The sequence below is a fragment of the Melospiza melodia genome, chromosome 2 (assembly GCF_035770615.1).
Source record: "Melospiza melodia melodia isolate bMelMel2 chromosome 2, bMelMel2.pri, whole genome shotgun sequence".
NCBI lineage: Eukaryota > Metazoa > Chordata > Aves > Passeriformes > Passerellidae > Melospiza > Melospiza melodia.
Window position 1 is genome coordinate 79,885,607 of NC_086195.1, and position 507,701 is coordinate 80,393,307.

The window sequence follows — 507,701 nt, forward strand, 5'->3', positions numbered from 1 at the left end:
GAGCCCGCGCCCCACGGTCGGAGCGGTGGCGCCCGCAGAGACCGAGCGCACGGCCGGGACGGCCAGCGCACCCTGCCCGCGGCCGGCGGGGCGCAGCCGGCTCGGCGGCACCGAGAACTTCTGCAAGTTGCCGCTGTCAAAGAGCGGCGCGGGGAGCGACAACGCAACCCTGGGGCACGGGTAACGAGCCGGTCGGTGGGCAACGATCCGGGTTCCTCAAACCTGATGGATCAAAGTGGGAAGAACCCCAAGCATGGCCAGGAGGAAGATTGGCAGTTTATAGGGTCAACCGGCTGCGGGCGGCTCTGATGGATGGGCGGCGCACCCACTCGGCTAGCCCAGCACCAGAGCCCGCCCTCTGGGAAAGCCAATGCCGGGGCAGGGAGGCGGATCTCCCCGAGCTCCCTTGGCCCGGTTCCTCCTCCCCTTCGCCAGCAGCTGCGCTTCGCCCGGGACTGGACCGAGTTAGAGTTGAGGCGCCGGAGGAGTAGCGCAGAGTGCGTGCGTCCCCCGCGGGGGGGTTCGTGCCCGCAGGCGGTGGGGAGCCGGGTAAGGCGGGGGCGCGGGGCGCTGCGCCTCACTGGGGCGGGCTGGCGGGGGGCTGGCGGCGCTCAGCGGCCCCCAGGGCGGGGATGGGAGAGCAGCCGCCGTGCCTCCCAGCTACCCGGCCGAAGTACCCCGCGGTGTCGCTGCCGCGCCGCCACCTCTGGCGGCAGGGGCGCGGGCGGCACCGGGGGCAGTCCCGCGCTTAACCATCGCGCCACGGAGGGGGGCGGTGGGGAAAAATGGGGGGCGCCCGGGGGCAGCCCTGAAGGGGGGGGCAGGGGTATTTGGGGAAAGGGCCGGGTCTGCTCTAGCGCCTCCTATTTTAACTCCCTCCCTTCCCCGCCAGGCCCTCGGCTGTTGTTCTGCCCCGGTGCCTCCCCCACCCACCACCCTCACAGCCCCCCCCCGCGGGTACCTCCCTCCCCTCCTCTCCCCTCCCCTGCCCGGCGCTCCGCGGCTCCCCTCCCGTATTGTTCGGCTGGGTCCCTCTAATGGCGGACAGGAGGCGGTAGTGCTGCTGGCCGACTGCAGGGGGGCAAACCCGAGACCAGGGGCAACTGCCGCGCCAGCGGGCAGGGAGCGCGGGCGCTCGCCCGGCGCCGGGGCCGTGCCGCTGAGGGCCCCGCGGCCCCTCCGGGCGCCGGTTCAGGGCTGATAGGGCAAGTTCGCAGGTAATACTCGCTGTTTCCCGCCGTGGGTGCCACCGCTGCCCTGTCCCCCACACTCGCGGTAAAAGCCCCCAGTGTGGCGGCGCCCTGGAAGGGCTCCTTGTCCCTCCTTCTTTCAGCGGGGACAAGCTGCGTGGGTGTGCCGTGAGGTGTACCCCACCGCCCTCGGCGAGGGCAGTGGATTTATTTGTTTGTTTATTTATTTATTTATTTGAAAGATTGCGATTAAAGGGAAGTGGTGAGTGATGCAGGCAGTACCTGCCCTGGCCAGGCGATGGAAACGCTCCTTGGGGGCGCTGCCTGATCCTCGCTGCCCCGTGTTAACCCCGTGTCTTTCCCTTAGGCTCCAGCCCAGTTTGGTGCAGCCTTGGCAGCGACCAACAAGGCGAGGGAGCTCCATTGTGAGTGCTATTTGTGTATCTGTTTCTGCCTTGGCTAGACCTGCTTCCAGCGGGCTTCAACCATTGCCCCCGCCCCGTATTCTCCGGGGGCAGGGGTGAAATGAGGTCCCTCCAGGGCTGGGTGGGGAAATTCCTGGGATCAGTAGCTGCTGCCCTGGGGCGAAGCCCCAGTAATGGCTGTGAGGCGGCTCCTCCTCGCGGAGTGGGCGCTGCTGCTGCAGACACCGCTCCTGCAATACCAACTCCGGCAGGCAGAGACGGGCTGCTGCCGCTGCTCACGTTACCCGGCTCGGGAGGGAGGAGGAGGAGGAGGGCATATTTCGGGTGCCCTCTAGAGTTCTGGAGCGTGTATGAAAATCCGTGACAAGACACCTTCAGCCATCTTGAATTTTCTCCCCCCCCATTGCTCGAATCACGTGTCCCCCGTATCATCTCGAAGCTAAGAAGAGGCATGGGAGTTTTAATATCACCCAGCAGTTTGCGATGGAGAAGCGCGCTCCATCGTCTCTTTGTGCATTCACATGGTTCTCTACACCCGTAGATTTGTTCGGGTGGTTTTGTTGGGTTCCTTGGCTGGACTTCTGAGCAATCCGCTTTGTCCCTTCCCCAGGAAGCTAGAGGACACTGGGGAAACCCACAGGTTCCCAATAGCGAGCATTTTTTGTGTTTCGTTTGTGTGGGATTTTCAGAGCAGATTTTGATCTCTGTTGGGTGCTAGGTTGGCTTAAGGAGAGGCTTGTTGCCAATCCCTATGGGTACGGCTGGGACGTAACTTGACTCTATTTTCTGCCCTTGTCAATACTGGGGCTGTTTTGAGCTGCGTGGGGGATTCCGGGATCGCCAGGTAGCGCCGGGAAGGAGCGGGCGAGGCTGCGGGCGCCCGGGAGAGGCTCGGAGCTGCCGCGGCGGGCCCGGGCGCGGTGCGCGGCCTGCGCCGCCAGAGGCGCCGGCGGGCGGCGCGGCCGCTCCGCTGGGAACGTGCAGCCCGAGAACAAAACAAAAAGGCAGCGCCTCTCTCGCCTCCTGGGTCTCTCGCTTGGGTGCAGCGCGGATTCAGGTGCTGCGGTCTTCCCCACCACTCGTATCTTGAATTTTTTTTCCCACTCTCTGTTTCTGTCCCTTGCTGCTTTACGTGGTAGATTTTCCAGATTTGCAGAGCTTGCAACTTTCTTTGTCACTTTTTTGGTGGCTATACAAAGAATGAGTGGTTCGCTGCAAACCTCACTGCTTAGGATGAGGCCATCGGATCTGTATTTATTCTGGGCATCTAAAATTACGGACCACATCAAAGACTTGTAAGAGTTTACATGGCATGTTATCTTTAATAAAGTCGTCTGTTCCAACCCTTGACTTGCTACAGCAGTTAAACATTTTTAATTGTAATTTTTTAACTCTTACCATATCTTGAATGCAAGACTACCATCTAACTTTACTTCTGATTCATTAATTATGCATTCCAGTCTAACAGCTGTTCTGTTTATTTCTGATGATCCTTCATGTCAAAAAAAGTTACTTCTAGGAGCAATCAAGGCAAATGATGCTTTGGAAGGAGGGAGACTGTTCTGTACTGGTGCTAGTTTGACAAAAATTATTGCAGCTTTGTGTGGCTGCTTATGAGAAGATGAGAGTACTGCCAAGAACGGCCATATAGCTAAGATTCAGTAGGTCTTTGTAAGACTTAGTAAATGTCTTGCACAAAAGCATCCTGGTAGGTGGCACATTGTCCTCCTCCAGCTGTGAGGATGGTGGTACAGCCTTCTTATGGCATGTGATAGTACCATGCTGTTCTGGGAGGGAATGTATGTGGTGCTTACTGCTGCAAGGTCATCTCTAGCAACCAAACTCATCAGCCATGTTATTTGGTGGTTAAACTAAGTAACTTGTTTTAATAGAAGTCTCCTAATTAGAGCAATAAATTCACTTTATTATCTACTAAATTGGCTTTACATTGTTGTTATTAATCCTCTTTGACTTCAAATATATGATTGCATTCTACTGTTGCTTACCCTGTAATAACATGCTAAGAGGGATTTGCATCAGCAAGAATGTCAAAGTGGCAGTGGAAAAATGAAAGTAAGTTTCTCTGTCTTTTGTAGAGCTTGTTCAAGTATGTACAGAGGGATGTGGTACAAAGCTGGTACAATGTCTTCCAGATTTTTGCTGGGGTTGTTTGGTTTGGGTTTTGGTTTTTTTGGTCCTGCAGAAGCATGAATCGCCTTGTGGTGTTTGAGTAGTTTTCATTTTGGTTTTGACGACTAAGTACAGAATTATTGAAATTCTGTCACATTGTTTGAGTTTGCACTCAATTGATGTACTCTGCAACAAAAGCAGTAAGGGGGGTTCTGTTAAGAACTTGTATCAAGAATTGTTGCTAATGGAAAATTCACTGTTCACGGAGAACTGTTTATTTTTCCATCACAATTAACAATGAACTCAACCAATTTGTGGAAATGGATTGTAATTTGAAGTTCACAAGAGTTCAAAAGACTGCTCAGGTGTCCAGTGTGAGAAGTTTGAGGTAATACTTGCCTCATGAGGGCCTTAAAAGCCCCCTGTGTTGCAGTGGAGTTCTGTGTCCGCTGAAATTGTGTTCAACTCTAGAGCTGGAAGTGTTTTCAACTTCTTAACTTGGTTTCAGTGGTTTAATCTTAGTAGTTGAATGCTCTTGTGGCTAAGTGCATTGCTTGCTTACACATTAAAGTTCAGATGAAGCTTTGCTTGTATTCCATATTTATACCTTGCCCTATGTGCTGCTGGCTTTTATGGCTGGCAGTACATGCCAACTTGATGTATGAATAATTTACTCAATTTAGATGCTACTATTTACCTTCTTCATTTTGTACCAAGATTTGCAAGTTTGTCAGATAGTGTTTTGTACTTCTAAGAGAAATTTTTGATAGAGGGAAGAAGTTGAGACTTCTGGAATGCAGTTGCATGTAATGACCTCTTCAGCTGGGACTTTCACTATATTGATTTTATATCATAGTTTTTCAGCTGCTCAGTGCATTATCCCAGCTCTCCTGTGTTGCCCATGTTGTGTGTATTGGTGTAAATGCACTTTATCGGGACTATTCATCCTGCCACCTATTTTGGGAGAGAAGTGCTGATTCATGTGTGACTGTTCCCAGGTGTTTTTGTGGTTTCTAATGCACAGTCAAGCTTTGCATCTTTGCTGTCATGTGAATCTGCATCCCTTACCCCCAGCTCAGATGGTTAAGCAGCATTCATTGCTGCTGTGGTTGGCTCCATTGAATACAATCCAGAGTGTGCCCAGGTGGCCCAGAAGGCCGATGGCATCCTGGCCTGGCTCAGCCAGGTGTGGCCAGCAGGAGCAGGGCAGGGACCGTCCCCCTGTACCCAGCACTGCTGAGGCCACAGCTCCAATCCTGTGCTCAGTTCTGGGCCCCTCAGTGCCAGAGAGACATTGAGGGGCTGGAGCGTGTCCAGGGAAGGGCAGCGGAGCTGGGGAAGGGTCTGGAGCACAAGTGCTGTGAGGGGCAGCTGAGGGAGCTGGGGGTGTTCAGCCTGGAGAAAAGGAGGCTCAGGGGGCCCTCAGCACTCTCTGCAGCTGCCTGACAGGAGCGTGCAGCCAGGTGGGGTCAGCCTGTTCTTCCTGGTTACAAGTGACAGGATAAGGTGGCCTCAAGTTGCACCAGGGGAGGTTTAGATTAGATGTTGGGGAATTTTTTTTTCATTGGAAGGATTGTCAGGCATAGAAGCGTGCTGCCCAAGAAAGTGATGGATGGAGTTGCCATCCCTGAAAGAAATTAGAAAATGTGTAAGTGTGAAACGTAGGGACATCGTTTAGTGGTGAACATGGTGATGCCAGTTTAATGGTTGGACTTGATCTTAAGTGTGTCTTCCAGCCTAAATTATTCTATGATTTCAATGCCACTTATTTATACTTAAATGATTTTGACAGTTGAAAACTTTTCTTTTCCATGAACTTCCAGAAGTTATGAATTTTATATGCATTCTGTGGAACTCAGTGGCACCAGAGTTCAATAAGACACACATATACACAGAATTTGGTTATATGTGTGTGTGTAAGAGAACATCAGTAGTTGTAGTAGATGAGATCAGTGACTGTCCTTTATGGACAGGGTCCACTGAGGGTTTCTTATCCCTTTACCTGCACTATCTCTTGGACTAGACATGTCAATGATGAAAGTTATTTTCTTGCTCTGGTTTGCTATCAGAAGAAAGTGATTTCAGTCAATGGTTATAATACAGATTTTATTAGTCCACACAAGTAAAATCTACGGAGATTGGTAATTTTGTGTTCTAGTGACAAGATTGCCACCAACATATTTTTTCAAATTGCTCTTGATTCAGAGGGCATTTGTACTTCATAAGTTTGTTGTCAAGCTTAAATGCTTAATTTTTGTCCATGTTTCCTAAATTTTTTGGGATTAGCTTTACCATAACTTCTTTCTCTGCCCCTTTCTCACCATCAGCTATTGAGAGAATGATCTTGTAGGGATAGCAGGGACTCATCACAGAGGTGGGGTGCAGAAGCAAGTGTTCAGTGATCTTAGCAGAGTAGCTGCAATACTGGTTTGAAACACTCAGGTGTTGTCAGTGCTCTAGCCAGCCATACTGAGTGTCAGTAGCACAAGAGGATTTTTTTAAGTTTGTCTGAGATGAGACTACTTAATGGTGTTTGCTGTCGTGCAAAACTATGTGTTTGGGTCTCTAAAAAATGTAAGGTGTAATATGTTACTTCTTTGTTTAAAAGGTTTATGAACTTTATTGTACAGCTTTTTTAACCCTTACAAGATTATCAGAATCCTTCAGTTAGCATCACTGTAGATTCCAAAGGCTGTAATAGCAACATTTGTGTCCCTAGTGCTGCACAGAAGTCTGTTCAGGCATAGTCCCTGCTCATCAGCTTTACCCCCAACACATGCTAAGCAGGATGTCATCTCAGTTCCACCTTTCCCCCATGGGAATAGCCATGTATTCTTGGGCACATGCTTCCACATGGGCACTGATGGGGACAGAAGCTGCTTAGATATTTGAACCAGAGCTACTGATGTAACTTCTGCTGGCCAGATCATTAGGAGAGACGAGTGGCATTATGGAAGTTTGTGTTGTGTTGGTTTCTACATTTAGTTTCCTCTAATCAGTGTTGAAGAAGATAGAAAATCATGCACATAGAATTGTATGGGTTATGACAAATTTTACTTATTGAGGGCTGCTTACCACCCACAGTCAGTCCAAGGAACTTTTGGACTGACTGTGAGCTGCAAGCATGGACATCTTTGTTTTCCTCCTGCAGGCTTTTGTTGGAAGTGTACTGGCATCTTACCTTTCTTTAGGCTCTTCTGTGCAATGCAGCCATACTGAACGTTTAAAAAGTTAATTCATTTGAGTTAACTCATAATGTAATTGTGCTTTTTTTTTCTTTTGCTTTTTGTTTTCCTCTCTCCTTGAAAGTAGCCTTGGTGTAAACCTTACTTCTTTTTGCAGTTCCTTTTCCTTAGATCTGTGTAAGATCATTCCAGCTTGGTATTTACTCCTAGTACTACATCAGATTTCTCTAAAAGACATTTTGTTCATCTCATTCATAAACTCAGCTGTCATGCCTTTATGGATGACCTTCAAGTCGCTCTCTCTTCCAGACTTGCTGCCCTCTAAACTAGCTAAATCTCTGCGTGTGCTTTTGACTTCTCTTTGTGGATGTCTGACCTTTAGCTGGGGCTGCTATTGCAAAGGAAACCTCTCTGTGCTGTTGCTTGTAGACAGCAGTGTCATGAGATCTTTGGGTCTAGCCCTGGTTTTAGACATAGCACACACTCTTCTAACAGAGACTGTAGATTTCTCCCACGTATTAAGTGGTGTCTTAGCAGTTCATCAGCAATTAGGTGTTTGTTATTTAGTTGTGTTAAAAAATCACATGAGTACAAGATCATGCCTTTGACCTCTGTATCGTGTGGTAACAATTTTTCTTAACAGATGTGATAAAAATGATCCTGCTCTGTTGATAGGGACTCAGAATCCTGTACCAGAGTGCTTTCCTGGACTTCTCTTTTGACTATCCAGTCTTTTTGCCTTTTGCATTTTATGGTGGTAAAACCAAGGGGTTTTACAAAATTACTTTTAATCTAATGTTGGGATTTGACTGTGAAGGGTACTATCTGTTTTTTGTTGTTAATGAGGTTGTAAGAGCTGTTTAGGAAATGACATCATGGGCAGTTAAACAATTTCATTCATTCTCCTGAGATGCTCCTCATGCTTGGAGAAGTTCTGCATGTGCACCCTTACAAGCAAGCCAGTTGCAACCTGTTAATGCAAAAGAACCTGACTTTAGGAAATAAAGCCTACTGAAAACAAACCCCAACCACCACCTTTCCTGTCACCCTGGGACTCAAACACACCATCCTTAGAACAAGAACTAATCATAACCATTGTTTATGGTGGTGCTGTTTCCTTGTATTCTCATTTTTGTCTCTCTCCATCTGTTGCCCCTTATGTTTAGATTGTTTGCTCTTTGAACAGTTTTACTCTGTGTTTGCACAGTGGCTAGCATGATGTGGCCTACAGCTTTGGCTCCTGGGAGTCTGTGATAACAGTTGTGATCTATGGGTGTGGTATTGGTGTCTTTTTTTTCTTTTTGTGTGTGTGTATGGAGAAGGGAAGAAGACCTAGTGTTCTCTTTTACCTGAGATAATGCCATCGTTTTGTTTGAGCAACAATTAATTGCTAATATACCAATCTATAAATGCTTAAGGATTCTTATTAAGCTGGCAGAATTTACCAGACATCTTTTGAGTTTATAAATAGTGCTTGCACACTTGCGTATTTGGGATTTTGTTTATTATAATAATTATTAGTAGTAGCAGTAGTTTTTCTTGTAAGGGTGGTTATGTTTTTTGGAAAAAAAAAAAAAAGTAAATTCAGGAAATGTTTTGTTCTCATAGGTGATGCCTCATTAAGGAAGCCAAATTGTATCTAGAGGGGCCAAGCAAGAAGTCCTTTGTAATCCATGTAATAAAAAAAAAAAATCACAATTTGGAAAAGAAGGAAAATGGAGAGCACAACAAAGGTGATTTGTTTTTTGCCAGAAGCAAAAGTTGAAAGTTGGATATTTGCCATTGTCACTCTGTTTGACCATTGTTATGTATACTTCTATCCAAAGAATTGGCAAATAGAAATACTGAGGTGGTCTGACTAATACTGTGTACAGTACTGATCTGAACTAAATTCAACTAAATTTAAATTACTAAAAAATACTTTTTTTAGTAGTTTAAAAGAACCATAACACAAGAAGATACACAAGAAATGTTTGGAGAACATACTCAAGAATTACTTAAGAAGGTCTGTTCCTCAATAAAAGAGAATAGATTACAGTGTGACTTAATCCTGCTCTAGCAAAGATGGTGCACCCAGTAACATGGTAGATAATTGGGTGTGCTTCCTTCATCTCCCTTTCCATCTCCAGTGTTAAAGGCTGAATTTCTGAGTGTCAGTTATTGCCTAAGCAGTACAAAATCCAACAGGGAACAGTGTGTAGCCTTTCAGCAGGTACAAGAACTAGAAGGTGGTATAGCTCATTGAGGCATCACTTTCTTTTTCTTAGGCAAAAGTTCATACAGGATTTGAAAAGCTCCCTGCCAGGAAAGTTAATAGTTTTTGGTTTTTTTTTAAGGCTCAGATTATACTTCCTGTTGCATATGTGGACTCAAAAGATGAAATACTCGCTTAAGACAAATACTATTTTGTATATTTTTCATGGGTTTAAATTGAATGTAAATATCCTTGGTTGTATGACCATTTAAACCAAATTAACTTAGGTTTGTCATTGTTCTTTCCTGTTTGTACCAACATCAGCCTTTTCTGGCTTTTTTGATTGTTTTATGTTTTTAATTTTGGGAGTCATTTTAGGTCCATGAATCATCACAATGAGATTTTGGGGGTGAGCAGCTGTGTAGGTGTAGAGTATTTGCTCTGATTTTTTTTGTGTTTCCACTTTCTACCATCTTAGCTCCCATGATGGACTGGCTGTTAGAATCCTTAAACAGCTAGGGAGAAAGGGGAAAGGAACAGGAATTCAAAACCACAGTAGTCCCGTCCAGGACTGGATGTGGTTTGTAGTTGTGGAACCGTGGCCTTAACAAATACTGTGTGCATCTTACTTAAAAATAAGACTACCTTTTACACTTTAGAACAGTTGGAAAACCTGGAGTCTTGATTGCATAATGTAACTTGCAGCCAGCCAGCCAGTGCAGCTGTGAAAACCTATCATACCTGCCTTGCTGACCAGATCTATTCTTGCCTTGGTATCTCTTTCCCGTCAACCTCACCTCATATGGAGCTTGAGCTGTTTTGTGGCTGGTTTTTTAGTTTGGTTTTCTCCCACTTCTTTTGCTATCTCATTTTGTTTGTGGTGATAAGTTTTCTTTCCTTTGTTACACTGTAGCTTCATTGTCTGTTTACTTGGTCTTAGTCTGCTTGGGTTTCCCTCCTACATATAGCATATTAACTTACTCTTTTAAATTCAGTTTTCTTTGTTCTGAATTACTTGATGCATTGAATACTAATCACTGCAGGTAAATTGTGTTGAAGAAGCTTGTCCATACCAGGCCCAAAATACTAGGTTGTTAGCCAATACTTGATTATTTCTCAGGGATGAAAAATCTGTTTGAGGCTATTAGCTGATGTTATTTATGCTAAAGGCAAAGAAAATGGTCTGTTTGCAAATTTGTTCATTTGCAGACTTTGGCATGACAGTTGTTCCTCTTTCTAAGCATATGCAAAAATAAAGTATTTTAGAAGCATTAACCAAAAAGATTTGTGCAGTAAGGCATTGAGAAGTGGTGTGCCATTAGGCATGGTGGATACTAGTTACCTATACAGAGCTACTTGTTCATGGATTATACATGATATGAGTGTAGACTGAATGCTAGTTTAAAATAAAAATTAAAAAATCCTAACCAATTTAGAAGAAGCACTAATGAAGAACAATGTTAAAAGTTCGTATTGTTAGTTAAAATTGTCTGCATTTCCAGAATGTTTGGGAATACTACAATCTGGGCACTAATAGGATAGAAGACAGCTTTGGCTAGTCCTGGTGAACAGCAAATTAAACATGAATAGTGCACCCTAGCAGGATGAATGTAAACAGCATACTGGACTGAAATCAGCAAGGTGGTAGCCAGCAGTTTAAAGAAAGTGATTGTTCTGCAGTGTGTTATACTGGGAGAACCCATCTACAGTGTTTAGTCTGGTTTTGGTTAGACTCTGTCCTAATGAAGATAGGGATGTTCTGGAATAAGCCCGGTGTAAGATCAGGGTGATAGAACACATAACAAAGGAAAAGCTGAGAAAGAGAGGTGTGTTCAGTCCAAAGAGAAGGCTGAAGGGACAGGTTACTGCTGTTTTCAACTAATTAGTGGGAAAATAGAAGACAAAGCCGAGCTCTTCTCTGAGAAGAGCTTTTGATAGAATGGCAGGTATTAGGCATGAGTAACGACAGGGGTAACAGTTGTGCATAGCTAAGATAATCAAACATTGGGAAATTCTTGCACTTGAGATTTCTGTTTTTTGTCTCTAGTTACTTGTTCACATTTGGTTGGTTTATATATGATTGGCTGTACGTCCAATTTTTTGTGACTTGACAAATTTGAAAGATTGTGTGCTATTTGTGCATACCAGGCTTTTTTTAAAAAATGCTAGCAAAAGCTAGGGACTTCATAGATTTGAATTCTCAGTTACTCTTGGCTGCACATGGAGCAATGAAAATTAAGGCATGTTTTTGCAATGTGTGCTGTGAGCCACTGACACCAGTGGCCTGTGTTCTATTGCTCAGACCTGACATCTAATTAAATTTACTGTTCCTGGGTCTGTTTCTGATCTAGTCATTCAGTATTTGTTTTTCCTATTAAGTGTTGCATTTTTTTAAAGTTAAGATCCATCAAATGACAAGTTGACTCTTTTCATGCTGTATTAATGCCACTTTATTTTTCAGGATTTTACATGTCCTTTTCCTGTGTTCCTATCTCTGGCATAGTGTTTCTCTATTGTTTCTGTATTCCCTTTCCACTTAGCCATCTTTCAAGTCTGTTGCTGTGGTCTAGTGTTGCTTATTTTCTGGAAATAGACACACATTTGGATAGAAGTAATAGATAAGCATTTTATTGCAGGTCCTTTGTTTTTCTGTCTTGTTTTACCTTTCTGTTCTATTTATAATAAAGGACATCCTTAAGCAGCATCTTGCTGCATGAGTAGTAGATAAAATTTGCTGTCTACCACATTGCACGTAATGGCTTTTAAGGGTAGAAATGGTGCTGTGCTCTTGCTCATCAGTGTGTTTCCAAGATTAAACAGCCATGAAATACATAGAAAGTGTGCAGATGAGGAGACCCATGTCAGTGTGGCTGCCCTAAAACACTGTTGGTCAACTGTCTGATTTTGATTTGCCATGCATACTTATGCCAAGTGCTGCTCATTCTCTGAGTAGCCTTGAGAATTAGTGGTGCTTGTTTTGGATACCCCTTCATAGAATTAAGTTTGAGATTGACTCTGTATTTTTATTCTGTTTGTGCATGCAAGGAAGCATTTCTTAGCATTCATTGAGTAGGAAGACTCAAGGAAGAAGCTGTGTTAAGCAAAATTATTCAAATATTCCTGGAAGCATCAGTTGGAAAACAGATGTCAGGATTCACATTGAAACTTGGTGGCTGCAGTTCAGTTAAGATGCTCAGAAGATATCACAGTTTGCATGCTTTTGGTAAGCTTTAGCTGTGTGTAAATAGTTAGTCTTGTGAATAAAACTAAAATTTACTGACTTGCTTCAAAATATTTCACTAAGTGGATCTTGCCCTTTTACTGTTCTTAGTTACTGTCTGTAATGGATTACAGGTCTTTTAGGTCTTGCTTTTTTGTTGAATTCTCTGAAATCTCCGTGACAAACACATTTTGAATCTTACATCATGACTTTTAGTAAGCTAATTTCTTCAATTCATACAAAAAATCTGAGAAAATAATTAAATTTGAAGCAGCTGCAAACCTACTGGAAAATAAATTCTGAAGTAGTGTCTCAAAACTGAAGTAATGAGATATACCAGGCTTTTGTAATGATGGTACTCAGATGAACAGGTAAATTAGATTTGTGAACCTAAACTTAGTATCCTGTTCTGAAAGCTTTTACCCACGTTCTGTAACACCAGCAATATAAATGGGCTTGTGTTAAATGTTATTCAGACACTTTCATGAGCTTGTATAGTAATTTAAGACCCTTATTTTACTTTGGTATTGTGAATATTTGCACTTGAGGTTAGCCCGAAATATGCAAGTATTCCTGTTGAACTCATTACCATGATTTATGTGTGAAACTGGCAGATGAAATAGTTGAGTCATTGTGGCATTAATGTAATGTCTGAGGCTTGCTGAAAGCCTTGCTTGCTTCAGATACACAAGTCAGTGTGGCCAGTGGATATACATGTTGTAAAATTCAGCCTGACCTGTTGTAATATTCAGCCTGTCACTGCTTGCTGTGTTGTCAGTGGGCACATGCATGTTGGATTGCTTTATGTAGTTGCTGTCAGGGTAGAGCATTTCTGTCTGTGGCCATCAGCTTGTCGTGACTGTCCTGTCTGCTGAAATGATCTCTCTGCTGAAGTTCAGAGCTGTGGCACCAACCTTGATATGTTCAGGCACAGCTGTAGTGTTCTTGCTCAGAAATTTTTCATTTGGGGAACTGATCTGGCTGGAAAGGATTCCAGCAGGAAAGTCTCTTTTGTCTGGTAATGTGTGTGGTTGCAGAAACAGCTGTGCCACATGATAGCATAGCAGTGAGGCTGAGGCTGTGGACCTGGCAACTAGGCAGACCTTCAGAAGTGTTAAAACTTTTGTTAGAGGTGTAAAAGTTAACAGTAAATCAGAGCTACCATGTATCCAAGGCATATCTGAACATAAAAAGCTGATGGCTGAATACCCCTGAGGAAGGATATAAGGAGGAAAAAACCCACAAACCAAAACAGCCTATGTGGTTGCCTGTGGTAAGAGTTTTATATCTGCTGGCTCAGAAGGACCCTGCAACTGCTTTATATCTACCTTGTAGTTGTATTCACACAGGTAGGAGTCTCTCCATACACACTATACATCATTTACTATGCCCAAATTGAGACTGCAGTAGTAGCATGCAGATTTAGCTTAAAGCTGGCTTAAATTACAACCCTTTAAAAGTTTTTGGCTACTTGGGTTTTTCTAGCACTTTTCACTTCTTATATGTGGATATAGTTGGGTTACTAGTTTGCTTCAATTGCAGTGAAAAAGTGCTACTTTTAGGTGATTTTAATTAGTTTACTTTGTTTTTGGGGTGAACTGTGGCATACATTCAGCCAGCCACTGGGTTGATGGTTCATACCCTAAGAAAGCTGTGGTACATGGGTTGCATCTGGCTGTGTAGGGAGTGAGTGTTCCTGAGCTGTAGCAAAAGATTAAGCTGGAGAGCTTCTTGATAGCTGCTTTGTAGATAGTCTGTACTGAGCTTGTGATCATCAGACAAAAGGAAGGTCAAGTGATAAGTGATTTTCTGTAATAAGGAGAGGGACTTCAGAAGCTAGCAGAATTAAGGAATTAATTGATATTATGATCAAATGAATGTCAGGGTCAGGAAGTGACCATTAGAACTGGATAGCCTCACAGAACATCAGGACATGTTCAGTAAGGCTCAAACATTATAGCAAGATGTTGAAACCCATCCCTCTGAAGTCAGCTTCAGAGCCACGAGCTGAAATTTAGGTTTTTTGGGTAAATGGATAGAGTTTCTGTGAGGCTAGTGATATTTCTTTTGTATGTAAGAAGATTATTGTTACTCTCCTATGTTAGGGTAATTGCTGTACTAGGCAAATAGACAGTTGGGTAACTTGTTTGCAACAGGGATGTATAGGACTAGAAGCTTTTCAGTTAAAGGCTGATTTTTCTGCAGGTGTATTCTGGTTTTCAGCTGGCTGGCCAAAAGTTTTGTAGTTTCCTTTGAACCACTGTGTTTTAAGTCATCAGTGCGTTTATTTCATGTTTGCCCAATCCCTGTTTGAATCTGTTTGCATTTTCTGACCTCTGTAACCTTCTACAGTATTGACTCTCCCAATTGGCAAAATGTGTTCATGCACAATAGATTATTAAAGCTTCTTAATGATTTATTTGGCACCTTTTTGTTCTTTCAAAACACTGGGCAGCTCTTATCATCTGTATATTTTTCTTATTCTTTCAGATTTAGGATCTTCCTTGAGTTTTTGTTTCAAAGAGAAGTATTTTCCATGAGTATAAATTGTTCATGTAACTCATCTGTTTCTTCCTTTCTCTGAAAAGTGAGTGATCTGAACATCTCATGATAAGCAAGATGCTGGTGAAGTATGTTTGTTCTGTAGTAACAAATGTGCTCTTTGTTTTATTTGATTCTTTTTTTCCCCTCTTTGGTTGTTGATGATTGAGTAGCTTTGATTTGAAAGAGTGAGAAGGTTGCAACTGGGATCTCAAATTATGTGTATTCTTTCCCCCTGTTCATTACCTTGCATTTATCACTGCTGATTTTTCCTGCCACAGTGCTTTACAATCAGTTTGTGTTTTCAGCTGCTCTGAATAAGTTTGTATGATTAGGAAGCACTCATTTTGGGAGTCACTATCTCTTGGCTGACTTATATAGGTTGATCTGTGTCATTTTATTTTGGAACCCCTGTGGTAACTTGGGGTTGTCTTTATTGTGGTAACAATGAACAACGCGTGATATTTTTCTCTTTAAATAATCGCAAATCCCCCAGAGAATATCTTCTCAAAATCTTTATTGTAGATAATTTCCGCAGCAGTCTTCACTAAGTACAGTGTTTGGGTGCCTTTTGGAAGACTTCAGTGGGATATCCCTGTTTAATCAGGGTTGGTCAAAAGGTATGTGAAGCCTTCAATAGATTTTGGCAGTAGTCCTGTGAGACATTACCTTTTCATTTCAAAATTTGTATTACTCTCCTCCCCTATGTTTGTTTTTTTTTTTTTTTTGGTGTATTTATTCAGTTGTAGTTTCTATCATGATAGAGATAGGACTGTAGTCTGAGTAATTGTTCTGCCTTCTGCTTAAGTAATTGGTTGCAGATACTGAAATAAAAAATTGCTGACTGCCTTTAGAAATCTTAAGTGACTTCCACATGGCCCTGGTGAGTTGTTCTAAAATCCTCCTCTGTTAGCACTTTGATGCAACATTTTTCCTCTGACCTGACCCGTAGAAAGAGAGCTTAGATATGATCTTCCCTGATCTTTTCCTTACTGAACATCAGTGCAAAGAATTTATTCTGTGTTTTCTGGATCAGGCTTCATGGATACTCTTTTACTTCAGGAAAATTTTACGGATGGTAAAATTGACAAGAATTGGGATTTTAGACAAACTGTTGCTCTGACATAAATCTGTAGCCTGTTTCTAACCAAAAGGTGTATGAAATTTATATAAAACATCCCCCCAGTACAATTGCAGCACTTTTTTAGGTCAGAGTCTTCCTGATAGTAGTCTCTATTGGGTTTTTGGAGTCTTTTTGGGCTGGTTGTATGCATAATACAGTGAGTTTTTTGAATGACCTTTGTGCTTGCAAGCTTTTTGTTCTAGCTGCTCTATTTCTTCTCCTCCCACCGAGGTTGTTCTTTCTGAAGCCAGATGTTGAAGTAATGAGGTTTTTTGTATTTGTTTTTATTCCCCTGGGAATTGAAATATGCTCTTCTGGAGTGCTGTCTGGATAATCACACCTTGAACGATGTTGCGTGGCCCAGAGTTAAACTAAGATTTGCTTTTTCTTCAGAGAGGTCTCTAGGTGGTTGAAGTTGACTGAGTTGTAAAAATTTTTCCCATCATTCGGTGGTGGGCTGACTTTACTTCCCCCCTGCCCTAGTTTGCACAGCAGTAGTTAAAAGTAGCTAAAACAGTAGTTAAGTAGTTAGGGTGAGTAATTATCTCACCGTAGTGAGATAATGGGAATGAGAGTACTTTGCAGTCTCATGCTCATTATCTCACCTATGGTGTCACTGTTGAGTGGAAGCGATTGGTAGCATACCATTAATGGGCTGTTTCTTCTGCTTGGGGTGTGGAATTTAAAAGTAGCCCAGTACCTCTTGAGGTAAATAATTTAATTATGATACTGTGCTTTCCCAGCAGAAAGTAGTAATCTTTTGCTGAGGCAGATAATTCCCTTTCTTTTTGTTTCAGTATTTGTTTCTTAGGATACTGTCTCCTAAATTTTGTTTATCTGTTCATATCTGAAGATGTCTCAGTTATGCATTATTTCCAAAGTAGTCTTTCAAGTTTTTTTTTTTTTTAGGCTTATAGCATTGATAGGGAAACGTGTACATGGTGCTCCTAGTTTGGATGTCTGTTTTGGTGGAACTGCAGTTTTAGCCAGATTTTCAGTGACTCCTCTTGTGTTTTTGCGTTGAGGGTGCATAACTGTGACTTTGATCTTCTGTCAACTTCATTCCATGTGTTATTAATGGCACTTGGTAAAGGCATTTAAATTCCAGTTTCTGCTTTTGCTAAAGCAGAGTTGATGGGTTTTTTTGAGGTACTGGTACACCTCACCTGGGTTTCTGCAATTCGTGATAACTTTAACTCTCTTATCATTCATCAGTGGAGTTGACCCTACAAGTATTACTTAAGTGTTTTAAGAGCTGTTGTAGTTGTCATCATTCTGAAGAAGTGCCTACATTTTGTCTCTTCTTTCTTCCAGAAATTAAGCCTCGAACAAAGCAATGGGATCATAATTGATTTCAGTGTGAAGACTTTTAATAGGTGAGTGATGTAGCTTAAATTAAGAGGGACACACAAGGCCTGGTTCAAGACTGTTGAATATTGGTAGTGCTTCTGTTTCTGTCCAGATGTGATTTTGGTGTCTGTGTACCACCACAAAGCCTTGAGCTTGTTCTTCAGCAGTATTGAACATGTATTTTCTGCAAACTAAGTTTCGCTGTTTTGTGGGTTGTTTTCTTGTTGGTTGGTTGGGATTTTTTGTTTGAGGCATTTGTTCATTGGGTTTTTTATGAATTATTTGGTTTTGTTGTTGTTGAGTTGGGGTCTTATTTTGTTAGTTGGTTGGGGTTTTTTCTGTTTCAGTTTAGTTTTTTCCCCCTAAATCTCAACAATTTGTCCGGTGATCAGTCTAACAAATCTCATGGGTTTCTAGTAATTGTATTTCTATTGTAAAGCATCTTTTGCTGTTGCCTGTTTTGAGGTATGAGTTTTTTCCTGGTTTTCCATTCTAAACATTTTTTTTTTAAGTCACTTTTTTTTGGGGTAGTTTTTCATTTAGAAGTACTGATTGTGACATTGCCTACATGGTTTTTATGTTTCTCCTTGTTGTTTCTACTTCGAGAAAACAAGCTATGTCATTTTGCACATTTTATGGGTAATTTTGTTGTTGGGAGGTGGGAGTTATTTGCAGGGAAATATATGCAGATTTTGCTTATGACTTTGCACTAGTAGTTAAACACAAATTTTTATTTTTTTAATACTTAGCAGTACAACTCATTAAAACCTAGGAGCTTTGTGGAGAAAGTAAATACATTTAGGCAAAAAGATATGTGTTTTGAGTCTTAACTTTGCATGTACTGTAATACAGCCCAAGTCTGTCTTTCTGCTAAGGATTTGTGAAAATAGGAATCACAAAGGTTTTGAGTCAGGCCTAGGGTGTAGTCTTGGCATAGTCTCATTTTTTCCCTGCTCACATCTGTTCGAGTATGTTTGAAACTTTATTAGAAGCTTTATGTGCTTGTGGTGCTTTTGTCCTTGTAGAAAAAGAAAATATATAGAATAAACCTGTGAAAGTTTAAAAATTAAATTAATTCTTTTCAGCAAAATCTGAGATGCAAAAAAAGCTAACTTTGAGTTATTCAGCTCTAGAGGAAAAAGTAAAAGTGAAAGAGAATATTGGATTAAATTAATTTTCAGTGTAACTGACTGATTTCCAGGGATGCACATGCCAACTACATTGATAATAATACAATTTTCTTGGTAAGAAACCTTCTTTCATTCCAATTCAGTGTTCCCTTTATTGTGGTTCAAATGCTGTTACATAATGGCATTTGTCTGTGAGGCTGACATAGGAAGGAATTTAAAGGTGGTCGCCTGCCTCTCCTCTAGGATTAATCTGGTTCACAGCTTTACTGCCTGGCCCTGGTCCTGCCCTCCCTGCTCCTGCTCAGTTGATGGTCAGCAGGGCTTGAGTAGTGCAAATGTGTAGAAGAATATTTGAGCCTTATTCCTCTGGGCATTTTTACTGTTGGGGTTTTTAAGAGCTGTCCTCAGCAGTAGATAACTAATAACAAGTTGATGGTCTCTAATTTAAAAATGCTGCCAAGTCTGGAAAACCTAATGACTATTACAAAACCTGAAGAATAAATAGATGCTTGAACTTTGAACATTTTCAGTCTCTTGTGAGTGATCACATGTGTTAATACAGGCGATGGATGCCTGAATCTGTGCTAAGTATCACTGCAGTGCATATATACAAGTTGAAAAATATTAGCAGTGTAAGGTTTATATTGCGTTGTAGGCCTGATTTTTATGTCCTGTAGTTTTCCTTTTATATTTTCCTTTTAGCTTAGTGTATTCTGCTACAGGCAGCAAGGAGGTTGACGCAATAAAAATGAAGGAAGTGTAACTGCCAAGACGTTTTTTCTCAGTTGCTTAGTTTACTTGAATAATTTATTTCCTTAGTATTCTGTTACAGATATACTTCTTAATTCTAATGTTTGATTACTCAGTTGCAGTTATGTATGTCTGTCTCTTACCAAACATTGCATATTTTTCCCCTCTATAAAGCCTTCTGGATGTGTAATGTGACAGAGTAGAAGATCTCAGAGTACTGTTGCTGCTTTATTCACAGCAGGGATTGAATAGACTCACGTTCTCTCTTAGTGGAGGACCATGGTGCTAAAGTCAGGTTTGAACTTAAACTGTAAATTTAGAAGAAAGTTGGTGTAAGGAACATAGCTGGCAGATGATGCTTGAGATGAGGAAATAGTTTTGGGTAGCTAATGTTTGTTTTAACCCTGTTTCAGACCACAGTACTTTTGTGAAAGGCACCAAGTTGGTACAAGAGCAGTTTCTCCACAGGAAAGAAAATAAAAGTGCTTGGAGCAACTTATTAAGGTAAACAGATTGCAGTGGATTTCTGGATGGGTAAGTATAGATGAGCAGGATATTTCTACTTCTTGTATTTACCTTCCTGTAATAAAGGTTTTATAAAAAAGCACAGGTAGCTGCTTCTGACCTTCCACACAAACGCAGTGATGTCACAGATCAGTCTTTACTCCAAGACATACCCAAATTATAATTATGTCTGTATTTTTCTTGTAGTATTGTATCAAGATCAGTTTAAGTTACTGATCTGTAGTGCAGATGTGTTTCAGAGCCATCTTAGGTCTTTTAGCTTTGATTATATCCAGGTTGACTTTTATATTTTTTTAATTCATGGTTGAATTGACATTTATGCAGAACAGATTCCCCAAACTGAACAATTACTAAAAGCAAAGAGAGCTCCCCAGGCAAAGTAGCTGTTGGGAAGTAGCCTGAATAAACACTGCTTGCTCTTAAAAAGAAATAAGACGAAGTCACTGAAAGTTGCAGGAGCATGAGGTAATAAGTCAGGACTTCAAATGAGCTGCCAGTCTGTAGTGGCTACAAATGAGAGGTTGCTGTCCACTTTCTGCTGCTCAATAATGTATCTATTTTTGTCACATGCAAGGGTTTCCTATATATCTCTTCCTTACTTCTTTGTTCCAGTCATCTTGTGGCTACCTAAGAAGCTTTGGCAGTGTGGGGTTGGGGGAAAATCAGTTGAATGTCAAAGTTGTTAATGTTCCTAATAGGGCCAAAATTTAATAGGAATTCACTTTTTCTTTCTGTGTGCCTAAATCTTGACCTTGCTTTGCCATCTAGCAAATGCAGTGCTAGAGTATAATTGCTTGCATACATGGGGTGGGAAAGGGACTGAGAGATTGGGATCATTTAATAAATAGCACTGAAAATTTTGTTTCCTGTGTGTAAAAGTATTGATAAAACATTTTGATGTGTAGCAATTGCATATTTTTTGCTAGTATAGTATTAGAAAGTAATTGGATGTTAAGACATTCAAAAAGGAGCATAGAAAAACTAAATTTTCCTTCATATTATCTCAGGAAGAAAATAAAATCTGGAACTATTGATTCAGTAGTTATTTTTAAGAATTGTTACTGGAAAGTAGTATCTTACTCTGAAGTTGGATGTGTTCTTTTCTTGCTTTGTTTTTCTTCAAACAGCAGATCTGGAATGGACACGAGTCCTCTGGGAGGATTAGACTTGTCTGAAAACACTCCTAGTCTGCTAGGGAATACCACCATGGCAGCAGGTCTTGCAAATGTAGGAAATACATTTGGAGGGCCACCAAGTTCTTTAGTTTCTAGACCTAATAAATTCCAAAACTCACCTATAGAAGATGATGATGATGTAGTTTTTATCGAGCCTATACAACCTCCACAAAATTCTACGTCACTGGTAGCAGACCAAAGGAACGCTGCATTTACATCATCTAAAAATGAAGAACTTAAAGGAAATGATTGCAAAATGCTTCCTTCTCCAAAAGACTTAAATTCTCGAAAGGGGAGTATAAGTGAGACTATTATTATTGATGATGAAGAAGATATTGAAACAAATCAAGGACAAGAGAAGAATGCTTCCAATTTTAATGAACGAAGACTTCCAGAGTGTAAAAATAGAACCAACGAAATGGAATTCTCACCTTCCAGTTTTTCAAGAAGTAAGGTAAATTCAGGGATAGGTAATAGTGGTATAACCACAGAACCAGACTCAGAAATTCAGATTGCTAATGTTACTACATTAGAAACAGGTGCTATGAGATCTGTCAGTGTCGGTCATTTAGAAAATGATGGTGACGGGTGTGACATGAACCTAATGATTACACATGTAACGTCACTGCACAATGCCAGCTTGGGAGATGTATCTAACGGACTGCAGTCAGATAATTTTGGTGTTAATTTGCAAACATACACCCCATCTTTGACTTCACAGACCAAGACTGGTGTAGGACCTTTCAATCCTGGTAGAATGAACGTGGCTGGAGATGTATTTCAAAATGGAGAATCTGTGACTCATCATAATCCTGGTAAGTTGCAATTTTGAATTTTTCCTTGAAGGCTGAAGATAAGTTGTGAAGTAAATTGATTATAGAAGTTTTGATTTAAGTAATTTTGGCAGTGGCACTGCTTAGTCTTTTAGCTTAATATGTATGAAAGATCTTGATTCCCTTCATGCCCATCACTACCTTATCTGTGACTAGAATAAAATATGCTCAGTGGCATAATACATTAGGAAACATGCCTTCACCAAAAGGATTAAGTAGTGGAACAGGCTGCCCAAGAAAGTGATCTCAAACCCTGGAGATACTTAAAAGGGTTGTAGATGTGGCACTCAGGGACACAGTTTAGTGGGAGTGCTGGGTTAATGGTTGGATTTGATGATCTTGGGCATCTTCTCCAACCTAAATGAATCTGTGATTATATATGTGGTTTGGAAGATTTCTTCTGGATCAGTGTTAGTCTATTTTCCTTGAGTAGGTACCTCTTCTGTATATGAAGCAGTAGGTGTATAACAGAGACACTTGGGTCCTACACATTAATTTAGAGTCTGCTGTCCCCAGTAGGCATTGGCGTGGCTATGATAGAATGGTTTGGATTGGAATGGACATTTAAAGATCAGCTCATCCAACCACCCTGCCGTGGCAGGGACATCTTTCCTTGCTCAAAGGAAAGGTTGCTCAAAGCCCCATCCAACCTGACCTGGAACACTCACAGATGGGGCATCCATAGCTTCTCTGGATAACCTGTTCCTGTGTCTTGCCACCTTTATTGTAAAAGAATTGTCAGTTCTGTCTCATGACCAATATAAACGTATCCTCTTTCAATTTAAAGGTACTGCCTCTTGTCCTGTTACTCCAGTTCTTGTTAACAAATCTCAGTGCATCTTTTTCTGTAACCCTGCTTTATATGTTGAAAGACTGCAATATGGTCTCCCCAGCCTTCTCTTCAGACAGAGCAACTCCCAACTCTTTGCTTTTCTTCACAGGAGAGGTGTTCAAGCCTTCTGTCACTTCTTGTAACCCTCTTCTGTGCTTGCTTTAACAGGCCCATTTCTGTCTTGTACAGGGGACCTCACAGCTAGATGCAGTATTTTGCAGGTGGGCTCTCAGCAGAGCAGAGGGACAGAATCACCACAGACCAGGATATGAGTGACTTTTTGGTCTGTAAGCGCAGGTTGCTGGCTTATGTCTAGTTTTATGTCTACTGGTCCCCCACAGTCCTCCTCCACAGGGCTGCCGTCAATCCATTCAGCCCCCAGTTTGTATTGGCATTGAAGATTGCCCTGGCTGACCTTGCACTTGGCCTTGTTGGGCTTGGAGTTTTCCATGGGCTCATTCATCCAGGCTGTCCAGATCCCTCTGGATGGCATACTGTCCCCTCTGGCTTATCAATTGCACCACCCAGCTTGGTGTTCACAGCAAACCTGCCGAGAGTCTGCTTAATCTCACTCTCTGTGTTGTTGAAAAAAAAAACCTAAATAACATCAGTCCCAGTACAGACCCTTGGAGGACACCACTTGTTACTGGTTCCCACTTGGACATTGAGCCATGAACTGTAATTCTTGGGGTGCAGCCATCCAGCTAATTCTTTATCCATGAGATATATATGTCTCCAATTCAGCAGCAAGAACCTTGTGGGGGGACTATATCAAAGGTCTTGGGAGAGGTCCAGGTAGATGAAGTCCATGTAGATGTGCTTTGGAGTGGAGCTTTTGTTTCTCTCAATGGAATCTAGTTTTTGTGCTTCAGAAAGGCTCCAGAGAAAGAGCCAACACCTTAACAAATTGAGGATGCAGTTTACAATTGCCCTGATGTGAACCAGGTGTTAACCCAACTGTGTGTAGCTCAGTGTGTTTCAAAAGCTGTATACCTGTGTAAAACTTCAGTACTGTCTTCTTTCCCACCTCTGCCCCAAGATGTGGGAAAGAATTCTTTTCAGCTTTAAAAAAAATAATAATTTTTGCCAGATGACTCTGTAATAAAATGGTACAAATGACAGGAAAGGATAATTTTATAGCACTTTAGAGCAGGAATGAGTAAGAAGGAAGGAGACCAACCTGAAAAGCCATAGCAGTAACATGTGGTTGAACATGGCACTGTATAGTGACATAAACTTGGCCATTACAGAATTGCAGGTAGGTGCTTGAAGGATGAAGACATAAGGCAGTGAGGTATGAAAACTCACCTCGAATTAACTAAGGAAGTGTGATACACCTCAGTTCAAGGACATGAAAATTGGATTTTTCAGATCCTTTATAGAGAACTTTAAACAAAGGAGGTAGAATGGCTGAGAAGTGAGATGTGAAGAAAAGGCATAATATAAAATGGGTATCTATGAAGCTGGAATATGGAAAAAGTAAAAGAAAAAAAAAGTCAAGGTCTTCTGATGCTTTTCTTGTATGTTTATGGAAGGAAAAATGCAACAAAATATCAAGGGAGGCTATCTGAGGCCGTAAGAAAATAAGGAATAATTGAAATAACCTTAAAGAGATATTATTACCTACTTTAGTTAGGTATTAGTCGTGCTGAATGTTTCAAACTGGAATGAGTGGCAAACTCAAGTTTTCATGACTGGCAGTTGAGCACTACTGTAGCTCTATTGCACATGCTGTGTATTCCTGATAAGAGAGGCAATGTGCTTTCACTTGAAATCTAAAAGAAAAGAATGTTTTGAGGTATTAAGGTGCTGCCAGGATAATAGTATATTTGAAGTAGTAGAAGTACAGAAAAGTTTAAAGAGGGCAGTTAATTTTAATTCTAAGCGCTCTGGTAGCTTGTCTTGGTTTGTCAGTAAGGATATTCATGCCTTCAAAGGTAAACACCTTTAACACTTTTAAGACAAATGTGTTTTGTTTTGTGTCCTTTTCCCTTCACCTTTTCCTTCCAGCTCTTCTGTTTACTCTCAAGCACTACAACAGGTAAATTTCTAGATTGTCTTAAATGGCTGAGTAGTAGGACATTCTTGACAGCTAAAAAAAGTCACACCTGAAGATGCTCTTTTACCTTCTAAGGAATGTATGTTGTTTCTTGTCCTAACAAGTGTTCTTGGAACTTTGTCCCTAAATGGATTTTAAAGCTATGCATCAGAATATGTTGTTAATAGAATCCTTTGGGGAAAGAAAGAAATGCAGAGAACAGGAGGAAAGGCTTCCTTTTATTTAATAAACAGTTATGGACCAAAATAATGTCTCTTAAGGTGTGGGCAGTTGCTCTAGTCTGTAGGTTAATGTTTACATTATTTGAAGTCATAGAATTTAAAATGATCTGTCTTACGTTTGGGTATTAGTTGTATTAACACTCCAGAAATACTCTCAATCACTCCAGTAAAACATTCAAGGCTAGGTAAGTCCCAAGGGCTGTCACAGTGTTTGGTATAACTGGCACACTATTGAAAATTTGTGCAAATGGTTTTTATCATCCAAAATTGTTTTTTTCAGTTTTAATTCAGTCTTTAGAAGGTAAACATTTCTAAATTCTGATGATAATCACTTTAAATGAAAGCTCAAATTCCAGAGAAAAGCCTAGGAATGGCATTTTGTTGGGGGATTTCTTTTCCCCCCCAGAGCTGTATCTTCTGCTGCAGCCCAAGATATGGAGCATGTAATTTAACATATGATCTTCATAGATGTATTTCTTTCAGAAAAATGTCTTGCTTACATTCTTGTTATAGGAGTTACTTATGCTACAAAAGATTGGGCAAAGATAACTTTGTTCCATGGTAGTTTATTTTCAAAAAAATACTGAGTAGAAACTAGTGGAGTCTGAAACATGGGGGCATGGATCTGTGTACTGCCAGAACATAAAATACTATTTTCTAGGTTCACTGATTTCTGCTGAGGAAGTTGTTTCTCTCATGACTTTGGATGTTCACTGCTATACAGTATAGTTCTCTGGCTGCAGGCTGGACTAGGAGCCAGTTCTAGGGTGTATCATGGAGGCTGGATACATTATGCTTGTTAAAGCTTTAGAACAAAATAACTAATGAAAATTTTGGATCTAAATTTGCAGAGTTTGTCTCAAACATCGGTTTAGAAATTCTGTGTTGTCTGTGGGTCTCTTTTTTTTAATTGCAGTTTTTTTTGTGTGAAGATAAGATTGCCAGCTTGCAGACTCAGTGCAAGTGAATTGAAATGTGCAAAACCTGTCACTAGATGTAGGATGGGAGCATCCTGAAATCTGTTCATGTTCTGAAGCTTTGTAGAAATGGAGAGGAGTGGTATCATCAAACAGGATTTTTTACATTAAACCTGAAATTAAAATGTCTTCTGTGGTCATTCCCACAGAAAAATGATTTTATGATGATACGTCTGTGAATACTATTCTGTACATGCATGTGTGTCTCTTGATTTACTTTTATGTTTGGGTTTTTTGTCTTGAAGATTCTTGGATATCCCAGTCAGCTTCCTTTCCTAGGAATCAGAAGCAACCAGGTGTGGATTCCTTGTCACCTGTAGCATCCCTTCCTAAGCAAATTTTCCAGCCTTCTCCCCAGCAACAGCCTTCTAAGCAGGTTAAAGTCACGTGTGCGAACTGCAAAAAGCCTTTACAGAAGGGACAGACTGCCTATCAGCGGAAAGGATCAGCTCACCTTTTCTGCTCCACTACCTGCCTCTCTTCATTTTCACACAAACCCACTCCAAAGAAACTTTGTGTCATGTGCAGAAAGTGAGTTTTTTATTTTGTTTCACTCTAGCACCTACATTCAGTACTTTTAAGATACTTACATGCGCATGAGAATTTCTCCATTAATGATATAAAATCTGATTATGTAAATGCTTTATATGGTGTTGCTTTAGTGTCTGGAAATGTTGAATTCTCTGTGTCTAACAAAATAATACAAGCTTTTGAATTCAGAGTATGGGACATTATTTTATTGAAAGCCAAGACACTAAAAATAAATGAATTTTTTTTTTAAAGGTAAGGTGTCCAAGTTGTGCCATACTTTGTGATAAGATATACCTCATATATGAAGTCCTTTCTGAAAAAAGTGGACCATATGTTGTGTAGAATGCACTCATTTTGATAGATGAAGATGTAAAATGAAGAGACTTTAAAAGGATGACAAAGTCATACTTGCAAGAAGCTGGAAGCAACTTGGGAGTTCTTCCACTCTTGGTCATAGGGAGACAGTGAAAGCCTTAGGTGTTCCCCGTAAGTGGGGCATCTGGCAATTTTGTAGCTGAAGATACCTTAAGTGGGTGGTATAGAGGGAGTAAAAAGCATAGCTAGAAGTGTCTTATTTTAAATTACTGGGTAGTTTTGACTTGCAGTTTTTCCTAATTTGCCAGACTTGAAACTGCCAAAGAGAAGCCTTCTGTAATTGTGTTGTTGTAGTGTTAAGTGTATAGACTGGCTGTACTCTTACTTTCAGTGTACTGTTTAATGAGCTTTTTGCACTTTTTCATATTCTCAGTCTGGTACATGCTGCAGTGACACTGGTTAAAGGATGAATTTTTGCTGAACTAAAGAAGGCTTGCAATAAAGATTGCCTTTGCTAGTGTGTGCTCCTGAGAGCTCAATCACAGATTTAAACTAGTAAAAAAATCTTTTACATTACTGTCCAGTGTGCTGGATTAATGGCTACTATTGGGATGCAAGCTATTGGTCTTTTTTCTCCTTGGCACTCAGTAAAAATAAGCTACAGAAAACATTGATATCCTGCATACCCATACTGTGGTACCCTGAAAGCCTAGAAAATGTAAGATATTCTAGGTTTTTAAAAAAAATCTGTGTTAAAAGCTCAAATTCTCTGAACCCTTCCCTCTACAGGGCTAGTTAAAAATAATGCTTCTTTCTATTGGCTTGTTATGTGTTTATACACTAATATTTTTTTTCAGACATAATCTAGTGACTAGATATTTTTTTTCAGACATAATCTAGCATTCTGCTAGTTGCATGATCTGTAAAGATGAAGATTAGACAAATCTTCTCTGTCTGAAATCATAGCTAAACTCATGCTCCTTTGCCACTTTGGAGATAATTAAGCTGTGTATTGCAAGAGGCTGTGTACAAAACTGCCCTAATGGAAAGGGCTTTATTATTGAATGATGCAGGAAAATGCCTTATTTCTAGCTTTTGAGATTAAAGAAAATCTTTCTGAAGTCACCTTTGACAGTTTTTGAAGTGATGTTAGTCTTAGTATGTGCACTAAATTGTTCCTCTGTGGCACTGTTCCTCTGTATAACCCAATAGGAAAAGTCAAAATTCTTAGGTATTTTATTATAAATCCCTTTTCTTTTTATTATAAGTCCCTTTTCATACATAAATAGCAAGCTCCACAGGGCAGAAGCTCTGCCTTTATTTTGCAGAACAGGAATGAGGGCACTCCCTGACACAAATCTTGATTCTCCAAAGGGTAAGCCAAACTCTGCTGACTTCCCCTTGATGGAAGAAGGCAAGCTTGCAAGTGTTGGTATCAGGGCTGTATAAGTGAATTTTCAAGGAAGTATGTAGGGAAACATACCTTTTCCCTGTTTTCCCAGTGGTTTTTACTCATCTTGGTTTTAAAACTTATAGGTGTGAGTGTGTGGGGCATGTGTTTTCCAACTGGTGATCCAGATGTGCACAATAATTGTTCTTATATTTCTACCCAGTAGCATTTCCTATATGTCAATAATAGATTTTAGATTTTTGTGTGTTTTTTACTTAGAAGGCAAAGGAGGAGGCTTTTATATCCTCTCCTTACTTCTTGTAATATATGGTGTGTATTAGCTTGGGACAGTGAAAGTTTGTCTGGTTAGAACAAGGTTTGTTCAATTTCAAATTACTTTTATTGGTGGTTGGTTTTCTGGTTTAAGGTGTTAAATTGGCACAATTCCATGGACAGCTGCAGGAACTGCTCAGATGCTTTGGAACTTTTTAAAGGAATGATGGAATTAACTTTTGTAAATTTTGAATGATAGAACTTCTAGGCACATTTGTGGTAGAATTCTAAGCTTTTTGGTTGTTTATAAGTTTAAAAATATGAAAAAACAACTTTCTTCCTCTCATCCTGTCCTGAGATTAATACTGAAAATACCTACAAACAAAATTTCCTGCTTTTTATTATAAATCTGAATTTTTTGTATTAAACTTGCATACAGTTTTTTTGTAAAAGGAAAAGCCATTGTAAAATGGCTAGCTCAAATTTGCTGTGTTAGTTTTTTGGAAAACACTGAGTTTGCCATAACTACATCTAATGGTGCATTGATGCTACTTAGTTCTGGAATAATTTAATGGGATAAAATAACTCAAAGCTAAAGAAAAAAGAGGTTTACACAGTATAGACTTAGTTACAATAGTTGTAAAAATATCATCAAACTTGGTATTCATTTTGTGGCTAGCAACTGTACACTAAAGAAACTGTTTTGAAATGTAAACCTAAAAAGAAGAATGACTCTTACAACATGTGAAGTGTTCCTGTTTATAGAAGTAAAAACATAAGCACATTTATTTATTTATTTATTTATTTATTTATTTATTTATTTATTTCAGAGATATAACAACAATGAAAGGTACCATTGTTGCTCAAGTAGATTCAAGTGAGTCTTTCCAGGAGTTTTGCAGTACATCATGTTTGTCCTTCTATGAAGATAAGCAGAATCCCTCAAAAGGAGCCTTGAATAAATCAAGATGCACAATCTGTGGTAAACTAACTGAGGTCTGGTTGACTGTTTTTTGTCTTTCTCAATAATGACATATTAATACCTTATATTCTGAAATATGAATACTGAAATTAAGAAACTGTAAAATCTTGAGGATTTTGAGATACTAAAATATGCAGGTTTAATATTCACAAAGAGCAGCTGAAGGAAGAAAGTATTCCAAGAGCTTGATATTTGAGAAACTTGAACTGCCTTTTGCTGATAATGTGTTCTGTTAGGCATAGAATCTTGTAATTATAACCCAGATCTCTAACATAAAATAATTGCTGATGGGAAAAGGTCATGATCCACTGTATTACCTATTTTTTTTTCTGTATGTTTTGAAAGGTAATGCAGATGGTCTTAGACATCTGTAGAATATGTGTAATTTTAAATTCTCATGAATATATGTATTTATTCTTGATGCCTTCTTGATTAGTGAGCTCAGCATAGTTCAGGCTACTGCTTTACACAGCATAATGTCTGGCCAATCCTCATATGCCAGGTTTTTCCATTTTATAAAACTTGCATTAATTGGCCTGCTCTCATGCAATTTCCACACCCATCCCTCTGGTCTTTCCTTCTAGGATAAAGTGTAGATGAGTCTAAGAGTGTTTTCCTAGTATGTTGGAGACAACAGAAACATCTCTTTCTGTTTGTGTATTTCATGGTCATTTCAAGGTTTTAAGTAGTGAGATGGTTATTTAAATGTAAGACTTCTAGCCAGTCTCTTAGTTTCAGGCAACTTTGTGCTTGTCGAGTGATAGAAAACTTATTTGTTTTTATTTTTTAGATTCGTCACGAAGTTAGCTTTAAAAATATGACTCATAAGCTGTGCAGTGACCATTGCTTCAATAGATACAGGATGGCAAATGGTTTGATAATGAATTGCTGTGAGCATTGTGGGGAGTACTTGCCCAGTAAAGGAGCTGGAAACAATGTCCTTACTATTGATGGTCAGCAGAAAAGATTCTGCTGTCAGAACTGCGTTGGTGAATACAAGCAGGTAATGACTTCTTTACCTATAAATTAAAGTTAAATAAGCATTAATTGTTCTTAAGTTTATCCTGGTACTAATAGCATGGGTTTACTTCTCCTAAGAAGACATAAATAACAAAGACTTATGGAAATGAAATTGATGCCAGCGAGAAGAAACTATCTGCAGTGGACCTTTTACTACTATATCTTTTTGATGGTGCTGTAATAGTGATACATATTTGTTCTTAATGAAAGTACAATTGAAATTAAATTTTGTTAATAATTTCAGGTTTCTTCTGTTGATGGTATGTGAAGTATATTAATAGCAAGCACACTGCACAGGCTTTACTGGTCCTTAAGTTATGGGGTTTTTTATATAAAAGCTCACTTGGATGCAGTTTTGAAACATGAAAAAATATTCAGAGCATAACAGATTGGTCATTGCTCTGAGAAGACTCTAACTGGTTACAGTTAGACTGTGTACTTGCAGTATGTCTCATCTCCGTTGTACAGCACAGGATTCAGAAAATTATTGTCGTCCTTCCATGTGTCAAATTTTATGCTTTCATTTTATTTATTTGGTTTGTTTTTCATTTATTTTTAAGACTGTTAAGATAGCAGTAATTGTGTTTAAATATAATGCCAAATCAAGAAGTCTGATGCTGATGTCTTATATTTTGCAGAGCCAGCTTAGCTCTGAGCTGCTGCTAATGCTGGCTAGAAGGTTTAAATGTTAATCACAGTATTTATAGTATAATAGGATAGCTCTGAAATATTAAATATTTCAGTGGAGGAAATAGAATATGGGGATTTTGGGGATGTTATTTTTTGGGTTCTTCTGATTGATATGTTCTGCTTTGGGGTTACAGGGGAAGTGTTCTGACAGGGCTCTTTTGCTAGAAAATTTGTTTCTGATTTTGAAATGCACACTTGAATATGTAAGTGGCCACTGTGCTGCACATTGCTCAGGGCTCATTCTTCATCTCTTCCCCTTTTTAAGAAACCAGTGGTCCAAGAGAAGAGGCATTGCAGTGCTGTGTTGTAAAGTTCATTAATGTTGCATCACGTGTGCTTGTATTTTCTCACTGGACACTGAGCTCTGGTGCTTTTGGGGATGGCTTTTGCTATGTATGTGCTGTATTGAGAAGAGCAAAGCTGGAAATGTGTAAACAGCCTCATTGGAAACATAACATAAGCATTATTTTTTTGCCACAGCTGTACCAAAAGGGACAGGATAGGTTTGCAAGCTACTAAAAACATAGGCATGCCCAGGAGCCATGGAAAGACTTGAAGAAACGTTGAATACTGTCTCTTGAAGAAGCAAAAATGCAGGAGATTAACTTTGAACGTGAAACATTCCCCCACAACCAGTGTAACTTACACTGCACATGGAATTATGCAATGACCATGGAATTTTGAGGTTAAATGATAAGTTTGTATTTTAATGACAGAATATACTGTATTTGTTCACAAATCCTTGTATTGTGTGTTTAGATATGTATTTGAGAATGAGAAGAATATGGGTAGCAGGTTGTATGTTCTAGTTTAATTTGGGGAGGAGGAGTAGTTTTGAGTACCAAGGATCTTCACAAGTAGTGTCAAGTTGGTGCATTATTGTGAGAACCTTTAAAGTTGAGACACGTTGTTTTGGTTCGTTCACTTCTGACAGCGGATTTTATGCAAGCAAGTTCTTAATTCCTTTATCAAAAGAAGTGGTACTGTACAACTATAATAGACTGTGAGAACGTTAATTTGAGTGCTCGTGTGCGTCTTTTTTGGAATGATGATTAAGTGTAATTCTTAACCGGTAGATTTCAAATATTCATGGAGTGTGAGGAGTTTGGAGTATTATTAAGAGAAGCTCTTATGGGAAAATCCCGTATGACCAGCCAGGTGCCTCTCTGTTATGAAGTAAGTACACCAGTGGATAAGGGAAGGACTACAGATATTGTTTATCTGGACTTTTGTAAAGCCTTTGACATGGTTCCCCACAATATTCTTCTCTCCAGCTTCGAGAGTGATGGATTCAACAGGTGGACTGTTAGGTGGACTAGGAATTGGTTGGATGGTTGCATCCAGAGGGTAGTGGTCAATGATTCAGAGTCCTGCTAAATGCTGGTGACAAGTGGTGTCCCTCAGAGGTCCATATTTGGACAGGTGTTATTTCATTAAGGAGTGGACACAGGCACCAAGCGCATCTACAGCAAGTTTGCAAATGACACTGAGCTGAGGGTGCAGTGAGACACCTGAATGACAGGATGCCATCCAGAGGGACTGGACAAGCTTGAAGTGAGTCCGTGGGAATCTCAGCCAAAGGCTTCACAGAAGTCCAGATAAAGCACAAAGACCAAGTACAAGGTGCTGCACCTGGGTTGGGCATCCCCCCATGTTAACACAGGCTGGGGGTGAACAGAGGGAGAGCAGCCCTGCTGAGAAGGACCTGGGGGTGCTGGAGGATGAGAGGCTGGCCGTGAGCTGTCAGTGTGCTCCCACAGCCCAGAGAGCCAAACGTGTCCTGGGCTGCATCCAGTGGTGGGCAGCAGGGCCAGGGAGGGGATTCTGCCCCTCTGCTCTGCTCAGAGCCCACTGCAGGGCTGCATCAGCTCTGGGGCACCAGCACAGGGAGGACAGGGACCTCTTGGAGTTGGTACAGAGAAGGGACACTGGCATGATCAGTGGGAGGGAGAGCCTCTCCTGTGAGGAAGAACTGAGGGAGTTGGAGTTGTTCAGTCTGGAAAAGAGAAGGCTTCAGGGTGACCTAATGGTGAGCTTCCAGTAACTGAAGGGAACTTAGAGGAATGATGGAACAAGACTATTACAAGAGCACATAGTGATGGCATAAGGGGAAATGGGTTTAGATTTAAAGAGAGGAGGTTTAGATTAGATATTAGGGAAAAAATTTTTTACTGTAAATGTAGTGAGGCCCTGGAACAGGTTGCCCAGGGAAACTGGATGTTCTATCCTTGGGAGTATCCAAGGCCAGGTGGAATGGGGCCCTGAGCAGCCTTGTCCACTGGAAGGTGTCCCTGACTGTGGCAGAGGGGATTGGAACTGGATGATCTTCCAACCCCCCCTAGACCATTCTGTTGTTATACGAGTATATGAAAGTCAAACTATACAAGTGGAAGTTCCAGTATTTGCCGTAGGTGCCTGAAGTTGCTCAGGACACAAATACTTGAGAATATTTAGTTGATATAATATTTAGGTTTGAAGTTTGTTTGGGTTTTTTTTTTGCTAAGTATGTTTAAGTAGTTCTCTTTTTTTAGAAAAGTTTGAAAAAGACTGGAAAATGTCACTGACAACCCACTGGGCTGCAATTAGTAAATTATGGGTTGTTTCATTCAGTTATAACAGTGTTTCCTTAGAAATTAAGTAGACCTTGCTTTAAAGGAGAACTGCTGGAGGACAGATTTTGGGAGAGTCATTATTACACACTGAAATAAACTTCATGAAAGAAATAATACAGAATAAGTTAATGTCATTTGATTTCAGCATTGTGTTGTATTATTGTGTGTCACATAAAAGTTCTAGCAAATGTTTTCTTACAAACAGCTGTACAATAAATAGGTCTTACTGGTATGAGCTTTGTATTAAGCAGTTTATATTGTAAATGTCATACACCGATCAATATTGCTATATATTTGTAATAGTAATAAATGAAAACTTATTACTTGTACCTATCTATATACTTAATCACAATTTAAAAAAATAAATATTACACTGATTTGAACACATAATTTTTCAATAACTCATCATGGACTTCTTTTTCTTCTTTTCTTGGAATGAAAAAATTAAACTTGTGGGCAGTAAAAATTATAATGGCTTTCAGAATGACAAGTAATTGGATTACTGCAGGTAATCCATCTGCTGCAAAGTGTGTCTTTCCTCTGCTTTAGGCTGTTCCTGGCAGTAAGAAAAAATGTTATTCCTGGGATGGAGTAGGATTTTTCTCAAATGTCCTAAGTCACCTTCCAAGGTGATGGATGCACTTATCTTCCTATGTACCAGTTTCAGAACCTGGTTTAAAAATGATACATACATAATCTTTAATATTGCATTATGAGTCTTGATTTTCTGAGAGGTCATTGTTGTTTTTTCTTTCCTAAAATTTAAAGTAATTGCAGATCTTGGGTGTCTTTTAAAAAGTTATGAAATGCAAATAATAATTTCTAAAATTATTTTAAAATAATAAATTGGCATTACTAATGCTCACTGTAGTTTCATGCAAGAGCAAGTTAATTTCTCTGTGTTGCAAAAGCCATGTGTGAAGGCAGCTAAGTGCAAGTCAAAAAAAATAAAACAATGATAAAATAATTTCTTAAAAAAAAGGTGTGACAGTCTAGATAAATTTGAAAACAAAGCTCTCATTGGAAGTATTTAAATTTTTTAAAACCTGAAGATGACAATTACTGCTAGATTGTACACTCTGACTGTTGCATTGAGGTTCAGACTCTTCACATGTAGAGGGTCAAGAGGAACTTTAATAATGACCCTAAACAAAATGGAAAAAAACCCAAACAAAACACACTAGAAGAGAATGAAATTATATCTGTGAACAGGAACTCACTAAAATGGTCTATTATTGTGCAGATACTGAAGTACCTTATTTCTTTGAGCAGATACTTTCTATAGTTAAAATGAAAGTATAGGCATTTATAAAATTACTGTAATGATTTATTTGAAAATGATGTGTGTGGTAAATTGGAAGTGACCTCAAGTACAGCTGTCATAAAGGTGTTAACCTCAGGCAGCACATACCCAGGTTGCTTCAGTATTTTTGTTTCTGCTCCTATTGTGTGTTTTCTGTCTCCACAAAATGAGTTAACCTCTTTTCCAAAGTAATTCCCATGTTTGTGTCCTGGTTTGCTGGATTTTGGTACAGGCTTGACAGCCTTGTTTTAAGAAACAAGTGGACTGTTTCTGTAAATTTATAATTTAGCTTGTGCAGCCAACCATGCCTTTTAATCTTGAGCTTTCCAACTAAGCTAGAGCAATGTCTGTGTTTGCTTTTAAAAATATTTTGCGTCCTTGCCTGATCAGTCCACGGTGCTCTTGCTTCTACCAAGAAAGTATTTAATGCCTTCCTAGTTAAAAATGTTCATTTACCTTGTCTACTTTGCTTCTGTAACTAAAATTCTTCTTAGAATGTGACCTGGGATTTGCTTGCTTTGGGGGCTTCTTAAAGTGATGGTCTTTATCCATTGCCAAAAAGGAGCGGGAGGAGGGTAAGGTGGGTGGGAAAGCAGCTTTGCTATTTCTTCATAGGCTTTTTGATAGCTCTGGACTGAAGTGAGGCTTAATGAATGTTAGCCAAATGAGAGTTTTTCTAGTTGGAGAGGATGCTTGCAGTGCCTTTTCATTTAGCGAAAAAAATCTTTCATTACTGCATAAAAGTGCATTTGGTTACCTCTTGATTAGATGAAGACATGCTACTGAACATGCTTCAGGAATAACAAGGCTATGCTGTGCCCCTAAGCTATTCACTTACAAGCAATAGAAAAAAACACCCTAGGCAGTTATGCTTCCTTGTTCAGTTTCTGCTCCTTGCCAAGGAACTGCTTCTGTGAAACTCTTTGAACTCATTTGTCTATTTTATCTCTTTGCAGGATTTTAAGAGCCTTCACTGTATACAATAATATGCATGTCAGTTCTGCAGCTAACAATTAATTGCTTGCATAGAGTTTCTACTTAGCCTCATAAAGTGTCTTGTTATCTACTGGTATAAATGCTGTGATAGAATGTCCTGCCACTTAGCACTTCAGTGAAGCATCTAGGGTTTTCAACTTTGTCCTGTCCTGTGCAGTGTCGAGGTTTTTTTTCTGTGCTTCTTTGCTGTTAAGACAGTGTCCTTCCTGTCTTCCTTTTTATCTTGATAGTACAATGAACTACAAAATTTACCACTTCCTGTTGTTTTTACTGTTTTATAAACTCTCATTTCCAAGTGTCTGTTTCAAGAGTAAGTACTCTTGACAGAGTCAGTAATTGTTAGAGTTGAACAGCCCACTTACCTTGAAATGTTAGAAATACTGACTTTTTTTTTTAAATTTTGGTCACTCTTAGAGAAGTTCTGTGGTTTCAGCCAAATCAAACTAGTGTAATAGTGGAGTTTCTTCATCATATAGTAAACCACTTTTGTTAGGTTCAGGTAATACTCAGTTTGGTATTAAGTAATCTCTGATCATACTGTTGTCTCATACTGTGCACACTTCTACAAATGGAGATAGCTAGATGCTGTTTATCCCATCTAACATGGTTAAAAGACCAAAATCTTTATCAACCAAGGAATAATCATTTCTTCTTTCTTCCTGCTTAGTGATATGGGGAGCTTTTTTGAGTCCTCTTGGTATTTATGACCCCAAGTGTCTTGCATCTCTAATGCAAACTGACTCTTAGAAACTATCCTGTTCTGCCTTTTCTTTTACTGTTTATTCACTCCTGCTTTCTGGGACCATTTATTTTGCCATTTTTTCTTTAAAAGTCTTGTCTTCCAACTGTAGAATTTGCTGCTGTTCAGTAAAAATTGTGGTACCAGATTCCTTAGACATTTGAATATAGTTCATCATAACTGTTAAGAATACTATTATGTAGCTATTTTAGAGGATAAAAATAGATGGGTCCATCAGAAATGTTAAAATGATTTTGTAGTTCTGAAGAAGGCTACATAGGCTGTCAAATGTGAGCTGTGATTTGAGTGGCAGCACAGGAGCTTCCTGGAAAGAGGAAGCAAGGAAGTTGCATGACTAGGTATCATAGTTATGGTGGATATAACCACATCCATGCACTGGTGTACCTGGGGTAATTACCTGGGTGGGGTTGGGGGAAAGAGAGAAAAGGCAGGACAGAAGCAGCTGAAACATTCAGTTAATGTAGAAGTAACTTGCTTTTGAGGCAGGTGTTTTCAGCTCTGCCTTTCTCAGAGACAGGAAGACAAGTGTCTTGAGTGTGGGAACAAAACCTGCAAAAAGAGCACTGGCAGTTGGGGATGCCAGGGAAAAATACTGGACAAGTTATCGATGTAACTATTTGCAGAGTTCAGCTGATGGAATGTAAACATAATTCACTTGGTGTTCAAGGCCCACAAAAGCAATTGCTTCATCTTTTCCTCAGAGGACTTGGGCACATGCTTTTGAGGAAGAGTTTACACTTGTTACTCTTGGGGGAGGGATAATTTGGATGCAATATTTTAAGAGAAAATAAGTTATACAATGTCTTCTTTCTTTGCTGGTACAGATACTACTGATATCTGGTTCTTTTCTTGGACATGCATGTTGCCTCAGGTTCCATCAGGCATACTAAGTTTCTGTCCTGGAATTTCTTGGTGTTTTTCTTCATTCTAATCCAAACCTCTTATTCTGCTACCAGGGAGGTTTGCCTGGATTGAGAAGTATTTAACAATGTGTTTTTCCATGGAGTTTTGACTACAAAGAATTTTCTTTAACTGGAAGCAAATCTTAGGGCTGCTACATAGCATTGTGGCAATCAGCTGCTGTTCTGTTATTTTCTGGCCCTTGCATGGGAGAAGCTGTAGCAAGAACGCTCTCTTACACCTTGGCATATCCTTCATCATGCTCTCTTAGCCTTGTCAAGGCAGACAAAGCAGATGATACTGCTTTTTTTTCAGTCAAGAATAAAAGTGTCTAGCACAGATGCCTAGATTCAAGGCAGCAGTAGCTTTATTGGAGTACTGTTGCAGAAGGTTGAAGAACAGAGACTCTCATTAGTCCCAGTTGCAAGCAGAAATGAGGCTTCTAATATGCTGTGAACTTACGGTATTGGTCTGATGTTTATTTTGGAGCTTGATCTTTATTCTTTGTATGGTACATGCAGCATGAGCTCTAGACTTCAGCTTACATGATCCTTTTCAGTAAGATGTAAAGGAAGGTCAAGATTCCTTCTAAAATCATAGTTGCTGATAGTAGCAAGAAAAAAAATTCCTCAGAAACCTTTTAAGTGATTTTTTTTCCCAGGAATCAGTTTTTTTGTTGAAACAATTCTTTCTGTTCTGGAATATGCCACATTCATCTGCTTTGTCTTGCATTTGGATAGCTGCTTCTGTAGCTGCCCATTTGAGTTGAACACTGTCCTAGTGAATGGAAAAATATATCTACAACTCATGACTTGCAAGAGTTTTCATATCACATTGTTTAATGTCTGGTATCTCTCATGAGATACCTATAATGAAATAGACCTTCTGGAGTTAAGTCTCTAAGGATATATGAACAAGTCATGAAAGAATGAGTGAGTTTAGAATCAAATACAATGAGAAGAATTTTCAGACTTCTTCATCAGCCATAGACTTTATGCTTTGGAAGAGGTCAAACATGCAATAGGATCTAGCAAAATTTAGGTCATCTCAATGCAGAAACTAGGTGTAGTAGTGAAGGAGAGATGTAGTCAGACTACTGTGCATCAGGCTTTCCCTCAGAGGGCACTGGGCCTTTATTAGCTTGAAATTTTGCTTCTGGATTGGCTTTGTTTATTTATACTTAGTAGCTTAGATACAGTTTTCCTTACTAATTTGATTGTGTTTTAACTTCAGTTTTTCTTGAAATCACAGTCCTCAAATATGCATGTTTTCATAGGATGCTGTAGATAGATGTGAATTTGCAATGCTTGATACTTTCTCTTGCAGATTGGTTTTGTGTTAATTTCACCGTTGCAGGAAACTTGAAACTGAAGCTAGTTTGAATTTGCAGGTTTTGTCAAGAGGCAGGAGCACAAAATGAAGCTAATACTTGATCTGAAATGAAAGCTAATTGCCCAGAAAGCAGCCTTGGAGAAAAAGACTTGGGCATCCCAGTGGAGAAGCTGAACTGGGGTTAGGAGTGTGCCCTTGCAGGAAAGATGGCCAGCTGGGTCCTGGGTTGTCTCATAAAATGCCTGACCTCTGGAGGTCATCTTGTCCACCCCCAGGGTGGACAAACAAACAGGTTCACCTGGAGCAGGTCCTCGAGGAACACATCCATTTAGGTTTTTTAGTGTCTCCAAGGATATTTGCAAGAGTACAGCCAGCAGGACAGGGGAGGTGATCTTTGTGGGCCCCCCCTCTATCCTTCTGCTCTTGAGACTTCATCTAGAGTACAGTGGGCAGTTTTGGGTTTGACAGAATGAAAGGCATTGTCATGCTGGTGGGAGTTCAGTGGAGGGCTACCAAGATGCTTGGATGGCTGGAGAACCTGACTTAGTAGGACAGGCTCAGGAGAGGTTGCTTTGTTCAAGCCTGAGAAGCATAAAGGGGGATGAGTTATCTGATGGGAGGAGACAGAGGAAGACAAAGTTGAACTCTTAACAAGAGACACAACTTGAAAACAAGGGGAAACTTACTTAGATAAAGAAAAAGGAAGTTTGTTTTTGTTTTTTGTTGTGGGTTTTTTTTCAGTTGGTTGGTTTTTGGCAGTGGGTTTTTTGGTTTGGGAATTTTTTTTTTTTTGGTGTGTGTTTTGTTTTGTCTTTTCCTCTCCTATAAGGATGGTGAAATCCTCCTGAGGGGTTTTGGGAGTGTTTGTCCTTGCAGATGCTCAGATTTGACTGGATAAGATCCTGAGCAAACACCTCTGGACCTGCTTTGAGCACGAGGCTGCATTTCACCTCAGGAGGTCTCCTCCAGTCTGTATGACTGTGATTTTCTTCTTCTGAAACAAAGAAGGAAGCAGTGATTTTTAAAACAAAGCCTCAGGAGTTTTGCATTATTTGTTCCCTCTTTGCTTAGTTACCAGTGAAGATTTTGGTATTTTGTTCTGGTTTTCCTCTGCCGGTGAAGATCTTTTTGCATCCTGCTGTGAAGTATCAACAACATTGATACAATTATAAGTTTTCCTTCATTTCTTTTCTAAACACCCACTTTTCCTTGAGGATAATTAAAATATTAGGTATGCACTGTAGTAAGAACCTGAGAAAGCTGTAATGGTTCTGATTAGGGATTGAAACTCCTGCAGTGATGTAAGTGGGCATAAATGGAAGAGTAAGACCAGAGCAGGAACTTAGAATATTTTCCTCTGAGCATTCTCTTGGCTTCTGACTCTCTAAGGTCAGGGCATCCCTTGAACTTCATGTGATGTTCCTGTATGCTATTTTTGGCAAATCTCTTTAGTTAGTGCTTGTCCAGTCTCCTTGTGAACGGATACAAACAATTCTTGCATCCATGACACTCTTTGGAAAGAGGTTCTGCTGATCTGCTATTTGTCACATGAAGAAATGTCTCCTGTTTATTTTCAAATTTTTGTTGATATTCATGTGATTTTTTTTGGTAGTTTTTAATATTGGAAAATACACTGAGCAGTTGATCCATTGTGCCCCACATAATACCATTTTTGGTTCTGTCATTATTCTCCTGAGCTGTCTTGTTTCCAGGCCAAAAATCCTTACCTCATAAGAATGCTCTTTGACCCTCTGTATTTCCTCTCCTTAATTTTAGTGTATCTTCTCTTTGGTTATGGCAGCTAGAATGATGCTTTGAGAGAAAGGATTCGCAAATGTTAGTTTTTCTGCAGAATGAAAATACTGCAGATTCTTAGAGATGAAAGAGATTATGTTGGGAAGAATTTGAGAGCAGAAATGTAAGTTAGCTGAGAAATTTGATAGTCTCATCTGGAAATTTCACGCTTATGAACAGAATAAAAATTCTTTGTTTGCATTATGGGTTTTCAAAAACATTAGAGATACAGTGAGGCTCTCTGTTGATGTTGTCAGTGGAGGAAGTTGTTGGGTTAGACTCTTAAAAAAATAATGTTTGAGACACATGTATAGCACTGATTGAATACTTTCATTCAATTATGCATTAATCTTTCTTTAATAATAGTGTGGTATTCCCTGGGTTTTTTAAAATTATTTTAATGTTTGAACTTGGAAGTTTAGGGAGTGCTGGAAAGATAATAAAAATGCAAGAAAAATGTTTTGCTTGAGGGAGATGATGATTACAACGTTTTGGGAGCAATACATTTAAAGAAGGGTCGGACTTTCTAGTTTTCTTTTTTTCCACCATGCCCTGTCTTCTTCACGTGTGTAACAATATGTTTAAATTTCTAATAATGTAGAAATGCCCAAATATTCTTTTTAGTTGTTACTACAAGAATAAAATGAGAGCTTTGTTATTACAGTTTTGCTCTTACCCACAGAATCTTCTGCATAGTTGGCATGTTTTTTGGGAATTCTTAGTCTTTGTAGTCTTGATAAACTAGATCTAGGTTTTCTAGGTTATTACTAGATAGAAATGCATTTTTTTCTTGCTTTTAAATCTAAAGAGATGGGGTGAAGTCAGTAAACAACTCCTGTATTTAGAAGATGTATGAAATTTGGAAGTGATTGACCTGCTGTTGCACTGTTTTTCTATGCATGATCCTTTTTTGATATCACATAAATGAGGAGGTATTTGAGATGATAGTTAGCAAAAGCTATTTCTGCTTTCCAGGAATTTTTGTTGAAACGCGTAGTTTACTGACACAATGAATTTTTTTCTGATTATGCTCTGATCAGTTTACTATAAATTCATTTATTAAAACTTACACTTTTGTCTTGCTGTCTCTTGAAATCACTGTAGCCTCTGTTGGATTTCTCTTTTGAATATAGGACTTGTGAAAGCTTCATTTGCCTGTGTGTTGTTTTCTGATCATGTTGCTGAATGCTCTTAGTTATTTGCCAGCATATTTGCATCAATGCTTCTAGATTTACATTTGGGGTTAATCTGTGGCTCTTAAGGATATTTGTGCAAGCACATTTTTTTGTGGTGGTTGTTCACTAAGCATGTTCCAAGGAATCCTTTGTAAGTTGTAGCCTCCTCCTGTATTACTAGCAATATAACTCTGCGGTTTCTGGATGCCCTGCTTTTGTTTATTAGCCTGCCAGAGGAGCTGAATGTATAGCAGCAGAAGAGTTCCAGCTCACAGAACAATATAACTGCTACATTTTGGTCTTGCTACTAAGTGTGGATTTTGCCAATTTTAGGAAGATAATGATGTCCTGAGTAACTTGTTTAAAGGCAAATGGAAAAAAATTAAAATAGGAAGGAAGTATCCTAGAGTTGTATTTTATGCCTTCTTCTAGGTAGGAGTTTGGTATCTTGACAGGTACTCCTTTCTGGAGGAAACCCCCAGCAAAGGTTTCATCAAAACAGCATGTGGAAATTGTGAAGTTGTGTGGAAATTTTACTGGACTCTGCAAGGTGCTACATCTGATTTTGTGTCACAGGCACATGTGGATTTGCATGTTTTTGTATGGATGCTCTTAGAATAGGAAAGAGACATTATAAACCCAAAAATTTCATCTCTAGTTTTCTGTAAGATTGGATTTAACTGGTTTACTGGTTTTCAAATTTAACTACTGAAAAATAGGAAGAGCAAAGATATCTTCTGAAGCTTCTCTCACCTGAACAAAGGGGAGCACCTATGAAACATGCTTTGTCTTTCCTTCTCCTTTCCATCCTTGAGAATAGGGAAAGAGGGAGAGAGAGTGCTAAAATAATTTCTTTGAAAGGGAAGAGATCTTAAGTGCTTAAGTGACAATTTTCTAATACTTAATAAGGTGAGAGTCTGTCTAGTAGGCGGCCCATCATGTTTGGTGAGGAATTTACTCCATCACTGTCAAAACCATGATACTATTTCTATGGGCAGAGAAGCAGTCTAGATATTTTTCCTGAAACCCGCTTTATCATGCTTGAGATATTTGCCTAACACTGGCATATGTAATACATGTAGCACATCAGAATTATTGATTTTGTATGTTGACTGTGTCATTGGTATTCCTGCTTTGTGGAGCTTTTTCTGTGCTTTTTATAGAACGTTTGTTCTGTTTGTGGAAAACTGCTGATGAACTGACTACTGTGTTGAGAGATGTCAAAATCGAGTCTGTTACCAGGTTAATGGAGTCACACTTGAGCAGTGTGTTCCTCCTGCTTGGAGGATTGTGGATAGAATTTTTTCCTCCCCCGAGTTTGTTTATTCTTCATATTCATAACTTTGCTGTGCAGGTGACTGCACAATGGAGCAGTTTGCCCAGGGAAGTTATGGAGTCTCCCTCACTGGAGGTATTCATGAACCATCTGGGATGCAATCCTGTGCCATGTGCTCTGGGAAGACCCTGCTTGAATAGGGAGGTTGGACCAAAAGGAGTCTTTTCTAAGCTTACCCATTCCATGAATCACATTAGCCATGCCAGATTCCTGTTACTTTCCTTACAACCACTGTCCCATCAACAAGGAGAGAGGAATAGAGTTCTTTGAAACTCTTCAATTCAGCATGACTTGTTGCATACTCTTTCCACAGTTCAGTTTGCAGATGGTGAGATTTGGGATGGAATTGGGATGTTTTGGTTGGTTTGAGTTTTTTGAAGGGTGTGTGTGTATGTGTGTGTCTTTACACAGAAGGTTATTTTTAGCTAGCTTTTGCCCAGGAGTAAAAGACACAACGTGAGTGCTGAATGCTCTTGAGGGGATGATCAGGAGAGTTAATATAGGAGGGATCTGATGAGAGAGCAGATGACAGAAATAAAACTTATCATTTGTTTTGATTTTTGGTTTTAGACTAAAATTTAAGTTAAAAGCCAGCATAGTTTTAACTAATGCATTGTTTTGCTTTGTTTTATGTTTTAGAAATGTGGCCAATTAACATCTTGTACTGGCTGCAGAGCTCAGTGCAGGTTTTTTGACATGACTCAGTGCATAGGACCTAATGGATATATGGAGCCATACTGCTCAACTGTATGCATGAACACACACAAATCAAAATATGCAAAATCACAAAGTAAGTGAAAAGGATGATGGGTTTTCATCACTGCTAAGAGTAGACTTTTTTAAAATTTGAACACTGGGGGTGGGTGCATTTGTTTTACAGTTATAGTCTCTGCAGATGTGACTTTATAGTTTTTAACTTCATTTAAAAAAACCCAAAACATCTTCTGTTGAACACCAGTAAATGAACCCATGAGGATTTATTTTCCTCATTGGGCTTTTTTTTTGTGATGTTGGAAAGAATTTTCAACTGTCTTAAGGCTTCCTGTGAAAAAAATGCTGAAGCATAATGTGCTCTGCTGTGTCACAGGATGGTAGTGCAGGTTTTTGGCATGTGAATTCATATTCTCTGAATTCTCATATTAATCCCACCCTGGATTTTTTTTCAGTCAAGCAGGAGATGGATAAGAAGGGAGATAGTTATAATGCATATGGATATTCTCTAGGTAAAGTTTTTGATCCAGTAAATAATTCAAAACATGTTTTCTTCAGTATGCAAAGGAGATCTCAACTTGAAGTTGAAAATGCTCCAGTGAATTTTACGGAGGAAGGTGTTTTCATATTTAGTACTGATCTTTAGTGAAAGAATTTATCCAAACTGCTGTAATTTTTTTTTGCTTTGTGTGACTTGTAGAAACTGACTGGAAAACAGACTTTAATCTTAGTTTTCTGCATTGAAAAGCCAAAAAGGGCTCACCTGTAATACCTTTTTTTTTCCTTTTATTTTGTGTTTATTTTGTTTGTAAACTGCGTTTTTCTTTTAGGTATGGAAATTATTTGCCACTTTTGTAAGCGAAACTCATTACCTCAATATCAAGCCACAATGCCTGATGGAAAACTGTACAACTTTTGCAGTTCCAGTTGTGTAGCTAAATTTCAGGTTAGCTGTTGTGTTAAATCTTTTCCTCCCTAAATATTTGTGTGCCTGTGTTGGTGTTAAGTATTTGAATATTAAGCTAACTTGCTTGTGTATACATGCTTGAGATTTACAATTAACATTGCAGGTGCTCCTGGCTCATAACATTTTCTTTGATCAGAAGGCTGTTTCATAATAACACTAGCTGCTGTCTTAAGCTTATAAAAACTTACCAATTTCTGCTTTATATTGTTAGAAAGCACAAAGCTGTATCACTGCTCATCTTCCTTTTTCCACCTTAGCACCTAAGCCTCTTCATAGACGTGAGCCTTGCTGTTTTACGTTGAAGGTCAACAAATTTAGCTTCTTTTGTACTAAACCAAATAACAAAATTCTCATATTGCATGTAGAACTAACAAAGGTTTGCCATGGAGAAAAGTGATTCCTTCTGAAATGGAAGATTAGAGCCTCAACCATTTTATTTATGGACAATACCAGCTGTTTAAATTGTGACCCAAAACTTGGGGGGGGTCGTTGCTAGGCTAATGACATGCACTCTGGGTGATGCTGCTCTGCTTGTTGAAAGTGTCATATTTTCAGCATGAATCAAGGTTAAAGCATAAGTGAAATGTTTCATAGCCATTAATCTCTTGGTGATCAAAGGATATTTCAAAAGAATATGTTTCAATTTTTGTATGTAAAAGCATTTTTCCCAGGTTTACGCAGGATAATTGATAATTGCTTCCTCGTGTGTTGTTGAAGAATTACACCCACACAGGGTTTTCCCATTTGTCATTGAACTTTGCTGTTTTGTGTCAACTGGACAGCAAATTGGTCTTTCAATTGCTTCTTTAATATACCCTGGGTAGGACCTTTGTCATGTAGCCATGTTCTGTTTCCATCATAACCAGTTTGGTAGGTGTCTGTCAATAGAACTGATTAACAGAATCCCTGAGTATTGTTAGTATGTGATGACAGACTGTAATACTCAGTGCAAACTCATCTAACATCTATTTTATTGTACGTGATTTTACAATCAGTTGCATCCCCAAGAACTCTCAGAACAAATCCAGCCAGGGAATGACAAATTCAACCTGGCCCTTCTTGGATTTGCACATAAGTCAGCATTAAGCAACATTATTGAATAGAACTGCCAGATCATGTATTGCTGGCTGTGGGTTCGTGGTCTTACTGAGTCCTTGTGCTCATGCTTCTGCTGCAGTCTCAGTGCTGCACGTAGATCTCCTGTCAGGGTTGTAGTGAAATTTAACTGAAGCAGCCTTGCAGTCTGTGAGTTCTCAGTAAGGACCAAGAATGAGTAGGTTGTTATTTGCTCACAGTTACCACCATTGTTGGATTTTAACTTCTCATAGCTTTTATATAGTCACTGTGTAAAAAAATAAAATATATTCACAGGAGGCTAGAGTTGAATGTATGAGAACAACTTCTTTGTTCTGTTCATTTAGTATTTAGGTGGAAAAGATGGTATACCACAATGTGAGCACTGTTAGTGTTCCCTTGAGGCTTCTCTTGTACCTAAGTGACACGTATGGTATTGAACCTATTGAGAACAAAAAAATGAAATTGAAAAAATGGTCAATTTACTACGGTAAAAATACTCCATATTTTTAGTGTTAATGGAGATAACTCTTATTTTAGTTTTCTGCCTTCATATTCATCCCCTTTTCCTGCTTTGCCTGCTCTTCCTAGACTTTTTTCTTTAAGGGTTATCCTTCACAAAACGGAATAATTGCTATCTCAGGCCTGTGTTTCTTCCCTTCTGCAGAGGTTTTAGTCCTTTTGGTTTACAAATGGGTATGTTTGTTTTACAGAACTTACGGATTGATTACAATTGTGTCTTACAAATAACCTTTTGTTTCTAGCTAGTTGTTCTTTTAATGGATTGAAATATTGGAAAGATTCAGCTGAGCTGCATGTTGTACAGTGTATGTCCATATCTGTATTCTCCTTTGAGCAGCCTGTAAGATCATTTAATCTTGTAAGAAAGAGTAAAAGAGAGATAACAGCCTGCTATATGTGTTTTTGTTTGGTAGTTGGTGGTAGAGCAGTGGGACTGAATCTTGTCTTCCACACTCTGTCTTGGAGGTTGTTAATGCAGAGTTAAAGATGGAACTGTTCCAAGGTGTATTGTTTTAAACCAGTATTGATACTGGTACCTTTACTGGGTCAGTTGAAGATCTTGCTATTAAGGGAAAAATAAACTATTGATTATTTATTGTGAACATGGAGGCGGAGTTAGCAGCTGTGTAAATGTCTGACAGTACAAGCTGTCTGGCAAAACACAAGTCTGTACAAAATTTGTGCTCAGGCTTTAGTTGGTTTGGGCTTTGCTTCCAATTTGTGGATGTATTTGGAGAATTGTAGGACCAGTATGGGTAAGAATTACAAGTACAATAGTTTTTATCAGGTTACTCTCCCTGGTTATTCACTAATGCTGTTCTCTTTCACCATTGTGATGGTGCCTGGAAGTGTTCTTGGCTATATATGTTGCATGTCTCTTATACATGTGTGTGCACACAGACAGATATTCTTCTAAGTTTGTTAATAATAAAAATTTGCCTTTTATGCCTAAGGTGGAAAGTCTGTGTGTGCATGAGTGCAGGGGAAAAGTTTATTTCCTTCCCTATTTAATTTAGTTCCATTGATTTTGCTTGTGGAACAGTCCTAATGAAAGACAGCATGTAGAAGATTTCTCATAAGTGCTTCTCTCATGTGCATTAAGAAAAACTTGATTCATTCAAAGCTTTGAGGTTTTTTTTCTCAGCTGGAAGAAACACCTAACCTCAGTTTGGCTGCCTACTAGCTGTTCTACATGTACACTTGTGTACAGAAATGTTTCCACAATTTGATTTCATGTTGCTGTGAGCAAGGATAACCTTCTGTCACATAAGCTGCAGGGGCAGGGCAGAAGCTGTGCAGCTGTGGTGGCCTTCTCAGAAGGTCCTGGGCTGTGCCTGCCCAGTGTTCATCATTAAACTGGCAGCTTAGAGCAGTTTGAGCTGGTTGCATTGAAGGCTGAAGAGGGCTTGATAATGGTTTTTTTGCTTTGCTTGCACTTCTCATGCTTTTGTTATTCAGGGCAGGCTCTCAAAAGAACAAACATAGGTACATAACTTCAAAGATGTCTTTGATACAACGCAGCATAGATAAAGCTTTGTGTTCAGGGTGACTGGTGAAAGATTTTAAGGAATTTATAATCTTTTTTTCTTTTATTATTCCTTATGTGTAATTATGCCCCCAAATAATTTCTGAGGGTACTTTAAGTACCTTGTAAGTTAGAAGTAAAGCAAGATGGTGAAAATATTACATGCATGTCATCTTGGCTGAAAATATAATGCAGAAGCAGTCTTTAATTGTAAGCAGAATAACTGAAACTTTAAAGAGGCATACAAAACAATGTTTTCATTAACTTGATTTAAAAACCATCTTCTGCTTGGTTTAGAACTTTCAGCAATATAAATTCAGTTCTTTACAGATTTTTCCAGAAAAATATTTAGTTAACCAGAGGACCTAATGATAAAAAGAATTGATTTGGGGGTTTTTTTAGATGTAATAATGTTATTACTTCTAAATATAACTACTTATAAGTTATTAAACTTATAGTTATGCATGTTTCCTTTAAAACAAATACTAATTTGAAATAGTCTCAGTCTTTGTTGTTCTCACTTCTCTAGCTTTTTGTTATTTTTCAATTATCAGCTCCCAAACTTTGTGAGTCTGAGTTTCTACCCCAGTAAACAGTAATGGAAAGAAATAAAAGAAGGTAACTGTGGCATACCTCAGAAAACAACTGAAAACTATGTTTTACTTTTAACTTATAGCCCTCACAATAGGATGTTTGGGTCCCGTATTTAAAAATAACTACGAATGTGAAAGATAAGGATTGCTTTTCATTTGATGATCATTTAGTATATTTCATCTTCATTCCTCCGTCTGTCTTCAGTGTTTCTGTACAAGTTGTCACATCTGCTAGTTCTTTGCATCTCCTTCATTCCTGAGCTGGAGATGCTGGGTATTCCTGAGTTCTTTTCATTTTCAATGAGAGTTTCTAGGGCTTCCATGAAGCACAGAGCAGCATGTGTCAAGCATGGTGTTTGCTCTGTGAGGACACCTGCAGAAGCAGAAGTGCACAGATTGGACCTTGCAGTAAACATGCCTTTGTGGCTCTCATGTGTGCAAGTCTTCAGTTATTTACAGCAGCCAAAGTGAAGCAAACCTTGCTGAGCCACAGGGACATTTGCTGGGTATAATGGGAGAAATGTGATAATATTGTGTGTAGGCATCAGAAAAAAGTTGTTGTAGACGTTATATATATAAAAAGTTGTTACAGGCTGATGGGCCATTGAGTAAAGGTGTCATCTTTCTGCTGCCTGGTAGTTGGGTCTCAGGTCCTGCCTGTGATTGTGGAATATCCATGACTACTTAATGTCTGCAGACTCTTGACACAGAGTTAATGCATCTGCATAAAATGATACAGTTTGCACTGCCAGCTAGCACTCAGCAGTAGCAGCCCACATAGATCAGGGTTTAGATCAGCAATAAGTCTCAACCTAGTTTTAAATTGTTTTTTAGTGTAGGTGAACCCTTACTAACATAAGAGTCTGAAGAAAAGTGTCCTGTAACAGAAATGTTTTGAATTTTCACTGTTACACAGTGGAGAGGTAGTAACAAATCTATCTGAAGAGAATTTGTCTTTAAATATAGTTGTTCTGTTGCAAATAGTGTGGGAAAGTTTGTTGAGAAGACAGAAGTTGTCCTGGATTCAAGTGTCTGTGATTCCTGCTGATTCAGATCTTTGTCTTGAACATCACATCTATAATACTCCAATAGTTCTTGCCTATTTAGGGAATTTGCAAAAACACTCTATTCTGTTGGCGCATATAAGACATACTGAAAGGTACAGGTACTGTATAATTGAGTTCTTTTATTTACTGATTGCTGCAGAAGTGCACTAAAGAAATTTCTCAGTTACAGAATTAAATTCTCATACTTACACATGCATTCTTTAGTATTTTTAAGCCAGTGGATTGTTTTGGGGCTGGTTGTGTGAATAATTGCATCTTCCTGCCATGGGATTGAGGCTACTTAGGACTGTTAGCTAGTTTATTAATAAACTGAGTTGATGTGATGTTTCTCACTGAATGCCTTTTACTTTAGTAGTTGTATTTTCAAGTGGTATGCTTACATAAGATGTTGATAATCTGCCTTGGTGAGGTTTGGCTTTGAAAACATTTGTTTGTTGGTCTTTGTCTGTCACCAAAACACAAAACAATACCAGCTGTGAAATGTTTTTATATGAAAGTATGTTTTGTGATTAACAAAAGCATTCAGTTTGGGGATATTTTTTTGTTTATTTTTACAAAAAACATGTTAACCCTTAAATAAAAGGCATAAGAAAGGTAAGGTAAAAAAATATGACTTAAAGTAATTATGGTGGAAGTAAGGGTAATGATTCAAAGTTGAGAAATCTGAGATGACATGGGAAAAGGAATTAAGGTAAAGAACCAACTTGCTGTGCTTTTGCCAGAAATGATCTTGAGCTTATAAATAAACTCCTGAATTCTCAAAACACTGTAAGCTTAATTGAAAAAAACCCACATTTTAAAAGTAACTTGTTTTTCTTAGTGATGTATGTATATATATTTATGTTTTTCAGACGCTCAGTGTTCAGTCTTCAACAAATGGCCAGTTCGTCTCTCCCAGTGATATTCAGTTGAAATGTAATTATTGCAAAAGTTCTTTCTGTTCAAAACCAGAAGTACTGGAATGGGAGGTAAGGGGGATGTTGATATTATTCTTAGATTGATGATGTGTTTTAAAAGTTTAAACTTAGAACTTTAATACAGCTTTTCTAGCTATTTTATAAAGTATTGAAGTTTCTTTTAAAAAGCTTAGATAAAATCTACCTGTAGAATATAATTTAATTTCAGTATGGATAAAAGCAGAAGTCTTTGTTCATAAATAGTATCTGTGTAATTTTAAAAAATGTATTTTCTCAGATGAGCTGTAAGTCTGGAATCTGCTTTCATTGTAGATATGAAAAACCATTATTGCACTTCTTTATGAACTGAGAGAAGTATCTAAAGAGGATATGCTGTGATTGAGTGGCATATTTTCTCTTCAGTGTTTTCATGTAAAATTATGAGTATTTGTAGCACTGTCAGCTTAATTGGGATTTCTGAATTTTTAGCATTAGAAGTCACACTCTAATTATGTGTTCGCAATTCAGTTTACTTTGTAAATTGTCTTAATGGCAACTATTATTTCAAGTTGTACTAGTTAGACCTTAAGATTTTATCCATTAACCTTATTCATGATGCTTTGCAACTTTGCATTTAGAACAAAGTGTATCAGTTCTGCAGCAGAGCATGTTCTGATGATTATAAGAAACTGCACTGCATAGTTACATACTGTGAATACTGTCAGGAAGAGAAAACGCTCCATGAAACAGTGAATTTCTCTGGTATCAAAAGACCCTTTTGCAGTGAAGGTATGTATGTGTTTGGTTTTTTCCTGAGGTATTGGTTATTCTACTGCAGTTTACTTATTTTGTTTATATGTTAAGATTCAAGGTTACAACTCATTCTGTTGTACTTGAGGGTAAACTAGAAGTCTCCTCATTACTGTTATTGAAGTCATTGTAGCTGGTATTATTAATGCAGGTACTTTTTAATTTGTCTGAGCTGCCTTTAGAGCTTTTCACCACTTAGTCTAGGTTAAGGGTAGCACTTTTCTGTGTGTGTGTGTAACTACATACACCTTTATGCACATTGCATACATACATATGCACAAAAAATTGCACATTCTTTTTTTAAAAATGTATGCAGTAGTGCATACACAACATTACCTGCGCTGATGAACACCAAGCTTTCTCTTTGATTAGCAGTTTCTAAATTAAGTATAATAGTAGGAGTTCTATGTTGGCTTAGAATGGATACTTAAGCAATAACTTGAATGATGCCTATTGCTGTGTGTTGATTACTGTCACTACAATTTGCCAGACTAATTACTTGGATTTTCAAAAAGAAAACAAAGTAAAAGGGAACTCCATGAGCCTAGGTTTCTTCTAAGTTGCATTAAAGCATGGTTTCAATAGAAAGCAGAAAAACAGATTTTTAACAAGGACCTATCCTTTCCACTTCTGGTGAGCTCTCTTTGATACTGGTATTTAATCATGATCTTAGAGGTTTAACTACAAGTTTGGATGACCTATTATTCACAAATACGGTGAATATGTTTTTCTTTAGTTACAACAACAACACTTCCAATGTCATTTGATAAGACCTCTGTGGAAGATTTCTACTTGCAGGCAGATTAAATAGTAGATATGAGAGTTTACTTGTAGGAGGATCCTGTTAAGCTGGAAAGGGTTGGAATGCAGGGCTGAAGGCAATCTTCCCTCCATGCCATTCCCTTACAGCTCAGTACTTTGCAGTCTTTTGTTTCTGAACAATGGAGTGTTTTGTTCTGGACTGGAAAGTGATAGCTGGAGAGTAAAAAACAGACACATGAAGGCCCAGCCTTACAGTGTATCAGTGCATTGCTCAGCAACCTCTAGCTAGGTTTGAAACAATTCCACAGAATACATTCAAACAAGAGCAAGATACTTTTCTGGAGATTAAAATATATGTTTCTATTACTGTCAATATTTATGACTCCTTCAGTTTAAAGCCCGGTGGCTGTCACAATGAAATGAGTAGGATTCATAATGCCACCTATGCCATTACTACTTCTGTATGAGGATGCTTGAAGTAAGTGAGGACTTGTGTTTCCTTTGGGAAAATTTGAGGAAGAAAAGATATAAAAACTGTCTCCTGTTTAAATAGAGATACTGAGTGGGAGGAATATGTTGCCAGGTGTATCAGTGCAGGTCTTGAGTTTGCAGGTGCTGGACTTCCAGCTCAAGGGTAAATACCACATTTGTGATGGTGAATGTGCAAAATGTTCCCATAAAGACAAAGTTTATCAGCTTGCTGCTGAACCACGGAGTAATAGAGAGAAGATAGTCAAAAGCACCATTAAGTAGATCATAACTTGAATAAATACAGTGTATAACTGCCAGCTGTAGCTGAGGTCTACTTTGTGATGCATATGACAAGGAGCTGTATGTGTTCCTCTTGCAAATAAACCAATGACCTGGACAGAAATTCTGAAGGAACCATTGACAATTTATTTTGAAGGAAAACCATCAGTTGTCATCAATGGCTGCAGAAACAGTACAATCCAAGAATGAATCATGCTTAGATCTGATGTGGGAGGGACAGGGCCAGGATTTCTGGTGGACTTTTGGAGGTCAACAAATAGAAGTTCCATCATCAGATGTGACAGATTTTTTTCCCCCTTTTCCAGGCACCTAAATATCACTGGTTTATCTTTAATTTCAAAGTCTTTTTCCAGATAGAGATGTCCAACTGCTTGTAAGGTAACAAAACCAGTACAAGTACCAAATGTTTTTTGGATGTGGAGGCCATTCCAGTTTTGATATTGCACATTGTTCAAGGAGCCTCACCAACACAGATTATTTTTTGAGCATGCAATTATTCTTCATCAGAAGACAATGTATCTCAGTTTGAGAAGGAATAGCCGGAGGTACTCAGTCACAAAAGTTGCTGGTGTTTTTGGAAGAAATTGAACCCTCAAGGGAAAATGTGGAGAATTTTCAGGGGAGTGTTTATAAAAGGCTCCTAGATAAATTCAGAAATTAAACACGTGTTGAAATTTCTGCAAGTGTACTTACTTGTTCACCTTTGTGCAGACTGATGGCAAAGCATATATAAGATCAACCACAAATATCCCTTGACTGCTTACAGCTGCCCAGCTGGAGCACTGAAGATGTCATTGCTCCCATTCTTCATACCTGAAGGGTTTTTTCACACATGCTTATCCATATATATTTACACACAAACCCTGGCACCCACATTAAAATCTCTTGGATCAGTATTTCTGTGTGGTTTTATTCCAGCTCTGTTTCTTTATATGTTTCTCTTGAGACACTTCAAAACCTGTGCAGGAGGTAGCTGAAACCTCCATTATAATAAGGTGTGATTAGAACTGACCTAGGTTTTGTGCTGGAGATGGTTTCCTTCATGCAGTATAGGATGGTTTTTCTGTTTTTGTCCAAAAATTGGATGCTATGTGGAGAATGAACAACCCTAACAGAGTAGATGAAAGAGTTTAATCTGTTCCACTGGTGCTGAGGCTGTCCTGGTGTTTTGCCACTAGAATGCTGCATTCCAAAATATCTATGTCTAAATTGAATATGTATTATGTATGCTAAAGAAAGAAGTAGCTTGTGGATTTTTATGTATGTGTAGTTGCAGGAGTGACAATTGAGGATAGGCTGTACAAGTTTTTAATCCTGAGGAAATCTTCAAATTACTGTGTTCGGGATATTTTGGGAGGGTTGGTTTTTTTTTGGGTTTTTTTTGTTTTTTTTGTAATACATAATTCTTCTGAGAGTCTGGGAGAGCAAGTCAGTCTTTGGCAGTCCAGCAATGAAACTATTTTATGATGAGTATCACCATAATTTTATTTTATTTGTAGACTTATTTAATTCATCTTTCCATTAGAACTAAGTGCTATGACTTAACACAGGCATAATAATTTTATAATGCAAATTTTAATAACACTGATTCATATGTGGTTGTCTTCTTCTAGGAGGGAAAAGGTCATTAAGCTGTTGGAGTAGCTCAGTTATCTCATGCTTGGGAATTCCTTTCAGATGGATAATACAGATAAAAGACAGCAGTTAGCAACTGTACTATCACCCTGATAGCCTGCTAGTAAATATCTGGGAATTATGGTTTCTACAAATGAAACTCAATGCAGACATTGAGTTTTCTCTGAAAACATCTCTGATGTTTCATTTTAAGAGATTATCTCTAAGTAGAGATAACCTTTTAAAATACTGTAGAGTCAACAAGTGGAAAAATAAATTTAGGAAACGAAGTAATTTTACCTTCTTCTAGGAAAGGTTCCAGTAAAGCACTGTCAATTTTAGAGTGGGATTTTCCCAAGCAGTACTGCACAGTGGACTGTTTGTGAAAGTATACTATTAAATGATAAACTGATTAAGTTTTAGATTTATATGAAAATACTACAGATACTGAGATAGCCTAAACACACAGGTGTGTTAAGTTTTGTAGAGGTTCTTACATTCCAGTATTTCACAATCAGTTAGGATACTACCTGATATTTATAGCAATTCCTGTTGTTACTAGAAACAGGAAAAAATTATGTAAAAACTGATGTGTGATATGAAGTGCTGCTGAGACTTAGTTAGAGTTGCTGGGCTTCTGTGGTGGATGGGCTGAGGAAGAGTTGGTGCAGTGTCCCTGCCGTGCTGAGCTGCTGTGTCCCCCTAGACAAAGGGAGTTGCCATCAACCCTGTATGAATCTCTTCGTTCCTGATGTTTGGTCTCATTATTTTTAAAGTGAGAGCTACAGAAGCTGTTCATACACAGCTTTTTAAATAGTTTACATTAGCAAGTGTCTTTTTTAGAGGCACCAATACTGCTTTTGAAAATAAAATATACAGAATTCGGGCTTGCATACAGAAGTTCTGAAGACAGTGTGAAATCACCCTTTTACGCACTTTAGGATTTGTGCTTCACAGAGCTCTTATGTCCCTTTCAACAGCTCTTGATGGAGGCCTGCCATGTTGAAATAATTTGATCTTGCTACAGTGCCTAGTTTGGTTTTGCTCATGACCACTTCTGGCAGTGTCCCTCCTGAGATAAATTCTAACCTGAAATGTCATTTTCCTTGTGGCTTTCATTTAAAGCTTTATTTCATGCTGAGTTGGGATATCCTGGCAAAAAGGGGCAAGTAAAAAGCAGAACACATCTTAAATACTGCAAAATGCGTGATCCGTAAAAATACTCGTTCACAACTGCAGGAGTCATGTTGTTACTGCAGGAGGATATTCCTTTCCTGCAAACTGGGTTAGTGGAAAAGTAGAAGTGAATGTTGGAGGTATTCAGAGATTCCTGGGCCTGAGACACTCTGACATCCTTAGTCTGCTGTGGACAGAAGTTCGAATGGGACATTCCTGGCATCTCGTTGAGCCATGGTAGTTGTCTTTAGGGAACTCTGGTGGCACAGAGGCCATGGTTGTGGCCATGACTGTTCAGGCCGTGTCATCTGATTAAGTAGTCTGGTTTGAAATCTTTGAGCCACAGATGAGTGTCCCAAACAAATTTTGTTACTGTAAAAGCTAAAATAATATTTTTTGCTTATAGAAATGAATTAAGGTAAAAGGGACAGCATATTCAATTCTAACAAGTCCCTTAGGAGATATTTAACCGGCTCCTTTGCTACAGAAGCACCAAGTGAAGGCTTTTAGCTATGCTGAAAGAAAGCAAAGTTCTGCACCTATAAACACATGGAAGAGTTGGACAATTGGTTCTTGTGGTATTCCACTTGTGGAAGAGTCTCAGTGTAGTTGTAGTTTCCAGTTAGTGCTTTTTGGATGTGTCTCTTCTGAAACTATTGGACAGTTTTAACTTGTTAACCTGGATTTTGATATTTCTTACAGTATTCTTGTAGCTGAGAAATGGAAAGGGATATAACTGTGCTTTGGAAGAGATTGTTTATCTTCCATTCTCTTTGTGGAGGGAGAACATTGATAGTGTTAAAGTAATATAATTTAAAATTTCTGTACACATACTGAGTCTTGAAATTTTTGTTTTTCTTTGTGGAGAGATAATTGGTAACATGGTATAGAATATCAAGTGAAATCCTGTGCATTGTTCGACACCAGCAGTCCTTGTTAGATTTTCATTTTTCAGTGTTAATTCCACTGTTGTGTCTTTTTTTAAAGAGGTTTGATATAGTTCTTGGAGCAAGGACAGCATTGAGTGGTGCAGATAAGGGGTGATGCAATTTAATGTGCTGAGATTATGAGCACGGGAAGAAGAAAGATGTTTCTTATTAACATGAAAGAATTATCAATCTGAAAAGATTTAAGAATAAGCAAAACATGAGTAACTGGAGTGGAAGTAGGAGGGAGGAGAATGGAAGGAGATAGTACCTAATATCAGGAAATAGTAGGATAAACTGAAGTTGTATAAAGTTGGATTGAATAATAATAAAAGGTTCCTGAGGTGAAGACAAGGAAGGAAGGGGTATACACAACTTCTCTCCTCACAGAAGAGGATAGGGTCTACTTTAACAGTAATCCAAGCAGGACCCAGAATCTGGACACATTGCATCTGTTTTCCTAAAAATAATAATGTTTGTTATGAATCCAGAGACAGCAGGTGATAGCAGTGTGGGTATGGAAAAGGTTTTGCACTCAAATCAGTACAGAGGGAGATGGAGCAGAAAAATTTGGAAGGAATATAGCTCCAGAAAGCTTCCAAGATGTAGCTTGTGATGCTGAAGGCCTGTTGTTATTCTTCTCTAGAACAGGTAACAATTGGAGTTACTACAAGATGAGAGAAAAACAAGTTTTGAGTGTTACTTGAAGGACAAATGTAGTTTAGTAAGGGCAGGATTTCAGAGGTAAAAAGAGAATTCTTTTAGGGTGGAACAATTACTTTTTATAAAATATATTAGTCCCTGTGGTAGAAAGGGATTGGTGTTGAGAACTCAGGATTATTTGTAGTTCAGCATTTCTTTTTACACAGCTACTTGATGTAGAAATGTACTGAACTTCCTGTAATTCAGGTAGGTGCTGCTGGTAGAGTTAAAACCATGTTCTTAGTAGCTTACTTGCACTGAGTCTGCAGTCAGTCACATGAAGCAGGGTTTTCTGCTGTGGGCAGCAGTGCTGGGCTGAACCTGGCAGAGATCTTGGATCTGCCAAGAGAAAGGAGGTTCACTTAACCTGGAACTTCCCTGTAGTAAAGGTTTTGAGGAACTGCCTGGATGCTTTCTTGTCAGCAGTCTTCTCTTGTATGTGTTCAGATCATTTCTTTCTCTACCATTTATGTGGGGGACCAAAATTCAGGGCTCCTAAGATATAGCTTTTGTGTTGGGTTTTACTTGGAAGCCAGAATTCTAATAGTGTAATTAAGGATATGTTAAGTTAGCAGATTCTCACCTACTTGGTTTTTGTTTGCTTCAGATTTTGAGTTGGAGATACTTCTGAAAATGGTCCTTAGTGGTCTTTCTGAGACAGCCAGCTTGTGAGATGGTGTTAGAATTTTAATAAAGACCATAGTTAATGGCTGATGTAGCTTGAGCCAGATAACCTGTGCTTACAATTTCTTTCAGAGTAAGAGCTGTTTTCTCTCCAAGGCACTTTAAAACAGTAGAGGTTTTTATCTGATCACACTGTAACTTGTGGGTCTGGTGTTGTAGCAGAAATCTTGAGGAACTTACCTGAGTAAAGTCAGATCTCTTTGTTCAAAATGTTGGGACTGTCAGCTGTCTGTTTTAGGCAGGCTTATACTCATGAACCCCGAGTCCCCAGGGGAGTTAGGCTGAACAACCTCTTAGGATTTTAGTGTTTATATTAGAAAGGTCAGACATTCAGTGCTTTTTGTATTGCTCATTCACAGTGTGCTGTAAATCAAAGCCATCTTCATGGTCACATCTACAAGGCCAGCATGGGTATTACTGTTATGTTGATTCAGAATTTCTCTTGTGCAAGAGAAGACCAAATTGTTGGATCTTAGAATCTGTTTTGCCAAAGTCAAATACTTTTATTCATACAGTCTTACTCTTTCAGTCAAAACCGTAGCATTGTAATAAAAACATATATGCTGGACTGCAGACTACCGAGGACCTAAGAAAGGCATTTCGGCTTCTCTTTCTTTGAAGTCACAAGATCTTGAAGCTGAGCCAGTATTTCCCTGGCCCCATAGATGAAGTTACCTATTATAAATACATAAAAGAGTTTCAGACAAATCTGTAGAATTTTGCTCATGATGTTGCAAAAGAAAGACTTTGTAAAGATTCTACTTTAGCAAGTTTCAGTGTTCTAAGAATCTACCGTCAACATCCAAAACCAGGATTTTTATCTTCTGTAGAGGCCTTCTTCAGCAAGAAGACCTGCAGTCAGTGATCTATAAAAAAACCCCATGTTTTCCAGGCATTTAGGTCTTAAGGGCTGGAATTTTTTACTTTTGTTTCCCCTTATTTAATGTTTACTGGTAATTTTCCATGAATCTCAGAGATGTGGGAGATGTTTGACTGTAGAGTGGAAAATTTCTTACCTGATAACTTTTAAGAATAAAACAGCTGTATCATCTTCAACTTTACTTCCTGTAGTTCAGCAACCAAGAAGAATGTTTATTTTTTCCATTCCTTTTTGAAAACTATTTAGCCAGATGGACATAGGTTGCCTGATTGGTAGTAGAAGAGTGTTTCTAAGTCTGTAGTTTTGAAAGTGTGATGCAGCATTGGGTGGCTCTTCTAAGAGACCACTGAAGAGTAGGATACATTGTGGTGCTAAGATATCTCTGGAATTTTAAAGAAGTGGAAAGAATACGATGCTCCATGCAATAATGAGAGATACAGCCCGCAGGAGAAAATACTGGCAAGAAATTTTGCTTTTAATTGGTACTTTTAACTAATAGCTTGCACACACTGTTATCTTTAAGATTGTCATTTCCTTCAAAGCAATGTATTTAAAAGTCCAAATTGTTTGCACTCTAAGGATGGTTTCTGGATATGGCACTTTCCATCTGTGCTAGTAATTTTTTTATTCTGTTGTTAAAGAACTTAAAAGAAAAAACCCAAAGAACAAACAAAAAAACAACCCCAACAAAAACACTTTAAACCAAATTACCTACAGTGCCTCATTTGTACAATATTCTATAAATGTCTTGTTTTGACATTACTAGCAAATTTAATTTGTTAGAAAGCTTGTTGCATTACAAGTTTAAGTTCCTCAATAACCTTTTGTTTTTGGAAGATTCAGTCTGCTGCATCTTCCATTTGCATTCTTGTGCTTTCAGTGATTTAAAAATAGTATCTCAGTTTCACACATATTAATTCTGCCCTAATAGACAATAGCAGAAGTCACAAAATTGAAATTACTGAATACATTATAGTATTTTTATATTCTGTATGGCAGAGGAAGTACAGCATGTATCTTACATACTGAGTTTCATAACTTACCACAAGTACAGAAGTCTGCATCTGTTAGATTATATACACACATCCTAGCAGAGTGGACACTTGGAAGACTTGAGTTCTCACCTTTGATTGTGCTGTGATATTTGGTAGAACATAAAAACAGGTGCAGTTTCTTAGTTAAAGGTCTGTGTAAATGTTATCTTGTCCCTCCAGTGTTCAATATAGGGAGTTACTTCATCATCTGAGTCTGTTCTCTCCTGTAAAATTGGGACAATTACAGAGGTATGCAGTATATGATTTAGGCATCAGCTGGAATAGGCACTGGATTTGAGGTGATTTAAATACAATATATTCTTAAAATAGCCTATATAATAGCTACAATATTCATCTTTTAATGCATTTAATATGGTAGAATGTCTTTCTAAGTTGCTTGAGGGAGGATCAGATTATGCAAGAATATAGCTGTCATTATTGCAACCTTGAAAGTATGACTGCTTAGTAAATGAAAAAAACGAAAACAAAATAAACACCAAAAAAAACCCACCAAAAATCAAACCAACACAAAACAACCAACCAAAACCAAAATAACCAGCATCTCCACCCCACCCCAATGTGGAAAAAAAATTTTAAATATTAATTGCATATAAACTCTTCTCAAATTTCATGTGTAATTTCCTGTCATTGCATAACTCTCACTACTGACCATTTCTTGCTTTATTGTTACATTTTTAAAGAAATCCCTTAGTTCTGAGGTCATCTTTTACATATTAGTGTTCTTAAATATTAATGAGTTATTTTAAGTGGTTTGTTGCATTAATATAAATAAAGGTAGTAATAAAATTTAAGTTGATCCATGAAGATAGGTATTTCTTTCATAGATAGCATTGTCTGGATCTCTAGTATTTTGAGGATGTGTAACTGAGCAATGTAACTCCAAGTCAATATTTTCGCATGGGTCTATATTAAAAGAAAATTATGTATTTTTTTTCCTGACTGTTTATTCAGGGATTTGATAGAAAAAAAATCAGCATAGGGTTTTGAAAAAGGCGAAGGCGTCACAGGAAACCATAGAGTTGTGTAGGAAAGGTATTTGGGTAAAAATGTCTTGAAATGTAGTCTTACTGTGCAACCTGAATTTGTCTGAAGCCCCAGTTGTTAGCTGCTGTTGTATTGATTTAATTTTCAATATTTAGCTCTTAACTGTGATATCTCTCTGTAAAAGTTACTTTGTTCCTAATGTTTAAAATCTGTTTCCAGGCTGCAAGCTGCTATATAAACAAGACTTTGCAAGACGGTTAGGACTGAGATGTGTTACTTGTAATTACTGCTCACAGCTGTGCAAAAAGGGAGCAACTAAGGAACTTGATGGTGTAGTGAGAGATTTCTGCAGTGAAGAGTGCTGTAAAAAATTTCAGGACTGGTACTACAAGGCAAGTAACTCAGAATTTTTGACGAGAGCTCCACAATTAAAAAAACCAAAAATGCACATGTGAGGATATCTCAAGGACTGTGCAGCAAATATGGCTTACTTCAGCAAAGCATTTGCTATAGAATAAGCAAATGTATTAATCTCAGAATTTCATTTTTTGTAGATCTTAGAGCAGCATTTCTATCATCTGATTTTATTAATTCGTTTGGCAAGGAAGTCTTGAGTTACAGAAAATAAAAAAATTAGTATGTATATTGTTACTTTACAATTCCAATTTTTTCTCAGTTAATGCCACATTTTTCTTGTCAAAACTTCTTTAATGTGTATTCAGAATGTTGAAAACACTGTTAGTAGCAGCTGGATACCTTGAGTTCACTGACATTAGCAGAGTTTTTCTTGTTCCTGTTTTTGCCTCCTTTTTTGCCTTTTCCCTTCTCCCACAGTTTGAACTGCAGAGGCTTTGATTGTTCAGTATTTCCCAGTGGAAAAGATGCCAAAGGAAAAAGCAAGACCAAATGGATTTCTAATAACAGTTTAAATCAAACAGATAGCATCTATTTCTAAGTCTCTGGAAGCTTAACTGCCTTGTGAAGCATCAACAAAGACTTCACAATAAGAGGTTTTTTGTTTACATTTTTTGAAAGGAAAAGATGAAATTGGACTGGGTTTAACCTGCGATTAGTGCCATGGATAAAATATTTGATGTCTGGTGTGAACGTCCTGGAAAGCTACACTGATAATTTCAAAACAAGAACTACACTGTGGATGCAATTGCAAAAAAGACAGTACAAAATTCATCACCGTACCAAAACTCTGCACACAGCCTGGAAGGCAGTAAAAACCTTGAAGTGTTAGAGGGCTAGATACAAGTCCTGTAATTCAAGATGATCTACCTACCATAAAAGAACTGAATATGAAGAAATATCTGATATTTTGGAATGTCTGGTTCCAGAAATGTTACAGCCACACACTGTAAATTCTTTATTTTGAGTAATGTATGTAGGGTCTTATTTGACATTCCTAAAAGAAAACTTCTGAAGACAACAATGTGTTTCTTTTGTCTCACATGTAAATAGGGTGACAGAGCTTGGCTGCAAAGTTCTTAACTGGAATACTAACTTCATACAGTCATATTTAATCTATCTAGATGCCTTAAAACATGGGGTGTGAGATTTAATTTTTCCCCTGTGAAAAAAGTGCCTTCCGGTAGAGAACTTAAATCTTTGGTGTGCTTTAGAAATCTTTTGATGATTCAGCAAAGAATATAGTCTGGACGTGTGCATACCAAACTACTTTAATGTACCTAAGCTTCTGTGGAAGCTTGTGCTGTGATTCAGCTTTGAGAACCACTTGAAAACTTGGGCTTCACATTATCCTGATTCATGGAATAAGGTAATAACTGGCCCATGAAGTCTGCATAAATGCTATTGGTACTGTGTCACAGCAAAGTTAGATCTGATGTCATAAAAAGGCAATTTAAACAGATTTGCTGGTAACTTTTGATATTTGATAATGTTGATAATGTTAGATACTTCTACTTTTTGAATGTTACACTTGCTAGTGTAACTGGGGTTCCAATTAAGAATTGTTAATTGTAATTTTTTTCAAGTGCTTCTTAAAGCCTTAATGCAATTGAGTTTTGGTTAAAAAAGCTTGAGATTTATTACATGGGAAAGACATATAATAGGTTTTGGGAAATTGTGTCTTTTGCTAAAATTCTCTTTTTTATTTCTTTACATCCTTGCTGATAACTTCTCCCACTTTATGGAAGTTGCTCCAGATACCTTAGATCTGGTAGTGCATTGTTAGCTCAATATTCTTATGTAGCCAAAATAGACAATGATCAAAACATGGGAAGACAGAACAGATAAGGACCATTCTTTGAATTTGTACTTCATTAGCTGTTTTGTCTGTTAGCTTCTTAAAAGAATAGTTACATATGTATGAGCTTTGTCTCATTTTTGCAATGTCCAGTGTTATTTTGGAGTTTCAATGAATGTATACATGAAGAGAATAAGTAGCAATAACTCAGTAATGTTTTAACACCATCATTGTGTTCATTAAACAAGTGTTTGTCTCCATCTTCTTTGTCTACTTTTTTTTATGGACACATCTTTCTCATGTAGTATTATCTGGAAAACATTGTAACCTTTTAAAATAATCAAGTATTGTGGGAGCACTTCCCTGAATGCCAAAATTCTCTTCTCAGAAAGCCCAAAGAAGTTAGCAATAGTAGAAACACAACAACTTATGTAGAAGTATTAAAAGTTCATTAGACTTACCTAGGTAAGAGTCATTTAAACCTAATATGAAGCAGTGAAATGTAAAAGAATAGTTTTAGTCCTGATCATTTGTTGGACAACAGCTGCAGTTGGTGCCAAGTTCTGAGGAAATTTCTACTCTTTGGGTTCCATGCACCTCTGAGCCAAGAGGCAAAGTTGTAGGTGTCTTGAGGTTAGGTCCCTAAGTTTTTAGAGCTCCTTCTGTAAAATTACATGCAATGGTTTGGATGTTAATCCAGAAAATGCCTGGGAAACGTCAGTATAATGTTTGATGTTTGATCAAACTGATGTTTGATGACAGTTTCAATCATTTAATTAATTAAAGCATTGAAATTACCTTTAAAAAGAGTATACAGTTCTGAGAACAGCACAGAAATCTGTTTCTTTAAATACACACTGAGAAACATTGGTGACAGGACTGCTGCTGAAGTACTGTCTCTGGTTCTCCACTGTAGCCTCACAGGTCACGCGAGGCCACAGTGGAGAATTGATCGACTCAGCGTGTGCAGTGATGGCTCTGTGTTCAGTGGGGGTCAGGTGTCTGCAGCAAAGAGGAAGGAGGAGGTGGGAATTACAGTCTGAGGCAAGGAAAAGTCACTGTGGCTGGTAAGCTCAGCAAAGATTGTCAGCAGTGGTAAAATTTGAAAGTGGAGCTAGCATTAATCGAAATGGTAAAGACAGCAAGACAGCCTTGTGGAATTTCTGTTGTTGGAATTCAGCCGTTCTCTAGTTAGACATCTCAGCCTCCAGTAAGTACTCTTTCAGAACAGCTGATCTTCTTTTATACTCACTCTCAGGGAACAGCTTTGGCTTCCTATTTACTGCAGTTGAAGCTAGAATAGACAGCTAAGACTAGGTGAAGTTAATAGCAGTCCACACCATTGGAGAACATTAGGAACAGGTGATGGAGGAATTAAAAATGTAAGTAAAAGCCCCATATATGTAAATTTTATTCTTTAACTCAAATTTGGGGCAAGCATTAATGATTTGTACTAATCACCATGCCCATTTGAACAAGTTGAAGTAATGGGAAAAGAAATGTACCAAAAAGCAGTTAGGAGTGGCAAAGGACTTGTGCCATGCAAACACAGCAAGCAGAGAGGGGCTTTTTGGAACACAGAGATAAGCAGACTTGAGGCAGGTATTTTGGAGATTCACTTAACATTTAGTGCTACTATCCCAGGTGAAAACAAATGAAAAGGGGAAGGAAGAAAAAATCATGAAATATCCCGAAAATCTTTAATTTATTTTCGCTTTCAATAAATTTGATGGTCAGGGAAGTGGGTGAGCAAACAGTAGGAAACTTCAGTGCATGGAATGGTGTATAAAATTGACTATAAACAGAATTATGGAAACAGTAGAATTCAAGTGTAGTAAATATAGAGATGAGAAGTGAAGCGTCACTATGAAAGAATCCCAGGTTTCCTGAGGAATAGTAATTTCCATGCAGAAGCAAACCGATTTTTTTTTTTTACCTAAATAATTTAGTAGAAGCCTAGGAGAGACAATAATACACTTTTTCAAAATGAAAAAGGAGACCAGGGGAGGGGGAGAACAGTTGCAGGAATGAGGCAATCACAGAATAGTTGGGTTGGAAGGGACCTTTATGAGGCTGAGTTGTCCCAACACATCTGCAGTGAGCAGGGACTTCTTCAATGAGATCAGATTGCGTGGAGTCCCATCCCACCTGACTTTAAAAGTTTACCTATCTATAACCTCTCTGGGCAATGTGTTCCAGTGTTTCACTCTCATTCTGAAAAACTTCTTTCTTCTATCTAGTCTAAGTTGACCTTTTTTATATCTAATCTTAAGCTTACCCTCCAATTTTAAACCATTTCTCCCTATCCTATCTCAACACACCCTGCTGTAGGAAGGCTGTAGTTGCTGGATTTGACAAGATTTGACCCCTTTTTCTTTCTTTGAAGGAGAGAAAAGTGAGCAGAAAGTGGTGCTTTGATAGTCAAGCAGCGTGCAGCAGGTCAGAATAGATGGGCTTTTCTGTATGTGAGTCAGCTGTTATTCTTAATCAGTGTTAGGTGGGTTTGAGATTTAAATTTAGAGTGAGTTGTACCTTTTTTTTCCTACTGGTATTTCAGTCTTTTGGTGGCTTTGGAAGTTGCATCTGCATTAAAGGTGTGAATTCACAGCTTTCTTGAGCTGATTAAATCTACAGTGTTTTGGCAACATTCTATCTACTTCTACATTTTATCTTCTTCCCCACTGCCTTGTAAGAATAAACATAACTTGCTCTTTTGTCCCACTGAGGTGATCTGCAAAAGGAACTGTGGATCAGCATCAGTGGAAAGTCCAAGTGACAAATTTAATAAAAATTGAGAGAGAATGGGGATATGCAGTGCTGTAAGGCCTCTGACGTTGTGTGCCCTACAGGTGCATACCTGCACAGAGAAGAGAAATACCTGCTCTTCCAGGGCCACCTAATGCTTAGTGTGAGGTGATCTTGAAGCTGCAGCTTCAATTGCTCCCAATTTAAGCTGTTTATACTGTTAGAAAAGAGCCTCTCTATGTATCATCTTTAAATACTTGAAAATTACAACTGAGAGCTTAATTTCTTACACTGCTAGGGTATGGTATTACACTGTTCAAATACAGAGAAGAAATGAAACATTTAATTATTTTTAAAATTGGAACTAATTGGCCTGTTCATACTTTTTTGGAGCCACAAAAACTACAGTTGAATTTTGTTTTGTTTTGTTTTGTTTTGTTTTTTTGAGCCATCAGAGCCTCGTGCATAACTGCAATGTTGTGTATGGTTTTATGTATTAATGTTTTATGTTGCATATATTATAACGTCCCTCTTCCTCTCCTGGCTATTTTATTAGGTTGGCTTACTTTGGATTCCTGAGCATCTTTAAAGTTTTTAATTTTTTAAGATCTGCTTTAGGATAGAGGTTGCAGACAATACCAAGGCAAGCTGTAGTGCTTACTGGAAGATGTGAAATTGAGGCTGCCGCTGTTCAGATAGTAATTTATAGCATGGCAGGTGAAATGCAGTAGAATCTATTCTGGAGAAGAACATTGCCTTAGTGATGCCTCATTAAATTAACATGCAAGTTCATGAAGGATATATTATTTAAATGTTTGAGTTTCCAAGTTACATGCTAACTAAATTTTGGGGGAGTCCTCTTTTTTTTTTGAGAGAAAATGTTTATAAATCATAGAGAAACTTGGATGAACTAAAGAATTGCAATTTAAAATTGTTGCCAAACTACTAAAGTAATGGAAATATAAAAAATCATTTATGCTAATTTGATACCTGGAGAAGTGATTCTTTTGGTGACTTTTAAAAACTTTTGATTCTTCTTTAAAACGAACAAAAAAAGCCTGCCAGATCTTGAAAGTAGAAAAAACAGCTTGTGTTTGTCCTCAGTTCAATAGAGTCATTACGGAGCCTAACACTTTCTGCTTTTGTTTTGCAGAATGCTTCAATGAAATTAATTAAAATTGATGCACACAATTTTTTTTTGATGACTCTTTAAAAGTGAGCTTTTTTTTTTTTTTTACGTAGTGACAAATGACTGAAGCAAAGCAGGTTTATTCTGGGTGCTAACCCCAGTAAACAGTTGAAAAGGAAGGGAGCTCAACTGTTGTTCATGAGCAAGACTTAACTGTATGGTGGTACTGAATCCTCAGTACTCTTAAAATGCAGCCTTTCAAAATGTAGCAATAACTTTTTCCCAAGGCCTGTTTAAAAATGTGCAATCTCCTTTGCCTTAAGGCTGTTCGGTGTGACTGTTGTAAGTCGCAAGGAGCCCTGAAGGAGAAGGTGCAGTGGCGCGGCGAGATGAAGCATTTCTGCGATCAGCACTGCCTGCTCCGCTTCTACTGCCAGCAGAACGAGCCCAACCTGGCCACCCAGAAAGGGCCTGAGAACCTGCACTATGGTAGGTGCTGCTTCAGGGCTACACAGGTGCCAAGCCAGAAGCTTCCTTTCAATGAAAAATTGAAAGCTGCATGAGTTATTTATTTGTTGTAATAAATTGCGTTAGGTGTTATCTTTTTCTGTGTTATCATCAGAGCTGTTGTCAGCTGTTATCATGGAGCTGTTCTGGGTTAAGTGTAATTTTAGTGCTGTATTATCATGGGAAGAGAAAATGTTTTCCTCTTTTGTTGTGCTCCAGTTTATCATTATTTGCTCTGTGGAAACATTTCTCAAAATGCCTTTTGGTCACAGAGAACAGATGCACTAGGAATGAAAAAAAAGAAATTAATTAAATGGAATGAAAGGAAAATAAGCAAAATGGAAGTGAAAATACAATGAAAGTATCTAGTTAGGAGGAATACATTGCTTTTTTCCCCTTTCTGTTGGCAGTAGGTACTGTGTAAATTTGCTCATGGGCATGGAATACATGTTTGTGTGGTTTAAATGGGAAGTCAGGCAAAGTTCAAATAAACCAGCTTTTAAATTAATGCAGTTATACCAGCTCAGCTACTTTGTATAGCCATTTTCATACTTGAATGTTTTGGTGTTTACTTTTCTGAAAGAGGCTGTATTCACATCTGACTAGAGCATTGATTTATCATTTGCCTTTGTGTGAGGCTCAATACTGGAGTGTTGAGGGAGTTCAGTAGGGAGATGTCCATGAAGGAAAAGTCTTGTGTGCAGTTCTCACCTGCAATACAGTTCTAATGAATTCTCCTGATTTAATGTTATATTGGTGCCAGGTGTTATCTTGAGCTGCTTACTGAAATTTCCTTTGATTTTGAAAAAGGGAAAAAAATTTCTAAAAATGTTTCCTTGTACTTTTAGATCAAGGCTGTCAAACTCCCCGGACAAAAATGACAGTAAGTACATAACACACTCTTATATCTAACTCTGTCTCTCTGACACACACTCTCTCTCTCTCTCTTTATATGTATATATATATATATATATATATATATATATACACACACAAAACATAATTTGGTGTACTTAAAATGTGAGATCCCAGTGAATTAGAGGGATGCTATTAAAAACCAAAAATCAGTGTCTTTGAATGATCCTAAGCTAAATTTATAAAGCTTTTTAGTCTTTTTCACATCTGTAGGTGAAATAAAAATTTCAAATATTCATACTTCCTTTTCAATGTCTTCTGGGAAACTAAGTCAACAACCATGTGTTTTACATCTATAGTGCATATAAATGTTGCTTAAAAGTTGATCAACACACTGTGTGTCTTATTCATGTGTTTAGAATAACTAGTGTCTTTATTGAGTATAGAAAAGGAAGAGAATTTCACTGTCCAGTTGGAATATTAAGGTGTAGCTCAGCTTCAAAAAGCTGAAAATAAATCTTCAGTTCTTAAATTTTATCCTTCCCAAGAGAAGAATTCTCCAGTGCTCAAGATCTGATTGACTCTGTTACAGAGTAGGGATGCAGAGCCTTTTGCAGAATCACTGTTTGGAAGTGTGGGGATCATCAGTGGAGCAGTAGCCTTGATCATTCTGAGTTTCAGTTTTTCTCAGCTTGTCAAAAATACTACTATTAATATTATTTTCTGTTAGTTTAGTGTATTTTGTTTGAAACCTAGTTTTGTTTTGATTTGTTTGTTGCATGGAAGGTCTGAGAGAATTGCCTTTTAAATGCAAATAGGCATCAAAGGTAAATCTTAGATTTAAGTGAAAAAGTGAAAGTTTTTGATGACAATATAAATACATTTATGAGAAACACAGAAAATTGCTTAGGTAACTAGAGACATCAGACAAGCTAAGCTGTCATGTTAAAAACTTTCAGTATTTTATGGTTAATGATGTTAATTCAGTGATGTAAAGATCATGTCAAAGCTATGTGTGATACAGTATTTTTTAAATACATTTTAGGGAGTGTACCCCTGGTAGAGCATATTGCTTTTCTTGGGACTGGGCTTTCTTTCCCTATCTAAATGGACATATGGGGGTAGTCTTCCTATATATAACCAAATAAAACTGAAAGTTTGTTTCTCAAATCAGGTTCTAAAAGAGGTACAAAACCCATGTCTGGAACAAGAGAGTTTTTTACCTCTTGACCATAAGATGCAATTTGAACCTTCTGGGATGTTCCCAGGTTATTTATTGTCACTGTTGCAGAGCCAGCAGGGGGAGCTCGAAGCTCATGCTTTAGGTAATAAAAAAGTGTTCAGAGAATTTCATTCAGAAAATAGTCATCTTTGGACTGTGGCATAATTCAAGAAGATCTAAAAGTTTGTGCATGCTGCTCATAATGAACTTTTTTTACAGCTAAAATTATTTTTTATGTTATAAAATTGCTTAAATGGCACTTTCACTTAAAGAAGCACGTTAAAAAAAGTGTTTACAGTACCTTCAATTAGAAAAAAAAAGGAAAATGAGCCAGAATTCCTAGCCCTCCTCTCATGATCCTGGGGCAGTGGTAGCTCAGTACCAGGAATGTAGAATAGCGTGCAATTTTAGAATAATAGTTGGTGCTGCTTTGTTATGTTTCTGTGAGCTTCCTCTTCAGTATCTCGTTTATGAAAAGTATCAGCTGATACATTAACACAAGAACTTTGTGTTGGAATCAGTGTGGTCCAACAGCACCTTCTCTTATTTGCTTGTCTGCAGGGCTCAGCTCCACCACCTTCTCCAACACCTAACAGAGAAATGAAGAACAAGGCAGTTCTTTGCAAGCCTTTGACAATGACAAAAGCCACGTACTGTAAACCTCATATGCAGGCAAAATCTTGTCAGACAGGTAACTCCTGAACTGTGCCAGAACTAATTTCCTCATTGCAGCTTTTTCTTAACTATTACTGTCTTTTAACATATTGCAAATATTCTGATTTTTTTTCTCACTAAAATGGCTGGTGTAAAATATATTTAAATACCTGGCAGTATTTGCCTTTTTCCTTTTTCTCTTAATAGAAGATGAGTGGAAGAAAGAGTATGTCCCAGTGCCTATTCCTGTACCAGTCTATGTTCCGGTGCCTATGAACATGTACAGTCAAAATGTTCCTATTCCTACCACGGTTCCTGTTCCTGTAAGTGAGACTTCAGCTTCATTTTTAAATTGGCATCCCTTCACATGCTTGTGTGGGACCACCTTGTGCTGCTGGTTGTTCTCCTCCTGGTCCATCTAAAGGATTGCAGGGTGCTTCAGGGCTATTTATTGAAAAATAAATATCCTACAGCAGCACTTGAGTCCTGATTGTTCTTTAGGACCTGTCTGCCTGCTTCCAGTGTGAACATCTTGTGCCACTGGGATTTTTAGGAACAGTTCTGAGTGATACTGCTGAATATGCTGAATAAGCCTTTAACAGCAAGGTTTGTTCTTGTAATAAGGAAACTGAAAAGGTTGTGTTGGGAATGGATGGCAGAGTGGGATAAACAGCAGGAAAAAACAAGCCACTAAAACAAGATGCTGATTTGTCCAAACTGGTGGTCTGAGATTACAATCAGATAAGTTTGAAGTTCCAAAGACCCTTCTTTCTTTGACCAGCTTTTTGTCTTTTTTTTTTTTTTTTTCCTGTGTCCTTTCCTGCTGTCCCTTCTGTTCCTAGCTCCTTCATGTTGGGTTTTTAACCTGTCAGCATTTTTTGTTAACTCACACTAGAGTGACTTGTTTCTAATCTGTATCAACTCTGTCTTTCAGAAGAAGAGTATAGATTTTTTTTGGTTGTTGGTTGCTTTGTTGTGGCATTTTTTCTTTTCTAATTATCTCTGCCTCCCTGTCTGCACAGGTGCCAGTTCCAGTTTTTTTGCCCACTACTCTGGATAGCACTGAGAAAATCCTTGCAGCAATAGAAGAGCTGAGGGGAAAAGTGCCTGGAGATCCTCTGGAAGCTGAGCTACTGAACTTGTCTGGGGTGGTACCTGAACATGTTGGAAAAGCTGAAGCTTCTGATGTGGCCAGTGAGTTTCCTGATGAGTTTTTGACTGTTTGGAATGCTGGGGGATGTGTGTGACTAGAAGGATTTGGTTTGGTTTTTTATTTTAGGGAAAGTTTGAGTATAACAGTGCTGTCATTGAAGTCTAATATGAAGTTGTATTGTACTTTAATGTCAGATGGCAGCTAAGTACCACACAGCCACTCACTCAGTTCCCTCATGCCTGGTGGGAAAGAGACTTGGGAAAAAAAGTAAACCTTGTGAGTCAAGAACAGTTTAATAATTGAAACAAAATATATACTTATACTCGTAAATATACAACTAAAAGAGGGGAGAGGGAGGGATAAAACACAAGATGGCTAAGTGATGCATCATACAGATGCTGTCCACCCACTGACCCAGCCTGTTCTTGAGCAGCAATTGGTGGTTCCCAGCCAACTTCCCCAGTTACATACTGAGCACTGTGTGTCCAACACCCCTTTGGACACTTCAGCTCAGCTGTTCTGGACATGCTTCCTTTCAGCTTCTTGTGCATTCTGGCAAAACCTGGGAAACTGAAAAGCCCATGATTTAGAGTAAGCACTACTGGGCAACAACCAACACATTATTCTCATAATAAAAATTTATATCTGAAGATCAAAAAGTCCCACATACTTTATACTTTGTAGTTTTAGTTTCTCAGTGCCCATGTCTGTTTGCTCTTCTTTTCTGGCTCTGCTTGCCCAAATCTTCAAGTCTTTCCTGTGTCTTTCCAGGAAAATTTGCCTTCACTCAGATGAAATTTTGAAGGTTTTTTCCAAGCTCTTTCAACAGATTTCTGAAAGGTTGTTGACAAATTACATATACTTACACTTTGTGCCTCGTTATGTAGGAGGCCGGTGGAGCTGCAGTCCTGGGAGGCTTACTGTATTCTGATCTATTGCCATTCTTCTACTAAAACTGCACATTTCTGGTAGCACTGCAAGGTTGTCATTTTCAGTTTCTTGCTGTCTTATATAAAGTACAGCTAGCTAAATGAGCAGATGTATGGGATCAGAGCTTGCTCACTTACAGAGGACTGAATTTGGAGCAATCAGTGTTTGCCAGAAGCTGGAGAGAGTTCCAGCTTTGTTTCTCCCTGCCTGCATGCCTTATTTGAGCAACAGATCCTACAGAAGCAGAATTGAAAGTCTGTTCTGTTGGACAGGATCAGGTAGGAAAATAGACAGTTAGTTTTGGCAAGATTGTTTGAGTTGTGGGATTGGTTGATATGATCTTGGTTCACTTGATTTCCTATATATGTGCTTTGCTGACTCACCTTCATGGAGAAGAACAATGGGCTAGTAAGTATGTTTTATGTTTGAAGGAAATCAGCTTGGAAAAGTAAATATGAGATCCCAAGAACAAGAAAATGTAGGATGGTAATGAGCAGAACAATCAGTTTTAGAACAACTCAGCTTCTAAAGTTGTAGATCTGCTCCATTTGGCTAATCCATGTGTTGGTTAAAATAATGATTTTTTTTTTCCTTTTGTTTTAAACAGGTGTGATAGTTGACTCCAATGTCCTAAACTCAGAGTCACGGACAAGTTTGCCTGATGTTCCATATGAGCCAGACCTTGATATTGAAATAGACTTTCCAAGAGGTAATTCTTCTGTTATTTTAATAAATACTGTGACACTCTGGGCAGCCCTTGTACCTTGTTTAATCATCCTTTCAGAGGAGCTTTATTTGATTGCAGGATCCACTTAACTGACTGACTACTGTTAGGTAAAACTTTGCCATGCCTTTGGGGGCATGGATGGGGGACTTCTGAATTAGTTCTTCCATCTTTCTAAATACAGTATTTGAAATAATGCAAAGAAAAGGGGAAGTTAACCATTCACAAAGAACTTGGGTGCATTACTTGTTTTGAAGGCTCAAGGACTCAGATGGCATGTGTCATGGAAAACATAATGAATGCATTCTTCAATTTCCAGGTATTTTCATGGTTTAGAGAAATTACTAAGGAGTCAATTTCCCACTCAAGTTTGTTAGAAAATTGGCAGGCAAGTTGGCATGCTACACACCACTTGTGTTACCTTTTAATATCTTGGTAATATCCATATCAACATTTGAAGCAGTAGCATTATTTGAATTAACAGGAAAAAATCACTGCTTTGGGACCTTTCTTGAAAGAAACTCTTGATGCTATCTAGTACAATTTCTGCCACTCTACAGAATGCAGGGAGCAGTGTCTGTTTCCTTACACCATACCCCAGTCAATCCAAGATCCAAGAAAGCTTCTGGCTGTAGTTACTATCCCTCTTTCAGAGCTTCTGTTGGACACAAGACACTCATACCTCAGCTGGGCAGTTTTCTAGGAGTTGACAGGCTCCTTTTGTGCTGAAGACTACTTCTCTCTGCAGTAGATGTCCATTTTTCTCTATGCCTAATTTAAAGACAAAGCCTGGGGGTTGGGCTGACCTTAATCTTGGGAAGTTTAGTCAGATGCATACTGGGTTTCTAACCCTCTTTTTAAGTGAGGCTGGGAACATGAGAAAGAAAAACTATAGAAGAAAAGAAATAAGCAAGTTGGAGTAGTAAGTAGCAGCAGTCTGTAAGAGCCATTGATTACACTGAAGTGCTTCTGAGATAAGATTCTTGGTGGTATCAGGAGCAGGACTGCTTTTGAGTCTGGGGCAGAGTTCTGAAATCTCTGCATGTAAGTGCTATTTCATCTGCTCCAGTTGGAAAGCTGTCTTGAGAAATAAGGTGGTGAAATCAGATTATCAGAAGAGTGTTCAATTTTGAGTGAAAACATTCTTTGATGGCTAAATGAGGGATGAACCATCTTCAATAAAGTAAATGAAGGTGGGACTTGGAACACTACATCCATTCATACCTTGTCTCATTCCTCCCTGAAATAGAGTCCTCAGTCCTACCCCTGAAATGTTAAATAAACAGTATTTTGAGGTATTGCCATACATCTGCTTGCCAAACTTAACTGTAATATCCATCATGAGCTAGACCTCTACCACTTGTATAAATCTAGACTAAACCAGTTTCACTGAAGGAGTTTGCCTTCTGATTCTTAGTGTTTTAAACCAAGTGGGATGTGCTACAAGAAATAACAAAACATGTATAGAAATCATCTAAATTCATGAAGAAAACTACACGTACTAAGTAAAACATTATTTAAGAGTCTACAGTAAGAAATTCCACCTTTGCATCTTCAGATAATACTTGAAATGTTGAGCATTGCATACTCTGAAACCTACTTAGAAATAAACTATTTGACAGCTTTGTCTTACAATATGACAGCTTTGTCTTAGTTTGAATATAAAAATAGGTTTGTTTTGTCTTACCAAAATCCAGTGTTTGGTTGTGTTTATTTGTGTGCCTTTGTGACATGCATAAAAATAAACTCCTTATGTTAAGGCACACCAATATAGGTAATTGGTTTTTCTCAAAGCAATGTTATTTAAAAGACACTTAGAAATAAGTTTCTGTTAATGTATTTTCAGCAACTGAGGAGCTGGATACAGAAAATGAGTTTTTGTTACCTCCTGTTTTTGGTGAAGAATATGAGGAACAGCCAAGGCCTCGGTCCAAAAAGAAGGTAATTTTTTCATGCTATTAAAAATATCAAGAAAAGCACAAAAAATTATGTATGAAAAAATATTAGTTCTGATAATGATTTACAGCGTGTTACTATCTACTCATAGCTAATATCCTATCTTTATGACATACATTGATACATTTAAAATAATAAAATTATTTCAGTGGTATGTCTGTTGCAGATAACTGTTGGATTTGATAGGAGTGTGATTTGTAAATTCTGATCCTGTTTTTGCTTCACAGTGGCAGAACTGTTGATAGAATGTGCCACTGTGTATACACCTACTGTATTCTTAGCAATCCTGTTTTACCTTCTACTTTGAACAAAGGGGTCTTGGTTTAGTTTGGTGGTAAGATGGGAAAAAATTGGCATTATCATGGTTTATAATGGAAACCATACCATATAAAAGAGTTTTAAATTATTTTTATTTGCTTGTAATTTTCCCAGATTTTATTTTTAGCCAATCTTAGTTCAGCCATTGGATACAAATTAGCCATAGTCTTATATTTAGAAGGACACTACCAAGAAATAGTTTCCTATGCCTGGCACAAAGCTGAAATGGTTTTGTTCCAATAATTGCAGTAGATATTGCAGCTTTAAAAAAAACAGCCAACATCTACTGAAGCTTTCTGATAATAAATGGGTCTTTCTAATATCAAATCTGGAGTAAAAAAATATTTAAAAAATAATAGTAAAAAAAATTTAAAAAATAGCTTTTGCTATTATGCACTGGATATTATCACATATGCACTGCTAGGCGTGCTTTAATCTGGATCCAGTGCTGCCTTTTCCATTGGCAAAGGGTTCATTTGAGGAGTGGAGCCTTGTGACGCAGATTTGTCACATCTTCAGTTCCCTGTTCATGGACACTCTGGAGTTGTGTGAGTGCCCTGGGGTGCATTGTGCCCTTTGGCCCGCGGCTGGCCGTGCCAGGTGCTGTGTCCCTGCTGTGTCCCTGCTGTGTCCCTGCTGGTGCCTTAGCCTGTGTTGCCGTGGCAGGGAGTGAAGAGGAAAGCCGTGTCGGAGTACCAGGCGCACGATGACAGCTCCGAGAACTCCGAGTGCAGCTTTCCCTTCAAATACGCCTACGGGGTGAACGCCTGGAAGCACTGGGTGAAGTCCCGCCACACAGACCAACAGCTTCCAGAGCTAGAGGAGCTGAAATCAAGTAAGTATTGCCAAAAATCTGCCATCCACTTGTGACCTGCTAGGGATTCTGACCTGCTTTTTGTGTGATTCTCAGCTGGAATTTTTGATCGAATTTTTCTCATGTCCCTCATGTTTCCAGCATGACTGAGATTATTTTACCACAGAGTTGCCAAACTCTTTTTCTTCTAGTTTTTTCTGTTTGGTTCAAAATGCTGTGTCTCACACTTCTCGTGAAAGCTAGGACAGCACCTTCTTGGCTATTCTGATTTTCTGTGACCATTTTAATTTTTTGTTTGCATCCTATTTTTCCTCATATTCTAACTCACTTTAGGGCTCACACTGTTTCTGGGCTTCTAAATGGCAAAGGAGGGACATCCTCCTACTCTTTGTCCTTAAGGAGATCTTCCTCTGAGGCTGGATTACCTGGCTGTGGAGCTCTGGCACAAGGTGGCCTTTGATCCCCTGGAGCCATGCTGCTCTTTCTGCAGCTCTCCTCTCTGTACACATTTGTACTGTGGGGGAAAAGGGGAATTGCTGCTACTCCTGCTGTTCTTTAGCTCCCACATGCATCTCAGCACCCTTGTGTTGTGCTCTTGGGTCTTTGGAAACTGCTGTTTCCCCTGAAGGTGCCCTTCTACACCACTGGCTTCACTTCAGCATCTTGGGCTGCCTCTGTGACATCCTGAGCTGTGCATGACAGTACATTTGTTAGCAGGTGTTACTGCATTTTAGTTCTACTGTAACTGGACATTACTGTGGGAGCCTTGATTGTTTTACTACAGACCTAACATTTTAACTGCTTAGTACATTTTAGTCTCATTCATTGGTTAATGGAGAGGACATCAAGCCAGATTCCCAGTTTCCAGTCAAAAAGCACCCCATCCCACCTTCACTGTGTGACAATTCTGTTGTATAATGTAGCATTTCTTCTCTATTTTACAGTAAAGTCTGTGAAATTAAAGGAAGATCTATTATCACATACTTCAGCTGAGTTAAACTATGGGTTGACACATTTTGTCAATGAAATTCGAAGGCCTAATGGAGAGAACTATGCACCTGACAGCATCTATTATCTGTGTCTTGGAATTCAGGAGGTTAGTAGAGGCTGTAGAGATGGGAAATGGAGCTGCTGATTTGACTGTAACCCATTTCAGTAGAAGAGTGGAGATAACATGGATTTACTGGCTAGGAGCTCCCCTTTATACATGGCTGTGATCAGGCTGCTGTGTAATCATGTTGTAGAGAGCTGTCTATGTAAGACATGAGTTTGCAGACCCATCCTGAAAGCTCAAACACACATGGGTATATTGTAATAATTTTAAGCTTCTTGCTGGGTTAAAGCAAGTAATTAGCCCAGTCAAACACTACATAGTCTTCTCAAATGCTGTGCTTCATTTTGTTTGCTAAAGATGTCCAGTGTAAAACCAGAATGAAACAAGGCATGATCTCTAAGCCTTTGCTAATTCAGTTCCTTAGCATATAGAGGAAACAACCTAAATTAAGTGTCTTTTGGGGAGGTTCTGATTTACTGGGTATTGCAGACTGTGGCCAGGCAGGATAGAGTGCAGGAAACTCTGCTGTGTTGGCTGTCCTACACTCAGCAAGATGGGAAGGGGTCAGGTTGGATGTAGTGGATGTGAAGGCAGTAACCTTTTGCTAGGTAAGAGAAGCTGTTCCACAGCTGATCTTTTAAGCAGGGAGGGCTGTCTTAATTTTTGCTACATAAGGCAAAACATAGGCAAAATAAGCAGTGTTCAGAGCTGAGAGCACAGAAAATTTCATTCAAGTTAAAAGGCAATAGAAGGTGTGTATGATGTGGAAAGCAAGCTGCTCACAGGGTTTGCAGTTCTACTTAAACTCTTCCATACTTGAGGCAGAGGACTTGAATCAAGTAACAATTTTTAAAATTGAAATATTTTAAAAATAAGTCATAAAGTAGTAATTTTCCTGTGTTGCAAGTATGCAAAAATCAAGAGTTAGTTGCTACCTTTGCCTCATTGTTGAAACTTGAGAAGCAAACATTGATTTTAGTCAGTGGCTTTTTAGTCAATATTGCTATAAGGTGTGTTTCAAATTCAGCTAGCTTTCTGCTTCTGCACTTGCATGATACACTGTCTCTCTGTACCTTTCTGTTGAATTGAAAATACTCATGTTAAGCAGATAAACAGTACACAAAGGGAAGTATGTGTTTAATAATGGAACTCAAACAGTATTTTTTAATCTTTCTCTTTGTACCTATGACATTGTCTATTTTGTCAGTCATGAAAGCTAGTTGTGTATAAAATATGTTCTTTTCAGCTCTTCAGAACCATAGTTTGTGTGGCAGCCACAATTATCATGAGGCCTAATACACATACACAGTGCTGGAACATTAGTGAACTAACATGTGGTCATTTTACTGCCTATATTTCGTGTCCAGGATTTCATTCAGGCAGTGTGAACAGCCCTGATTTTTTGGCCAGACTGGTAGGAAGATGTGCTGTGTTCTGATGAGTTTGCATTTCACAAAGGCAGACAGCAAGTGAGGAACAGAAACATGTGCTGTGAAGGGCTGCAGCCATCATCTGTGTGCAAATGGCAAATATTTGGGGGCAACTATTACCACCCTTCTGAAGAAACATGTTTAAGCAAGCTAGTGGCACACTAAATACAATGCAGTTGTAACAATGCACAATAGAACTCCATTGCCTTCTAGAATTTGCTTGGTCCTTTCCATCAGACAACCCCAACCCTGAAAGAGAATAAATTGTCTGCTACTGCATCAAAGGTATTGGCTTTGTTGAACCTGGAAGGGGCTCAGAGCAATGAAATTATGCCATTTAAGTATACAGTTGGGCCAAATATCATTAATATTTTGCTATCTTAGAGTAAATATTCTCTTCAAAGGAAGAGGATGTAGGAACCATAGGCTAGTAAAAAAGTGCATTCCCCTTCCACCAGCATTACTGCACTCATTTTGGCTAAATACTCAGTTTGGAGCTTTTCCTCATGGATAGAATGTGGTTTGAGTCCAGGAGTCTTCAAGTCCTAAGTTGATTGTTTTCTTTCTTGAGTTTGTAAACCAGCTTTTTCATAAAGGAAGCACTGTAAAATCTGTTCCAGGAAACCAGTCCCTGAGTCAGATGGTGCAGTTTCTCAGTTCAGGTTAATTTACAGCTGAAATTGTTCTGCTTTCAGACAGAAGTAGTTCAGTAATGGTTTTGATAGCTCTAAAGTAGTGATCCTGAAGGATAACACACTTAGAATTAAAGGCTGCTGCATGGTCAAGCAGGCATCTAGTGGAGATGGTTCATCTAGAGGAAGGTGTTAGCCTGCAGAGCTCCTTTGTTGCATCATGGCCTTCATTCTTGGTCCCTAACTGGGATTTGGTTTGGGATTTTTTTCTTGTTTTTTCTATGTCTGGTAATGGGGTTGTCTGGGCAGGCTGCCAGAGTTTGGCAGATTTTTGTCTGAAGGTCAGACAAACAAAATCGCTGTGCACGGTGATTCAGCCTGTTGTCCTCCACTGTGGGATCCAGAGGCACATCCAGTTCCTTGCCATGCACTGCAGTCACAGCAGAGCTCATCTCAGCTGGGAATGGCTTGTGCTCATGCTGCCCCTGTACGGTTTGTAGAGCAGCAGGGCACAGTGGTTTGGGAATGAAGGTTTGCAGGTTTGGCTGGTAGGTTGGAGTCTGTCCTGCTGCACAGCATCCTTCTGCAGACCCTCTGGTGCTCAGGGGAGCTTCAGGCTTCAGCTGGGGATGCCAGGGTTTAGTCAACACTTTGAACCAGGAAGAACTATTTTTAGTTGAGTTCTCACAGGCTTATGTGTGGATTGGTTTTGAACCAGTTTTCAGTCTTCATTTTCACTGCCAGCATTCAGTGTCAGTGTTAAATGCAAACCAGAGAGAAATATGTGGTGGAAAAATGTGCCAGAGAATGGAAAGGAGAAGCCATGAAGCTTACAGTGAGCTGTATTATCTGGCTTAGGATTGCTTTATGAAATCAAAACTGGTGTACATAGAAACAAGCACATGTGAGGGCATATTGTGCTTTGAGGAGTTAGTTAAACTTACCATATAAAATAGTTACCTAAATGAAAATGTTGAAAACCTGTAGGAAGTGTATTCATTCATTTGCCCCTATTATAAAATTAAGTGCAAAGATAAGGAGGCTAGGATGTACTGAACCATAATCACCTATCAGTGTTGTGGTTAATTTCAAGCATGGTGTTTCAAGAAATAGATATAATTTCCAGAAGCAAATGCGTTTTTTGTCTGTCACTTTTATTGTATTCACTAACAGGCACGTTCTTGCAAAGATAACACTGAAGTGGGAAATTTAAGAAGGCAATCCTCCTTTTCTTAGAAATGTCTCAGAGATGATAATGTCAAACAGTAGTCCTCAGCCATTAATTCTTGGTAAAGATTCAAAAGAATTTTTGTCTGTAAGGTCAAGAGGGTAAGATAATTAGATTGCAGAATAGGCCAGTGCCTTGCACCATCCTGTGATCTTTCTTGTATTGCTGTATATTATTATCACAAATATATGGATGGGTATTTTTCTCCCACTTTTGGATTGAAGATAGCTTTGTTACTGTCTGGAGTTCATATTTAAAAGGGCAGATTCTTCCTAAATGTGGGTTGGTTTTGGGTATTTTTGAAGTCCTAGGTGTAGGAAAAGGTGGTTTGGGGTTTTTTTAATGACTCCCCCATTCACTGATACAATGTTGCACACAGGAAATCTTGGGGAAAAATATTAGTTGTAATTAAACTATTTCATTTCTAACTGGATTCATATCCAGTTAGAAATTTACAACATACAATTATATTGGAACTGTTACCTGATAGATATTGGAAAAGCGGCATAGCTTTATTTTTAGATACTGCTTTTCAGTACAACACTTGCCCAGTTATGAAAAAAAGAAAACCCTGTAGCACAGGAGTTGTTCTAATCTGGAATTGTAAATACTCTGTCTCTCTCTTTTCTATAGTATTTATATAGGAGTAATCGGAAAGACAACATATTTATTGATCCCATCTACCAGACCTTTGAACAGGAACTAAATAAAATCCTTCGAAGCTGGCAGCCAAGCATACTTCCAGATGGTAATTTTCTTTTTGGTCATGTATGTTTTTCATCTCTTAAAAGTTATGTATTCTTAAGCATGCATATATATATATGTTTATATATGTTATGCATTGCAATAGCAGGTGATGAAGAATTACAGATGTGTCTTCTAAGATTTAATTTAAAACTCTACCTGTTTTTATTTGTCTTGTTTCTGGGTAATCCATGCTACAAGAGTTGTTTTTGCTGCTCACTTAAAAATAACTACCCATCTTTAGGAGAGAAAGTTAAAAAAAAGCTCTTTGACCTGTAGTTTTTACCAGAGCTGAACTTATTTTTTTGCCCATTTTTTCCCCCAGATGGAAGCAGGCAGGCAGGTGCTGCGCTATGTGTAGGTAGGGCTAACAATTGATGTATTTTAGAATTTCTCACCTGGATTAGGAGGCTCTTTGCTGGGAGTCTTCTGCTCAGAAGGATCATTTTTGTTCATGGAGAAAGCAGATTTTTCCCAGCAGACCAATATTCGTGCTGAACTACAGAATCAGCTGTTCTTCCATCTTTTTCACAATCCTCACTTGAGTGAAGGCTTGTCCTTGCCAGACCCTTTCCTTTCCTTTCTTTTCTCAATATTGACTTCTCTCAGTGCTGCCCAGAGAGCCTCTGTGTTGGGCCCTTCCTGCATCCTGTTATGGTCCAGGAATGCTTTCCAAGTGAGAGATCCATTAGTAATAAGAAGGAAGAAGGTACAGTGTTTGGAGGCCTTAACATGAGCAGAATAAAATGAACTCAAAAATATGCCTTTTATGATGGAATTAAGGTTACTCCATTGAACATTAATTTCTGTGAAAAGCATGAGAGAGCTGCATGTCAGAAATGCTGTTGTAACTAAACAGAAATGTGCTCTCTCTGAAATTGCCTGTACTGAGATTTCCCATTGACTGTCTCAGTGAGTGTCTTTAATAGGTGGGTTTGGGGAGTGTGGACATGAAAATAAATAAAAATAAATAAGTTTATCAGCAGCTTCTGTCATGATAATTTTGTTGCATTTCATAGTAAAAAACTTGATTTTTTTTTTTACCTTGACAGTTCATGGGCTGATCCATTGTATTTTCTCTACTATTCTTTCTTTTCAAGGATCAATATTCTCTCGAGTTGAAGAAGATTACCTTTGGAGGATTAAACAGCTAGGATCACATTCACCTGTTGCTCTTTTGAATACTCTGTTCTACTTTAACACTAAATATTTTGGCCTGAAAACAGTGGAACAGCATTTAAGACTTTCTTTTGGCACTGTTTTCAGACAGTGGAAGAAAAATCCTCTAACAATGGAAAGCAAAGCTTGTCTTCGATATCAAGTGTCTTCCCTGTGCAGAGCTGACAATGAAGGTACTAAGGCATTTCAAAATTGGTATTGCAGGAGCATCCACGTGGCTCTGAGGAGGGATATCTGGGCACCTGGCCAGGAGCCAGAGCTCTGCCTTTGCATACCAAGTCTAGCAGCTCTCAGCTCCCAGAACTCTGATTGGAGTGTGTGGTCCATGGGGACTCAGGGTCTCTGAGTTGATTTGAGCCCACTGGTCTCCATGTGAAATGCTGTGACTTTGCTGTGGTTGTGGGTGGTGTTTCCAGTGTGCACATTTGCACAGTTGTGGTAACCACCTTGTGGTACTTGGTGGGTTGCTTATGGGGAATTTTACTGAAAAATGCAAAATAAATCCAAGTTATAGCTTAGATGTTGTTCATTTTCTTCCTAAAGATAAAATTGCTACTGGAAAAAGGAAACATGAAGATGATGTGCCAGTATTTGAACAAATTGAAAACACATCTGATCCAGCTAGATGCCCTGTGAAAATGTTTGAGTGCTATCTGTCTAAAAGGTAAGTGTGATACAGGGTAATACAGACAGGTCTGGAGTACACCAGGTTCAGAAAGGAACTGTTTTGATGCAACATGAAATGTGCTCAAGCAAAGGGAATGGATTGAAATCTTCTGAAAAATATCTAAATGAAATCTCCACTTCTGTACCTGGACATTAAGTGTGGGAGCAGGGGAGTACTTCAGTGTTAATTGTCAAGGGCTCCATCTGGGAATAACAATACAATTCAATTTTCTTACCTGGGAATACCAACCATCTCTGTAGAGAATTGCCAGCAAGGGTTCTGGTGGGTTTTGCTACTGAGAGCTTTGTTTGTTAGGTCCCCATCTCTTCACTAAGAACTGGGTTAAGACAATGGATTTGCTTCATTATGAGCTACCAGGCATCTGGAATGTAGATGATTTTGAGGTACCCAGTGTGGAAGCATGTTTGAAATACTTTGTAGGAAAATGACTACTGGCAGTAATCCAGTATGTAGAACTAGCTTGTTTCCATCCAATCCCTACAATTAATTGTGCAGGAAGGAAGGAAGCAGAATTTATTACATGAAAAAAAAAGCTTAGGCAACTCTTAAAAAAGTTAATTTACTAGCTAAGTGTTTTGGAAGTTTGAAAACAAGATTTCTTGGAAAGTACTTTTCCTTAACTGTAACAGCCAAGTGACTGATTTTAATGTTTTGTTTAGTTATAAGGGAAATGAGGGCAAATGATACCAAAGAAAGAAAATCACCTGGTGTATACAAGACAGTAAATTAAATATGAGACCCAATGTGTGTTAGGAAACAGCATTATGGTCTGAAAGGCGAAGAAGGAGCTCACACAGCATCAGCAAAGTACAAGCATGTGATGCTATAGAGAGAAACAAGTGAAAAAGAGGTTGTGGTCTGTTAATGCAACCACCTGTCTTTCAAAAACTCAGTTGATCCTGGTTGTTGCAGAGGGATTTGGCCTTCACTTTCTCTGCTTTCATGATTTGGGGAGGATTTCTCATTAAAAAGTCAAAGTTGGATTTTTGAACTGAGTTACACAATTACTGGGGCTGAGACCACATAATTTTTTTTCTTTAGGAGGAACATCTCAACTTTGTGAGAAAAGAATGCTCTTAAACCCATTTAGGGCATCAGTTATGATGTGGTTTCAAGCCATACTGTCCTGCAGATGTTGGTCACCATTGTTAACTAAAACAGCAGACTGTTTCTCCTGGTTCTGCTACTTAATTTTGTTGAAATATTTTAAATGGAATATTTAACACTGTAAAAACTATTGTAAAATTTTAGGTAATGCCAGCTGTTTGAAATATACTTGGCAACCAGTGGACAGCTGTATAGTTGAAATTTCAGGATGTTTTCATTCACAGCTATGAAGGACTGTATTATTGTCTCATTATAGTCTCAAACTGCACTTGGGGGGGGTTTAGGTTGGACATTAGAGAGGAATTTCTCCACAGAAAGGGTAAGTAGACATGGGAATGGGCTGCCCAGGAAGGTGCTGGAGGTGCTTAAGGAAAGACTGGATGTGGCACTCAGTGCCATGGTCTGGTTGACATGGAGATGTTGGACCACAGATTGGACTCGATGATCCCAGAAGTCTTTTCCAACCTGATTGATTCTGTGATTCTGTGGTTGCTTGTTCCTATAAAAATACTGTTGTTTCAAGAAAGTAGGAAGGAGGTTAAAATATTTCAATTAGTAGACTATTTTAAACAACCATATTTTACTTCTTAATCTGATTTACATGAGAACAAAACAATCTGATAATCACACCAGCAGGTGAAGAGCAACACCTGAAATCTTACCAAGCAATTTGGGAAGGTGAGGTGGTGAAAATCCTTATTTTTACTGAAGAAACATGAAATATAGTTGACTCCTGAAGTCTGCAGTATTTGTGAAGGAGGGAGCTTGAGTCATCACTTGCTCATCCAGAACTGAAAATTCTTTTCTGAGACTTGCCTAAATAGATGAACTGCTAGGATTTCCTGAAAGGAGTCTTCTCTAGTGTCTTAGAGGATGTCTCTGAGCTGCATGTAATTCTATAATATAGCAGCTAAGGAATTAAGGGATTAAGATTTCTAACAACCAATCTTTTAAATAAAACAGGAGGAGGAGAGACTTTAGCTGCTTACACTTCTCTGCATCTCAGAACTACCATCCTTGGCTTTTCAAGGGAACCCCAGGCTTTACATTAAGAGGTAGTAGCCACATCAGCCAACAATTGTGTGAGCAATTATTGATGTAATTGGTGTAATTAGTGTTGGGTCTCTTTGCAAATCATGGAGAGTACTTTCTCTTTAGCAAGACCGGGATGTGCAGGTTTCTGAAGAGTCTGTGATCTCTTGCATGCTTGCTGAGTCCCAGGCATCTGGGACTGGCTGGGTTGGGCCAGACCAGGCAAGGTGTGGCCCAAACTCCTTCTATCAACAAGACCACATTTCTCATTATTCTTTTTGTTTTGGTTGGTTTGGGGTTTTTTTTGGTAACTTGCCTAGGTGCAGTTAGAATTGTGTTTGTGCAAGATTTTGGAGCTGCCAACCTCCTGTTTTGTCCTGTGAGGCTGTTTCTAACCCGCTGTGTTTTCCTCCTGGTAGCCCACAGAATCTGAACCAGAGGACAGACATGTTCTATCTGCAGCCAGAGTGCTCGGTGTCGGCAGAGAGCCCCATCTGGTACACTGCCACCTCGCTGGACCGCAACACTTTGGAAAACATGCTCGTACGGGTTCTTTTAGTAAAAGATATTTATGATAAAGACAATTATGAACTGGACGAAGACATAGATTAAAACAAACTTCCAAAAACTGTCAAAGACAACAAACAGCATTAGATATAGTCATGCTGCTAGACCTTTACTATGGAAAACATTTCAAGTTTACCCTTTGTTTTATGAGTTTTGTAGCAGTGTGTACCCTCACCTGGGTATTACCATGTAAATAGTTTGTGAGTGAAAGTCTCCATTATTCTGCGTAGTGGTTTTAGGAAACATAACAAACACATTTCAGATTCTTTTTTTATTATTTATTTGATTAGGTATGTTTGTAACTTTTTACATTGCAAAATATGAATGAGAATGTGCCATGTGTAATTTTTTTTCCCCTCGTAGTAAGATACATCCATGTTGCACAACTCTGCTGTTGGAAGCTCCCTTGGAGGAGGCTCTTTTAATGGCTTCTGAAACCAGATGGTTGTGTATGGGTAGCACTACTAAAGTTTAGAACTTGCTGTGTCTTTCAGAATTTTTAAATGAATTGTAAACTAATAGGTTTTTTACTTTTTAGTTACTGAAGCCTTATAAGGTTATGTAGAGAGATTCCATCTTATGTACCAAAAATAGACAAAAGAGAATGCTGTCAATATTGGTGTACTGTAATGTGAATCTATTCTGGTGAAAACACTTTTTTGTTGCCCTTATTAAAACCTTAGTGTCCTTTCGTTATTTGTGACTCTCTCTCAATTGCCCCTACAAATAAAATATATATGTAAAAGTAAGTGAATATAAGCTTAGAGCATGTGGTCATCAAGACACATTATTTTGTAAAAAGGAAAACTAAAACCAAAAGCCCCTCAAAAAAAAAAAAAAAAGGAAAAAAAAGAGATGTCTGATGACAATGCTGTATAATCCTTTTTTCATCTTTACTTTTCCAATCATAAATGCCAGTACCTCATATTAATGAAAATATGTCCTTTGTAGCCTTATAGAAAGGGGTTCTGTGCCATATTACATGAAGTAATATGGTATGCTAAATTTTTAACTTGTTTGTCCTTGCATTGCTGTATTTAAATACAGTCAATACTTGACTATGGGTGGAAAGATTCTTTTAACTAATGCCTCCATTCAAAAGCCATATGAGATGTGAAGTTGCAACAAGTCGAAAGATGATTTTTCTTGAAGAAAAATCCTTTCATTTGCTCTATATCCTTTCCTTGTGCTTACTTTACTTAAGTAGTCTGATTTCCAGATACATGTTTAACTGCTTAAGTTCTGTTACTTGCTCTTATTTAACTAATACAAACAATATGGTGGTTCAAGCAATGGTTTGCTGTTGTACTGAAAAAAATGTAGAGTATTCTACTATAAAGTACTCATAAGCTTAAGTCTCTCCTAAATGGCATTAATTATCTGTTGAGAGGAATCATCTACTAAAGGAGAAACTTTCTATGTATATATATATTACCACCTGAGGATTTATTTCTTGCAAGGGCTGCATGGCTTTTTCATTTTCCTTAGCTTAAAAGAATGCACATAAGGATGCATCTTTCTATATAGATAAATAAAGCTTCAGTTGCTTTGTTTTGTTAAACAAGTTCATTTAAATTTCTGCTATTCTGGTGTGTCTGTGAGTATGTATTAATTTTAGATATACCACTATTTCGAAAGGAGATGGAAATGTACATGTTTAATTTTTCATTTCTTTCTGGTGGCATTACCCTTCCTGTGAAATCAAGAAACACAACACAGCACCAGTGAGTAGATCACCAACCGCTTCAATGCACCTTTCCCTTTGTGAGTGGATACTTGAGAACTTTGTTCATTAACACCTGTTTTTTTCAAACAGCAGCCATAGAATATGCCCATGATACATAAAAGGGATGAAATCAGGAACTGGAGTCATTGTTTTGTTCTGGTCTCTCCTGCTTTTTTAACACCTGACTTGACCACAAGTTAAATTTACATATGGGGATCGTTACTAATGATCTGTGTTAAATGAAATTTGAAATATTGCATTTAAACATAACTTTTAAGTGTTTTGATAAATAGCAGTAAGGATCACTTGCAGCCCCTTCTCTATAGCTCAGACTTCAGGGACTTCAGCAGAGGTTTCAATTGCTCCCTGATTGTAACTGTGTTTAATGACAAACACACTTTTGTAAAACTGCAAACCTTTAATGTGAAACTGAAAGTTAAGTATATATGTTGAGTGTTTTGTCTTCAGCAAGAGTTTTAAATTCTTGTTCTCAAAATCAGATTACAGCTATTTCTTAAATAGTAAGGTCAGTCTTTAGTATGGCGTGTTGAACAATCTGTAGGCATTTTCAGCACCAGGAGGAAATAATTAATACTTCCTAAATTTTATCAGAAACCACATTATTGTTGTAGAATTCCTTCCATTTTCTACCCAAGATTGATCTGCCGTCACTAAAAATAACCAAGTTGGGTTTTGAAATAAACATTTTTACACGTAGATCCATGTTGGAAATGTAAAGATGGTTGTTAAGAAAATAACTTTTATTCCAGAAGATGGAGCTATTCCATCATCAGCAATAATGTTTTTTGAGTGGTTCATGTGTTCAGATTGAACGTTGTAAACTGCAGAGATATTGCAGTCAAGTCTGCATCATGCTTCGATGTATGCATTTTATTCCTCAATTTGAATGGTGATGCAAAATGCAATAAAATACCTTAGTCCTGGAAAAATAAAGATATGCAATTTTATAGTAATTAGGAGTTCAGGGCAAATCCTTTTTTTTTTCCCTTTGGCAGAACTGTCAGCAGCTGGAGTAGAATAAGGTTGATGTCAAGGAATTTTATGCTGCGCAGGACAAAATACGATGCTCTGTTCTACACAGGCTTTCAGGTGGGGATGTGTCTAAGAAACCTCACTTTCCTCCTTAAGAGGAGTTGGAGTGGCACCCTGGCTGTTGAGGGCATCCCTGTGAGCTCTGGCAGAGATCATCTGAGAAATGCAGTGTGGGGGCTGCACCCCTCTGTCCACACTCAGCCCTGCACCCCACTCCTGGCAGGGTTTTCTTAACTTCTCCAGTTGTGCCAACATCTGCTCTGCATCTCCTTGCTGTCAGATCAAATTTGGAACAATTCCCAGGTGTAGTTGTGGCCTTAAGACACTAAGAAAGTTAGATAGCAGCAGTAAGAAAATCACATAGAAAATATAGTTCAGTGTGAGAAACAGTGAAAAATTGATGCAATTTTCAGAAAATAAATTCACTTTGATAGTCATCTTTTTTATCTGTGACTGTGTTCAGTCAATGAGAATCATGCAGCTTTTTGTGATTAGGGAACTAAGCATCAATTACAGCAGTTGATTTTTATTGAACAAAAGGTTGTGGTTGTGAAATAATTTCAGTGTTTGCAATATTAATTACCTTTAAAGTACTCACAGTGGGACTCTGCAGTGCAGCAAAATTTATTTTCTTAGTACCTGTGACTCTGTCCTATGAGAGGCTGTGTAAATAGGTGGGGAACACAGGAGAGGTGGTCCATAAACCTTGCAGTCCCACAGGGAAGGTGGTGTGTGAGATGGAAGAGAAAAAGACATGAGTAGTGGTAGGAAAATCTGTCCCATACCCATTTTTGCTGACCTTTTTTATTATATAGGAGAGAGTTTTTCTGTTCCAGTTTCCCATTTTGTCTGTTATGGTTAGGAGCAGCAGTTAAATATTTTAATTTCCATTTTTTTAAAACATCCATTCTTCAATTCATTGCACTCATGTTGTGCATTATATAATACACATGATGTGCAGGACTGAGTATGTGGCAGAGTAAGTGGAGTGGGAGTTTAAATTACTGAGATGTAAGAGGGTGTTTTGCCATCACAGGTGAAATGTCTCTGGATTATAATACCAAAGGTCAGTTATGATTTGGAAGCGCTGAATTTGAAGTGTTGAAACCCAAAACCTCAGCACACGAGCCACAGGACTTGGGACCAGCATGTGATGGGGCTTGGGCTTTGAAACCCAGGCTGGTGTTTGTGAATGTGACACAGGGAAACAGGGCACAAATGGTGACTGTGTCCACTTTGAACAACTACCAGAGTTTAAAAGTTGCAGGTTTAAGATGTACTTTCTGATGAGGCCTTCTGAGCTTCTGTCACCTGGTACAACTTCCTACATAGCCTGGCTCAAAGCTTTTCAGCCATTCCTGCATGCATGGTGGATGTAGAAAAGAGGTAAGTATGTAAAAGGGTTTAGTCTGGTGAGTTTTATTTTTGGGAAATTGGTGTGTTGGTGTTTCCAAATACATATATCTGGAAAATTGTTTCCTCACCCAAGAAGTGGTTATCTTCATGGAATAAAGCTACTGATACAGCAGTCATGCATGACACATTTGCAATTGCAGAATATGAGTAGGGAAGAATGCAGTTAGCTCTGTATTGTGTCCCAGGTACTGGTGAGGTATTCCAGCACTTCTGCTGATTGTTTCATAACATGTTTTTCTATCTCCAGTGTGCTTCCCCCCCACCCCCCCCTCTTTTATTTGTGTTTGGTTTGGTTTGGTTTTGCTTGATGTGTAAAATGAAAGAAGAAAATCTCTGAAGATAACAGAGTTCTTGGAAAAATCCTTCAAGGACTCCCATCAGCCATTTCCTCTGTTGCTGGCAGGAGGATGTGAGAGGTGGCTGCTGGCAAGGAGCCACAGAGTAGCCCTCTTGTTTGTCACAGCTATGACGAGTGCCCAGACTCTGCTAATCCCCTCATGAAGCATAGTTTTACCTGGGCAAACCAGTGTCAGTGCCAGTCCTGGAAACCCTTCTGAGCAGAGCAATTTCTGCAGATGTTCGCAAAAACCAAATAGAGAAAGAAAATGAGGAGATCCAACTCAACTTTGATTTCGTACTCAACTACGTTTTCAAATCCCAGCGATGTGAGTATGAATGAGGAGTGAACATGATCTGAGTTCTGCTTTCTCTGAGATGTGGCATTTCCTGGAGAGGTGGCCTGTGGCACTTGCTGAGGGCCATTCCTGGCTGCCACCCTGCCTTGGGGCAGGGGACAATGGCAAGCCAGCAGCAAAGCTGCTGTTCACCTTCCTGACGTGAGAGCTGAAAGCTTCCTAGAATTGTTCCCCAAGTTTAAATCTTTACTTGGCCCAAATTACTGAGAGTTTGACAGAAGTACAGATACTGAAAATGTGTGCCCCTCTGTCACTGGGTGCCTACAGCTGTGCAGGAGGTGAAAGTTTTGGAAGACAAAGCCCATGGATGCCAAGCTGAAGAGGCAGTAGGTTGGACTTGAAAGGTCTGGAAAGAGCAAAACCTAATATTAAACCAGCTCCTTCTTTGAGTTATGCCTTATGAGTTATCCTGGTTTCAGTTTGTATATTAAAAAAAAAAATTAAAATTTTGTTTTGGTGGCTAGGTCTTTCCCCAAGCCAGGAGCAGGCTGCTTTGGTTTCTCTCAGAAGAACTCCTCAAGGATGGGTCTTCTGCCCACTACAAGGAGAGTTGGGGTTATTAGCATCTTCTTCCTTTCTTTATGTATTTGTTGATTTATTTATTGAAATAATTGTTCCTGGTTCACAGTCACAGAAGAGGGAGGTGTTCAAAGCATTGGTGGGTTGTGTCCTCTATGATGGATACATAGCTTAGATACTTGTATGTACCTACTCTATTTTGTTTTTATACTAAAATTCTGGTTCATAAAACATGAAACCTCTGTGTCCTTTTAGGCACAGGAATAGAAACATCTTTGTCATCTGTGTAATTTAAACTGTTGACATTTCATTTGTGCCAAAACACTGGAAATGCTTTACCAGTTTAAAAAACGAACAGTTATTTTATTTCTTAGTATGTTAGCTGAATAAGTCATGAAGATTGCTTCCAGGCATGAAGGTTATTTCTACTTTCAGCATGCATTATACAATATGTGTATTGTATAATGTACAAGGCAATATGTCTAGTATTTGCATTTCTAGTCTTTAATTACCATTTTTTAAAATGCCCTACTTGGAAGTGAAGAGAGAGCTTTTCAGCTCAGGATAAATCTGTGTCACTAAGACAAAGGAAGGGGCTCACCATCATTGCAAAATCATCAGCTGCGGTACCTCTGGAAAAAAACTAATTCCAAAAATCTTCCCTCCCATTATATCTTAAAATATCTTCTGTTTGTCTTTTCTCCAGCCCCATATGTGACATCCACATTAGTATGCAATAACTCTATTGTGGTAATAAAAGAAAACCTACAGGAAGATTTATAATCTGATTTCTGTTAACTTAAGAAATAAAGCTTTTTTTGTTCCTTTTTTCCCCTCTGATGAATTCTGGCTGTGTATCAGTGACCAACAGGAATTAAAGGTGAAAGTTGTAAAACAAATTAAATAAAAAAAAGACAGATTTGAAAGAGGACAGAAGGAAGAGCAGTCTTTGTCCCTAATGTCAGCTGACAGAGCTGAAAAGGCCTTTGAATTCCCTAGCAGTGTCCATTCAGTTGAGGTTGGTTGCAGGATAGGAGCCCTTTAGCAGTGGACAGACTTGTTCATGTACATGTTCCTGTATCTTGGGCAGCTCCTGCTGAAGCAGACATATCTGAGGACCTTCAGGCAGAAAGTATTTCTTACAGTAAAATTCCACCTCATCCCCAGGGGTGTTGTCCAACATGTATTTTGGAGTATTTTGAGAAACTGTCCTCACCCTCAAGGGAGAACATTCTTATCTTTATCCTTGGTGTCTTGTCAAGATACAATGTGGTTTTTCTCCAGCTTCAAGTGGAGAATCCCCCAAAGTAAGGGAGGAGGAGGCTCAAAGTAACTTCTGACATAACTGAATCTCTGGAGCCACAGGCCAGTGGTGAGTTAAGTCTCAGTTTGCTGCCAGAACAAGAGAGAATGGTGTGCAATAGCAGGGATGGTGCTAATGATGCTGAGGTCATTCGTTTGATCTTTGTACGGGCCAGTCACTTAGGAGCTGGACTCCATGATCCTTGTGGGTCCCTTCCAACTCAGAATGTTCTGTGATTCCGAAATTCCTTGGTGGCTCTGCAGTCAGTTTAACAACCAGCCAGAATTAGTGCTGCAGTTATTGAGCTTACTAAGGACCTGGGCACAGCAAAGGTGTGAAAAGGATTTTCTGGAGCAAGGCTGAACAATTTGGACTGCTTGAACTCAGTAGGGAGGAAGTGAATAGCAAGAGATGTTAGAACAAACTGTTGAGCAAAAGAAATAAAAATCAACAAGAAGAGCAATGCCTCCTTCAGAGTATTTTGTTACTGTGCAGAAATCCTTTGGGATGGGATCTCAGAGAGAAGGAACACAAGTAAGTCTCCTATGTACAGGGGGGATGTATTTTTGCATCAGAATTTGCACCATCACAGAAATTTTGTATAGTTTCTTTTTTAAATGCAAGTGACAGTTAGTTAGTTAGTTAGTTAGTTAGTTAGTTAGTTAGTTAGTTAGTTTGTTTGTTTGTTTGTTTGTTTGTTTGAAGCAAGTATTCTGCCTCCTTCTACTCCTTCAGCAGCATCCTGGGACAGATTTCTGCAGAGCAGGGAGAAGTAGGTGAGCAAAAAGAGCCTCAGGGAAACAAGATTGTCTATGAGTTGTTATGTGCTCTGCCTTCCCAAAGGCACAATTGTTACCAGCATAGGGAAGGAGGTTCCTGAGTTAAGGGGGAGTTGAGTCTTGCTGCTGTCATCTTCTGAGATGAAAATTACCAGGAGGAAGAAGATTTCTTAGTGCTGTTGCCATCCTCCACGAACTGGAGATGCATCAATGGGGGCTGCATTTGGTCTGGTGGAGGAGGCTGGGGGCTGAGGTGCTGATGCCAGATGTGCCTGTCCTGGGAAACACCAGCCCAGTTTAGTGTTTGCTCTGGTGTTTGGCTGCTCCTTTTCCTTCTCACAAACAGAGTCATTCCCGTGTCCTGCTGGAAATGTCCTCGTCCCAAGGGCTGAAGCAGTGGCAGCTGCACCAGCCATGCCTGAGAACTCCTGATCTCCGTGCCTCTGGCAGAACCCTGCCAGCTCCCCTAGCTGTGGGGTTCCTGGCACATCCCAGGAGTGCATGGGAGGGACAGGGAATTTGGCATAAGCTGGCTCATTTGAATGCAGCTCTACAAACTCTGCTGGAACCTGGTTTTGTCTGATTCGCAACTTCCCAGGGGGAATCAGCATTCAGCTTCCCAAATTGTATCTGTTAGAAAATGCAGGTACCAGGGAGAGTCCTAGCAAACCTTAATCCTCGGGGTTCTTTTCCTTTGAAAAGGTTTTGAAGATGACCATTTATAGCCCATAGTTTCTGGTTCATGACAGTTTTTGCTAGAGGAATCCATAGATCCAAACTTCCTGTTTCGGGAAGGTAACCAACACAGGAGTGAAGGTCTTTGAAACTGGCTCTGGAAGTCTGGTCTGGTTTGAGACCATGACTGTAGCAAGTCATGGTTTGGACTCTGTAAAAGGTCCTGTTGTTTCTCTGTCTGGGGTTAAGAAAGGTGAACAATTGCCAGGGTCAAAGGGAGGACTTAACCCAGGATGCCCAGCAAGGTCCCTGGTAATTGGGTCCCGTTCAAGAAAACCCACAGTTTTCATCAGGACAATATTTCAGCTTCTGAGAAAAACCTTATTTAGGTCCATCAGGGAGATCAGGCACAGAAAACCAATCTTTTCATGCATCATTTTCAGCTCATGAGCAACTGGGTTTGTATCCATCTCTGGGGTCCTCAGCACAGGAAAGGCATGGACCTGTTGAAGCAAATCCAGAGGAGAACTACAGAGATGCTCAGGGCTGGACCACTTCTCCTTTGAGGAAAGACTGAGAGAGCTGAGGTTGCTCAGCCTAGAGAAGAGAAGGCTTTTAAGGAGGGTGTAAAGAAGCTTATTAGAAAGCTGCAAACAATTTTTTTTTTAGCAGGGCCTGCAGTGATAGGACAAGGAGAATGTTTTTATTTTAAGGGAGAGTAGATTCAGACTAGATGTAAGGAAGACATTTTATTATTATGAGGGTGGTGAAACACTGGGACAGGTTACCCCAGAGAATGGTTGGTAGCTCATTACTGAAAAGATTCACACTCAGGTTAGGTGGGGCTCTGAGAAACAAAACCATTCCATGGTTCTATGATTCTAAGCAGTTTCTCCCACTGGGATCACAATTGTCAGTGAATTCTGAGCATGTATAACACACCTGAGACAAATCAGCTTTTTTCTTTTAACCAAAAATAGTATTTTCAAACAAAGCATTTTGTGTAAAAATTACATTTTTCCCCAATGCCAAACAGTATTTCTCAAATACAGAAATGCTGATGTCTTCTAGCCTTTCCAAGCTGTATCACCTGCTGCTGAGAGGTCCTGACCCAGTGGTGGCTGCAGGAAAGGAGAGCAGTGACAATGGCTTCCATGAGCTTTGTACATAGATCTGCAGGCACAGTACAGTGATTCTGTTTCTCAGTTACAGTAAGAATTAAATCAGCTTTTTCCCCTGTAATAGGGAACATTAACACTGTTTGACTGCTGTAGTCACTGCCAGGTTTGACTTCCATATGTCTTGAGTTAGAAGTTTGTCTGTCATCTTCACAGAACAAACAATATATGTCAGCAGGCAGATAGCTGATAGAATGCTACCCCATAATTTGTAGTAATTTTCATCATAATTTTCAGCTGTTCAGAGTTCCAAGTGCTGTAAAAGGATCTCACTGGCAGTGCCAGCCGAGTTAGCTGGTGGTGCATGAGGCAAGGCAGAGCACGGTGCAGCCATTGCTGTTTCTCACTGAGGCAAAAAAGCATTAAAAGACAAATGATATATCAGAGCTCTTAGTAAAACATATGCTCTTCCAACAGAAGACAATTGTGTGAAGTTTTTTTGACAGAGCTGGTGTTGCTGACAAGACCAGAGCCTTTTTATGCCATTGTGTGAGGTGTCTGGGCCGGTCACGTGGGGCCAGCGCCCAACAAAGCCCACAGCACATCCCTGACACCCCTCACAATGAAAGCTTGGTGTAACCACATTTTTGTTAACTCTCTGCAAACTCAGGAACATGGACAATACAGCTCCCAGAGAGATTCATATTAAAGGGAAATGAGAGGTAATAATTATGTAGTGCTGTTAACAAGCAAAAGATTTGAAGAAAAAAAATCAATTTCATTTAAGAATGATGAGGACAATGATGATCTAATTCAACCCTGTTGCTTTCCTGACCTTTACTTTCAGTGGTGCTGCTTTCCAGGCACATCGATGTGCTATGATAAAGCAGGGCAAGGCAAAGCCTTGTAACCAGATAAATTCAAACAAAAATATATGATTAAAAAGCAGTGGGAGGGTGGTGGGAATTTTACACTGCACGTTTTTCTTTCTAATTTGACAGACAAGAGAGAGATGAAGTGAGGCAGCAGAGCGCTGCAGCAGGCCTGCAGCCACCACAGCCACAGGTGTGGAGGAGGGCTGACCCAGCAGCAGTGATTCCATCACTGAGTCCCTCAGCATGGAAGGAGAGGTGCTGGGAGCCCAAGTCCACTTGGAGACCATTGGGTGCATGGGGATCGCTCCACCTAACGTGCACACCCAGCAGCCTCATGGACCAGGTTATAGTCATGAAACCAACGCATATTCTCTAAATTTCTATTGCATATTCATTACATTTCCTGAATACATCCATATATGCTAATTATAGCTGTGTAGCTATGTGGATATGAGGACGGGTCTCTTGAGGGTCTTTGGTGGTTGTTTGGGAACATCCCCTTCCCTAAATTTCCTTTTCATGGTTCCAGATCTTCTAATGAATCTTTTCTCCTTAAGAGTATCTCAAATATGTGGTCAGGTCATGATGTACTTTTCTTATCATTTTTTGCTTTGGCACACTATCTTTGTTTTCCAAACTAAGTCATCTGGCAGTGCATATTAATCACTGATATAGGTAAATAAGGAAGCTGTAACTGGCACAGGACTTATTAGTCACAGATGTAGGGAGTTAATACAAAGCCACATTAATCTCTGGCATTTGTACTAAGCACTATATGGTACAAAAATAAGCATTAACCACGGATATAGGGATCAAACACTATTGTGCTAAAGTTAAAAGAGTTTTCCAACATTTTCCCCCACTGCTGCAGAGACTTCTTTTTAGAGAAATATAACTTGTTTGGTAACACTGTCATGGAGGGTTGTTGGAGGATTATTCCTGTGTAGATGCCCAAATCTCATCTGGTTCTTGTCACAGCCCAAATGAGCTTGAGTTTCCTGAGCTGGCTGCACTGTGGCTTTCCTTCATGGCTGTGAGCAAACAAAATCAAAACCAGAAAACCAAAGTAACAAAATTCCCCTTGGTCACCCGGCTGCTACAGAGGATGAGGAGGTGGGACAGGACAGTAAGTACTCCCTGTAAGTGCTGGAAATGATAATTTACCTATTTAACGATTTAACTATTGCTTCTGCTGAATAAATTCTGGTTCTGTAGTAACATTGCACCAGTGGAGGATGGATTCTGGAAGCAACGGCAGATCTCTGTGGTGGCCAGCAAAAGGATCTGGGTTTGGTGGGCAGGTTCCTTTCCCATGGGAAGAGAACCTCTGATAGTGGCAGGAATGGTCTCACTGATTCCTACACCAGACCCTGTTCACCTGTTACCCTAAGTGTGCTCCAGGGCTCAGGTGGGAGCAAAATGGGACAGCAGCTGACTGCCCAAAGGGACTGGATCCAGGCAGGAGGAGAGCTGAGCTGAAAGAGAACTGTGGAAACTATGCAAAGGCAGCATAACATCAGCCACGCTGGAAGATTAAAAGAGATCCACCATAAGGCAGTCCTGAAAAATGAACTTTAGAAGATATAATGAAAAATATGTTAAACAATGGGGAAAAAAGTCTCTGGCAGGATAACCAGTGTCTGCAAAAATGAGCAGAGAAGACTTTGTTTAAATTTGAAAACCTGAGCAATGTCCCCCATGGGAGATGTAAAATACTTTGGACTGTGGGATGTCTCATGTGGTTTTTCTGTGTACAAAGGGAATTTGTACACAACATTTTTGAGGGCTATGAGAGATTCAGGGAAAGCCTGAGCCTACCTTGCTTTTGCCAAGTGAAAAAGAGGCCACTAGGACAGACTGTCTCTTTATCACAGAACAAAACATGAGCAATTGAGAGAGCAGCAGTAGGCTGTGGAGTGGGGTTTTAAAATGAAGAAACTGAGGTGCTGTGATTCAGATTGATTGGGATTTTTTCCCTCAGGAAGGGGAACTGCCATTTGGTGGACACTGGCCATCACTGAGCCCCTGAATTTCAGCAAAGCTGGAGAAGATTTGGTTCAGAAGATGAGTTAAACTGGCTGAGCCAGATGTGTGGCTCAGAAAGGTGCAGATGGATGCCCAGAAGCCGGGTACAAGGGCAAGGGGATGTTTGCTGCCTCACCACTGTGCCACACCATGTACTCAGCCTACAGCTTTCATTCAGACCTGCTGCTGTAAGGCTATTCTAAAGATGCTAAATAAAAAAATCAAGCCCCAAGCCAGCCCCATCTCAAGCAGGTTTGCCATGGAGAGGTGTGTGGCAGAGCCCATAGCAAAGCAGTGTGGACATGACAAATAATAACTAAGTGAAAGTAGCAGAGAAGCAGAAATGTCCAAGCTAAACCCCAGGCTGGGATTTCTTTTGGGCTTGGGCTTCCTCACCATATTTCCATCTGGAAGTTCCTGGAGCAACACAAGGCAAACAGGCTGTGGCACCAATCCTGTGGGCTGGAGGTGAACCCTCCTTCCCTGTGCCACAGCAGGGAGAGCTGCCTGCCCTCCTGCAGCAGCAGCAGCCTCCCTGCCCCTGTGCCCTGCCCAGGAGCCCTCAGCACACACCTGCCCATGGCTCGCATCTAAACTGTTTTCTCAGCCTCAGACAGCACCTTGCTGCCTTTTATTTTCCTGTTGGTTTGATATGCAGATCTCTTGAAAGACAGCAAAAAGAAAGAGCAAGACCAAGAAAGGTCTGGTTTGGTTGTTCATATCACTCAATAAAGACATGACAACTATTTTCATGTTGTTATCAGCATACCATCTGTAGCAGAATTGATCCATGAAGGTGCATTTTTGCTTTATGATATCTTGATTTGTTTCCTAAGCAGTACATCAATGCTGCATTACCTATTACAAACCTAGACAGAAAGATCTAATGAATAACCTTCAACCTTTTGATATTTATCCTCATCATACTTTACCGGTGTGCCAAGAAAAAAAATAAACACCACTAAACAGTGATAGTGCATAAAGCATGAAGCTGATACTGTATTAAATCAGGTTGTCTTCAGTGGTGTACTGTAGTTCTGTGAAAGAAAGTTCTTGCTCACTGGTTTAGCTGGTCACTTTATTTTAAACACATCAGGGCTTTTTTTGGGAAGATGGAGATTTCTATCAAGCGGCGTTGGCCAGACTCCAGATTTCTTCTATTCACTGAGAGCTATAACAGCACTGAACACATAGCTGGGAGTGTGAAAGCAATGTTCACCCCTGCATTTTTGCTTCTGTTCAGTCCTCTCGTCCTTTTAGACAGCACAATAGAAGTGCTGCAGTAAGCAGGGTCAAGTAGGATATGCCAGTGAGAAATGTTAAAATGAGACTATAGGCTGCGATTATGGGCTCTAATGTGCAATGAATCCTCTTTAATCACATGATATGAACTAATGTCACCACTTATTATAAAACAACAAAGTGTTCAGCTACAGGAGGAATAGAATGGATGACAACTGCATTTTTCAGTGTTTTGTTTAAGCAAGTACAGTGTGATCTTTTTAGATAACCAGGAAAAACTGAAGTTAAAATAAGTGCAAGTATTTCCAGATGGTTTTGGTTAAAACAAATGTCTTTTCGGGACATGAAGATTTACCCCCTGGAAAGGGGATATGCACTCAGTATCCACCTGCATCTCTGAGCTCAAGCGAAAACTAAACTTGATTAGTTAATTTTTTTTTTTTTTTAAGTTTTTATGCTAAAAAAAATTTAAAGTTTATTCAAGATGGGTTTTTAAAAATGTAAATATAAAAGTTAACTGCAGTTCTGTTCTAAAATAATTTCTAATGATTTTTTAAAATACAGTATTTTTAAGCTATAGACTTTGTTTCATGGCAAAATGAAGAAAAGTCAGAGGAAAAGTCTGAAAATACTGACAATTTTGACACATCTTCAATTAACCATTCTGTATTCTAGGTACATATATTACAAAATATTTCTGATGTTCAAGACAGCCAAAAATAATTGTACCTGAAGAGAACACAGTGAGGCATTCCAGGGCCTCATCACCACTCAGAAATCATGGTTACATGGTTACCAAAGTGGAGGCCAGTTTGCTCAGCCACCTCCGATCTTTTGCTCCAGATCGCAGAGCTGATTTGCTGACCGTATCCTGCTTTGCATGATTAATTTCATTTTCAGTTCATTTCTTCCTCGGTTTAATTCATAGGACTAGGAAAAGTCAGTAGCTCCTGGCAGAGGGTAGTGGGAGTGTCAGTGGGAAGCACTCATTTAACTCAAATGCCCAGCAGCCAGGTAAATTTCTTTGGTAATAAAGGTGGGGCCAGAATCTCTCTGGATGGCCTTTTGAACTGTTTGGAAGTCCTGACAGGAAGCACAGAAGCATTGCTGATTTCCTATGCCTTCTGCCACCCTAAACCAGGCTGTCATGCCTCTGCTCTGCACTGCACAGCCCTGATTCCTCAGCTTCCTGGAGCAGCAATCTGCACTGCTCACCTCCTCACCCTGCTCCCTAATAATCAGAATTTAACTGAATGTCCCTATAAAGGTACTGATTGTCCCCAAGACTGCCCTCCTATGACCCTGTGTATCACTGGAACCTCAGCACCACAACATTATTGGTTTCACAGGCTTAAAGTGCATTGATTAAGACAAAAAAAATGGCAAAAAAAAATCTTTGTGACTTGTATTGTAAAATAGTTTTGTAAGAAATGGTTTAGAAATTGTAAGAAATATGAACCAGGAGATTTAAATTTGGAAGAGATGTATCATGGTGAAGTGCTTCATGGGGAACAACACTGCAATGACAAAGTGCAAGGGTTTCTTCCATTCCAGAGCTTCAGGTTCACAAATAAGAACATGTCACCATTCCTGCACTAACCTTTCTTGCATGTGACTGCATTTTTGGTTTTTGAGAGAAAGCTCTGCCTACTATTGTCTGGCTTTGCTGTTACGGGATCTTTGCTGATAGATGACAAAAGCATGGTCAGAGATTGTCCTGTTACACAGCCTTTCACAGAGTCACAGAAAGGTTTGAAGTGACCTCCAGAGACCACCTGGTTCAACCCCCTCCTCCAGCCCAGCCACCTAGAGCTGTTTGCCCAAAACCATGCCCAGATGACTCTTGAGAAACTCCACATGATGGAAACCTCATAACCCCTCTCAGCAGCCTGTGTCAGTGCTCCATCACCCTTACAGTAAAAAAAAAAAATTTCCCAATGTTCAGAGAAAACTTCCTGTGTTTCAATTTGTGCCTGTTGCCTCTTTTGTCCCTGGGAAGACTCTGGCTCCATCTGTTTTGTACTGTCTCTTTTGGTATTCATATATATTGATTAAATACCTTAGAGCCTTCTCCAGGCAGAGCAGCAGAGCAGTCCCAGCTCTCTCAGCCTTCCCTCCCAGAAGAGATGTTTCCATCCATCCATGACCTTTGTGGCCCTTGTTGGACTCTCTCCAGTACTTCCACATCTCTCTTGTGCTGGGCTGCCCAGCACTGGACTCAGCACTGCAGGTGTGGCCTCACCAGCACTGGGTGGAGGGAAAGGATCCCCTCCTGTGACCTGCTGGCAGTGCAGCCCAGGATTACATCAGAGTTCCTTGCTGCTCCACTGCTGGCTCCTGTTCCACCTGCTGTCTACCGGCATCCCCAGGTCTGTTACTCCCAAACTGCTTTCCAGCTCTCTGGTCCCCAGTGTATGCTGGTACCTGGGCTTGTCCTTCCCCAGGTGCAGTACTCAGAAATTCTTCTTGTTGAACTTCATAAGGTTCTTGCTGGCCTGTTTCTCCAGCCTGTCAAGGTTCCTCTGGATGGCAGAAAGACCAGAGGTTTATCAGCCACATCTCCCACTTTGGTGTGATCTGCAAACCTGAGAGTACACTCTGCTCCACCACCCAGATCACTAATGGAAGTGTTAGAAAGGTACACCCTGCTCTTGTTCTCTGCTCACACCACTCGTTATTTGCCTCCAGCTAGATGTTCTCCTACTGGTCACCACCCTCTGGGTCCAGCCAGAGCAGTTCAGGCAATTTTCAATCCACCTCACTGTCTGCAGATCCAGACAGTGTTGGAAACCCTACTGGAGTCTAGGTAGGCAGCATCCACTGCTCTGTGTCCCTCCCAACAAGCCACTCATCATAAAGTTTGTCAAGTGGTCAAACACGACTTCCCCGTGAAGCTGTTGATCTTTTGGTTGCAGCAGACAAGGTGGACAGACACCCTCAGAAAGTTTTCTTTTTTCTTTCTTACATGCTTCTGCTGACTCTTGCTATTCCAAACCTGTTGAAGAGCTATAAATAAACCAAATCATGCCAGAGTATAACTGGGTGTTATGCAGCACTGCCTTTCTTGTCAAGTGAAGCGTAAGACTGACAAAGTCAGTCTTAATTATGAGTAACACAGCTGCACCTCAGCATCCTCTCACATTCAAGACTTACAAATGCACATTAAGAGAATTATAAAGTCAGGGCTTTTCTAACATGAGAAAAAACAAAACATGAGAGTGAAAAGGATGGAAAAAAGCAGGAATTCTGCATCTAAAGACACCAAATTGCTCAAATTATGTTGGACAGGGAGCCAGCAGCAAAGCTAGAGCCTAAGCCTGTGTCTCAGCCTTTCTCTAGTTCCACAATCATAAAATCATTCTTTTGTTGATTAAACATGGAAAAATCCCTCTAAGTTCTTGATGCCTTTTATGCTGACTACAATCAAATACCTTTAAGAGTATATTTACAAAGTTTGCAACTAATTAACATTCATGTGTGCCAGAATTCACAGAGGAAATAATTGCAACAAGTTAGCATGGGAAATCTCTGAAATCCAAGAGAACTACCACCCTCCCTGGAGACAGGAAAGTGCAGGCAGGATGTCTATGGTGAAATAGGAGTTACAGAGAAGATGGACACAGATCTGGCTGCACATCAGAAAATCTGTAGCTCTGCAGCCAGGAAATAGGATTCATATGTCAGCTGTGTATCATTTGCCTTTTTCATTCAGGCTTTTTCTGGATGGAGACCCCTTTCTGCCTTTATTTCATGAATACCTGGCAAGAGCATGGTGCAACACTCTGTGTTTGAGGGACAAGCCTGCAGAAAGCATGGAAGGAATGAAGAATGTGGCTGCTGGTTGCTGTGCCCACAGCAGTTTCTCTGCTTCATTGATTTCTGCCTCCTTTACAGTGATGACAGCAATAGGAGTTCAAAAGGTGCCTTCAGATCAGAAACATTTACACACAACCCTGCTAGAAGGAAAGGGAAATTAAGGTCAACACGAAAGGAATACTACTCTGTGTTCCCAGAAATCACGTCCACAGTTTCCCATATCCTGGAGTTAGGTGATTTACTGCTGAACTAAAGACAATACTGCTAGAACATTGCAATACAGTGCCCCATCTAAATGGTCAACATGGACATTTTTTTGTGTTTGAAAATGCAGAATTGGGAAGGCCTAAAGAAGCTAAAGGGAAGATCAGTCAGGGACAAAAAAATTCCCTGAACAACTCAAAGTTAGAGCAGAACCACAGTTTGTTCTTCATTGGGTAATCAGCATGCAACATTTTATTTCTGCAAAGTTCCCCGGTGAATTAACGTCCAAGGCAAGGTGTTGCCCTCTGAAGCTGAAGGATGGGAAATGTCAGAGGACATCTGGGTGATTTACCCTCTTTACCTCCTCAAGAGTAAGAATTTTGTTTTACACATGAGTAGAAGTTTACAAACCCAGATACTCCATGGGGAACCAAAAAGGGCTGTCTTGATCATTCAGCAGCTGGCACCTTTCTGCCTCAGCACAGGCTCCTCAGAGAAAAGCACTTACTGCCCTAGGTAGCTTCACATGGTGTCCTTACAGTGACCATCACATCCAGCTGGCTTGCTCTTGGCAGCTCTGTTCTGCTGATGTTGGGTGGGGACATTGTGTGATATCAGTGTCTTTTAAACCTCTGACCTTTGCAAAGCAGGGATTAACAAAAGCAGTGTGAACAGTTTAAATGGCAGGAATGATGCCTGCAGAGCCTCATAACTAAGGCAAAGCACTAAAACTGCAATCACTCCATAACAAGCAAACAAACAAGCCAGAAAAGTGAATTATTTATTCAATAAAATGGCCTTAGAAAAGGATTGCTCCTATTTCTCTTAAAGGATACCTTATATGGGAGCTAGGTGGGTTGGATACCCTTCAAGAGAGCATGGTGCCCATGGCTCACCAACCCTGGGAAACACCTGATACCTCTGTCCTAGGTTAGGAAAGCACTTGCCAGAGGAAAAGACAGGAGAAATGAAGAGTTTGTCATGCCCTGGGGAACCAGAGGACTGAGGAGTAAATCACTGTCTGGAAATACACTGTCTGCCATTGGCTGTTGGATGAGCCTGCTTGAATGGGATGGACCAGCTGAGTGGCACTCGGGCAACCAGCACTGGATGGGATGTGTTCCACCCTGCACACAGGAATTTGGGCTGTGGGAGTCAGACAGGTCACCTGAGGACTAGACTTTCGTATGTTTGTGCCCTGAAACAGGTTTGTCTGCTGTAGCTGGGCCTTTAGAAAGCTGCTTGCCATCCCCCAGTCCAGTCATCCTCTGCATTTGATGAACCGCTCTGGGCTTTGCTGTCAAATATTCCTGGAGTTCTGAGTGAGCCCTTTGGGAGCCAGAGCAGATGGGATCAGCTCTCTGGGGAGGCAGGAGTAAAGCACACGAAATTTCCAGGAAAGGGGCTATTGTTGTTCCTTGCCATTTTCTGAGAAAAGCAGCAGCCCAGCAGCCCATATGGGACCATAGACACACAAAACCTTAAATATCAGATAGATATGATGGTATTTCTGAGGTGTGAAAAGAAGAACAACACAGACTTATGCTTTGTGTACATGGAAAAGCCAGGTGGGACCAGAACTAGAGAGAATAATTACTTTTCCCAGCAGAGGAAAGTTAGTTCAGGCCTCCAGCAGGAAGGTTCTTCTGAAATTCAGAATAATTCTTTATTTTCTTGGCAATGCGAATTAATATAAAGCAGAGAAACAACAGGAGAAATCCAGTGTGTGGAAACATATCTTTTGGCTGTATTTTAAAAGCAGTTTTACTCCTTTGGCATACAGCTTTTCAGTTTGATCCCAGTAGAAATGTGAGAAAGCCTTTAAGACTTCTGGATCAAACTGAAAAGCTATTTTCCACCTTAAGGATAATTCACCAATGTCTGCTAACCCTGTTCAACACGTGTTACTGAGACAGTGCTCACCATATATGGTTATATCCCTTTTTAAAACTTCCTATAAGGGAGCATCTGCAGGGGAGGAGGTGTTATAATTTTAGAAAAACCTTGCAGATACCTGGATTTTTAAACACACTGGACATGCAGACAACTTGCGAAAAAAGCAGGGACTTTACATCTCACACATTTTTGCCATGTTGAGTCATTTCACACTAAATTAATTCTTCCTGAAATTATCTGGCTTTGTGGGACTTATACAAATAAAAATTATTGAAAATTTAATTGAAGTTCAAATACTACTAGCAAATGAAGTTTTTCTCTTGTTTTTTATCTTCTTGGCAAAGCAAACCCAGTGGTATCAATAATAAAATCTCTGACAGGATGGATCCCCCACAAAAGCTTAATAGATTATTAAATTTAAAAATATGTTGATCATGGCAGGGCTGGAGGCTCAGTTGCCTGCTTGCAATATTCTGACTCTTTTCTGACCACAGGGTCATATTTTTCTGAGTGGGGGTTGTTGAAGTGACTCTGACATGCCTCCACTTAGGCTGGGGCAGGATGTAGGCACAGAAATCTTACAACAGCTCTGTGAGGCTTGTGTGCTCTGTTAAGCAAAAATTAGCTTAGGGACTTGTTTGGGGATTGTCATAGAGTGTATTAAAAAAAAAAAAAAAAAAGAAAAACAGAAAGAAAGCCAGCTGAGAAGCTGAAATATACCAACAGTTTAGAAAAAGGAGACCAAATTTATTTTCACAGAAAACACCTGTGGATTGCAGTTTTCTTTTGTTTGTCACCTATTTTGTCTAAGACAAAAATAACTTGTTCCATCTTAAAGTATCTTCCTGGCAGCAGATATCCTGTGTACAGACCATGACAAAAAAGACTGTGGTATTGATGTTTAAGTAAATTAGTCCAAATGTTCAAATGCCAGGACAGCCAGTGCAAATTGCCCTAATGATGTTTGCTTTGTCTCTAGCAGTTTTAGACATTTATTTTGCAACCTGCCTGAACCAAATGTAGTAAACACAACAGTGTTAAATGAGATCTAGGTATGATAAAATGGTACAACATCCTCCATTTTATCTCATTTGAATAATTTTTTATTTCTCCAAAATAAAGCTGAAAGAAACAGCTCCTTTTCTGGGCAGTAGCCATAATCTAACTTCCAAACCTCATGTGCAGGCATCCAATTTGTTCTGATGAACTTGTCTTTATATCTGTCATCATCGCATTTTTTAGGTGTCTTTGCACCTCTTGGTCTTTGCATTATTCATCCTTGCATCCCTCAGCCTCTCTTGGTGCTCTGGTTTAACATCAGCCTGTAGCTGCAGCACACCAGTCAGATCTGTGCAGGACCTACTGCTGGTTTGTTCTGGGACAAATCATCTCAAATCCCCTCTATGCGGCACAGCATCAAAGGAAACATATTTTACCATCTGAATCCAGTGCCAAAATAACTTCCCAACAAGATACTAAAACATTTCAGCTCTCTTTCTGTTAACCATTTTCCCTCTAGTGTTCTGTCAAAGCTGAAAGTTGCTGTCTACTGGGAACAGCAATTTGATGATGCTTAAGCCTTCTTCAGCAGACCAGAAGCCTCCTCTTCCACCCACACCAGTTCAGAGTACTTCCTCTCAAGTGCCAGCATAAAGAGGAGAGTGAGTGAAGGACTGAGTGTTGCTGCACTTTCAGTGCTTGACCTCATTGCCAGCGCTGTCAACAAGCTGTCAACATCTGCTCAGGATGGGGGAGACGAACAGCTGGGCACCAATTCTGCTGCTGCAGCCTAGACAGAGTCACCTCCACAGCCCAGAGGTGCCAGTCCCCCAGTGCCACCCTGTCCAAGGTCTAGTTCTTGTCCAAGACTACTCCAAAGCACTTGTTCTCTGCTTTCTGAGATCCTCCAAAACCAGATGACCATCTGCAATTGCTCTCTGAAACTAACTGTAGGAAGATATTTCCCACCGAAAGATTCTGGGGCAGCGTTAATAGGATCTAAAAGAAAGGTTAAGAATGCAGAATCAATTAAACATTATAAAAATAGTTGTCTTGATCTTAAAATACGTTTCCAGCAGTAACCCCCTCAGACATGACCATCAGCTCCTTCTGCCTGTGTTAGTTGTCGCCATTTCATGAAGCCATTGTGCTTGAACTTTGTGTCAGACATAGCGATTCCTCCAAAATAAGGCCTTCCTTCTTGACAGATCCCACAAAATGCAGTCTTTCAAAATGTGGGAAGTTTCTTGCTGCTGTCTGGTGCATGAAACAACAGTTAGGACAGATAACCAGTAACACTGAGTTTCCTTCTCAGGACGGACAAAAAGAGCCTGGAAAAGCACAACTTTGCCTCTCAGCTCCTTTTGCCATGTGGTACCATCCCCCTCAGCCACATTTTGGTGCTTTCTTTGTTATGGTGAACATCTATTGCTCATGGCAGGTCTTCAAATTGTTCCTCAGTTTGGCTCTTCTCTCTAAAATTACCCTGGCTTGTTTCTTAGGGACTTGTTGATATAAAATTCATATGAAAGATGACTCTGTTAATTGTCATGGAATGATATGGCACACTTCAAGATGCCTTTAGCTATTTATTGAAGCTATAGACACATGGCAGACATTTCTAGAGCTGTAGTGAGGGATGAAGTGATATACAGAACCAGCAGTGTCATGATTAGAAATAATTTTTTCATAGGCTATCTTCTGCAAGACTTGTATTTTGCCCATCACATTCAATTTGCTAAATCACATTTGCTTATTTGAAAGATTGTACATTTGCATATAAAAGCAAGCTTATACTAATTACCACGGTCCATTCTTAAATGTTTAGTGTCCTTTCCCAGGACTGAAAGTATCTCTGTACAACATAAAGCTTCTCATCTACAGATGTGAAAGCATTTCTTAAAGCAGATGAATGCCATGGGTTCCTTTTGCAGATGGGGTAAGGGAGGTGCTGGGCAGTGACAGGATTCCCTCAAGGTTAACACGAAGGCCTTGCTAAGGGAAGCCAGGCTTCATAGCTGCTGGATTAACACTGAGTGCAAAGCATTAAAATACTGGGGAAACATTTTGGAGGAAAGTCAGTATAAAGGTAAGGAACTGCACTTACTTCATAAGAAGGGCAGAGAGCACCAAAGCTTGCCTGCAGTGTGAACCTAGTCTTGGCAGGAGGTCATTTTTAGAAAAGGGTAATCCAGCCAGAGCAGTAACCTTCGGAAAGCTTGGGCTGACATATGCCAACAGTTTGTCATTCCTCGCCATAGGATGTGAACCCAAACATACAGAAATATGTTCAGTCAAGTCAACAATCAGTTGGATTTTTGATACTCAGAATGTGCTTTTCTGGCTTGTTGTTCTGTACTTTGCAGTCTTTCTTTAAAGAGAGCAGCTGAGCTTGCAGGAGAAAGGGCCATGAAGCTGATTACGCTTCCACTTCAGTGTGTCACTCACGCCTGCCTCTGAGCAGCACAGTGATAACACAGTGCTCCACACAGAAGGGAAAGTAGCTGCTCCATGACCACTCCACATTTTATATTTAACCCTTTAGCTCTCCTCTTTGGGGTTATCCATGTTTGATGCATACATAAGGACAGCTGGTAAATTGCACTTTGACACTAATAGACAGAATTTCATTTCTTACATGTAAAAATTAGATATTTTAGTCTGGAAAGCAGAGCTTGAAAAATTCAATTGGCCACTAGAGGCCAAAAGACCATCCCACCAGGTAAATCCTGAATAGGGGGCTCTCTCTTCATCATCAAAGAAGAATAAAATCCTGGTGAGGAGAGCAGCTGGAACTCCCTGTAGGAAAAAGTTTTCATTCTTTGCCAGTAGCTGAAAACCATTAAATATAAGCAAGTTCCCTGTGCATATCACAGGCAGTAATTCATTATTTTTTCTACTACAAAATGTCTGCAAGCCAAGCATGGATGTATTCTCTAAGTCTGCCCCTTTTGGTCCACAGAGGCAGTAAGATACTGTTCCATGATCAGTGAGAGGGAAAATGCAGAAAGAGCTACAGCTAGAAGAAAATCTGTCCAGAGACACTGTGGAACAGGGGCTCAGGGCAATGGGGCTCCTAGTGCAGGCAGATAAGCATCCTGAAGTGAGCAGACTCCAGTATATGGAGATGTGTCAACACTGTTGGCTGCAGCAGAATGCAGGGATGGCTCAGAGAATTAAATAAAATAACCTAAAGACCAGAAGCAGAACAACAGTCAATTCAAGGACTCAGTGTTTAATGAAAGTTTTCATTCAGAGAAAAAAAACTATTTCTGAGCCACGAAGAAGGCAAAATATGCTTTCAGTCTGCCATGTCTAGGTGATACTAGCCAATCTATCAGGAGAAAATATTTATTTGTACAGGCAAAGTGCTCTGTTTGTCCTTGGAATCTGTCCCAGAACCCAACAGCTTTCTATGTCTGGATCTCCTCATCACGTGTGTTTATCTGTGAGCTACTTAATATGCATGGCCCTGCTTCATTTTCATGACTGGCCTTACAGAGTGCAACCCTGTACCTTTTAAGCACCTTTCAAGTTTACACCTTGTAAGACAATTATCTTTCAAACTATATTTTAATTGTATCTCAAGAAAATGCCCATGAAATTCTTCTTAGAATTATGCTAAGGGAAGGTTGACAGTAGCATTAAACTAAATCATATTTACATGAGGGCTAGTTCTAGAAAAAGGCTGAGTAGCACCTGCTTCTACATGAAACTAATCTCTCAGTTTTCTAAATAACTCATACTTTCAAGCTGATGAGCAGATTTAAAGCGGGGATTTCAAGAAGCTGGAGATAGAGCTGGAGATACAATGGAGATCAACATTGACTTTTACCAGAAATGTGGAAGACTTACTAGCAATGTAAGCAGAGGTTAAGGGAAAGCAAAAGAACTTCAGAAAGAAAGATGACACAACATTCCAAAACCAGAATGGCTCCTGAGGGGCTGAAGAGTGTAAGCAGGAAGGAACAATTTCAGACTTTGGCCAGGAAGAGGGCATTAAAGGCAGCTTGATGTGTGTGGTGAGTTAGCAGTAGGGAAAGAAGACAGAGGAGAGAAAGGCAAGACTGGGACAAAAACAACCCCAAAAACAACAATTACAGGATCAAATTCTGAACTGCAGTGATTGAACTTCAACGTATAGGAAGGTGGGTGGCAGACATCAAAGCAGAGACCCAAAGGTTTTCTTTTTTTTAGAGGCTGGAATACGCTAAAGCTTGTTGTGCATGGGGAAAGAGCTGGAGGATAGGCAAACAGCACAAGGAATGGGTTGAGATGGAGCAAGGAATAATAAGAAATTGGGCAGGAGAGGGCAGGACATGACAGGAGACCATATGTGCAAATGGAGTTACTAGAAGGAGAGAGCAGAATACAAACTACATTTTTGCTGGCTGTTCAGCAGAGAAAGAAGAAATATAAGCTTGATAATGGGGGAAGTTGTGGAGGTGTAGATTGGGGGAATAATTCTGCAGGGACTGGTTAGATCCTTCATGAGGAAAAGTATCTGATGGAAGGATAGTTAGAGAAGTGAGCCAAAAGACTCATGGAAAGGGGAGATGTTTATCTGGAAGAATGAGGAGTTACAAAGGGCAGCACAGGGGAGTGTTGCAGCTGACAGTGACATTTTTAGGGATGAACTGAGTGCTGCATATACAGCAGGAGAAGGTGGGGAAGAGATGGACACATCACAAAATAGTGAGGATCAGTGTCAGGCAGAAAGGACAGAAATAGGATGGCTATGGTGCTTACCAGCATAAATAGAGAAAGATGTGAAGGTGAAGGTAGAAGAGCAGCAGGCAAGGGAAGAATTGTAAAGGGATGAGACTGCAGAGTATGTGCGGACAGGAAAGGGAGGAGAAAGAGGCACAGAGTTACAGCAAGAGGCAAAAAGAATAGCCTAGATAAGGTTTCTAAAGAAGTCTGTCAGTGTGACATTTTCAGCTGCTCTTGTGAAGCCAGGAGCAGTGACCTCTGCCTCTGGAGGGACTGAGCAGTCTGGGAACATCCTTGGATGTGATGACGTGATCCTCCAAGGGCTCCTCAGCAGCCTCACCAAGAATCTCAGTCCAGCCCCAGTACTGGTTGCTTCTCTTAAATGAGCCCTTCTTTATTCTCTTAACACATGACACAATATCAAATTTTGGGAAAACCAAACCTGTAAAAGCCCTTCTGCACTGCATAAAGCAATCTTAAAATTAAAATGTTCCTTTGCAAATATAAAAATGGGGGTCAATTTTACAACATGTGGTTTGGTTAAATTTTAAATTGATTAATTAAGGGCCAAGACTGAGAAATAAGTTCCCTTTGTCTGAACATTAGATTTAATAATGAATTCTTCAGCAATTATGTAGATCCCTTCAGCAATTATGTAGATCCCATCTCATTCCAGGATGCCAAGGAGTAAAGGCACCAAGGAAAAAAGGTTTAGCAGTGCAATGGCCACAGTGTTTCTCACCCTGGCATCTTTCGTCCTCTTTCCAGACCGAGGACACTGCGTTTGCCCAATGGCCTCAGTGCCACTGCCAGCACCCAGAACCAGCACCAAAGGCTAAAGAATCCACAAATTCAATCTTCAGAAGGCTCTGACATTCCATTAGGTGAACAATAAACTAACTCTGACCCCACAGCCAGGGGCACCAGAACTTCCCAGGATCTCTGGACAGCAAGAGATCTCCTGGTTTTAATGGATTTTTCCCCCTTAATGGATTTCTGCATAACTAGCAACTGCAGTAACAAAAAGCAGGCCCCCAAGCTTTATGGCATGTTGTCTCTGTTCTTGACAGACAGGCCTTTTCCACTGAAGAGAATATTCCCAAAGTATGTACCCTCTTCAGCAGACCCTGGTCATTGCCCAGCCAAGCCCTAAATATGTGGGACAGTATTGTTGAGAATTCCCAAGAATCATCAGTACTTTAATTCCTGCCTAAACTCCAGGCAGTCACAGCAGCCATGCAAGAGAAAATCTGCCAAGCTGCTGTTGTGGCAGAGGCTGGAATGCAGCTCAGTCCAAACGTGTCAGTGCAGTGTAACCTGACTGCGAGCAGGGTTGCAAATTGCAAGAAAATATTGTCTGGCACTGCAAAGATGAGACTAACCCTTGAGCAAGATTGTCTCAGGGTGCTGAAAGGTTAGTGGTATTAAAAAAAAAAAAAGAGGGTGAGCAAGTTGCTTGGACAGATCTGCTGGACCACAGACACTATGGCTGCACAGCTCTAATCATACAAAAATCATCATAAACTGCAACTTTTTTAACTCTGAGAAAGGGTAACTTCCTTTCCCTCTGCCATTAACAGTTGCCCTGAGATCCCTAGTTATTTATAAACCATGCTGCTGTAGGAAACCCTATAAATATCCAGAGCGATAAGCATGCCCTTATTATTCTTAGAGTGGACAACTAAGTAAAAATGGAAATCACCCTTGGCCTACTGGAACTTCTGCAGCCACATCCTCTGTCCCCACCCCACCAAGCTAAAAGCAGCACTGCCAGCTCAGGACTTGACCTCACCGTCACAGTCTACACCTCAGTCTTTGTATCTGATGGGGTGACAGCTGGGTATCTGACCACCACACACAGTCAGTGAGCCCAAGAGGAAATGCAGGACCTTTGACAGTCAATGCAGGAAAATGGACAATGCACAGCATAGAAGATTATATTCTTCAAAGTGCAAAGATTATTGCTAGGAACAGCACAAATAGGTCCAAATCTGGCCCTAGCCATGACACAAAACATCTATAAAAACTCAGTTTTCCACAGGAGTATTTGTTGTGTACTTCTTCTAGTGTACATTTGCAATGCTTTCACATCACAAAAAAAAAAAAAAAAAAAAAAAAAAAAAAAAAAGTTTTCTGGGCTCACTTGGTTTTGACCTCTTCTTGCTGCTGAAGTTCTTTTAAAGGTCTATTTCAAATCTACCTGTGAATGAATGAGAAATCTAACCCTGTTCCAGTAGAGAGCTCACAGCACATCTCTCTGAGTGCTCACTGCCAGGCTGCAGATGACCTGGGGAATACCATCTAAACGAGGAAAATGAGGGCAAATTGCTTGATTTTATGTGAGCACCAGCAGGGCCACACCCGGAGTGCTGTGTTCAGTTTCACCGCCCTCAGCTCAAGGGGAATGTGGAGAAACTGAGAAGGCACAGCAAGGGTCAGTAAAGACAATCAGGGGCCTGAAGTCCCAAAGAGAGGCTGTAGGAGATGAGTTTGGTGAAGGGAAGGCTGAAGGAGGATGTAAAGGGAATGTAAAACTGGTTTTAAGGGGGTTACAAACACAATAAAGCCAAACTCTTCTTGGTCAGGGCAGATGATGGCATAAAAAGTAGCAAAAACATGAAGAAGCAAAAGGCATTCATGCAACTGTGACACATAGTGACTGCCTAAAACATTCAGCCCAAGTGTTCCTCTAGTAGAGTGTGAACAGACAACTCCACAAACACCGTGTGCACTGTTGGCTGAGGGACTTAGCAGCTGTAGCAATGTCTGGTATCATAACACTTGTAACTGAAAACTATACAAAATTCAAGCCTGAAACCAGAGAAAAAATAATGTTACATTAACTTATTGAAAGCTGAATTAATACTTTCTGGATCTGATTTGGTTTACTCTTCACACTCCTTGTCTACTTCTATTATTTATGAGTTTTCTTCCATAAAAGCATTTCAACCCCTTTTGAATTAAAGGAACAACTCAAAGAATTAAACTGAAACATTTCAGAACTGGTGAAACTATTTTTTTCTCTCTATTTTGTTATAAGACTATTTCTAAGTGAACAAAAGAGTTAAGGCATAAAAATCGTGTCTGACAGCCATAATGTCACTTTGTAGCTAGAGGGAACATTCCTGCTGTCACTAAAATACCGCCGATGTAGCCAATTGAACAAAAATGGTACTGTCTAAACAAACTCAGCACACAATGGTTAGCTCCTAACTTCAGAGGTTCAGCAGACCAACTGTGCTCCAGACAATGCTGAGTTTGTTTAAAGTGTAATACATTTAGTTGTGCATGCTTATATATGAGTTATTGTAAAGTTGCTTCGGGCTAAATTCATTTCTGCTGCAACACCACTGAAATGAATGTACTTACAACAGAGATTAATTTGGCCCATTATGTACTAAACTTGCAGATCTTTCTTTCTTTAAAAAAAAAAGAACTATTCTTTTTGCAATTGATCTTATTCACTCAGTCATTCAAACACACACAAAGTCTTATCTGTGTTACCCCGGTGTGGTGGAGTTATACTGGATTTACGTTGTTGCAACTGAGAGAATTCTTTCAACTGAAAATAAAGACAGCTGCCCAAATTATATGCAGATCACTGCACTTCTCCTATACACCTAAAAACTTGTAATGCACATTTCAGTGTTATGCATGACTTGCTACAGCAGCTGTAGGGAAAAGGAATTCCTGATACACAAAACTTTGTTAGAAAGCTAAGTCATGGCTTTAGCTGTAAGAGATTTCAACATCTAAGCAAATACATTTAAGCTTTTCCATTATGCATGGACAGAAGCAGTCCATGCTCTCTCCAACTTATGGGGTAGCAATAGAATTATTTTGCCACCAGGATCATCTACAGAGATGGCACTTCAGCATTCTGAGTATGAAAACTGGGTTTGAACTCAAGGGTGGAGGAATAAGGTTCAAAATAACTGGGAGTCTAAAACAAAACAATAAATGAAATTACTGAGGCATTTTATATGGTGTCATCTTACACAGGAAGACAAGAATTTTTTCCTAGTCTTAAGGAAGTTCTGAAACTGAATTTAGCCCCACAGCTTGAATAAGTCAGGAGCAACCTGGGCTGGCAGAAGGACTGATGCTGCCTGCTGCAAGGAGAATGGCAAGGAAGCAGCCCAAAGGCAGGCTCTTGCAGCTCCACCTACAGCCACAGATATGCTGAAAAGAGGCTCCACTCCAGTAAACAATAAAGAGCAGAGATTTTAAAAATACATCCTGAAAGTCAGACAGAATTCTCATGTAGGCCACAGCAAGAGGCTGGTGCAGACTGCATCCTTCTCCGTGCTACAAAATCCCAAAACACTGCAGTCACTAGTACAGCCCCATTCACAGACAAATGTAAATGTAGGCATTATTTTGTAGACTCCTGGTCAAGAATTTTGCTCTCAAAGCATTGGGCTGCACAACTTTAATTGAATACAGAGTTTAAAAGACTACAGGATGTAGAAATTCCAGAGAATCAGCCATGTGCGTTTCTGGCATCCCAGCCAGGCTGGCTTTACTGCAGGTTTTTCTCCCATAATGAAACTGATTCTTTCCCTTAGAATATCCATAATCCAAACACAGTGAGTTTGCTTAGGCAAAACCTCCTTAGCTGCTTACTTCTGCATTTTGTGCAGAATTTATATAGCAAACCCCACTACATAAGACATGCAAAGCAAACGGTAGGTTCCTCTGTGGGGCAGGATAGTTCAACCATAATTATCCCTTAGTCTCTGCTCAAAAGACCACAACATGCCTTAAAGCCAAAATCTTTAGAAAGATTAATCTTCTCAGACAGGAGAATGAGATATATGATAGCTGCTAATTGTTTGCTCTTCCTTTTTAGTTTTCATTAAATTGAGTATAGACATAGAATCTATATTTTCACATGAAAAGTAAAGGTTTTATTTCACTGTATTCCATCAATTCACTGACTTTGGTGGATCCTGTGCAAACACAAGAAGAATGGATTCCAAGGAAAAATGTATTGTCTTTCTGAGAGTCTGAACTCGTGAAGCCCTTTCTATTTAAAAAAAACCCCTAGAAACCATAGGAACTCTTTAAAAAGCCATGTCCCATGCTACTTAGAAATGCAAAGGTCTGGACATTTTAATATATTTTATCATACTTTCATGGGACAAATAAATGGTGAAGAACTTCAAGTATTTGATTTTTTTTTTCCCTCAGGAGGCAACATCTAAGATTACAGAGATCTGTCTAAAAAAAGGTTAGAGATGGCTACATTAGTGATGCAAACACAGTGAGCCTGGGCACTTCTTTGTGACCTGGGTGTCAGTCTGCTCATTGCCACTGTCCATGGCACCAGGAACCTCAACTACATCTGTAGCCACTGTCATAAACACTCCCTTAAAAACAAGGTGTGGCAAAAGCCCACCCATTGAATACTGTTCTCCATGGACTAAACAAAGTTCTGACAGGCACTGTACAACTGCTAGTGACTCAAAGATACATGGACCACATACTGCAAAAAAGAAAACAAAAAAAAAAGGAGGTGACTACCACATAGGACAGTGCTTTGTTGCTATGTACCACTAATCTCTCTTTAAAAATGAAAACAAACCTTGCTCAATGAAGAACAGCTGGTGCAATCCAACTGTCCTACTAATGCATCATCAGTAATTAATGATACCTGTAATTCTGGCATAACATCACACACCTGCACCTGCTAAGATGTGTACTTCCTCAAACACCCTGTCTTCCTGGTCTACGACATTCTGAGTAAAACAGTCTTTCCTAGATCATCTTTTTGAGAAAGCTCTCTTCAGTTTGTGGGTTTGGATAAGCATCTGCTTACTCTATTTTCTGCTGAAGATAGACACAAAGACAATTAGACTTGATGCACATCCAGTTGCCAACAGTGATCAAAATGTCAGAGCTATTAAGATCTCACTATCTGATATCTGTTTCCTTGAGAGGCAACATGTATTGCCTTCATTCCCATTCCAGCTACAGTGTGGGGAAACACTGATGGTGTTAGTTAAAGCCCATTCTTAGTGGAGCCACAGTGAAAATATTTGCTAAAGCCTAGTTGATTGTTCCTGTGCCAAATCCCTGGCAACAGCAGCAGCAGTACAGGGGTGTGTGGAATGCTGCTCATTTGGCTTTCAGCACAACTGTTCAGACACTTACTGGAGCAGGTTGGAGAGTTCCCCCCAGCACACCTCTTTTCATTGCTATCAGAATCTTCAGGGTGCCCTGACACAGCCGTGGATGAGGAGGGCACACTTCTCAGGCTTTCTCTAGAAGCTCACATGAAGCTACCTTGCTCAGTGTGGCAGCAAGAGGTACCCACACCATCACAAAGGCCTTCAGAGACCAAGAGTGGCAACACTTGTATCTCCTACTCCAGCCAGAAATTCTTTAGAAACAGTGGATGGAAGGTGACAGCAGGGTGACTTTGTCCCAAGGGAGGGAGAGTCCATGAGCAAGCAGTGTCTGCACTGCTGATGCTCTCAGCTCCCTTGGGAGTATCTGTCTGTTCCTCAAGTGACAAAATGGTGAATATGCATCTAAGTAGAAAGCTTGCCAGATATATTTGCAGCAAAAGGTGCTCTTGATCAGAGGCAAGTGAGTTATCAGCAAGTATTACCACACAACTTTATGCAATTCCTCAGTTTACTACTGCTAAGCACAATCTTTAGTACTACTCATACTGCCAGTCATCAGAGATAGTGAACAGTCTGGTTTACCATATGGATACATCAGGTAAAGCAGAGACAGTACTGCCTGAGCACAAGGAGGCACCAAAAAAATATCCTTCACTGTACTTCCATGAGAGAGAAGCACTCAGTACTGCAGGGCAGAAACTATCTTAACCTGCCAGGTCCATGTAAGTGCTGCAGATAAAACGTTTTACAAAGCCTTCATACTTAACAGTTCTGGAAGACACACTTAGTCTTGCCTACATTGCTGCTCTCTACAAGTAAAACTTCTCAGAAATCTGGCCCTGGCCTCTTCATGGGCCTAGACAATGTTCAGACTGACTTGCCTTTAGCATATTGTACATTCTCAGTGCAGAATTGAGTTACACTTCTGTGTGCTGAACTGTGAACATTCCTAGAAAGGGGCAAATCAGCAAATTTCAAATGCAGTGGACAGCCCACATTATCCCCAGTAAGGACACACCTTCCCTGCACTAAAACCCTTCAGGCATTTATAGGTAATAGTCTCATGGCACAGAAGCTAGATGGTTAAATCATTATTAGTGAGTCAGCACTGGGGGGAAGGTGGGAGTCACTGCCAATGCCACACTGCATGAGATGAACAGTAACTCCTGTGTCAAGGCAGGAGCCAGGAGTGAAGCCTGGATTTGGTGTAAGGCAGAAGCAGACCTCCCACTGATGTCAAGGCAGTCAGCATTTCACCCTCGCACATGCTCAAGTGGGTCTTGCTCCCACGTGTCTTCTGGACTGTGAACTTCCTTTGAAGCCACTGGGAGTTCTGCAGGGAGACAGGTTTCAGCATCCAGTTTTCCAAGAGATGCAGTTCAGTGAGCACTTCACACGATGAAGGAAAGCAGCAGTGTAAATGATAAAGGGAGGGAGCTTACTCTTCTGTCTTACTCTTAGTATTTTAAAAGACCATCTACACAATCATGAAAATTTAATCTAGAAGAGACAATGCTGTGGTACAAAAAGTTTATTTAGTCACAATTTTGTAAACATATGAGGTAAATTAACATTTACATCAACCTTCTTCTTACAGAATTTAATATACAAGGCACTTCTCAGAAGACAGTACTGTTTGCTGGTTTTATTGTTACTACAAGTTCCTGACTGCCCAGAAAACTTGCTATGTTTATTGTCAGATTCCGTCATGTAAAAGACAAACATGTGGAAAGCAACAAGAAAGTTCTGAGTAAGTTTTCTTATGCATTAGAACCCTTTAACTATGAGAAACAGTGGCAATGCAAATAGCAATGTACTCTCCACCTTAAAATATGCTCACACATCTTGCATAACTCTTCAAGAACTGAAAGCTCTAGAATTAGATTGGCATCTTACAGCAAACTTAAAATGCAAATCTACAATTTCTTTAATACACCAGTGTTTTTAGTTTATGCAAAGAGTCCCATTGCCTTTAATGGTCTTATTTGCAAAAGTTAAAATAACTTGCATGAAATTGTATTTGCAGGCTCAGAACCATATTTTTGCCTAGAAAGCAAAACATTTAATTTATTTTTTGTAAAATCTTATACAGTGTAAGAGTGCAGTGTTTATTCACAAGTACTTTGTTTGGAATTTTAAACCAGGCTGTAAATTTAGCTCGTAAAGGACATATGTCACAGCAAATTTTTGTCATTGAAGCTCTAAACACACAGGAAGGCATATGAACAAGAGTGAGCCTTAGTTTATTTGGCAATAATTGAATTCATGATGAAATTTTTTTCCCCCTTGGTGTGCTCCCTATATATCCAATGCCCATATTTTAATTGCACAGAGAAAGCTGATATTATGCATCAGTGATCAGGTTAAATTTAATGGTACTGCCTTATGTCTGAAGAGTTCCTGTGTTATAGTAAGACATTTCTCTCATGTTTAACACATTGGCAGAGTCATTCTTTTACTTCTTATACAAATGTAAACTTAGAAAGCAGTTTATTTCATCCAAATGTGCAATCTGAAATCAAAAACTGAATGTAAACTTCAGAAAATCAAAATTGCAAGAGCACACTTTTCAGAAGAATCAAAGTAAAACATTTGGAATTTTAAAAAAACCCAGCCTGTTCAAATCCATGGTGTTAGTATCTGTACAAAACAAAAAGACCTGGGGGCTCAACACTCTGCTCCTGCAGACTGCTGTCATCCACATGAACGCAGGGGAATACAACAGTTTGGAGCAGCTGAGGAGGTGGTCCCATGACTAACCAAAGAAGGACCTAAATAGTGATCTGATTTTTAAACCTTGCTTTTATTATTTTACTGATCCTACACTTATGTATTCATACCATAAAATAATCTTAAGAGCTGCAAATGTCAGACATTTAATTAGCTCTAAGTGCCTTGTTGAACAACAAATATACTGCAAAAGGAGTAGTACATCATACACCTGGTAACTTGTTCAAAGAGTATCTTTTTTCAGTTTTCTTTTCCATAGCTTACCTCAGCACACTTTTTAACTTCAAGTAAGAGAGAGAACAAGTCTTCCCACAATTATTCTACTCAAAGAGCAAAAATTAGTAGTTTGTTTTTTTTTTTTCAGTCTGCTTAATATCGGGCATGATTCTGTTCTACTTCTGCTTTTGTGATAACTTACCTACTGGTTTTGTATCTTAGCTGTGCACTTGAGGTCTTTCAGAATTGTGTTTGAACAGCCATATGACTGGGCTAAATCAGGGTATCGCCTGCTTCCAGTTCCCATGAAACTTTCTAATTAATTGACATGAAAGAGTCAACAACTTAGAAATTAGCAGATAATTTTTGCCAATAGACTCTATTCTGCAAGTCAATGGATGTTTGTACATATTTTCTAGAACTGTGCAATTCTGCACAGAATTCAGCACTTGACTCACAGGACGTTGAATTCAGTGATCGTTCATGAGTAAAGACTGAAGTCCTCAAAATTGGCCACACCAGTAAGATTTTTCTTTCAACAAATCTGAATCCAGGTGTGATGCAGCAACTACAAGCAGTTGTAAGCACTAAGGAGGAGTTCTGCCAAAACAGTTACCTGGGCTTAAATGAAGAAACAGTTACTGGACTCCAAATGAAACTGCAGGCAATGAAGAGGCGCGACGCTGCATAGTTACGTGATGGAACTTAAGCTGATCTTAAAAGCGCAACCTGTGAGTTGTAGCTTTGCTTTCTCAGACCAGGACTGCCTGGATGCAGAGGCTGCTCTCTCAGACTTCTCTTAGGGGTTGCAATAGAGTTACATTTCTCCCCCCGAGCTTCACCTAACAGGAAAAACCATCTTTTAGAGCTTTCCAGTAGTTACTCTGGCTGAAAATACCATATATTCCACAAAAGCAGCTGAACTTTCTGCAGGTCTAACCACACACATTAACTTGAAAAGGTCAGCCTAGGTCTCAGTTGACCCTAAGTTAAATCCATCTCTCTTACTATTTTTTATATACAATATGGATGCAATCCTGCAGGACACACTCTGTGAGGGTAGAACTAAAGTAAGGGCTGCAAGATGCAGAGCCCCATCAAACATCATCAGTTTTGCTCTCAGGAAGTGATATTTAAAAGCACACATTCCAGGTGGTCGGGTTTATATAAATACACTCCAGAAAGATTTGGACTTCATTCTTCAGAAACACAGAACAAAGGAAAATGTAGCCCATAAACTCCAATGTACTAAAACACAGAGATGCATATATTGCATTATTTCAGCAATGTAGTTAACTGGCATTTATCAAAACTTACAAAACTGCTACTATAGATGCTAGTAAATCTTAAAATTTTGAATCATAATCTCTGTTTGCATCTAGGCAACTTCATCGACTTTAGTCTATGTTTAGCATAGTTGCATGGATACAATAGAAAGCAGAACTTGGCTTTTAGTTTTCTTGCAGAAAATGTTTTTATGGCTTGTAACACAGAAAATCCACGAGAGAATGCCTGAAGCTGAATACTGAATAATAAATATCTTTACTGTACTACTACACATCGACTTTTAATGCAGTGGCTGCCCTAAAGATCCATGGAAGCAGAAAGACTTCTCCTCACCTGGTTCAACACAAGCAGGACAAGGAAGTCATGAGACAACATGCCCAAAGCTTGCAGAACTGTGCTTCTGATCATAAGAAGCTCATTGTGACTACTCAGAAAGCAGTAAAAATGTTTAATCTTGTGTGGTGGGAATATATTTTGACTGTTGAATAAAATAAGCATGCTCAGGAAAACATTTAACACCAGAAATAACTGGTAATGTGAACTACTTGCTACAGGTTGACCCTGCTTTGCCTGAGAAAGGACTGCACTGCCAGGCCAAACACTTGGAAGATGCAAAGGGTTATCCCAGTGTGTTTGATTGCTCTTTTCCAGTTACAGTACGCTGGATTTATAGCAGCAACAGGACTGACTCCAAGCTTTAGTTCTTTTGGATTTTGCTTAGAACAGAAGCTGGGCTTAATTCTGTATTCCTTTTGTACAGAAACTCTTCTGAGCCTATTCAGGCATGCAGAATTCTAACATCTTGTTTAGGAGGGAATAAAGGACAAAGCCTGTTGAAAGGGAAGATGCACCTTAGAAAAAAAACCCTAGTACTTTCCTTCACCCATTTTTAAGGGACATGCACATTTTTCAAAAGCAGGATTTCAATGTCTTTTCTAAGGCCCAAAATCTAAATTTCTTCTGGCTCCCAAAACTTCATGGGAATGTTAGTCTTGTTTGAATAAGGCCTGCAAGATCCACTCCCAAATCTTGCTCTTTGTTAAACTGAACGGAAATTCTGAAAGTGACTTCAGTTGGATTCAGACCCTTCAGCCACCACATTGCCCAGATATTTTAGCCACTTTATCTGCAATACAATCTTATCTAAGTCTGTTTTCACTGACCTAAAGACACTACAGATTGATGTTAAAGGGTACACAACAGGGAATAATGTTGATTTGGGAATTTCACCATTAGTAAGTTTTTTTCCTCTTACATTTTCTTGTAAGATCAAAGATCAAACTAAAATTATTAAGTACACAGTCAAGTAACTTTAAGCCTACAGATTATTCTCAAAATGTTCAAATACTCAAAAATAAGCACTCAAGTTCACTTCTAAAAAGCATTTTTCCAACAAACTTATGCTGATATCTAACAGTCTAAAATGCAGAGCTGTACTTTATCCTAATTGTCTGTCCATGGGCAATGTATGGAGCCACATGTGTATTGAAATCATAATCCTCGCTTTCTGAAGAGAAATTGTTCTGTGTAATAATTTCCAAGGTGTGGTTTGAATTCCTGTCCTCCTGTAAGCAATTTTAGAAGTCAGCTAAAATTATAGTCAAACATGCTCAAACATATTCGCAGGCTTATAAACATGGTGTGATCATGGTTGGCAAACACTGGATAGAAGGTCAAACTGAACACTTCCTAAGAGGTCAAGAGTGAAAAAAAAAATTATGGAAAAAAGAACTTCAAAAACCCTATTCCAGGGGTTCCCTAAACTTTGCCTGGCCGAGGACTGCATCGGTGACTTGCCACGAACACAAAGGCTCATAAGGCACGTTATGTGGAAGAAACTGAGTTACCTTTGGCAAGCTGGTCCGTACACACTACAGGTGCCAAGAGGCAATATACCACCCTGATGTTTGCCATAGGGTTAAGTAAGATTTAAGAGGAAGAAAGTAAGTCATTGCATCTGCTCATGTAGAGCTTCTGGGAAAGAGCTGAAGTGAAGGCAAGGGCAGGAGGGAGAGGACAGCCAGGTGCACGGGCACCAGGGATATTAACATTTTTCTCACATGGAAGTCAGCCTCAGGGCACACGACCAGCTACCATCACCACCTGTAATCTGTGCAGGCCTCCCCTACAGCTGCCCTTGAGGGATCTGCTGTGAACATGAAGGAAAGCGGGACTGGTCCCCTGGCCCACGGGCTGCGCTTCGGTCACCCCTGACCTATTAGAAGATGTTGATAATTTTCCCCACTACAACTCACAGAGTGCAAAAACAGCAAGCGTCTAAGTTTGAAGCCCAGGCCTCCTCACCCACGCCAGGCCTGGCCTCCCCAGGCAGCTCCCCTGCCCACTCCGCCTTCCAGCACCCGCTCCCCGAGCAGGGCGACCGCCTCACACGGCCAGGTCGTCTGACCGGGCTCTGCAGCTGCTCGACTTACTGGCCCTGCTCAGGCGCCGCGTGTCTACGAGCAGCGGCGGCTCGTGCATCTCCACCGTGGTGCAGGCGGCCGACACGGGCCGTGCTCCCGACAGCTCCACCTCGCCCTCCACATCCCACTTGCTGCCGCTCGCCCCGCTCAGGCTGGTGCTGCTGCCGCTGTTGGCTGCGGCGATGGGCAGCACGGCCGGGGGTGGGAGTAGCTGCTCCAGTGGCTCTTCCTGCTCAGGAAGGGGATGCCGGACGCTGCTGGGGGTAGAGGAACCTGCCGAGCTGGAGGAAACCTTCCCCTGCTGCTCAGCTGCCATGTTGACCCAGTTCTGCTCAGATGTCAGGGCACGGCTGCCGCTGTTGAAGTAGTTGATGACGGCTGGCGTGGGCGTGGGTATGGGGGTCGGGATGGTGACGGGAGTGGAGATGGGTGTGGGAGTGACAGCGCGGTGCCTCTCCTCAGGAACTTGTGGAGCAGCGGGGTAGCTTGCCATGGACGTCGCGTTGGAGGGGGGCCGCGGCCTTGGAGCAGCTGTAGCGTAGTACGATGCCATGGTCACTGGGGCCAGCAGCGGTGTGACAGCACGGGTGTCAGGCAGAACAGGGGCCGGCGTGGCAGTCGTGACCACCACAGGTGGTGCTGGCGGTGGCAGGGAAACAGGTTTGGACTCCCCTGTTACCATAACTGGCGTCATTGTTGCGACAGGCATCTCTAGGATGTACTGACTCGTCATGCCCTGCTTAAGCTTCTTCCACCCCAGGTGATATATCTCAAGCATGTTCAGCAGCAGGGAGACTGAGGCCACCACCAACATGAAGATGATGAAGATTGTCTTCTCAGTGGGCCTCGAGATGAAGCAGTCCACAGTGTGCGGACAAGGTGAGCGGCTGCACTGGTAAACCGGCTTTAGCTCGAAGCCATATAGGAAGTACTGGCCCACAATGAAGCCCACCTCAAACAGTGTCTTGAATATGATATTGAAGACATAAGTACGGAGCAAGGCACCTCCCATACGGATTCTACCACGTTCATCACGGATTGGGAGCTTCTCCTTCCCCCTTTTGACAATAGGTTGATCTTTGACGTTATTGCTGCCTCCTCCACCACCGCTGCCAGATGCTGCTGCTGCTACTGGGTAGTTGCCATCTTTGCTGCTCCCCTTCTTTTTCAGCTCCTCCTTCTCTTTCCTCTTCTCCTCCATGCGTACAATGTGCAGGACATGGCCCAGGTAGATGAGGGTTGGAGTGGAGACAAAAATGATCTGCAGCACCCAGAAGCGGATGTGAGAAATGGGGAAGGCTTTGTCATAGCAAACATTTTCGCAACCAGGTTGCTGAGTGTTGCATGTAAAGTCCGACTGCTCGTCTCCCCAGACCTCCTCAGCAGCAGCCCCCAGCACCAGGATCCTGAAGATAAACAGTACCGTCAGCCAAACCTTGCCAATAACCGTGGAGTGCTCCTGCGCATTCTCTAACAGTCTCCCCAGAAAGCTCCAGTCACCCATTGCTTCAGATTTCTAACCTACAACAAGAACATCAGAGCAATTAGAGCAATGTTAAAACATCTTGGAATTGCACAGCACGGGGGGAGAACAGATTGATCCCAGACAAATGATATTTCTTATCTTGCTTTTGCAGAATATTGCACACATACATTAAGAACTAGATAACCCTGAGACCTCACAAGCACAGGCTTTGGTAAGCACAGAAGGGAGATGTTTAAAATGATCTCACAGAGCCCATACAGGCCTATACACAACTGGTAAGAGGATTTGTAAGTTAGAATTTCTACCAGATTTAAATATTTAAAATAACATTATTTCTGTTTCCTCTGTCTGAGATGGCTCTATCTGCTCCTGCTTTTATTTAGAAAAGAACAGGTAGAAACCAGATCAATTAAACAGAATAAGGCTGCTATTAATGCAACTGCACTGGTATCCTGAGTGTGATGCTAAGTTTGCCCAACTGTAATAATTTTATTGTTATCAGAACTTATTTATTCCAGCAATCAGGAAGTTAGTAATGGGTCTCTGCTATTTTCAAACTGTACAAACACAGAAAAACGATTACTCAAAACCAATGGAATTTACAGTTGGATTTTGGAATTTGTACAACTCAACAAGCATGTTCTCAAAGCCTAATCATATTTGAATTTATTTTTAAAAAACCCCAGACATTTTAATAACTTCAAATATTGGGAAGAATGACAAATTCTGCACAAGGAATGGTGAAAAGGTTTCTGTGCTATTTCCCCTACTGTCCTGGCAGTTTGTGTTACTGAACCATAACTACTGCAACATCATTAAAACCAAACAAAACAAAACAAAAAACCAAAACAACAAACTCAAGGTCACTTCAGCAACTATAATACAGATATTTTCTTGGAAAAAAACAGAATTACATCCTATGACCTTATTTCTGCGACAAACAACTGGCATATATTCTCAGCAGTTTCCACCAATTCATGCATGATGGGCCTCCCAAGTCCAATTCTAGGCAGAGACACAATTGCTGATTTGGAAAGGCTTAAAGTGTGAGATTTTTTTTTAATATCAGATTCCTCACAAGCTTCCTCCAATTGAGAAACAAGAGAAAACTCCTGGTATCACTTCTCTTATCCTTGGCCTGTTCCTAACGGGATTATATGTAAGAATACTGGAATATATATAGGTGCAATTCATTCCCCAAATAAACTCACTTCTATATTTTATATATCAACCTTCAACTAAAAACAAAATTAAAAAATTTCCTTTCAGCTAACTTCAATACCTTCAGAAATACTTGTATCATAATTGTAATTCAGATTTAACAATTTGCATAGAGTAAAAACCACTATCAGAAAAGTAAATATCTTCTTGTTTAAAAATCTTAGAATATTTTTATATAACTTAATTACATCTTACTATGCTTATACTTCTTATCCAAACACCTGGGTGTCTTACAATTCCTGAGGAAAAAAAGTTGTTCATGGCTACAGCTAGGAATTTACCACAGAAGAAGTGTACTATCCTCATCATTATACAAATGTAATTTCCAGCAATTATGTCACTGGTTTTCCAAAATAAGTACTTCCAAAGTCTGTCCTGAACTTCTTTCAGGCTTTTAGTTAGGCAATGAAAGAAATAAAATTTATTTAAGGTACTTTTTTATAACTTGATTTTACTGTGAGGCAATGAAATACCTGTAACTGTAGAGCAGTATGCTTTCATACAAAAAGCAACAACACACCCATTAGTATTTTGCAGTTCTATAAATCCTGGAATACCAACTCATTTTTCATCACACTAAGTTAATTTAATAAAAACTCCCCCTAAAAATACATCTTTGATATTCTTCAAAAATGCATTCCCTTTAATACAAGTGAATTCTTTTTCCAATATAAAATGATAAACCAGAAACTGTACTAACAACAAAATACTGATTTTGTGTATGTTCCCTGTCCTGAAATATTTTTTTTTAATTCAGATTATTTTTGAAAAGTGTATTTTTTCTCCTCTTAAAAGAGTAGCCCAAAGCTGAAAAAATTTTGTTATAGTATTTTCATAGTCTTAATTAAGTATGTTTATATTACTTTAAAATTTAACCATCCATCTTAATGTTGTAAGGTTTAAAATATTTTGGATGGTTAAGTAATTTTAATCTTGACAAATAATAATTTTTACAGCAGTAATGAATTAATTTTATATTTTTTTTTACTCAAAATCACTTGAAGATATACCCAGTTTAATTCCAGCTTTGAAGAGAACTAAACTGTTGTTCAGGTATGTTCTCATTATGAGTGGGAAAATGTAGGAAAAGCAAAATAAATAATGTGATATTTAATGGATTAAAGAAGCTTAGCATAAACCCAAGTTTATTATTTCCTTTCTCTGCTATACTTTGCATTATTCTGTGCCTCTCAGTTCAATACTCTCTGCCTCACTCTTTATTTTCCATCCAGATAAAACAAAATAGGCAGCTCAGGTACTGAGCAGGCAATGATGTCTACAATGAAAACAGGATGTTTTGTGCTTTTCTGAGAATTTATCTAGTGATTACCAGAAGAACATTAACAATTTTTAGAAGTTAAAATGACAAATAATAAATCCATCTAACTTAATCATTCTCCAATCACTAACACTATTCAAGAGTTTTTTTCTTTTTACTACAGGTCAGCAATGCCCAGGCTGAGTTAATTCAGGACACCACACACATGACACAATGCACTTCTCAGAGGATACACGTAAAAAAAGCTATTTTAGTGCTTACATTAGCTATAATATTTATTTCTGTGTATTAGAGTGCAAATTCATCCTGCACACCAAGACAAAGTGTTTAAACCATGAGCAGACACTTCACAGCATCTCAGCTGCACAGAGGTGAAAAGTCTCAGTGTACATCCAAGTATGAATTGCAGCAACTGCTGCCATCACCACAAATGTGTCTTGTCCATAGTACATAAATACTGGAAGGATATTTTTTTCCAAGGGCAATGCAAAGTTACATATCTCCACAGGCTGGAGAGTTCCCAGAAATCCAAGTCCTGTGTCTTTCTTCACTGCCAATATATTCTTCAGTAAGCAATTCTTAAGGCCAATGTAACTCATCCTAAAATCACACCAACAACTGCAAAGGGGTGGCTTGATACAAATCATTATTAAATCACATTAAATGAAAACAGAAAGTTCACAATGCTCAGAGAATGTTTGATTTTTCCCTAGTGAGTTCAAGAATACCTATGTCTAAATTTAAACAGCCACAACTCAATATTTTAGCTGAGAATATCCCAAGCTTGCTTTTGTAGTATTACATAAAATTCAACTGTATAGAATTACTTTCAGTGCTACAAAGACAGGCAACTCTTAAGACCTAATCTTCAAAAAGGATTGTGAAAGGAGACATTTTTTCTTTTTGTGCTTGGAAAAAAATGCAGATTACGAAATGAAACATCTTTATCTGCATTTCATTATGTCCATGAATACCCACAAGGGAATGACAGAGAATCTGTCTCAGGAAACAATCTAATCCAACAGTATGAAAAGCAAGGACTTCATGAACCTTCATATCAGTTAATAAGAACTGGGAGTCTTGTATTATTTGGCGTATTCTGCTGTATTGTATTTCTTGTATTAGAAAATAATTCCTTTGAGACCACACTGAAAAATGGACACTCATAAAAATTGGCATGGCATTTAAGAATCAATGTTGTGTTATTAATTACTAGTTTAGTACATGCACAAACACACTTTGCACATAACAAAGAGAACAAGAAAGCAAGAATAAATTTTAGAAGCTGCAATGTCATATCTGTCCCTCTGCAGGAGAAGAATAATTATAATGTGACATTGACAAACTTTCCAGTTATTTTTATTTCTGATTATGTCACTGAAGAGGCTCATCACTATGTGTACTAGGTGTGCAAAATTCTGTTATTTATAAATTTACTCAACATGCACATATTTATGTATTTGTATACCCATATGAACACAAATAAGTACACAGCTGTACTACATATATTACCAGATTATGACACTTGATGTATTTATGATTTCGTTATACTGGTATATCCAAAAGACGTCCCATAACAAATATTTAGAAACTTAACAGATATCCTTGTCAGAATACAATTTCTTAAATTGGCCCACATTTCCATTAATTTCTTGTGACAGTCTAAACACTCGGAATTTCGATTTTTTCTTCAAAATTATATCTGCTTTATAAAGCAGTATGACAAAAAAAAAAAAGCTGTGAAAACAACTTGCAATATTTACTTTGTTTTTACACCAAACAATCAGCAATCTCCACCACTACCAGGTTCTTAACTTTGCTAACTTAAATGAGACAAAAGCAGTCATCCTGCAGAAAGTCTGCAGCGTGACCACGTACTTCCAGACAAACTGGCATATGTGCGGGCACGGAATGAGCTACTATTATTTCCAGTGAAACTTCATGGCTTTTGGCCATGTACATGTATATGAAGCACAATGGTGAGTGTTGCATAAATCACTATAGAAGTTTCACAGTTCATTTTGTAAACTTCTTTCAACAAGGATTTGAAAAATACCTTTCTTCATGCTCCCAGTGTCATACTTTCAGACACATCTATCACCACTCTCATTGTATTTTAAACACCTGTTAAAAATTAATTCCTTAACTGATCTTGTTATTACCTTGAACTTACTTTACTGCTATGGAGCCTCCTCCTTACATCCGAAGCAAAACTTCTTTAGACTTCTTCTTGACTCCACTTGACCTCTGAGTGAAAGTTTGGCCTGAGTAAAGGAAAAGCGGGAGGAGTGCAGGGCTGAGCCCAGAGGAGAGCTACACCCCACCTGTTAAACTCCCCTCTACCCTGCTGGAGCCCCTGCCCTGGTTCATTAGCTACAGGAGAAAAACAGGAACAAAAAGCAACCCCTTTTCTCCCCCAGGATACTCAAATGCCATCTTAGAGCTCTAGGTGGGAAGGAAAAGACAGCGACTTACCAGTAAAGCTGAAAGGTGTGAAGGGTGTGGAGCTACCGGGGGACTGCGGAACAGCCGTGGAGCATGAGGGCAGCAGTCCTACATCCCGAGCGAGTGAAGCATGAATGAGACAGAGCTGTCAGGTGCCCACACGCCATCAGCCACACAGATGTAAAAACTGCGCCGTGAGGAGTGTCCCGCCCCCCGCCCCAGACACACAAAGGAAAGATGAGCCTTTCTGGCGTCCAAAGACTCAAGACCCTTTTTTACTGCAGAAAAGCAGAGACTCCAACATTTGAGTACCTGTCTGAGAGGACTTCAGGTAAGTTAAAGTAACTGCAAGGGAGACCCTGTTCAAACTCCTCAAAGTACACTTTTATACTATAGAAACAATTTAAATTTTTTTCCAGTTTCATTCTAAAATGTTCCAGCAGGATTCTCTCATTTACCTTTAAATAATAAATACCTCTAGTATCTCTGACTACTCAGTTCAATTCATTTTTCATACCTATGTCAGTATTTTAAAGACCTAACACAGTAAGGATTTCTAGTAACATGCCAGGCTTATATGTTTTCTTCAGTGAGTCAGCAACGAACCCAAAAATTTTTTGCATACAGGAAAAAAAAGGACACAAATGAAAAAACTTTTTTTGCTTATAACACTGGCAAATTTTTACTTCATCAAGCTTCATACCTTCCTAAGAATATTTATTCACCTCTATACTTTGCATCACTTGTGAGTCCTACGTGAACAAGTGAGTAACTGGCACGTTTTGGTAACTCTTGGACCAAAGATGTGAACAGAGTGAGGTAAATGCAGGGAGGCCACCTGGCCGTTTTCCCCACTATCAGTAGAAATTGTTCTTTCTACTGAAAGTAGATCAGTGTCAGTGGAACCCCAGAACCATCTCGGGTTATGCTTGTGAACTCCATCATTCTGCGCAGTACCGCTTACAACGCTGGAAGAAATTCTGGCTCTGCTTTATATATTCAAGTCTTAACTTTACTCCAAGTGCAAAACTGGCTGGAAATGCATATCAGTGTTCACAGGCTAGTGACAACTTTTAAGGAAGACATTACACGTGCCTACACAACCATCCTGGATATTAATACTTGTTACTTTGTCCTCCACTGCATCTTCTGAGGTACTTGGCGAGGTTTGGACACTTCTCCCTGCCACACCAGGCTCAGTTACCGTCCCGTCTGTGAACGCCGCTGCCTGCACACGGTTCCTGGGAGCGGCAGGGACAGCGGGACACTCGCGCCAGGGTCCCTCAGGAAGGCACTCAGAGCCGCAGGGGCCGCGACTGGCCCCTGCCACGACTCCTCCTCAGTAGGACGAGCAGGCTGGGCCCCGCCCTGCCCTTCCCTGGCGCCCATCCCACGGCCGGGGGACACGGCGAGCGGGCAGAGGCCCGGGCAGGCTCCCGCCGCCGGCGTGCCCGCGTCCCCTGTGCCGGCCCTGCCCGGCGGCGAGCGGCGCAGCCCAGGCCCGCTCTACTTACGCTTGGCGGGAGGAAGGCTTTGTAAAGCAGCAAGGGCGCGACTCCTTCCGAAGAGTCCGGGCGGAGACGGCGCATAGGTCGCTTAAGCGGGGGGAAGAGGCGCCCCCAAACTCGGCTGGGCTGTGGCAGAAGCGGCGGGGCGGGGCGGGCGGCGCCGGCAGCCCCTGCCCAGCGCCGTGCCCTGCGCCCTGCCTTCTGCACGGCCTGGTGCCCTGCCTGCTGCTGCCCGCCCAGCGCCGTGCCCTGCGCTTTGCCTTGTGCCCTGCGCTTTGCCTTGTGCCCTGCCTGCTGCTGCCCGCGCTCCCTGCCCGGCGCCGGCACCTCTGGCGGCCGCCCCGCAGCAGCCCCCGGGCACCCGGCCCTCCCTCTGCCCTCCCCTCCCCGCCTCCCGCCGCGGCTCCACACGGGACGGGCCGGGCCGGCAGCCCCTCTCCTCACCCGCGAGGCTCCAAGCGGATTGTCTCCCTGAATTTTAAAATGTTTGTCACTGTGCAGATGGCCCATCCCACCTCCGCGGGATTTCCTGGGGGATAAAAGAGTTTATTTCCCGCTGAGGACAGAAGCGCGAGAAAGCCCTCCCAGCACCGCCGGAGCCGCTGCCCGCTCGGAGGGCGCCGAGCCCCGGCCGCCGAATGCGCCGCCCTCCGTCAGGTGTCAGAGATACCTGAGCAAAAGGGGGGGAAAAAAGCCCAAAAGAACCGAACGGCTTCTTCACCAAAACCTGGGTTTTCTCTCTGAGAGCGGATAAACCTTGCAGGTGGTGCCTGTGTGTCCTGCATGGAAAGCCCCCCAAAGGGCTGCCAACCCCTTTTTTCTTTCCCTCAGACCCTTCCTCAGTCAGGATCAGCTATCAAGCTGTTGTTTGCAGAACTTTTGGAAAAAGAAAGAACAAAAAGCCCCCAAAACAGAGATCAGTTGTCACTGTTCTAAAAGTTATTATTTAAAAGTAGCTCTTGACATTTTCAGCGTAAGTACTCAAAAATCTTACTATCACCTATATTTTGGTTAGGCTTTCATGTGTTCTGTGGTGTTGCCCCAGGGGAAGGAAAACAGCCGCACAGCCTGGGCAGCATCTAAAGCAGAGTGGGAGGTGGTTCTGCTCAGAGCCGGTCCAGGGAGGTGACATCTCCCTTGCTGTTCTGCTCTCATCAGACCCCACCTGGAGTGCCTCGCCCAACCCAAGGGGCCCACACCATAAGGAGGATGTGGATCTGTTGGAGTGAGTCCAGAGGAGGGCCATGAAGATGATCGGGTGGCTGGAGCACTTATGAAAACAGGCTGAGAGAGTTAGGGCTATTCAGCCTGAAGAAAAGGGTGTAAGGAGACCATACAGGAGCCTTCCAGTTCCTAAACAAGCCTACAAGAAAGCCAAAGAGGAACTTGATACAAGGCCGTGTAGTGACTGGACAAGGGGGAAACTGAAAAGGAGTAGATTTTGATTAGATTTTAGGAAGAAAGCCTTTCGTGTGAGAGTGGTGAGTCAATGGGAACAGGTTGCCCAGATAAGTTGCAGATGCCCCATCCCCAGAAGTGTTCAAGGCCCAGTTGGATGGGGCCATGAGCAACATGGTCTAGTAGGTGTCCCTGCCCTTGGCCAGAGGGGTTGCAATTAGATGATCTTTAAGTTTCCTTCCAACCCAAACCATCCTATGCTTCTATGAAAGAATGACTTAAAGTGATAGGATGGCTCAACAGCTCTTCAGCAGTAACATATGAGTTTCTCTTGATTCTCTACAAAAACAGAACCTCACCAGTCATTCCCAAGGTTTTACTTAGTTAAAAAAAATCAAATAAAAATTTTGAGACACTCTGAGAAGCTGTGTGCAGCAGAGAACTGTTGAGAATCTGAATCTGACCATGCCCATGTTCTTGTATTCTTGCACTGCTTGATTGATCCCTATAAATATTTCAGCTGAAAGCACTAGAGAGGAAGATCTCTGTGGACCCTAAGCACTAGAGGTGGCACAAGGACAAATGACTGTTCAGAGATGGGTGATATATCTGAAACACAGTGCTGCCATGATTGTAAGTGTATCACAGGGCTGATCCTGAATCGCTGGCGCATGAGAGGCTGTGTTAGGGTACAGGATGGAATCCCAGCAGCTGCAGTAACTCCTAACATTAAAACTTTCCCCACACAGTGAAGTGTATCAGCTCATAAGTTTTAAGAGCATGAAGCACAGTGTTTCTCTGATGGCTTTCTCGCTCTCTGGAAGTTTCTAGTGGTATTTCCCACTCTCTGTACAATCTGGCCTTGACACTTGTTTTTTTAAGATATTCTTACTCAGGAGGGCAGTGAGATTCTAGAGTATCCTTTTAGTAGTGACACAGAAGGTTTTTATGATATAATCCTTCACATTTCAAACTAGGAGAAGCTGATGCAGTGCCTGCCTGCCATAAGAGCTAACAATTTCCTTTCCAAAAATTCCCTTCCAGGTTCATACAATAAGATATTTGGTCTGTCAGCAAAACCGTCTGGATCATTTGTAGAAAATGGGACAGGCAAGGATGCAAAATCCATGAGGAAAACTTGAAGGAAGCAGTTTGAAAAATGAAGAACCAATTAAGTACTGGTGAAAACCCAAGCCTGTGTCCTCAACATGAAAGCATATTGAGGACGTACGACTTGTTAGTCATATAGTAGATACACAGGAGTATCTGTAGTCGAACAAGGGGGTAAATAGAAAAAAAGTAGGAAAGAAAAATATGAGCCTATTCATTTTCTTTCAGAAAGAAAATAGGCTCATATTTAGTTAATGATGTTCAAAAATGTCTCTTCATGTGGAGTTTCTGACAGAAGGATTTCCTTGGAAGAGCCAACCTGCTGGTTTCCTCATTTATCTTTAAAGAAGCGCAGCATTGCTAGTTCTCATTATGTTTAAAGGGTTCCCTCCATTGACATTAACACTAGACAGCAACATACAAGGTGACATTTAAATTTTTGCATTAAAATGCACACTTACAAAATTTTCAGCCTTCCTTTAATTAACACGGAATCACAGAATGGTTACGGTTGGAAGGGACCTCTGGAGGTCATCCAGTCCAACATCCTTGTCAAGGCAGAGTCACCTGCAGCAGGTTACACAGGAACATGTCCAGCTGGGTTTTGAATCCCTCCAGAGAGGAATTAATTATCTTCTTTAGTACCATCTTTTGTCTTCCATCCAAGCCTCCACACAGGTGACAACCCTGTTCCACATGTAGGCAGACATTTAGCAGTACATGATGTGGCTGGCACAAAAACAATGTGAATTCAGGAAGTGGAGAAACAGTGCAGTCAAGCAGGTATTTTTAAGATTAGATGAGTCGGGTTTTCATTACAAGGTACACGGAAAGAAAATTAAAAATAGACACCAAGCTTTATGAAATGATAAAAAGATCTTGTAAGTTAAGGAGGTATTTCTTGATTGGTCTTAGTCTGAACCTGAGCTGCTGCTCAACAAGACAAATAGACATTTTGAGATCAGTACTGATCTATAACAATATTTCACCCCTTGCTATTTCTAATGTAAACATCTATTTTGAAGTACAGAAGAGGATCACTCTTATGTAAGTGTGCATCCAAGCACGGTCTGGTGGAAAGACCCCTGAACTGTGTGTGGTACATGTCTTCAGTCATAAGCCATGCCAAAGTGACACGTGGCTCAGCAGTGCTGACAACAGTTTTATCCACACAGTCAGCCGAAAAAAAGAGCTACAAATGCCTTCAGTTCAGCTCATTGTGTTAGTAAAGAGAACTGCACTTGACATGCCACTGCCCTACAGAAGATGGCACTAAAGATATTTAAATTATGGGAAAGGGTAATGCTACCTCCGGGAACACAGCTTGAAGCAAAGAAGATTAAAATCTCTAATTGTTTTCTACAAAGATGAATCGAAGGACTTAAGAATTAATTAAATGAAATGGCAATAAAAAGAAGGAAATGGCAATAAAAGGAAGTTGTAGTTTGATCTCATATTATAAACTAATTTTTATTATTGTACCAGTTAGTGATTAGTGTTCTGTTCTGTTCAACACTACTGCTAAGCACATCAGAGAAGGCAGTGCAAGAACTGGCGTCAGGAAGAATTAGAATGTCTACTTTTGTAGGATGCACTGTGAGTTCTAATGGGTAGGAATGGAGGCACAGGAAGACTAAATATCTTGTCCCAGCTTATATGGTTCTGAGAGTAGCAGAGAGACTCTGGGCTGGTGTTTCACCTACCAGAACCAGCTTCCTCTGGTCCTTTCTGGTTCTTTCCTTTGGAACCGTGGGAAGTCTCCTAATACTGCAATAAGAACAGCAACAACATAAACCTGAATGTTCTGGGATATGGAACAACAAGATGCTTTCCATTCATCTTCATGGAGTCTAAAGTTCCATGTAAGATGTAGCAGAGGAAGAACTAGAACTGTACAAGCCAGGTGACTGTTAGGAGGAAGAATCAAAAAGAGAGACACAGGACATGCAGACTCCTAAGAGGAATTAGGCCTGCTATCATTCTGTCATGGCGTGATGGTATTTTTTTTTTCTGACATTACAGTCAGAAATAGGAAATAAAAATATTGATGTTTGAAACACATCAATTCCTGCCACAACAGGAAATCTGGCAGGAATCTGAGCTGAAGAAAACAAATTTAGAATGCAGAGTTCAAATAGTTCACTGCTGAGTTAGTGAGTTAAATCAAGTCATACAGAAGTTGAGGAAACATTGTGTTGGAGCAAGGAAGACGGCCAGTAGGTGAGAAGCAGGGCCAGCAGAGACGAATAGGGAGCACGGAAGGGTACAGCAGCAAAGGGAGAATAGGCAGTTAAGGTTTTTGCCTTTCTAGTAGCAGTCACTCAGGAAAACACAGCCAGAGGCTGTGGTTTGAAATTGCAGCATGTGTAGCAGCAAATAACCTTCATGTTGCCAATCCCTCCACCCCTTCCAATCACTCCCTGAAGCTCCTCTTGCCCAACACCGTGGCCTACTGCCCCACAGTCCTGTCAGTGTGGAAGTTCATATGGCCTCCTTGTAATGAAGCTCAAGGAATTAATCCATCTGAAAAACAATCCAGCAAAGCAAATCATTTGTTTCTTCATCAGCTAAAAGAGTGAGCCAGGCCAGTGCTCAGCACAGCTGTGCAAACAACTGTGCTGGCTCAATGCAGGTCCTGGAGTTGGAGGCACCGTGTTGAATGGGGTGGGACAGACAGACGGGATAAGAATGAGCAGAAAGGAATGACATCAGTATGAGTGCCCTAAACTAGTATTGCCAGTGGGCAGTCATTGTGCCAAACCACAACCAAGGCTTCTAAACAAGGATGTTCTTTCTCATTGTGTTCAGGGTAAGAGCAAATACGGTGTGTTTTACCGGGCATATACCTGAATGTCATGCATTATGAACTTGCAAAGCCTCAAATAATTACTACCTTCCACGGCAAGAAACAGCAGTAGGCATCTTGCTTTAAAATAGAAAGAACAGTAAAATGTAAGGGAAAATTCCTCTACAAAATTCAAACTGCTGCATGATGTGCAGGTCTGCCTTTGGAATTAAAGAAATCAGTAGCACAAAATGGCATGCCACTGGTGGGAAATAATCTAGATGCTGATCAGGCTTCAGTGAACTCCACCAATGTTTGCACATATAGTAAAATGGGCAGCAAAACAGAACAGTGATCTGGGTTTCTGTCTTTCTCCTGTTGGGACAAATGCCTGTTTTGTGAGATACACACCCAAGGCATAAGGAGCTTTTTACTAACGGTGCTGAGAAGAAAAAAAAATCCATCACCAATTTCGCTTATATTAATTGGAGTTTTATTTACTCACAATACCACCTCATATACCTAGTTAAGTGGAACATACTATAGCACACCAATATCTTATTACAGTTGCTAAAAGCACAAAGGAACCGGGTTGACAGAGATGGTCTGGACAAACGCTGATCCTGCAAACAGACTTTTGGGTGCTTACAAGACTGAAAACCTAATTTCAAACATCCTGGTTTTTACAAATCTTGAATGCATACCAGTATGATGTTTTTTTTTCAAGGTCAATCACGTTATTGGGTAATGTTCCACGGATGATCTTCCACAAACTCCAGCTCTTTACAAAACTGTTTTTTGCTTCAGAACAGGTCTCCCATCCGAAAGTTTTGCAAGTGCTTCATGTTTCACAATAGAAGCGCTTACACCTTCCTACCTTCTAAAACTGCTATTGTTAAACCATTTCTCCCGGTGATAAAGATCTTACTGAATCCTAAGTATGTTCCCTTGTACCTGCAGCTCCTCCCAGCTGCATGCAGTTTATCCCATTTGGTGGATCCTGATGCTCTGACAATGAGTCATTATTAACTATTTTACTGCAATACACAAAAGCTTCTATCGTGGCATAGACAGAAATTATGCCTGACAAATCCGTGTTGCGATGTCTCATTCAGTCTTCTATCAGATAACAGTGAGGGAATGATGTAGTCAGTTTGCTGCTCTGAGTCTTTGTGCACGTGTGTGTAGAGGAATAACTGGGTTTTTTATCTGTGCTGGACAGGTTGTGGAAGCTGTTTAAACTGTATATTGAATACTCAGTCCTTGGAAAGGATGCAATACCTAGGGCACGGACATGACAAACTGTAAGCAGACATTACGCTAACGATGCAACATAATAGGTTTGAAATCTTTACCACACAATAATTATATTTTTTCTGGCACCTGTTGCAATGATCTTAACAAACAGTGTTTGATTAAACTGTTCTGATCCCTGCGAACATGACGCAGTTGTCCTTTATCTTTCAATTGGGAAAACTCAGGAACAATGAGAGTCAGGGTTGACTCTGTATACCAGGACGGCCATTACACTTTCAAATCAAGTGAAAGAAGTCTTGTGATGAAGAAAATGTTGATAGTTGGATGCTAAACAGATAGCAAGTTTTCCAATCATCACAACAGAAGTGCAGCATTCCTCCTGCTAATGTGTGGATTGCTGAGAGGTGTGGGAGGAGTTTTTATATGTTGTCATAAAGATTGAACCTCCACAGCAAAGTATCTGCAGAACACTTTTAAACCCTATTTCATTATCTTGATTTACACAGTTTTAAGCCTGCTACTGTCTTTCCCAGATGATGTGTCTAAATTACCACAATTGCCAAGACAACAGAAAATATACATCTTGCATAAGCAAGTAGACCTGCCCAGCACAGCTTGTCCATTGAAAAATGCCTTGTGCTTCAGACCAGTGTGTCTGCACCATACACTACAGTATTCCTTTTCCTGGGGACTGTTCCAGGCTGTGACTGGAATGCTGGCTCTTAGCACCACGCAGAATATATGCTGATGTTCAAAACATCCATCTACAACCTGCAGTCATTCATGGCTCAACTCTACAAGTTCTGAGTTCGCTGAAAACATACTTCCCTAAACTGTACATCATTCTGATACTGTATCACTCCTTTGCCACAGAGACTTATGCAAGCATCTGTCAACCTGGTGGTATTCTTGGAGACGATGTTTTTAATAGATAGCTAATTCAAATACGGTGGATTTGGCTATTCAAATACATTGATGTGAAATAATCTCTGAGTTAGTGGCAATGATTAAACTCTCAGAAAAGAGAGAAGGTAAATGCAATGATGTGACCAATTCTGGTATTTAAATCTACAGTAGGAGATGGGAGACCAACCATAGCAGGAGCAAGGAATGTTCTCAGAGATGGAGAGTCTGAGATGTGACTTGTTTCCTCATCTGGGCCTTCCAAATTAAAGGTAAGTGCATTTCCAAGCCTAGGTTATAAAGACTTTCATTTGGTGTCTAGGAAACTTTGTGTAGAAAATAGCCAAGTCAAAGCTGAGCCAGATTTATAGAAGAGAAACATAATCCATAAGAGAAAATGACAGTGACAAGCTAGGTTGGTCAGATGGGGACAAAAGTGTAGGTACCTTCTGAACTATCTTCAAAGTCATTACCATTAGTCTTAGCTCATTAAGCTTCAAATAGTTACCATTGCCCTTGCCACTGTCTGCAAACAAGTTCAAATGACCGTGTAGATAATAAGATGGTGAAAAATCAAATGACCCTGTAATACTCTGGGTAGTGGCTGTCCTGGACATCAGAACTGGTGAACAAAAATACAGTGCAATCCTTTAAGTGTGATTTTCAGGGTAAACCTCATTAGTCTAATTTTGAGGTGAGGAAATTATAATTAGAAGAAAAAAAAACCCAACAGATTAATTTTCATCATGTTTACTTTCTAGCAAAGTGCTTTTAGCTGTTCCTTACTGCTACAGTACACTTTTTACAAAATAAAGCAGCTTGTTAATAGAGGTGCTATTTTGAATTGAACCTCCATAGTACAGGATTGCATTTCTCTGTATGGACCATATAATTTGTCTTTTGTGTTTGTCCTATCAGATATAAAATAACTTAGCACACTGGCTTACAATATCTGTAAACAACCATAGGATATTTTTATATTTGTCTATGAAAACCTTTAATAAAGGTACTTCTATATCCAGAAGTCATAAATACAGAAGATCTATATTCTGGTTTTCTTTAAAGTCACTCCTTCTCCCAAGGTAGTTAGGATTTCTTTTCTGTCTGGGTCCATGAGTAACCAAGGAAGTTTGCTTCCCCTCATCTCCTCACTCTTCTGACAAACATGTTGCTAATTTTGGTTTCAAGGTTTTGGATCAAAGTTTAACCTGATTGAGTCAATGGTAATTTTTCCTGGCAATTTCAGTCAAAGAATAATTTCAGCCAGTCCCGTTCCTACACTCCCGAGTTCTAATATCACATTATTAGACACTTCATGGCCTGGCTGTGCTGGACACTGAACAATGAGGAATCAACTGCTTCTACAGTCATGACCTCAGATTTGTTGCTTAAGTTTTCAACATGCTTTGCGATCTCTACTCTGAGGAAAGCCTAGAAACTAAGTACCAAATGCAGACACTACTAGTGCATTTCAGGAAAGAACACACAATTTCAACACAGCAATGTATTTTAATCTGTGTGAAATCCATTTGGAGGTCAGCTATGCAGTGTAGCACATGTAGAAATAGGTGCAATTCCCATGTTCCTATAAAGTATCTGATGTTTTTCACAAAGAAGCTTTTCAGTCAAATTAAATGTACACAGATCTCAGAGCTATCATGGCCTGATGCTGCAGTTCTGGATCAAAGCCCTCTCTTGGCTACATCCACTTTCCCCAGCACTATCTTTTTTTGCTGTCTGATAATCTTGTTGCCAGACTGCCAGCTGAAGATAACTTCATAGTGTTAGTGGTAACAGTTTTGGTGTGTCTCATTCCAAGTTCCAGCTAAATTCAAAGGCAGGTGGTGAAAACAAACTCTTTCCCTATGGAGCTGGTTAAGTTTATCATTGGCCTTTTCCAGCTGCAAGGCCGTCTTAAGCAGCAGATTTGATTTCAAGTGGAGATTTCAGGGTAACAGGCAGTGTAACCAGTGGAAACACCAACCTGCAGCAGAAAGCTAAAATCCTTACACCAGCCCTTGGTTATTGAGTATAGTATTGGTGCACATCCACTATGGTAAACAGATTTTTATTAGACACATTAGGTAGCACACAGCATGTATAAGTAATACAGAAAACAGACACCACAAAAGTGCTTTAATTGTAATTTCAGGAAAAAAAATCTTGTTACAAAAGAAATGTAATACTAGAGCACTGGGACTAGTTTGCTCTTTTTGTACATGTAAATGGAATAATGCAGGAACTCTATCAAGCACAAACCTGGTATGTACCAAAGTGTGTTCTTTGGAGTTGAATTAAGGATATTTTCACAGTCCAGGTTTCCAGTCCAGCTCATTATGAATGACCTTCTAACGTTTTCATGGTTCTGAGGATGGTGTTTTTATGGTTTTCTTGCTTTCCTCTTAGATGACAGATTGCCATCTGCAGTCAAGTTGTAACAGTGGATGTATCTCACAAGCAAGGTAAGCCTATTTATGCTCCACTTTCAGGGCACAGTGAATTCATACAGTTTTGTTTACTCCAACAGTGACAAATTTAAATGTACTGTAAAAGATTAATGCAAATAGAGAAGCTGAGCTAGTGCTCATTCCTTTGAGAAAAGCCAGTCATTATAGCTAAGGAGGAGAAACAGCTTTCTATAAGTGGGTTCAATGGGCACTTGGGAGATCAACTGCGTTGCCCTATGTTCCATATGCTGCCCATTACAGACATAAAACACCTTTTGAGACAAGACCAGACTGACTCATATAGTAGTTCAAATTACTAATATACAATTTACAGCACAGCAGTGTGAACTTTAAGGAAAATACCAAGTTCCCTCTCATTTGTGATTGGGTCCCTTTGTTATTTTAGCTCTCCAAACTGTCTGTAATTCCTGCTAGGCCAACTTTAAGAAAAGGAATGGTGATTTAATCTCACTATGTGGAATGTCAGAGAGACTGGGAGTGGTTTGCTCAACTCATTTGAAGGGCACCTCAGATAGGGAGAAGGCTTTATGAAGAAGAGCTAGATAGAAAAAAAAGGAACAATTGAATGAGCACTGGATATCATGTTGTAATTTGAAGCACTTCTTTTGGATAACCAGCAGAACAAAAAAAAAAAAAAAAGGCTTTTTTTTCTTGGTTTTTATTAGAAAAAAAAGTTTTAAGAGTATATAGCTGAGTGAGGCACAGTCAGATGGTAAAACATCTCTTTATCAGATGAAGTCTACTGTACTAAGATTCTTCACACCATATTGTGAGAGAACAAGAGAAGTTATTGCACTGCCTCCTTCCTCCCAGAGGTGACAACCCCTTTTTTCATCTGATCAAGAGAATGAAAAATTAACTTCATTCCTCCCAACTGCTGTAGTCTTTGTGATTATGGGGAGGCAGCATTGACCTAATGGCATTCACAGGCAGCTGACACTGGCCACCCCCAACCCTTAAGGAAATGCTTCTCAGTGCAGGCAAGAAGATGAGAAGAAAAAAACATGCTGGTGCCCAGCAAAGCTGACAGCATGCACTGCCAGAGTATCTTTGTTCCTACACCATTTTCTTGCCCTCCAGATTACTTAGAGAGGACACCTAGTATAAACACAATCACCTCCCTGTCTTTTTCCTTCTCAAAATCTGTGATGTGCACCAAGAAAATCCTTTACCGCACTTTTCACCAAAAGTCTTTGATACTCTGTTGCCTCTGAGCCAACACAGTGTGTTTGTGATTCCTGCATGTCCTCTGGGCACTAGAGCCTTCTCTGGTCCTTTCCACTCCCAGTGTTTGAAGAGCTAGCTGTCCCAACAATAGGATCCCAGCAGTAGGCATACTTGGAGAAGCTGGTGCCAGAAGGCCACTCTCTCTAATTGTGGATGCAGGAATACTGATCTTTAAAACCTGCCTTAGCACCAGCTTCCCGGGGAGGCTATCAGTTTTAAAACACAACAGAACATTCATTTTTTATCCTTTCCTTGAGTATGAAAATATTGTTTATTGTTTTCTTACACCTAAGAAAGCTGAAGGGAAATGGGGAGCCAGTAAATCCTGAACCCGGGGACTTATTTCAAAACTGTTGCTTTCCCAGATTCTTTTGTGCAAACTTTTATCACTAGGTAGCACAACTCAGCCAGATTCAACATCATGCAGATCCCAGATACAGCAAGCATGAAAATAGTAAATGTGGTTTTCTCAGTGGGCCGAGACACGAAACAATCCACAGTGTTGGGGCAGGGCCAAGCGTCGCACTTCACCAGGCGGGGCATCTGGAACCCATCGTACATGTAATAGAACACGTACATGAAGACAGCCTCAAAGATGATCCTGAAGAAGATGCTGCTGGTGTATGTCCACCACAAGGGGCCCCGAATGTGAAGCCTTTGATTTTTTAGCTCTTCAATATCAATTTTCTCACCGTTTCTGAACCGCCTTTTCTTCTCATGCCTGGTGTAAGCCACGTGCATGGCCACCAGCAGCGCAGGTGTGGAGACAAAGATCAGCTGCAGGGCCCAGAGTCTGATGTGAGAGATGGGGAAAAAGTGATCATAGCAAACATTTTTGCAGCCAGGCTGAAGCGTGTTGCAGACAAAATCTTGTTGTTCATCTCCCCAGACTCTCTCTGCAGCCACAACCAGGATCATGATACGGAAGATGAAGAGGACTGTGAGCCAGATCTTCCCGATACTGGTGGAGTGCTTATTTACACCTCCCAAAACACCCTGCAGAGTTCCCCAGTCCATCTTCTCTTCTGTGTCCTTTTACCTGCAGGATGACACAATACACAGAATGGTCACTTTTCAAACTGTGAAAAATCAACTCTAAACCCGTGAAAAAGAGAACTTACTAACAGTCTCTCCAGAGCCATAGGCAAGTGTAAGTCACTTTCATTTATGTCACCCATATGTTTATGGATTCAAACAACTTATTAAACTCTCTTTTCAGAAGTTTATGATGGGACAAGCATACCTCAGTGTATTCCTCAACAAGGCTTTGGGCAGGAAATTAGTTCATCTTAATACAGTTCCTCTGTACATCCTCCATGTTCTCCTGCCCTTTCTGTGGTGGACTCTGGTTAGTATTTTGCCTTTCTGTGTACTTCCCAAAGCAAGAGAAATTACTATCACTGCACGAGTTAAGCCACATCTAAACAAACTAGAGTCTTCTCTAGCATTTTTTACAGGATTTCTTTACCAACACCATAGCCCTAGAAGGCTGAGGTGCTTTCTTTGTACCAGAGGCAAGCACTATTTGGCCTTTTTCAGCAGTAGTCCTTGCTCCACACAGACACCTGCAGCAGGCCTCCAAGGCTTTCTGTTGCAGCTCAGACAAGGCCCTTAATCTCAAAAGGGTAATGTTTGAATTTGCCAACACTGGTGAAAAGCCTCAAGCCAGCTCTGTCAGGGCTGCATGCTTATATAGCACAAACCAGCAGGCAAAGGCAGATAGAGCAGAGCCTGCCCTTCCACATTCATTGCTATGTCATCCAAAAAAGGAGGCAGGCAGAGTCACAGAGTTGAGAAGAAAAAGCCCTCGTCTGAAGAGTTTATGTTGATTTTCTAGATGCTATCACACTCCAGCAGAATACAGAAAGTCAAACATCAGAGAAGTTCCATTTCAGCTTTCCTAATTCTCTCAAAAAACTAAAATCCACTCTTTGCCATTTTTGAAAGTAAGTTTTGCTGAAGTTCAGACCTCAGTCTCAGGGCTCAGCTTTCACTGATTGCAGTCATTTGGAAGCTATCACTGAAGTGGACAAAAACACTTTGAAACCCGACCTGGGAACCTGCATAGCTGGTCCATCATGTCTCAAGGCTAGACTGGGAGAGCCACAGGGGCCATGGATAAGAGCTCCATCTCCTCTTGGTGCTGGCTGTGTGCTGTGGGGAGAGCATGGTACCTTGCAACACAACACAGGCCAAAGTCTACAAAAATCTCTCATTCTCACACAGCAGAGAGGGGGGCAAAAAAAAAACTTTTTACCCTGGTGCAGTTACATCCCAACCAAAGGACAAAACGTGCCCCAACACATACCCTTGGTACGAGGGCCTAGCTTGTACGGACAAGCCTGGAGGCAAGAGGGAGAGGTCAGATTTACTGTGATGCGGAAAGGTAAAACTGGGTAAGGCAAAAAAGAAAACAACTTTGAGAAGATGACTGGAATTCCTGAGACTTCTCATGCTTTGTCTCTGCTGAAACTGGCACCATTTTATACTGAGCTAACCTACAGGCTAAGATGAGATAGCTGCATAATTCTGTTAAGAATTCCCTCATATCTGTTGCACAGTCAACAAAATGAAGTCAATTAAACCTTCACAAGAAGCTAATCAGAACTGAAAGAAAGTCTAGAAGTGCATATCGCTGAGCTGAACAGCCTGGGTTCCAAGTGCCATCTCACACTGCAGTTCCGAACCAAGGCTGCAACTTTTGGGGTAGCAACAAACTCTTCCCCCTCTTATCTGCCACTACCGAAACACTGCAGTAGGTTGGTAGGGAGCCAATCTATCCGGACCCCCAACTTGCCAACCAAGACACCGTTATTGAAAACCACTCCAAGCCCCCACTCTGGGTTAGTAGCTGGATGCCAGCCCCTCCCTCCCACCAGCCGACCTTTATCCCGCCGAGTTCCCGCGCGGCTGCGAGCCCTCAGCGGCGGGAAGCGGCAGGATTGCCGTCCGCTCCTGTCAGCGGGCACCCGGGGCAAGCACCGGCTTCGGCTCGGAGCTCCGACGGCTCCTCCCGGGACGGGCCGCGCGGTCCGAGCTCCGGCCGGCCGCAGTCACCGCCCCGGCCCCTGCCCCGCCGCTCCCGGGGCTCACAGCCCCCGCCCCAGCGCGGCTCGCCCAGGGCCGGGGCTGCGGCGTGGCTGCCCCAGAGCCGCCGGGACGGCCCCGACCCGAGCCCCACTCCAGCACACGGGTCGCCACCCGCTCGGAGGGGCGCACAGCCTAATCCCACCTCGGTCCCGATCCCACCGCTGCGGCACGCGGGAGCCGCTCCGCACCTCACCTGGCACGGCTGGGCAGGACACAAGGAAACCGCTGCGGACCTCACCTGGCACGGCTGGGCAGGACACAAGGAAACCGCTGCGGACCTCACCTACACGGCTGGGCAGGACACGCGGGACGCGACAGGCGCGCCGTGCTGCCCCAAGGTCCGCCGGTGGCTGCGGAGCGGGCGGCCCCAGCCTCTCTGACCCCGAGCTGTAAGGTCCCGCCCCGTTCACCTGCAGCCGCTTTTAACCCGCCCCCGCCCGCCCCCGCCCGCGCCCCGCTCCTCCGGCCGCCCGCGGGGGCGGCGGTGGGAACCCGGGGCGGGGCCGGGCCGAGCCGAGCCGGGCCGGGGGGCTGAGACGCGGGCGGCGGCGCTGGGCTCTGCCGTGCCGGGCTCTGCCGTGCCCGGGGGCGGGAGCTGCTGCGGGCGGAGCGGGACTGGGGCCGGTGCCCCCCGCGGGAGCGCCCTCGGGTTCGCCCGGCGCGTCCGTGAGCACAGGGCGCGCATCGGGCGGAGCGCGCTCGGTACCCTGCAAATGCGGCCCGGCGCCCCGATTGATTCCCAAGTGTTGGCAGAAAACACGTCCCGCAGGGAAATCAGTCCCGCGGGACGCTCCGAAACTGCCCCTGGACCGTGGCAGCTGGAGGAAATCGTCACCTTGAGAAAGTTGGTACAATGTTCAGGTAAAACGCAGCTCCCATAGATTTTCTCCGGGGTAAGGCAGGGCTACGGAGAGAAACCTCAGAGACCTTCTTAGAAGGCCTGAGTTTGGAAGACAAGGAGTAGGTAAACTAGCTAATGAATTGATAATTAAAAATTCTCGGTGGCCAGATGTAGGGATAACAAGGGCACCAGACAGCTAAAGGCAGGATAGAAGTAAGATCTTGGTTTTTCTTTGAGAAAGAATTCCTCACTAGGGTGCACAGCCCTGATTTTACTGCTACTGCGCAGAGGGAGTGAGGATTAAAGTTGGTTTTGTGAAAGTAATCTAGCAGGAAGTATAAAGGGTGACTCAAATCAGAGTTGCCATGTGAAGATCTGTCACTAGGTGTTATTTGTCTGGTGATTGACCTCTGTTGTTCACAATAAAAAAATAAAAAAAATTTCTTCTTATTATGGTACTCTTTAAGCCTCATCTTTAAGGAAGGGTTTTGTGGACAAAGTCCAAGCCATCCAGGTATGAATTACTTGTATCAGCACTAGAAGCCCTTACCTTGGGCTTTGCTTGTACATGTAAAGTATACCCAGTGTTGCTGTCAGGCTCAGGTGAGCCTCACACAGTCGGCACTTCACCCAAAGCATCCAACCAAGCATGACTTCTATTAAATGATGCTTCATTACAACTTAGTAAAGAGTTTTGGCTTTTCAAAACACTGACAAAAATTCCTACCAGAAATGAATGCTGTGTTAAAAAGGATGTGTAGGAAAAATAATAAAAATTTGTCTGAGTATAAAAAGTGTTGCTGAAAATGCTGTGTTTGTTACTGCATATTGAAGTAAATATCAATATATTACATCTAGTACCGAGTCTGGTTTTGTGACATGTGTCTGGGAGTAGAAATGCTTTCATCAGTAGGGACTTAATTAATATTTAATTTGATCTAGTAATTTGTATAGAATTACTAGAAACTTGAATTTGTGTGTGTATCTGCAAAATTACAAATTAATTTGTCTTTGCTGTCAGAGGTATAAAAAGTTAAGTTGGACTTCATAGGATATTCTGAGTTGGAAGGGACACACAATGATCATTGAGTCCAACTCCTGGCCCTACACAGGACACCCCAAGAGTCACACCATGTGCTGGAGAGCATTGTCCAAACACTTCTTGAACTGTGTCAGGCTCGATGCTGTAACCACTTCTCTGGGGAACCTCTTCCAGTATTCAACCACCCTCTGGGTGAAAAACCTTTTACTAATATCCAGCCTAAACCTCCCCTGATACAACTTGAGGCCATTCCCTTGGGTCCTGTCACTGATCATCAAAGGGGAGAGGTCAATGTCTGTCCCTCCTTCTCCCCTCACAAGGAAGCTGCAGACTGCAATGACGTCTCCCCTCAGTCTCCTCCAAGCTGAACACATCCAGTGACCTCAGCCACTCCTCACATGGGTTCCCCTCAAGGCCTTTCTCCACCTTGTTGCCCTCCTTTGGACACTCTCCCATAGTTTAATGTCTTTTTTGTGTTGTGGCACCCAGAACTGCCCCCAGCACTGGAGGTGAGGCTGCCCCAGCCCAGAGCAGAGCAGGACAATCCCCTCCCTTGCCCAGCTGGCCGTGCTGTGCCCGATGCCCCCAGGACAGGGTTGGCCCTCCTGGCTGCCAGGGCACTGCTGGCTCATGTCCAGCTTGGCACAGACCAGGACCCCCAGGTCCCTTTGTGTGGCACTGCTCTGCAGCATCGCATTCCCCAGTCTGCCCGTACACCCAGGGCTGCCCCATCCCAGGTGCAGAATCCAGAACTTTCCCTTCCTGATCTTCATCTCTTTGGTGACTGCCCAGCCCCCTCATTTGGCCAGGTCTCTCTGCACAGCCTTTCTGCCCTCAGGCAAGTCGACAGCTCCTCCCAATTTAGTGTCATTGGTGAACTTAGCATATCTTTGAGTCCTGCGTCCAAGTCATTTATGAAGATGTTGAAGAGCACAGGGCCTGAGAGGGAGCCCTGTGGAACCCCAGTAGTGACAGGTCACCAGTCTGATGTCACCCCATTCACTGGAACCCTTTGTGCCCAACCCATGAGCCACTTGCTCACCAGTTTGCATGACATGTTTATCCCGCTGTGTGCTGGACGTTTTTTTCAGAAAGGCACTGTGAGAGTATTGAAAGTTTCACTGAAATCTGAGACCCTTAAATAATCTAAACAGAAAGATCTCAAATAGTTAACTATTTTTTAATGAAATGACACTCAGGTTTGATAGATGGTAATTGTAAATGCTTGGAAGAAATTCACAGCTTGTGTTGCTCAGTACTGCCACAGTGTTTTTCATTTACAATCAAACTAATTCTGTGTTAAAGCTGAGTGCTCCTTTTAGTTTCCCTGATTTTTGTTTGCTTGTTCATGTATGCAATGTTTTATTTGGGAAGGAGAGGGAAATGATAGCAAGGAATTCTGACAGAGTATAGATCCCGGGTTACAGGCTTGTTGTATACACTTTTCTTAACACCTGTCTCATTGGCAGGAGGTGCAAGAGACAAGTTTTAACAACTCTGGAATTTTCAAAGGTCCATCTGTAGGCAAGGGGTAGCATTGAAGCTGGTGAATGCTATGAAGTGTTCATTTACATAAAAAACGTTGTTTCTTGTGGCTCATAAAGTAATGCGGAAATAAAAGCTTCATAAAAATAGGAAAATAAATACTGTTGTCACTTCCTCAACTCAGAAACAGGTTTTAGCTTATCTCAGGATGGCAGAAATCTTGGCATCATCTCCCCGTAATGCCCTATGGCTTTCTAAAGACTGTGTCTTCATCTCTGCTTTCAACAGCCCCCAGGCACGTCCAGAGGCTCCGTCTGGATCTATAATTTTAATATTCTTGATAGCATTTGTTTCACTTTCTGCTTTGCCTAACTATGTTTTGATGTGACCTCTATATGGCTTATATAAATATTTAATATTTATACCATATATGTATAAAAATCCACATGATCCTGAAGTAATTAACTCAGTAGCTTAATTAAGTGTGGTGAAAGTGAAAAAACTTTCATTTCCTATTAACTTGCTCTTATATAATTACACGGGACATTCCTGAGTCCTCATCATTGGGAGTAATAGCTAATTATCTTTTCCTGATCATCTCCTTTAAGAGTATAAACTTCTGAGAGCCTAAACTTCTGTCATATCCTCTCTCCATCCTTTTTATTCTGTGCTGAAAGGCCTCATTTGTTGAAGCTCCATGCAGGAGCTGTTATATAACTTTATGATTCTTATCACAACTTGTGATGTGTGTCATTTTTACAAGAGCAGTCCAAGTACCTGCACAGTTTATAAATTCACAGAGCAATGCTTCCTATGGCATTTGCCATCATTTTCTGGTAATCCCTGTTTACTTGTTTTCATTTTTCAGGCACGTTATAGCAATAAGTTGATTTTTTCATAGATTCTTTCCCAAGCATTGTTAGAAATTAGAACGGTACCTCCTGGAGTACACATACACCCATACACTTAAATAGGTGTATTTTGAACTAATTTGCACACTGTGTATTAGTTTGCATCAGCAGATGCCCGGGTTCACTTGCAATTTTATTATCCTGTTACACTGGAAAAGATCTGCTGCTCCTCATGGTCAGGTTTAGTTTTGACTACCACAAAGCACTGCTTTTACAGTTCACAAAGATTTTGATTTTTGCTGATTCATAAGTGCAGCAACCTCCTTATTCACCTCTTTTGCTTCAAATGGGGCTCTTTCAACACTTAGCAGCTTACTCACTACTTGTCATGCACAACTGTCATTTTATCAATTGGAAATGCAGCTACAGACTCAGACCACACTTTGGAAATAGTTTTCCTTTCTTTGAGGCTGGATTAAACATGTCAAACCTGGCATTTTTGCACTATCATCAGCAATAAAAGCACCTTCCCAGTTCAACTCAGCATGTGTAACCAGTTTGCTCTGCTGTTCAAACACTCATTTTAGTCATTATATGACCAAAAATACTGTACTTGCTTAGCCCTTGAGCAAATAATTTTGTCTCCTTCAGTATCTTTCAAGTATATTAGTGTCTGAAATACATACCCAGTAATTTTTATTACATGCACTTTAATTGCCCTCCCAGCCTTTTAAAAAATAAGCCTTTTATTTTATAGAAAAGTGCCTGAAGTGCTGTTGGCAAGGTCTGCCTAATACAACTATTATTAGTTGTAGGAGCTCAAATCCATAAAGCCATAACTCCCATGTCTATTACACAACATTAATTTCTTACAGCTTACAGAGCCACCATGTTGGGTATAACTGCCTCCTCTCTCCCCACACAGAAGTAATGGGCTCATGTGTCATTTTCAGGGAACATTTTATTTACAAAGAACACATGTTCATTGTTTGACGTAAATACTTCGTCACTTTATCATCTTCCAGCTTTTTTAACAGTAAAATGTGATAAAAATACTTCTGTGGTTTATGGTGTAGGAGGAGGATCAGGGACTGAGAGGCTGCTCTGTGAGTGAAAACAGCGCTCAGCATGCTTTGAGAACTCAGCTCGATGTAAGGGCTGCACAGATGCTGGCTTGTGCCAGTGTTGCCGCAGGTGACTCTCAGTTCTCTGGCCATGGCATCAACCCCTCGATCATCACAGTCTCCCAAGGCTTCTCCTCCTCACAAAGCTTGAGACCCCTGACAAAAGAAGGCAGCACAGAAGACATCATCCTTCTTTTATGAATTATTTGAACTATGCCTAGTTCAAATAATTGAGGAGACTTCTGGAGAGGGACGCAGCGTCTGGTTTGCTTCTCCGAGTAAGAGTTGTCTTCCAGAAGTTCCTCAAAATCATCTTCCAAATTTATTTCATAAAGCAGCATGGGTTCTGCCTTTTCTCTTGGCTGGGCAGGTCAACAAGGAAGTTAAACAGTTTTCATCATTTAGTCCAGCTGAGAAAAAGACACTTTAACACAACACTTAGTGACACAATTTAAAGTGTCAATAGCTGCCCGATCCTTTGTTTCAACCCCCTGTGGCAACCAGAATTTTCTTTGTAGTAGCTCTTTGCCTTTCCTCCCTAATTAGAATAGATAAGGAAGCTTCCCTCAGCTTCTCAGGTCGTTTGTCCAAGCCCTGCAGCTCCAGAGACACCTTCACAGTGCCACCGCCTGTCCCCTCAGGAGGCACCTGGCTGCCCAGCTCACCTTGCAGCGCTCAGGGTCTCCAGCGCCCTCAGCATCACATGGACACCGCTAGCTGCTTGTGCACAAAGGCTCAGACCCCCTCACGGGTGGGACAGAGTCGGTGGGTAGGACCCCTATTTCCTACCTGTTGCAAAAAAAAAAAAAAAAAAAAAAAAAAAAAAAGTTAGTGATAGGGTGGGGAGTTTCATGTGAGTGATACCTTTTCACAGAGAGGGTCACAGAGATGCACTGTAAGGCCAGGAACGGGCAGAGCAGGGTCTATAAAGGAGCTTTGTGATTTTCTTTGCATCTGGGGAGGTGCTTTCCTCAGTCTCTCCAAATTAATCTTCCCCCAAAGAAGAGGGTGTAGGGCACAGCCAGAGCTAGGGGCAGGCCTTATGTTTGACCAATTCTCACCCTTTGCCATGCTTATTCCATGTCTGTAAATGCACTATTAGAGTTCAGGCAAACTTCTCAGGCTTGTCGGGAACACTTTTAATCTTTGATGTTTATCTGACTAGGTTCTGTCCTTCTCTATCTCTTGGAGAACATAGAGAATTGAAGAAACCCCGATTCATTTACTTATTCACTGATAAGGGTGAGAAGAAGACAGTGAGCAAATAGTCGAGGATGGGGAGAGAAATTGCTAAAAGCTGGGATGATGGAGCTTCTATGGACAGCCATAAAAGCTGCTAAATACAAAGGGTAGTGCCAGTGAAGACTGAGGAGAGGCTGGATGCCAACAACAGGGAAAGATCTGATTCTGCATACCGCACAAAGAGAAAGGCAAGATGTGGGTGGGAAGTGTGATGGTTAAAATTTCTGGTGTGAATCGTTGGACTCAGTGACAGGAACTCAAAGGGGATGGTGGGGAAGCAGGCAGTATGTGAGAACGATTCCTCCATGGAAATTGGGCTGGATTCACATCTTTAGCATTGCTTTAATTTAATCAGAATAAAGTACATTCTCATTGGTTTTTTGTCGTTATTCAAATTGTTGACTACGTGACTGATCCAGCAGTTTGCCAAGGTCTGAAATTCGTGTCCTGAATCAGATGAAAAATGAGGATAGGATGATTCAGTGATTGCACCTATGTATGCATCATATTAATCAAGTCATCTCTTGCATGCAAATACATAATGGGAAACATTTCCTCTTGCTAAACTATTTGGAGATAAAGGAGTTGCACTGGGAGCTGAAAGGAGCTGGGAAGGAAGAGTCATGAGGAACTAAAGGGATACACTTGAAATCTCATGCTGTTAACAAAATTAAGAAAAGCAGTGACTATTAAATGAGCTTTCCAGGCAGAAGCTGTGTCAAGCCTACACCAACATGTTCCTCCAACAGATCCATGCTGGATTATAGCTGTGCCCTGTGCCCATGTGTCTGTGTGGCGCTCTCAGTCAGTGACAATCCCAGGGCCCTTTGGGTGCTATCCCCATGCCCAGTGCTATTCCCTGGAGATGAGAACATGCTTGTGAAGCTGTCTGGGATGTACCCAGGCTGTGTCCTAGGACATATGGACAAGACAAAATCTCAAATGCCCACTCTCCATTTTTTCATTCCCTGGGTTTTCTTCATTCCCCACTCTAAAACTTCTTTCCTGGCTGTTCAGCTTGTGAAACACCTGCCACACATCCCATAGATGGCTCCTTCAGTGGCATAGCCAAGTGGCTCTCTTCTCCTTTGTGGGTATCCAAGAGTGAGGGCTCCACTGTGGGCTGAAAAACGTTTAGCATGTGGCAAGGGGGTTATGCACATAATTGGGAGAAGGCTCAAAATCTGCTGACTTTCAGCAGCCATCTGTAGTCAGTGCAGGAGATTACAAAGAACACAGGGTGACAGGGTAAGATTGTTATGCTGATGGGGCAAAATCTGCAGCACCTGAAGAGCTCTTGGGCACTGAAGCACACAAAGCTGTGAGCAAAGCTGGCACTGGTGCCCCTGGGCAGAGACAACATTAGGAGAGCTCCTGTCCTGACAGGAACCAAGCAGGCAGCTGCATGCTCAAGCTTGACTGCTGTTCTGTTGGTCAATGGGCAACAATTTGGAGCTGTAAAGTTAACAGAAATTATGCCAGACTGTGAGGCTTTGTTTTGTGCAGGAAATAATAAAGGAAGCTGAAGTAGGCTTCAGGAAGACTTGTTCGGCCAAGGGCCAGCAAGTGTGTAATAAAAAAGGATATACATCCAGGTTATCCACCACCTTGTACCTAAGAGGGAAATGTTGCCAACAGAGTGGGGAGAGGTCAGCTTGCTGGAATGATTCTGCTGACCTGAAACAACCAGACACAAAACCAAAGAGCAAAGTACACAGAAATGCTGTTGAGCTGAGGGCAGTTCCCTTTTTCAGAGGAAGGCAGAACATGCTTCTCTGGGGTTTGGGGGACGTGGGGCTGGAGTACAGCATAGCACTGATGCTTAGAAGGACTCTTCTAGACAAACTCCAGACTAGCTCCACAAGTCTCAGATACTGTATGTGGTATGTAAAACCTCAAAAATAAACGCATGAGTTAAGCCAGGGAAAATGTTAGATACCTTGCTAACATTAAAAAAACAAACAAACAACCACAAAAAAAAAATCTCAACAACATTTTTACTAAAATAATTATTCTGCAGCTGAATAAAATGTTCATGGGCCAGTGTGACCCTTTTCTTGCCCAAGTGTTTCTGGTTTGCTATGTTTGTTTCCTGCATTTTCTAGCAGTGATAAACAAATTTTAGGTATAAATAGAAGAAATTTTGATTTTTAAGGGCTTAATAATGGTCAATGCTTGTAATTTAGGACCCTTACTGATAAATTGGGATGACAGTTGAAGACAACAACTAGAGATTGAACCAGTATTTCATTAAATGAGTCAATAATTGATGACAACATTAATTATTATGAATAGTTATGAGAAGGGTGAAGTGATGGTTTTGTATTCATCCATTTCATAACTCTTGTCTGTAACAGGTTGGAAAGGAGTAAGGCTGTTGGCTCTTCCCCTGCTTTGTTCAATAAGAGGTGGAGAACACTTTGAACAAGGCAGTGTCCTTGGGGTACAAAGGCTGCTGGTGAAGAAATCCCTGGAACTCTTGCCCCAGTAGCCTGAATAATCTGTCTGCTATTTTAGGCTCTCCCTGACATCCTTCCAAACTTTACATGAGTTCTTCCCAGTTCTGACTTTTCTAATACCCCCTTTTGTTGCCCTTTTCAGTCCTGTCACTCTCCCCAGTCTTTTTGCCAGCAGCTGCCACAGGCTGGAAAAAACTGAGAACTTGTCTCACTTCTGTGTTTTTGTTGGGTACCAAGAAATCTCTGGTGTGCAGAATGGTCCCAGAGAGAAGAAAGGCTTTTCCCTGGGTCTGACTAGGTGGTGGAAGGTGGCTTTGAAGCTCTTTGAGGAGACTTGTACTGGCAGATCTGAAAAGAAGGTAAGCTGCAAAGTGCCAGGATGTTCCCTGAAATATCTCAAGGACTTCTTGGCAGCTACATTTTAACTACACAGAACCAGGGAAAGGAGCTCAGGTGGTCATTAAGTCTACACATAGACTGAATCAGCTGGACTTGGAACAAACCAAAGGGATCAGATCGTCTAGGACTGGATCAGCAATTATTGCTAAATGAATATGAGGAAGGAGTCCTTGATTTCTGTCTCCAAAGGGTGGTGGAGCCTCAGGGAAGATAATGTTCCAGGTACCAGTGTCTCTTCTCCTTGCTTGTCATCATGCTGCTTACCACAGGATTCCCAGCAGAGCCCACTGAAGGGATTTGTGGGAAGGGACCTTGTAGACATGGAAGAAACAGAGATATTATGCCAAGAAATTGCAAAGAGCCACGCAGCATTTCCTCAGAAAGGCCACTGAGCTTATTCCTAAGAAATGTAGGCATTCAGGACCACAAAACCTCCAAATAAATACATGAAATATCCCTTTCAACCAGTATCCTAAAAGAAGGAAAATCAAATCCCTTTGGGTCAGGAATGTTTCTACCTCTGCTCTTCATTTTATTCAAGTACACCTTAAAGGGATTTGCTTCAGGCAGGGAAAGGTGGACATCCAATAAAACCACTGTCTTTTGCAATGCTTTTATTATCCAGATACTCTCAGTACTTAAAATCTGGCACAAAGTCAAGGGCTCCAGCTGAACAGGTGCTTGGTGACTTGCTGGCATAATTTAATGAGTCAGTAGATAATTTATTTTGCTAATAAATAATTTTTTTTTTCAGGTTGCTGCTACTTATTTGAGATTCTTTCTCAGCACCATCACATGCCTGCTGCTGGGTGGCTCCTGTTTGAGCTGACATTTTTATGAGTAAATGGTGGGGGGGGAAAAATCTGTTTCTTTTTTATTTGACTACATGAAAGGATAGCATTTTGCAAAAGAGGTTGGAATTGTTTGAGGCGTGCTCAAGGGGAAGTGCCCAAACCCGACACGTGAAGGGCATGCTGAGTTGTGTTAGCTGGGGATTCCTTGCTCTTGGGGCTTTAGCTGCTCAGAGTGACCCCGAGATATGTCAGAAAGTCTCTTTTCCCAGTCCGGTGGTCGAAGAAGGACACAGAGCTCTTCATTTCTCGGTCTCAAGGTTGTTTATTGTTTCTTATCTATAAAATTCTTTCTCCTGTCCTGCTGAGGACCGCTCTGCAGGTCAGACAGAGGCACACTGCCTCCCCCCGGGGCAGTGTTATCTTTTTATACTAAAAACTACATATACATTATTTACCATAACTTCCCAATACCTATCACCTATGTTAGACAGTGAGCTTCTACTCTAAACCAATTCAAAAGTGCCAACATCACAGCAGAAGATGGAGGCCAGGAAGAAGAAGAAGAAGAAAGGCTGGACATGCTCAGATTCTTCCATCTTGCCCCCTGAACCCCCATTCTAATACCCCCAAAAATCTATTTTTCACCCTGTGATAAATTCACTACCATTCTACTTAAATTCTCTTGACTTATAAGTCTTCATATAAAGGTTGGTAATTTTTTCCGTGGGTCAAGATCAAAGGCACAGGGGTCTTGGGCTCTGTGCCAAGGTCTCTGAGGCCCCTGGGCAGGGGCTCGAATCCTCCAGGGCAGCCAGAGCAATTTCCTGGGTTCCCACACCTTACCAGAGCCCCTTATCTATGCTAGGATAGCCCTCCAGGAGACCCCCAGTTATAACTCTCTCCTGTCCAACCTGTGTGTGCAGTCCCTTCTCAGTCTGGCCAGTGAAGAAGGGCTGGGATGTCTTTCCTGGTTGAGGCAGTGCAGAGGAATTGGGTGTTGGGCTGACTTGGCACATAGCTACGAGTACAATTGCAAAAATAGCAGGAAAAAATTGCTCCCCAAATATGTTGGGGTTTCAGAGAAAATGGAGAAGATGGGAAGAGAGGCAAATTTCAGGTCTTGCTGACCCACAGGCTGTGAGATTCCAGACCAAAATGAGACCAGGAGGCATTCACAGTGGGAGCAGTTGTGGGAAGAAACAGGGTGCTCCTGTGCATTTGCCTGATATGGGCTGGCTGCTGCCCTGAGTTATGCAGGGGATGTTGTCTGGACACCAGAGAAATAGAATTTAAACAATCTTATAGCAACTCTGTACATGTCTAGTTTGTGCAAAAAGTGTAAAATAAATAAGGTCTAAACCACACCAGGTGTTTTACTGCTAGATACTTTATCATTATGGGTAGAGCATCAGGCAAGGGTGCTCATAAATCACTTGCAGTAATTTCTATTATTTCAAAATAGATGGAATCTACTGGAATTTATTTGGATTGACAGCATTTATGTGAAGCCACAAGGAAATTCCATTCAAGATCAGAACATGCAGAGCTTTCAGTTCCTGCCAGGGATTGCAACTGCTGTTGAAACACTTTATTTCCAAACTGCAGCCCGCAGCCCCAGGTGAGGTCATTCTTCCCTGTGTCAAGACATGTTGCATTGTTGTACAGCCCATTGTATGTCCCAGGAACAGGTATTTTGCCTGTAAGTCAGCAAAATTCCATGCATGTCTGTAACTTGAGAGACATGAAATAAAAAACATAAGGGCATAAAAAACAAGATTGTTCATGCCCTTTTAGCTACGCATAGCTCCAGCTGGCCTGGTTAATTGTATTTGCATCTCTTTTTCCTTTTCTGTGGTACTCAGTACATTTTCAGCACTACCCAGTAATGTAATAGCACTGCCTGCTGATGTGAAAGTCACAGCATGATATCTGAAAATAACTAAATTAATTATTATTTTTGGTTTTGCTTATTTGACACGTGCTATGACAGACTGGCCACAGTACAGCTCCAGGAATAAAACAGCTTGTGCTCCCTTTGAAATTCCAGAGAGCAAAGGAAGAGATGCAGAAAGTTGTCTAAATACTCCCCAATTAGACCCAGAAGTTACTGGCCAGATTTCTGAAATCCACCACATTCTGGAAAGGCTTACATTTCTATACCACAGCCCAGGACAGCTTGTGAGCTGTGTCTGTAGGGGAGGTACTGTCACTTCTTTCTCCTGAGGTTAGATGGACGTGTGGGTTTGAACCTTGCAGTCTAAAGGAATCACTTCAGCAACATGTTTCAGTCCTCAGTGGTCTCTTTCACCCTCTGAAAATGATAGTTAAATTATAGCCCAAAATAAGAAATATTTGGGCTTTTGCTGTCAGTATTGCTGGGCTTGGTAGTGCTGAGAATTTACCCAACATTCAAATTGGTTTCACAGCACTGACAGCTTACCAAACTAAGCTAAAATTATGTAACCAAGGTTAATTGAAATATATGTACCACAGGAATTTTACAGGATTTTATCAAGATAAATATAAAATTAATTTAGTTAATCAAAACAGCCTTTCTGATACAGGAGGTGCTCAAGCAAGATCAGGTAGCGCTTATTCTTCAAGCATTCTTCAAGTCAAATACAACTGAAGTATGATCCAGGTGAATTTGATGCTGCTTCAGATTTGCAGATTGTGACATCCTATTTCTAATAGTCACTTTTTTTCATTGGTTAGTAAGTATGTAAAAAAGTAACATTTCTTCCTGTCTTTCTAACAGATCCATCAAGAAACAATTCCTTTTCTGCTGGCTTTTACTCATATTTAATAGCTGGCTATTCTTCAGTGGTCGATTCGATAATACCTCCCAGCTCTTTGGTGAATGACACTGCAATATACCAGAACTGTTTAAAAAAAAAAAAAAAAAAAAAAAGTGAGAGTTAGCTTGCTGAGGAGTAAATTAAGCTGGTGAATTGTGTGTGAACCAGGTGATGTCACAAGACCATTCGGGCGTACAGCCGCACAGGTTGGTCCTCCAGAGGCTGTGAAGTGTTCCCTTTGGTTGGTGATTGGCTGGTAGGATGTCTTTGACTGCCAAAACCTTTGACTGCTAATCAGGGTTTCCTACACAGTGATAAAGGGGTTAGATAGGTTTTGGGATGAGATCCAAGAGACTATTTAGGTACTTATAGGATTTAAACAGATGTCAGACACCTACTCAGTTCAGAGCTGTAATAAAGGAAACCCCCATCCAGCTGCCACCCAGCCCTCCAGGCACTTGAATTCACTGGATGGCTTCCACTATCCCCTGTGGACGTTGTTCATCCACATCTCCTCTCTCTGCTGTCGCTTGAGGGACCAGAGGGATGGACAAGGGGTTTCCCCATGTAACCCCATATAACTTCCATATTAACCCCACCTCGGTGCTGGGAAGAACAGAAGAAATGCCAGAGGGACAAAGCGTGGGTGGCAGTTTGGCAAGTCAGGCTCTCCCTGCAGAGGAAGCTCCAGCACGACTTTAATCTTTACAATAAGCAGTGGATAAACACAAAAATAAGCTTGGAATCAATGTTATCCCTCTTGGCTGTGAGGAGGTAAAACTGAGTTATGCAGCATTCCCCTTTCAGCTCTAATTCCTGTGAAATAATGCCCAGTAAATGCAGTTCCAGGTTATCAGTTTCATGTGTCTGTGAACAAGTGAAGAAATTACTTCATTGCTGCTGCTCTTTTTCCTTACAGTGACCAAGAAAAAGGAAGGTGTTTCTGGTCATCACTTCTCACCTCTGCTGGGTGTGGACACACTTTCCAGCTCTGTGCCAGAAATCACGTGTGTCTTAGAGAGCCCCCTTTGGGTCTCTGACTCCCCAAGGACAGCTGAACCTGCCTCCCACCCACCAGCACAACTGGGTGATATAGTTATCTATTTCATTAGCAATATTTTTCTTTACACATCTAAATATTTTGCTTCTTGTTGTTGTTTGTTTTGTTTTGTTTTTTCTCTCTTTCATATCAGAGCACGGAGCAGAGCAGACTGAAGTGCCTGCCTAGACAGTTCTTGTTCCTGAAGGTGTTCAAGCCACTGGAAACCAGGGACTGGGATGAGCAGTTAAAATCTTTCCTTGAAATTAATTTTTTTTTCACCTGTCATACTGTAAAAGGATCTTTCCTCAATGTGCCTTAGTTCCTTTCTGATCCAAACTTCTCTTTCATAATCTAATGATTTTATCTTCTATCAGACTCTTTTGCTGAAAATATCCCTTTAAACATAAATAATTATAAGGGATGCCAAAACAAAACTTGAGGTTTTAAAACATTTGCTGGGAATCCTACTTTTTGCTACACTTATTCAGTGTCAATACAAACTATTATTTTCATTATTCCTCCCTTTGGAACTGTGGGATCAGAGCTGGGTTCAGCCCCATTTGGACAGCTGTGGTGTGAGAGACACGAGTGTTCTTGCTCTCTGAACAAGCCTTATCTGCTCTGGGAAACTTTGCAGGGACTGGTGAACTAGTTAAATTTTTACCAGATAAGAAACCAAAAACTGAGTAAATAGCTGAGTGTGGCAATATTTTTCTGACAGCCTCTCTTGGGTGCTTTCAAACGCTTTTTTATTACCCTCAATTGAACACACACTCTGTGCCTACCTGGGCAATATTTTAATTAAAGCCAAGCCATTTAATTAAAGCCAATCCTAGTAACAGGATTAAATTCTCCCTCCTGTGTCACCCACATCTGGCTAAAAGCTGCAAGAGCCATTCCAGGTTCACTGTTGTGAACTTTAGCCCCAGGAACATACTGGGAATTTTACCTGGGTCACAGGCTTCACCAGTTGCTTTTCTTTCCAGGCTTTTCACATCTCCTAGGTGGCATCAAAGGTCTCTTTCTCAGGGCCATTGTCATGTTTTGTATCGTGTCATCGTTTAATATCTGCCAGATGTTGTTTAATAAATTTCCCAGATGTCCCAAAGGCATAACTGAGACGGGTCACTGGCCTGAGAGGTCCATCATGTAAATTATAACAAGGAGATGATGGCGTAAAATACTGGGAGAATTTAGATTAGCCAGGACTGCACTGTGGTTTTGCTAATACAAAAAGGCTGCAGCATGCTGCTCTGGATTGTTAGGAGCAGAACCAGCTCTGCCTCTGGGTCTGAAGGAAGTCAAATAGCCTGAGTGCCATGGACTAAGGGTTCTGTTGGGTTGGGAGCCAGCAGGGTGTAAAACCTTCCTGCTTTACTGATCCTGCTGTCCCAAACTTCTCTGATTCATGGGCTCGTACACAAATAAATGGCTAGCCAACATCCAACACAGCAGGAGAAAAAAAGGCTCTTGGATTTGTTAAGCCAGAACATTCTAGGGAGCTCTTCCCCTCCAACTCTAAGTAATGAAGTCCTTTCTGCAACCACCAGCAGAAACTGGAAGTGGCTGAAGTGGCTGTGGGAGCATGACCACACAGCAGTGTAGGCTCTGCAGCCTGCCCAGCACCGGGGCACCATCACGGCCGGCAGGAATTTCAAATCCAACATGGAGATCTGCTGCCAGCAGGTAATAGCTGCTCTGTGAAATGGGACTGGTGTTGCAAAAGGGGAGTGCAGAAAGCGTCTGGGTGGTATTGCAGTGTTTGAAAGGAGGTACGCCCTTCCTAAGGGCCCGGCCCAAGCCTGCTTGGAATCAACAGGGATTTGCTGAGTGACAGTGAGGAGCTTTGGATCTGAAATATCTGCAAGCTTGCAGAAAGGGCCAACCTGATGTTCAGAGCATTGGCGGGGTGGGGAGGCTGAAGTGCAAATTCTAGCATTGATGGGTGTCCCAGCAGCTCAGGCAGGAGGTGGCCATGGTGACAAGGTGCAGGGAGTGGCACTCCTGTCCATACGCCTCTTGCCAGGGATGAGACAGGGTGCTGACTGGGGCCCTTGCTGGAACTTGATGGCTGAGTCAGGGCTCTGCAAGAACCTCTCCCTGCCTTTTCCACCCACGGACCCACCTGTCCATTGCTTTGTGTGTCAATCACAGCCTTGAGTGCTGCTTTCTGGAAAAGTCCACCTGAGCCGCCTGGCTCTGCGTGCGTGCTGGAGAAGCTGTTGTATTCCAGAACAGTGTCAGGGGTGCGGGAATGAGCAGGTGGGAACCTGCAGAAATTTTTTTTGCACCCCACCCCCATCTTTTTTTGTGAGGCTGATTTTCAGCTTCTGTGGAAGTTGAAGAGAGGCCATTCACCTTTACGTGCCAAAGCTGAGAAGTACAAGCCTGACAATGCAGGGCTCTTCAGGGAAAGGGGCGTAGACAAGGCCTCTGGCAGGGGAAAGGCTGCCACACCAGTCACGCTCTCAGTCTGCAGCCCATGCAATGGCCCTACAAAGAAGTTTGCTGTGGTGGAGATGTCTCTGCCCATGGGCCCACCTGAGGGGACAGCAGTGGCCAGTGTGGGGTAGGATCTCATCCTGACAGTCCCTCTGGCTTCAGAGGCCATGCTCTCTGAGAGCACAGCTGTGCTAAGGCACATGGAGGACAGGGAGGTGATTTGAAACAGCCAGCATAGCTTCACCAAGGGCAAGTCCTGCATGACAGACCCAGAGGCCTTCTGTGATGGGGTGACTACAGAAGGGCTACAGGTGTCATTTACCTGCATTTCTGTAGGGCCTTTGACACAGTCCACTCACAACATCCTTCTTTCTGAAATGAAGAGGTGGATTTAATGGGTATCCTGTTCAGTAGATGAGGAATAGGTTGGGATGGTCATATCAAAAAAGGAGCGGTCAATGGTTGAATGTCCCAATTGAGATTGGTAAAAAGTGGTGTCCCTCAGGGACTACCTCCATATTAGGACCAGACTGTTTAATATCCCCTTTCCTCTGCCATGGCAGGTGGTTTGAAAGCATATGACCTTTAATTTGAGCCACTGAGATTATCTCAGTTGGTTAGAGCATAGTGCTAATAACACCAAGGTAGTCTGTTTGAATATGGGCCATTCACTTAAGAGTTGAATTTCATGGTCCTTGTAGGTCTCTTCCAACTCAGAATATTCTGTAATTTCTCTATCAGTGATATCAGAAATACACAGTGGGATGAAGTGCACCTTCAAGTTTTCAAATGACACACCTGGACAAGTTCAAGAAGTGGGCCCATGGGAACCTCACAAGGTTTCAACAAAGCCAGCCTGGGTCAGGGCAACCCTAAGTATCCATAGGATGAAGGGATTGAGAGCAGCCTTGCAGAGAACTTGGTGGTGCTGCTGGGTGAGAGACTGGACTGTGCTCTCACAGCCCAGAGAGCCAAACGTGTCCTGGGCTGCATCCAAAGCAGAGTGGGCAGCCGGGCCAGGGAGGGGATTCTGCCCCTCTGCTCTGCTCAGAGCCCACCAGCAGGGCTGCATCAGCTCTGAAGTCTTCGGAGCAGCAAAGGTGTGGACCTGTTGGAGTGGGTCTAGGAGAGAGCCACAAAAATGATCAGAGGAATGGAAGGTCTTTCCTGTGAAGACAGGCTGAGAGAATTAAGTTGTTCATCCTGGAGAAGGAAGGCTCCAAGGTGACCTTTTTGCAGCCTTTTAGTACTTAAAAGCAGCTTATAAGAAAGATGATGATGAACTTTTTAGCAGGGCCTGTTACAATAGGACAAGGGTAATGGTTTTAAACTAAAGGAGGGCAGATTCAGACTAGATAGATATAAGGATGACTTTTTTTCACAGTGAAGGTGGTGAAACACTGAAACAGGTTGCTCAGAGAGATGGTAGATGTCCCATCACTAGAAAGATTCAGGGTCATGTTGGATGGGACTCTGAGCAACTTGATCTAGATGAAGATTCCCAGCTCATTGCAATGGCATTGTACTAGGTGACTTCTCAAGGTTTCTTCCAATCCAAACTATTCTATAATTCTATGAAAGATTTATTTCAGCAGGATTGTCATACAGCTTTGGCTTGGTAAGGGGAATACAGATAACAGTGGCAAAAGAAAAACATAGCAGGCAGTTAGGAGCAGGGTTCTGCCTCATGTTGGCTGTGGCAGTGCTTCCCAGCATGTCCTTGCAGGGCAAGGGTGGCTGAGGCACTGGGCTGCCACAACACACACCACAAAAAGGCCTGAGGAGCCAAAGTGACTCTAACCTGGCAGCAAAGAGCTCATGGCTGCAGCACCTGGCATAGGGGAGGCAGCCTGAGTGTGCAAAAGGAGGAGAGTGAGTTCAGACCATCCCACAGCTGGTCTCATTTGCTTTTAGATCTTTGGCATGCAGGGTTGCTGGGATGGGCCTAGGTCAATGGAGAACAGAGTCAAAGTTGTAATGGGGCTGGGCTGAGAGGGAAGGATGGAGCAGGGTGCTGGAGTCAAGGGCCATGGTGTGCAACAGGAATAGAGTCCAGCAGCCAGTGCTGCTGCACTTGTAGGCAGTCAGAGCTCCTGCCTATTGAAAGGACAGCAAGACAAGAAGGTAGGAGGGGATGCAGGGAATTTGCAAGAGAGCTTTTCCAGAGGCTCTGATTAATTGTTTGGCATCAAAACCAATTTAAGCAATCTCTGCCCCAGGCATAACAAAGGAGAAATCACTGGGTGGGGAACAGCAGCAGGGATGGGCAGAGACAGTTGAGCCAGCTGCCATCAGAGAAAACTGGCTGAACTACCATGGGAGGATGGTGGTGCCCGTAGAGTATAACCCAGTCATCAGTAGGTGAGAGAGTCAGAGGGTTGGGGAGACCCTTTCCCAGAGGGATGGCTGCAGGGCAGGAGCAAGGGCAAGCACAGAGGATGTCTAGGGGCAGGCGTGCTTTGCAGTTCGGAGCAGCCCCAGCCAGCCTCAGGCAGTAGGGAAAGGCACAGGAAGTGGAAACCAAGAAAAGCACCTAAGCTTTTCCCAGGAGACAGGGTTAACTGTGACCCTATTAAACACAGCTGCCTCCTCTACTGAGGCCACAAAATACAGCAGGCAGGGGGAAGGTGACTTGGAGAAACAAGTCACTAAAGCTGTCATTTCATCATGGTGCCATCTACTAGGAATAATTTAAAGAGAGCACTGAAACTGTCAGGGACTTTACCTTGGCAGTAAGAGAAATTAGGGATGTTTCAGAGGAGAGTGTTCATAATGAAGACTGTACATAGAATGAGAAGAAATATTTCACCCAAACACATCGGTCACAACTGGTCTTGCCTGCTGAGATGATCAATAGCTTTAGTGCTAGTGAAGCCTTGGATCAGCTCTGGCTCTTTGATTTACAGCTGCCCTTGGTGCAGATTCGACAGGGACCGGCACATTTGTTCCCAACCCATCTGGCTGCCAGGACACCACAGCAACAGGGCAGTGTTGCCAGACTGCACCTTACAAGGTCCTGCTACCACACAGGAAATGTCCAGCCAACCCAAATCCATTTACAGCATGGCCACACACAGACTTGTGCTGGCCTACAAAGGACTGCAGACAACCAATTTCTTCATTGAAACTTTGCCCACTTACCCAGGATGAAAAGAATGAACAGGAATGGAACTGACATTTTAGAAAAACTAACTGCTGGAACATAACTCATTGTCTGAAAACTTGTGAGCAGGAAAAGAAAAACCACAGAGAGAGCTATCATCGTATCCCCATTTGGGGTTTTGTAGGCCTGCATTTTATCACAGACCAAGAAAAGCTACCTCTCCTCCATTTGAGGAAAACATATCTACCTCAAGGTGCTTCACAAGTTTATTGGCATGCAGCATAGGGCTATTTCAAATAAGACACAGTCAAGCATAATTATTAACTGATCTCCATTCATATTGACAATATGGTATGTGATCCACAGATGTCCCAGATGAAAGTCAAGTCTCAAGTTGTTCCATGAAACACAGTCCTGGAAGAGAAGTAGCTTTATCTTCACACCCTGGAACCACCACTCTGTTTGTGCACCTGGGCAGCCTGGGGAGTGATCCAGCAGGGTACAGCCTGAGCACCCACCTTCCTGACCCTAAGGGATCAGCTTCCCTAAATCTGCAGAGAGAATAATATACACTAGTATACTATAGTTGTGTATACCTTTTCCTCAAGCTTGCTGGTAAAGACATTCAGAAGGCTAGCAGCAATTTCTTTTCACAACAGTGATTAAAAAAGAAAATGTGCTGTGAAGGCAGGAAAGATCAGGAGTTTGCCAGTGGAAGAGAACAGATAAATGGCAGGGCTCAGCTCAGGCCCTCATGCAGGGAACAGAGCTGACTCTAGGTATTTTCTCTCTCTTGTTGCTTGTGCCTGCTCCCTGTTAGTGTTTTACTAGTCATAAATAAAACAACCAACCCACTGAAGCCCTCTTACAGCATGGATACCTGGGCCCTCCTTCAGGATGCACACAGGAGCTGTGTTAGCACTGTAAGAAGTGTGATACAACAACATGAGGAAAAGGGGACACTGCAATATCTGCTCCTAAGGACACCTGCTCTTGGTTCTCCACCTTGGAAGAGTAGTTCCATTATAGAAAAATAGTGAGGCCAATCCATTTGTAAAATGACAACAAACATACCAACCCCAAAACTTAGTTCTACCAAGGTCAGTGTATCCATGGTGGTAAGTGGCCCAAAACAGGAAGCACACAAGACAATACAGCTGTTTTGCATTGCACCCACCTCTGACTTTCAGGTTCCCCTGCTTTCACAAGCACACCTCTCCCACAGCCACATACTGCCATGCACTCAGAGTTTCCTGTGTATCTCCATTAGAGTATGGACAACAGAATTAGGGCATCAGTGCCCTGGATGAGAACGAGAGGTGCCTAGGGGTTATGTGCACTTTGGATGTAGAGTCTCTACTTGAAAAAGTTTTTTTTGAATTCCTACTTAAAATATTGCCTAGCATTCACACATAGACTCTCACTTCACTAAGAAAGGTTAAAGTGTTTGCCTTTTATTCAGAAGACTCGCTTCATTTCCAGGAATACTTTTCCATGTCCTTGAAACCAGACAGACTCTAGTCTCATAACAGCACCATCAGTCTACTACAAAAAAGCAAACAAATCAAAACCAAAAAAGTTCCATGATGTGATACAGTATAAAGAAACAGCTAATACATTAGAGAAAAAACCATCTACATAAACTTATGTAAGTTGCTATAAAACTGACAGTATGCAATTAAGAGATTGGTACAATTACCAGGTCTGCTAGCTGTTTAAACAAGTCTACATAGGCTGTAACTATATTCTTGTGCTGTTTTCAGGCAGGAGTTTGCACTGAGAATCTAGGTACCTCAATTGTACACACTGGTGGGCTTTCATACAATTCCCCTACAGCCAGCAGTGTGTATGCAAGCATCTCAAGCTACCTGCCCAGACTCAAGCAGCACTGGCAAAGTTGTGAAAGTGCATATAGCCTATTGCTGTCTCCTCCCTATGAATATGGTATTACAAGGTTCATCTGCATATGCCTGGTTAAGAAATAAAACACAGTCAGTTGTGTACTATAACACCTTAAGTAACATGGAATCTTAGATTTTAGAAAAATATTTTAATCATCAGTTCACAAGTAAAAACTACCCCTATTACAAAACATCTTGTAATACTAGAATACCTAGCTTGGAAAGAGTTTTGTTCTTATTGCTGTTGCATTGAGCTTTCAGGAGCTGTGTCAGCATGAAGGTAGCAGTGGGCTTCCCACTTGTCATAGTCAGCTTGTAAGGGTACTCACAGGAAAGTGTATCTTCCTATTTAGCCCTCACGCAATTTTCACATGTTTAGGCTGCCCTGACTTTTCCCAGACGTGTACCTACTCGACATCTGACACTACGCATCAAAGCCTCAACCAACCTTGTTTCATACAACAAATTTCATTTGCAGCCTTTAAATAAAACATTCACTCCAAAAAGAGTGAACCTCAGCACTGGCATCACCTTAGCTACTTGTAAACCCTATAACTGTGTTCTGGCAGCTATCAGATATTAACTCGTTCATTTCATTTTGTTTGGTTTCTTCCTTATTCTCATTGTTGGGCTGCTGTTTTGAATTTCCAGCGTTTTTAGACCTTCTGAGGAAAAACTTTGCCAGTAAGTAACATAATTCAGCCACATTTAAAAGAATGCAAATGCTGGACACAGCAATCATGAAAATAGTGAACACGGTCTTTTCAGTAGGTCGGGAAACAAAGCAGTCTACAGTGTTGGGGCAGGGCCAGGCATTACACTTCATTAAGCGGGGCATTCGGAACCCATCGTACATGAAATAAAACGCGTACATGAAGACGGCTTCAAAGACCAGTCTGAAAAAGATGCTGCCGGTGTACGTCCACCACAAGGAGCCCTCAATACGAAACCTCTGTTTCCTAATTTCTTCAATGTCCTTGAATTCACATTTCTGGTCTCCTTTTCTGAACTGCCTTTTCTTCTCATGCCTCCTGTAAGCCACGTGCATGGCCACCAGCAGCGCAGGTGTGGAGACAAAGATCAGCTGCAGGGCCCAGAGTCTGATGTGAGAGATGGGGAAAAAGTGATCATAGCAAACATTTCTGCAGCCAGGCTGAAGCGTGTTGCAGACAAAGTCATCTTGTTCATCTCCCCAGACTCTCTCTGCAGCCACAACCAGGATCATGATACGGAAGATGAAGAGGACTGTGAGCCAGATCTTCCCGATACTGGTGGAGTGCTTATTTACACCTCCCAAAATGGTATGCAGAGCTCCCCAATCCATTGTCTTGTTTCAATCCTCTGACCTAAGACAAGACAAATAAATAAAACTAAGATTAATCAAGACAGGAAACGAATACCAGCAAGCATGTGGTTTAAAATAAAGGCAATATCATAATTGCAGCACATTCACCGGCTGTGGTAACGCTTTGTTGACGCAGTGGGCTTACCTACAACTAGTCACACATGATAACCTAATCACATATCAGCAGGTAGTATTTCATACTGGATTACACACATGGCACCACATTCATTTGACTCCTAGGTGTATTTGCCAATGCCACGTTAAGTAAGAAAGACAGATGGGAAAATGATGAACACAGCCTTCAATGAAAATATACAACTTCTAATAGCTTGAAAACAGTAACAAAATGATAGAAGATATCAGCCAAAAGTAAGGTAGATGTTATGTTAAAAAAAGTAACATGTTAGACAGACAGAATTCCAATACAAATCAAAGCCAATTAGTTTATCCTTATCTTTAGAGTGTAAATAATGATTTAAGTATATGCCTGCAATAAAGACAGGCCTTGAGCAACTACTGTGGATGCTCTGCACCTTCCATGAGAAGGTCTAGATAACCTGCATTCACCAGTTTAAAGAGTGTGACAGCATTCTTAGTCAAAGCAAACCCCACACCAGCTTGAAGCAATGAAGGTAAATCCTGGTCATTACCCATCTCAAGCTGGACTTTTAAAAATCAATGCTAAAAATTCATACCAAAATCACTTTTCTTTGCACTAACTACAAAAAGGGCCTAGGGTAAGTGGATAAGGACTCCTCCCTTGTGAATGCATGTCAGGTTGGAGTTTTCTTCCTCTCATAACACAGACTTCATTAGTCCTAAATTAGGGGAGATATTTCAGAGGCTGGGAGTGTGCTATAGTCAACATTTGAGGAGTTCAGACAGGCCAGCAGTAGCTCAGTTTTTTTTCAACTTTTTCAATAGTTTCCAGTAGGTGAGTTTCAAAGTACTATGACTGTAATGAATTAAGGATTTCATCTTTTGGTCTCCTCAGGAACACCACAATTATCTGAGTTTTTGCAGCTTCCACAAACAGCTTTTCACAGAGAGCATTCAGAGGCATTCCAGCCCATCTCCCCACACTCCTCCACTTCAGATGGATTTACAGAAAATTAGTTTGCAAACTACTGTGTATTCAAGAAACTGGCACTTTTGACTATCAGCCAGGACCCTGTAAGAGCGCTTACAGATCTCCCGATTCTGAAATTGCTCATGAAGGTTTTTGTTTCACAACTTCGTTAACTTGTTTCTATCTCAGAGCACATATTTCCTTGGCATTTACAGCACAAGGCACCAATAAGCAAAATCATCTTTTCAAAGTTACTTTAAAGAGCAGCTACTGGCAAAAAGGTCATCATATCAATCACAGGATTTTCCTGACTCTGAGCTGGATCACACCACATGAGGAAGAACATGATGACACTATTTTGTAGTTGTCTTCCACGTCAGACTCCCATTCTGAGTAATGTCAAAAACCTTCCTGGTTTACAGCGACATACATATAATCAGTAGGCCACATGCATTGACTCTCAATCAAAGTACACAACAGCTCAGAGAAAATGAGGACACTTAATTGTTACGCAACACAACGGTATCTTTTCCTTGAGTTACTGGGATTTAAATGTAATCTCCCTTCACTAGTTCCATAAACCAGATCCTGCTGGTTGACTGTGTGGGGCTATACTCCAGGAGGTGAAAACCAAGGGGGAGATCCAAGATCTCCAGATTGGAGAGAACTTTTCCTGAGCCTCCTTCAGGATGCACAATCTATATGGGCTATTTCCTCTTTATGTGACTGAAACCACACAGAAACAGATTTACCTTGCTATGCTACTAGGTTATTTTTTCCAAGAAGAAAGATTATTTTTTAATTAGCAAACAGTTACAGACAGTCTCTAGGGTTAGCCCTATGAAGACACAGGAAAGACCCTTAATACTAGAGATCCTTACTAAGCATATCAGCTAGATTTTTAACTGTTCCACCCCTTTTCTGTCATCTGATTGATGAAAATTCTTTCAGAATTTTCCTTTGTAATTAATGCATTGTTAAACAGAGGGACAGTTACAATTTTTAGTGTTCTTTGCTACTATTACACACATATGGCAATTACAGTACTTATAAAATGACACCACAACTAAGTACTATGATTAGAAATACTTATGAACATTTGAAAATAAATCCTGTAGAAGACTGGCACCAGGCAAACAGTGTTATTACACACATTATCCACCTATCCTGTAACGCCATCACAGTCCTTACTTTCTTCTCAGTCATTCCATCTTCTTCTCCTTGACTGTCAACCATCTTTAGAGTGAAAAGGCTGTGAAGTGAAACCTATGTTCTGCTCCTCATAAGCCCTGTTTCTTAGCTTCACATCTCGCTGCACACCAGCAGTGCTGCCATTTTGTTATAACTTAACAGGGATTTGTTTCCTCCTCCTGTGCAGAAGGAGATTCAAAGTATAAGTTCCCCAGTGTGTAGTTAGCTCAAGAAACTCCCCTAGTTCTGTTTTCTGCTAAGGTCACACTACAGCTCATCTCCGGTGACTTTGTGGAGGTGCATTATAAAGCAGGCAACTTGTCCATAAGTTCTTCCCAGGACTAGTATGTTTTGGTTGGTTTGGTTTTTTTAAACCTAATCCATTTCATCAATCTGCTTAACAGTACAGACCCACAGATCATCTGAAAAGGACAGCTACATTAAAAAAAACACCCAACCAAAACAAACAAAAAAAAACCTCAAAACCAAAAAAAAAACCCCCAAAAAACCAACAACAACAAAAACCCCAGGCTGCAAATTGCAAAGCATGGGTAAGAATGAGCAGTTAGTGGGAAAGAGGCATTGGCAGCACTCCTCTTCATCTGACTTGCTCCATATTCTCTGAGAGTACATTGTGCTTGTTAAGCCAAAAATCTGTGCTTCAATTCTAGCAAAGACATGTCTGTATCTGGATCAAGAAAGAAGAAAAAGAGCCATCACACTTTGAAGAGGCAGTCTTTTGTCCAGAGTCTCCTGGTTACATCTCCTCTTCTTTCCAAAAAAGCCTCTGTCTTTCCTATCTGCCCAAACACTCCTCCCTTCACCCTTCCCACACACCTTACCAAATCTTCCAGCTGTCTCTCCAGCTCCTCCTGCCACCATCCACTGGTTCTTCCCACTGCTTGCTGAGCAAGTGACCAACCTTTGCCCCTTCTTGCTCACAGCCTCTCAGGCTTGTTTTGACATTGGTGGACAGTCATATGACTGGTGGACTACTACAGAGTGCTACAGGCACTGACCAGATACCAGTGAAGTCTCACTATCTTCTCCCTGAAAGATTGTAGTGCCATATCCAGGCAGCCTGAATGACATCCAAATACTTTGGCCACAGTGTTTCCTGCTAGCTGGCTTTAAGCAGTTCCCCTCAATGCAACTTAAGAGGATCCAGTAAAGGCAATTCAGACACTGCCAAAGTGCTCTCCCCTCTCCAACAAACAGACACAGTGATCCAAGCAGAATTTAAGTTAGCCAAGTATGGCCCTTCACACTACTGAAGCCACTAGTGCAGATCATGCCAGCTAAACATCTCATCAGGGCTACCTGTACTGATGTGATGGCTCATTTACTTTTTACTCACTCAAAAGCTAGAACCTTGATCATAGGCTTGATTATCTTTCAAATACTTGCTTTCTTTTTCACCAGCAAGTAAAATATTAACTGTCTTGCAGACCAAAGGAGAAAAAAAACAGGAAAATGACATCCCTTTAATGGGTTGGTAAGTCCTATTTTAATAGGGCCAGTCCAGATACTATTCTATTTATATATGAGCAAATCCTGCCAAATACTTACAGAAAGAATAGTATGTAGACAGCCAAGGACTTACCTAGTTTGCTGGTACATTAAAGACAAGAAAGCTTAGGTGAACTTTGGGGAAAAAACAGAAAGTAGGAATGAGGATAGGGATTGGTTATAAAGGAAGAAACTGGGAAGAACAGAAGACAGCTGAAATTAGCAAGGTTGAGTAATGAAGCACTTAGAATAATTCCTAACAGGGGAGTCCATTAAATGTTAAATTCTCCTTCACAAAAATTGCACCTGGGCATGAAAATAAACTTTTCCAAGTCTCCACATAGATATCTGTTCTACCACCAGCAGCACCTTCTGTTTCATTCAACAATTAGAGGACCACAGTGGGATATGGTTGTTACAGTTAACAGTTTAAAACAATCATAAAAGATCACCATGCTTGACTGAAAAGTTAAGTTACAAAGGAACCAGTTCTGTATGATCACACAACATAGCCACATAAGCAGGTGTTTCATTTGGGGTTTGGTTTTTTTGGTTTTGATTTGTGGGTTTTTTCCCCCCACCCCAGTAAGCTAAACAGCAGAAAGAGAAGAACTACAGCTTAATGCCTTCTGTAGTTCTACAGCTCATGGGCAGTATTTGGAGCTCTGTGCTGCCATGGCTATACTGCCTTCTACTTTAAAGCCAGCTCCTGTAAGCCTCCATTAAACTGCAATCACAGCACGGTGCACACACCCAGTGAAAATCCCTGCAATTCACAACACCGAGGACAGTCATCACCGAGCTCCCCTGTTTACGAGTACAGCTGGCTTGTTAACAGGCACCATTTTTCTTTGTTAAAGACTGTTATACTGGAAATTCATTACTCAGTGGCTAAATCCACAGCTGGACTACAGTGAAGGTGTAAAAGCAACAGAAGATGTTTCTCTATCACATGCATATATGGTGCTTGTGCTATAGAATATTATCGAGCAAGAAAAAAAAGTAGTCACAAGCACATATTACAGTATCTGCTTATGCTACAGGAACTTCTAGGAGTCCTATTCAAGAAGAGGTCCACAGACCCCTAATTTATGCACAAATTCAGACTATGATTATACCCTTCTCATCTTCAGTTTGGATATCAATTTATTTACTGTACTGGAATTACACAGAAATGTAGAGGGTATTCACAATGACTCCACTTCCATCAAAATTTTAGTGTACAGTGTACCAGAAGTTACCAGTTTGGGGTGACTTTCCACCACTTTCAGCACGGCCTCCAGACACTGATAAAAGATCAGCAGACTGCCAAGAAAAGTTACTTTATCCCAGGTAGGAATGTGTTAACCAAGATAATCTTTAAGCCAAAAAGAACTGGTCTCAAGTATCCCTGCTTACCCCCCAGCTGGGGACAAAGGCGAACTCACATTCCCAAGAGAAGCAGTTTAATGCAGAACTGTTGCCACAGAAAAACTTCAGAACATCTAAACTAACAGATGTAAAATCATTACAAAAATTATTTTATGACCCAACTTTGCACAAGAAGTACTGCTGCATGTTGAGGTCCAACATGCATTCAAACGTGCTGCTGAGACAACCTTCCCTTCAGGTGTTGATCTCAACAGCCGCACTGGAGCAGGGGCTCACAGGGGGAGGTGATAACCAGCACCAAGGTGTCCTAGAGCTGCATAATGCTGTGTCATTACTCAGGTTTGAAGCACACACTAGTCTGGGTTTCAGCAGTTTTGCACCAGCATGCCTCCACCCTGCCAACCTGGCATCTAGTTTACAGCAAGCACTTAATTGCCAGTGTGTAGATTTTGTTATTCCTATTGCTGAGCTAGTTTTGGTGCTGTACTACCAGAACAGCAGCACTGTCAAGGCTGAAGCAAGAAAGCTTCTAATAAATACAGATTAACATCTTCCAAAAGACAGCATCCTTTCATTTCACCAAGAAAGGTGGGTACACAGGCTACAGCAATCACTTGCTAACTTGCTCAGACTTCCTACCTAATTTCAGTCTGCCCCACGCCTCAGTTTCCCAGACATTAAACTAGAGATAACAAAAATCTCACCATCTCACAAGGGCTGTCCTCCTGAAATGCTCCACTGCAATTACAAGCTTCACAGGCTCAAAGGACCAAGACAGATAAGTAACAGTTCAAAGCTGGAAGCACCAAGCTTGAATTCAATCATCCAGGATATTTCTGACATCTGAAAAAGAATGGAGCTCCCTACATTGTTATAGCTTTAATACAGAGTTCAAAATGCAAGAAGACAAAGCTTTGAATTTAGATCTTGGAAACTAAAATCCTTTAATAGGTAGCCTTCCAGCTATTTTAATTTTACAGCAGTATATTAAAAACTTCAAGGAGTATGCAGCTGGAAGACTAGAATATCAACAACGCTTTCCTAAAAAGCTGAAAGGGATCAAAGGAGCAGCCTAACAATCACAAAAGCCTGTGCAATTCTCTCTAGTAGCTCTTAAACTTTGTTCTGAACACCTATCTCCAGATCAGAGTGGAAACTGGAGAGGAGAAGAGCCACAATAGAGGGATTACAGTATATCTGATTTGACACAAGAACAGGCAAAGACTAACCAGGAACAGGAAACCTCTGACAGTTGCAGGTCTGAACACTGCAAGCATTGTTCTTTCCTTCTACTCAAGTTTAGGAAAACAGGAGGCATTCTTTGCTCTAATTAAACCCAGCAAGAAATCCAGAGAAACCCAACAGATTAGGACCCAATTTGTATGCAGTTAAATGTTATTAAAAAATTATGCTACTTAAATATCAAGAGCATTTAAGGGTTCAGTTTCTGCCCACAATGTCACCCTTATGACTGTCCCATATTCATGTCCTCACATAAGTTTTAAGTCATTTTTCAAGGATACTTGGAAACTCATACCTATTTCACCAGCCTGCAAGTGGAACTGGAGATTGCAATCCTCCAGAACATCTCTGCAAAAAATTCATTCCACTCGTGCAAACCAGAAAATCAGAGGTCACACTTGAAGGCATAACAAGACAGCACAAGTCCTACTGGAGTTTAGCCTGTCTCAGCCATTTTCCCCTGTAAACCTTTCCTTCAAAGTGTGCTTAAAGCTTCTTACTTTGGAAGAAAGCTGAATTCCCGAGGACTAGGTCTCCACTGATACAAGTGTCCTATTTCCTATATATCTTAAAGAAAGCTTTAGAGATACCGCACCCCACTTCTGGTCATCAAAATAACTTTTCAATGTTACTTTTTCTTTTCAGCCTGTTACCTAATTCCTATTTCCATCCCCCTACACCTAGCCAGATGTCTACATTCCCTCTACAAGTCTCTCCTTTCCTCTAAAATTAACAAGCCTCTGTCTTCTTTCACACACAACTTAAACTTATAAACACTAACATTTTACAGTGCACTGCAGCTTTCCTTGAGCATGTATTTTGTTATTTCATTCATCAAGAGTAAAGTACAAAGTAACTCTTTCTTTTTTAAAACTCTATCACAGGAAGAAATGCAGGTGTATGATAAGGAATAGAATTAGTTTCAACATTCTTTTATCAACTAACAGAGGATGTGTTATCTCACCCCATATATCATCACTTCAAGCTTTTCCTTACACAAACTGGTATTTAGCCAGGTAAGAGTCACAGTTTTCCTTCCAGATACTTCATCAGTCATCATTAAGTGACAATTAAAATCAGCAAGGAAGAGAACAAGGGAAAACATCAAAAGAAAAAAACAGCTTAAACCCATGTTCCTATTTCACAAAGTGTGTGGGACCACTGATTTACCTGGAAGCGTTCACAATAATCAACTTGTAAGAGCATCTTCTTTGCTCCCAAGTACCCATGGAGGTTATGCAGTGATTGTGACAAACTTGCACATATAACTCAAAGTGCTGTTATTTTTCCAGCTACTAAGACAGCCTGCTAGACATTTTTCAATGTACAATTACTTTTTTTGCACAAAATAAACGAGGCTGCCCAAATAATCTACCTGGATTGCACACCAAGAGATGCAAAACAGCAACACTCTCAGAGGCCTAGCTTCAGCACATTGAGAGAACTGGTCCTGTCAGGACAGAATCAATTTCTCCAGAGAAGTATGCTAATTCGTGGGGTTTCACAGTCCCATTTTTAAGTTCCGAGATATGTAATCCTACATATACATACATAATCCTACAATTATGAGACTGACAGTTCTGGGAATTGTCTGAAGTCTCCTACAAACACCAACACATGCAGTACGGATGTAACCTCATAGCTCTGGAAATGAGCTGAAAAGCCTGCCTGGTAAACTTACATTACAATGCCTAGATGACACGGAGATACCACCTTCTTCCAGGCTGAGGCTTGTCTCACCATTGCCTTGCTCTTTAAGGCAGGTCAAGCCCAATCACACACACACATCCTCCTGCCTACTGTCTTTTCTCTGGGGCTCCTCAAAGGATGCATCTGGCAAGCAGGGTTTCCAGGCTAAGCAGTGGCGGCCAAGAAACGTTAAGAATTACATAACTCCTTTAAAAAACATTAAGGATGAAAATATATTTAATTCTGCTTTTGACTCAGTGTACACACATACATTGGTGGTGATCCCAAACCAAATCTGGACCCAAACCCTCAGTATTTCATACAGGATGCAGCCATTGATCATGAAAGCTATAAAACCTGGATTTAAAAGAGCATTCTTAAAACAAAAGGCCACTTCCTTCCTGCAACCCTCTGTCGTCTTCAGAATATTTTCAGGCTACATGGTGAGAACTAATGGGATACAAGACAAGGAAATAATTTCCTCTGTTGAGAACAGGGGAGAGATTCTTCAACGTGAGAGACTGTGAAAGTAACACCCAATCTAGGAAAGCCCGATGACGGAAAAGCCGGTCATGCCCAAAACATGCCCAGCTCCCAGCTAGTGCCAGGCACTAAGCAAGCACTCCTGCCCTTACTCCAGCCCGTCCTTCGGGTTTTATTTAAAGCTGTAAGTACTCATTCTTTGTGCGATCTTATCCAGCCCCGATACTCAGAAATACATTTATTTCTGACTCACACCTCATTTCCTACTCCCCCTGTAATTCTAAGGAATGTTTCCAGGGTGCGATCAGACACTCACAGGACCTGTCAGTTTTACTGATGCAAGCTGTTTACCTTCCCGCAGCTCTCTTAACATCTGTAGGCGTGTCGCAAATTACCTGTAATTGCAGGAACCTTGATTTTGCTTGGTGTCGCAGCTGGTCGGACGCACTTCACATAACGCGCTCACACAGAGCTGCTGGGAGGTGAATAAAGATTTCGCCCTAAGTTAAACGCGTAACCATCAGAGACAGGAGCACGCCCCGCCAAAACTGCTCGCGGGCTTCGAGCACTCCCCGTCACGCTCAGGCTGGGGACGGGAAGCGGAGAGCGCCCATGCCGAGCAGGGGAAATCCTGCCGGGGCAGGGTGAATCCTGCCGGGGCAGGGTGGGCAGCGCACACGGCGGCTCCGCGCCCGGCCCCGCTCCCTCCCCGGCGGGCAGCGCCACCGGAGCTCCCAGCGGCGCCGCCGCGGCCCCGGCCCCGCAACAAGTGCGGCCTCAGCTGCCCGCTGGAGCTGCCCCGCCGCGCCCCTTCCGTCCTTCCCCTCACCTGCCTCAGCGGCCCCGCTGCTGAGGGGCGCTCACCCCGCCGGGAGCTCCCGGCGCCGCGGCCGAGCTGCGCCGATCAACGTGGCTCCGCCGGTGGCTGTGGAGCGGGCGGCCCCGGCCTTGCCGCCCCGGAGCTTTAAGGTCCCTCCCCGCTCACCTGCCGCCGCTGTTAGCCCGCCCCTCGCCCGCCCCGCCCGCGTCCCGCTCCTCCGGCCGACCGGCCGCGGAGGCGGCAGCGGGGGGAAGCCGGGGCGGGGCCCGGGGCCCATCCCCGCCGCTGTGCCCCGCTGAGGGGGCTGCGCCCAGCGGCGCTTCCAAGGTGAGGAGCTAAGAGCCAAAATAAGGGGTGGGAAGGGCTTGTGTCCGCCCCAGGGCCGCTTCCTGCTGCGGAAGGGCTGGTCTGGGGTGGCAGGGGGAGACCCCGAGGGGAAGGGAGATCAAGGTAACAGCAGATACTTGGGAGGTTTTCAGGGGAAACGCGTATCTGTTTAAGATAACAGGGTCGTGTTTCCATCCTGAGGAGTCCAGGTAGTCAGAAGGGCCTTGGGACACAAAAAAGCTGGGTCTTTTCTCCTGGAAATCATTAAAAGAGCTACTGGCCCAACACAGAGGGAAGAGCCAGTCGTTTCTGGCGTTTTGAGGTTTGTTTTCCGAGTGCGATTGAAATGCTAGAGCAGTGCCCTGCAGACTCGCAGGCTTTCACGGAGATGTGCGTGTTTGCCAGTGCAAAGACCTATTTTGGAGAGTTTTCTGTTTCCAAGGAATACAGTTGCTGAGGAAACAACTCACTTCAGGTTCAAAAATCCCTGCCCAAAACTGTGTACCCTGTCTTGCAGACAGGCACATCAAATTAAGTAAATAGTTTGTAAACCTCTTAAATAAATTTCCAAAGAAAATGTACACCACAACTGGACAAACAGGACATTTGCTCAGACTTCAGGTGAAAAACTCTTGTTTTTGTGCATGTTTGGAGTATAAGGACCCTATGATAAATTATTTCCAACAAAGTTCTACTGCCTTGTCTTTCCACCTTCTAGAATACAAGTAATCCCTGGGGAAATCTTTAGCAAAAATCAGTTACTTACTTTTTATTTCACATTCAGGAAGAAGAGGTAGGAATTTCTCTCACAAACAATCTAATGCTTGAAAGATAAGAAATCATCATCAGCTGTGCTTTAAACATTACCCCGTGTCTTTGTCCTGCTCATCTTTCCTCCCACCTTTTCTTACTGTTGCAGTTAGATCCATAGAACCTGTACATTAGGACCATAGGAAAATTCGGGTTGGAAGAGATCTGAGGAGGCTTGTAATCCAACCTACTGGGCAAAGCTGGATCAGCTCTGGGACCATTCATTAGTCATACCCCATCCAGGGGGAACCCAGGGAAACTGGGTCACTGCAGCAGCTGTAGGACCAGGCCCAAGGTGTATGATGTGATGCTGAGCTAGACATGCAATAAATATCTGAGGGCTGAATTTACCTGTGCTCGCTGACTTCTGTGGGAGTTCATCATGTTCAGATGACGTTCAAGGTCCATGAGTATGGCGTGTGTGAGGAAGGGAGGTGCCTCTGGGCCCAGTCATGCATCTGCACTTTGCAAAAGGGAAAGCTCATCTCCTAATAGAAGAAAAGCTTTAGGAGAGACATCTGGAACTCATGTGTTGTTCTCTCTCCAGTCACCTTCCAGCTTGATTCAGTGACCTTGAAAAAGTGAAATGTGTCCTTTTAAGGTGTGAAATACTTTAAACATTGGTTATGTCTGCTGGAGCAGAGGATTTTAAGTTTTGTGCTGTCCTTGCTAGGCTATGTTTGCCACCAAAAAGAGGTTTGGTGATTTTTTTTTCCCCCAGTAAGAGAAATATTGTGAAAATAGAAATCAGAAATATAAGTCTTATGAGGAGTAGCTTGAGGGAGATGGGGGTGTTTAGCCTGGAGAACAGGAGGCTCCCAGGAGAGCGTTTTGCTCTGTACAACTGCCTGAAGGGAGGTTGTTGTGACGCGGGGTGTCTTCTCCCAGACACCAATGACAGGAGAAGAGGACACAGCCTCAAGCTGCACCAGGAGATAGTGAGGTTGGGCATCAGGAAGAATTTATTCACTGCAAAGGTGGCCAGACATTGGAAGAGGCTGCCCAGGGTGGTGGTGTGGTCACCACCCCTGGAAGTGTTCAAGAAGTGGCTGGACATGGCACTTAGTTCAGTTGACACGGTGTTGATCAAAGGTTGAACTCGATAATCTTGAAGGTCTTTTCCATGAAAAGCTAGTGGAAACAAGGCCCCATGGGTCTCACAGTAGCCTAAAGGCAGGTAAGTCATGGGCAGTGTGGAGCTCTCGGAGCTGCCTCATCTCAGCTCTTCACTGCACTGCCTCCAGGAGTGTCACAGTTGGAGGCCAACACCCGGTGTTGCTCCCAAGGCAGAAACACCCAGTTTGACAGCAAAGAAAAGTCTTAAATGATATTCTGCGTTTCCAAAATTAGATAGTATCAAACTGTCTATTCCCTAGACAGTGGGGAGCACCAGGTGAATGAGTGACAGGCAGAAATAGACCAGGTTCTCCTCTACTGGGTAATTCTTTCATCTCTCATTTGTTGAATGATATTTCTGTTACCCAGTAGCACCAGCACTCTCTTTGATTATGAATGATGACTCAAGGGACACTAGAAAAAAAAAGGAATGGGACATGTGTAAGTGCTGGAAATTTAAGGACTGGAAGTCCTAGTCTGAATCACAGTGTTTCATCTTTATTTATAAGGGTAAAAGGGCATATATTTAGTAATATATGCCACTTAGTAAACAGAGTTAAATTGTACTTATTCCTTTACATATGAGGAATCTTTTATTTAGCTAACATATAAAAATATAATGAATTATTTAGCTAGCATATAAAAATTCCTGTTTGATAAAACTGTGAAATAAATACATCTGAATTGATTACTTTGAATTATGACAGCCCCTTCTCCTGCAGTGCACTATAATACAGATTTTCTTTATTGACATGATTTTAAGATAAAAAGTGATAAGAAGGGAATGGATAAACATAAACCCCACCCATTACTGACAAATAAAGAGGAAAATGAAGTTCAGAAATTTTGTGTCACCAGATGTCTCACAAGATAATGCAGTTTGAAAATAATTTTTTTTGAAAATAGATTTGTCACAACATCCTATTGACCAAAAGTAGCTTTAGATATAAAGCCCAAATTTAGGATAAGATCAGCCTCTTTAATAGTGCATGTTATTGTCTAGAAAGTCATCATCACAGTCAAGGTCATAATCACAATCGCTGACTGTCCTGTAGAGCATTTAAATTTTGCTTTATGAAATATTGACATCAGTCAAGTTTTTCTTCTGAGCACTAATAAACTAGATTCTGAAACTACTAGAACTGTTGGCTGAAATTTCAACCTGATTTTTATGTATTTCATTAGACTGAAGATTTGTATAAGAACAAGTCCAACTGCTCAGTCTTAATATTATTCAGAAAGGATAAAAGAGGAGGAAAAAACCAAAACCCCCAGGAAGTTTCTTTCCCATTTTTCCATGGCAGACGGCTGCTCAAACACTGTGGTGCAGACTGGAAGCAGGAGGTTTTTCTTCTTGAAAATTTCTGTTTCCTTTCCAAACCTTCACATCTCTAATTAGACTCTTTTTGCCTTCTGACTATTTAGCAGTTCAGAGCAGGGAAAAGAAGATTATGTCCAGTCCTTCAGTGTGAAACTATTGTTCCACTGTGTTTCAAAGTTCATGCTGTCCTGTGGCACATTTATTTATTAGGAGACAACAGGGATGCATATAATGATAAAATATACTAAGTCTTGGACCAAGCCCATCTTTGTTGTATGCTGCTCAGAAAGCTGTTCTTCTTCAGCTTTTGTTTTCAGTTTAATTTGCTGGTCAGCATTCTACACGACAAATCCTGGGCAAATCCCAGGACCTCATTTAGCCAGGAAAAACACCTGAAGAGTCATTTCCTTTTCAATATAATTACTTTAATGACAATGTGTGATATGATAAAGGCTGCCCATGCAATATCCCTGTTCATTAACTATCGCAGCACGTCAAGCGTTTGTGCTGCCTGGAAAAGTAGTAGGTTTTTTTCTACCTGCAAAGGCCTTAGAGGTACCTGAGAGAATTATTATGATTGCACTTCTCTTAAATAATGGGCAGATGGCTGTCTCCCTCATCTTTTTGACCTCAGATTGTCCTTATCAATGAGACCTCCCCTTTTTTATTTTCAGTTTGCTGATATGCATGAAAAGTCCCAAAAGAAACACACCAGCTACTTTCCTGCTAAGGCAACTTGGCTGTCTTAGTGATGTCCCCTACTTGTGGAGATAGAAGAAAGAACAGGAGAGAACAAAAAAAACCAAGCCCCCAAAACCCCTTTATCCCAAATTATATAGGGAACCAAAAAAAGGGGATGAAAATGGTTCTTAACATTGCCAGTACATGACCAGCCCGACTCACACCAATCCATATAATTTACACTTTTTAATGTCAAAATGGGCATGGGCAGCTGTTCTAGTACATAGCCATGTTCTTCCAGGATGCCCTTGGAAAATGTACCTCTCCTGTGTGCCAGTTAGGATAGACTAACCCATTGTCAGGCACCCATCAAAGCCTCTCCATTTCTTAAGCTGACAGCTCCGGATATCCAGCATCAGCCTGATTTGAAAGGCAGAGCTTTCTTCATCCTGAGGCAGCCCAGTAATTTCTGCAACACTATTGCTAATTTGGAAGCTGACAGTTTTCATCTCCCCACCCCTTTGGTTTATTGCAAGCATTTCATCAGACCGGCTGTAGACTGCCGTGTCCTTCTGCGCTCTGGGCAGAGGGGGACAAGCAAGGCTGTCAGCAGCAATGCTCAGTTGCTGTGGTGATGTTCCTCCTGGAGCAGGCAGCTGCAGCAAGTCCCCCACCCCGGTGGCACCTAGCCCAGGCTCTGGATGGACCTGTGGAGGCTTCCAGCTGATTTAATTGGTTCATTGTTCCCTGGTTTGATGTAATAAATTCATTGTTCCTCGGTTCAACTTAATTGAGTCATTGTTACCCGATTTAACTGACTGATTGCTGCCTGACTTGATTTAATTAATTGCCGCCTGACTTGCTGAATAAGCAAGCTCCTGCTGCCAGCTGCCAGAACGGCTCATGGCTCCTAATCCGTGCTGTCTACCTCAGCCCCTTGTCCTATACCAACCTGCACTTTTCCTGGGACCTGCTCTCTGTTCTACTCTAGCCACATCCTCTGTTACCTTCCCTTTTCTGTCCCCTACCCAAGGAGCTTCTGTAACTCACCCTCTAATTCCCCTTTCCATTCTCCTTTGCTTTTTCCTGTCTTTAGCCCTGGGACAACCTCCACTTTTCTTCCTGGAGTTCTCACCACTGTGTCTCACAGCAGTCGTCCCTGCTTTGATTCCTCTGAAGCTGCTCTTGAGTTCCCCTGAAGACTTTGCATTTCACTTGTTTCATGCATAACAGATTGCCCTTCCTATAGCAGGATTTTTTTGTGTCCTCTTCTGCCCAGGAATGCTAGACAGGCATTAGCACTTGTCCGGTGCTCTCTTTCTTTCCTTCATTTCCACTGCTTGCCTGTACCCATTTTTTTCTCCCTTTAAGGTACCACCCAGAAGCCCCTCCCTCCCCCCCCTTGCATGTTATCTGGCATCCTTTAGGCTCTTGGCTCTTTTTAATCCATTCCCTGCCCCAGATCTGTTCACTTGCTTTGAGATTTCTGTGTTCACTGTAAGGGTATCTTCCCTGATTGCTCCTTCTCTTTAGCCTGTTGTTTTCACTTAAGATGTTCTGATGGTGGTTCAGGTTTCTTGCTGACTCTCCTCTTTCTGGCCCTTACTTCATTCCCCAATCTCCCCAGATCTCTTTCATTTATCTTTCTGTGTTTCACTGTCTCCATTCAGCAGAAACATGAGATACAGCTAAATCTTGTCCTCTTTTCTCTGCTGTTCTGCTCCACATTCTATCTGATGTCAGTCTGGGAGCAGGCACGCACTTGTTCAAGCAGAGAATTACTGTTCTCCAAAGTAATTGTGTCAAGGTGTAAGTCTGAATTTATATTAATGATCAGCATGAGTCCAGACTTCTCTGTGACCACTTCAGTTCAGAGCATAGAGGTGAGGTCAGCTTTGCCCGTGCTGTCAGTCCAGTATGCACAACATCTTGTGTGAGCAGATATCCCTCCTGGCTTTGCATTCTCCAGGCCTTGTTGGCCATGGCATACTTCCTGTTCATCTGCACTGTCTTTATTTACCCATTTTTCACTCTCATGTTTTGGAAGAAGGTCCAGGAAGGAGTGCTTGTCTCTCCAGTGTAAGCACCATCATTCAGTTGCCTGCTGACATCTGGCTTCTGTATTCTGGGAACAGATACAGAGTGTTTCCCCTCTTTCCTCTGGCTCTCTGTTTTTCACTCGTTTGTCAATGTTTTCTTGAAAAGAGAGTCTCATTGTCTACAATGACATCTCTTTCCCCCTCAAGTCTTTAAGGAACCTTCACTCAACGAATCACAGAATCATTCCAAGGTCATCAGTCCAACCTTTGACTGAGCACCACTTTGTCAGCTAAACCATAGCACTATGTGCCATGTCTGGTTGTTTCTTGAGTGCTTCCAGGGATGGTGACTCCACCACCTCCTTGGGCAGCCTGTTCCAGGGCCTGACCACTCTTTCAGTGCAGAAACCTGCACTGCATGGCTGAGGGTCTTCCATGTCACTTGCAGTGAGTTAATCTCTCCCTGCTTTTTTTCATGCATGTAAAAGTCACTGTATTCCTAGGGCATTTTTTTCAAACCCTTTGAGGTTTCATATGGCAGATTACATTGATTTCAAATACCTAAAAACCTTGGAAGATGTTTTAGGGAAGCTCAGTATTTGGGTTTTGGGGCTTGTTTTTTTGTTGGTGTGTTATGGAATCTTTGGTGGGATTTTTTTAAATTCAGTGACATTTCAGTTTATTTCTTTTTCTTAGAGTCTCCTAAAACTGAATGCAGTTCTCTTAGGTTTCTCCCAGTATGTTAGGCAGAATAATCAGCTTTTTTGCACCCTAGTTAATTCAACTCAACCATATTTCTGCTGCTCTATAGATAATTCCCTTTGAATTAATCTTTGCAGATCCTTTCCTGCTGTTAGCTTCTGCACATTTGTTAATTTACAGTGGCCATCAGACTGCAGATGATACAGATACTGGCAATACATCTCGCATTACTGGGATATGAAGGCATGACACCCAGTCCTGTTCCCATGAAAGCTGGTGCCAAACCTCCCATAAAATGTGATGAGAACAGGACTGGGCCTCAGAATCTTCATTCCATTCTCCATGATGGCAATTAAAATAACATTAAAATTAGAAACAGAATTAGCTAGGTGCCAGACTCTTCTTGTTATCTTCCATCTTCTGTGTTTGGTAAGACGTTTTTCTGATAGTGGTTGCATTCACTGAGTTCATATATACAAAATATGAATGCTTCAGGCTTTCCATAGTGTGGAGCACATGTTAAGAAAAATTGAGGACTCTCTCATGTACAGTCTGCCTTTCCATTTGTAATTGCAAAGCACTCCCATGGCAAAACCAGTGCTGCATAGATGGCTAAACACTATTTGTGTCCTTTTACCTTTATTTGGTGTGAAGCATATAATCTTTTTCTGAAATGTTAACGACTGACAAGTTATTCCCTTTTTCAGCCCCACCCTGCACTTCAGATAATTCTGCCCTTTGGGAAAACACTGATATCAAGCACACTTCCTTCAGAAATGAAGTTGGATCTGTGTAAGTAATTTAATCAGAATTTTCAATTGGTATCATTACAGTGATTAGCACATACTGACACATGATAATTATCATGTGTCAGTATGTGCTAATAAATACAAGAAATAAAACCCCAAAAGTTTTGCAAGATTATTTATGCAAGCAGTTTTATCTCAAACTGAGAAACAAACACAAAATCAGATGTGGAGCCATTTTGATGTGTTTGCATGCAGGGCAGAATTGTGTGCATTGTGAGATGCTCATCATGATGCAGTCATGAAAGGCAGAACTGTTTATGCACTGGGAGGTAGCTGAGATCTCTTTTCCACATTTGGAAATCTGAAGAATTTTTTGTCTTCCTCTGTCTTAATCTGCATTTCAAGTTACAGAGCTGTGCTGAAGGACACGGGACAACTTCTAACATGCCAACACATAGTTAACATTAGTACAGGGAGCTGAAAAGTCAGTATCCTATGCACATAACCTTAGAGATACATGTTAACAAAAAGCCCTGTCCCTCCCATGCATGCTAAGAATACCATCAGCAAATGTCACTACAGTATGTTCAGGAGTTGAAAATTGTCCAGATAAATCATGTTGGTAATTATGTTCTGTGTCTCTGGGCAGGAGTGGTTGAATAGCCCTAATTTGGAAAGTATTTGTTAGTGTCTTCTGATAGAAGGTCATCTTCCAAGAAGCAAGAGGGGCCTCATGAGGGGCATCTTGTGGAGGCCACATTTCAAAGGCTAGGTCAGGGTATTGTTGGTGTGTTATGGGTTCTATGTTATGGGTTCTGCATAGGTCATAGAAAATTAATGAATATAGATAACAGCAGAATTTGGACAAAGGAGTTTAACCATTTGTATCTACATCTACTTTTTTTTACAGCCAGTAAGAGACATGAATTTGGGAAAGAATATATAAATACAAAGCTATATAAACACACAAGTTGTCCATTTGCCTTACTGGCTCAGTCAGGCAGAGTAAATATATATAACCCTCTACTTCAGCTACTTCACTGTCGCAGGATCCAGACTCACTGCTAAAAAAATGGTCTTCCTCCAAGATTTGCCTTTTATTTTCTACTCCAACCTTTTTTTTCTGAAAAGCATTTACAATGTTTTTTGCAGTTGTGCAAAGATCAGTGAACCATGGTCTGCTGGACAGAGGGTCTGTAAATTAACCCTTAAATGTGAACTGATAAAGGCCTACAGGATTTAGCCTTAGAAACACAGTGAGTGTGGGAACTTAAGAAATGCAGCGCAGGAGTCAAAATTAATTAGCTGCTAAGTTCTCAAATGACTTGGCTCCTTCAAATGTTTTGCTCTCTATGATTGTTTAGAACCTCCATAATTCCATAGTGTCACTGCTTTCATATATTCTTTATGCTTTTTTATACACTTCAGCTGTGGAAGGCCATGGTTTCTATTGGCAAAAAGGATGATTGTGCTTGAAGTGTTTTTATGGGCCTTTGACTTCCCCATCACTTGGTAACTGCAGCTGCATATTCACTTTCAGAGGTATAATTAGTCATGAGAAAATAGCTTCAAGTATTATTCGTTACATTGACATTTTCACTTTGTAAATGATCATGTCTGAGAAATGCTGTCATTTACCTTCCTATTGGAAGTGTCACAACTAATGTCAATCTTCAGAGCTCCAGGTGTACATTTTCCTTGATGCTTCTGGGGTGCTGAGGGTCTGACATCGATGTTTCCATATATCCACAAGATCATTCACAAGGACCATTGAATAAGTGGGTTACCTACCTACATGTTTGCAGAAACAAGCCTTAATGAGTAAATGGCATCAATCTCAAGCCCATGTGGTAGAAATGCACAGTATCAATGCTGTCCTCATGTGCCAAATATTCCTTAATATCTTTAGCCAGAGTGGAAAAATGGCTTCCTGCTGGTACAGAATGGAAACCTCAGCAGTAATTCACATTTTTCCTCATGAAATAAAGGAAATATTCTCCATTAATTTGCTGCCCACTCCCAGACTTCCAACTTGAAAAAGGAGCAGGCTCTCCCAAACTTCTAATGTCTCCCCAGACAACTGGGCCAAGGATCCTATATTGTCTTTATCTTAAGGGATGTTGGCCTTCCAAAACATGGCAAGGGCTTTTCATTTACTGGCTATTTAAAAGAACTAATTCACATTACATTCTTCCTTACCTCCCTTGCACCGTAGCAATGAAATGAGAGAGCATGTAAAAGCTTGCCTTGAAAACATTATGTTTAACTGTGATGAGGTCCATGGAACTCCAGGGGGTCTCATGGCTCATATCCTCCCAAGTTCTCTTTCTCTGCTCCCACACGTCCTGCTGCTTCTCACTTGGGGTGTGTCACTGCTCTTTGCACCTTCTAGGCCAAGAGCGGGATTTTTTTCCTTGTTCTCACAAGCATTTTGATTATCTAAGCAATTCAGCAAGCAGTGGCAAACTAATAATGAAATTCCATGAGTTACTCCAAATGGATTGTGACTTTGATTTAATGATTTGCAACAATGGAGTGCAAGATTTTGCTATGTCAGCTACTGGATTAGAGCAGGAGTCATTCCCAGCACATGCCCACAGGAGCATCTCCAATGCAAAAAATGCTTTAATCACTCCTCACGCAAGCTGAGTAAACGTGACTCTGCAACATGAGCAGAAAGCCAGCAGCATTTTCCTGCTCAAGCACCATTGTCCCCAGCCCCAGCACTTGCCTGACTTTTGAAAGAATTAAGTTATGGAGAGGGAGTGACTAAAGAAGCTCTTGACAAACCTCCCCTCTTCCTTTCAGGAGAGAATCACTAAGTTAGTGATTTCTGGCAGTCACTGCAGAAAGAGAAAGGAGGAAAGGATTTTTCCAGCTTTCATGCCTTCTGTGTTAACTCTTAGTTCCCATCAATTGAAGCCACTGAGATAATCTTTCCTCTAGTGCCAGAATCCCCAGATGGGTAGGTCAAGTTAGTTCAGCCAGTTTTGTCAGAATAGTCCCAGTTCAAATCACAGCCTTTCTTTAATTTGGTCAGGTACAACTCATACCTCATGGCCTGTATGAGATCCTACCTGAAGAAGTAAGAAATATATCCTTTGCCCCACAGGACATAATTACAGTAATCCCATGGGGTGTCCCTCTATCCCCTGAAGCGTATGGGCTACTGTGAGAGACATGGTGCTGAGATCAGCCAGCTACTCTTAGCACCCTGCTGAGCCCATTGCCCTAGGAGTTTTCATTCAGCCAACACTGTTGCCTTTCAGTGGCCAGTGAGTGCCTCTCATCTAATTCCTGCTCAGCGGAATGGGATGGTCTCTGCTTAGCCAGCATCTCCCATCAGAGCTCCAGTTGGGATTACACCTAGGGACAGCCTATCCCATCAGAAACCACTCCAGGCCACAGCTGCCCCTGGGTAACCATGGGCTAACATGCCAACCTGCTCCCCCTGCCCAAATGCCCATCCAGCCCTCTCCCCTCTTCTTCACCAGTGTGGCCAGAGAGACATCAGCTGAGTGGGCAGAGGTTGGGCAATGCAGGACACTCATACCCTCTGCTTTGCCTGGTTTGGCATGATGACATTATTTTCTGGGGCAGCAGGAAGATCCAGGGAGCACCTGTGGTTCGTGAGGGATGCAATCTCCAATTTTTTCTGCTGCTTTGGGTGCATGTCTGTGTGGTAATCTGCAGTGTGGGGATTACCAAACTGACTCAGGTCATGGGGAGCCTTGTCCCATGACGCTTAAAGGCCCCCACTGAGTCTGTGCTAGACACGTTTATGTTACAGGAGAACCTCTTTCTTCACCATCCAGCAAACCAGTTTTTCTCCTAAGGAAGGACTCTTCCCATTTATCCCAACCTACTGCCAAGCAATGAATGGACTCCTGCTTACCTTGTCCTGACAGTCATCCCCTTTGTCATCATCCCCTTTGTGCGCTGGCTAACATCTCAGAAATTCTGGCACTCAGCAGTTTGGATATTTTGGATTGGTTTTAGTGGATGAGATAACACAACCTGACTATGATCTCCTATGGCTGCAAACCTCCAGCCTCATGGGTCTCCTCCCACTGTGGGATCTTTCTGCCTTGCTGTGTAGAGCGAAGAAGGGAGGTCACCCTTTGGAAACTGCCTTCTGTTCTTCCTTCCCTCACTGCATGCAGCAAAATTGTTGTCCTTCCACCATGGTCAAGATGTGCTGTGGCTGCAGGGGAGGAAAGATTTGCCTCTTAGCCACGAAACCAGATTTGCTTTGGTTGTAGATTATTCTCCACCTAGTGAAAACAGTGAGGAATTTTGTTTTGGACTATGGAGTTCAGCTTCTCTGTACAAGATTTTCAGCCACTCATCTTGGCTGGGATTGGAGAGATAGGAGAGACCATCAACTGAATAGAATCACCAAAGTGCTCCTGACATAAAACATGGGACAAAATCCATGTGAAAGCCAAGTGAAAGGCAGACACAAAGAAATGTTATGCCGTGCTTTGGTTATCTATGTGGTCTTCTGCCACAGGATAGGAAGACTAGAAAGAAGGGATAGGCAAGTATGAAATTGGATTGACAACCATGAACTGTGTAACCAAAATGGACACTTAATAATGTGTGGAAGAGTTGACTCAGATTTTGATGCTGTCTTTTAATTTAGGATCAATGCCTGTGTAGATTACATGGCACATTTTGCCAGACAAGTTCTCACAGAATATAGATGTTAATAGAGCAAATAATTATTTTTATTTTGTGCCAAGCCAAAAGCCACTTTATGGAAAGGTTTTAAATGCAAGCTTTACAAAATTATTCAAATGCAGAAATGAAAACAAGAAGGTTGATCACTGTGTAAAGGATGAGTCACATCTAACTCAGACTGCTTCCTTTTTTATGTGAGTCGCTTTAAATTTAACAAAGAAAATCTTTTAACAGTAGTTTTCAACCTGGGCAGGCAAAGGCTTCACCTATTGAAAAAAACAGTGGTCTCCTGCACAGAAAGAATATGCAAATAGTCCCCAGTGGGAATTTTGGAGGGCAAGATCTGCTGACGCTTAGCCCCATCCCTTTTCTGGTGTTTCCTCCTTCTGTCTCCCTGCAGAAGATGGGGCTGCTGAAAGCAAGCTCTTTTCTGGGCTGGTTCCCTGTGCCCCAGGGCTGATGCATTGCTCTGAGGTGCTCAGGATATGTGGGGGAAGCAGAGTGCCTATGAAGTCTTTTAGCTCTTCATAGCATAAACATTTCTGTTTAACTTCCAGAATCCCTCTTCCCTCAGGGGAAACTGCTGCTTGTTTCTCTTTTTCCAGTGGATGTGAGAGCAGGCCTGTTATTACTGGCACTCCCTTCCCACGGATGCATTTTTCTTGGTTTAAGAGATTCTGAATTTTTAAAAGGGAAACATGAGGCTTTTTTGTTAAGCCTTCTGTATTTTATGTGAACAGAGGAGTTTTCTGTGTACATTTTATATCATCAGGGCCTTGGACATGAGTGACTTCTTCTTTCCCCAGTACTTCATATGCAACTCTATTCTTTCTTCAGTCATGAAATAACCACACCAATGAGAAAACAAAAGTCATTGCCTACCTATAAAACAAATAGTAAATCTGCAAAACCAGAGTACAAAGCGGAACTAAATAGCTGCTCTTTCCCTCTTTTTATGAGAGATGAGTCTTGCACATAAAATCCACATCCCAACTGTAAGCAGGAAGGAGAGCTGTAATGCACAAACATCCAGAGGATTTGGGGTTGTCAGGTGCTTCTGTGATGTTTCCCAGCATGGATCATGCCCTACCAGGACAATCCTTATCCAGCAGCCCAAGACCTGGCTGCTGCAAGCGCTTGAGAGTCCCGCCTTCAGGAGAGGCTCTGCCTTCTTCTGGGGTGCAGAGCCATGGCTGACACAGGCAGCTGCTGGGTCAGCAAAAGGACTGAAATTTGTGCCTCCAAAACCTGTGCCATGGACCATGCCACAAGCTACACAGGAGTAGAAAATATTTTCTCATCTTGATGGTTTGCCACTTAGAGTCACACTCTGTCAAACAGTGCCAAGACCTACCTTTCCACTTCTGCTATTCCCTCAAGGAGCCTATTTTATTTTCCCTTTCTTCCATTAAAAAAAAAAATTGTCCTGAAACAGCCTTACTGAAGTGGCTACAATCCAACTAAAGCCCAAGCTCTGAAACAGATTTTCCCCCCATCTTTGAGGGCATTTGGGTCCTCCCTATGCTAAGCACTGGGGCTCTGAGTCCATCTCATCAGCATGTAGTGGGGCTCAGAGAGGGAATTGGACCAGCCTTTTTTTCACGTGCCTCTGTGCCTTTGTGGTGACACAGATCATCTCCCATGTATTGACCCCACTGGCAATAGAGGGGTCTTCCAAACCCTTTTGGGAAATCATACATCCACTTGAGCTTCCCTGCTCAGTTTCCCAGCCTAACCCCAGACAACAGGTGTTCCCTGGGACTTCTCCTTGGGGGACCCTGTGGCATGAGGCATGAAGGAGTTCTGAGAAAGAAAACTTCACATGAGCTACTTGTGTGTGACCTTGTTCTGTCCTCTTTCCCCTTTCCAAAGTCAGGGTGGTACTTTAACCTTGGCATTGGCTGGCTGGGGCTGGTGGTGTCGCTCAGCTTGTACCTACAGGCTTCCAGACTGCTCTGGAGCACTCCAAGCTCTCACTCACAGCTCTTGTCCTGCTGGTCATAATCTCCCAAGGTAAAACCTTGGCACAGAGCGCCCTGATCCCTGTGGGCCTGGTGGAAAGTTTGCACTAATTGAAGGAATAATGGCACACATCAGACATACACATAGCGAGGAGGGAGCAAAGGAACTTACTGCAGAAAACAAATCCTAACAAGTATGGGATACTAGTTTTAAGGAGTATTTCATACATTACTTAGTGCTTAAGGGCAAAATTCATGCCTCTCAAGATACTTTCCTAAGCTTGCAATGCATGGCATTTGCAACAGAGTAAATAGGTACATGTTAACACTTTTCATGTCCACAAAGACGTCTCTGTAACCCATACCACATCAGACATTCACAAGGCAACAGCATGATATGGGAATACATTTTAGTGTTGTAAAGATTCCAGAGGAGACCCATTTCTGCTCTCCCTCCCAGAGGGGTCCAGGCTGCCATTACAATCACATTGAGCAAGAAACAGGTGGAGATGTGCATTAACCCCTTAATTAAGTACTGAGATGGCAGTCACAAGTCAGAGTGTGTCCAGAACAGCCAGATGAACAACTGCAAAGAGCAGGAATCCCATTTGAACCCACAGGGCTGTGGACAGTACCTGTGGTAACAGCACTGAGTTTAGATGCAGCTTTCCATTTCTGGAACTTAAAGAAGCTGATGGTGATTAACCAGCTAAATCTGCCATCAGGAGGCAAAAATTTCTGTTTTGGAGCATGGATGAGTCAACCTGAGTACCCTAACATCAAGCAGCTGTCAGCGCAGGACAAGGAGACAGACTTAAGGGCACCTTTGCCAGAAGACTGCTCTGGTTTTATCACAATTCCTTCTCTTTGTTTCCCAGTTACAAGAAAAATGTAACTATAAATTCTGCTGCTGTCTGTCCTGGAGGTGTGAGCACAGGAAATCAGGTGGGGTTTATCCCACCTGCCAATGCTCACACACAGAGATGGCAGTAGATGGTGATGGTCGACGAAGCTGTTGTTTTTAGCATCTTCTCCATGGCCTCCCACCAGGACACCAGGGGGACAAATGACATTGCCAGCCATCCCCAAAGAGTTTGGTAGAAGAACACAAGGTCACTGAGCTGCTCTGCCCAGTCATGGCCACAGGAGTAGTCAAGGTTGTTCTCTCATACAAGGAATGAAGGGTCCCAAGGCAGAAGTGTTCCTTGGCCCAATGGGTTGCTTTGGCAGGTGAATGGTACGTGGGTTGCAGGTGCTGCAACACCTCAGCTCAGCAATCTCAGCCATCCCCTGTTGATCATAGCCAAGACAGCATCCCATAAGAAGAAACTCTGTGAAAAAGTTAATGGATGTACAGAAGAACAGTAGAAATGTAGAAACATTATCTAGAACTGGACTTTCAACATTTGTGGCTCATCACAACCCAAATTTTCTTGGGATCCTCACCACCAACCTCTCTCAGCATTAGCAGGAGCTAAATGTATGGGAAAGAAAAAAGCAAAGTATCTCAAGAATCAAATTGCCGTGCCAACTAGAAGGCAAATATATGTCACGAGATAAATCTCCTTGTATAGAGCAACGTGCAAAAGTGAAACCAATTCATTTTCTAACAAACATCAGTGCAAATTTCAAACAACACTGAGTTTTCATCTTTAGTTCTTTTCTCCTCCTTTTATTCTTTCTTCCCCGTTTTCCCATCTTAATTTCATTTTGGTAAATATTTCTCCCTGTTGCTCAGATAACCGTATCTGATTGCAGAGACTTGAAGCGTAACCGATGATGAAAGACAACCTGAGGGATATCGGAGTGCACACACCACAGGGGTGTGGACATAAATCCCTGAAATATGCTGGCAGTATGACCAGAGTCGTTCTACCTGTAGGTTAAGTCAAGATAAGAACTTGTCTGATGGTTGCACACATAGGATTCGACAAAACCAATCCTTTATGCTTGTTAAAAATCCACCAGGACTGCGGGCTTGGGATGGAGCTGAGCCTACAGGCTGAGGGGGTGAAGGGGAGCCGCTTCATGTGTCTTTTGACACAAAATTTGATGGTGACCCTCTATCCCAATGGTGCATTCCCAGCTGGGAGAGTGGGAACAGAGGGTTAACCCTACCAGCCAGGACCAGGGGTTTTGCCCCAGGTGGGCTTTTCAGCTCACTGTTGCAGCAGGTCCTCCTGCACCAGGCTCACGGGCACCTCTGCCTCTTCGTGGCAGGCTTCAGTGTCACTTGTAGCTCAAGGTCACTGCTGGGCGCTGGTGGCAGTGGGGGAGGTGGCTGCCCCTGGCAGCAGCCAGCCCTCCAGGGGGTTACATAAAGGCAGTGGAACACGTCTGCTCCGGGCACAGGCAGTGAGGCATGCGGTGAGTGGATGACTAATACCCCCACACTGGCCTACTTAGAGCCGGGGCGGCTTCGCTACCTGCTGCTCTGGTGGGTCCCCACAGCACCAATGGGCAGGGGAGAAGGATGACCTCTTCCTGGAGTGGAGGGCAGGTGGAAAAGCCTCCCCTCACTCAAAGATGCTGAGCAGGGTTCACCCGTTCATACGTGAGGAGAGCTTAAATTTCACAAGAAAGAGATAATCAGAAAATACTGCTGCAGCACACAATCCCGCACTTCTTGCACTTCTTCCTCAACACCTTCATACAGAATCTTCTTAGAAATTATTTACAAATACCAAGCAAAGTTGAAGGCACAGCCATGCAATGCTGGTCATTGGTTTGCAGGATTTTATGAGTGCTGACTGATGATAGATACCCTCTTTGAAAAGTCAGGGCTGCTTGTGTCACCTGGTGAGTGCAAAGATCTCTACAAACAGCACAGGCAAGCAGAAGAGGTCAAATCAAAACCAGCTTCCACAGTGCATTATTAATCCTGCAGATTGTGCATAGTGGAAATAAAGAGTCATCTTAAAGTAGCCAAATGCTCTAATATAAAGAACTAATTAAAAAAGCCTCCCAAACTATTAACAACAAATAGAAAGTGTTCTTGACAATGAAAGCTTGCATGGTTTTACCCCAGACCTCTGACTCTCAGGCGCTGGCAGTACTGGAGCAGTTCCAGGTGTGTGTATCTGCTTTCCCATTGCATGGCTTCTCAAGCCTAGCCCAGGCAGGGTATGTTCTGCCCCACCACAGCTGGGTGTGGACAGGCCCTGATGGAGAGCAACTCTGCCTAGGTATCTTCTGAGTTTGAGAGGCTCAGGTGTCAAAGGAAACTCTCAGTGGAAAACTATGGTCATAGACATGCTATTTTTAGCAGTTGAAAACTATTTAATGTTTAACCCCTCAGTTCACCTTTCCCTTCAGGTCTGTAACCTCTAGCATTAATGCAGCTATTATTCAAGTGTTTAAACTTTCCTTGTTATCAATCAGCTCAGGAACTGAAAACACTCACATTGTGGATCCATAATGTCTTGTTCTCCATCAAGTGTTAAGATGTCATGGGACAGCTGCTGGGTTTTTGCAGACTTTTGGACACATTTTTATGCTGAAATTCTTTATGCTGAGGCCACTGATTGGGCTGTGCAGCAGGACAGCAGCAGGTATCTGCTGCCAGCAGTGACACAGAGGAGTGCAGGGCTCATCCATCAGAGCCAAGGGAAGGAAGCACTACTCTAAACGAGGATCTTTGTGCCACAGCAGTGGATATGCACAGAGAGGGAAGATTTTTTTCCTTACAAGCACGGGGCCACGGCCTTGGCCATGGCTTGCAGCTGGCAGGGAACAAGCAGCTCCTGGCTTAGGAGGAGAGCAGGGAATGGAGGATGACTCACAGCCCTGCCCAGTCCTCCCTTCCTGCCAGCCACAAGTGCTGGGCAGCAGATTTCAGAGAGGAAGAAAAGGACAAAGGCACTCATCATCCACTCCTGTTTCTCCACTGATTCACTCTTTGCTCATCTAGACAGGGCTGAAAATAACAGCATGCAAAAGGAAGGGCAAGAGGTGCGGGCAGCCCAGGTGGGAGGTCTGAGTGTGCCAGAGTTTGGCTGGGATCACCACTGAGCATGGTGTGGGCTGCTCTGGCATGGCAGCAAATTAGTCTGAGGACTGGGAAAGGACACACATTATCTTTACTCCTCTTCAAACTGAAGTGAGCATTGATATGATGTGATTTAATAGAGGCTAAAGATGTTTGCCTTAATTAACTGCAGTGTGAGGTCCTGGTCTGGACATGGTACTTGCAGACCTGGACAAAGTGAGAAGCATTCAAGGAGCACAAGAATCAAGAGAATTATACACCAAGGGATTCAAAGTGAATAACATGGCTCATTTAGTCCAAGGAAAGAATATTTTCAGAAAAGAGATGGAAACAATCCTCTAACATATACGGCCTTCTTGGGAAAATGATTGTTTTATATTATCTGTAGACAAAGACATGAAGAAATCAATTTTTCTTCTGCAACAAAGAGTCCTTTGACAACCCACTAGGGAACATTTCCAAGAGGTACAAGGCGTGGAGTGTGGGGAGAGGCTGGAGGATCCCTTTCCAGAGAGATTTTTCAGGAGCCCTAGGACAAACCTGGGTGTGATGTTTTGCTGCACTGAGTGCCTGTGGTGGGGGTCCAGTAGGGCTCCCTGGCCTTGGGATGTCTCAGTGCAGAGAGGGAATCCAGCAATCCTGTGAGGTCTCCTCCTGGCTTACATTTTGTCGCCTCAATGTGGCATTAAGTATTCTTGGCAAGAGTTGTGACTTGGCTTGAACAAGCCTTTGATAAGATCCATAAAGCTAAACACATATTACTGTGTTCAGCTTACTCTATAAGAAAGTGTTGAACAGCAAATATGCGCCACTTTCTATGATCTAAACCATGTTAATTCTCTAAGCACAATTCATAACACATCGGGAGCCAACTATTTCCATCTACTTATAGACAGTGTTAAGTGAGCTACTGTTTTAATTTTGCTGAGCCAGCAAGAGATAATACCCCCAGGAAACAATTCAAGTCTGTAAAAAGTAAAATTGACAGTGTAGGTTGCTAAGTGATAATGATTTGCAAAACATAAATACTTACACAAAGGAAGTGATTAATTCAGGACATTCTTTATATATCACTACTATAATCTTATTAGCTGCAGCCCATTATGTACCCTTATCTCACAACATATTCACTTTGTTTTACAACTAATCCTTTTAATCTGCCCAGTTTTTTCAAATTCACATCTTTTATTTACCCAGCCTTTTGCCTGCTGTAGCCATCCTTACTCCATGGAATAACACCCATTGACCCATCACACACAGGATCAGAGACATTTACACTTGGACACCAAAGAAAGGTACAAACAATGGTTCCAGTACCAGTGTACTGTCCAACATAGATGGCTGAGCAAATCTCCATTTGTCATCATCCATGGAGGAGTCGGTGGTGCAGAGTCCATCTGCAAACATAGCACCTATCTGTTATTTATTAATTCCTGCACAACAACATTCTGCCCTTTGCCTTAGATGAACACACTGGAGATGAGAAGCTGTAAATCTAAGGTGAAAGGACTGATGCTTGCAGGAAATGGAGAGTGTTGTCACTAATTTAAATATGTCTGATATTTATACTGTCTTACGTGCAGTGACCAAGGAACAGCATTCAGATCTTCCATGGGAATATCGCTCCCAGCCCCTAAATGCCAAATTGCTGCTCATGGAAATGACAAGTACAGGAGCTCCATAACTCCTTAGCCCCATTAGTACTTACCTCGACAATGGCCCGAAGGTTTGCTAATTCTTAAAAAATTGCAATCTTGTTGAAACCTTCATTTTGGTTTATGACGGTTTTGTCATTTTAGTGTCTGCATGACATTGTTTACCCTGTAAAATGCTGCCTCCTGAAGCAGATGCCTCCTGCAAGGAATGTGCATGACCAGCCCATGGCATCCCCAGCTCCCTGCCCGATTGTTGGGGTTGATTGGCTTCTCCTTGCTCACTACTGCCTTTAAAGTGATGTGAATCCACTGACAGCAACTTTACCAAGGCTGCTTCCAATACTGTCTCCCATCATATCTGTAAGGAAGCATTGAGGTGATCTTCCATAAAATCAGGGAAGGGCAGTAAAACCTGCTGGTTAGTATTTATTTACACTCTCCTGGTTTTGCAGATTTTTTCTGATGTTCTATCAGCCTTTCCCCACTAGTTTCACATCCATGTCCTGTTTCCCTCTTCAGTTCTTTCATCTGTCATAGCCTCAGTGTTGACAGTGATTTGGCCTTCCCTGGTTATTTCAACATGCCTCTGTCTTGACTTTATTTCCTATTTCCTTCACATCTTCCTCTTTGTAAAAGTTATGAGTATCTGCTCTTGTGATTTCTTCATTGGTTTGTGCAATGGGGATGTCCCAGCAGCCCTGGCTTGCTCATACCCTTCTGGAAATTATTGTATTATGTATTGTTTGCATAGCTTTACCATGTTTCAAAAATGCCTACCACCACTCTATCTTGGATTGCTTCCTTGAATATTTGTCTTGTTTACAGTAAGTTTGGATTTGGATTTTTTTGTGGTTTCAGTTTGGGTTTTTTTTTGCTTTGTACAATGACCTAAAATGCTCCCAAAATGCTCCCTTTGGAAACCACCTACTCAGAGCTAGACTTTACTTACTGTGATCAAGTGTCATCCCACCTTTTTCTTCATCTTCCTCTTGGTCTCTTTAGATAAACTAATTTGTGGCTGCATGAACATGGGGTACATGCTTATATTAAGCATTAGGCCATGTTGTATATTTTAATTGTTTCTAATTTGCATGTTTATAGGGATCAAGGATCTCTGATTTGTACTAACGATATCTGCATAATCTCCAAGAGGCGTGTATCAATCCTTTCCTAAAAGAACTCAAAGACCTCTGCAACTGCTCTAAATAACTTGTTCAGTTGCTCAACTTACACTTAGGAAGACTTTTTAAAAAAATCTCAGCTGTGGATCAGACTTGTATTTGCAGCTTGATACTTGTATTTGCAGCTATGGCAAGCTTCATATGACCTTGAAAAAGCTTGAAAAATATTATTTAATCTATTTCATAAGCTCATAAGTGAGCCCAAGAGTATAGATAAGTATGTGAAGATGGTCTCCATGCCCACAAAAAGGAACAAAGGTCAAGACCAAGCAAACAGTTAAAATAACTGTCAGCCAAAATCATGGGCATCAGAAGGAGGAGATGTGGGAGGCTGAACAGCAGGTGATAAATCTGCTGGTCTTGGGTTGACAGGGGATCAATCCCAGTCAAGATTTTTTAACTTGCCATGCACAGGGCTGAGACCATGGCTTGAGTAAGTGACCTCTGCTAAGGTGCCACCCTCAGATCAGGCTCCTGTGTAGGTCTTGCAGCCATTCCCTCTGCCATCTCCAATCCTCTTCCCCTGGAAGAGTGTGTGACCCAGAGCACTGCTAGCCTCCACCAAGGGAAAAATGGGAATGCAAAGGTGCAGTTGAGCATTAAGTAGGCAACTGGAAAATGAGGGAGACTGTAAGGGACAAACAAGCATGGATTAACAAATTTAGAAATATTGGGTAGTAATGCAGGAACTGTATAAAGGTACAAATGCAAGCTAGGAGAAGGCACAAAGCAAAAAGAAACTGAGTGGGTCAGGACCATTGCCTGTCCTCCTGGGCAGTGAAGGGAGATGCTGACACAGATCTAAGGATCCCCCAGTGCAGCCTCCCTCAGTCTGGGCTGTGCTCAGGGTGTTGTTCAGCCCTGTGCTATTGTGATGTATATGAGATTATTGCTGGAGGTGAAAATATACTGTCATAAAATTCTCCCCTAATAAATTTCCCTTCATTAAGTCAGCTTGCATTTTAATTGTGGAGACTATACGTTCTCCACCCAGTTACTATGGTTTTCCCAGGTATGTAAACTGGGGATTTTAGCCAGGGTGGAATTGTGTGAACCGTAGCTGGTTCCATTCCAAACCTTCACAAAAGTAGAAGCGTGTACTAGGCATTTCAGAATTTCCTCACAAAAGGAATAAAAAAAGAGAAAGAGCCGTCGCAGATTTGCCATAAGAGCTTTGTCCCGGTAAAATTGTTGGAAATACCACTAAAAAACATGTGAAAATAATGGTTCAAGTTACAGAAATAGAAAGGTCTCCTTGAGAAAACTATGACTAGAAGGACAGTATCTGCCAAACAGGCCTGGAAACAAGCAATAATGAATCCCATTTCTGGGCGATAGAAAGAAAGAATATGAAGTGAGAGCTGGAAGGAATGAGAGCTCAGAAAAGCTACATCAGTGAGCACCGTTGGTACATCCAACACACATTGCCTCTGTGGGGTCTCTACCTCTCAGGGAGGATGCAAGGAGTTGAAAAGGCAACAGGCAGGAGCCAGGGACTGGGAGAGCTTCCCCCTGTGAGGCTAAAAAATAAATATAATGTCCCACATTGCAGGGACTGTGCTGACCACAGAAGTCCTGCTTCTACTGCCCTGTGCCTTCCAGATACAAACATTAATCCTGTGGGCTAAAAATTCTGCCAATAACTTTGTTTTAAGGCTCTCAGAGTAGTTGATCACCAATAATCTCAGCAAGCACCAAGTTGACAGATAAATACTGAGTCAGACGTAAAATAGGGAGCAGCTTCATCTTGAAACCTACCATGAGATTAAATTGGAGAAGTCAAATATTGCTGTCAACAGGGAGGATTAGGAAAAGGCTGTGTTTGCACTCCTGCACCTGCAGCACACAGCACTGTCCTGGGAGGAATGTGAGTCAGAGGAGTTTCTGCCAATGAGCTGCTGGGCTGTGCCTGGGGAACTGTAATGGGAATGACCAAAACACACCCTTGAGACACCAGCCATGATGAAACAGGGTCCAGATGGCCAGATTCAGAGTTTAGATCCAATCTACTGAGTGGAAATAATCACTATTCATCACAAAGAGTTTGCTTGTAGAGGCTGGAGTGGGAGGTTGGTACAACATCTGGGTAGCAGTTAATCCCCATGTGTAGCTTTGAAATTAAAGATGATCCTCTCAACAGCTGAGAAACATCAGTAGTGAAGGGTCACCACAAGCAACTAATGTGGAAAGAGAGGTGGATGGTGAATGGACAATTCAAAGGAAAGCTTACAAAAGGAAAAAGAAGAAATACAACAAAGTATAGAATATACTCATATGGCTACAAGAGCTTGGAAATCATGCAAAGGCTCATAATTTTTTTAAAAAATGGCTGCTAAATACAAGGTTTTGCTTCCCTCAGAGAAACTTCTTGAGGAAATGCACACTAAAAGGATGAGAAGCAACCAGAATAACACTGTTTCAGTGCCACTGTTGAAAACAAGCTCACTGAGTGTTGCCAAAAGTAAGGGACAGCTGTGGTGTTAATGCTAAACAAACCAGTCTTCCCATGGTGACTGGGTTTTATTCAGTTCTGGTCTTTGTGCATTCCTGCTATAAACAAGGTGATTGTGTCTTGTTCTAGAAGTGTCTCAATATTGCTTTAATTAGCCAGCTTACAAGTTATCTGGCTTTTAAATTACTCATAAATCATGAGCATGGTCATGTTAAAGCCCTCCTTGTAGGCTCTAACAGCCAGTGGTGATCACCTCTACCTTTTAACAAAAATTTCAGAACCTTTGACACAACCACCAGAGGAAGGTCCTGCAACCACACACATCCTGGCAAAAGAGCCCCCATGCTGCTGAGAGATGAATATTTATGTCATGGAAAGATCTCCAGCTTTCCTCAGGCTGAAGTCACACCATCAGGTAGAGATGGCAGCTGGCAGTAACCCACATCAGCAAAAATCAGAAAAGCTGCAGCAGGATCACAGAAAAGAGCTTGGACCAGCACAGCACGAGGGCAGATGGATATCAGCTATCACAGGTAAACTGTCTTGGAAGGAAAAAAATTATTTTATATGTGAATAGTCCAAGTTTGTTAGCCTGGAAAATGGGTAAATGAGGATGAGCTGTTAACATCCATTGCCAGCTCTGCAACAGCCTGTGGCTGGCTTCCCAGGAGCTGGGCAGACTGGCCTAAACAGGCAGTACAGCCAAAAGCCCTTTGCTACAGAAACAGGGCAGCAAGCCATGCTGGAGGCCAGCACAGACTGACCTGGCCTAAGAAACAGAACAAAGCCCAGGGCTGTGGGCAGAGCTGCCCACATCGCCTGTTTACTGACCTGCAGCAGTGCGGCCAGCAGCAGCGTGCCAGAGCAAAGTCCTTCTGGCAACAGACAAGAAATCACCTGCAGCTCACAGCAGAGGTGGCAGCTGGAAGTTACACTTTGTTCTGCTCTTCACAGGCATAGGGACAGGACTGCCAACAGGGTGGACAAGGCAGTAACTACCTGAGGCTGGTCAGTGGCCACTGTCTGGCCAGTTGTTACAGCACATTTTATGGCAGCACACTCCAGAGCAGTCTGGACTGTAGATTTTTAAGAAGAGACTTGAAACCAAAACCTATATTCAGATGCAGGAAGCACTGTATATGTCGGTTTCTCGGCTGTTTTAATGACCTGGAAAGGCCCGGGGTGGCCTTGGGCAGCCCGCGCTCCAAAGGACGAAAAGAGGCTTCAGGTTTTTCCTCGGTCTTCAGTGTTTATTAGTTATTTATCTAAAAGATTTTCTCTCGGGCCGACAGAGGTCTGCACAGCAAGCCAGCCATGAGCACACTGAGAGCCCCCGGGGCGGTCACTTATCTTTATACTCAAAACTACGTATAAGATATTTACCTATTTCCTCCAATACCTTTTACCCTTATTGACCAGTACACCTTTAGTAATAACCAATCCCAAAGTGCCAACATCACCACAGAAGATGGAGGCCAAGAAGAAAAAGAAGGACAGGACACGCCCCAATTCCTCCATCTTACTTCTTTAGACCCCCCTGTACAGAAATCCTAAACCCTGTGTTCTACACTCTAATTAACTTATCCCTTCACCATTCACCCCAGTGAAATCCCCCCATCCTCATACAGGTGTCGTCTCCTGTGTAGGATCAAAGTCCAGCCACCACTTCTGGCAACATTCCAGGACCTCCGAGCCCCCCAAGGGTGGTCTCGGTCACTCTGCACATAATTCCTGAGGTGCTGAGATCCCACATGTATACATAGTGCAACATGGACCTACCTCCCTTTTACTGATGATTAAATATGTTTGCATTAGTCTCTGCCTACTGGTTTTCCCTTATAATAAACTATCAGGACACTAAGATCAGATTAAATCTGATTTTATTTGTCATAATGTAAATAATACCTGCATCTGCCTAAGAGAAATTGTATTCTCTATTTTTCTCTGCAGTCACATCCTCATTTTTAATGGCTTTTGTTTTATAAACAACACACTGGAGTAGTATGAGATGTCTCAGCAACTGAAGCTATATTCAGACTTTTGTAATCACCCTTTACTGTGCACTGATACAGATACTGATAGAGGGGAGATGATGTTTGTAGTTAACTTTTCTTTCTAAAGAAGGAAAATCAAAAGCAAATGGAAACATTTCTAGTTTGTAGAAGTACAAAATGTGACTTCATGCTATTCCTATTCCATAAAATTCAGTACCACATGGACAACAGGCATGCTCATTTAATGAAATCACCTGGCTATGCAATGTGCTGTCTGCAGTAGCCTGTGTGTTTGAAATGGCACAATTATATCTTTCCATTACTGCATGGCTTTGAGTAATATCAGAAAATCTGGTTTTGTGGTTGCAAGATGTTCTGGAATGTGGAAAACTACACACTTTGGTGACTGCTGCCTTTGTGCCTGGCAATTCCAGAAATATATTTTTAACTGCACAGAAATAATTTCTATATTACTACTAAGGATTTAATATGCAGATTTCACCCCATTAAGTAGGGTTTATTAAAAAAACCAAACAACAAGCTCCACATCAACCATAGCTTGCAGTAAAGCTGACTCATAAACAATAACCTAATTTTTTCAGTAATATCAGAGTCACAGTGAGGATTTTCCAGCCTCATCACTTTCTGCTTGAGCTGCCAAAAAATGCCTCCGTTGTATTCCTTGGGAGCATTACCTGTTTAAGCAGACCAAGAACAAGTAACCATGGCTTGATGTAGAAAGTAGGTACTGTTTTGGTACTGGAAAAATTAGTGCAAGACCTGATGTTAAAGTTTAAACACATCATGAATGGAAAGAAGGGTTTTCTTAGTGCTTTAAATTATAGAGCCTTTTTAATGTTTTCTATTGGAAAACTTTTCCATTGGGATGACACAGAGGTGTTGGACCCTTGTGGAGGCCTTGAGCAGTCTGTTAAAACTACAACAGTGTCATCATCTAGGCTTAAGCTAAACAGATCAAACATTCAGTTTAGGGCAAATTTACAGCTCTTATTGTATAGAATCTTCTAAAAAAAGTAAGTTCAGCATAAAGCTTTCCTGTATCCACATGAAACTATGGACTCTTAATTAACTTTTCCATGTTAGACTATATTCTACCCATAGATAAAAGGAAACAAGTTTCTGAATGATTCTGCATCTTACACATCTCTGCTTCTTGTGAAAACAGGTGTGAAATGCAAGTAGCTGGAAAGAGTGCACCAAGACGCATGTTAAAATCTCCATTTCACACCCACATTCAAGAAGAAATCTCATACACACTGAGTGCTCTTTTATTCCAAGCATCTCTCCATTTAAATATCTAGTGAAGAGCAATCCATCCTTGCAAGCCCATGGAGCATTTCTTTGAATATGTTAAGAAAATACGTTGTACTGCTCCATAGAAAACTAGAACACTGCCAGTATCTTATGATCTCCCATTGATAACAGAACCAAGAGGTTTGTTTAACCTTTCTAGAGAAGGAGGTTCTACCCAAAAAGTTAACTATAACAGATACCAGTCCATAGGTAACTTCCTCTAAGTGATGTGCTCTAAGCTGCACCCCTGCAGCTCTGAATAACATGCTGAAGGAAGGAACACCTTTCTCTTTTTGAAATCACAGAAAAGTACAGAAATAAATCCTTGGCTGTTGGCTTGGTACATACAAATCCTTACCAAATTGAGTGTGAATTTCCCCCTGGGGTCAGTTTTTGTCTTTCCACTCTGCAATAGCACCCATATGTGCATGCACACACATACTCTCACTGGAGCTTGAGGGAACAGAGCAGATGAGCAGGCACATAGAGCAAACATATTCATTTACACTTGTTTGCTCTAAGTAGATCCAAATTAATTTGTGGAAGACTCCCTTGGGGCCTAGTAGGCTGCTGAAAGCAGAAGACCATTTGGTTTTCCTCCTGATATTTCAAGTAATTGTAAGGTTCACATCTTCTGGGCTCTTCTTCTCAGGGAGAGCTCCTGTCCTCCGTATCTCCATCCCTGCAACAGCACCACAGTTACAGATTCTCAAACCCCCTGTTGTAACTCCATGCTATGGCAATGCAATCCTGACATGGAACTATACAGACACTGGCAGCAGATCTCATCTTTCAAGAAATTGAGACTGACAATGACATCACTTTGTCTCAAAATGATTTTTTTTCTGTTTTTATACAAGCACCACAAGCACTTCTCCTGCTTCCCTAATAAAGTACAGTTCACTCTGCCTAAAAGATGTTATAGATAGGATAATACAGTTTAATACCATTCCAATTAGATAATAGTGCAATCAGAAAAATGCTCCCATTTTAACTTTCAACTTATCATGACTTAACAGAAGAATAGGGAAACTACTTCAGAATAGGGAAAGTAAATTAATATAGCTGCTTTGCAAGCTGCAAGCTACTCCACTACACTTAGAGATTTAGGAAACAGAGATATTGGAGATTTCTCTTAGAGAAGCAATTATTTCTGTGCATCTGTCCTTTCTTCCTATCTCACACATCATAGATGGTTTCTTTTTAATTAAATCAAAGGCTTTGGTATAATATATTGGACACTGCTTCCAATATGCAGCAGTAACTTACAGTAAAATACATGCAATATGGAAAACAATAAATATCAAATTGGTGAAATGGAGAAAAACACAGTGTAACAAAGACTGCCTTCGAAAATTCTATAGGTGCAACCTGAATAAAAAAATAGAGGAATTTAAAATACGTAATCGTGTAAAAAAGAAACCACAAGGTAAATTATTCCAAAATATCTCATAGTTTACCATAAAATAGTTACTTGGTCATTTAAGTACTGCTCATTCTGTCGACAATCAAACAAAATAAATATTTGACTGGAGCAACATTTCTGATGCAAAATTATCCAGAATCAAATAAAACTTGAAATAGGAAATGCAATCCAGGAGGAAGCTTAGGAGGTCTCTACTGTAACCTCCTGCTCACAGCAAGTCAGCTTTGAGGTCAGACCAGGCTGTTCAGGGCTTCATCCAGTCAGGACTTGAAAACCTCCAGGCTGGAGGACTGTACCACCTCTGTGGACACCCTGTGCCTCTACCTGACTAATATCTCCTGGAGGCTGGAACTCCTATGCAAATAGCAGTTAAAATACACTTTTTGTCAAGCACCTTCCCCTTCCCCAACTTACAGCTGTAAGCCTGTGTGGGAGCTGATGCTCCGAGGCGAGATCTGCTGTAACCCTGTGGAGCAGCTGCTCACTCTACAGAACTGCTCTGTCTCTCAAGCATCAATCACACTGGAGCACACAATTTAATACCTTCCTAATTAAAATATTTTATTAATAAGCAAATAATAAAGGCAGCAGCAAATATTTCATGGCATGATCAAGTTTTAAAAAAATCTCAGAGTAAACAGAAGCACTGCAAGCTAATTAGTTATGATAATGTCATATGCCCACAACAAAAACAGGTCGAATCTTGAAAGTAATCAGAACCTTCTTCAGCCTTGTCTGAAATGCAAAACCATACACAAAATGAGGAAATCAACCTCATAATTAATTTACTATTGCCTAGTAAGGCCTCAGGAGTGAGGACTGACTTCTCAGATATCTAAATGCAAGTTGAGCCAGTCACTGTGGCAATAAAAAACAAGAGAAGAAACATGAACATTTTAAGTCTCTATTGGGATAAAGTAATAATTTGAGCTTACAAATTTTCTGTTCACTCCACTGATTATAAAGAAGCACAAGACAACCTCTGCACTATGCCTCCCATCCTGTGTTTTACATCCAGAGATGTGTTCTTGACCCACTTCTTGTGTCAAGCAATACAAATTATCTTATGTCTTTTACTGTGTCATAAACAAAAATAAGTGGGTTTAGTATGCTCATGCAGATATTTCTGCTAAGCTCAAAACAATAACTAGTAAAGTTATAGCTTTAATAAAAACAGCTTGTTTGTGTACTGCATCCTCTATAAAACGCACATGAGAATTAGCAGAATGACAGATTAAAACTTCTGCATCTGTACTGTGAAGTTACATGACAAACTAGCACAAATTCAGAACTGCACAACTCAAGCAGGGTGGGTGCAATGCAACGTTTCAAGTTATTCCTACTATCTGCATTAACAGTAATGCCCCAAGGTTCCAGCTAAGATCAAAGTCCAACTATATTATAGAGTACAGATGTTCATAATGACACTTTGCAGTGGACCAAAACATGCCACGGCAGAACCTCAGGTTGATCCTACTTCTGGGTGTATCCTATGTTTTTCTGTGTGGAGATATTTTATCTCCTGAGGGAAGGGCAGCAGTAAAGCATAAATGCTACATCTATGCCACTGGATCTTTCCCTCTGTAGGGGACCAAAAGAGCAGATCATAGAATCATCAGATGTCTTGGGTTGGAAGGGACCTTAAAGATCATCTAGTTCCAACTCAGATATCTGGGTTCCTTCAGCTACAGCTGAATCTTAAAGAAGCAGATCTTGCTTCGACCAGTGTATAAAACAGATGTGGCAGCAGAGAGGTAAACTGCTTTCTGATCATTTAGAAGGTCATGGAGAAAGCCCAGACAGGTGCACTACACCACACTGTCTCCCAAACCAGCTACTAAATCCAGATCTCTTCTTTCTCACAGACAAATCATAAAATCGGGCACGTACTTATGCAGCAGTGCCAACAGCCAGCATCCAACATCAGTGAGCAAAGCCATGGGCTCTCAAGTGCGTGGTCTTGAAGACCAAGTAGGTCTCTGGTAAGTCTTACAGAAGCAGGGGGAGGGGATGAAGGGGGAATTCTGCTGTATTTACTCACATTTAGATCACCATACAGGTACAGAAGTGCCAAGGGGAGGGACAGGAGGAGCAGTTCTTTCCCCTACATTGTGAAACAGAACAGACATGAACTGAAGTGACCCTCAATTGCTGCTGAGGTCTCAGCTCATCATCCAGTGAATCCACTTTGTCAATACAACCTTCTTCTATCTGCAGTCACTGCTTTACAAATTAACCTCACTGTCACAGGGACTGGTGGGGGAGGGCTTATTTTCTCCAGTGACGAACAGCTGATGTTTGCCTGTTTCAGATCCCCGCGCTAGCAAACATTGCTCAAGTGCTGAATTCCTAAGCAAGGTGAAAAATGCGTTATTTAAAATGTGATTGTGTTCCTGCATTGCACAATATTAACGTTGCTAAAGCTACTTAATGCTTACACATCTAATGCATTTATACAGCAATTTGACACATTTTAACTGAACTTTTTAATAATTGTTTCTAGTAATTAATGAATTTGGCAAATTTGGACCAAACATTTCATTGGTTTCCATGTGCATATATCATTGGTTGCCCATTCAGCCTCCTCTTCTGCATGACTAAAAATTTCAGCTTTTTATGAAGATCTGCTCTTCATTTGGTCTCTCCTGTTAAACAAGGTGCATCTCAGTCAGATTTCATTTGTGTTTTCAGTTTGGCAAGACCAGTGAGACATTCATCTCTCCATTTTCTCCTGGCATCCAGGGCTTTTGGAACAACTGGAATTTTTTCAGACAGTGCCTGGAAGAGAAAATTTAAGATAACTAAATTTCACATTCTGAGTGAAAAGTTTTTCACCAGCAATTTTTCCTGCTTTCCCAAGTCACCATCCACAGAAATTATCATTTAGGCTATCACAAGAAATAGGTCACTCTTTCCATGAGTGACTGGAAAGGAACCAACCTCTATGGGAATAAAAAATGCTCTCACCTGGATAAGGTCATCCTGAATGTGGCAATGTACAGGACTACAGAAACAAGAAAGCATCAGCCTCTTCCCTCATTTTGCTCCACACAGTCACTGTCTTGTCTTTTTGATAACAATCTTTTATTCAGTAGAAAGGAGACAACCTGCCCATTTATGTTGCTGAAAATGTGTTCTGAACCAGATTCCTGTGTGTGGTTCCCCATAAATGCAGTGAGGGATATCATATTTATAAAAACATTTTGTCTTAAGAATACCAGTTATTATAAAAATGACAGGGGAAGACAGGGGAAAAAAGCATTTCTGAGTGCACAGTCAAAGTTGTCTTAGAAGTGACAAGGAAAAAAAAGTTGTTTTGAGAGTGCAGATAGAGACCACAAGGTCATCTTTGCCAAAACAGGACCTGAGGTCTTAGGCTTAAAAGGCAAGTGTTGAGAAACTGGGTAAAACATGGAACTGCTACCAGTGACTGGCAAGCTGCAGTCACTCCACAAAAAAATCAGGCAGGGACAGAGGAGTAAGGTAAGAAATGCTTAATGATTTACTCTAACAGAGGATCCCCTGCAAGCTCATCTTTGGCACTGAAGATTTAAGATAATAAAGATACAGAAACAGATTTTGAAGTGGAATTCAGCCTTCTATAAAGAAAGCCAAACTGTTTCACACCAATTATAAGCTTCTGATTGTGAATGATGCCAAAATTATTATTGATTGTTATTATAAGCAGTCTATATTTTTAAGCATAAAACAATGTTTTTCCTCAAAATGCATTAACATAAATAGGAACACAACATGCTATCTTCCAGGCTGCCTCCATATTTGGAATTAGTCTCTGACAGCTGATCAGAAATTATTCAACCCCTACACATATTTTTTAGTGAATCATTTAAAAAGGCATCTTTTGAAAAGGCAGAGTTAGGAAATTACAATACTTCAGTTGATTCCTATGGTCATTCAAAATGACTATGTAGTGACTATAAACAAATTGTGGGCTTAGAAATGTTAATACATAAACTAGATCCCAATCCAAAATAGCACTTAAACACATTTTATCTTTAAACATGCAAGTAACCTTACCACACTGCTCACATGCTTCCCTTAAACATGTATTTGCACATATGACAAACTGGAACTCTGGTTTGTGAAGTATAAAAAGAACACCCAGAAGAGAAAAAGCTATAGGTTTATGCAGGAAGATGGAGTAGGAGGAAGACACAGGATGAATATCCATGTAGGAAAGGAGGCTAAGAATAATACGATAAGAGGAAAGAAGTGATAAGGAATAGTGTGGAGGATTTATTTACCTGATTGACTTTCTGCACAGTTTCACCTGAAAATTCTGGAACTGGCCCAAAGGTGTTCAGAACAAGTTTCATTCCTTCAGCATATCTTTCACAATAACTTGATACACCTGAAAATAAGAGTGAAAAGTTACATTTCAACAGAAATTCCCAGTTAAAGTCAGTAAGACTGCCTGTGCTTAAGCAGGCAGAGACCCAAAAATCAGAGATCCAAAAAATGGTCTGTTCTTATGATTAAGATACCTAATTGTCATGAAGGAAAAATAGATTCTATCCAACCCATTTCCATTAAGGTTCACGGAAAAGTTATTTAGGACACTGCTGCATTGCAAAACCAATGAATGTCACACACCAGCAGAAAATGCTGTGTGAGGGTGTGGTGCACGACCATGAATACATCTGTGCTTTGTTACTTGTGACCAGAAAGCTTCCCTGACCAGGGAGCACGAGAAGAGTGCTATCACCTCTCTTCCTGGTCAGTGTATGTCATATCTTGAAGCATCCTGTCATTACTTCCATTTATTAACCTGGAGTGTATCAAGGACAACATGGCTCAGGGGGAAAGCATCAAAGGCATGGAGACACAGGTAGGCTCCAGTGAAGGAAACAGGCTAAAGGAGGAACAGATGGATCTTGCAGATCTGTATCTTTCAACCTCTAACTGGGGTTAGAGACAGGGATTTGGTTTTTTTACCCCTCTCTGATGGTTGAGGACTTCTAGGGGAAGACAGGGTTCACCTGACAAAGTGGAGAAAAGGCATCTTTGCCAAATCCCTGGCCCATCTAGTGAGAAAAACCTTATATCAGGGGCCACTGAGGTGTGTGGGGATGGCTCACATAACTGGAGAGATACACACTGCAGGAAAGATAAGGAGGGGATGTGTTATGTCTGTAATGGGGCAGCTCAGATCTGTGGAGCTACTCCATGGGAAGGGCAGCTGGCTGAGTGAGAGCCTGTGGACAGGCCAGTAAAGCACAGCATCCTCCAAGAGCAGGAACAGTCCATCCTGATATTCAGGAAGACAAGTACATGTATCAAGAGATTTGCTTGGACGAGCTCCTGTGCAAAAAGGTGTCATACAGCAGGTGGAAGCAGGGACAGGCTGTAAAGAAGAAGATGAAAAATACCCCCTAGGCATCTAGGAATAGTGTCAGGAACGCCAAAGATCAGCTCCAGCTGAACTTGCAAGGATGTCAGGGGCAACAAGGTGGACTTCTACTGTTAGTAATAAGTAATAGCCCTTATTGTTACTAGCATGCCCTTGCAAGTCTGCTTTCTACCGTACTTTAAACATGTCAGTCAATGCGCCAATGTCATCACGAGATCTTCATATGACTGAAGGCAAATATTGCACCCATCTTCAACAAAGGTAGAAAAAAAAATCACAGGCCAATCAATCTCTCTTCTGTCCCTAAGAAAATCAAGGAGCAAGTCCTCTTGAAAGAAATTCCTGGACACAAGAATGAGAGTGTGATTGTGACAATCAGCACGTAGTCTCCAATGGTGTAAATTATGTCTGACCTCGTTGCTTTCTGTGGTTAAATAACTGTGAAAAATAGGAAAGTAGTGGATATCATTTACCTCAACTTTAGAAAGGCATTTGAACTGGTCTTTTATGATATTCTTGTATCAAAGTTAGGACATTAGGGTCTGTCTGTCTGGACAACTAGATGGACAAAAAATAGGTTGGCCATGTAGGCTCAGAGGTAGTGGTTAATGGATTGCACTCCACCTGCAGGCCAGCAAAAATGGAATATTGAAAGAAATGGGTCCTGACACCCATACTGCTTAAAAAAACATGCTCATAAGGTGTGAATAACATCAAATTGGGTAGGAGTGGGAGCTAGAGTGGTATAGACCAGCTGATACATTGAAGGGAAAGACTGCCCTTAGAAAGGTTGGAGGAATGAGCCAATATAAAACTTTAACAAGGACATATGCAAGATCCTGCATCTCAGAAGGAAGGGCTCCTTGCAACAACACAGGCTTGTGAACTCCAAGAACTCCTGGTAGTGGCAGGCAGCAAGCTGCACAGGAACCAACAGTGTGCCCGGCAGCAAAGAGGGCCAGCAGCCTAGGTTGTGTTAACAGATTGAAGTTAATTAACAGCAGACTGAAGGAAGCAATTAACACCCTTTACTCAGCACTCATTAGACTGCATCCAGAATACTGCATTCAGTTTGGGACTCCCCAGTACAAAAAAACACTGACAAAACAGAGCAACTTCAGCAGAAGCCACCAAAATGGTGGGGGCTGGAGCACTTGTCTTGTGAGGAGAGGCTGGGGGATCTGTGTTTTTTCAGCCTGCATGAGAGATGGCTGTGGGGGAGCCTACCAGCAGCTTGCAGTGCTGCAGCAGAGCCTGTAGGGAGGTCAGTGAGCATACAGAGCCAGGCTCTTTCCGTTTGTGGGACAGCAGAAAGACAAGGGGCAACAGGGACAATTTGATATGAGGGGTTCACACTGGACACAAGCACTGACACAGGTTGCCCACAGAGGTTGTGCAGTCTCCACCTCTGGGGTTTTTCGAGCCTGTATGAAACCCTGAGAGCTTGGTCTGACCTCAGGACCTTCACACAGGATCTGTGAAGCTCTTAAAACACATGGTCAGAGAACCTGGGAACCAGCTAACTGGTAATGATGGGTAAAATGGCAGCCAAGTAGACCTTGGCTGAATTACAGAAAGACCCAGGTTCCATCAGCTCCAGTAGGAATCTCTAAACAATTACTGTTGAGGCACTAGAGAGTATGAAATCATACATGCACCAAAAAGAGAAATCAGTCACTTAGCCAGACATACATATCTAGTAGACTTTTAGTGCTATTAACTACCACATAATCAGGAAAGGATAAGGATAAGCCTTTCCCAATCAGGACGTCAGGAACTGCATCACAACACTAAATGAGCACTGCTTGTCTGGCAGTAAACAAGCTGACACTGATAAAAACACAGAATCAATTAGCTTGAAAGAGACTTTGAGATCACTGAGTCCAACATATCACACCTATGTGGATTATCCTGATGATCACCCCAGATCTGAGAAGTTCTGGACATCCACTAAAGGCTTCTGAGAACCACAGAGACTGAAGAATTTTCACACTTAATTCTATTTTTATTAACTAATTATCAAAGCAAAGAGAAGAAACATGCAAAAGACAGAGGCAAGCAGTTACAGTTACCAACTCTTCCATGAAGATTCAGGACATCATACAGATTGAGAAGCATGAACAAAAACTGCTCATGGTCTTATTAAACTGCAAAATGCAGGAAATGTAAGTGAGTACACCTGACTGTCACACAAAAGAATGCAAATCAGGTCTAGAGTCATTAAGTGATCTCTTTCCTCAACAGTTCCCTGGAATGCACTACTGTATGATATCAATACCTTGCAAGTCACACCTGTCTAACCCTAAAATGGCTGAGGTTGGAATGAATGAATGGAAACGTCTGCCTACTGCCAACTGTGTACCATAAACTACACTACAGACTGCTCAACACGCCTGAAATCGCTGAGGTACAGGGTTTCTGAAAGGCCTCTGAGGTCAGTGGGAGGATGGAGAACACTCTTGGTTCTGGGCCAAAGAAGAACTTTCAAAGGACAAAGCCTCAAGGAAGTACTAAATTTCCTTCAGCACTCTGAAGTCATGATGACCATCAGCTAAACAACTGAAAGGACAGAACAGCAGAATATGTCCATTGCATAAGGGCAACATAGAGAGATTTGTATCCCACTGCTTTAAAAATGGACTACAAAACATTCTCCAGTATCTGAAGGAAGGAGGAGGCTCTGAGAAAAACTGCAGCCTTGTTAAATAGCTTGAACCTGTATTTGGTGGCAAGAATGTGACAATCAGCATTCGGTTAGTCTGTTTCCTTGTGTTATCTACCCATGGAGCCAAGAGTGTGACAATCAGCATTCAGTTAGTCTGTTTCCTTGTGTTATCTAGCCATGGAGCATATGCATTCCTAGAATACAATCTGGCACATTCCAGCTTTCCCCAACACAACAAGGAATGCCAGCTAGTCATACAGACATATTGGTTTTCTAATTATAGAGAAAATTTGTATTTTGATCAATTTTCTTGATTGACACACAGCCAGAAACCTCCAGATTGCCTTGTGGGATTCAAAACATCCCTGGCAGGAAGTGAGGTTCAGGAAGCACTACTGTGGGATGTGGAACAGGCTGTGACATCATCCTATCTCTTAATTGGGGGAAGAAGCAGAGACCACCATCCACTTCCATAAGCACTCTGGAAAGGACCACTGGTTATCAGGGTTTTCTGACCATACCCTGCCATTAGCATAAGTGTTTGCCTATTACATTTTAACAGCTGGGTTCATAGACTTCAGCACCTGAAGCCAACCCAGACTGACCTACTGGGGGTATGCTAACCACATGAGCAATCCTGGGAACCAAAGACAATGCTCATGCACCAGCCACAAGACAAAGATAGTTACATGCAACTTACTCATGTGAGCTTTGTCTTCTAACAGTGAGGAGTCTGAGCAAAAATGTTCCCACATGCAGAAGTAGAAATGACTGAGGCAGAAGAGTGCAGGTTTATTCTGCCAGCAGCTGTTGCCAGCTGGACAATGACAAAATAAACAAAGGCTACCCAGTCAAATATAGCAATCCAAGCAAATCCCCATGAGCAACTGGCAACAGAAGGAATGGTAAACTGAGCAGTGTCAGTTACCAGTTATTCTGGTGTTTACCCAGCTCACAAAGGTCTATGACACTTAGACCTAATAGTTCAGATTTGGTACTTTTCCAAAAGTCAGTGGGAACCTTTCAAACATCTGGTAAGCTTGTGCAATAATACCACAGATCTGAGTAGTTTTGACTGTGGTAGTAATGAGAAGGTAGCCTAGAAGAGTGTGCACCACAAATCTTTTTCACAAGCCTCAAGTGCATTGTTATCTTGGGAAAGCTGAATGCTTGGATGTGGCTGAGCCATTTATCTGCTGAGTATGAACTCCTGAGCTGGACATGGCCTTTAAAGCTCACTCAGCCAGCTAGACCTGGAAATCAAGCTCCTACTGGCAGTTCACCTACTGCTTGAATGAATCAGAACAATTTCTGGGTGGGTGTAGCTCATCAATGCAGCAGAGACGTGCCAAATGCAGGCTGGATAGCACAATTCATCCACTGCATGTAATGTAAGAATGAAAAGAAGCCTTATGCAATGTCAGCAAAAGAGGAAAAAGTGAGAAAAAACTTAGAGGTCTAGAGAAGAGCAGTAACATTAGCACAGCTGATATCAACATTGTGGCTGACATGGTAACGTGCAGGCACATATGCTGAATGCCAAGCAGGGTGTGGGCACTGCAAAATCTTTCAAGTCTCAAGTGAAGTCAGTAGACCAAAAGTTCGAACACACACACAATCTCACTCAAGGATTAAAAAAAATGAGTAGTTCAAATTAATAACGCAAGACAGTTCTTCCAGTGTGAAATGCAATTTTGATTCCAGAAATCAGTATCAACTGATTGAATGCCTTCTTGAAGCTGGCACTTGAGCAATGGGGAATATTGCTGAAAAAAATCACTTTGCTTTTCAACTGCAAACTCATAGCAAATATTTGACTCCAGGCCTTTAGACTTAAAAGTCCTTTGGTTCAAGGGCCAGGGCTATTGCAAAGGTGGATAAGAGCCCTTGGCTGGATCATAGGGACAAGAAGGCAAACAAATATGGTAGAATCTCTTTAATACTTGTTGATACTACCCAGGGAGCAGCTTAAGCTGGAAGAATCAGCATTGGCAAACAGTGTGAAACGGGAGCACCTGGGAGGTGGAAAAATAGCAAGATGGTAAATGGGGTTGATGAAAACAACCACCTCTCTGTGTGGTCCACTGCTGTGCCGCGCTATCTCCAACTGGAGAACAAGAATGACACAAGATGGGACAGAGGAAAAGCATGATAGCTTCCTCTTGTCTGTGCAGTTTGCTGGCTCCCTGTCTAAACCTTCCCCTGTCTTGCACACGCTCACCTAGCCAATGTTGGAGGAAAGAAGCCATGGGAGGAGGCACATGTTGCAGCAGGCAACTGAGAACTATGAATACAAAACAGAAACACTTCCAGGAAAGGTAGGAGTTTCCTGAATCTTCCTTCCACCACTTAGTCACAGCTATGGCAGGGTGAAAGAAGAAGAATGAGTTACAAAAAGTTCTAGGGGGCAGTACATGCAAGATTATAGAGATGAAAAGGGGAATACTCTATCTTCCTTGAAAGTCCCAAACTTCTCTCAGCACTTCTGACTTCTACAGTCTAGTTACAAGAACGTGTAGACAATGGCATTGATTCAAGCTCTTCAACTGCCCATATGTATCTAGGACACACAAGGCTCCAATAATGGAATAAGCAGCTGCTTATGCAGTTTCGGTGAGACTTCAGGCAGTTTCCAAAACGGCTAATGAACTGTCCCACAAGAATTTGTTCTAGTAACCACACTTAAAGTTTGCAGCTCCTTACCTGAGAACTTGCACTGGTGTGGTGCAAACATGGTTACTGCTGCAATGCCTCTAGTTGCATCACCAAGATGAACACAGTATTGATGAAGGAAAAGGAACTCAGGACAGATATTTAGCTTAGAAACATGCATTAAGTGCTTCACTGCCCTGAGAGAAACCACAAGTGAAGTTCACAAGGAGGATAATGACTGTAGCAGTAGGAAAAGAGAAGTGAAAACACAACAGTATAAAATGTAGTATATTCATGCATTATAGTTTGTAAGCACTTTAAAGTATCAGCTTCTCATATGCTGTCTCAAGAAAGGCAACAGGCATGAGAGCTGAAGGACAAGCAAGCAAACTCGGTAAACCGGCCTAGCAAGCACTGAGACACTTGTGACATGGAATGAGAGTCAGGAGCAAGTGTCACTGGCATGGACAGGGAACATGCCAAAGAGAGGGTGCTCCACCATACTTGATGACTTTCAACCTGATGAGCAGCGTATTAAGATACTGTAATGACTCAAAGAGAGGAGGCAGGATGGTCAAGCCACTGATGCAATAGCATCAACAATTTGAAAAGACTGGGGTGGGGTTGACTTTAGCACATAAAATCTAAGAAGAGCCTGTAGTGAAAGATGGATAATAACAGAAAAAAAGGCCTGTTTTAACAGAAAAAAGGGAACATCGTGAAGGAATCTGACATGGTTATATTATGTTCAGAGAAACAAAAGTTCCAAACTTTTTTAATGATAGAGGGATTGCATTTCTAGACATTACACCTCCAAGGGCAACTTTTTAAATGTAATCCTATCTTCATCAAGGGTGTGTCTGAACACAGGTGCATGCTCTGAGCTAGGGTGTGAATTCACAGGACGTTTTGTACACTACATTAATTGCCATATGAGTTCACTTATGGCTCTAATCACACAAATACTTGGAACTACACTGAAAAACTGGTAGCACCAAAAAAGGTTTTATTCTTGTTGTGCCAGTGTTACCATCTCAACAGCAATACACAAGTATTTCTGCATGCCTGTTACAGGGCTTGCAAGGGTCTTTCAGGGTGAAGAGAGAGGCGAGAATCTTGACCTCATGTTCAGAAGGCTTGATTTATTATTTTATGGTATATATACATCATTACTATACTAAAAGAAATAGAAGGAAAGATCTCAGAATGCTAGCAAGCTAAGAATAGAAAAAGAATGAATAAACAAAGGAGCTCTCTCTGATTCTGTCCCAGAGAGAGCGTGGCCTTTGATTGGCCCTTAATTGTACACATCCAACATGGGCCAATCACAGGTGCACCTGTTGCATTCCACAGCAGCAGATAACCAGTGTTTACATTCTTTTTCTGGGGCCTCAGCTTCCCAGAAGGAAAAATCCTAAAGAAAGGATTTTTCACAAAAGATGTCCGTGACACAGGCCTGCTGGATCAAGGAATAAAACTGAGTCATTATGAACTGCTTATTTTCTTAGATCAGTTTCAAACTTGGGATGAATTCCTCAGTCTGAACCACTTGGTGATCATTTCACACTCTCATTAATGCATCAAGACACTTTCTTTGGGAACCATCTATAAGGACTTGAGGAATAAAGCTCCAAGAATTCCTGTGCAAAGTCATGTGTTCCTTTCAGAAAGCAGAGGGAACTACTTTACACCTATGAGCCCATAGAAGGAAACTGGTGCACAGCAGCCAGTATTCTGAAAAATTCACACCTTGACTTACTGCATATAAACTCTTTCATACAAAAAAGCCCTGCAGCTCCACAAAGGCAAACAGCAGTTCTAGAAGGGCTATAAACTGCTTTTTTCAGCCTATTGGGAAGGGAACTGAATGCATGTAAACACATATGAAATATATGGTGGGTTTATGAACATTAAAAGGGTTTGTATGATTATACACCACTGTGATACTCCATCTCAGTAGCATCCTTTTACAAGTATCCTGAATTGGGTTGAGATATTTAACTATCCTAAAACATAACACATAGACTGGACAGAAAAGAAGGCAGTCTTCCTTTTCTTAGATGTTACTACCTTAGACATTCTCACACCTGCTGACCAGCTTGCAGTACAAAAGCTCCTGAACTGGGTTAAAACTTGGTTTGCTCCCTGTGCAGCAGTACTGAAGTAGTGGCCGTAGCAATGGAAATAATCTCTGCTCTTGAACCAGCCAGCATATCTGTTTAGAATAATTCTTAGAAACTACACTTGGCTATGTCTTGCCCAACAAAAAAAAGTAAAATTTCCTCCCTTTCAACTATGACTTAATGATTCTCCACTCTTTCCTTTTCATATTTTGTGCTTTTCACATAGCACAATCATTCTGCTCCTATCATCCAAAACCAATTCACCTGGCAGGTGCTTCTAAAATGAGCAAATATTCCCATTTTCTGTAAGAGAAATATAATATTGATCATGAAGACTCATTTCTAGCTTACTGGATAGTTGCACTTTCTTTAGAGGGACCATACATCAGTCCCAATTTCCACATAACTCCTATAGACACCTCTATGAATACCTCAGTGAGTGACAGGTAGAATATAATCCTGGAATGGTGTTGATATAAGATAAAGATCCTTCAACCTCCCACCATCCAACTCTTCTGCTGATATTGGGAGTTTAGATCAAGTTCCAATTATAGCTCACTAAATAACCTACTAACAAAATATCTGATCTAAGCCAATTATGAAATACATATTAAGAACACTTGCTGCAAACCTGTAAAACACAGGATGTTATAGTCTAGCCTCTGCTTCTACAGATGATTGCTTGCAAGGGCTTGAAAAAACAAAGAAGAAGAAACCAGATTTTTCAAGAAACAAGCGATTAGGAGATACAATCTCACTGAGGCTGGACCATCTTCACTATATTCACAGATTGCCCAGTACATGTACAGGTGGGATGTAGTGTCTGCTAACATAATCCTACAACACTGAACATGCAAACTGACTGTAGTGAAGTCTACTGATCTTCCTTGTAAAAGACTTAACAGCATTTGTTGTGATGCTGCCATGTGAAATCATGAGAGGAGAAACTCAAAATCTGAAACAGATATCAACATTAATTTTATTTGATGAAATCAACAATCAAATTCAAATTATTATGCAGTTTGGGTAGGCTTTTTTCCTCCCCAAAGCAGTTTCTTTCCTGTCTGTTGCAATTCAGTCCTCAAACTGTTGTTGCTGTCTCTGCTCCTTTTAATGACTTGACGCTGTCATTTTATTCCATGTTCAAGGCAGTTGGCTCACAGCCATATAGTCAGCATTCCTAATATTCATGCATTGATTAAATGGTAACCTGAAGTGGCCTAGATAATAGGTTTGATAGGATCCTTTATTAATAGGGAGGAAAGGATGTAAGAACTAACAGAGGCAAAAAGTGACAGTAGCCCATAGGAAGTTCAGGGGAGGATCTTGATGTATGCATCCCACAGGGAAAGAAGAAACACTGACCTCAGAAAAAATAATTGGAATAAATTTATTCAAATCCAAACAACAATGTCACATCACCATAACAAAACAAAACACAAAAACAGGGACTCTCCCTCTACAAATAACACTATTTTCTCTCACATGCTTCCTTCATCCTTCCTCACTGATTAACAAATAGTTTAAGACTGTGGGCAACTAATATCTTATACTGTAACAAATGGGAGCTGCTGTGAAGCTGACAGGCTAATGAAAAGGACAGAGGCACTTTCTTGTATCTACCTCCAATTCCTTCCCCAAATAAAAAAAAAGACAGTACAGAGCATCGGAGAAGGCTTTCATAGAATCATAAAGTCTTTAGGTTGGAAAAGACTTCTAAGATCAAGTCCAGCTGTTAACCCAGCATTGCCAAGTTCACCAGCAAACCACGTCCCTGACTGCCACATCTACATGTCTCTTCAATACCTCCAGGGATGGTGACACAACCACTTCCCTGGGCAGCTTGCTCCAATGCTTAACAACCCCCACCATGAAGAATTTTTCCCTAATATCCAATCTAAACCTTCCCTGCTGCAACTTTAAGCCATTTCCTCTTGTCCTATCACTTGTTGCCTGGGAGAACAGACTGATCTCCACCTGGCTGCACCCTCCTGTCAGGCAGCTGCAGAGAGTGCTGAGGGCCCCCTGAGCCTCCTTTTCTCCAGGCTGAACACCCCCAGCTCCCTCAGCTGCCCCTCACAGCACTTGTGCTCCAGACCCTTCCCCAGCTCCGCTGCCCTTCCCTGGACACGCTCCAGCCCCTCAATGTCTCTCTGGCACTGAGGGGCCCAGAACTGAGCACAGGATTGGAGCTGTGGCCTCAGTAGTGCTGGGGACAGGGGGACGGTCCCTGCCCTGCTCCTGCTGGCCACACCTGGCTGAGCCAGGCCAGGATGCCATCGGCCTTCTGGGCCACCTGGGCACACTCTGGATCATGTTCAGCTGCTGTTTGCCAGCACCCCCAGGTCCTTTTCCACCAGGCAGCTTCCCAGGCACTGCCCCCAGCCTGCAGCGCTACCTGGGGCTGTTGTGACCCCAGTGCAGGACCTGGCACTTGGCCTTGTTGAATATCATGCAATTGGTCTTGACATCCAGTATGACCAGATCACTCTGCAGGGCCTTCCTGCCCTCCAGCAAATCAACACTCCCACCCAACTTGGTGTCATCCGCAAATTTACTAGGGGCATACTAAGGGCACACTTGATCTCTTCATCCAGATCATCAATGAAGATATTAAACAGGACTGGGCTCAGCACTGAACCCTAGGAACATCACTTTGTGACCAGCCCCCAGCTGAATGTAATTCCATTCCTCACCACTCTCTAGGCCCAGCCATCCAGACAGTCCTTTAAGCAGTGAGCAGCCAGTTTCTCCAGGAGGATGCTTTGGAAAATGGTGTCAAAAGCTTTACTAAAATCCAGATAGACAACATCTTTTTCCTCATTCACTAAGCAGATCATCTTGCTTTAGAAGGAGATCAGGTTAGTCAAGCAAATCCTTGGCAATGAAGAGGAGGTCCATATTTTTCCACATTATGTGATGCAATACTGGGCAACCAAAGAGAAGTTGGCACTGGCACAGAACTATGAACATATGCCATCACATGTCCTGACATCAGCAATTTTGATTTAAACAGACTGATGAGAGCAAGAGCCTGAGTCACTCTGTGAGCACATAAACAGGAGCAGCCCTAGACTCAGAGACAATGTATCTGCAAGTGCAGGAGTGAAGCAATCCTTCTCACAACCCAAGTTACTGAGCCAGCCAACAAGGTGCTGTTGTGGAAATGGTTCAGTGCACAAGTGTACTGCAGCATTGCCTAGAAGATCCAGCAGCAGAGCAGAGCCTATCATGTCAAGGACCATACAATAGCAAAATAAAGACACAGCCCATAATATAAAGAGCTAGTATTTAGGTGATCTTAGCTTTTTCGAGTTTTTGTGTTTTGTTGAAGTCTTTGCTCAAACCTTTGTGACGCTGATCCATAATTTTTATTTCATTTTACGCAATTCACTTTTTTGAATAGTATATGTGAATCCCAGGTAAATAAAAACATCTAAACGTATTAATTATGCAAGACAGATGTCAAACTGTTACTTGACTGTTTTGTCAAGTCAGCTTTGTATGCACAGGATTTTGCTGACAAAAGTACTTTTATTTCATTCAGGATATAAGCTTAAAACATAGTAGCTCCAGGGATATTTACAAATTCAGCTTTGCTACAAATTCAGCAGCAGGGGGGTATTCATCTATGGAAAGTGATTTTCTGCTGACACTGGATTATCAGCTAAACTTTTTCAATAGTTTTTTTTACCTGACACTCAGATGGTTCAGAACCATGACTACAGCAATGTTATCAAAGTATGATGTATCAGAAAGTATCAGAAAAAATTTGTTACACAGCTAGTGTTTTAATAGGTTGTTATCTTTCATCTGATAATTTGAAACAAGATAATCAATATCCATTTCCTTACACTGACCTCACACTTTAAGTAAGTTTTCCTTACCATTACATTTAAAAAAGAGACAAGCCTAGTTGCAGCAATCCTAACCTGGTTTGTTACATAACATTTCCAGTGTCTTGTGCAAAGCAAGGCCTCCCTTCATATTCATAACATTTACACTACCTACCTTCTGCATTAAGATGCATGGTTTCCAGAGGTCCAATAAATGCGTATCGCATTCCCAATCCATCAGACATCACAAGGTCTAGATCAGTAGGAGATATTACTCCTTCCTAAGCAGCAAAAGTACAACAGGAAAGAAGACTGGTGAATGTTTGCTTTTAACACAAAATTTCCCATTTTTTTTGTATATAATTAAAAATTAGGGAAGTAATAAAAACTAAGTCTAGAAATAGCAGTTAGGATTTCAAAGAGAAAAACACAACTGCTTGTCAGAAATGTCCATCTATTATGCAAGCCTTCATACAGTTTAGCATAAGCATTCATTCATATCTCTAGGACTGTACTTCCTAGTGCCAGAAACTGAGAATTGGAGAAGAAAGCAAGCATGACACTCTTAATAGCACATGGCCTAACGAGTTTATATCAAATCCAAGTGTTATATCACCCCTTTTAAATTCAGGAATTTTGGCTAAATGTTACACCTCCCTTAGTTCTGGATTTTTGGGCAGAGTCCCAATAGTAGAATGGTGGTGCACAAGAGGGTACTGCTCCTGAGGCCACCTGCAAAAAAGGCTGGGTCCAAGCACGCAGGCAATGCAGTTGCCACTCCCTTCCACAAAACTCACCCAGCATTCAACCTACTCAGCCTCAACCTGCCCAGGGTTCTCGAGTTCACGGACAGCCTCACATCTCAAGAGCTGGCAGCATACAGAGCAAGCAAAATGAAGCACTTCTCGTGTTAGAAGTTGAGCATTGCTATTCCACCCACATGCAGCACTTACAAAACAGCCAGTGCCTCCATCAGGTTGGGGCAAGCACAGAAAGGCTTGTAAAAAGTGATTTACAGTTCTTTACCTGAACAGATTTACTTGAGAAGAATACTTTTTATTACATGAGGTTGTTTTCCACCTCTTAGAAAGATATGACTTAATGAAGACTTGTTCTAACCACTTTGATCAGGTTTTGAGAACTTGTCCTCTTTATTCCCAGAGACATGAAAACATTTCCTTCTGGGTTGGAAGGTGGAAGAGATGCTGAACTGCTTGTAATTTATCTTTTTACCCTACTCTGAGGTGCTCAGCCTACTCAGTGCCTCTTCCTTAACAAGTCCCTTTAAGCTTCAGAATACTCATACTCATTTACTCATCTGCTTGGATAAAACCACATCATTTTCTGTTAAGTTTCTCTCTTGCAATGCCCTGTCTGAATGCCCCTTTGTATCATGCAGTCATGGGCTAGAGTTACGGGCACACAGGACAGTTCTTCTGATCTGTAGTAGACATTGACATCTAAGCTAGACATCTAGACTCTCTTCATAATCACCAGGGGAAAAAGGAAATCAGCATCCTAAAGCAGGCATCTAGAGTAGGTAAGATGAGTTGTGTCCTAAAAGGGCCTAATTCTCCTCACCAACTGAAAGATGAGTAAGAAGCTTAGATATCACAGTCTACATTTTCAAGATCCCATCTTAAATGAGCTGAATCTCACCCACAGTGTCTTCCTGTGTCCATAATTTACATAATCTACTGCTACTTTAAAAGCCACAAATGAACATAACTTCTACAGCTGGCCACAGACATCAAGTTTCATCATCTCAGGCTTATACTGAGACTTCTGTAAGACAACCTCAAGACTCAACCTGTTAGTAGCCCTTGTTCCTATCAACCAAGCCAGTCTGAATCCCTGTTGCAGAACTCTACTTTGAAAAGGAAACACTGACATAATTATTAAGATCTATGTACCATATATGGAACACACAGTTCTCCTAACAATTAGCCATAAAATGGCAGGGATAAGAAAGCATTATTTTCTTCAAATTAAAGGTAAAGCATAGACATGGTAAGGAAACTCATCTAGAGGCAGACAGAAAGGTCTGCATAAAGACAGGACTAAACAAAAACCTCAGAGAGAATTCAGATTACAGACCAGCATCAGGATAACTAACACAGGCACCATACATTCTGTGAAAGCTTTTTCCCCTGACATGGCAACGCAACTTCTCTGAACAACATCAGCAAAGTCAACAAAAGTGTTCTTCTGTAGGCAGTGCTTCATCCAAACAAAGAGTTGTGCTGCTAAAGCTGTGCTTGATGAGTAGTTCCCCCCTGCCCCCACTGACTGACATGGATTTGTGGACAAAAGACTAACCACAAATTCCAGACAAGCATTTGAACCACAGCAGCAGTTAAAAACTGTAAACATAATGTTAAAAGAGTTAACAGGCTGTTGAAGCACTTCAGAATCATTGGAAAATAATTTCCAAATTAATAACTTACTTTCTTTGGATACCATAGTCCATAGTCCTCATATATTTGAAGACCAGGTGCCCTCAGAATCACGAGTGCTTTGCTCTTGGCCTTTTGACTATAGCTGCAATTTGATGTTTGCAGCTGCAAAAAGGCAAAAATTGTTGCTACCAGAAGGAAACCATGACAGGTCCCTTCAGTTGAGGGATACAGTGTTCTATACAAATGAGCTCAGCTTCTTCTTGTCAAAAAGACCCTTCTAAAGAAAAACTTTTACTTCTCTTCGTAAATTAGAACACATAAATGATAAACGAGTTAGACCTTCCTACCCTAGGCAATAACCCTACTCCCATTTATGGTAAGGAGATGATCAGTTGGTGGAATGATTCACCTGGCTGCAAGGTCAGCAAGGTGTCTTCCACAAAGATTGATGTTTGTGCTAGGAACTAAACAAGAAAGAGTTCCTATCCGGTTTCACTAAGCGTAGGTGTGAATTAAACTTCCCAAGGGGATTTTTCATCCTGGATTACCCTTCTGGTAAGCCTCTGCCTCCAGCACTTGTCAGTGGGAAGAAGTATGGTAGGAGTTCACTAGAAGCTCTTACAGCTACACAATTAAGATTTAAAATCAATTCCACCACAATCCTCAGTGATCCCATTGGCCAGTCAAATTTCAAAAGCTAGACTATCTCAGAATCCTTCACACTTCTTATGACAACATTTATATACCATAATCTCATTTTCCTAGAGATTCTAATCTCCAGTGATACCACAGGATTATCCTAATGAACCTTTAGTATTTTATTAGTGCTTCTCCCTATGCAGGGATCCTTTTCACCTTTCCAAAAACCTGTGGTGGTTCTGCAGTCTCCAGCATTAGGCTCTGACCCAACCTGCCTGGTTTTAATGAGCAGTCTTTCTTTTTCATCTCTGAGTCACACCTACATCACAACTTCTGTCGTGGACTTGGTTTGCAATCATACCAAATGCAATGGCCAAAAGACATCACAATCTTACTTTTTTTCTGATTCTACCAATTCATCATGTTCTCCTATTCACTCCAGTCTGTTGAAGAGTTAGTTCGGACTTCACTGCCTCCTGGACCACATACTTTCTGCTTCCAAATTTGCCACTTCATCCTCTCTCTTTCCCAAATTCAGTATTCTTTCTTTTTTCTTCCTCTGATTGCCACTAATAAATGCATTCTGTCTTAGCAGTACTTGTTACACCCTCCTCTTCACTATCACTTCAATCAAGTCCCTTCCATCCACACCCTGATGAAATCTTTTTCCAGTCCTGTCATTTTGAGCAGATAACTTTTCTCCTATATCCCTCTACATCTTTCCATTTCATAATGTTTAAGAAACTTGTTGTTCTCCACACTTTACACCTCCTTGCTTTACTGGCCTTTATCTTCCTTCTTCCATGGCACCCTCACTCACTCACCCTGTAAGAAACGCTTAGTATCAAAACTATTTCTCTTCCTGTCCCTTTGAATTTCCTTTTTATGATATTTCCCATTTTATGAGGCACTGTAACTAAATGTTTAATCCTATATCTTCAATCTTTTGGGAGAAGTGTCTGAATAACACTGTAGTATGATTAATAGTAAGGAATTTGGGCTTTAAAAGTCTTGTCAGCATTTAAAGTCTGCTAAGCTAGTCACTTGAGAAAAGAGAGGTACATAAATTAATGATTGAAGCCAATGCACCTGCCACAAAAACAAACTAAAATGGACACAAAGCCAAACCATGACTTTATTTTCCAAAATACTAACAAAAATTTAATAGCTGTCTGTTCTTTCATGTTTTACAATGACTATAACATAAAAGAAGATCCACTTTAAGAGAAAAAAACCACATTAAGACAGTATTAAAATCTTATGCAGAGATAAGTAGAGTATGTACACAATCCATCCTGTAACAGTTTTAACATGTTCCTAAAACTGAAACAGTTGAAACTCCTAAATTATATCAAGGTTAAAAACTGTCATGCTTCACCTGCTATCTCTGCTGCTGTGTTTTATGATCTCCTTGCAAATTCCAGGTGATGCTTAAGGAAATATTTCAAAAAGGTAAGATTTCACTCAGTGATCCACAGTTAAATGACAATCATAGCTACTCAGAGTAAGGCTTGAGACTCCTGAAGTGTTTGGTTGTTATTTTCTGGATTATGTTTAACCAAAATTTTACCTTCACAACAAGATAAAGTCAAGCTATTTAATTAATACCCCTTGCAACATAATCCTAAACTACTCTAAAATGTACTGGTAAAAGTACAAAAGTAATGATGTCTACAGTGCACAGTGTGCTTCCCAGGCAAATATAGGCAGTAAGCTTCTGCTCCAAGAGTTATGAAAAAATCAGACACACCAGTGACCACTGTCAATGGAGATGTGAGAAAGCAAATAAATGGTAACAGAGAATAACAGAGAAAGCAGTTGAGGTATTTTTCCTGTTACTGGCTGAAGGTTATTCTAATATTCCAAATTGGTAATATAAAAATTTAGGGTTGATAAGAGAGGAATAAGGATCTTCAACCTCAACATCTCACAGAACTTCTTTTACTCTCATCTTTTATCAGCTTTGCAACATTTCTACCAGAGCCCTAGCAATTGAATACATAAATAAGAAACCTACATGAATGCCAGTCTCAGATAAGCAGTGAGGTCCTACAAAAAGTTCTCAGACACATGACCTTAAAGAGACGGAAGGGAGTGCTCTCACTATCTGCTTTAGCATGGAATAAATGTGGAGCATGAGGAGACACAGATAAGTGATACAAAAATTTCCTGCCACAAACACCTGCACTGCCCAAATACTTGTGACTTGCAAGTCAAAGCAATCTTTGAAAAGACATCTGGTCACTAAAAGGCTAACTCAGACCCAAAATGAAATATATTTTGTAGCACTCTTGCTTCGAAGAGAAGCACTTGCTTGAAGTACACCTTTTAGACCCATAAAAGAATCCATGGTCTTTGCTTCTAAGTTGTTGTAAAGTCAAACTTCTGCATTCTGTAATCTACATTCCTAATTATCCACATAAACAAAGTCCTCAGCATTCAGCAGTACATCTCCAAATAAGTTTTCTTTCTCCTACTTTCCAACAAATTGGCTCTCAACTTTCAAGCCTATTATTTTTTACCACTTTACCACTACACTTCCCACTCCCACTTTCAGACCAGTCCTGCATTCAAAGCACTCATTTTGTGCCCAGCTGTAAAATCCCAGCCTCCCTGTGTGTGCAGCTGGGAATCCCTGCACCTTCAGCAAAGACAAACTGCATCCCAACACTCAGGTTTCTCATTGCTGCTTTAATCTCTTTGCCTTGAGTTATGCTCCTCTCTGTGCTCCAGCATCCACCCCACATGCAACTTGAGCACCATGTTGAGTCTTGAGCCTGCACCCAGATTTCTGTGCTGGCAGAGCCTTACCTCAGATTTCTGGCTGTGTTAAAAGTGTGTCCTACTCTTGGACCCACAGGGCAGAAGTCAGTGGGCCCCACATAACATTCAGCAAGCAGATATCTTTACCACATTTCCTTCTAAACAGCTGCATCTTTACTGTCATGCTCTGTATCAGAGCCTTTCTCCCATAACATGACTCCTCACCCATGTCTCATCCATCCCAATACAGCACTGCTAAAGAAAAAGAAAGACTGACAGGTTGTCAGTTTCCCATACCAATTTGGGAACTAAAACATATTCTGCAAGCTAATCAGCCTACTTATTACAACGTTTTCAAGATAAATGTTGTAAATACAGCTGTACTGCATGTCTGTCCTGCCACCAATGACTTTAACAGGACATTAGTAGTTCTACTGGAGAAACTTCCACTAGTTTCTTTAATGAAATAAGCTCAACTGACTGAAAAAACCCAAAACATACCCCAACCAATCAACCAACCAATAAAAAACCCCAACAAAACAACACAACAATCCCCCAGTGCTTCTCAGAGTAATGAAAACATTTGTTTTGAGATGTAACCAACATGAGTAAAATCTGATTTTTAGGAGTCTCTCAAAGATAGAGTTGGGGAAACTGATGTTTTCAACAGTAAGAACAGGAAAGTGACTTCACAATCAGAAGCAAGAATTATGTTTCCCTATTTGGAAAGTGGAATACACTAAAAGAACATGACTTGCAATAAAAATTACTGAGTTGGCAGCAGAACAGTAGAAGTACACAAACTGGCCCAGGCCTGCAGCTCTCACCTATCTGCAGGGATCCTCCTCCCATCAAAGGCACTGTACAGCCTGAAGTCACACAGCTGAAACTATACACCTTTGACAGCTGCTATTGTTCAGGCTTCTGGAATGGAAATACAGCCACCAAAGTTGTTATGTTAAAATGTGTGTTTGGCTGAAATGCTGTAAAATTATACAAGAACAGAACAACTTGGAAACTTTGATTTACAACAAAAGCAACTTTCTATATCTGTCAGCCCTTCAAGCACTATTTTATTACTATTCAAATCACCACCACTGCCACAAAGCCATCCATATAACAGGTTTATACTAAAGGTTTGCTTCAACTCAGTTCTTCCTTTCCAACAGCAGCCCAAGAAGTGTTCTCAAATGCCTTCCACAGCAAGACCAAACAGAGAATGATACTTTCAGGGATATGTACTGTACTGCCTCAGCTCCCAGCAGCCCAGTCTTTGAGACTTTGAAGTTGGAGGTTGCTTCTGCACAGTCCAACATTAATGTATCTAAATGATCCCTGGATCCATTCAAATTTTTAGCATCCTAGGTTACTATGGCAGTGGCTTCCACCATTGAATTTATGCTCTCAGAGATGGGAAAGAATCCTGTTAGATTTTTGAGACATTACCTGAATGTCTGTGCTGACCATGGGTGACTGGTCCACAAGGGACAACAGGCACAAACTAAAAACTCAGAAAGTTACATCTGAATAGGAAGAAAAAAAAAAATCTTTACTTTGAGAGTGACAGAGCACTGGAGCAGGCTGCCCAATGAGAATGAATGTTTTCCTCTGAATTTATTCAAAACCCACTTAGACGTGATCCTGTGCACCCTGCTGTAGTAGGAGGGTGGGATTAGATCTCCAGAGGTCCCTTCCAACCCAAACTATTCTGTAATTTTACGTTCCTGTCTTTTCTATTCTATGTTTTCCAACATGACTACAGCTTTCTGAAGGTGGTTTTCTTATCATAAACTTGAGACTTTGTATTAAAAGTTTAACAACAGAAGCCATTTTTAAAGTTCAAATAAACATCTTCAGTAGTAGATCAGTTCCTTCCTCACAACACTGTTTCACTTGTTATTATTCACCACCTCCTTTATATTGTTGTATTAGGTTGCTAGTGAAAGCCAGCTACAGGTAAGCAAAATCAGTTCAGCAACTATGTTTAAACACTTCTTTGGAAAAAGAATTGCTTTGTTTACAGAAATATTACCTTAGTTTTAAGATCTTTACCTGCATTTGTGCACATGGTTGTTTTAAACAGCCTGAAAAATAAAAACACTCCACAACAAGAAAGTAAGTCCCATTAAAGCTCAGTTGAAACTCTTCTCAAGAGAATAGCAACAGACTCATAACCTAGCTCCTGCTGAAAGATGAGACTTCAGCACAGAGCACGTAACTGTGGGAAAAGCTGAAGGCACACAAACAAATGATTCTCAGCTAGAAGCCTGAATGGACAGGAGGAGGAGAAATCTGTCTTTACCTACAAGTATCAAGTAACAGTTAAACCTATGAGTGCAGTTCCTGAAAGGCCAAAGAGAAACCATTTAAAATATTTTCATGACCACTGTACAGTAAGCCAACAACACTAGAAAAAACCAAACAAAATTATGAGAAGCCTACAAAAATAAAAATTGGTATTTTGCTTCCTGTGCTTTTAAAATAATTCTTTTGATTGCCCTAAAAATAACAGTATTCTGAAAAAAGAAAGCAGGATAAAGAATAATTTTTACCATTGCATATCACCTCATTTTTGTCAGTCTTTGCTTTTTGTAACTGACTGGGCTTCTTACTGGGCTTACTTTACATTTAAATATACATTTTATCTTCATAAGGGACAGCTGAACAAAGATGACACAAATTTAAAGGGTGTTTAAATATAAAATCTCACTTATCACATCTACTGAACAAGTACTGAAAAAGAAGATATACATACACCCACAAGTCTCCAAGCTTCACTTATCACTGCATACTGTAGTCGATTCAGAACAAACCCCTCAATTTCTCTGTTTAGTTTGACAGGAGACTGACCAATCTTCTTCATCAGGGCATATGTTCTCTCTGTCGTAGAAGGATCGGTTTCTGGATGAGGAACAATTTCAACCAACGGCACAAAGTAAGGTGGATTTACCTCAAGAAGAAAAACAAAAGAAGAACATCAGCCACCAACAGAACAAGTTAATATAAAGCATCTTCATAGAAGGCACTAGCTTGGATAATTTCCAGGGAACACAGCAAGCCTGATATTCAGACCTTGAAAGACTTCACTAATCCAATAAAAGCTGGTGCATTAACTCAAATTAAAAGAAATTAAACTTGCAGTAAATCAAACTCTGTTTAACCCCAGCAAAATTCATGGAGCTACACCAGAGATGACAGCACTCAAACAGTACTGCAAGACTTTATTCTGACTTGAGGAACTGTTTGCTCAATATTCAGGCTAGTTGTTGTTCTAAGACATATGGTCACCACCTGTCTTTCCAAATAAAGCAAGGCATTTCCTTTTAGACAGTCAGGAACTTTATAGCGAAAGTATTGCAAAACACCACCTGTAAAATGCAACACTTAACAGATAAGCAGCTACTGGCCCCAAGCCTGTAAATATATGCTAAATACAGTAACAGATATCACATAAAACATACTTTGAAAATGTTGCAGAACAGGTTACCTTCAAACACTGTACTTAGAAAAAAATAAATTACCTCTCCCTGACTCTTCCCAAGTGTAATTTCTCATCAAGTCAAGACCTTTGTGTTATGTATTTTTGCAGTAAAAACCAAAAAATGCTAAAGAACATCGTGGAAAGAGCTAAAAGTTCTTCAGGTCATAGTGTTACAGACAGTTAAACTGCATGCATTCTCTTTCCAAAGCAGCAGTCCTTCAGCTGTACTCGTAAAGGTGCTAAATTCAGCTCTCCATCTAGCTCCAAGCAATAAAACGGGCTGACATATAATAAAGTTACTACCAGGAACAACACTGACATTTGAAGGATGGCAATTAACTACTGATTCTTTCTTCGTGCTCCCTTATAGTCAACTACTCTTGACCATGCTCCTGTAAATGCAAGGACAGGATTTAGTCACAGGAATGTGCAAGTAGCCTTTCCTCCCTGCATGTTCTTTCTTTTCAGTATTTACATGGTTCCCTTTCCTGCAGGGTCTGACATGTGCTCTAACTACTGATGTAACACACTTCATTCCTTTTAGAGGGCCTTGTGTCCCAATACAGCCTCTCTCACATCGATATTTTTGGCACTGCCATCAGAAATGCTGAGAACGGTGTGGTGGATGGACACCATCCAGTGGTGCCAGGCAATTGAGCAAGACCCAAAGCACTGCAAGCATCAAGACATTCTCTAAGGCTTAAGTATATCACAGGTTCCAGTCAGAAAGAGGACAGGTAAATAGTTGAGAGAGACTAAGGCTATTAAAAATTTCTTGGAAGATTACTGTTGACAGTGATCTTATTGAAGTATTCCATTTCATGAACTTGGCACAGGGAGCATATGGGTGTGCTCATGAGCACACTGAGGAGACACAGGAAGGCAATTTTTCAGGAGTGAGATAATAGATATTGGTAAAAACTGAAAGTAGTAGAACATAGATGAAGTAGGGAATGGGGGAAAGTTTCTGAAAATGAGAAATATTTCAGGGAACAGAAGGTCACCTTAGCGTAACAAAGACACAGCTAAGAAAGGAGATAATAAAGAAAATGCTGAAAATAATTAAGTTACAGAAAAGCTGTCAACAAACATAAATATTAATTTTAATGGACTAGTAATAAGATTGGAACAAAAATTAGAAGACACAAACAATTTCTAACAGCAGTAGTGGAGTTTAAAAAAATAATTGGAGAGAGTTTAATCATCTTTTAAGGTTATTTGACTGCAGGGTTTCCTGTGCAACAGGGGACTTCACTCAGTGGCACAGTCTCCTCTAGCCCCATATTTCTAGTTGTGTGGTCTAGCAGGCCTATACAGTACATGAGAAGAGAACCACCCTGCAGCAGACCCCTATTGATCCATTGCCTGAAACTGCTTTCAGAGAACAGCTGTATCTGTTTTGTATGTAACATAAGGATTGTGTGCTTTTCTATCATACAGCTGTGCTGAGAGATTCTTTTTTTCTAATTACTGAACCATGTTAAGCAAAGGGATGAACTGCTTCTGCCCTTTGGGCACTTCATTTCATTTTACCTCAAAACCCTCACTCATGCCAGAGGCTCTACAACTTTAGCTTTTAATTCTTCTGGTATATCAAATTCCACACTTGTTTTCAGTGTCTTGCAGAGCTGCTTGCTTCCTGCAGCCATCAAATCCTACTACTGTGTTCAAGATCTTAGTAAAAAATAAAACAAAACAAAAAAACCCACCCAAAGCCAACAACTTCTACAAAGCAAGCATGTTTCCTGATGCAGATGTAGAAAGGCCCCTGGAAGAGTACAGTGCTTTACAGCTTCTTTGGTACACTCAGTACAGCTGAGTGAAGCTGAGATTACTACAAAAACAGTCTCATTTGGACTGCAAAGCCATTTGGGAACAATTAGACATTTTAAGGTACTCCAGAGCGTTCATTTTGACAAAACACACATCCTTACAACAGAAATGCAGAAAATGTTTATGCAGAGACCACCTTCCCAGATCGGATAAAACCTGGTTTCAGGAGTCACTTCTACAAAGACTGCAGTTCAGACTAAACAAAGTCAACTGGTACAGACCAGCTTGGGAAAACAGTAAGAAAGAGTACAGTAAAATCAAAGACTGACAATCATGAAGCCAGGAACCAGTTAAAAAAAAAAAATTGTATAGTTACTTAATATAGAAATGTTACAGAGACATTATCTCTTCTGTTGCACTAGAGAAGACTACAACCCTGGAAGTAAGAGATAAGAAACTATTGAACTTTAGACTGGAGAAAGGCTAGATCTAGGCACAGATACATATTTTGAAATTTGACCTTTTTTATAATTAAAAGGGATTGAAAACTTGTTATACAGAAGAAAAACAAACCAAGCCTTTTGTTCCCCTTGCCACACAGGCACCCCAAGGCACAGTGGTGGTGGAGGTGTATCAGAAAGGCACTGACCAAATGCTTTGACACTACAGCAGGAGGCTACAGGTAGCTGTAGAGACACTACAGTGAAGCAGCGCTGTATTTTTGTGCTCTTGTGCATGCCCAAGGAATTTACTTTACTTTACATTTACTTTACACTCTGAGGGATGCCCTGGAGAGATATCATGTAGTTACCAAACTGCAGAGACCACAGCAGCACCTCTCTTCATGACAACAGTCCTCTTTAACTGATCAGCTGACCACCCAACTAACACTGGGTTAGCAAATTCATTACCTTCTTGAATAGTGGAAAAAAGAATCCCAGTGACGACCAAGATAAAGTGCTCTTCCATGTGGAGGAGAGATGCTGCCTGGCAGTTCCAAACAGACCTCTACAGAAGCCCACAAATGTCTTTGACCATTTTGAGGTTCTGCTGCAACCTCCAGTCATTCCATTTTTGCATCACTGCCCTGTCCAGATTGGTCATGAAGCATGCAAATTCAGCTCCAAGTCCAATTTGTTCCCTTTCATCATTCCTGAATTCCTCTTTCAGAAATTAAGGAACATTGCTTCTGCATCACAAGTCTGAAGAAACTGGAGGCTAGATTTCCCATCTTTTATCAATATAGCCTGACAAGCACATGAAGCTCAGTGTTTGGATTCTTACTGTTACCCAACAGAAGCTAAGAAAGGATACTAGAAAAGACTAACAATGACACAATAATAAAGTAGCAATGTTATGAGCTTGTACACAAAACATAGAATTCCTACATTTTGAAAGCCACTAATTTGAGAAACACACAACAATATGAGCACAACAACTCACACAGAACATATCTTGATCCAACAGCATGCAACATGCTACATCCTCTCAATTTTGTAGATTAGTGCTGCTGCTCGCAGAATAACCAAACTACAGCTTTTTTGAAAAATTGACCCTGCACACTAACAATTGCACACAAGAGCCCCAAACACCCTTCTGAGTCTTTCAGACTGCAGGAAGGAGTTCGGGCTGCAGTTAACACAAAAAGGAAACATGCCATCTTACTTACAGGATGTGACACGATGCACTGCTTAACGTGTTTAAGGCCAGTGAACAATTTGCTGGGTAAGAGACAAGAGGTCGAGCTGCTCAAGATAACACTGTCACCCACAATAAGATCCAACTGACCAAAAATCTTCTTTTTCAGTTCCAGATTTTCTGGAGTGCATTCCTGGAATAAAACCAAAAAACAGTTTTAGAAGTTATATAGTTCAATAGTATCTATCTATACACATCAGACTTCACTGATCCCATCCTGGACTGACACTTAGGAATTCAGCACAAACCATCTGTTTTAATCAGCCTAGATAAAACAGTTAGCCACTAAAAATATCAAAAATATCTTCCCACAGTTGAAGAAATGGAAAGCCCAAGAGTTTATGTACAGCACAAGATGGACCACCACACCCTACAGGAGATTTAATGCAAAAGAAAATATTCTGTGTTGTCTAAAATACAGACTTTAACTCACACAGGGAGATAACACAATACAGAGGAATAAGACCTGGTCTCCACTTTTTTTTTAAGAGTATCTCACATGATAGAAGTCAGTATTCTCTCTAAGACTAGATGGAAATGAACAGGTGTATTTCAAAGGAAGAAAAACTTACGAACTCCAGAACTATGGCAGGAGATTGCAAGGTACATCTCTGCAACCTTTGCTTAAACAACTCCTAGAGTTGAAATTAAAGAAGATACTTATGCATTTTAAGTATGAGGGTCACTGAGAAAGACTTCTGAAGACCATCTGAAGTAGAATGAATGCTATCAAAACCCCTACCAAAGCCACTGAGCACATTCAGATCTACATCACTGTGTGAAATTTTACATGTGAGCCAAGAGCCACAACCTACAATCACAGGATTCCCAAAGTTATCTCCAGGAGATGCCTGAGGGACAGCATGCAAAGATCCACTAGTCTGGGAGGAGAAGGACATGGGATAATAACTACAGTGGATCCCACAAGCAACAGAGAAGTCTTCACCCTATGAGAAGAAAATGGAGGAAGAAGGCCAGCCTGTTTCCAAGGGGTTTTGGAAGAGCTTAAAAAATCCAAACAGGTTCCCAAAGTTGCAAAACATCAGCCTTCCCTTTAAAACACAAAGAAAATACCTGCTCTTTTCCAACTCTAACCTTCTCCTACCTGCCAGTACTTCATTCTGTCCTTTCTGTTATGTTGAACTACACACAGCAAGGTTAGAGGGAAAGGCTACACATTTGATGTAATCCAAAATTTACATTTAACATCTGCTGCTTCAGACAGACTCTGTGGCAAGAATGCCCAGGGCCAGAGGTTTTAAACCAAAAAATGGGTTAAAAGTAATTTGAAGTCTTAAAAAATAAGTTGCATGGAACAGTACTAAAGGTTCTATGATGCAAAAGCGATAAACAGGGTCATTTAAGAACTTCAGATAGAGCCCAAAGTATTAGACAGCCTTATCAAAACAAAATGATACTCTGCTCATAGTTCCAGAATCCCTGCTTGTTGGTTAAGTTTAAATAGTTTCTTTTAGTGAAGCCAAAGATGATGAGAACTCTGCAGATACTGTTCAAGCTAATAAAAGAGGTGCTTTGAATAGGTTTGTGAACTTGAAACTCTAAGCCTGCTCTCACATCAGATGATAATCAAAAAGGCAAACTCAAATCTGCTGGAAACTCAAACCTGCCATGGTTACGTAAGGTTTCTGAATGGGCCATTTGCTTGGAGTATTTTGTATAGTGTCACAATTGTATTCAGGTTGTTGGACCACTGCAATAAAGCTTCTGTTCTCAAGCATGCAATTATTTTCTAAGAGACATCAATTCCCTGAAGAATAGGGGGAAAATTAAGCTCTAAACAATCCATTAAACAGGAACCTCACTAGCAGTCAGTTTTGAAGCCTGGAGAGGTCTGAAGCTATTCTGTTTACCATGAGAAAGGGAATATCAGAAAGAGAGCAGGTAAGATATGGGTTTAAAGCTACCACAGTTTCTCTCAAAGAATCAGTGCAAAGAGGTCAGCATGCACCACTATGCATTTTAAGTGACACTGTATATTTCTGTGCCCGTTTCTTAGGGAAGATCATACTTCTCACTTGCAGAGAACAGTAAAGCTTTATTCCAAGGCCTGGTCACCTAAGGTTGCTACAAATCTGGCTTCCAATTTAAACTTTATTAAACATCTCTTAAGAGCCTGATCAAAACATGACAGCTGTTAATTTTTAAAACCCATCTCCTGGAAGTGTTGTATTGAATTAAAGGCTTAGATGTAATAGGAATTTCACTATTCAAATACATGTTCAGAGAACACACCACAGCTGCTTGAACCAGTAAAGAACTACATAAACGCACGCTAGACTTCCTCCCTCGCTAACTGATACACCACATGGTGATTGAGGTCTAGTCATCCCTAAATAAGAAACTGCACTCACATGACACAACCCCTGTACATGGAGTGTACAGCCAGTGAGTTTCATCTGTTTAAATCCAGTGTCTCTGTGTTTTTGTATAGGCCTTTCTCACCATGCCACCCACCATCTGTGCTCCCACATTCATCCACGCTCATCTAAATGCACAACTTCATTTTCCTATATTTAAGTGCTGGCATCTCCCCAGGTTCTTCCCAGCCATTCTCAAATAAGCCAAGATAGCAACTCCTCTGTAACTTCTAGGAAAACACTCCCCAAAACACTATCTTGCAAAATAACTTTTCCTTATACTATCAATGAGAATTACTGCTGTAAATTGAGCATTTATTACTACTGGGAGGCAAAAGAAAGAAAATATGGCCTGAAGCAAAGCCCTGCAACCCAGTGGTATGGTCTAAAATAAGTAGACATCCTACACAAGCAGTATAAGAGGAAAGCCAGATATTTAAACTATGCAGAAGGTCAGAGATTAGCAGCCACTCAGCAACAAGCAAGGCACTTTCTGTAAAATCATCTGGAGCTGCTGTCACAGGGAGCAGCATCAAGCCTTCCCAATAACAAGTATGGAGTTTGATGGTAGTCATCAGCATTAGGAATCACTGAATAAAGAAGTCTGAAAGCTACAACTGCACAACAGTGAATTCCTACCTCCTGACTAGAGGCTGTCTGGTGCAAATTCAAAACATAAACAAGAAAGTCTTTCTTCCCTGGCAATCTTAATATGAAGGTTTATGGTAATATATACATTCCTGCAAGTGAGGACAGATCTGCCTTGAGCTCTCCTAGACCCACCTTCATTGCAGGAGTCTATCCCATACCACGGGACTCTTCCAAGTAGATTTTGGCCCAACCAGCCAAAGTTGTCCCTCTTGAAGTCTAGGGCTGTAATCCCAGTTTTTGTCTTGCTTCTCCTCTCAAGGATCCCCAACTTCACCATCTCATGGTCACTATAATCAAGACTTCCCCATGACCTTCAGATCTCCGACCAGTTCTTCATTGTTTGTGAGGTCCACCACAACATGTCGTCTCTTCAAATCCTCAACCACCTGTGTTAAAGTTACCATGAACGTATTCCACAATCCTTCTGAATTCTTTGTGCTCTCCTGTGCTGTCCCTCCAGCAGACATTGATGTGGTTGAAGCCCCATCATGAAGACAGAGGCCTGTGAATGTGAGGTTTCTGAAGAAGGCCTTTTCTTCCCAATCAAGTGGTCCATAGCAGACATCTACCACAAAGTCTCCCATATTGATGGTCCTTCTAATATTGACCCAAAAGTTCTCAACTGGATCCTCAATCAACCCAAGAGAGAGCAAGAAACACCCTATTCCCCTCCCACAGCTATTCACCTTTGTCTTGTACCACCTAACCCCCAAGAGCTGCATTTCACTGCCATGCTACAGCTGCTATAGCAAGAGCACCCTGTGCCAACTGAGGTAGAAAATTCTTTTCTAGAGTTCTGCAACTTCCCCTTTCCCAGTAAATTTAGTAAGGTTTTAAGTAGCAGGTAAGTTGTTTAGGAGCTATGACTACTTTGACTGCAACAAGAATCCTCCTCATCTTCTGCTGTTTAGTGAGGATCTCCAAACGTGCCACAAGCCCCTGCTCTGTTTACACACACATAAAACTTACAGCATTTTAAGAAGCCTCAGCTTGTCAGTGCTGTGATTTAGCTGATATTTTTAAGGCATTCCTGTAGAACAGTTCCCAGAGTCAAGTGACAGCAATCCTCTCCTCTTACAGAATGAGACCATAGCAGCAGCTTTCAAAGCACCAAACTATCCCGCAAGCTGGACCCAGACTGTCAGCACTCCTGCAACAGGAACCACATTATATCCAGCTTTTTGTGGGAATATAAAGAACTTCACAGGATTAGGAGACAAAGAGTCCTGCATGTTAGAAAAGGAGCTTTTCTGAAAGCTTGGTGCCTAATACATTTCTACAAATACTTCCATTATCTTCTATAGTTATAATTCACTAGAAAAAACTTCACAGAAAAGACAGGCAAAAGACAGGCATAATTGTTTTACTTTCAATCTAACAAGTCACTTGAGAATGTTTTATTTCTAAAACAAAGCCTGATTAATATAAACCTACAAAAAGTTTAGGCCTGTGGTTTTTTAAACACATAAGCTGAATGATGTTTAAGACAGACATTAAAAACACCTGAAAAGGAGATCTGCAAATTTAATGAAATTAAATAGAGATTTCAAATTGCTATCTATAGCAACTGTACAGTCAAATACAATTATTCCCTATAATTTTACCATACCTAATTAATATAATAAAGGATTCTTGTAAAAGCCTCTTTGAAAAAAGTACATATGCTAAAATAAGCCCTCTGCAAATTAAGCCCTGCCATTTGACAACCAGTTCTCTTTCCTCCAATATCACTGGCAAAGCTGAGGTTACTGAAGTTACCAAAGCAAAATTCCATCCATTTGTTCCATCTTGCGTATAGACTGCTGTGTTTTAGTCACCTTTTTATTGAATCTACATCAAATTATATTTTAAGCAAAAGAATGTTTAAAACGTTCACTAATATCATTAGTATTTCAGTCCTAATTATTATATTTCTGTTTAGGCTTTTGTGTTGATATGCTGGTTTGTTCTGTTCCTGCAGGGTTCAGGTGTGTATCTCCATTCTGGAAAAGTGAAGATGCATCTTCTATTAAGGAAACTTGAGTGCTTTTTTTATTGTATTCCATGTCAGACACTAAAATGCACTCCAGTCAATAAACAAGAGTCACACACATGAACCTGGGGAACTACACCACCTGCAATTAAAAAACATCACATCTTGACTGCAGAGGCTGGGAGTTCAGCTAGTGAAACAAGCAGAGACATAAAACTGTATTTTTAATATCAGAACAAATTATTAAATAGAAGTATCAATTTAGCTTCTGATATTACTGTTAGCCAATAGAACTTAGCTCAAATATATATGTATTTAATACATTTAATAGATTTGGTGATTTCACAAAATTCAAAATCATTACATATTTCAAATGCAAATACTTGACTTGACTCTCCTCAAAAATAGTTTTAGATGCACATTTTGAGGTACTTTATAGATACTATGTGCATCTAACAGTATACCAAGACATTATTAAGACAAGGTGACTAACAAAAATTAGTTATTTCAAAGATGGTAATGGGAAAACATATTTACTTCAGTCTCCTTTTGTAAAGTGTTGCTACCCTCCTTGAGGATAAAGGCAGGGCCAGCAGCTGGGTAGGAGGCACACACACTTTTGCATGGCTTTGAGATTAGACACACACAGAGCTGTTGTCAAAGGAGGCCCCAGGCTGTTGCACACCTTTCAGCGCGGTGTTAAGATTTTGATCAGTGAAAATTAGGTAGAAGGAGGGAAGAAAACCCAAAAAACAAACCACCACAAAAACCCCTGAAACACTTGGGTGTGAGGCAGAAACCCAATCCAGTGGGATACACACAGGGGAGCAGGAGCTCATCAGCCTGTCTGTCCTCTTCCCACAGCAGACACTCATTCCACCAAGTGGGTACACAACTTCCTCCAAGATGGTCTCAAGCTCATGAACAAAACCCAAACCATTAACAAAAGTATCATTTGCAACAAAAGCCTCCTTAGGTGTAATCCAACTCTAGTTAGTCCAAACCAAGCCATACAACCTTGACAACCAAGACTTTTATTTTGAACCTGAACTATCTTACTAACTACTGCTATCCTGTAAACCAAGGGTACAAAGGCATCGTAAGGGCAGAAGCTCCTTTAACTGAAAAGCAGACTAGCTGTTTTTTAGGCATGGGAATGCCGTATTATCACCATGTGACACAATTATAAAAAATATGAATAAAGTACAGGCATGTGAATTTCCCATCCCAGACCTTCAGTCATAGACTTTTGATGAGTTATGTATGCACTGGAGCAAAATGCTGAACATGGGAGGAGAAGGAATCACACCACAAGAGAATTTTAAGAACAGCTTAACACATTTTTGACAGACAGTTGTCTAGGTATGACTGATCCTGCCTGCCTTTGGTCTCATCACTAGATAAAGAAACTTCTTGTAAAAGCAGTCATAAAAGATCAGGTAAAGGCACCAGCACTTTCAGGCTAACCTAATTTAAAAAAATAAGTTAGGGCTATAAATCACTTTTGATCTAGAGTGATAACTTCTTATTTGTCTTGAACATATGAGCTCATATGAGTGTGAAATCTGATGCTTCATGAATCACTACCTCTTGAGTGACATGAAAGACTGTTGACTGCAAGATACTGTGCAAGTAAACATGGAGGTGAAATCCAGCACTTTGTACTTTCCTACATTTCATAAACATACTCTCTAAAGAATCTGACCAATAAAAATATCAAGTTACTGCCATTTTATACTGTTCAGAATAAATGACCGAATTACAAGTGTCCTTTCAACCTTCAGCAGAAAAAAACAGGATTTGTGGAGGTACTAGTTTTGAGAACTACATTTTCCAAAATCACACAAATTTGGGAGGGTTTGAGGGGTTTCTGTGAGAGGCTTTTTGGCTGTTTTTTTTTTGTTTAAAGCAAATACAGCAAATGAAGACAAGTTTGCTTCTTCTCCTGTTAGTATCATGGCATGAAATGATCCATCATTTTCCATGACGTTCACATGTCCAACAAAACTTTCAAAAGGCAGACAAGTCGATCAGGCTGCGACAGTTGAAGATCCTTTTTGTTCCCTCAGGAAAGGGCAATAAGATCTCAAAGTAGTTGACTGACCTCCACCTCCCTACATCTTCTCTCAAAGTACTAGATTTTCTGTTTTTCTCTACCCTGATCTCATCCACCCTGAAAAACAGGGAAAGTGATCTAGGAAAGGCAATGGAAACACAACACCACCCCAGAAAAGGGACTAGGGAGCAATGGAAGAGAATAGTTGTCAGGCAGGATGACAGTTTTGGCAATGACAGCTTCCTGAAACAAGGACCAAAACCATATTCAAGACTGTAATGGTAGGTGACATCAGCTGCTATATGCACAGAATAGATGGGAAATAAATGTTAAAAAACTTGGAAGGACGTAAGTCCATTCAGCAGCAGCACTACTACAGTGACACTGGCAAGCTGTTTACCTAAACATCATCTTTCAGTTCAACTCAGACACTGACTTCATAAAATGTTTTACAGCAAGTCTTTAAGGTCTGATCATTTAAACCTTTAAAATTAGAAAGAATTTTCTCAAAACTTCTACAAAGACAGCAAGTCAAGTTCCGTGCCTAAAACCTGTTCTTAAAAGCCAAAACAGAACTTCTGGTGCCTCAGGCCAATGTATAAGCTCTGTAGGGTAAAGCCAGGCCTAAGGTTACATTTGCCCAGCTGAGAGCAAACAGACCCATGTTTGTCTGTCCAGGGCTCAGTTCAGAAGAAGCCATGTTACTGCAATGCTTGCACACTCTGCCTGCCAGCAGTTTTGTTTTCACAGAGATCTGTGACTAACAGAGCCTCCAAAACAGTACGGTCTTCCAGCCTATGAGCTCAGGGCAGCTGAAGATATCTTCACCCACTGTCTGCAGACATTCCCTCATCCCCAGAAGTAAAAGGGTTCTTGAAAGACATCAGGAAAGCCAAACAAAAGTTACAAGCAGAAACTGGCAAGAGACAGTCAAAAACTAACTTCTATGACCAGAGACACAAGATACCTGTTGACAAAGCTCCAAAGTCAATGCTGATTTTGCACCCTGAAGGCACCACCAGACTTTCTGAAAGCTGTTAACACTGTTTTTAAAAATATGTCTAACTGGAAAAGATGAAAGAGCAAGCAACATCTGAAAGATACCAGGCTGAAAATCTATTAGTGTCATTATCACCAGCTCAACAGCCTGCGCAGGTGTAATGGGGGAAAGAAGAGAGGGGGCAGAACACCCTCTCCTTTTAAAGGGGTGGGCAGGAAATGAAGATACTGTTCTAAGGCTTTTAGGCAGAGTTCTTTCAAAAGTAAAAAGGATAAATACTTCAAGAACAAAAGCTGTAAGTTAAAAGCTTCACCAGTCTGTTCTTGCCCAGTCTGTTCTGTTCAATGCCACAGCACAACAGACAGGTTCAGAGATCACCTCTCAGTGACCTTTTGTGTCCATCTTCAACCAGCCCAGCCAGCCCTCACAAGTCACCAAAATACACAGCAGCTCGGGCATCAAGAGTAACATCTTAGCAATGGTTAGCTATCTAATCTTCCTCTGACAGCTAGCAAACTTTATTGTTCTGTTAGTAAATTGTTCAATTTAAAACCTTTGGTTTTGTCTTACTAGTGTTGTGGTAAAAGATCATACAAGTGGTGCACTTCTTTCAATTTATCTTATTTATGAACTAGACACATGTCCACTAAAATCTGGTTTTAATACTCAAAGGAGAACTAAGATGTTCAGTTCAATAGTCACATAAAGACAGAAAACAAATGTAATCATGTATTTATGCAGGAAAGCTAAGAGCACAAAAATAATAAACATTTAAGTCACCCATGATAGTCCCACACCAGGAACATTCTAGTACAAACGTATCCATTAATTTATCTCCATGGAGATTTCAGCTAATGGAAAAGTTATTTCAGAATTAAAGCTTTTAAGTGATATAAAAACTTGCAGCATACATTAACCTACATGCTATAGGCTATGCACTTATTGCAAGTTGCACAGGAAAGTTCTGAGAAGTGAACTCACGTGAATACTTAGGTTGAGAGCAAAACACAGACTAATTTCCTTCTGAAGTTGATGTAAAGCATGCTAAGCAAGGCAAATTACTTCATGAAAATGCTCTGGAGAGAGAATATATAACCTTTTAAAATGTTCAAGACATCACTGTTATAAATTTTCTTCTCAGTTCTTCTAATTATCTCTTGCATCTTTTTCCCATTTGTATCTTCACTGATTTAACTTGGGAAGTTTCATTTTTTTATTTTTTTATCCCTTGTGTTTGAAGTTATGTCCTATAACTACTTGGAAGGCAACTGTCTGAAGAATTTACTCATGGAAGGCAAACATCAAGAAGTTTTTTAAAGCTTTTAGTGGACTTAATCTACAAAGACCAGATTTAAAAAGAAGTTAAGATTTAACCAACTGATATCCAGGGTAAAGAAATGGAGTTCTCATAAAAATTCTGAAGTAAGCTAAGCAGTAGGTTATATCATTAAGCATGAAAATTGAGTTCTCTATATTTGACTAAGATTAATGCAACCAATATTTTATTTTTAAAGTAATTAAAAGTCAGAACACTTGCACTCAGAAGTTACAATTAGTACATTTTGTCCTTCCACATTCAAAGCTGCACTAAGCAGCATTTCTTAAATGTAACATGGTTCAGTCATAAAGTAGTCTACTCACTGCTGAAATAAGGCTGTGAGCCTAGATTGTTTCATTCTATTCCACCACCCTCCTTTAAGAGAAAATTAAAGTCTATTTCAAATAAGTTGCCTGCCCACTTCCATTGTGCATTTGTTAAGACTTTGAATAAAGCTAAACTTTAATGCTATAGTTTGGAGACCTGATACAAATAGTGCCAACCATGTTTCACATGTTATCCATGGGCATATTGCAGCTATTTTGTTTCTTTTTATTGATATACTAAATACTACGTGTTTAGAGACATCAAGAAGACTAAGGGAACATAAAATAGTGCCAGAAAGCTGCAGTTACCCCAGGTACACTGTTGTTGTTTGGAGACTACCAACACAACACCACTGAATTCAGCTACCTGAAAGGAACACCCAGGTTCTCTGAGGTGCAGGCTGGTAGGACAGCAGGCAACAGACTGAAGTTGCAACAGGAGACTTCTAATTAGATATTAGGGAAAAGTTGCAATGACAGTAATCAAACATTGTAACACGTTACCCAGAGAGACCAGAAGTGCTTACCCAAAACTCAACTGCACAAATTCTATGCAAGCTGATGCAAGTTGGTCCTGCAATGGGTTGGGCCAAATGAGTTCCACAGGCTCCTTCTAACAGAAAATTACTTTGATTTTGCAACATTTGCCCAACGCCCATTTTGTAAATGAACTGATAGTGGCGGGACCTTGATTTAATCTGATGTTGCATGCAAGACTTTGTTCAAAAATCTTAAGATTTTGTCAAAGACCCTCTCTCATGGGACCAATAACATACCAGAACTCAACATCCCTGCCAGAGCAACAAGACTCAAGAACTTCATCACAGCTAGCTTCAGTTCAAAATAAGATGATAAAACAGAAGTCAGAATGTTAAAGAGATACAAAGTTGACACTAAGAAGGATCAGATCCTTACAGGTAGCATACAGGAGAAAGTAAGGACACTATATGGCTATACCAGGTAGTAAGAAATGCTTGAAACAGCAAAAGAAAACAAGAAGAACTATGAGATACTGGAAACAAGAAGACAGCCTTCACAAGCAAAAGGTAGGAAGAACAGTCAGTTCTTACTCACTGGAATAGGCTGGCCAGTGCTGTTTCACAGACAGCTGTGCCCTTTGTTACATCCATTCATAAATGACCTGTAAGTTAGCTCATGAAATTTAAGTTGGCCATCATTATTACAAGCACAAGCATTTGCAGAAGTTGTTTACAAGACTGAGTGATTGGACTATAAATTTGCAAATTAAATTCAGTACAAATAGGCAATACATGCATGAACACAATACTGCAAACTAACAAGTTTCGAGCTCGCTAGTGACGAAAGAGCAAGATACTCTTAAGAGTAAGGGGTGAATATATAGTTTCATGCTATGAAGAAAAGGAGTGAACACAAAGCAGTGTACCACTGTAAAAAGCTAGAGTACATTCACAGCTTGACTTCTGCATGAGGCTTTGCCATGCCTCCCATTCTCTCCTCCTCACTTCATCAAATTGGGAGGAATAAAGGTCTGGAAGTCTTTGCTCTTTTCAGTTCAGTTTGTTATTAGGGTTATGTTGCAGCTGATCAGACTGGGAATTTACAGCCTGAAACAGTGTAAGCTGTAAACGAGAGTGCAGCACAAATCCATGTAGAGACAGCTAAGGGTCCAACACTGGAATAATACTGGGAAGCCATTTAGGGTAGAAGATGCCGATCCTAATGAAAACACATTCATACTTTATCCCAGAAATGATCCCAGATTAGCCTATTCTCTGCACTATGTCCAATCCAGTGAGCATATTAACAATTAAGCAGCCATAAACTGGCTGTCCTAGCAGCTCAGCTTGTTCTCCATTCCACTTTTACTAAGCAGGACAGATTTCAAACCTATGTATCAACCCTGGTTTTAATACTCTAGCATTCTGGGATAGCTGTGTTTGGTTACAGCACTCTCTCACAGTCAGAAGAGTCATCCCATATGTCATACTCCCTGCCTTCACTAGGTACATGGAGAGGAAAATTACATTCCAGACCCAGCTCTAGAATGTGTGGCATTCCCTAAATGACAATCTGTCCCCCAAATATGTCCTGCCAACCTTCACCTTACATTCATGTTTTTAACAGGTACAGTCATTATTATACATGGAGGTCACCGATTCCCTCCCAGCTTAGCTGCCAGCCTCTCCCCCCATAACTCAGAATAAACTTGCAAAGACTCTAGTGCTAGAAATTCTGCAAAGAGGCATGATCTCCCACACCAGAATACCATCAGGCTAGAAAGAACTTTAACAAGCATGATTATATTCTTATGGGGTCATGCTGTTGAACTCTCCAGTGCCCACCTACTGTGTAGCACAGCTTTTAATCACCTTTCTGAACCATTTGCCATGAGCTAGCAAATCTTTGCTTACCTGAATGAAAGTAGCACCCTCTACTGCTGCCTTCAGGTCTGTACAAACACTAATGAGAGCCAACTGCTGCTCCGCACTCAAAGCTCCTTTCAGGACTCCCGACTTCTCCATCTCTTTCATTTGTTTGCTGACAGAAACAACACAGACACATTTAAACACGTTATCATTGTTCAGCCACCATCAATTTTTTAAAAAACCTTCTTAACAAACCATGTTCTACACTATTTGTTATGCCACTGCTCACATCTCTATTCAAAAATATAAAGGTTCATTGCAATAATTTCTCCTTCCTCCCCCATCTTATCAAAGGTTTTTCTTCTCTTCAAGCACAGACAGCTCCAAGATCTACACCTAGATGTCAGATGGTCACCACTTCAAATTTGTTTTAACTGGTGCACAATCAGCAAGAGGTTTTTTTGGCTCATGTTTAATGGCAAGCAAGGTCCCTTTTATAAACTTCATCTCGTTTTACAAACAGCTCTTTTGCTACAAAGCCTCACTGTAGGAAAATCTCTTTACTAGTATAGAAATAAATAAATATATTCAATACAGGCAAGAGTCCTTCATAAAAACCACACCTACATTTTGATGTTTTTTTAATGACTACAGAACAAGTGTTGAAAATTTTAAATAGTTACTAAACTTGAAATGAATGCTCAAGTACACACCCTGGCTGGGACTGGACATGCCACTTCTTCAGAAAAGGTCTCTATAGTTTGAAGCCCTCAAACATCCAGAACAAGTAAGCCATTTTTCAAAACCATTATAAACTGCTTAGAGGAACAATGGCCACAGAAATTAGGTGGTAATAATCTGTCTGATCACAATCAACCTAAAGCTCCTTGATGTAGTCTTTATCATGGTTAAATCGGTTCAGTTTTCATCAGTTTCAAGACAGAACTCCTCTAAGCTGTTGGTTATTATTCAGCAAAAACTGCTCATCCTCATGAATACGTGAGGAAATTGACCTAATGAATAGCAGCAGGAAAAAGAAAAAATCCTTTATTCTTCCTACCAACTTAATTAAGGACATGGCAAATAGATGGCTGAAAAGCACAGACTTCTACTTCTTAAGCAATTTATGGCAAAGAATAGGAAACAGGGATCTTCAGCTCCCTTTCCCTAGGTCACAGGGAATGTACAGCATGCTGGACAGAAACTTCATCCAATACTTAAGGCTTCTAGCACTAAAGGTGCCAGTGCTTCATCTGAAAAGAAACAGGTGCCCTAAGCTACAGAATCCAAACTTCTGGCTCCCTCACACCTTGTGAGGCAAGATGAATAATTCAAAAGGTCTTTACTATCCATTCATTAGAACTTCGTTTCCCAGGTGCTTTTGCCCAGTAAAACACATACAAAACAAAAGTTACATTTTAGGAGATCCTACTAGAATTACTTCCTTCTTTGAAGAAGAGGGTGAAGTTCTTGTTCACTTTCATTGCAATACTACATTTGTCTTATTCTCCTAGGTTCTCAAAAATTACAGTACATGACTGGTGACTAAGGGATTCAAAAAAGCTGGAGTCATAGACTAAGTGATCCAGCTTCTATTTTTCTTCCCCTTGCAGCACCCATCTCCTCTTTCATATCTTCCCTTCTGTGCCAGTGATAACCATTCTGCATTTCTGCTTTTCTGTCACAAATCACTAACAATACACTGTGCACTCAGAATATAATTTCTAAGTTAACCTTCAAAACTACCACCTTCATCTTTGGAATTTGAGGCTGGACTGATTTTTTTAATTCCTAAACAAAGAGCATTCCTATTAACATAACCAATCTTCATGTTAGCCATGCATTTAAGTCAGTTAAAACATGGAGTAGGAAATATATGCATTACTTCAGTTTTGGCCTTCCCTCCTGGGAAATTTTTTGCACCCTTTGTCAATCTACTTGTAGCCATTCTGGTTGCTTTGTTCCACAAACAAATTTTAGTCTTTCAAGCATTAAACCACCATTATATTCCCATGTGGTATTAGATTGCTGCAGAACTGTGGGAAACCAGTGTTCCCTGATACTTACCATTCATAAGACACAAAGGTTTGTACATAGAGCAGTGCACCACTGACCTCTACTGGATGACTTTGTAATGAAGACAGCCTAAAATTTTTGGGGGTAAAATTTTGGTCCCTAGGATGACCTTAGACTGCGATCACTGCAGCCATATCCACAGCTTCACTCTGCAGCTGGATTGTATGTGCAGCGCAGAGTTTCACCTGTAAGGTCTTTGAAGAATGAAGAATTCACATCAATAAGAAAATACTATTTCCTTTCTGAGCTTATGCTTCATCTACCTCCAGAGTTTTACTGTTGTACCTGTCTGCCCATGTCAGCACTATTCTGGGAACTGGGCTAATATTTGCTTCAGGATAAGGCATCCAATCTACAGGAACACTCCCAATCACATAAAATGCTTCTGCTTACAAACCCTACTCTAAAAGTCTTTACAGAAGGACCCTGAAAGCAATGCTAACACTTAACTCATCTTGTTCACATCCCACTTGCTTCACCTTTATCCACAGCCACTACTGGGCACTTGTATTCAGCACACATGGTTGCAACCAGCAAATACTTACTAGAAATAAGGCTGCTTAATCACAACCACACTGCTCACACTAACAAGTAGGGAAGGAAGAGAAGAAAACACCAGCCCTGTTCTTCACAAGTTCAGCCAGCTGCTGTTGTCCAGAGACTAGAACTATTCAGCAGTCAGTGGTGTCTGATAAATGAGAGGGTAGTTGGCATGGTGAGAACAAACCAAAACATCACTCATCTTTAGCCCGAAACAGAACACACCAAGTAGGTTTTGCGTAGCCAAGCTTGAAAGCTTTCAGGAAAGGAGATTTTACTGACTCCTTGGACAACCTGTTACTCTGCATACCAGGCAAATGTGAGCACCGTAACTGTTCTCAAAACACAACTTTAGTCATTACACAAATCACCCTTACTGAAATAATTTGTTCCAGTTGCCATGGGCACTGGCTACCACACAGGAATGAGGTGAAAAAACAACATGTCCTTTTGGAGGTATTTCATCTCAGTCAGACAGAACAGTCAGACAGAACCTTTTTAAGAAGGACTCTATCCCCTTCCAAAGCCTATCAATATGTTCTCTAGTTAGTTCTGCAAGTGAAGCAGTTTTGCCTAGCTAGTTAATTGCACTTTTGCCAATGGTGAGTGGGCAGAGATAAAATCAGAAGGTAGAATCAAGCTTACAATTTAGCACAAGCTCGATGCGCCAGCATCAGGCACTCAATATCAAACTGTGTTCTGAAAAGAATCATCTATTTAGAAGATGATTCTCTCCTTAAAGGAGATAGATAAAACTATCAAAGAAGACCTAAGCCAAGCTGCATTTTGCCCTTGATATATATACAGTACCAATACAACAAAGCAGTCCATAAGACAGACTGGAAGACTAAGCCAGCAAGCCTGGTAATTAATCAGTCTTTATCAGCAGAATAATTATGTTTAAAACAATAGCACAGTAACTACTTAGAAAAGTTTATGTATTTCAAGAACCATAAATTTATTTTTTGCAGAGGGGCATGCACTAAAGCATTTCTGCATCCTATCTTTTAGGACTACTTTCAGGAATAGCACACTTGTTTTTCTAATTCTGATTATTTCAAAATTTAGCAACCTTACATTCAAACCAGAATCACACCGATGCAGAAAAAAAGCACGCTGGATATGAAAAATTACATTTCCCAAGGCAGGCTACTAGAGCATGCATTCAGTAGGTCCTGTGTGGTATAAGGGTGTTCATTAGTTTGTTTCTTCATCAGAACAAAAGGTTGTTCCATTAGAGCAGACACTGAGATGTTCTGAATTTATATAAAAGGCAATGACTTCTGGGTTAATGGACTAAAAGGCAACAACATAAAATAATTAAGTACCACTTCTGCCCTCACAGAAGTAACATCTCCTTTTAGAAGTAAAGTGAGTGTTGCTTACTACTCAAACCCCATTTTATTTGGAAAAGGGAAACTACAAATAGTCATCTGCACACTTTAGTTTCTCCCCAGTAAGTCATACCTCCATACTCTAAAAGTTTGTGGACTGCAGACCAGAGTGGAATAAATATGTTCCAATACTAAAACAAAATAAACCACAAAACCCCTAAGCCTAAAAACTTCCCTAAAGCTATTTGCTACTTGGAGGGAAAAAGGAAAGCAAATTACATCAGTTTCAGAGAACCAGTCACCAGCTGGCTCTATCAGACAGACATCCCCTTGCTGCTCTCCTGTTAGCATGCATGACCTGCTCAAGCTCCAGCTCTTACAGAAGTACCACATCAGTAAATCACTGTGATTTACTGCAGGTTGTGTGCTATGAAATGAGTGCAAAGAAGTTTGTATCTATCAAGATATGATCAATCATTAAAGCAGTGGTTGAAGAAACTGTGTAGCTTTGTATTCTTGTCACGAAAACTGTTTTCCTGAAACTAGGCTTTTTAACTGGTGTTACAGTAGCCAAAATACACAAGTTAATTATAAGTTAAGATCATCTTATGTAAGAGGCAAAACCTGCCTTGAACTCAACTGAACTTGCCTTGAACCTATCAATGACTTGGATGAAGGGGCAGGTGCCTCCTCAGCAAGTTCACCAATGACACTGAACTGGGAGGAGTGGCCCCAAATGTCTGTGCAGTCCTTCAGAAGGACTTTGACAGGTTGGAGAGAAGGGCAGAGAGGAACCGTCTGGAATTCAACAAAGGCAAATGCAGAGTTCTACACCTGGGGAGGAATAACCCCAGGCACCAGCACAGGCTGGGGGTGACCTGCTGGAAAGCAGCTCTGTGGAGAAGGACCTGGGGGTCCTGGTGGACACCAAGCTGTCCATGAGCCAGCAGTGTCCTCGTGGCAAAGAGAGCCAGTGGGATCCTGGGATGCATTAGGAAGAGGAGTGCTAGCAGGTCAATGGAGGACATCCTGCTCTGGATGTCTCCTCTGCCCTGATGAGGCACATCTGGAGTGCTGCATCCAGTTCTGGGCTCCCCAGTACAAGAAAGACACAGAGCTCCAGGAGGGGGTCCAGCAGAGGGTTATGAGGATGATTATGGTGCCAGAGCATCTCTCCCACAAGGAAAGGCTGATGGAGTTGGGCCTGTTCAACCTTGAGAAGAGACAACACAGGGAACCCCAACAATGTCTATAAGCATCTTAAAGGAGGATGTCAAGAAATGGATTCAGGCTCTTCTCAGTGGTGCCAAGCAATAGGACAAGAGACAACAGGCAGAAATTGGAATACAGCAAGTTACACCTGAACGAGAGGAAGAGCTTCTTTACTGTTAGGTTAACTAAACACTGGAACAGCTTGCTCTGAAAGATCGTAGGGTCTCTTTCCAGGAGCCATTCAAAAGCTGTCTGGATACAAGGAGCTTTAGAAAACCCTGCTTGAGCAGGGAGGTAGGACTAGATGACCTTCAGTACTCCCTTCCAACACTATCCATTTTGTGATTCTGTGAACTCCTGCAGGAGAACACACACAGGCACACAACAGTACAGACCCACTTAAACAGCACTATATCCTATTACACATGACACTCTATGCCTCATGTTTCCAAGCTGAAAACCTTGGAAGGCTAACATCCTCATGCTGCTATAAGAAAAAATATGGGGCTTTAGTAATGAACACCACAAAGCTGCCACCTAATAATCCAGTCTCATTGTGGCTACAACTATGACAGCAACTCTGAAAAAACCCAAAAGTTTGTGTCATCTATGTGATGCAACAGAGATGCTTGGTCTAACATCTACCTGGAAAGAAAAAAAAAAGGGGGATAGATTTTCCCACTCTTCTGTTATCAAGCCTTTTTTAGCAGATCTCAATAGACATCACATACAGTTTAACTTCTGAACTCTAACAACTGAACTGATCTACAAGTTCCTGAAGTCACTCCTGTTTGCTTTAAGGCTTGTTACAGAAAGCAATTAGGATGCAGCACACCACAATTTTTTTTCAGGTGCACCTTACACCCCATAGAGCCGACACACAAGCTGACATCATGCAGTCCAAGGCATCATGAAGGGAGAGCTGATGCATTTAGGTCGGTGCTAATTGTGAAGTCATCTGAAGTCCAGCATTAAATGCCAATACAGCAACATAAGGTTGTGCACAGAACCACTTTATAAATGTACTTTCACCCTCACTCACAGGCAGATAAAAGCTGTATTTTCAGGCCCAGCAAGAAGAGGGTGCATAGGACCAAGCAGACATGTTCCTTCTAACACAAGAACTAGGGGTCAATTAGAGTAATTTAGGAGCCAGGTTCAAAACAAACACAAGGGAACAGCTCTTCACACAATGAGCAGTAAATCTGCAGAACACAAAGTCCTTTGGTAAGGAGGCCACAGAAGGATTTATATCAGTTCAAGGGAAGGTTAGAGAAATACTTGGAAGAAATCCAGTTAAGAGTGACTGAATAGATAATTAACTTGTTGGCATTGAAGGTTGGGGGAGGAGCCAGACAGGCAAGACTTGAACTTGTAGCTCTAGCAGTACCAAAAGCACAAGGCTTTAGCCACAGTGCCATGGGCAACAGAAGAGGGCTGGAGGTCCCCTGGACTCAACAGGTGGGAGTGACATCAGGTTCACACCCTCACACTGGCACTCCTCCTAAAGATGCTTCCTGCTTCAACTATATCTGACCAATGACACTAGCAACCTATTCTTCTAGGACTCAAAAACACCAGTTTAAGAGTTTAAAAACTAGGTATAAAATGCTAATAATTGTAGCAGGGCTTCTCAACAGTCCAATTTAACCTACTCCACTTTGAAAAGTGTTGCTTTTCTGTGAAAAAACTTTGTTGCCTTTCTGTGGAAAAACTCTTACATTCATATATTTTAAACCTAGTCTATAAATAACCTAATGGTGGTAAGCATTATTTTAAAAAATTGAATTTAAATGTAAGATCTTGAATAACTTAAAAATTAAATTTCTCTTCAGAAATGTCAGTTACACTTGGAAGTACAGATCTTCTGATCTTAACCTGTGCTTCTAAGTTAAAGCTTTCTTCAAAGCCTAAAATCGATGCTCCCTGAAATAATAAGATATGGCTTTTCACTCATAATTACAAAAATCCCACAGTTTTATTCCAACTCCAGTTATTTCAAGTCAGGTTACCCACCGAATATTTTCCAGTGCAGTTGTTAGCTGCTCTTGTGCAATATCATAAAGTTTCACTCTGAGGCCTCCAGCAGCAAACACCATGGCCCAGCTGCGACCAATGAGTCCACTGAAAAAAAAATATATCAGCCAATTAATAAACCAGCATTTAATAGGGGGAAAGAGATCTTGAAAGCATTGCAAAAACCAAACCAGAGCTTGGACTCTCTGATATTTGATAAAAAGATCAGTTACATACTGATGAGAAATAATCCCTCTAACACAGAAATACTCTTTGCTGGCTGTGTATAACAGGTTCTCTGAAAGCTGGAATGAAAATAACAGGGAAGAAAAAACCCAAAACAGAACAGAAAAAGGAGAGCAGAATTCAAATAGGAGGAAGCACTACTTTGGGATAGTGGACTCAATCACCAACAGTTTTGTCAGCCACAATCTCAATCTGGACTTGGTTAATGCATTTATTTTTAAGAGATTTTAAATAAATAAATTAATTAAAAGATCTGTTTGGCTCCTAGACTGAAGACAGGCAGCAGTCCACTGATCCCAGAGTGCAAGACCCTGCTTCAGAGGTGATCAGAAAACCCAAGGCCCAGCTACTGAAGTCACAGGTCCTCAGCAATTCAGAAAGTAGCCCAAGCACATGAAAAGGGAAAACAAAAGAAATCTTAACTGAGCATACTTTTGATACCATTTTTCCACCTAGCCACTTCTAGAAATACCTTTATTTTTAGATTAAGCACTTTATCACGTTGGATACATATAGGAACAGTCTGCCTACATCTTTTGGTGAATCATATTACTGAGCAACACATGGAGGAAATCTGTAGTAACTGACAATTTTATTGTCTCTCTTAAAGAGATGCAGGTTCTAACTTCATTAGATGTGTAGCAGGCAGTCTTTTCAAATGGAAGCACCAAGGCACAGTGTCACAAGCTTAAGTAACCTGAAATCACAAAAACTTCGGAAAAAAAATCCATAACAGAGACAAGATCAGAACTCAAGATCCATGATTTTTACTGTGGGGGTTTTGATAATTACATGCATTTCCTCTCACTTCCAAGATCACTGTATTTGCAGCATTAAACTTTAGTGATGTCTGGCAACTGAAAAATTCAAGGCCATTAGGGCATCAATAAAACATTAAAAGGGGAGCAAAAGTCAGAAGTAAAGTAATAGGGCAGATGAAAAAACAAGGAAGAAAAAACAGGAAACATGCTCAGCCTTTCGTTTAACTAGATCTTTTTAAAAAGGATTAAAACGGGAAGTTTCAAAAAATAGCAGGAATCAGTGGAAATAACTTGGACAAAAAAAGTGAAGTTTTGCATTTACTGCTGTTAAGCAGACAGTGAGGTCTCTCTCAAAACCTACCATTTAAAGGTAAAAATAAACAACTTCTTTGCAGTAAGCCCAGAGTTCATCAATTCTGAGGCAAGCAACAGAACAAACTTACAGAATAGGCATGGTCAAGGTTTGTGAGCTACTGCAGCCTCCTGGCTAATGAGTATTTATAAAATAAAAGCATGTGAATCACTTCAACTTGACATAAGCATATCTGAGCTACCAGTATCTTTACAAAGTAGCAGAACCTTTCTAAATTGCACTTTTAAATTAAATTTCCTTAAAATACAAAAAAAATTCCTTAATACAGGTTTCTAAGATTGTGGGTTTTTTGTTTTGAACCGCAGAGCACACAAAGTAAGTCAATGGTAGGTATCAGGCCTGCACCGTTACTGCATTGTGCATGACAGCATCATCACAACCTGATGCTGGCATATTTCACCCCAAGACAGTGCTTTCTGACACTTTAGGCGCTGTCATTTTGGGCTCAGTGATAGGTAAAGTATTAATAACCAAATCTGCTCACACAACTTCCACAGGTGCTACCAAAACCTGCAGTAGTGCCACAGGAGCCACAGCAGGCAAGAGCCCAATTCTCCTGACCCTTCAGGTACACCTACAGTGAACAAAATTTCCCTGAGTACCAGCAGCAGGAGCCAGTTTGGTCAGTGTCACACAGCAGCACCCAAACTCCCATCCTGAGGCTTCGAGTGGTCTTGCTGATAAAGCTGGCTCCAGCCCACACTTGTAGCACCAAGGTACAGTGGTGCACAGGGCATTGTTACTATCCCGCACCTATTCTCTCTCCCCTCCTGACTCTTGTTCAAGTAAAGAACTTTAGGTTCAGCTCAATGAGAGGATGAAACAATGCCTTCCCATACAAGCCAGAAATACTGCTGACTTTTGTGGCAAGTCAATATTGATTCAGGAGTGTTTAAGACCAACTTAGGAGTTTCCTGACATAGCTGACTAACAGGACGTTAAGCTGTGCTTGGATTTCTCCGCTCCTCTTGCACTTAGACACACAAAAGGCATTGCAATGAAAAGGGACAGCAGTCCTTCAGACGTAAAGGGCGACTTCGGTAAAGATGTTTGTTTGTTGTTTTTTTACAGTAGCACAGAGCTGTCAGGGGCTTAAACAAAGGCACTCTAAGTAGAGGCAAGCAGGTGCATCCCACCACGTCCCGAGATCCAGCAGCAGCTCGCCCCCGCGGCTGGGGAGAACCCACCGCCTGCCCTGCTGTCACATCCGGCAGCCGCAGCACTGGGGGCAGCTGCGGCAGGGCCGTACCCAGCACTGAGTCCCCGAACCCCCTGCCCGCAGGCCGGACCGAGCCGGGAGAGGCGCCCGAGCCCCTTCGCACGCCGCGGGCATCCGTCCTACAGGCGCCGCGCCGGAACCTCCTCCCGGCGGCGCTGTCCCCGCCTGCGGGGGACGAGAGCTTTACCTGCCGATAATGGTAACCTGCGAGGGCTCCATGCCTGCGACCGCCGCCACCGGGAGGGAGAAGCGGGATGGGCAGCGGGATGAGACACCTCTGCCCCGAGCGGGCCCGCCCCGCCCGCGGCTCCCGCCATGTCACGGCCGCCCATTGGCTCCGCGGCCGCCCCCGCCCCGGGGCCGAGCCTGACCGGGGCCGGGGCGGGAACGGGGCGGGGACCGGGACAGGGCCGAGCCTGCCCTGGGCCGGGGCCGGGGCCGGGGCCGGGGCCGAGCCTGACCGTGGCCGCGGCGGGAACGGGGCGGGGACCGGGACAGGGCCGAGCCTGCCCTGGGCCGGGGCCGGGGCCGGGGCCGGGGCCGAGCCTGACCGGGGCCGGGGCCGGGGCCGAGGCTGGGGGCGGGTCGGGGGCGTCTCCCCCGGCCGCAGCCCCCCAGGTCCCGCCCCGCCGCTCCCCGGGCACGAAGAGAAAACGTGACATTTTAAATGTTTGATTAATATAAAATATTATATTAAAATATAATACATCCAGGAAATACTTTTAAGTTTTTTTGTCTTTCTCAAAAAACTTAACAGTGGAAAAACAATACATTCGAACCCAGAATAAAGGTTTGATAGTTACTGATGAAGTTCAGTGAACCTTTGGCTATTTGAAAGTTTGTTCAGCTTCTTCTGAACAAACTTCTACTTTCCAAGAAAAATAAATAAGGCTAACATAATAATTTGGTACATCTGCCCGCTCACTGGCACTTTGCTAATTCCAATCACATCCAACAATGAGATGGAGAAGTCAAAACGATATATTCCTAAAGGCTTCATGAAGACTGCTCAACGGGTAGCAGGTGGAAAACCAAACTATTTATCTCCTTGGCTTCCTGACCTTAACACCATCCATGTAACCTGAGATATGCCAGTAGCTGGGAAGTGTTAGTGAAACCAACTGACAGTAAATTGGGCCATGGGAAGATTTAAGACAGTGGGACAGAAGAGTGTAGCTTGCTGTGCCAGTTCTGCTGCTCAGGGCTTGTGTAGGCTGCCGTAGAAAAGCATTTTAAGGTTTTAGCATGTACCAATTTTGTTCCTTTGAAGACTCATTCAAAATGGTCTGACTTGGCACATGTTCTAAACACAAAGACCTTTCTGTAGACAGAGCATAACTGAAGCAAACAATGCATACTTTCTTTGTGAACTCAGGTTTTTACCTCAAAGAAAAAATGGTAGTTCCTAGAACATAAAAGTAATGTCACCTGGGCTTGAGAAAAAATGGTCTTCAGAACAACTTTACCATCACTTCCATTTAGAAGTACTTATCAGTTATTTTAATACTCTTTGACCTCCTGAGACGTGTATTTATTTGATCTCCTGAGACTTGTCATCAGCAATAGACTAAGAGACAAAAGCCATTACAGATCTACAAGTGGATTTCGAGAATTAAAAGTTCTGAGTGTTACTGCAAGGGTTTTAGAGCTAATCACAGCTGTGATAAAAATGATTCCAGGGCCTTTTAGTTCTGGGGGTGAACAAAACAAGTCTGTGGCAATGAAATGCGAACTATATTATTGTTATTGTTGTTATTATTGTTATTATTATTATGATCCATATATTAATGACAAAGCCCCATAGCTCTGCATTACTTAATCAAAACTAGGGTATGACCACAGTACAAGTTTAATTTTTGTGTAATAGCAGAAGAGTTTTAGGCCCAGTTCTTGCAGCCACCACAAGTTAGGGACCGTGATTCTCCTCCCTCTTCTGCAATTCACATGGAAAGGACAGAAGGTGCTGTAAGCCCAGAAACATCAAAGACCATAACCAACCAATATTATGGTGAAAGGACTTGGGCTCCATTAGGAATGAAACGCAGGGCTTGTACTGGCACCAGGCATGCACTCACCAGCGTATGTATTCTTTCTTCAAAGCCAAATAGGTGTAGAGGCAGATTTTACTTGTGCTGGGAGCTGCACAGTTGATCCCTCTATGGTTTTAGTCTTTTCCTATGGAGTATGCTCCTCTGCTGCCCCACGGGCAGAGCTGAAATCTGCTACTGGCCACAGAGGGGTGGATTTACCGCAGGGGAGAAGCAGGATGGTATAAAAGGGTCGTGTAATAAGCAAGGGGAAATAACTCTCACTAACTCTGAGCCTTGGCGACGTGTGATATGAAGGAGATGTGAATTCCCTTTGGAGAAAAGAAAGGAATGGTATGCTTTTAAAATACAGAGAGTGCTAGCCTAAGCTTTTAGTGTGGAATAATAACAGAGGCATAGTTCACATTTGTTAAGTATTAGATCTGTTTAATATATCACTTGTTCACTAGAGCAACCAGCAAGTACATTTATTTGGTAATGGACTATGATCTGTTGCTACTACTTTCCTAATGGTTCGTGAAGTATAATGCCTTAAAAAGATAGCTTTAATTTGTCACTTTATTGCTCTTCTGTAGAGTTCTAACTAATGGTTTGCATACTGTGTTATAACTAATGGTTGTATTGAAATTATGTTACAATTAAAACTATAATTTTAATTATTGTTAGCAGTTCGTGCTGTTAATTTGAGTGGTCTTTCAAAGTGCAGATGGTCTGATGCAAAGACTATCAATATTGTAAAAATTCTGATTCCTAAAGAAGCAATCTGAAGGAATAAGAAAGTAAACAGTAGTAAAGTAGATACTACTAAAGCACAATTCAGCAAAACTATATAGAATTATATGGTTCAGTAGTAAAAATACCTGTTAAGAAAATGATTTTCCTGTTGCAAATGCATTTCAAACCCAAACTACAACATGTGGTACAACAAAGAAGGGCACATGGTATGATCCTTGGGGTGTCCTGTGTAGGGCCAGGAGCTGCACTTTGATGATTATTGTGGATTCCTTCCAATTCACACATTCTACAGTTTCATATACATTTCTTTTAACATATGTATCATTCATAATGAGGTTCTTCCATTCCCTTTGTTTTCAAACTGTATGCTGACCAGATGCTTTAGTTCCGTGAGGAGCAGTTAAATGCAGCTTCACTGTTTCTGACAGTCCAGCTGGTTGAATGGTTTCTGCATGACAGCAGGTAATCCCAAAACCTGGTCAGTCCAGAATTCAGTACTAGAAAATTACTTTTTTAAAGATTACAGTGGGAGAATTACATTTTCAAATCAGAAAAACAGCAATCAGTGTGTGATCAGATGAACAGCTCAACTGGCAGAGCAAGGGTAAGGTACACACTAACAGCGATTACAAAAGGTACATACCAACAGCAATTATAACAGGCAGACTGTGGCCAGTAACCCCTGAACCCAAATTAGTAGGTCCTGGAATAGTTTGTCTGAGTCCTTATTTGCAAAGTTACTACTGAAAAAAGACAGATTCACCATGTAGTGAAAGGCAAAGAAATTCCTGTTTCAGAATATAGCTTCATGGTTTCTTTAATCTGTACTAAATTTTCACTGAATTTTTTGGATCGGGTACTTGAAGTCTTGAATAGTGGCTGAAGGAAAACCTCATCAGATCAGCAGTTTGCTTCAGCTGCACAAGTGTGTAATTTGATGCAGTCAGAGGAGTGATCAGAGGAATTTAGTGATAGTCGTGGTTTAATCGACCTTAAAATTATCAGGAATTCAAAGCATACAATGCTATTTGGACTAGAGTAGTTACTAAATTTACTCTTTTAGGTTTGTCCTTTTTTTTTTTTCACTTTCTAGGTTGCCCTCTGGATTTAGCCAATAAAGACAATTACATCATCTTACACCATTTACAGGCTTTCTTACTGTAGATGAATTGTTAGATGAAGTCTTGTTAGATGAAGTCTTATGATCACAACCCATGAGTAAGGCCCTGTGTTGCCACAAAGGCTCCTGAGATTTTGGGGGTTTGTGTGAAATCTTCATGTATTAAGATGTATTTATACTTCATAGCACCAGAAAAAAAAAGAAAACAAAAAACAAAAAACAAACAAACAAACAAAAAAAAACAACAAAAAAAACCCCCAAAACTAAACCCTGTCGATTGACACAGCTTTTCAAAACATGAACAAAGTCATTGAGACTCTCATAATCTTGTGAGTATGTCAAAAGTAGCAGCTGGAATGCAAGGTCTCAGGACCTGGGCCAGGGCATGTTCCCAGTATGGTCAGAGTCCATCCAGGACAGGGGCCCCTTAAGTCTGAATGTATACACCCAATTTTGGAGGGTAAGGAAGTCTGACAGTAGGAAAATGGTCAGATTCCAGGGCTGCCTTGGCACCACCTCATTTACAAATCAGATGCACTGCCTCCTTGACACAGTGCCTTCTTTTCACTGCCCTAGAAATTTGGGTTGAGAACAGTGCTGGGCACCAGTATGCCCAGGTCCCCAACATGGACAAGCTGGATAGCAGAGCTAGGTCTATTACTACCCAATCTACCTATTGCTCAGGTACATATTAATGCAGTTGGGAACAATGAGAAAAAATCTAAAAATCACAGGTTCAATGTATATGAGGTGTCCCAAGCTGAAAAAGAGGGGCTATAAATGTACATATTTTTCTTATGCTTAAGTTTATGATTTTTGGGAAGTAATGCAGCTGAAAACTTTTCCCACCCTAAGTCTGTCATTCTGCAAACTACTTGTACTCCAGAAAATTCAGGTATAAAGACTCTCATGTCCAAAGGTCGCAAGTCTCAAGTTTCTGTGTGAAAGTGGTTCATGCATGGAATGTGAACAGGTTAATGCAGGAAGTGATAATGTCTTAATAATTCTTTATGTTATCTTTATTTCTCTGGTTGGAAGCCAGAGCAGAAAGACCTTTCACTTGTCCTCTGTACTTATCTCTTCAGAAAGGACTTTGAGGCTGTAAGGTGAGCAGCAGAAGACTCTGACATTGCATAATGTGCACAATCCCTGACCATAAAAAGGGTGTTCTGACTGTATTGCATATTGTCTTTTGAGCTTTCTTATGCTATTGGCATAAGGCAGTAGGGGTTACAATTGGTTTCATAAAATGTTTTCTCTCTCAAAAATACTGTAGGCATGTTCAGAGATCCCTTCTCTATTCTGTTTTCCACTTAAGCATAGGACACTTTCTCCAGAGTATAATGATTTGCCGTGGGCAAATCAACTGACACTTATCAGGGTTTCAAAATACCAAGAGAAAGTAGTAAAGGTGGCAGGGAGAATCATCTTTTTATAAGACAATTATTTTTTCAAATTTAGTTTCAGAGGCTATGGCATACAGGAAGCTTTAACAACTTCCTTTTTTATTTTTTTTTAATTGAGCCTTTTAGTTTTAAGAACACATTTCTCAGCTCATCGGAAGAAAATGTGACGTTTACTCGGCAGGAGGGGCCGCTCTCCGTTTCCCCGAGCGCCGAGGCCGAGCCCCCAGCCCGCCCCTCACGGCGGCAGCGCCCGCCCCTCACGGCGGCACCTCCCGCCCGGGCCCCCGGCTCCAGCAGCGCCCGGCCCCGCCCGCGGCTCGCCCCGCCCGGCCGCGGTGCATGCGGGGAGCGCCGCCGTGTCCCGGGCAACGCCGCCCGGCCCTGAGCGCCGAGCGGGCCGCGGGTGAGCCGAGGGCGGGTCCCGCCCGTGCCCTGAGCCGCCCCCGCTCCGGGGCTCATTGCCGGGCCCCCGCTGGAGGAACCCGCGCCGGGAGCGGCTCGGCCGCGGGACACCGCGCACGGCGGGGAACATCCTCTTCATCCTCCCGCTGCCGAGGAACCGTGCGCTGCGACCTGGCTGAGGCTTGCTTGCTGAAGGGCACGTACTTCATGTTATCGATGAAAGCAAACGTTGCCTTCTTCAGGTTTTTGTGAGAACAGGTAGCCAGGCAGAGTGAGACGCCTCAGTGTGTGCCCTCCGTGAGTGAAAAGCCACCAGGTGAAGGCACCGTGTTAGACAGGGAAATATTGGTGGAGAAAGACTTTGGAACCCGGGCTTCCTTAATGCTAGCTTTTAAAACCCGTTTTAATTGAAATGGCTTCATAACTGTAGCTATGTTGATACTAGAATGCGGAAGGGAAGCTTCAAAGCAAGATTAAATACCTTTCATTAGAATAACTACTATTATTTGGCCTATAAAGACAAACTTTATGAGTTGTCTCAAACGTGAGTTAGCTGCCAGTGCAAAGATACTATTCTAGAAGTAGTAATTCAATTAGTTATTATTATAATTTGGTTTTAATGATAAATACCTTTAAAACAATTTTCATAACTGATGTAAGTATAAACAAAAATATAAATCCATGAAAGGGTGCCATTTCATATTGTTTATAGGTGAGTCCTAGTTTTTATGACTAATGAAACTACTGCTGTTTATATTTTGCATTTTAAAATATTTATATAAAACCACCAAGATAACATTTGGCATGTTACATGTTTCACAGAAAAATGATGCAAAATGTGCATCCAGCTCCTGAGAATAATGAAGATGATCTCTATTCTGGCTACAATGATTATAACCCCATGTTTGACACAGAGGTAAAATATTTGCTGTTTCCCATCTTTCCCATACATAGGATTTTAACTTAGAATTTTAAGATAAGTATTTATGGGTACAATAATATACAAGTTTACAACTTCTTTGAAGTGAAATTTACTTTATTTAGCAAGAAACGTCTGAAGGTTTCAGGATCTTCTTGAATAGTTAATTCTTTGGTAGCTTTCTATTCCAAATAAGCACTTGTGCAGATCTCAACAGATCTAAGATGCTGTAATGTAAATGTAAAGCATTTTTGATGTATAAAATCATAATTATTTGTAGGCACATTCAGCCTGGTGTTTCCCAGGCTGTGTGCAGCAGCAGGTTTTCTGACCAAAGAGGCTCCTGAGTGGTCAGTAAGTCATTGGTTTCCTGATGTTCTGCTGCTGGAGGGGCTTGCAGTAAAAACTGGAATCCTGCAGGTCTCTGTGCAACTGGGTAGAGCATCTGGGATGTCTTAAATAGCCCTGCAGAGCACTTTTGGGTAACTGCTGGTTTGATGCAGTTGGGACACTCCAGTGATGTCATTTGGTCCAAACCCACTAGCAAGACTTGGCATCTTGTGTGAAATCCCAGTTCCCAGTTAATGGGAGTTGCTGCAGGACCTGAGGGACACGAGATGTTTTAATGTCTTGCATTGCAGTTGTTAATGTCAAAATTCAGAGAGAGTGTAAGTATTTGATAAGAACATTTGGATGGGAAAAGAAATTCATGTTATATTTTATGGCTTTAGCTCTCTTTCCTCTGTGTTTTTAGAAAATAATGAGTTTTTACACTTCTTAATCTAAATAACAAATAAGATCAACAAATAACTGTAATTTATTGTTAGTAAACCCTGTTGTTCAGTTATCTTCAAGTATTTTGTGAAGAATTTTTGATTTTTTACCAATCTGCTTTCAGTAGTCTGAAGGTTGTGGAATTATGAGCTGGGTGATGTCGTTTTAAAAGGGGTTAATGTTTTTATCTTTTCTAGGATTTAGAAAATGATGTAGCTCTTCAACAGACAGCAAGAACAAGTCATGGAAGAAGACCCCCTGTAAGTACCTTTTAAAACACTGAGCATTAATGTAGATCTTACTATGTAGAAACACTAGTAATTGACACATACAGGTTTTAATTGGTGGGGTTTTTTCGTTTGGTTCTTTTTTTTTCCCACCCAGGTGACAGCCAAAATTCCTGCTACATCAAGTCCAAGACCTCTAGCTACTGGATTTGGGGCAGGTTTTTGTTCTGTTGTATCCTTAATGAAAATGTCATTTACAAAATATAAATGTACCATTTAATTTCATGCACGAAATGAGCCCTTCTAAATTAAGAATTTCATTCCAATGAACTGCATCTGTTCATTGGTTTTAATTTACAATTTTGCACTTGGTCAAGGCATGGTTACTGGTTGTTTTTGTTTTCTCCTGAACCTGCAAATCTTCTGTGCTGCATAAGTCCAGAGTATTAATTGGGTTCACTTGCAGGGGGAACTGAATAGGTTGTTATTTGGGCTTGGGAAAGATTTTTGGAAGTTAAGGTGAAATCAAGTCTTGAAGAATATGGGCTCTGAAACATCTCTAGTTGCATCAGAAAAAATTGGTTGTGTTCTTAGATGTATTGATAAAATAAATCTGCATGAAAGTGTAACTTAAGAGATTAATACAGTGACAGATTATATCAGCTCTACATAGAACTTTACTGAAGTATTTTGTCTAAATTACTTGTTCAATTTCAAGGCAGCAATTTCAATCATTTAATAATGGAAAGTACGCTGCCTCAGATAATTTTCTACGTACTTCTTTTTAAAAGAGCTGATGGAAGTATCCAAATACATAAAAAACCTTTGTTGTGAATTTGTGCTAACTGAAGCATTCAACATATTTGTCTGGCAGGAACTGGCAGTATATTGTATATGAGTAACATAAATGGGAACTTTGCTATAAACTTATGTGAGAGTTAGCTCAATTTTAAAATTTAGTGTTGAGAAGACAATATGTAGGCCTCTTATGCTTTGTGAATGACAATTTCAAACCACTTACTTATTTTTGCAGTCAAAGGCAACTTTAACTTCATCTATGGGAAGACCCATGACAGGAACTATACAGGTAAAGCTTCCAATATTTACATTTTCTATTAATTTGGAACAATGAATTTTTCTGGTAAGTGTTAGATACTGGTATTTAGAAGTTCATTGAATTAATACATATTACTACACTTCTAATTTGTTCTTTTTTGAACATAGTACTGTCAGAAAGCATGAGGGTAGTGATGTGTGTTTTATTGAGCACAGATTTGGGAGCAATAATAGTGTAGTAGTTTCTAACACATACTGACATGCAACGAACAATTTGTCATTAAAGTAATATATATGGAATATATTAAAATTATGTATAAAATATGCAATTATGTCTGTATTGTCTACAACATAATTTTTACTCAGTTTAATATATCTTCTTTATTTGAGGATGGGATTTCTCGACCAATGACAGCAGTGCAAGCTGCAGGTTACACTAAAGCAGCTGTGAGAGGTATGGTTTGTAGAGATCACCAGCTGCCACCGGGAGATGTTACTTTACAGTTTTCAGTACTCTGTCAATTTTTCAGGTTCTTCATTTGATCCTCTTGGCCAAGCAAGAGGTCCTGCTTCACCTTTGGAAAAGAAAACTTCAGACAGGTTTGTTTGGTTCTGCATTACATTCTTTCAAAGCATTAACAGCAACAAAAAAACAGCCATGCATAGAGTTTAAAAACATCCAGGCAGTTACAAAAGCCTTGAGGGGCCAAACTCTGAACTTGGTGGAATAATGCCACAAACATTTGTGCATGTGATTGGCTGCCTTTCAGGAGCATCTGATTTCAGTGATCTCTGGTTCTGACTCGCTCAGAAGTTTGGGTGTAGCTGTTGCCACACAAATGAGCTGAAACTTGCAGGCTGGTGCCAATGTTGGGGACTTCACTCAGAAAATCCTTGAGTTTTCCAATACCAAAGTTCTGTTCCCCAAACAGCTATACAGGAATAGGGAATCCTATTGAAAATTTTGGGTATTTAGCAGTGGAAAAAGTCTAGAAGAGCCACAACTTTTTGTTATAATCTGCATTTGCAGATAACAAGCAGTGCTTTAAAATTATGTATGCAAATAAAGGTTCAGTTAATTGCTTTTAATGTGATATTTCATTTCATTAGTGTATGATATAAAAGCTCATCTGTTGTTTTCTAGTTACTTCTCCTGAACAAATTTGATTTTGAAATTTGCCTGTCTGTACTGTTCTTGTAAGTGGATTTATGTTTTCTTAGGTCTCTGTTCTCAAATTAAGGTATGAATGTGATACCTTTGGATATCTTCTCTAGGCATAGTTTCACACAATACTTTCTTTGATGAGAAAACCAGTTAGTTGTGAGAAATCATATGTCATTGTGTTGTTTTATTGAGAATATAATGTGTAAAAGCTTAATGTTTGCAGTTGCATTACTTTAATGTTAATCCTTTTATTGTTATTTTTATTTTAGTTTGGAGGAGAAGATGAGGCAGTTGGAAAAAAAAGTTAATGAACTGGTTGAAGAAAGCTGTGTTGCCAATAGCTGTGGAGACTTGAAATTGGTAGTTTTTCTGACTTTCACTTAATTTCTGCTGTAATTTGTATAGATAAATGTTTCAAAATTACTTGTGGTCAAATGTTTAAAATTATTAAAATTATTTTAGTTCTAAATTTATTATACTCTTCTAGTCTAGTGATACTTTGTGGGAAAAAAAGGTAGGAGCTCTATTTCTGGCATATATATTTGTTAAGATTTCAGTGTTGCAAAAATTCCCTTCTGCCTGTGTCCATTGACCTATTCAGATGGGTCTGATGGATTAGTTGTACTGGCACAGTTCTGGCCCAGGTTATCTAGCATTTGATGGTTCCTTTGAATGATCAAAGTTTGGCATGGATAAGGAACATTTCCAATGGACAGTTTGAATGTATTTGTTCTTTTATAGGGGATACTAGAGCATTGTTGTGCCGCTGAGTAGTGGCTAATTAACCAATCTATTTTGTTAGTTTTTCCTGAGCCTCTTGCATGTAGGCTCAAGAATGTATGCTCTTGATGTCAACATCATATGTTTCTTATGTAAATTGTTTCAGATGGCTCCAAGGGTCCCATAGGATGTTTGTTTCTGACAAGTCCAGCAGAATATCCATTTTCCTGCAAAAGTCATCAAAGTTGTGAACTATCTGTAAAATAGCCAAGTTTGATTTTCCTCCTATCATAAGGACTAGGAATCAAACTTGAAGTACTTCTTCCACCACTGGCTTCCAGATAGCCACCTTGAGTAGTAGCCATTATTTTCTTAATCATTGTACCCTTGTGGAGGCACACAGGACTGCTAATGGCACTTGCTACACCCAAAGTGTTCCTTGTACAAAGGATATTGACACCAATCTGCAGAGAATTATAATTGGGTCCATAATTACACAGCTAAGCAGAGTTAGATAACTGTATGTCTGCTTAGTGCTAATTAAAGCTTTTCAGTGAGTTATAGTGCTTTCTTCAGGCATTTGGTGCAGTCTGTAAGCCAAAGAAAATAGACATGAGTGTATTCTCTTCACACTTGTTTTGAATGTATTTTCATCACCCTGAGCCTGTAAGATTCAAGGCACAGTTAAATTCTAGTATGTTGTCTAAGGCTCTGGAGAAAGCAAAAGAAGCTGGAAGACAGGAAAGGGAATTGTTGAGACAACGTGAACAAATCGCTCCTCCAGAAAGTATCAACTTAGACCTCACTTACACAGTAAGTGGTTAGAAACCTTCAGTGGCTGAAATGTTGCTAAAAAAAGCCACCTGAAGGTAAATGTCAGTGTTTCTTGAAGTGTATGTGTGTCTGTGTTGTAATGCTCCTGGCAGTGTACAGAGGGGATCCATTCATGTCATCGAGCCCATTCCCATGCAATCTCAAATGTCAGAGAAACCATGGAGTCTACGTTAAATAGAGAAGAATTTCCATGAATATGTATTTCATTTATTTAGTCACGTGTAAAACCTGCATATCAAAATACAGCAGATGCAGACCCTGTATTTCAGGAATAAATAGCCTAGAGAGTCTAATATGCCAAGAGGAGAAAACAAAACAGGAGAGATAAGATGCTGCCTTTAAATTGAACCGGAAAGTGACCGAGGATATGTTACATTAAATAGAATGTGTTTCATTTCTGAATCTTAGGGCAGGTATCTAGATTTACACTCTGGTGTTCAAATAATAAACTCTTTTTTCTAAAAAAATAAAACATGCAACATTCATAAAAATGCTTGGAAGATATTTAAATTCATGCTCCAAGTAATGCTGTAGAGACAATTATTAACAATTAATATATTGAATTAGGCAGACCTGGTAATTTATTTTACAATGAAGGTCAGAGTAAAGCTGTGGAAAAAATGCAGAGCTATTTTACCTGACACCAACAGAACTTCTGTTGTGAAACAGCTGTTTGGAAAAATTCTCCCCTTCTAAACTGAGTGACCACGGGCATTAGGACCATTTTCCAGATGTTGGGAGTCATAAATTACACACAGCTTCTGAGAATTATCTTGTGTGAATTTTTATTAATAGCCTTGCATTATAATACTGTGTTTACTTAGGTCTAAGGCCCATGTGGCATAACTTTGAATGCTAGTAATTTATGTACAAAAATAAAAGAATTCTCTGTAATAAGTAGCTTTTAAATTTGTTTCCTTTGTTCTTGCAAATTGATATAGAGGAACATATTAAACTTCCCATATTAAAGATGGGAAGTTTACAAGTGGTAAAGACAGTAGTTGCAAGGTAAAATTAACTTGAAATCTGTAAATCCAATTTTTTATAGGTTCTCCTCAATCTGGCCAGTCAGTATGTGGCTAATGAAATGTATGCTGAAGCTCTGACTACTTACCAAGTTATAGTGAAGAATAAGATGTTCAGCAATGGAGGTAGGTTGTATCCCAAAGTGAATTAAAACTGGCAGTCAGGAATTCAGAGTGAGGACTGCATCTGCATGGTGCTGATACTCAGAGAGCTCAGTCCTCATGTCTGCCACTCAGAGTGGATGACAGATATTCATAATCTCTGACTTGGAGAGCAAAACCACATTACATTATACTGGTTCAGGAAGTCTTTTCTTTCAACAGACTAAGCTAAACATAAAGATAAATACATCATTTTCTCATGTCACACATGCTATATGGCCTTCTCTATTACTGTTTTTTTCTCTTTTGACTTGGCCTTTCCCTTCTGAAAGCTTCTTTTAGTATTTTGCATATCTCTGAGACTCCTACAGTCGTTTTTTCAGAGATGCTTATTTGCAGTTTCTTCCTGGAGTGCACTATTAAATAATCTCCACTTCATCCCTCAATTCAAAACCAGAATATACCTTACATAGTTCTATTCTAGGTTTCATCACTACTTCATCTTCTCTCTCATTTTCTCTTGAGTTAAACTCAAAGAAGGCAGTTCTGTGCAGTGCAGCTTTAAAGGGACATTGCTATCCTATAATGAAGACAGATTTATTAAGGTGGTGTTCTACTCTGTCACTTTGAAACGCTTTTAAAATGTTGTAACTCATTGACTCCTTTTGATAGGTATACTGAAGGTAAATATGGGAAATATTTACTTGAAACAACGGAACTATTCCAAAGCTATCAAATTCTACCGTATGGCTCTAGACCAGATTACTAGTTCCCACAAACAGATGAGGTGAGTTTCTTCTAGGAGGCATGCTTATGAAGTACAAGTTTTGAATACAGTATGATTTAGTAGTTAAACATATAACCTAAACCTGATTTCTTACTTAGGATAAAAATAATGGAAAATATTGGAGTTGCATTTATTAAAACTGGCCAATACGTTGATGCCATTTCTTCATTTGAAGAAATAATGAACATATCCCCAAATCTGAAGGCAGGCTTCAACCTGATCCTATGTTACTTTGCTATTGGAAATGGTGAGCAAATGAAGAAAGCCTTCAAAAACCTCATCGAAGTTCCCTTGGAAGTAGATTATGAAGACAAATACATTTCTTTAAATGTAAGTTTGAAAAAATTATACTGTGTCTTTCTATAGTAAATTAGGAGAAAGAAGGAGACATACAGAATGCTTGGACTGTACTGAATATGGAAATTGATGTGTATTTAAGTATTTGAAATAACTTTTTTACCACCATGATTTAGTGTGGCAGTAGTGCTCACATGTGTAAAATGATGAGAGAATATTTTAATCTATATTTCCTCAAAAGAGATGATGTACATAAAACCCAAACCACAAGATTGTCTTCGTAATGAATTTGTTGAAATTCATTTGGGCTTACATAGCTCACTAACTGCTTTACCATCTTCATTTATATAAAATTTTAATAAAATATTTATAAGGTAAAATAAAGGAGCTAAATAATAAGTGGGTTAATGCAAGTTTTCCTCAAGTGAGTGTTAATAAAACTTGTAATATTGTAGTGTTATTTTACAGAAGAAAACTATAGTGACATTTACAGATGTTTATTTTAGTTTATTAGACTTTGCTGGAAACTGGACTTCCTTTGACTTTCCATGATGCTGAAGAGAGGAAAAAATAGATTAATAGTTAATAGGTTTTGGGTCACTCTTAGAAAAATTCCTCTATTGAAATGTCAAAGCTTTTATCTTCTAGCAGTCTTTTCTTCAGTGTTGCAAATCTTTCAGTCCTAAATATCAAATAAATAACTAATCTTCAAACTGTCTGCAGCTTAAGAGTAGCTGTTGTTTCCTATTGTCATAGCATAAGGAAATAAGATTTAACATACAAAGCATACAGATGTATTTATTGATATATATGTATATATTTTAATACATTTTATATAATTTCTTATATTAGAAATTATATAAGAGTAAGGATCATTTAGCCTTTGAATTAATTTAGGACAATGTAAGATCATTCATTGAAAGAAAGCCTTGAGACTGCAGAATTTATTTCTAAGGGTAGGCAAGCTATGGTTTTAACAGACATTACACATTCTCTATTTTTTAAATAAAGAGGTCAGAGAAAAGATCACAGTTTCCTTCTGGTCTTTATTTTGCATATATCTATTATCTGTCCCAAATAAACAAGGAAGGGGTGGATACCTAACATACATAATTTCTTAACATACATATTTCTTAACATAACATGCATAATTTCTTTTAGAGCTAACAGATGTGTGATAGAAACCATAAGATGATCTTACAAGTTATTGTAACAAGGAGGTAGCACAAGTCCTCATCTGCTGAATACCACAGCAGTTCAGCAAATGCTTATTTTTAAGTGTGAGAATATTGTCAGTGTGATCTGCAGCCTTTCTGGTCTCATACACATGACATGAACTACATCTGTTAACAGCCTTAATGTGAGCTGTGACAACACACATAAGCAGAACAACAGTATTGAAGTAGTTGTAATGCCAAATTTCAGAGTATACAGTTAGAAAACTACTTTGAACTGAAGCTAGCTTTTGCAAATGTAGAAAGTAAGTGACATTATATACTATTTATTTTACATCAATTTGTGTTTGCAGTCATATTGTCTATAAAATAAGTAAAATGTTTGTATGCTGGTATAATTTGCATTTGTTTTGTCCCCTTCCAGGATGATCTACATACAAATCTACTGATTGAAGCCATTAAAAATGACAGTTTAAGTCAAATAGAACGTGAGAGGTAATGGTGGACTCTGTTCTTTCTTGACTTTGGTGCCATGAATTTTAGCTCCAAGGAGGATTATCTGTCTTGTCACCTGTCCACAGCTCTTGTTACAAAAGTGTTCTCCCAGTTCTTAGGAAAGAACATGCTCAGAAAAAACAGTTGGATCACTCAGTTCAGTCTACTGCCCTAAAGCAGAGTATCTACCCCAAATGTTACAGGGTGTGGGATCTCAGCACCTCAGGATGAGGGTGCAGAGCGACCAAGACCACCCTTGGGGGGCTCGGGAGTCCTGGAATGTTGCCAGAAGTGTCTGGTGACAGGACTTTGATCCTACACAGGAGATGACACCTGTATGAGGACTGGGAGGATTTCACTGGGGTGAATGGTGAAGGGATAAGTTAGTTAGAGTATAATACACAGGGTTTAGGATTTCTGTACAGGGGGGTCTAGAGAAGTAAGATGGAGGAATTGGGGCGTGTCCTGTCCTTCTTCTTCTTCTTCTTGGCCTCCATCTTCTGTGGTGATGGTGGCACTTTGGGATTGGTCTTTACTAGAAGTGCACCGGTTAATAAGAGTAGAAAGTATTGGAGAAAAATCATAAATATTGTACACGTAACTTCGAGTATAAAGATAGGTGACCGCCCAGGAGGCTGGGGAGTGTGCCCATGGCTGACTGCTGTGCAGACCTCTGTCGGGCTGAAAGAAAATCTTTTAGATAAACAATTAATAAACACTGAGACCGAAACAAGATCAGAAGTCTCTCCTCGTCCTTTGAAGCGCCGGGCTGTCCAAGGCCACCCTGGGCCTTTCCAAGTCTTTGAAACAGCCGAGAAACCGAGCAAGTGGCATCCCTGAGCTATCTCCGGACATAAATCAGCCGGGAAGAGAAACCGACAACCAGCAAACATAAATCAACCATAAAACAGAAGAGAAAAAGAGAAAAATGAAACTCCGACAACAGGGTACACTGCTTAAAACTTGCAGTGTTTGAGATTTTTAAAAAATACAACTAGTGTGCAGTGAAAGGAAAACAGAAAAAACTAAGAGCTTAATCACAATGCAAGGGAATAGTGGTAACAGGGAACTGGTTACATTGAGATTTGTACTGAGTGCAGGAGAAAGCCAGAACACATTGTGATTCGGGTTTTTTTATATACTTGTTTTTGAAATGGTGACAGAATTGTATGCAGATATAGAATGGTTTGGGTTGGGAGGGGCTTTAGAGATGATCTGGTTCCAGCCCCCTGCCATGGGCAGGGACACTTTCCACAAGATGAAGTTGCTCAGAGCCCCATCCAACCTGACCTTGAACACTTCCAGGAATGGGACATCCACAGCTTCTCTGGGCAGCCTGTTCCAGTGTGTCACCACCCTGACAGTGAAGAATTTATTTCATATTTTGTGTTGTGTTTTTGTGTTTTTTTTTCCTTTAGGAAATCCTTGGCAGAGGAATACATCATGACAGCTGCTAAACTCATTGCACCGGCAATCGAGACATCTTTTGCAGTAGGCTATGACTGGTAAGAGTCAAGTGGGGCTTCTGTTTGTCTAAGCTGTGTTAACTCTTGTACTGGTTATGAAACCAGTTCAGAGGTGGAAGCAGCCTGGGAAACACAGTTCTCTGTGCATCTCAAACAGCAACCAGGCTATTTTCAGTTTGCCTCCTAACACAACAAAGCATTAGAGTGTGTTCTGTCTTAAAAAGTAATTTATCATCAAATGTCATCTCTTAATTACACATTTTGTGGTGTTCTGAAGTCACACAAAAAGTTCCAATTCAAAATTGAAAAGCTTTTAAAAGTCTCAGCAGACAAATGGTATAAGGAAGGCAGTGATTGCTAGCCTTTAAGGTTGGGGATGGCATAATGAAGACTTGGAGTGCTTAAGAATTTTGATTGCTTCATGGAGTTGTTATATAAAATACTGGAATCTAAATTTTAAGAAAGATTTGTTTGAATTTCATTTATGAACTTAATGTTTATGAATATAAACTTAATCTACCATTTCTTAAAACACTTACGAAAGTGTACACAGTGATAGGCTCCTGACACAGTTCATCATTTGGACTTTATTTTTCAATGTACAGCTTAGCTTTTGCTTTCTGTGATATTTTCTACAGCAGAATACTCTTTTCTTTAAAACAAATTCAATTAGACACACTTCCTATGACAGTATAAAAATTAATAGCGTAAGTTTTCCAAAATTTATTTTTAGTTTTGTATTATAAGGGCTTACTTTGATATTTTTTTAATAGCATTGGAAAAGAATATGTATGCAAATGAATGTTTTGTATTGCAGGCACAATATTATAAACATATATTATTAGTATATGGGTAATGAATAATGTTTGATGGCAAAAGAAGACTGTCCTTTACCTGGGGATTATGGCCCGTTAGAATTATTCTCAAATTTTGCAGGTCCTATAATTATAATTCACTAGGAAAGCTATTTATACTAACAGGAAACAATCTCTCACACAGACATGTATTGTCTACTTGAGTCCACAAGGTGGTGTTTGATGGTTTAATAATAATTATAATCTTATAATTTCCTACTTCTGCCATCTGAATTATCAGGATTCAAATAATACGCCTTGTGAAAAAATAGGTTATTGCTTTCTAATTTGTTAGCATTAGCAAGTCAGATTTGTTTGCTCTGTGTCTTGTATTTTCTTCAGAAAAACCAGAAAAGGTTGTCAGATACTCAGTTTTCTTAGTGCTATCCACAGAATACTTGTCATGGAGTAACACATTCTCAGATGTGTTCTGGCTAATTGAACAGCTTTTGCTGAGATTTGTGGGATATTTTTTTGTGTATCAGGACAGATTTACTCTTTGTTGTTTTAAACTGAGGTATTCAAGCCCAAAGAAGAAGTTTAACTGGCAGCTTGAGCTTAGTTTTTCTGATTATAAATTTTATTATGGGTCTTCTGGGTATTAAGTGTACTTTCAATCAAATTAATTTTATTTAGAGAAATAAAGTGGGGACAAATACTCTTCGGAGTTCATAACTTCTTACTTAAAATGTGACATATTATTGGGACTATTCTGTCATATTTCATAAAGAACAGTTGGATGGTTAGATCACATTGCATTTTATGGTTAAAAGATGTTACAACTGACAGGTGAAAATGCTTTTTTGATGTTGCAAAGACATCTGTAATAAAAGAAGAAATTACCAATTTTTATTACAGCTTTTTCTCTAACTTAAAAGGCTTTTGTCTAAAGACTGTCCATGTGCCAAACCAATTAAAACAGCAGGCAGTTTGTTGAATTAAACTTCTGTTGGCAAAATAGCCAGTTATTAAAAGGAAAGAGGTGGCTTTCCACCAGTTAAAAATATAGTGGAAGCTGTTAAGGAAGCATCCCACAAGTTGTTCATTTATTGTGCCTATTTTCCAAATGTTTGAGAGAACAGGATATGCATACAATAAATAAAGGTCTTACTTAAATGATCAGGCAGCTGAAAGCAGATCACACCAAACCATGGAAGGTGGTGGCTGTGAGTGAACATCCAAACTGTCTGCTGCCTTCTGCTCTGCACTCTTTTTGCAGAAAACCCTAAGCCACAACTTACTGGGGAATGGCCAGAAAGAGACTTATTATTATGACTTGATTAGTGTTATGATGTAGCTCAGGGACACAGTCTGCAGTCTCTGGCTTTGTTCACTAGTATTTTTATAGGTTAGGTAATATATGCATCAGGAGATGAAATTTGAAAAACCACCTTATAGAATGTAGCCAAAGAAAATGGTTTGAAAAATAATTTTTTGTCAGGTTTTGACATCAAATATTGCTCAGTGATAGAAAATAAAGTGATATTTAGACAGCTGACTCAAAAGAGACAAGAGTTAGCAGAGATACTGTAATTAGGGTAGGTTATAGGACTGGAATATTCTTACAGGTATTTTTAATCAGAGTGCTCTTTGCCACTGTGAAGAAAGATTACCTAAGAAAACTCACTTTGGAAAGCAAATTATCTGAAAAAAAATGTAACTTGGAGGCATTTGCATAGATGCATTTTGTTTATCTTCATGGCTTGCTTTCTGTTGCAGGTGTGTTGATGCAGTGAAAGCTTCCCACTATGTGGAATTGGCCAATGATTTGGAAATAAATAAAGCCACTACTTACTTGAGGCAACAGAATTTTAACCAGGTATAGTAACTTCTCACATTAGTACTTTTCAATACTGTATTTGCCCTTTAGTACTTTTCAATACTGTATGTACCTTTGTTAGCCACAGGGGTTTTTTTGGCAAGAGAAAGTGTGATTTATGCAAATAATAATTATTTTGATGCTGATCAGTAAAATAACTTTATAAAAACACTGGCAAGAGACAAATTTCATCTAAATGAAATTTCTGCTATGGAAGTTAGAGTGGATAAAGTGCATTTCAAAATCAAAACACCCAAGTGTAGTTTTCTTCACTGGGTGTCCCAGCTGTCGTTGCAGTTAATGGAACTCAGGTCAGTACAGTCAACAGAGCCTAGAAAGCCTTTGCTAATCAGCCTGGGGGTATTTTCATTAATATGGGCTGAATCTTTCTCTCAATTAGGTTGGCTATAGTACCAGAATACATGCAGCTGCACCTGCTTTGTATAGTTACTGTTTATGCTCTGGTATTCTTGCAGCTCCCCACGTACTACAGCATTCTCTAAAATACTATAAATTGTCCTTATACTTTAGTTGGCTCTTCTGTCATTCCATTACATACAAGGCTTGGTTTGGAATAGGAGTAGTTAGAAAAAACTTCATCTGAACAAAAACAAACTCAAATATCTGAAAGGATTTGACAGGTTTTCTTTTAAAATGCACTGGCTGGTACATTTAGTGATAGGAATGCTTCATAAATAAGAAGGAATAGAGCAATCCCCAGCTGTGCATGAGTGGCAAGAATTACAGTAGACCATACACAGCAAAATTAGAACTGAAGCTGTGGATACCTGTTATCCCCTAAGGTCATTCATATTCCCACATCTTGGAGGGATGCACACAGGGTCACATGCTTAACTTCAGCCTGCTTTTACTTCTCATATTTAAGCTTTTCTGGTTTCCTGAGCAGCTCTTGCTCTCCCTGTCTGCCTTGTCCTCTTCTCCTTCCCTGCATATAAGCAAGAGAGTTATCCTGTGTTATCCTGCATGTCTGACTATTGTGGTTTAACCCCAGCTGACAACTAAGCCCCACACAGTCACTCACTCACTCCCTGCCCTGCTGGAATGGGGAATAGAATCAGAAGAGTAAAGGGGAGAAAACTCATGGGCTAAGATAAAGACAGTGTGATAGGTAAAGCAAAAGCTGTGCACACAAGCAGAACCAAGGAATTCATTCAGCATGGGCAGGCAGGCGTGTGCAGCCATCCCCAGGAGAGCAGCGCTCCACCATGCATAATGGTGACCTGGGGAGACAAGCAGCATTGCTTAAATATCCCCTCTTCCTCCTTCTTCTCCCACCTTTATATGACACCTCCACTCAGCTGGGGCCAACTGTTGTGGCTGTGTTCTGTCCCAATTCCTTGTGCACCCCCAGTCCACTCACTGGTGGAGTGGGGTGAGGGGCAGAAAAGGCCTTGGCTTCGTGTGAGCCCTGCTTAGTTAAACCTGTGTTATCAACAGTTTCCAGCATAAACCCAAAACAGAGTCCCATACAAGTTTTTATTGAAAGAATTAACTATACCAGCCAAAACCAGCACATTTGAAACCTTTTCTGAGATCAGGAAGCAGTTTGAGATTTTGCAAAGATTTGGGAAAATCTGGTAGCTTTACTGATGATACCTTTTGAAAGGTGAGAATGTTACAGATAGGTAAAAACTCTTATGATCTCAAGAATCTATTGTTTCAATGGTAATTTTTTGTGATTTCCAGTTAGTGTTCAGTATAGGTTCAAAAAACTAAAATCAGTTCTCAGAGATAAAATGAGGTACAGAGATTGTTGGTGTTTTGTGGAGTACTTCAGTGGAGGGAGAGGGAAGTCTGTTGGAAGTTAGGAGTAAGGGGAGAAGAACCTTTTTACTTGGGTTATGTGACAGAAGACCTTTAACCTGCACTGGAACCACTGAACAGTAGAGTGGGGCTGCAAAATGGTGATGGCAGAGCATCTTTATATTTGTTTTGTTCTAATAAAACTGCAGCTGACATTTACATTCATCCTGCCTGTCTGTTGTTCATATACTTCCTAACTCACCAACTGCTCAACACACATTTGGCTGAATAACAAGAATGGAAACTTTTTGAAATACTCAGTTCCAAGGCTGAAATTTTATTGCATCTTTTTTTTTAAACAAACAAAACTGAAATAGATTTCTCCTGTTACAACAATGGGCTGTATGGGTTCATCATAATGATTATATTATTTTAAAACAGTCCTTGCAATTAAAATATAAAATAAAATTCAAAGTCATATTACCACATTATGTTTAGTTGTGTGTATAAAATACTTTGATTTTTTTAATATCAAAGAAAAACTTTGAAAATTAAATAAAAAATAAAATTCTGCATGTTAACGATGCATCTTCATACCATCTCTGGCATAACATCTCTGCTGGAGTCAGACAAACTGCTTTGAAGTTTAACTTCTATAACCAAATAATTTAGATACACTGGAAGCAACTCACAAAGAATGGTTTGGATAGTCTGTGTTTTGACTGTTGAACCTAAGTAATTGTTATTGTTGGGATTTAAAAGTTAGAATTTCTTTAGAAATCTTTAAATGTAACTGATGATGCAGTGCTACCTTACAAGGACATAAGGAATATTGCCTATGGATTTTCATCCTCATAATTGGGGGCTCATCCTAGGACTCATAATTGCTGAAACGGTTCAAGAGACCCACAACATAATTTACCAGTAAATAAATTGAGTTCAGAATTGTGTCAACTTTTTGTTATACATGAGAAAGGCATTTCTGTCAGATCTTTATCATCCAAGGTGCCATTTAGCAGTACAAGCAAAGGTAAATAAATGAGATACAATGAGAAATGGATTTTCAGAAAGTAACTTTGAACTGTAAAGCTCTAAATGATCCAAAAGTTAATTCCATGAAGAAGCAAATTTTTGCTTAAGAGTACCTCAGATATAGTAGTGTTACATCTGGAAATATTTGGGATTATTCCCTTCTTAGAGAAAATCATAAATATATATATAAAAAGTTTAAAAGTATAGTTACAAGTCTTACATTTCTGAGACCACAAAATCTAGAGCCTAACTTTTGTAATGCTCTTCTTGATTGAAATTGGTGTTTTTTAAAAGAATTTTCTATTAGAAGAATATCAAGATCATTAATAGTTCATAGTTCTTGGGTAAGATGTACTTGACTGAATGTATGAACTACATTTAGCTGTATATATTTTGTCATTTTGCACATCATTAATACAGTTACAGTTTTTGTGTAGAGTAACTGTGAAAACTGTGTATGACAGACAATTAAAACTTCTCTTTATATTTGTTTTGGCATTTGACATACAGTATCATGCCTTTGCTTTGATATGTAAACAGCAGCTTAAAGATTTCAGGCAAAGGAGGAAGGAAACTTTTGACTTGCTAATGTTGGTGGTTAAATTGTGGTTGCCACATCTGTGTTGTAATAGATGATGGAACTGGGCTCACTGTGATATTCTAACAGCTTATGTTGTTAATATAAATATTTAGCATAAGGGAGATAGGTTTATTTAGTAATTTAGTCTGCAGTTACAAATGTATTCCATAGTCAGTGAAAAGGAAAAGCTGCCTTTTATATCAGAGGGATTTTTGTAGTTTATTTGCTATAAATATGCTCCTTTTTTGTCTATAAACATGTTTATTTTGAAGTTTATGAAATTTAGTTTTCATGTTCAAGTTAAAAAAAATCTTCTAGCCTCAAGTTTCACATTTGAGTACTTCCTAAATTTAGACAGTTGTCATCTTCTTATTACACAAAACAAAGGCACATTGAAATCCAGTCCTACCCTATGGTGTGTATTTTTTTATATAGTGTGTTCTTTTTTGGATTTTTGATAAAGGTTTTATGTCAATTCTTTGGTTTTCACTTAAAGAACTAGAAAAATAGGCATGAGAATTTTCATTAGATGACTAGATTAAAAGCAAATCATCTAACACTGCATTTTGTACATACAGAATTGTCAGATATCTGTAGTTCACAGTAGCCTTATCTAATCTAAATTTTGGATAGGTAATAAATAGCCAATATTATTGAAATATTGTGATGAAAATTAATATTGTGTAAATATAGATACAATTTTGTGTGTACATGCTCAGAAGTGTGTGTTACAAACTCTAGTAATTATCATGTATGTGAGCATATGAGTTGATAATTTCAGCTGTTTGTTACTGTGAAGTTTGTCAATGCTTTCTGAAAGGATTTTGGAATAAGTTCACTTCAGTGTGAAATAAGTTGTTTCCAAATTATTTCTAGGCACTGGAGACTTTGAAAATGTTTGAAAAAAAGGATAGCAGAGTAAAGAGTGCAGCTGCAACAAACCTTTCATTCCTTTATTATTTGGTAAGTGTTTGCTTCAACAAAACCAGTTAAGAACTGTGGTTTATGTAGCAGGCTCTGTATTTTTGTAGCAATTTCTGTGTCTGCCTAAATAATCTCTGCAAACAAGAAGAAACTGCACCTTAGAGTAGTTATTCTGGAACACCATTGGGAATTTGGATCAGATCCCTTTGGATACTGTTGATGGGAAGCAGAGTGAGATTGAGCCCCAGGCCACAGGAACATGCTTGCAGTTGGATTTGTGCAGAAGCTCGGTGGCTGGATTTAAAACATTGGCCCTGGGAACCCCAGCTGAACTTCAGAAACATGTAAAATAGGTAGCTTAGGCAGGTCTGTTTGTGTATGAAGTTTGTAGGGCATGGATGTTTTAAATTTATTTTTTAGTAAATGCTACGTTATTGCAACAGGGAAAGGTTGCTGACTGAATGGGACAGAGTGGCAACTTGAAAAAGATGATCTACCTTATGCAAATAAATAAGAACTATTTTAGGATGGAGTAATGGGGTTGTTTTCCATCCTCAATCCCCTGAAATTCCTGGAAGAAGCCACAGCTGTAAGAAAGTTACTTGACAAGTGACTAATACAATGTTTGTTTTGTTCATGTAGGGGAATGAATTGGAACAAGCAACTAACTATGCAGATTTAGCAGTAAATTCTGATAGGTACAATCCATCAGCTCTAACTAACAAAGGAAATACTGTTTTTGCAAATGGAGACTGTGAAAAAGCAGCTGAATTTTATAAGGAAGCTCTCAGGAATGATTCCTTATGCACTGAAGCACTTTACAATCTTGGTAAGTCACAGGTGCTATTGTGATTTAGCTTTTGACTGAAGGTAACACTAGTGTTTCTGAGAATCTGTCTTTGAAAGTTTTCTTGTAGAAATATGTGTGAATTATTATTATTTTATCAAGTTATTTATGTTATGGCAAGGTATTAAATTTTACTACCTGTCTGTTCTGCAAAAAAAAAAATCCCAGTGTTAACAACATAATTAGTAATTGCAGATGAATAAGTTACTTTGAAGATTAAGAAATTCATACTACCCACTAAAGGGATACCAGTTTCAGCATTATCAAGCCATCAGTCACTCTCCTCTAAAAGCCTTGCGTTTTCCTCATTCATCTTGCTCAAAAAATGAGATTATATAAGTTCTTGGTCTTTGATTGGGTTCATGTTCCTTGTGTTTATCAGTTTGGTAGGTCATGCTGGCTGATAACAGTTCTGTGCATGGCTCTCACAAATAGAGAGTCCTTTAAAGTCAAGGCAGGTACACTGCCTCCAAGTACTGAGTTCCTCTTTTGCTTTTCTTGGTTTTCCTTTCAGTTAATATATTGATGTAATCTGTTTCTCATTATATTAATACTGTAACCTTTATTTTTTAGGTTTAGCTTACAAGAAGTTAAACAGGATAGATGAAGCTTTGGATTGTTTTCTGAAACTCCATGCAATCCTTCCAAATAGTGCCCAAGTCCTTTACCAGCTAGCAAACATGTATCTTTTTCTGAGTTATTATAAGGAATAGTGGTTTTGGTAAACTCATTTAATCTGAAATACGTGTTTCAGTCATGTCAAGGCAATTTAGAAATTTACTATGGTGTCCATTATAGTAAGAATGATTTATTATCTGATGTTTGTGAGAAAAATGTGACCAGAACTTAATCCTTATTGAATATTTCCAGTGAAGCAAGTGAAGAACATTAAGACTGCTCACATTGTAGGGATTAGATTTACACTCAGTATTAAATTGTGTCATGGAATATTTAAACTGCTGCTGGCTTTGCTATGAAAATATATGGCAGATGTAAGCACAATTAAGTAAAATATTTAAGAAAAAATCATACAGCTAATAAATGTGAAGTTCTGCTCTGAAAGCTGTTTTCAGATTAGTTAGTGTATGTGTAAGAAAATAATTGTCTCCCAGCACTGCAGAAGCTCAACAGATTGAAAAGCTGAGAGAAGAGATTGGCTTTGCACATCACCTGTGATACCCTAAACTATGAGCTTTAACAGCGCTTCTGAGGGTGTCCAAACTGTAAAAACATCCTCCCCAAGGCAGAACAGATTCCAGCTGATGTACTACACTTTTAAGAATAGTGTGAGTAATAAAAATATATTTTAGTCAGTAAAATTAAAAACCTCCAAACATACGAAAGGGCTCTGATCTCTATTCCATGTAAAGCCCCTTTATAGCAGCACAAATGGCCCAACAGGTCTGTGTCCATCTGGGGAAGAGCTTCTCTGCTCCACTGCTATGTAAAACTGCTTTCCACCAATTCTCAGAAGCTTCTTCAGTGTCAGGTAGGATGGAGTAGAAACTGAAAAAACAGGTTGGGCAGTAACTCCAGCTGACACTGCCAGAGCTCTGAGCCATTGTGCCATTCAGGAGGGAAGAGCACACTGCAGGCTCAGTTACAGCTAAAATTGCTGTTCTCTGGACCAGAATAGTCTGGACTGTGCTCCTTTGACATACAGCAGAAAAACCTCCTGCTGGCAAAAGGCTGTTTTTGGAATAGCAGTTTTACCTAATCACTTTAGAACAAAATGCTGTTAGTACAGAAACTAGCCAGGTTGTAAAGGCTGCAAATAAATGGCCTGGCTCTCACACTTTGTTCATATAAATGAGGAAGTCCAAGTCAGATTAGTGTCAGAGAGAGAGAGAGGACAAGTGAGCCCGAGTTCTGTTAAGTCCAACATGGTTCTCAGGTGAAAGAGCAGACAAAGTCTCTAAATACTTTTCTTCTTCTAGCATAACAAAATTATTTCTGATACAAATGAAATTATGAAAACAGTGTGGAAAAAAAGAGTCATTGTATCTCCTCACTACAGTGACTGGTGTAGTGTTCAGCATATGGATTGCATTAGTTAAAGTGTTAGGGATTTCTAAATCAAACTACCATTGGCATCAGTCCTTGACTAAGGAAAACTCAGATACCAGGTCATGGAAGATCCCAATCAAGCCATAGAGTGGCTGCTGCAGTTGATCAGTGTAGTACCAACCGATCCACATGTACTTTCAAAGCTAGGGAATTTATATGATACTGAAGGTGATAAATCCCAGGCTTTTCATTATTACTGTGAGGTAATTTTGCTTTTTCGATGCACTTTGTCCTAAGTAAAGAAAATTTTGCAATAGGTTCCTATATCAAATTAATAATTGATTAATTTAAACCTTATAAAATATCATCCAAAAAGAGGACAAAAAAGAGATACCGAGGGAGAGTTAACAAAATCTGATTTTTGTAGTCAGATTCCAAGGAAATACATAGGGTATGTTTCCATGTGGATATTGGGCTCAGACTTTCAATTTTTTTTTATGTAATCATTGTTTACACTGACCTGCAATAATGTTAAATTAAAATATAGCCTGGGACAAAATAAAATCGGGATATAATAGAAGTCATTTTAGAGGTGTGTAATGTGACTGAGTTGATTGGAAGCTGTGTCTGTATAATATGGAGATACATATAGATTGTGTTTTGTTTATGCTTGGAAGTTTTTATATATATTTTAACAGTATAGCTATACATTATGTATACACAGTTGCCTAAAGATAGGCAGCTTCTTTCATTTCAAACCAGCTCTACTACTGTCCACAGTTTGTAGAGATTCTTCTGTGTTAGAAATGAGAATAAGACAGAAGTGTCTGGTGCAATCCAAGAGTTCTCTTTCTTTATCTGTGCAAAGTGAGGATGACCAAGTCTGTGTTGCAATCTGAATTACCAGTTGACTTGTTCTTGATGATAATTTTGTTGCCTATTTCAAAGGGAATTTCTAAAAAGCTGAAAATGCTATTCATGTAGTTATGTACAGAAAGGAATGCTTTGGGGTGAGTTTTCCAGCAGACTGATGTGAATGAGGAATTGTACACTTATTAGTTAGCATTGTTTAATGTTTTAGATAAGTTATTCATGCATAGATGTGATTTCAGTAAATGTTTTTGCTGTTACAAGCTATTTAAAATAGTACTTCAAATAAGGCTAGATGGAAAATGTGACTGGCTCATCTTGGATAACTTCTAAAAAGCATTCTGCAATTAGGAAACTTAGCATGCCTTTTTTTTCCTCCCCACCAGGATCACTTAGTGTAGCACACTACTTCCATTCATTTATATTACATGTTTTGGGCATCTGGAGAATTAAATACTTGAGTAAGATATTCCAGAAGCAGCATAAAGATGTTGTTTATCACTAAAGTTGTGTGGTTTTTCACCTTTCCTATTTTGTCAGTCGTACCGGTATTTCCCTTCCAACATTGAGGTCATTGAGTGGCTTGGAGCCTATTACATTGACACCCAGTTCTGTGAAAAAGCCATTGAGTACTTTGAAAGGGCAGCACTTATCCTGTAAGTAGTTATTACTTTATGCCTGCTCAGATTTCTGATCAGATATCCATCAGAATACCTAGAGATAAACCAGCTGGATAACTTTAATACTATAACAAACAGGAGGGTTCAGAATATTTGTGATATTTTTTAATTTTCTCAACTCTCTGCTCATTTACAGCGTGTTTTTGCTCTTACTGTGCATTTTCAGTGTTAAATAAAATCCTCCATTGGGCCCAAGAGAGGGTTAGCTATTAAAACCTATTTTTCTCTAGTATCTGCAATTATACACAACTATGAAGTGGAGAACAGTTCTCCAAAGCCACCAAGACCTCTTTCTCTGTCTTCATGTGAAATATTTCCTCTCTATTGTTTTATTATGCAGTGAGGATTTGGTGGTTCAGATAAGTGCATGTTTTGGCTGATCTTACTGCATTTCCTCTTTTCACATGACTTCTACTTCCATCAAATAAGGCATATAAGTAAGCAAAAATGTGCAGTGCTGTACTACCAATAATCAGTGAAAATAAATTGACAATCAGTGAAAATAAATTAAGCTAAACTGATCCTGATAAAGATATTTGAATTATGCTGAGTTTAGTTCAACAACTTAATTGCTGAAATTGTTCTTTAGCAGAATATGATGCACTTGAGTAAGTATATAGGTCATATACTTTAGTTCAGAAAGGGACCTCACTAGAGAATGGTTTATAAATAAAATTTGATCAAATTTAAATTTGTAATCCAGAGTTCAAAGAGAATTCTAAGAACATACACAGTGTTTTTATCTGGAAACAAATATATGTGTATAGGTTCATGAAGAATTTTGTGTTAATAGATGAACTAAAATTCACTCCCAGTAAGTGTGAATTTCTTTATTTTGTGTTTTAGGAAAACTATGGAAAATTATGCAAAATTCTGTTATTGCTTCTCTTGAGATGATCTAGCATTAGACATTCTTTTTGTTCTTGAATCTGAATGACATGTATGTACAAAACACCATATGAACAAAAAATTCATTCAGTGTAATTCAAGGAGAAATGATTCTGCATATAGGTTGTAAGAAGTTCAGTAAAAAATCCTAACTCTGGCTTTGAGATGCTTGGGTGAGAGTAGACCTTAATTACAGATGAGAAAATCTAAGGTTTAATTAAGGATTAAAAAATGGAAAAAAATAGAGAAAAATAGACTTCAGTGAAATGGTAATTTATTTATAAAGAAATAGAGAAGTACTTTAGACAAAAATGCACAGGAGAGCTGACAGAAATCACAGTTCACACGTTTGCCAGCATTCTTTTCCCTGCAAATACCAGCCACCTTAAAAAATCATTTTAGTCAAGCTATGAGATTTCATATGCTGGCATTCACGGCCTTCTTAGAAAATTTGGAAAGAAACAGCTGAGAATAAGAGGAATTATTTCACAATCTTGTTTTGGCAAAGATTTAAATATTTTGTGCTTCATGTCGCGGTCGCTCCATGCATTAAGTATGTGGATTGTAAAGTACTTATGAAGAATTGGCATATTAAATTCTTCAGTATTACTTGTAATTTATCTGTAATACAGAAAAATGTTTTCTTTATGGGAGGAGATTTTTAATTGTAGATAAGACAGCATAAATATTTTGCTCTTTATTTGGTATTAAAAATAGAGACTAGATATGCTAATTGGTAAATATGAATGTAAATATAAATTGCTACTAACTTTAAATAAAGTTGCATTTTGAAATTATATCCTTATTTTAGCTGTCAACAGCATTTTAAAATTTTATTGTTTAATGCATTCAGTATTTTAATCGCAATAACTACTTTTTAAATTGCATTCTAAGATAACTTGTTAGACAATGAATTGGGAAACAGTTTTTCACTATTTTATTTTTCCTATCACACTGAAGTCTATCCTTAATAAAAGGACTTAGTGTAGTTAGTACTTGATCCTGACAATTTATTCTCTCTAGAGTTTTCATACTGAACTGAGTAATAAATTCTGTTACGGTGTGTGTTTGGCTGCCTTTGTTTGCAGGAGACACGTTCAGCTGAAGGTAAAAAGGTGCAACATTTGTATTTCATGAACTTGCTTGGCAGCTACCAGGCAAACAGATTGCTTAGAGTTAAAAATGGCCTGTGCTATGATTAGAGAGGAAAACTGAAGAGGATAAGTACAAAACTATTCTGAAAATATTAACTGACTGTCCCTTTTGGATATGCTACTATTCAATTGTAAGCCACTTGTGCAACATTCTTTGGCTTATAGAGGATGCTTGCACTGTTAACATGAAAATTTCCTAATTTTCACATTGTCTGGGTAAAAATGATGGAAGAGTCCAACAGTTTTATTGCACATGCTCAAGCATCTCAAATATTTTCTCTGACCATACTGTCACCATTATGTGCTAAAAAGGGAAGGACAGGCAGCAGCTAGGACATCAAGGTGATAGCACAGAGGAAGAGCCAGAGTTCAAAGCTGTGAGTAGGGACTGTGTTTCCTGGCAGGAATCCGTGGCCAATGCGGGATCCTAGTGCTGGAACCTTCTCAGAGTACAATTTAGCATTGTGTTCCTCCCCCACTGCATGGTTCTGTATCTCTGACAAAGATTAGTGGTTCGCATGTCAGGTCTGCTAATTGTGTCTGGGCACAGAATCATGAACCTGAGGAAAAACTCTAACATGGGAGTGAAAATGAGTGACGTGGAGTCTTGGAGACAGGTGTGTGATGCAGCAGTGTGTGAGCTGAGCACGATACATTCTTTCTAGGAAGGCAACATGCTAGGTGAAACATTGATTAGGTAAATAGTAGGTCTTTACCAGTGCTATGCAGATTATTTTGCTCATTCATTGTTTGGCAGTGTATGTGATTTTGTTTTGTTTATATGCAGGCCAACACAAGTGAAATGGCAGCTGATGGTTGCCAGTTGCTACAGAAGAAGTGGTAAGTTCTGTAACTTTTTTGTTATTGCTTTCAGATTTGTAACATTTTTTTGTAATTCATTGGGGTTGTTCAGCTGGGAGAATAATGAGAAGGTTTCGTGGGAAGGATGGAGACAGACTGGGGTCTGCAGTTCCAGGTCATGGAGCAGCAGTTTTAAACTGAATAAGAGTAGATTTACACTGGGCATAAGGGAGGAATTTTTCATTGTGAGCATGGTGAGACACTGCAACAATGGTGTCATAGAGGAAGGTCAAAAAAAAAACCCCAAAAATCAGTAACCTCCTCCTCATTAACTCTGTTATTTACAGAGTAATTTGGACTGTTTTCAGATGCTTTTAATTTTTACTATCCATTAATAAAGAATGTTAAGTTTGTTCTTACAAATTTAGTCCTACAATATTAAATCATTAATTATAAAGATGAATTGATGTTAAGGTGTTCCAGTTTCTCATCAAATATTCTTTTTTATATTTGAATGTGTGGATAGGAGATGTTTGTTTTGTTTGCAGGCAACTACCAGAAAGCTTTGGAGAAATACAAAGTCATTCACAGAAAATTCCCAGAGAATGTTGAATGTAAGTTGTCTCATTCTGTGGTGCAACTATCAAAGGAAACTTTGTTACATTGAATAGGTGTGTTAGTAATCATATGATGTATTTTTCATACAAAAATACTTCCATTAACTAATATTTTTATTCGTGCTAATGCTGCATGGTTTTTGTGACAACACTGACGCGTGATTTAAGAAATATGAGGGTAATGCTGAAGAAGAGCAATGGAAAGAAACTTTAACTGAGTTGCATTGGATGAGTTCTTTCTCATACATATGGCCTAGATTTTATAACTATGTTACTCATTTAATCTTTCTTCTGAAAAATGTATGTATTTGTACTTCTGTTTCCTGTGAGTTGAAACTCCTGCTGTAAATTTCTACATATGAGAAAATGTTATTGCTAAGTTTTATCAAAGTCAGGGTTTCCAGAAAAAACATTGAGAATGAGATTTTGTTGCTGGGTTTTTAACTATAGCTTGTCACCCAGTCTCTGGAAAATCCATAGAGGATTTCAAACTAAACTGCAGGAAAGACAACTTTGAAGAGTAAGACATTTTATAAAATCAGTCACACCTGTACTGTAAATAAAAAAGCCCTGTAGAAAATAAGGGTTGCCAGTGGTTGTGTAAACATTCTCTTCCATCCCACACCGTGCCTCACAAATTCCAAAATACAAGGTTGTTGCCAACGAGTCTGTGCTTTCAGATGCAATGTGGGAAGAACAGTCATTGTATTTTATTTTAAAATTGTATCATTCTGCTTTAACAAACGTATTGCTTTTTTAAAGAGGAATCACAGCTCTCTTGTACAAGTGAAATTCAGTGCTGTAATTCCTTAAAGTTATATGCAAAATGTCATGTTCCTGTTGCTCACACATATTTCAGAGGAGCATCTAGTAAACCTTTTAGAATGCAAATATGTTTCTGAACATAGTTTCTACAAATTTCACAAATGGAGACAGGAGTTAGGCAAGACAATTTAACTGATCTAAGTTTTCTACTGCTGAAACAATGGTTCTTCCCTCATCCGTCCCTGAGCATGGGCTTCCTAAACCAGCAGAAAACTAACTTAGCACAAAATGAAATAACATGTTTGTGAAAGCAGTCTGGAGAGAATGGATCATGTCCTGCTTGTTTCTGCTTCAAATCTTTGAAAGGAATGTTAACAAGCACATAGGAATACCAACAGTGTTTTCAGAGTTTGGTAGAGTGTCTCAGGAGAATGTTTTTCAGGGATTCTTTTAGTTCAATCATACGGTTACATTTGATTTTTATGTCAGCTTTGTTGGGGTTTCTTAATTCTATAAATATTACTCTTTAAAAATCAACCACAGACAGAGGAAAAAATATTTTTATTCACTTGGCATTTGCAAAATTGTTTTCAACAAAATTCTCTTGATAGCAGCTCCTTAGTAATATTGTAGTATCATTTCTCTGCTTTCCAGCTTCCAAAATATTTTGCAAATGTCAAGAGTTCTGAGCCAAAATAGTTAGTCTGCCTTTTGCCTGCTACTTATACTGATGGTATCTGTACTGTTCATGGATTAGGACACAGAGACAATATTGAATTACTTGCAAAATATCACAACTTGTGTAGTGATATGGACTGGAGTCGCCTTGTTTGCTGTTACCTGCACTGTTTGCCATTCTGCATGTCCAGTTCTGTCATGGTGCACTTGTAGTTTGAGCTGCTTGTAAATCCTTTTCTAACAATGCTTTACTTTCCAATTAGGCCTCAGATTTTTAGTTCGCCTCTGCACAGACATGGGGCTGAAAGAAGTCCAGGAATACATAACAAAGCTCAAGAAAGCAGAAAAATTAAAAGAAATCAGAGAGCAGGTAAGTTTGTTTCTGTGTGTATTACACAGTATTGCTGCAAAGGTAGGTGAAGCTAAAGTAATGTTTATGATGCTTCAAGACAAAATGTGTTGTTAACTTCCTGGTTTACAGAAGCTTATATTTTGGGGTTTGGGAGACTTAGTTTTAAATTACTGATCTGTCTGAATAGTTTCTGAGCACCAGATTTTCTGTGATTTTTAAATACTAGTGAAAGATGGACTATGTGGACAGGAGGGAATGCCAGAGCCACTCGCATAATTCAATGTCTGTGGAATGTCGTCTTTCCTACTCACTTGCCAGATTTTATTTAATACTTCAGTGGATTTATGAGCCAAGTAGTAATGCAACTATAGGGAGAGATGGGAAGCCTAAGAATTTGTCCATGTAAAAGAACTCCTTTTTCATTATATACAAAACTGCAGCACTGACATATTATATAGGTAGAAGTAAACTATTCATGTGAGTGCCAATTTAAAAAAAAGAAAAGAAAAGAATTCCATGGAAAAGTAACAGGCTGTGAAAGGTATGAGATCATAACTTGTGTTCTGTTCAGAGGAGTGAGCTCATGTTTGTGTGTGTGTGCACTCGTGCATTGTTTTCTTGCTATTCTGGTGATAAAATAAGATTTTAAAATTAAAAACAGCTGCTTGTTTGAAAAGCATTATCCATGCAAAATATTCAAGCTTGGTTTGCCTATCCAGAGAATTGCCTCAGAGCTACATAGTCACATTAGGATACTTTAAGTATTAACTAATTTACTCTGCTCTACTAACACTTATTGATCCCTTTTGATGACAGATCATGTGCACATGCATTCTTGGCTGCTTCTGTTTAAGTTCCAGCGAGCCTGAGTATGCCTGTGAGCACGGGGACACTTTAAAAATGAAACTCACAAGGGGAAACACTGACTGAAGGATTGCAGCTTTATGCTACAACCACACTTTGAGGGGCTAGCTGAAGTGTACTGACTGGGCTTTTCAGTAACTGTAAAATTCAAAGCACTTGGGAAAATGGACCAAAGAAAACAGTTAACAGCTGTATGGGATTGATATTCCTTTATGTCTCCCCATAATTGTATCAGTAAGCAAAACAGATGACCAGGTATAAAGTACCTATTCTGCAGAACTCCCAATAAAGAGATTCACTGAAGTGTGCTAAATGGCCTTTGCTTGGTTTCTGATCACTTCAGTGTCAGTGATACACATACTTTGTTGCAGTAACTTTAAATACCTCAGTGCTTTACTTGAGAAAGCTCACCAACAAAACCAGTTGGAACTGGTTTATTTTATAGTTGACTAGAGAGAGAGAGGTCCCTGGAGAAGAAAGGCCATTTCTTTGAATGTAATTCTGGGCTTTTTTCTACACTGAAGGCGTTAATTGTAGATGGGCAATGTCAAGGACTTTAAAGAAAACACCTTTTTTTCTTTACAAAAGTTAATATTTGAATACAATTTAAAAAAAAGCTAAAAATTGTCATGTCTCTTTCTGTTATTTTCATATGGGAAGCAAGAGCTTTCCCAAACTCATTACTTTCTGGTGAGGAAAAAGCTACTGATTGACTATTTAAAAGTTTAAATCCTCGAAGTAAATTAAGATTTTAGTAACATAAAAATTATGTTTAAATTATGGGGGTTTTTCATTCTGACTTCTTTGTGTTAAGCAAATTCATCAAGTCATACCTGAATGACAGAAGTGTCAGTGGGCTCCAACACAGACTTGTGGTTGCACAAGTTATTGCACACTTGGTTTAGACTGTTCAGGCTTTAACAGTGACCATAACTCAGCCATGATGTGGGAAGCTCCCTCTGTGTCTTGAATTGCAGTATTCCTGTTTAAGAGTGTGTTGACTCTATCCTGTCACAACACTAACCTTGCAAAGCAGGATCACAGAATGGTTTAGGTTGAAAGGAGCATTTAAAGATTATCTAGTTTCAAGCCCCTGCTGTGGGCAGGGACACCTTCCATTATCAGGTTGCTCAGAGCCCCATCAAATCTGACTTTGAACATTTCCAGGGATGGTCATTCACAGCTTCTCTGGGCAATCTGTTCCAGTGTCCCAACATCCTCAACATATTTTTTTCTCCTTCTCTACCTTTTCTCAGTTTAAAGCCATTATTCCTTGTCCTGCCACCACAGGGCTTAGTAAAAAGTCTGTCCCCATATTTCTTTTAAGACCCCTTTAAGTATTGAAAGGCTACAACATTTCCCCAGAGTCTTCTCTTCTCCAGGCTGAACAACTTCAACCCTCTCAGCCTGTCTTCACTGGAGAAGTGCTTTAGCTCTCTTTTCATCTTCATGGTCCTCCTCTGGGCCCTCTCCAACAGGGCCAAGTCCTTACACTGGATGCTCCAGAACTGGACACACAACTCTGGAGTATCAGAAGGGCAGAGTAGAGCAGATCAGATAGGGTTTCTATGATGGCGCTTTTAATTAGTCAAAGCTTTAAGATAGATCTGCTTAAATATTCCCTCTAGTGTGTTACCCAGAAAAAAAAATTAATTAAGCCTTTTGAATAAGCCTGATAGTACTGTAATTTAAACTAAACTGATTTTCATTTAAGCAGATAAAATGAAATGCAGTATGTTTAAAAACCCCAAACAAACCCCAGACAAACACACCTCTTTCCTTTGTGCCCCCTAAAAACCACAGTCAATAATAAAAATACAACAGGTTTCTTGTCAGTTCTGTCAACTTCATTCCTGCAGACAGGCCAGTGTTTCCAGCCTAAGCTCTGAATGGGAGCAAAATTCTGCCCCTGTGGTTCCAAGTACACTCTCTTCAGCACCTCTGAAGTCTGATCAGTTGCTTTCTGCTCCTTCTTGCTGCTCCTTGTCTTGGTGGGACATGCTCCCATCTCCTCCTTCTGCCTTTCTCCTCTGCCCCGCTCTCAAAACTTTTCAAGTTCCTCCCAAAGGAAAGGAACAACTTCTTCTGCTCCCAAGGAACCCACTGACACAGTTTTCTTAATAATGAACACTGTTGTAGTTGGTAAAAGAGCAAAGACTCTAAGGAAAGATGTTTCAGGGCACACTGTGATTCAGTATGCAGCTGTCCTGCATTAGTACTGGAATATCTTTCTGTGACAATCTCTACATCAGTGCTGTCTTGCAAACAATAGCCCTGCAGTTCCTTCTTTTGCTATTGATGTTACATCTGGGTTCCCATCCTCTGATTTTGGGTTTGGGAAGGTTTTTTTGTTTATTTCTTGGTTGGGGGTGGGTGTGTGATTTTTAGTCTTCTCTGTGCTAGAGTTTTTTTTTTTTTACTAAGTTCCTTCTGTCATCCATGACCATACAGTAATAAACTATACTTTCTAGTTCTAAAATCACCAAATTTTAATATTTCACCACTGAAGTTTCCAATAGGAATACTGGTTTCAGTTAGCAGTACCAGATACAGTTCAATTCTTGCTCCCAATTTTAGACTAACCCTTGGTTTCTCAATTGCACCCAGTAAAGACAAAATAGGTAAAATGCTAGGATAGTATACCTGCATTTCACAGTGTGCACATAGACTTTGTCTTCCTATAGAAATTTATCAAAATTTTCTATTTTGGCATTGTTTTTCCAGAATAAGTATATCCACATGGAGTTTATACCAAAATAAATATTCTGGAGTACTTATTTCCCTCAGTTCTCAAATATGGACAAGTTGTTAAATACTTCCAGCCAAGAATCTGGGAACATCTGTGGAGTTCATTCCCTGTAGAAATTTTTCTCCCTGCTTCTCACAGCATTTAGTTTTTACTGCAACCTTCATATGTTGGAATGTTGGAGGGATGGTGGGGGTGGGAGCTGGCATCTTTTGTTTTTGTTTGTTTGATTGGGGCTTTTTACTGCATTAGTCTTCCTTTTTCATGTTTCACTCTAAAAAAGACAGGTAATAGTGTCAAAGTTCACAGAGCCTCCTTGGCACTGCTGTGCACACACATTACTGTTCATTTCCCTTCAGTGAGCTTAATGGCTGAGAGGGGGCTGATGGGCTGTGCTGAGGAGCAGTGATGAGAGGTGCAAATCATGCAGGGGCCTTACTGCCTTTGCCTTCAGGCATCCACATCTGGGCTAACCATCCCAAATGTCTTTTGCAGTCATGGGAGAAATAGGCATTTTTAGGGTGGAAACCTATTTTTAATGTCTGCTTCTAGTGTGGGATTACTTACAAACTACTCACTTGGAATTTTACAGGAGTTAATAATATGTTTAAATTGTAGTTGTTATGTTATATTTTGGGAGGAAGGTCCTAGGGTGTAAATGCCAAGAGGGCACCATCACATAGGAACTGCTTCCCTTGGGTGGACAGAAGCTGAGCTGCTGTCAGACTTGCTGTCAGTCATTCAACAGTTGGGAGAGTCTGGACAGGCTTCCTGAAGGATTGGTATATGCTGCTTCACTGGGCTGTGAAAAGGATATTTAATCCAAAATTCAGAGAACATATTTTAGGCTTGAGGATTTCCCAAAGCAAATAAAAAAGTGTGAGAAATTCTGGTCCCAGACTGAATTGCTCCAAGAGCAGTCCTGGTTTCACACTAGGCTCAATGCTTTCCTGTCTGACTCCTGTGGGTTTTGATTTAAGAGTTCTTCCTTTTTCTGTTGGCATGAATCTTGGAAGTTCTTTCACTACTTTGGTATCATTCCAACTTTGCCAGACTTCATGATATTTTTCTGGTGAAAAATGAGTGAAGAATTTATAGTAATTCACCTGGAGACATGATGTGTCTTTTAATCAGATCCTGAATTCCTATTTTGAAGTAAGATGCAGAGATACTTTCTTAATAGCTGAGTGCTTTAAACATCAGGTTCTTATACCTACCTATCAAAAAGTCCCTCACTGAGGTGTCCTGTCTGATAATTGACAAGATGTATGCATAAGAAATCTGGTGTTTTGCAGAAGATCTAAGTCTGCCATGTCATACAAAGGTATTGCTTTGATAAACTGTTAAAATTTTCAAATAACACTCAAAAAAACACAGCTGGGAGATGTTTATGGTATCTTCCCCTATGCAAGAGAGCTGACTTTTTAAACACAGCTTTTAAAGTATTTACCTTCACCTTTATCTTGCATTTAACACTCAACAGCAAATTAAATTTTGCTGTGAAATACAGTTCTGTGCCAAAAATTCAAAATCCAAGATCCATAGGGTGAACAGTTCTTTTTATAGATTCCCCCACTTCTCCCTTTTGAGTCTTTACAATAATAAAATGCTTGTGGGATTTACAAGATGTTAATGGACAGAGGCTACTTTGAACTCATGCAAGGAGGGCTGTGTTGCCTGTTTTTTCAGCTGTACTTTACAAAGGAACATCTGAACTATTTTTAGGCACATTCCTTGTATAAATTTTATCTGAAGAAAAATAATTTACTGAGATATTCTATTTGAATTTCAGAGAACTCTTGTTTTATATAAACATTGGATTTAACCCTGATTTTAAGGACAATTTTATGTGTTGAAAAGCAACCTTTAGTAGTTACAGTGTAGTAAGTCTAGTTTAACATTCTTCTACTGCTTTATTAACAAGCTGAGTTTAATTTTCAATCATTTTCTCTAATATATATTGGTAAATGAGTTTTTTTGTTCTGTTCTTTTCAAACCTTTTCCACTGTCGTGCAGCGCGTCAAATCTGGCAGAGAGGGCAAAGAGGGAGCCGCGCGGAGCCGCAAAGAGGGAAGTGGTGGTAAGTAGTCAAGGCCTCTGCTTAAATATCAGTTTTGACAGGACCCTGAAGGAAACAGATTTTCTGAAAGTGTTTCTAAAGCCTCCTTTCATCCTGAAACACACACAAATATGCACTGAGTAATATGTGAGGGCTTCAGAAACTTTGTTTCATACTTTTTGATTTTCTCATTGCACCTGGTACGGTAGCGTGGATGTGGTCCCACATTTATGTTTTATATACAGACCTTATTGTATGCCTAAAGCTAAATTTCTGCTTGTTTTCAGTACTGTGGACATGAGTGTTTTTATCGCATTAACTTGGTATTTGAACATTTTTAACTCTGGAATATTTACTAAAAGGAATCATGTGTTACAACAAAACAGAACACATAAGTCATGGAAATTAGGAATTCATTGTTTCTTTATTTAACATGAAGGAAAAGGAATTTTGTGGCCACTGTGTAATCTGCTATGATAGGTGTTTGTTACAAGTTCAGCAGATTGTTCTGTGCAGCCAGCTCTGTATTAAGGATAACATACCCTTTACTACCTTTGAGCTCATCCTTCCCCTTATCTCTGGGTAGCAGAACTGAAGTTCTGGAGTCTTCCCTAGAAGAAATCTTCCTCTCTGGACACTCAGTTTCCCTGCTTCTATAAATTTGCAGTCCTGATTTCCATAAATGTAAAACTCCTGCAATGTCAGTCAGGAAACTACCCTGTATTGTCTTTTCTGCACTAGGTAGCCTGCATATTGCAGGGCAAATGATTTTTCCCTCCCATTATTAAATCCATGAAATTAGTAATGTAAACCTAACAGTCCCCCACTGCTGCTCTAAGGAAACTAGAAGACTTCAGGCTACCTCAACCACCTGCAAAAAAAAAAAAAAAACCAACAAACCAAACCTGAAAAAAACCCAACCAACCAAAACTCCATATTTTAACCCAAAAAGGAAATGGTTTATTTGTATCCTGCTTTTGGTTTATCTTGATATCAGTGGATTTCATTAGAAGATATGCCCAGTAAATTCTTGCCTCTCTTCCCTTCCTTTTACAGAGAAATATTTTATGATGTTTTTTTTTCTTATTTGGTGATTTTACTTCTCCACCTACATAGCAGATATTTTACTACACTTATCAAATTCTATAGGGTCAGGAAAAGTCATGGCCATTACTAATGTAATCTGAAGATGACCTTAGAATGCTGTTACATTTATGAAGACTGCTTCCCTGGATTTTCTGAGTGAGAAACCTAAGAGTGAGTGTTAGGTGCTTGAGAGAGATCTCATTCCTTTTCCAGTTCAGTAGTTTCACTAGAGAAGCTTTTAAATAATTTCTTGATGTATGGAAGAAACAACCATTCACCTAGGATTGAATTTTACCTGTTCTGGGCCTCAGGCCAAAGTAATTCTTTATTTAAGCAGCAGAGCAGGGTGGAAGAGGATGGAGAGTTTCTGGGCCCTGCTTTGTTACATAAACCCTGTGATCAGGCAGCCAGCTGGAGGTGCCAACAAAGCAGCACTGTGAGGCAGGATTGGTCCCTGTTCTCGGTCATTAAGAGGAATCCACTTCAGCATCCAGCAAGTAGAAATGAAGAGCAGCATTGGTAACAGGCAAGGGTATTTGCAGCTGTGCAAAACTTTGCATCAGGTGTGTAGGGAAATGACACAAAGGGTCTCTTCCAGCTCTATTTTGTAATTATCCCCCCCCTCATTCATGAAAAAGGGGCATGTTTCAGGAGGGAGAGAGTAATTCAGCAAAAGAAGGTGTACCTAATGCTTGTGCTGAAAGGATGCTAAGACAACATAAATCCCACAAACTACCAGTTTGTCAGTATTTCTTTTAAAGACACAAGTATCTATGGAAAGTTGTCTTTCTTTTTTAATTTTTTCTTCTTTTTTTAATTTTAAAACAATAAGAAAGGGGATGAGAGGTTAAGAAGGATAAGTGTTGACCTAGAATTTGCCCTATCAGTAATTTTTAGATTGTTGAGTTTAAGATATTATGTCAAATACATGAAAGAGTTGAAAAAACCAGTTTGGGAACAAGTCTGTGTAAGAGCATGTTTGAGAAGTCTTCATTATACAAATTCAGTGCCAGAGATCCAGCCTTTCTGGAAATGACTTGGCAAACAAGCAAAGGTACAAAGAAGGTCCTGTACTGAGCCTAGAGTTAACTTCCTGCTGGGATTCTTAATTAAAGTTGTGGTGAGCTGCACTACTTATATGTATTTTTAGAATGAGTCAAAGGCACTGGGCACATTTTAACTGTAATGTTGGCTCTAGGGAGCCTTATCAGTGAAGAACCTGGACACTCACAGCATCAGATGTTAAGGACTGGGCTGTATTTTGTCCACATTGTACTAAGGGTGACTAATAGACACCTGAACACCCAAACATTTTATTTTGTCCAAAGCTTGGCTTTGTTCACCTGGGTTATGAGCTGTAATTTGCAGTTTTATAAATTCCTGTGCATGGCCTGTGTGAAGATACGTATGAAATATAAACATGAGTTATTTTATTTCATAATATTAGTATGCTTTTAGTAAATTATTGACTTCAAAAGGAGAGGAAAAAAAATAAATGTATACATTTTAAGGTTAGTGTTTTCCAGTGGTGTTGCCAAGACCAAAAGGGTTCATTTTCCTATACTGTATGAGGGATTTGCCATCATTACTGAACCCAGTGAAGCATGGAATCCTCCTTAGTTTAGTACTTACTAGCTAAATCAAAGTACTTACTAGCTAACTGAAGTCTTATGCATTCCAAATATTTTAAGTATGATGCCTGTTTTTTTTTCTTTCCTCTTAGCAGCTCACTGTCCTCATACTTGTCAGCATTCCTATGAGATTTTTCCCCCACAAATATTTTGTCCCCATACAATTATTTATATTAAGAGTATTAATAATTCAGGTTTCCTTGTTTTAGGAAATATGATCTAAAATTGCTTTTAAAGAGGAGGCTAAGAAGAAAGCGAACTAAGCCAGCAAGGTTTGTACTTCACAGGGCATACTTTACAGGCACAGTACTTTGCCAGTATAAATTAAAACAGAAAGGTGTGTGAGATGCACCACAGCACAATTTCAGCAATATAATCGGTGTGTGCATGAATGGTAGACAGAATGAACAGAGAGATCAAGAAAACTGACGTCTATATATCAATGTCAGTTAAAGTCTGCTCTTGTCCTGAGAGAGAGATAAGCATTAAATCTAAAATCCCTACCCAAAATTGAACACATTTGTCACTCACTATAAAAATTTTCTTCTCCCCACAATTATCAGATTTATGATTTTCAATCTTACTTAGGTCATGTTGGAAGCAAATGACATTGATACAGTCCTGTTAATCTTTTTTTTTGTTTTTTATTTTAAAAAGGAGAAAAAAACCCAAAACCACAATACCATGAAACCTTGAAGGAAGCTAACAGTAACATCTGAGTTTAGGCAGTTCTCAAAGATTTTCTTTCCATTAATTTTTTCTTGTTTTCATACCCACTTTTTTGTGTTTTGCAGATACATGATTGTAATATCCAGAAGTTAGCAGTTGGTGCACTGTGGTTTTTACCAGCATAAGGAATTTTTCCTGATTGATAGCATAATGCCTTTATAAGTGTAGATAGTGCAAAGTATGACATTAAGGAATCCATTCCCATGGCAGTGTTTACTTGGTCTCTGCATTTGCCCAGCTCACTGAATGGGGAGTTCTGTGCTGGATGAGAGGAGCCGTGCAGTCTCGGACAGGAGCCCACAGAAGCAGTGTTTGAATTCAGAAGAGGAAAGGCTGAGTACTTTGCATTCTCCTTGTTACCTAGGCCTGTCAGGATGGATTTGGAAAATAAACCACATGGGAATAATTTAGGTGTCTTTTCCCTTTTTCATTTCACTGGTGGCTGTGTCAGTTTGTCCATCCCCAAAGATTTCCCATATTCAAACACGCTTTACCATCCCAGAGGGATCTCCTTATATATTATGGAAGTATGTTTTAGATGTTTGAGCTGTAGGCATCCCAGATAATCCTGACTGTGATAAAGATGAGATTTTCTTGTTACTCTGCAGCCAGGACATGGCAATCATTTATATTTGCTAGGCTTTGTGTGCCTGTTGATGCCTCATTAATTACAAGTCGTTTTGGGAGGGTTCCATTGGCTGTGTGTGAAGAATAGAAAAAAGTTTTCTTAATTAATGGAGAAGGGAAAATCTGTTGAAATGAAGAGAACATCTTAGTCTGTTTTCTGCTCTGAGCTCACCTAAGGAGTGAGCTGAACTAACACACCACAAACAACTGTCATTCAACAGAATTTCAAATCAAAATGAACAGCAGTGAAGTTATAAATTGCATCTACTTCCCATGCTGTTTCACAATTTTCATATATTATTCTGCCTTCTGCACTGAACTTACTCTTCTCTTTGGTCAAACCAATGCCAATTCTTCTCCAAAGATGGTGTCTTCATCCTAAGTATGAAAGATACACCGAGCTGCACTTAAAACACATTCTGGAGTTATTGGAGAGTTAGCCCACTGTGCTCTTTGTTTCATAAAGATTTTACAGAGGAGGTAGATTACCAAACAATCTTACCCTTTGATATCTTTTCTTGATGAGTAAAATAGTACTAAAAGTTCTGATTTACGTCCTTTGTGGTACTGGAGGAATTTCCAATGCGATATTGTCATCACTCTAATTGCAACTAGTTAGATTCCTCTAAAAAAATAAATACAAATACAATGGATTTTTTGGTTTGAAGTATACACAGGTATCATGTGACACAGGAAGTACAGAAACATAAAAAGATGGAGAATCTTTTTTGCTAGGTATCACTACTTAAATTACAAAATAGGATTATTTTTGCAGTATGTTGCATTATTCATTGTTCTGCCATATAAAATTGGTCATTTTTTAAATTAGGTTTTATATTTTTATTCTTTTTAATTCCCATCCAAATTCTATGTGAAGGAATTAGTTCAAATCAGTTTTTGTAAAACATTGAACAACTCCAAATGAATGAAACAATTCTAATAGAATAATTTAAACATCCTATATATAGTAATATGGCCATGACTTTTGAACAGATGAGAGGAAGGAATGCACTGTAAAAGATATCAGCATGCAGAGTGTATTATTTATGTCTTTGTATGCATAGTCCTCAGTTAAGGCTATTTAACAGAGACTGTGAGGGAAAGGTAATGTCAGCATGGTAATCCAAATCTCAAGTATTATGATTTTACAGAGTAAATATATTTGTAAATCAGATTTTATATTGACCAGCTCTGCTTAATCGGTTCCTGTTGCTTTTTCAACTGAAATCTGGAGCTGTGTTCCTGTGGTCACTTCATGTGTAGGTGTCCACATTGTCACCCCAAAATGAGTACAGTGGGGATGGCCTCTGCATGAGCTACAGTAATAAATTACTTAATAAAAGCCCAATAAGTTAATAAATAAGAACTGGGTATTAATCACAGGTTTCCTTAGATACAGAGAGCGATTTAGTTCAGCAGTGGTCTTCCATTATTCAAAAGCTACTTTGAATTAGGTGCTGGTGTTTGTACAGATAATACAGTAATAGAAAATTAATTTGCAGTTTCAGAAATATCTACCTGTAGTCCTCTGATTGTAGGTACAATCAGAGAGATGTTAACACTGAAAGCTGTGCTCTTAGTAGATGAAGACTACAAATAAAGCTTTTCATCCTCACTGATATCTTTGTTTTCTTCTGTGTATTACTTTAGTAAAAGTTAATTTCATTCCCATAATTCAAAATGTATATAAAATCTTTTTCCTAGATGGGGTGAGAGCAGCAGGGAATGATGAGTAGAAATTGTAAAACTTGCCTCCAAAAATATGTGTGTTTGTGGAAAAAATGCTTTAAAAACAACTCCTTCTCTGAAGTTTTCTTTACTGTAGGATACCAAAATCCTGAAGTCTATATTGCAAGCTTATATTCCTTAATATTGCCAAATTATGTGTGAATGTATGCTAAATAAAAACATGTAGATGATTCTCCAAACAGAACTACAAAAAGTAATTTCAAGATGATATTTAGACTTCTGGCAGATCATGTTATATGGTCAACAGAATTTTTAATAGCTGCCATATTGGCAGCCAAATCCTGTATCCCATGGTAAGAGTGTCAAGAAAAGCTTACCCCAAATGGCTTAACAGCTAGGGCATTCCTTGTGAAAGCTGGAGCTGTGGGTTTGAACTGCCTCAGGTGAAAGCAAGCATTGAGCCAGACATCTCACTTCCTGAGCTGCTGTCTGACATCTCCATATAATGCAGATGGTGTCAAGCACTTCTTATTTCTTCTGGGTGCACTTTAAAATGAAAGGTGCTCCTCTTTCTCATCTTCAGGTATGCTCAGAGCATACTGCAGGCCTCAGAGACTTGATGTGGTTTTGCATATTAGTCTAATCTAAACTAAGTGTGAAGAACTAACCAGAAGGGTTGTTTCCCTTCACTCTAATGCTGGATATAATGCTCATACAGAAGTAAGGTGAGCGGTGTTACTTTGTTGATCCACCTGAGAAAAGATTTTCGCTAGGTTACTTTTAAATGTACCTAGTAAAACTTGAATATCCTAGAACATCTAAAGAAGCCTCTGTTTTCAATTGTATTTTTTTAAGGCAGTAAGATGTGCAGGTAACTAGTGGGTATTCTGTTAATCCCACTCAGTTTGGTTTGTCTACCATCCTTTTCTTCCTTCTTTCACTTAGTATAAAGTCTTTCACCTTCCTCTGGTAGCATTGCTAGCATCCACGTGTTTTCCTCCATCACAGCTGAAAACGTTTGGTATGCCATTTTCCTCCTCTTTTCTTTTCATTACATGCAGTTCTTCCTTTCTGGGACCAACCAACTAAACCTATGGAGTTTCTTCAACCAGCTCAGTCTTTCCCTATTGTAGTCTGCTGTATTGTTCCTGTCTTTGCATCTCTTTACTGCTCCTTACAACTTTATTTATCATGTTAAAAATTGTTTTCCATTATGCAAGACTGTGCCTATTTCTATCCTACTCTTTTTCTCATTGATTATTTGTATTTTCCTCAAAACATTTTCCTCCACGGCATCTCTGAAGTCCAGCTCTCACCTCCTTGCTGCACAGGCCTCTCCAGAGCCCAGTCAAATCAAGGGGATGCCCTTTTGTAATTTCACGGCCCTTTAGTTGAGTTTCTCTCCAGGAAAACTCATTGTTTTCTCCCTGTTCCTTCAAATTCTTCAAATATTACTTCTTTCATGAAACCTGTCAGTGAGAATTGGTCCAAGGGAAGTGGATGTACATTAAGATATGTGTTCCTTGCTTTGAAATTTCAACTGCAGTATGTGTCTTGTGAACTTATTAACTGTTTGACATGGCTGTATGTGTTTCTTGGAGCAGAGATGTCTTCCAGTTTAGGGTTGAGCAAACAGAAGTCTGTGGTAGTATTTATAGAAAGATAAATGTTTGTCATCTTTGTAGACCTTTGGGGGGGAGTTTTTTTTCCTTTTAATTATAACAATATCTATTAAAATAACATTTGTAGTAACTAAGACAATGGGAATATGTTGCCAAGTCCAGACTTTGTAATTAATGTTTGCTGAATGAAAGCCATTTTTCCTCCTTACGATGGAAGACTTTTAATACCCACGTTGTTTGGTGTTGTAAATGAACATGTCTCTATTTGGCTGCACATCCTGCCTTGTAAATATACCAAGTCAAACTCAAAATGTTTTCTCCCAGGTGAAAAAATATTGCATAAAAATTTGTTGTAGCAGATGAGATAGAGAGCTTGCCATGAATGTGAAAAAGAGAATCAGAGGTGAAGAGAATATTTCAAGTGTCTGGAATACTGCTGTGGCAGGAGAATGTTAATCTGCTGTTGTCCGGGCAGGAGGCAGCCCTTGGAGCCGACACATTCCTTGGGGCCCTGCTGCAAAGGGAGCTGCCAGCAGAGTGTTTACAGCGAGCTGCAGGGCCAGCATGGTCTGTACACATGGGCTGAGCCTGCTGCCACGCACACAGCACATGGCAAATATGCTCTTCTAATTAAAAGCTAACTTAAGTGTTGCATTTAACCTTGACAGTACTGAGCAGGTGGCTCACACTGGTGTGTAAGTAAGCACACAAACATAGGAAATGTCCAGTGTACATTGTGACAGTGTTTATATATTTATCATGCTTATTTTAACTCCAAAATGTGCGGGCAATTTATAAGCAACTGAAATGTCAGCATTCGAAGCAGAAATATTTTAATGTGTTTACTCCAAATTCATAAGGCTGTATATATTTTTTAAAAAACGTTAACACACGTGTGTGGACACAGTGTCCACTGTGTCTTAAACACCACTACTACAAAAATGAGTACTGTGTCTGTCATGAAAAGATGGTTTCATCCAAGTCCAGTTTGACAGATAGTAGTAGCTGATTTGGTGTTATTCTTGTATCGTGGTTTCACAGAACATAACAGCATGTTGTCTTTTTTTTTTTTCCTGTTTCCCAGATAGTGGTGGTACCAAAGGGGAAAGACTGAGTGCCAAACTGAAAGTTCTGCCTGGAACAAATGAACCCTATGAAGGTAGCAGCAATAAAGAAATAGGCAAGTGGACATCTTATACCTTTTCTAATTTCATGGTCCTCAGGGAGAGGAGAAATAAGGAGAGAGGAAAAAATTTAAGTTGTTGGAAGAGTATGTAAAATTAGATAATTGGAGAAACATTTGCCCATGAAAATGAGGCTTTCGCTTCATGGTTCAGAGCTCACTATAAAGTAATTGTAAATATTAAGAAATGTGGCCCTTGTTAATATTACTTTCAATATCTGTCTGCTGTGCCCTTTAAGTGAGTTCTTGCCATTCTGCAGTCATAGGTTCTTCAATAAGAATGGATTTTCAAAGGGGTTTAAAAACTCAAATTCATGTGGAATGTGGTACTTCCTAAAAAGCCATTCCTCAAACAAGTCATCAGTCTTGCTGTTCCTTGCACATTTCCAAAGTCTTTTTCTCACTGTAGTATAATAAGAGAAATTTATTAGAAAAAACAGCAAGAGGCTTTCATCAGTAGAACTCTGGAACTTTGCTCTTGTGCCCTGCCTCAGTTCCTGAATGCAGTGTTTTGTCCTCCTTCAGCATTCACATGCTCATTCTGTCTGCATTTCAAAGGCACAGATGTGTAGTGCTAAATCCTAATCTTGTATTTGATTTTGTATGTTTAAAACCAGCTAAAGTTAAAGCTAAAATACTTTGTAACTGTTTCACATGTATTTATTTAAACCCTAGATGCCTCCTACGCAGATCCACTTGGCCCACAACCAGAAAGACCAAAAACAGCAGCAAGAAAAAGAACGGAGGAAGATGATTTTGCTGATGAAGAACTAGGAGAGGATCTGCTTCCAGAATAGCATATGGGCCACTCATCTTTTTTTAATCCTTGTCAAAGTTTTAGCTGAAACACTTTTCATTCATAATGATTTTTTAGTGTATTTTTATAAACTATTCATTAAATACTTTGAACATGTGGTACTTTATGTTAAAAACTTGGATTTGCATTTGCAATGTCTTCTGTGATTGATTAAAAAAATAATGGTGAGGTTATTTTACTCATGCATAGGATCTACACAAGTACTCAAACACATTGCAAGCTGTATCAAATGTGTAAAGCTTTTGCTTTCAGAAATACATACAATGATAATATTAGAGAGAAAAGCCTCTAAAATTTCATCTTTCAATGCAGAATACCTCGAAGCAATGCTTGTAAGGTTGAAAATCCTGTATCCTTCATCCAAAGCCAGAATTTTTTAAGTCCTGTGAACTGACCTGAAAATGCTGGGTATGACCTTGGTCTTCCTTAAAGTCCCAGTTCATTGAATCACTTTGCACTGATACCAAAGAAAGCATCTTAATTTTAGCCTACTCTTAGATGAACTAGGACCATTTTTGCAGTCTCTCAGCAAAATGTCCTTATTTTTATTGTTGGTTTGGGGTTTTTTGGTTTGTTTTTTTTTTTTTTGAGTGATCAGAGTTCTCAGGATTTCAGCCTAGTTTGTTCAGAATTGCTAATTAGACTGCAGCTTTTGTCTTATGTTGGGGACTGTGGCACTGACCACACAGGAGTAGTTTTCTATAGCCTAACCTGATTATGGGCAAAGTTAGTTACAGAAATCACCATTTTGCTTATGAACTGAACAAGTTTGATCTGAAGTTACTGAGACCTGTTAAATTCCTGTAGTAGGGATCACTTTGGGGAGATAAAAATATTAGTGAAGTGTTCATACTTTCCTAATAAATACTTGCAAAACTAGTCCACTGAAATGGCTTGTTTTTGGAACCCTGGCATGAGTTTGGTTTAATAGTTAGACTTTGGTCATTGCACTTTGAATTGCAAGAATTCAATCTTCTGGAATTTTCAGTGTTCCCTCTCAGTGTTGCTCAGTGCTGCTCAGACTGTTTGTCAGTGACAGTGGAGAAGTCTCTTTGTATCTTCATGAAATGTTTTTTCAGGTTTTAGAAATGCTGCCCAGTTTCATAGGATGCCTGCAGTGGTCAGAAGTGTCCTGGGGGGTGTATGAGCTGCTTTGTGTGTAGCATGCTTCCCATGGGACCAGAGAAGAGTTTCATCTGGGATTGCACCACTTCCACCTGATGGTCCAAGCAGAGCGTGTTCAGTGCTGTTTGTGGAACACCCCAAGGGGCTCACCAAAGAAGAAAGACAAGATAAGCTCTGGGGCCTGATCCTTCTGAAGGGTGGAAAAGAGCATGAGAAGGAAGTGGATGGCAGCTGCCTTATTTCTGCAAGTCTCTCTTGCCTGTTCCTCAGTCCTGCTGTATCTGCTGCTCTGGTTGTAGAATGACAGATTCCTGGATGTCATGGTAGTTCTCTCTGTCAGGCTTAGTCTTGGAAGACACCAGGATGCAATGTGCCATGCAGGAGGGAGTATTTTCAGCTCCAGACTGCAGTGGCATGAGGTATCAGTTAATCACAGTAAGAGACAATAAATGGGACTCTGGCAGGGAGCGTAGACAAACCTGTGAAACAGTGCAGAAGGAAGGCAGGAGAGATACTGCCATGGTCTTCTAGCACACAGACATTTGAGTAGACTGCAGTGGGTTGACCTTGACTGGATGCCTGGCACCCACTGAAGCCTCTCACTCCCCTCTGCAGCTGAGCAGGGGAGAGGAAATACAACAGAGGGTTCATGGGTTGAGATAAGGACCGAGAAAGATCACTCACCAAATACCATCACAGGCAAAATAGATTTAAATTAGAGATACTAATTGAATTTATTCTTCAGAAATCAGAGCAGGATAATGAGTAATAAAGTAAACCTTCAAAACCCCTTCCCCCCACCCCTCCCTTCTTCCCAGCTCTACTTCCTCCCACAGTGAGGCTCAGGGAGACAGGGAATGGGGGTCATGACCTGTTCCATGGCCTCTCCCGCTACTCAGGGAGAGTTGTTGTTCCCCTGCTGCACTGTGGGGTCCCTCCCATGGGAGACAGTTCTCCATGAACTTGTCCAATGTGAGTCCATCTCACAAGCAACAGTTCCCCTCAAACTGCTGCAGGGTGGGTCATTTCCCCAGGGTGCAGCCCTTTCCAGGCCAGGCTGCTCCAGCATGGGCTCCTCTCCCCAGGGGCCTCCCACGGGGCCACAGCCTCCTCTCAGGCATCACCTGCTCCAGCATGGGCTCCTCCAGGGGCTCCAGGTGGATCTCTGCATCCCTGGGGATCTCCATGGGCTTCGGGCAGCTGCCTTACCACACTCTGCACCAAGGGCTGCAGGGGAATCTCAGCTCCAGTGCCTGGAGCCCCTCCTGCCCCTCCTTCTGCCCTGGTGTCTGCAGGGCTGCTGCTCTCACGTGTTCTCACCCTGCTCTTCTCTGGCTGCAAGTACATCTGCGCAGTAAATTTTTACAGAATTCTTCTTAAATACGTTATCTGAGAGGCATTACCACCATTTCTAATAGGTCCAGCCTTAATCAGCAGCACATCTATTTTGGAGCCAGCTGGCATTGGTCCCACTGGACATTGGGGAAACTTCTGGCAGCTTCTCACAAAAGCCACCCCTGTAGCTCCCTACTAGCAAAGTTTGGCCATGCAAACCCAATACAGCATCTAATAAAAAATTGCAATCACATAGGCATGTCCAAGATAAAGTGGCATGAAGTACCAATACCTTGGCATACAGTTCACAGCTTAAGTCTGTCGAAACACTCCTGCCAATATCAGAGAGATTTTGATCAGCAGCAGTTTCTTGATTCAGTTTTCCCAGACGCGTAACTATACATTGGGTAAAATTCTGTGGATAACAAACAATTGCACTTTTGTTCCAGCCCTGCACAAACTCACAGGCAGTTCTGGAACATGTTGTTTCCTATGTACAGACTCCAAGGGACTTCTGGAACATGCTGTTTCCTATAGCATGAGGATCTGATTATATAATGCTTTGGGTTATGATGAATTTGCATGTTATTTTGCAAGCACAGTTGAGCTTGTTCTGAACTGACAGAAAGCCATGTGATCCAGCTCCAACACTGGGATAATGAGTCCTGCTGACAGTCAAAATGATGTAGCCCAGGTTCATCCACTTCAAAGCTGTGTTCACTGTGGCTGCATCTCTACTAGACCATTGCCAGGGCAAGCCCAGAGCAGAGGAGAGGATGTGTACCCAGCTGTTCTGCAAGACCAGTAGCACAGCAGTGCACAGTAGCACAGTTTTGGACCATGACAATTCATCTCCCAGACAATTGCCTTGCATGATCCAAAGGTAAGCCTGGGCCAGGAGCCATTCTTTGGAAGCAGTCTCAGTGCATCATCCTTCTTCTTTGGTGTAAGATGTTCTGTATGGGGGAACACAAGACTCAAGGACTGGACTCAAGGCCAAAGGGTGATCCCTGATGGAGATGAATACGACTGGGAGCTGCTGAGAAAGAAGCTGCATGCACATCTCCAAAGTGCTGGGTCACCATGTTGGAACACCTCAGGCTGTCCCACAGGTGAGCACACCTGCGTGATTCAGGCAGCTCAGCTCTCTGAGGAAATGTGGAGTGCTCTTTTCAAATAGTACCTGGGTTATATGGGATTATGTGCTGTGTTGATGTGATGTCCCTGACCCTGTCCTTGGCTGGCATTTAGCTCAGATGCAGTGAGTTGTGTCCCCTGCTGCCGTGTAGGATGCCTTTGGTCCTGAGATAGGTCTTGGAAACCACAGGAGTTGAAACCTGAATGAGCTAAATAGTTGTATTTTCATCCATGAAACTCAAGCAGAAACTTTTCTTCAGGCTTGGTTGCACAAAACAGACCACATCTCCAGAAGCCACACACTGCAGGTACGTGCTTCCAGCAGCATTTAAACCCCATTTTGTGTTTATCTTTGTGGAATTAGTCAATTAATAATTTAAGATTTCCTGCCATTATATTAATTTATTATTTGTTGTTAGAAGAACAGCAACATTAAACCTAGGAAAATGCTGAGCCCCTTGAGAAACTGACTCATGAAGTATTTTAGCTTCTATTGTCATAAAAAGATCTATTATACAATATTAAACAATCCTCAGTTGACCTCTTAGACTTGAGGTCTTCCTCAGGGTAGGAACTTTACATACCAAGTTACCTTTCTCTTTACATGTATGAAAAACATCTCTTTGTGCAGTAGCCAAATAGAAATAGCTACTTGAGTACTATTTTATTTATTTCTGAACAAGCCTAGCTCTACAGCATCAAAAGATTCTTAATCACATATTTTATGCTTTTCTCCAAACATCCTTTGTCAGATTACATGACTTATTACTTCTAAACCAAAACTACTCCAGAGTAAAATAGGAATTGAAATGTGTACAAAGGTACAGTTCATAGAATCATAGAATGGCTTGGGTTGGAAGAGACCCTAAAGATCAAACAGTTCCACCTCCCCTGCTGTGGGCAGGGACACCTTCCACTAGACCAGGTTGCTTCAAGCCCCATCCAAACTGGCCTTGAACACTTCTAGGGATGGAGCATCCAAAATTGCCAAGAAATAGTTTTATGATAAAATTTCACGATAAAGGGCTGTTTCTCTTGGTTCCTTTGCAAGAGCAGTATGAGATTGTAAGAAATTACTCTCATTTGCTAAGTTTTGATTATTCTTGATGTCAAGGACACAGATGACCAACTTTATGGTAAAAAGGCTTTTTTAAACCTGTTTGCTCCTCGGTTTCCCCCTTGGCAAAATGAAGACTTTGGAAGATTCTGCACATCTCAAGAATTCACTTTTGCAAAGTTAAATTGCCTAACAACTGTAAAATGTGCTGAGATGCTGCTGCAGAAGATGCCATGCCAAGGACACTGCAAAGTGGTATTACAGCTGTGAGGAAGATGAATGGGACCAGAAGAGTTTGGGTGGCAGGTTCTCTGCAAACAGAATGTGAGGCAGAAGGACGTCTTCAGGGAGTAATTAAATTCTCTCTCTGCAAATTTTTATCTGCTGGGATGTCAGCTGAATGCTTGTTCCACCCAACAACTTGAGTTGTTCAACTTGAAGGTCTGTGTGATGATTTTTTTAAACCTTTTTCACATCATTATTTCAGATTGAGATAGGATCTCATTAATGCTGTAGCAGGATGGGAATGAGCAGTTGGAATATGCCAGTGTTGGGCAATTCTGCCATTTTTGTGGCAAGCATATTACTGTGGTATCATTGATAATGTTTGTCACAATAGTGTGATTTATTTATGTGTGAACCATAGTATCTGAAACTGGCTGTTGTGTGCCAGAGCAGCCATGGAAGACAACAACCCCAACCACAAAATGTCCTGACAACACTGCTCCTTGGGGATTAATGTGTCTGGGGACAGCTACATTCTGACATTTACTGTCAGGTTTTCCCCATCATTCCAATGGTTCTGAAACAATTTTCCAAATTATCATAATGGTCTGGTGATAACACATTAGAGAAGGATTTTTTTCTCCTGCTATGACACATTTTTCTCCAGCTGTTGGTAACAATGTAAGGTTGAAGACAACCTGGTGTGTCCTTCATTAAACACGTTTCAGCATTTAACATGGCATGAAATGCTCTCTGGTGGAATCAGGTGCAGAAAATGTTTCTTCTTATTTATATGAACTCACTAAAAATGTCTGTCTTATTCTTGCTGAGCTTAGTTTTCTTTGGAACATCCTGGCTTTCTCATAGCAGGAATTCGTGGAACTGAACTTATTATCTGACACTGATCACTGTGGTGATAAACTCAGGAGAGAGGTAGATACCAGTCCCAAATATAAATATTGAATGACAGTCTCCAGAAAAAACATTTAGAATATTATGTAAAAGTGAAAGACATAGTTTTGAATCCATTGATTGAAATAACCTGTATTATATCAAATTCGGGATGGATTTCATATTACTAAATATTTTTTCAATATTTCATTTGTATAGATATTTTAATTCCCCCTCAAATTATAAGAAAATTGTAAATTAATACCAATGACAAAGATACTGGTTAGTAATTTCTTAAAGTCGTGGAAGAACCTAAGTTGCCAAAGTGTATCAGGGAATATTTTTTGACTGAAATGTCTCTAGGGTAGACCACGCTACAAGAACTGGCATAGCATTCTGAGTTCCTCTGTAATGGAATATCATTTACTGACATACTGTGGTTCTTATTATTTGAATCAATGTGATTTTTCAAAAGATACAATGCAACTATCATACAGAATTAGGATATTGCCTAGATAAGACACATAGCCTTAAATTCAATGGCAATTAAATGCCTGTGCCATTGTTTTGTTTTCATCTGCTCAGATTTTTTGAGGCAGGTCTCTCCCAGAAATGTTGATGCATATAAAGGAAGTAAATAAAACCCACATTTTGCAAAGCCAAGTGTGACATCCTCATGCTACTCAGAAATCTGAAATTTCTGAAGATGCTGATTGATCTCAGGAAGAGTAATATAAAAAGACCTGTGATGATAAATATTTGCCATGTTGCCACACACACCACTCAAAAGTGGTGAAGTGACAAAAGGCCAGGTGCATTGTCAGGGGTTAGACTGGACTGGGCTAAATCGACACACACCTTGCCCCAGTCTTTCACCTCAGGATATGACTGCAAGGGAGAGTTTGGAATTCAGTTTAAAACTGTCCTTCCTCAGAGCTGAAAGAGCTGAAATCTGATTCAAATCCCACACTGTTAAAGGTCAAGATACTGCTAATAAGTGATACTGATCTGTGATTCATATGGCACCAAAATCACTAAAAATCATAGTTAGATTTAACTGTATGACTTTTCAGAAACCACAAAATCAAGTCACTTCATTACATTTATGAATGCCAGACCATTTTGTTTCAAATCCAGCCTGTTTGGTGAAGTTGATGTCTTGTATTTTTGTGGTACCAAGTTGGGGTTTCTCAGTCTTTGTATGATTTATGATCCCATTTTCCCTTATTCCTAACCAGTATTTTCATATTTAACTGTCCTTATCCTAATGCCTCAATAGATGTGCAGGGCTTAATCAGAGGACACAAAATATTTGATTCAAGTGATGAATTCTGTTTCTGAAAGTCTGTTTTTAATGCACACCACTTCAGTGGACCACATCTTTTATGAACCAGAATACTATTTATATCCTTATTTTTGTGTGCTGTGAGACCCACAGAGACCATGATTATATTGCAACGTGTTTTTAAAAGTACAGAATAGGTGGAGAGTCCATTGGAGGTGAGACTCACCTCAACCTCCTTTAGGTAGGTACGATGCAAATTTCTCTTCTTCTGAAGGGGCTTCTCTTGCAGCCAGCAGAGTGCCCCTGCCCTGGGTGTCTGCCCCAGGCCACCTCGGCAGGAGGAACGGGAGGATCAGCCCCAGCCTTCATGCTGGACATCAACACCTCTGTGTCTGCTGGAGAAACGCCACAGCTGGGATGGAGAAAGGTGCCGAAGGCGCTACCTGGAATTGGGCAAGTCAGAAATCCCATACACTACGAGGGACAGTGCCAACTGCCCTAAAGTGACTGGGAGAGTCCGGGCTAGAGCAGTCCCTTCCCCGGCTGTAAATCCCCGCATTTTTTCACATCAACCTTGATACTTTGGCTCCGACTGGGCTAAATCCCCCTGGCTCTGCCTCAGTCTCGAGCCCTGGCCCAGAGAGTGCCACCGGCACTGGGGACATCGCGGCTCCTGCCCGGTGCGGTGGGAGGGAGAGCGGGGCTCCCGGCGGCAGCTTCGGTGGCTCGGCGGGGTGGCGGCGGCGGGGCCGGGGCCCGAATCCGTCCGTGCCCGCCCGTGCCCGCGGGGTGTCCCCGGGGCCGCGCTGGGATGCGGGACGGGCCCGCGCCCGGCGCCGAGCGCTCGCCGCCGCCGTGAGCGCCGCGGAACATGTTCCTGGCAGGCGAGGCCAGGGGAGATGCAGTGAGGCGCGGGGCACTTTTCCAACAGCTCCTCCGCCGGGAGAGCCAGTGGCACGGCGCGGCGCCGCAGCCCGCCGCTCTCCCCGGCTCCCTGGAGGAGAGGCAGCCCGGGCGCTATGCAGCGAGGCAGGGTAAGGGGCTGCGGGCCGGGGGCTGCGGGCGGTGGCGGGCGGGCGCGGTGTCCCCGCTGTCCCCATCCCCGCTGACGGCGGCGTCCTTGCAGGTGCGGGCGCCGGCGGCGCTGCTGGCGCTGCTCTGCGCGGCGCTGCTCCCGCTCCGCCCGGAGGCCGCCAGGGCGCCCAAGCAGCGGCCGGCGCGGACGCGGAGCTGCGGCGAGCGGCCCGAGGAGCTGCTGGAGCAGCTGTACGGGCGGCTGGCGGCGGGCATGCTCAGCGCCTTCCACCACACCCTGCAGCCCGAGCCGCCCGGCCGCCAGCACAACGCCAGCTGCCCCGCCGGGGCACGGCCGCCCGCCGACAAGAGAGTCCGGCTCCCCGTGAACCTGCGCAGCGCATCGCCCTGGGCATACAGGTGACTCCGGGGGAAGGCAGGGGCGGCCGCCTGGGGGCCCGGGGGCTGAAGGGAGCCGGGGCGGGGTCCCCGTGCGGCACCGGGAGCTCCGGGCTCCGCCGGCTTTGCCGGGGCGGCTCGGGAGGAGAGGGGCGGCCGCGGCACCGGGCAGCAGCCGGGAAAGGCGCTGAAACACACGTCGAAGTAGGCGATAGAAGGTAATTATGTAAAAACAGCTTGTGTGAGGGCACAAGCTATGTCTAATGGGCAAAAAAAAAAAAAAAAAATTAATGAGGTGGAGCAAGCCGTGAGATGGAAATCACACTCACATCCACACCCACCCGGGAGCAATGACCACCCTCAAAAAGTCACTTGGGCAAATTGTCACATGTGACAATCAATCAGTGGACCCTCAGCAAAGGACCACCACCACCAAAGAAACACCTCTTGACTATGCAGCAACCACAAAGGGGCTCAAATGCTTGCCCAAAAATGTGACTCCAGACACTCAGCTGTTTCTAAAATACTTCAAGATACAGTCTGTGTTCCAGTCACCCACCAACAGAGCCATATCCTCACCTACCAAACAGTCCCAAGGGCTCCATGTCCCCTTTGCTGTAGGACCATAGGCAAGGTTTGAGTACAGCAGTATTCTGCACCTGTGTTTTCAACCGGTGCTTTGCAAACCTGCTTCCTCTGAGGTGGAAACAGGGACTGGCAGACTATTTTTAGGGGGCATAAAAACAACTAAGTAAAGTTAATTTGTTGTGAGGCTGGTTAATACACAAAACAAGGGCCTGCACTTCTATTGGAAGCTCTGGAAAAGCTTGGAAACCACTGATCTAGTACACTAAACCCAGTGTGTGATCACATTCTCATAAGACTATGAAGTCTTCTGGTGGTTTGAATAAGACTGAGTTCTGTTTACAGCTTTCTGTAAAGGACTGCAGACAACAGGAAGCTAAAACGTGCAAATTTAAAAGGAACTGACTTTCTTACTACTTTTTATACATTATCCCTGGTATACACTTGGATGCAGTTCCTGTGTATTCAGCAAACAGTTATCTCCTTGTTGGGCTCTCCAATAAATATTTATTTTATGGCATGGGTTTTGCTCGCTTTTAGTGTAAGAAGTAATCCTACTGAGAGAAAGATGGTTTATTTGCTCAGTAAGCCTTTCATAAGCAAAGTATTTTTAGCAATACATTTTCTCTAAGAAAACTGAGGATTTTTAAGCTACCTAAGAGTGCACAAAGTGAGCAAAACACCTATCATTGGGCTCAGGTATTTTTTACAGTGGTTTTGCAAAATACTAGTGCTATCAGAAAAATCTTCCTCTGGTTTGAAAACAGTGCCTTTGTCCTTATGTCTCGTTGGGCAGGTATTTATTTTCAGTTGGAGCTCTGTATAGGCTTACTTTTTAACAGAGAAGCAGCTGCTTTTTGGGGCTTGGCTTACAAAAGTAAATCCACTGTACTTTTCATCCAAGCGTTTTCAGACAGACCACTAACCATTCACATACAAGTAACTTGATGACATCTCCAAGCTAGGAATTTTAAAAGATAGCGGGGAAGAAGTATTACACCATTAAAAGCAAAATCTAAAATCCTATTCAGAGGGAAAAATGTTTTCTCTAGGGTAAAGAAGCTGAGCACTCTGTCTAGTTAACAGATCTCATTTACAGCTTTATTTTTGTGACTGCATTTTTACTGTATCATTGGCATGCAATGAGACAGCAACAGATACCTCAGGATGTTAATTAAAGTGTAATATATAAGACTGCTAAAGTGCATTAGCTATTGCCACCTGCTATCTCATAGATTTTGAAGCTAGATATGAATATTTGTTTTGTTTTGTGGTCTTCAGCTGGATACCCTGTAAGCTCCTTAATCCTATTAGAGTTACTCCATATATTTGAGAGGGACACACAGCTCTCCATTAAAGACTGCAAGTAATGTCCCATTTGGCTTTGTCAATGGTTAACCAATTTCATTTATACAATCCCATCAATTTCTTCTCCATGGCTGGAGTGTTAATCTGAAGAGCTGCACACAGCTCTCTTCCTTACAGCACTTTCTCGACAAGCTTACTTGCATTTAATTCTTTTCCCTCATAAATTGCTCCCCTTCACAGATTCATTGCTGTCTCCCGAACTGCCTTCTGAATCACCAAAGTTGTTCTAGTGGTGAATGCTCATAAATAAATCCACTGTAGGCAGACCCCTCTTGTATGCCCTGATGGGAAACTGCTCAAAGGCTGAATTTGACTACTTGAAATTTGCATCAAGGTGCCTGTCCCATTCCAGTGTCTCACACACATCCTGCTCTTTTCTGCACCTAAAGACTTACAGTGCAGTTCATTCCTGCTCTGTGCATAAAGGCTTTTTTTTCTTTTTGACATGCATTTTAATGCCTGAGATACCTCATGCTGTTTCTCTGTCTTCACTGGCGTTGCAGCATTTTCCATTGTTACCATCTGCAGATTTCATTAACATACTGTTTATACTGCCTATTCCAGGTCATTAATAATAAAGATATTAAGTCTGGCTCTACTTACCTTCCCCTGAATATCTCCCCAGGCACCTGCTCCCAGCTGTTTAACGCTGCTGCTTGTAATTCTTCTGTTCACATGACTGTTCAGTCCAAGTCAACTGGAATTTTTTCATATCAGCATTTATGAGAAAGAATCAAATATATTACTTAGAGAACTGTGTATAATGTTGACTCTACTGCATCATCTGTATCCCAAGCCTGTCATTCTGTTTAAGTGTGGAAGAATTAGCTTTGACTGGGTCAAAGCTCAGATAATCCTTGTGTGGCTTCTTTGCTTATCTTTGCTCTGTGCTTACTGTTTATTTTCCATTACTTGGTCTTTTAATTTGGTTACACAAAAATCAACACTTACATCACTTTTGGCTTGCTGCAAACCGGAGATGCAGGAGTTGTGCATGGATTGCACCTCAGATCCATCTGGTCCTGGCCCTGATGCTAGCAGGGTATAACAACAGATAGTATTTAAGGCAAAAGTTATGGAGAAAATACTTGTTCAAGTGTCTGATACTGAAATTCCATCCTGGTGGCCACAGGAGATCAGTATATAACTCAGGCACAGAGTTGAATCACGTGAATCACTCTTTGCTCTGCAGAGCCATAAAGAGACAGCAGAGTTCCCTGAAGTCAGTTGAGCACGCTGGATTTGCTCAGCAGTTCAGGAAGCTGGGCTACAAATTACCCAGCTTTTTTAAAAAACAGAGCTACAGCAGGAGTTCTGCCCTGAAATCATCCTTCCATGAAATCATCTGGCTGACTGTGTGCCAGCTTGTGACATCTATCCAGGGGTTGCTTGTCCATTTAGCAGTATTACATGGACAGTCAATGAAATCCAGGGAGCCTGCTTGTACAAGGAGGTCCTGGCATGGGCCACTTGGCTACTGCTATGGGTCAGAGCTGCTTGACAACAATTAATGGAATGGGTGGGCCTGCAGACCCTGCTGACAGCACGGGATGCTGCCCTTGTTCACATTTACAGAAGCCACAATCATGGTGAATCATTAGCAGGACAAGCACAGCTCCACAAATGCACAGAAAAGTTGTTCATGGACAAGAGCCATTACAAAAAGGATTAATTTTAAATGTCTGCCAAAACTTTTGTGGGGGTCTGATCATAAAGCTCAGAGCAAACCTTGAAAAATCTGATCCTGCTGAAGTCAGCAGCACTTTTACAGGTAGTGCTAATTTGTGATTCCATTCATGGTGCTGCAGAGCACAGATGATATTCATTAACCAGCTGTATATATAAGCTCTATTTTTATTTTCTGATGTCTTAAGGCTACAATAACAATCATAACTAATTTGCAAACACACTTCTATGTGAGTTTAGCAAAATTTCTTTATGTGTATTCAAGAAGTCATCCATGTTTCTGAATTTCCAAATTCTGTGGCTTTTGTTTCTGCCTTTGGGGCCTATTCCTGCATCTACTAATGGTTAATTTACAAAGATTTAACTTTTATTGTCAGTGTTGCTCTGATGATGTTAGCCAAGTTAGCCAGTCCCTCTCCAAAACATTACCCAGCTTGTTTTTTTCTGTTTTGCAAAAATCAGTTTCAGTTTATAAGCGTCCTTGGTTTAGTGCTCATTTACATAAATTCTTAATACAAGTAATACAGGCAAGTCATTTTTCACTGGTAAAAGCCAAGCTTGTCTGCAGTGTGTTTGAACAAAGTCATACAGGAGGGCTTCCCTTCAAATAATACTCTAGTCATTTTCTAGAAGCTTACCCAAGGCATTTTCCAGGATTTAACATTACCATGTGGCACGGTGTGCCTGTCCCAAAGATGCAGCCAAGGGAAAGAATACAAGGGGATGCAGAGCTGCCATTCTTTTTGAGTTGAGCACATTTGTACAACTCTTCAGAAAATCAGTTAGCATTGGGCTATTTCTACAGTAGTAATACATATGTTGCTTCCTGTATATAAAATAAAGCATTACATGAACAAAAGAACACCTGCTATAGGGAAATAAATGTCTTGGCAAGGGGGGAAAAAAGCTGTTAGCTCTTAATCCTCTAAGTATTTCAGAGTGTGAAGGAAGGGGATGATGATCTGCTTATTGGACTTTTGATAACATCCAGCTGTTAGCCCAGTGCTAGCAGTGATTTTCTGAAGAGTCGGCTCCTTGCCCCAGCACAGCATCTCACCCTGTGGAATCAGAAGCTTGGAAATGACGAAGTGACAATATTATTAAAAATACTACATATAAAAGTAGCAGTACAGGAGAAGGCAGATTAAGTCTCTGCAAGAGTTTTACTTCTGACAGCAAGTTTTCTCTTGAGTTTCCAGGCTTAGTACATAAATGGCAGGAAGTTTGTTTTTCACTGGGAGCTCTCAAAGCGCTCGTAGGGTCAGAAGGAAAAGCAGCCGAGTCACACTTCATTAGCAGCTCCAGCTCAGCACAAACCTGCTGCTTGTTCCAGCAGATGGAACAGAGCAGCCCAGCACAGCTCACTGCTCCTGTCACTTGGGAGCCAGCAATGCTGGCGGGGCAGACTCAGCCTTTCAGTGGTGACCTGAGTTCACAGGACACGGGCAATCCTCATCAAAGTGTCTGGGCTGGCTGGTTTGCAGCAGTGCCACAGCAAGTGACACAAGGCTGCAGGGGACTCTTCAGTACCAGGGGAAAGCTGCACTTCTCTGGTTCCCCACCACTCTTCCCAGCTCCATTCATCTCTTGGATGTAAAGAAAGACATAGCAGGAATTTGGAGCATGCATTTTTACCTGGTTAATTAATCCAATAGAAAATGTTTACCCTCTTCCAGGAGATGTTAAAACATGATTTGAGGTGGTTGGTGTTTCTTTGTGGCTCTGACCCAAGCAGGTCTGGGTTGCCTGGAAAGACAGAAATGAGGTTTTATTTATACGGCTTTTCTGAACAGGTTTGAGCTGAAGATGCAGAACCTTGTACATGGCTCCAAATTTTAGTGACATTTGAGTTCAGGTATTAATTTCAGGAGGCATTACTTACAGGCTTCAGCCTTGAAGTTCTGGTCTGGATGCAAAACCACATCTATATTTTGAATTCATCACTAAGTTTGGATTTTCTCTGATTTGTTCCAGTCCTCACATGATGTATTAACATTGAGCTTAGTAATGTAAGAGATTTTTTCCCTTGGAAAGTAGAAAACCATGCCACAGCCACACCATCTTTCAAAAAACCCACCCCATTAATACGTGATTTTTTCCACGTGGGAATCTGGAGGAGAAAGGTGGTTGTAGGCCATGATTCCAGTGACAGTGTTCTCCTGCTGTCAGTGAAACCTCTTGTGTTTGCATGCAGAAGCATGGTCATGCTTTCAGAAACATCATAAACCAGGTGCTAGAGATAATACAGTAGAGGAAATACCAATAACTTGACACATGGTGTGTTTAACAATCCACCACTGAAATACTCACACTTGAGTTTGAAATGGGAATGTATCACAGTAGAAATGCCTGTGTTCCCCTGCTCCCCTTCTTCCCTTCTGCTGGCTACCAGACGTTTTATTTCACACTGGTGTGAGATCCTGTAACATGAAGGTATTTCCTGGGGAAAATAAGCAAGTATAAATGGGAAAGAGAAGCACTGCAAAAAATATCTGCAACATCATAAATGTCATAGGTGTCTGGCTATTAGGGAACTGGTCAGATTTTTTTTTTTTTTTTTTTGGTGACAAAAACAAATTCTTAAAATTGTGTGTGTATGTATATAAATTTAAAAAATCTATTTTCCTTGATGACAGGATAGTCAAGTTTGTGTCTGGCAAAAGCTGTGATTCCAGATTTCCTTTAACAGATAAACTGGCAATACTCCTGAAAAGGGCAGCTCCCTCTGTCCCTGCCTAAGCTGCCTGATCACTCTGGCTTGTTGGTGAGAGCTCTGTGTACATTTGTGGCAAGACAGCTGACAGACCAAACCCCAGGTTCTGATGGAGTTACTCCTCAGCTGAATGAGTTCCTTGATCAATCCTGTGACCAGAAAAACACCAGTGTGAACCCAGGGGTGGGTGTGAGAGGGAGAGCCAGGCTGCCTGTTCTCACCAGGACAGATTTTGTTGGCTAGCAATGACTGCTGTCACAGCCTGAGGCAGACCTAGGGTTCTGCCTCTTCCAAACCTGAAACCTCTTCTCATCTCAGAGACAGCCTGAAGAGATAAAAGGTGAACACTTTGATACCTGAGGAAGTGCTGCCAACCCTGGGAAACACAATTTAGAAATTGCTTTAAATCTATTAAGATTTAAGATCACTTTAAGATCCATTAAGAGATACCAGCTGGAGGACTGCAGCTCTGGGATCACACACAAGAAGGACGTGGACCTGTTAGAATGAGTCCAGAGAAGGCCATGAAAACACTCCAAGAGATGGAGAACCTCTCCTATAAAGACAGGCTGAATCTTCCAGTATCTAAAAGAGCCCTACAAGAGAGCTGGAGAAGGACTCTTCACAAGGGCATGGAGTGACAGGACAAGGAATAATGGCGTTAAATTGGAAGACAGCAGGTTTAGATCAGATACTGGGAAGAATTAAGAAGTGAGGGTGGTGAGACACTGCCCAGAGAAACTGTGGGTGCCTCATCCCAGGAAGTTGCAGTTTATCTCAGTGTGGGCATGAAAATGTTGCTCTTCTGTGGTTAGAGGAAGATACAGTAGGCATGAACTAGAAAAGCAATACAGACTTCTGCTTTCAAGGGGAATGCACATTTATGACCCCAAATATACTAGGGAGAAAAATCTATTGCAGAAATAATAGTACAATTCAATTTTATTTAAATTACTAAATTTTAAAACATCATGTCATGGCTTTAACAATAATAATGTTAACAAGGATTTGTACCAGTTTTTGAAGAACTCAAGGCAGATAAAAAGTTTAGAAATGCCCAAGTGTCCTTTTTAATGCTCTGTTTACCCATTTGGTCCAAAATGCAAAACTCATTCTGTTTAAACCCTTGAATCTCACAATTCAGAAAGCCAGACACTTCCATGTGCACCGTAGGACCTAATCAGTTCTGTAACCTGTTCATGATTTTTTCTTTACATACACCTTACAAATTAGAAGCCAGACAGCAATAGCTACAGCTATTTTTCCGGGCGAAGACAAAAACCCCATGATATAATCATTATAATGCTATAATAATTATAATAATATGTAAGACGATATAATTCCAGATGAATATATATGTTGTAGAGGCACTAATGAATCTTTACTTGCCTCCCCCTAGGATCTCCTATGACCCCACGAGATACCCCAAGTACATTCCCGAAGCCTACTGCCTGTGCAAAGGCTGCCTGATGGGGCTCTTTGGCGAGGAGAGCCTGCAGTTCCGCAGCACGCCCGTGTTCATGCCCACCGTCATCCTGCGCCGCACGCCCGCCTGCGCCGGCGGCCGCTACGTCTACACCGAGGATTACATCACCATCCCCGTGGGCTGCACCTGCGTCCCCGAGCAGGAAAAGGAGGCAGAGAGCCTCAATTCCAGCATCGATAAGCAAGCAGTGAAGTTGCTGGTGGGCCAGAACAAGCCCTCATCGGAATGAAGAATGGATTAAAAGTCATGTTTCAGTACTGGCCTCACATCATCACCTCATCACCTCAGGAAACTGCACCGCAGCAGCAAACACACTCACTCACCCTCTTTTCTGCTTAGTTATTTCAGATATAGGATGGAAAGTCCAGTCACTCCGATCATTAGAGATGGCAATTAATTCTATTTCTTTAGCTCATGTAATCTTGTTTAGTTCATTATTTCAAACTCCAAAGTAGCTTTTCTTTTCCCTTAGAGAAGAACAGAATTTTATCTTTGCTTATTCACAGCAAATGTTAGAAGATGATGTAACTGTAAGACATGGTGGCTATTACTATAGCAGGCTACTGGTTGTAGATATTTTTGAGGAATCCCTTATATTCTTTTAAGTACACTTGTATAAAAATCACACAGCTGCCCTACATGTGACAAATCAGCAGTTAAAAGGATAATTTCTCCAGCTGGGAGAGCCTCCCTTTATACTGCATAAGCTCCAAGCTTTGCCTCTGAGCTGTTACCTCTTTGGCTAATTTATACACTACAGCAAGGAAACCTTTGCTGAGTTGGAGTCATTCATGAAGCAATATTCTATGTGCTTGCTATTTTTAAACTTGCCAAATTGCTAAGGGTACAAAGGTGTTGAGAAAAAACATGCTAGAATATTGTAAAAATGCAGCAGACTTTTTTTATGTGGACTATGTCTAATTACAAAGAAAATATCAATTAGGAAAAACACAGTTTGTGTCCCAAGGATCCATCACTGACTGCTTAACTTCCTTGTGATAAAACTGTGTTCCATGCAGCTGAAAGGCCAAAACCTTTCTCATTTTAGGAGAGGAGATTCCCCATTAAAAAGTAAGTACCAAGGATCAGCTTCGCCTCAGGTGTGCTGCAGGTGAGTAAGCAGGCTAGGTCCTAACTTCCAGATCCTACAAGAGGTCATTGAGTCCCAGCCAACCCAAAGTTGTTAAATCCAACTGATTTTTACAATTACTGTTACTCATGTCTCCTTATGCTACATGTAACAGATGATCACCACCTGCAAAAGCTGACCAGGCAGCCTTCCATCTGTGCAGCCTACTGCTGATGGAACTTGGTGGCAGGCTCTCACCAGAAACCCTGCATACACAAAAACTTGCATTTCCAGAACAAGAGACTGAAGTTGACTCAGCCTAATGAATGAGAATCGGGAATGACCAGGCATGCCTTGCACAAATGTAATTCCTCAGAGGGCCACACTCACCAAAACAGATAAACCTCTGAATGCACAGCAGAGAATCTCTTTTACAGATGATCATGACTGCAATGTCTTTACAGAATGAACATCATATGCAGCAATGTGTCTGCTACATCATGAATCTTGAAATTTGCCTTAATTCATAGCAGAAAAAGCCCCTACACTACATAAACACACTCTTCTTTGGAGTGGATGAAGAATGGAAAGACTATGAGCTAATCACAACCAACAAGTTGAAGACAGAATGAAAGTCATAGGATAACTCCATCATTATTGATTATGCTCTCTCTGACTCAGTCTAGAGATATAACAATATTTTTATAGCGCAACCGGTGAAACCTCTTACAAAGCCTAAAATAACTTTAAGAACTCCAGAAACAAATAAAGATTCCCATCACAATGCCAGATTGAAGGTTGTAGCTGTGTTTTTTGTGCAGATGCTTTTCCTCAATTTTCCTCGTCTTTAGATCTGTGTTTCCTCCAATTGTGATGCTTCTATCTCAAGGGGATTCTCAAAGGGATTCTGAGTTCAGAGATGCTCATAAAATGTTTATACTACTCAGAGAACAGCTAATTGCCTGGCTGCTGCCAGTAATTATAGGTAGCTAGTTACCTTTTCCCCAGAGAATGAAAATACTTGCAGCAGTTACAACCTCTTTTTCTTCCTTCTAATGTGGAGGAACTTCTCACCCTCTGAGCAGAGGGAAATGGTAATCAGAGGGGCTCAAAAGGGAGGCTGACCCACAAAACTGTAGAAACACTACTCTAGGTGATGTCTCAGTAGCCTGAACCCTTCCAGCTTCACCATTAGATTGTGAGGTTTTCTCCATATGTACACTTAAGGCAGCGTGAAGTTGAACCTTCAGACTCTACAGCATAAAAGCAAAGACTTCACCCTAAGAGACAATAAAATGACCCCAAACAACAGCAAAATGTCCAACCATGCAGCACTTAATATTTAGTAGATACCCAGAGGGGCTACCCGCTAAGTCTGGCCAAACACTGCCTTCCAGCAGAACTCATTGTCTGCACTTTTGTTATACAAATTTGTCTGCAACAAATTAGTTATTAGAGAACATGAAAAACCTCCATGGATCAATGGAGGGCTTGTGGTGGTGACCTCCTTCTCATCACACTGCAGCAAGAGCAGCAAGCTTCCATGGTTCAGGCATCTTTATGCTATTCTGTTCAGAAGCACATTTTCCCTTCTTAATCCTCCTTTTCCTCTGTGACAGACTTTTTAGCTGAGCCAATTTGCTTCCTGATTCAGCTTTCCAGTTAGGTGTTTCTTAAAAGCTGTTTATGTTTCAGCACGAGCAACTGTTTGATATTTTGTTAGTGAGCAACTGTTTGTTAATACTTAACATCAAGAGCTATTAGCTACACAAACACTTACTGGCCTTCAAAATATCCTTCCACATATCCTTTCTCTCCACATTACTCATGTGGGAAAGGTTGAGTGTTAAATGTAGTTTGCATTTGTTTGGAATTGGTTTTTTTTTACAAGGTAATCACATCATGGATTTATATCAGTTTCATTTCAAATGTGGTGTGACATTTTCCAGCTTCCAGCCCTCTGGTTACAGCTGCCACAGCCTTGCCTTTAATTTGCGTGGGGGAGGGAATGTTCATTGGAGTTGCTTCAAGGCTTCACAAACTGTTGACAGAAGGAAGACATGAAATGCCTCACTGAACCAACTCCAGGCCCAATAAATGCAAACAATTCAAAGCTAGAACTATCTGGCAGCTGCAGCTGATTTGAGAAATTTTTTTGTTGTGCCAGGAAAATCTCTTCCTTCAACAAGGTTGTCCCTGGAATACATTAGGAGCCACAAAACACAGAACAATATCCTTGGTAATGAGATTATTTTCTTGTCTGTAGTATCGCTTAAGGTAGTTTGGAAAATTCCTATCATTCAGGAAGGCTGAGGAAAGCCTGAGATGCTAGTTTGGGTTTACTTGCCAGTCATCACCTGAAGGTGTCTGTCTGAATGGGTGAAGATCTACAGCTACACATAAACATGGAATTGCGTGGGGGAACATGAACATGAAAGCAGCAGGAGGAAAAGGGAAAAAGGCTGTGATGTGCTCAGAAAGTATAAACACCCATTAATCCAGCTGGCATGAGGGAACAGCCATAACTGCCTGGGCTAGGGTAGTTAAAGAGGCTGTAGCACATAAGGCTGTAGCACAGTCATAAATGCCACTGGAAAAGCAGCACGGTGCTGACACTTCACCACAGTCTGTTCCAACAGGAAATCCATCCATGAGACACCCCCAGTAGTCAGTCACTACTTGACACTGACATTTTTAATCACAATCCTGTTACAGAAGAAAAGAGGGTTTTGCTGTCATGTACTATTTTTAAAAGTTACCATACTGGCACAAAACACAAATTCACTATGGATTTTTGTGGCTTGTACCCTTCTCAGAAACAGCTACTTCCTTGGAATCAGGTAAGACAAAAATAGTTTACCTCCCATCACTGATGAAGGCTGTACATGCCACTAGTCAAGCTCTGCCTGGGCAGCTGCCTGCAGTCCCCAGGCTTTTAAGAGGGAGGCTGGTGGACAACGGGCTGCTCTGTTGAGTGCATCTGCACAGATTTCCACGCACCCTCAGTTCCGTAACTGTGCATCTTCACAGTGCCCCTTTTCAAGCAGTCTGACCTACATGTGAGAAGCAGCAGTGATTTTCTTGGAAGTGAACTTCTTGGTACAACTGAGCGGTGCACTTTTATCTTTTTAAGAAATATCTCTGATGAAGTTAGTGAAGCTGACTTTTAACTCTGCTACGGAGAGCCCAATAATACACATTTACCAAAAAGAAGCAAATAAAACAGCAAAATAGGTGAGGCTTCGATTTGAACAGCACATTCTAATTTAGGGTAACAGCAGGGGAACAATATCATTCCTTCTGGAAATCATACCTGTCCCACTTGAAGCCTCTGTGCAGTTAAAAACAAAGTTTCATGAGTTACTTCATTATCTCCACCTGCTGGGTGTGCAAGACACTGAGGTAATGAACCAGTTTAAAGTACAGGTTAGTGCCAAGAGCTACGCAGTTACCATTCTGGTTTGCTTTATTTTCAAACTGGCCACATGAAAGTGATGATGTAGCCTTCCAGAAAACAACTAAACCCAGGTGTATTTCACCTGTGGACAGTCATTTTCAGGGGAATTCTGGCTCAGCAGCAAGGATGGCATCTGCTTTGAAAGGCAAGCCTGTATGGGCCCTGGCTCACACAGCAGAAAGGAGAGGCCGGTGCCTGTTCTCCCTGCGAGCATTTCCCTCCTGCACTTCCCCTGTTTTAACAACACCTGTGACCAGCCTGACAGAATCCAAGGTGTGTCCAAGAGGGAGAAAAATGTTACCATGGAGCCCAGGAACACTGCATGCAGGGAACAAGCAGCAGGTATAAAATGTGAGGAGGGAAAAGCCTTAGGAAGCAAACAGATCTCTTGGAAAATGGGGAGGAGAGCTAGAGTGGATTGGGTGGGTGTTTATGAACCACTTTTGTGTTCAGCTCAGACAACACCATTCTCTGAACACTGAGAGAGGATTAGAATCCATCTACATTATTCTTGCTCAGCTGTTTACTCCACCAGATGGGAAATTCTGCATCCAAACAGCAGAAACATGGGTATTATCACTGCCTTATAAAAAGTCTCATCTCACAAGCTTAATTAGGCTTATTCCCACCTTATTCTGTTAACTTTTATATGGTATGACATACAAAGACAAGTGCTTGTGTTTGGTAGAGTGTTTTTAGAGATTATAAAAGTGTTGAGTGCTTTGAAATTTATGAACTAATCTCCACCCAAAAATACTTCAGTACTGTAGTCAAAAGGCTAGTCAAAAGTGGCTTCAAAATTCCCAGTTATCAAAAATCTCTACTTATGCAAAGCAAAGCCTTTCCAATGTATTACCTATTTTGACTGAAATATAGACCAAACCTTGAATATAAAATCTAACATTTTTCCATTTGAAACAGTGGGAGCTTATCAATATATTATTCCACAGTGGCCTTGTAAGATTCAATGATTTTTAGGATGCTTCTATTCTACTGCTCTGCTGCTGTCTGTGGAACAGGAGAAAAAGATAAAATCAGGCAACTGGGAAAAAAAATTGTGCCCATTCTTGTAACTTGACATACCTGTAGATCCTCTTTAGTTTGATACTGAAATTATTAAAAAGCAGGCATTATATTTAATCAGAGCCATTGTGATTCAAGATTTAAGGGACATGTGTGGGTCACATTACTACAGAAGTATCACACTCTTTGGCAATGACAATTCTGATGCCTGCAAGGCAAACACCTATGTGTTGTTATAAGCTAAATTCACTTCAAAGAGGTCACTGACGTGTCCTCATATAGTAAAAGCTACCAGTTAGAATTAAAGTCTAACAAAGAAGCTCCCATTATCCAGCACCTGCATTTACCTAATACAAAACACAGTAACTGCAAATGCTTACTCATTTAAAAGAGAGAGGCTATCATACTGTGTTGATTCCAGCTGTGCCAGAGAACAGTACTCAGAGCTGACTATGTCAGCCCTCAGAAATGTGGCATAACTGACAGCAAACAGAAAGAAGCTTGACTGAAAAAGCTGTAGATTTGTAGATGATCTTAGGAGAATTAGTCCAGTCCAGAAGCATAGTTCACATAGCATCGAAATTCATTGGCTAAATTTCGCGAGTGTTTTGGAATAAACTTGCACATCTTCACACCCAGATGCTTTGCTGCCTGTTCCTCCATGACTGCACCTGCAGCAAAAATAAAGAAAAAACAGTAACAGAATGTTTGAACTTTTTTAATAGCTCCTCCCAAATGCATACTTAGAGAGCCTGGTGTATTTTAAGGAAGGCAGGCTTAAAGCAACTACACTCTCATCCTTCCTTAACAACAGAATCTGTTGGGAAACTTAAAGTAAATCTAGAAGAATGGAAGACATCCCAAAGAAATGAATGTCCAAGAAATTTAACAAAAATAAGTAGAAGGTATCAGTGCCATTTTTACAGAAACCAAACTTGAACTCAGTCTTCTTGCTACATTCCAAGGAAGTTAAATGGTAGGGAGCCGTGGGAAATGCAAACAGATTACATCTACTCTTTCACTTATATAAACCATGAAGTGATATTTGCAGCTACACACTGAGAAATCACTGCTTTGAGCAGTAAACTGAAGGACCACCTATCCATTCTCGGGAAAAACGTCAAGGAGCAGGCTTTCCATGGCCACATTATTTTAATTTCCTTTATTTTGCCTGCTTGGTTGCCTTCCCTCAAATTGTACATACAGAGGAGTTTTGACCTTTGCTTTTTGGAAAGGTTTCCTGGATGTCTACAGATAACAATACAGTAATAACAAAACAGTTTAAGAAAAGCCATGACTTGGGCAGACACAGATCACTTCTCAAACAGCAAGTGCACCTTCCTAAAGGAGGACCCACAAGTACAGATATCTAGCTATCTGGTCTCTGCCTTTATCACTGCTTTTTAATTCCTCCTGCTGCATTTCAGTGCCTAAGACATAAACAGTAAGTTGCACCTATGTTTGCCATTCCCACACTTCAATCACTGCAACTATAGAGAGTGGCCCTTCTACAAGAAAAATTATATTTCTGGAATTTTCCTGGATGATCTTATAATTCTTCAAAAATTTAGTAAAATTCATAATGCCACAGGAAAAAAGTACTGACTTGAACTATTGAAACCCACTTCTGTTTAAAATAAAGGTTGAACTCAAGTACTCAAATAAAAGGCTTAGGACACATATTCCTCCTTAAATTGATGATAATTCAGCATTATTGAGTTACATTTGTCTGATGTAAGTTTGTGATTAGAAAGATAGAAAAAAGCTACTTAAAGGGACCTAATATTTTTTAGTTATACCTGTGCAAAGCAGAATCTTTCCTTTTGTCAGGTATTTGATGGTCTCTGTAGTCTTTTGAAGACATTCCTCAGACAGATAGGGTGGATCTGCTATTACGATGTCAAAACTGTGTGGCAGGAGATTTTCAGGTAAGTCCAAAGGGTGGTTGTAATCATAGAAGATAAACTCTTCTCCATACACAGAAAACCTTCTGTCATACTCCAGTATACACACAGAAAAATCCTCACCATCCTGTTCTTTCAGTTTCTGGTACACACTCGGTGCACTAACACATGCTATCCTGAAAAAACACACAATAACTTAAAATTGAAATTTTAAAAGGCAAACAACAGCAACAAAACTCTACAGTCTTCTCAGCAGTCTTCAGAGAGGCTTTGGGAAAACATTTTAAATATTAGTCCCTAAAATATAAAGTATTGTTCCTCCATTCTAACAATTAATTATCATAGTAACAAAGTTCTAAGTATGAAAGTCATTACCTGTTCAACCCCATGCTACACAAAGATCTTAAGCTAAACTACAGAGAAAGTCTTGTTTCAAAAAAGCAAGGAAGTACACTCAAAAATGAAAAATTACTGTTTATAGAAGTAGGAAGAAAACCAAGTTTTTTCCATCTGTTCTACAGAAACATAATATAAAAACTAATTATAAGTCAACAGTGTGCTCTGAAGCACTTTGTATTTCTCAAAAAATTCCAAAGATTCATAGTAAACTTTCACAAGGCACAGCCTACAACATTCAATAAAATGACAAAGAGGAAGATCAGTATAAACTATTAACTAAGTAACATCAAAGCAGTTCTGCAGTATCTCAGTTGTACAAAACTGAAGTACAATGAGTAATGAATTAAACTGCATGCTCTTGTCAACATAGCAGAGACAAAATATTTGCAGAGAAGACATGTTAAATCTACAACACAATTATTAAACCTACCTGCCACCTTTTCCAGCTGCCAGAACTGCTTCCTTAGCCAGGCATGATGCAGTTTCATCACTGTACCAAAACTGGCTCAGTTGCTGAGAAAGATAATGCACAGTTACAAACAACATCAAATCTTCTGGCTGTGCTATGCAGAGTTATGTGTGGTGAGTCATAACTCAAGAAAACCACAATCCACAGCAACTTCTCAGTTCACAACCTGTAAAGCTGGAAAGGTGGCTGTTTTCCTGACAGCCTTCCTACTTCTGCAATCTAGTGATATGCAGCAGGTACCTTACACTCTCTGTTTCCAAAACATGAACTGCAGTATCAGGAAAACCAAGAAATCCAAACCACTGACTGGGTATTTCAAAGCCAATGTGCAGATGCACATTATTCATGTGCTCTGAAATTGAGTTCCTTCAGCAGACGAGGAAAAAGGCCCTTGAAAAGTGACAGTATGGGAAGAAAGAAAAGGATAAGAAAACTAAATCAGAACGATCAGAAAAAGGAAGACCAAAAAAGCCCAACCCAGAGACAGATCAGAAATCAGTCTGTCACAAATAAAAAGAAGTAACAAAACAGCCATCCATAAAAATAAAGAAATAAAACACACACACAAAAAAAAAAGTGAAAGAAAAGATCACTTGGTCTTGTTACACTACGTTTGTCTCAGACTCAGGGAAGAGTCTTTACTACTATCACATGCCAGGTTGGAGTTAAAATTTCCAGAAGGGACAGATGTTTCTGTTAGCAGCTTTATTCCCTCTCCATGTATTTTCAGTTTGTACCCCCAAAGCACATGTGGAGCAAACAACTACATCCAGATTTAATATTAAGCAAATCTCCCCACAGTGTTGCCATCCATGAATAGCAACATCTTGAGTGTTCCCCTCTTTAATTTCATTTCATTATCCAGCCACAAAAGAAACTCGGTCAGGGCTACTCCTCTCTCTGTGCTTCGCTCACTGAAATTTATAGTTTCTTACCCAGTCTTCTTCTATTGAGCCAATGGAATATTGATTAAACCCTTGGGAGGTCTTCATGCCCTCTCTCTGCTGCTGCTCCAAATAGAACTCCTGGAGGGCAGCCAATGTATGGGATGAAAGCTGGGGAATGTCATCATCATCGTCCATTTTCTTAGATGTCAACAAGAAAAAAGAAATTAATTGAATTAACCCATTTCAATTGTGAATGTTTTTACAAACAGCACAATCTTGTGAGGTTAAACAACTTCCAACAAGAATGCAGCTAACTAGGAAAACCTCCTAACAAAAGAAAACTTATTCCTTCTACTTAAGCGGTCTTAAATCAGTGAGAGGCCAATTGGAAATAACAAGTCTCCACAGAGAATTCAGGAAGAGCAGCAACACTGTTCCCTTTCTATACAACATGGATTTGGCTTATGTTCTTACAGGGAAGTTGACATTAGAGCTTTTGGTTTCCTGTGGATCTGGAAAATCCTATAGAAATTATTCCCTTCCTTCCTAGAAATAATGATAGCTATTGGTCATTCCTTCCCATGTTCAAAAGCCACATCATTTTTACTCCAAATGAAGTAAACTAGCATTCTAGCTCAGCATCACCTGGTTTTAACCTCCATGCCATAAAAAGATTCCTCTAAATGGAAAAAAAAAAAAAACCTACAAAGGGGAAAAAAAAAAAAAAAGGCAGCCAAGAAGCGCCAAGAAGACACACAAGGTATGTACCAATGGACAGGTACAGCCATTTCAGAAAGCTCCCGGAGCGGGTTCTGCCCGGCAGCATCCCCGAGCCCTCTGCCCCAGGCAGCACAGCCGCCTCTCCCCGGGAACGGCGCCACCGCGTGGAACGAACTGGGGAAAACGGAGAAAGACCTTATCTCAATAAACCACTTTCCCTGCATCCAGCCTAAGGATCGGCACGCGAGCCACGCCTTTAACAGAGCCCGGACACGCAGACAGGGATACGCCTGCATTATGCAGAAGTCACCGAGAACTCACCTGAACACTGAGTGAACATTTTGAGTCATTTCAAGGGGAGCTGCTCGCGGCTCTTCTCCTCATTCCCTGAATGACAAGCAGAGCTCCAGAACTGGCAGTCTCCTCCCCTTCCACCCTTCCTTCTGCTCTAACAGAGCTTTCAAGATGAAGTTTCCTCAAAACAGCTTCCTCCTGCTTGCTGGAAAAATGGTACCTTACCCTGGCACTGGGAGATAACTCTGCCATTCCTCTGACATAGTACCCACCTAAGGAAAGCCCTTATCTGCAAAACCTGCCTTTTCCAGAGAATCATTTATTGGCTTGCTGGATTCTCGGGCCAGGCTGGCCAAACGGGGAATTGCTCACAGCCCAAAGATCCACCTATGGCATCAGCCTAATGCAAGACAATTCCAGAGTCAAGCTACTTAGTAAAACCAATTTTTTTCCCCTAGTTCTTCATTGAACAAAACAGACTTAAGACTTTTAGACTGTAAGACTTAACAGGCTTTAAGACTATTTACATTATTAAATTGTGTATTATTTAAAGTATTTATTACAGAAATGACTGTATGTATGTCCAGACAGATAACACAGTTTCTGGCCACAATGCTCCAAAAATACACAACACTATGACCCATTTTAGGTCCTATACCACAATTTATTTTTGTTAGGACATCATAGAAATTTATAATCACTCCTTAACTCACAACAGTTTTTTAATTAACTGAATGATACATACAGTAATCTGGTCTGCTATTACCCCCTAAGCAAGAATACAACCATACTTTTACTCTAAGAAACTGAAACAGGTGGAAAGCTTCATTTTTTAAATCAAAAGTTGAAATTTTTTGATTTTCTGTTCAGTGAGCCCATACTGGCATTTGCAAAGCCTAAATTGATGCCCATGAAACCCTCACAGATGAAGTTACTGCTGAAGAATTTGCCATTGTTTCAGAACATAAAAAGGCATACTGCCATAGACATCTTTTATCTATTAATAATTTTAAGTTGATTTTTTTAAACTCCTCCTTTTGGTTTGTAAATTAAAAGCCTTAGGAACCAAGAAGTAATTAACCGTGAGGTGTTGCAAGGAGAGGTAACTCAGAACATATGGTAGAAATATTACATACAGCTATTATAAATGCCTCCAAAATTCAATATATTTTTCTGAATGTATATACTGACTCAAGTTATTAGCATGAAGACATTCTCATGCTTAAGAACTACATCAGAAAACCCTTAAAGTGAGTTTATGAGTACAAGACTTGGAAATTCCTTCAAGGGAGACAGTTCTACTGTTTGACATCCCTTCATTATCTCTTCCAATAAGTTCACTGCTCTCAAGTCCAGAAGCAACCCTGAAAGTCCCACGGGAGGATGGGAAGAAGCCCACAGTGCCTCTGGCACTTCGGGAATCTTTACACTCTTAATTCCCAAGGCCCCTGAGGCTCCAGCTGAGCAACCCCAGCTTGCCCCAGGCCCTGGCTCCCTCCACACGCAGACCACGCTCTGTCCTCACAGAGATGCTCTCTGGAAGCCACGCAGGGGGAAATTAGATATCCAACAACAGCTCAAGAACACTGCATAAGGTTTGGAAAATAAGACTCATGGTGAAGTTAAAGGTCACCTGAAGGAAAACACCAGAAAAGGAGGTAAGCTCCCTCAGATAGAGTGGAACAGGAACAGGCAGGGTAAAATGGGAAATTTGTGTTCATAGGGTAAAATGGCAAATGTGAATGCTACTGGTCCCTAAAGGGCCAGATCTACCCACAAAACAGGAAAAATGAGAGATGAATTACAGCCTGTGGCCTGCAGTGCAGCAGGTGGGATGAAGGGGGTGGAGGTCCCTGCAGCCTCCTTGGTCCCTTCCCCTGTGCACAGCTCAACCTCTCTCTTACCAGCTGATGCACTGTTCAGGCAAATGTCATCACTACAGAGTGAAAGCTCTCCAAAGAAAACAAAAATTAAATTAAGAGAGATAAGAGCAGCACAGGAGACTTCAAGGCCTTTTCCACACAAAAATGTTGTATGTATTTAACAATAATTTCTGGTGGTCATGTATGAAAGTCTATTTTTATACAGCCAAATTCTGAAACAGAGAAGAAAAATACTCAAAAGAAACAGTATGGAAAAATTATCAGTCTTTGGTCCTCAGTACATTAATTTTACCTGCAGTTATGACCACATGGAGAACAGGTGATAAGAAAACATTAGGAAAGACTGCTAAAAAGCTATGGAATAGAAATACATCTGGAAAGCCATGCTGTTCATCGCTGGGAAGGAGGAAGAAGAGGACAGTGTTAGTCCTTTAGATCTTTTACCAAGAATATAAAAAGCACATGTGCAACTTCAGAAAATATCTTATTCTAAGAGTAACCTTGATCAAAAGACAGAGAGCATGAAATGGAGTTAAATCTAGTTGTCTGTGTTTTTTCCAAGCTGCCCAAGTCAGTCTTTGAGACAAGCAGTTCATCATGCACGGTGTTTGCAGCACACACCGAGAAATGCTGGCCAGTGGTGTGCAACCCTAATGAAAATCACCTGGCAGGGGCTGCAACCACCTGCCTGGAGGTAGAGAAGTCCTTATCTGATAGACTGGAAAGCTACTAAATGTCTGGACGTGTGCCCTGACACCTCAAAAGCCGGGATTTCACAATGTGTCACTCACACAGAAACTTCATAGAAGAGAAGCTCTCAGAGGATTACTAAATACGCAGAAACTTCAACGGATTAACAAAGTCAGGAGGCCTGCTGGCTACTTCAAGGAAAAGGAAATTACGAGGTGTCCTACGGAGGACAGGCTCGGGATCACCGGTCTCTCCTACACGTGGCTGAGGGGACACGGACCGTTCCCGGAGAAGGCCCTTTCCTGCTGTCCCCTCCCCCGTGGATCGCTTCGAGGCCACTCTGCGGCCACACGGAATGCCCGTGGGAGGCAGGGGGTGACCCCAGCCATTCCCTGCGCGCCCCGGCCCCACCGCCCGCAGGGCGCAGCGGGGTCACGCGGTGACGCTGGGGCGGTGCCGCCCTCACGGCCGTCCCGGGCGGGCACGCGCGGGGACCCCGGGCAGCGCTCCCGCCCCGCGCGCGGCCCTCGCGCCACTCACCGCCCGCCGGCTCCCTCCGCGCGCGCGCAGCTCGCCCCAGGCCCCGCCCCCCGCGCCGCGCGCGTGCCTCTCCGGCCTGGGAGCGCGCGCCCCCTGCTGGCCGCGGAGGGCCTGGCGGAGCTCCCGGGCCCGCCCCCTCCGGCCCGGCCCCGAGCGCGCCGGGGAATGGCGGCTGTGCCGGGATAGGGGACGGGAGAGGCGCGGGAGAGAGCTGGGGGCCCGGACAGCCTCCGGCACCCGGCCTGGCAGACCCGGGGAGCACAGGCATCCCTCGAGTCAGACGGAAAGTGTTCAGGAGCCGCCAGTTCTGCCCTGCACCGCAGCCCAGCGCCCCCAGACTGGTTTTGTACAGCTGAGTCTCCTGTCCAGGCTTTCCATTTCTATTCAGCATTAGCAGGCTGGAACGAGCTCCCTTTCTTGCACACAAACGGAAGTCGGGCCGATTCATAGATGCTTTCAAAACATACTGAGCTTTAAAATACCTTCCTTGTTTAACTTCATAAAATTATAGAATGGTTTGCGTTGCAAGGGACTGTAAAGTCCATCTAGTTTCAACCCCACTGCCATGGGCAGGAACACCTTCCACTGTCCCAGGTTGCTTCAAGCCCCATCCAGCCTAGCTTTGAACTCTTCCAGGGATGATCCACAGCTTCTCTGGGCAACCTGTTCCAGTGCCTCAGCACTGTCACAGTAAAGAATTTCTTTCTAATATCTCATCTAAACATACTTGCTATCAGTTTGAGGTCAGTCCCCCTTGTCCTGTCACTACATACCCACGTAAAAAGTTTCTCTCAATCGTTTTTTGTAGGCTCCCTAGAGGTACTGAAAGACCACAGTTAGGTCACTCCAAATCCTTCTCTTTTCCAGGTTGAACAATCCCAATTCTTTTAACCTTCCCTCATGCGAGAGGTAGTCCCTGCCTCTAATCCCTGGTGTCCCTCCCTGGGACTTGCTCCGATGGGGTCCTTGTGCTGGGGACCCCAGAGCTGGAAGCAGTATTCCAGGTGGGGTCTCACTAAAGCAGAGGGGGAAAATTTAATCCACTATATCTTTCCCTTTGGTCATAAAAACTTCCCATTTTCCTGTTTCTCATGTGTAGGCACAACATGCTTATCTGGCACGTCTCACGATCTCACTGCCCCAAGACAAAAAGCTCACCCATTTTTCTCATTATTCCTTTATAAAGCTCGATGTTTGGAAAAGTCATGTGCATAGTGTTGTCTCTGTCACTCAATGACTCTCCTAGAATCCAACCCATAGGAGGTTGCCCATCAGATTATTTAACCCAACAGCAGACTGTCCTCATGTTCTACAGAGCCAGAATATCAGCAGTGAGCTGAGTAAGAAACTGCTGTTTTACCTACAGCCTGCTCAGTCTTCATCTGCCACAACATTTCACTGTGGCTGAACAGAAAGTCATGGGCTCAGCACTGGGCATTAATGAACAGAGCAGAACTACTGCTTTGGAAGACAGAAATACTAAATTATTGATAAAATATTTTGCAGCACAGCTTACATATGCAGCAGAGAATCAAATTTTCTTGCCACCACAGGATGTGGGAATTGGCCAATTTTTCCTTCAGATCCCCATATTTTTAACCTCCCTCATGTGGAAATAAGGTTTTTCATGACAGTAGAGAACTGTGGGCATTTTCATTTGGTTTAAAAGACTCCTTTGCAGTCTGGATCACTGGACATTCAGTGCATTACCCACTTTGTCTTTGAAAGTTCTTGCCAAAAAAAGTCTTCATCCCAGCACAGGAGACTGTCTCATATGGTGGATATCCATATCTATTCATGCTACCAGCACTGCTGTAACTTAAAACAAACAAACCAACCCCTTTTCCATGCATTGTAGAAAGTGATAAGTCTTGATATTGATACCTGTGTAGCATTACTGAGGGCAGCAAGAAATTGGTTTAGGTACTACAGTGAAGTGACACGTCAGTAATTGTCCTATTTCATGCATGTTTGTAAGGTATTTTACATGAAAAACATTCTGCACAGGGCTGATAATGAAAGTGGAAATGAGACAGGGATGACACACACTCTCAGTCCAGATTTCCCAGAGCAGCAGACTGCCCCTTGGCAAGCAATCCCTCCTCACCAGAAAGGTTAGACAGATCACATAAGGGCACATGGCTGTCTGGGGGCTTGGGGGTGGGCTGACAGGGTGACATTATTTAGGCTATGATATCAGATACTACTTGGCAGCAAGCACAGCCCTTGCTTGAATCCTGTTACAAGACAGTTCTAGAAGCAAAGCCCCAAAGGAGCTCAAGTGACCCTGTAGGAAGGAATAAAAACAGGTTATCTCTGGCTGCAATTTGGGATGCGAGGACAAACGAAACATAAACACAGGAATACCTGTAAAGTGCATCTTGAAAGAAATTTCTTATTAATAATTGGGTTTTATTGTCCCCTAATATTTTTTGCAGATAGGTATTTCCAGTTAGGCTATCTCCCCTGTCCTTTCCCTGACAGACCCATGTCACACAGCAGTGATACTGGTGTCCTTGAGACAAACCTGATGACATAGATCACTGCCTCTTCACTAATGCATTTGCTAGATCAGAAACAGTGTTTAAAAACACAGTTCTAGCCTGGAAAGCAATAGCAACTTGTTACTCACAAGGCATTTCTGTTTTGGGGTTTGAGTTTTTATTTTTACTGTGTTGCATTTTTTCTCTGCTAATGAAATTCCAGTTTTGTTCTCACTGTAGCACAACCTGCAGCCATATGAAAAAGTATAATCAGGTTTAATTAATATGAAAATAGATTATTAAATTCTACTTGTAGAATCTTTCCTGTTGCCATTAAGCCTAAAAATCTTCTATTAACTTATTTACAAAAAAGCCCAAAAACTCCCACAAAAAAAACCCCTCAACATATTTAGGGCTGGCAAACCAACTGCACATTGATTTGGAAGGCAGCGAATGCTTTACAACCATACAAGGATAATTTCTAGTTATTAATGATAATGGAAAACAGCAAAGTGAAAATATTCTACTTAGAAAACAACCTGCAACACCCCCTCTTTCTAAGCAAAGCTTGCTGCACATTTACTTTCACTCCCAAGCTGTTCCCCCTATAGATGGAGAAACAAATGTGTGTTGGGGCCCCATGGGGTACCTGTGTGGGCCAGGTGCACCACAGCTTCCCAAGACCCTGTGGCACAATGGAAGGACAGACTGCCAGTCAGCCCCTTCAAAGCTTGCAGTCACTCTATGAATTCAAGTACAGAAGTAAGCTTTAATATTTAAGTAGTTCATGGAGTCCCAACTCTTTCTCTATGGAGACAGAAATCTTAGAAACATGACAGTGATACAGGATCCCTGTGACTTCTTTCTATTTTGCCAGGCTTTGTGCATTCCTTGGAAGTAACTCAGGATCCACAGAGGGCCACAGCTTTTCAGACAGAAAAATGCTCTACATAAGTGACCACTAGTCACTTAATACCACCTACTGGTATTGGCATTTCAAACAGAATTTACAAGTATTTGAAAAAAAAACCCCACCCAACCCTTCAACAGAATTACCAGTAACTACACTTCTGTACATTTTCACATCCCCACATATTTTACCAAGGCTTATGATTTACACAGTTCTCTCTAAAAATGTCCTGAGACGCATGAAAACATCCAACCATCATGGCATTGTCTGGCCCCGAAGCCTTGTCAGGGTTGTTTTTGCTTTCCCCCCACAAAGATGTAATCACTCTGCCATCACAAGAAGCAGGAAGGAAAATATATAAAATATATTTAGCAAAACCAGTAAAATTAAAGTGGAACAGAAAATGCAGTCAAGTAGCAAACATGTACAGCAGCAGCTTTTACAGTTTTTCCTACACATACCTCTGCACTTATTTCACACACACTCTTTAAGGAGAAGGAAGAAAATAGAAATCAGATAGTGTTACGAAAGAAAACATTTCTTTTCCTGAACAGTAAATGGGGTTTATTACTGCTTTCTGCTTTTGAAACTCCCAATTCAGACTATATATATACCTCTAAGAAAAATAAGAGAAGGACACCCTTTTCTCTGTCCCTAAAGCAAAATTACACTGTCCTCCTTTTACAGACTATACTGGTATCTTAAATAGTTACACTCGCAGGATCTAGACATTATCTGGCCATCTTAAGAGATGCAGGTAACAAACATTTTAACCAAGATACAAAACAGGTATCCAATTTTTCCAGCTTTCCTGAGGCTGAGTGAATTGTTTAAATACATGTGCGCTTATCAAAATCCATGTTTACAGTACATTTTAACAGTAGTTTGTTAAGAAATCATGAAAGTGCATAACAGCCTAAAAGCAGGCAAAAAGTACTTCAGAAGAACAGTCTTTCCTTAAAGTGGCAGAAGAATATAAGCCTTCCCCAAAGTAGTGTTGATCTTGTGAGGACATCAGTGATCTTCCTAGAGATTCCACAGTGTGGTGGTGGGCTTTTGGCTTTGGGGTTTGTTTTTTTTTTGTGAGTTACAACAATCATTTCAATGAACAAAAGACCACTAGTAGTATTGGTGCAGTTCCAAAACCAAAGCAAATGTCCTGACAGCTTATTAAACCAAGTTACCAGTGAAGCTTTCAAATCAATACTTGTGTGGGAGTCTAGCAATGACTTTCATTCAGGGAACACCGAACACAGAGATGGGAAGCAGTTTGAATATGCCACAAACCTAAATGCAGCATCCAAAACAGTAACTTAAAGCAAATCAAACATATTTGTCTTTACAACCATTAACAGTAGGCTAGACAGAGAGGAAGAAAAAGGGAAGTACATCACACCCACAGCTTCGCTTTACTCTAACTTGTAAAGGCAACAGTGTGTCAGGAAAATCAAATCCGATACCATCTAATAGATGTTAAAGTGAAAACAGCTGTTCCACAAGATTCAAATATAGGCAGCAGAAAAACTAGTAATGAATTATGTATCCGTCACAGTGGGTAGCTTCTTTGTTCTCTTTGGATATATAGATTTGTCTGGAATGTTTTCCAAAATAAAGAGAAATTTATTATTTATTTAACAAAACTTACAAGGATAGTATCACATTTCATTTCAGAATTCCAAAACAGTACTCTTTCCCCCAACAAATTTGTTGATAAAATGTCAGGCTTTTACTAATCCCTTTCAAGGTGTCATGTTAAACATTATGTAATTACACTTTCAGATTGATCTGTTTTTCTTTCTCTGGATAAGATGGCAAAGTTAGCACTTTCTTCTCGTTCTCCTTCCCTCTTCTAGTTCATGTACAACCTGCTCCTTGGTTGGCTGTCCAGGCAAATTCCACTCGGAGGGTTGTGCTTTTGTACTTCTCTGCTTGTAAGACATGGCAAATCACTGAATGAAGAAATCCACCACCAAGTCCATCACTCACAACTGAAGCCAATGTAAGTTTCAAAAAGGCAAAATTGATGGGGTTTGTGTATACTTAGACAAACAAGTGTGAATAAAGGCCTTGTACCCAAATCATTCAAGTTTATTCCAGAACTCATATTTAAGGTAAAGCAGAATTGTTCCATTTTCTACATGAAAGACTCTTGGATACGCTGCTGTTAGTCTTAGCAATTGCATTCAGGAATTTCCTCAAAATTACCTTAAATGTTTCTGTCCCTCTCCAAAATATTCACTGAACGAAACCGTGCTAATATAAACATGTAACTGCATAATCTTACTTTTGAAACCAGTAAAGTTCTAGTGATACATACAGCCAAGATATATAGCAAGCTGTCACTACCACAGTTGTTGCGTAGTTTTACTTTCAGGATTTGTGAAGCTTTTTTTTTTTCCTTATCTAAATGATGTGAGTGCATGGAAGTAAGAGGGAGACACTAGAAAATAGCTGTAGTTTATTTAAATGTAATTGCACTACAGCACATTAGGAACTGCTGCCTGTAACTGAACTTTTCTGATATCCATGAAGTAACATGCTATTGTTAGATGTTCCTTACATAGGAACAGATTATGAGCTTGGAGAACATTTCTGTGCCAGATACCATCATAAAAACTGTTTATATGAAATACACACACACACACACACAAATTAAAGACCCAGAAATCAGTATTCCTTTTGAGTAGACAAATGCTACCAATAATAGTGACCAGAAAAGTCACTCTTAAAACTTCTTTTGGAAGATGGGGGAAAAGATTAATCTGATTATATATTCACAGTTATTTCTGGTAATTGCAGTCCAGTGTGAGATACTGCAGTGGCACCCCTAATCACGCTTTCTCTTGATGGACAAACTCATGCCATAAGTGCTGATGTAAATTAAAGTTACTCCACCAACTTTTAACCTAATTACTGTGCATTCACTGTAGCCAAAGAGCAAAAGGTGTGGCCTAAGGTTTTATAACGTTGCTATTTATGTTTCCACTGCAAGAAAATGCTTTTTCAGGGATTCAACACAGGTGAGATTTTAGAAAAATATTAAACAAGAATACACACAAATCACACGTGGCCAAAACAAAATAAAAAAGTCTTTAGTGGAAAACAATTTTATCCTCTTCCTGCTTATGGATCTTAATACACAAAGTGATCATTGCAAAATTGAAAATTCAGTCATGATAAGGCTTGATTACACAGCCATTTCCCAAGTCTTATTGCAATAAAACGTGAAATACTTCTATGCAACTTCATATCTTCAACTGTACAGATAAAACAATACTTGAAATCAACTAGCACTTCAATCCCTGTGTTTTTAATATATAAGCTCAAAACAGCATTGAATGACACATTTAAAATATTTATACACTTGACCAACAGCAGTACTAGCATTTATTGCCTTAAAACTGTATGTTCACTGCATGGAGGTTTCTTATTTTGCATAAAGAAAACAAATAATATAGGTTTGGTTTTTTTTCTAATTGAAAACTCCAGAATGGTTTAATGGGGATTGAAATGTGTGGTGAATACTATTAGAGAGGTTTTGATCAATTTCAAGTGTCAAGCTGTAACAGATTGAAAAATTACATGGGTAGTAGTATCTTCCTCTGAGGTTGGAAGGGCCTTCCCAATCTGCTTAACAGCAGCTTAAAAGGACAGGAAAAGCAGGGTAGGGAATGGGAAGAAATGAAAAATCAGAATCAATTTTAATTCACTGAAGAGAAGGGAAAGCCAGAGGTATCTTACTTTTCAGTTTCTAGGGCCCCAAGAAATCTCATACTGAAAAAAGGGCTCTGTAAGATAGCTGAGAATTTGAGGCTCTAGAGCAAAACACACTTCATGATTTGTTTCATGATCAGAACTAGAAAACATTAATCTAATTTACTGAAAACAGAGCACAAGCTACTCAAATGCAAATTTATGAGGGGCAGGGGAACAGGGATGGCTCTTTAAATTTTAATTGTTATCATTAGGCTTTGGTTATACTTAGTGACTGGAACAGACATGGGAGAAACATGTGGTATTTGTTCCTTGCAGAAAAATGTAGAGAAAATCAAAAGTAAACCAAACAAAACCCAACCACCACAAGCAGCACTTGTCACAAGCACAGGCACCAAAGCCTGAATAACCAGTAACTGTCCTCTCTCTTTGAAGATCAGAACTGAGGCACACTGGTGGGGAATCTCACCTTATATAAGAAGAAGGCGCCATTTCAATTGGCTGTAATGGAAATAATGACAATTTTACAGCAAGCATTACTGTACTGCAGTAGATCAGTCCTGGGAATACTGCACCACTGCTGCCTCTACTGGGCTTTACCATTATGAAAATCTTCTGTTTTCATTACAGTAAATCTTACACCTCACAAAACTAAAATTAAAGTATATAATATTTACATAGCATCTCAGATCCTCAAAGCATTTTATAGGCATAAGCTAATCCTCACAACATCCCTGTGAGGTAGGTAGGTGTTAATGCTATTTTAACAATAACACAGTTCTAGTGACTTGCCAACGGCCACAGAGGATCCTGTGAATAAACGTTACAAAATTAGAGGAGCCTGGCTCCTACTCCTGCGCTTATATTCATCAAGCTACTTCCATGAAAAAACCCACCCCTTCTTATGTAATCACTTAACCAAACCTGAAATTACTTGAAGTGTTTTACAAGCAAAATGCTGCAAATTTGTATTTTTTAATAGTTTTACAGATCACAAATTAGAATTTGCCTTCCCTTTTAAAGAACTAGATTTTAAATGGACAACTGACTGCTTTGAACAAGCCTATTTTCTAGAACTACATGGCTTAGACATAAAGGGATTTGCCCAGGTAAACACTGGGGCTTTAGTGAGCTCTTCTCACTATGAAAGCAATGACTCCAATTTAAACCCCTCTCTTTCAACTAGTAGGATTTGGACATGCTGAGAAAACAAGTTTCTCATTCCTGAGAAAAAAGATGAGCCCTTTACCATTAAATGGTGAAACACAAACCTCTGGGCAAAAAGTAGCAGATTCTGGTGGTAATTCAGTGAAGCTAATTAAGGCATAAATGCACATGAAAGTGGAAGTTTCATGCATCCAGTCCCCTTCTCCTGTCGCTGTGTATCTGTGCTTTTAACAAGGTCTTCAATTTTATGATTGAACTTGATGCTTGTCGGTGTTCAAAACTACAGGTTGAACAAAATTATTATGCCAGCATTAGAACTATTACAGTGGGGAAGGAGCTGGCAAAACAGAAAAGAAGCCAGTCTCAGAATGAAAACACTGGTCCGATAATCTGTTTCAGCAAGGAAAGTCTAGACAAATATATTTGTTACAATAGTATCATGCAGCATTTATAACTTGGTTTGAATTGCCATTTTTCTTCCTTCAAAAAACAGGTGCATTTTTAGAACCATTATTCACTCTCCACAGTGAATGGAAAATTAATGCAATGATGCTATGGAACTTCCAGAACACTTATGTCGAGTCATCTCTCAGTGTTCACTACAAACAGTCTGAGTCTTTCCTGTGGACCTCAATGTGCTTTCACACCCTGATTTACAACAACTGGATGTGTAGATGATCACAGAAAATTCTTTTTTTCTATTTTTTTTTGGTACAGAAAGGATACAGTAGTCAAATAGCTTGGATAGAAGCAGTCACCAGGAAGAGTATGAATGAACAGGACTTATTTCCAGAAACCTTTGCAACCATTTCATGGATGTCACTAAGCAGAGACATCTTAGCATTAAAAAGAAAAAGAAACATAAAATGGCATGGAAAGATCTCTGTTAAATATATGAGAATGAAAGGAAAATTAAAAAACAGGCAAGTGTAACATAAAGCAGGAAATTACCAAAAACCCCAAAACGCTTACTAGGACAGTTTTCCTTTAACATATATTATTTTTAAACAAGGGCAAAAGAAATTTTTAAACCACCTTTAAAACTAGTCTTTGAAAGTGGGTGTTCATACTTTAGCTAAAGTCTTGATACTCAGAAATGCTGTGTGTTTCTGCTTGTTACAACACAATGGGCCTGAAAAGAAAAATAATGCATATGCACATTACTTTGCCCAGAATACAAACTCAATTTGTGCTCCCATTCATCACAATATGCAAGAGATTCCAACCCTTTAAAGTTAATAAATATTTTTAAATAGTGAGCCAGTTTTAGGATTAATAAAACAATAGTGACAGAGCTAGTTATAAAAGAAAGGATGACTGAGTGTATCAGTTACTCAGTCAGACCCAAAACATGGAATATTTGCTATGATCTCTTTGAAGACTTCAGTCTAGATACCTGACATCAGCCACATCATAACAAACCAGCAGCTCCTACTGCTGCTGATGTTCCCAGGCTTCAGTGCCCTTCATCTGAAAAAAATGAAGTTTCAGAACTTCTGCCCCATCCAACATACAAACTCAGAAAAACCCCAAAAGCAGTTTCAAAAATAGCAAACCCCAATTTAAAAATAAAAACTCAGCCATCACAACAGTTTGAAACAGAATGATCTGCCAGGATCATTGTACTTTGTGCAAGTGCACAGTCAAGAAATCTTTTAAAGAAAAGCACTAGAGTTTAAAGAAAAAATGAGAGCAATTCTCCTGTTCTAAAATGCTTTGCAGGTTATCTTAGAAATAAAATACTATCTGGGAAGGTGCACTATTATCTATGAAGTTTTATGGTCACTTTGTAATGTGTAAATCTGTTATTGCCCAGTTTTCACATAAATTAAAAGTATAATAAAGAGATGGTATTTTTGGCCTTGTGGATCCATGCTTGAGACACTTACGGATTTAACTTACCAAAAAAACCCCACCACCCCCCAAAAAAAACCCCACAGAAAACAAAAAAAACAAAACACTGCCAAAAAACAAAACAAAACAAAAAAAATATCAATCAAACAAACAAAAAACCCAACAAACCTTAGATCACTTATAGCACAGTATTAGAGGTTTGTGCCTGTTGTGAGATTCTGGCTATTGTGACTAATTTTGAGATGAATAGCTGAAGAATGGCACAGAATTGCAAACACGAAGCTATATGTAGCCATATAAAAGTATATATCAGACTTTTTATATAAACTGTAAAAACACATGGGAAATACTTAACAGCATAATCTAGCAGAGATCTTAAACAGAAGGGCCCACTTCTGCCTCTGTGTATTTCCACAAAAATAATTTTACTAGACATGCAGCATTTGTGTTTGCTTCAGTTTCCTCTGGCTCATGACAAGAGACAAAGCAGGCCTTGCTTTCATATTCATGTGCTGCTCTCCCTTGTTGGTTCTATATAATCAGGGCACTATATTCTGCTATGATAAAAGCTAAAGTGCTGATATAAAAAACCAAGCAAGAGCAGAGCAGCTGGGAGAGCTCTGCAGAAGTGGGACTAGATTCAGCAAAAAACAAAAATCTCCTACAGCAGAGACCTCCCAATTACCCTTGCCCACTGGAGTCAAATAGACATGTTTGAGCAAAAGGGTTTGATGCTCCTGTGCTAGCATAATTGTTTTAGCTAATGCCCAACTTTACAAAGTTTGCCAGTAATTCACACCTTTTGGGTTGTTATTGCTTCAGCAAACAGTTCAGTGTAGAAACACATTGCAGTTGCGTGCAACCCAGGTGAGAATCAAGACAGATACTGAAAGTAAAACTACACATAAACCTTGCATTAGACACTCATTCCAAAACAACACATCAACATGAAGGGCTGCAACAGGTACACAGCAGCTCAGTGCCAACATCCTAAACCAACTCTCAAGAGTCAAATCTTGCCTTAAAGTTCTTACCTAAAGTATATGAGCTTCTTTTTTTTTTTTTCTTTTAAATTAAGGCAATGAAATGGCTACAGTTCCTAAAGTTCATTTTCGGGGAACAAAAATATACATCTTTTTTTTTTCTCTGAACTTTAGGCAGCAGAACATAATGTAAAAACCTGCATTGCATTAAACCTGCAATGTCAGGTTGATGTAGAAAAACAGAACTAAACACGAGTTAAAATACCATTTGGTTTTTCTTCCTCATTGGAACACAAACTCAAACTTTAAGAGAGGAAAAATAAAGCTTAAAATCAGCTAAACTGTTTAGAGCTTTATATGTATCTGCTTCACACTCTAACATGATTTTGGGTAGAAAAGAAATCTGTATGTTTACATGACCACTCATATTTTAAACCAGTGCAGGGGGAAAGGCACTGCATTTATTTCATTGTGCCCATATCTGTTTGCACATAAATGGAAAAAAACTCAATTCAGATTTTCTGTTCATTCTCTTCCACACCCAAGTATGACAGATTGCAGCTAACACATAATAGCAGAAGCTGATTCAAAGTTGACCTCTCCTATTCCGTGGTGTTATGTTCAAACTTCCAGGCTCTCTAGAATCTGAGATGGCTGCAAAGAACCCAGAGACAGGTACAAGATTTAGTCAGCATTCAGCATTTCTCAGTGCATTTTGCAGAAAGGGTCTAAATTAGGCATAGAGTTTTGTTGTTTATTTTACACAGAGAAGTCCACCAACATTTGCCATAAATTCTTCTAAACTCTTTAAGAAGGCCATCTTCTGCTTACGGTCCAGTGTAGGAGGAGTGCTGCTTGCAGTAAGCTTGTTGAAGGCATCTGCTAACCGCTGGTAAATTACTGGATCTTGTTGAGTTGATAGCAATGTTTCAACTAACTCTGAATATTCAGCCTGTTAAACAAACATTAAAAAAAAAAAAAAGAGACATACAATATATACAACTTCTCCCATCAGAATATGATCCACAATAAAGGCTGTGACAGAAAACTATCAGTACCTCTTCACCTGTCCTCACAGCCTTTCACCTACCTCTAAACCAGATAAAATCCTTCAACCAGGATGAGTATTTTCTAAGGCTAAAGAAGTCTTCAAAGTAAGGCACAATGCTTTGCAGTGCAGAGTAAGATGAGAATTTTAAGCCAAAGAGCCTTCTGGCTCTTTCTTAGCATAGGCTTATTCCTGCAGACTGGACTGTTTTTTCTTGATGCCTGTCCCACATTCCATGCCAACCATCTCCTCCACAGGTGCTCCATTTTCTAGGGTTCCTTTCCTGGGACAAAAAGCTTAGATTCCTTTCTAAGAGTACCCTACTTATTCTCATTATTTAGACAGAAAAAAAAGACAAAGAAACACCTGAAGCAAGTCCAAAGGGACTAAGCTCTGGGAGCGTGTGTGAAGGACACAGGAGTCAGAACAGCAGTTCCCTCCATTCTACCCATGAAGGGTTGGGTCAGGGTAGACACAATGAGAATTTGTCACCTGTGGGTGGTATCACAGGGCCCTTTTCTTTTACATGTTCACGAGTCCCTCTTTAAGGGATAAGGCTGCTAACAAGAGCAAGGATCCATAGGACAAAGTGGCTTAGCAATGTCTTTGCCAAAGGCTTGCCAAGCCAGCAGGAAGGGCTTTAAGGGGCTTGTTGAGGGATGGTGGTAACAACTTGCAGATGAGTAAAGAAACAGAGACTGAGAGCATTAAGAACACAAATGTGATGGGTTTAAAAGTGCTCCTCAAAGGATGAAACAGGCTGAAAGGAGACCAACCCGAAATGCCTGTGTAGAAGTATGTTCAACTTCGGAAACAGAAGGAGCTACAGCTTCACATGCAGGTTCAGAGCTGCAACATTACTGCAGGCACTGATATGTGGTGGGACAGGTGGCATGACTGGAGTGTTCCAAGGGACAGGCGGAAGCTTGTTAGAGCTCTTCAGGGCAGAAGATGACAGAAGATTGACACTTCTGTGCAAAGGCAGCTCAAATGAAAAATGGCTTTCTACAGACTGGGCAGCAATCTAGTTGAGTGCTTAGGAATCATGATCAGAGGAGAAGCAGTAAAGAGGACATCTTTTGGGGTGAGATCTCGTTACAAATCCCCAGAACAGGGCTTTTAGTCATCTTAAAGCAACTTGAGGAAGTTTCCAGATCAGACTTACAAGAGATTATCTCCCTGACATTTGCTCACATACCAGATGGGCTACTCAGGGGTGTGACTTTGCATCTGCTATTCACAGCTAGTAAGATCTGGTCATGGATGTAGTAATTAATGCCAGCTTTCAGTTATCATTAAATAGTGGAGTTAAAGATTCCAAGAAAAGCGAGGAAAGAGGGCAGACAAGCACAGGACCTGGATGTCACCTGGATGTCATGAGACCAGATGTCACCTTCTTCAAGACTGGTAGGTGGGATCCTGTGGGAGTGAACTCTGAAGACAAAAAGAGCTCAAGAGAGCTGACAGGTCCTCTTCCAAGCACAAGAACGGATACAGAGGAAAACAATAAGGCCACTGATTCAGCTAAGCAGGGACTTAATGACTGAACTCCAGCACAAGGGCAACACATGCAGGAAATAGAAGCAGGCTGAGCTAGAAAGGAAGACAGCAGAAACACTGTCCAGACAAGAACAATGACAGAAAAATAAAGTTCAGCTAAAGCTGAATTTAGCAAAGGACAGCAATGACAACAAAAGCAGCTTCTACCAGTACTTTAAGAGTAAAAGAAGGAAAAGGGAAAATATGCATTCTATTGCTGAATGGAATAGATGATTTAATGATAGTAGACAAGAGGTAAGGCTGAAATAATCAATGCTTTCTTTTGCCTTGGTCTTCACTGAAAGGTTTTACCAGACCTTTGTGAGAGACAGAGTCCAAGGAGGAGACGAACTGTGCATAGCAAAGAGGAACAACCCAGAGATCTCTTGAGAAATCTTGGTGCATGCAAGCTCATAAGACCTGACAATCTGTCCTAGGGATCAGAAAGCTGGCTCATGTCATTCATTACTGGCTGCTATCTATCATCTTCAAATTATTAAGAAAATCATGAAGCAAGTACTCCTGGAAGTTATTTCTGGGCATGTGAAAGTCAAAAGATCCAAGGGAGTGGCCTGAAGTTGCGTCAGGGGAAGTTTATGTTGGGTATTAGGAAAAGGTTCTTCACCCAGAGGGTGTTTGGGCACTGGAACAGGCTCCCCAGGGAGTGGTCACAGCACCAGCCTGGCAGAGTTCAAGAAGTGTTTGGACAATGCACTCAGGCACATGGTGTGATTCTTTGAGACGGTCCTGTGCAGGCCGAGGAGTTGGACTCAATGATCCTCATGGGTCCCTTCCAACTCATCATATTCTGTGGTTCTGAGAACATCTAGTGTGGATTTACCCAGGTAAATCATGCTTTACCAACCTGTCTTCTTAGACAAAATGACTTACATCAATGGCTAAGACAAGTGCAGTGGATACCTAAGGTAAGAAGGTCTTCAGCAGCTGTGTACTGCACCCTTGCAACCAAGGTAGGATTTTATTGTCTTACTGGGTGAGAGCTCTCATCTGGACCTTGTCCTGTTAAATATTTTAATCAGTGACCTGGAGGAGGAGGGGAAATACACTCTTCTCAGGTCTGGGGATGAAACCAAACTGGCAAGTGCAGCCATTGCATTCAAGGGCAGGACTGACATTTAAAGACACTCAGGCTGGAGCAGTGAGCTGACAGAGAATCGTGAAACTCAGCAAGGACAAATGCAAAGACCTGCAGCTAAAACAGGCTGACCTCCTGAGGATGCCCCCTTTCAACCCAAATGACTCCGTGATTTCTCAGGTGCACAAGCAATAACCACTCTCCTTTAACAAACGACTTCTTTTCAGGGTGTGTCTGAATACCATACCTGGTGCAAACACACTAATGTGTAGAATGCTTCACCTGCTGCAGTTGTCATTTCTGTATTGTGCTTCTGAAGTACCAGCATATCAAAAACCATCTGAAATCAAAAAACAGAAGCAGTTGTGTAAGTGTAAACTTAACTTTCCACTTTATCAACATTTGCTGCTGAAGCTCATCTTCACTTCTGATAATAACAATGAACATTTATTACAAACATCCAAGGTTGTTGTTTGCTTTGTTGTCCTCATTTTTTATTTTTGGATTTAGGTACCAGAACTTTAGAAGCCCAGTCTCAGTTTAACAGCATAAATTCACATCTCAAACCACTGGAAACTGTTGTTGATTTATATCAACTCTTCTTCAGAGAAACATGACATCACTTGTATTTTTCTCCAAAAGCTTCAGATATACCAGAAAAAATAATGAAAAAAGCCTTTGCTCTTCCAGAATAAAATACAGAACCTTTCCTCAAGTTTTGGAGACTCCTATAGCTCACAGAAAGTCAAACAGGGAAGAGATTAGTAAAGAGGATTATTATAATTTTAAGTGGAAACTCAGTAATAAGGAATGAAACTATGTTAACTTAGAAGATACATAATGACAAAATTATACTAATTTTTCATTCTCTCAGCTTGTCTGATGAAAGCTTTTAATGAGAATCCTCAGAAATCCCAGTCAGTTTGGTAAGAAAAGATGTCTTAAGTAAAACTGAAACCTATTCAAAATCAGAAGACAAGCACACAGATTTCACAATTACTTTGTTGCCACTTAGTAGGAACCCAGTTGCTACCAGGTCACTCCAAAATTCATTAAAGTGGATGGTCCTAAAAGTAAAGTACTGAACGTGACACTGAATTAAGAAAATGCATAATTCATTAGATACACTGAATAACTGACAGCATTTCCTTTCTAGTTCCCAGCTATGCTCTTTTTCATGCCTCTTCTTTCAGTACTCTACCCAGCCTCCAGTTCACAGAATTCTGGAAGCCTTCTGTTCACAGCTTCACCAGGAACTGCTAAAACTGTCAATCTCAAGTGCAGAGCATGGATATAAAAATTCCATTCTGAGAGACTCAGGTCTTTTGTTTACTGGCAATAATAGATTCATTCCCTCTACACCTCCATCCTCTTTTGTCTAGACTCTAGTCTGGAACCTTCAGTTCTTCATGCCCTCTTTCTTCTTAAACTGACACTTTTTTTTTTCTAGGTAACAGGCTGTTTCTTACTATATGTATTATCCTGAGTAATCTGAATATGATCACTGTTTGGCCTCTGGATGCTACTTTTATGCAAAAAACCAAAGTAACAAGAAAAATAGATGCCTTACCTTAAGAAAGTGCCTTGTTGCTAGAAAAAGAGTTGAATCTGTTTCTTGTGATTTTGCACACTGTTCTGCTAATGGTGTTACAGCCTCCAGACAGAGCTGGCAAACCTCTGAGCTCATTCTGATAATGGATGTTAAAGAATTGAAGTCAAATTTCAATTAAATGGTGGTCAAACTACCCAGTTGTGACACTAGAAAATATCTGAAATACTTGTATGTTTCAAGGCTTCTCTTCACTACAAAGCTGCTAATTAAAAAATCAAATTAAAAAAATGCTAGAAAAAAGCGTGGGGAAAGGATTCCAGCTTCATTTCTTTTTTTATTAGCTACATGCCCTAAGGTAACATAACCCTCTCTGACATAACATTTTCAGAAAGAGTCCCTTATGGTCAAGCTCATCTGTTTCTGACACGTGCCACAGATTAGTAAAAATGGTACTCCCATTATGAGAGGGAGAGCCCATTGGCACCCTGACAGGAAATGCTCTGGAGCCAGCCCAGTAGAACAACAGCAATGTTTTATATTACCAGCTGAGAGACTAATTCAGGAATGGCTTTGGGATACCAGCTGAAGGCTTATGAAGTTACACACTTTGAAATGAAGTAACGGAGGAGGCAGGAATGGCTGCCAGAAAAAACTTACATGCTAAGCTACTTAAAGGCTGTGCCCAAGCACCACAAGTCAGAGGCAATTCAGCTAATGCTGGAATCTCAGTGGACACTACAGTGAAACTCTCCATCCCCAGAGAGCAGAGTCAATTACTGATATATAATTATACATGCAGATATTGATGGGAAAAAGAAAAAAAAAAAGATATATTTAACAGGTCCTTATAAAAGCAACTTAGATTTTTCTTAAAAAACATTCCCAAGAGCTATAAAGGATACGATGACATCCCTAACTCCAGTGAGTACATTAGGCTCTTAAAGAGGTCCTCTGGAAGTTGTGGAATCTTCTCAGGGAATATCTCACATATGAAAGTGATTAATTTATAATATTGATTACACAGAGATGGAAACTGTCAAAAGAAAAGCATGTTATTTTTAGATTCAATCACGTAACTGTTTTGGCATAATTTTCAACTGTACAAAGAGACAATACTGATGATGTGCACTGAAGAAAAGAATTTTAGCAGGAAACTTGAGTCATTAGAATGGCTATAACTTTATATAAATACAAACACTGTGGTACAATAAAAGATGATTCCTAAAGATAAACAGTAGATGGTGGCAGTCTGGCATCTGCTCTACACAAATTAAAGGAGTTTTATTTTGGACACAGACAAATCTAATCCTGTGGCGTAAAAGCCTTGTGAGCATTTGGAGCACAATTGAGGGGCTCCCAGGGTAGATCCCTCACTTTGGTCTGATCTAAAATGGATGTGGATCTTGTGCTCAGCAGGAGCTATTGGATGAGAAAGCATGTGGAGAGGGGACAGCTGAGACACCCTCCTGAAGTGTTGCCCTGCTTCCAAGTAAAACATGAACACAGTGCAGCAATGAAATGCTGCTGTCCCGTTGTTTCATATTTTACTGTTCTACTGGCAAGCTGCTCATGCCTATGATTGACAGCCATCTGTATTGTGGAAATTAATAGTTACTTTTAACCTCTATCACTATTTATGCTTCTTGTCACATTGCTGACACTATTAAACAAAGGACTCCATAAGCCACATTTCAGGTTTGGCTGCTGATCTGCAAAGACTTGCTTTTAGAAGTAAAGTTTTGCTTAGAACCTTCAGATATACATTTTCTCAGCTTACAGTATTTGTTTTCAAAGAGTATTTAGAACTATGGAACAGTTATTTACATTTATGAAGTCTAGAAAACTCAGGTGGAATGCATCGAGGAACAAATTCTGGGGAATTAATTACTACAAAGCTTTCGTATTCTAGCAGCTCTGTGTAAAAAATATACTTACCTTCAGCAGATCTTGTGACATTAGAGGCAGAACTAGATTAACCCCGTATAAGACAACATCTGCTGCTGATACAGATCTATTTGTAACTTGCCCAGGCTCATGTCCTCTAAATACTTCATCTACAGAAAAGAAAAAAATATTTTGTATAAAAGGAAGATTAAACATATTGAAGGAACAGTCCCATTTCTTTATAATACAAACATTTTTAAAAATAGGACTAGTCCCCTCTCTCCAAATAAAATTGTGAGGCACTGTATTAAAATAGAAACTTAGTGAGTGGAGGCTGTCACATCACTCTATATTTATATTCATTGGGACTAAGCATTTCATAATCACTTGTACCAGATGGCATGCTAAACCAGAACACTTCAGATACTGAGGGCTCCCTTCCATTACAGAATATTGCATTGGTTTCTAGTGTAGCTGCTTCATGCCTGCACACATAAACACAGAGTGAGTAAAATATTACTGCATTTTTATACCTTTTATATATATTATATATTTACATATGCTTTAATATATTTTATGAACAGAAGGACAAAAAAGTGGGAGAGCTAACAGAGAAAGTTCCACAGTTAGGATGTTGTCAACTTTTCTCCAGTTACAGGTTAAGGCCTACATTTCCCATCAACTGGCAATGACCTTACTTTTATAATTCCTGCATTGAGTCAGCAGCAGTATGTAGAAAATTCTCAACAGATTTGATCTCTGGACATTGCATTTATTCATATTACTTTGTTTCATGGTAAGTGTTTTCCACACAACTAACATCCAGATTTCCAAGCAAATACTTTACAAAGCACTGGGTTGTCCATTCAATGGACAAAGTCTAAATCTGCTTCTGTATTCATGTTGTGCATGCATGATGAAAAAAAATTATGTACTGCATTTCAGAGTACAAGATTCTCTCTTTCAATATATACCTCAGAAAAGCAACAAATATCAAAACATGCTTGGTATCAAACTGAATCTGCCTGGCTTGTTATTTGTGCAAAGTGTATAGAACATGGTGAGATATGAACCATGCAAATGCAATTTTCAAGAACTGCAATTTTAAATGAAAGTAACGGGTTGGAATACAAGAAGGAACCCTTAAGTACACCCACAAACCATAAGGTATGTTCTGTGAAAGAGGAATACAGAAGACCCTCAATGATGGAATTTCAATGACTCAACATTTCACAAAAGTTGAATCCTGTACTAAGACCACCCATCTGCTCTCTTGAGCTACTTTACTACTTCTCTATGCGCTTTTTGTTATAAAACTGCTGGTACAACATATTCAGACTTGCAACATTCAGATTTCAAGCTGTTTCATACATCCATAATTTATTTTATGACAGCAATAATAATTTTAGGTGTTAGAATATAGTGACAAGTCCTTCTTTGCTACTTAAAATAGCAATTTCCATATCCTGACCTAGTCAAGCCTAAACTTCCAGCTTTTACTTTACATGGACCGAACACAAGCCCCAGAATGCTTCTTACAGTTTACAAAACAACATGTAGTTCATCAATTATCAATTCCTTAATACCTGTATCACTGAAATCTATGAATTCCTTTGATAGAAGATTGGTGAGAAGCTCCATAATAAGAAGGAGATCCTGATACTGGTCTTCTTCTGCTGTAACATCTATCCGTTGTCGACCTAGATTATTCTTGGAATATACCTGGAGCAGAGTTAGGCAGGCCTCATACAAGTTCATGGCTTTGGCCTATAAAACAATGTTACATAATAAGAAAACATCCGCATGCTAAAAGCTAAACATCTTGTTTTAAGATGGCATTACTTGGTAGACAATACTTCAAGATTTTCATTTCAGTGTATGATCACTTTTGTACCAATTGTACACAAAATCATCAAGGAAACAGCCACCCTAGACAATAAGAACACTTACAGCCATATATTGATGTGATACTGATTGAAAAAGCAAAAGATTAATTTTCTGAATTCCTCAGTTTTAACAAAAATCCAGACAAGACTGGTTTGGGACAGACTGACATATCTCACTAATCTCACAAACTAGATTACCAACAAAATCCCCAGGGACACACTTTAAAATATAGAAATTTAGAGCCACAAACAGTGTACTGTTTGTGTATACCCAGTTTGGAATGGGCAGGAACTCTTCCAAATTTGAAAACAAAATTAGCCAACAGTGCAAAGTGCAAGATGCAAGTGCAATGCACAAACTCACAATTTTAACTGTTAACTTCTTGGGATCTATTAATGCCATGCCTAGGACTAAAGCAGTGTCTCTGTGGTAAGTATTTGCCACATAGAATACTGCTGCAATTCTCCTGGACTAGACTTCAGAGGAGTTTGATATTGTTATAAAAAAGTACACAACATAGTCTGTCTTCTTCTGCCACCCATGCATAGAGTTAGACCAGTGATGAACTGTGGTTAAATTTATGGGTAAAAAACCCAGTCTAAATGTCCTGCTTTTAATCTTTGCAAGTGTATGTTTTAAAACAAGGGAATCCTTTAACAGATATGTCTATATAGTCTTTCTCTCTATAAAAATCACTACATTTTATTTTGTTTAAGGACTAGCACTGTATACACATTTACAAGCATGCACACACACTCTGCCCCCCTCCTTCCCCTCCTGGCTGAATTTACCTCTCCAAGATAGCAAATTTGTTTATGTGCAACTTCAACAAAGACTTCTATTATGAGATTAACAGTCTCTGGTGTGTTTTTGTATATTTCCATTAATCCAATGCAATTATTAAGGAAGTCCATTAGGAAATTGAAGAGAATTGCTACGTTATCAATCTGGGTAGCCTCAGCAATGCCACAGAGTGCTTCTAATGTAGCAGTGATTTCCTGCTTCACTTCCTCCTCCTGGCAGATCTGCTGAAAGTTTTCCTGGTTTATCACATTCAAGAATCGCTGCTGAAGTGGCTGAAGAACCTTGAAATTTTCCAGAAAAGTCACATTAGGATGAGTATACTATTATATGAGATATGAGGTTTAAATCACTTAGCAAACTGCTCCTTGTACTGCCATGCCAAAAGCAATCACTTCCAGGTTCCAATGGCTCAGTTATGTCATTATCTGTCACATTAATGCAAGCAGAAGTGGTAGTGAGTAGTGCCTCTCACTGTCCATCATGACCTGCAGGCAGGTGTCAAAATGAGCACCTCCATGAATATTTTAGCTAATTTTGTAGTGTTTAAACAAAGGACAATTACTTTCTCTGGCTCAAAGCATTTTATTCCCTTCAAATTCAGCATTAGTGGAAAAAATTGTTACAGCTTATTAATGAAACCATTAAGATTAATGCTCACTGTTATATTTGCCACATTAAGATTCTCAATAGCAAAAGCACTTTTGTCATTTTCAATTTAGAAACTTCCACAAAAATAGTTGATTTTTTTTTCCAATTACTTCCACTGCATTGCAGTTTTACCTTACATCTCTAATTCTGGGATCTGCCAATAAAATCATGTTTTTATCAGAAGGTCAATGCTTCACAAAGTCAAATGGTGCTTCCTGATACCATTTCAGCTACTTTCTAGCATCAGCCTTTCTGGTATTAAATATCTGAGCTTTAATGGTGCCAGGGTACAAAGAACTGGTCAAGACTCTTCATTATGTTCCACATCAGCTTTTTACTTACTGTCATTATCATTAAGTGAGAACAGAATAAATCATAACACCATAAAATTAAAATGAAAGGAAGAAATGTCCCAGTGCAAGGGAAATTTTTAATCTTCCCTATTAGTCTTTTTCAAACACATTGCTCTACTGTCTGTCTCACAAATACTTCAATTAATTATTAGTGGTTTATTTTGGGTTGGGATATTTTAGATACAATTTAGAGACAAGAGATACAAGTATTGACCATCAAACAGAGAATAATTTAAAAAATCTTCAGTATTAAATATCAAAATATGTTATACAAATTGATTTTGTGTCACTATAAAATTCCCTAAACTAACTGGCTTATATGGAGGCAACAGAAGCATCAAAATAGCTTACCTCTGTCCAGTATTGTTGCTTTGTTTCTGTATCCATATGAGCAAAACCTCCTAGAACTAAAGCTTTCATTAGTGTTCTCTGCACAGAACTAGACAAATAGTGAAGAGGAGGGCTTCGCCTTGCAAACTGTTTAGCTAAATTCCACCAGTTTTCACATTGAATAACTAAGTTTGCCCTAAAAGAGGGGAAAAAAAATCATTAAAGACTTCACAAAATTGTATTAACAGCACATCAGGTTTCTAGCAGTTGCCAGAATTTTTTGTTGCTATATTTTTTTTTAATTCCTTTATTGTGAGGGTTAATTGCCCTTTGATTTTCATCTTACTAATGCCTCAGCTCTCAGATTTCTAAAGTATATACTCTGAAAATAAATCAATCCATACAGGAGAAAAGCAGGGAAGTTCTTTAGTTTTACACACATACACACACAAGAGTTAATGGACATATTGCATGGATTAAAAGCTTAGTCTCATTACTTCATAATAAAATAAGCAATTTATTTCAAAACTAGCTCCTGTGGGGTTTAATTTTTTTAAAAAGAAAAATTCTCAAGCATTTTAAATCCTTATACTTTGAACAGTCTTTCAGTAGACCGTGAATGTATGATTGCATGTATAATTGCATGTCAATTGACATAAATAAAGCATTCAACAACTTCCTGTTTCACAGTTTGCAATATCAAAGAAAACTTATTGAAAATTGACTGAATCCACAAAATCTTGTATTTAAAAAAAAATAATTTAGATTTACAAACATATTTCATACTGGCTTAGCCAGTATCTGAACTCCTAATCAAAAAAAAATTAACAGCAACATAAAAATCCTTGCAATAAGAGTGGAGACCAGGAGAGTTTTCCTTTCTCACTGTTTAAGAGTGAGACACAAAAGTAGGGAAGGAGAGTGCACTTCTAAACAGTAATAAAAATTAGGTGATGCTTTGTCAAATACAGGTCTCACTCCTCAGCTTGTCAGACAAGTTTGTGGTGATTTTTTGTAGTTATAGTATGTTACTAAAGTAATTTACAGAGGCATGAATATGAAGTGCCCTATATCTGGATTACTGTGGCCAAAAAACTTTAAAGGAAGCAAAAGAAACTTTTTGACTTCCAGAGGTATAGCAACTTACCGCTCTCTCCTTTCCACTAATGTTACTAGCAGTTGTACAGTATCATTTGCAAGGTCCTGCTCTGAACTCCACACTGCCAGGTTACTGATCACTTTTTCTAAAAGGTAACCCACAATCCACTGGGAACCCTCTGTATCAGCACCAAATGCTGTACTAAATGGCAGACTTATCTATAAGAAAAGCATTAAAATGAGTGAGTTTTAGAGAAGCCAGAACCCAAAAGTGTATGGCAATCATTGTAAGCAAATTCTTTTCAGGCTGTCACTTCTTTTCTACTTAAATGACACAAATGTTACATAGACAAAGGCAAAGAATACCTGTAAGAGAAAAATCTTTGCCAAATTTATCTTGTGATTTTAAGCACAACAGCTAAAACAAAGAAAAGTTTCAACGTCCTTACAAAAAAGGCTTGAGTACGTCTAGCTTTTAAGGCCAGTGAAAGTTCAAAAGCTTTAATAATTATAAGATCCCAAAATCACCTCCCAAAAGTGTTTCCATGAATTTAAGACATAATTCCTCAAAACTCAGAGGTAAAAATTATTACTAATTCTTGATCTATATAGAAACTTGTAAAAATTAATTTTCACCTCAATTTATCTGCATCTGCTTTCGGCAGATGGTTCCTTCGATCTATACATCTTTTAGGAAACATGTCACACTCTGGTCCTGGCACATTAAAATATGCTTCCTTGAAATTGCCTGTTCTCCTACCTTCAAAGAAAGGTTCTCAAGAGTGAATTCCAAAGACTTTGTAGTAATTGTGCAGGAGCTTCCTGTTAGCACACCACTAACACTTCTACCTTTAAGAACTCATATACATGGCTGAGCATAAGCTTTAAATAGAAGTTTCAATCACTTTCACATGTCAACACAAACTACATGTGCACATTTCCTAGACACTCTGTTTTGTTTCTTCACATTGTTTTTTACATGGATCTTGCCCAACCGGTCCCTTTATGAATTCTTAGCTGTGCTATATGTATGAGCTGAATAGTATGACTCCAAATATTTACAAGTCTGTGTGATACCTATTACTGTTAAGGAGAGGCCCCCTGAAGCGTTAGTAGTCTTAGTTGCTTCAATAGTGGAAATAAAGGGGAGGAGGAGAAGACTTCTCAAAAATTAGAGCCAACAGGACCTCCTCAGGATGGGGGGCCTCTGTGAGCTAGCTGGATTACAGTTAGTTCAATAAGCAAAATCAGGATCAAGTTCTAATCATGATTAGTGCTGTCCAAGCACAGTAAGAAGTTGCCCTTTACAAAAATACACACTGTTGAAATCATGATATATACAATGAGGAGAGAAAGTAACATGACATTAGCTAATGTATACTACCTTGTCATGGTGTTAAATATCTAACTCAGAATCACGATCAAGAGCAATCACTGTATTAGAGATGAAATGTAAAATCTGATGGACAGTCATGATTTATAACATCACTGCAGTGAGTTTTACTCACTGTGCAGCCCAGGAGTACTATATTATTCTGATATGACAATGGCTATCAAAAAAAAATCACATTTACAGCAAAATGTGCAAGAGTCCCACAAAAAGCTAAATTTCTAATTAGCAAATGAAAGAAAACATCAAATTTCAAACAATTTCCAAAATAAATCACAACCCATATAACATTAAAAATAATTTTAAATTGCACTTTTAAATAGCTACACTGACATCTATATTCACAGGATGATATTATTGCTAATACTCACAAATAAATTCATAGAAGTTATATCCTTACCTGATCATACAACTTTTCATCTACTAGGAGGTAAGTTTTTGCCCAGCGCTTGAGGAACCATACAATATCTTTGCCCATCTGGGGGCTCAGGAGGTGTGTGAGATTTGCCCTTATTGCTCTAGATTCTACTTCTGACACTCTTAAAATAGCAGATAACAACCTGCAGATTTAAAATACAATGCACAGAGTGGTTTTTGGAGAAGCAATGCAACTACCAAAACCACTTTCATTTTTCACAAAATATGACAGAAGGATCGGGATAATACAAAGCACTTCAACTCTCATCAAGTAAAAAGCACACGAATTTATTGGTTTTGAAATGCACAGTGAGAGAGAGACTAGAGCAAATATCCTCCAAAAAGTTCCTTGCACTATGAAGTTTAATAAAGGGTTCTAATTGTGCAGTGTTTGCAGGGTGACGCATACTAAAAAACAAATACAGAAATGACCAGTTATTTTTCTCTTGTTCATTACTGCTGGGAAACAATCTGAAGTAGTAAATCATGAGGTGATTGCATTAATACAATCAGTCCATAAAACTACATTAAACTCTAGCTCTTGTAGTACGTCAATTCAATGTTGTAAGAATGTGATTGTGCATAAGAAATTTAGGAGCTGACAGCGGACTATTTCTTGAAGACATTTCAGAGTTATTCATAAAGGGCTTCAAATCTCTCCTTATTTTGATCTGGTTTTATTCCCACCACTGAAACACTGCATCAAGAAATCCTGTTTGGTGGTGACTTCTTGAAGTGGCCAATAGCAAAAGTGAGCAGTGTTCAACCTTCTAAACACTAGGCACATACATCATTGCTAATGAAGGTCCACTTTTTCTACCTTCTTCCCAGAAGAAAACATTTAATGAAGGCAACAACTAATCTTAGGTGAAGACTCCTCCATGTCAATTTAAGAGTGGAATGCAATCTTCTGAAGTGTGAGGATCCAAATTGAGGAGTCCTTTGTGAGCATCAGCCTTCGTGCAAAAGGAGAAGGGAAATCTCTCCTGCTTCTTTTATAGGCTGACAGTGATGTCTGTACATAACTGACAACAATTCCTCATGCTCTGAGGATCAATTTTGCTGCTACTGCCAAGCTTGGGCAGTAACTCATATTCAAAGTAGAGAAGCTCACTGATGTTCTGGAAAGCATTTGCTTAAGCTGTATATGTGCTGAAAAATTTTAGAATATATATTATGTAAAGATTTTGATCTGCCAACTTTTTTTACTTCAGTAATTTTAGGGATTTTCTGTAAAAAAATAGATCAAAGATGGGTTTTCAGTACAAATACAAAAAACATTTCTGTAAATTCCCAAGACTTTGGCTTATGATGCTTGTAAGGACTATTAGGTCAATCTTTCCTTTTTCAATGTTCAGTGTTTACATATTGCTTACTTTTCACATTCACAGAAGTCAACTAAACATTCTAGGGTTTTTTTTTTTTCTCTGAAAAAGCATTTAACACAATTAATAGTACAAGATGCATCCTTACCTAATTACAGAATCAGTTCTGTTGTACCCTGGGATGGAAGAGGCCTTTTCTCCTGGAGATCCCAGAATCTGAAGTGTTGTGTTGATGTCAACCTCAGCTGAATGTTTAATGGAATATTCCATCACTTCTGGAGGTATTAGCGGAGTCTCTCCCTGAGTATCATTAGCCAAGAGGTAGCCTTACATTAAAAAAGAAAGAGTGATCACAACTTTCTACCCTAGGTTAACTTATAGCTTTCTGATTAAAGAATCCATAGGCTTAACTTCAGACATCACACCACAATCAAATGTTTGTACAGACCCTGACTAATACTGCTTAAATGCATGCAAGTTAATTAGAAGCCTTAAAGCCATTCAGTAGGAAAAAACCTCAAGTGACAAGAAACCAAGACTGGAAAAAGAAACCACCAATTTAAAAACCAATAAAAAAAGTTTTGCTTCATGTAAAAGCACTACAGTCAATTCATCTACTTGGGGGAGGGACAAACCAACATTTTGTTGTCTTTTATTTTCTTCCTCTGCTATGTGGCAAAAAAAGTCTTGTTTTACAACTTCTGTGCTGAGTCCATATCATTTGGGACTTCAGTTTTGCTAACATCTCAAATCTGTGAGAGTCTTTCAGACTTCAAGTACCTGTGCTGTAACACAGTTTTCCTTGCCTAGCAACTTCAGATCAGTTGAAGCATGGGTTTTCATACAATACTCTGGCATCTAGATAATATTAATTCCAGCTTTAATTGCAGTTTTCAATATCTGATCTCAAAACCATCTGTGAGCTACAAACTCAATTATTATAAACAAATATTATAAATAAATATTATAAAATTATTATAAACAAAAATATTATAAACACATTCATGTCAACATCTGAGAGCAACTGAAACACCAGATCATAAAAAAACGTCTCACAAATATTTCATACATTATACATTTCTCCAAGCAGAGTACAGATTTAGTTGTTACTACATTTTCGAACTTAAGTAAAATTTCATCATCTAAAAATCAAACCCAAAAAGGCTCTAAATTCAAGAGGCTCTAAATTCCCTGAAACTTAACAAAATAGCGGGTCATGGATCATCAACACGGAGAAAGTCTAGAACTTACATGATTCTCTGTCACCATTACCCTGACTTTATGTTGGCTCCCTTATAAAGTCATGTGCTCCCAGCCACTGATATCATGAGGAGACTAATTTCTTGAATAAGTTGACAGATAACACAACTCAAACATCTATAACAAAATTAGTTGCAAAAATTTCCAACAGACATTGATGGAACCTTTACATGAGGTAATCATTAGAGATAATATTCCTGTTACTCAAGGCAGATGATAGTAAAACAAGGACTTTGCAAGTCCTGTATACAAGATGAAATCATTGTAAGGGATAAAATGTATAGTCAATGGAGAGTAGTTGATACACAGGGATTTTTTTTTCCCTGGGGTGTTCTAGCTGCAATAAAACTACCAGAATAAGTACTATTTAAAGCTGTTCACTAACCTGTGACTAAAATAAGCCAATGAATATCCTCATACAGGTCATCAAGCACTTTATTGTCAATTGAACCTGATGCTGGTGAGGCAAGTAACTGCTGCTGATGTCTTTGCAACTGTCCATGGAGCCTTGTCACTCGGTCTTCTAACAAACTGTGGACAAAAAACAAAGTAGCTTTACTGTTTTTAAACTGTTTTGGCAAAGCTAGGCTTTTCCTATGTGACTGCTTTATTGATTTGCATTTGTGACTAATTCTTTTGTACTTACCTTGTGAGAAGAGGTATGCAGTGCTCTGCAGCAATCCTCCCCAGCATGCCTACGCTGGCCAACTGGTCACAGAACTGGTCTCTGTCATCTTCCTGCAGCTCACTTATTTCTTCTTCTTCCCGAGAGGCCACACCATTGGCAGTCTTTGGTTATTTCAACAAAATTAGAAGCAACCAGTTAAAGTCATACTTGTTAAATTCATTATCGCCATAATTTTTTGCATTATTTTGGCTCTTTCTTGCAAGACAATTTGCACTTATGAACAACAGACTTATACTAAATTAGACGTAGTGGAGTTAAAAAGAGTCACATGGGTTCATATTGTTTTTAAATTAGCGTTTCACAAACTCATTACCAAAATTCCACATTCAGTTAATTTGCTAACATTTAAATAGTTCTCAGTTGTCTGAGATCTTACATAAATCACATAATAGGCAGTATTTTTCATGATTAAATGAATGTTAGCCCTTTCATTAAAGTTTTTCCCTAATCTACTGTTTGAGAGGAAATAGTAGTTTAAAAAGTACCACTAAATTTTTTAAAAAGTACATTAAAAGTAAATGCTATAAACTCAGAAAACAGCAGACTAATAATCTTGATGATCTCAGTTTTATTTCTTGCTGATGCAGGAGCTGCACTGTTCAATTTCTCAAAGCTTATCTTGGTTGCATTATAAAACTATTTAAATTATAAACAGATCTTATTCCTTGAAGAGATGAACCATGATATGCAGAAACCAATTATAAATATTAAAAGTGTTCCTTTCTTATCTATTAATCATAAAATTTATGCAAGTAACTAAGTAAAATACAGGAGGCGGAGAAAGCCATCAGTCGGCTTTGTTTCTATAGAGGCCCTGGAAAACTGAATCCACTCCTTATGCAAAGTGCTTTTAATTCATCTTTTCTTTATGTAACCCAGCAAATCATTCTCTTTTGGCAACTTCAAAGCTGCAGCTGCTTATTGAAGGGTGAGCCTCTGCTCTCAAAGCAGACACTGAAAGTTCCTGTTGCTGCTTTGATATAGAACAAGAAGCATTCTAAAATGCCAGCTGTGGCTTTTAAAGGTTACCCATGGGATAAATGACTTATCTCACAGAATGACATGAATCAACCTGTGTACACAAGTTATGTCAAGACCGCCTGATATGAATTCAAAGCTCTCTTGTGAAATATTTCTCTCAGTTTTGGCACTGTTATTACCATCTGTTACATATTGAGATAGCAGAATTATGTTTTACATAGTGCTTTTCAGAATGAGGTACCTCTGAGATCTTTGCACAGCTTCAAATTAAAGAGAGATTTTATACAGTTATTGAATTGAATCTGTGCAATAACTAATTCATCCAACATTCACATCCAACTATTGGTATAGGAATCTATTTTAGTAAGATCCAGATTACTGGCAAATGGACAAATCATCTTTCTTTTTCAATGGTTCAAGAGATACTTGTTATACTTGTAAATTTTCTCTAGACAGTCAACTGTTCAAAAACTCAACTGGGAATTTATTTTATCCAAAAAGAACACATATTCCAAGTTTCTTCCATTTTGAGTGCAGTCAGTCTACATTTTTTTTCAGATATTTATGCATGTCAGTTATATTTTGAAGATAGTGCATGGGAGGCAACAATCATAAAAAAGGGCCCAAATTTCACTGAGAATTTTAACTAAAATTCTAATTCAGAAGTAAGGTCAAAAATTTAGTCACTGTATCCTTGGAAAGAACAAGATACACATTGATTTGAGTTACAGGTTTACTTTTCTTCCTTTTTTTTTTAAGTGATTTCCAACTTTACATTACTTTAGCTTCCCTCCAGAATGAGAGAAATGAACTGGGAAATCACAACTGAGTAACAAGTTCAGCATTTTTTTTCATTTCTGAAATCATAAATGGCAATTCTATACTAGCTGCCTTGAGCTAAGGAATACACAGACACGGGCCAGTTACTGTATGTTATCATCCAAAACTACTAACGTGAAGGCTTACCAAATTCCTTGTGCCATCAGGAGCAGCTAGATGGCACTGAATGTAGGAATTAAAGACTTGAACAGCATGTTGGGTAAAGAAACCTTTATGGAAATGTTTGTCATCTTGGACCAAAGTAAGCCAAGATTCCAGTAACTTATCATATGCCTCCATATATACCATGTCATCTTTGTCAAGCTGCAAGAGATGAAGAATAAACAAATAAAAAATCTTATTACTAAATAGCTAAACCTATAGAAACATACCTATATTTATCATTATTTTACAGATGTTCTTCTACTGTTAAAACAAACAAAAAAAATTAGTATCTAAGGATAGCTAAGAAAATATCAAAATGAACTGAAGCAAAGCATCAAAAAGGTCACTGCAGCTTTAATGACTGCTAGGCTTTAAAAACCTGTCAATGTGTTTAGCTATTTCTCTTCATCTGATGTTGCATATAGATTTATAGGTATTCCACTATCTCTGAAACAGAGAGGAAAAACAATGATTCGAGGGGAAATCACTGCAAGATTATAAGTGTTCAAGAAACCTTATTACAGGTAGCCAGTTTTGATGATGAAACCCAACTTCTCATTCTATGAACAAACCAAAACCCAATGAATTAGAACAGAATAAGCCTGCAGCTTTAATTACTCAGTGCATTTCAACAGATACTTCTTCTTTTTAATTATTCATGTGCTTCTACATAGCACATAAGTTGCCAAAGGAAATAACTTCTCTCAAAAACAAAGTCCAGAGCTGCAGGCAAATGAAAGAATCCAAAAAGCATTAGCCAAAGTGGCCATTTCTTTTAAAAAGTATTTTTAATTTAACTTTCAACTTTTTGTTTTGATGCAAAATTGAATGTTTGTAAATACATCCAACTTCAAAAAACTTCAGTGTGACTGTACAGATAAACATCTTACTAAGATGTTATCTTCTCAAGTTTTAACCAACAGGATGGCTCATGGACGTTACCCTGAGATAGCGATGGTTAGTACAATGGATATTAAGGTCTTAATTATGCTCCAGACACAAGAATTCCTGACTTCCAGTGAAGACACAAACATGGCTGAATGAACAGGCAAGGAAAAGAAAACACAGGCTGGATGACTGATTAAGAGGAAAAACTGATATCACATTGGAAGCATTCCAAGATAGCTTCACAGCATCCTTTTGTAACTGCAAAGTTGTCATATTTGCAGAAGATAAAATATGGGACATACTGACGCAATTGTGAAAACAAAACCTGAAGGTGACAAGGAGAGAGGCAAAATTCAACGCTCATTTAAGTCATAAATTTAGGAAAGACACGCCAACATACCTTTTGAAAACTTAGCTAAAGACACAAAAATTTAATGATAATCATTTAGTCCTGAAGTATTGTGACATGTATGTAATATATTTACATCTATAACTTACATATATGACTTTTAATATTTTTTAATAATTGAGAGTATTAACAATTAAACAGACATGTTTTTATGAAGAACAAAATACCATTAAATATAGCCAATTCATTTATTTGAAAAGGTAATAAAGAAGTTATTGCCATGAAGAAAAATTATTTCTACACTTAGAGATATTCTCATAAGAAATCTAGGACTAATAAGTGCATCCATAAAATAAATGCCCAAACAGTAGAAAGATTTTATCCACATTGAACCAATCTGGTCCTGAAGAAACCTTACTAAGACATCCCAATTCTTATTTCAGATTAGCTACTGCAGGGCTACTAAAGATGTTATACAGGCAAAGTGCCATGCTGTAGACTGGGAGCTGAATCATTCTGATGGATTAAAACTCAGATCTTCAAGAGAAGCAAGACAAACCCAGTAAATGTAAAGCAAAGATGCTTAATTCCTCTTAATTTCCTATCTGTGAAATAAAAAGAAATTTGGTCCTTCTTCCTTCCTAGTTTGCTGACCCTTTAAGTAGAAACACTTTAAAGTTTGTTCAGCAACAACAAGCTGCAAAGAGCTGGAAGTACAGCAGAGGGGACCAAATTCAGAATGATCTCTGCTACCACATGATATTTGAAAAAGTATCATGAAACAAGAACAGTACATTAATATTGGTTTTGAGAAAAACAAGCCTTTGATGACATTTTTATTGGACTTTTTATCCAACATCCTGTTCATACTCTTCACTAACAGCACATGAGCTCACAGAAAGCATCACTGCATGCATTCTAAAAGAAACTTGGAGAACACATTAGCCATGGCCAGGACATTCCTAAGCCAAAAGATTGTTTTCAGGGATGCAAAGTAGTACCTCTATAGGCACAGCACATGGTATTATTGCACCAGATAGTGGTACAATCTAGTGTAAGCTGTTGCTGAGAGATTGTTTTAAATGGCATCTTGTTGAGCACTATTTTCATTAAACATGATTGCATATTCCATTTCTCAAGTAACAAGGTGCTAACTGAAGAAACAACATCCTTTAGTTCCTTTGAATTTAAAGGATAGCTGTCTATGGTTTTGAAGGATCTTATAAAGGCTTCAGGAGCATTTCTAAATGTACTGGTGAACACTGGAATAAGTATTCAATATTCTACTAGAAAATCTCAAAAGTACACAAATTTTGACCAGTGAAGTTTGCAAAAGAGCTTTATTTTAGATTTTAAATTTAAACACCGATTTTCTGATTAAGAAATGAGAAAATGAAAAGTTTAAGTGAGCACTGGGCCAAATATAATGAATTTTAACTTTGCAGCGAAGACATGATCTAATGCTCTGCAATGAATGCTAATTAATACACCTGCACTCTCTGGTAAAGAACCACATCCATCAACTTTGTAACCAAATACTTCTATAACTATTTTCAAACTCATTCTGTCACTACACCAAACTGTCAAAACAAAGAAAATCATCCTTTCTCATGATAGCGGGGAAATCTTTTTTAGTATCTTGATAGTCTCATTTTAAATCTGTAGCCACTGCACATAAATATAGTTGAAGTGCAAGATTATTTACTTTAATTCTTACGTTATTTTCCTTAAACTATGTGGCCTTGGTAGTTTTATTTTTAATGCAACTTTTAGGAGCAGAACACTTGGGTGATTCCAACTGCTCTTTAATGTTGCAACCAAAGTTTCAAAGAAAAAAATCCCTTTAATTCCTGTGCTGGATTTGTATGCACAAACACCATTTGAATTGTGTCAGCAATGAAGGTATGATCGCAACAGCTTAAGATGTTTGATGTTAACAACAGATCTTAACGGCTACACTCACTTAAATCAGAAACTCCTTACTCAGAACTCTAGGCAGCACTTAAGTTTCAGTCTGTCCATATGTTCATGTAGTCATTTTAAACTTTCAGAACTGCAGCTTGTTTGTTATCTAAAACAGCAAGTCAGCAATGCTTTCAGACTTTAATATTTTAAATTAATCCATTCACTTAAAAAATTAAGATGCACTTTAAATCAAAATGAAGTTGGAAAGATGCATACAGTGTGTATTTATGTTCATTGCATTGTGTGAAATAAAAAGAAAATCCTCTTGTATGTGATTGTAGAAATATCTAGGACAAAACCACTGAATTGACAACAGTTATTAACAAAATAGCCAAATTCTCATGTCACTTATGCTTATCACAAATAGAAGTGAAAAAGGCTACCCACTTTTTTGAGAGCAGCTACTTACCACTTCTTCCAAGGCAGCACTTCTTCCAAAAGAACAGGTGAGGTGTGCGAGGCAGTTAACAAATGAAGAGAAAAGTTCATTTGGAATGGCCGTTAAAATATTGCGAGGAAATACAGTTATCAGATTGCTGATAATACTGGAAATTCCCACTGCTTCAGAGTCTTCTATTTCAATTCTATAGATAGAAATAGCAGTTTTTTGCCATTAAGAAAATTATAAAAGGGAATTGGTTTTGTTGATACATTTTCAATAAATCTATTTCATAATAAGCACCACCTACTTTAATCTGCCCTTTCTCAATGTAAGCAATCCAACAGTAAGCACAAATTACATCCAGAAATAAGCAAGCCATACCACTTCTCCACACAGATATGCTACAGTCCAAACTAAAGATTAAAAGATGCCATCTAAATTTAGAGAGCAGGCATACATACCCATTGATAGTATTCAGTAATCCCTCAATGAAGTGTGCCAGGTAATCAACTTGAGAACCTTCATCAGGAAAGACTGGCCCGTGCAAAGACGCCAGCTGTGCCAGGCACTGTAATGAATCTTGGGCCATATCTGTATCTTCTCTGATTTTTCGATGTACCTTTCAGGAAGTGAGGTAGTTAATAATACATGAAAACAGGGTGTTCTTACAACAGTCACATGGCTCTCAATCCAAAAGAGCACACACCAAAAAAAGCTTACTGTAACTTCCACTCAGTCTGAAATACAAGAGTTTCTGCAACTCCCTAAACCATGGCAAACGTCAAGATCGTGACTCAGCTCATACAATCTCGAGCACTGAAACTAACATTTAGTTAAGGCTCACCTACATGTTGAAAATTGAACTGTCTATTGAATGTTATGTCTTAAAGAGTGAAACAGATGCCAGCCAGTCAGACATGCTGCTCCTTCTAAAAACAGCAATAATGACAGTCATCTCTATTATGCTAACTATGCCTAGGCTATAGAGTCTTGCTAAAGTTAGTCAACAAGTTCAATCAAGATTATATAGATGCTTCTTTAGCAGAAGTAAACACTGAAGACATGTACAAAAATGAATGCATCACTTCCTTGGCAACACCCTTATATTATACAAGGCCAACAGTAATCTTCCTGCATTTGTGCAAACTGTTATGTCATTATTTCTACTGTTGAGACTTTCTAGATTTGAATCTTAACTACTTCAGTAAACATATTCTCATATACTCATTTTAATCAGTCAAGTAGGGATTTAAAGAATTTTTTTAGGCTCATGCCTATTTCTTCACAGAAGACAATGAATAAATAAACAAAAGAATATGAAGTAACTTTTTCACACAAAAGTGAAATTTAAATTATTTCAGCAATATTATTTCAAAAAGTACAGTTAAAACACTAAGCACTTTTCTGTGGTGTTATAGTTGCAAGTTCACCCAACTGATAACTAGTTGGATTAACTGCACAGTTAATCCCTGAAAGATCAAACTAGCAGGAGAAATAAACCCTGCAACAGAAATATCCCTCCTAATATATGTCCCACACGAGGCTGAGATTAGAAATGAAGGCTCTCGCTCTAACAGAGCAATCCTGCCAACTTCTGCAAGGTTATTAAAATTTCTCAGATCGGATAAATGAATAAAAACTACTACAATTTACTTACATTACCTCAAACACCAAACTACTATTGCAAGCCTCAACCACTGCAAATCAGGAATCTAAAACCAGAACTGACAGCATACTGCCCTGGCTAGCATTCATTCAAAAATAATAAAATACAGCCAAGCCTTTGTTACTATTAAGCAAAATGCAAATGTATTAAAGCAAATCTGCATATTATCTTTTTTTTTTTTTTAAATGACAAATAAGTAATTGTAAACCAATCAAGGAAACATATGCAACTCTGACAACTTCATACTATTAAACATAGAAGAAGGGTTAACATGTAAGCCAAAAAGTTATTTGCATGTGGAGGTTCACAGCTGACAGTAGCAACTGTCTGGATAGTCTAGACAGCTGTTCAGATTGTGTGTAGCTGCTGAGAGTTCTGCCAGTGATTTTTTTTCACCTTTTCAAAACTGCTGGATAAACTTGCCGTAACAAAAAAATAAAATAAAAATTTAGGTTTATCGAAAATTCTATCAAGTAAGGACGTGTATCCAAACACATACTGTCAAGCAGCACTGGAGAGTTACATTTACATTGTCTTGTAACAACTTTGCCCAAGTTTTGAGCACATTTCTCTGCTTTGTAAAAGTGAAAAAAAGCCTGAGAATGCTGAATTCTCAGATCCCAAGAGACGTAACCTAAGTCAAATTGCATAGCAAATGAATTTATAAGCCAATATATATTGCTGCTGCAGTAAGTCTTAGCTGAGCGATGATTACAAACTTCTCCCAACAGTTGCAAAAACAAAACAACACAATTCTATCCCTTTTTAACAAGCGGGGCTTTTACATTACAGAAATTGAGTACTACATTCCCCTTTCCCAACACCACCTCTTCCTTATTCCTTCTAACTTCCTCTACTTTAACCTTTGTGGATTTCCTTCGTGCTGAGGAAAGAGATGCAGAATTCTGTATGCTTAAAGTAGCTAGAAAACTGCAATTACATTACTACTTTTTAGCTGTTCTGTTGAGCAAATGCTTTAACATCAGCAACCACACACTGCCCGTTTGATATTTTCTGAGAGCCGTTACACCTTATCTGAAACATTCACTACTCTACTAGTGCTCATCGCGCTTGCTTTTGTCTAATGAGCACATGTCCAGAAGAATTAAAGGTATAAAAGTTGAGATGACTATAAACTTTTTTCTAGTGGTAGCGGTCACCAATTTAAAGCAATTAATAGGCAAAATACAAATTCAGTACCCTAGGAAAAAGACAATACTTCTGTCTGCTTAGATAAGCAAGCTGAAGTGAACAGAATCAATCCTACCTGATGAAAAAGGAAGAGTCCGACAACACAGTTTTAGAACAGGAAGGAGCTGCTTTCCCTGTGGTCTGGACTATGAAAGTTGAAGAAAGAAACTTACTGTAAAGAAAAGCTCCATAACTCTGCTGTCCAGGAGGGTCTCGCGCCAGGATTCTGTTGGCTTTAGCATCACATTTTGTGAGGATTCAAACATAGCTATATAATGTCTGCCCAGTTATCTGGTGTCAAGGTCAACAATAACATTCCTACTTGGCTTTAAAAAAATCCTAGATACAACAGGATCCATTCAGAAAGAATGTAATGGAAACAAACTTTAAGCCTCTTCACATACACAGCATAATTCATGCATGAGGCCAAGGAATAAAAGGTATTAAGTATTGAAAAAAAGAATGCTCCAGGAATGTTAGATAACAGTTTGATCATAATTATGAGACATACCATAGCGATACGCTCACTTTGATAACCAGGGTGTCTAATGTGACACTGCGAGAAGGGAAAAAAGCAACCGCAATTAACAGGTGTTCAAATTTATGCAAAATAGGAAATCATTTTCTAAAAAATTTTCCTGGCAGCTTTTAAAAAGGTCTTACCATAGCTAAAGATAGCTCATTGAAATCTATATCCTATTTTTCTAAATAGCCAGATATGTGTCACACAATGCAGATATGTTAGCCCTGCATGAATCTACATTTTCTAATCACACTGAGAAGAACAAAAGCACAAGTCAGCACAAGGCATTGTCGTATTCAACACGTTTGTAAGAGACGCTCATGAAAAATGTGCGCGCTGTAAAGACACCATTTTGCTGCACTCATTTCAGCTCTCACCATGTATTTTGGCATAACTTAATGTACAAAATTCTGCCAATATTCTAGTACAGAAAAAACAGAGACATGAGAAAAAACATTTAAACAAGCAGGTTCAATTATTTGTCAGTCTGATCACACAACAGTTTAATTAAAAATTTTTGGAAGTACTTCTCTTTTTGACACCATCCATTTCAAGTAGTAAAACTGCTTTAACTTAGCAACTACTAATGTTTTATTTGTCTTTCTTAAACCCTACATTATCCTCTTTGATCCCTTTCTAACCCAACCGTCAGAGTAAGTAATAGCATGATCAGCTGTACATAATTTACTTACTGGTGATGAACAGCATTACCTTTTGTAGTGTAAGTAATCCAGTACTACAAAATGTGTATAAGAAACTATTTCTAGGCCTAGAATGAAATAAAATTTACAAAGGTATCATTAAAAACAGAATACCCTTTAAGCTTTGATGTGTTTTGTTTAAGGGAAAGAATATTTATAGCAAGTAAGTAGTTTAATATGAAAAAATTGTGTCACAAAGCAGGATGCACAATTTCAGTTTATTTATACTTGTCTTCTGAGTTCCGCCACAAAAGAAAATTCCTAACAACACTGTGCAAAACTACATTCCAAATAAAGAGACTTTTCCCACAGTACAGTACCAACCGGACCTTCACCAGGGGTATATGTCCAGGACTGCTGTCAGCACTTTATACTGCATAAGAACAATCAGGGGTTTTCACATTAGTGCAAAATAAAAACAGATTCACGATTTTCAAGATTATCAATGTGTGTTGAACTAACCAGATCTGCATTACTTCAGATGGGGAAAAACTAAGTGCCACACTTCTATCTGAAAAACTGATGTAGTTTAATTGATCAAATATGCTTTGGTTCTACCCATTAAAAAGAAAAAAATATATGTGCATGAAATTATCACATGCAAGCATCCTCTATCAGGAGTAATATTCTAAATTAAAACTAATTTTATGTGGCAAATAAGGCTGTGCCTTTTTTCCTTTCCATTTAGAATGTCTTAGTCAAAATGGTATTTTGAAATTGCTTACTGACAAGAATGTCCTTTGCTGTGACTCTTCAATAAGCTATTGGCTTGGATGTTTTATCAGAAGACAATTATAAACACATTATCAGTCTGTGAAAAATTTACTCTTTGCTAGGTTGAGTCTACAGAGGGGACCAGCTACAAAATGCTTTTCACATGGAATGAAAGAAGCACTGTTTGCTGTCACAATTTTAACAACACTCACTATTTAGAGACCTTATCCTGTTATTTTCAGTCTTGTTTCTCATGCTGACAGACTGATGACACATCTGACAATAGGAGATTTGGGGGTAAAATATCTGTTCACTGGACATCACAAATTATGACTCCACCTATCATGGAGATCTTGCAGCCATTTTCCAGCATGCATTACATGTATGCAAGCATTAGCAGAAACTGGCTGTGGAGATGCTTACCGCCACAAAACATAACAGCTTAAGTTGTGCTACAGTTTGGTCTTTGCAACAGCAGTCTAGTTATGCTGAACCTGAAAAATGGCACTGAATTACCTCCTACATGGGTGTACAAATGCACTCTTCACTATCCAAAATTAATTTACTTGTCAAGACTTACAAAGAAACAAAAAGTACAGAATGAGCAATACACTTTTTTTTTTCTAAGCACTCAAGCTTATGATTTAGACTTACAGATAAATGATAAGCATAGATTAGTCTACTATGACATTCTGGAGAGTTTGGGGATTTTTTTGCTTCCAGAATGAAAAACAATTATAAACCACCTCTGGTAATAATACAAACATTTGTAACATTCCCAGGTCTACTGAGGAATGATAAACTTTTAATAAAATTCACTTTGAATTAAATGGAAATTCAGGCTAACAAACAGCTACCAGAAGCATGTCAATGTTTCAACCATTTTGCAAGGCTTAGGACACTGATTCCTTCAGAGACTTGAATCTTCTGCATGAATCAGATTATTCAGTGATGTGAACTGAACTCCATTAAAAATCATAAAAACATAATTAGACACCTTAATGGATGATAAGGTCGATATGCTGGCTATTACTGCCTAGAGAGGAAGACAAAAAAACCATAATGTTAAAAGAGATTTTCTTTTATCTTTGACTCAATTCATGCATGTAGACATTACCTCTATGCTTCCTTTTGTTTCATGAGATGGAGAAATAACAGTAGCTTTTTCAAAGTAATAATTTTTTAATTTAAAAGCTAATTTAGAAAAAAAACAGTATGAGGTTTAATGTGCTTCTTGGAGGAACATGAAAACCATGAAAAAAAACCCCAACAAATGTGTAGTTTTCCTCTCACTCACTGGCCTCTGTCTCATGAAGGGACTGATAGGTGAAGATGAATATTAAAACATTTCATATCCTAAGGCAGTCATGAGGGATTTTAGTATTTTACTTCAGTGCTTCAACAAATTCCAGTATCTGATAATGAATCCCACAATCTTTTTCCCAAGAGAGGCAAGGCTTGTTCTTCCACAAAATAGTATGTTGGAACTCAAAAAACAAAGCTGAGATTTCTTCTACTAGAGCCCCATTTGTAAGTTTGTGCACAGAAGTGAAACATCTCAGAAATGGAGGGAAAACTCCTGGAGTGGTAAGGTCTGAACATCTTTCTTAAAAGTCATTTTAATCACTTTACTTTTGTTGTTTGAAATATTTCTGGACTTTGTGCCAGTCATAGACTTGCATTTTAAAAATAAAAAACTGCATTGGAGAGGTACCTGCCCTCCAGTGTTATGTTAAATACTGATTTTATCTGAATTTATCTGAATTTTTAAGACCTTCTCTGGGTCTCTAGCTAGTGAGCCGAGCACATGGGATGAGTCTAAGGAGCAACTGCCTAAAACTGCTGCAGAGGCTTGCTGCCCCCTATGGAGAAATCCTTCACAGACCTTCCCATACCTTACACTCTCCACAAATACATCCAGCAACCAGCACAAGGAGCATATGCTTAAATATTAAACACAACTATTCTAAACAGTCACGAGAATGAAACAATACTTTGTGTTGGAGACACTGGACTCAGATTGCAGGAACAGGAGTAGGAAATGCAGGAACACCCAGGCTAATTTTAAACCTGGCTGATCCCAGAGCCATGCCAGTTCCAAGGCTCATGACCACCCATGTGGATTCTGCAGTTCTTGGTTCATTCTGCTGCAGCTTATGATATGCAAGCTGATCACTTCCAGCCTACCTGGCACATAAAGCACCCATGCACATGTGGCTGCCACACAGATGTGGCTCAGGAGTCACACCTTTCCACCACACACCAGCTGCCATCCAGGGTGCCATAACCATCAATGCAAAACTGGAAACTTAAAAACCACTGGGGCAAGAAAACAAATACCAGCTCCCCTTCCCAAAAAGGGTAATTTCTGGTCTCTTCTCCTCTTCTGATACTAATGCTGTTAAGATGTTCTATATTGTGAACTGATTACAGAATTCATTCAGGAAAAAGGAAATGATGAACGACAGTTAAAAAGTTCAACATCTATATATATGTTTAGTGCAATTATGACAGAATTCAGGGGATCTTCCAATCTTCTTGGGTTTGCACAATGTTGTCTTAAAAAGTTGCTAGAAAGGACTGACAAGAAAATACAGTGTCCTAGAAATCATTTCTAACCATCAGGGATTTCAAAGCCAGGTCAGTTTGCACCTAGAAGCGGTAGGTGATAAAAGTAAAATGCAGCACTCTTAAATATAGCTGATTCAGTTACATTGAATTTTGCTCTATATCCCAATACATAGACAGGATAGTGCCCTATGCTTCATTTTTCAGGTAAGAACAGACTGCTGCAGTAAATTCAGGATAATTCCAGGCTGCTAACAAACACAAGGCCTATGGAAAGCAGCCATGGTGCTGAAGAAATCAATGTTGTCACTCCTTGGTACAGGTAGAATCATTGCTGCAGCTGTGCAACAAATCAAACGTGGGGCCAAAATCTGCTAACAAAACCCCACCACATTTCTAGCCAGGTGGTTCCCTGCTCAGCATCATGTTCATGGGAGGTGATAAAGCAGGATGCTTTTTCAGCAGCAATGCCAACTTGAACCATTCCTCAAAGTCAACCTTGAGTTTTCTGTGTCGTTTTCATGCGCTTCCATAATGCACAACAGATGCTACCAATCTGGGTTGGACTGAGCTCAAATCTTGGAAGTCTGCAGAACTATATGGTTCACAGAACCTCCCAGACAGGTGTCTCATTCTGGCTTGAAGTTTAAAAGACATTTTCAGAGCAGAGATATTAACTGTGTGGCCAATGAACAGAAAAATGTTCAGATCAGACAAAAGCTTCAGTCAGTTCATACAACTGCCATGGCACCAACAATTCCAATGGAACGGCAATGATGTGTATTGGTAGAGTGCAAACCACTAGGTCTACATAACCTGCTTTTTAAATCCCCTATACTACAATCACTTGAACATTTGCCAGCTTGCCTCCAAGCAAGTACAGGCACTAAATCCAAAACAAGAACTAAAGCTCAAGTATCTCTTTATTCATGTACTGTAATCCATACATTGAAGAATAAGGGATAAGTACTTTTATGACAGCTCCTAATGACAGATAATAGATACCTTTCTGTAGATGGGAGACAGCTGCACACAATTCTTATGTTCTGTTCAAGAACTTTTACATTTGAGGACATTCAGCCAAAGTCCATTAGAATATGGCTGCCAGGAACAGAAAAATCCCAAAGTCAACAAGAGAAAGATCTTTGGAAATAAAATGATAGAAATTATAATTACATCCTGACTTCACAGGATGTGTATGCCCATGCCAAGGTGTATAAAAGCCCAACAACACTCAGCCTCTTAAATGGAGACTTTGGGTACTCACAATGTACTAAAAGTCACATTCCTGAAGGCACTTTTGTAAAGGAGAGGGTGGTACTTTTTAGTACTGATCATTTGTCCTTCCTTAATTAGTTGAAACATTCATTTAAGAAAAGTTAAAACTAGTTCCATACAAGTAAATAATATTTAACAATACCGTAGCAGTACTGAAAAAAGAAACTGTGCAGAAGCCAACATGCCACAAGATACTATCTCTGAAGCCTCCACAAACACCGGGTAAACTAATATCTCAAGGTGGCAGATAAAAATAACAATAGATGATTGCTGGAAAATGAAATAGGAGAAACTGGCCATGACTGAAGGGAGGCCTCCTAGGTCACTGTGCCTTGTCCTTCCTACTGCAGGCACTACATCCCAAGATAATTTAAAAATACTGAGTTCCAACTTGAAATTAGGTAGAGTTTCTTCCTTTGTTGCTCTAATGAGGGGGTATTCCACAATGCATCTTTCATGGTAGCAACAGACAATGCAGACTCACCACAACTTTTCTTAGAATCGGTGGCAACACTGTCCAAAACTGCATTTAACAATGCAACATTTATAAAGTTGTCCTATAACAGGACAGAATTCTTGAGAAGTGGTATGTTTTGATTCAATTCTAACAACCTGGGGATTTGAATAACGTGCCATTTTGCAAGAGCCACCTTACAGTTGATGCACATTTATGCTATTTCCCTTTTTTGGAGATACAAGAATCTTGCTAAATATTACATAAACATACTGCAGATTTCTGTGATGCTGCAGGAAATGCAGAGAATCAATACTATCTTGCCAGGGGAAATACCAACTAAAGGAAAAAAGATATACCTGAGAATACAATGGATCATTTTACTCCATGCTTCAGGTATTAAATTTATGCCCATTGCTTCAGCATATGTACTGTCAAGATTTGGAAAGAGGACACCAAAAGAACGCTAACCAATCAATCAACACAGCAATTCTTACATTCTTATGTAACATGCTATCTATTTAGAAACTACAGCCAAGCTAAGTGTCACTGCCCATGAGCTAACAATCAACAGTTAAAGAGGTCATCTCAAGGAAAATAGATTTATGCCACAATACAATCAACATGGCACTGTAAATCCCAAGAGTTACTGAATCTTTGGCAGCTAATACCAATTTTTCTAAGAGATGACTGAGGATGTTCCAACTTCTGTGAACACAGGTTGATTATATATATAAATAAAGAAGACCCAAGCTGGTGCTGTAATTCTTTCATCAAAATGAAGCACCCAATAGTAGAAAAGAAGATAGTATCAGTGGATCAGAAATTACAAAAATATTTGAAATTGATCCATTAAGAGCATTTAGGTCCATTCGATATCCAGAAATGGCCAGAGCTTGTTTAAGAGCTGTAGTATCTAAACTAGGCCAAATAGCAGAACATATTATTAATCTTAGCAGTAGTATTGCTTGCTTTGGTATTTCTAGTAACATTTATTTACTAGCACTTAAATCACTTGACATTATACAGATGTATAAAGGAAAACTGGAATTCCAAGGCTCCACATGTTGCATGTGTCCATCTCTACCTGGCTCCACCAGTGCAAACCTCAGCCAAGGACAAAGGAGCTCATGAAGAACTACAGCCTTCACTTTTGAACGATACCAAGATCCCAGACACACCAAGGGGTTAGAAGTGATTAAGAGCAGCACTGCAGAGAAGGAGCCAGGGCTGATGGTTGATGAAAAACTCAACATGGGCCGACAATGCGCTCAGACAACTGCATCCTGCGCTGCATCAAAAGGTTGAGGGAGGAGATTTCTCCCTCTATTCTTTTCCTGTGAGACCCCACCTGGAGTACTGACTACAGTTCTGGTGTCCCCAGCATAGGAAGGACTCCATGGAATTGATGGAGTAAGTCCAGAGGAGGCCACGCAGTTGACAGGAGACTGGAGCACCTGCCCTCTGAAGACAGGCTGAGAAAGTTGGGGCTGTTGAGCCTGCAGAAGAGAAGGTTGTGTGGAGATCTTGGAGCAACCTTCCAGTGACTGAGGGGAGCCTACAGGGAAGGTGGAGAGGGATTCCTTCTCAGGAACTGCAGTGATAGGACAAGGAGTAATGGGCACAGACTGAGAGAAAATTCAGGTTAGATATTACGAAGAAATTCCTTTCTCTGAGGATGATGAGGCATTGGAATAGGTTGCCCAGAGAAGCTGTGGATACCCCAGCCCTGGAAGTGTTCAAGGCCAAGTTGGATGGTGCTCTGAGCAGCCTGGTCTAGTGGAAGGTGTCCCTGCCCATGGCAGTAAGGTAGGAAATAGATAATATTTAAGATCCCTTCCAACCCCTTATCGTTCTATGATTCTGTATTTAGGACTGCATCAGAAATTTGTGCAGAGCCAGACTTAAATACAGAGGGAACCACCACTGCACAATACAAGAGCATTTCCTTTCTATTTAAAATCCCAAATCCACTTCCAAAGACTTTATAAGGTGCAATAATTTGACTACAGTCTCCATTTTATAGGCACACAGGCTAAATTCCTCTCTGAACCCCTGCCAAATCACTTCAGGGATGAATAGAAATGGGATATTTACTTTTAATCCATGGAACCTTTCTTAAAGCAAATATAACTGGCATTCTGCTTTACAGATGTGAACCAAGGAATATCCAGTTTCCAATAAATTTACTTTTGCTGCCTGCTGCATAATGAACAGACTAAAAGAAAACAAAAACACACAGGTATCACCTTCTGACTGCCACACCAGGAAAGCAAATAAAATCCTTCACAGTGGATTTGAAGGCAACATCAAGATTCCTGCGGCACGTATAACTTGGTAGCAATTTCAGAAGTTTTAAGAAAAAAAGTTCATAAACCAGCTTAAAAGTTTGCTGAGCTTCTTAAAGGTAGTCTGGCTACTAAAACAGGTGCTATAATGATTTACTACACATGCTGTCTAAAACCTCTACTGAATAAAGAGTGTGATTGAGTATTTCTACAATATTTGTCTTTCTCATTTTTTTGGACTGAGCATTTTTATATATTTTTTCTTCTCTCCTTCACTAAGAGCCTTTCTCTTTCTTATTCCCATTCCCTCCTCTACTTTCCAACTCCACCTTTCTCTAGACCAATGAACAGCAGATACCACAAAAATATCTAAATGGAAGCAATGGCACCTTGTGTAAAATGAAGTTGACATTTCTTTTCTCAGCTACCAAATACTTTTTTTCAGGCTGAAGATATTCCATCTTCTAGTATATACCATGTTCTTGTATGGGGAGTTGGTTCACCTGCATGAACATGCATACTCCTGCATGATGGGGCACTTGCCTGTCCCTACCTCTTCTCTAAGGGGAAAAAGTAGGACAGATCAGATCTCTGCACAAAAACTGAACTGGGCTTAGACTCTTCACCATATGGTTCTACACTGAAGCAGTATATTGCACATTTCCTGTTCCCTGCACCAACCAGACAGATCATAAACCTGTAGAAGGTGGGTGCTCTGTGCGTTTTCTCTTCTATGCAAAATACTTTTAAACTTTACTGAAAACCAACAGCAGCTTCTGTAGGTAAGCATCTCTTAGCGAGCATGGTGGAGACAAAAAGCACTAACAGAAGAAAACATAAATCAATGGCTAAACACAAAGCTTCTAAGTTCTATGTTTTACTCTCCTTGCAAAGACTTTACTCCTCACCCAAGAAGTGACCCAAGTCAAGGGAAACAAAGGGCCTGACATGAAAAGGATATAATTTGGAGGAAGGAAGTTCCAGCTTAAGACCTGATTGGCTAGTGCAAGATAACGCTGAAACACTGAAGACATCTGAGCATTGAGGTTTTCACGTCTGCTGAATTCCTGAAGTACCTCTACTGTGAGCATGAAGATCTGTCGCAGATCATCCTCCTACAGTCAGGACGAACACAATACATTCAGTATCTCAGTCATTAATGAAATATTGATATATAACAAATAGTTTTCCAGAGAGAATAAAAATTTCCAGTTTCACCTTATTTTCATTAAAATATAGGAAATACTCTGAAATTGCCAGTGAGAATCCCCCCTTTCATCAAAATTAATTGATTACATTTGCAAAAACTATGAAAAAAATCCTCACATAAATACTGGTCGTTAAAAGATAAAAAACCAATATGTTTTTAATAAGTGTTGGAGAAAAGAGTTGGTCTTTGGCATGAAAAAAAGTTGGTAAGTTGTTCCACAACAGTCAGTTTAAAGCAATGCCTTCACATAAACATTTCTGACTGGCCAAACAATACATCTGAGACAACCAGACTACACCATCTGCAATAATATTTTTAAATACATACATAGCTCTCCTTGGCTTTAAACCAAAGCTATATTTAAGACTATCATTGTTCCACAGAGTATTCGTTTTGTTTGCAATTGGTAGCCAAGGAATTAAAGAGCCCAATGGTATAAAGATCTGTTGCTCTACATTCATAAAATGGGCACAAAGGGGTTGCACCTTTCTGATACAAGTTTTTAAAAAATACATTACCAGTTTTCCTGAAGCAGCCAGTATGGATTATTTGCAGTATTTTCCCTATTAAATGCTTTTAGGGACACAGTGTACCTGACTGCACTTGGCATAACAAAGTATTTTTGCCTCCACACGTTTAAATTTTAGAAAGAGAGGTAGCATATATCAATACAGAACTAGTTTACCTGAAATATACGTTTACAGTTACCGTGGAACTCCATGCTTAGTCCAATGTTGCTGGTTTTACTTGAACTTGAGAACTCACTCAACAACGCCGTTAGAATGGAACAGGCCAAAGTTTGCTATAAAAAAGACAAGGGGGAATAACATAACTAAAAGATGTCCAGTAATGCAATAGCACCTATCGCGTCCTTCATTTTTCTATTAGCTTTTTTAATACAACTACTACTTCAGTTTCTTCTAACACAAACTAGAACAAGTCAAACTTTCAGGAAAATAGATTCTTGGATGAACCATTTCTGGAATCATCAGGGCTCCATCCTTAAAAAAGAAATTTGAGTATTTGAGCAACATAAAAGCTGGCATCTGTGTGATTGTCATTACAAATGAAATCAACTTATTGCAAATCATTTCCCAGCCTTGCCAATTACTTTGTCTTCCTGTGCACAGACCTTTACAGGTATTAGTTCCAGGGAAGATTCACTGTCCACTTATTTCTATTGATGCAAGAGTTCAGGTCCCAGTTTGTTTCAGCCCTTCTTTGCACTTGCTACACTTACCATGTTGGTATTTGATCATGATTAACTTTATAGCACCAAAAGTGATACAAGTTTGTCAAAAACAACTGCAATAACAATGTCTACTATATCTTTTCCCTCTCTCCCCATAAAAAAATAGGAGAGGAATTCACAGAAAGCACTGATACTTGAAAGGTCTTGGATACCTCCCTCCAAAGCACCACATTGACATGCCTCAGAAAAAACCCTTAAAACTACTCTATTAAAATTATGTCTCCGAAGTGATATAAAAATTGGTGAGAAAAAGGCATGTTAATTTTAGAGAGACAGATTTATGAAGACTAAAGGTTTTAAGTATCTTTTTCATTCTCAAAATTTAATAAGGTAAATGAAATGTTCATCTAAAACATTTACTTAAAAACCAACTTTCTGTATGAAACACATGCCTCCAGCTTTTGCTGGTGTTTCCTGAAATATATAAAGCTTTTTTTTCTGATGCCAAAGTCCAGAAACCATCATCACCAGTTTTAATATCTTTTAACTGATCCTTACACACAAAGGGGATCAAGTACTGCACACTAGAGATGCAAGTAGTACTTCAGACTTGTGCCCTACACTGTTGCACTGTAACAAGCACAATAGAAAGTGTATACTGCTGAAATGAAAAGACTTTTTGTTAAGGAGATGTTCTTTACAAAAAGCTCCAAAATTACTGGCTATCCTCCCAGACTGTTTGGAGCCAAGGTGCCAGGGATGGACAGAGAGATAGGAATTGCTAAAGGGTCATGCATGCCAGCAAGTGTCCAGGGGTTAAACAGAAATATGCACACTACCTCTGAACACCCGAAAGATTAAAGTGGAGATGATACTATTTATGCAAGCTCATACAACAGCTGAGACCAGTGCCATCCACCCACCAACTGCAACATCTTTGTTCAGAAATGCCTCTGAAGTCAGTACCTTGACCCCCCCAGACAACTAGTTATCTTAGTCAGTAAACACTAAATTAACATTCTTACTTGCTAAATAAGTTCCAGACAGATCAAACATAGTGGCTTTGTGATAATACACAGGTTTTCTCTTCCACTATGGAAGAGCATATTGTGCATATTGCTTATGCACAATAAAGCTGCATAAGCACAGCAGACCAGCATATTGCTGATAATTTGCTAAATAAAAGCATTCCCATTTTAAAGAAATAATTTATTTCAAGTGGACTATTTCTCATTTACAGTCAGCTCTGCCAAACAACACATATCACAAAAAGCATTTAGCCAATGAAAACCAGCACCACGATTTAAACTACTCCAGTGAAAGTGCAACTTTCTCACTTACATACTAGAAGTATTTCTAATTACCTGAAATATTTCACAATTCAAATCTCAAATCTCTGTGCAAGGTATTCACACAAATAATTTTTTTAGTTAAAGGAAATACAGATCTGATCTAATATTAAAAAAACTAAGAAGTCTAGACTAGTATTGAGTATTAAATCCAACATTAAAAGTTCCATATGAAAAGAATTATGCTGTTAAAAAAAAAAAAACTACTAAGAAAACTCCCCCAAGTCTGACTTCAGACGAATGCTTCAGATGAGAATACATGTTTTTAAAGAAATAATGCAAAGTTTTCTCACATGACTCTCTAAATAGCTTAAAATACAAATTTTTATTTGATGCCTAAATTACTGACTCACATTTTTCAGCTCAAAGCAGCCATGACATAAGGACATCACTAGCTGCAATTATAAATCTGTACACTTTGATGCTCTGCAACATACCCTGCTTACCAAGTGCTATCAGTGGCTCCAACAATACAACAATCAGGCAAAAACTAAACTGCTTCTGCTTTAGCATGCTAACGCCCTGACACCAAGCCACCATCCAGACCACCACAGGACAAGCAGGGCAGCGATGCAGACTGCCCATCATTTGCAGTTGGCTGCCAGTTACTGGAAAAATCAATCACCAAGTTCAAACAGGCAGGAACAATATGAAAAATTGCTCCCACTGTGATTACAAATACCTAATATTAGCTGAAATAGCACCTTCCCCTTTCTCCAGTTTGTTAATATGCATATAATAACTTATCCTTTCTCCTTGCAGAGTAACATGCTAGTGCATGGTAAAAGTGTGTTACAGATTTTTATTTTGGTGTGCTTTTCTCCTGATTTCAAGGAAAAAATTAAAAGGAAGGTTAAATTTCATCACTGATGGTAAAGACATCTTTTTGAAAGTGTAAAGAGCAATGGGTACAGGTAGGCTGGCTAAATCTGCTAAGCAGCTTGAGCAGTGGCCTATCCCCTGATTTCAATGAGAGCAAGTTCAGATAGTTCTGGGACATCAGTACCTGCTTTGAGCATGACAGCAGAAAGATGATGTTACTAGATTTACACACCTTATTCCATCTAGCAGGCTAGCTCACAGCAAATACCAGGGCACACTGCACCCCTCTGCTCTACACCCTCCAACCGAATTCCCAGCATCCCTCAACTACCTTAACTTGGTATTTCAATACCTGGAGTGCAAATCCTGCCCCATTCCCTCACTATCCCTGGGGCCTCATGTGCAATATTTGCACATCCATCCGCTTCTGTTGCCATCTGCACCTGCATCTGCCATCTACACCCTTGTCAAGTATTTGCACAAAGCTTTGCAAAACCACCACTGCTTCCCAAAACTGCCATAAGGCTACAGGAATTTATACAGACTATTGTCCACAGCAGTAAGATGGCCATTTTCATGAGTATTAACAAATTATTAGCTTAAAAGAATACTTGCCCGGCCAGCTATTAAACTTTCCTGAATACACAATAATATTTCAGAAACTCTGGAATTAGGCTCAAGTAAATTTTACTAGAAATAAAATTTTATTTTCATAAAGTAATTTTACTGAAGGTTAACTACTAATATTTTGAATTTCATTTTTTTAATATACAGATACATTTGGAGTGAAGACACTAAGTACCTCAACATAAACATTATCAGAAGAAAGATTTCAAAAATCTGAAAACCAACTATTTCAGAGAAACCAATGCTGGTGTGCTATGTGAACTAAAATTTCTTCCTCTTACACATAAGAAAATTGAATTCACCTAACACAAAATTCTGGGTGGAGGGTTCTGGGGGTTTTCGTGTTTTGTTTTTGGGTGTTTTTTTTGGTTTGGTTGGGTGTGTTGTTTGCTTTTTTTATTTTTTTTTTGTTGATGGTTTTGGTGTGTTTTTGGCTGGTTGGTTTGTTCATTTGTTTTCTGGTGGGGATTTGTTGGTTCTTGTTTAAAGTTTTTTTTTCAGGTTTTTGCCACACCACAGAAGAGATTAACAATGCAAGTTAGTAATACCACACTGTAATAAGTAGAAAATGCACGTGACTCTGGGCATCATATTAAAAGCCAGATCTGAATGTCCATTGTGCAGCAATGCCATTAACTTCATACCAGTAAGAGTACACCTCTGAACCTAGTTTGACTCACTCCCTAGCAATTTCACTAGTTCTGCCACAAGTACATACCCAAACAATAAGCCCATCTGACAAAATAAAATCCTTCTCTTGTTGAGAGAGAGAGCATTGCCTCTGAGAATAGCTTGGCACACACCCCAGTTAGCTTTATTACCAGGAATAAACTTTATGAAAGATCGCTATACATAAAACAGACTCTCAGCTGCTCAAACAGAAGATCAATGGGACTTGTGATAAGAGATTAACTTGGCAATCAGACACCCAGTAGCAACATCGTTTTAGTGGTTTTCTTTTCAACTGACTTTAATAAAACACAGACATTACAGAAAGACCATATGTCATTTTAACAATAAACAGCATTTATATATCATTCGTAAAACTCAGATGCAGAGGTAAATTACAACTTATTCCTCCAAACGGAATGTGCCCTATAAAAGAAGCTAAACCCATAATGTTTAAAGGGATTTCACACTTGTGCCTGGGCTGCCCATGGAATAAATGAAGTGCTTAATTTGAGGGTAGTTAGGTTACAGAGCATCTGAAAGGAAGAAGAGTTCAAATACAGCCTAGGAAAAAATGGACATGTGGTACATCAGCTCTGCAGCAATAAAGCCAACAGACAAAGCAGAATGAACTCTAATACCAAAACAGTTTCCTTGTTTTGAATTCAGAGCAGAGATACAGTTGAGTTGTCAGAGATTTGATTAAAGAATTCATTTTACTACAAAATCTAAGCTATCATGCAGTGCCTTCTGCAAGTATCATTTACACCTGAAGAAAAAGCAGTAAGCATATTTAAAAGAAGGCAGATTTTGCCTGAATAGAGCAAATCATAACATCTACCCTTTACATTATATCACTGCCAGCCTGAATATGCATTTAGAGGACTTTTTGTTTCCACGTGTATAATTTAAACTCTGTTACTGAAACCAAAGGGAAGCCATGTGAAGATTTAATAGCATTCCTAAACTATTTAAATTTAACTTGCACAAGAGCAGGAAGAATCAAAGAATAAATGTATCAGAAGCAGAATTTGCTGTGTTGCTCCTAGGTGACAGAATTCTGTAGTGAGAATGTAACAAAAGCAATTTTACTAACTAAGTTGTTTAAAGCATGGCTTTCTTTATAAAGGCAATAATAGTCTTCTTCTCTAGTTTCCTTGAATAAGCACAGCTGTTTTTGCTAACATTTTCAGAGTATCTAAATCTCCAGAACATAAGGTGCAACTCCAAATTGGAAGGTTAAAATGATGGCTAGAGGGCCAAAAGAAATACCTTTAAGTACACAGAATAACTGGGGCCACTCCAACTTTTCAACTTGGGAGTATTTCAAGATGGGTGGGGGACGCAAGAGCTGAAGTAGTGGTTCCCAACCAAAGAAAACCAAAACCTATTTTGAAGAAATATAAGCAAGCACCAGGACCCACTGATTTTTATCTGTTCCTTCCCAAATGAGCCAACTGGTGGAAAAAAGCTATAGAGCAGGGATATGCTGATAGGAATAGGACCCACAGCTGCAGTTCTGTGCTGTCAGCAGTAAGGGACTGGCTGGGCAGTGCACTCCTTTCCTCTCATTCCCTTTCTGGCATTGTGCAAAGACAGATGAGCAGCACTAGGTTAGCACATCAGAGCTACAGCAGAACACCAAGCGAGACCTTGCTTCCCCTTCCTTGGGGGGGAACCAGCCAAACCAAGGGAAACCCCCAGGGTGAGCTGAGAAAGAAAAAGCCAGTTCCCCTGTGAATCACCATGGGCCAGAGGAAGATGATCTTGTGGCATGTGAAGCATGCAGGCTTTGGACAAACAAAGAAGGGAAGCAGCAGCCTCTACTAATAATGGAAGAGGTCCGGGCAGAGTTTGCTGGAGCACAGGGTGCAAAACATGCTTTTCTTTGTTTCTCTGGAGACAGGCAAAGTTGCAAAGCAGAAATCAGGAGAAGGAAAAAAATAACAAGTAATCTCATAAAAGAAGTTGAAGGCCTGAAAACCATTTATAAAGGTAACATATCTTTCTCCAGGTTCTTGTCTGAATGCCACCAGTTGGATCTTCACTCCTACCACAGCTGCGTGAACAAATACAGGACTTTCAATAAAGTCAAAATAATGAATAGTTATGACTGGCCATGCAGCTCACCATCAGCAGCACCCAGCTTGAATATACACCATCCCAACAAGTGCTCTTTGGTGGATAGGTGTCCTCCCTCCCCCCACTTTTCCCAGTACTCATTCCTGGTCTTTCTTGCCTGGCTCTGCCTGCCATACTGCCAGCTATGTCAAATGAGCTGCATTACACGGCTGTGTCCACAGCAGATCTGCCCAAAAAAAAAAAAAAATAGAGGCTGTGAGGGAGAAGAGGCTGTTTCTAAGCAGACTAACACAAAGATCCAGTATGTTACTGAACACTTTTATTTGAAGGGTAGTACCTTTCAGAGGAAGAATGAGTAAACACCAAGCAGCTATGGTCAACAAATGTCTTAAAGAGGCTTTTCCCCTCAAGCCTGTTTACCTGTATGACACCACTGTAATTAAAAAAATACATGGTGTAACACATGGAAAGGCTTAATTTCTTCCTTCCCAGTGAGTGTGTGAGGTCACAGGTGACGGACTCCACAAGTGCAAAGCTCATGAGATGGCAAAATTGAGGAAAGAAAGGGTTTGGGATACCATACATAGAACAGGGGACACATCTCACCACTTGGAACACATCTCCTCAATTCCCAGGCCTGTTGATGGAACTGTGGCTCTAGTGTAAATGTAACTGGGGAGTTATCAATTTCTAGTAGCTATTAGGCAGCTAACCTGGAGACTTGCATCTCTGGTAAAGCCAGCTCCCTTTCAACAGTAAAATCTGAAAACTGCAAAAGCATCCTGATTAATTCAACTACTAAAAAGCCACTTACGTTTTAAAGTTCTCTTACATTTTTATCACTGAGTTTTAGCCTCACATGTGGAGTAGTTTCTGGATCCTTAAAATTCCCAAACCAATTTTTAACACACTTAGGCCTTTATAGAGAACTTATCAGCTTAAATATACTGGTTCACCCTCTACTTTTTTAGACTCAACGTGTCTCAAAGGCAACAAGGTAACAATTTTATTAGACCAGAAGACACAACTTGGGGTGGATAATACATATGTTTTTGTCAAAATGTGAAAGTCAGGAGAGCCTCTCCAACTCCTACCCTACCACATGAAGCAGTAACAGCTAGACAGGCCTCCGGAACTATAATTCTGGAATTTAAAGAGTAGAAACAAGAAATGCAAATGCTAAATAAATATAACTAGTTATCCAGGCAGCCATTATAATGGACAGATTAACCTCAAAGAAGATGAATGCCTAGAGTTTTGCTTATTAGTATTTCCCACCGCTCACATGAAATTCATTCACAGCACATCCCTCAGAAGCTTTAGGTAATCTGAAGCAGCTGGATCTTCTCTCTAGCCCAATTAGGAACACTGAGAAACAGAACAACAGATTTACAAATGTTGCAAGAAAAGGGACTGTTAGGATTCCAGAGCTTTTCCACTGAGTCTTGACAAGTCTTCTTCCATGTAGAAAAAAAAATATGTAGGCTTCAGATATAGAACTTTATATTAAAATACACTCAAAAAACCACAGCTTCTGTTGCTTCCCAGTCCCATGTCAAGTCTATAGCAGCTGGATCCCCCTGCATCTGCCTACACATATACTGGAAGAAATCAAGGTGTGATCCATATCTTGGTCTGGTTTTAAACAAAATCTGATTGTGTTCACATGCAGACCAGATCCTCCTCCTGGGAGTCAGTCACTTAGCTGCCAGGATTCCTGTCCTTCTGGCAGGGATGAAGGACAAATGAAATCCTTCAGCTATGCAAAAGCAGAATATTTTAACACAAGAAAAGGCCAAGAAATTGAAGGCATTTATAGTTGAGAAGAACTTGGCCTACGCAGTTCTCCAAAATCTTGAAATTAGTGATAGAAAACATGTATTTAGAATTGTAAGACTGGCTCATGATACTGTGTCTGCTGCCAGAAACTTTGTCCCCCAGAGAAATGAAGATTTTGAAAAGAGATCCTGAAATTGCTGTCAGAGGGAGATTACAGATCGTCCTTCGTTCTCCATCTCCAGAGGGATGGCTTGTATTGATAATACAGGAAGAATCAGAAAAAACAAAACCAAGAACTCTAAAGCTAATCTTTGTGCTCCTAGAGGATTACTACCTAAACTCGGTTACAAATAAATAGACAGCCAGACTAAAAGCTTGCTTTCCCTTCTCATACAAAGGTTTCTTCAGTGAGATTCATAAAGCAGCAAATGGCAGAGAAGCAGCAGCAGAAGCCAACACTGCAGTTCTAAACCTGGCTCTAACCATGCATCCTTCCCATCCCCGAAGTATTAACTCACCTTAGTGTCTTGTTATTTCCTTAACACGTACACTGTGTTCCACTATTAAAAGATTACTCAATACTAATGCAATTTTATTACTCTCATCACAATTCCTCTCCTTAACTTCCTTCCAATCTCCTCCTTATTTTTTCATTCTTAACAGTCTTGCTTATATGTCAGTTTGCCACTACATACCTTCATGTCCTAGCCTCAAAACACATCCATCTCTGAAGATCTTTTTAACTAGTAGTTAAAAAGTTGAGGTACTAAGCACATCAAATCCTGCAAAAGGACACAAGCAACAGACACTACCATCTACATTCACTGCCCTCCTTATTACCCCAAATACCAAGACTTGATCCTGACAAGATATTACTCAAAAGTCCCAAAGGTTTCATGAAGCAGGACTGGCTGATGATCACAAAGTTAGTACAGATGTCTGACAGAAATTGGGTGAAGGGCTGCAGGGAATGGAAAAGATTCAGCAGCTACATTATTCTTGTAAGGTAAAGATGGACCAAGAAGCTTCACAGCCAATAGGGAAGAAAAGGCAAGCAAGAAGCAGACAAGACAATGCTTTGCTTTTTAAAAATAGACTTTCTCTCAGTTACAAACTGCTGTAGAAAGCCATCACCTCAGAACACTCTGAGTTGGAAGAGACCCACAAGGATCAAGTCCAACTCTTAAGTGAATGGCCCATATGGGGATCCAACCCACAACCTTGCTGTAATTAGTATCATGCTCTAACCAATTATCAGCAGCTAAGAGCTGCTGATTGCTCTTGTTTGAGAGCTTTAAACATTTTTAAATACAAAGTGACCTGCTGCTGACTTCATGTGTAGTGAACCTCAGGCAGGATGATGTAAATGTGTAAGCAGAAGCTCAGAACAGACAGCTGAGAAGGATACAGAAAGGACAAAAAGACTGGAAAAAGAATTAGGAGTCACAAAGGTATGACAGACTTCTGCAACTTGAGTGTACAAGGAGGCAAGAGTGCATATCACACCATGGGAAAGATGTCAAAAAATTGAATGATTCTTTCCACAGAGAAGCAGAGAGGACTGGAAAACATCAGCTGACCTCTTTCAATACCTACATCCTAGCCTCTTCTGTGATTTGAATGGAGGCCTGTATTTAGAAGTAACTAATATAAACGAATCTCCAGAAGCACCTGTGACAGTGCATGGCACTGTCCTGACAGCAAATCTCAAATCTTGAAAGCACCACTCCTTTCAGGATGTGGCTTCACCCCATACCCTGAGCACCCTTAGCTGAGACTCCCCACAGCAGCAAGGCAACTGCACCACTGGGGTCCCACACGGCCCCTCAGGCATGGCTGAATGCTACAGGGACACTAGCAAAGAAACAAAACCACCCAACCATATTTGAAAAGATAACTAAAATAATAAAAAATTCATTGTATGAGTTATTTCTTACAACCTTTCAAAGTTGTTACATATTTATACAAGAGGCATGTCTTGACTCCCTTCAGAAAGCAGTTTTGGCAGGTAGCATGCTGAAACATCATTTTATTACTGCTTATTATTGCACATGTCAGTCCTGGGTGCCAGTACCGGCAGCTAAGTCTCAGAAGATTACAAGAACATTTTCGTGAATGAGAACTGGCTTATAATATAAACTGTCACATATACATGGGAGCATGTGCTTCTAACCAGTTTGCCAAAGACTACCAACCATACACTGTGCCATACAGAAAAGACCTTTCAGCAGCATCACATCTTTTATTTTTTGCTAGTAAGTCTTATTAGCACACCAGAATAGAAAACACTATATATCCTAGACATTTTCAATACCATTCTTAAAACTTGAGCACAAATGTTTTGGAAAAACCGTGGAGAAATTCATATTCATGAAGAGGGGGAAGTAAAAGGAAAATTAAATAAAGGGAAATGAAAACCTGAGTTCAATTTGGCAGTGAGCTGAACTTGGATAAGAGTGCCCCAGGCAGAGCTCCTCTGCAATGTGCTCTGCTCTGCAGCATGCCCAGGACGATATGCTCGGAGCAGGCAGTCTTAGCCTGCTGTAAGCTGTGGTCAGTGCAGTGTGTCTGTGGACAGTGCATGCACAAAATACAACTGCACAAGTTGGACTGTGCATTCCTTACTTCAAAGTCCACGTTTCTATTTATGTCACTTTTGTAGCTTTATGCAAAGATTCTACAAACTACATAAGTATACAAAGTGTCGTGCATAAAACTTGAAAACCTCAGCTGTAACTACATTGTAATAACCAGGCTATGTTTCCTGGAAAAAAGCATTAACTCAGTTCTTCTTAACAAATACCCATTTCTATCTGAATTATGCAGAATCAAAAAGCTTAAATGGTTTCCTTAAGGTAAATAACTGTGAAATTAAGTTTTACAAGACTAAATGAAATTTCCATACCCTGGAGCGTTATTACTTGTTGCTCAGAGGTGACACACTATTTTTAGGACCATGACACGAGCTGGATTACTTCTAGTGCACTTTGATTGAATTTTCAGAGTTAAACATTTGCCACTCCCATCTATCTAGTACAACTGCTGCTCTAAATGCTCAGCAGTGTCATGAGCCAGTTCTCTCAAGGTTTTTTTTGGAGAAAAGCTTCAGTTAAAGTTTCAGCATGGAATCTATATACTCTTTGATTTTCATCTGGTAGGAGAAAAAATCACCTCTCTTTAAGCTCTAGTTACATGCCTCTATTATGACCTATTCTAAACTTATCCCCTGGCATAGCAAACGGAATTTCACCAAATGCACAGATAGATATTGGACACCTTGTTTCCACTTTGAGCTCAGTATCGAAGGTAACACTTACCCCTAGTAGTATGACATTAAATCAAGAATAAGTTTTGTATTTCCATTCCATGTTTTACTTCCTCACACCCCTTTCTCTCCACCTACTGTCTCCCAAAGAACAGCAGAGGCCTATGCCTCCTGCTTGCAGTCCATTTCGACAGCTGAGCCGCAGCAAAGTGCAGCACTGCACAGATGGAAGGGGAACAGAGTGTGCAAAGAACCTCCCAGCTAATGGAAGAATCTGTTTTAGATCTTGCTATGAAATTAAAGAAAACCAGAGGAAAAAAGAAACAAATAATTTTTTAAAAACACACAAAAAAAAATCAAAACAAACCATCAACCCACAACTATGGCACTTAAAGCAGCTATTCAGAAAAACATTTGCTAAAAATATGGTCTCCTTGTATATCAAAGTAGGTATATACATACTACCCCTTGTCCCAAAGCATTAAAAAATCTCCAATTTGCTAAATGATTGGATAGTTACCAACTTAATGACTAATTGTATAAGTGAAGTATAAAATATTTTATAGCCACTAAGTATATAACGTAAGCTGCTGATAAAGACTGCTTAACTTCTGAAGAAAAAAAACTAAGTACTTACCACAGTGGGGTTACCACTGCTGATGAGCTGGCTGACTTCATGAAAAATGCTTTTGCAGTCGATTGATTTGTCTAATGATCCCCGTTTCACTATCACCGCTACCGCTAATAAAATCTGCTCCCGAACATACTTTTGGAGGCTGTAAACAACATTGCACAAATATAATTGCAAGTCATTCTGGGCATGGATGCTCAATAAAACTTTAAACACATTTATTTTTCAAACATCTTGTGTAAATTCCTATGGGAAAACTGACAGAAGTTAACTGCTAAGACTAGAAGACAAATTATTCTTAAAATGATCTTGCACTGCTACTGAGGGAAACAAAAATGATAGCCCAGATTTTATGCAGAATCCTAGATGTTCAGAGGTGTGTTTTCTATACTTACTTAGGCCTTTGTAAGACATAGGTTAGAAGGAATGTTCGCAGTGACTCAATGCTAGCCTTTTCCAAGAGAATCCATTCTCTTACAACTGCTTCCATTATCGCTGTGGCAGCTTGAAAAAGGACATAGTCCACTTTACTAGTTTCTGTGGGAAAAAACAAACACAATTTGAGTATCCACTTTACTAGTTTCTGTGGGAAAAAACAAACACAACTTGAGTACTAGAAGACATGTATTCAGCTTAAATGTGTTTCCAACAAAAAAAAAATGGAACTTACTATCATTTATTATTAAATAGAATATTGTTGCTATGAAAACAGAGAAGGAATTTACAACTCAAAAGGGGGAGAAATAATCAATAACCCAATTATCAAATTGTCTGGTATTATTCAAGTCAATGACCTAGGAGAAAAGTTGTCTGTGCTAGGAGGCTGGTTCAAAGAACAGGAATAAGAATGCTAACACAATGGGGGAATAAAATAAACAAGATAACAGATTTAGTTCAAATAGACTAATTAATAAAAGTGATTAATCTTACAGGCATGTCAAAGTGGGAAATGCCTTTTCAAAGACAGTCTGTGTCTGCCTTTGAAACAAATAGTACATAAAAGTACATGTATTTCATGGGTAATAAAAAGAAGTAAATCCACTTACACTTAAAAGTAACACTTCCAAGCAAAAATTTTACACCATCCATGGTGTATTTAAAGTGTTCTACATCATGTTCAAGTTTCCAGATTTATTTTGAGGTAACCAAAATGTAATTTCTGACCACAGTGTAGGTAGGAATCATTTGCCATTATTATCTAAATATAGGATTACTATGTATACAGACGCACTAAGGAAAGTATAGAAGTATATTACAGAGAAAGGTTAACAGTTTGGGTGATTACAAAATACAAATTAAAGAGAAATGTCAGAATATTAATAAAATTTCTATGATGCTAGAAAGTTACAGAGACATTTTTGTTGTTGGTCCTTTGCTTTTAAAATTTTTAACTTGAAAATAGCAGGTAATATCTCAGAAGCCAGTTCCAAAACATTCTGAGCTCTTAGAAAGGATGCAGCTACTGGGTGGCAAAAGCATAAATTATGAAATAAAATTTCCAAACAAGAAGCAGAGTTTGAGCTATAGTGGTTGTCCTGCCAGGACTAGAAAAACTGTGTTTGAAAAAACCTCAATCATAAGATGAAGGGCTTTAAAATACTACAAAACAAACTCTCCTGTCCCAATTACATGCACACAAGTTTATATTATAATTTCCTTTATATGCAAGTTCTATGTCAAAGATAGCAACTAATATGCTAAAATATTTTAAAGTAATTTAATCAGGCTCCAAATCTAAACCCACAGAGGTAAACATGCTTAAATAAAAATAAACCACGTTTAAATCTATTTAGCTTAATTTGGAAAACTAAGTAACCACTTAAATAAAAGATTAATGTGTATGTCTAACACATATAAAAACAAACTGAATTAATCCTGCATGGGAATTTTCATTCTGGCACTTGTTACTTCAGGCCTTTTCTAGCTGTACAAAATTCACACACACACACACAAAGAGAGAGAACGTAATTAAAAAGGACGGCGTTTCCCCTTTGCCCGAGTCCCGCAGCTGCACATCCGTGATGCTGCTGCACAGAGCTGCAGCCCCCGGTGTGAGCCTGCCATCAGCCAGGGCAGCACCATCCTCCACGGAACTTACTGAAGAAAGGAAGGACAAGCAGTGCCTTGTGCTTCCTGGCTTCAACCCCAGGTTTCTAAAGGACAACATAGTAATGGCTGTTCTCCTTTTCCATATGCTCACCTTCTCCATTATTCTCCCTTTGTCATTCCCACACTCTTCTTTCCATAAATGATATGATCCTTCTTATCTCTCTCTACCTCCATTCCAGTTCCTGTCTTGACCATTTTTTTCCTGTTTCTTTTTAAAACCATCTGCTTGGTCCTCTGGTTCCAGCCCATCCTTCCTGCACACATCCCTTCAGTACACTTCAAGTCTTTTATTTTTCATCATGAACAGCTTGTTTTCCTTCCTGATTTCACAATCCCTGCCTCTTCTTCCTCAACTCCCAAATCTTAACTATCTGTTCTTTCTGTCCATACTGTACAGATACTTACTGAGGAAGCACAAAGTTTTGAAAAATCTCTAAGTTCCAGGTCTCAGCATCACAACTGCTTAGATTTCCATCAAAAACCTGCCCCATGTGGAAACATGCTGGATTTTCAATGGTGGCAGCATATGAACAGTTTAAGGATGTAATACAGCTAAACATCCAGAAACTATTATAATCAGCATCACATTCCCTTCAACCAGCCACATTTAAGATGGCATGAGATTTCATTATTTATTTCTGATTGATGATGAACACATCCTTAGATCCAAATGGTCTGCCAACAAATTTACTTAAGGATGTTTTTACCCACCTTAGTTTCTCTAAAAATCAAGTGAAAACAAGAATCATCAATTTTGCTTACCCATCAAGCAAAAAGTGTGACTGCAGTTTTCCAAACCAGATGGAGTACTTCCATAAAATACTAAACCCAGAAGAACCTCATTTTTAGAGAAATATTTTGGTGTGGGGTGGGTGTAGGAAAGGAAGCACACCCTGATCTACATATCACAGTGTAACATAGCAGTAGGTCTGCAATACTGACATCATAATATTCCTGAATTCTAAGTCTCTAATTCAGTAAATTTATAAATAACTGTTAAAAAATACTGCAGAATGAATTAAGTATGAAAAGAATATTTTCAACATAATTATAATATTTCTCTGTTCATTCTGGCAAATTCTTTAAAAGAAAAGTTGCTTTTTGTGGTTTTGGTATGTGTTCTTTTGGGCAAACTTTGAGGTTTCCCTCCTCAGGTCTCAGAGTCAGTTTTCATTGAAATTTCTCCTCACCTGTCCCCAGCACTCACATCAATACTACAGTGCTGAGCAGCAATCTTACATCTTTACTGCCCCTGTAATTTTCAGATCCAGCTGCCAAACTCTACAAAGTCTCTGTAGCACCTGTAAAAATATTTCTCTTTTATAAATAGCTACCTAATCACATTTAGAGCATTTTAGAGCACTAAAATCAGAGAAATTTCTGATGAAGGGTGGTATCTGCCTCTTTCCTTTCTCCACAGGTATAATCACACAAAATTTCAAATCAATACTGTCTTGCTTGTACCAGGTGAACAGATACTTTTCTAGCTTTTTCCTCCTTTCCTCCAGCTGGGCTGTCAACAGCAACTAAGCTGTTCAACTAGAAATAAACTCTCACTTCAGCACTAATGCAAAATCTGGTAGAAGTGCATAAAATTGCATAGTTGGCTGATTTAATGGTAAGCAAGCACAAAGTCAAGCAACCACACTACTGACAGCTGCACAAACTGCACAGATTAGACAGTATTACAATAATCATGTTGCAGAGGAAATCTATTAAATCAGTTTAGGAAGTTAGCTACATTAAGTTACACCTTACAGCTTTAAAACTCAAAGAAATAAAAAAAGGACAGTAAGAGGCTTCACCCTCCATCAAAAAGTCCCAGTCATTAAAATCAAAACTGATGTTCAGAGCCCCAGCTACAAAAGAACAGCACAGTTCCAATTATAAAAGAATGTACACACCTAAAATTCATTTATTGAAACTTACCCAGAATATGTTTGCAAACAGCAAATGGTGATTTTGATTTTCTAAATGATAGGAATATGTGCTCAGCATGTTGGCGTTGCTCATTGTTGACCATGGAAGGTGGTGCCTGAAAGAAAAAAAAAAGTTATTCAAGCACTGATCAAAAATATACTAAAAGCAATGTCATGTGAATGTCATGAATGTCAAACACATAAATGTTTGCCTTGTTAAATGCCAAAACCCAGTATCTCTTGGCAAAACTGCTTGCTTTCAGACATTACTTCTTCTTATCTAGCACTCTGCATTTACAATGCATGCACATAGGTGTGAATATAGAGGTATCAGACAGAGAGTGAATAATTTAAGTACAGTTTCCTAACAATGTTTCTGAAGAAAGTTAGAAGTCAGCTCTAAATTCAAACCAAATCTTTTTCTACTCAGACCAAAAATACCACTGCACATCACTAAATGCTGCCAAGCACACTCACAGTCCTGGAAGCAAAGCACTATTTTTTCATTAGCTCTACAATTGTTTTAAAATATGTAGTTGTATAATAAATCCTGGGTTTTAAAAATTACTACAGGTACATTCTAAAATAAAGTATATGCCAGGTACATAGTACCCTCTAGTGTTCAATATTAAAATTGACATCCTGAGGACTGGTGGGATTGATGAGACAAGTTGGGAATGGCTATGGTGGTTCCTCAGCTTACACCCATCCCATTACATCCTGGGCGCCTTGGCTGCTCAGGTAACACCTGCTGCTCTCCTGTTGAAAGCCAGCTCCAGTGAGGTTTCTACCCAAAGATCAGCTTGAGGTAAAGCACGAAACAATGCAATAACCTGGACTCCTGTGAGGTGCCTACAGAGCCCAGAGGAGCTGCCTGCACTGCAGCCTCACCTCACTGCACATCCCCAACAGCCCACACTGCCCTACAGGGTAAAAACAGCCATGCAGAAAGTATCAGCAGCTCACAGCACCACACTGCTCTCCACTTCTGCCACTAATATTCTCTGACTTCTGCTTTTTGGAATTTATCTGAACTGCACAGGCTGCAAATACAAGATATAACAAGCTTAGCATGAGATAATCTAATGCAGGGCATTGATATCACAAACAGGGTAAGCAAAACTGATGCCAACCTTTAAGAAAGGAACATACACACATGTAGGAAGATCACATCCTAGCTGCAGAGCAGGATCAAGGTAACAGCATAGGTTACTGAACTTCAGTTGAACTTCCAAACTCCACATTCCAGCCCTGTCCCCAGCAGTTTGAGAAGACCATGTGTGCCACCTATCTTTCAGTCAAGGTTTATATTCACTACTTTGGGAATAAAAGCATCAAGACCAATGCTTTTAACATAAGTGAAATATTTTCCAGTAAATAAACGACAAGAAATCTGATTGAACAGGTATTTCTGTGAAGTAACCTAGTAACCTCAACTCTCCTGCATGCAGCAGGAGCTGTTCCTAATGGGAAAAGCTGTTTGTGTTTCCTGCAGTGTGAAGGACCATCCTCCTCTGCATGGATTCTAGCTACATTCACTGCAACAGAACCAGCTGTACGGAATGACAGAAGAATATTTGTAGCAGGTCATCAAACATGCAGGAATGACCCACACAGCAACAGCTTGGTACACACTTCAGTCAGAGCTGTGGCAAATAAATCAAACCAACTGAAAAAAAAGGTAGTTCTCACTTTTTTCCCTCCACTGTATGGGCAAGCATTTGTGCAAATGCACAGAGAACCAGACTGGGGAAGTGATTACCAAAAATCATCCCAGATTTTTTCATCTGGATCAGTTCCCCAGTCTGGTTCACCATAAAAACAAAAAAGCCTAAACCAGCACGGTATGGGACATATTGGGTGGTAACAGCTCGCTTTTTTCCAGCACCAGTTATCATTTTAGGTGCATTTAATCTACAGCCTCCGTTGCTGTGCAGTGCCTGGAAGTAGTTTTAAGTCTCAAGGAACACACAACTCTGCTCAATGCATTTAATGAGAACTAAGAATCAAATTTCTTGAGACAAGTGACTTATTTTAATAACATTCTGGTACCAAAAGGAGAGATCCTCCTACTCCTTTCTTGGTCCCGCCTGCATGGTCTTGTTACCTCTTTGCATGATACTTTCTATCAACTAGTCCACAAAAGAAAAAGAGATAGAGGGGAAATCCAGGAGCAAGGGGAATTAACATTTTGTTACTCTAATAAGCATCAAAAAGGCAGAAAGCGCCAAAGTCAGTGCAATGATGGTTAGAAAAGGAGCGAAGTGACATTTCCCTTTCAACACTACTGACCTTGCGGCTCACAGCCCTGCAGTCTCATGAAGCCTCACTAATTATAGCCATGTTAGAAAGAATCCTTTGGGTGTGACAAAGCATAACATTTTGTAAGCCCAGGGTCATTAACAGCCACATCCTTTGAGCAAGAAGACCAAATCAGGGCTACCTGATCCAAACTAATTTTGCATTAACACATTATATTAAATTTTGCCATACCGAAATCCTATCTATTTTCACTGTCAGGGATATCAGCTGCAAATTATAGCACCACTAAAAAAACAACCAAGGAAATTTTATGGGAAATACTTCCTTTATGTTTATAATAACTAGAAAGTAGATTTCTTGTTTTATGTTATTTTAGCTCTTCTACTTCTCTGAAGTTCAGTTACAGAAGATATTTGACACCTTGGAAAGGCATATGGCACATCATATTCCTATATTAAGTTTTAAAATGACAATAACTTAATAATACATTGCAAACTTCAACTCTCAAAACAGTCCAGAGCACACAAGTGCAACAGTAAAGGTTTGAACTGTACTGCAAAGCCACCAGAGGGAGCTTAAAGATCACAGTCAACTGCCTTCACTGCATTCAGACAACATTTATCTGTACAATGAAAGTAAGTTTTTGCTTTAAAGAAAAGGCCAGCATATACATATTCTGTGCAAATTTAACATTATAAGAATACTGTTTCAGTGAGCCCAAGAGCCCTGTACCCTGGTGCCCAGCACATCCTTGGCACAATAGGGTTAGAAACATACCCTCATATCCATCTTGTTTGGAAAGTCCCCTAGAGCACACCCATTCACTGGGTTCTTTCTAATTGTCTCCTTCAAATTCTTCTCTACTATACAACTTACAAGGAATTAAATAAAACACAGTAAGGTAATGAGCAGGTTCTTTTGGCATGCTGAAACCATTTGTAGCTATATCACTTTCCTTTCTGTACTGTCTGACATTACCTCTAACCATCCGCGCTCTTTTGTCCTGCAAGTTACCTATAAAAGCTTCTCCGGGACAATGATCATCCTTCTGATTTTAGCATAACAAGCTACTGCCCCATAAGAAGAGGGCTCCTATGTGACACAGCATTATAAATAAAATTACAACTTTTCAGCTTCCAAAGCTGTCTGGATACAGAAAATGACCAGCAGCAGCAGTGCCCCGAAAAAGGATCCAGCAGGACTACTGTTTCAAATGGCAGCTATCCACTCAAAGGAAAGGGAAACGGAAAAAAAGAGAAGATTAGAAACAGTGTAGCAGACTAGCACTAACACTTGCAAGACCGCAAAACTTAGCTGAAAGCCTGGACAACTCCTAAGAAAGAAATGTAACTGCAAAAGATGGGAGACCGACTGCCAGGGAAAGTACACACACCACTAGGAAACATCTGCAGATGTACATGAGGGAAGAATAAGGGCTTTGGGATTTTCTTTTATTTTTAATAGGAGTAGTTAGATGTATACAGATGTATCAGAAACACCTGCTTTATACAAGCATTTCCTACCTCAGCAACACATTTTTAAAATACAGTGTAATTATGACTTACTTGCCAGGATGGAAAGTGCCAAGAAGTTAAAGTAATAGATACAAAGAATAGATACAAATAGATACAAAGGAAGTAAACATGTTGCAAACACAAGACATTCATTACGACTAAAGCTGAAGTCACTCCGTATTTACCACTAACCGGCTGAAGCAGTAACCACATCCACATTAGAAGGCAGCTTTTTTAGCTCCTTCCTCTTATCTGAAAACACCTTTTGCTTTAAAAAAAAAATAAATGCATCAAATTCCACCTTCCCAAGTGATTCTGTTCAGGCAGTTTCATGTAAATCATCACAGATATACAAAATACAACTTTTTTTGATCATATATTAGAAGTTACATTATTTTCTTAGTGGTTTTACATTACAGAATAGAATTGCAGAATCACATAATGGTTGGAAGGGACCTTTAAAGGCCATCTAGTCCAACCCCCTACCATGGGCAAAGACACTTTCACCTTCCACCCAACCAAGGTACTCAGAGCCCCATCCAATTTGGCCTTCAACATTTCCAGGGATGGGGCATCCACAACTTCTCTGGGCAACAATTGCCAGTGCTTCACCACCCACACTGCAAAAAAATTGTATCTTCTTACAAGGCCAATAAAAAAAGACCGAATTGGCTTCTGACTATGAATCTCGACCTCTTCAATACCTTCAACACCTTGTTGAAGGTGATTGTTTAGTAGTTTCTTCTAATATCAATGTGGATTCCAGAGAATATTTTACTTATTGCTTACCTAAGACACTGATAGTATTTTAGAAGTAACAACTTCTACCATTCAAGTGACAACATTATTCTGAAAATCAATAATGAAGTAGTTTTTTATTTAAATATTAGTTACCAGCTTGCACTGGTACTTCTGCATCAAAATTTTGCTAAGAAAAATCCTGGCCACAATCAAATATAAACATAACTAAGGATGGGATGAGCAGCATTCACTCCTTGCAGGAAAAAAAAAAAAAAAAAAAACAAACAACTTGCTAAGTCAAAATTTGATTTTTCCACTTCTGCTGTGGCAAAACAGCACTGAATACAACCAAAGTCAGCATCTTCCTACAATTACACTGAGGGAAATCTGCAAATTAGCATGTCGCAAAGAACACTCACGCACTCCTCCAGACTTCACTGCTTGGGAGAACACAGAGAGAGTACACTGGAGTGTTTTAAGCTGACACCCACAGTATTCCCACCTACCAAAAAGGTCCCCTATGAACAGCACAGCCTAAACACTAGGAGGATTATGGAAAGGCAAACATGCCTACTAAGAGAACTTTCTTGGTTTAAAAAAAAAATAAAAATCAAATTGCTTGTACCTGCTAGCACAAAAGCCAAGTAGGAGCCCCTCTTGCCAAAGGCAATGTTTATGTCTGCAAGTGAAGTACATTACAAGCTTGACAAGAGTAGCAACAAAAATCTGATACTTCTACTGAAGTGTGACTTCATAAAATTCACCACAAACTCTCCAAACCGAGCTTCCAAATATGTAGGGGAATTATGCCTTTCTTGCAGTCAAAAGGTACAATAAAACTGTTCCCAAACTCTGGTCTGTAGGCCACCCTTGGCTTATGAAAACCCAGTTCAATACATTCTTGTTCTTCAGAATGGTGTCTAGACTCTGTGCTGCAGAGAGCCTGGGAAACCCAGGGGGAAGAGATCTGGTTCTCTGTCAATATACAAGGATAAGCAAAAGCCACCACAGATGGCAATGGCACTGCTGGGTCTGGACTTTGCTGACAGCCACCATCAGGCAAGACATGCTCAGAAAAGCAGGAATAAAGGAAGCCCAGATGGTTTGCCAACATGTCTCAGCAGGCAGGGAAGCCAAGTAATAGTGAGGCATATGCAAAGGAGAAAGATCATGAGTGAACTTGAGAACCATGTGCAGGGCAACACCATGCGATGGTGATAACATAGCTGAGGAGTACAGGCAAAAAATAGAAGGAAAAACGAAAAAAAGGGGAGAAAACAACACGGGACAAGCAATAATTTTTAACTAGCACACATACTACATTTAGGACAGCTAAATATATTACTCCACTCATGTAAGCAATTGTTACGGCTGCAACTTAACTAAATAATCAAAAGTCATTCAATTTTAAATTAATGTACTCCTCTACCAAGATGACCAAAACCCACTAAAACCAGATTTCTATATCTTAAATAACAAAAATACCTTGAAATAATTACTCTTCAAAATAATTCTGCTGTATAAGCAATTTATACAAAAGAATCAGACTCAGAATAAGATTTCCAAGTTTAACCAAAGTCATATCAAGCAACATGCCCCAAGACTGAATTACCCTGACTTCTGTGAAGTCAAGCCATAACAAGTTTCCATTCCAGTTTTAGCAGTAACACTTTTCAAGTGCTTCAAATAAGCTTCTTTCCCTACAATATATCACAGCACACTCAAGAACTGTCACTTGTCTTATGAAAGTAGCTAATTGAAGAGATTAAATGTAGAGGTCAGGCACAGAGAACTGGACAATTAGCCACACTTTTGTTCTTAGATTTTCACCCTACTTCTCTAGCAGACACCAATACCTAATGATGCAAGATGTCTTGTTCTCTCATGAAGCAGATGCCACAAGCCAACAATTCAGGCTAGATGAAGATGCTCAGCTCTGCAACTGCTTTGCAAGTAGATCAGACATTTCAGCTTTGGGCACAAGGCCAGAGGAATTTAAGACAACTGATAAGAACAACACCTTCTGCTGTCCCAGTCGGATCAGTCACGACACAACTGCCTAGCTTTGAGTAATAATTACTACAAAAAACTCAGCTGGCACAAAAAACATCTCCAACTATGTTCCAATGACTTCCTTTACACTTACTATTTTGAATAATCATTTAAATTACAGCAGTGACTCAGTCTCCAATTCAAAAGATACTCAAAGATTATTTGTGAAGATTGGTAAGAAAGGTGCAATAAATAACTTCCAACCAGAACTGCACTAGAGACAACATGGTGAAGATTTAAGACTTTCTGAACAAAAACTTCCTTTGATAAAGAAGTCTTCTCCAAAAGTAATTATGACTTGAATTATTTAAACCCCAGAGTGCCCAGTATTTTTCAGTATATATTTGGAACAAATGTGTGACTGCTGGAGGAATCGCCTCCTACACACCTACTCACTCACATCTTGCTTTCATGCAGAAATTTAACAATAGGGAAAAAAGACTTATTTTTTCCTCATCAACTTTTGCTTTATATTTTGAAGCTGAAATGTGTTATTAAGTCTTTTGCAAGTAAATCACGAGACAAATTGCAGTTTGTAATAAGAGCTATTCTCAGTTTAGTAATGTTCTTGTATAAGATACTATATATATATATACACACACACATTAATGGACTAAAGAGCCAAGTAAATCATTACCATCAATAAAAAAACATTTTCTGAGATAAGACTTCTCTCCAAGGCAAGCAACAAACACTACTGAGGTTTTACTTTTCAATTAACAATTTGATCCACAAATATGGACTATTACAGGCTCTCCACTGAAACTACCCTTCATTTATGTGCACAACACAGCTAAATCTGAGAAATATCCCATAATGGATATTTAGCCTACAGTAGTCTGGCTGTTGACAGTGAGAAGATGAATACTGACATGAGGCTACGGTTCAGACCCTTAAATTAAATGTTATTTATTTTCTAATCTCTACATTCACTGTTCTAACATTTCAAAGCACAAATGAGGTCTGACGTGCAGTTCTGTTTGGCAAAATAACTTTTTTAAAACATCTGACTGACTGATGGCAATGGGAAAATCCACATGGTCCCTTGCAGCCAGTAAGATCCAACAAAGCAACAAGAATTCAATCCATGTATGCCAGAGAAAGATCAAGCAAGACAGAAAATGTGACTCACTGTGTAAGAGGACAAAAGTAAGAAAAACACCCTAACTACACAGAAGAGTTACAGAAAACTTTAATGTTCCAAACCCAAACCTTTTAAAAGCACTTAATGTCTACAAAGAAAATCAACCCATTTTGACTTCAGTAAAAATGGCACATCACAACTGTAGTAGCACAGGAAAAATGTGTTACTAAAGGATACAAAAAGTCAAAGGGCCCTTACAACAACTGTATTCAAACCTCAAGTCCTGCTCTCCTATTTCCTCAAGTTTCCTTTCATTCATTCATTTCAAAATCTTCTATTAAGAGACGGGAGATTCAGCAGAAAATAACCCCCCATGCATTCTAGCTACTCCTTGGCTATCACAGGGCTGGTGGTGGCTGGCCTTAAATTCTGAATGATAGCAAATTTGGCAACCTGACCATCTCCTGGAGCTGGGAGGATCACGGCCTCCTTATCCTGAAGCAGGAAAGAGAAGAGTTGGCGGAAATGAACCAAATTTCTCCCTCAGCTCCCACCAACTGCAGCTGCTTCTCTCTTTCCCCACAAGGAGGCATGGAAGACACACGGGCTATAGGTGGAAAGGAGTCCCAGCACCAACACACACCACTATCCTCACTGGAAGGTGGACTATCCCCTGGCAGGACCTGGTTCTCCAGCAAGAGACAGGATCCTAGCCTACCCACAGCCTCTAAAATCCTAATTGCTACTCGATCATATGATTCAAGTGGCTCACCTCTGTATTGCTCATTTCTGTGCCTATAAGACAGCACAGACACCAGTTTAAAAATGTGCCAGGATAGTACACAGTGAATTTCAATAGAAAGATTGAAGTAAAGAAAGAACCATTGTGATCACTCTTCTACTAGACCGGAGATCATAATAACACTGGTAATGGCAATACTCGTTTTCCAAAGTTCATAACTTGAGATGTACACAATATACCCATTTATCAGGCTCACTAAACATCAAATACAGTCAGCATCTGCTCTCCCTCAGCAAAAGAAACTTTCATACTGTGTGTGAAGAAGTGTCTTATAGCATCCTTTTTTTTCCTGTTGTCCAATTTCAAATTATACTTTCTGAAAGAACAGCTATAACCATCCATTGCTGTAAGGGTGGCATTACTTTTACTTACCTGCAGCCTTCTACAGTGAGCACGTGCAGTGGAGTGAGACATCACAGGGGTAACCCCCACGCACCTCAGACCCCAAAACACAAGGCAAAAGCCATCACTACATAAAATATTTAAACTGAGATAGTCATAAATTTTGATTTCTGAGCGTTTTAGGCTTTGACTGCTATCAAAAGGGCATTTCCTCCCACCAAGTTAATAAAGAAAGGCAGGCACACAAGGCAGCCAGTTTTCCTGCCAAAATTCAGAGTTCAGCACTTCCTCCACCATCAATCTTGTTAAAATGTCAAAACCATTTTGTCCTATCATAGTTATTTAGTAAGAGTTGATTAAAAGCAAGATAAGGAAGTTTTAAATTTTGTCTATATTTGATGTGGAAAACTCCTTTGGTTTACTGTACTTTCAAAATGGCATGGCCTAAAACCCCTGCCTTTATTAATGGCTTTTAACTGTTAAGGCACTAATGAAAACTTACACACACAAGTCAAACACGCACAAAGTACAATATTTGAATCATGTAAGAAAACAGAATAAGATACAGACAGATACAAGGTACAGACAAGAAATCAAGGTTTAGCAAAAAAGAGGAGAATAGAGGCCAGAAGAGGAAGTTCATAACCTGCATTAGGTGGAAGATAAAGTCAAGAGAATTTGTGAAATTGAAATTAATTTTGTGAAGAGAATAACATCATTCGCTCAAACCCAGGAAAAATTATGAACTTTCACTGAACACACCTCGAAAAAGGTTCTTCCCAAGTTTGCCCATACTGGGAAACAGCAAAAATCCATCTAGAATGTTACATACTTGAGACAGTAAGATGTCTTCTACTTTTACCTTGTTTTCCCACTTTGTTCCACTCTTGCAAATACAGCCTGAATCATGATACTGAAGAAGTTACACATGTCTGTATTCATCCTATGATATATAGGAGCAGACACATGACACATATTTTGAGAAAACCTCTTCTAAACATGAGTGTTCTATGATAAAGTTGGGGTTTTTTTAATCCCTACAGAAATGTTTTGGGACATCATTTAGAAGGTGCAATTTTTAGGACCCCCTTAAAGTGAGTGCCTGAGCTCACACTAAGAAACTTGCACAAATTAGCCAAGTCTCAAGTTCTGAACAGTCAAATGGCTCCACACATTCAGGCTCCACTGAAAAAATGATCATGAAGAAATGTGGTCATAATCATATATTTTATTGTCAGCCCTCTTAGAGGGAATATTACTGTAAAATGAACAGAAGACTAGCTCCAGAAACAATATTGTTATTTCTCTCGATATTAGAATTTAATATTTATATATTCCCCACTAAACAATTCATTATTCTGAAGCTACCCAACATCTGTTCCTAATCCCACTTAAAACAACCTCACAAAATAAAGGGTTTGCAGCTTACCCTCCATAATTCTCTCAGGAAGAAGCACATTTGCTTTTGTGCTTGGGCTTTGGTGCTTGCTGTTGACAGGTGAGGAAAGCACCATTCATACTCTTGTCACCAGAAAGGAGTGTGCCTGTTTTGCAAACTTATTTGCACATTTCCTCAATAACAATGCAAGATGTAGTCATCTGGGAAGCTACCAAGACCATGGTTGAAAGAGAAGTCAAATAGCAGCAACATTATTGGCAAAATAAACAGTAGATGCCAGTGGCCCAAGAGATGAAAAAGCTAAACTAAATGTGAACAGTTAAGACCGTGATGAAAAACAAAACAAAAACAAAATTATGATGTAGAAAAAACGCAAAGCTCTTTTTGCACCTGAGTGAAGGTTAATGCAATACTTTTCAGCCACGGCTTCAACAACACCCAATTCACCTTTAAGGCACCTAGAATCAAACCAGCAGCTAGCTCCACAGGGGGAACACATTCCTTCCCCACCACAGGGCCGCAGTGCTGTGCAACAGAGACACAGGCTAGAGATGCTGTGGAGATGTCCTTATGAAATCTACCAGTGACACATGTGCAAAATGTGGCTTTTAGATGAGGGGTGTCACATAAGAGGAAACCAACTGAGCTGCAAGGTGAAACCCAGAGCAGGCAGGCGGGGCCTGCCAGCACCAACAGCACCTGTGTGAAGTCATGGCAAGATGAGTGAGTGACTGACTTAAGGGACCGTGTGAATGCCAGGACCACCAATACAAGACCAAGGTGTGGCAGATCAGTTTTGGGGAAGTTCACAACAAAACCTTGAAGAGCACCTATTTGCAGAACCAAACAAAATAATCAAAAGGAGAAGAAGAACCTTTGCTGGTTGCCCAAGGCAGAGAAGTGGCACATGTAGATGATAACACTAGTGAGAGGATGACACTTAACCTCACATCACCAGCTTGAACACCTTCCAGCCATCCCCAGACAGGCAGTGCACAGACAGAACTCCTCTTGTGCTGCCACAGGACACAGGTGGCGGTTCTGCCGTAACTCATCAATGAGCCAGCGTGGTTTGTGCTTGTACAATTTTTTCTGCTGCTTATTAGCTCTGATACTGTTTGCACACCATCACTAATGCCACAATTAACGCCAGTTGGAACACTGCTTCACAGTAATAAAGGATGGTACAACTGAGTGTTGGTTGCCATCCAACTGCACCACTGTTCTTCATGCAGACCAATGCTTTAGAGCCACAGGCACAAGTCAATGCACCAGCCTCTGGAGTACACACAGCTACTGCATTTGCACACTGTGTTAATGATGCTGCAACACATTTTTTGAATTCTGCACACTGCCCCTGCCCTCCTTCACACACTGTTGGAGCACAAACCTATGCAGCCAGGATATTTACTTGTGATGTCAAAGAGTAAAATTCAAGGTCCTTCCAAAGCAGCCTGAAGAAAGGATGGAACATGCCTCCGTCACTTCCTTGTGTCTTAAAAACTATCAAATTATGCATTTCCAAAAAACTTGAAATACAGAAAGTTGAGGAACATACCACTCACTCCAATGCAATACCACGTGGCTTTTCTGCAGCTCTTCAAATGAGCAGATTTCAAAATACACTTGTGAAGGATGCTGGTTTTATTATTTTCCATCATTACAACAGGATTCCAGTCTAAGTTGACAGTAACGAAGAGGGGCTGCCTCTCCAGAACTCCAAGGCTGTGGTGCTTGGAGATCTTCCATTCCTTGCAGCCATGTTAACTCCTCTCCACTCCCAGACACACATTATTATCCTGTGCTAGCTTTGGCAACTGGCAAGTCCTTCTGACGGCCAGTCCAGCTCACTAACCCAGCAGATAATCAATCCAGCAAAAAGACAAGTAATGTTTTTTCTCTGCCACTCAGTGTTAGGCTGGTTTAAGCTCCTGTGAAAATATAGACTATGTCACACTTAGAAGCCTGGGACTGCAGATGCTCTTCATCTTAGCCAAGCTTTTGAAATCCCAGAGCCCGCCACCATAAACTGTAAAATTCCATGGCAAGACACCTTTCCGCACTTTGCTGATTTCACAGCCACAGATTAATTATACAAAGCCTTCAAGAGACCCTGGCATAAGGCATATTTCCAACACTACCACAGCTGTGCCTCTAGCATTTTGCACAGCTGCACATAAAACAGCTGGCCTGAATGACAACAGAGTGAAATTCATAATTTCAGCACAAATCATGATATACGTTTAGCCTTTCTTCATATTCACTTTTGTAGTTCTATAAATTTTGAATTTGGTAGGCACCACTGAACCAACTTATCTGACTTACAAAGTAACAAAGGCAAAACCCATTATTCACTTGCTCCTACATTAACTTAAATAACTTTTTAATGTATTTTCTACTAAAAAATAAAATCAGTTTTGATTTGAAAAGAAAGAGAATTATACATGCTACTTCCTGAGTGGTTTAACAACATAATTTGACCAAATTTCTTCAAGGAGCATAGGCAAGATTTCTCATCTCAGTCAAGATAGTAGAATTGTCTCTAATGCAACACAGTGAAAATTACTTTTAATTAAAAGACACTTTTCTCTCTGAATTCACTACCCAATCTAGCACACTGCACAACCACTCAGGTGGGTGTACTATTATCCTACGTTTTGGCAGAGCCAAAGACAGCACTGTACAGCAGCCACTCATTATGTCTCTGAAATAGGAAAGTTTGGGGTTTTCCTTTTTTGGAAAATGGGAAAGGGGAAGAAGAGGGACTATTTAAAGTATATCCTCTTGTCAGTTTTCCTTCATTCCCTAAAATCCCTATCTTAACAACTACTCCCTGTTCAACAAGATGGTTTGGACTTCAAAGTCCAAAGGACCAACATCTCCTACAGCTCAGATCTGACACTTCCCCTTGTATGCCACATCTCCCAGCACATATGTGGGTTTATGCCACTCATACACCCCACTACACATCAAAATTGCAGAGATCTTATGTACACCTAATTCAGACAGACTTTTTAGAATCAAAACACTGTCAGAAACTGATGAAAAGGAGTACTTTACTTATCTGCTTGTGACAGGATCAGCTCAACTTAGTAATCAGGAGGATTTCTGCCACCTCTCCATAGGGAAAGCTGTTAATTAACTAATGAACACAGATTAGCATAACAACGATAAGACTCTTAGGAAGCAGGTTAAAGGGAAAACAGCAGTAGGTAGTGCCTGAAGAAGAATAATCCAGATGGAGTTGTGGACTAATGAAGCTCCCCAGCAGATGAATGTAGACACAAGCACACAGTATTTACATTGATTACTCAGAACAAAACATAGAAATATGCCAATGCAATGGTGACATGTCAAATGGGTGTGAAACATATTGATTCAAAAAGACTATGAAACAGTCAGGGGAAATAAACTCTAAGCATGCATAATCCCATTTCACTAGATTTTAATTTCATCAAACACAATGTTTACTTTTCAAAGATATCAGAATTTCTATCAGTTCTCACTTCTCTAATCTCAACTCTTCACTTTAGTACAGATAAGCTCCATGCACATTTGGTCTTGGCTCCCAGTTAAGAGTTTCACTGGCATGGTGCACACGGCACGCACGTTTATCTCCCAGGCTGTAATCTGAACTGTGTGCCTGTAAAATGCACCAACCATACCAGCTCTTAAGCAAAGGAAGAAAAAGATATACATATAAATGATGGACTCTTAAGTTATTTAGTACTGCTCCGAAAAATTATCTGAACAACTTGAGTATGGTTCTCTGAAAACATCACCTTGCTGCTCTGAAGCAATTAAGAAAAGTACAATGTTAAGTACTATTAGGGAAGGAATACAGAAAAATCTCAAAAATTTACAACCATCTAAAATCCTCAAGTACCTACATCACAGAATTCTGGTCAGTTCACTCAAAAACAGTATCATAAATCTAAAAAAATACAGAGGGATGATCTGATGTATGGGGGAACATCCCATATGACAAAATGACAAGACCCTTCAGTTTAGCTAAGAGATGACTGGAGGATGAAATAAGATAGAGAATTATACAAAACCACAATGGATACTGTAGAAGAAAAATCAGAACATGTTATAGTTATTTCCCATAATTTCAGAATGAATAAAATTATGAACCAGCAGGCTTCACTCAAAGAACTATATTTTTTTTTCTAAAAATATTTGTAAACCTCATTACACTCAGAAAAGCATGTAATATATATGTATAAAGACTAAATAATATATATAAAAACCAGAAGGAAAGAAAAGGCATTCCAAAAGCAACTGGACCCATTTGTGGGCAAAAAACAATGACAACACCTCAAACTTTTGAAATTGCTAATTCAAATAATGTAAAGTGTCCACTAGTATAAGAATCATCTTTACTTTTCAGACCTCTCTAAATCAGCAGCTACAGGCACCCACCAGAAAAAAAACCCCATCTGAGCAGAAATTTTCCCAGTTCTAGCCATAATATAGCACACAACCTGCTTGTTTCATGGGTGACAGCTTGGAGGACTTTCCAAATCTTCTCAGCATTGGAATGATTCATTTATCTGACTTCTTACAACAGGCAACCTGCCATAACAAAAGCAGAACTACTCCATCTCTCCCTTTCACCCTTACTATGAGCCATGCTTCAGTCTGAAAAATTGCCTCACAATGAAGACATATTGCAACAAGAAACTGAACTTCCTTGTGGAATAAGGATTGTCATGGCCTTTGTGGAGAACAGGCTAGCTGGTTATGTCAAGATGTGAGATAATGGAGAATTGATGAGGCTGATTGAGCAAAACCACAAGCTGGGCCACTTGCTCATCTTGTGCCTGGGCTTGAGCAAGGCTTAGCAGCTGAATGTTGCCTGGGCTGAAGCAGAGGCCCCAGAGCCCAGTGTTGTCTCAGTAAAGTGCTGAAGAACCTACATCTCTGTGCCAGCCCTCAGCCTCCTTCACTGTGCACAAGCAGCCTTGGTTTAGATCTGTTCCTCTGAGGAGACAATGATGGGAATACAGACCTGGGGAAGGTCAGAGGGCCACCAGTGCTGCCTCAGCCCTGTGGAGGAGCACACTGAGGTACCACACTTCTGTGCTGTCTTTTCCAGCCACAAGATAGTTAGCTCAGTTTTATGAAGGTAACCAAAGACCCTAATTCACCCCTTGTTTATATATTAAAAGCCACACCTACCAATAAGAAAATAAGAAAACAGATATTCCCCCACCCTACATCTATGTTGGCAGCAACAGGCAGCCAATGATTTTTAACTGTAGGCATTCATCCATTTGTCCAAGAATTATAAAACCAATATTTCAAATCCTTCATTATGGAAGGACAAGAATACAACTCCATCCTACAGACAAGTCCATGGGTTTGCTCCTTGCCCCAAGGCAGGCACAACTCTGTGGTAAGATTTGTTTCTCTAACTGCCTTAGAGCTTACCTGGGAAGACCTGTGCACAGAGCTATGCACTTATATTTTGTAGGTCTAGTGCAGTTATCAGCAATCTAACAAAACCCTATAATCTGCTGCTTCAATAAAACAGCCTGTTCATGATTCCACAACTAAAAAGTTCTTATTCAAAGTGACCGGACTTTAGTGCCTAAGTGGTTACAAATGAGAAATTAAGCCTGTCTGTACCCAGCCCCTCTGATCTCTGAGGACTGGCTAGAAGACAAGCAGGTTTATTTCCTGACAATTTCATACACTTACCACAACAGGCCTGATCTCCACAAAAGGTAGGTCAAAAAGAGCCAACCATATAAACTGCCAGGCTTGATGGTATAAACAATCTGATCCTACTAACATGCTCCCTTATGCTCTTACTCTGTAAGCTTATTAGAACATCTGAAACAACCACTGTCAGACCACCCAACTTTAGCCTGAAATCTGCCCTAGAATAGCAGGATAAATCACAAACTAAGTGGTACCCTGAGAAGGTGGTGATGTGAGAATCCACATCACCCCACATACACACCCAACACCCACCCTTTGAAACAGACCACAGTCAAAACAGAACATTTACAAACTTTTAAATAATGGAACTCTTCTGAAAAATCACAGAATCACAAGGCTGGAAGAGACCTTCAAGATCATCGAGTCCAATCCATGCCCTAACACCTCAAGTAAACCATGGCACCAAGTGCCACATCCAGTCTTTTCATAAAACACATCCAGGGATGGTGACTCCACCACCCTCCCAGGGAGACAATTCCAGTACTTGATCACTCTTTCTGTAAAAATACTTTTCCTAATATCCAACCTATATTTCCCTTGGTGCAGCTTAAGAGTGTGTCCTCTCATTCTGTCAGTTGCTGCCTTTACCCAAATGTTCTTTGAGCTTTCCAAGAGCCACACCACACAGAACAGCCTAACAAAGACCTCTGAACCTACTTCACTCAAGCCCCTGCCCAAAAAGAACTAATTTCAAAGTTAGATCAGGTTGTTCAGGGACTTGTTCAGTCAAGTATTAAATATCTCCAAAGATAGGAGATCCTACAGCCTCCCTACACAGCCTGCTCCACTGCCTTCACCAATCACACTTAATGTGATTTTTTCATTTGTCTTGCCTCCAGCTGGAATGTTCCCTTCTGAAACTTGTAACCTCTTCTCCTTTCAGTGTGCAGCTTTAAGTGAAGTCTGGCATTTCCAATATCAGGAGAGTCAGAGTTAGCAAGTAAATTGTACAGTGGAGGTATATTACACACTTGAACCAACGTGACAACTCACCACTAGCAGGGGCAGACCAGCTCTGCACGTGTCCAACAATCTAATTTCAGTGCCCCTGTGCTAGCTCTGCAACCTAAATGGCTGCACAGATAGCCAATACATCTTGCTAACCTGACAGAAATCCATTCCCTTGTTTAATTCCTATGTCATCTCAGCAATATTAATATCTTCTGCACAGGGTCACAAGGGAGAAAGCAGAGCTGCAGGTAAGAACACAGCACCTCTTTTTTGGAGGGAGGTGGGGTGAACAAATAATAACCTGTGAATTTACATTTAGGTGTCAGAGAATATCATATGCTAGAAAATTTCAACCTGCTTTAATAAACTCTCAGCAATAACTAAGTGGTGTTAGGCATGTTTCCTACTTCATTCTCTCACGTCTGGGATGAAATTTACATTTCTTTCCTTAATAATACAACCTATGCCTTCTCTAATTGATGAAGGCAGCTATTAAAAAAGTGCTTAACTAGTACTAATTATATTTGTCATTAATTACCACCTGAGCTAAACAGAACATAATAGATAGGAGATACAGGATCAGGGGACACCATGCCAGTAGGAAACAGAGGAGGAGCAAATGAAATCAGGTCACACAGATGTTGGTGTATGGTCTTTACCAAGCCAAAGTCACACAGGCCAAACATGGACACCAGCCTGTGGCACTGAGAAACTTCACAGCAAAGCATTCATGGGGATCTTACTTCAGGAGAACACCATGCAACTTTACTAGAAAGTTAATTTTTATACCTCAAATACTTTTATACATATTACAGCACCAGCCTGCCAAATCACATTTGGCAGCTAACGACAAGATAAGTTTCATCTTTTAATAAAAATTTGTCAATTTAAATTGACACATTCCAATCCTTTCTCAAATTAAGCCTTTTGAATGTGAGCTACCTAGAATCTGTTGAAAGGCATTACTGGTAACAAGGGAAAAGCATTTACATGAAGCTGTAGAAGAGCTTGGTGAGAGAGAAGATTGAACATTTCCAGGTTTTAAACATGGCACGCCATGGTTTGTAAAGTCCATAAAGATCAGCAATTTAGGAGATCAGGACATGGGTGTTCTTTATCTCATATCTAAAATGTAATTTTTCAAAGGTAAACTCAACTAACCCAGAGCAATGAAAAAAAATTATGAAAATACTTCTCAAAGATTTAGAGAGCTCACAGTAATCCATGCTTATCCTCAAGGAAAGTTAATTAAACACATTCGGGTTTTTTTATTAGCATGCCATTATTTTCCTCAAAGCTTAGTACTTCTATTTGAAATCAAGGCAAGCATCAAGTAAACCACTACCACTCCCTGCTCTGTATTTTGAAAGGCTGAAAAACCTTTGATGCATCCCTAGCCACCCGTATTTTGCAAGCATTGCCACTGTCTCAGCTGCGACAGACTGTAACACGAAAACCTTGCTGAAACCCCCCACAGCTCCCTGCCCAGTTAAAACCTTCTGCCATCTACTGTCAGACCATTCACAGCTCTGCCCTTTCCCACTGCTTCAGGTAAGGCTCCACTGCAAGGTGGCTGACTCATGACCTCCAACAGCAGCAGCAGGTTCATTACCCTTCACAAGTCCTCAGATTTTTACATAAACACCTTTCTAAGTGATCCCAGCAGGTTGCTTGATCAGTTCACCCCTCCTGTCTGCCACACAGAGATAACTTCCCATCCTCATCCCTAACAGGACCTTTACCAAACAGTGCAGCCCTCTGGCTAAATGAAATTCAGATCATCACCGTCCAGGTGCAGTCCTGAAACACAATCAGGCCCCTCTTTTTGCCCAGTTGCTAACAAGACAGAACAGGAGCAGAGCTCATAACTCTTTCAGTCCCTGGGGTCTTATGTCCACCTTTGTGAAGCACCTGCTGAGCTGCACTCCTCTCCTGCATCCCTCCTAAGACTCAGTGATTTCTGAGAAGGAACACAGGGCAATAACCCTAAACAGTTCTCACAGCTCTTCCACAGCCAACCCTGCTTAAAGCCTGGTTCTGAGTCCTCACTCTCATGGATAGCACTAGTGAATATCTCTGTTTCATGCAGCTTCCTCGGTAAGAGCCATCTAACTAGTTCTTCTCAGGTTAGTGTTGTCTATGAAACTTCCAAAATCAGCTGTGGAAAAGAAATAAAAGAAGAAAAAGCTAAATATCACAAGTCAGGTTTCATACAGTTAGAGGCTGTAGGGAGAAAGGATCTTTGTTGAATTTCTACCTAACATCCATGTGCTTGCAGACCCAAGATGTACTTTTACCAGCAAGTTCAGAAACTATTCTTCAACAGAATCACAAACATTTCCATAAGAGGCCTGCACCTTTTCACTGTATTAAAGTTTTTATTTAATTCAACTCCACAGTAAGTTGTTTTTCCCTCTCTGTGCTAGCCAGCTATACTAGAGAAACAATGCTCACAACAAGTTACCTTTAGTCTTCAAGCACAGAATCAAGACTTTGGAGATGCCACTGCACATGCCAGTGGTTTGATACTGAAAATACTTAACCATCAGCTTGGTTTCACACCCCTGTTCTGTTACACAGTAATACTTTCTACCAATTTTCCTTACCAAGGCAAACTCTCCTAGTAATTACTGCATTTGTGTTATTTGTAAAACAGAGATACACAGACCTTACCAGAACATCTAACAATCCAACAATCCACACAGACATGTTTTGTAGAGCATGCACAAATCAAAATCAGCTCAAAGCTTGAAGTACATCACTAGTGGCATACTTTGTGAAGTATTCTTCTAAAAGGACTAGTGCTTGCTGCCAAGCTACTTATCTTTACTGTCCTGCTTGGAAACAGTCAGTGTTTTTACTTGCAAGGAGTAACACACATGACTAAAGATGATCACCTCTCACTTTACAGTCGGGCTACTTCAGTGAGACCTTAAAACACAATCGTTCAGGCTCTGGCCATTGGTTACTTACTGATACCACAAAAACTTTGCTAGTATTTATTTGGTTCTTTTGAAATCCCATTAACAGCCACACCTTACAAACTTTATTATTGTCAGAACCACTTTTTGGTAAGATAAATTCTGTAGGGAAGGGTTTCAGCTAGATATGTACAAGAAGATCTGCAATAAAGACCTATAAACTATACCAGCCAACACAAAACTTTTCATTCAAACAAGTCTTTTACAAGCAGGCAAACCTAGGATGCTTTAGCATCAGTGGTCACTATCGGTACCCAGCTCCATCACATTTCTGATCTTTGCCATATGGGCTTTCTTTTCCACGCAGTTATGAAAACAAGATAACACACAGACATCAGGGACAGTTAATTGATTATTAAACAGATCAAGTGCGAAGCACCACTAATGGCTTTGCTTCAACGCGGCAGCACCGTGAGCCTCTGGCTCCTGGGTGCTCCTCCACTTAAAGGAAAACTCTGGAACCGGACCGCGCCACTCCCGAGGCCGCTTCCACGCTGCCCAGGGTGCCTCGCTGTCCCCGCTGGGCAGGGGACGGGCGCGTCCTCCCGCCGCTCCTCCGCCGCCACGGGAGTGCCCCGGGCCCCGGCCCCGGGAGAGGGAGGGAGAGTGGCTCACTGGCAACTTGGGCGAGGGTCAGGGCGGGGGACGGTGGCGTGCGGGGGCTGGGGACGGGCAGCCGGCCGCGGGGCGGGCAGCGCGGGCAGCCGGCACAGCCTGCCCGGGGCGACGGGAGCGGGCGGCACATGGAGGAGCGGCGCGGCGTGCGCGGCGGGGCCGGCCCCGGCTGCGGAGCCACAGGGACGAGCCGGAGCGGCGGCGGAGGGACAGGAAGGGAGGGAGGGAGCCCGCTCGAGAGGGGAGAGGGACGGGGCGGCGGAGGCGGCGCGCCCCGGCGGGCTGCGCCCCGAGCTCCGCGCCCGAGGGGCGAGAGCAGCGGGAACGGAGGCGGGGAGGGGAGAGGGGTCCGGCGCGGGCGCGCCCTCAGGGGCGAGGCGGCGCTCCGGGCGCGGCGGTGCCGCCGCCCGCCTCACCATGAGCACTTTGGCCGCGTTCTCCAGCTGGGCGATCACCTCGGGGGCGCCCCCCGCCGCCGCGGCCGCCGCCGCCATCATGGTCTCTCTTCAATGACGCGCCATGCGCTGCATTCTGGGGCGAGGCGGCCGCGCGGCCAATCCCGGCCCGGCCCGGCCCCGCCGCGGAAGCGAAGCGGCGGCGCCGCCGCAGCACCGCCAGCGCCGGGCGGGGACAGCGCCCGCCCCGCGCGCCTCCCTCCGCCCGCCCGGCCCCGCCCCTCAGGCCCCGCCCGGCCCAGCCCGGCCCGGCCCGGCCCGGCCCGCAGAACGCGGCGGGACCTCCCGAGCCGCGGGGCGGGGCCCAGGTCACCGCCCCTGCCCGGCCCGCAGTTTGTTAGGGGTGGAAGGGGCCGCTGGAGATAACCCGGTTACACCCCCTGCCGAGGCAGGGTCAGCTGGAGCAGGTTGCGCAGGAACGCGTCCGGGTGGATTTGGATTGTCTCCAGAGAGGGAGGCTCCGCAGCCACCCTGGGCAGCCGGTTCCAGTGTTCTGCCACTCTCCGTGGAAAGGAGTCCTTCCTCGTGTTGAGGTGGAACTCGTGGTCAAGTGTGGCCATTGCTCCTCGTCCTGTCGCTGGGCACCACTGAAGAGAGCCTGGCACCATCCCCTTGGCACTCTCCCTGGAGACTGCCATGCACTTCTTGTGCTTCCCAAGGAGCTCAGGTGCCAGCGCGGCCGCAGGCGCTGGTTGCTGGCAGTCTCTTGTGCATTGCAGTGCTTGCAGATCTGTGGTGGGATGAGAAGCTGAGTTTGTAAAATATAGTTTACGAAGTGGTGGGGAGGGGAGAGAGCGGTCAGCATCTTTACAAATGAACTGGTTTACAGCAGACAAAACAAACCAAAACAAAAAAAAATTTAAAACACAACAACAACAACAAAAAAACCCTAACAATGTTTAAAACTGTTCTAAAGTGCACTTTTTTCCACATAAATCCACCTAGAGCCCCCTTCATGTTATTGGCTGTGAGTCACCAGACAGTGTCAGCTCTAAAAGATGTGCTGAACAGAACACTGTTGCACAGCCACAGGAGCAAAAGAACTCTCAGATTATTCCTTCAGTTACATTTCATTTTGGTTAAAGAGTTGGCCTTTTAAACAAGTCTGATGGTTTCTACTTCAGTTTGCACACTGGAGCAGACTTGGAGCTTCGGTACGTTCGGATGAAGCCAAAATGGAAGATCTGCAATTGCCAGGGATGTTCAGTGCATAAGTCTGGATCAGAGCACGTCCCCCACAGCGCAGATCACTGAGCACCATCAGCTGTGTGTTCCCTGAACCCGCTGCACCACTCTGCTCCTAGCAGAGCCAGGTGCTTCCAGCCACAGTTCTCTCAGCCTTGGGGAGGCATTCGCTGACCTCAAGTGCTGAATTTATGCAAGGTTTGGAATTTATCAGCTAACTGAGCCGGCTGATAGCAGTGTTGAGTGCTTGTGGACTGTTCACATAATCTGAGCGCCAATGGACAATGTTTCCATGCAGATGATACAATGTAATAGCCAAAGCGGAAGAAAGAATTGAGGAAATGAATGACAACAAGAAATCCATCTTTCCTGTTCCGAAGAAAATTGCAAGGATTTTTCTCCTAAGAAATGACAGCTTTCAATGCTGTGGAGGGCATGGCAGTACTTGTTACTAAACAAGTTTAAAAGTAGCAATAGAACCATGTAAATTACTGATTTTGGGGCTTACCTAGGAGGTAGAAGTAGATCATGCATTTCAGGATAATGTTAATCTTCAAAGCTGAAGAATGTGGGGAGATCAGCAGGGCTGCACTGAAAGGAGGGCTCAACAAACAGAAAACTGAACAACAGTCAGACATAGAGCAGTTCAAAGGTAGTGAGAGTGTGACAAGACACTTAAGTCCTGGAGTGTTTATTGGACAAACATTGCAATGTACCATGAGTCTCACTCTAAAGAACAGAAACCAGAGCTAACGTCTTAGAAGAATAGAATACCCTGAAAGGTATTTAAATACCTGAGAATACCCTGAAAGGTATTTTAAAAACCCCTATTTTGTAGAATTCTCTGTTCAGTAAAGGACTACTTCAGTAGACTACTTTTGTACTTGTAATCAAAATGAGATTCTTCGACAGCTGTTTCAGCATGCTCAAAGGTCCTTCATTCTCCTGTGGCCTTGTGTGTTTAGCAGCACACTTGAATAGCCATGAAAGCAATAGAAATAGAACAGTTTTCTTCAGGTTGGGAGGACTCAAGAGGGCTCTACATACACCTTCTGTTTCTTCAGCCTTCTGATCAAGTTGCTTAGGACTTTGTTCAGCGGGGTCTTGAAAACCTCAGAGAATGGAGAGTGAATAACTCTCAGGGCAACCTTGTCAATGCTTGATTGGTGCCACAGTGACCTCTCTCCCCCCTTAAATCAGAATGTCCTCATGTGTCTGTTACTTCTCACCTTGCTGCTGTGCACCGCAGTAGAGACTGTTGATGCATTTTCTTGACAATCTCAGGTACTGGAAGGAAACTCTTGGGTTCCCTTTCAAGCTTTCTGACTCAATGCAATTCCTTCAGCCTTTCCTCACAGATGCTCCCACCCCCATGCCAATTTGACTGCCCTCAGCTGTACTCACTGCAATTTGTCAACTTCTTTCTCATAGTGCTGGCCCCAGAGTGCAACGTGGTTTTTCAGACATGATATAAAAAGTGCTGAGTAAAAAGGACTGGTAGTTCTTTTGATCTATTGGCTGCATGCCTGTAAAAACAACCTAATGTGTCTCTGTAGAGGTAGCCTTACTCACCACTGTGGTGTTCTGCTCACTTACGTTTAGCTGGGTTCCTGTCAGGCCAAGGGAAGTGCGTGGCTGGGCCTTAACTGCCTTAACTGCCTTGACACCCTCACCTGGGATTTCAGCATGTGCAGGGCTGTAGGTTTGCCTGTGCCAAGCCCAGTTCCTCTCATCATGGCTCATCAGTTGTTCTTCTTCAATGTGTAATATATAGCCTTGTCTCCAACCCTTTCTCCTGCATGGATTTTTACTCTTACTCTGCCTTCTGCTCTTTCTGGCTTCACTTTCTATCTGGACTCTGGAAATGACTCATTATCTTGCCTTGTCTTGGACTCTCAAGAAGACCTGTCACCACTCCAGTCCTATCCAAATGCTTTGGAACTGCACCCTGATTGATGAGAGCACAGCCCTGCTGTCCTGTGGTCAACCTCATCTTATTGATCCTCATGGAGAGGCCCTGCTTATGCTGTCCTTGTCACAGTCCACCAGGACCTCCAGATTCCTTCTTTGGTCAGACTTCAGTCTATACTGCTGTGGTTGTTATTCCATTTTAGGTAAGGTGTGACACCACAGGATCCATCTGCCAGTCTGTGAATAGGCATAGTGGTTTGATCAATCTGTACCTATCCCTTCTGCCCTGAAATTTGCCTATTTGGGCACACTTTAGCATGTTCATTAAATCCACTCCTCTTTCACAAGTGGTATAATTTGTGCAGACAAAATCATGCATTTTACCATATGATCATCAGGTAAATCTCATCCTCATTTTGAGTGGGAGGACGGAGTGGAGTAATCTTCAGTAAAAATTACATGTTCAAGTAGTCACATTTTCTCTCAGCTATATTGCAATCTTAATGTTCTCTTGGCTAGTCTTAGAAAAGCTGATTGTTCATTTATCTTGTCAGAGTGAATGCTGAAGCTATTTCTGCTGTTTGCTAAAAAAGGTGCATCACATTGTTCCTTCATGCTTTCCTCTTTTGTGGTGCTAATCCTCTTAAAATAGTTCAAACTTTTGAAGTCATTGCCAGAAAGAGTGCTGTTGGTAGTGAAGCCTGGGCTTCCTGCTCTAGCAGTCCTTTTCTACCTTGTTTTCTCCCACAGCTGAAACCAGCCACAAAGTGCCAATTTGGGCTAAAGATTAAAACATTAAGGAAAATGAATCAACAGTTGGTTGTTCAAACCAGTCATGAATTTGGGTTTGTTTTGAATGTGTTACTCAGTCCTATGCACACATACAATAAAACTAGCAAAGATCTGCTGTAGTCAGAGCATCTGACAAAGTCTAGAGCAAGGGAATAGAAGTGGCTGAGCAGTGAGTTACATGAGGTAAGGAAATCACCATCAGTAGGGAAATGGATGACTAGTACAAAAGCACAATGACAATTGCAAGCATGCAAGTGGCAAGCTTGGTGTGGAATTAATCTTTCATCATTGGTTAGGTAGGAGCTTTAGAAACCATCCTCTCTATCTTGTCTATCCTGTCTATCAGGACATGCATCTTGATTTATTTTCTGTGATTGATTTCCTTAGATGTTCCTAAGGTTGATTTCCAGCAGTGTTCAAGAGATCTCTGCCTACATAGCCTGCACTTTTTTTTTTTTCTCAGTAGACCTCCTTTCTCTGGCTGGAACATGCAATTTGCTCCCTTTCCCAGGCTCATTTTTCCTAACCTTTACTGCATGGGTTTCTGCAACAATTCCTGCAATAAATTCTGTAAATAAATTGCAAATAGGTTCTGCAATGAATTCCTGCAATACTTCCTGACTTATCACTGTTTTCTCATCAGCACCTAGAATAAGTCTGTTCAGAGTAGTGGTTCCAGTACTCACTATTCCACTTGCGGTAGTCTGTGATGCTCATCACCAATGACACAGAAGGTCTCTCACCAGACACTTCAAAACAATTCAGATTAAGCCCTTCAGACAACCTGGCTAGACTTCCATACAAATGGCCTCAGTCAAGTTACCTGAACACAGTAAAGTCACAATTCCCCTCTGGAGGAAAAGCTTCTACCAAAATTACTGTAAGCAAGTTTGATAGCACTGCCCAGTGCTGTTGGTCACTCGCTCTCAGTTTATTTCTTACAACATAACAGAAAACAGTGCTGCAAAGCTGGATTAGTCATTCAAGTAATTAATTTCAAGTCCTCAGTTTTGTTAAGAATGGCATTTGACAAGGAATGCAATGTGTCATACACGAGTTCGACAGGGAAGAGGCAAAATATTGGGTCTTTACGTGAGCAACCTCCATGTTGCAAAACTGGGTCTTACTGGAAGCAAGATTCAAACCAATTATTAACCATATTACACAGGAAAAGATACAGGGGCTAAGAATGAGGTTATAGAGAATTGGTGTGTAGCGTAGCTGTGTGTGTGCAGAGCTTGTGACACTGTCAGAGCAGTGAAGAGTCACCGTGGCCAGGAGCAGCCACTGCACATGCCAAGCACCAGTTGAGTACCACAGCAGCAGCCTGCAGAGGGGAGAATGTCAGACACAGAATGTCAGACACAAAAATTGCTGAGTCACACTCAATATGTTAAACTAATATTCTGCCCAAGAATTGAGGCACACACCTTGCACTTGAACTGGCTTTTCAGAGGCAAGGCCTTGCATTGCAATGGATTGACGCTGGATGGCAAAATGTCAGTAGAGTTAAAAAATGTAAGCCAAGTGGGCAGTTCTACTACATACAGACTTCTGGCATCTCGTGATACTCATTCCTGTATTTGAAGCTGCAACAGTAAGAGCTTAAGCATTGTTTAAAGCAAGTGAGTGCATTAATTGTTTTACAGGAAACCTGCTGTATTTTGGTTTGTATCTGCTTACATTCTGTTTCCTCCTGACTCCACTTATCTGGCAACCACTGTGTCGGGGTTAGCACTGCAGTGTGATAAGGGGGGGGGCTCAACAGAACAGTCACTAAGTTTAGCTATTTTGACCTTTGGAGTTAAATTTAGGATTTATGACTGGTTGATCAGAATATGTTGCTTATGATTCACACTTGGAAGTTTATCAGTGATAGCTTGCACTAAGTATTTGGAAAATATGTGTGCTTTCCTCTTTGAAAGCCTCTGTGCTGCCACTGCCATGGACTTGTGGAGTATTTCGGAACACTTTCCTAATACACTAGATGGTAGGATGATAGCTTAAGCTAGTCTGTTTCAACTTGGCTGTAGCAAACACTTAAAAGTCTTCATGCAGCAGGTATCTATGTTGAAGGACAAAAATGCCTGCTCAGACTGACAGCTTACTGCCTCTTTCATTTCAAGGCTGTTGTCAAGGCAAACTTACCAACCCAAAAGGGATCAGTGTAGCACCAGTGTATTTTAGGCTACTGTCTCTAGACACTTGTTTCATGTAACTGTCATTCACTTAAGATTGAGTCATTTTTGATTAGCATAGGCTAGAGTACTGATGCTTTAGTCTCTCCACTGAAATTGTTCTGTTTTGACCCTGCTCTAAAGATGCCTGCTTCCTACTCCTATTAGTTTATTCCTAAGGTCATCTGCTTAAGAGGGGACTTATCCTTCCTTTCAATAACTTACATGTCACAGTCAAATTGTCACTGATCCTGGATAAAAAGAAAGGACCTAAGTGGAACTCCTCAGCAATACCCTTAGGTAAGACTTACCACCGTAGTACTAAGGGATTCATGGGCCCAATTTGGATGTGTGGCTCTCCCTTGCATGTTGTATAGGTACAAAACAGTGGGGTCTGGAGAAGCTGACAGGTGAAATGAAATATCTGTGGTAGTTTACAGAAGGTGCCAATGAAGCTGTTATAGCTTAACTCACACACATGCACACCCACAGGCTTGTTTTACTTGTGCTTGGAAATACTGCCATACTACTTTGGAGGTTTCCCTTAAGGAGGTCTGACACAAACTTTTGCTCAAAAATGTTCCTCCTGAAAGCAGAAATATCATAAAGTACTCACAAGTTGGTTCACCATCTAGCCATTTCCTATTTTGAAGGCAATCCATGGAAAGCAAGTTAAAGCTGACCAATCCTCTGTACAGCCACCATAAGTGTGTGCCATGTAATGAATCAATTGCAGTAGAGAAAGCAAGGTCCAGTAGTTAGTTGCACCCAGGCTATCTGAAGGTGGCTACCTTCTGAAGTTGCTGCAGAAATATGCAGCAGGACTCTCTTTATTTTTGTTCCATATACAGAAGAGGCATGTAGTAGAAATACCTGCTGACAGATTCTCCAGTAGCTGAGGGTCCATGGGCAGAATGATCATTGCATAGAGCCATTTTACTGTAGTTTGGGTCTGTAGTTTGCACCAGCTCCCTGAAAAGCATATCATATGAATGAGGAGATGTTTCAGCTTTGGCAGCTCCAGAATAAACTTGGATTTTCAAAGAATTTCTTTCTTCCCTTGAGTTGTATGGATGGAACATGGCAGTGTACCTTAGATGGAGATTCCTGGATGACAAGTTTGTATGAGCTGTGGCCATCACTCTTACCTGCCAAGTTTGCTCTGGGGATAACAAATGGCACCCTGGTTTTGAATCACTGAAAATCTTGCCCGGATTTTTCATATCCCTGCTGCCTCCTGCAACACATCACAGCACTGCACTGTTAGAAATGAACTCTGCTTGTTAGCCCCACATGGATTTGACTGTTTGATTGAAAAAATAATATTCTTTTTCATGGCATGTTGAGACATTAGAAAGATCCTTTAGTAAGTCAAATTATACCAGATAGTCCAAAACATTTGGTAGCCTTATCAGAGACTAGTATTAGATTAGTATCCATTAGTAGTGGATAGCTGATATGACCAGAACTATGACAGCCTGAAAAAGTCAAACAGGAAAAAAAAAAGTCTATGTGGCCTATGCATTTCAGCATAGAGTTATTCTACAAACAAGAATAATCATGGCCAGTCCCTTAACCCTCCAGCACTGCAGTTGATTTAGGAGATGGATTCACATAACGGCTGGGGTTGAAAACGAGTACTTTAAGCAGTATTAATCATGAAGATTTTATGAGCCAATGCACTGTCAGAATGTGCTTCAACTCCTTGAAGCCATCACAGCTTTCTTGTGTCACAACTTCCCTGTGTTCTTTCCCACTTAGCAGAGTATTAAAGGGATGCATAGCAAAAAGGATTTCAACAATGATTTCATTATCAGTTGTCCATGTGTAATGTTGTCAATAAAGTTACATTCACATGATTATGCAGATAAATTCAGGTGAAGTTGCATTTGTTTCTTCAGATAAAGGTTTTGATTTATTTGACCACACAGCAGTTTTATTTTGTAATTACATTTACATCAACCGGAAAAGCAAATACATAATAATCTGGTTAGCCATAAAGAAATTGAAATATTACATTATGATATAAAGTATTACATCTCATAGATAAGCAGCCTTGACTTGTCAAAGGCATATTTGTAGTAAACAGATGAAATTTCCTGGAAACACAACTTCTCAAACTAGGTCTGTTAAAATTGCTACTGCTTGCAAATGTTTTTGTGAATAAAGGAAAACATAATAGTGAATGGATTAAACAATCTTTTTTTCTTTATGAGCTCCTGGTCTCATAGGTGCAAAACCTTGAGACCTATTCCAGGTATAATTCCCATGGAAGCCTGTGCACAGGGCAAGATTAGAAGTGAAAGCTGATGCCCTGTAATCAATGTGTGATCTGTTCCAAAAGAAAAACAGTAATGTGGAGACTGATGACTCTTGACAGGCCAGACTGTACTAATGGATTTTCCTGCAGTGACTGAGCTACTTTCAATAGGATTACACTGACATTTTTCAGCAAGAGTAGCACTTCTGGCAGTCCCCACCCTGCCCACCCTGCCACTGTCATTCCATTCCCTGCCCTTCCTTGTGCTCCTCCCCTGTGCTGGCATGACTGTCCGTGTCACCATGAGCTGAAGCGGCTCAGAAAATCAATCCAGTTAAAATTAGCAGCCAGTGTTTCACTGGGTTGTTTTTTGGCCTAAGCTCTCTGCTCTCAGTGTGCTGACCAGTGTCTCACTTATGCCAGCACAACCAAGGGGACATGGCAGGGGCAGTGGGCAGCAGGAAATCCAACAGGCAGCATTTGGATCCTGACATTGCTTCACTTCCATGGCCTCCAGCAATGCTCTGGCACAAGCATTTGTGAGGCTGCACACTGACCCTTGCTGAGCAGCTTTCCTAACAAAACCCAAAAAACAAACCAAAGAAATCCCTCCAGGTTTACTTTTCAGCAAGATTAATTCCCTACTCTTGAAGGTCTCATGGTCACAAGAACCTCTGTCCCAGGAAGAGAATGACATAGGGCTGAAAAGTCAATGGAAAGAGCTAGCACGTATTCAGGTAGTGCAGTTCCTGAATGCCACATCACAGCTTTGGGAGCTCAGCAGTCTTATTAGTAGCCCAGTCTGCCCCCCAAATAATGCCCATTGAGGAAAGAACAATAACAATCTCATAATAGAGATAGATTTTGTATCTTATGTATTTTAAAACTTGCCTTCCTAAATACCATGTGTTTGACAGAATCACTCTTACTCCTCATGGGTTGAATTGGGTTGGCTTGGGGATTTGGGGGGCATTGGTAGCACACTTCATTATGAATTTACTTTATGAAAAAATTCCAGTTTAAAACCAGCTTAAACTAAAAACACCTAACAAAACTTAGTGAATGAACAACCAATGTCAGGTTTAAATATTGAGAGTAATTCTCCTCTACAATCAAAAACAGTAGGCAAGGGTCCTGCCTTGGTAAATGGAAGGTAGCAATCCTAATTTATAATCAGTACCTACACATGATTTCTATATGCTGTGATAGTTTACCTTAAAACTTAAAATTTCAAAAACAATTTGATAACGTATTGATAATTTGCCACAAGGAAAATATTCCCAATTTGGAGTTTACTGCAGTGGACAAGATCATTTGTTGCTTTACTCATCTTCAGAAGTAGTTCTCCCCATGCAAATCACCTGCTTCACATTATTCTTAGCTGAAGTGTCTGCCAGCACATTTTTCAGTAATTTTACATAATGTGTCACTTGAAAGTGAGCATCAGAGTAAACAGTCTTGCCTAAATGACTAGAGCACCTGAGATAAACAGTTCTGTTAGCCTCAAGGAGAGTAGTATTGATGATTTACTCAGAGGATGATTTTCCGCAAACTCTAATTGTCCAACGGGCCAGGGAGACTGTGTTTTCAGGGTGTCACAGTAAAATGCAGAGAAACAAGACAATTCTAAGGCTTGGAAGTGACATTTTGTGTGCAGAAATACTGACTAAAAATTGCCCTTTACCTTGTCTTGGAGAAAATGGTGTCATCCAAATGAACTTTTGGTACAGATAAAGGAGGGAGAAATGCCACATGTATAACAAGATCATGCTGAGTTAGATCTGGTCAGTTCATGTTGGCATTCAAAAGACTTTTGCATTGAGCAAAATGCTGAAGGAAGTTTCTGTTGGGATGTTGGGACAGTAAGGGTGGCAGGAGTCAGGTTAAAACTGTGTTTATTCTTTCTATGGCTGCTGTTTTGAATCTCTCCATTCTTTAAAGCTGTTAGTACAGAATTTGTTTTATTTGCTACCATCAGTATAACTTACTGTCAGCAACAGCATTTAAAAACATCCCCTCCAGAATAATCTAAGTAAAATATGTATTAGTGCTCATATGTTGGAAAATGGGAAGAAACACAACACAACAGGCAATAGCAGGTCTGTGGGATCCAGCAAAGGGACATGACAACAGTTCAAACAATGCAATGTCCCCTGTCCTGCTCCTTTGCTAGCTGTAGTTATGACATCAGGATGTGTCTGAAAAATAAAACAAAGAATGGAAGAAGAAAAGCAAGGGCATTGTTTTGGACTGGCTGAACTCTGAAGCGGAAGGCCAAGGTGATTAAGGCAAATAAACGATGGGACTGTGTTTATTAGGCAGGAAATGGTCATGACTAAATTGTCAGGAAATGCGCTGGAGGCTGATGTACCAACTCCAACACAGCTGGATGTATCAGTCATATTTTCTCAGTGTTGTTGGAATAATGGAATAATCATGGCATCTGCATTAACTTTGGGAGTAAGCAATTTCATTTCTTTTCAGCCACTCTTGCAACTGCATCCACCTTTATTTAGAAGGAGTGAGCCTGGTTTCTCAGTTGGAAATGTTTTGGTGAAGATGGTGCTCATGAAACAGGACTGGCCATCTCTGTCACAGAGGGTGTTTAGAGAGATGGCAGCTGCACTGTGTCACATTGGGAAATGGCAAGAGCAAGCAGGAGAGGCATGAGGAACACCCAAGAGAGCTCTTCAACATCTGTCACTGCTAGAGGCAGCTTCTTAAGAAATGCCACAACACTCTTTGGAGGGAAGTGGGGTCCCAGAGGCACCCACCTTCTCTCTATTTCATGAATCAGTTTTGGCAAAATGCTCCCTTCAGTGCTGGGAGCAGCCATGTAGCTTCCCAGATGATCAACATCATCCTCGACTGGAGGACTCTTCTGGACACCACAGCACCATTCAGCCTCCATGACCTGTTTAAGTCAGGACTGTATCCAGACACTGCTAGTAAACTTTTCCATGGACAACCTGAGGCTGCCTAAGAGAATACCTTAGCTGCCTATGCTTGGATCCCATCCCTCCATTCCTCATATCTTCTTTCCAAGTACAACATTATTGCACCGATTCCAGGGGTGCTGTATATTTGCAATGGAGGCAGAAGAGCTGGTCTAGCACAACTAGAGGCAAAAGAAAGATTGTCTCCTCTGTCCAACTTGAGCAGTGGTCTTCTGCACACTCCTCCTCACCTGATGCAGTTCTCCCTGTTATGAATCTCTTCTTTTACATAAGCACAGATGGAAAAGTTGTTGGATGAGGACAATGACCTCTAAACAGAGATCCAGATTGGAAAAGAGCAGGGTTGGTCTGACCCACCAAGCAATAGTCCCCAGAGTAACACAGTGATTCATCCAGTTTCTCTGGCATGAAAGATGACCTTCCTGGGGGCTTTTTTTCTAATATACTGGAACTACTCTTCAAATATTTTGCTGTCGCTTGTTATTTGAAGCGGAGTTGACCTTATAGCCAACTCTATGAATAGATACTGTTTTGAAAACGGAGTATTAAAAATTACATAGGTAAGTGCCCCTTGTTAGACACTAATATTAATTAGGCCTGCAGTGAGAACAATATACACATAATACATAATGTAGTTAAAATTCATGGTTTCATTAGTGTAAAACAAGATGTTAAAGTGAAATAAGAACTCTTCTTATTGGGTTTCATATTTGGAAAATTTCAGAAGACCATCAGTTTGTTGCTGGCTACAGCATGGTGTAACTTCATTGTAAGCTCCTTGTGAGGTGACAGCTATCTTGGCTCTGCATCAAAGAACACTGAATGTGTGCACATGTCTGCACTTGGGCCAAAAAATGCAGCAATGGAGCATGTGCATTACATTTTCCAAAGTTTGGAGGTCTGGCAGCACCCCGTTCCCTTCCTTGACTTGCTGTACAGCAGCCTGCTGTGCTCTGCTCCGGCGTCAGGATGATGCCCTGACTGTGGCAGCCTGTGTTTAGCAGATTTCTTAGTCTTGTTTTAGCATATCTGTGGGGTTGTCATAACTATGGCATTTATTTTAAAAAGCATTATTGGACACCATTTTTAAAACTCCCAGGCAATTAAATTTAAAATGAGAGAAGTTTTAAAAATCTACCTCAAAAAGAAAAAATCTGTTTTACTTTGCAGCCCAGCTCACCCTCTGACTGGGGTCAGACTGTTGCTCATCCCTGTTGTCAAGCCCTTGCCCAATATGTGCCTACTGGAAAACGTCATCTTCACTTTTGGGTCTCTAAAATACCATCAGCATTGCAGAAAGATTGGGGGTGGCTCAAGTTATTTCTTTTAACCTAAGGGCATCTCCTGATGGACTGTTTTAAAATGACAACATGAGTGCGTTACCACAAGATGGCCTTTACAAACCAAAGCTTTGGCTTCCATCTCCTACAGCATCTGGGGATTATTATTATCACTGCATTTTACTCCACAAAATGGTTTTCCAATGTGGCAAGCCTGTGGGTTGTGATTACCCTTGGGCTCCACAGTTACTAAACAATGAGTTCTCCTCTCTGCCCAGTGCATGAGGGCGTAGACACCATGAACATAAATTTTTGCACAGTTAACTTGGTTGTAGTTATGTGAATAACTACATGTGAAAAATTATGTGAAATAATATCTAAAGGGATCACATTGAGAATGAGATTTCAACACAGAATCAGCAGGTCCCTCCAAGGTGGTGTCTGAGGCATTCTGTGAGAAGACAGTCCAGCAGCAGGGATGAGCTCCATGCAGGACATTCATGCTGAGAGATTAAATTAAATTTCCAGAACATTTTTCCTATCCTTGGCTGCTGGAGTGGGAACATTTAGATCAGCAGTTATTAAGGTTAGCACTTAATCTAGTGAGTTCATGGGGTGCTCTCAGCTCTCATTAGCATCAGCAGATGCTGAGGACATCCAGACCTCAGCCTTAAAAATCGCCAAGAGTAGATCAACAGAAGGGACACTGGTGCCTGAACTTGTGGTGTCACCTCAAAGTACACAGCCAGGTCCCATAAATAATTCTTAGGGGAGCTGGATATCTTATTAGAAGCTTATAATAAATGCAACCTTTTGTTGAAAGAACTACTAGAGACAACCAATTTTGGCCTAGAGAAAAAACCCAACACCTATGTCACCCATCTGGCACCTGTGACCAGAGCTCTGCATCTGTTTGGGGGCAAGAGACACCCAAATCCCAACTTTCTCACCTGTCAACACACAGGAAGCTGCTTTTGCTTGAGTGTAGGCAGTGGCCTCATGGCTGGAGGTAGGAGAGGGCTCAGAGTCTTGGACCTTGCATCCCCTGGAGCCAAAAGTTTCTCTTACCTCTCTTGTGACAGTCCAATTCATTGGAGCACTGGCTGTCATATAGTGGAAGCTCTCTTGATTTCACATGTTAAAGATGTTTTATTTTGTAAAAATAGCAAGATCAAGCTAGAGAGGGACCAACTGTCTCCAGTTAACAAGGCAGTCCTTTAAAAGATGAATTTATGCACTTACAAAAAAAATCTCTTGCAGAAAACTCACATAAAATCATACAAATTATACAGCAGCATCTACCTTCAGATATGGAATAAAGAAAGTGAAAAATCCTGTTCTGAAGCAGGAACTTCATCCTGCACTGCACTGCAGTACCCCAGTGAGACACAATTAGCCACCCTTTTCCTTAGAGATACCAGAACATGTTTAACAAAATAGTCTGTCCTGGTCAGGTAAGCATCCCTTGTCTACAGTGAGAATCTTGTTTTGTGCCAGCCTGGCATCAGCTTGAAGAAGGATTCTCAGCAACCTGTAAGGAGTGGAGGAAAGTTTGGTGTTTGAGCATCTTCGCACCATTGAATTCAGAGATTCCATGGGATTTTGACTTGGGATGGGGGTCACAGTTTGTGACAGCTGTGCAGCAACCAGAGAGTTGCCAGGGCTGTCTAAATGAAGGAGAGGCAACTAAGAAATCAAATGCTTGCAAACACCTTTTAGGAATTGTGTTTCAGCTTCTTCTACAGATTTGATATGTGATACACCCATTTTTCAAGCCACTGCTTGAGAGTCTGTTAGGGAGAGGGAAGGGAAGATAATCCTAGTGACAAGCCTTTGCATCCCCTCTGCTTAGCCTCAGTGCTACAAGTGAAGGCAAAAGCAAGGGCAGGCTGGAGAGACCACAGAACAACAGTTTTCTGAACCTGCATCTGCCTTGTTTCACTTTCTGTCCATTGACAGGAAGAGTGGCAGAGGAAGGAAAGTGTGCCACCCAGGCACAGGCGTTTCCCCCAAAATCTCCCCTGATTCCAGACTGGTCACCTCTTGCTTCTTCTCACTGATCAGCTGTAGCTGCCTGTGCAGGGACTTAAAGGGAAATGTTTCACCTTTGACTCATATCCCAGGATTTAAAAATAATCTAGAAGCTGATTTGCAAAGGCACAGGTGTTCTCTAATGTCTTTTCCCTGAGCTTCAAACATCCTTTCCTGCCTCTACATTTCTCCTGCTTTGGTCTCAGGACATTTACTTGTATCTTCTCTGACAGATTCTGGTTATCCCCCTTGTGACCACTTAAGTGCTGTTAGTCGCTTTAAATATAAATACAGACATAGGGGAAAGAATCTTAATAGAAGCACAACATGTTCATATAAGTACCTATTAACTCTGGGCTTCCCAGCACAAGAGCAAACCATCTGAAAATCAGGCTACAGAGACTGGAGAAATCTGCACTATTCTCCCTGGTATTCTGCAAGCAATTAAAACTCATTTAAAACTCAGCCTGCAACCTGAGTTTGTGATCCACAGTGTCCTGCAGCACAGAGCTGTTCAGTGCCCACAGGAACTGTAGAAGAACAGAGGGACAAAGAAACCACCACTAATTGCACAAATCCTTCATAGGCAAAGCCACTGTTGATTGTAAAGTACAAACAGCACGTGGAATTTGGGTATTCAAGGATATTATGCAGTGTACGGAATCATTTCACCCCTGTGCTCCCGACGCAGAGTTAATTCCGTGTCTGTCGGTGGTAGAGCATCCCGGCAGAGACCAGCAGTAATTATCCTACCCAAAAGAGGGCAGCAGTTAAACTTCTACGGCTCAGTTCCTGTTATTTTCAAAAATGGTTTTTAGCAATGACAAATGTTGTTTCAAGTAGCTCAATGACTGGGAATTGTGCCAGAGCCTGACAGTAGAAGCTGTTATTTTATTGATATTTCTCAAAAGGAAGTCAAGCCTGATTATCCATGTTGACACTCAGAAAATGCAAAGTAACATTTAAATTCATAATAAAGGGATGAGGATGCTTTCTGTAAGAGTGAGGATGTTAATCATTTAATTTAAGTCAGTCATTGAGCTGCAAAGTGAATTTCAATGTATCAGAAAAGAGCAGACAGAACCAGAGGTCTGCAATCTGTTTCAGAAAGTTTCCTCTCTGCCCCTTGAGCTCCAGCTGCTGCCACTGGGGTTGCTCAGTTGCTGTCTGTGCCACACCACGACTTGTCCTTCCCACTGACTCCTAAGTCCACTCATCAGTGCTGTTCTCTTCTTCTTGCTACTTACAGCAATGCTTTGTGGTTCAAGCTTTTTCCTACTGCTACTCAGCTGCTAGAAAAGAGTTTTTCTTCCAGATAAACTGCTTTTCATCTTATTGATTGGTTCTTTTTCTTTCTTTTTTTTCCTGCTATTGAGGCTTCCACCTTCTGGCCAGGGGAGCCTTCAGAAGCTCCTTGCCATCCTTGGCCCAGAACCCCAGAGATCCAAGGCTGGAAGGGGTCCTGCACATCCAGCCTCCTGTGCTGAACTCAGAGCAGGCAGCATAAGGTCACTTCAAGGTGTCTTCCAGGAACCAAAGCAGGAATGTGCTGGAAGCAATTTACTCTGCTTTGGCAAAACCATGCATCAAATCTACTGATTCTTGAGCCAGCTGTTATAAAACCCTCCAAGATATTGCTACACTGAGCAATTAGAATTTTTGCAGCTTGCCACCAGGTTTCTCACCCTGTGAAGGAGATCCTGAAGTGGGCTGAATGCAAGCACAAGAGTAAAACACTGCAGAGAGAGGCACTGCTGTCAGGGTTGCTCAGCAGGCTGCCTCCTGTCACCTTCAACCTGCTTGAGGTTCTTCATTTTGCTGTGACTTTGAGTTACAGGCTTCAAGGTTGTGACTGTATTAACTACCAAGGCCAAGTGCAAGGCTGCTAGGAATATGGAATTGGCTTTGGCTAGGGAGCTACATAAGGCAGGGGTTGGTCTTGATTGCTATGTGGAATTTGAGTTCTTTGAGTCAAAGAACACCAGGAGGCCCTCCATCAAACAGCAGCAGTTAATGGGGACATGAAATATGGAGGCACCCCAGAATGTTTTTCCTTGTGGGCATCACATGCCACTCTTAACCTGGTACCTGTGAGGCAGCGGACGTGCCATGCTTAGCTGTGACAGTAAAGACATAGACTTGGCTATCACCCTGGTGACTCCATGTCCCCTAGATGTGTCCTTCTGTAGCAGCAAGATGACAAATCTCCTAGGCCATGACAATCCATGCTGCTTTGCTACTCCCTGGCCCTGTGTCAGGCTGTCCCAACGAGTGGGGACAGAAAAACATCCCTAGGGGATGGGACATTAGTCTACTAGCGCCACTAGGATGGGCACAAACGCTTGGGTACCACTTGGCTTTAGGAGTGAAGCACTGCTGTGCTTCTGCCACTGCAGGTGTAAGAATTCCTGCCCTCGCACCACGCTTGCCCCTGTTCATCTGCTCTGGCCCTTAAACCTGCCAGCTCTAAAATGCTTTCACATCAATACCTCTTGTCATCTACACTATTCTTTACCTTCCACTGGGAAAGCTGCCAAGCACATCTGGGCTGTGGTTTCTTTTGAAAACAGCACTAACAAGACATTCCTGCATTGCTGCAAACATGGAGCCCCTTGGGACACCAATTCCAGCCACCACTGTTCCCCTGACTCAGCCACAGTAGAAAAGAATGCTTCCATATCAGCAAACCACAGCATTTCAACAAACTAAAGGAAACTGCACAGCAGTGTCAGTGCCTCAGCTACAGGCTGGGGTAAATAGCCTTTGCTTGTTCTCCTCTGGCACTTCACAGAGCGACGTTCCCCAGCGATCGGCTCGGCCACGGGATGGGCTGTGTGGAGCAGGGCCAGCAGCTTGGCCAGCCCCCACTCAGGCTGAGGGTGCTGCTCTCTCTGCTCCTGGTCTGTCCTCAGCATGGGACACCCTGCACTGATGGCACTGCAGGTACTGGCTCCCACCACCACATCCTCAGAACTCTTCCTGCTGTGATTCCCATCCCTAGCCCTGGCTCGAATATGGATTAAACTTCAGAAGAGGGCAAGAAGATTGATAACATCAGAGCTCCATGCGGGATGAGGCTGTCAGTTAAGTTCATTTTAATTTCAGATATTCGTTGGATTTGTTTGACCTCCTTTGTTATTTTTAGAGCTAGTTTAAGTTGGCAGGTCCTGCTATGTGGGAAATTGAATGTTAAAACAATCCTTCAGGCCTAAATTGGAATGCACAGTTGGAAATTTCCAAGAAATTGTATTTCCAAAATCCATTCTGGAAACTTCAAAATGACATAGTCCCAGTAGTTCATTTTAATGTTTGCAATTCTGAATATAGTGTGTTAAATAAAAAATATAAGCCCTTTGCCTTTTTACTACATTTTTGGGTTTGATTTCTTTGGAAACAAAATATTTTTACCATGTTTTTGATATATGATTGTAAATGCGCTGGTAAGTTCTGCCAAAATATTTCCATTTTGTCAAACCAATATTTTCCTATGTGAAGTATTTTCTTTGGGGGAAGAAAACCCACTAAGGATTTGAATTCACCTCCTTCTGCCCAGGGATTTGGTCTCCAGCATCACAAATAGAGTTCCCTGAGGGGAACAGCCTGTCCCCAGCCAATCCCTGGGAATGGAAAGACAACTTCCTTCTGGGAGATACTTTTATTTAGATAATTCTACCAGAATTAAGCATTTTGGGGGGCAGAGCACTGACATGTGTCAGTGTGACAGTCCCTCTGCACAGCAGGGACAAGGCACACATTGAAAAGATGGATACAGAAAAGGCATTATTGCTCCTCTTGGTGACATGCCATGGGTGTCCCACCACATTTGCAGCAGATCATCATCATCATCATTCCTATCAGTGCTCTGCCATTTATCTAGCACTTCTGCTTGTGAAAAGGTGCCTGATCTGTGGCAGTCACCTCATTCACCTATGACTGTACAGGTGCACATTTTCTGAAACGGGCTCCTTTGAGGTGAGAGTTGTGTTCTGGCTGTGCACAGCTCTGCTCAGTGGTGGGCAAAGGCTGGGGAACAGCCAGGGTGGTCTGTGCCCCAACACCTCAACAGCTGCAGAATCCTCCATGCAGCCCTTTAGCCATACCTTCTTTCAGGACCTTTTGGCTGGCACTGTCTGACCATGCCTTCCTGCAGCTGTGGTACAACACTCAATGGTGACATGAGTCTTCTGTGCAGGGCCACGATGCCAAGAACCACCACAGAACCCCCAGAGCCAGGCTCCCAAGGGCTTGGAGACCAGCACATGTGGTTGGTGACAGCCATCTTCCATTTTACCCAGCCTCAGGCCCTTGTGCTGGGGGGGGATGTGCCACCTCTGGAGGCTTTTCCTGGACAAAAGTCTGACTGGCCAGTCCCAGTGTGGGCTGCAGCCCACAGTGAGCCAGAGCTTGGACTGCAGATCTCCAGAAGTCTCTGCCAACTGTGGCATTTCTGTGCTTCTATTATCTGTTCACCCCTGGTCCCAACCAAAGCAGATCCAGCTGTAAAGCCAGCCTTGATACCCACTGCTCTTCCTGCCAGTCCCTGGTCAGTTTGGCTACCTGCAGTCTCCCTGGTTTCCACCCAAATGAGTTCCTCCTATAAAAAACCCCTTCCTTTTGTTGAGTTCTGTCATGATGTCAGTGTAAACCACACTCTACGCAGGTGCTTTTGAAGCTGAATTTTGAGTTTTCTTACCTGTTAGATTTCATGCCTAGAAAACCAAACCAAAAAAACTCTTACCCATCCTTCAATGTTGAGGCAAAGCCAAACATATAAACAGCTGGAGAACATACCTGTGAAGTATTGGACAACTGAGCTTTTCATAAGAATGTGCCAATGCACACTTTTGTCCTTGTGCCAAGGTCCCAGTAGCAAAGTTAGACACATAAAAGGTAAATGTGTGTTCCCTCCTTTCCTTTTTACTGGTTGTATTTTTGAGCCCGATCAGTCTCTTTTTAGTGAAATTAACTGCTTTGAAATTGGCATCAGATCAGTAAAAGCCACAGGCAGTTGCTGAGCTGAGCTTACTGCTGCTATTGAGGCCAAGAATGACCAATGCCATGGAAAGCAGCTGTCAAGAAGACACAGGAACTCATCAGAGCATGAGGCCACCATGAGAGCCTGAGGAGAGGCTGCCCTCAGGAGCAGTGATTTCACTTGCAGACTTTGCATTACTAAAGCTATATTGCATTACTTTAGTGGGATAACTTTGCCATGTTACCAGATGACCTGCAGATCCTTCTCCTTTCTAGTTCAGTTTCTCCTCTGGCCACAGAAAGCTATCAGGGCTCCCTTTGGAAAGGAGCAGGATTATGCAGCCAACTGTTGCCCTGAAAAAAGAAAGGAAAAAACCTCAGCCATAGCTGCCCAGCAGCATAAAAGCAGGAGGAAAAAAAGCACTATAACTTAGAACAAGCATATTTCTGGGACAGTTGATGTGGCCTTCACAGGAACAGCCAGTTTAGGGGAAAAGCTTTCCATCTGTGGCTACACTTTGTGGCACATGGTGAGCTCCTTTGTGGCACTTGGCTGGGCAAACCAGCAGCCTCGGGGTGAGCTGTGGCTGTGCTTTGCTCCAAAGCAGCCCAGGGACAGAGGTGGTGTGGGAGCAGGGCAGCAGTGCAATGTACCCTTCCCTGTAGAGCAGCACCCAAAGCTGCAGGCCTGGCTCCCTGAGGACTCCCTCCTGTCCAGCAGGACTCCCTGGGATGGCTGCTATGTGCTCCCAACAAGGGCCAGACCAACAGGAGGTGCCAAGAATGTTCTCCCCAGCACGTGCATCCACACAGGGTAACCACTGCACACTGCAGCAAAGGCTGGACCATCTTTTAAAGTCCTTTTCCTGGCTGCCACTCACAGCCTAAGAGGATCAGCTATCTCCCTTGGCCCACGTGTACCTCTTGCACATTCAATTTCCCCATCCCTTACAACTGCTAAGTACCTGGAGCTTTCTTGGGGCATAGGGATGAGACGGGCTGTGCCTTTAACTCTATCTTTTGAGCCCCACTGAAGTTTGAGAAACACTTCAGACCACTCAACGTCTGCTTAATGAAGCCCCATTTTCTTCACACATTTAAAAAATAATAGGTGCTGTCACAGGTATTTTTCATCTCACAGCACTGAAGTTAAGGCACTTCTGAAACCGTGAGAGCTGCAAGTCAGCCCATCCATCAGTCTGTTCAAATTTCTGTTGTCCATGTCACCAGGCTCCAGTTTCTTCTGCAAGGCCTGGAGCTACTGTTGCATTTGCAGAAGGTGATCCCAGCTTTATGGATCAGACCCTCTGTTTGTTTTGGTAAGATGGAACCCAGGACTCCGTTTTTACAAAAAGCTGCCCACTGTTCATTCACTGCTCAGAACAGAAAGACGGAGTAGGCACAGTTTCCATGTTCTTAGCTGCAGCAGATTTCTCTGCCAGGAAAAACATTTTTACACTTTTTTTGGGGTGTGTGTGTGTGAATGGTTGCTATTTCTACATTATCTATTCTTAAGATTATTTCCTGTAGGAAAGATTTATTATTTTTAATTCCAATAGTAAATTTAGTAACAGTTGCCATTTTCTGCCAATGTTTCTGCATTTGGGATAGGACCAAATTATATGTTCTAAATTCCTCTTCTCCTCGCAGTTTCTCTAGGAAAGCTTTTAAGGCAGTTATTTCATACCTCAAAAATTACAGGGAAAAGAATTTTCTTGTGCTCGTGAGACCAATTTTCCATCCAGTTCCAGGCTATCGCCTGCTTCCTGCATAGCCTCATTCTTCCATTTCCATTTAAAAGTCAAATGCTTCTCTCCCTCATTTAGCTTTCATGTTGCTCAAGCTAGGCAACTGGTTTTAACTTCCACTGCCAGTTCTTTTGCATCCAACTAGGAATAATTTGCTTCTCAAGAATTGCTGCTGCTGCTCAGCAAATCTGGCCCTGCTGAAGAGTACAGGTATGAAAGGTTTGCAGACACTCCTTTCTATTACTGGCAGCCCTGCTATATAAAGTTTTCTGGGTTTTTTGTTTGCTTTGTTTTTTGTTTTTGTTTTTTTCAGGAAGGGGTATTTTAATACCAACCCTGAATTTTTATAACTTCTGAAAAGAAGATCCTAGATTTTGCAGGAAGTTCAGCAGAAACAAGAATTAGAGCCAGCCTCAGAAAGTGGCACAAGGTTTACTTGTCCAAATTTTATAAAACTTACTCCCAAGTTGCTGCTTACCTCTGAAATGTCTGCAAAGGATGAGAGGCTTCCACAGACAGTGCCTGATAAACTTGAAAGATTGGTTTTTCAAATTAGTTCTGTAGGTGAAAGGGGAGTTGGCTTCTGTTCCCTGCAGCATAGATTGTAAATCAGTAATGGTGGAAGCACCTGTTTCCTTCTGGGCTGGTTTCTCTTGTTTTGCTTAGTTGCAGATATTCTGTATGTGCAGGTGAATTATTTACATTTTAGAAATGAATCAGAGGCAACAGCCAAGAGGGGGCAAGCCAGCGTTGTGGCTGCCCTGGCAGCACCACCACTGCACAGGAAGTGACTGTGTTCAGTTTTATCCATTTCATTCCATATCTATTCCATCCACTGACCTGCTCACTCCAAATAAGTTTTATCTGGAATCCTGCTCCTTATTCTTAAGGGCCGTTGAGGACAGAGGAAATAGCCTGAAGGTACTCTGAGATTCCACTTCAAATGCTGCAGGAGAGATAAGATTTGGATCTTACATTTGTAGCTCAACCCCATCAATAACATTACTGAAAGAAATTCACTAAAACTGCTGCCTTAAAGGAGGATTGAGTAACACATAAACACATGGTAGATTTTGATTCAGGTTTTTAATAAATTCTGCCAGTAGAAGCTTTCAAAGGCAATGATATATCAATAAATAACAGTTAAATTGAGTTCCTGAGAAAGAACCTACCACATGAAAGAATGTCAGATAGATGTAAATAACAAAAAAATGGCATTACTATATAAAAAAGCAGTAATACTGAATCTTACATAAACTGTCACAACACAAGCACTGCATACCTCAGAACATTCCTTTCATACAAATGTAAACAAATACACAATCATTTTTGTTTAGTTTAGGCTGATGAATTCATATGTTGTTGCTTAGATATCTAAACAATGGATAGGATAGGATATGCTAAAACATTAAGGAATAATATGTGGAATAATATACGGAAAAAATAATGAAGCTCCAGATTTAAAAATAAAATAAAGCAAAAACACATTAAAGGAGTGTTTTCATCAAATGTTATTAGGTCAATCACTTTAAATAGGACTGTTACACTAATCTGAATTACGGATTTTTGTGTGTGTTTACTTATTTAGTTATATATAATATATATGCAAATATGTATGGCTTAATTATCTTTAGTATTCTGATATCATCTTGAATAATTCTCACTTATACATACAAGAAAAATGCATATTTTAACATAGTTAAAAACTGATATTTCAAAGTATGCCTATAATTTGACAGAAAGGAAGGCCTATTGTGCTCCATCACAGCAACATTTTAACTCTAGACAACGGGACAGAATGACCTACCAAATATGCCAACATTTTCCAATGTCAGTGCCTAAAACATTAGATCTTAAATGGATACACATGTGGGGTCTGATGTCTGGAAAGCCACATACCTCCAGGTTCCATAGGTGTCTGTGGAGCTGCAGGCACCCAGCCTCAGCCTCGCTGCACATGGGGCCTCGGCACGTTATGGGAGCCCTGCGCTGGGAGATGCTCCAGTCTGGATGCTGTGCTGCCTCTGCCAGCTGGAGCCATGGCCTCTGTGCTGCTCCCTGCCTGAGCCACGGCCTCTGTGCTGCTCCCTGCCTGAGCCAACCCCATCCAGGCTCTCCCCACAAATCTGCTCCATTGTAATGTTCTGGCTGCTGATCCACGTTGGGAAATGCGTGTGCCCGTGGCATGTGCTTGCTAAAACCATCTATTACATCAGACCACAACATCACTACTCAGGTATAACCTTTGCAATCTGTTTTACAAAATTAATATTGGATACAATCATAAGAGGAAGCCATCCACACAATACATTATCAACACACGGTTTAAAATGGTCTAATTTTAGACCCTTAGAAAAATGAATCCACAGGACCTGCCTGTGAATGGCAAGAAAAGGCCATTTCAAATAGAAAACCACTGCTCATGCAACATTCTTCACACACTAGACAATGAAATCACACCCAAGTTGCCACTTGCTCACACTTTCTATTACACTCCAATAAGCAGAAGGAAATAAAGCAGCTTTAAGGTTATGTCACAATTTTGAAATGTGGAAAATACATATAATAAACAAAAATCACGGTGTGAATACAATGGCATCAGTAAATTTAGAAAATTAGAGAGCAGTTTTCTTTTTTTCATTTTTCTTCTTCTTTTTTTTTCTTTCTTACATTATTGCACAGACCTTTCATCACATGTTCTTCAGCTTTATGCATCTTCCTAAATGTGAAGTAAGTGCTATGGATAAAATAAAAATGTAGAAAAGAAGAACAGCAGCATGATTTGTCAAAGTTAATCCCTATAATTTAGTAGGAAAAAAACCCTGCTATAAACAAAATATAAGTGCTCTTTACTCATTTAAAAAACAACGCTGACAGTTGCAGAAGTCTGTAAGTGTTAATCTGAATAAGGGGGATGCTGACCTCAAATAAAATAGGCCAGAAATGACAGACTGCTGGCCTTGCAGATTTTGGTGAAGACCAGGATTTCAAGTGTAACTATCAACAAAGTTATTTACAGTAGAACTGACCTGAACTTTCAAGAGTGCCATCTTTAGGAACTGGCCCTGCAAGCTTCTTTTACTCCCCAGGATGTCTCCAGCCTCAGCTGAAGGTACACAAGTGCTGCAGGATCAGCTCCTAAAGGATCAGTTAAAGGCCCTATTGGATTTGAGATTAGTCTTATCTAGAGTACTCTTTACAATAATTTACACATATACAGGCTGACAAGCTCCAGTCTGATCTACCACACCTTTGTCTTCTACATCAGACTTCTCAGACTGGCAAACTTCCATTCCAGAAGGTTTGGGATACCTGAACGGATACCCGTTGTCATCAAAGAATCTTCGGAAAGTAAACTCATAAAAAGCATGCTCTGTGTGTTTGTTGTTGGAAGAGGCTAGTGGATCCCAGGTCCTGGTGCTGTCACCACTAGCATCACTCCAAGGACTTTCTTCTTCAACTGGATCAAAATTTGAAGTGTCCATTGGATGGCTGATCTTTGGAACATAGGGAGCTGGCTGCCTACGGATATCGGTAGAGAAGTCCATAGAGTGAAAGAAAGAATGGGCTTTAATATCATCTGCTCCATTTCTTCCAAGCCTGTCCTCAGCAGCACAGCAGAGCTTTGTGATCAGATCAGTTGCCTCAGGGCTCAGCTTGATCTGTGAGGGAATGTGCAGTGTGCTTTCCCAATTTATTACCTGCAGGTAACAAAGGTATTAAGGAACTTCTGATCTGGAAACAGAACTCTTCCAATGGCTAACATGAACTGTACAGGAGTGCACACCTAACGAGTCATCTCACAGTCTGCACAGTTCACAGCTTCAATATTGCAATTCCTGTTAGTAATTACTCTAATGAACCAGAAAAACATTGTTGGCTAGCAGACAAAAAGAACAATACCATTTGTTAAAAAGGCAAATTCCTTCCCGAATATTCCAATAGTCAGATTTGAGAACATACTCAGTTTACACAAAGGAATTACTTCTCTTTGTCGCCAAAATATAAACTAGGAAAAATGGTCACAAGACAGATCCTCTCTAAAAAAGACCTATCATTGCTCAATTGTGAAACACTTATATTGCCAACTGCAATTGTCACTGGCATATCAGGTACTAATAGGCACCCTAAGGAATTAAACGGATGAAATTATGCTTGAGAAATCACAATTCTGCTAAGAAGACTCATAAAACTAATATCTATCTCTGCAGCTGGACAAGTCAGTTCTAGTTGATATTCAGTGTCTTCATTTACTGGCAAAAGATGTGTGCTTGCACAGAACTATTTAAAATCAGGCTTTTTTAACCATTACTCCTTTCCCTAGCAAAAGAAAGGGGAGTAGGTCTGGGAAGGGAAGGGTTAAAATTTTGCTTCCACAGACTGGAACTTTGCTTCAACTTACCTTCAGCTGGGTTTCTGTGGGTGTAGGAGCCAGGAAAGGAGGCTGTCCCACTAACATCTCAAAAAGGATGACACCAACACTCCACCAGTCACAGAGCTGAGTGTATCCTGAAAGGCAAGTCAAAAGGTTGATCTCCACTAGCTAAGGGGAATGTGTATAGACCTGCTTGCAATTAAGTATTAAAACATACAGCACAAACTTCTGCCTTTTCTCAGACAAAAGGTTTGTGACTTCTGCTTGCTGACCTACTTTACTGCTGTTTACTTCTAGTAAAGATCTAATCCTGCTGTCCTTGAACCTGGCTGAATAAATTCTCAAAAAAAGTGAGTCATGACACTGTCATTAAAAAGAAAGAAGGAGGGGTTTTTTGTGCGCAGTCCCACAGCAGCACAAACTGAACCTCAAATAACAAAAATGTTTAGCAACTGATGTCCACCTTAGGTTCAGTGGAGATGACTCCACGACTTTGAAAAGCTGCCGAAAGACACAGCCTGGCTCTACAGACAGAAGAAAGCCACATACAACTCTCTGAGCAAGTTACAAGCAAAGGAACAACTTTAATCATTTAAGTGCTGTGAACAAGACCAATAAGGTGTATGCTTAAGATCTGAAAAAAAAAAAAAATTAAACATTGATTTCAATGGAATTTGTGTAATCAAATGATGTAGGATCCATTGTGAAATCTCTGTTAGAGAAGATCAGGCTTAGGATCTAGTTTGCAGACAACTCTGAACACCTAATCTCTTTGTTACAGTGACCATGTCAGTTCTGCAGGGATAGTCACCAAGTACTGTCCAAATTCCTCAAGCTAACCTTGTGAATGAAGGGTGTCCAGAGTAAATTCTGGAAAACTTTCTGTTGGGTTCCACAGGCTCTGGCTGGGAATATGGAGGACATATTTCCACAAGTTTACGTAATCCACGCTGAAGTGGCCCATCTGAATCAGTGATCCAGAATGTCAGCTGGCTACTCACTGGTCTGTGTAAACTTGATAGTTTTACTCCATGAGTACAGATAATCTGCTTTATACTTGAAAAATATCACTGTTAAAATTATCCAACATGTTTATAAGCAGCCTCACTCAAAGGCCTCAGAGGGTGGACACACAAAGTATGGCCACCCCTAGTGTGGTGATGCTACACACTGGAGCATCAGGAGTTCTCCTTAATCTAACTGTTTGTGGCCTTCAGAATGGTAATCTTCCAAAGCAGCAAGATAATTCAAGGAAAAAAAAATAGTAAAATAGGACAAAAATACAGGTTTACCTACCTTTACGAAGCAGGACTTCAGGAGCAATGTAATTAGGGGTTCCAACTAATGAGTGGGCCAGACATCTCTGGTGCTGCTTCTTAGCTCTTTGTTCCAATGTCTTCAGCCTATCTCCACATCGACAGTTGGACACATCATCCCAAAGATCACTGGGCTCCATGCTGTCTTGTCTGATGTGGCTCCCTTTCATATGGGAGAGAAAGTTCACATTTGTGATCATAAAACTTGACACACAAAGAGAGAAGTTTTTACTCAGATCCAGAGCCATTTTCTACTCTCATTGAAGAATGGCATTTGAACTTTAAACATTAAAGCCCTCCCATTCTGAATTGGTTTTCCATACAAAAAGTCCAACAAAATCTCTCTGTCTCAGCACAAGAAAGTATAGTTCCATATGGAGGACACAGAACTATGGAGTATACTTAAGTTAGCTACACCAATTGTTTATATCCTCTTTGCCAACAGACACCAGAACTCAACAGTACATACAGGAGATATATGGACTACTCCAAATCTGTGATTAAATTATTTCCCCAGCAAAAGAGACCCTCCCAACAAGTATAAACTGAAAAATTACTGCTTCTGCAGTGGGCAGCCACATTACTGACAGGGTTTTGAACAGTATTGGAAACAAAAGAACTGGAAACAAGCTAATTGAGTGAGTCAGAGAGAGACAGACACATTATATTGCCATTAACTGTTTGTCTAGTTTCCTGATCTGGCGTTCCTGCCAACAAGTAGGTGCTTGTTTCAAAACAAATAACACAATAGCATCCTAGAAAAAGGGTAAAAATATTACCTTTCTGATAGTATTTTGAATTGTGAGTCCACCTGAATCCAGTACACAGTCCAAAGTCAGTCAGTTTGATATGCCCATCGAGGTCTATCAGAATGTTGTCAGGCTTGATATCTCGATGAATAAATCCCATTTTGTGCACACTCTCTATGGCCAAAGTGAGCTCTGCAATATAAAATCTAGCCAGACGCTCTGGGAAGACCTCCATCCGAATCAGCAGGCTCATCATATCCCCACCAGGGATGTAGTCCATCACAAAGTACAAATTGTCTTTATCTTGGAAGGAGTAATAGAGTTTAACCACCCACTCATTGTCTGCCTCAGCAAGTATGTCCCTCTCTGCTTTGACATGAGCCACCTGATTCCGGTTCAGCACGTCCTTCTTCCGCAGAGTCTTCATGGCATACAGGGCATGGGTGTCCACTTTGCAGGCCAGGCACACCTCTCCAAATGCACCAATACCCAGAGTCTTGATTTTCACAAACATAGATTTGTCCATTTTGGCCCTTTTAAGTCTGTTGTAGTTGGACTCCTTCTGGTAGAGAATTTTCCTCATTTGTTCCTGTTCTGCTTCACAGAGGCCTGCCTTTACAAAGGAAAACAAACCACAAGAGCTATACCATTATATTCATAGCAAGAGAAAAACAAATGAGCATTCCCAAAACACATTTCTCAGAAAAATTAACCAAGAACCAGAAAAGATGAATTTGTGAGGGATATATTCTCTTGTCTGTCGAGGTATTTCTGAAAACTCACTGTGCCCAAAGTTGTTGCCTGAATTTGCAATATCTGAGATTGGTATGCCTGTCTCTTTTGGCTGAACAAGAAGGCATAGGGCAATATTGTCAGAGAGGGGAATACAACATAACAAACCTGACCTTGGGATATGGTTTACACCTTTCAAATGTGCACTTTGCCACTGCACTCCACCATATGTATGTGCACTTAAGCCCAGCTTAATTTAAACCTTAAATTAAAACTTAAAACTATGTGCAGCAGTTCACTTTGTTCATGGTTTCCCCACGGCAACTCACATTAGCAGTTCCTACCTTGGGTGCTGTTTGTTTGGTTTTGTGTTGTAATTAAAAAGCTGCTTTTGACCTACACATTCCCAAGTGCCTTGGAACCTCCTTCAGAAATTGTGTTTCTTCCTCTGCCATAAACATCCTCCACTCTCAAGGTTTTAGATCTCCTGAGCATCTGTTCTATAAACTTCTCTTTTTCCCCTCCCAAAATAGGCACCTAAAATCCTCAGCTCTGGTCTCCCCTCAGCCACTGCAGCCCAGACCCTGGTGCTATTTCCCTCCTAAATGTATCATTTTCCCTCTGCACCCAAGCTGTAGAACAGCTGGCCTGTCCACCTTCCATCTCCAGAGAGCCTCCGAGTAACTGCAAGTAACATTTCACAGGGCTGTCGGGAGAAACCTCCCGGAAAAGAAAGAAGCAGCTGGATCCAACCAGATTTCCCCCACCTTTCAAGACAGAGCCTGCAGAGCGCCAACTCTGCCAACTTCAGTGTCTGGCCCTCTGATGAGAGCCACTGGTGGCCTCCACCAGCAAAACCCCTAGGCTGACCCCAGGCTCCTCTGACAACTCACTCTTGCAGCATACTCTTTTCTTTCTGCACACCCCAGATCCCAAATCCTGAATTAATTGGCATCAACTGAACTACTTCTGAGAGAAAGATCAGTGCTTGATGAGAAGGGGCCATTGGGAGGGTGAAGGGGCTGAAGCTCACTGATTAGCAGGCTAGAAACCCAAGCATACACCCACAGGGCTGCTGCTTAGGCTGATTTAATTTCACATCTGTAGTCTAGGTATTTAAAGATGAATGTGGGCAGCCAGACTATGCAATGAGATCCTCACAGTATAAAATTAAATCTGTATGAATAAAGGATGGGGTAAGTCTACAGAAACTAGCAGAACAGGTAGGATGAAGTTTCAGACTGAAGGAAAAAGCCAAATCAAAACAAGAAATACTGTTTTTGAAATTAAAGATAACTACATCAATCCATAATAGAGGAAATATTTACTTTTTAGGGTAAAATAATGAGTGCGCTCTGTTCTTGCTAATTCTAGAATAATGCAATATTAAGATAGCAAAAATCTCCTGCATGTGTATTTTCAGTCAGTGATAAGGTTTCTAGGGAAAGGAGTTGTTTTTGTTTACACCTGAATTATCTCTGAGTGAAGGAAAGCTGAAGAGTCAGAAGAGAAGAACTAGTACAATTAGATCCTGTAATACCTCTCTAGAAATTATTCCCTACCTCAGTCTCAGGAAAATACTCAAGCGACACAATATAACCTGTACTTGCAGTGAGGACAAGCTATTAACTGTCAGTAAAATGCCAACGTTTCAAGAGATTTTCCAAGAATATTCTCTTAATTCTAACCTCAGTAAACAAACTCCTGAGTTTTCTGGTGCAATGTGAGCATCGAATCAATTGCCTCTGGAAACTGACTGTGCTAGGGAAGATTGGGTAGTTAGTTAATTATTATCCATTATGTGTTAATGACAGCTTTTCTTAGAGCTTATCCTTTAATGCAAAAGTAGACTAATCATATTCCAGTCATGCCTAGGAAGAAAAAAACCCTCTTCCTCTTTCAGAAGTAAAAATTAAAAACACAACTACCAGAACAATCATCAAAGCTTGGCAGCTTTGTTTTAAGCAGCACTATCAGAGAGTCAGCTTAGATTTGAGAGCTGCAGTTAGGCATGAAAGAAGTTCTATCACCCAAAATGCATCTCCCGGAGACCTGCCTCTAGAATGAGTTCTGGCAATGGTCCCAAAATCAGTCCAAGTCAGACCAATATGGTTACCTGCATGACATTATCACTTATATGTGTTCAACAGACAACTTCCAGTCAAGTATTACACAGTCACCTGAAAATATGGCACAGCGACTGCCAAGCTGAACCATGGCTTTGGTGAATGGGCAGCAATCATGGAACAGTGAGGAGGAACTTGAGCAAAGAGTTTTGCAAGAGCTGCCAAAGTACTGCCAGAATTATCTCAGCCTCAAGCCTGCATTTTAAGTTCTTACCTATAATATGGGGGGTTTTTGCCTCATTTTACTTTTCTGGTATGAACAAATATCATTTCACATCTCAGGTTTTTCAAACAGCCTCCCAGACCTGCATCCACACTTTTAAGGGGATACAGTCTGGTATAGGGAGGTGTCTGATACCTACTACTTCAGTGGATTCTGCCTTTACAATTTTTTTTACAAATTAAAAACAGCAAGAATCAATTTGACCCTACTAGATTTTACAATAACAGAAAAAGAATTACTTTTGCCATTTCTTGCTCCAATTGTAACCTTCTGTTAATTTTCTGCTGGTAGGTCTTTATGACATTCTCTACATGTTGCTCCATGTAGAACTTGAAGGCAAAAGGTGAGTAGCTCTTTATCCGGGATTCTCGCTTTTCCTCATCTTTGCTATTTTTTCGCACAGGCACCGGAGACGTCTGAATCTGCTTTTTATCTTTGCTTGGTTTTTCAGCTTTAGCGCTCTTGCTGCTTTTGTCATTTCTCTCACTGCTCTCTTCAGCCTTGTTGCTTGTTGAAGTGGGGACCACACGCAGAGTCTGCTCCACGCCGGTGCACAAGCAGTTGATATCAAACTGCTCAGAGGTGCCAGGAAGGAACAAATGCTTGGGATAGGGCGGGGGTGGACAGCGCAGCTCCTGGTTACCGTAATCCACATCGAGCTGGTAGGCATTAGCTGCTCCAGGCGGTGGCACGTGCTGCTCCATGATCTCCAGGCCATCCACAGCCGGTGCCTGTGCCGGCAGCCACGCAGGGTGGGACGGTCCCACTGCAGTCTGAGGCTCTGGTCTCATCACGCGCATGCTCTTCACTGGCTGCAGGATATGAGCTGACGTGACTGCCGTGATTGTGTTTGGAGACGTGATGGAAGGATCGGGTTTTCCTGGAGGAACCTGTCTCATAGACACGGTCACTTGTGGCTGTTGCTGGTGGTTGTTGAAGGAGTTTGTTCTGCTTGGCACTGCGGCATCAGGTCTGAAGGATACATGTTGCCGTGGAGATGTTTCTATTCCTGGGTTTTGTACAGAATCTCTGCGTGATGGTGTTGCTGCCTGCCACTGCTGAATTTGAGGATTATTCATGTCATAGAGGTCCATGTTTAGGCTGTTTCTAGATGGAGTCAGTAGATTTTGTGGTGGACTGTCTGAAAAATCATTAGCAAAGGCTGGACCTCTGGATATCACATGCATTTGATGAGAAGAAGGACTTGTCTGCTTGTGGTGAGAATGTGAGATATACAGGCTTGCTGGTGCCTGCTGAAATGCATGACCAGTGTTGTTCTGAACAACTGCCCCTTTATTTGGGAGATTGGCATATCCCCCCTCCTGCTGCATCTTGTTTTGGAAGGATGGACTCCGCTGAACACCATATCCCATAGGTTCCCCCTGCACCATCATGTGCTGCCTGGTGTAATGTTGGCTGTTGCAGCCATGGGACGCCTGCAGCTGCAGGGCCTGACTGCTGTGATTAGCCACTGGATAATTAATCACAGAAGACTCCATATTTGCAGGGTATGCTTTCTGCTGATGGCTTGTTGGTGTGCTGTGAGTGCCTACTCCAGAGGGTCGCTGCACAGGAGCAGTCATAGCTGAAGACTGAGAAGTAGAGATTAAATAGTCCATGTATGGCCTGGGAACCTCAGCAAGCATATTTGCACCTTCTGCTCCAAAGCCTGTCCCTTCATAGGCTGCATTACTGATCTGATGGTAGGACGGAAAAGATTCATTTGATCCTTCAAAGCTTGGCCTGCGGGTTACATTATTTGGCACAATACCCTTTCCTTTATAAAAAGAATACAGAAGAACGTTAGGAAACAATTCAGGTGAACCAATGACTTTGTATTACTCATACATCTATACATACATACACACACACACACATACACACTGCTCAGGGAGTATGTGTTTTAAAAACACCTTTCAAAACCCAAATTAAACTCTCTGAACATTTAAAGTTATAGGTGCCAAGTATACCTACTGATAACGGTGCCAGATCACAATAATGCTCATGCCAGGAATCATCAGGGAGTCCTATCAAATCATGGAAATAGAAACACAAATTCCCTAACTATGAACTCATCAGACTACTCTACAGCCTGTTCCTTAAAGCTGGACCAGTATTAGCAGTCATTGCTCTCAGACAGGAGGAAGCTAGAGAGCAGAGTGTTAAATACAACAACAGGAGACAAAAAGCTCCTGGAAGGACTTTCTATACAACTTAAAGTCAATATTGCTATAAACTACTAGGCCATCACAGAGTCCATCTTCTGCACAGCGAGCCACCTGCTCACACTGGTTTTCTGTTTACATCTCTCTCTTCCATCATTCTCAAAAATCCCTCTTTCCTTCTCCTTCATTTAAACAAAGGCATCATACAGTTTGTCCTGTATTCCTTCCAATGTGTTGGACACTGAGTACCCCTTCACATTACTCATCTTCCATCTGTTGGGAAGGAAAATCTTTCAGGGTGTCAACATATTAATCTTAGCTTGAAGAATGTGCAGAGACAAGACAGCAGCATTCCTACAATGGAAGTGTCAACGGTACTTTTCATCAGTTCTTTGATCTGAGGACAAATTGCAGGTGTATAAAGCACTGGCTGTGCTAAAAAGACAAGGGAAGACTGTGCTGCTGTTATGTTTTTGTTCCCCTTCTGCTTCTTTAGCTCTCACAAATTACAGGACTTGGCCCATTTATGCCTAGACCATTTCCTTTTAAAATCCTGACTTAAGAATAGCCATACTGACATACTAACAGGCTTGAACAGTGCATTACAATTATATACAGCCAGCAGTACAGCACACCCCAGCTGAGCACAGCTGCTGACTCCTCACCTTGACACACAAGCCCTGCTGCCACAGGGGCACAGGGACACATAGGGACGTGCAGAGCATTAAGAGAGGTTTCTGCACACTCTCTGCACAGTGTGAGTGTGCACCACACTAAATGATACCCTCATAAAGAATGCAATGTTTTGAAATGGAATCAGGCTGAACAAATAACCAGAGATCTTTGAAGTGAAATCTATAATTGGCAGCTCTTTCTCCTGTGATAACACAAGGCCAGCATTACTGAGGCTGTTCGTACAGCAGCACCCCTGACAGCTCACCTGCTGGGACACAGTGAGATGCACTGAATGAGGCTGTAGCAATCCTAAGCATCTTAAGAAGTGGCTACCCTGGCCTGGAAGTGGGAGGCAGCTAGTAAGACCCATTTGTCATCTCTGTCAGCAGGATTCATCCTGAGTCTTGGGGGCAAGCTGACTTTGCTTTCCCTTATCAGAGGCCACAAAGCAATGTAGCAGCAATAACTGTCCTTCTTTGGGACACATAATTCAGCTGTGCAAATAATCTTGATGTCAAGAGAGATATGATGTTCACCTCCTAGATTTGCACAGCAGTAAGTCTGTTCTGGTAGAATAGGGGAATATTTGGATTTGAACAACAGATTTCTGTTTAAGAAGGTGGACTATGAAAGTGAACACAGACAACTCTTTGGAAGCAGGTGAGCTGTACTGAGGTTCCAGCCCAGCTGGCCTTGCAAGCTGGCACTGTCTCCTACAAGACTGCTGTGGAACACTGCTGTCCAACACTTCTCCCCAGCAGTGATCCTACTTTAAAAACTAGCTTATTGCAAGAAAGAAGAACACAATAAAAAAAAAAAAATCATGCTCACCTGGTGAGGTTTGCTTAATTACACGTACTATCTGTTCATTTCTGGGATCCAAGTAGCTCATCTTACTGATGTACTCCAGGGCTGCCTCAATACTTCTGCTCCCTGTCTGCTTCAGTGCCCGGACAGCCATCTCCTGCAAAGCACACAAGAATTGAATCACGTTGTGACAAAACTCAAGCACTGCAAGCTGAAGAGCAGTAAGTGTTCTTACATTAATAGGAGCATTTTAAACATCAGATCACACCTGCCTGAAGCCAAATGGACTTGTATTTTGAAACCATTTACAGGCCTTACACAACTCAAAAATCATAAGAAGAAAATAACAAAACATACAACCTACCCAGATTCTAGCAATTAAAGAAGCACCAAATTAAAATGTGTATTTCAAGAGCCCTTAAAACAATCTTTGAATAAGGTATGGAAAAGCCAGCATAATTTCACACTGGATGAAATGTAATGTAATGTAATGTAATGTAATGTAATGTAATGTAATGAAAATTTAGCTGTTAGTATTTGAGAGCATGTCTCTTAGTCACACCTGAACACAGTAAAAACTTTATCCTTTCACAAATACCACAAAGAAGCTAATTAGGCAGGGGTTGATTTCTGCTCACTACAGTCCACAGGGAAGAAAAATTGCTGTTTTCAGTACAGCTGGGACATCATCCACTATTTGTTTGGAAAATTACTGGGCATCCCAAACTGAAAGCTACAGTCAGTCTTTTTAGCTGTATTTTATTAACAACTATGGTTAGCAGTAGTTGCTGCTGCTAAAACTACTGTAGTTGTTAGCAGCAACAACTACTGCTAGTTGTTGCTACAGCTCCTAGCAGTTTGTTTGTACTTGTAGCTTGGGTATATTAAACACTTTTCAATGACTCAAGCACCATGTGGTTGCAAAGCAAAATTCACAAATCCTCATGAGGCTCCATGGTGTTTTCTGAAATGAAGGAGAAATTGAAATCCAGAGCTTTAATGTCGAATTTCACTCACAGAACTTCATCCATCAAAAAGCTGGATACCTACTCAAAAGTAGTTGCTGAGCATCTTTCTATAATCACCTCCAAAAGGCAATTCATAAAATAGGTATAAGAGGAGATAAACCCTAGTGACTTAGTGACGTGATAAGAGAACTAACTTGAACTAAACTCCCAGTTCTTAGACGGCTGATCCCGAAAGAAATGAATGCTACCCCCAAGGATTTGCCTGCAAATGTCAGTATCCTATTCTCTTGCCACTTTTATTATTATTTTTAGGGGAATTCTGTCATGACAACCTGCCCACCGAGCGCTGAATCAGAGGGAGGTCGTGCCTCCCTGGCTCGGCTGCCCGGTTGCAGATGTGGAGCCGGGTTGGCACTGGAGCGCGGCTCTCCCAAGGGTCACTTCTGGGCACTGGCTGGCAGTCGGGAACTCCAGCTGGAGCAAAGGGCAGCTTTGCTACTCTGTACACTCAAATACCCGCTAATTGTTTACTCAGCAAGGGAGGCCCATCTCAGATGACACCAATTCACACTTAGCACAGAGCCACATGCTGGAACTTGGCATCTTGTTTTGCTTTACTCAGACCCCTCCTACTGCCCCCAAAATGGCAGCAGTTCCTTCATTAGTCAGAGGTTCTGCTTGTGGAATAGCTATAGCAAGTTGAATATTTTTCATACAATTTATGACTCATAATTCATAGAAAGGCAATAGTTGGTTTCACATTTCCTATAGCTGAAATACTTCACTGGCATCAACATATTACTAAGGACAATTTTAAATCATGAGGAAAATATTATGTATGAAGGAAAGAATTTCCCACAATGTTTTTTCCTCTTTCTTTTTTTCTTCTTGTGGATACATTTCTAAAGTATTAGCAAATGCACATCTTAGTACTCACCATTCTCATCATCCAGGGACACTGGGCTTTTACAGCCCCGTTCCACATGGCTGCTAACATACTCTGTCCCATTTACAGCAGCTGGATCTAGCCTTAGGTCACAAGTCTAAGTTTCCTAAATTAAATGTTCTCTATAAGCACATTTGGGCTGGTTTGGATGTTGGGTAACAATTGTATTAATGATTAATAAAACAGCCCACATGGTCCATTTCTCCCTCTCTGATCTGTGCTGGCTGTATATCATTCAAAGGGGCTAAAATAGGAGAAATGTTATAATCTCTGAAAGCATACTGTAACTTTCTCCTCTTTTGCCATTGTCTGTGTCTGAAAAGCAAAAGTAAAAACAACACTGGTCTTCCATGTTGAAGTAGAAACTGCATGTTCTACCTTCAGCACAGTTTTAGGAGACTCATATTTCAAGTTCAGCAGGAATAATGTGATGGAACAGGCACAACACATTCCACTGAGCACAGCTGGATAACCTAAGAGGCCAGCAAGAGCTTGGGACCAGCAGGTGTGTCAGTGGCAATCTCACCCTTGCAAGGCCCCAGTGCAACAGCAGCCCTGTGCTCCAGCTCCCCACTTTCACTAGGTCAGCTCCCACCCTCCAAAAGGTTTCCTCCTGACACACCCTGTTTGCTCAGCATTTACATTACTGCTGGAGAAAATAAGTAGGGAAAACATGAAGTAAGGAAAGGTAACAAAAGGAAAAATGTTTTCCTCAGAGGCAAATCACAGATAATCACATTTCTCCACCCAGGAGATAAATCCCTCTAGGGCATGTGATACTCAAGGAGAGTGGAGGACAACAAGAAGGCCCAGCAGTGTTGCAGCTGGCATTTACCCTCTTCTGCATCATTCTTCTTATTGCCACTGTCCATGCCCACAGCTCTCTTCTCTCTGGCAGTCACCTGAAAAGAGCTCCATTACCTCCAGCACCTTTTCCTTAGGGACTGAAGACATGCTGATGTGTGGCTGAGGATCACAGAGAGTGTGCTCTGAGGTGGCTGCTGGCTCCTGAGGCACGGGGCCCTTCTCCTTTCTATGTGCAACACAGGGATGAGCTCTGAGAGCAAGGGAGCATGGCTGGCATGAGGCAGCAAAGGGCTGGCCTCCAGGAGCCTGCTGAAGGAGAAGTTGGTTCCCTGCTGGCAGCTGGGGCTGGGGCCTGGGCTGCATTTACCAGAAATCAATATAAGGACTGTTTTGAAGTTGAGGAAGAAGGGCAGAAGATGGATTAAACAATTATACTCGTTGGAAAGCAGAGGCTTAAGTGAGATGGAGAGTGTTTGTGAGAAGCAGCAGAATGGCTCAAAAAGGGGGAAAATCAATGCCAAAATCTTGCAAATCAATACATAGACAGTGGAAGAGCTGAGGAAATGAGGACATACACTGGGCGAGGATAAAAGTGCCCAGTTAGAGTGACACAGATGGAGCTGTCTTGATTTTATACCACTGGAAGGAAAGTACACTTCAGAAAGAGAAGGGAAAAAAAGGAACCAGGAATGAGCCAGGGGGAAAAAAGCACTTGGAGCTGCAGCCAACTCCAAAACACTCAAGTAGGCACAGGATCAAATCCAGCTTCCACTGAGGTCAACAAAGATTTCCATTAACTGCAAGGTACACTGCATCGGGCCCTCTGCTTCAGATTGTTTCCCTTTCACGAGGCCAAGCGCTGTCAGCCCAGCACGGGTTGAGGAACTTGGCTGCTGGCTGGGCTCTGCTGCCCCACAGCAGCTGCCAGGCCCACGGAGAAACACCAGCCCCTGGCAGTGTGCACAGAAACCACAAGAGAACAGAGTGCTCCCAGCCCCAGCTCATTCTCTATTCCCTTTGGAAGATTCAAACTTCTCTCCATGCAGGGCTTTTATGCACCTTTTTGCTTCCAGACATCACTAACTATGGATGAAAAAATCAACCAGAAAAAGTAAAGGTGAAGAGCTACAGGGGGAAAAATGCGCATTTACAATTAACTCTACCAAAGCTGTAATTAATTGAACATCTGCAATATTAAAATGAGGTTTCGGTGGTCAGCTATGGTTCTGGACAGATCTAGTGGAAAACCAAAGTCAGGCCATGAACCACAAAACAGACTGAGGAAATTGCAGTATCCCAAATTTGTGGACTCAAATAAAAAAAGAGGAGGGTGGAGTTTCCCAGGTTATTCCTACAGTGGGCTACCTAAACCTGACTGCTGCATGGTCCACATGCTCTCTGTTATTTCCCCAGTCTTACACTGGTAGATGGCAGCCTTCCAACAGATTTCAAGATTTTGCTGGAACGGAGGCCACCTTTGAGCTCAGATGCTCAATAGGAGAAATCCTTGTTTGATGGTAAACAGATATTTGGATTTGTGCACATAAAGACTTCATCTCACTCTGTGCTCTGCAGGCAGTGTGAAAGGCTTTCCCCATTTTACCCTCCTGCCTGGCTGCACTCCATCGGCATTGGCAGAGGTTTGCGTTCTTGCTGTACTACAGGGTTGTCCAGCAACATTTTTCATTCAGAAAGCTCCTCGTTGCCAAGATGTATTTATCATCCAAGTGAAGATTGCACAAGAGGTTACAATAAGTAAGACTTTTTCCCAAGAACATTGTGTCTGAAGGAGACAATAGGTCCTCCAAAATTTGGCAAGGGTAATTAATTGCTAGCAACAACAAAAATTAATTACTTGCTTTCCATTCACCAAGAAGGATGGCTGACAGATGCAGGAAACAGATACAGGTTCCCTGCAAAATGAAAAAAAACAAAGCTCATGCCAAAAGAGATGATCCAGCATTGATTACAAGCCTTTCTGTGATAGCCCCCCATTGCAGAATTTTTCATTCATTATTTTAAACATGCAAAACCCAAGCAGTTCAGGAAACAATGTGTACAATGTACTCTATCAGAACTGCTGCAGCCCCACAGAACAGAGAAACCTATTTTGCATTATTCTCTCTCTGTAATTATTCTCTAGTTGGACACTTCATCCAATTTTGCACTTGACTTTTGTTTTGCCTGTTTTCAGGTTGCTAACATCAGGGGCTAAATTTTGCACATAAATTCCCATGCCTACCATAACCTTGATTAACATATTCTAGCTACATAATTAAGATATTATCCTGAGTGTCATTAGTGCTTTTCAGTTTTAGTGCATCAGAAAAGCAGGAGGAAATTAGCAGAGGCAGAAACCTACTGAGTGCTGCAGCACTGCTCAGTCCATTCTGAAACGATGTGATCCATTCAGAAACTAATAGATATCTGCCCCATGATTAGTTAGGGCTGTTTTCTGCCCCAGCTGCTCCTGTTACAAACTCCTCCAAGCTATCCTGCTTAGGCAATGATAGACCTCCCTCCCAGCCTAAATTATGCAGGGTCACTTTACTGCCTCTGATTTTAGTTTGGATTGTCTTTTCACAGCAGTTCTGCTGTTACCTACAAAGTGAGCCCCCTTCATCCTAAGGGATTCCCACAGCTTGGCCTCCAGGGCTGAATTTGTGTTCTTCTCTTAAATGGGAATTTTGTTCCCTTTATTGGCGTAGTAGCGCATCTCTGTATCAAGAAAGATCAGACAGGGACATGATTTTGATAAGAGGTGGACACCCCATTCTTGATGACATGCCAACAGTGGTGGAAAAGTCATCCTTGTGGTAAAGTCACTTGGGGCTTTAATCCTGGCTTTTAGCCCTTACAGCATTTCTACCTTTTGTGCTCCTGAATTATTTTTAATTCTGCTAGCACTCCAGCTCTGAAGGTCATCCATTCTTTTGGCTGGATGTTTTAGCTCTGCTTTGCATTGACTATGCATTCCCACCTCACATTGTCAGAGTGCTTCCTTCCTTCTTTTTTTTCCCCTCATACCAGGCTTACCAGGGGTTAAAGTATGCAGAGGAGACACACTGCAGCACATAAAACTAGGCAGACAGAAAAAGAATATAGACACCTCACAAAATGTAAGACTCACTAAATTAAATCACTTCAACACACGAAAAAAACACATGACTGTGAATTAGGAATGGGGAATTGCAGGTAAGGAACAACTTTAACCAGATGTTTTTTATACACATTTTCAAGGGATATTTGCAGAACTAACAAAGGGAGTATGTGCAAAAGACAGAGGAAGGATTTTATAAATGATACAGTGCTCTGGTAAAGGCCCTATCAGAAGAAAAACAAATAAAAATAAATCTAATGTGACAGTCATTGCTATGCCACTGCTCATTCTATTTGCCTTCCACCACTTTCAGTCTTTATTTAGCCAGTCACCTACAGAAGACTGGTATATTTACTACTCTGTTTGTACAGCACCCAGTACAATGGGGTCCTGTTATTGTGTTTATGGCAGCAGGATAACTTACTGTTAAAATAAGGCAATTAAATCCAGGCCAAAATATACAACTTGGAGTACTAGGCAAAAAGATGGTGGAGGGTGGAAGTGTCAGTTCTACTGGGTCCCAGCACAGAAACCCTTGTATCATGATCACCACAAACCAACTCTCAAATGAATTGCCTTAATCCTTAAAGCCACAGAATATGACACATCCCACAGAATCACTACAGTTGCAAAAGTCTTCCACTCAGTCCAACTTTCGACCAAACATCACCACATCAACGAGACCCAGGGATGGTGACTCCACCACCTACCTGGGCAGTCCACTCCAATGCTTAATCACCTTTTCTGTGAATAAATTCTTCCTGATGTCCAAATATATTCCTTCCATAGCTCTATTTGCTATTGCTATGGAAAGAATCAGACAAAATAAAACAACAGTAACTAGACCATCTGGTTACTTTTTTTCATTTACAAAACCCTTCTTTTGGTGATTAAAGTGTTTCTAATACCATTTAGGATTTAAAACAACTCTGGATGGTTAAAAATCAAACAAATGAACCAGACAAGTGATACCAATATTTGAAATCTATCACTTTAGTTTTTGTATTTTATTAGCCCTAGAGTGAATAGAAAGTTCTCTCACAAGTATCACAGAAAAGACTTTTCTACTGTTTTTTCTCAGCTGCTTCTCCTTAAGTTGATGACTAACCAAAACTATTTATGTTCTTCCAAGACAAGAAAAAAATGCTATATAGATTTAGCAGCAGGATAACAGCTACCATAACACCTTCACCATCTTATAAAGGATAAAAGAGAAAAAAAACCAGAGCTGAGAACAGCAACTGGAAATATGACATAACTTCTCGTCAGATGTCTCAAAAGATACCAGTTATATCAAAATACTTTTTAACAGTATGCAACTTATACTTCCTAGCAGCATAGAACTAATTTTATTTTTTTTCCTGGTATTAGTTTGTTTTTTTAATTAAGTCTGTATATTCCACTCCCCCACCACAGCTCATTACAAGACACACTGTGTTTGGCCATGGGCATTTCACAGGGGACACCTCCCATTTTATACTACAGTCCTTGTGCTCCACGAGTTGTTCAAATACAGCTCTTCCCCTGAAAAGGAGAGAGATGAACTTCAGGCTATAAGCCAACCCACGGTCCTAAAGTTAAGACATTTGGAAATAAACCAAGCACGGCTGCTCAACATATTTCCAAACAAATGCCTGTAAAATGAACAAAGTATTTATAACAAGGCATCTCCAGACAAAGAGTGCATATGTAAACACTTCAAGAAGCTCTGATGAACAATTCAAGAGATGCAATCTGTTTAAAGAGAAAACACACATGCACTGCTATGTCCATTTTCAAATCCAATCAGAAAATTTCATCAAACAACTCCTGTTGATGCCTCAGAGAGTGTGTGTATGTACTGACACACACACAGGTATTACATAATGTCTGCACATCTGAGTAGATTATTTCCTTTAAAATAATCTAATTTCAAGTGAGCTCCCTAAAAGCAATATGTAAAAATAAAGAAGACTCTTATTTGTGTCACCAGTCTGATAAAACAAGTAATTCAATTATATTTGCATATACATTTATTGGACCATTAAGCACAACAGGCACTCTGGAAAAGATCTGGAAAGGGGGAGGCTGAAGGAAGCTGGAAGAGGTCCTGCTCCAGGCAACAAAGCTGCACTCTGCACAAAGCTCAAGTGCCATGAAAGAGCAAACAGGCAAGGAAAGAGAGACCACAACACTAGGAATAATAATAAAGTGAGTGAAAATAACTAAGAGCCACCATGAATACCACGAATACCACTTTTCTTTTCTTCCTTTCTTTCAAGTAGTCTGGAAAGGAAAAACAGACGTGAGCTGTTCTCTTCCAGCCAGGACACAGGCATGAGAGGAAGAGGAGCAGGGTGCAGAGAGGAAGGGGAGCAGGGTGCAGAGAGCTTGATCATAGAGGCAACCTAATAGATAGACCTGAGGAGCACTGACAAATAACCTGTTCTCCCTGTCCACACCAGCCTTGGAAAAAGCACATTTGTGTCTGAAAAGCTGATGGCACAAGCCCTCTTTTCCCAAATATTTGGTGAAGGGAGTATACTGCAAACTTAATACAAGATCTGTGGTGATTTACTGCCTACCTCAAAGGCTGTAATGCCCCTTTCTGAAGGCACCTGCTTGCTCCCCCAGCTTTTCAAAGAGCACACACTCCTGATTTAACAATCATACTTGGCTAACAGTAATAGGCAATATTAGTAGTTCCCTGAGTACAGAAAATTCCCTTTCTGGAAAACACACTGCTTCAGATCCCACATCAGCAGAGAGTTGTAAGGAGCGAGCACACAGCATTCCATTTTGAACACATGTAGTACTTGAGAACTATCTATATTCCAAAATTCACAGGGATCAGGTTTACATTAATGATAGAATAAAGGAGGGGGGGAAAAAGTGTATTTGTACATCTGCTGTACTCGAATTATCCCCTAAATGCACCAAATCCTTTCTACCATGATGGCACCCTGAAGCCTTCTGCATTGGGCTGAGCTCTACACAGACACAAGAGAATAATCCTATTTTGAAATGGATTTCTAATTTAAAACAGAGCAAACAATTGTATATAGAGCCATAACTGTTCCTCATTACTCTTAAAGTATGCTCATTGGAGAGCTATTTAAACTATTTAGAGTTCAGGTCTAAGCAAATGACCCATGTGGGTCCATCAACAGACAGAAAGTTGGATAAATCTCTCCCAACCCTTCCTTAGCAATGGAGCAGGAGCACTATTATATGCTAATTCACAAACCTTACAGTGAGGGAAATCATGTTATAAGCAGCATTTACAAATTACTGCACTGGCAGGTTTACATTACAGAGCAGCATGGAGGAGCTTTGCTTACTTCATGCGTGAGTGAATGCACATGCACACACGTGCAGCTGTGTACATAACTCCTTTCCAAAGATCCTATTTTACTTTCCTGAAAACCCACTCACTTTGGTTACAGAAACAGGGAACTTCCCAACCTCTGGACACACTTTGGTAGCAGTTTCAGCCTGGGCTCCAGTTGACTTCTGTCTGGCAGCCACTGTAGAGACCTGTAATCCATCACTCAGTGTTTCAGCCACATGCCTTGCATTAACCAGTGTGGCTTAAAAGCTTCTCCTGATCCCACAAGGCAAGGCACAGCACTATTCATCCACACCTTTAGTATTGCAAAGGTAAGGTACTTTCTACAACAGCTTTAAAACCCTGAGGAAAAGGAAACAGAGGGCAATTAGTAAACAAATTCAGGTATATGCTCATGAATTGTCTCAAACCAAGCACCACTACAGTCTCCTGTAATGTTCACTGAAATCCCTTTCCAGGTTCCTGTTCACATTTTTTAGTAACTTATGGGTGTGATTGCACTCATCATCCCCTTTTCATACCAAGCCAAGCACTGGGCAAACTCTGAGGCTTACAACTAACTCAAAGAACAAGAGTCATCTACCTGGTATCCCAAAGCAAATCCTTGCTACATGGCACAGAAGTCCAAGCCGATGGAGAGTATTTTACTAAGCCTCTCAATTTGAATTTGCATTACTAAAATGTTGAATGCCACACCTCTCATCTCCCTGTTTTCTACTTTCTTTATCCAGCAGTAAAGCAGTTGAGCTGGTGTAAAGAGAAGCAAACAACCATTTCAGCAGCAGCACTGAGCAGCAGAGTTTGCCAAAAGCTAATAGCAGACAACATCAGGTGTTACAGCCTTTATAACTAGGAGGAAGGTAGGCACGGGGCAAGAATCTTCAAATTCTTGGTTCAAAAACCCCACCACCATTTGGTTTGAAATTTTCCTCTGGATTGGCATGATTTACATCCAGAAAGAAACAATGAATCCAGAAACTCAATTTAAAGAGAGAATTTCGCTTGAAAAGACAAGACCAGTAACACACACAGGAAGTATTTTATCAACACTTCTTCATAAAGCACATTGAAGTAATTAGCAGAGCAGGAAAGGTGCTGTGCATGTCACCAATGCAATCAGAAAGTTTTCCTACCAAGAGAATGGGTAGACTTCAGCCAGACTATTTCCTCCACTTTTGCCCTTGTCTGACTCAGCCCAACGAAACATGCAAACTCAGCCAAGAGTGCTCATATTAATACCAATGTAAGTACTAATTTGAGGGTATTAATAACACTGCAGCACCCAGCAAAGAACCTATATAAGTTACTGGAAAAAAAAAAAAAATCATAGCAAGCTACCTTCAGGAGTTTATTGATTCCACTGGAATCTCACTAAGTCTCAACACACATAGAACATAGCAAAGAGCCTTGCTCAGAAGGCATCTTCAAAGTTGAGGTAGAATTGAGCCCAGCCTTGAGGGAAAGGTGCAGCACACACCAGAACAACATAGTTGTTTCCAGAAGGGTGCTCCAGGACAGCTTCATGGCCAGTCATGTGCCAGGATCCTCATATATGAAATCTGGCCATGAATAAGAAATGAATCTTCTACACTGCACTCTGGGAGTCCAAATGAGGGTCCCAACACTCAAGGTGTGCAATCTTAAAAGATAAAAACCAAAACCCCACCTATTCCTGATGCAATGCATTTTAAATTACTAAATACATTAAGATAGCAAATTCCTGCAAAAGCAACACCTTGCTGTGCAAAAGCCAGCTGTCATTTAAGTCTACCCTTGGAATTGGGTTCTTTCATGTTCTTTCTCTCAAGCGGGATATTTTGTGGTATTTTTTTTTTGTATTTACTCTTGGATATTTTGTGCAATTACACTTATTAGCAACCAGGGCATATTTGCTGCAAGATCAGCAGGCAATCCATGCCCTCCTCTAGACCTCCTTTTCACATCCTGAGCTGCGAGAATGGTGGCACGACCCCTTCCTGCTAGCACACGCATCTCCCCCTCTTTTCTTCTCTTCTTTTTTTTCTCTTTTTGTCAGAGACAGCAGTTTCTTACTCTATCAGGGTGAGTAAATCAAGCTGGATAGAACAGCAGTTCAATGAAGGTTTCATGATGAGCTTATTCCTCTTCATTAGCAGCAAGTGATGTGTTTGCTAATTTTATTGCTCACGCATTAGCAAAAACACGTTTGGCTGGCATTACATTTACAATATGCTATTTGTGTATTAAAGCATTTCTTTTCAGTGGCCACAGACACCAAGATGAGGGCTTCCTATTGCTTTTCTTTATACTAAAAAGATACATATCTATTGAGTTATGTAGAAAACAGGATTTTCACAGATATTCACAGACTTTACAAATTATTTTTAGACACATTGGATATGAGGAACTTGTAAACAGGATATTTAGACTCAGCAAGATGAGTTAGGAAGTTTACTGTCCAGGAATAAAGCCCCAAAGCATACAAAAGAATTGTGTCAAAGACTGGAAATTGTTTTTGTGCTGCCAGAGACAGTTGTTACCCACAAAGTTACATAGTGCTACAAATTTGCAATGCATCAGTACTTTTATGGCATTTCTCCATATTCAACTCTACACATTGAATTTTGTACCTCTTCCTGTTAACAGTGCCTCTGCCATTTTTAATGAGCGCTACCTACTTAAGGCATTACAAAATTTCTTTTACTTCAAAAGATTTTAACATTTAAAGAGTGATATTCCTCTACCTGCTTTTTCTTGTAGGTGGTTTGTTCAGTTTTAAACCATTAGAACTTTGAAGCATTGTTTTAAAGCCTCCAAGACAAGGAAAATTCAAGTGAAGGCAGCAAACTTAAACAGTCTGTTCATATTCAAGGTCAAGTACTAATAATTTTTCAAACAAGGTTCCAGAGTACTCTTGATATGGCCTTTAGAAGTTTATGAGAGTTTGGCTCCCCTACTTTTTCTTTGGGGAGTACTTTAAAAGAACTTACAAAACCTCCAGGATACCTGGCTGGAATGCATTACCAGTGAACTGTTCTCTCCTTTGAGGATTTGTACCACAATGGGACCCCAACAGACAGCAAGCAGTAACGCAGAGTCTAAAATAAAGAATATATCTGAGAAACACAGCTCTGCTGTGAGACAAACGAAGGCCACTTTCTCCCTCAGCCTCCCAGTGCAACACAGCACACCTCACGTGACTGAAGCAACATCTGTGTTTTATCTTGAGATAGGATTCCTAATATTTTTCTGTAGAGACACATACACACACAGAGAACCCAAGCGCTGTGCAAGGCAACTTGCCCTGTATTTATTGTTCAGAATAGGAAGAGGGAAAACTTGTACATAAAATACTATTTTTTAAAATTTTCTTGGCATTTTGAATTTCATGTGTTAATTGTAATGCTATCTTTCTTTTTTCCTACCCAAATTCTCATTCAAAAACATAAAAAGGCATTTGTTCAGTTTTTAACATTTTAAAATCAATATGCTCAATCCAGTAATGCAATATACACTGCACTAGGGATCTCATTAGACATTTTCCAGAAGTCTCCATGCAGCTCTTGACTAAGTTTCATTAACTCTATAAAATACATATATATAACTACAGCTCCAAAAGTAAGAACTGTTAAACAGCACTGACTGGCATTTAATGATTTTCAAGGCTACAAAAATATCTCTTTGTACTAAACGCCTCATACGACTCAAAGTTACCACAGCTTTCTGCAGTTGCAAGACAAGACTCTCAAATCTACCAATGCTAGAGGCAAAAAAAGAAAAAAAGAAAGAAAGAAAAAAACCCTCAGTCAGATAAAATATCTTAAGGTCCAGCTTTTTACATGTAAAGCAGCCGCAGCAAAATTATTCACATTCTTAGCACATAGCTGACCAGGACAAGATTCCACAGAGAGGTAAACAATTCCCCCAAGAGAGCAGCTGCATCTTCTTCAGACTGGGAGCTACAGGGGGGGAGGGAGAAGTGCCCACTGAGGTCCCCAAAAGTGGTGAGAAACATGAAGAAAAGACTACTTCTGCTCGGTGATAATGCTTCACTCCACTGCTCCTTTACTGAGCTTCTTGAGAATAGAGAAGTGTTGAAATAAGTAAACAAATAAATAAATGAATGAAAAATAAATTGAAGCCAGTTAGTAACACAGGCTTTAATTAGTGTCCTAGAAGAACACTGTAAGCAGGAATCCAAGTTCAGTTCAACACAGAGGAGTGGGGGATAAATATTAGATAGTGTTGAACAGAATGGAAAGGAACTAAAACAGCTAAGTCTCCAGCTTTGCTTTTATTGTGCAATTATTTTCAAAAGTACACATGACAGTATAAAACTATTTCTTTCTAGGTTTCCACATTATCTCTGAAATTGTCCTTTTTTAAATAGTTTCTTTTTCTTTAACAATATCTTTACTCAGTTCACCTCACTGTTACTTCTGATGGCTACCAGCCAAGTGGCACACTTCAATAGTCAAGACACACAGTCCTGAAGAAGCATCTTTCTCACCCTGCTCCATTTACATGCAAAAGCTGTGAGATGTATTTTGGCTTGTTGTAAGAAAAGAAATCCTCTGGGAAGATTCTCCTCAATGCCATCTCCTTTCTCAGAAACCAGCCATGAGCCATCAATGAAATCAGCGCAGCAATGTAGAAAACAACCACATCACTACATTTAGCATTCATAACTCACTGTTCACATACCTGTTCCAGCTGCAAGTGTGTTGGCAGAAAACTATTTCTGTCTTGTCCCTGGCTGCCTGTCACTTCTCCCTGTGCCCGATGTATCCCCTGCTTCCCTCTTGCCTGACCACACTTGCCACCAGAGCCAGCTGGGTTAGCACAGACCGGTGATCCAGCTGTTGAAGCATTTTGCCCCACGACAGCTAGGGTTAACTCCAGCAGCAGCTCAGCTGGGGCAGTAAGACCTCACCACAGGAGCAGAGGAAGAGTAAGATAACACAGCATGGAGCAGATGGGCCTCCCTGGAGCACAGCTGGAAGGAGGAGAGCATGTGAGTGCAAGGCTGAGATTTCTCTCAGCATTTCCTCTGATGGTGGTTGACAGCCAAGGCAGCTGCCACCACTCTCTACTTCTCTGCTGCTTTCTGTGCCTCCCCCTGTCATACCCCTCAATTGTGCTCCTGCCCCTCCCATCATCCTCAAAAACTTATTTTTAACCTGGATCACTTCTCTGGTCTGTCACTGCTCAGCTCCACAAACACTGTGCTGGCACAGCTCGCAAGAAGGAACTGGGGAGAAGCAAGAGGGAACATGGGTGCCTCTGGCAGCAACAACAAAAGCTGCTCTCCTGGAAATGCAGCCCAGGAGTCTCCTCTACTTCCTTCACACCAGCCTACAAACTTCCCAGGTGAAAGGAATATGCTTGTGATAGCTCAGATCATAAGGTTTGTTTTGTTGTTTTTTTTTTCTTTTTGCCTCTGCGCTGCATTAAGTGCAGTATTTCATATGTTGGTATCATACTAAGTTTAACAAGCTAATCCGTCCCTTACTTGTGCAGTTATCACCTAATATTTCAAGGCAAAACTAGGACATTTTTCAAAAATACATTTGATCATTTAAAAAGATATAGCCAAGGGGAAACAGTCTTACATGACAGGCTATAAATCAACATGTTAGACGAGTAATTTTAAACCACAGAAGAAGGAAAAAAAATCTCACTGTATCAAGCCAATAAAAACCTTCTAACACTCTAGAATATATTGGACCTATTCCACAACAACTATATTTCTTATGAAAATACAGTATTTTGAACTCTAGAGAAGTCTGAACCTCATTAAACTGAAACAAAGGAGAGAGAGGAAAACAGAGCAGAGGACATGATTCTACTCACCTTCAAAACTGAAGTCTGAGGAGGGAGTTTGAGAAGGTTCAAACAGATATATTCTCTTGAATAAGTCACTTAGTGTTGACACATTTGCTTAGTAGTTCCCAGTAATGCTGGCAGGGGATCACTATTCCTCACCTCTCTCCTTCAAGCCTTTACTCAAACTTCTAGGAGACTTATTTTCCAATGCTTTCAACCTATATAATTTGATAGGAGAACTGCCAACTGTTTTTCATGCTTCATTACTACTATTAAGTTCAATACTTGGCCCAGTATCATTTTGATAAATGTTCACTGATGACACAAAGCTGGGAGGAGTGGCCAATACCCCAGAGGTCTGTACAGCCCTTCAGAAGGACTTTGACAGGTTGGAGAGAAGAGCAGAGAGGAACTGTCTGGAATTCAACAAAGGCAAATGCAGAGTTCTACACCTGGGGAGGAATAACCCCAGGCACCAGCACAGGCTGGGGGTGACCTGCTGGAAAGCAGCTCTGTGGAGAAGGACCTGGGGGTCCTGATGGACACCAAGCTGTCCATGAGCCAGCAGTGTCCTCGTGGCAAAGAGAGCCAGTGGGATCCTGGGATGAAAAGCAGTGCCAGCAGGTAGAGGGAGGAGATCCTGCTCCTCTACTCTGCCCTAATGAGGCACATCTGGAATGCTGTGTCCAGGTCTGGGCTCCTCAGTACAAGAAAGACACAGAGCTCCCAGAGGGGGCCCAGCAGAGGGTTACAAAGATGATTACGGCAGCCAAGCATCTCTCCTGAGTACAGGCTGAGGGAGCTGGGCGGTTCGGCCTCAACAAGAGGAAACAGAGGGGACCTCAACAATGTATATAAATGTATAAAGGGAGGGGGTCAAGAGGATGGATCCAGGCTCTTCTCAGTGGTGCCAAGAAATAGGACAACAGGCAACAGGCAGAAACTGCTGCACAGAAGTTCCACTTGAACATGAGGAGGAACTACTTTACTGTGCGGGTTACCGAGCACTGGAGCAGTTTGCCCAGAGAAGTTGTGGAGCCTCCCTCACTGGAGATATTCAAGGACCATCTGGACACAATCCTGTGCCACGTGCTCTAGGATAGCCCTGCTTGAGCAGGGAAGTTGAACCAGATGACCCACTGTGGTCCCATCCAACGTGACCCATTCGGCAGTTCTGTGAAATTCTTATCATCATCAGCATTGTTATTATTAGAGCCCATACTCAGCTGCACAAATACTATTTAAAGGCAGCAGTGTTTCTTCTAAGATCTTTAAGGGTGCAAACATTAAGAAACAAAAAGAGACAAGTTATCACTTTCCTTCCTTGAGAGAAAATATTCTTAAAATTGAGGTCTACAGCAAAACCACAATGAGCAATATTCTTTTTGAGTATTTCAGCAGCAAAATGAAAACTGGCCAATGCTTCAATGAGGTAACAAGCACAACACTACATGGCATGGGAGGGAGGATTAGTAAGACAGAGTTTTGGAAACTAAGACTCAACAATGTGCAGTAGTGCACAGGTGAATATCTTGATTTCTGCATGAAGTAAAAATAATTCAGTTTCTCTGCACCTGTTTGACAGAGCTGCCAAAGGTAAGGACGTATGCCTGGTTAGGCAGGCAATCAAATTTCAACTTCCTAAACTTGCCCTCAGACAACTGGGTGGAGACAGTCCTCCTACTGATTGCTAATCTGCAAGCATGTTGCCAAGTACTGTTATATATGTCCCTGCATCAGACCACACTGTAGGTTCATGGGAAGATCTGTGTTTGTATTCTTCAAACGTGCCAAGCACAAAACAAAGCTAAGCCTCCATGATGATGATACATGGAGATGGTCCCCTGTATTTTGATGATCAGGTTCACTCTACACTGAGAGGTCATCTTAGGGTAGTTTCTACAGTCCCAGAGAAATGGTCTTTCCACAATTCCACTTGGGCTTCCAGCTGTGTGCACACTGCCTTGGACAGTGCTGTGAGATGCAGAATCACAGATGCAGTTGCTCCAGAACAGCAGTGTTCAAGCAGTGCTTCCAAGGCCAACATCTGCTTCCTGTAACAGGCATTGTAACTGTCTATTCCTCTTCTCCAAGGCATCCATCAGCATTTAAAATTCTTGGCATTATGGTTAATTACTTTTAATCAAGCTCTGCAGTGTCTGCCACCACCTTCAGAGACTAACCAGAGGCCAATGACAGGCAGGCTCCGAAGTATGTGCATACATATATATATACACACACACATATATACAAAACTATGTGTGAAAACCTGAATTCAGGCATGTTTTTCCATAAATGAAATGTGTAGGATTTATGTTTCAGAACATGCAGTAGCTGAGGTTTTTGGAACTATCCAAAGTACTGCCTTGCAAGAGAAAACAGTAATATAGCCATAGAAGTTCCATATGTAGCCCATTACTTGAGTGACTATAATGATTCTTATATATCAATTTTAAGAGTCGGTTTTTAGCTTGCAGCTTTTCTTTGCAAAAGTTTAGAGCCAGGAAACTAGAGCAGAAGTACCCTAAACTGTAATAATCTGACAGCTGAAATTTTAAATGGGATCTATGTGCTAAAAGCCAAATGAGCTTTCAGTGAGTATTACAATGCTCCCATCTAAGCAACTGCTCCGCCAAGGGACTTTGCATTCTTTCCAACCTGAAATGTATGGACTGGGCCATCCCACCAGCTGACTACTCATTTATTCCTGCCCTGAACATCAAGCCTTTTTTTCAGCCCAACCTCAAGGTGTCCTCTTGTAGAAAGTTAAATACAAAGACAGTAAGAATGACAGAGATCTCTATGCAAACAATAAAACCACTGAACATCATTATCCTTTCATCTTTTCTGCATTGCAGCCTTCTCACATTTCTACCCTAGAAAAATCAATCCAGCTTGTAATGTCTTCTGGGTAGAGACCTCATTTTTTACAGCAATGTTGCACCAAACAGCTTTATTCCAATGTCAGGGTGAAATGGTGGCTTTTTATTTGATTATCACTGCAATGCAAATGTGAAATCCAAAGCGAATAGTAAAACTCTTGTTAGCCATTTACACTGGTAATACCATCCATACCACACTGAAGTTTTACCAGTTTCTAACATGCAGGTCATAAACCAAAGATCTTGTTCTGCTAGGAAAGGTATGATCATTTTTTTTTTTTATAATGTCATTATAAATGCTTGGAAAATTCTGTGAACACTGACAGCATAATTAGGAGAGGAAAGAAGGAAAATACCAGGTAAGCTACAAGTTACAAGAATATCTTGGCTGGTTATTATAACTGGTTATTCAGTCATGCATGTAATCTGAAATCCAAGTTACCAATATTAAAGAGATTTGAACATACCTCATTTAAGGCCAAAATCCGTGCCAAACCCTAAGTCTAAGTAAATGGACTTAGCATGTGTGTGTACTGGTGAAACAGGAGGATTCTTTTATTGCTCAAAATAGGCAGCAAAACTCTGGCCCGATGAAATCACTAGGAATTTTACAGCTGATTCCAGTGAGGGCAGAAATTCAGCTCAAGAATCTTCATATTCCAGCATAGTGGGGCTGGGGGTACGATCCCAGTCTACATGCATAGTGGATCTGAAATCCCAAACACATTCCTCTTCTTTCACACTACTTTCACAAAACTTCCTCATCTCACTGCATTCTGCACAGTGGTGCTCAGAAAACAGACAGGTTCTGAGCAGATTGTGCAGGCAAAAATTCACTTTTTGTCTTCTGACCGAAGCAACCAAGGTGGACCCCTGTTGTTGCAGGTGGGGTCTGAGGAAGGAGGACACTGTTACTCAGTAGCTGATGAAACTAAAAGACCTTCCCCCACCCCCCTGCAGCACTTCCTGCAATGCTCCATACACTAAAAGTCATATAACACTACAAGCTGGATCACAGCTCAGTGCATTCCACTGCACTTTGTCACGCTTCCTTGACCGATACTATGCCAAAAATTACTAGCTTTAACAGTTCTCTGGTGAATAAAAGAGCTTTTGCAACTCTGAAACAGAGCTGAGTTTTTAATTCATGTTAAATCTGCTTTTCTGTTCTGAAGGAACATTTTTAACGCTGACTGTAATTCCCCTTCTGTGCTCTTTTTACTTCTGTAGTGACTTTTGTGAAGCTAAAGGAAAAATTCAAGCTGACTAATTTTAAAAGCCTTAAAGGGATTTCTAGAATACGCCTGAAGGAAGTAAAAATATGACCTAGCAAAAGACAAAGATGAAAAAGATCCACATCACATTCATATAAATTTAGAAATACATGGCCATAAGATTCACAAGAAGGCTACTATAGACAACAAAACCCAAAGTACAGCTGCCAAGTGAGCGCAATCTTGGAACAATACAAGACTGCTCCTGCAAACATCTACTCAGATACTCTTGCAGTATAGAACTATGCCCTAAGAAACTTTCCTTTGTAATCTTTTATGCAAAACTCATGCCTACAGTTACCAAAACAACCTGATTATGAGAAAACTGTAAAACAAACATGAGCACTTAACAGAATAAAATGCTCATTATGGCAATGTTTGACTCCTCTCAAAAATACCAGCATGATGCATGTGCACCCAAAAAAGGGATCCTGCCTCCCTCCAAGCCAGTTAACTTTGCTCAGCAGATCAAGAACTGTCGTCTGCTCCAGCCCATTTTTGGAACAGTGGGTTTCACTATCCAACCCCATCTCCAGGCTGACCTGGAAACATGCCTGCCCTGATTCCTCCTTGCATATGGAAACAATAAAGCTATTTTTACATGAAAAGCAAATCCTTTATTTTCTTAAAAACAAGAACGACCTTTGCAACAAGCACAGAAGCCAGGCGTTTCAAGTACAGGAGGGTGTTACCTGAAAGTACAAAAAGCAATTAAGCCCTGTGGAACAGAGCATGTGGGCAGAATGAGGGGTTAAGCATGACTTTAGACAGCAAGCAAACAAAAAACTTAAAAGAGGGTGGGAGGGAGGAATGCAAGGTAACCTGGAGCTCTTCAATTCAGTAACCTGAGAAGGTGGGGAGAGCACCTCTGCAGTGACCCCCACTAGAGCCAGGAGCAGGCACACACTGGGGGATCTCTGGTGGGAACCCCACACCGCTCTCCCTGGTGTGCAGGGAGCAGTTCTGGCTCAGGCTGCTGCTTCTCCCACCCTGCAGAGTGGAAGAGAAGGGCTTTCCCAACACCTGAGCATGATCCTTTCAAGCCAGATATGCCAGTTAAAACAACCAGTTTACTATTAATGGTTGAGCTCAGCACTGCCACCTTTGAGACCCAACTGCCATTGCCCCTCAAGTAAATGTCAAATATCATCTCTGCTCACACACCCAGTTCCTGCTTTTTAGCAGGAGCTTCATCCTTGTTATGCTTCCCATTTCCCATTGGCCCTCAGCATTGTCAGATATCACCACTCTCCTGTCAGAGTTTAAACCTCAACAGCAATACTTCCTCCCTCTATCCATTAGCTGCCATGATCTGTGAGTCAAAAAAAAAAAAAAAAAAAAAAAAAAAAAAAAAAAAAAAAAAAAAAAAAGAAAAAGAAAAAAAGCCTCTTCTCAGACTGGGAAATCACAAAACTACTATGTGAATGTGGCAAAACAAACTAGCTCTCTGTTTAGGGGCAGGAGTTTCCCCAAATTCATAGGCTCAACAGTTTCTGTGCAAGGAGGGCTCCACTAGTTTGACTCGTGGCTTGGTCTGAAGTAGGCAATGGTCCTGCTTCTCTAAGTTCATGGGAGAGAGGAGAAGGAAGTTAATGCATGGCAGAAACTAAAACAACTGGCCTGCTCCAGCTAGATGGAGATGCTGTGCTGGTGCTACAGCTGTTGCTGTTTGCTGTGTAGGGCAGGGTGAAGACTGAGTTCATACTCCACTACACAGTGGTGAGCTTGGGAGCACAAACCCTCTGGCCCAAAGCAAGAAATAGTTCTTTGAAAAGAACCAAAAAATCCTGCTAGGTATGTAGCATGGCTATTTGCTTAGAATAGTGCTTTTGGAGGTGCTGAACACATAGCAGAACACTCTGACCTTGCCAGGAATCTGTGAGAAGGCAGCTCTGCCTGCAAAGCAGAGCTGTGTCCCAGACTCTCCCTCCTGAGCAGTGGTGCTCCAGGCTCAGGGACAACAGATTGTCCCTGGCAGCAAATCTGAGCACCCATTTCTGCCTGAGTGAGGAGCAGGGCCTGCAAGAGCAAGTTCTCAACCTCCACCAGTTTCTAACACTTTGAAATCACTGAGAAGTTCCTGCAAAAATCTGTTGCAAATGATTTTACAGTATTATAAAGTAATACTGAAAAAATACTTTTTCTAGTTACTTTCATGTGGTTAAGAGCCTTGAAGGTTCACTTCTCAGCAAACAGAGAGATGAGGGGCGGGGGGAGGCACACCAACGCAAATGAAAATTCTTGTGGTTTGCTTTCAAATTTGTTGGCACTTTCCAGTAAGGTCCTCTTGTAGCATGGGCAGCTGGCGTGCCACGTGTCCTGGCTGACACTGAGACTTTTGCCCACTTGTAGATTCCTAGGCTCCAGGTCTTCAATTTGCACTGCTGAACAATGCACCAGTAGCTTCTGTCCACTATTTGCACAATTGCAACACCACACATTTCACAGGTTTGTCATAAAACACCTTCCAGAAAGCACTCAATGGACATAGTGCTTGTATTAAGGACCATAATAAAAAGATTTTCTAAACAGAAGGGATGGCCAACATGCAAGAAATTATCACCGGAAGGAGATGGAAGTGAGTTTCCAGCATAGCAACTGCTGAAGAAAAATTCCACCCTGCTCCAGCACATAGCCAGCAGGTTGCTACCATGTCTGGACAGCACAGATCACATGGGCAATCAGGGGATCATCTAAAATACAGAGATCATCTGAAATAGAATCAAACTGTGCTGCACAACCAGAAAAAACAGGCTCCACCAAGGTGTAATGCATATTGTTTGGAGCACTCATTTGGAGCCAGGACAAAACCAGCCCAATATGGAGAGAATTTATCTTGATTCAAAGGTCTCTGTCTTTTGACCACAACTTTTTATATTTTTAATTGATACAACCAGATTTTTTTTTTAATGGGGATACCCCACACAAATTAGTATTTCAAAGATTCCAATTACATTGATTGAATGGGATTTTATGCATCTTTATCAGGCTGACATCTGGCAGGATGGTGGAATGAACACAGCAACTGTGGCAATGCTGGAAGAAAAGCATGAATGGGACAGGTGGCTGGTTTAAGCATAGCCTATGAATTCCTGCCACTGAATGGAAGAAAAGATGCAGAAATGAAAACACACAGGGTGTGCTGGCAAAGTCACATTACAGTTGCATCTATAATTCTTTAACATGTCACACCAAATTTTTTTATATTTAAGACTGAAGTCTATAAAAGAGTTATTCCTTAGTAGTTTGCAATTATAAAAAAAATAAATAAACTCATTTAGGGTATTCAGAGGCACATAGAGAAAGGCCCATAAGAGGTGTTGGATATTAGTCATTCAAACCAATGGAGCAGAAAAAGCAGTGCAATAGGACAACAGGTAAAGAAAGGAAGGTATAGACTTGAAGAGGCTGGAAGATAAGAACTGATACAGGGGGAGAACAAAACAAAACAAACAGGGAGGGAATGAAGCTGCAGATCAGCAACAGTGATCTCTAAGTTTCAGCTGACATTTGCCTTGAAATAACCCCCATCCAACAGATTCAAATAGTGGATAAAATCCAACCATAGCCATACAAAGACTTTTACAGGAGTAATTTTACACTGCTAGCTCTCCTTCTAGAGTCAGTCTCTTTACAGGGCAGAAACTTAACCATATTATCACCCAGTAGCAGCAGCCTTCTTTCTAACATTTTATGCATGTGAGGTGCCAGACCTTTGGAGGCTTTGGATTAAATGAGCAATTTACAAACCTTGTGTTAGAGTAATGAAGGATACAGAAAAGGAGGATAATGAAGGGTACAGAAAACAGTTACAAAATGCTTGGTCATTCAAGCAATATACATTTAAATCCCACCATTTTCCCAATTCCCACTGTGTTTGTATTTCTCTAAGTGCATAACTGACTGTGTGTGTCACAGTAAGTTTCACACATGCACACATACACTGATAACAATTAAAGACAAAGCAATGGCACAGGACAGTTATTTCCACAGACTGTCCTTGCCATGGCCATTACCTGATTCACAAAGTTACAGGTACACAGTGTTCTTCAGCTTCAGCCTTCTGAAAATTAACTGACCTAGAAATAATTTTTTAAAGTATTTTCATATCCTCTCTCATTCTTTTTATCCTTCACCTCCCTAAGGAAATATTTTTAATTACTCAGATTCACTCAAAATGAAGAGCACAAGTTTCTCATCAGGAAAAATCCATCTCTTACACTGCAGGGAAGCAGAACATAGCCACAAACATAAGAATATTGTTTCCTTAGACTGAAAAAGAAATCCTCAATGCAGTACCAAATCCTGTGGATTAAGTTCTTCACAAACAGCTGGCACTGGGCAGACACTGCAGTCTATATCCCAACACATACATGCGCACATGCACTGCTTGTACGAAACCAAATTTCTGTGTGTCCATTTGTAACCCAGAAGTTCCTTGTGAACTGCCAGTGACTGCCCAGATGGCAGGACAAGTCCATTAGGAACAAACCAGTTTTGCTGTGCTGCAGCCATAGCTGGGAGACCCCATCAAGATCAGAGCTGACAGAACCACCTCCACAGAAGCTGCCCAGTAACATAAAATCAAAAATATTCCTATCAGCAGCAGTATTTTGGGTGACATGCAGCAGATGTGTAGAGCAGGCAGACAGCAAGAGTTTGACTGACTGACTTTCACCAGGCTTTTATTAAAGCATCTTCTGGAGATGGGAAACTGGGATCCCTCTTAAGCCTGGACAACATGAGACTGCTACTGCTAGGATGAGACCATAGACCACAATGCCACAGCAAATTCAGCCTCTAATTTGGTAATCAGAAGCATTGGTAAATTTAATTTTTTTCCCCCCAAAAATAGGGAATTATAAAAACTTAGAAATAAGGGCCAGCATTTCCCACTCTAAGCCTCAGCTCCAAGCAACATAATGTCAGATCTAATCTACACTCACAATTAGGTTATGAACATAAGCAGAAGGAATGAAAGAAGTTAGATGTATTTCACATGCTATACACATAACCTACATAAGTCTAAAGCCCAAGTTAACACAAACATTTGTAGCTTTAAGCAAACAATGATCATGTGTCTGTCCCTGCTTGATTTTACTAGTGCAAATGGCATTTATTCCAGCAGTACTTGACTGTGGAACATCTACTCTATAGCTAGAGTAGCTATAGCCACAGGCAGTTGTAATACACTCAGAATTCTTGCCAAGGTCAAATAAAGGAAAACCTGGGTCTAACCAGCTGTTTCTTAAGAGTGATTCAAGGCAATGGTAGGGAATTAATGGACATATCCACTACATGAGAAAAACAGCAGCTGGCACCACCAAGTAAAAAGATTTGAAGGGCTCTTTCACATCTCTCTTCACCTACTTCAGACAGCACTGCATGCAAGCATTTGCAAGTCAGAGACAGGCAGCACCAAGAAGCAAAGAGTGCAAGTACTGAAGCCTGATTTATGGAAGATTAGGGGGACACATGGAAACACACATGGCACATGGACGTTCTCTAGGAGCTGACACTGCAAGCAGCTGCCGAGCAGAATTTGAATGCTGGGCCCATGGGAGCACCAACAAGCTGTGGTCTGCTTGAGATGGGGCTACAGCAAGAAAAAACGGAGGAAAAACAAATGTAATTGTATGTTATGTCTATTTGCCCATGCTTTAGGAAAAAGAAAATAATTTTTTTTAAAAATCACTCCACAGAAGTATGGCACACACCTGAGTATCACATGAGTGGCAAGGAATTTTTATTTTCATTGTACTGACATTTAATTAGCAGCTTTAACGTAAATTTTTAATTAGTTTAGTAACTACTAAAAAACATTCCTAGGTTGAATTGAGTTCATAATGCATACCTTGACCTACCCCTAAAGACAACAGCATGCAAAAGTCTTGTATCAAGTCCTTTTGCTGAATCTCTAAGTTTAAAAGTGCCATTCAATTTCTTTAAGAAAGAAAAGAATCCCCACAGACCAGCAAAAAACACCCCACATTCCCCTTCCAATGCAGAGATGCTATTTTTCAGTCTCAGTATAAAATATAAAATAACATTGATTCCTTTGAGATACTAAAGCTGAAAGAGCAGCAGAGATTTAGGCTGAGAACAACATAAAAAATGCAAAAGGAACTGTTACACCCTACTACAATTGTGATATCAGCTTCCTGTTAGAATAATAATGGCAATCTTCACCTTTGGTCACAAGGGCTTTTTATTCAGAGACCGAAGTAAATGCTTATGCAGATTTTTTAGTGACTGTGAAGAAGTCATTTCCTTTCTCACAAAAAAAAAATTAAAATCTATAGCTCAAAATTCTACTGGCAATTAAACTTTAATAAATACAGTTTAAGTATCTAGTGCAAGTTAATCCAGTACCCTGTTATAGCAAGATACAATTTTATATTTTTACATTAACTCCCAAGCTTCTAGAATGTTTATCTCATATGAGGAATAGGAAAGTTTAAGATAACTCAAGATTCACAAGTTTAAGATAACTCAAGATTTATCTACAGCTGAAGTCTAGCATCTGATTCCTGTCCTGTCATTTCAAACACAATCCTACTACAAAGATGTAATTTATTCTATAGTTTGAGAAAGAAGAAAAAAGACTAAGAAGAATTAAGGGCAGAGTTTAAAATATTCTTCTTCAGTACAATATTACTGCCCAGCTGCCAAATCTTGTCATGCGAAGGAGAACACACCATCATTTACAACTGTTAATAAATATTTCCACCACCACAAAAACTCAAGGGAAAATACTTTTCTTCCTTCTGCAGGACAAGCATATTCCAAGCCACGCTCACACAGAACAACACCAAGAGCACCTTCTCAAATACATTGTGGGAGCTGTGTCCTGACACAGAGAATCTAAGTATGCTCACTAAGGCAGTACCATCAAGAAGTGACAGAAACATAGGAAGATCGGAGACAAGAGAAAGGGCTTAGGAGAGAAAGGTGTCAGAAGCTATCAGCTGAAGAGCAATCTCCACCTCTTGCTTTCAGCCCCTGGAAAGCTATGACTCACTTTTTTTTCTGAAGAACTCAAATGACTTAAGTTGCTAACCTCAGGCATATTAGTGGGGAAACACATTCCGTTACATGCTTTGACAGAAGAACACTGCATTTCACTGGAAATCTCTCAGAAAGACTGAAACAAAAAAGGGAGGTTAGAAAGAAAAAAGTGTAAGAAAAGGTTATGAAACAAGCCCTCAATACACCTAGTAAAGAGAAGGCAGAGTGAACAACTTACTTTCAAATGGTGGATGCAAATGGAACACCCAAGAGACTGTTGGCCTGAATTATCAGATCTATTTCAGTTGCTAAAATAAAACCTTTCTCCTGCATTCAGCAGTGAGTGTCCTCATTTGAACATCCCTTTTTTCCTCCCTGTAACCCAAAATACTTCTACAAGCAGCACAGCTTGTAATGACTTGCACCACATTAGCTCAGCTGGTGAGAGCATGGTGCTAACAACACCAAGGGCACAGGTTACATCCCTGTATGGGCTATTCACTCAAGGGCTGGACTTGATGATCCCTGTGGACTCCTTCCAATTCAAAATATTCTGTGATCCTCACCTTTAAAGTATGTCCCACAGAATAACCCAGGCAATCTTGTAACAGCTCAGTCATTTTTCATTAACCAAACAATCTGGACTGAAAACATCCAGAAGATGACTAAGATGTTCATCCTTGAGGTTTTGGTAAACAGCTGGGCAGGCAAAACTCCTAACACAGGTAAAGTTTACTCAAGCAAACACAAAATTTTGTTACAGGACAGGCCAGTGTTATGAAATTAGTTCTCTTACTTGCTATTACAATTTTTGCTGTCCTTCACTTAAAGGCAAGTTGTCTCTTTAGACATGTCCTCTTAACAAATACATCACAACATATATTTTACTACAGCAAAGCTTCAGCAAGTCTGTTATCAAAACAAAACTCTACACTGTATCTGCTTCCTGTCATCACTCCAACATTATGGTGAAAAGTCCTACTGCTCAGTAACACACTTCTTGATGGCACAAGGATCATAGGTGGACAAGCATGACCTATACAGAACAGGAAGAACAGAATACTAGTTCTATATGCTAAATGCAAAAAAAAAGGACTTTTTGCCCAAGCTCTATTTGGCAGAACAGAATTTCCCTCACTTGAAGAACTGCAAATATTTGTTCAAATTGAGAGAAATACTTTATCCCCCATTCTCAAAACCTGAAACCAATCAGCATTCCCAAATCAGGGTAGAATCTTTGCCAAACGGGTTCAATAAAAAGAAGGCAAGCCATGATGAAGAGACTGAAAGAATCCTGGAATGCAATAAGGAATTTAAGGGAAAAAAAAATAAAGAAACCAAAACCCCCACCCCACTTCTACAAACTGAATCTCATTAATTCAGCATAACACTGATGACAAAGTAGTCAGTTTGATATTCTTACACACATTATTGCACCATTCCATTTTATTGAAAGACACTACAATTAGTGGAAAGATCTTGCCCTTCAAAATATCCTGATATTGGCACGGGGAGGGCACGTTTTACTCCAGATATTTATAAAAGCCTCTGGAGAAAATGAAGCAGAACTTCCCCACTTCACATATTCATAGCTGTACAGCAGATAGCATGTTACTGGCAGTATGTAGCCTGTAAAAAATCCTAAAACATGATTTTTTCTTAAAAATAGCTGCCCAAACAAACCATGTCTAGAAATCTTCGCCCAGAAAAGGCACCCTTTGCTCAAAGGAAAGTTTGCTTGAGGGAAAGAAAAAAAAGCCCACAAAAGTGACAAGTGTGTAACATTCCACAGTTCATCTAGAACTGCTGCAGCCCACTCTAAATTACAATGTCAGTGGCTGTTTATGCTCTAAGGAAGTGCAGTAAGTACAGTACAGCCCATTCAGGTTGTTGGAATGCCACTGATCATACACTCAATTGCATCTATTCATTAGAAACACTCAGCCCACAACAGCAGCTGCTTTTACCACCACACCCCAAACACCACCCAGTTGCCCCAGGTGATTCCAGTGGTTTACCAGCCCACAGGACAGATACCCCACACTCTTGTACCCCTACAGTGACTGCAAGTTATCCTTCCAAGCCCAAGGACTTCTATTTACTAAAGAATGGCATATTAGGTGTGCTTTTGGTTTCAAGCTTTTACAATGAAAAAGGTCTGGTCTTTTACAGTCATGCTCTGTGAGTTTCAAAACTATTTAGGCTGCACTAATTATTTTTGATTGAAACTCACTAAATAATTACTGTTGAAAAGATGACTTGAGCAAACAACAGACAAGTTGCTCCATTTGTTTCAGAAAAACAATGACTAATTATGCGTGTTATTTTGGTTTCTATCTCTTAAAAACAAAAAATTATGTAATCGTGGCTTCTTTCAGGTGAACAGTGAAGTCCCCATTAGGTTTAGGGGATGAGATTTCACTATAAAACCAAAAACTACACAATGGCTGAAAAATAGAAATCTTTCTGGAAGAAAACAGGTCATTTAAAAAAATACTGGCAACTTCCTAAGCAATTAAAAAAAAGAGTCTGTTTTCCTATGTAACACCTATGCTGACTGCAACCAAAAGACATGAGAATTTGATATTTACTTCATGAATTACACTGCATTTCATATACTCGTTAAGTCCATCAAGTGGTTTATAATGAACCTCCTGGCTGTGTGGGACTTCACAGAACAAGAGTAAAGTAATAAAATGTTATGTTTCCTTTTTATTTAATAAAACTAATTTCTATTTAATCTTAAAACGTAAGAGTCACTTTAGGCAGAACAGGGAGGTACAAACCCCAGTAAGGAACATCTCTAGTAGGATGTAAAATGGTTGTTTTTAAAATCTATCCATGCTACAGATACATGGAGCTAGTAAGAGCATTAAATAGAAGTATCCTTTTTCTAGCCTCTAAAATTATTTTCCTTTTTAATTGTCACTACTTCCCTTCACCCTTCCAAAAGCCAAAATTGTGACTTAATAAACAGACTGAAGAAGAATCCTGATCCTTGCATGGTGTCCACCACATTTCCCACAAGGTTAGTGTTAATATTCAGTGCTCCATCCAGGACATCAAAAATCATCAGCCCAAACCCAGCTGGAAAATGGAGTTCCAATCAGATCAAACTGAGTGTTATAGCCCTCTACTCCTTCTTCACAGCCTCCTAGAATGCTCATGAATAGAACTTATGACAAAATGCCAGACACTTCAGGATGCTTGCAGCACCCGAACAGCTGATTTGTGTACCATGAAGCAGGATCAGGAGGAGTAAAATTTTGTATTCTGCAGGCTTGCTCTAGTGGAAGGCTCAAGTAGAACATTGGCTGTTCATGGACTGAAATCCTTAACCTCAAAACAGCTTCTCATGGCTTTTGAAAGGGGAAGGTTGGTTGTGGGCTTCAATGCCCATTTACCAACCTCACACAAGCACTGGGTTCATAGGTAAATAAAAACATCCCCAAAGAAACTGAAGCTGCCTTCACGTCTCTGGTAAATCAGAGATCTGTGGCTGCCCACAGGACTACAGAAGATGTCCATGTGGCAGGCATTCAAAGGCTGTGATTCTCAAGCAGGGACAGAGCAGCTTGGGATCACTGATTTAAAACACATCATGATACAAAAGAGTTCAGCGTCTGATTCAGAACAGCTCAGGCACCAGGGGGAAGAGAAGAATCTAGAGGCATTAATCAGGTCTGTCACCCTACACTATGCCATCTCCAAGGTCAGATAACATTCACATCATCTCAAGAAGCTCCACTCATTCACACCCTCCAGGACAGTGAACCTTTATGTGGTCTGGACTCACCCTAGGAAACTCAGCACTTTTATTCACAGGATTCCAGTTTTGAAACCTCTGTTTGGACCTTAGCCAAATGTGACCCTGGTTAAGCACAGACCTGAGTGCCAAACACACCTAAAGAATAGGCCCAATAATGCCATTGCCAGGCAACAAGTCATAGCTAGGGAGAAACAACAAATGGGAGGATGGAAGAATCATGGTCAATGAGGAGGGGCAAAAAAAAGCCCAACCAAAAATGTGAGCAAAATTTAAGGAGCAAAAATCTCCACATCAGAGTCAGAACTGAGTTCAATGCTCTAGAAGCAGCAATACCATTGTATGAACATTGAAGTCAAAATAGCTGAATATATAAAAAAATTTACACACATACTTCATTACACTGCTTTGAATACCAAGACATTTTAACAGGTGTTCAGGTATTTCTGGTTTATACATTGGCTTAACATTTCTGTGCTGTAGTGTGCTCAAAGTACTTTCCAAGATTTCAGCCCAACAAGCCAAGTTCTATGTGTGAACGATTTGTCCCTGTAACCTACCAAATGTGCATTTCCAATCCAGAATCCAGCTGTGCTCATTTAACCTTGGCTCATATGAACAGGGAGTGTTCCCATCCTAAACAGCTAGGGAAATTTAGAGGCTAGAGTTCTAAAAAACACTGTTTTCATGATGTACTAGAGATCAGAGAAAATCCTTAGTTCCTCCAGTTAAATAATTCAGTACAGCATCTTGGTACACTGGACTAGGAAGTGTTTAGTTGTTCTGCAGCACTTCTTATTAGATATGCAATCTACTCTAGCTCTGATTATCTTGTGTAGCATAAACTCTTTGGCATACAAACAGCACTAATTAATATTTATATGGCTCCAGGGAAATGCATACTCTTATAGTGTTTATAATAATGCTTGATGTTAGTTTTGTTATACAGAATCAGAATATAGTCTAGGAGAGTAAAGAGACTCACATTCTGCCATTAGTGAATGGGGGCTAAGTTTTGAAATCAAGGAGATGCTGCTGAATGCACTTTGGTTTTAAATCTCTCCAATTTGTATCAAGGACTATAAATGGAAATGTTTCAGCTTGTCCACAACTTCTATTCAATCGTACAGGGAAAAAAGTGTTCCTACAACACTCAGAATCTGAACCCAAACCAGCATTTTTTCTCTAAAAAGCCAAATTTTGAACTACTCCTGGACAGAGGTGAAAGTTGACACCAACAATGGAAGCACAAGCAAGATGAATGCAGCTCAACACAAAAAGAATGTGCTCTTCACCGTGTGAAAAGTCTTTGAATTAAGAATATATTCTAGCATCAATCCCAGGATGACAAAAATAAAAAGCATCTCTACACCAAGTCTCTGATCTGAGCAGGGCTACCACCTCCTAATAGAAGCAGAGAAAGCAAAGAAAAGGTGTGGACAGAATCACTGCAGTCAGCTGAACATCTATCCAAGCCCTGCTGCTTCTGGCCAGCAGCAAGTGAGAGTCTTCAAATACCAGATATTGTGTCAATAATTTCTTACAGTTTTTTCTGACAGTGAGCTGGGCTTAGATGTGCTAGACAAAATTGCACCCTATTACTCACAACTAAGGCTTGTTACTAAGCATTGCAGGGAAAATGAAGAAACAAAAAAGAAAAAAGAAGAAAAGAAAGCTAATAAAAAAGACAAGCTACCTTTTTCAGTCTCATTTATCAACTGGGGAAAGCACAGAATAATCATAGAAGAATCCTAGAGGTGACCATGACTGTCTTTAACATAAACGAACACCACACTAGTCACATCTGTCCCCAGTAAGTCCATCTATTCTGTTGCTCATACAGAAATATGACTGCCAGAAGAATCAGTGCATTTCCATGATTTTGACAGCCACCACCAAAATCCTTTCTCCAGCCCAGAGTATGAACTTGTTTTGACAGCAGTGCCAATCCTCCCCTCCCAGCCCTTACGTACCTGATCACAACCTGCATTCACCAGCTCCTGGAGCATCTGCCTGTTGACTTCCACGACTGCTGAGGTGCTGGACTCATTAGCAAAGGGCAGCAGGGAATATCTGATTTCTCGCAGAGCTTTCTGATATGGTCCAAACTTGGGCGTTTGTCTCATCTGCTGCTGCCTTGCAGCATCCTTCCCTATTAAAATCTTAGGCTCCAGAGAAGTTTCACTGCCTGCTCCAATTGGCAGCCCCTGACCTGAAGATTTGGATGGCTGCTTTAAACCTTCTCGAATCTCTTGCAACCTTTGTCTGCTGTTTCCAGAATACGTCGTAGCAGGAAAAGTCTTTGGCCTCATTGTTGATCCAGTTTTCTCTGAGCATAAATACAGCTTGATTCTTTGTTTCTCTTAAATTATTTCAAAAAGTGTCACTTGATGGTATCAATTTCTTGTAAACATAATCCTTCACAAAGAAGAAAAGGCAAAACTCTCTCAAGAGATTTTTGCCAATGTTTTAGTTCAGCTCACAATCTTCACATTTCCTATGGAAAATGATAATCTGTGGAATCATCATTTTTGCAGACTGACAGTGACTGAAAAAAAAAAAAAACAAACCAGAAAGTACATTCAGTTAAGTAGATATTGTAAATGCCTCTGAAGGGACAGCATGACAATTAATCAAGTGAAAATGAATCAGTTGAACCTCTTAAGCTGTCACAGTTGGATACCCTTTAATGATTTTCACTTTATCTGTTTTCAGCAGGATTCTAGAACATTTTCTCAACATTAATAAATAACTCATTTTTCTTGTAAGTCTAATCTTCAAAATAAATTAAAATAAAACTCCTAAAAACCAAGGTTTAAAAAAATAATTTAAGAATTTTACAGTACCTAATTGTGGCAAGTTTCCTATCCAATTGCATAACTGAATTCTGGACAAGCCTATCCTATTTCATAAATAGGGAAGAGTATGCTTATGAAATGTTTTTCCCCCACTTAAGATTTTGTTTGTTTTACACTAGCTGAGCACAGTTTCAGAAGTTTATGAAAAAGATTTATAATGGAAATATTGATGACTCTAACCATAGCAACTTCTAGTATTTTAATAATAAAGCAAATAACAGAAAGACAAGATATTTTGCCTTTCCACGTGAATAGCTTAGCAAAGTCTGAAGGTAGCAGTGCTCACCAGAACTGCAAGGAAGAGGGGAGGAAAACAAAGAAGAGAGGAAAGGGTATATTGATATTTCATTAGCTGTGCCTTATAGGGAAGAAAGGGAAAAGATGGGTAAATGGAGCTACACATAAAGAGTGGAAGATGAAGAACCAGATCATACAGCATCCCAACACAGAAAAAGAAGACTTTGAGACAGCTTTATATTCTCTGCTGCACGTCAGCTCTGCTGCAGAGAACACCTATGCAGCACAGCTGAGCAACTGTAAAACTTGTGATCTCCATGCAGCAGAGGTTACAACAAGAACCCTGCCTTAACTAAATCTTTAAGCATCACCATAACACAATCATGGAATAATGGTGCATTTGGAACAGGATTAAAAGACAGCCTCATCAGAAATGCAACCTTGCTATTGATGCTGGTTATGCAAGTTGGCTTCTTCTGCTGCCATTTGCACTTGCAAAGTGACTCCTGAATGGTGCTCCAGCCACCTTGCTGGTGAGGGAAGAATTCCATTCAGTTGTTTCCAAATTGCAAATACAGAGGATGGTAACACACTGTATGTTTCTTCCAGTACCCAGAAGTCAATTGGATTTTTTTTAAAAAGTGCTTCACTTTTGATCCTAGGACATTTATCACTGAAAAGGATTTCTCAGGGAAGTACTGTTCTTTATTTTCCTATGCTCATACTAAAAATTCTTTTTGTTGTGATAGCTGTAGCACTTCCCAAAACCAAACCATTTCCAAGCATTTACTATCACTTCTCACTTCCAAGCAAACAGCTTTCTGCTGTGAAGCCCAACAGAACCAAGACACATTCACCTCTGAAGCCTGCCATCACTTCCTCATCAGGACAGAGTCCACTTCAAGCTTTCCTCTACCAAGGTCTCAAATGCAACACTGCAGTCAGACCCCAGACTCTTCTATGATGCTTCACCAGACTGAAATGCAGGAGCACAGATTAATCGCTCGAGATTAACCCAAGTCAACCTTTTTTTGTTAGGATTTAAATGCTCCATTAACTAAAAAACACCCATAATGTGTTTGAGGTCTTGAGCTCCTTCATTCTCCACTCTCCATGAATACCCTGCAAAGCTAACTCACAGAGAAGTGACAGCAACATTTGCCAATTGTTTTAAGGGAAGTGCTAAAAGCTGTTCACCCAGATATTTATGTTCCCACAAACCAGCTACTGGTCAGTAACAGTTCAAGCTTTAATTGTCTCAAGTGAAGACAAAAGCAACTGCAGGATCTCAAAAAGAGGTTTTTTTCTACTTGGACAGAATATAGCAAAAGATAACACACAGGCTTGGTAAAAAATAAAACACAATAGTATTGCAGCTTTCTTTGGATTACATCATAACTAGCTAGTGCTTAGAAGATACAAAGCAATTAATTGGTTGATAATTTTCTTTCTTTTCCTGACAGCAGCAGGCACCATATGGCTTGGTTTAGGCATCTGGGTTGTTCTTCCTTTTCCGTCCCTGTGCCAGTCCTCAGGCCTGGGACACGCTGGGAGAGCTTGCAAGCCCCCCACCTTTTTGCAGCAAAAGACTGCTTTCCCACTTACACACATGCTTCACATAAAGAACTTCTGTGACCTTTGGCCTCAGCTCGAGTCTAATGATGCTGGGTCAAGCCAGCTGGCAACTTCCTCAGCTTACATTTACAATGCTGCTTAAAGCAGAAACCATCCATACTGTCGTTCAGGCAGTATGGATGAGAGCAGCAACAGCACTAAGTATTGGAGCTAACTGCAAACCTGTTTCATATTTTGCAGGTTTTTTTTTTAACTAAATATGTAAGATAAGCAAAAAATAAAAAAGGAACATTAAATATTACAGATGATTTACAAGGAAAGACAAGCTGCTGGCTTTTTTCATATCTTCCTGTGATTTGCATTTTTCAGAAAAAAACCCCATAAAGTGGTTGTATGCTTTAAAAGGTATGTAATGTGTCTCATTCTGTCTAAGCATTTCTAACTGTACATCTGGATTTGGATAATTTCAAATACTTCTAATCTGCACCCTGCCTGCAGCATGGATGTAACAGCCTTCCTGCCATCAGAAGAAATTATTTTTGAGTTGTTAGCCATTCTGACTAAACAGTCCTAAGGTCTTTTCCAAAATGTTACATGTTCTGTACTAATTAGAAGCTTGTCCATTATCCTGAAGGATAATGGACACTTCAAGCAGGTGCAGCATTACTTTAATTACATCAAGTTAAACAATTTTTGAGTAACTGATTCTTTTGTTTCATTTGAGAAATACCAATAGCTACTCTGTCAGCAACCAAACAATTGATCAATGACACACTGAAATTATATGTTGATGTCTGTTTTCCCTATCTATTCACTCTCCTGTTTCTTCATTCGCCAACAGGCTGCAGTGGCTCTGTGGAGCTGGGACACAGGCAAGAAACTAAAGCTCACCCAAGCTGGTGAGCTGTTTCCCTGTAACTGTGCAGGCACTGGAGTGAGCTGAACTTGAAATCGCTGCAGTGTAGGAAGGAGTAAAGTTTTAAGAAACTGCTACAACTTCTTTGCCTCTCTCAATTTATAAGTATATCTCTGAGGGCTTTTTTAGAACACCAATTCAAGGAAGCGGGGACTGTGCAGCTCGTATTGGAGGTGTACAATGGCGAGGAAGTGTTTCAGGAATTTCATTATTATACAAACCGTGTTTCTCTTTATAAGTGGGCACATTGTGGAAGTGAAGAAAAGTGGAAAGGGAATTTTCCCTAAAACGATTCCACTTCTCCTGCTAACAGTACTATCCAAAAGTGACTCTGTGCCCGTGTCCCACTGCCAGCCACAAGCAGCGGCCCAAGCAGGGCTCTGGGAAACAGCTCACCTTCCTTCAGCAGCCCGGCAGTGCCGGACCGCAAAGCCCGGACACTCCAAACGAGCCCTTTCTGCGTCATTTGGGCGAGTGCCTTTCCCGAGGAAAGGGCTATTTCAACACGCACTCCGCTCACGAGGCAGCGGAGAGGGTGGCGAGCTGCTGGCTTTTGGCAGTGACCTTCAGCTGACTGGGAACAGCGGGCCCCGCCGCAGCCACACGGGACCCCTCGGGCCCTGCCTGCCCCCGGCCGCTGCCCGGGCCCTCGCTCGCTCCCTGCGGCACCGAGCCCGCAGGGTCTGCCCCGCCGGATCGCCTTCCACCCCGCGCCGCCGGGAGCCCCTTCTCCCCCCCCACTCCTTTCGTGGGCAGCAAGCTCCCAAAATAAACTCCGGCCATTTATTAGCAGCTCCGGCCAGCTGGGGCAGAGGCCTCGGGCAGGCGGACCCCCACCCCGCTCCGCCGGAGCTGCGCTGTCACACGAGTGTCCGGAAAATGTCGGAGGGTGCGGGCAGGGCGCCCGGGCGGCCCCCACGGGGGGACTCACACACGGGACGCTCGCTCTGGCTTCGAGAACCGACCCGGCTCCGCTCGCCCGCACCCCCCGATTCACCACAGGACTTTCTCTTCCGCGCTGAGCAGTTTTGGGGGATGGGGAGCGCTCCCACCCGGAGCTGAGGGGGAGCCCGCGCCGCCCGCACCCGCTCCGCTCCGCTCACCTCCCCGGGGTGCCCGGCGCCGCCGCTCGCCCTCCGCGGGTCGGCACGGCGCGGCTCAGCAGCGGCGGCGGCCGCGGCGGCGCGGGCCGCTCTCCATCTTCCCCCTTGGCCGTCCCGGGCGCCGAGTGCGGGGCGCAGTCGGGACATTCGCTACATTGTTGGCATTCCATTCGCGCCACGTGACCCCGCGGCGCCCGCGTCATTCCACTCCCCTCCCGGCGCATTCCAGCGGGGGGAGGGGCTTCCAGGGCGGGAAGGGCCGGGAAGGGCTGGCGCGCCCTCAGGGACCGGGGTGGCGGAGGCCGCTGCCCTCCGCCCGCCGGCCCTCTCGGGGCGCCCGTCCGTAGTGTACGGGCAGGAGTGACACCTCTTCCCCTCACAAAACACACTCCGCGTCGCAGCAACTCCTCGCTGGGTCCTGGCGGGAGAGGGTGGCACTGCCTCCACTTGTTGAGGCGAAATGAGCCGGGATAGAATCATGGAATAGCTTGGGTAGGAAGGGACCTTAAAAGGCCATCAAGTTTCAACCCCTTGCCCATGGAGGGCACCTTCTACTAACCCAGGTTGCTTAGAGCCCCATCCAACCTGGCCTCGGATACTTCCAGGGATGAGGCATCCACAGCTTCCCTGGGAAGGATAGGTGGGTTGGAAGCGCTCTTCCCCGTGCTCCAAACTCACTTAGATTGAAAGGTCTGTGCTGATAACCATTATTCCTACCAGTTTCCTTTCCATGCTGGACTAACCAGGCACACAAAGTTGCAGCATTTCCAATGCCTACTTGGGGTTTTCTTTTAATTCCTAGTTTGCTTTGGGTGGTTTTTTTTTCTTTTTTGTTTGTTTGTTTGTTTGTTTGTTTGTTTTAAGGGGGAGTTACTTGTTTTTTCATGTTGTTTCATAACGGTGAGGAGACGAGGGAGCTATGAGGTATCAGAGGACAGACAGGGAATTCACATCTGGAACGAAAATGCAGAACCAAGCTGCAAAGAGTATTTGGATGCAAAGTTCATATTTGACCTTATTATGGATGGTGGTACCTGGAACCAGATTCATAGATTCACTAAGACTGGAAAAGATCTCTGACATCATCGAGTCCAACCATTAACCCAGCACCGACCCGAGTTCACCACCAAATCGCATCCCCATGTACCTTTTGAACACTTCCAGGAGTAGTGATCACTTCCCTGGACAGCCTATTCCAATGCCCAACCACCCTTTCAGAGAATATCTTTTTCCTAAGATGCAATCTAAACCTCCCCTGGCACTACTTGAGGGCATTTCCACTTGTCCTGCTGCTTGTTACCTGGGAGAAGAGACAGATCCCCAGCTCACTGAACCTCATTTCATGTAATTTTACAAAGTGATAATGTCCACCTTTGAACCTGTTTTTCATGAAAGCAGGAATAATATAATTTTAGATATCTCTGTGATTTTTAATAAAGACAATTGACAATGAGAATAATGAAATAATCCCCATCCTCCCAAATACGGTAATGTTCAGATCTGGGAGGCTGGCTCTGACCCCTCAGCGTGACAGATACACATGCTAGTCATAACCAGGGGATATTCATACAGAGTAAAAACCATAAGAAAATAAAACTTTTTTATATATAGGCATATATCTTTAGATCATTAACATGGAAGAAGCCTGCAGTCCTGAAATTCTTCAAAATTCTTAAAATCCTGTTGCACAGCTGAGAGGTGCTCATTGTAGAGTTGCTGTGTTTGGCAGGGAAAATGTCAGTCTTGCAAACTGTTAAGACACATTTAATCATGCGACGAGCCCCAGTGTCTTCCACTGGACTGCAAGCACGTACAAAGAGGAGTCTGTGCATAACTGTCTTTCCAGGATGGGAGCTATATTTACAGCCTTTTCCAAGCCAGGGAGACTATTTTTGTAAGTAATATGCTCATGGGCAGTCCTATCTCAGGACATTTCTCTGAGCTTGTTTATTGTAGTTTTTTTCAATGTCTTCCATGCAAAACTGTCAATAGTGCCTATGCATGAATAATGCTTCTAAAAAAGTAGTGCTTATAAAACTGCTGGCTTGGGAAGATAATAGAATGCTGCATTTCATGAGAAAAATGCAGCCTGGTGCATAGAAATTGTTTAGCATCTCATCTGAAGGCAGTCAGTTACTGTATATAAATTGCTGTCAGAATTTCAATAGTGCCATTGACTGGAATATATTGTCAGGCAGGGTCGGGGGGGAAAGAGTAAGCCTCTCACTCTGGAAAGCTAAAGATAAAGAAATCCTTTCGGTTCAGACCAGATTCCAGTGTTGGCAGAATATAGCAGTAAAATGTGGGTCATTTTGCAATCTTCAAATACCTGCAAAACTGAAGTAAATTTTAAGTGATATGACAGATGCGGCATGGCTTCATTTTCTGAATTACTGCTGTGCTTATCCGATGAAGCATAGCAACGCGATTGCCCAAACCAGACATTGCTCAATGGTTTGAGACCTTTTCCCAACAAAGTTCAGGCTGGTTTAAAGGAACAGCATCAAGATAAAAATTGCTTACTCTGTGCTATAATACTCTTTTGTAAGATTTGCTTGTCAACCACTTTCTTAAATCTAAGTAAAACAGATCTTTTAATTTACTTTTCTCCTTTGGAATTGTTTGTTTTCCTATTGCATTTGGATCCATCTGGGAATGAGGCTCAGCTGCACTATTTTGCTTCCTGGTTCCAGCCAGCTGTACTTTCTGAATTTCATGTATTTGCACAGAGCTCCTGTGATTGAATTCCCTCCTGAGAACAGCAAGTACAGGTGAGATGGGTTGCATCCGTCCTCTAGAAAGTGCCCACATTCAGCTAGTGCACCACAGATGTAGATACTCTGTAGACTGTTTCTGCTTTTACCCTTTTAGAAACCCAAACTAATGGAAATCATGTTCCTCAGAAATATGAGGGAAATTGAAGTCAGCTAGGTTGATACAACAACTTGGTTAAAACATTATTTGATCTTTGCAGGTTTTTGGAGATAACCGTGAAAGTAATCTCTTTGGAAATTACTGTCAAGTCTTTCTTCCCAGCCATCTTCTCCCCAGTAAGGCATCTCCAGAAGGAAAGATGCTCCATAAAAAGAACAATACAGTCTGGGCTGTGCTGAGCAGCAAGTCTGTTCCCAGACTAGACTACGAGATACTAATCGACCATGAGTAAGGGTTGTTGTATTTATTCATGGCTCTGCTTCAGGGAGTGATGCTGCTGGGTCTGTGGTGATTACAGCACTCACCTGCTGACTTGCCTGAGCAGCTGTCTTGCCGTGTGGGCAAGTGGGAAGGACCACAGATCCACTATTTCACATTCTTTCTCCTTCCACCCACCTGCAACAACGAGGGAGGTGGGAGCTCCATGCCGCTCCATCCTCACATCTGATGCTGTGTGTTGCCTCATCCCCTCCTTGTACTCTTATTTCACTGTTTGCTGGGCCACAGTGTCTCTTTCTAAACTATTGTATTTGGAACCAATTAGCAAATCATGGTGCTAAAAATACTCCTAACAACCAAGTAATTAGGATGTGGGTGGATGAACTTTTTCTTTACACAGTACAAATTGCCAATAAAAGCTTGAACCCATTCAGAGAACTTGAGAATATTCCTAAAGCAGGAATATTATCAATATCACCTAGTTCTCTGCTAGTTTTTTTCAAAAAGAGGGACACATGTGAAATAATAGTGAACATGTGAACACATGTGTATGAGCATACATACACAAGGAATTTGCTGACAATGACATCCTGTTTAGAACAACAGTGACATGTTTAGAACAAACCAGTGTGATGTAACATGAATCATGAGCAAGGAAAAAAGACTTTACAATGTCACTGAAATTTTCATGTTTCAAGACATTGATTTTCTTTGCAGAATGATACTGCAGAATCATTATTCTCAAATCACCAACGTAAAACCAGTTTGAAACAGCAGTTCTGGGTTCTCCCAGCACAGTACAGACAATACAGCCTATATGTGAATATAATATACATGTTTAACCCTCATGCAAAATTGCATTTATGGTGGTCAAAATTAGGCTCAGTGCTTCAATAATTGAGTAGGTTAAAAAAATAAACTACAACCAAATTCTAAGTATGGTTTAGGTATGCTTTTTTTTCCCCCTTAAGAGTATGCCTATGGGATGTATCACAGCACTTTTGGAGTGGCAAAGATGCAGTGAATGTGAGATGGTACTTCGGAAATTCATTTTGTTTCAGCACAAAGTAGTGAAATTGGACAAATCTAACTGTGAAACTGTCTCAGCTTACACACAGACTGGTTAACTGGGTAAGGCATTCAGGATGCTCAGACTGCCTTTACAGCACTCAGGTTCAAAAGGTTCAAAACTCTGAATTTCACAAGGACCCACGTTCCTATGTACTCTGCTCCCAGCCCCAGACTTTGTATCAATTATTGACTGCAGCTGGAGCCCAGCAGAGCCCAAGAGGACTGTAGGAATGTCGGGACTTTGTGTGGAATTTCACCAGTGTGAGCCAGTTGTGCTCTCCATTTGGAACTGAATTGCCGAGCAGTTGCACCCTCCATTTGGAATTGAATTGCTGAAGTGTTCAAGTCTCTGCAATCAGCTTGATGGTATCACTTTGTTCAGATGCAGTGTAGATTGCTTTTGAACAACACTGCCACCCAATCTGGAAATTTTATAAGTTTTTAGACTGTGCCCTTCTGATCCTGGAGAAAAAGAGAAGGGTAATGCAGGACATGTGAAGCCCTGGTAACAGGTCTGGGCAGCCAGCAACCATCAGTCTAGCCTGCAATTATCTTTTCATCGAAGGCCTGGCACAGCAGCATCTCCCAGCATAACAATACCCCCACCACAGCTTTGTCCTTCCTGCCACATGCTCTGAATGATTCACACTCCGGACAGAAGGAAAAGGTGTGGGAGGAACACATGCGTATTCAAAGCCCTTGGCTTGCTGCAGAAAATGAGGGACTGCTGAGGAAAAGGGTAGTTACCCAAAATGTCTGTGTGGGGGGAAAAAAAATAAAGGAGTTGTGGGGAACCCCTATCCTGAGGGAGCAAATTGAGGCACTTCTGAATTCCCAGAGCAACTGGTACGGAGGTAAGGATTTGGGACTAGGATACTCCTAACAGAGCACAGCATGCAAAGGCAGCACCAGAGCACATGGGGAGGAATGAGCCTGTGGAGTGCCCCATGCCCCATGCCCAAACACATACACACACCCACCAATGAAAGGGCATTTTGCAGCTGTAAGGAACTATCCAAAGCTTCAGAAGGTTGATACACCACTGAAATGTTTCATGTTGATCTGACTGAGGGGGTGGTAGCCAGGTCCGTAGAGCCAAAGAGAATATAGATCAGCTTTTTTTCCACTCCTTGTCCCTTTTGGGACCTACAGCAAGCTGTTTCACTTCTCCACCTGAACTTCCCTGCCTGTAAGGAGAGAGGGGTAATTCCCATGTTTTGGAAAGGCTAAGAAATCTATGGGTAAATACCTCTTTCTGTGACCAATCAGTATGTTAAATTGATGTCTCAAAGCCCAGCATTAATGTAAAGGAAAGCTGTGTTCATTTCTCTGATCATTTACTGTATCTGTTTAGAAGGCCTGATATTAAAGCCCCGTGCAGCTCTATCCATGAGTAACTCACACTCAGGGAAAGATCCAAGTCTTGTTTAAAGATCTGATCCCATTAGATTAGACCCTGGAATTAGATAGAAATTACTCATGTGACAGACTGCAATTTACTCATATGAAGCCAAAAATAGCATTTAACAAAACTTTACTGAAAATGGTATTTTCAGTTACTTGCTTGCAATTAATGCCTGATCACTAAAGCTAAACGTCACATTCCCAAAAGCACCTTCTAGGAAGGCACCTTCTGGACCCCTCACCAGAGAAATCTGATGGATAATAGTCAAGAAGGAGACAAAAGGTAGTAGTCACAGCAGGGAATGCACACAGCTCACATTCTCAGGGTTAGTTAGGAACCCATGTCCATTTGCTTACAAGCCAGACTGAGCCACAGGGATTTTACCACAATTACTCCTAACCCTTCCCAGAACAAAAAACCAAAACATCTCAGCATGCCTTAAGGTGTACAATTCTTAGAAACTTATCAAAATCCTTCTTGTCCTAAGAAAGGACAAATAGGTATGGCTAGAGAGAATAGATACGATAACAAGGGAGTGCAGCAGTGAGGGCTGGCAGTCCAGTGCCCTTGGAAGATAACACTAGATGGATTATAACCATCTCACCTTACCAACATAGAAATGGTTCTCCCAGCTAAAGGCTTGAATGGAGTCACAAGTTAGCACATTTAATAGACTGCCTTATCAAAAGCCTTACAAGGAAAAGTGGTACTTCAGAAAAGGACAAGGAAGTGCCAGATTAGATATCAGTTGAACATACTTTGGGTTCCCAGCATAATGTGTGGTTTGGACTACACGTGGGTCTCAGAGGAAACCATTCCTCTTGAGATGTTGCTGGATCTGACAGAGTCAGAGGAAAAGGAGGGAAATATAACTGGAAGATTATAAAAAAAAATAGTGACCATGGTAATGAGCCTTGGATCAGATCTTTGAACAAGAGTTGGATCTTTCCCTGTAAGCCTTGTTATTATGACTAAGTCAGCTCTAAAGGGAAAAAATAACAGCAGTGAATTTCAACTGATTAAATGCTGAGAGAAACTGGACATGGATCAGGGTAAAGGAAGGAATGGAATAGAAAAAGCGGCAGTGGCATATGTTAAGAAGCACTATTAATGTGCATTCAAAGACAAAATAATAGTACAGATGGGTAAGGAAGTACATGGATAAGAAAGACACACTGCAGAAGAAGAGAATTAGACAGATTACAGACTGATATCTGCAACATACTGCATAAGAAAACGCACAAGCAAAAAGGAATGAGTTAATATAAAACATGGAAGTCGAGCTGTAAGAGACTGAACTATGTGCACTCAAATACTCCAGAAACACTGAATAAGACTTCTGTGGAAACAGAGGTAGAGGTAGACGCCAGCTATAGAAGTAGAAAAAACTTATTTCTACCTCTATTTTTAATAAGTCTGCTTTTGCATCAAAGAGTGAGAGAAGTAGGTGATAGAAGTAACCATAAATTAAAAAAAAACCAGAAATAAGATGCTCATGCAAAGTAATCACATGTGTGGAACATCTACTTAGTGAGAACACCACAGAGAGGCACAGGGAAAATATCAAATTATCTTGCTATATGGGATGGTGCACCAGAAGGCTGCAATTGGTACCAAAAAACCCCAAACCCATAATAAGGAACACTACTCTTCAGAGCAGAGATTACATCTCTGCAGGTAAGATGGATAGAGGAGTTGAAGAGAGAAGCAAGGCTAGGCTGCATGAACATTCACAAGGAACACTACAATTCAGTGGCAAAGCCAGGAACAGAATCCTCATCTGTCAAACAACAGTCACCAACTAGATCATATTGTCACTAAAAAAGAAATAAAATTTCAAAAGGATGCAAAATACAAAGAGTCAGAGGGGATGCCCAATTTCTCTGTTGCAGACTATTGCCCAGGTAAAAAGCTCTGAGGCAAACCTGTAAGGCTTAGGTCTTGCCCTAGGTACTCTGCTGAAATTCAGATCCTAGCTGCCTAGCCTCTCTTTGAAACAGTAATTTTCCAGTAGTGCTGTAAGCCTCTTGCTTCATCTCATTTTCCTAAGTAAACTGGCATTTCACAGTGACTGTGCCAATGGAGCTGGCCTTCCCTTGGCATACCTGCCACATCTGCATGGCAGCGTGGAGCTGCACAGGGGTTGCTGCTGGCTCACGGCTTCTCCTGGGCTTGCAGAACTCTCCTGTTCTAGGTCTGCCCTCAGCAGGGCAGGCTCTCAGCACTCCTGCTGAGCCCAGCACTGAGCCACCACATTTCTTGTGCTGAAAGAGAGGGCCTGAGAGCTGAGCAGTTGTGTGATGCAGTTGAGAGGGGCAGGGCTCCTGTGGAAGCCTTCACTGTTTGGATTGCCTGCAGGAAGGAAGTGGGATAACATACAACTTGGCAAGGCATCTCATAGCAGCATAAGAAGCTCCAGTCAACAAACCTCGCATATTTTCTTGGGGGAGAAATAATGATACTGAGTAGGGGAAAAACTACAGTCACACCTCTGTGTACTCTGGAAGTCAAAATCCTGTGTGCTTTGCACTTGTTTACACAGCTTTATCAGCAAAGAAGGATACCAGAAAACCAAGAGAAGTATTTGCTATTGTCTGTGAGGTGAGAGACTTGCATGAATAAAATTACTTGGTCTGACCCGTTTGTATAATGACAAGGATGGAAAGATGGGGATTAAGTATCACATGGCCTTGGCAATAGAAACATGACATTGCGCATTGAGACTTGTCATCCATATGTGCCATACATCCATATAAAAGAGTAAGTTTTATTGAAATTGGGTTCAGGATTACAGTCTCTAAAAAGTTGTTGAGGAAAATTCTGAGCAGACCCCTGTGTAGGTCTATTGGGTTTGCTTGGCAAGGCTTCAGTACTGGGGGACCAGAGGGATGGCTTCTCTGAGAAGCTTCCAGAAGCTGCCCTTGTGTCTGACACAGCCAAGGCCAGCTGACTCCAAGATGGACCCGCCCACTGCTGGCTAAGGCTGAGCCCATCAGGGTTATTGTTAATGCCTCTGGGATAGCAGACTTAAAATGGGGTGGAAAAGAGCTGCACAGCAGCAGCCAGAAAGTGAGAAAACATGAGAGTAACCACACTGCAGGCATGCAGTTCAGTGATGGAGAGGCAGGAGGTGCTCCAGGCACTGGAGCTGACATTCCCCTGCAGCCTCGGTGCAGACCTTGGGGAGGCAGCTGTGCCCCCGGAGATTCTGAGAGGAGCAGAAATCTATCTGCAGCCATGGAAGAGCCCAGATTAGAACGGGGGGAAAGCATGAAGGAGGCTGTGACCCCATGGGAAGCCCATGCTGGAGCAGGCTCCGGGCAGGACTGGTGAATCTGTGGAGAGAGGAGCCCGTGCTGGAGTGGGTTTGCTGACAGGACTTGTGACACCATGAGGGACCCATGTTGGAGAACTCAGTGCTAAGAACTGCAGCCTGTGGGAAGGGCTGAGGTTGAAGAAGTTCATGGAGAATTGTCTCCTGTGGGAGGGACCCCACACTGGAGCAGAGGAGCAGTGTGACAAGCCTCCTCCTGAGGAGGAGGAAGCAGCAGAGACACATGTGATGAACTGACTGCAGCCCCCATTGCCTGTCCCCCTGCACCACTGTGGGGGAGGAGGTAGAGAATTAAGGAGTGAATTCAGGAAGGGAGGGGTGACAGAAAGGTGTTTTAAGAATTAGTTTTTATTTCTTATTATACTACTCTGATTTGATTGACAATAAATTAATTTTCCCCAAGTTGAGTCTGTTTTGCCCAAGACTGTAACTGGTGAGTCCTTTGCCTCCCTGTCATTAACTCAACCCGTGAGCTTTTTGTTTTATTTTCTTTCCCCTGTCCAGCAGAGAATGGCAGCAACAAAAGCAGCTTTGGTGGGCACCAGGCATCCAGTCAGAATCAATCTACCAGAGTAGGAGACTAAAAAATCCTTGGCTCTCCATCATGCTTTGCTACAGTATCATCACAGAATAATATACATGGAAACAGCATAGAAACTGAAAGAGTTTCCCCTGCAAAAACGCTTCACCACGTGTTCCTGTTTGATGACTATCATTATCACCGCGTGTCTCCTAGTCTTCCACACAGTCTTTCAACCCACATCTATTCTGAATTAACTTCCCACACCAGCCGCTGCTTTTAGCTCACTTCAGGAATACAAAGTTCCATGTCTAAAAAGCATCACAGCAGTCCTAAACATGCTTTCAACTTTCTAGCTACTTTCTTTCAGTGTCTGCTCTACCTTACGTTTACATACTCTGCTAGAGCTCATAAAAACTCCAGGATTAAAGGAGAAAGGCTCTGAATGTTCGGGCGTAGTAAACTGTAAGTTGGATAATATGTGATTTGCAAATAATTAAAATACAGATTTTGGTTATAATGAATCTGTAACTTAAATGAGTAAAGTTTTCTTTAAGTTTTAGAATGTGATAAACATGTGAATAAGAATATTACTATACTGTAAATCAAAGTGAATAGAAACACAGAAGTTACAACAAATTGTTTTAAAGCAGCATCTTATGACAGCATGCAAAACAACTCAAGTAATTCCTGCTTTTCTACCCCTGTGATTACAAATCATAGAACCCATACATCTGGGTTGCAAGGGACCTTAAAGATCATCTAGTTCCAACCCCCCGCCATTGAGACAGGGACACCTTCCACTAACCAGGTTGCTCCAAGTGTCATCCAGCCTGGCCTTTAACACTTCCAGGGATGGAGCATTCACGGCTTCTCTGAGCAACTGTGACAGTGTCTCACCATTCACAGGGAAGAATTTCTTCCTTATATCTAATCTAAACTTGCCCTCTTCCAGTTTAAAACCACTCCCCATTGTCCTGTCACTACATGCTTTCATAAAAAATCTCTCCAGCTCTCATATGGCCCCCTTCAGGTACTGGAAGCCTGCTCTAAGGTCTCTCCAGAGCATTCTCCAGGCTGAACAATCCCAACTTTCACAAGCTGTCTTCGTAGGAGAGGCGCTACAGCACTCTGATCATCTTCTTCATCCATTGGATCCTCCAATGGACCCACTCCATTGTTAACCTGGGGACTCCAGAGCTGGATGCAGCACTGCAGGTGGGGTCTCACAACAGCAGAAGAGGGGGACAGAATCCTGTCCCTCCCCCTGCTGCCCACACTGCTTTGGATGCAGCCCAGGATGCAGTTGGCTTTCTGGGATATGAGAGCACACTGCCAAAACACGCCCAGGAGCTGCTTTTCAACCAGCACCCCTAAATCCTTCTGCTCGGTGCTGCTCCTAATCCATCCTCCATGCAGGCTGTATTTGTGCTTGGGATTGCTCTGATGCAGGTGCAGGGCAAGTGCAGGTACACTTGGCCTTTTTGAACTCCATGCAGTTCACATGGGCCCACCTCTCAAGCCTGTCAAGGTTTCTCTGGATAACATCCCTTCCCTCCAGCATGTCAATCACACTACACAACTTGATGTCCCTGGCAAACTTGCTGAGGGTGCACTCTATGCCACATCACTGACAAAGCTGTTAAACAGCACCAGTCACCAATCCTTGACGAATGCCACTTCTCATTTGTCTCCCCTCGGACATTAAGCTGTTGACCACAACTCTTTGAGTGTGACCATCCAGCCAATTCCCAACCTATTAAGTGGTCCACCCATCAAATCCGTGTCTCCGCATTTTAGAAATGAGGATGTCATATGGGACAATGTCAAATGTCTTGCACAAGTCCAGGTGGATTTTGTCTGTTGCTCTTCCTTTATCCACTACTATTGTAACCCTGTTGTAGAAGGCCATCAAATTTGTCAGGTATGATTTGCCCTTAGTGAAGCCATGTTAGCTGCCACCAGTCACCTCATTTTCCATGTGCCTTAGCATAGTTCCCAGGAGGATGTGCTCTGTGATCTTGCTGGGCACAGAGATAAGATTATCATGCCTGTAGTTTCCTGGGTCTTCCTTTTTTCCCTTTTTAAAAGCCTTCTCTGTGCTCTGGCCATTTTTTGCTTCAAGTACTGAAATTAATGCACAGTTTTTCACCATGATCCCTTTATCCTAACAAGAGCAGTCTAATTGCTCTTCTGTCTATTTTCCACTTCTCAAAGATTCACACATAAGTCCAGATACTCAAATGCTCTCTGCAATGCCAAGCCCTTGGTGCATAGGGAACAAGAGTGCAGGCTCTGGCTATGACATGAATTTCAATGCACACCAGGTCTGTTTAGCCATCCTCTGTGTACACAGTGATATGGGTGTACAAATTTGGAGATTACTTTTTAAACCTTGTGCAATGTTGTGAAATGCAAGCAAAGACTGTGTTTGTATGCAACAAGTGTTTTCTTGGCCACTTGGAATTTCAGTTACTGCTCCTCATGACCATTTGAAACATCAGGCTGAACCCTCATCTTGACAAATGAGAGGAGGTGTGTGCCCAGAGTGGGTGACACAAAATGTGTAGGTGGAGATTTTTTGTCTGGTGGCCCCTGAAACACTGCTGATTGTTCCATGTTCCTCCCGTGATTGCACCTGATCATTCCTGCCTGCACCTTTCTGGAGGGTAAATGATCTTCTATTCTGTTCATGACTATCCAGTTGTAGATCCCTGTGACTTTTAAAATTTCTTCTCCGGAAGCTCTTGCTACTTTTACATACTAATTATTGTTTTTGGTTTTGTTTGATATAAAAGGATCAGTTCTCTCAAATCTGATTTCTGTAATTCCTCTATTTTTTTCTGGGTTCAGGGAGGGTTTTTTAAAAATATTTTTTCCTTTTCACATTACTGGTCTCTTATGAAAGGCCTAATCTGAACCATTTCATTTCTGTCTCAGTACTTCTTCTTGAAGTGGTCCTTGCTTTTCTATCACCATGACTACAGTTCTTTATGCTCTGGCCATTACCTGCTTCAGCTACTGAAATTCACTGACAGCTTCTCTTTCAGGTTTTTGTACTCCCTTGAGCTTAACCAAAAATTTATTAATCTACCTTCTCCTCCCCCACACTTGAAGGATCCCATCTCACTTCTTATTCTTGTCATTGACTCCCTTCCTCCTCACTCTCCAAAGGTTTTCCTTTGTCCCTGTTCCCTCTCTTGCTTCCTGAGTGCCTTCTGATATTATCCTCTCTCAGTACCTCTTGTCTTCTCCCAGGCTCTGTTTCATAGGCTGCCTTTATTTTGGAAACTGAGTGAGCTGAAGTAATGCCGGTTTTACAGGGAGAACTCATGCACAGAACCCTTGACTCCTCCTCACCTATGAGGTCCTTGGCAGATTAGGAAAGAAACCACTCAGTGTTTCTGAGTCACATCCACATTCAGCTCAGGAGTTCCCTTCTCCAATTAGACCTGCTGCCCTGGTGATTCTTCATCTCTGCAGGATCCATTTTCCCCTGGAGACAATTGCCTTGTGTTTTTTCTTGATCAAATTCAGAGTTTGACTCTGAATTCTTTGGGAATGACTTTAATGGTTTTTGCATTTGCAAAGCAAGTTCAAAATGTTTTTGTAGTTGCAAAGCAGTTCACCTTTATAGTGCCACATAAATGTTTTCCCCATCCTAATTATAGTAGCCAGTGGCTCAGACATGCTGTACTGTACTTGGGGAGGAAGCAGAGAGAATTCTGTACATTGCACAGAGGAAATTGACAGACTGTTTGCTCACTAATTGAATGAAACATATCACTGACTTCAACTTGAGCAATATAAAACTGTCTTGAATAGCCTAAATGTGCCTCTGTTAAAATTTCAGATAAGATCTCCTGCCAGAACTGTGATGCTGCCTTGGTAACAGTGATGGCCAGGGTAAAGTGTTGGCTCCGAAGCATGGGAACAGAAAGCATGACCCTATCTGTTCCCTCATCTTCTGGAATTTAAGGGACAAATATTCTTAGAAAACTCTTCATCTTTTAAAGGATGAAAAATCTTCATAGTTTTTCTGGATTTACTGTTTTAACAGGTTCAGAGACCCTCGGTCCTCCTTCCACTATATTAGCACAGCACTGACTGGAGGAATGGCTGCTCCTGTCTTGAACTAGGAGAGCTCCCATGGGACCACGGTGTGTTAATCCCATGTAGCACCCAACTCTCTCTTTGACTGTCTTTTTCCCAGAAATATGCAATTTGGTTAAGTATGGATCAGCCTTGGTCCATATAATTTTATAGCCAGTCTCAGCAGAACCAGAGCCAATGGGTGAATATCAAGTACATTTATTCAGGTGGTACTTTAATAATTTACCATAAAACTGAAAAGTGTCAAAATGATTTGTACTGACATCAGGTCTTTGGTCATTGCCGGTCTGTTCAGCTGCCCAGAGAGGCTGCAAAGCCTCCATAAGTGGGGATTTGCAAAATCTGACTGGACATGGTCCTGAGAAATCTGCTCTAGGTGATACTGCTTGAGTAGAGGTTTGCACTAGGTCACATCAAGGAGTCCCTTCCAACCCCAGGTATTCTGTTACTCAGTGAGCTAAGCTCTTCCAGTTTTGTATCACCTACAGTCCATATGTTCCTTTCAGGCAGCAAAGAGAACTCCTGCACAGGATGCAAAGCCCTTTGTCTGAAATCAGACAGAGGGTGGGGGAGCAGGACCCCTGTTCATCCTGTAAATAAAGTTTAGCTGGAGAATTGTTCTTTTCCTAACCATATTCTCCTTATTCACATATTTTATGAGTAACACTTGGGAACCCAGAGAACAAGAGGCTGAATTTATTCATAGTCTAAGCATTATGAAAGCACCCTCTGAGGCAGTTTCCTCTCGTGCTGCCACACCATTGAAGGCAGCCCTGACCTTCGGGGACCACCCTCTTCAGGAATGGAGGGTTATTCAGCCTGCATCCTGTTTAAGAACCACACGCCCCTCCTGAGTACCGGCTCACCGCTGGAGCATGGGCCTCGCCATCTGTTTCAGTGTTCCCACTGTGGAGCAGCACTCCTGAAGTCACCAGCTGTGAGACTGTGACCCACTACTGAGCTCCCTCTGGGTGTACACAGCTATAGCAAGACTGATCCCACAAACTAGGCAGAGGTGTCAGCAACTTGGATGGCATCAGCAGGAAAACACACCCTTGGGATATAGCCTTGCATACCATTTAACCTTAGCTGAATACATGTAGGAAACGGTGATCTGGCTCCCTCAATTCTTATTCAAGATAATCCCTTTGAAGTCCTTGTATTATGCAGGCAGGGCCAGCTTGGCATTTTTGCCAAGTCGGTGAAACATTTTGACATCAACTGCTTTCCTCTTCCCCAAAACAGCAACTGGCTCTTGTTCTGCTTATTTTAATCCTGAAAGAAACTTCATTGCATTTCTGGCTTGCTCTGCATTACTATGAGGGAACACCATTGCTGCTACAGTTTCTCTCGTGCATGAATACACAGACTCACTGCATTCAAATCTCCCTTTTCTCAGTGTCCAGCCCCAAGTTTCTGCACTGAGTGTCACACTTGGAACGTGTGAGGCTGGAGAAGGAGAGAGCAGGCTGCAGAGCAGAGAACAGACTGTGCTTGCCATTCTTCATGCTGCAGAGAGTCAAACTAGTATTTCTTATGGGAAATAAGGCAGTGAGGGATCTAGTTTAGGCTGACTTCACTATGGCAGATACTTTTCTAGTCTTAAAAACTCCAGTGTGAAGATTCATCACATTTCTTTTTGGAAACTTGGTCCAGTATTTCTTGATGTGTTGGAGGCTCTGACTTGGGGCTACCCTCTGTCCAGATTTGCTAGATATTTTCTTTTGCTAGATATTTTCTTTTTCTGCCCATAAAATTCGCCTGCACAGATGTTTGAGGATTGTCTGTACTGCAGCTTGGATAGGAAGGCTACACATGTGGAAAACCTGAACAGATCCCCAGGACCTGTGGTGACCTATTGTACAATCTGTGTACAGGAAACCAGACCAGGAAGCACTGATCTTATTCTATGAATGGGATGTGGTTGCTTGGTGAATACACAGTACATTCAATGTCCCAAATGTGTGGGATTTACTACATATAAGCAACATATCTGATTACAGAACCAGAGAGTAGTACAGGATTCAGTGCCTCGGCACTGCAGAGCATGACAGAAACATACTGAGCAGCACACTGAAACTGGGACCCTAAAGACACACAGCAACAATTGTGTGATGCTGAGGTTATTAGACACCAACACTTCTGCAGTATCTTGGGTCCTGCTTTGAGTTGCAGTTATCCTTTGTGGCCTGGCCCAGCTCTCCTAGGCCTCTACCTTCTCATTCTTCCCCAATTATTTACTTCCACCTATATTAGGTTCAGTAAGTACCAAATATATTTTGGGAGGACACCCTGAACAGAAGCACAGGAGCCCTGTGCTGGCTGCAGGAATGACACAGTCACATTTACCCTGATCATCCAGAGGTGCTGCAGCCCCATGTGCACTGCAGGTGAGGGGTGGCAGAGCACTGGGGTGAAGAGCAGGGGGAAATCAAACAGTACTGGGCAGCAGTACTTCCTTCTTGTATTCCACCACTCCTCCCTGTCATGCTTTTATACTGACACAGCTGTTTGCATGACCACAGGATGATCTAGAAAAAGGGGAATTCCACACTAAATAATGTTTTGGGTTTTACTTGGGTTGTTTTTACTTCAGCCAACAAGCAGTTGTGCTGGTCTCATAGAAACTGCCATAGAAACTTGACTGTCTGAGCAGAAGAGAGCAGCAGGCCAAAAGTCCCTTAAATCAGCGGTGTACAGAAGATCACAAATGAGGGGGCACAGTAGCAGTGCCTGTCCAGCTTCTTCATTCCCCCTCTGTCACGTCCCCTTACTCTTGTCATCTCCTCCACTGATACTTGGGTGTATTGTGCAGTGCCACAGGGGGCTGCTTGGCAAACCAGCCCAGGCAACCAATCCAGCAAAAGAATCCATTAGAATAAAAGTAAACCAGACCATTTTCAGTGCCACCCTTTCCTCAGTGAGGTCCACTGCACAGGTGGAGAGGAGCAATGAAGGGATGGCTTGGTTCATCCTGTGCTCCTGCCTAAGAAGTCCCTCTATGACCCTCAGCCTTTGCTGTGTGAAACAACAGCCCAAACATAGGCACTTTCCTTGCATCTAAACTAACTGTATTCTCATATTTTGTTTCTCAGCACAATCTTCCATTCTGAAGGGATTTTTAATTAAATTTCATGAAAATTCACATTGTTTTATTAGCAAATAAACTCATGTTTGACACAACATCCACCATGTCTGCCAGATTGGCAGGAGTTTTCTTTCTCTGTTCTGGCTCTCTTTTCCTCCTTGTTTTATTTCTCCCTTCCAGTA

The 507,701-nt window shown here is 40.7% G+C and overlaps 10 protein-coding genes and 1 long non-coding RNA gene across 30 annotated transcripts; 4 read left to right on the forward strand and 7 right to left on the reverse strand.

Moving 5' to 3' along the window:
- The first annotated feature begins 418 nt into the window (after positions 1 to 418).
- ZMYM2 (zinc finger MYM-type containing 2) lies at positions 419 to 87,452 on the forward strand. 6 transcript variants are annotated; one of them, XM_063148997.1, is made up of 26 exons: positions 419 to 549; positions 17,323 to 17,384; positions 19,652 to 19,772; positions 20,891 to 21,392; positions 21,660 to 21,753; positions 26,106 to 26,391; positions 29,200 to 29,365; positions 30,142 to 30,354; positions 43,909 to 44,059; positions 44,811 to 44,926; positions 50,580 to 50,696; positions 51,263 to 51,413; positions 61,208 to 61,380; positions 67,398 to 67,563; positions 68,430 to 68,464; positions 70,220 to 70,349; positions 70,520 to 70,635; positions 71,335 to 71,506; positions 73,003 to 73,104; positions 74,966 to 75,060; positions 76,060 to 76,228; positions 77,152 to 77,303; positions 81,185 to 81,299; positions 82,396 to 82,647; positions 83,018 to 83,138; positions 85,721 to 87,452. In XM_063148997.1, exons 4-26 carry the CDS (start codon positions 20,901 to 20,903, stop codon positions 85,911 to 85,913), a joined length of 3,777 nt encoding a protein of 1,258 aa, XP_063005067.1. In that variant the 5' UTR covers positions 419 to 549; positions 17,323 to 17,384; positions 19,652 to 19,772; positions 20,891 to 20,900; the 3' UTR covers positions 85,914 to 87,452. The 6 variants fall into 6 exon arrangements, with proteins under 6 accessions (XP_063005067.1, XP_063005062.1, XP_063005063.1 ...); XM_063148992.1 differs by having other exon boundaries at positions 20,891 to 21,753; XM_063148993.1 differs by having other exon boundaries at positions 20,894 to 21,753.
- Positions 87,453 to 118,572: 31,120 nt separating this feature from the next.
- GJA3 (gap junction protein alpha 3) lies at positions 118,573 to 131,794 on the reverse strand. Of its 4 annotated transcripts, XM_063149000.1 has the most exons (4): positions 131,658 to 131,794; positions 130,174 to 130,251; positions 129,861 to 129,962; positions 118,573 to 125,233 (listed from the first exon to the last, which is right to left on the reverse strand). In XM_063149000.1, exon 4 carries the CDS (start codon positions 125,214 to 125,216, stop codon positions 123,675 to 123,677), a length of 1,542 nt encoding a protein of 513 aa, XP_063005070.1. In that variant the 5' UTR covers positions 125,217 to 125,233; positions 129,861 to 129,962; positions 130,174 to 130,251; positions 131,658 to 131,794; the 3' UTR covers positions 118,573 to 123,674. The 4 variants fall into 4 exon arrangements, with proteins under 4 accessions (XP_063005070.1, XP_063005072.1, XP_063005071.1 ...); XM_063149002.1 differs by lacking the exon at positions 129,861 to 129,962; XM_063149001.1 differs by lacking the exon at positions 131,658 to 131,794 and having other exon boundaries at positions 129,872 to 129,962; positions 130,174 to 131,479.
- A 9,411-nt stretch (positions 131,795 to 141,205) lies between these two features.
- GJB2 (gap junction protein beta 2) lies at positions 141,206 to 146,234 on the reverse strand. Of its 2 annotated transcripts, none has more exons than XM_063149004.1 (2): positions 146,128 to 146,234; positions 141,206 to 143,838 (listed from the first exon to the last, which is right to left on the reverse strand). In XM_063149004.1, the coding sequence occupies exon 2, from the start codon at positions 143,814 to 143,816 to the stop codon at positions 143,139 to 143,141; it is 678 nt and encodes a 225-aa protein (XP_063005074.1). In that variant the 5' UTR covers positions 143,817 to 143,838; positions 146,128 to 146,234; the 3' UTR covers positions 141,206 to 143,138. The 2 variants fall into 2 exon arrangements, with proteins under 2 accessions (XP_063005074.1, XP_063005073.1); XM_063149003.1 differs by having other exon boundaries at positions 146,083 to 146,234.
- Positions 146,235 to 166,944: 20,710 nt separating this feature from the next.
- Positions 166,945 to 178,207, reverse strand: LOC134414433 (gap junction beta-6 protein). Of its 7 annotated transcripts, none has more exons than XM_063149008.1 (3): positions 178,141 to 178,207; positions 177,707 to 177,786; positions 166,945 to 168,758 (listed from the first exon to the last, which is right to left on the reverse strand). In XM_063149008.1, the coding sequence occupies exon 3, from the start codon at positions 168,734 to 168,736 to the stop codon at positions 167,945 to 167,947; it is 792 nt and encodes a 263-aa protein (XP_063005078.1). In that variant the 5' UTR covers positions 168,737 to 168,758; positions 177,707 to 177,786; positions 178,141 to 178,207; the 3' UTR covers positions 166,945 to 167,944. The 7 variants fall into 7 exon arrangements, with proteins under 7 accessions (XP_063005078.1, XP_063005079.1, XP_063005077.1 ...); XM_063149009.1 differs by having other exon boundaries at positions 177,707 to 177,783; positions 178,141 to 178,203; XM_063149007.1 differs by lacking the exon at positions 178,141 to 178,207 and having other exon boundaries at positions 177,707 to 177,868.
- A 171-nt stretch (positions 178,208 to 178,378) lies between these two features.
- LOC134414435 (uncharacterized) lies at positions 178,379 to 219,169 on the forward strand. Of its 2 annotated transcripts, XR_010026734.1 has the most exons (5): positions 178,379 to 178,458; positions 185,835 to 185,919; positions 202,075 to 202,329; positions 208,396 to 208,512; positions 214,146 to 219,169. It is a non-coding gene; the product is annotated as an uncharacterized LOC134414435 (long non-coding RNA). The 2 variants fall into 2 exon arrangements; XR_010026733.1 differs by lacking the exon at positions 214,146 to 219,169 and having other exon boundaries at positions 208,396 to 209,151.
- On the reverse strand, positions 207,066 to 258,057 carry CRYL1 (crystallin lambda 1). The gene is made up of 8 exons (XM_063149006.1): positions 257,944 to 258,057; positions 255,158 to 255,265; positions 248,025 to 248,151; positions 235,902 to 236,063; positions 231,734 to 231,928; positions 223,353 to 223,458; positions 210,796 to 210,902; positions 207,066 to 209,308 (listed from the first exon to the last, which is right to left on the reverse strand). Exons 1-8 carry the CDS (start codon positions 257,973 to 257,975, stop codon positions 209,195 to 209,197), a joined length of 951 nt encoding a protein of 316 aa, XP_063005076.1. The 5' UTR covers positions 257,976 to 258,057; the 3' UTR covers positions 207,066 to 209,194.
- Positions 258,058 to 263,488: 5,431 nt separating this feature from the next.
- On the forward strand, positions 263,489 to 307,073 carry IFT88 (intraflagellar transport 88). Its single transcript, XM_063149014.1, has 26 exons — positions 263,489 to 263,783; positions 264,290 to 264,383; positions 265,358 to 265,420; positions 265,545 to 265,601; positions 266,421 to 266,474; positions 266,834 to 266,897; positions 266,974 to 267,043; positions 267,878 to 267,968; positions 269,037 to 269,141; positions 270,211 to 270,313; positions 270,962 to 271,076; positions 271,175 to 271,406; positions 272,973 to 273,043; positions 274,462 to 274,548; positions 277,083 to 277,182; positions 281,435 to 281,521; positions 282,125 to 282,311; positions 282,903 to 283,011; positions 284,449 to 284,599; positions 285,747 to 285,862; positions 288,716 to 288,768; positions 289,278 to 289,343; positions 291,053 to 291,159; positions 296,768 to 296,831; positions 305,279 to 305,374; positions 306,053 to 307,073. The coding sequence occupies exons 2-26, from the start codon at positions 264,294 to 264,296 to the stop codon at positions 306,172 to 306,174; spliced, it is 2,460 nt and encodes an 819-aa protein (XP_063005084.1). The 5' UTR covers positions 263,489 to 263,783; positions 264,290 to 264,293; the 3' UTR covers positions 306,175 to 307,073.
- A 1,446-nt stretch (positions 307,074 to 308,519) lies between these two features.
- EEF1AKMT1 (EEF1A lysine methyltransferase 1) lies at positions 308,520 to 335,870 on the reverse strand. 4 transcript variants are annotated; one of them, XR_010026735.1, is made up of 10 exons: positions 335,435 to 335,640; positions 331,757 to 331,906; positions 330,783 to 330,865; positions 329,849 to 330,129; positions 328,430 to 328,720; positions 320,612 to 320,741; positions 319,937 to 320,047; positions 317,219 to 317,312; positions 313,476 to 313,692; positions 308,520 to 309,610 (listed from the first exon to the last, which is right to left on the reverse strand). XR_010026735.1 is itself a non-coding variant. In XM_063149018.1 (6 exons), the coding sequence occupies exons 3-6, from the start codon at positions 331,901 to 331,903 to the stop codon at positions 328,593 to 328,595; spliced, it is 639 nt and encodes a 212-aa protein (XP_063005088.1). In that variant the 5' UTR covers positions 331,904 to 331,906; positions 332,750 to 332,815; positions 335,435 to 335,640; the 3' UTR covers positions 321,939 to 328,592. The 4 variants fall into 4 exon arrangements, 3 of the variants coding, with proteins under 3 accessions (XP_063005088.1, XP_063005087.1, XP_063005086.1); XM_063149018.1 differs by lacking the exons at positions 308,520 to 309,610; positions 313,476 to 313,692; positions 317,219 to 317,312; positions 319,937 to 320,047; positions 320,612 to 320,741 and adding an exon at positions 332,750 to 332,815 and having other exon boundaries at positions 321,939 to 328,720; XM_063149017.1 differs by lacking the exons at positions 308,520 to 309,610; positions 313,476 to 313,692; positions 317,219 to 317,312; ... (1 more) ...; positions 320,612 to 320,741; positions 335,435 to 335,640 and adding an exon at positions 335,836 to 335,870 and having other exon boundaries at positions 321,939 to 328,720.
- On the forward strand, positions 314,269 to 324,358 carry IL17D (interleukin 17D). Its single transcript, XM_063149019.1, has 3 exons — positions 314,269 to 314,283; positions 314,376 to 314,683; positions 322,414 to 324,358. Exons 1-3 carry the CDS (start codon positions 314,269 to 314,271, stop codon positions 322,727 to 322,729), a joined length of 639 nt encoding a protein of 212 aa, XP_063005089.1. The 3' UTR covers positions 322,730 to 324,358.
- Positions 335,871 to 339,568: 3,698 nt separating the features above from the next.
- XPO4 (exportin 4) lies at positions 339,569 to 419,821 on the reverse strand. Its single transcript, XM_063149020.1, has 23 exons — positions 419,741 to 419,821; positions 398,862 to 398,967; positions 395,219 to 395,360; positions 394,830 to 394,968; positions 383,093 to 383,209; positions 382,159 to 382,312; positions 372,845 to 372,957; positions 370,276 to 370,433; positions 369,842 to 370,016; positions 366,213 to 366,389; positions 364,224 to 364,366; positions 363,963 to 364,108; positions 362,466 to 362,643; positions 360,976 to 361,135; positions 359,235 to 359,404; positions 358,109 to 358,283; positions 356,744 to 357,037; positions 355,652 to 355,832; positions 354,117 to 354,235; positions 353,084 to 353,214; positions 352,200 to 352,317; positions 350,877 to 350,969; positions 339,569 to 347,898 (listed from the first exon to the last, which is right to left on the reverse strand). The coding sequence occupies exons 1-23, from the start codon at positions 419,819 to 419,821 to the stop codon at positions 347,701 to 347,703; spliced, it is 3,468 nt and encodes a 1,155-aa protein (XP_063005090.1). The 3' UTR covers positions 339,569 to 347,700.
- Positions 419,822 to 444,003: 24,182 nt separating this feature from the next.
- LATS2 (large tumor suppressor kinase 2) lies at positions 444,004 to 490,901 on the reverse strand. The gene is made up of 8 exons (XM_063149021.1): positions 490,836 to 490,901; positions 486,120 to 486,694; positions 454,287 to 454,419; positions 450,855 to 452,392; positions 447,565 to 448,147; positions 446,766 to 446,948; positions 445,497 to 445,603; positions 444,004 to 444,795 (listed from the first exon to the last, which is right to left on the reverse strand). The coding sequence occupies exons 2-8, from the start codon at positions 486,456 to 486,458 to the stop codon at positions 444,301 to 444,303; spliced, it is 3,378 nt and encodes a 1,125-aa protein (XP_063005091.1). The 5' UTR covers positions 486,459 to 486,694; positions 490,836 to 490,901; the 3' UTR covers positions 444,004 to 444,300.
- Positions 490,902 to 507,701: the final 16,800 nt, after the last annotated feature.

What these genes read in the sequence shown, in the direction of transcription:
- ZMYM2 (XM_063148992.1), top strand. Translation starts at nt 20,901, where the DNA reads ATGGACACGAGTCCTCTGGGAGGATTAGACTTGTCTGAAAACACTCCT. An exon ending in CTTTGTGTCATGTGCAGAAA is followed by an intron (nt 26,392 to 29,199) that starts GTGAGTTTTTTA and finishes TATTTATTTCAG; the next exon opens with AGATATAACAACAATGAAAG. An exon ending in GAGTGCTATCTGTCTAAAAG is followed by an intron (nt 83,139 to 85,720) that starts GTAAGTGTGATA and finishes TCCTCCTGGTAG; the next exon opens with CCCACAGAATCTGAACCAGA.
- GJA3 (XM_063149002.1), bottom strand. Translation starts at nt 125,216, where the DNA reads ATGGGTGACTGGAGCTTTCTGGGGAGACTGTTAGAGAATGCGCAGGAG.
- GJB2 (XM_063149004.1), bottom strand. Translation starts at nt 143,816, where the DNA reads ATGGACTGGGGAACTCTGCAGGGTGTTTTGGGAGGTGTAAATAAGCAC.
- LOC134414433 (XM_063149008.1), bottom strand. Translation starts at nt 168,736, where the DNA reads ATGGATTGGGGAGCTCTGCATACCATTTTGGGAGGTGTAAATAAGCAC.
- CRYL1 (XM_063149006.1), bottom strand. Translation starts at nt 257,975, where the DNA reads ATGGAGCCCTCGCAGGTTACCATTATCGGCAG. An exon ending in CAGGTTACCATTATCGGCAG is followed by an intron (nt 255,266 to 257,943) that starts GTAAAGCTCTCG and finishes TTTTTTTTTCAG; the next exon opens with TGGACTCATTGGTCGCAGCT. An exon ending in AAGCTTGGAGACTTGTGGGT is followed by an intron (nt 223,459 to 231,733) that starts GTATGTATATCT and finishes TTTGCTGCTTAG; the next exon opens with GAAGGAGTAATATCTCCTAC.
- IFT88 (XM_063149014.1), top strand. Translation starts at nt 264,294, where the DNA reads ATGATGCAAAATGTGCATCCAGCTCCTGAGAATAATGAAGATGATCTC. An exon ending in CTCTAGCTACTGGATTTGGG is followed by an intron (nt 265,602 to 266,420) that starts GCAGGTTTTTGT and finishes TTATTTTTGCAG; the next exon opens with TCAAAGGCAACTTTAACTTC. An exon ending in GCTGTGGAGACTTGAAATTG is followed by an intron (nt 267,969 to 269,036) that starts GTAGTTTTTCTG and finishes ATGTTGTCTAAG; the next exon opens with GCTCTGGAGAAAGCAAAAGA.
- IL17D (XM_063149019.1), top strand. An exon ending in GCATCGCCCTGGGCATACAG is followed by an intron (nt 314,684 to 322,413) that starts GTGACTCCGGGG and finishes GCCTCCCCCTAG; the next exon opens with GATCTCCTATGACCCCACGA.
- EEF1AKMT1 (XM_063149017.1), bottom strand. Translation starts at nt 331,903, where the DNA reads ATGGACGATGATGATGACATTCCCCAGCTTTCATCCCATACATTGGCT. An exon ending in GCTCAATAGAAGAAGACTGG is followed by an intron (nt 330,866 to 331,756) that starts GTAAGAAACTAT and finishes TATCTTTCTCAG; the next exon opens with CAACTGAGCCAGTTTTGGTA. An exon ending in AAAGATTCTGCTTTGCACAG is followed by an intron (nt 328,721 to 329,848) that starts GTATAACTAAAA and finishes TTTTTGCTGCAG; the next exon opens with GTGCAGTCATGGAGGAACAG.
- XPO4 (XM_063149020.1), bottom strand. Translation starts at nt 419,821, where the DNA reads ATGATGGCGGCGGCGGCCGCGGCGGCGGGGGGCGCCCCCGAGGTGATC. An exon ending in ACGCGGCCAAAGTGCTCATG is followed by an intron (nt 398,968 to 419,740) that starts GTGAGGCGGGCG and finishes TTTTTCTTTCAG; the next exon opens with GCACCACCTTCCATGGTCAA. An exon ending in TTGGCTTATTTTAGTCACAG is followed by an intron (nt 362,644 to 363,962) that starts GTTAGTGAACAG and finishes TTTTAATGTAAG; the next exon opens with GCTACCTCTTGGCTAATGAT.
- LATS2 (XM_063149021.1), bottom strand. Translation starts at nt 486,458, where the DNA reads ATGAGGCCAAAGACTTTTCCTGCTACGACGTATTCTGGAAACAGCAGA. An exon ending in AATTAAGCAAACCTCACCAG is followed by an intron (nt 452,393 to 454,286) that starts GTGAGCATGATT and finishes CTTTTTATAAAG; the next exon opens with GAAAGGGTATTGTGCCAAAT. An exon ending in TGGAGCAAGAAATGGCAAAA is followed by an intron (nt 448,148 to 450,854) that starts GTAATTCTTTTT and finishes TCCTTTGTAAAG; the next exon opens with GCAGGCCTCTGTGAAGCAGA.